The following is a 534,289-nucleotide window of genomic DNA, read 5'->3' as shown; positions in this document are numbered from 1 at the left end:
GGTCAGGATATTCCTATGCCCTGACCATGGTGGATCACTACTCTCGGTTCCTGGTGGTCGCCCCCGTCAAGGATCTAACGGCAGAAACTGCGGCGAAGACATTTCAGGCGTACTTCTGCAGGCCCCATGAAAACCCGGAGCAGGTGCTGACGGATCAAGGCCCAGCCTTCGAGGCTGATTTGTTCAAGGAGTTCTGCCATCTGTACGGGTGTAAAAAGATCCGGACCACACCGTACCACCCCAAAACCAACGGTCTCTGTGAAAAGATGAATAACATCGTCATCAACCTGCTGAAGACCTTACCACTAGAGGAGAGAAATCAGTGGCCAGACGTACTACTTGACCTGGTAGATCTGTACAACCACATACCTGTGAGTTCCACCAATTGTACTCCAGCATATCTCATGCGAGCCAGACCCGGGAAGTTGCCCATGGACTTGGAGCTAGGTGTAGTGGAACCAGAAGCAGATATGTCCACTGAGGACTGGGACACGACCAGACAGGAGCAGTACAGAAGAGTACAGGTCTGTGTCGAAGACAGTCTCACTCGGGTGAGGGACAAGCAGGAAGCGAACTACAATAAAAGTGCGCCCGCAGAACCCTTCACACCAGGAGAAGTGGTGTTAAAAAGAAAAAGGAGAAACCACAAACTTGATGACCAGTGGGAGAGAGAACCCTACACTGTGTTAAATTCAAGATTTGATAACAGGAAGACCTGTCTAATTACTAAGGACGGAGGAAGAACGACTGCAATGGTATCTAGAGACCATCTGAAATTGTGTCCAGACCTGCTAAAGCCCCAAGAAGAAGTGCCTCTCACCGTACTGGAGGAGCCTAAAGAAGCAGTACTCCATACTGACTTAGAAGATTTCTCGGCAGATTGGCCTCAACTAGGAGGAGCAGTAATAATACCTGTGATCCACTTCTTTCAACAGCCAGAAGACCCTCCACAGCAAGTAGAGCCTGTAAGTGCTTCAGAAGAGTCTGCTCAAGAATCCCCGGTTGGAGCAGAGCAAGAAGGCCCAGCCAATGGTATACTTGCCAGTCCCTTAGAGAGGTTAAGGCAACCCTGCAGTTCCCCAGCACTTAGAACTGACAGAATGGGAGGTAGTGCAAATACTAGTGCCTCATGCATCCCAGTACCACGTAGGTCGACACGTAGCACACGAGGTCAGACCCCTGTCAGATACAGAAAGTAAAAAAGGAAACTGACAGTGTAAATAGTGCCCCTGGGGTATTATGTTGTGTATTTTCATGTATGTATTTATTAACTTGTGTTTTGCTTTATAATGGACAATTTAAGTGAAATGGACACTTTTCCTTGTTGCCTTTAGTTACCCGTAAGGGTACATACAGAACTTAGTGGCTGAGGACTATGTGCAGCCCAAAAACTGATTCTTGTAAATAATTGCACTCCCTGGAGTGCCCCTTTAGGTGACCTCAGAAGAAAAACCTGTCTGGAGTGGCACTAACGGGGTCCAACTCAGGATCGCCATGCCCTGCAGCCACCCCAGGGCCTACGTTGAGGGTTTGGGACAGGTCCCTCAAGCTATCAAATACTATGCCCTGTGAGATGGACATCCTGTCAGGGAACCTCACCAAAAGAGACTTGAATTCTGAGGTTGCTTATTGTACATATGTCTATTTATTATTTATAATACATAGTAACATAGTAACATAGTTTTTAAGGTTGAAGGAAGACTAAGTCCATCTAGTTCAACCCATAGCCTAACATGTTGATCCAGAGGAAGGCAAAAAACCCATGTGGCAAACACTGAGCTCCACATTGGGGAAAAAAATTCATTCCCGACTCCATACGACAATCAGACTAGCTCCCTGGATCAACGCCCTATCGAGGAATCTAGTATTTATAACCTGTAATATTATACTTTTCAAGAAAGGCATCCATGCCCTTCTTAAATTTTAACAGTGAATCCCTCATTACAACATCATGCGGCAGAGAGTTCCATAGTCTCACTGCTCTTACAGTAAAGAATCCGCGTCTGTGATTATGATTAAACCTTCTTTCCTCCAGACGTAGAAGATGCCCCCTTGTCTCAGTCTCAGGCCTCAGAGTAAAAAGATCAGTAGAAAGGTCTTTGTACTGTTCCCTCATATACTTGTAAATAGTAATAAGATCACCCCTAAGCCTTCTTTTTTCCACAGTAAATAACCCCAGGTGTAATAACCTGTCTTGGTATTGCAGACCCCCCAGTCCTCTAATAACCTTGGTCGCTCTTCTCTGCATCCGCTCTAGTTCAGCTATGTCTTTCTTATACACCGGAGACCAGAACTGTACACAGTATTCTAAGTGTGGTCGCACTAATGACTTGTATAGAGGTAAAATTATGTTCTCCTCATGAGCATCTATGCCTCTTTTAATGCATCCCATTATTTTATATGCCTTTGCAGCAGCAGCCTGACACTGACCACTAAGCGTGAGCTTGTCGTCCACCAATACACCCAGGTCTTTTTCAGTTACAGTTTTGCCCAGTGTTTTACAATTAAGCATATAATTATATATTTTATTTCCTCTGCCCAAGTGCATTATCTTACATTTATCCCCATTGAAGCTCATTTGCCATTTATCAGCCCAAGCTTCTAGTTTACATAGATCCTCCTGTAATATAAAATTGTCCTCCTCTGTATTGATTACCCTGCAGAGTTTAGTGACATCTGCAAATATTGAAATATTACTCTGTATGCCCCTTACAAGGTCATTAATAAATATGTTAAAAAGAAGGGGGCCCAATACTGACCCCTGTGGTACCCCACTGTTAACTGAGACCCAGTCTGAGTGTTTTCCATTAATAACCACCCTTTGTTTCCTATCACTGAGCCAATTCTTAACCCACATACATATATTTTCCCCTATCCCCATTGTTCTCATTTTATGTATCAACCTTTTGTGTGGAACCGTATCAAAAGCTTTTGAAACGTCCATATACACAACATCCACTGCATTTCCTTGGTCCAGTCCAGAACTTGCCTCCTCATAAAAACTGATCAGATTAGTTTGACAGGAACGGTCCCTCGTAAACCCATGTTGATATTGGGTCATGAGGTTATTCTTCTTCAGATACTCTATTATAGCATCTCTTAGGAAACCCTCCAGGATTTTACCCACAGTAGAGGTTAAGCTTACCGGCCTATAATTTACAAGTTCAGTTTTTGTCCCCTTTTTGAATATTGGCACCACATTTGCTATACGCCAGTCCTGTGGTACAGACCCTGTTATTATTGAATATTTAAAGATTAAAAATAATGGTCTATCTATGACATTACTTAATTCCTGCAATATTCGCGGGTGTATCCCATCCGGGCCCGGGGATTTGTCAACTTTAGTGATTTTTAGACGCCGCCGTACTTCCTGCTGGGTTAAGCAAGTGACATTTACTGGAGAATTTTTGTTATCACTAATCATGTTTTCTGTCATGCGATTTTCTTGTGTAAATACGGTTGAAAAAAAATCATTTAGCATATTGGATTTTTCCTCATCCACCATTTCACCCAGACTATTTTTAAGGGGGCCAACACTATCATTTTTTAGTTTTTTACTATTTATGTAGTTAAAGAATATTTTGGGGTTATTTTTACTTTCTCTGGTAATGATTCTCTCTGCCTCAATCTTTGCTGCCTTGATTTGGTTTTTACATAATTTATTTAATTTTCTATATTTATTTAATGCCTCATCACTATCTACTTGCTTTAGTTCTCTAAATGCTTTCTTTTTGTCACTTATTGCGCCCCTTACAGCTCTATTTAGCCATAGTGGTTTCCTCCTATTTCTAGCATGTTTATTCCCATAGGGTATATATTGTACACAGGTCCTATTCAGGATGTTAATAAATGTCTCCCATTTGCTTTGTGTAGTTTTATGTCTCAGGATATTGTCCCAGTTTATTGCACTAAGATCATCTCTTAACTGTTGGAAATTTGCCTTCCTGAAGTTTAGTGTCCTTGTAACCCCTCTACTACACATCTTATTAAAGGTTACATGAAAACGTATTATTTTGTGATCACTATTACCCAAGTGACCCCCAACTCGTATATTTGATATGCGGTCTGGCCTATTGGTTAATATTAGGTCTAGCAGTGCTCCCCTTCTTGCTGGGTCCTGAACCAGTTGTGAAAGGTAATTGTCTCTCATAGTAGTCAAAAACCTATTTCCTTTGCTTGAACTACATGTTTCTGTCCCCCAATGTATTTCAGGGTAGTTGAAGTCTCCCATAATAATGACTTCTCCTTGAGTCGCTGCTTCATCTATTTGCTTTACGAGGATATTCTCCGCTACTTCCATTATTTTTGGAGACTTATAACAAACTCCTATCAGTAATTTATTATTTTTTCCCCCTCCCCTTGTCTCCACCCACAGGGACTCTACATTTTCATTAGATTCACATATATCCTCCCGCAAGACAGGTTTTAAGGATGATTTTACATATAAACACACAACCCCCCCTCGCTTGTTTGTTCGGTCATTTCTGAACAGACTATAGCCCTGTAAATTAACTGTCCAGTCATGGCTCTCATCCAGCCATGTCTCAGATATCCCCACCATGTCATAATTATTTTCCAACAAAATTAATTCTAATTCCTCCATTTTGTTGGTGAGGCTTCTGGCATTAGTGTACATGCATTTTATGTATCTCTCTGTACCTCTATTCCTTCTTACTTTATTGACTGTTCTAACCCCACCCCCAATTTCTTTATTTGTGCCCAGGTCTGCACTATCTTCCCCACCTATAAAATGAATACCCTCCCCCCCAATCCCTAGTTTAAACACTCCTCCAACCTTCTAGCCATTTTCTCCCCCAGCACAGCTGCACCCTCCCCATTAAGGTGTAGCCGGTCCCTAGCGTAGAGTCTGTAGCCAACTGAGAAGTCGGCCCAGTTCTCCAGGAACCCAAATCCCTCCTTCCTACACCAGTTCTTGAGCCACTTATTTATCTCCCTAATCTCCCGTTGCCTCTCTGGCGTGGCACGTGGTACCGGTAGTATTTCAGAGAATACCACCTTGGAGGTCCTTGCTTTCAGCTTGCAGCCTAATTCCCTGAAATCATCTGTAAGGACCTTCCACCTACCTCTAACTTTGTCATTTGTGCCAATGTGCACCATGACCGCTGGGTCCTCACCAGCCCCTCCCAGTAATCTGTCAACCCGATCAGCTATGTGCCGGACTCGAGCGCCAGGTAGGCAGCACACTGTTCGACGATCCCTGTCTTTGTGACAGATTGCCCTATCTGTTCCCCTAATAATTGAGTCCCCCACTACCAGCACCTGCCTGGCCTGCCCTACTCTCCTATTTCCCTCTTTACTGGAGCTGACACTCCTCCGGCTTTCAGGGGACATGCCTTGCTGCAGTAGTGCTACCCCTGTACCGTCACTCCCCTCATCTGCCAACTTTGCAAACTTATTGGGGTGTGCCAGATCAGGACTAGCCTCCCTGGCACTCTTCCCTCTACCCCCCCTTCTAACTGTCACCCAACTAACAGCCTCACTGTCCTGCAGCTCCCGACTACCACCCTCCCCCACATCTACCCCAGTGAGCTGCTGCTCAGTGAGCAGCAGACTCCTTTCCATATTGTCAATGGATCTCAGTGTTGCCAGCTGCTCATTTAGATCCAGTATCTGGGCATCCAAACGCACAACGTGCACACATCTCGCGCAGCAGTAAGCAACCTCGACCGGCTGTTCAAGGAATACATACATGTGGCAAGATGTACACTGGATAGCATTGTCAATAATGGAGGTCATTTCCTAATGGGCATTGCAATATACAGAATGTTAAGTAAAAAGAAAAGAAATTAATGAAATACAGTCAGCAATTCAGTCCTAAGTCCTCCCTTCCAAACTCCCTGAATCCAAAGTCACTGAAAAACAAGTCACACACTTACTTTCGTTCGCACTTACGCTCCGGTCCCACTCAGCTCGTTCACACTCGCAAACTAAGAGATTTAAAGAGTTTTTTTTTTCCCCTTTTCCAGCAATGCACCCTTCACCTCAATGCACTTCCAAAGAACTGAATGCCCAACCAGCTGCCCCTTATAAACCCTTAATTATGACCCCTTCCCCTTAATTAACCCCTTGTGAGTAAAGCTACACCTCAGGATTTTAGTGCAATGTAGTTAACCCTTAAATACACAGGTAGTAAACTAAGAAACTAAAACTGTAGTGAGAAAATAGGTTTTAACCCCTTTCCAACCCTTGCCGTATTAGTACGCACATTTGCGTACCCCCGGTTCAGTGAGGGCTGCTGCGCTGAGCCCTCACTGAACCGAGCACATGTCAGCTGATTCTTACAACATGTGCCCGCAACAGCCGCGGGTGGAATCGCGATCCACCCGCGGCTGTTAACATGTTAAATGCCGCTGTCAATCTCCGACAGCGGCATTTAACGCGCGCTTCCGGGTTGCGCGTCATAAGCCCCGCCCACCGGCGACCCCGTCACGTGATCGCGGGTCACCGATGGGCGTGCATGACAACCCAGGGTCTGCAGCAGACGCCTGTGGTTGTCATGATCTCGTCGCTATGAGCGCCACCTAGTGGTCGGCGCTCATAGCACAGGACCATTTCTGCTATATGCAGGGGATCTGCTGATCCCCTGTATGTAGCAGAGACGATCAGACAACTGCTGCTTCTAGTCTCCTATGGAGACTATTGAAGCATGCAGTAAGTGAAAAAAAAATGTTTTTAAAAATATAAAAAAAAATAAAAATATATAAAAGTTTAAATCACCCCCCTTTCGCCCCATTCAAAATAAAATATATATATTAAAAAAAAAACCTACATAGACATATTTGGTATCGCCGCATTCAGAATCGCCCGATCTATCAATATAAAAAAAGAATTAATCCAATCGGTAAACGGTGTAACGAGAAAAAATTCTAAACGCCAGAATTACGTTTTTTGGTTGCCGCAAAATTGCAATAAAATGCAAGAACGGGCGATCAAAACCTCGGATCTACCCCAAAATGTTATCAATAAAAACGTCAGCCCGGCACACAAAAAATAAGCCCTCACCCAGCCCCAGATCACGAAAAATTGAGACGCTACAGGTCTCGGAAAATGGCGCTATTTTTTTTTAGTTTTTTTTACCAAATTTTGGAATTTTTTTTCACCACTTAAATATAAAATAACCTATACATCTTTGGTGTCTACGAACTCGTAATGACCTGGAGGATAAGAATGGCAGGTCAGTTTTAGCATTCAGTGAACGTGGTAAAAAAAATAAATAAAAAACAACTGTGGTATTGCACTTTTTTTACAATTTTACCGCACTTGGAATTTTTTTCCCGTTTTCCCGTACACGATATGGTAAAACTAGTAATGGCGTTGAAAAGTACAACTTGTTCCGCAAAAAATAAGCCCTCACACGGCCATATTGTCCAAAAAATAAAGACGCTATGGCTCTGGGAACAAGGGGAGCAAAAAATGAAAAAGCAAAAACGACAAAACCCAAGGTTGCGAAGGGGTTAAAAAGCCCAATAAATCTAAACAGGTAGAAAAGCACTCAGCAGGTCACAATGCAGCACTCACCGCAATTCACACAGGTATTTTCTGCAGGATTCCCAATACCTCTTCACTGAAAAACAAGTCACACACTTACTTTCGTTCGCACTTACGCTCCGGACACACGCAGCTCGTTCACACTCGCAAACTAAGAGATTTAAAGAGGTTTTTTTTTTTTTTTTTTTTTCCCTTTTCCAGCAATGCACCCTTCACCTCAATGCACTTCCATAATGTTTATTATGTAACGTTCAAGCAAGTGCCTCCCATAAAGGGAAGATTGTTATTATTGTTGTTATAAAAAGTACTTCAGTCCGGGAGTACTGAGCTTTGCTAGGGGGGAATGTGGCGCCCTGCTGTGCATTGGTGCCACAGATCCTAGAGGGGTGCATGAACAGATTCCTCCACAAGAGGCCCTCATAGCATACACACACCTCCACCTTCCACCTCAGACCACCAGAGGGAGCCGTTAGGTATATAAAAAGGGAAGGTGGAGCTAGGCAGTCAGTATGGAGAACAGTTTCCTCTGGGACAGAGCTAGTTCCAGTCTGTGAGGATCCAGTCTGTAGAAGGAAGCCTGTTGAGAGGAGCTCCTGCAGTAGCCATCCTGCAGTGGAGCACAGTCCAGACTCATTGAGCTCAGGTAGTGAGCCCAAGGTGTGCCGACGCCATAAGAGTGGTGAAAAGTAGCGAGGCCTACTGCCAGTGTGAAGCCTAGTGAAGGCCCCGAGCAGGCCGAAGGCAAGTGGAGTAAGCGAGCTACATAGGGGGCAGAGGAGCTTAACCATCTCACCCCACCGGGTCCGTGTCTGGAAGGATCTCTAGGACCAGCAGAAACAACCGGGATCCCTGGCGAACTACATGTCCCAGGAATACCAAAAGCTGACCGTAATACCAAGGTCAGGAGTCACTGAGGCCCAAGAAACCAGGGAGTGTGAACTTCAACAGAAGGCCCTACCACCAGGTCAGCAGGTGCAAGACAGAGACCAAGTTAGGCCTAGCTTCAGGCAGGTCATAAACTTACTAGGAAAAGGCAAGAAACAGGAGGCCCCACACCCGCTCACTGGGGAGAGTCCTGAAATGCACCCTTCACCCTACAGTACCCTGGATCGTGCCTGGAAACACCACAAGTAAAGGTACTGAAGTGAACTGTCGTGTGTGTACCTATTCTTCCTTTGACCCGGCTGGGTCCCCTCTGTCCTGCATCCCTTCTCCTACGCTGCCCTGAGGCCCCGCTCCACCTGTGGGGAGCAGAACCAACTAAGCTGCCCGACCACCGGCCTCAGGGGACTGTAGCAGCGCTGGTGAGTCTCACCAGACACCACAGGTGGCGTCACGAACTTTTCCCTTTTCCCATACACCTTTCCCCCAATTCCTTGCTTTTTTTAAGAGTGACCCCAGGGTACGGCCCTGGGAGCCGGCCACAACGGCATCCCCCAAAACTAACAGCAAGGCCCGGGCGCCGAGTCCCCATCCCTTGGGGGCGCCACAAATGTTCATCACAATTTTCAGATTTATATTTTAAAATAATTAGAAAACCATGTGTTATTTCCTTTACACTTCATAAATGCTTGCTATTTTATGTTGGTATATCACATATAATCCCAATCAAATACATTTAAGTTTGTGGTTGAAATATGAAAAAATGTGAAAAGGTTTGACTAGCCCAGGGGATGGGGATGAGTCGGTACCCGGACCTTTGCCTCGCCCTGGTGATGTCGCGGTGGTCGGCTCCCGGGCCCGTACCCTGGGGTCACTCTATAAAAGGGTGGATATTTGTTTATTTTATAAAAGTTTGTGACGCCACCTGTGGTTTCTGGTGAGAATCACCAGCGCTGCGGCAGCCCACTGAGGCCAGTGATAAGGCAACTCGATGGTATAGCTCCCCACAGGTGGAGCTTGGCCTCAGGGCAGCGTACTGAGAGGGGGATGCAGGACAGGCGAGACCCAGCCGGGTCAGAGCAAGAACGGGGACGGACACGATAGTCACTTCAGTACCTTTTACTGATGGAAAATCAGGCACATCCCGGAGCACTGTAGGGTGAAGGGTGCATATCAGGATATCAGGATCCTCCCCAATGAGCAGGTGTAGAGCCTCCTGTTTCTTGCCTCTGCGTAGTAAGTTTTTGACCTGCCTGGAGCTAGGCCTAGCTTTGTCTCTGCCCTGCGCTGGCTGACCTTGTGGTAGGGCCTTTTCTCGGAGTACACGCTCCTCAGCTTGCGGGGCCTATGAGTCTCCTGGCTCTGTTACGTATCAGCACTTTAGCGATCCTGGGACTTGTAGTTCTCCAGGGATTCCGGTTTTACCTTACTTGGTCGTAGAGATCCCGGCAAGCTTCGGACTCGGTGTCCGGTAAATTATTCGGGGTGAGCTAGGTAAGCTCCTCTGCCCCCTATGTACTAACTCTCCACTCGCCTTCGGCTTACTCGGGCCCTCACTAGGCTACTCACACTAACGGCAGCTTGCCGTGCTTCACCGATCTTATGGTGCCGGCACACCTAAACCTCACTATTCTGAGCTACAACCGAGTCTGGACTATGCTCCACTGCAGACTGACCTCTCTCAGGATTCTCTTATTGCAGGAACTCTCTCAACAGACTGACTGAGCTCGACTCTGTATTTAGATGTGTACTAGCTGAACTCTCCAGAGGAACTGAACTGCCTGGCTCCATCTTCCCTATTTATATCCCTAACGGGCTCCCCCTGCTGGTCTGAGGTGGAAGGTGGAGATGTGTGAATGTTTATGGGGGCCTCTTGTGGAGGAATGCACTCTTCTAGGATCTGTGATACCAAGCGCAGCTGGGCGTCACAGGTTCACTGGGTATGAATACTTTTTCAAGGCACTGTATATCGGTGACCAGAGGTTTTGGGTGACACACAGAATAGCATTGTGGGGTGCATTTGGTTCTCCAGGTCACAGGTTGTGTTCATCTCATTTAAAAAGAAGATAATCATTAGATGATACTAGTCGGTAGAAAGGAACTAGTTGGTAATTGGCAACACATCAACACATTTATTATGTCATTAATTGCAGTGGAGGAGTGTGGTTTGGGGTGTAAACCCCTATAAAAAAACTTTGTGTCAGATCAGGCAAATTAGAATATATTTGTCATTCGCATCAGTGATTTCTATGAATGGATGAGATTGCTTAACCAAGACTGTGGCGACTCTGGTGCCTCTGGCTAATGATCAATGTGAAATGATATGACCACCCAAATCAGTGTTTTCTTAGTAGAAGGAGACTGTCCCTAGATATGGGTGTCTCTTAGAGACCTATTAAATTGACAACTTGGCTTTGCAGATACAGTTGAAACCAGAAGTTTCCATACAGTACACTATATAAAAAGACACATATGCAGGTTTTTCTCAATATCTGACATGAAATCAGAATATATTAGAAAAACCCGGCACTCAAGGAATTTAGAAAATTGGATATAAAGTTTTTAATGAAGTAGGTACAATCAAAATAAACAAACGTTTCGGTCCCTCGGGACCTTCATCAGTGTACTACAAAAACAAGAAAACAACAAACACACAGTTACATATAGTAATGATCATGTGTTCTGCGAACGTCATTTGACATCGTCAGAGGAAAACATAAACAAGTGCAATTCTTGTAATCCACTAAGATTGCTGTAAGGCAGAAATGAACCCATTAAAAAAAGGGGACTATGTAGAAAACAAAGTGAGAGAGGCTATTACAAGAGACTACAGGCTCAGGGGGCTAAAGGAGGGTGACACATACCTGGAAACAGAGGTCCAGAGTAAGGTGTAGTTCTACACCTTACTCTGGACCTCTGTTTCCAGGTATGTGTCACCCTCCTTTAGCCCCCTGAGCCTGTAGTCTCTTGTAATAGCCTCTCTCACTTTGTGATATCCCATTACAGCTTTCTCTACTGACGCTCCATTCCTGGCCTATACTCCTAAGTATATGTTCCAGTTCTTTGCTCAGGTATGCCCCTTCTTTGTACATCTACATTCTTACTTGTTTTCTACATAGTCCCCTTTTTTTAATGGGTTCATTTCTGCCTTACAGCAATCTTAGTGGATTCCTTTTTCCACCTTCATGACCCGTACCTTGGTATGTTACCTCTTTCTCTTTTTTTCACACATTCCCCATGGGACATCCTTCCTAACTCCTCCCTGTTCCCTTCCTCCCTTCGTGTCGCCCTATGAAGGTAGCTTTTTGACTTACAAGAATTGCACTTGTTTATGTTTTCCTCTGACGATGTCAAATGACGTTCGCAGAACACATGATCATTACTATATGTAACTGTGTGTTTGTTTTCTTGTTTTTGTAGTACACTGATGAAGGTCCCGAGAGACCGAAACGTTTGTTTATTTTAATTGTACCTACTTCATTAAAAACTTTATATCCAATTTTCTAAATTCCTTGAGTGCCGGGTTTTTCTAATATAGTACTTTTTGGCTTGGTACCTTACCCGTGCACCAAGAACAAATCAGGAGTGCGGTAGTTTTTGTATCTTTTTATGAAATCAGAATAAACATTTCCAGTTTTAGATCAATTAGGATTACCAAAATTTTTAATATTTGCCAAATGTCAGAATAATGAGAGAGAGAGAATGTTATAAGGCATTTTTATTACTTACTTCTAAGTCATAAGTTTACATACACTAATATTACAATGCCTTTAAACAATTCTGGATTGCCCATATGGTGATGTCATGTGTTTGGAAGATTCTGATTTTTTTGGCAACATCTGAGTTAATCAGAGACACGCCTGTGTCTTCTTTTCTCATGATGCCATTTATTTTGTGAAGTGCACCAGTCCCTCCTGCAGCAAAACAACCCTACAACATGATGCTGCCACCCTGATGATTTACAGCTGGGATGGTGTTCTTATTTAGAAGGTGTGTATAACAGTTTACACTTTCAACATGTCAAATAATTGTGATCACCTAGGTCTGCTGCCTCTTGAATCTGATGAAGGAGAACAGCAGTAACCATTTCATACCAAAACGCCTGGGTCAGTCCGTTCTGTATATTGCCCTGGATTGTGTTTTTAAAGGTGCCATTTGTATGGCACCGGTAATTCCACTAGTGGAGAACCAAAATGCTGCAAAGGTCACTGATATAAAAATGTTACATTCTGGTCTGAAACTGCCCCAACTGCAACCTCTTTCATCAGGCGTCATCACTCTTACACTGTGGATGGCACTGTTGATGCAAGTGTGGTGCATGCATCCAAGCATATTAGTGAGGCTGGGGCTGGTGGTGATGTCCAGCTGAAGTCTGTGGACCCGGTTCATCAAAGCTAAGCTAAGTGGCTAGCTCCAAGAGTGTTTGTGAGAGCCCTTTTAAAAGTTGCAAAAACTCCATGAACCGTCCCCTGTAACAACTTTTTCTAACTTTGGAAAACCAGAATTGGTTACCTCCATATAATAAAATGTTGAATTCACAGTTTCACTGCCAGTCAAGAGCTCATGTACTATGGTATCTAATTAATACTTTTGAGATATGCTCTGGCATTTTTAAACAGGAGCTGAAAAGGAGCTTACTGTTTTCATATTTTAGCAAAAAAATTTTTTTTGTAAAAACTACTTTAATCATGCTTTAGACTAAGTCCACTGCCCACAGCCCTGCTCACCGCAGATGTACTCCTCAGCCCCTCAGCTTCCTACCTCTTCTCCCTGCCCACAGCCCTGCTCACCGCAGCTGTCCTCCTCAACCCCTCAGCTTCCTACCTCTTCTCCTTGCCCACACCCCTGCTCACCGCAGCTGTCCTCCTCAGCTCTGATTCTACCTCTTCTCCTTGCCCACAGCCCTGCTCACTGCAGATGTACTCCTCAGCTTTCTACCTCTTCTCCTTGCCCACAGCCCTGCTCACCGCAGTTGTCCTCCTCAGCCCCTCATCTACCTACCTCTTCTCCTTGCCCACACCCCTGCTCACCGCAGCTGTCCTCCTCAGCCCCTCAGCTTCCTACCTCTTCTCCTTGCCCACACCCCTGCTCACCGCAGCTGTCCTCCTCAGCTCCTCAGCTTTCTACCTCTTCTCCTTGCCCACAGCCCTGCTCACCGCAGCTGTCCTCCTCAGCCCCTCAGCTTCCTACCTCTTCTCCTTGCCCACACCCCTGCTCACCGCAGCTGTCCTCCTCAGATCCTCAGCTTTCTACCTCTTCTCCTTGCCCACAGCCCTGCTCACTGCAGATGTACTCCTCAGCTTTCTACCTCTTCTCCTTGCCCACAGCCCTGCTCACCGCAGTTGTCCTCCTCAGCCCCTCAGCTACCTACCTCTTCTCCTTGCCCACACCCCTGCTCACCGCAGCTGTCCTCCTCAGCCCTTCAGCTTCCTACCCTTCCCCTTACCCACAGCCCTGCTCACTGCAGCTGTCCTCCTCAGCCCCTCAGCTACCTACCTCTTCTCGTTGCCCACACCCCTGCTCACCGCAGCTGTCCTCCTCAGCCCCTCAGCTTTCTACCTCTTCTCCTTGCCCACAGCCCTACTCACCGCAGCTGTCCTCCTCAGCCCCTCAGCTTCCTACCTCTTATCCTTGCCCACACCCCTGCTCACCGCAGCTGTCCTCCTCAGCCCCTCAGCTACCTACCTCTTCTTCTTGCCCACACCCCTGCTCACCGCATCTGTCCTCCTCCGCCCCTTAGCTTCCTATTCCTTCCCCTTGCCCACAGCCCTGCTCACCGCAGCTGTCCTCCTCAGCCCTTCAGCTTCCTACCTCTTCTCATTGCCCACAGCCCTGCTCACCGCAGCTGTCCTCCTCAGCCCCTCAGCTTCCTACCTCTTCTTCTTGCCCACAACCCTGCTCACCGCAGCTGTCCTCCTCAGCCCCTCAGCTTCCTACCTCTTCTCCTTGCCCACACCCCTGCTCACCGCAGCTGTCCTCCTCAGCTTTCTACCTCTTCTCCTTGCCCACAGCCCTGCTCACCGCAGCTGTCCTCCTCAGCCCCTCAGCTTCCTACCTCTTCTCCTTGCCCACACCCCTGCTCACCGCAGCTGTCCTCCTCAGCTCCTCAGCTTTCTACCTCTTCTCCTTGCCCACAGCCCTGCTCACTGCAGATGTACTCCTCAGCTTTCTACCTCTTCTCCTTGCCCACAGCCCTGCTCACTGCAGTTGTCCTCCTCAGCCCCTCAGCTACCTACCTCTTCTCCTTGCCCACACCCCTGCTCACCGCAGCTGTCCTCCTCAGCCCTTCAGCTTCCTACCCTTCCCCTTACCCACAGCCCTGCTCACTGCAGCTGTCCTCCTCAGCCCCTCAGCTACCTACCTCTTCTCGTTGCCCACACCCTTGCTCACCGCAGCTGTCCTCCTCAGCCCCTCAGCTTTCTACCTCTTCTCCTTACCCACAGCCCTACTCACCGCAGCTGTCCTCCTCAGCCCCTCAGCTTCCTACCTCTTATCCTTGCCCACACCCCTGCTCACCGCAGCTGTCCTCCTCAGCCCCTCAGCTACCTACCTCTTCTTCTTGCCCACACCCCTGCTCACCGCATCTGTCCTCCTCCGCCCCTTAGCTTCCTATTCCTTCCCCTTGCCCACAGCCCTGCTCACCGCAGCTGTCCTCCTCAGCCCTTCAGCTTCCTACCTCTTCTCATTGCCCACAGCCCTGCTCACCGCAGCTGTCCTCCTCAGCCCCTCAGCTTCCTACCTCTTCTCCTTGCCCACACCCCTGCTCACCGTAGCTGTCCTCCTCAGCCCCTCAGCTTCCTACCTCTTCTCCTTGCCTACAGCCCTGCTCACCGCAGCTGTCCTCCTCAGCCCCTCAGCTTCCTACCTCTTCTCCTTGCCCACACCCCTGCTCACCGCAGCTGTCCTCCTCAGCCCCTCAGCTTCCTACCTCTTCTCTTTGGACACTGCCCTGCTCATCGCAGCTGTCCTCCTCAGCCCCTCAGCTTCCTACCCCTTCCCCTTGCCCACAGCCCTGCTCACCGCAGCTGTCCTCCTCAGCCCCTCATCTTCCTACCTCTTCTCCTTACCCACACCCCTGCTCACCGCAGCTGTCCTCCTCAGCCCCTCAGCTTCCTACCTCTTCTCCTTACCCACACCCCTGCTCACAGCAGCTATCCTCCTCAGCCCCTCAGCTTTCTACCTCTCAGCCTATAGCCTCTCTGTGCAGCTCCTCTGTCCCATCCTCCCTCAGCTGCTCTCTGACTGCTGTCTGACAGCAGCATCCCTTCAGTCTCCTTGTGCTCTAGAAGTACTCACCTCAAGTACCCTCTCTCCTTGTGTCACTTTCCTCTACTTTTCTCATAGCCACACCAAGTGCCAAGCAGCCCAGAATCAGCCTGACGACAGCTACTGGGCTAAGTATCGCACTATTAGGCTGCATGCCCACTATGCATTTTTCAAGCGTTTTTGCTGCGGAATTTCTGCAGCGGAAATGCTTAAAAAACGCTTGGTAATACGTGCTCCATGGTCCCCAATGACAATCCTCATGTGCTGTGCACATGCTATGGAAATTTCCGCTGTGGATTATCATTGCGGAAAAATACGCATCAATTGCCGCCATTGACTTGCATTGAAACGCATAATATCCGTGTCAGTACATTTGTATACACGGATATTATGCGTTTCTATGTGCAGATGGTACCCGGGTGTGGATGAGAGGAGACTCATCCAGACCCAGGTACCATAGAACCTGTTAAAAAAGAATTTAAAATAAAAAATAAAGATTATACTTACCTTCCGATGTCCTCCTGGGGTTTTCTCCCCTCCGTCTGGTCTTCTCTATGGGTCGCGGTGTTGTGAAGGACCTGCCATGATGTCATTGAGTCATGTGACCTGTCACATGACTCAATGACGTCACCGCAGGTCCTTCACACCACCGCGAGCCGCCCAAGACACCAGACCCATCGGAGAGAACATCGGGAGGACATCGGAAGGTGAGTATAAAATTAATTTTTTATTTTTTACCATTCTTATTCTTTTTTTTTAACTAACTTGGTCACACTATATAAAATCCATGCCGGTTGCATGGATTTATATAGTGTGACCAAGTTGTCAAGCACTTTTCCAAGTGATGCTAAAATCGCTTGGAAAAGTACTGGATAACCCGCATGCGGAAATGCTGCAAAAAAACGCTCGACAAACGCTTCTACCTGGCTGGAAAAACACATGAAACAACCGCATGCGTTTTTCCTGCAGGGAGAAGCGTAAAAAATCTGCAGCATTTCAGCATCGTGGGCACATAGGCTTATAAACCCCTTGATTGCTGTAGGGATAGTAGGTGATAGGCGGGTGGTTTGTAATTAATGTTTGTATGCTTTTAGGCAAGTGGGTGGGAAGTATAATTAGGTTACTGGTGGGGTTAATTGTATATCCGTATTGTGTGCTATTGTTAATATTATTGTGTACTGTGGAAATTGGTAGTATATTAACTGTAGACTGTGTGTAATAAATGTATTTTATTGATACACGGTTTCGTCTCAGTTAGTCGCCGTTAGTATCGCATATAGCAAAGGAATCAGAGTAGTAACAGGTGAGGTATTAGCCGGATACCGATTATTAATAGTCAAGCCTGACATTAATAATTAATATACGGAACACCACCCTGTAACATAAGGGCAGATATTATGGCGCCTATACTTACATGCAGCTCATAGGTGGATCTGCCGGCTCTGCCATCCTCAGGGTCTTAATGAAATGTACTTTTTAAGACTGCGACTCTCATTTTACACTTACATCTGGAGGATGTGCAAGTCCACTAGCTGTAAGCTCTTGTGTTCCTTCTTGACCCCGAGAAAAGGCGATCAGTCCTGGAACCCTGGATAAAACCTAATTAAGATACTAATTATGTAATTACCGTACTATTACCGTACTACATGTACTACTATAGGTGTAACATTTTGTCTAATTTAACTGTAACCCTGAATGTTATGTGTTTCGAGGAAATCATCCAGCCCCTTTTTTGAAAGCTGTTATAGTGTCTGCCATCACTGCTTCTTGTGGTAGGGAATTCCACAGTCCCACTGCCCTGACTGTAAAGAACCCTTTCCTGTTTAGGTGCCTTAAAAAATGGAAATATTCAAATTACACGTTTAACCCACTTCATTATGTTATTTACAGATGTAAGAAAAATGTAAGAGGTTTTAGTTGCATTAAAAAGCTTTGCAGGTTTTTTTTGTTTTGTTTAACTATATACAGTACAGACCAAAAGTTTGGACACACCTTCTCATTTAAAGATTTTTCTGTATTTTCATGACTCTGAATATTGTACATTCACACTGAAGGCATCAAAACTATGAATTAACACATGTGGAATTATATACTTAACAAAAAAGTGTGAAACAACTGAAAATATGTCTTATATTCTAGGTTCTTCAAAGTAGCCACCTTTTGCTTTGATGACTGCTTTGCACACTCTTGGCAATCTCTTGATGAGCTTCAAGAGGTAGTCACCGGAAATGGTCTTCCAACAATCTTGAAGGAGTTCCCAGAGATGCTTAGCACTTGTTGGCCCTTTTGCCTTCACTCTGCGGTCCAGCTCACCCCAAACCATCTCGATTGGGTTCAGGTCTGGTGACTGTGGAGGCCAGGTCATTTGGCGTAGCACCCTATCACTCTATTTCTTGGTCAAATAGCCCTTACACAGCCTGGAGGTGTGTTTGGGGTCATTGTCCTGTTGAAAAATAAATGATGGTCCAACTAAACGCAAACCGGATGGAATAGCATGCCGCTGCAAGATGCTGTGGTAGTCATGCTGCTTCAGTATACCTTCAATTTTTAATAAATCCCCAACAGTGTCACCAGCAAAGCACCCCCACACCATCACACCTCCTCCTCCATGCTTCACGGTGGGAACCAGGCATGTAGAGTCCATCCGTTCACCTTTTCTGCGTCGCACAAAGACACGGTGGTTGGAACCAAAGATCTCAAATTTGGACTCATCAGACCAAAGCACAGATTTCCACTGGTCTAATGTCCATTCCTTGTGTTCTTTAGCCCAAACAAGTCTCTTCTGCTTGTTGCCTGTCCTTAGCAGTGGTTTCCTAGCAGCTATTTTACCATGAAGGCCTGCTGCACAAAGTCTCCTCTTAACAGTTGTTGTAGAGATGTGTCTGCTGCTAGAACTCTGTGTGCCATTGACCTGGTCTCTAATCTGAGCTGCTGTTAACCTGCGATTTCTGAGGCTGGTGACTCAGATAAACTTATCCTCAGAAGCAGAGGTGACTCTTGGTCTTCCTTTCCTGGAGCGGTCCTCATGTGAGCCAGTTTCTTTGCAGCACTTGATGGTTTTTGCAACTGCACTTGGGGACACTTTCAAAGTTTTCCCAATTTTTCGGACTGACTGACCTTCATTTCTTAAAGTAATGATGGCCACTCGTTTTTCTTTACTTAGCTGCTTTTTTCTTGCCATAATACAAATTCTAACAGTCTATTCAGTAGGACTATCAGCTGTGTATCCACCTGACTTCTGCACAACACAACTGATGGTCCCAACGCCATTTATAAGGCAAGAAATCCAACTTATTAAACCTGACAGGACACACCTGTGAAGTGAAAACCATTTCCGGTGACTACCTCTTGAAGCTCATCAAGAGAATGCCAAGAGTGTGCAAAGCAGTCATCAAAGCAAAAGGTGGCTACTTTGAACAACCTAGAATATAAGACATATTTTCAGTTGTTTCACACTTTTTTGTTAAGTATATAATTCCACATGTGGTAATTCATAGTTTTGATGCCTTCAGTGTGAATGTACAATTTTCAAAGTCATGAAAATACAGAAAAATCTTTAAATGAGAAGGTGTGTCCAAACTTTTGGTCTGTACTGTAGATGTTCCATGAGATGGCTCAATGGCTTCTGGAATGGGTACCCCTGGCATGGACTGGAATGACATTGGCATGGGTGTCTTCACGGGACTTTGATGAAATAGTCCTCCATTCTTACCCCCAGCTCATAGGTGGATCTGCCGGCTCTGCCATCCTCAGGGTCTTAATGAAATGTACTTTTTAAGACTGCAGCTCTCATTTTACACTTACATCTGGAGGATGTGCAAGTCCACTAGCTGTAAGCTCTTGTGTTCTACATAGGCCAAATTTTCCCTATTTAAAAAAAAAAAAAAAATCCGGCCTCCTGCCACCCCTTAATAGCCGGCCATCTCTCACCTTTTTCCCCACTCCTATGACAACACTGTCATAAGTATGAGGAAATCCAACTGCCGGTAATGGTAGATTTATCATAGGCAAGTGCAAGATGTTGTTAAAAAAAAAAAAAAACAACCTCCTCCACCCCTTCATAGCCGGCCATCACGCACCTCAGTATTTCATCATTGCCCAAGACAGCACCAAAAATTGGAGCTAAAATGAGCAGGAGGAAATCCTATTACCGGTCAGTGAAAAATATTTGGCACATGCCTATGATTGGAATAAAGCGCAGATATTAGTAACATTGTAACGTAGGGTGAACAAAGACCTCGGTCTATCAAGTTCAACCTTTTTCCCCCACTGGTACTCCGTACACTAACACTACACTAACTTACTAGCTAACTGACACTAGGCCTCACAAATGTATTATTAATATTATTATTATTATTACCATTTTTATCATTGCTGCACTATAACAATTAAGAATGTACCCATTTATAATTTATTTTTTTTTAATTAATTTTATATTTTGTATTACTCCTGTGATTCTAATAATGGTATTACCAGAATCCCTATGCCTAAAGCTGTTGATCCAGAAGAAGACAAAAACCCCAGGACACATTCAGCCAATTTGCATCACAGGGAAAAATTCCTTCTTGACCCCGAGAAAAGGCGATCAGTCCTAGAACCCTGGATCAAACCTAATTATGTTATTACTAGTTATATATTTAATATTACACTACTTATTGTACTACTGCAGTTATTAATTAATTTGTTTTTATTTTTATAAATGTGACTATTTGACATCGTTACTATTATTAACATCCTGCTATCTTATTACAGTATTATTCTAACTTTCTTATCACTACTAATACTACCCTATGCCTACATTGTTGATCCAGAAGGCAAAAACCCCAGGACACCTTCAGCCAATTTGTGTCACAGGGGAAAAATTCCTTCTTAACCCAAGAAAAGGCGATCAGTCCTGGAACCCTGGATCAAACCTAATTATCATACTAGTTATGTAATTACCGTACTCCTCACCACAGTACCGCCCTCCTCACCACATCCCCACAGTCACTTCCACCTCCCACCCACGATCTATCCCAAACTCTCGTAACCCTTCTAACCTTATACCCATCCGCCCAGCCCCCGCTTCCCCAGTCCCCCTAACAGGAGCTCTATGAAACGCTCGCTCTCTCTGCAACAAACTTTCCTACATTCACGAGCTCTTCATCACTAACAAGCTTTCCTTCCTCGGCATCACTGAAACCTGGCTCACTCCCTCCGACACGGCCTCTCCTGCTGCACTTTCGTACTGTGGATTCCACCTTTCCCATACCCCCCGCCCCACCGGCAAGCACGGTGGAGGAATAGGTTTCCTCCTCTCAGATAACTGCTCCTTCACCCATATCCCACTGCTGCCCTCAATTACTGTCCCCTCTTTTGAAGTGCACTGCGTGCGCATCTACTCCCCCTCCAACTGGCTGTCATTTACCACCCCCCAGGATCAGCCACCACTTTCTTTGACCACTTCACCACTTGGCTACTTCATTTCCTCTCTGTTGACATCCCCACTATTCTCATGGGCGACTTCAACATCCCCATTGACACTTCCCTCTCAGCTGTCTCTAAGCTCCTATCCCTCACTTCCTCCTTCGGTCTTTCCCAGTGGTCTTCCACACCCACCCACAAAGACGGCCACACGCTTGACCTCATCTTCACCCGCCTCTGTTCCCTATCTAACCTCTGTAACTCACCTCTCCCTCTCTCTGACCACAACCTACTTACATTCTCTACCCTCTCCTCTCCAGGGCTACAATCCCCACTCCACAAACTTGCATACCCTCGCAGAAATCTCAAACACCTTGACCTACAGTCACTATCTGAATCCCTTCTCCCTCTTATAGACATTAGTTCCTTACATGATGCAGATGTTGCTGCCACTTTATACAACACCACAGCAGCTGCAGCTCTCGATTCAGTTGCCCCCCTCACACATACCAAAGCTCGCACAACCAACAGACAACCCTGGCACACCAGCCTAACTAAAGAACTGCGATGGCCCTCCAGGGTTGCTGAGCGTAGATGGAAAAGGTCCCACTCCAATGAGCACTTCATCGCATTTAAACAGTCCCTCACTACCTTCAAGTCCACACTCACTGCAGCAAAACAAACATACTTCTCATCTCTCATATCCTCCCTGTCTCACAACCCCAAACAACTATTCAGCACCTTCAATTCTCTCCTCCGTCCCCCAATGCCTCCTCCCTCTCCTCTTATTTCAGCCGAAGACTTTGCCTCATTCTTCAAGCAGAAGATTGACACCATCAGACAAAGCTTTTGCCTAAAGCCCCCACAGCCCCTCCCCACACCTACTCAACCCTCCTCCACCAAAACCACATTCTCCACCATTACAGAAGATCAACTTTTCTCTTTACTCTCCAAATCACACCTCACCGCCTGTAAACTTGACCCAATCCCGTCCCACCTCATCCCAAACCTTACCACTATCTTCATCCCACCCCTAGCCCACCTCTTCAACCTGTCACTAACAACTGGTGTCTTCCCCTCATGCTTCAAACATGCCTCAATCACACCAATCCTCAAAAAGCCCTCCCTTGACCCATCCTCTCTGTCTAGCTATCGCCCTATATCACTTCTCCCCTATGCCTCAAAACTACTGGAACAACGCGTCCATTCTGAGCTGTCCTCCCACCTCTCCTCCTGCTCCCTCTTCGACAGCCTGCAATCTGGTTTCCGACCCCACCATTCTACTGAAACTGCACTGACTAAAGTCACCAATGACCTACTAACCGCCAAATCTATGAGACACTACTCTGTCCTCCTCCTCCTAGACCTGTCATCTGCCTTCGACACAGTGGACCATTCCCTCTTACTACAAACTCTCCCATCTCTCGGCATCACAGACTTGGCCCTATCCTGGATCTCCTCATACCTAACAGACAGGACATTCAGTATCTCTCACTCACAGACCACCTCCTCATCTCGCCCCCTATCTGTCGGTGTCCCCCAAGGTTCAGTTCTAGGACCCCTGCTCTTCTCCATCTACACCTTAGGCCTGGGACAGCTCATAGAGTCTCATAGCTTTCATTATCACCTCTATGCTGATGACACACAGATCTACCTCTCTGGACCCGATATCACCTCCTTACTAAACAAAATCCCACAATGTCTGTCTGCTATTTCATCCTTCTTCTCTGCTAGATTTCTAAAACTTAACATGGACAAAACAGAATTCATCATCTTTCCGCCAATTCATTCAACCCCCCCAACTGACCTATCAATCATAGTCAATGGCTGCCCACTCTCCCCTGTCCCTCAGGCTCGCTGCCTTGGGGTAACCCTGGACTCTGAACTCTTCTTCAAACCACATATCCAAACCCTTTCCACTTCCTGCCGACTCCAACTCAAAAATATCTCCCGGATCCGCACATTCTTCAACCATGAATCTGCAAAAACACTAGTGCACGTCCTCATCATCTCCCGCCTTGACTACTGCAACCTCCTGCTCTGTGGCCTCCCTTCCAACACTCTCGCACCCCTCCAATCCATCCTAAACTCTGCTGCCCGACTAATCCACCTGTCCCCCCGCTATTCCCCGGCCTCTCCTCTCTGTCAATCTCTTCACTGGCTCCCCATTGCCCAGAGACTCCAGTTCAAAACCCTAACCATGACATACAAAGCCATTCACAACCTATCTCCTCCATATATCTCTGACCTAGTCTCCCGCTACATACCTGCACGCAACCTCCGATCCTCACAAGATCTCCTTCTCTACTCCCCTCTAATCTCCTCCTCCCACAATCGCATACAAGATTTCTCCCGTGCTTCCCCCCTACTCTGGAACTCTCTACCCCAACACATCAGATTCTCGTCGACCGTGGAAACCTTCAAAAAGAGCCTGAAGACCCACCTCTTCCGACAAGCCTACAACCTGCAGTAACCACCACTCCACCAATACCGCTGCACGACCAGCTCTACCCTCACCTACTGTATCCTCACCCATCCCTTGTAGACTGTGAGCCCTCACGGGCAGGGTCCTCGCTCCTCCTGTACCAGTCGCCGTCACATTGTGTTCAAGATTATTGTAATAGTTCTTGTATGTATACCCCTTCTTGACATGTAAAGTGCCATGGAATAAATGGCGCTATAATAATAAATAAATAATAATAATAATACTATTACCGTACTACATGTACTACTATAGTTGTAACATTTTGTCTAATTTAACGGTAACCCTCAATGTTATGTGTATCGAGGAAATCGTCCAGCCCTTTTTTGAAAGCTGTTATAGTGTCTGCCATCACTACCTCTTGTGGTAGGGAATTCCACAGTCTGACTGCTCTGACTGTAAAGAACCCTTTCCTGTTTAGGTGCCTTAAAAAATGGGAATATTCAAAATCAACTTTTAACCCACTTTATTCATTATTTACAGATATAAGAAACATGTAAGAGGTTTTAGTTGCATTAAAAAGCTTTGCAGGTTTTTTTTGTTTTGTTTAACTATATAGATGTTCCATGAGAAGGCTCAATGGCTTCTGGAATGGGTACCCCTGGCATGGACTGGAATGACATTGGCATGGGTAACTTCATGGGACTTTGATGAAATAGTCCTCCATTTGGCGATCTGGGTTTACATATTATGGCGCCTATACTTACATCCAGCTCATAGGTGGATCTGCCGGCTCTGCCATCCTCAGGGTCTTAACAAAATGTACTTTTTAAGACTGCGGCTCTCATTTTACACTTACATCTGGAGGATGTGCAAGTCCACTAGCTGTAAGCTCTTGTGTTCTCCATAAGCCAAATTTTCCCTATTTAAAAAAAAAATAAAAAATCCGGCCTCCTGCCACCCCTTAATAGCCGGCCATCTCTCACCTTTTTCCCCACTCCTATGACAACACTGTCATAAATATGAGGAAATCCAACTGCCGGTAATGGTAGATTTATCATAGGCAAGTGCAAGATGTTGTTAAAAAAAAAAATCCGGCCTCCTGCCACCCCTTAATAGCCGGCCATCACGCACCTCAGTATTTCATCATTGCCCAAGACAGCACCAAAAAATGCAGCTAAAATGAGCAGGAGGAAATCCTATTACCGGTCAGTGAAAAATGTTTGGCACATGCCTATGATTGGCATAAAGCGCAGATATTAGTAACATTGTAACGTAGGTTGAAGAAAGACCTCGGTCTATCAAGTTCAACTTTCCTCCCCTAATTGTACTCCGTACACTAACACTACACTAACTTACTAACTAACTGGCACTAGGCCTCACAAATGTATTATTATTACCTTTTTTATTATTGCTGCCCTATAACAATTAAGAATGTACCCGTTTAGAATTTAATTTTTTTAATTAATTTTATGTTTTTTATTACTCTTGTGATTCTAATAATGGTATTACCAGAATCCCTATGCCTAAATCTGTTGATCCAGAAGAAGGCAAAAACCCCAGGACACCTAACGCCAATTTGCATCACGGGGAAAAATTCCTTCTTGACCCCAAGAAAAGGCGATCAGTCCTAGAACCCTGGATCAAACCTAATTATGTTATTACTAGTTACATATATAATATTACACTACTTATTGTACTACTGCAGTTATTATTTAATTTGTTTTTATTTTTATAAATGTGACTATTTGATATCGTTACTATTATTAACATCCTGCTATCTTATTATAGTATTATTCTAACTTTCCTATCACTAATAGTACTACCCTATGCCTACATTGTTGATCCAGAAGAAGGCAAAAACCCCAGGACACCTTCAGCCAATTTGTGTCACAGGGGAAAAGTTCCTTCTTGACCCCGAAAATAGGCGATCAGTCCTGGAACCCTGGATCAAACCTAATTATGATTCTAATTATGTAATTACTATTATGGTATTAAATGTACTTCTATAGGTGTAACATTTTGTCTAATTTAACTGTAACCCTCAATGTTATGTGTAGAGAGGAAATCGTCCAGCGCCTTTTTTGAAAGCTGTTATGCACACGCCCGGACTGACTGGCGTGTGCGGGTGTTCTGGTTCCACTGGACCATGGACCGGAGAGTGCCTGGAGGGGCGTGACTAAGTATCTGGCCGATCCGACCAAGGTGGCACGACGGCATACGACGCCAGTGCACCAGGGAGAAACCGGGCAGAGGGACCAGGTGCTACTCCAGGTCAAACTCTGGACACGGGGGTTGACCCACACTGGGATTACTGGAACAGGCAGGTTAGGCTGGCACAGACTGGTGGATGTAAGCAAACACGGCAGGTATGCAGATGGGTGGATACAGGCGAGTATGCAGGCAGGGAGGTACTGGCCGAAAGGACGGGCTGGAGCACAGAGAGGTTAAGACCCAGTACAGACTGGGTCACAGAACCGCAGATGCGGTAGACAACCACAGCAGAGAGGGAACGCCCGAAGCGGTGGGCAAGAACAGAGCAGGACAGGACTGCCGGAGCAGCGGGCAGAAGCAGGGCAGGGCGGAAACCACAGAAGCAGTAAGCAAGATAAGAGCAGAGCAGAAACCGCAAGAGCGGCAAGCAAGGCAAGAGCAGAGTGAAAACCGCAAGAGCGGCAAGCTAAGCAGGAACAGAGCGGACACCGCAGAGCGGTAAACAAGGCAGGAGCAGAGCAGAAACCGCAAGAGCAGCAAGCTAAGCAGGAGCAGAGCGGACACCGCAGAGCGGTAAACAAGGCAGGAGCAGAGCAGAAACCGCAAGAGCGGCAAGCTAAGCAGGAGCAGAGCGGACACCGCAGAGCGGTAAACAAGGCAGGAGCAGAGCAGAAACCGCAAGAGCGGCAAGCTAAGCAGGAGCAGAGCGGACACCGCAGAGCGGTAAACAAGGCAGGAGCAGAGCAGAAACCGCAAGAGCGGCAAGCTAAGCAGGAGCAGAGCGGACACCGCAGAGCGGTAAACAAGGCAGGAGCAGAGCAGAAACCGCAAGAGCGGCAAGCTAAGCAGGAGCAGAGCGGACACCGCAGAGCGGTAAACAATGCAGGAGCAGAGCAGAAACCGCAAGAGCGGCAAGCTAAGCAGGAGCAGAGCGGACACCGCAGAGCGGTAAACAAGGCAAGGGGATAGGACTCTGTTCACAAAGAACAGACGGAGAAGGAAAGGCAGAACCAGAAGCACGCACAGTACTTACATAGAAGTAGCGAGCGTACACTAAATTCACAACAGAGGTACAGAGACGACGAGAAGGAATTTAGGAGCGGGTTCAGACTCTGCAGAAAGACGCAGAAAACAGACATAGAGGGAAAAGGGAGACAAGGTTAAAGTAGAAACGAGGCACAGACAACAGGGAACAGAGGAACGGGAACAGAGACAGCAAGGCAGGAACACAAACAGGACTCTGTTCAGACGGGAACAGATACCGCAAGGCAGGAACACAAACAGGACTCTGTTCAGACGGGAACAGATACCGCAAGGCAGGGACACAAACAGGACTCTGTTCAGACGGGAACAGATACCGCAAGGCAGGAACACAAACAGGACTCTGTTCAGACGGGAACAGATACCGCAAGGCAGGAACACAAACAGGACTCTGTTCAGACGGGAACAGATACCGCAAGGTAGAGACACAAACAGGACTCTGTTCAGACGGGAACAGATACCGCAAGGCACAGACAGGCAGATCTAGGAATACGGCCCCTAGAAGGCGAAAGAACAGGCAAGAAGCGTGTTCACAAGAACAGACCACAGTTCAGACACAGAACTGGAAAACAGGCAGGAAAACAGGATAGGACCTGGCATGTCAGAGACAAAACGCCAACTGACAAGAAACAATGCTCAGGCGCCATCTTGAGGAAGAAGGTGGTATAAATACCCAAAGATGGACAGCAATAGGCTGAAGGTGCAACAGGGGCGTGTCCGCAGCAGGTACAAGAAACAGGAAGTTCAGCGGGCGTCGCCCTATGCAGCCAAAACAGACAAACAGACAGCAAGGAGGGAAGCCAGAGAGACATTCTGGACTGGAGATCAAGTGCGTGCTCTTGCACAGTGGGAGATGGACCACCATGCAAGGACGCCACCAGGTATGTTACAGTACCCCCCCCCTTACGCCCCCTCTTCTTCAGGCCTGCCAGAATCTTCCGCAGGGAATTCGAGGACCAGTCGTTCACTTCAAGGAGATCACTTCCACTGTCCACAGGAAAAATTGATCTCATCTGGTTAGCTAGGATGCTACCTCCTATCCAGCCATCCTTAGCAACAGACAAAACGGGTGGAGTACCAGGAACAGCACACAAGGAAGTCTCTCTCCACATATTTTCAGGTGGCACCCCAGAGGGTACAGGAGACAACTGGAAGTCCTTCATCGGGTTGGAGGGGGACAGAGACTTGGGGGTAATCTCTGCTTCGAGGTACATCTTGTCAAGCTCACAGGAAGAAATAGACGGGTTATCAGGTACATAATGAGGAAAAGTCACTGTCTCTTTGTTATCTGGTGGTACCCCGGAGAATTCAGGAAACAACTGGAGGTCCTCCGCCGGGTCAGAAGAGTGCAGAGGCTCAGAGAAAACATCTGCTTCAGAGTACACTAGGTCGGACTCACTGGAGGAAGCAGGCGAGGTATCGGGTACCGAGTATAGGAAAGTCTCTGTCCATTCACCACCAGGTGGCACCCCGAAGGGTTCTGGAGACAACTGGAGGTCCTCCGCCTGGTCAGAGGGGTGTAGAGACTCAAGGGTAACCTCTGCTTCAGAGTACACAAGGTCGGACTCACTGGACGAAGCAAGCGAGGTATCAGATCCAGGATATAGGAAAGTCTCTGTCCATTCACCACCAGGTGGCACCCCGAAGGGTTCTGGAGACAACTGGAGGTCCTCCGCCTGGTCGGAGGGGTGTAGAGACTCGGGAGTAACCTCTGCTTCGGAGTACACTAGGTTGGACTCACTGGACGAAGCGAGCGAGGTATCAGGTACAGAGTATAGGAGAGTCTCTGTCCTTTCGCTACCAGGTAGCACCCCGAAGGGTTCTGGAGACAACTGGAGGTCCTCCGCCTGGTCGGAGGGGTGTAGAGACTCGGGAGTAACCTCTGCTTCGGAGTACACTAGGTTGGACTCACTGGACGAAGCGAGCGAGGTATCAGGTACAGAGTATAGGAGAGTCTCTGTCCTTTCGCTACCAGGTAGCACCCCGAAGGGTTCTGGAGACAACTGGAGGTCCTCCGCCTGGTCGGAGGGGTGTAGAGACTCGGGGGTAACTACCACTTTGGGGTACCCATTGTCAGGCTCACAGGACGAAGCGGACAAAGTATCGAGTACCGAGTGTAGAGAAGTCTCTCTCCATTTGTCATCGAGTGGTATCCCGGAGGATTCAGGAGGCAACAGGGGGTCCTCCGCCAGGTAGTAGAGGTGCACAGACTCAGAGGTAACCACAGCTTTGGAGCATCCTTGGACATGCACACCGGTTAAAGTGGGTGAAGCATCTGATGCCGGGTGCAGGAAGTTCTCCTGTGTGGAGTCTGGATGGCCAGAAGTCTCTTCGGGCAGGAGAACCGGAGCACTACCCACGCACATTACCCGTTGGGGCTTCTCCGGGATACAGGGAGATGAAGCTTCAGTAGGGACTTCAAGGTTGGGGTCAGGAGGTCTCAGGGAGGACAGACCCTGGCGTGACGGCTTGCCTCTACGTCTAGCACGTCTGGACTGCCTCTTGAGGTTGGGAGAAGTATTCCGGAAAGCGTAGTTACCCTGTGAGGATTCTGGGTGGGCAGTAGTCTCATTGGGCTGGAGGACTATTGCGCTACCCACACACATTACCCATTGGGGCTGCTCCGGGATATTGGGAGGTGAAGCTTCAGCAGGAGCCTCCGGGTTAGGATCATCGAAGACCATTAGAAAGGCCACCAGGAAGGCCATTAGGTCCAGGAGGATCGGATCCTGTGTTTCATATAGGGGGTTGATCCATTCCAAGGCATCACTCGCCAGGTAAGACATAATGAATGCCACCTTAACCCGATCGGTGGGAAAACATAGAGGGTAGAACTTGAAGTGTAGCATGCATTGCTCCACAAATGCACGACTTTGTCTTGGATCCCCATAGTAACGTGGCGGATCCGCAGGAACGAGAGCAGATAGATCCATCTGGACGGGTGCGTAATTCGCCTGGAACTCAGCTGAGAAAAAAAAAAAATTATTTATTTATTTTTAATGCATGTATTCGCTGGAAAACTTCTCAGAGAGCGAAGGCCGTGGGGCTCAACGGGAACCATGGCCTGAGCATGCTGTTATGCACACGCCCGGACTGACTGGCGTGTGCGGGTGTTGTGGTTCCACTGGACCATGGACCGGAGAGTGCCTGGAGGGGCGTGACTAAGTATCTGGCCGATCCGACCAAGGTGGCACGACGGCATACGACGCCAGTGCACCAGGGAGAAACCGGGCAGAGGGACCAGGTGCTACTCCAGGTCAAACTCCGGACACGGGGGTTGACCCACACTGGGATTACTGGAACAGGCAGGTTAGGCTGGCACAGACTGGTGGATGTAAGCAAACACGGCAGGTATGCAGATGGGTGGATACAGGCGAGTATGCAGGCAGGGAGGTACTGGCCGAAAGGACGGGCTGGAGCACAGAGAGGTTAAGACCCAGTACAGACTGGGTCACAGAACCGCAGATGCGGTAGACAACCACAGCAGAGAGGGAACGCCCGAAGCGGTGGGCAAGAACAGAGCAGGACAGGACTGCCGGAGCAGCGGGCAGAAGCAGGGCAGGGCGGAAACCGCAGAAGCAGTAAGCAAGATAAGAGCAGAGCAGAAACCGCAAGAGCGGCAAGCAAGGCAAGAGCAGAGTGAAAACCGCAAGAGCGGCAAGCTAAGCAGGAGCAGAGCGGACACCGCAGAGCGGTAAACAAGGCAGGAGCAGAGCAGAAACCGCAAGAGCAGCAAGCTAAGCAGGAGCAGAGCGGACACCGCAGAGCGGTAAACAAGGCAGGAGCAGAGCAGAAACCGCAAGAGCGACAAGCTAAGCAGGAGCAGAGCGGACACCGCAGAGCGGTAAACAAGGCAGGAGCAGAGCAGAAACCGCAAGAGCGGCAAGCTAAGCAGGAGCAGAGCGGACACTGCAGAGCGGTAAACAAGGCAGGAGCAGAGCAGAAACCGCAAGAGCGGCAAGCTAAGCAGGAGCAGAGCGGACACCGCAGAGCGGTAAACAAGGCAGGAGCAGAGCAGAAACCGCAAGAGCGGCAAGCTAAGCAGGAGCAGAGCGGACACCGCAGAGCGGTAAACAAGGCAGGAGCAGAGCAGAAACCGCAAGAGCGGCAAGCTAAGCAGGAGCAGAGCGGACACCGCAGAGCGGTAAACAAGGCAAGGGGATAGGACTCTGTTCACAAAGAACAGACGGAGAAGGAAAGGCAGAACCAGAAGCACGCACAGTACTTACATAGAAGTAGCGAGCGTACACTAAATTCACAACAGAGGTACAGAGACGACGAGAAGGAATTTAGGAGCGGGTTCAGACTCTGCAGAAAGACGCAGAAAACAGACATAGAGGGAAAAGGGAGACAAGGTTAAAGTAGAAACGAGGCACAGACAACAGGGAACAGAGGAACGGGAACAGAGACAGCAAGGCAGGAACACAAACAGGACTCTGTTCAGACGGGAACAGATACCGCAAGGCAGGAACACAAACAGGACTCTGTTCCGACGGGAACAGATACCGCAAGGCAGGGACACAAACAGGACTCTGTTCAGACGGGAACAGATACCGCAAGGCAGGAACACAAACAGGACTCTGTTCAGACGGGAACAGATACCGCAAGGCAGGGACACAAACAGGACTCTGTTCAGACGGGAACAGATACCGCAAGGCAGAGACACAAACAGGACTCTGTTCAGACGGGAACAGATACCGCAAGGCACAGACAGGCAGATCTAGGAATACGGCCCCTAGAAGGCGAAAGAACAGGCAAGAAGCGTGTTCACAAGAACAGACCACAGTTCAGACACAGAACTGGAAAACAGGCAGGAAAACAGGATAGGACCTGGCATGTCAGAGACAAAACGCCAACTGACAAGAAACAATGCTCAGGCGCCATCTTGAGGAAGAAGGTGGTATAAATACCCAAAGATGGACAGCAATAGGCTGAAGGTGCAACAGGGGCGTGTCCGCAGCAGGTACAAGAAACAGGAAGTTCAGCGGGCGTCGCCCTATGCAGCCAAAACAGACAAACAGACAGCAAGGAGGGAAGCCAGAGAGACATTCTGGACTGGAGATCAAGTGCGCGCTCTTGCACAGTGGGAGATGGACCACCATGCAAGGACGCCGCCAGGTATGTTACAGCTGTTATAGTGTCTGCCATCACTACTTCTTGTGGTAGGGAATTCCACAGTCCCACTGCCCTGACTGTAAAGAACCCTTTCCTGTTTAGGTGCCTTAAAAAATGGGAATATTCAAAATACACTTTTAACCCACTTCATTCTGTTGTTATTTACAGATGTAAGAAAAATGTAAGAGGTTTTAGTTGCATTAAAAAGCTTTGCAGGTTTTTTTGCTTTGTTTAACTATATAGATGTTCCATGAGAAGGCTCAATGGCTTCTGGAATGGGTACCCCTGGCATGGACTGGAATGACATTGGCATGGGTGTCTTCACAGGACTTTGATGAAATAGTCCTCCATTCTTACCCCCAGCTCATAGGTGGATCTGCCGGCTCTGCCATCCTCAGGGTCTTAATGAAATGTACTTTTTAGGACTGCGGCTCTCATTTTACACTTACATCTGGAGGATGTGCAAGTCCACTAGCTGTAAGCTCTTGTGTTCTCCATAGGCCAAATTTTCCCTATTTAAAAAAAAAAAAAAAAAATCCGGCCTCCTGCCACCCCTTAATAGCCGGCCATCTCTCACCTTTTTCCCCACTCCTATGACAACACTGTCATAAGTATGAGGAAATCCAACTGCCGGTAATGGTAGATTTATCATAGGCAAGTGCAAGATGTTGTTAAAAAAAAAAAATCCGGCCTCCTGCCACCCCTTAATAGACGGCCATCACGCACCTCAGTATTTCATCATTGCCCAAGACAGCACCAAAAATTGGAGCTAAAATGAGCAGGAGGAAATCCTATTACCGGTCAGTGAAAAATGTTTGGCACATGCCTATGATTGGAATAAAGCGCAGATATTATGGCGCTTATTCTTACCGCCAGCCCATAGGTGGATCTGCTGGCTCCGTCATTCTCTGTGTCTTCATTCGGGGTCCCTCGACGTCTCCATGGTCACCTTGATTCTTGCAGCGTTTGTTCCAGTGATGTCCAGTCTTCTGATTTTCAGTCTTCCGGAGGCTCAGGTGGGCCGCTCGCTCTGATGACTATAGAGCTGGGGTCTGCTCAAGGGTTTCCAAGTTGACAAATGAAAATCCCTCAAACAATGCCTGGTCCTTTGTTGATATAGGTGCTGTGGCCTCTGCTGCTTCTAGTTTCTCCAGGTGGAATGGTTTATGACGACGGGGAGGCTCAGATGGCTATAAAGGAAAAAAGGAATTATAACATTAAAATTATGACTTTATATCAGAGTCTCCGTTAAAAACAAGTTGTGTTGATTGAAAACTAGTAAAAGAATAGACACAAAGATTTTAATACTAAGAAACCATATCTGCTCATATACTTACTGCAGGGACGTATGGTGGGGGCAGTTTCAGGGCTTCCACAGAGACCCAGTCGATACGCTGAAAAAACCTGTGCTTTCTGATGTTACCGTTGGCTCCTAAGCGACTGGCAGGATCTTTCTGAAGGAGCTAATAAAGATAAAACCAAAATCCATGAATGTAAACTGGAGAGAAAATGATGACTACTATGCAGAGATGAGCAAATCCACTTGATGCGAACTGAATTTGTGTTGAATTTTTGTGAATCTGCTGAACCCGGTGAATTTCAACAATTTGTGATTTGCTTCTTGGGAATCACCTAAAATAATTGCAGCCAATTTTCATACAGTATTTCTAAAAATTACATCAGCCAGAGAAGACTTATAGGACCTCTGATGTAAGCCGTCCAGGCTTCACCATAATGCTTTAAGGTGTCACATCACATGTTATAGCACAATCAGGAGGGACTATCATAGCCTGTATGAAAGCCAAAGCAATGAATGTAGGAGTCATTCTGTGGTGAATCTGGATAGGGAGAGCACATCACAGCTTAGCAGTAGAGATTGAGAGAGAAAGACATAAAACAGTAAAAGACTGCACAGATAGTATGTGACAGCACAGCAGTAAAGAACGGTTACCACAAGTTTACCCATTTATGTTGAGTACTTGCGATTTTAACATTTTTGGGAAAAAATTGGAACAAGCTGGTTAATTTGAATTTCAAAAGGTTTGCTCATCTCTACAACTATAACATTGTATCCATCATAGTACTAATGACTGTTAAGACAACTGACCTGTTTAATGATGTTCCTGATGCCGGAGGATTTATCGTTGAGTGTCTGATGGTAGGCGCACTCATCGGTAACCATTTCTTTTAAGATGACACCAAAAGAATACCAGTCTACTCCGGCGTTATACTCCTTCCCAGCCAAAATCTACATAAAGAAGAAGAAAATAGATAAAGAGTTGGTCAAAAAGTTCCATATCTTCAGTGTAACAAAGTTCTCAGCATAATAATTGTAAGACTATGTAATATAGTGAGAGTGGATGATTCCTCTGGTTGTGGCATCACTTGAATATTATGATTACTACACTAATGACTGAAAGGAGCCATGCTGCTCTTCTGAGCTCCAGAACCTTTGTGGGCTGACTTGTAACTCTTTGGGTCTCTAATGCTGGCAAAACATATAGCATGATCATGTATTGTGGCCGGACTCACAGATTCCGGAGAGATCATCTAATGTGTATGGAGACATCCCAATTCAGCTCAAACACTGGATGCTGAATTTCAGTGCCCGATCCTTTGTGTCTGGCATGGTCATACTCCCCCCTCCCATTCAGAACGCATGTACACTCAGCTGAGGCAAGCTGCCTATCTAATGTGCATGGCATGCCAGATGTCAATGTCAGAATGTCCCATTTACTGTAATGGACATTTGTTGGATTATGTGTGTGATCCAGGCAGACATACAATTATAGTATGAAAAAAAGAGAAAATCCTTGTTCTTCTCACCTCAGGAGCCATGTAGCCTGCAGTTCCAGCGTATCCAGTGGCTGTTCGGTCTCCATGCATGTTGTCAATTGAGAGACCGAAATCTGTGATCTTAATATGGCCCGTTTCAGCCACCAAGATGTTCTCGGGCTTGAGGTCTCTGTGGATGACGCCCTTTGAGTGGAGATGTTGGATTCCACAGACGAGTTCAGCGGCATAGAATCTGACAGAGAGACAAGAAATTAGTGACTGTCTACAGAAATACAAGAAATCCTGCCCTATCCATAGTGTAATAAAGTGGCCGGTCAGGATTCTGTCCAGGTTCTGATGACTAATATATTGCTTTAGTCTAATCCATATTGCCATCAAAGAGCAATCAATACTGATGACAGAACTGCTGTTTATATATACTGTATATTTCTACTCGTGTATAATTACATAAAAATAAAACTGTACCTTGCACTGGGGATGTCAAGCTGCCCCTTCATCAGTAAGTAGCTGTAAAAGTCCCCGCAGCTCACGTATTCCAGACCAAGGAGCAAATGCAGCTGTTGTACAGAGCAGAGATATAGGTGAATTGCCAGATTATTACAGTACCTACACATCTACTACAGAATAACTATAGGCTACATGGTAAATGCCTGTCTGATTGTCCAGATACAAACATAGAGACATAACTATAGTAGGTACATGTGTTGCAGTTGCACTTAGCCCTGGAGCCTATGGGGCCAAAATATCCTTTTGGCCCATAAGAGAACACCAGTACTATTAAAGATCTGTAATGGTTGGGGGCCATGTTGGAAATTTTTCATTGGGGCTGTAATGCAGCGGCTTGCGGCATTACTGTAATGGTCCAGGGTGTGTTTTGGCCGACCATGTACCTCCCGAGGTGACTGATCACATGACTGTAACATCGTACAGGTCCTGTGCATACAGAAGGTCTGATCACATGACTGTGACATCAGCACAGGTCCTGTGTGTGCACTAGAGGATATATAAACCCTGGTAGATTTGAGACAGGTGTGAAAGGCGTGAGGCCTGTTCCCGTGTGTGGGACACCGTTAGCCTGGAGAGGCTTAGTGAGGCCTAGTGAAGCCTGAAAGGCAGAGGCTGGATCCTTACGTGTAAGCAATACCAGTAGCCTTGGAGGGCCAGAGGCTTGAAGGCAAGAGTCCTGGAAGGCAGAGGCTAGATGTTAGGTGAGAAAACATACCAGTAGCCTCTGAAGGAACGAGGGCTGGAGACCCCCATCTGGGAAGCCGTAAAGCCACAGTGGTAGCAGAACAAATCTGACTGAAGCAGCTAAAACCGGGCAAAGGTAAAGCACTGCATTATATGGACGTTGATATAAGTGACTTTGCTGATGGCTGTAACTGGAGCCAAGTGGGCCTGTCTGCCGCTCCTGGACATTATATGTGTATGTCGGCGAGCCACTGAGTTGGACTCGGTGATAAGCAGTAGTGAAGTGTAATAAACTGCTGGATTGTGAAATCCTGGAAAACGTGGCTGGTGTGCTTTAATTGACATGATGCAGCGAGTGTCCCCCAGCATGATGACTAGCGCTACCTTACAGGGTCTATAAACTTCAAGCAACGCCACTATACACATATACACATACTGTATATACTCACACACATGCACATGTACTGTATGTACACACCAATGTGTAAGTGTGTCTATATACAGGGTCGTACTGGGGCACCGGGACACTGTAGAATTCTCCGGTGGGCCCGGGTCCTCAGCGGGCCCCCGAGCAGGACACACGGGTGCCCCTGGTTAACATGGCCGCCGGTGCTCCGCACTGCAAGGGCCTGGAGGGTCAGGGGGGGCCTTGCAGTGCGGCTGATGAAGGCAATCTGGCCTGCTTCTCGGTCCCATGGGCAGATTGCCCTCATCCTGTGCGGCAGGCAAGGAGCGATCCCTCCAGCTCCACTGCCGACAGGAGGAAAATGGCAGCATAGCTGCAGGGATCCGTCCTCACCTCTGCTTTCTGCCCGGCGTTTCCTCCCTCACACAGGCTCGCGCTGCTTGATGACGTCATCATGCAGCATGGACCTGTGTCAGGGAGAAAGATGCCGGGCAGGAAGCAGAGGACAGTGCTGCGGGGGAGCGCGCTGAGAGATAAGTTTTGGTTTTTTTTGAGGGAGAGCAATGGTGATTGAGGAGGTGGGGGGAGATATGACATGGTGGGGGATATATGGCATGGCAATGGGGGAGGTGGGGGAAGATATGCATGGCATGGTGATGGAGGAGGTAGGGGGAGATATGACATGGCATTAGTGATAGAGGAGATGGGGGAGATATGACAATGATGATGGAGTAGGTGGGGGGAGATATGGCAATGATGACGGAGCAGGTTGGGGGAGATATGGCAATGATGACAGAGCAGGTGGGGGAGATATGGCAATAATGACAGAGCAGGTGGGGGAGATATGGCAATGATGACGGAGCAGGTGGGGGGAGATATGGCAATGATGGAGAAGGTGGGGGAGATATGGCAATGATGATGGAGTAGGTGGGGGGAGATATGGCAATGATGACGGAGCCGGTTGGGGGAGATATGGCAATGATGACAGAGCAGGTGGGGGAGATATGGCAATGATGACGGAGCAGGTGGGGGGAGATATGGCAATGATGGAGGTGGTGGGGGGAGATATGGCAATGATGATGGAGGGAGATATGGCACTGATGGAGAAGGTGGGGGAGATATGACAATGTTGGAGAAGGTGGGGGAGAGCAATGATTGGGATGGGGAAGAGCAATTATGGAGGTAGGAGAGAGAAATGATGGGGAATTATTTGGACGCTATTTGCTGTTAATATCTGGTCTGGTCATGGCATGGTGGTATTTCTCCCTTGTGTGTAGTAATATTCGGTCACTATGGGGTGGTAATATCTGGTCTGGTCAAGGTGTGGTGGTATTTATACCTTGTATGTAGTATTATTTGGTCACTATGTGGTGGTAATATGTGGTCTGGTCATGGTTTAGTGGTATTTCTCCCTTGTATGTGGTATTATTCGGTCACTATGCGGTGGTAATATGTGGTCTGGTCATGGTGTGGTGGTATTTCTCCCTTGTATGTAGTATTATTCCATCACTATGTGGTGGTAATATGTAGTCCAGTCATGGTGTGGCAGTATTTCTCCCTTGTATGTGGTACTGTTTGTGTTGGTACAGTGGATTGTGTTGTGTATGGCAGTCATTTGTTCTCTCTGATATTAATTAGGAGAAGATTCTTTATTTCCATTAGTGATTAATTAAATACTTGGAACAAGATGCACTTACAGGGGTTCTCCGATGAAAACAAGTAATCACCTCTCCACAGGATAAGTGATAAGTTATTGATTAGGGGGGTCTGAATGCTGGGACCTGCACCGATTGGTAGAATGTGGAGCTTTTATCCCCATTAGACTGGAGCTCATGTGCGACTTGACCACTGATCCATTCATTCCCTCAGTGGTTGTTCTTGTTTTTTTTCTGGAAACCCCAAAGAGAATGAAGGGAGCTGCAGTCAGACGTCCCACCTGCCGCTGCATTTTAAAATGGGGATAAGTATCCTGACAGGGATAAAACTTCCCCATTCTTCTGATCGGTGCGGTTTCCAATGTTCGGACCCAAACGATCAGTCAGTTATCACCTATCCCGTGGAGCCCTTGGATCGGTGATAACTTGTTTTAACCAAAGAACATTGTACATCCTAGTTATAGCATGTGCACAGTAGATGTGCAGGAGCCGCCTGTGATTTACAGCAGACGCTCCACTATAACGGGGATATCGGCTATCAGGTATTTACATATAGCTGTAGGGTGGGCCCTGAGGATCAATTCCTCCTGTGGGACCCAGACACCCCAGTCCGACACTGTCTATATATATATATATATATATATATATATATATATATATATATATATACACGAGAGTTGCCATTAAAATGGTATTGGTTGTATATCTCATACTTATGTTCAAAGATATATTGACCTCTAGAACCATGCCACTACTACAAGCCCAACAGGCACATGCTCACTGGGCTGCAGCCCTCACCTACATTGTGGGCCATCGGCCGTGGTTTTGCAGCTGCTGGCCTTTTAATATTTTTTCATGTCCATGTCGTGTGTACCCGCCCATGCGCGCCCATGCACGACGCACACGCACAGCGTTCAGTACACCGCAGTGGCGTACTCTTTGCCAGGCCTAGTGCCAGATAGTGTTATCAGGATGTTCTTGGTAGGAGGGGCTACCGCTCTCTGCGCGCCGGCTCCTTACTTTCCTGCAGGCTCATCTTCAAGCTCTGGGAGGGCTGCATGCTACACTGATTCATCTCCAGGCTATGGGTGAGTTAACAAGCTGAGGCCATGTAATGTATGTACATCAGCCCTAGTGTATCCTACAGTATATGATGTGTATACATCAGCCCCAGTGTATCCTCTGTGATGTACATACTGTACATCAGCACCTGTATATCCTATATGATGTATATACATCAGCCCCAGTGTATCCCATACGATGTATATGTGGCACCCCAGGGGTCTGGTTACCACAGTAATAGAATATTACGTCTGAGAGCAAGTGGGAGGTTTCCTGGTCAGGAGCCCTTAAACATGCAACACCTCCTGTCCCAGACCAGATAGGGGAGGAACCTGCCCTATATAAACTGGATCTGGGGCGGGGTTAGTGGAGTCAGAGCCTGGAGTTTATTCCAGACACAGGGACAGTAACAGCGAGGAGCTCTGTAGGAGCAGGAGCTGAAGACCAGGGACTTGAGCTAAGCGGAGTTCGTCCTGGCAGAAGACGCTAAGAACCGGACACAGGAGTCAGAAGCTGTGGGGACTTATATATACCCAGCAGCAGAAACCCGCCGGCAGGGGATTTCAGGTCCTCTGGCCATAGAAGCCCGGAGGCTCAGTCATGAGCAAGGGACCAGCACCGCCATGGAGGAGCGGGGGCTATCAGAAGGCCCCAAGTCACCAGCCATGCTGGTGAGCACCACACGGTACACTCAGGGACGTGGGCTACTTCCACTCGCTTACAGCAAGGTAGCCAGGAAGAGTGCAGTCAGACGGGGAGGCCTACAACTCCACCTGGTCAGGGGAACTCCTGTTTGCTCACAGACTGACCAGGCCCCTTATGCTAGCCAGTACTCCCGGTAGGGTCTGCCTTATTATCACCAGTAAAGACCCTGAACTGCACTGCAAAGACTCTGAGTCGTTCCTGCTGCGCTCGTGCACCATCACTCCCATTATCCACATTCCCTGCCCTGAGGCTATACTCTTCCCGTGGGGAGTTATCCCATCCTTTGCTGCGCACACCACACCAGCCTCAGCGGTCTGCCTCGCAGCGGCGGTACACCCTGACCGCAATCCACAGGTGGCATAGTCGGACATTAAACCACAAAAACCCTATAAAGACTGCCACTGGTTTGACCACCCTGAGCCACGGGACCTGGTCGCCGCCACGGAGACTACAACCCCCAGAGGCCCGGCTCCGGGTAACCCACACACGTGCACACACGGCCCAGGGGGCGCGTCATATATACTGTACATTAGCTCCAGTATCTCTTATATGATATATATACATCAGCCCTAGTGTATCCTATACGATGTATATACATCAGCCCCAGTGTATTCTATACGATGTATATACTGTACATTAGCTCCAGTATCTCTTATATGATATATATACATCAGCCCTAGTGTATCCTATACGATGTATATACATCAGCCCCAGTGTATCCTATATGATGTATATACTCTACATTAGCACCCGTATATCCTTTAAGATGTACTATATATACATCAGCCCTAGTGTATCCTATATGATATATATACATCAGCATGTCACAAGGAGGTTTTCTCTAACATCATAAACTGTGATGGCGGCGTCCAAGTCTGTGGATTCCACAGATTCATATACTGCTCCTTGTAACTCCATTGATAGCTATGGTCAGTGCAGGGTGACTAGGGCATCGACTCTTAGAGCTGCAGCTCCTTGGCAGGTGAGCAAAAGTTAGTCTTTGCTGGGCTGAGGTTGTTGACTGCCTTTGATCACATGCTAGAGGAGAACCAGTCGTGTCTGCTGTTTCTCCATTTAAGCCGGCTGTGCTTTGCTGGCAATGCCAGTATCGTTTTTCTCTATCCTGTTCTGGAAAGGTGAACACATACTGGTTTAGTGGTTATTGCTAAAGTTGTTGCAAGCGTTGTTTGGTAACCCTTTCCTTTTTCCCTAGGTGTCTTTATATTACTTTGTTGCCTCTCGGGTTTTAGACTTTATATTCCTTTGTGTATTTCCCTGAGAGCGTGTTGTATGACTGTGCTTCAGTTCTGTCCTATCTTGTTTTGTATTCCCCCCATACACTGTACAAACTAGTGCTGCTTAGGAGCATAGTAAGGAACGAGGCTCGGGCATCTCCACATTCAGGAGTAATCCTGGGAACAGAAATAGCTAGGGACCCCTAGCCTGAGGGTCAGAATAGGAGCACACTTGCTATCCCACAGTCACACCATGACACAGCCCCAGTGTATTCTATATGATGTATATATATCGGCCCCAGCGTATCCTATATGATCTATGTACATCGCTCCTATCCTATATGATGCATATACACTGGCACAAGCGTATCCTATATGATGTATATACATAGTCTCCAGCATATCCTATGTAATGTATGTACATCATCACCAGTGTATCCTACATGACGTATATACATCAGCCCCAGTGTATCTTATATTATGTATACTGATCAGCCCCAGCATCCTATATGATGTACAGGTGCATCTCACTAAATTAGAATGTCATCAAAAAGTTAATTTATTTCAGTTCTTCAATGCAAAAAGTGAAATTCATATATTATATAGAGTCATTACACACAGAGTGATCTATTTCAAGTGTTTATTTCTGTTAATGTTGATGATTATGGCTTACAGCCAATGAACAAAAGTCATTATCTCAGTAAATTAGAATACTTTATAACAACAACTTGAAAAATGTTTTTAAAATCCGAAATGTTGTCCGACTGAAATGTTTGTTCTGTAAATGCCCTCAATACTTGGTCGGGGCTCCTTTTGCATCAATTACTGCATCAATGCGGCAATGTGGCATGGAGGCGATCAGCCTGTGGCACTGCTGAGGGGTTATGGAAGCCTAGGTTGCTTTGATAGCTGCCATCAGCTCGTCTGCATTGTTGGGTCTGGTGTCTCTCATCTTCTTCTTGAAAATAAAGCTTAGATTCTCTATAGGGTTAAGGTCAGGCGAGTTTGCTGGCCAATCAAGCACAGTGATACTGTTGTTTTTAAACCAGGTATTGGTATTTTTGGCAGTGTGGACAGGTGCCAAGTAGGGTTGAGCGAGTATGTTCTGACCGAGTATGCTCGGGCCGAGCTCCGAGTATTTACAGCTGCTCGGTGATGAGGTTAAATCGCTCCCGTGTGCATGATTTGCAACTGTTTGACAGCTTTATTACATGTGAGGAATGTGTAAGAAATAGACATTCCTCACATGTAATAAAGCTGTCAAACAGTTGCAAATCATGCACACAGGAGCGATTTAACCTTATCACCGAGCAGCTGTAAATACTCGGAGCTCGGCCCGAGCATAGTCGGCGAAAGGGTTAATAGAACATACTCGCTCAACACTACTATCAAGTCCTGCAGGAGAATGAAATTTCCATCTCCAAAAAGCTTGTCGGCAGAGGGAAGCATGAAGTGCTCTAAAATGTCCTGGTAGACGGCTGCGCTGACTTTGGTCTTGATAAAACACAGTGGACCTACACCAGCAGATGACATGGCTCCCCAAACCATCACCGATTGTGGAGACTTCACACTAGACCTCAAGCAGCTTGGATTGTGGCCTCTCCACTCTTCCTCCAGACTCTGGGACCTTGATTTCCAAATGAAAATTGGAACTCTGGGACCTTGTGGAGTGTGTCAATGACTGCCTTCTGGACATCTGTCATGTCAGCAGTCTTCCCCATGATTGTGGTGCCTTCTGAAACAGACTAAGGGACCTTTTAAATGCTTAGGAAGCCTTTGCATGTGTTTTTTTTGTTAATTATTTTAATTCACTGAGATAATGGCTTTTGTGTTTTCATTGGCTGTAAGCCATAATCATCAACATTAACAGAAATAAACACGTGAAATAGATCACTCTGTTTGTAATGACTCTATATAATATACTAGATGGTGGCCCGATTCTAACGCATCGGGTATTCTAGAATATGTCTCCCAACGGTGGCGTACTTATTTTAAATCTGCCGCCAATAGGCCGGAGACCGTGTTTAAATTTGGCGCCACAATCGCAGATTGGTCGCCGAGGGCGGCCGCGAGCAATCAGCAGAGCGGTGTTTAAATTTGGCGCCGAAATCGCTGATTGGTCGCGTCCGGCAACTGCGACCAATCAGCGAACCGTGTTAGTGAGGACCGGGGAGCATCCACCTGGCTTATAATGCCCCATGCAGGTTGTCACTTCCCCCCCCCATATAATGCCCCATGCAGGATGTCACATCCTCCCCTCCCTTATAATGCCCCATGCAGGATGTCACCCCCCTCCCTTATAAAGCCCCATGCAGGATGTCACTTCCCCCCCCATATAATGCCCCATGCAGGATGTCACATCCCCCCCTCCTTTATAATGCCCCATGAAGGATGTCACATCTCCCACTCCCTTATAATGCCCCAAGAAGGATGTCACATCCCCCCCCCATATAATGGCCCATGCAGGATAATGCCCCATGCAGGATGTCACATCCCCCCCCTGTATAATGCCCCATGCAGGATGTCACATCCCCCCTTCCTTATAATGCCCCATGCAGGATGTCACATCCCCCCCTTCCCTTATAATGCCCCATGCAGGAAGTCACATCCCTCCTATAGAATGCCCCATGCACGAAGTCACATCCCTCCTATATAATACCCCATGCAGGAAGTGACATCCCCTCTATATAATGCCCCATGGAGGAAGTCACATCCCCTCCATAGTGCCATCCCCCCTCCCTTACAATGCCCCATGCAGGATGTCACTCCCCCCCACCATATAAATGCCCCATGCAGGATGTCACCACCCCCCTTATAATGCCCCATGGAGGAAGTCACATCCCCCCTCCCTTATAATGCCCTATGCAGGATGTCACACACATCCCCTCCCTTAAAATGCCCCATGCAGGATGTCACATCCCCCCCTCCTTTATAATGCCCCATGATGGATGTCACATCTCCCACTCCCTTATAATGCCCCAAGAAGGATGTCACATCCCCCCCCCCATATAATGGCCCATGCAGGATAATGCCCCATGCAGGATGTCACATCCCCCCCCTGTATAATGCCCCATGCAGGATGTCACATCCCCCCCTTCCTTATAATGCCCCATGCAGGATGTCACATCCCCCCCTTCCCTTATAATGCCCCATGCAGGAAGTCACATCCCTCCTATAGAATGCCCCATGCACGAAGTCACATCCCTCCTATATAATACCCCATGCAGGAAGTGACATCCCCTCTATATAATGCCCCATGGAGGAAGTCACATCCCCTCCATAGTGCCATCCCCCCTCCCTTACAATGCCCCATGCAGGATGTCACTCCCCCCCACCATATAAATGCCCCATGCAGGATGTCACCACCCCCCTTATAATGCCCCATGGAGGAAGTCACATCACCCCCTCCCTTATAATGCCCCATGCAGGAAGTGACATCCCCTCTATATAATGCCCCATGGAGGAAGTCACATCCCCCCATAGTGCCCCATGCAGGATGTCACATCCCCCCTCCCTTATAATGCCCCATGCAGGAAGTCACATCTCCCCTATATAATACCCCATGCAGGATGTCACATCCCCCCCCACAGTGGCCCATGCAGGATGTCACACCCCCCCTCGCTTATAATGGCCCCTCCACGATGTCATACACCCCCACCTCACCATTTAATGCCCTATGCCCCCATACAATAAAAAAAAAAAATCCAATACTCACCTCACTTCTCAGCTGCTGCTCCGGACTCCAGCGTAGCCGGCATCTTCCCGCTGCGCGCTGTGACCGCTCAGGAGAGAGCGCAGTGTAAAGACGTCACCGAGCCCTCTGACCTGAGACGTCACAGAGCAGCAGTGGAAGACACAGGAGCTGCTGCGGAGGCACAGGGAGGGGTAAGTATGGCGCCGGGTGCCGGGGCCCTGAGCAAGCGGGGGGAGGGGAGGAGAGGGGAGAGGAGGGGAGAGGGGAGGAAAGGAGAGGGGAGGGGGGGCGTCACACTTGCCGTCGGGAGATATGCGGCCGTAGCCGCTGATCTTCCGACGGTAGCCGCATGGAGGTCAGCGGCGCTTCCGGTCGGGGGACTTATGCTGCGAGCAGCCCGCTGCATCTCCCGGCTGCATCGCCGCTGACCTCCGTGCGGCAGATGAGCCGCTAACGGCCGCCATCTTTTTCTGAAATGCCGCGTCGCTGATTGGCCGCGCCAGACCAATCAGCGACGCGGGATTTCCTGGACAGAAGGACAGACAGATTGACAGACGGGATAAGACAATTATATTAATGACTCTATATAATATATGAGTTTCACTTTTTGTATTGAAGAACTGAAATAAATTAACTTCTTGATGATATTATAATTTAGTGAGATGCACCTATATATACATCGGCCCCAGTGTATCCCATGTGATGTATATACATCGTCCCCAACGTATCCTATGTGATGTATATACATTGTCCCCAACGTATCCTATATGATGTATATACACAGGGGTGGATTAAGAGTAGCCAGGGCCCCGGGCAGTTTAAAAGGTGTGCCCCTCCCCCCAGGTACCGGATGTATCACGTGACATGTCACATGATCCCCTTTGATAGATCATGTGATTGGTCATGTGATCAACACACAGATGTTCTGATCACATCTATAGACAGAGAATGAGGAAAAAATTTTTCCAGAACATAGCACTATATATAGTAGATCAGGGTGGCAGATTAATTTTCCGGAGGGGCCACATGAGAGATCGTGACTGTTATGGAGGCCGATCCAATAGGCTAAAATTAATTCTGCTCCATATTAATATTAACAAAATAATAAAAAAAAATTATATTAATTGTATGACTTAATATTGAGCAGAATTAAGTATGCTGACATCCCTCTATATACAGTATGAGCCCCCGCATAGCTCCCTAGATACAGTATGAGCGCCCGCATAGCTCCCTAGATACAGTATGAGCCCCCGCATAGCCCCTCTATATACAGTATGAGTCCCCACATAGCCTCCTATATACAGTATGAGCCCCGCATAGCTCCCTAGATACAGTATGAGCCCCTGCAGAGCCCTGTACATATAGTATGAGCCCCCACACAGCCCCCTACATACAGTATGAGCCCCCACATAGCCCTGTACATACAGTATGAGCCCACACACTGCCACCTACATACAGTATGAGCCCCTACATAGTTATTTAGATACAAAATGAGTCTGCACATAGCCCCTATATACAGTATGAGCCCGCACATAGCTCCTTATATACAATATGAGCCTGCACATAGCTCCCTATATACAGTGTGAGCCCGCACATAGCTCCTTATATACAATATGAGCCCGCAAATAGCTCCCTATATACAGTATGAGCCCGCACATAGCTCCCTATATACAGTATGAGCCCGCACATAGTGGCCTAGATACAGTATGAGCCCCCGCAGAGCCCTGTACATATAGTATGAGCCCCCACACACCCCCTACATACAGTATGAGCCCCCGCATAGCCCTGTACATACAGTATGAGCCCACACACTGCCACCTACATACAGTCTGAGCCCCTACATAGTTACTTAGATACAATATGAGTCTGCACATAGCCCCTATATACAGTATGAGCCCGCACATAGCTTCCTATATACAATATGAGCCCGCACATAGCTCCCTATATAAAGTATGAGCCCGCACATAGCTCCCTATATACAGTATGAGCCCGCACATAGCTCCCTATATACAGTATGAGCCCGCACATAGCTCCCTTCTCTGATCGACTGTCGGTTCCACAGCAAGCTCAGAGAATGGTCGACTCCCACTCTGGGGGCGGCAAATTGCAGCTGCCTGGGAGACACTTCTGACCACCGCATGAGGTGGCCCAAAGACACCCCCCTGACGGCTGTACCCAGGTCACATGCCCCTCCTCTTCCCCTAGGTACGGCCCTGTAGAGTCTATATGAGAATACATGACTATCTATAATATAATCAGGGATGTGTCCGTCAGTCCGAAGCCTCTATAGACTGTGCACGCAATGCGCCTGCACAGTCTGGCCGGAGACAGAAGAACACATCAGATGTTACAGGTGACAGGGAGGAGGACGAGGATAAAGGATTGTAATGACGGAGATCACGTCATACTGCCATCTTCGGCGCCATTAGGACACATACCTTGATGTCCGGCGAGGTTGGAGGAGTGTGGCGTTGTGGTTCATGCATGCGCAGGTGCGAACTCTGGCGCCACACTCCTCCAGCCTTGCCGGTGTTCGAGGATGCACTGAAAGCGAGAGGGGAAAAGGCGAGTAGGAGTGTTGTTTTTTTTTTTGAATGGATGGAAGAACATCAGAGCAGGCAAGATGGGGGAACATATACCAGGATGGGGGATAAGGATGGGGAGGGAGCATATACCAGGATGGGGAGGGAGCATATACCAGGATGGGGGAGCATTTGGTTTTAGTAATGGGGTCTGGCCCGGCGCCGGTTCAGTCTTTACTTTCAGTATACAGAGCAACCCCTGTAATCCTGGCCCTGACTGACAGCCGGTCTCAATGTAGAGTCAGTGTCAGTCAGGGCCGGGGGCTCGGTTGCAGAGGACGCTATGTATACTCAGAGTGGTGACCGAACCGGTACTGCCCTCATGACTGAAACCGAATGCTGGCGAGTAGAATAAAGATCATTTTCTCCCCATTGCATTCAGCTACTGGGCAGTATAAAAACCCTGTTTACCTGAACGCAGGTTAATAGCGTTATTTCCGATGAAAGGATCCCTTTAATTTTGTAGCACATTACTTCAATGAAATGGTGCCGGAGTCAGTGCATGCGCTTACCACGCTATCCAGCGCCATTTTATTGAAGGGTTTATGAGAATTCGCAGACACAGTGTCTTAAAAAAAATGGCGCCAGAAATGTACCACTAAAAATGCTTGTGACCCGGGTGTAAAACGGGTTCAATAGCTAGTATAATATACTGTGATACAGACATTAGATGTTATACTATACACATTGTTATATCCCATCTGATGTCTGTACCACAGTATAATATACACTAATCTGTTTACTGGATGTGACATTTTGTACAGGGATATACACTGTACTGATCACACCTGCCTACAGGACCTCACATATCATATATGGATCAGTACAGTATGTGATGTCCTGCAGGTTCAGGGTTGATCAATCAGTGCAGGATCCTCTATGCAATGTCTGTGGTCGCTCTGCTGGGGCTCAGTGGGATTTATTACAGGACTCTGAATTTTCCTGCAGATCTGGTGATGCTGGAGCCGATGACCCAGAGTGACCTGATCTGCAGCAATGATGAAAGTCCTGCAATAACTTATACAGAGCCCTATCAGAGCGGCCGCTGAACTGACACTATGGAATCTTATGCAAACTCATCAGGAGGGGAGCAGCGTCCTGCAGCCCCCTTCTCACTCCAGACATCCTCTCCAGACCTCATATTTACCGCCATTCACTGACCTGATCCACCAGCTCCTCTCCCGCAGGATAAAGAAGCTCCAGGTGCTGCTGTGTGATGTCAGTCCTGGAGACGCAGCACACAGCGCGCAGGGTGTGTGTCTGCCTCCCTGTGATGTGGCCGGCGTCTAAAAGGTACAGTGCAGTCCCCCTGCCAAACCTGCCCCAGCCTCCGCACAAAGCATTATAATGAGGGCAATGTGGCCATGGGTCCCCCTGAAGCCTCGGGCCCCGGGCGGTAGCCCAAATTGCCCTCATTATAATCCGTATATACATCAGCCCCAGTGTATCCCATGTGATGTATATACATCGTTCCCAGCATATCCCATCTGATGTATATACATCGGCCCCAGCGTATCCTATGTGATGTATATAGATCGCCCCCAGCACATCCCCTCAGAAGTATATACATCGGCCCCATTGTATCCTATGTAATGTATATATATCATCCCCAGTGTATCCTATGTAATGTATATGCATCGGCCCCAGATTATACTATCTGATGTAAACAGCATAATTAAGTACTGTATATAGTGTGGACCTGTGTATATAGCATGTAGTGAGGTGCTGTGTGTAATATATAGTGTAGATGTGATGTGAATATAATATGTGTGTATAGCATATAGTGTGGGCTGCACATTTTATATAAAAGGCACATCTCTACACTATATAGTATACACACAGCTCCATACCATGTTTTATAACCCAGTATATAGTGTGGAGCTCTGTATATGGTGTGGACTTCCCACTAAAAGTTATGTACTCAGGCACAGCACCACACTAAATAACTATATACACAGCTCCATAGTTCATACTATAATATATATACTATAATATTTACTACATGTATATACAATGGTCCCAGTGTTTGTGTGGGTATATATATATATATATATATATATATATATATATATTTATATATATATATATTTATATTTAGATGTTTGTAGCATATATTTTGGAGCTATGTATGCTGTGTATAATTCTCCCTATGGCCACGGCCCCACTATCAGTATTCGGTCAGTATTTTTTCTCAGGAGTTGGAGACAAAACCAGGAGTTGGTGATAAATGCAGAATTGGTGACTTGCTTCTATTATACCTTTTCTCTGATTGTTCCTCACCTGGTTTTGGCTCCCACTCCTAAGAAAAAATACTGACCAAATACTGATAGTGGGGCCGTGGCCTTACACACAGTATATATAGGACTTGAGAAGTGGTACTTTCCAGTGTACTGTATATATACAGAATAATACAGATACTGACAATTGCAACCAGCATACAGACAGAAGTGGTACTGTGCAGTGTATACTGTATATACAGAATAATACAGATACTGCGGAAATAATACTGACCGAATACTGACCAAATACTGATAGTGAGGCTGTGGCCTAAGTCTCAGTATCTGTATTATTCTGTATATATACACTGCACAGTACCACTTCTCCTGCCCTGTATACTGGGTGTAATTCTCAGTATCTGTATTATTCTGTATATTATACTGGGTGTAATTCTCAGTATCTTTATTATTCTGTATATATACACTGCACAGTACCACTTCTCCTGCCCTGTATACTGATGTAAATCTCAGTATCTGTATTATTCTGTGTATATACTGTATATAGACTGTATATACACTGCACAGTACCACTTCTCCTGCCCTGTATACTGGGTGTAATTCTCAGTATCTTTATTATTCTGTATATATACACTGCACAGTACCACTTCTCCTGCCCTGTATACTGATGTAAATCTCAGTATCTGTATTATTCTGTGTATCTAAATTGACTGCAATATTCTCAGTATTTGTATTATTCTGTGTATATAAATTGACTGCAATATTCTCAGTATCTGTATTAATCTGTATATATACACTGCACAGTACCACTTCTCCTGCCCTGTATACTGATGTAAATCTCAGTATCTGTATTATTCTGTGTATATACTGTATATAGACTGTATATACACTGCACAGTACCACTTCTCCTGCCCTGTATACTGATGTAAATCTCAGTATCTGTATTATTCTGTGTATATAAATTGACTGCAATATTCTCAGTATCTGTATTAATCTGTATATATACACTGCACAGTACTCCTTCTCCCGTCTTGTATACTGGTTTTAATTCTCAGTATCTGTATTATTCTGTGTATATACTGTATATAGACTGTATATAGACTGCACAGTACCACTTCTCCTGCCCTGTATACTGATGTAAATCTCAGTATCTGTATTATTCTGTGTATATACTGTATATAGACTGTATATAGACTGCACAGTGCCACTTCTCCTGTCCTGTATACGGAGTGTAATTTTCAGTATTTGTATTATTCTGTATATATATACACTGCACAGTACCACTTCTCCTGTCCTGTATACGGAGTGTAATTTTCAGTATTTGTATTATTCTGTGTATATAAATTGACTGCAATATTCTCAGTATCTGTATTAATCTGTATATATATACACTGCACAGTACTACTTCTCCCGTCTTGTATACTGGTTTTAATTCTCAGTATCTGTATTATTCTGTGTATATACTGTATATAGACTGTATATAGACTGCACAGTGCCACTTCTCCTGTCCTGTATACGGAGTGTAATTTTCAGTATTTGTATTATTCTGTATATATATACACTGCACAGTACCACTTCTCCTGTCCTGTATACGGAGTGTAATTTTCAGTATTTGTATTATTCTGTGTATATAAATTGACTGCAATATTCTCAGTATCTGTATTAATCTGTATATATATACACTGCACAGTACTACTTCTCCCGTCTTGTATACTGGTTTTAATTCTCAGTATCTGTATTATTCTGTGTATATACTGTATATAGACTGTATATACACTGCACAGTACCACTTCTCCTGCCCTGTATACTGGGTGTAATTCTCAGTATCTTTATTATTCTGTATATATACACTGCACAGTACCACTTCTCCTGTCCTGTATACGGAGTGTAATTTTCAGTATTTGTATTATTCTGTGTATATAAATTGACTGCAATATTCTCAGTATCTGTATTAATCTGTATATATATACACTGCACAGTACTACTTCTCCCGTCTTGTATTCTGGTTTTAATTCTCAGTATCTGTATTATTCTGTGTATATACTGTATATAGACTGTATATAGACTGCACAGTAGCACTTCTCCTGTCCTGTATACGGAGTGTAATTTTCAGTATTTGGATTATTCTGTATACATATAGACTGCACAGTGCCATTTCCTCTGTCCTATTGTTGGAGAGGCTGTATTACAGTTAGGTAGAGTCATTATTGCTTTATAATTTTCTACATTCCTATGGGCAAATAAAAATACATTTTGAAATCCTGTTTAAATGGGTTATCCCAAGTTTGGAAGTTATCCCCCTTCTTATGGATAGGGGATGGCTTTCTGATCACTGCGGACCTAACCACTGGGACCACCATGATCCAGAGAAACGGAACTGTGAAAAGATAAATGGAGCTGTGGTTGATGATGCGCACTGCTGCGCCATTCACGTGGGGCTCTTCAAATAACTCCTTTAAGAGAGTGCTGAGGGCATGACCAAGAAAAGTAACACATAGGTGCGCTTGTACACATCTGTAGATGGACAAAGACAGCGGTGCACACAGCGCGCAGCGCAAAGTTTACCCTTATGTACAGCACCATACAGAAAATGGCACTATATAAAATAGAGCAGGGGTGGGAGATTAATTTTCCCAAGGGGCCACATGAGAGACCATGATTGTTGTGGAGACCAAACCAATAGGCTGAAATTAATTCTGCTCAATGTTAATATTAACATATTAATTATAATTATTTTTTATAATATAATATTTAATAATAATAAATAATAACTTAATATTGAGCACAATTAAGTATGCTGACATCCCCCTATATACAGTATGAGCCCTCCCACATCACCCCCTACATACAGTATGATCCACCACATAGCCCCCTACATACAGTAAGAGCCCCACATAGCTCCTTATATACAGTGTGAGCCCCCAGATAGCGCCTTAGATACAGTATGAGCCTCCATATAGCCTCCTATATACAGTATGAGCCTCCATATAGCCTCCCATATACAGTATGAGCCTGCGCATAGCTCCCTAGATACAGTATGAGCCCCCATATAGCTCTCTAGATACAGTATGAACCCTCGCATAGATCCCTAGACACAGTAGATACAGTATGAACCCTTGCATAGCCTCCTAGATACAGTATGAGCCCCGTGCATAGCTCCCAAGATACAGTATGAGACCCAGCATAGACTCCTAGATACAGTATGAGACCCCGCATAGCCTCCTAGATACAGTATGAGCCCCGTGCATAGCTCCCAAGATACAGTATGAGCCCCCGTATAGCCTCCTAGATACAGTATGAGACCCCACATAGCCTCCTAGATACAGTATGAGCCCCTGCATAGCCTCCTAGATACAGTATGAGCCCCGTGCATAGCTCCCAAGATACAGTATGAGACCCCACATAGCCTCCTAGATACAGTATGAGCCCCTGCATAGCTCCCAAGATACAGTATGAGATCCCACATAGCCTCCTAGATACAGTATGAGCCCCGTGCATAGCTCTCAAGATACAGTATGAGACCCCGCATAGCCTCCTAGATACAGTATGAGACCCCACATAGCCTCCTAGATACAGTATGAGCCCCGTGCATAGCTCTCAAGATACAGTATGAGACCCCGCATAGCCTCCTAGATACAGTATGAGCCCCTGCATAGCCTCCTAGATACAGTATGAGACCCCACATAGCCTCCTAGATACAGTATGAGACCCCACATAGCCTCCTAGATACAGTATGAGCCCCTGCATAGCCTCCTAGATACAGTATGAGCCCCTGCATAGCTTTTTGGTAATAATCTAAATTGAATACATTTTTAATTTTTAAATGGATAAATTTGTTAGCTAGATATTACTAATCCTCAGATATACATCAGTTTTTTGTACACTGGTCCACACGCACATGTAGACACACACACTCACTCACAAACACAGGCAGTCATGCACAAACACACACGCAGTCACACACATACACACACATGCAGTCACGCACATACACACACATGCAGTCACACACATACACACACATGCAGTCACGCACATACACACACATGCAGTCACACACATACACACACATGCAGTCACGCACATACACACACACGCAGTCACGCACATACACACACATACGCAGTCACGCACATACACACACATGCAGTCACGCACATACACACACATGCAGTCACGCACATACACACACATGCAGTCACGCACATACACACACATACGCAGTCACACACATACACACACATGCAGTCACGCACATACACACACATGCAGTCACGCACATACACACACATACGCAGTCACACACATACACACACATGCAGTCACGCACATACACACACATGCAGTCACGCACATACACACACATGCAGTCACGCACATACACACACACGCAGTCACACACATACACACACATGCAGTCACGCACATACACACACATGCAGTCACACACATACACACACATGCAGTCACGCACATACACACACATACGCAGTCACACACATACACACACATGCAGTCACGCACATACACACACATGCAGTCACACACATACACACATGCAGTCACGCACATACACACAAGCGCAGTCACACACATACACACATGCAGTCACGCACATACACACAAGCGCAGTCACACACATACACACACATGCAGTCACGCACATACACACACATGCAGTCACGCACATACACACACATGCAGTCACGCACATACACACACATGCAGTCACGCACATACACACACATGCAGTCACGCACATACACACACACGCAGTCACGCACATACACACACATGCAGTCACGCACATACACACACATGCAGTCACGCACATACACACATACGCAGTCAAGCACATACACACACATACGCAGTCACGCACATACAGACACACGCAGTCACACACATACACACACGCGCAGTCACACACATACACACACATGCAGTCACGCACATACACACACATGCAGTCACGCACATACACACACATGCAGTCACGCACATACACACACACGCAGTCACACACATACACACACACGTAGTCACGCACATACACACACACACGCAGTCACGCACATACACACACATGCAGTCACGCACATACACACACATGCAGTCACGCACATACACACACATGCAGTCACACACATACACACACACATGCAGTCACACACATACACACAAATGCAGTCACACACATACACACACACGCAGTCACGCACATACACACATGCAGTCACATACATACACACGCGCAGTCATGCACATACACACACATGCAGTCACGCACATACACACACATGCAGTCACACACATACACACACATGCAGTCACACACATACACACACATGCAGTCACGCACATACACACACATGCAGTCACACACATACACACACATGCAGTCACACACATACACACACACATGCAGTCACACACATGCACACAAATGCAGTCACACACATACACACACACGCAGTCACGCACATACACACATGCAGTCACACACATACACACACGCGCAGTCATGCACATACACACACATGCAGTCACGCACATACACACACATGCAGTCACACACATACACACACATGCAGTCACACACATATGCAGTCACGCACATTCACACACATGCAGTCACGCACATACACACACATGCAGTCACGCACATACACACATACGCAGTCACGCACATACACACACATACGCAGTCACGCACATACACACACACGCAGTCACACACATACACACACGTGCAGTCACACACATACACACACGCGCAGTCACACACATACACACATGCAGTCACGCACATACACACACATGCAGTCACACACATACACACACATGCAGTCACGCACATACACACACATACGCAGTCACGCACATACACACACATGCAGTCACGCACATACACACACATGCAGTCACGCACATACACACAAATGCAGTCACACACATACACACACACGCAGTCACGCACATACACACATGCAGTCACACACATACACACACGCGCAGTCATGCACATACACACACATGCAGTCACGCACATACACACACATGCAGTCACACACATACACACACATGCAGTCACACACATACACACACACGCAGTCACGCACATTCACACACATGCAGTCACGCACATACACACATGCAGTCACGCACATACACACACATGCAGTCACGCACATACACACACATACAGTCACGCACATACACACACATGCAGTCACGCACATACACACACATGCAGTCACGCACATACACACACATGCAGTCACGCACATACACACACATGCAGTCACACACATACACACACATGCAGTCACGCACATACACACACATGCAGTCACGCACATACACACACATGCAGTCACGCACATACACACACATGCAGTCACGCACATACACACACATGCAGTCACGCACATACACACATACGCAGTCACGCACATACACACACACGCAGTCACACACATACACACACGTGCAGCCACGCACATACACACACATGCAGTCACACACATACACACACACGCAGTCATGCACAAACACACACGCAGTCACACACATACACACACATGCAGTCATGCACATACACACACATGCAGTAACGCACATACACACACACGCAGTCACGCACATACACACATGCAGTCACACACATACACACACATGCAGTCATGCACATACACACACATGCAGTAACGCACATACACAAACATGCAGTCACGCACATACACACACATGCAGTCACGCACATACACACACATGCAGTCACACACATACACACACATGCAGTCATGCACATACACACACATGCAGTAACGCACATACACAAACATGCAGTCACGCACATACACACATGCAGTAACGCACATACACACACATGCAGTCACACACATACACACACATACGCAGTCACGCACATACACACATGCAGTCACACACATACACACACGTGCAGTCATGCACATACACACCTATGCAGTCATGCACATACACACCTATGCAGTCACACACATACACACATACGCAGTCACGCACATACACACACATGCAGTCACGCACATACACACATGCAGTCACACACATACAGACACGTGCAGTCATGCACATACACACACATGCAGTCACGCACATACACACACATATGCAGTCACGCACATATGCATGCAGTCTTGCAAATACACAAACATGCATTCAACACTCAGTCACGCACACACGTAGTCTTGCACACACATGCAGTCTTTTACACAAGCAGTCACACACATGCAGTCACATACACTCACGCGGTCATGCACACAGTCAGACACCAGCAGGCATGCGCACACATGGTCATACACACACGGTCATGCACATGCAGTCACGCATATACGCACACGGAGTCACGTATACACATGCAGACTTGCACATATACGGGTCGCAGAAACATATACAGACATATACAAAGACACATACAGACATAAACATATTTGAAGACATACAGAAAAATACATGTAAACAGACATATCACATATTACAACTGTGCTGGTCTCAGAGATGGTCTTCAATGTCCAAGGGCTACTAAATGGATTTGATGCTTACATTCATGTGATAATTTACCCCATACTGTAAATCATACTAATATTAGTGGTTTCCCTGGGAAGAAGCTAAACCACCCTAGCCACCGGTCTGAGGGTCCTTGGGATACTACAATTTAGGGTAAGCGGTCATAGGCCCTTTGGTCCATTATTCTGATACTTATACATTTGCTGATGGTGGCCCTGGGAGTTGGTATTTTAGTGGCACACTTAGTGCTTATACTCTCACCACTTGCCCTATATAGATTACCTGGGTCAACCTGTTACCACTAGCCTAAAACACCCCGCTTTTCCCAGCCTATACCTTGCATAGAGCTATATATAATCTCTGATTGGTTTTCCCCTGGGGGGTTTCCTTACACTTACCCCTATGCACACTGTTTTTGTCTTTATTGTCTATTTGCTATTATGTATACATGTGTATTTAATAAAGATTTTGTCATATTTTTGCATAAGAAACTCCTAGTTTCTCTGTTTTTTTTCCAAATTATACTAATATTAGTGGTTTCACTAGGAGCATCAGGACCTAAGATGTTATTATACAGATGAGGGAACACTGCGAAAAATGTAATAATCTATAGTAAGGGGTATATTGGGCCTCATTTACCCCAAAAATGTCCTTGTTACCCATCCCAAGAAGTCAGAGCTCAGTGTAATGAGTACAATGCCGCACGTTACTAAATCATTGTGACGTCTATAAACATGGACCAGTGCATCCTACTGTAAACTCTAGACATATTAGCTGTCATCCAAAGAGCACCATGACCTAAAGAATCAGGGGAATCTTGGGGTGATGGCTGATAAATCTGCTTTTTAAAAATAAAATAAAAAAAATAAAAAAATTGAGGTTTTATTACTATTGTTAACAAAGCCAATTTTAATATTAGACAGTATATCTGAATAAGGCCTAATGTTACCCCTACTATTGATAAAATATTAGCTGTCACCCCAAAGCCAAAACCAGGTGAGGAACAATCAGAAGAAAGGTATAATAGAAACAAGTCACCAATTCTGCATTTATCACCCACTCCTGGTCTTGGCTCCCACTCCTGAGAAAAAATACTGACTGAATACTGACCAAATACTGATAGTGGGGCCGTGGCCTAAGAGCTAAAGTCGGTCTCAGGGGTAGGTAAGCCTTTCTATCATGCTCTCCCACTGCTAACTTATAAAGGAGGCAGAAAAGCGTTTGCCGACATATGATGTAATGGCTCCTCCAATGTCAGGTCTCTATGTATGGAGCAGGTTCAGGAGCTGAGCCCGCATCATACTGGGCAGATGCCTGTACACATAACACCGACAATGAATGGGGTATAGCTACACATTCAGGAAAAAAATACATGTGTATAATCATTAAGGTCCACTGGACCACAATTCAAGTATGAAATGACCTACAACAATCCAGTAAGGATTAAATAATACAGCAGACATAATGGAGTAAATTCTTTATTTGGATAAATCAGTGATCAGACATAGAAAAATACGTTAAAAAGCATGTAATTGACAACTATACATTAAAACACACGTGGGGTGTAGAGACACAGCCTATGTATTGAATAGTGGTTCTCCCTAGGATGCACATATATTGGATTTCATGCAGTAAATACATGAATACAAGTAAATTAACACCATCGATATATTAAATACATAAAGTGCATGTGCAGATATATATATGTATATACCAGAATAACATCAAAGAGAAAAACAGTACATCTAATATAATAAATAGGAAAAATCTCATATAATTCTTGTGACACATAACTTGAATATATGGCCGTAATAATGTACATAGTGCAAAAGTCATTGGCCAACATAAGAATAAATATCAGGATATAATGAAGAAATAAAGATGGGATTAGCCAAATCCAGAGGCAGTATGGCATGAGCGGGGTAGGGCTGTGTGACCTCCACCCACAGGCGTTTTGCTCGCGGTTCTACAGGGAGATGCCTGTACACAGCCGGCATCTGTAACCGCAGCCATCAGAGATTGTTCTGATCGCTGCTGTTACACTGATCACTGGCTGCGGATGGGTTATCATGGCAGCTGACTATGAGAACTACTAGGATGAGTTTAAAATAAATGTTCCTGTGCTGAGATAATCTTATAAATGTGCCCCTGCTGTGTACTGTGTAATGACTGTTTCTGACCGTGCTGGACAATGGTCTGATCATACCACAGCTCCTGGGCAGGAGGAAGCAAAAGAGTATACAGACAGGATCAGGCTGTGTTCACACGATGCGTATTTCATGCGTTTCCGCGGCGTTTTTGCAGTTGCGTAAACGCCGCGGAAACGCATGAAAAACGCATGGTAGAAGGGCAGCAATGTTCCCCAATGGAAATCCGCATGTGCTGTGCCCATGATGCGGATTTTTCCGCAGCGTTAACGCTGCGGTCAAAAATCCGCAGCATGTCAATTCATTTTGCGGAAACGCGGCGATTTCGCCGCCATTGACTTGCATTAGAACGCGCCAATTCCGCAAGACAGCATTTGTACTTGCGTAATTGGTGCGTTCTAATGTGCGGATGGTACCCGGGTGTGGAGGAGAGGAGAGTCTCATCCACACCCAGGTACCATTAAAAAAGCTGTAAAAAGAAGAATAAAATAAAAAATAAATGTATTCTTACCTTCTGTCGGCCCGCGCAGCGCTCCCGCTTGGTTCCCGGCACTTGCAGTGAGTTGTAGGACCTGCGGTGACGTCAGAGTCATGTGACGGGTCACGTGACGCTGACGTCGGCAGGTCTTTCAATTCAAAGTTGCCGGCAGCCGGGAGAACGGAGTGAGCAGGACAGCGCGGGCCATCAGAGGTAAATATATACACTCTCTCGGTTCACACTGTATAAATCCATGCTGTTTGCATGGATTTATATAGTGTGACCTAGTTATCAAGCACTTTCCAGGTGATGCTAACATCGCCTGGAAAGCGCTTGTCAATCTGCATGCGGAAACGCATGTGAATCTGCATGTGGATCCGCATGTATTCTGCAGGAAAAACGCATGCACAATCTGCATGCGTTTTTTCTGCCAGGGAGATGCAGAAATGATGCAGAAATTTTCTGCTTCATTTCTGCATCGTGTGCACATACCCTCACAAAGGATTATTTCTTTCAGGAAAAATATTGCTTAAAAACAGACAGCAAAATGTTTTGCCTCACAAAATGAATCAGCTGTGATCCCGTGTTGTAATGTCTGTATACTCTTTTGTGTCCTCCCCTGCCCAGGAGCTGTGGTATGATCAGACCATGGCCCTGTAAGGTCAGACACATCCATTACACAGTACAAACCAGGGGCACATTTATAAGATTATCTCAGCACAGGAACATGTTTTTAACACATCCAATTGTAGAACTTATTTTTACTCCAAGATCTATTAGTTAAAATGTACTTTGTTTGTGGGAAAACCCTTTAAATTCCATAAGAGGACTGAAAAAATAAAGTAAACATACATAAAAAAGTGTTAAAAATATAAACCAAATAAAAACTTATAATAATTTGAATCAACCCTTTTCCTTTATTAAGTACAAAAAAAAATAATTATATTATTATCAAAATATTCAATTAAGTGTGTTTTTGGCCGACACACTTTCCTAACAAAAGGCAATAAAATGTGATCAAAACATCTCCCCACCTCAGAAAAAAAAGAATAAAACATTTGCAGGTCTTAGAAAATGGACGCACAAACCCAATGTTTTTTTATTTACAAATGTTCACATTTTTTTCATCACTAGTGTTGAGCATTCCGATACTGTAATATCGGGTATCAGCCGATATTCGCGGTATCGGAATTCCGATACTTAATTCCGATACTTTTACAATATCGAATACCGGAATCGGAAGTTCCCATAATGCCTGCGCTCTGCAGTGTCTCTGAAGGATGACAAGCTGGATGGCAGCGCTCAGCTGAGATCCAGCCTCTCATCAGAATGCCATCCCGGCGTGGGAGAATTCTCCTGATCGTTTAAAAGCCGGCGGGCGGTAAAAAGCCGCCGGCTTTTAAACAATCACACAGCCCCATACTGCTTCCCTGCAGCCTCCCACCCGATCCTCCGCTCCCCTCGCCACCTCCCATCCCGATCGTAAGTTAGGACCGGGCGGGGAGCGCAGCACCAAGGAGCGGGGAGAGAAGGACCCGGGCGGGGAAGTCGGCAGTGAAAAGACTTCACCGCCGGCTTTCCCGTTCTGTGCTGCGCTTTCCCGCCGGTTATTTCAAATGAACAGCTGAGGTATCAGGTGATGCTGATCAGCTGTTCATTTGAAGTAGCCGCTGCCCTCAGAGGGTTCATGTGAGTTCATGCTTGACTGCATTGCATGAACTCACATGAACTTTCCCACGGTCGCACAGGTCAGCCTCACCTCCCAGACGATCAGCCCGTCATGATTGGTGTGTGTGGGTGTCTGTGCGTGTGTCTGCGAGTGTGTGCGGGGTGTCTGTGCGATGTGTGCGGGTGTGTGCGATGTCTGCGGGTGTGTGCGGTGTCTGTGCGATGTGTGCGGGTGTGTGCGGTGTCTGTGCGATGTCTGCGGTGTCTGTGCGATGTCTGCGAGTGTGTGCGGTGTCTGTGCGATGTCTGCGAGTGTGTGCGGGGTGTCTGTGCGATGTCTGTGCGATGTGTGCGGGTGTGTGCGGTGTCTGTGCGATGTCTGCGGTGCCTGTGCGATGTCTGCGAGTGTGTGCGGTGTCTGTGCGATGTCTGCGAGTGTGTGCGGGGTGTCTGTGCGATGTCTGCGGGTGTGTGCGATGTCTGCGGGTGTGTGCGGTGTCTGTGCGATGTGTGCGGGTGTGTGCGGTGTCTGTGCGATGCCTTCGGTGTCTGTACGAGGTCTGCGAGTGTGTGCGGTGTCTGTGCGATGTCTGCGAGTGTGTGCGGCGTCTGTGCGATGTCTGCGGGTGTGTGTGGTGTCTGTGCGATGTCTGCGAGTGTGTGCGGTGTCTGTGCGATGTCTGCGGGTGTGTGCGTGCAGGCAGACATAGGCCGATGTGACACTACTACTCCCATCGGCCTATGTCTGTCCCCCGTCCACTCGTGCCAGCAGGATCAGCTCGATGGGAGCAGTAGTTCCCATCAGCCTGATCCTGCTATTTAAATTGCCCTACTGTGTCCCCAATAAATTTTAAATACATGTCATTGGTGGCCAGTGGTTGCCTACAATAAATTAGTTCATACATTACCTGTCCCCGCCGATGGCCACCTAAAATAAAGTAAAAAATAAAAAACTACACCTATACTCACCTAGACACCTAATTCCCCGAAGCCATCGATCTCCTGTAATAAAATATAAAATAATAAACCACAACCTTATCCTTACCCCTCCGTAGTAGTCCACGAGTGTCCCACGATGATCTCCAGTTTAGAGCAGCCACATAGAATGTGACCGCTCTGAACCGCTGCCGCCGCTAGAATGATGGGGCCGTAAAGCAGCCCCGTCATTGCATAAGCGGGTTCGCCGGAGTTCAGGCAGCGCTGCTCCGGTTAGCTGCTTTACGGCCCTGCTGTATCGTGAGAAATTCCCATGGTACAGCACTGCCGTAAAGGAGGTCTCCGGAGCTGCGCTGCCTGAATGCACTCCGGTGACCTCAGTCAGTGGCTCCCGCTGCCGGGAGCGGACGTGTTCCCGGCAGTGTGAGCTTACAGCAGCCATGCACAGCTGTCACCATCTCCAGATGTGACAGCTGTGCATGGGAGATCAGCGCAGGAACGTGGACAGGTAACTATTTTTTTTTAGTAAACTAAGAATTAAATAAAATGGTGTGTTTTATTTCAAATAAATTATTTTTTTCTGGGTGTAGTGTGTTTTTTCTTTTTAACACTTTGTAGGTTAGTAATGGGGGTGTCTTATAGAAGCCCATCATTACTAACCTGGGCTTCATGGCAGCTGGCGGTGACATGAACCCCAACCCTATTACCCCCTGCCACCGCACCAGGGCAGCATGGAAGAGCGAGGCTAAGTGCCAGAATTGGCGCATCCTATGGATGCGCCATTTCTGGGGCGGCTGACGGCTGGTGTTTCTAGCCTGGGAGGGGGCCAATATTCATGGCACCCTTCCTGGGCTATTAATATCAGCCCCCAGCTGTCTGCCTAGCCTTTGCTAGCTATTAAATAGGGGGTCCCCCATTTTAATAGCTAGTAAAGGCTAGGTATTCAGCTGGGGGCTGATATTAGTAGTCTGGGAAGCTCCGTGGGTATTACCCACTTCCCAGGCTTCAAACATCTGCCCCAGCCGTCTGCTTAACTTCCGCTAGAGCCTAAAATTATGGGGGATCCCACGCCAATTTTATTTTAAATAAATCCTTTATTTTAACACTAAATGACATTTGAGGAGTTAATAAAGATGCAGTCCCTAAATTATTATTTATTTTTTAATTAATTTTTCCCAAAAATTTTGACGTGGGCTTTGCCATATTTTTGTATGCCAGCCAGGTACATCATCCAGCTTCTATGAACGCGCCATTTTCCGGGGTGGCTGCGGACTGCAATTTGCACCAGGGGGGGGGGGCCCAGAAAGCTTGGGCCTCCCTGCGCTGCAGATTCCATCCCCCAGCTGCCTAGTTGTACCTGGCTGGACACACAAATAGGGAGAAGCCCCACGTATTTTTTTTTTAAATTATTTCAGGAAATTCATGAAATAATTAAAAAAACATTGATGTGGGGCTTCGCCCTATATTTGTGTCCAGCCAGGTACAGCAGGCAGGAACGGGCTGCCCCCAACCACCAGCTGCCTATTTGTACCTGGCCGGACACAATATAGGGAAGCCCTTTTTTTCTTAATTATTTCATGAATTTCATGAAATAATAAAAAAAAAAAAAATACGTGGGGCTTCGCCCTATTTTTGTGTCCAGCCAGGTACAACTAGGCAGCTGGGGGCTGGAATCCGCAGCGCAGGGAGGCCCAAGCTTTCTGGGCCCACGCGCAGCAAATTGCAGTCCGCAGCCACCCCGGAAAATGGCGCGTTCATAGAAGCGCCATCTTCTGGCGCTGTACCCAACTCATCCAGGGCACTGGTGCGGTGGCTCACTGGGTAATAAAGGGGTTAGGGCCAGCTTGGCATTATCAGCTGGCCCTAAGCCCGAAATTCATGGGGTCACGCCAATATTAGACATGACCACCATGAATTTCTAGTAAAGTATTTAAAAAAAACACAACACCCAGAAAAAAGTCCTTTAATTGAAATAAACACACAATTCTTTATTGTTCTAAATTAAACTATACTTACCATCACGCCCATTCCAGCTGAAGCCAACGATCTCCTGCAATAAAAGAAAAATAATAAAGCAACCTCATCCTTACCTTTCCATGGTTCCCACGACAGCTTCAGCTCTGCTACATCGAGATGACAGGCTGGACCGCAGCAGAACGCTGCCATCCAGCCTGTCATCCCGCGGACACTGAGAAGCGCAGGCATGCTTGCGCTCCTCAGTGTCTCTCTGTGACGGCATAAAGATGAGCCGAGGTCATGTCCAATGAACTCGGCTCACCTCATGCACGTCACTGACAGCGTGGGAAAATTCTCCTGCACTCAGCGCTTCAGCGTGAGAATTTTCCCACGCTGTCAGTGACGTGAATGAGGTGAGGTCATGTCCAATGAACTCAGCTCACCTCATGCACGTCACTGGCAGCGTGGGAAAATTCTCACGCTGAAGCGCTGAGTGCAGGAGAATTCTCCCACGCTGTCAGTGACGTGCATGAGGTGAGCTGAGTTCATTGGACATGACCTCGGCTCATCTGGATGCCGTCACAGAGAGACACTGAGGAGCACAAGCATGCCTGCTCTTCTCAGTGTCTGCGGGATGACAGGCTGGATGGCAGCGTTCTGCTGCGGTCCAGCCTGTCATCTCGATGTAGCAGAGCTGAAGCTGTCGTGGGAACCATGGAAAGGTAAGGATGAGGTTGCTTTATTATTTTTCTTTTATTGCAGGAGATCGTTGGCTTCAGCTGGAATGGGCGTGACGGTAAGTATGGTTTAATTTAGAACAATAAAGGACTGTGTCTTTATTTCAATTAAAGGACTTTATTCTGGGTGTTTGTGTTTTTTTTAACTTTGACTATGGGGTTAGTAATGGGGGTGTCTTATAGACGCCTCTCCATTACTAACCTGGGCTTGATGTCAGCTGGCATTATAAGCTGACATCAACCCCAACCCTATTACCCCCTGCCACCGCACCAGGGCAGCGTGGAAGAGCGAGGCTAAGTGCCAGAATTGGCGCATCCTATGAATGCGCCATTTCTGGGGCGGCTGACGGCTGGTGTTTCTAGCCTGGGAGGGGGCCAATATTCATGGCTCCCTTCCTGGGCTATTAATATCAGCCCCCAGCTGTCTGCCTAGCCTTTGCTAGCTATTAAATTAGGTGGGACCCCACGTCATTTTTTTTGGGGGGTCCCCCATTTTAATAGCTAGTAAAGGCTATGTATTCAGCTGGGGGCTGATATTAGTAGCCTGGGAAGCTCCGTGGGTATTACCCCCTTCCCAGGCTTCAAACATCTGCCCCAGCCGTCTGCTTAACCTCCGCTAGAGCCTAAAATTAAGGGGAACCCCACGCCAATTTTTTTAATAATAAATCCTTTATTTTAATACTAAATGACAAGTACAGTAACCAACACTATCACTGTACTTCATATATATGTGACTGACATGTTTCTATCTATCTAATCTATGTGTGAAGCTCTATTCTGTCTGTTATAAATTGTCGGGTACCGCTGCTGAATTGCCGGCCGGCTTTTTTAAAGAGACGGTGCATGAAAACACTATTATTTTTTTTGATAAATCCTTTACGCTAAATGACAAGTACAGTAAGCAGCACTTTCACTGTACTTCGTATATATGTGGCTGACATGTTTCTATCTATCTAATCTATGTGTGAAGCTCTATTCTTTCGGTTCTAAATTGTCGGGTACAGGTGTATGCCGCTGCTGAATTGCCGGCTTTTCATGTTTCACTGTTGGCACTGTTCCCATCGATTTGGGCAATCACTGTAATGCCACAACCACCATGGCTGTGGCATTACAGTGAGTGGCAGACAATCCATGCAGGACACGCTTTTGGTGTACGAACAGTTATCGAACATAACCTCGAACAGCCGAATTTTTTGCAAATCGTTCGGGTTCGTCGAACAACTCGAACACCGCCCAAAACAGCTCGAATTTGAGATTGGCGAACAGTTCTAGTCGAACACCGCTCATCTCTAGTCATAATAGGCTCTGAGCCTTTATATACCTGTGCACAGCAGCAGCCACCTTCAGTCTGCTGCTGGACAGCCAGCAGCAGCAGCAGCAGGAGAGGTATGTAATCAGGAGCCCTCCTGCTAAGGGTAGACAGCTGCTCGTTCCACCCCACCCCCCGCCTTAATTGGTTCTCCTCCCTTCCAACGGTGTTGAGGCGGGTGGGAACAGCAGGGGGTGAAGGTGCTGTGTTTAAAGAGGTGGAGTTATGCAGATCTAAAACGCGTGGATTGCAGCAGCAGCAAGCCGAAAAGTGCAGGCATGTAAGGGATCTAGAGGTTGACAACATGTCTTCTTAACGGGAGTCCAGGAGCTCATCTCCACAAATGGACTTTTCAGGATCCTTGGGTGGCTCCGTAGTTTGAAACCAATTCTGGTTATCGCTTCTCGGCCTTTTGGCTAAGATCAAGTGTAGTATCTTTTGAAAAGGCAGTTTTGTCCTTGGGCTGCCCTAGTAAATTGATGCATATTACACACTGGTTTGGTGCACTTGTTAGTACGCCAGGGGGCTCATAGAGTTATCTGATGGAAAACATGGCCCTCCAGGATCGAAGTCACTAGGCTGGGTAAGTGTGAGGGCTTTGGAGCAATGTGCCCCAGGAGTAGGCGCCCTGGTGGGAGTCCAAGCTTACTGGGACTGGGAACCCCAGAAAGACTTGGCTTCGTAGCACGCCGCACCTTTGCCAATCATACTTTCTGAGCAACCCCCCCTATTCCTGGCCTCCGGGCTAGGAAGGGGAATTTTTATAAACCCGGTCGGAGGTCCGGTCAGCTTTGGGCTGAGAAACCAACACAGGCTCCAGCTCCACTAGGGTGGCAGCCTAGATGGAAGCTGGGAGCACGAAAACGGCTCTTCTCCGGCTTCGGCTAGGGAGAGCATCGGAGATCCCTGACCCTCGCTGTGGCCTTCTGGCTCGGAGGGATGGGGATGGTTTATTGGGGACCCTCTCCTCCGGGAAGGGTCCACATGAATCCTCGCCTCGTGCGCTGTTTTGGTGTGACTTCGGTCACATTTTTCAGTGCCTTGGATGCAGCTTCAATCAAAAAATCTGTTCTTATCAGTTTAATATCTGATACGTCCCCTATCTGGGGACCATATATTAAATGGATTTTTAGAACAGGGAGATGGAAAAAGAGCTTGCTCTGTCCACTCCACGCATTGACCTGGTATTGCAGTATCTCCAGGACCGGTGCACCCCTTCTTTAATGCAGTTTCTAAAATCAGAAAGAATTGAATTCAATGTTTTTTGTTCATTTTGCTTGTTTGTCGGATTTTGGGATGGACTCTTTGGCTTTGCTTTTCTTCTCCTCATTGGATTTTTCATGTTCAAAGTTGCAGAAGCCAGATTACAAGCTCATTTTGGTTCAACTTCAGCAACTGTGCATTGCATTGCCATGTAATGTGATGCAATGCTATCTTTCTAGCTCTCCCTTTTTACTTCCTTTTGGATAAACAGACATATTAGGCAAGCATTTTGGAGCTTTCACCTAAATAACTACAGGTGGTGAGATAAGCTGCACAATATAATTGACCTTTCAGTATATTGTTGCACACACACCATCTATTTAGCAAATGCCCTTGTTATCAACAGCAGCCTTTTAAACTCACCTGAGCTAACAGGTATGTGCGCTGGTTACTCTGCTGCGCTTAAAATTTCTTTTTTGGTTTGCTACAATGCCTTTTCTGAAACGTTGTCTCCCTCTGCTGGAACACTGACTTCTTTCATTTAATGCCTGCAGACTATAAAAGAGAACCCAACCCAAAAAGTTTGGTTGATTAGTCTGTGGCATTCTGTTAAACTGTTGCTTATGGCGGTCTCTGTGAGCTTCTCAGCGACATTCAGCCAGCCAGGTATCCTGCCTGCAGTAGATGGAATGTGGCAATGGAACGCTGGCTGCGCGTGTCATAATAGGCTCTGAGCCTTTATATACCTGTGCACAGCAGCAGCCACCTTCAGTCTGCTGCTGGACAGCCAGCAGCAGCAGCAGCAGGAGAGGTATGTAATCAGGAGCCCTCCTGCTAAGGGTAGACAGCTGCTCGTTCCACCCCACCCCCCGCCTTAATTGGTTCTCCTCCCTTCCAACGGTGTTGAGGCGGGTGGGAACAGCAGGGGGTGAAGGTGCTGTGTTTAAAGAGGTGGAGTTATGCAGATCTAAAACGCGTGGATTGCAGCAGCAGCAAGCCGAAAAGTGCAGGCATGTAAGGGATCTAGAGGTTGACAACATGTCTTCTTAACGGGAGTCCAGGAGCTCATCTCCACAAATGGACTTTTCAGGATCCTTGGGTGGCTCCGTAGTTTGAAACCAATTCTGGTTATCGCTTCTCGGCCTTTTGGCTCAGACCTAGTGTTTGGACAAGAGGTTCCTTGTGTACTAGCCCTCGGCCTTCCAGCATCGCCACTTCGGTGGCTTAAGCTGGATGCTGCTATAGGGGGAGAGTGAGGAGGAAACGAGAAGGCGATTCCTGAAGCGACCATGGGTGTCAAGCTTCGCTTTGCTGGGACCGGGGATCCCCGGGTCAAGAATGCTTTCCGTATCGAGGTCTCTGAGGAGAAGAAGGACCATTTCTCGTTGTCATACCTGGTCAACGCCATTTTCTATGAAATCCTGAAGATCCAGAAGTCGGAGATCATCTGTTTGCAGGAGTTCAGAAGGGAGCATAGGTACGTCTTGGTGCTTTCTTCTATGGCGGCTTGCCAAAACCTTTTCAAAACTCTTCAAGTCCTTTCAGAGCACCCTCAGCTGGATGGACTTATCTTCACTGTACTCTACTCTAAGGGGGATATCCCGGTGGTAGTATTCATGCACAACCCCTTTATCTCCCGGGATGATATCACTGCATTCCTGAGAAGACACTGCATTTTTGTGCAATTCTCCCATAAAATCTTAAATGGAGAAGGGCTGTGGACTGGGAAGTATAAATACTTTGTGAGGTTTGGGATAGACCCTCATGGTCCTGGAGGTATTCACTATCCTCCCCTGAACTTTACAATTGGAAGAGACTCTGGATATCTGTTTTTTCCCGAGGCGCCATTGTTCTGCAGGAGATGCAACATGTTCGGGCATATCCAGGATTTCTGCAAGCAATTGCCAAACTGTAGAAAGTGCAACAAGTACGGTCATCTGGCGAAGGATTGTTCCAACCCGGTGGTATGTGATGCCTGCGGGGAGGAAGGACATGTGATTCGGGATTGTAAGGCTAAAGTCAAGCCTAGGTCCTTCTCCGAAGTGACCAAAGGTAAGCCTACTGTCCCTGCTGTTACCCCACAGGTGACTACTGCAGAGATCAATGAGGAGACGGAGCCCCCTGAGGTTGAAGATCTGGTGGGTGAGGCCCAGAACCTGTTGGACCCTCCGGCCCCTGCTGGGCCAGGTATGGAGATCTCCGAGTTGGATGTGGACCTCCCTCATCAGTCCGAAATATGTGGTGAGGGTGACATGGATGTGTCTCTAGCTCGAACCCCTGCATTGTCCTGGGGTGCTACAGACGAAGAGGTGGCCAGGGATGGTGGCCAAGGAGACTTTACTTCTGGGAGGTCTTTTGATGATGATGATACTCCTGAACTGGCCAATAAAAAACCCAGACGAGAGTACTCACCTGCCAGCGGAGGGTGCGACAGTCCTGCAAGTGACCGCATTTACCCGCAGGATGTCTTCTCCCCTGATGCTCCTTACCTTGGCATCCCTGAGAGCATCAACACCTTTGGGGTGCTTTCCCAGTCTGATGATAATGGATGAGTATGGTGTGATCAACATTGAGTCATGTATTTCTTTTCATTAATTAATGTCTTGCCAATCTGGTTGGGATGTAGTGTCCCTAAATGTAAGGCAGATCAGATCTAAAATCAGAAGAACAACTGTTCTGGACTACCTGAAACATTTAGGTGCTGATGTTTTTTGCCTTCAGGAGTGTGGGATTCAGGATGCTCCTTGTGACAAAGACTGGCCTTACGGACAGCATATCTGGTCAGGGTCTAATCATAATAAAAATGATGGGGTGGGGATATTAGTTGGGAATAAAGAAATCTCTATTGATAGTTATATTGTGGTGGAGGTGGGCCGATGTTTAATTGCATTTTTGAGTTATAGAGGGTGGCGGGTCAGAATTATTAATTTATATTGCCCTACAGGGAAGGAAGAGCGGCTTGCTCATCTTGAAAAATTAAGTTTTTTTCTTCCAGGGAAATCTCCCACTATTTTTGTTGGGGACGTTAATTGTGTCACAGAAGGAAAGTGTGACATAACAGGAAAGAAATTGTCCCATTTAATTTGTGATTTTTCCTTTTTAGATGCAGCAGTTGTTGTTCTTGGCATGCCACCACCGCCGACATACCATGCTGACCGTGGTGAGATTCATTCCAGAATTGATTTAATGTTATTTTCTAAAAATATGGTATGTTTGGATTTTTCTCAACAAAAGGTACCTTTTTCGGACCATGAATGTTTGAGAGGCGTGTTTTGTGCGAATGGTGACCAAGTGTATGGCGGTGGGGTATGGAAGTTGAATACAAGGCTGTTAGAGGATGATGAGGTGATGAATGAGTTTAATGTAAAGTATGAAAGATGGAGAATGCGTAAGAAGGATTTTGTGTGTGTTCTTGACTGGTGGGACTGGGTGAAAGTGCAATTTAAAACTTTCTTCAAAAAGTGGGGCTATAGAAAAGCTGCCAGATATAGGAATAGGTTTAATGACCTTAATAGACGGATTGACTGGTTGAGAAAGTGTGTTGCAAGTGGTTTGGAGATGTCTGATCAACTTACTGAGGCTAAGAATGAATTGAAGCGTGTGTTGGATGAGAAAGGAAAGGAAATTATATATCGTACTAAAATTGAGCACCTGGAGAAAAATGAGAAGTGTACGAGGTTCTTTTTTAAAAAAATGAATGGTAGGAAGACTGATATGAATGAAGTTGTGAATGAAAGTGGAACCAACTGTATGGGTGAGGATGTGCTGAAAGAAGTGAATAGGTTTTATAGCAAGTTGTATGATGAGAAATGGATTGACTCTGGGCTTGTGTCATATGTTCTGAATGGTGTGGAGAAAAAACTTGATTCTGAGGAGCGTGATCTATTGTGTGAGGATGTAGTTCTGGATGAAGTGAAGAATGTGGTGTGGAGTGCTAAAAAGAGTAAGACTCCTGGGAAAGATGGTATACCTGTAGAGTTGTATGTGAAAGCATGGGAAGTTTTGGGAACAGATTTGACTGAGGTATGTAAGTATATGTGGGTGAATGGTAGGTTGTGTGAATCATTGAAAGAAGGAGTGGTTGTGCTTGTGTATAAAAAGGGTGAGAGGAAACGTTTGGAAAACTGGAGACCAATAACACTGCTGAATTCGGATTATAAGGTCTACAGTAAGTTACTGGCAAATCGTATGCGTGAAGTGATTGGTAGTGTTGTGGAGGAGGACCAAGTATGTGCAGTGCCTGGAAGAAGTATGAGTGATAACTTGTTATTGTTGAGAGATATGATTGGGGATTGCAAGGATAGAAAGCAGAAATGTATGACTTTAGCTATTGATTTTGAGAAGGCGTTTGACAGGGTTTCGCATGTGTTTTTGTTTAAAGTACTGGAAAGAATGGGGTTTCCTAGAGAATTTGTGAATTGTGTAAAATCATTGTATGATTGTGTGTCAAGTGAGTTCTTGGTTAATGGGTGGCTGTGTGACAAAGTGAAGATTAGGTCAGGAGTAAGGCAGGGGTGTCCTATGTCCCCCGTCTTATTTGTATGTGTAATAGAACCATTGTTATGTTTGATTAGACGGGATAAAATGATGAGAGGTTTGTTGGTGCCTGGTAGTGGTGGTAAGCATGTGAAAGTGTTAGGTTATATGGATGATGTTGTGGTTGTGAGTGAAAGTATGGCTTCTTTGAGTAGAATTAAATTGCTTTTGGATTTTTTTGTTGGTGCGTCTGGTTTTAGGGTAAATTGGAATAAATGTAGTTTTAAATGTTTTGGAGATAGTAGTATTCGTATTGATGGTGTAAAGTGTGAAGAGGGTGCAATCAAGATTTTGGGCGTATTATTTAATGATGACTTAAAAGGGAATGAAAGTTGGGAAGAGTGTGGTATGCGGGTTGAACGTAAATTGAATTTTTGGCGAATGAGAGAATTGACTCTGCGTGGTAAGGTGTTAATTATCAAAGCAGTGATTCTCCCTATCCTGCTTTATGTGGCGACTGTTTTTCCTTCTCCTTACAGGAAAATTAAGAGAATAGAGAAGTTGGTATTCACATTCCTGTGGTGTAGTAAGATGGAGAAGTTGAAGCGGGAGAGCCTTTTTAAGGCTTGTCAGCATGGTGGGCTGGCCTTTCCCAATATTGAAGTTTTTTTAGGCCTTAATTATATTAAGACTGTGGTTATTTTGCTGGGTAAAGGCAATAAAGGTGCTTTTATGGCTAATTATTCTGCTGGATGGATGTTGTATGGGTTATGCTGGAGGAAGAGAGATGCGAGTGTGCCTGTGGCCTTTAAGTGTCCTGTTTGGTATGAGGTGATTGAGAAATTTGTGAGAAAGCATGATTTGTTGAGTGTGGGAATGAATGATTTTAGAATGACCAAGAATGTGGTGAAAAGAATGAGTGCAAATGAGGTAGAGTGTAATATTGTTGGGCTGAGAGGGAATGAGGTTTCAGATGCATGGAAGAAGTTAGATACGTATGGGATGTCAAACAAACAGAAGGATGTTGTGTGGATGACTTTACATAATATTTTACCTGTGAGAGAAGTGCAGAAGAAAAGAGAGTTGATAAGAACAGATGTGTGTCCGAGAGTGGGATGTGGTGGTTGTGAGACTGTCAGGCATGTTATGTGGGATTGTGAGTACGCGTACAGTGTGTGGAAGTGTGTAGGTGGATTGTGTAAGGGTTTAGCAGGCGTGAATTTTGTGGATTGGCGTGTGGCGATGTTTGGAATTGGTGCGTGTAGTCGGTCTAAAGATAGAATTTTATGGTTGATAATGGCTTGTGTGATGGAGAGTTTGTGGGATGCAAGGAACCTTGGACTTTTCAAAAGGAAATCTTTATCAGTGAATGAATGTGTTAGACTTATTCTTTCAAGACTATACCTGATATATAAGTTGGACAGCAGAGGCGGTGGTGGCACAGATGCCGAAGGGATTTGGAAATTTAAAAAGTGGCATTACCATATCAAATACCAGTGATTTTTTTTCTTTGTGATTCCTTGAAGTTTCTGCATTTGTGTTATGTAAAGGATGTTCCCTTGTGATTATATCTCGTCTTATACTACTGCTAAATAAATAGAACCATGATGATGAGAAGTTTTAAGTAGCAAATTTTGGAGAAATTCATACTGTTTGCTAAAAAACTAAACTGAATGGTTTTTAAAAAAAAAAAAAAAAAAAAAAAATCTGTTCTTATCAGTTTAATATCTGATACGTCCCCTATCTGGGGACCATATATTAAATGGATTTTTAGAACAGGGAGATGGAAAAAGAGCTTGCTCTGTCCACTCCACGCATTGACCTGGTATTGCAGTATCTCCAGGACCGGTGCACCCCTTCTTTAATGCAGTTTCTAAAATCAGAAAGAATTGAATTCAATGTTTTTTGTTCATTTTGCTTGTTTGTCGGATTTTGGGATGGACTCTTTGGCTTTGCTTTTCTTCTCCTCATTGGATTTTTCATGTTCAAAGTTGCAGAAGCCAGATTACAAGCTCATTTTGGTTCAACTTCAGCAACTGTGCATTGCATTGCCATGTAATGTGATGCAATGCTATCTTTCTAGCTCTCCCTTTTTACTTCCTTTTGGATAAACAGACATATTAGGCAAGCATTTTGGAGCTTTCACCTAAATAACTACAGGTGGTGAGATAAGCTGCACAATATAATTGACCTTTCAGTATATTGTTGCACACACACCATCTATTTAGCAAATGCCCTTGTTATCAACAGCAGCCTTTTAAACTCACCTGAGCTAACAGGTATGTGCGCTGGTTACTCTGCTGCGCTTAAAATTTATTTTTTGGTTTGCTACAATGCCTTTTCTGAAACGTTGTCTCCTTCTGCTGGAACACTGACTTCTTTCATTTAATGCCTGCAGACTATAAAAGAGAACCCAACCCAAAAAGTTTGGTTGATTAGTCTGTGGCATTCTGTTAAACTGTTGCTTATGGCGGTCTCTGTGAGCTTCTCAGCGACATTCAGCCAGCCAGGTATCCTGCCTGCAGTAGATGGAATGTGGCAATGGAACGCTGGCTGCGCGTGTCATAATAGGCTCTGAGCCTTTATATACCTGTGCACAGCAGCAGCCACCTTCAGTCTGCTGCTGGACAGCCAGCAGCAGCAGCAGCAGGAGAGGTATGTAATCAGGAGCCCTCCTGCTAAGGGTAGACAGCTGCTCGTTCCACCCCACCCCCCGCCTTAATTGGTTCTCCTCCCTTCCAACGGTGTTGAGGCGGGTGGGAACAGCAGGGGGTGAAGGTGCTGTGTTTAAAGAGGTGGAGTTATGCAGATCTAAAACGCGTGGATTGCAGCAGCAGCAAGCCGAAAAGTGCAGGCATGTAAGGGATCTAGAGGTTGACAACATGTCTTCTTAACGGGAGTCCAGGAGCTCATCTCCACAAATGGACTTTTCAGGATCCTTGGGTGGCTCCGTAGTTTGAAACCAATTCTGGTTATCGCTTCTCGGCCTTTTGGCTAAGATCAAGTGTAGTATCTGTTCTTATCAGTTTAATATCTGATACGTCCCCTATCTGGGGACCATATATTAAATGGATTTTTAGAACAGGGAGATGGAAAAAGAGCTTGCTCTGTCCACTCCACGCATTGACCTGGTATTGCAGTATCTCCAGGACCGGTGCACCCCTTCTTTAATGCAGTTTCTAAAATCAGAAAGAATTGAATTCAATGTTTTTTGTTCATTTTGCTTGTTTGTCGGATTTTGGGATGGACTCTTTGGCTTTGCTTTTCTTCTCCTCATTGGATTTTTCATGTTCAAAGTTGCAGAAGCCAGATTACAAGCTCATTTTGGTTCAACTTCAGCAACTGTGCATTGCATTGCCATGTAATGTGATGCAATGCTATCTTTCTAGCTCTCCCTTTTTACTTCCTTTTGGATAAACAGACATATTAGGCAAGCATTTTGGAGCTTTCACCTAAATAACTACAGGTGGTGAGATAAGCTGCACAATATAATTGACCTTTCAGTATATTGTTGCACACACACCATCTATTTAGCAAATGCCCTTGTTATCAACAGCAGCCTTTTAAACTCACCTGAGCTAACAGGTATGTGCGCTGGTTACTCTGCTGCGCTTAAAATTTCTTTTTTGGTTTGCTACAATGCCTTTTCTGAAACGTTGTCTCCTTCTGCTGGAACACTGACTTCTTTCATTTAATGCCTGCAGACTATAAAAGAGAACCCAACCCAAAAAGTTTGGTTGATTAGTCTGTGGCATTCTGTTAAACTGTTGCTTATGGCGGTCTCTGTGAGCTTCTCAGCGACATTCAGCCAGCCAGGTATCCTGCCTGCAGTAGATGGAATGTGGCAATGGAACGCTGGCTGCGCGTGTCATAATAGGCTCTGAGCCTTTATATACCTGTGCACAGCAGCAGCCACCTTCAGTCTGCTGCTGGACAGCCAGCAGCAGCAGCAGCAGGAGAGGTATGTAATCAGGAGCCCTCCTGCTAAGGGTAGACAGCTGCTCGTTCCACCCCACCCCCCGCCTTAATTGGTTCTCCTCCCTTCCAACGGTGTTGAGGCGGGTGGGAACAGCAGGGGGTGAAGGTGCTGTGTTTAAAGAGGTGGAGTTATGCAGATCTAAAACGCGTGGATTGCAGCAGCAGCAAGCCGAAAAGTGCAGGCATGTAAGGGATCTAGAGGTTGACAACATGTCTTCTTAACGGGAGTCCAGGAGCTCATCTCCACAAATGGACTTTTCAGGATCCTTGGGTGGCTCCGTAGTTTGAAACCAATTCTGGTTATCGCTTCTCGGCCTTTTGGCTAAGATCAAGTGTAGTATCTGTTCTTATCAGTTTAATATCTGATACGTCCCCTATCTGGGGACCATATATTAAATGGATTTTTAGAACAGGGAGATGGAAAAAGAGCTTGCTCTGTCCACTCCACGCATTGACCTGGTATTGCAGTATCTCCAGGACCGGTGCACCCCTTCTTTAATGCAGTTTCTAAAATCAGAAAGAATTGAATTCAATGTTTTTTGTTCATTTTGCTTGTTTGTCGGATTTTGGGATGGACTCTTTGGCTTTGCTTTTCTTCTCCTCATTGGATTTTTCATGTTCAAAGTTGCAGAAGCCAGATTACAAGCTCATTTTGGTTCAACTTCAGCAACTGTGCATTGCATTGCCATGTAATGTGATGCAATGCTATCTTTCTAGCTCTCCCTTTTTACTTCCTTTTGGATAAACAGACATATTAGGCAAGCATTTTGGAGCTTTCACCTAAATAACTACAGGTGGTGAGATAAGCTGCACAATATAATTGACCTTTCAGTATATTGTTGCACACACACCATCTATTTAGCAAATGCCCTTGTTATCAACAGCAGCCTTTTAAACTCACCTGAGCTAACAGGTATGTGCGCTGGTTACTCTGCTGCGCTTAAAATTTCTTTTTTGGTTTGCTACAATGCCTTTTCTGAAACGTTGTCTCCTTCTGCTGGAACACTGACTTCTTTCATTTAATGCCTGCAGACTATAAAAGAGAACCCAACCCAAAAAGTTTGGTTGATTAGTCTGTGGCATTCTGTTAAACTGTTGCTTATGGCGGTCTCTGTGAGCTTCTCAGCGACATTCAGCCAGCCAGGTATCCTGCCTGCAGTAGATGGAATGTGGCAATGGAACGCTGGCTGCGCGTGTCATAATAGGCTCTGAGCCTTTATATACCTGTGCACAGCAGCAGCCACCTTCAGTCTGCTGCTGGACAGCCAGCAGCAGCAGCAGCAGGAGAGGTATGTAATCAGGAGCCCTCCTGCTAAGGGTAGACAGCTGCTCGTTCCACCCCACCCCCCGCCTTAATTGGTTCTCCTCCCTTCCAACGGTGTTGAGGCGGGTGGGAACAGCAGGGGGTGAAGGTGCTGTGTTTAAAGAGGTGGAGTTATGCAGATCTAAAACGCGTGGATTGCAGCAGCAGCAAGCCGAAAAGTGCAGGCATGTAAGGGATCTAGAGGTTGACAACATGTCTTCTTAACGGGAGTCCAGGAGCTCATCTCCACAAATGGACTTTTCAGGATCCTTGGGTGGCTCCGTAGTTTGAAACCAATTCTGGTTATCGCTTCTCGGCCTTTTGGCTAAGATCAAGTGTAGTATCTGTTCTTATCAGTTTAATATCTGATACGTCCCCTATCTGGGGACCATATATTAAATGGATTTTTAGAACAGGGAGATGGAAAAAGAGCTTGCTCTGTCCACTCCACGCATTGACCTGGTATTGCAGTATCTCCAGGACCGGTGCACCCCTTCTTTAATGCAGTTTCTAAAATCAGAAAGAATTGAATTCAATGTTTTTTGTTCATTTTGCTTGTTTGTCGGATTTTGGGATGGACTCTTTGGCTTTGCTTTTCTTCTCCTCATTGGATTTTTCATGTTCAAAGTTGCAGAAGCCAGATTACAAGCTCATTTTGGTTCAACTTCAGCAACTGTGCATTGCATTGCCATGTAATGTGATGCAATGCTATCTTTCTAGCTCTCCCTTTTTACTTCCTTTTGGATAAACAGACATATTAGGCAAGCATTTTGGAGCTTTCACCTAAATAACTACAGGTGGTGAGATAAGCTGCACAATATAATTGACCTTTCAGTATATTGTTGCACACACACCATCTATTTAGCAAATGCCCTTGTTATCAACAGCAGCCTTTTAAACTCACCTGAGCTAACAGGTATGTGCGCTGGTTACTCTGCTGCGCTTAAAATTTCTTTTTTGGTTTGCTACAATGCCTTTTCTGAAACGTTGTCTCCTTCTGCTGGAACACTGACTTCTTTCATTTAATGCCTGCAGACTATAAAAGAGAACCCAACCCAAAAAGTTTGGTTGATTAGTCTGTGGCATTCTGTTAAACTGTTGCTTATGGCGGTCTCTGTGAGCTTCTCAGCGACATTCAGCCAGCCAGGTATCCTGCCTGCAGTAGATGGAATGTGGCAATGGAACGCTGGCTGCGCGTGTCATAATAGGCTCTGAGCCTTTATATACCTGTGCACAGCAGCAGCCACCTTCAGTCTGCTGCTGGACAGCCAGCAGCAGCAGCAGCAGGAGAGGTATGTAATCAGGAGCCCTCCTGCTAAGGGTAGACAGCTGCTCGTTCCACCCCACCCCCCGCCTTAATTGGTTCTCCTCCCTTCCAACGGTGTTGAGGCGGGTGGGAACAGCAGGGGGTGAAGGTGCTGTGTTTAAAGAGGTGGAGTTATGCAGATCTAAAACGCGTGGATTGCAGCAGCAGCAAGCCGAAAAGTGCAGGCATGTAAGGGATCTAGAGGTTGACAACATGTCTTCTTAACGGGAGTCCAGGAGCTCATCTCCACAAATGGACTTTTCAGGATCCTTGGGTGGCTCCGTAGTTTGAAACCAATTCTGGTTATCGCTTCTCGGCCTTTTGGCTAAGATCAAGTGTAGTATCTGTTCTTATCAGTTTAATATCTGATACGTCCCCTATCTGGGGACCATATATTAAATGGATTTTTAGAACAGGGAGATGGAAAAAGAGCTTGCTCTGTCCACTCCACGCATTGACCTGGTATTGCAGTATCTCCAGGACCGGTGCACCCCTTCTTTAATGCAGTTTCTAAAATCAGAAAGAATTGAATTCAATGTTTTTTGTTCATTTTGCTTGTTTGTCGGATTTTGGGATGGACTCTTTGGCTTTGCTTTTCTTCTCCTCATTGGATTTTTCATGTTCAAAGTTGCAGAAGCCAGATTACAAGCTCATTTTGGTTCAACTTCAGCAACTGTGCATTGCATTGCCATGTAATGTGATGCAATGCTATCTTTCTAGCTCTCCCTTTTTACTTCCTTTTGGATAAACAGACATATTAGGCAAGCATTTTGGAGCTTTCACCTAAATAACTACAGGTGGTGAGATAAGCTGCACAATATAATTGACCTTTCAGTATATTGTTGCACACACACCATCTATTTAGCAAATGCCCTTGTTATCAACAGCAGCCTTTTAAACTCACCTGAGCTAACAGGTATGTGCGCTGGTTACTCTGCTGCGCTTAAAATTTCTTCTTTGGTTTGCTACAATGCCTTTTCTGAAACGTTGTCTCCTTCTGCTGGAACACTGACTTCTTTCATTTAATGCCTGCAGACTATAAAAGAGAACCCAACCCAAAAAGTTTGGTTGATTAGTCTGTGGCATTCTGTTAAACTGTTGCTTATGGCGGTCTCTGTGAGCTTCTCAGCGACATTCAGCCAGCCAGGTATCCTGCCTGCAGTAGATGGAATGTGGCAATGGAACGCTGGCTGCGCGTGTCATAATAGGCTCTGAGCCTTTATATACCTGTGCACAGCAGCAGCCACCTTCAGTCTGCTGCTGGACAGCCAGCAGCAGCAGCAGCAGGAGAGGTATGTAATCAGGAGCCCTCCTGCTAAGGGTAGACAGCTGCTCGTTCCACCCCACCCCCCGCCTTAATTGGTTCTCCTCCCTTCCAACGGTGTTGAGGCGGGTGGGAACAGCAGGGGGTGAAGGTGCTGTGTTTAAAGAGGTGGAGTTATGCAGATCTAAAACGCGTGGATTGCAGCAGCAGCAAGCCGAAAAGTGCAGGCATGTAAGGGATCTAGAGGTTGACAACATGTCTTCTTAACGGGAGTCCAGGAGCTCATCTCCACAAATGGACTTTTCAGGATCCTTGGGTGGCTCCGTAGTTTGAAACCAATTCTGGTTATCGCTTCTCGGCCTTTTGGCTAAGATCAAGTGCAGTGATCTAGCGGCTGCTGCCTTGGTCTTGGCTGAGAGGTGCTCGGGGTACCCGGCTCCTTGGCCTGGGGGGATCGCTCTGTTTTTCAGCAGGGCTTCACCTCCCTGCTGCTATTAGGGAGTCGGATTAGTCCCCGGGCAACGGGAGGCGATCATCTACCTGGCACTTCGGTGTTGAAGGTTTCTATTGAGAAGAGGAGAACCTGTTTGTGAAGAAGATGTCTGCAGCATCACATGAAGGAGAGGAAGATCATGTGCCTGAATTCGCTAAGGTGCAGAATTCTATTCGTTTGGTTGTTCAGGAGAACTTTCGAGATCAAAAGGATTTTAGGTATGTGATGAGTCAAGTTCTTGTGGATCTTTTTGGTTTGAAGACAGAAGAAGTGTTGGCGATAATGGACTACCCCAGGAGGGGTGTTTATGATATAGTTTTTGTTGACAAAGTTTTTTTTGAAGGATATCTAAGGAAAATGACTGCAAGCCAGGATAAAAGAATGGAGGGGATAAGTGTAATGCCACACTTCCCCGTTAGAGATAAATGGATCATTGTTAAAATGTACTCTCCATTGGTGGACGAAGAGGATGTTCTTACATTTTTGGAGTTTTTTTGTTTGTCAGTAACACCAAAAGGGAAGATTTATAATGAATTTGGTTTTTGGACTTCGAAGTGGAAATTTTTGGTCCGTTTCAAAGAAGATGAGCAGGGGACTGTGTTGCTTCCCCCAGCTAGGTTTAAGTTGGGTAATATAAATGGTGATATTTTTTTCAGTGGTATACCCACTTTTTGTCGAGTTTGTCGTCAATACGGGCATGGAAAGGAAAATTGTTCGGGTGGTGTATGTGGTTTTTGCAAAAAAGGTGATCATGAGTCAAAGGATTGTAAAGATCGGAGGAAGTGCAACTTGTGTCAGGAAGATACACATGTTTTTAAGAATTGCCCAAAGAGGAAAAGAAATAAAGAGAAGGAGGTAGTGGTTAAAAAGGTTTTGGTAGAGAGAAAGGAGGAAAGTGTAGAAAAGGTGTTGGTGGTAAAGGGAAAAGAAAGCAAACCTGTAGGAGTGCAGAGGGAGATGGAGAAAACAAGAGTAGATTGGGGGGATAGGGTAGAGAGTGAAATGGGAGGTGTAAGTCAGGGAACTGGCCGTGGTAAGGTTAAAAAGCAAGAAAAGAGAAAGGAACAGGAAGTGGAGGTGGCAATGGAAGAAAATATAGTTGTTTTTCAACAACCTATGTTTATAAAGAATGCAGAATATTTTAACCGGTTGTACCGTAAGTTGTATGATGAGAAACGTTTGGACTATCTTATAGAGAATGTTAGGAAAGAACTAATAAGAGATAAAAATGTTTTTTGTGTGAAATATAGAATACCAGATGGTGTATCGAAACAAGTTTTTTCAGCATCAAGGGTTGAAGATTTGTCCCTTAAGGTTCTGAGTTGGGTTGGGGTTCATGCTTTTGATAATGGTTACAAGTATTTTACTTGATGTTATTACTGTTGTTAATACAGTTATAATTTAATTTTTATTTTTTTGGTATCCATTCAGGTTCTGAAACATTTCTTTCTTTGTAAGTATTGTTGTATTTTTGTAATTTTTTTTTCTGACATTAAAAGTACCAAAACCTCATGATGATTTAAGTTGGAGTCCACGTCTTGTCTCCCTTTGGGGAGAAGAGGACTGTGGAGTGGACTTTAATTTTAACCTGAATAGGTTTTAAAAAAAAAAAAAAAAAAATCTGTTCTTATCAGTTTAATATCTGATACGTCCCCTATCTGGGGACCATATATTAAATGGATTTTTAGAACAGGGAGATGGAAAAAGAGCTTGCTCTGTCCACTCCACGCATTGACCTGGTATTGCAGTATCTCCAGGACCGGTGCACCCCTTCTTTAATGCAGTTTCTAAAATCAGAAAGAATTGAATTCAATGTTTTTTGTTCATTTTGCTTGTTTGTCGGATTTTGGGATGGACTCTTTGGCTTTGCTTTTCTTCTCCTCATTGGATTTTTCATGTTCAAAGTTGCAGAAGCCAGATTACAAGCTCATTTTGGTTCAACTTCAGCAACTGTGCATTGCATTGCCATGTAATGTGATGCAATGCTATCTTTCTAGCTCTCCCTTTTTACTTCCTTTTGGATAAACAGACATATTAGGCAAGCATTTTGGAGCTTTCACCTAAATAACTACAGGTGGTGAGATAAGCTGCACAATATAATTGACCTTTCAGTATATTGTTGCACACACACCATCTATTTAGCAAATGCCCTTGTTATCAACAGCAGCCTTTTAAACTCACCTGAGCTAACAGGTATGTGCGCTGGTTACTCTGCTGCGCTTAAAATTTCTTTTTTGGTTTGCTACAATGCCTTTTCTGAAACGTTGTCTCCTTCTGCTGGAACACTGACTTCTTTCATTTAATGCCTGCAGACTATAAAAGAGAACCCAACCCAAAAAGTTTGGTTGATTAGTCTGTGGCATTCTGTTAAACTGTTGCTTATGGCGGTCTCTGTGAGCTTCTCAGCGACATTCAGCCAGCCAGGTATCCTGCCTGCAGTAGATGGAATGTGGCAATGGAACGCTGGCTGCGCGTGTCATAATAGGCTCTGAGCCTTTATATACCTGTGCACAGCAGCAGCCACCTTCAGTCTGCTGCTGGACAGCCAGCAGCAGCAGCAGCAGGAGAGGTATGTAATCAGGAGCCCTCCTGCTAAGGGTAGACAGCTGCTCGTTCCACCCCACCCCCCGCCTTAATTGGTTCTCCTCCCTTCCAACGGTGTTGAGGCGGGTGGGAACAGCAGGGGGTGAAGGTGCTGTGTTTAAAGAGGTGGAGTTATGCAGATCTAAAACGCGTGGATTGCAGCAGCAGCAAGCCGAAAAGTGCAGGCATGTAAGGGATCTAGAGGTTGACAACATGTCTTCTTAACGGGAGTCCAGGAGCTCATCTCCACAAATGGACTTTTCAGGATCCTTGGGTGGCTCCGTAGTTTGAAACCAATTCTGGTTATCGCTTCTCGGCCTTTTGGCTAAGATCAAGTGTAGTATCTGTTCTTATCAGTTTAATATCTGATACGTCCCCTATCTGGGGACCATATATTAAATGGATTTTTAGAACAGGGAGATGGAAAAAGAGCTTGCTCTGTCCACTCCACGCATTGACCTGGTATTGCAGTATCTCCAGGACCGGTGCACCCCTTCTTTAATGCAGTTTCTAAAATCAGAAAGAATTGAATTCAATGTTTTTTGTTCATTTTGCTTGTTTGTCGGATTTTGGGATGGACTCTTTGGCTTTGCTTTTCTTCTCCTCATTGGATTTTTCATGTTCAAAGTTGCAGAAGCCAGATTACAAGCTCATTTTGGTTCAACTTCAGCAACTGTGCATTGCATTGCCATGTAATGTGATGCAATGCTATCTTTCTAGCTCTCCCTTTTTACTTCCTTTTGGATAAACAGACATATTAGGCAAGCATTTTGGAGCTTTCACCTAAATAACTACAGGTGGTGAGATAAGCTGCACAATATAATTGACCTTTCAGTATATTGTTGCACACACACCATCTATTTAGCAAATGCCCTTGTTATCAACAGCAGCCTTTTAAACTCACCTGAGCTAACAGGTATGTGCGCTGGTTACTCTGCTGCGCTTAAAATTTCTTTTTTGGTTTGCTACAATGCCTTTTCTGAAACGTTGTCTCCTTCTGCTGGAACACTGACTTCTTTCATTTAATGCCTGCAGACTATAAAAGAGAACCCAACCCAAAAAGTTTGGTTGATTAGTCTGTGGCATTCTGTTAAACTGTTGCTTATGGCGGTCTCTGTGAGCTTCTCAGCGACATTCAGCCAGCCAGGTATCCTGCCTGCAGTAGATGGAATGTGGCAATGGAACGCTGGCTGCGCGTGTCATAATAGGCTCTGAGCCTTTATATACCTGTGCACAGCAGCAGCCACCTTCAGTCTGCTGCTGGACAGCCAGCAGCAGCAGCAGCAGGAGAGGTATGTAATCAGGAGCCCTCCTGCTAAGGGTAGACAGCTGCTCCTTCCACCCCACCCCCCGCCTTAATTGGTTCTCCTCCCTTCCAACGGTGTTGAGGCGGGTGGGAACAGCAGGGGGTGAAGGTGCTGTGTTTAAAGAGGTAGAGTTATGCAGATCTAAAACGCGTGGATTGCAGCAGCAGCAAGCCGAAAAGTGCAGGCATGTAAGGGATCTAGAGGTTGACAACATGTCTTCTTAACGGGAGTCCAGGAGCTCATCTCCACAAATGGACTTTTCAGGATCCTTGGGTGGCTCCGTAGTTTGAAACCAATTCTGGTTATCGCTTCTCGGCCTTTTGGCTAAGATCAAGTGCAGTGATCTAGCGGCTGCTGCCTTGGTCTTGGCTGAGAGGTGCTCGGGGTACCCGGCTCCTTGGCCTGGGGGGATCGCTCTGTTTTTCAGCAGGGCTTCACCTCCCTGCTGCTATTAGGGAGTCGGATTAGTCCCCGGGCAACGGGAGGCGATCATCTACCTGGCACTTCGGTGTTGAAGGTTTCTATTGAGAAGAGGAGAACCTGTTTGTGAAGAAGATGTCTGCAGCATCACATGAAGGAGAGGAAGATCATGTGCCTGAATTCGCTAAGGTGCAGAATTCTATTCGTTTGGTTGTTCAGGAGAACTTTCGAGATCAAAAGGATTTTAGGTATGTGATGAGTCAAGTTCTTGTGGATCTTTTTGGTTTGAAGACAGAAGAAGTGTTGGCGATAATGGACTACCCCAGGAGGGGTGTTTATGATATAGTTTTTGTTGACAAAGTTTTTTTTGAAGGATATCTAAGGAAAATGACTGCAAGCCAGGATAAAAGAATGGAGGGGATAAGTGTAATGCCACACTTCCCCGTTAGAGATAAATGGATCATTGTTAAAATGTACTCTCCATTGGTGGACGAAGAGGATGTTCTTACATTTTTGGAGTTTTTTTGTTTGTCAGTAACACCAAAAGGGAAGATTTATAATGAATTTGGTTTTTGGACTTCGAAGTGGAAATTTTTGGTCCGTTTCAAAGAAGATGAGCAGGGGACTGTGTTGCTTCCCCCAGCTAGGTTTAAGTTGGGTAATATAAATGGTGATATTTTTTTCAGTGGTATACCCACTTTTTGTCGAGTTTGTCGTCAATACGGGCATGGAAAGGAAAATTGTTCGGGTGGTGTATGTGGTTTTTGCAAAAAAGGTGATCATGAGTCAAAGGATTGTAAAGATCGGAGGAAGTGCAACTTGTGTCAGGAAGATACGCATGTTTTTAAGAATTGCCCAAAGAGGAAAAGAAATAAAGAGAAGGAGGTAGTGGTTAAAAAGGTTTTGGTAGAGAGAAAGGAGGAAAGTGTAGAAAAGGTGTTGGTGGTAAAGGGAAAAGAAAGCAAACCTGTAGGAGTGCAGAGGGAGATGGAGAAAACAAGAGTAGATTGGGGGGATAGGGTAGAGAGTGAAATGGGAGGTGTAAGTCAGGGAACTGGCCGTGGTAAGGTTAAAAAGCAAGAAAAGAGAAAGGAACAGGAAGTGGAGGTGGCAATGGAAGAAAATATAGTTGTTTTTCAACAACCTATGTTTATAAAGAATGCAGAATATTTTAACCGGTTGTACCGTAAGTTGTATGATGAGAAACGTTTGGACTATCTTATAGAGAATGTTAGGAAAGAACTAATAAGAGATAAAAATGTTTTTTGTGTGAAATATAGAATACCAGATGGTGTATCGAAACAAGTTTTTTCAGCATCAAGGGTTGAAGATTTGTCCCTTAAGGTTCTGAGTTGGGTTGGGGTTCATGCTTTTGATAATGGTTACAAGTATTTTACTTGATGTTATTACTGTTGCTAATACAGTTATAATTTAATTTTTATTTTTTTGGTATCCATTCAGGTTCTGAAACATTTCTTTCTTTGTAAGTATTGTTGTATTTTTGTAATTTTTTTTTCTGACATTAAAAGTACCAAAACCTGATGATGATTTAAGTTGGAGTCCACGTCTTGTCTCCCTTTGGGGAGAAGAGGACTGTGGAGTGGACTTTAATTTTAACCTGAATAGGTTTTAAAAAAAAAAAAAAAAAAATCTGTTCTTATCAGTTTAATATCTGATACGTCCCCTATCTGGGGACCATATATTAAATGGATTTTTAGAACAGGGAGATGGAAAAAGAGCTTGCTCTGTCCACTCCACGCATTGACCTGGTATTGCAGTATCTCCAGGACCGGTGCACCCCTTCTTTAATGCAGTTTCTAAAATCAGAAAGAATTGAATTCAATGTTTTTTGTTCATTTTGCTTGTTTGTCGGATTTTGGGATGGACTCTTTGGCTTTGCTTTTCTTCTCCTCATTGGATTTTTCATGTTCAAAGTTGCAGAAGCCAGATTACAAGCTCATTTTGGTTCAACTTCAGCAACTGTGCATTGCATTGCCATGTAATGTGATGCAATGCTATCTTTCTAGCTCTCCCTTTTTACTTCCTTTTGGATAAACAGACATATTAGGCAAGCATTTTGGAGCTTTCACCTAAATAACTACAGGTGGTGAGATAAGCTGCACAATATAATTGACCTTTCAGTATATTGTTGCACACACACCATCTATTTAGCAAATGCCCTTGTTATCAACAGCAGCCTTTTAAACTCACCTGAGCTAACAGGTATGTGCGCTGGTTACTCTGCTGCGCTTAAAATTTCTTTTTTGGTTTGCTACAATGCCTCTTCTGAAACGTTGTCTCCTTCTGCTGGAACACTGACTTCTTTCATTTAATGCCTGCAGACTATAAAAGAGAACCCAACCCAAAAAGTTTGGTTGATTAGTCTGTGGCATTCTGTTAAACTGTTGCTTATGGCGGTCTCTGTGAGCTTCTCAGCGACATTCAGCCAGCCAGGTATCCTGCCTGCAGTAGATGGAATGTGGCAATGGAACGCTGGCTGCGCGTGTCATAATAGGCTCTGAGCCTTTATATACCTGTGCACAGCAGCAGCCACCTTCAGTCTGCTGCTGGACAGCCAGCAGCAGCAGCAGCAGGAGAGGTATGTAATCAGGAGCCCTCCTGCTAAGGGTAGACAGCTGCTCGTTCCACCCCACCCCCCGCCTTAATTGGTTCTCCTCCCTTCCAACGGTGTTGAGGCGGGTGGGAACAGCAGGGGGTGAAGGTGCTGTGTTTAAAGAGGTGGAGTTATGCAGATCTAAAACGCGTGGATTGCAGCAGCAGCAAGCCGAAAAGTGCAGGCATGTAAGGGATCTAGAGGTTGACAACATGTCTTCTTAACGGGAGTCCAGGAGCTCATCTCCACAAATGGACTTTTCAGGATCCTTGGGTGGCTCCGTAGTTTGAAACCAATTCTGGTTATTGCTTCTCGGCCTTTTGGCTAAGATCAAGTGTAGTATCTGTTCTTATCAGTTTAATATCTGATACGTCCCCTATCTGGGGACCATATATTAAATGGATTTTTAGAACAGGGAGATGGAAAAAGAGCTTGCTCTGTCCACTCCACGCATTGACCTGGTATTGCAGTATCTCCAGGACCGGTGCACCCCTTCTTTAATGCAGTTTCTAAAATCAGAAAGAATTGAATTCAATGTTTTTTGTTCATTTTGCTTGTTTGTCGGATTTTGGGATGGACTCTTTGGCTTTGCTTTTCTTCTCCTCATTGGATTTTTCATGTTCAAAGTTGCAGAAGCCAGATTACAAGCTCATTTTGGTTCAACTTCAGCAACTGTGCATTGCATTGCCATGTAATGTGATGCAATGCTATCTTTCTAGCTCTCCCTTTTTACTTCCTTTTGGATAAACAGACATATTAGGCAAGCATTTTGGAGCTTTCACCTAAATAACTACAGGTGGTGAGATAAGCTGCACAATATAATTGACCTTTCAGTATATTGTTGCACACACACCATCTATTTAGCAAATGCCCTTGTTATCAACAGCAGCCTTTTAAACTCACCTGAGCTAACAGGTATGTGCGCTGGTTACTCTGCTGCGCTTAAAATTTCTTTTTTGGTTTGCTACAATGCCTTTTCTGAAACGTTGTCTCCTTCTGCTGGAACACTGACTTCTTTCATTTAATGCCTGCAGACTATAAAAGAGAACCCAACCCAAAAAGTTTGGTTGATTAGTCTGTGGCATTCTGTTAAACTGTTGCTTATGGCGGTCTCTGTGAGCTTCTCAGCGACATTCAGCCAGCCAGGTATCCTGCCTGCAGTAGATGGAATGTGGCAATGGAACGCTGGCTGCGCGTGTCATAATAGGCTCTGAGCCTTTATATACCTGTGCACAGCAGCAGCCACCTTCAGTCTGCTGCTGGACAGCCAGCAGCAGCAGCAGCAGGAGAGGTATGTAATCAGGAGCCCTCCTGCTAAGGGTAGACAGCTGCTCGTTCCACCCCACCCCCCGCCTTAATTGGTTCTCCTCCCTTCCAACGGTGTTGAGGCGGGTGGGAACAGCAGGGGGTGAAGGTGCTGTGTTTAAAGAGGTGGAGTTATGCAGATCTAAAACGCGTGGATTGCAGCAGCAGCAAGCCGAAAAGTGCAGGCATGTAAGGGATCTAGAGGTTGACAACATGTCTTCTTAACGGGAGTCCAGGAGCTCATCTCCACAAATGGACTTTTCAGGATCCTTGGGTGGCTCCGTAGTTTGAAACCAATTCTGGTTATCGCTTCTCGGCCTTTTGGCTAAGATCAAGTGTAGTATCTGTTCTTATCAGTTTAATATCTGATACGTCCCCTATCTGGGGACCGTATATTAAATGGATTTTTAGAACAGGGAGATGGAAAAAGAGCTTGCTCTGTCCACTCCACGCATTGACCTGGTATTGCAGTATCTCCAGGACCGGTGCACCCCTTCTTTAATGCAGTTTCTAAAATCAGAAAGAATTGAATTCAATGTTTTTTGTTCATTTTGCTTGTTTGTCGGATTTTGGGATGGACTCTTTGGCTTTGCTTTTCTTCTCCTCATTGGATTTTTCATGTTCAAAGTTGCAGAAGCCAGATTACAAGCTCATTTTGGTTCAACTTCAGCAACTGTGCATTGCATTGCCATGTAATGTGATGCAATGCTATCTTTCTAGCTCTCCCTTTTTACTTCCTTTTGGATAAACAGACATATTAGGCAAGCATTTTGGAGCTTTCACCTAAATAACTACAGGTGGTGAGATAAGCTGCACAATATAATTGACCTTTCAGTATATTGTTGCACACACACCATCTATTTAGCAAATGCCCTTGTTATCAACAGCAGCCTTTTAAACTCACCTGAGCTAACAGGTATGTGCGCTGGTTACTCTGCTGCGCTTAAAATTTCTTTTTTGGTTTGCTACAATGCCTTTTCTGAAACGTTGTCTCCTTCTGCTGGAACACTGACTTCTTTCATTTAATGCCTGCAGACTATAAAAGAGAACCCAACCCAAAAAGTTTGGTTGATTAGTCTGTGGCATTCTGTTAAACTGTTGCTTATGGCGGTCTCTGTGAGCTTCTCAGCGACATTCAGCCAGCCAGGTATCCTGCCTGCAGTAGATGGAATGTGGCAATGGAACGCTGGCTGCGCGTGTCATAATAGGCTCTGAGCCTTTATATACCTGTGCACAGCAGCAGCCACCTTCAGTCTGCTGCTGGACAGCCAGCAGCAGCAGCAGCAGGAGAGGTATGTAATCAGGAGCCCTCCTGCTAAGGGTAGACAGCTGCTCGTTCCACCCCACCCCCCGCCTTAATTGGTTCTCCTCCCTTCCAACGGTGTTGAGGCGGGTGGGAACAGCAGGGGGTGAAGGTGCTGTGTTTAAAGAGGTGGAGTTATGCAGATCTAAAACGCGTGGATTGCAGCAGCAGCAAGCCGAAAAGTGCAGGCATGTAAGGGATCTAGAGGTTGACAACATGTCTTCTTAACGGGAGTCCAGGAGCTCATCTCCACAAATGGACTTTTCAGGATCCTTGGGTGGCTCCGTAGTTTGAAACCAATTCTGGTTATCGCTTCTCGGCCTTTTGGCTAAGATCAAGTGTAGTATCTGTTCTTATCAGTTTAATATCTGATACGTCCCCTATCTGGGGACCATATATTAAATGGATTTTTAGAACAGGGAGATGGAAAAAGAGCTTGCTCTGTCCACTCCACGCATTGACCTGGTATTGCAGTATCTCCAGGACCGGTGCACCCCTTCTTTAATGCAGTTTCTAAAATCAGAAAGAATTGAATTCAATGTTTTTTGTTCATTTTGCTTGTTTGTCGGATTTTGGGATGGACTCTTTGGCTTTGCTTTTCTTCTCCTCATTGGATTTTTCATGTTCAAAGTTGCAGAAGCCAGATTACAAGCTCATTTTGGTTCAACTTCAGCAACTGTGCATTGCATTGCCATGTAATGTGATGCAATGCTATCTTTCTAGCTCTCCCTTTTTACTTCCTGTTGGATAAACAGACATATTAGGCAAGCATTTTGGAGCTTTCACCTAAATAACTACAGGTGGTGAGATAAGCTGCACAATATAATTGACCTTTCAGTATATTGTTGCACACACACCATCTATTTAGCAAATGCCCTTGTTATCAACAGCAGCCTTTTAAACTCACCTGAGCTAACAGGTATGTGCGCTGGTTACTCTGCTGCGCTTAAAATTTCTTTTTTGGTTTGCTACAATGCCTTTTCTGAAACGTTGTCTCCTTCTGCTGGAACACTGACTTCTTTCATTTAATGCCTGCAGACTATAAAAGAGAACCCAACCCAAAAAGTTTGGTTGATTAGTCTGTGGCATTCTGTTAAACTGTTGCTTATGGCGGTCTCTGTGAGCTTCTCAGCGACATTCAGCCAGCCAGGTATCCTGCCTGCAGTAGATGGAATGTGGCAATGGAACGCTGGCTGCGCGTGTCATAATAGGCTCTGAGCCTTTATATACCTGTGCACAGCAGCAGCCACCTTCAGTCTGCTGCTGGACAGCCAGCAGCAGCAGCAGCAGGAGAGGTATGTAATCAGGAGCCCTCCTGCTAAGGGTAGACAGCTGCTCGTTCCACCCCACCCCCCGCCTTAATTGGTTCTCCTCCCTTCCAACGGTGTTGAGGCGGGTGGGAACAGCAGGGGGTGAAGGTGCTGTGTTTAAAGAGGTGGAGTTATGCAGATCTAAAACGCGTGGATTGCAGCAGCAGCAAGCCGAAAAGTGCAGGCATGTAAGGGATCTAGAGGTTGACAACATGTCTTCTTAACGGGAGTCCAGAAGCTCATCTCCACAAATGGACTTTTCAGGATCCTTGGGTGGCTCCGTAGTTTGAAACCAATTCTGGTTATCGCTTCTCGGCCTTTTGGCTAAGATCAAGTGTAGTATCTGTTCTTATCAGTTTAATATCTGATACGTCCCCTATCTGGGGACCATATATTAAATGGATTTTTAGAACAGGGAGATGGAAAAAGAGCTTGCTCTGTCCACTCCACGCATTGACCTGGTATTGCAGTATCTCCAGGACCGGTGCACCCCTTCTTTAATGCAGTTTCTAAAATCAGAAAGAATTGAATTCAATGTTTTTTGTTCATTTTGCTTGTTTGTCGGATTTTGGGATGGACTCTTTGGCTTTGCTTTTCTTCTCCTCATTGGATTTTTCATGTTCAAAGTTGCAGAAGCCAGATTACAAGCTCATTTTGGTTCAACTTCAGCAACTGTGCATTGCATTGCCATGTAATGTGATGCAATGCTATCTTTCTAGCTCTCCCTTTTTACTTCCTTTTGGATAAACAGACATATTAGGCAAGCATTTTGGAGCTTTCACCTAAATAACTACAGGTGGTGAGATAAGCTGCACAATATAATTGACCTTTCAGTATATTGTTGCACACACACCATCTATTTAGCAAATGCCCTTGTTATCAACAGCAGCCTTTTAAACTCACCTGAGCTAACAGGTATGTGCGCTGGTTACTCTGCTGCGCTTAAAATTTCTTTTTTGGTTTGCTTTTTTTTCAATGCCTTTTCTGAAACGTTGTCTCCTTCTGCTGGAACACTGACTTCTTTCATTTAATGCCTGCAGACTATAAAAGAGAACCCAACCCAAAAAGTTTGGTTGATTAGTCTGTGGCATTCTGTTAAACTGTTGCTTATGGCGGTCTCTGTGAGCTTCTCAGCGACATTCAGCCAGCCAGGTATCCTGCCTGCAGTAGATGGAATGTGGCAATGGAACGCTGGCTGCGCGTGTCATAATAGGCTCTGAGCCTTTATATACCTGTGCACAGCAGCAGCCACCTTCAGTCTGCTGCTGGACAGCCAGCAGCAGCAGCAGCAGGAGAGGTATGTAATCAGGAGCCCTCCTGCTAAGGGTAGACAGCTGCTCGTTCCACCCCACCCCCCGCCTTAATTGGTTCTCCTCCCTTCCAACGGTGTTGAGGCGGGTGGGAACAGCAGGGGGTGAAGGTGCTGTGTTTAAAGAGGTGGAGTTATGCAGATCTAAAACGCGTGGATTGCAGCAGCAGCAAGCCGAAAAGTGCAGGCATGTAAGGGATCTAGAGGTTGACAACATGTCTTCTTAACGGGAGTCCAGGAGCTCATCTCCACAAATGGACTTTTCAGGATCCTTGGGTGGCTCCGTAGTTTGAAACCAATTCTGGTTATCGCTTCTCGGCCTTTTGGCTAAGATCAAGTGTAGTATCTGTTCTTATCAGTTTAATATCTGATACGTCCCCTATCTGGGGACCATATATTAAATGGATTTTTAGAACAGGGAGATGGAAAAAGAGCTTGCTCTGTCCACTCCACGCATTGACCTGGTATTGCAGTATCTCCAGGACCGGTGCACCCCTTCTTTAATGCAGTTTCTAAAATCAGAAAGAATTGAATTCAATGTTTTTTGTTCATTTTGCTTGTTTGTCGGATTTTGGGATGGACTCTTTGGCTTTGCTTTTCTTCTCCTCATTGGATTTTTCATGTTCAAAGTTGCAGAAGCCAGATTACAAGCTCATTTTGGTTCAACTTCAGCAACTGTGCATTGCATTGCCATGTAATGTGATGCAATGCTATCTTTCTAGCTCTCCCTTTTTACTTCCTTTTGGATAAACAGACATATTAGGCAAGCATTTTGGAGCTTTCACCTAAATAACTACAGGTGGTGAGATAAGCTGCACAATATAATTGACCTTTCAGTATATTGTTGCACACACACCATCTATTTAGCAAATGCCCTTGTTATCAACAGCAGCCTTTTAAACTCACCTGAGCTAACAGGTATGTGCGCTGGTTACTCTGCTGCGCTTAAAATTTCTTTTTTGGTTTGCTACAATGCCTTTTCTGAAACGTTGTCTCCTTCTGCTGGAACACTGACTTCTTTCATTTAATGCCTGCAGACTATAAAAGAGAACCCAACCCAAAAAGTTTGGTTGATTAGTCTGTGGCATTCTGTTAAACTGTTGCTTATGGCGGTCTCTGTGAGCTTCTCAGCGACATTCAGCCAGCCAGGTATCCTGCCTGCAGTAGATGGAATGTGGCAATGGAACGCTGGCTGCGCGTGTCATAATAGGCTCTGAGCCTTTATATACCTGTGCACAGCAGCAGCCACCTTCAGTCTGCTGCTGGACAGCCAGCAGCAGCAGCAGCAGGAGAGGTATGTAATCAGGAGCCCTCCTGCTAAGGGTAGACAGCTGCTCGTTCCACCCCACCCCCCGCCTTAATTGGTTCTCCTCCCTTCCAACGGTGTTGAGGCGGGTGGGAACAGCAGGGGGTGAAGGTGCTGTGTTTAAAGAGGTGGAGTTATGCAGATCTAAAACGCGTGGATTGCAGCAGCAGCAAGCCGAAAAGTGCAGGCATGTAAGGGATCTAGAGGTTGACAACATGTCTTCTTAACGGGAGTCCAGGAGCTCATCTCCACAAATGGACTTTTCAGGATCCTTGGGTGGCTCCGTAGTTTGAAACCAATTCTGGTTATCGCTTCTCGGCCTTTTGGCTAAGATCAAGTGTAGTATCTGTTCTTATCAGTTTAATATCTGATACGTCCCCTATCTGGGGACCATATATTAAATGGATTTTTAGAACAGGGAGATGGAAAAAGAGCTTGCTCTGTCCACTCCACGCATTGACCTGGTATTGCAGTATCTCCAGGACCGGTGCACCCCTTCTTTAATGCAGTTTCTAAAATCAGAAAGAATTGAATTCAATGTTTTTTGTTCATTTCGCTTGTTTGTCGGATTTTGGGATGGACTCTTTGGCTTTGCTTTTCTTCTCCTCATTGGATTTTTCATGTTCAAAGTTGCAGAAGCCAGATTACAAGCTCATTTTGGTTCAACTTCAGCAACTGTGCATTGCATTGCCATGTAATGTGATGCAATGCTATCTTTCTAGCTCTCCCTTTTTACTTCCTTTTGGATAAACAGACATATTAGGCAAGCATTTTGGAGCTTTCACCTAAATAACTACAGGTGGTGAGATAAGCTGCACAATATAATTGACCTTTCAGTATATTGTTGCACACACACCATCTATTTAGCAAATGCCCTTGTTATCAACAGCAGCCTTTTAAACTCACCTGAGCTAACAGGTATGTGCGCTGGTTACTCTGCTGCGCTTAAAATTTCTTTTTTGGTTTGCTACAATGCCTTTTCTGAAACGTTGTCTCCTTCTGCTGGAACACTGACTTCTTTCATTTAATGCCTGCAGTCTATAAAAGAGAACCCAACCCAAAAAGTTTGGTTGATTAGTCTGTGGCATTCTGTTAAACTGTTGCTTATGGCGGTCTCTGTGAGCTTCTCAGCGACATTCAGCCAGCCAGGTATCCTGCCTGCAGTAGATGGAATGTGGCAATGGAACGCTGGCTGCGCGTGTCATAATAGGCTCTGAGCCTTTATATACCTGTGCACAGCAGCAGCCACCTTCAGTCTGCTGCTGGACAGCCAGCAGCAGCAGCAGCAGGAGAGGTATGTAATCAGGAGCCCTCCTGCTAAGGGTAGACAGCTGCTCGTTCCACCCCACCCCCCGCCTTAATTGGTTCTCCTCCCTTCCAACGGTGTTGAGGCGGGTGGGAACAGCAGGGGGTGAAGGTGCTGTGTTTAAAGAGGTGGAGTTATGCAGATCTAAAACGCGTGGATTGCAGCAGCAGCAAGCCGAAAAGTGCAGGCATGTAAGGGATCTAGAGGTTGACAACATGTCTTCTTAACGGGAGTCCAGGAGCTCATCTCCACAAATGGACTTTTCAGGATCCTTGGGTGGCTCCGTAGTTTGAAACCAATTCTGGTTATCGCTTCTCGGCCTTTTGGCTAAGATCAAGTGTAGTATCTGTTCTTATCAGTTTAATATCTGATACGTCCCCTATCTGGGGACCATATATTAAATGGATTTTTAGAACAGGGAGATGGAAAAAGAGCTTGCTCTGTCCACTCCACGCATTGACCTGGTATTGCAGTATCTCCAGGACCGGAGCACCCCTTCTTTAATGCAGTTTCTAAAATCAGAAAGAATTGAATTCAATGTTTTTTGTTCATTTTGCTTGTTTGTCGGATTTTGGGATGGACTCTTTGGCTTTGCTTTTCTTCTCCTCATTGGATTTTTCATGTTCAAAGTTGCAGAAGCCAGATTACAAGCTCATTTTGGTTCAACTTCAGCAACTGTGCATTGCATTGCCATGTAATGTGATGCAATGCTATCTTTCTAGCTCTCCCTTTTTACTTCCTTTTGGATAAACAGACATATTAGGCAAGCATTTTGGAGCTTTCACCTAAATAACTACAGGTGGTGAGATAAGCTGCACAATATAATTGACCTTTCAGTATATTGTTGCACACACACCATCTATTTAGCAAATGCCCTTGTTATCAACAGCAGCCTTTTAAACTCACCTGAGCTAACAGGTATGTGCGCTGGTTACTCTGCTGCGCTTAAAATTTCTTTTTTGGTTTGCTACAATGCCTTTTCTGAAACGTTGTCTCCTTCTGCTGGAACACTGACTTCTTTCATTTAATGCCTGCAGACTATAAAAGAGAACCCAACCCAAAAAGTTTGGTTGATTAGTCTGTGGCATTCTGTTAAACTGTTGCTTATGGCGGTCTCTGTGAGCTTCTCAGCGACATTCAGCCAGCCAGGTATCCTGCCTGCAGTAGATGGAATGTGGCAATGGAACGCTGGCTGCGCGTGTCATAATAGGCTCTGAGCCTTTATATACCTGTGCACAGCAGCAGCCACCTTCAGTCTGCTGCTGGACAGCCAGCAGCAGCAGCAGCAGGAGAGGTATGTAATCAGGAGCCCTCCTGCTAAGGGTAGACAGCTGCTCGTTCCACCCCACCCCCCGCCTTAATTGGTTCTCCTCCCTTCCAACGGTGTTGAGGCGGGTGGGAACAGCAGGGGGTGAAGGTGCTGTGTTTAAAGAGGTGGAGTTATGCAGATCTAAAACGCGTGGATTGCAGCAGCAGCAAGCCGAAAAGTGCAGGCATGTAAGGGATCTAGAGGTTGACAACATGTCTTCTTAACGGGAGTCCAGGAGCTCATCTCCACAAATGGACTTTTCAGGATCCTTGGGTGGCTCCGTAGTTTGAAACCAATTCTGGTTATCGCTTCTCGGCCTTTTGGCTAAGATCAAGTGTAGTATCTGTTCTTATCAGTTTAATATCTGATACGTCCCCTATCTGGGGACCATATATTAAATGGATTTTTAGAACAGGGAGATGGAAAAAGAGCTTGCTCTGTCCACTCCACGCATTGACCTGGTATTGCAGTATCTCCAGGACCGGAGCACCCCTTCTTTAATGCAGTTTCTAAAATCAGAAAGAATTGAATTCAATGTTTTTTGTTCATTTTGCTTGTTTGTCGGATTTTGGGATGGACTCTTTGGCTTTGCTTTTCTTCTCCTCATTGGATTTTTCATGTTCAAAGTTGCAGAAGCCAGATTACAAGCTCATTTTGGTTCAACTTCAGCAACTGTGCATTGCATTGCCATGTAATGTGATGCAATGCTATCTTTCTAGCTCTCCCTTTTTACTTCCTTTTGGATAAACAGACATATTAGGCAAGCATTTTGGAGCTTTCACCTAAATAACTACAGGTGGTGAGATAAGCTGCACAATATAATTGACCTTTCAGTATATTGTTGCACACACACCATCTATTTAGCAAATGCCCTTGTTATCAACAGCAGCCTTTTAAACTCACCTGAGCTAACAGGTATGTGCGCTGGTTACTCTGCTGCGCTTAAAATTTCTTTTTTGGTTTGCTACAATGCCTTTTCTGAAACGTTGTCTCCTTCTGCTGGAACACTGACTTCTTTCATTTAATGCCTGCAGACTATAAAAGAGAACCCAACCCAAAAAGTTTGGTTGATTAGTCTGTGGCATTCTGTTAAACTGTTGCTTATGGCGGTCTCTGTGAGCTTCTCAGCGACATTCAGCCAGCCAGGTATCCTGCCTGCAGTAGATGGAATGTGGCAATGGAACGCTGGCTGCGCGTGTCATAATAGGCTCTGAGCCTTTATATACCTGTGCACAGCAGCAGCCACCTTCAGTCTGCTGCTGGACAGCCAGCAGCAGCAGCAGCAGGAGAGGTATGTAATCAGGAGCCCTCCTGCTAAGGGTAGACAGCTGCTCGTTCCACCCCACCCCCCGCCTTAATTGGTTCTCCTCCCTTCCAACGGTGTTGAGGCGGGTGGGAACAGCAGGGGGTGAAGGTGCTGTGTTTAAAGAGGTGGAGTTATGCAGATCTAAAACGCGTGGATTGCAGCAGCAGCAAGCCGAAAAGTGCAGGCATGTAAGGGATCTAGAGGTTGACAACATGTCTTCTTAACGGGAGTCCAGGAGCTCATCTCCACAAATGGACTTTTCAGGATCCTTGGGTGGCTCCGTAGTTTGAAACCAATTCTGGTTATCGCTTCTCGGCCTTTTGGCTAAGATCAAGTGTAGTATCTGTTCTTATCAGTTTAATATCTGATACGTCCCCTATCTGGGGACCATATATTAAATGGATTTTTAGAACAGGGAGATGGAAAAAGAGCTTGCTCTGTCCACTCCACGCATTGACCTGGTATTGCAGTATCTCCAGGACCGGTGCACCCCTTCTTTAATGCAGTTTCTAAAATCAGAAAGAATTGAATTCAATGTTTTTTGTTCATTTTGCTTGTTTGTCGGATTTTGGGATGGACTCTTTGGCTTTGCTTTTCTTCTCCTCATTGGATTTTTCATGTTCAAAGTTGCAGAAGCCAGATTACAAGCTCATTTTGGTTCAACTTCAGCAACTGTGCATTGCATTGCCATGTAATGTGATGCAATGCTATCTTTCTAGCTCTCCCTTTTTACTTCCTTTTGGATAAACAGACATATTAGGCAAGCATTTTGGAGTTTTCACCTAAATAACTACAGGTGGTGAGATAAGCTGCACAATATAATTGACCTTTCAGTATATTGTTGCACACACACCATCTATTTAGCAAATGCCCTTGTTATTAACAGCAGCCTTTTAAACTCACCTGAGCTAACAGGTATGTGCGCTGGTTACTCTGCTGCGCTTAAAATTTCTTTTTTGGTTTGCTACAATGCCTTTTCTGAAACGTTGTCTCCTTCTGCTGGAACACTGACTTCTTTCATTTAATGCCTGCAGACTATAAAAGAGAACCCAACCCAAAAAGTTTGGTTGATTAGTCTGTGGCATTCTGTTAAACTGTTGCTTATGGCGGTCTCTGTGAGCTTCTCAGCGACATTCAGCCAGCCAGGTATCCTGCCTGCAGTAGATGGAATTTGGCAATGGAACGCTGGCTGCGCGTGTCATAATAGGTTCTGAGCCTTTATATACCTGTGCACAGCAGCAGCCACCTTCAGTCTGCTGCTGGACAGCCAGCAGCAGCAGCAGCAGGAGAGGTATGTAATCAGGAGCCCTCCTGCTAAGGGTAGACAGCTGCTCGTTCCACCCCACCCCCCGCCTTAATTGGTTCTCCTCCCTTCCAACGGTGTTGAGGCGGGTGGGAACAGCAGGGGGTGAAGGTGCTGTGTTTAAAGAGGTGGAGTTTTGCAGATCTAAAACGCGTGGATTGCAGCAGCAGCAAGCCGAAAAGTGCAGGCATGTAAGGGATCTAGAGGTTGACAACATGTCTTCTTAACGGGAGTCCAGGAGCTCATCTCCACAAATGGACTTTTCAGGATCCTTGGGTGGCTCCGTAGTTTGAAACCAATTCTGGTTATCGCTTCTCGGCCTTTTGGCTAAGATCAAGTGTAGTATCTGTTCTTATCAGTTTAATATCTGATACGTCCCCTATCTGGGGACCATATATTAAATGGATTTTTAGAACAGGGAGATGGAAAAAGAGCTTGCTCTGTCCACTCCACGCATTGACCTGGTATTGCAGTATCTCCATGACCGGTGCACCCCTTCTTTAATGCAGTTTCTAAAATCAGAAAGAATTGAATTCAATGTTTTTTGTTCATTTTGCTTGTTTGTCGGATTTTGGGATGGACTCTTTGGCTTTGCTTTTCTTCTCCTCATTGGATTTTTCATGTTCAAAGTTGCAGAAGCCAGATTACAAGCTCATTTTGGTTCAACTTCAGCAACTGTGCATTGCATTGCCATGTAATGTGATGCAATGCTATCTTTCTAGCTCTCCCTTTTTACTTCCTTTTGGATAAACAGACATATTAGGCAAGCATTTTGGAGCTTTCACCTAAATAACTACAGGTGGTGAGATAAGCTGCACAATATAATTGACCTTTCAGTATATTGTTGCACACACACCATCTATTTAGCAAATGCCCTTGTTATCAACAGCAGCCTTTTAAACTCACCTGAGCTAACAGGTATGTGCGCTGGTTACTCTGCTGCGCTTAAAATTTCTTTTTTGGTTTGCTACAATGCCTTTTCTGAAACGTTGTCTCCTTCTGCTGGAACACTGACTTCTTTCATTTAATGCCTGCAGACTATAAAAGAGAACCCAACCCAAAAAGTTTGGTTGATTAGTCTGTGGCATTCTGTTAAACTGTTGCTTATGGCGGTCTCTGTGAGCTTCTCAGCGACATTCAGCCAGCCAGGTATCCTGCCTGCAGTAGATGGAATGTGGCAATGGAACGCTGGCTGCGCGTGTCATAATAGGCTCTGAGCCTTTATATACCTGTGCACAGCAGCAGCCACCTTCAGTCTGCTGCTGGACAGCCAGCAGCAGCAGCAGCAGGAGAGGTATGTAATTGACGCGCCCCTGGGCCTGTGTCGCGCTGCGGTACGCACGCGGGAGCTTACCCGGAGCCGGATCCGTGGAGGGTTGTAGTCTCGTGGCGGTGACCCGGTCCGTGCCCAGGGAGTCAAACTGGACGGCAGTCTACTAGTAGTAAATAGTTGATGACTACGCCACCCGTTGAGTGCAGCCAGGGAGCTGCTGCTGCGGGGCAGACCGCTGAGGCCGATGGTAGGATTATGCAGCGTGATAGTATAACCCCCAACGGGAGGGGTATGGTCTCAGGGCAGCCGACGTGGATGATGGGGGTAGCAGGAACCACTCAGAGACGGTACGGTGTAGTTCAGGGTCTTTACTGGTAACAACGATAGACCCTCCCGGAGTACTTGCTAGCGAACGGGGCCTGGTCAGTCCTTGAGCAGATGGGATCTCCCCTGGCCAGGCGTAGTTGTAGGCCTCCCAAACTGACTGTACTCTTCTGGCTACCTTGCTAGAAGCTGATGTAAGTAGCCCACGTCCCTGAGTGTACCGTGTGGTGCTCACCCGTATGGCCGGTGACTCGGGGCCTTCTAATGGCTTCCGCTCCACGATGGCGGTGCTGGTCCCACGCGTGTGACCGTGCCTTCGGGCTTCTGGGCCAGAGGACCTGAAATCCCCTGCCTGACGGATTCTGCTGCTGGGTAAGAGTTAGCCCCCACAGCCTCGGACTCCGGGTCCGGAAAGAAGTCTTCTTAGTCAGGGCGAGCTCTGCAGCTGCCAGCCCCTGACTCCTTGTAACTCTGCTGTTTCCTATGCTGCTTCTTGTCTCTACTCCACTTGTCTCCAGGCTCAGGCCCCTGGACAGGGCCTGCCTGTGGAGCAGAGCCCATAGAGCAGCTCTGCTCCCTGTCTTCTCCTCTCAGAACTCCCTACTCTGCCTCAGCCCCAGGTTTATATAGGGGAAGTCCTTCCCCTCCCAAGACTGGGCAGGAGGTGTGGCATGCACAGGATCCCTGACCAAAGGACCTCCCACCTGCTCTCAGACGTAATATCTCTATCACTGTGGCAACCAGACCCCTGGGGTGTCACATTCCCCCCTAGTGAAATTTAGTAGTCCGGGACTAAACATATTTTTGTAACATAACAAAGTATAAACAATAACATTACAATAAGGAAACGCATAAAGCTGGTCACGGCGTGTCCGTAACCGGGTGCAGTCTTTGAAGAAAGCAAGGTGTCCATTTCACCAAAACAGGGAGACGTAACCAGGTAGGGGTCTGTCCTACCCCGAGTCCTTAACAGTCTTTTAGTCCATCCTGGGTTACGCTCCACTAACTGTACAAAGGATTCCCGGTAAATCCACCAAGGACTCCTATAAATAACTGGAAACACATAATATTTACAAGATATGGCCGCTCTCAGTCCTCGGCCAGTGGGGATAAGGATTGGCTGCTCACAGTCCTCAGCCTGTGGGGAGATGGGATGGCTGCTCACAGTCCTCAGCCTGGTTAAGGATAGGGGACACACGGGAACAGTTCACACTTGTACCAACGGGGACCATATTTTAATTAGCAACACAAGTACCCCTACGGGTAACTATGTACAGTTCCACTTTACCGTACTTCAGTAACGGCATCCTCCTGCTCCTTCTTGTGTGTAGGCTTCAGACCCGTCCGGGTCCTCTTGGCTTTCCTCGTATTGGTAGTACTGCAGCTCCTCCTTGGTTAACGTGGAGGGCGTACAGTCCTTTTGCACCTGGGGAGTTCAGGCCTTGCGACCAGGCGTGGAGAGGGTCGCCGTTGATGACGCCCGGGGTCAGAGGGTGCAACTTTGGGCCTGGGTGCGGGCTGGTGGTGGTAGTGCCCAGGGCTGGAGGGCTTGGCCGCAGGGCTTGTTGCGGGGGCTGGAGCAGGTCGGTGTCTGCAGCGCCCGAAATCGGCGGCTCCACCAGGGGGCCCGGGAGCAGGCTGACGCTGGCAGCGTCCGGGACAGGGAGACTCCTCTTACCTGCTCCCGCGACCGCTCCTGCGTCACGCGTCTTCTCCCGGCGCTGGTCGGGGCCGGCGACGACTGGGGCACTGCCGATGCTGGGCAGCTTAGTCTGCTGCCGGTCCGCCATCTTGCTGTCCGTTCCTGGTGTCCTCCTCCCCCCTAGTGGACCGTGGCCTACCTTCCGGAGATCCTCTTCCGTAGGCCGCGGCTCCGCAGTCAATCGTCGGGGTAGAGGAACTGGCGTCGCGCTCCTGTGACGTCGGCGTCTGCTGGGCTCCTTCCAGGACCTTACGCAACGTCCGGACGTGAGGCGGGGCTTCAGTTCTCGCGCGCTTTCGGAGTCCACGCCCCTCTTCTTCCCGCGCGGCGTCCTCAAGATGGCGTCCAATGGCGGGAAAACTCCACGGATGGCGGGAAGAAGGTCGAAGATGGCGCCGGATGGCGGGAAAACTTCGCGGATGGCGGGAAGAAGGTAGAAGATGGCGCCGGATGGCGGGAAACCTCCACGAATAGCGGGAATCTTCACCACTGGTAAGTTTGAACAGTCTTTGCTTTTCAGGCACGCAGTACCCGGTGGTTGCGGGCACGAGATCCTGCCGACTACGCCAAAGTTGACGCGCCCCTGGGCCTGTGTCGCGCTGCGGTGCGCACGCGGGAGCTTACCCGGAGCCGGATCCGTGGAGGGTTGTAGTCTCGTGGCGGTGACCCGGTCCGTGCCCAGGGAGTCAAACTGGACGGCAGTCTACTAGTAGTAAATAGTTGATGACTACGCCACCCGTTGAGTGCAGCCAGGGAGCTGCTGCTGCGGGGCAGACCGCTGAGGCCGATGGTAGGATTATGCAGCGTGATAGTATAACCCCCAACGGGAGGGGTATGGTCTCAGGGCAGCCGACGTGGATGATGGGGGTAGCAGGAACCACTCAGAGACGGTACGGTGTAGTTCAGGGTCTTTACTGGTAACAACGATAGACCCTCCCGGAGTACTTGCTAGCGAACGGGGCCTGGTCAGTCCTTGAGCAGATGGGATCTCCCCTGGCCAGGCGTAGTTGTAGGCCTCCCAAACTGACTGTACTCTTCTGGCTACCTTGCTAGAAGCTGATGTAAGTAGCCCACGTCCCTGAGTGTACCGTGTGGTGCTCACCCGTATGGCCGGTGACTCGGGGCCTTCTAATGGCTTCCGCTCCACGATGGCGGTGCTGGTCCCACGCGTGTGACCGTGCCTTCGGGCTTCTGGGCCAGAGGACCTGAAATCCCCTGCCTGACGGATTCTGCTGCTGGGTAAGAGTTAGCCCCCACAGCCTCGGACTCCGGGTCCGGAAAGAAGTCTTCTTAGTCAGGGCGAGCTCTGCAGCTGCCAGCCCCTGACTCCTTGTAACTCTGCTGTTTCCTATGCTGCTTCTTGTCTCTACTCCACTTGTCTCCAGGCTCAGGCCCCTGGACAGGGCCTGCCTGTGGAGCAGAGCCCATAGAGCAGCTCTGCTCCCTGTCTTCTCCTCTCAGAACTCCCTACTCTGCCTCAGCCCCAGGTTTATATAGGGGAAGTCCTTCCCCTCCCAAGACTGGGCAGGAGGTGTGGCATGCACAGGATCCCTGACCAAAGGACCTCCCACCTGCTCTCAGACGTAATATCTCTATCACTGTGGCAACCAGACCCCTGGGGTGTCACATTCCCCCCTAGTGAAATTTAGTAGTCCGGGACTAAACATATTTTTGTAACATAACAAAGTATAAACAATAACATTACAATAAGGAAACGCATAAAGCTGGTCACGGCGTGTCCGTAACCGGGTGCAGTCTTTGAAGAAAGCAAGGTGTCCATTTCACCAAAACAGGGAGACGTAACCAGGTAGGGGTCTGTCCTACCCCGAGTCCTTAACAGTCTTTTAGTCCATCCTGGGTTACGCTCCACTAACTGTACAAAGGATTCCCGGTAAATCCACCAAGGACTCCTATAAATAACTGGAAACACATAATATTTACAAGATATGGCCGCTCTCAGTCCTCGGCCAGTGGGGATAAGGATTGGCTGCTCACAGTCCTCAGCCTGTGGGGAGATGGGATGGCTGCTCACAGTCCTCAGCCTGGTTAAGGATAGGGGACACACGGGAACAGTTCACACTTGTACCAACGGGGACCATATTTTAATTAGCAACACAAGTACCCCTACGGGTAACTATGTACAGTTCCACTTTACCGTACTTCAGTAACGGCATCCTCCTGCTCCTTCTTGTGTGTAGGCTTCAGACCCGTCCGGGTCCTCTTGGCTTTCCTCGTATTGGTAGTACTGCAGCTCCTCCTTGGTTAACGTGGAGGGCGTACAGTCCTTTTGCACCTGGGGAGTTCAGGCCTTGCGACCAGGCGTGGAGAGGGTCGCCGTTGATGACGCCCGGGGTCAGAGGGTGCAACTTTGGGCCTGGGTGCGGGCTGGTGGTGGTAGTGCCCAGGGCTGGAGGGCTTGGCCGCAGGGCTTGTTGCGGGGGCTGGAGCAGGTCGGTGTCTGCAGCGCCCGAAATCGGCGGCTCCACCAGGGGGCCCGGGAGCAGGCTGACGCTGGCAGCGTCCGGGACAGGGAGACTCCTCTTACCTGCTCCCGCGACCGCTCCTGCGTCACGCGTCTTCTCCCGGCGCTGGTCGGGGCCGGCGACGACTGGGGCACTGCCGATGCTGGGCAGCTTAGTCTGCTGCCGGTCCGCCATCTTGCTGTCCGTTCCTGGTGTCCTCCTCCCCCCTAGTGGACCGTGGCCTACCTTCCGGAGATCCTCTTCCGTAGGCCGCGGCTCCGCAGTCAATCGTCGGGGTAGAGGAACTGGCGTCGCGCTCCTGTGACGTCGGCGTCTGCTGGGCTCCTTCCAGGACCTTACGCAACGTCCGGACGTGAGGCGGGGCTTCAGTTCTCGCGCGCTTTCGGAGTCCACGCCCCTCTTCTTCCCGCGCGGCGTCCTCAAGATGGCGTCCAATGGCGGGAAAACTCCACGGATGGCGGGAAGAAGGTCGAAGATGGCGCCGGATGGCGGGAAAACTTCGCGGATGGCGGGAAGAAGGTAGAAGATGGCGCCGGATGGCGGGAAACCTCCACGAATAGCGGGAATCTTCACCACTGGTAAGTTTGAACAGTCTTTGCTTTTCAGGCACGCAGTACCCGGTGGTTGCGGGCACGAGATCCTGCCGACTACGCCAAAGTTGACGCGCCCCTGGGCCTGTGTCGCGCTGCGGTGCGCACGCGGGAGCTTACCCGGAGCCGGATCCGTGGAGGGTTGTAGTCTCGTGGCGGTGACCCGGTCCGTGCCCAGGGAGTCAAACTGGACGGCAGTCTACTAGTAGTAAATAGTTGATGACTACGCCACCCGTTGAGTGCAGCCAGGGAGCTGCTGCTGCGGGGCAGACCGCTGAGGCCGATGGTAGGATTATGCAGCGTGATAGTATAACCCCCAACGGGAGGGGTATGGTCTCAGGGCAGCCGACGTGGATGATGGGGGTAGCAGGAACCACTCAGAGACGGTACGGTGTAGTTCAGGGTCTTTACTGGTAACAACGATAGACCCTCCCGGAGTACTTGCTAGCGAACGGGGCCTGGTCAGTCCTTGAGCAGATGGGATCTCCCCTGGCCAGGCGTAGTTGTAGGCCTCCCAAACTGACTGTACTCTTCTGGCTACCTTGCTAGAAGCTGATGTAAGTAGCCCACGTCCCTGAGTGTACCGTGTGGTGCTCACCCGTATGGCCGGTGACTCGGGGCCTTCTAATGGCTTCCGCTCCACGATGGCGGTGCTGGTCCCACGCGTGTGACCGTGCCTTCGGGCTTCTGGGCCAGAGGACCTGAAATCCCCTGCCTGACGGATTCTGCTGCTGGGTAAGAGTTAGCCCCCACAGCCTCGGACTCCGGGTCCGGAAAGAAGTCTTCTTAGTCAGGGCGAGCTCTGCAGCTGCCAGCCCCTGACTCCTTGTAACTCTGCTGTTTCCTATGCTGCTTCTTGTCTCTACTCCACTTGTCTCCAGGCTCAGGCCCCTGGACAGGGCCTGCCTGTGGAGCAGAGCCCATAGAGCAGCTCTGCTCCCTGTCTTCTCCTCTCAGAACTCCCTACTCTGCCTCAGCCCCAGGATTATATAGGGGAAGTCCTTCCCCTCCCAAGACTGGGCAGGAGGTGTGGCATGCACAGGATCCCTGACCAAAGGACCTCCCACCTGCTCTCAGACGTAATATCTCTATCACTGTGGCAACCAGACCCCTGGGGTGTCACATAATCAGGAGCCCTCCTGCTAAGGGTAGACAGCTGCTCGTTCCACCCCACCCCCCGCCTTAATTGGTTCTCCTCCCTTCCAACGGTGTTGAGGCGGGTGGGAACAGCAGGGGGTGAAGGTGCTGTGTTTAAAGAGGTGGAGTTATGCAGATCTAAAACACGTGGATTGCAGCAGCAGCAAGCCGAAAAGTGCAGGCATGTAAGGGATCTAGAGGTTGACAACATGTCTTCTTAACGGGAGTCCAGGAGCTCATCTCCACAAATGGACTTTTCAGGATCCTTGGGTGGCTCCGTAGTTTGAAACCAATTCTGGTTATCGCTTCTCGGCCTTTTGGCTAAGATCAAGTGTAGTATCTGTTCTTATCAGTTTAATATCTGATACGTCCCCTATCTGGGGACCATATATTAAATGGATTTTTAGAACAGGGAGATGGAAAAAGAGCTTGCTCTGTCCACTCCACGCATTGACCTGGTATTGCAGTATCTCCAGGACCGGTGCACCCCTTCTTTAATGCAGTTTCTAAAATCAGAAAGAATTGAATTCAATGTTTTTTGTTCATTTTGCTTGTTTGTCGGATTTTGGGATGGACTCTTTGGCTTTGCTTTTCTTCTCCTCATTGGATTTTTCATGTTCAAAGTTGCAGAAGCCAGATTACAAGCTCATTTTGGTTCAACTTCAGCAACTGTGCATTGCATTGCCATGTAATGTGATGCAATGCTATCTTTCTAGCTCTCCCTTTTTACTTCCTTTTGGATAAACAGACATATTAGGCAAGCATTTTGGAGCTTTCACCTAAATAACTACAGGTGGTGAGATAAGCTGCACAATATAATTGACCTTTCAGTATATTGTTGCACACACACCATCTATTTAGCAAATGCCTTTGTTATCAACAGCAGCCTTTTAAACTCACCTGAGCTAACAGGTATGTGCGCTGGTTACTCTGTTGCGCTTAAAATTTCTTTTTTGGTTTGCTACAATGCCTTTTCTGAAACGTTGTCTCCTTCTGCTGGAACACTGACTTCTTTCATTTAATGCCTGCAGACTATAAAAGAGAACCCAACCCAAAAAGTTTGGTTGATTAGTCTGTGGCATTCTGTTAAACTGTTGCTTATGGCGGTCTCTGTGAGCTTCTCAGCGACATTCAGCCAGCCAGGTATCCTGCCTGCAGTAGATGGAATGTGGCAATGGAACGCTGGCTGCGCGTGTCATAATAGGCTCTGAGCCTTTATATACCTGTGCACAGCAGCAGCCACCTTCAGTCTGCTGCTGGACAGCCAGCAGCAGCAGCAGCAGGAGAGGTATGTAATCAGGAGCCCTCCTGCTAAGGGTAGACAGCTGCTCGTTCCACCCCACCCCCCGCCTTAATTGGTTCTCCTCCCTTCCAACGGTGTTGAGGTGGGTGGGAACAGCAGGGGGTGAAGGTGCTGTGTTTAAAGAGGTGGAGTTATGCAGATCTAAAACGCGTGGATTGCAGCAGCAGCAAGCCGAAAAGTGCAGGCATGTAAGGGATCTAGAGGTTGACAACATGTCTTCTTAACGGGAGTCCAGGAGCTCATCTCCACAAATGGACTTTTCAGGATCCTTGGGTGGCTCCGTAGTTTGAAACCAATTCTGGTTATCGCTTCTCGGCCTTTTGGCTCAGACCTAGTGTTTGGACAAGAGGTTCCTTGTGTACTAGCCCTCGGCCTTCCAGCATCGCCACTTCGGTGGCTTAAGCTGGATGCTGCTATAGGGGGAGAGTGAGGAGGAAACGAGAAGGCGATTCCTGAAGCGACCATGGGTGTCAAGCTTCGCTTTGCTGGGACCGGGGATCCCCGGGTCAAGAATGCTTTCCGTATCGAGGTCTCTGAGGAGAAGAAGGACCATTTCTCGTTGTCATACCTGGTCAACGCCATTTTCTATGAAATCCTGAAGATCCAGAAGTCGGAGATCATCTGTTTGCAGGAGTTCAGAAGGGAGCATAGGTACGTCTTGGTGCTTTCTTCTATGGCGGCTTGCCAAAACCTTTTCAAAACTCTTCAAGTCCTTTCAGAGCACCCTCAGCTGGATGGACTTATCTTCACTGTACTCTACTCTAAGGGGGATATCCCGGTGGTAGTATTCATGCACAACCCCTTTATCTCCCGGGATGATATCACTGCATTCCTGAGAAGACACTGCATTTTTGTGCAATTCTCCCATAAAATCTTAAATGGAGAAGGGCTGTGGACTGGGAAGTATAAATACTTTGTGAGGTTTGGGATAGACCCTCATGGTCCTGGAGGTATTCACTATCCTCCCCTGAACTTTACAATTGGAAGAGACTCTGGATATCTGTTTTTTCCCGAGGCGCCATTGTTCTGCAGGAGATGCAACATGTTCGGGCATATCCAGGATTTCTGCAAACAATTGCCAAACTGTAGAAAGTGCAACAAGTACGGTCATCTGGCGAAGGATTGTTCCAACCCGGTGGTATGTGATGCCTGCGGGGAGGAAGGACATGTGATTCGGGATTGTAAGGCTAAAGTCAAGCCTAGGTCCTTCTCCGAAGTGACCAAAGGTAAGCCTACTGTCCCTGCTGTTACCCCACAGGTGACTACTGCAGAGATCAATGAGGAGACGGAGCCCCCTGAGGTTGAAGATCTGGTGGGTGAGGCCCAGACCCTGTTGGACCCTCCAGCCCCTGCTGGGCCAAGTATGGAGATCTCCGAGTTGGATGTGGACCTCCCTCATCAGTCCGAAATATGTGGTGAGGGTGACATGGATGTGTCTCTTGCTCGAACCCCTGCATTGTCCTGGGGTGCTACAGACGAAGAGGTGGCCAGGGATGGTGGCCAAGGAGACTTTACTTCTGGGAGGTCTTTTGATGATGATGATACTCCTGAACTGGCCAATAAAAAACCCAGACGAGAGTACTCACCTGCCAGCGGAGGGTGCGACAGTCCTGCAAGTGACCGCATTTACCCGCAGGATGTCTTCTCCCCTGATGCTCCTTACCTTGGCATCCCTGAGAGCATCAACACCTTTGGGGTGCTTTCCCAGTCTGATGATAATGGATGAGTATGGTGTGATCAACATTGAGTCATGTATTTCTTTTCATTAATTAATGTCTTGCCAATCTGGTTGGGATGTAGTGTCCCTAAATGTAAGGCAGATCAGATCTAAAATCAGAAGAACAACTGTTCTGGACTACCTGAAACATTTAGGTGCTGATGTTTTTTGCCTTCAGGAGTGTGGGATTCAGGATGCTCCTTGTGACAAAGACTGGCCTTACGGACAGCATATCTGGTCAGGGTCTAATCATAATAAAAATGATGGGGTGGGGATATTAGTTGGGAATAAAGAAATCTCTATTGATAGTTATATTGTGGTGGAGGTGGGCCGATGTTTAATTGCATTTTTGAGTTATAGAGGGTGGCGGGTCAGAATTATTAATTTATATTGCCCTACAGGGAAGGAAGAGCGGCTTGCTCTTCTTGAAAAATTAAGTTTTTTTCTTCCAGGGAAATCTCCCACTATTTTTGTTGGGGACGTTAATTGTGTCACAGAAGGAAAGTGTGACATAACAGGAAAGAAATTGTCCCATTTAATTTGTGATTTTTCCTTTTTAGATGCAGCAGTTGTTGTTCTTGGCATGCCACCACCGCCGACATACCATGCTGACCGTGGTGAGATTCATTCCAGAATTGATTTAATGTTATTTTCTAAAAATATGGTATGTTTGGATTTTTCTCAACAAAAGGTACCTTTTTCGGACCATGAATGTTTGAGAGGCGTGTTTTGTGCGAATGGTGACCAAGTGTATGGCGGTGGGGTATGGAAGTTGAATGCAAGGCTGTTAGAGGATGATGAGGTGATGAATGAGTTTAATGTAAAGTATGAAAGATGGAGAATGCGTAAGAAGGATTTTGTGTGTGTTCTTGACTGGTGGGACTGGGTGAAAGTGCAATTTAAAACTTTCTTCAAAAAGTGGGGCTATAGAAAAGCTGCCAGATATAGGAATAGGTTTAATGACCTTAATAGACGGATTGACTGGTTGAGAAAGTGTGTTGCAAGTGGTTTGGAGATGTCTGATCAACTTACTGAGGCTAAGAATGAATTGAAGCGTGTGTTGGATGAGAAAGGAAAGGAAATTATATATCGTACTAAAATTGAGCACCTGGAGAAAAATGAGAAGTGTACGAGGTTCTTTTTTAAAAAAATGAATGGTAGGAAGACTGATATGAATGAAGTTGTGAATGAAAGTGGAACCAACTGTATGGGTGAGGATGTGCTGAAAGAAGTGAATAGGTTTTATAGCAAGTTGTATGATGAGAAATGGATTGACTCTGGGCTTGTGTCATATGTTCTGAATGGTGTGGAGAAAAAACTTGATTCTGAGGAGCGTGATCTGTTGTGTGAGGATGTAGTTCTGGATGAAGTGAAGAATGTGGTGTGGAGTGCTAAAAAGAGTAAGACTCCTGGGAAAGATGGTATACCTGTAGAGTTGTATGTGAAAGCATGGGAAGTTTTGGGAACAGATTTGACTGAGGTATGTAAGTATATGTGGGTGAATGGTAGGTTGTGTGAATCAATGAAAGAAGGAGTGGTTGTGCTTGTGTATAAAAAGGGTGAGAGGAAACGTTTGGAAAACTGGAGACCAATAACACTGCTGAATTCGGATTATAAGGTCTACAGTAAGTTACTGGCAAATCGTATGCGTGAAGTGATTGGTAGTGTTGTGGAGGAGGACCAAGTATGTGCAGTGCCTGGAAGAAGTATGAGTGATAACTTGTTATTGTTGAGAGATATGATTGGGGATTGCAAGGATAGAAAGCAGAAATGTATGACTTTAGCTATTGATTTTGAGAAGGCGTTTGACAGGGTTTCGCATGTGTTTTTGTTTAAAGTACTGGAAAGAATGGGGTTTCCTAGAGAATTTGTGAATTGTGTAAAATCATTGTATGATTGTGTGTCAAGTGAATTCTTGGTTAATGGGTGGCTGTGTGACAAAGTGAAGATTAGGTCAGGAGTAAGGCAGGGGTGTCCTATGTCCCCCGTCTTATTTGTATGTGTAATAGAACCATTGTTATGTTTGATTAGACGGGATAAAATGATGAGAGGTTTGTTGGTGCCTGGTAGTGGTGGTAAGCATGTGAAAGTGTTAGGTTATATGGATGATGTTGTGGTTGTGAGTGAAAGTATGGCTTCTTTGAGTAGAATTAAATTGCTTTTGGATTTTTTTGTTGGTGCGTCTGGTTTTAGGGTAAATTGGAATAAATGTAGTTTTAAATGTTTTGGAGATAGTAGTATTCGTATGGATGGTGTAAAGTGTGAAGAGGGTGCAATCAAGATTTTGGGCGTATTATTTAATGATGACTTAAAAGGGAATGAAAGTTGGGAAGAGTGTGGTATGCGGGTTGAACGTAAATTGAATTTCTGGCGAATGAGAGAATTGACTCTGCGTGGTAAGGTGTTAATTATCAAAGCAGTGATTCTCCCTATCCTGCTTTATGTGTCGACTGTTTTTCCTTCTCCTTACAGGAAAATTAAGAGAATAGAGAAGTTGGTATTCACATTCCTGTGGTGTAGTAAGATGGAGAAGTTGAAGCGGGAGAGCCTTTTTAAGGCTTGTCAGCATGGTGGGCTGGCCTTTCCCAATATTGAAGTTTTTTTAGGCCTTAATTATATTAAGACTGTGGTTATTTTGCTGGGTAAAGGCAATAAAGGTGCTTTTATGGCTAATTATTCTGCTGGATGGATGTTGTATGGGTTATGCTGGAGGAAGAGAGATGCGAGTGTGCCTGTGGCCTTTAAGTGTCCTGTTTGGTATGAGGTGATTGAGAAATTTGTGAGAAAGCATGATTTGTTGAGTGTGGGAATGAATGATTTTAGAATGACCAAGAATGTGGTGAAAAGAATGAGTGCAAATGAGGTAGAGTGTAATATTGTTGGGCTGAGAGGGAATGAGGTTTCAGATGCATGGAAGAAGTTAGATACGTATGGGATGTCAAACAAACAGAAGGATGTGGTGTGGATGACTTTACATAATATTTTACCTGTGAGAGAAGTGCAGAAGAAAAGAGAGTTGATAAGAACAGATGTGTGTCCGAGAGTGGGATGTGGTGGTTGTGAGACTGTCAGGCATGTTATGTGGGATTGTGAGTACGCGTACAGTGTGTGGAAGTGTGTAGGTGGATTGTGTAAGGGTTTAGCAGGCGTGAATTTTGTGGATTGGCGTGTGGCGATGTTTGGAATTGGTGCGTGTAGTCGGTCTAAAGATAGAATTTTATGGTTGATAATGGCTTGTGTGATGGAGAGTTTGTGGGATGCAAGGAACCTTGGACTTTTCAAAAGGAAATCTTTATCAGTGAATGAATGTGTTAGACTTATTCTTTCAAGACTATACCTGATATATAAGTTGGACAGCAGAGGCGGTGGTGGCACAGATGCCGAAGGGATTTGGAAATTTAAAAAGTGGCATTACCTTATCAAATACCAGTGATTTTTTTCTTTGTGATTCCTTGAAGTTTCTGCATTTGTGTTATGTAAAGGATGTTCCCTTGTGATTATATCTCGTCTTATACTACTGCTAAATAAATAGAACCATGATGATGAGAAGTTTTAAGTAGCAAATTTTGGAGAAATTCATACTGTTTGCTGAAAAACTAAACTGAATGGTTTAAAAAAAAAAAAAAAAATCTGTTCTTATCAGTTTAATATCTGATACGTCCCCTATCTGGGGACCATATATTAAATGGATTTTTAGAACAGGGAGATGGAAAAAGAGCTTGCTCTGTCCACTCCACGCATTGACCTGGTATTGCAGTATCTCCAGGACCGGTGCACCCCTTCTTTAATGCAGTTTCTAAAATCAGAAAGAATTGAATTCAATGTTTTTGGTTCATTTTGCTTGTTTGTCGGATTTTGGGATGGACTCTTTGGCTTTGCTTTTCTTCTCCTCATTGGATTTTTCATGTTCAAAGTTGCAGAAGCCAGATTACAAGCTCATTTTGGTTCAACTTCAGCAACTGTGCATTGCATTGCCATGTAATGTGATGCAATGCTATCTTTCTAGCTCTCCCTTTTTACTTCCTTTTGGATAAACAGACATATTAGGCAAGCATTTTGGAGCTTTCACCTAAATAACTACAGGTGGTGAGATAAGCTGCACAATATAATTGACCTTTCAGTATATTGTTGCACACACACCATCTATTTAGCAAATGCCCTTGTTATCAACAGCAGCCTTTTAAACTCACCTGAGCTAACAGGTATGTGCGCTGGTTACTCTGCTGCGCTTAAAATTTCTTTTTTGGTTTGCTACAATGCCTTTTCTGAAACGTTGTCTCCCTCTGCTGGAACACTGACTTCTTTCATTTAATGCCTGCAGACTATAAAAGAGAACCCAACCCAAAAAGTTTGGTTGATTAGTCTGTGGCATTCTGTTAAACTGTTGCTTATGGCGGTCTCTGTGAGCTTCTCAGCGACATTCAGCCAGCCAGGTATCCTGCCTGCAGTAGATGGAATGTGGCAATGGAACGCTGGCTGCGCGTGTCATAATAGGCTCTGAGCCTTTATATACCTGTGCACAGCAGCAGCCACCTTCAGTCTGCTGCTGGACAGCCAGCAGCAGCAGCAGCAGGAGAGGTATGTAATCAGGAGCCCTCCTGCTAAGGGTAGACAGCTGCTCGTTCCACCCCACCCCCCGCCTTAATTGGTTCTCCTCCCTTCCAACGGTGTTGAGGCGGGTGGGAACAGCAGGGGGTGAAGGTGCTGTGTTTAAAGAGGTGGAGTTATGCAGATCTAAAACGCGTGGATTGCAGCAGCAGCAAGCCGAAAAGTGCAGGCATGTAAGGGATCTAGAGGTTGACAACATGTCTTCTTAACGGGAGTCCAGGAGCTCATCTCCACAAATGGACTTTTCAGGATCCTTGGGTGGCTCCGTAGTTTGAAACCAATTCTGGTTATCGCTTCTCGGCCTTTTGGCTAAGATCAAGTGTAGTATCTTTTGAAAAGGCGGTTTTGGATGTTGGCCGCCCTAGTAGATTGATACATTATGCACACTGGGGTTTAGGCGCTTGTTAGTACGCCAGGTGGCTAATATAGTCATCTGGTGGAAAGCATGGCCCCCCAGGATCGACGCCATTGGGCCGGGGAAGATCGAAAGCCCGAAGTGTGAAGTGCCCCAGGAGTGGTGACCCTGGGGTGCCTTAACTCACTGGGATTGGGAACCCCACTTGAGTTTATGGCACATTTGCACAAGCACTTCAAATTTTCTTTCTTCGCACACACCCTTATTCCGGGCCTTCTGGCCTTAGGATGGGGAATTTTTCAATTCCCGGTCGAAGGTCCGGGCAGTATTATACTGTGAAACCTTCACTATTTATTTAATTTCTTTGTCACTGTGTGTCCACTTATTCACGTGTGTCACGTCCTACTAGGATTTTGTCGGGATGCGGTTCCCTTACGGGTTCCTCTCTTGGCAGGTCTAGGGGGGGAGTGTGTGGCCATCAGGTTCCGCTCCCCCCTGAACCCCCCTGGCTCTCCTCTTTCGGGAGGAGAGCGTTGTTGGCTCCCCTCTTCCGGGAGGAGAGCACAGTCTTTGGCTCCCAGTGCCTTGCTCGGGTGAGAACTCGGGCAGGTGCTGGGGGTAAGATTGGGTCGCCTCTGGCTTCGGCTGGAGGTGGCTTTTTGTCCCTGTTCCTCGCTGTGGCCTTTTGGCTCGGAGGGACGGGGAATGGTTTGGGGGACCCTTCTCCTTTTGGAGAGGGTTTCAAGAAGACCAGCATCCTAGTGCACTTTTTTTGTGGCACTTGTCACTTTTTTAAGCGCACTCGGGTTTTGTACACGAATTCGGGCTTTCGAAAAAAAAAAAAAAAAAAAAATCTGTTCTTATCAGTTTAATATCTGATACGTCCCCTATCTGGGGACCATATATTAAATGGATTTTTAGAACAGGGAGATGGAAAAAGAGCTTGCTCTGTCCACTCCACGCATTGACCTGGTATTGCAGTATCTCCAGGACCGGTGCACCCCTTCTTTAATGCAGTTTCTAAAATCAGAAAGAATTGAATTCAATGTTTTTTGTTCATTTTGCTTGTTTGTCGGATTTTGGGATGGACTCTTTGGCTTTGCTTTTCTTCTCCTCATTGGATTTTTCATGTTCAAAGTTGCAGAAGCCAGATTACAAGCTCATTTTGGTTCAACTTCAGCAACTGTGCATTGCATTGCCATGTAATGTGATGCAATGCTATCTTTCTAGCTCTCCCTTTTTACTTCCTTTTGGATAAACAGACATATTAGGCAAGCATTTTGGAGCTTTCACCTAAATAACTACAGGTGGTGAGATAAGCTGCACAATATAATTGACCTTTCAGTATATTGTTGCACACACACCATCTATTTAGCAAATGCCCTTGTTATCAACAGCAGCCTTTTAAACTCACCTGAGCTAACAGGTATGTGCGCTGGTTACTCTGCTGCGCTTAAAATTTCTTTTTTGGTTTGCTACAATGCCTTTTCTGAAACGTTGTCTCCTTCTGCTGGAACACTGACTTCTTTCATTTAATGCCTGCAGACTATAAAAGAGAACCCAACCCAAAAAGTTTGGTTGATTAGTCTGTGGCATTCTGTTAAACTGTTGCTTATGGCGGTCTCTGTGAGCTTCTCAGCGACATTCAGCCAGCCAGGTATCCTGCCTGCAGTAGATGGAATGTGGCAATGGAACGCTGGCTGCGCGTGTCATAATAGGCTCTGAGCCTTTATATACCTGTGCACAGCAGCAGCCACCTTCAGTCTGCTGCTGGACAGCCAGCAGCAGCAGCAGCAGGAGAGGTATGTAATCAGGAGCCCTCCTGCTAAGGGTAGACAGCTGCTCGTTCCACCCCACCCCCCGCCTTAATTGGTTCTCCTCCCTTCCAATGGTGTTGAGGCGGGTGGGAACAGCAGGGGGTGAAGGTGCTGTGTTTAAAGAGGTGGAGTTATGCAGATCTAAAACGCGTGGATTGCAGCAGCAGCAAGCCGAAAAGTGCAGGCATGTAAGGGATCTAGAGGTTGACAACATGTCTTCTTAACGGGAGTCCAGGAGCTCATCTCCACAAATGGACTTTTCAGGATCCTTGGGTGGCTCCGTAGTTTGAAACCAATTCTGGTTATCGCTTCTCGGCCTTTTGGCTAAGATCAAGTGTAGTATCTTTTGAAAAGGCGGTTTTGGATATTGGCCGCCCTAGTAGGTTGATACATTATGCACACTGGGGTTTAGGCGCTTGTTAGTACGCCAGGTGGCTAATATAGTCATCTGGTGGAAAGCATGGCCCCCCAGGATCGACGCCATTGGGCCGGGGAAGATCGAAAGCCCGAAGTGTGAAGTGCCCCAGGAGTGGTGACCCTGGGGTGCCTTAACTCACTGGGATTGGGAACCCCACTTGAGTTTATGGCACATTTGCACAAGCACTTCAAATTTTCTTTCTTCGCACACACCCTTATTCCGGGCCTTCTGGCCTTAGGATGGGGAATTTTTCAATTCCCGGTCGAAGGTCCGGGCAGTATTATACTGTGAAACCTTCACTATTTATTTAATTTCTTTGTCACTGTGTGTCCACTTATTCACGTGTGTCACGTCCTACTAGGATTTTGTCGGGATGCGGTTCCCTTACGGGTTCCTCTCTTGGCAGGTCTAGGGGGGGAGTGTGTGGCCATCAGGTTCCGCTCCCCCCTGAACCCCCCTGGCTCTCCTCTTTCGGGAGGAGAGCGTTGTTGGCTCCCCTCTTCCGGGAGGGGAGCACAGTCTTTGGCTCCCAGTGCCTTGCTCGGGTGAGAACTCGGGCAGGTGCTGGGGGTAAGATTGGGTCGCCTCTGGCTTCGGCTGGAGGTGGCTTTTTGTCCCTGTTCCTCGCTGTGGCCTTTTGGCTCGGAGGGACGGGGAATGGTTTGGGGGACCCTTCTCCTTTTGGAGAGGGTTTCAAGAAGACCAGCATCCTAGTGCACTTTTTTTGTGGCACTTGTCACTTTTTTAAGCGCACTCGGGTTTTGTACACGAATTCGGGCTTTCGATAAAAAAAAAAAAATCTGTTCTTATCAGTTTAATATCTGATACGTCCCCTATCTGGGGACCATATATTAAATGGATTTTTAGAACAGGGAGATGGAAAAAGAGCTTGCTCTGTCCACTCCACGCATTGACCTGGTATTGCAGTATCTCCAGGACCGGTGCACCCCTTCTTTAATGCAGTTTCTAAAATCAGAAAGAATTGAATTCAATGTTTTTGGTTCATTTTGCTTGTTTGTCGGATTTTGGGATGGACTCTTTGGCTTTGCTTTTCTTCTCCTCATTGGATTTTTCATGTTCAAAGTTGCAGAAGCCAGATTACAAGCTCATTTTGGTTCAACTTCAGCAACTGTGCATTGCATTGCCATGTAATGTGATGCAATGCTATCTTTCTAGCTCTCCCTTTTTACTTCCTTTTGGATAAACAGACATATTAGGCAAGCATTTTGGAGCTTTCACCTAAATAACTACAGGTGGTGAGATAAGCTGCACAATATAATTGACCTTTCAGTATATTGTTGCACACACACCATCTATTTAGCAAATGCCCTTGTTATCAACAGCAGCCTTTTAAACTCACCTGAGCTAACAGGTATGTGCGCTGGTTACTCTGCTGCGCTTAAAATTTCTTTTTTGGTTTGCTACAATGCCTTTTCTGAAACGTTGTCTCCTTCTGCTGGAACACTGACTTCTTTCATTTAATGCCTGCAGACTATAAAAGAGAACCCAACCCAAAAAGTTTGGTTGATTAGTCTGTGGCATTCTGTTAAACTGTTGCTTATGGCGGTCTCTGTGAGCTTCTCAGCGACATTCAGCCAGCCAGGTATCCTGCCTGCAGTAGATGGAATGTGGCAATGGAACGCTGGCTGCGCGTGTCATAATAGGCTCTGAGCCTTTATATACCTGTGCACAGCAGCAGCCACCTTCAGTCTGCTGCTGGACAGCCAGCAGCAGCAGCAGCAGGAGAGGTATGTAATCAGGAGCCCTCCTGCTAAGGGTAGACAGCTGCTCGTTCCACCCCACCCCCCGCCTTAATTGGTTCTCCTCCCTTCCAATGGTGTTGAGGCGGGTGGGAACAGCAGGGGGTGAAGGTGCTGTGTTTAAAGAGGTGGAGTTATGCAGATCTAAAACGCGTGGATTGCAGCAGCAGCAAGCCGAAAAGTGCAGGCATGTAAGGGATCTAGAGGTTGACAACATGTCTTCTTAACGGGAGTCCAGGAGCTCATCTCCACAAATGGACTTTTCAGGATCCTTGGGTGGCTCCGTAGTTTGAAACCAATTCTGGTTATCGCTTCTCGGCCTTTTGGCTAAGATCAAGTGTAGTATCTTTTGAAAAGGCGGTTTTGGATATTGGCCGCCCTAGTAGATTGATACATTATGCACACTGGGGTTTAGGCGCTTGTTAGTACGCCAGGTGGCTAATATAGTCATCTGGTGGAAAGCATGGCCCCCCAGGATCGACGCCATTGGGCCGGGGAAGATCGAAAGCCCGAAGTGTGAAGTGCCCCAGGAGTGGTGACCCTGGGGTGCCTTAACTCACTGGGATTGGGAACCCCACTTGAGTTTATGGCACATTTGCACAAGCACTTCAAATTTTCTTTCTTCGCACACACCCTTATTCCGGGCCTTCTGGCCTTAGGATGGGGAATTTTTCAATTCCCGGTCGAAGGTCCGGGCAGTATTATACTGTGAAACCTTCACTATTTATTTAATTTCTTTGTCACTGTGTGTCCACTTATTCACGTGTGTCACGTCCTACTAGGATTTTGTCGGGATGCGGTTCCCTTACGGGTTCCTCTCTTGGCAGGTCTAGGGGGGGAGTGTGTGGCCATCAGGTTCCGCTCCCCCCTGAACCCCCCTGGCTCTCCTCTTTCGGGAGGAGAGCGTTGTTGGCTCCCCTCTTCCGGGAGGGGAGCACAGTCTTTGGCTCCCAGTGCCTTGCTCGGGTGAGAACTCGGGCAGGTGCTGGGGGTAAGATTGGGTCGCCTCTGGCTTCGGCTGGAGGTGGCTTTTTGTCCCTGTTCCTCGCTGTGGCCTTTTGGCTCGGAGGGACGGGGAATGGTTTGGGGGACCCTTCTCCTTTTGGAGAGGGTTTCAAGAAGACCAGCATCCTAGTGCACTTTTTCTGTGGCACTTGTCACTTTTTTAAGCGCACTCGGGTTTTGTACACGAATTCGGGCTTTCGATAAAAAAAAAAAAATCTGTTCTTATCAGTTTAATATCTGATACGTCCCCTATCTGGGGACCATATATTAAATGGATTTTTAGAACAGGGAGATGGAAAAAGAGCTTGCTCTGTCCACTCCACGCATTGACCTGGTATTGCAGTATCTCCAGGACCGGTGCACCCCTTCTTTAATGCAGTTTCTAAAATCAGAAAGAATTGAATTCAATGTTTTTGGTTCATTTTGCTTGTTTGTCGGATTTTGGGATGGACTCTTTGGCTTTGCTTTTCTTCTCCTCATTGGATTTTTCATGTTCAAAGTTGCAGAAGCCAGATTACAAGCTCATTTTGGTTCAACTTCAGCAACTGTGCATTGCATTGCCATGTAATGTGATGCAATGCTATCTTTCTAGCTCTCCCTTTTTACTTCCTTTTGGATAAACAGACATATTAGGCAAGCATTTTGGAGCTTTCACCTAAATAACTACAGGTGGTGAGATAAGCTGCACAATATAATTGACCTTTCAGTATATTGTTGCACACACACCATCTATTTAGCAAATGCCCTTGTTATCAACAGCAGCCTTTTAAACTCACCTGAGCTAACAGGTATGTGCGCTGGTTACTCTGCTGCGCTTAAAATTTCTTTTTTGGTTTGCTACAATGCCTTTTCTGAAACGTTGTCTCCTTCTGCTGGAACACTGACTTCTTTCATTTAATGCCTGCAGACTATAAAAGAGAACCCAACCCAAAAAGTTTGGTTGATTAGTCTGTGGCATTCTGTTAAACTGTTGCTTATGGCGGTCTCTGTGAGCTTCTCAGCGACATTCAGCCAGCCAGGTATCCTGCCTGCAGTAGATGGAATGTGGCAATGGAACGCTGGCTGCGCGTGTCATAATAGGCTCTGAGCCTTTATATACCTGTGCACAGCAGCAGCCACCTTCAGTCTGCTGCTGGACAGCCAGCAGCAGCAGCAGCAGGAGAGGTATGTAATCAGGAGCCCTCCTGCTAAGGGTAGACAGCTGCTCGTTCCACCCCACCCCCCGCCTTAATTGGTTCTCCTCCCTTCCAATGGTGTTGAGGCGGGTGGGAACAGCAGGGGGTGAAGGTGCTGTGTTTAAAGAGGTGGAGTTATGCAGATCTAAAACGCGTGGATTGCAGCAGCAGCAAGCCGAAAAGTGCAGGCATGTAAGGGATCTAGAGGTTGACAACATGTCTTCTTAACGGGAGTCCAGGAGCTCATCTCCACAAATGGACTTTTCAGGATCCTTGGGTGGCTCCGTAGTTTGAAACCAATTCTGGTTATCGCTTCTCGGCCTTTTGGCTAAGATCAAGTGTAGTATCTTTTGAAAAGGCGGTTTTGGATATTGGCCGCCCTAGTAGATTGATACATTATGCACACTGGGGTTTAGGCGCTTGTTAGTACGCCAGGTGGCTAATATAGTCATCTGGTGGAAAGCATGGCCCCCCAGGATCGACGCCATTGGGCCGGGGAAGATCGAAAGCCCGAAGTGTGAAGTGCCCCAGGAGTGGTGACCCTGGGGTGCCTTAACTCACTGGGATTGGGAACCCCACTTGAGTTTATGGCACATTTGCACAAGCACTTCAAATTTTCTTTCTTCGCACACACCCTTATTCCGGGCCTTCTGGCCTTAGGATGGGGAATTTTTCAATTCCCGGTCGAAGGTCCGGGCAGTATTATACTGTGAAACCTTCACTATTTATTTAATTTCTTTGTCACTGTGTGTCCACTTATTCACGTGTGTCACGTCCTACTAGGATTTTGTCGGGATGCGGTTCCCTTACGGGTTCCTCTCTTGGCAGGTCTAGGGGGGGAGTGTGTGGCCATCAGGTTCCGCTCCCCCCTGAACCCCCCTGGCTCTCCTCTTTCGGGAGGAGAGCGTTGTTGGCTCCCCTCTTCCGGGAGGGGAGCACAGTCTTTGGCTCCCAGTGCCTTGCTCGGGTGAGAACTCGGGCAGGTGCTGGGGGTAAGATTGGGTCGCCTCTGGCTTCGGCTGGAGGTGGCTTTTTGTCCCTGTTCCTCGCTGTGGCCTTTTGGCTCGGAGGGACGGGGAATGGTTTGGGGGACCCTTCTCCTTTTGGAGAGGGTTTCAAGAAGACCAGCATCCTAGTGCACTTTTTTTGTGGCACTTGTCACTTTTTTAAGCGCACTCGGGTTTTGTACACGAATTCGGGCTTTCGATAAAAAAAAAAAAATCTGTTCTTATCAGTTTAATATCTGATACGTCCCCTATCTGGGGACCATATATTAAATGGATTTTTAGAACAGGGAGATGGAAAAAGAGCTTGCTCTGTCCACTCCACGCATTGACCTGGTATTGCAGTATCTCCAGGACCGGTGCACCCCTTCTTTAATGCAGTTTCTAAAATCAGAAAGAATTGAATTCAATGTTTTTGGTTCATTTTGCTTGTTTGTCGGATTTTGGGATGGACTCTTTGGCTTTGCTTTTCTTCTCCTCATTGGATTTTTCATGTTCAAAGTTGCAGAAGCCAGATTACAAGCTCATTTTGGTTCAACTTCAGCAACTGTGCATTGCATTGCCATGTAATGTGATGCAATGCTATCTTTCTAGCTCTCCCTTTTTACTTCCTTTTGGATAAACAGACATATTAGGCAAGCATTTTGGAGCTTTCACCTAAATAACTACAGGTGGTGAGATAAGCTGCACAATATAATTGACCTTTCAGTATATTGTTGCACACACACCATCTATTTAGCAAATGCCCTTGTTATCAACAGCAGCCTTTTAAACTCACCTGAGCTAACAGGTATGTGCGCTGGTTACTCTGCTGCGCTTAAAATTTCTTTTTTGGTTTGCTACAATGCCTTTTCTGAAACGTTGTCTCCTTCTGCTGGAACACTGACTTCTTTCATTTAATGCCTGCAGACTATAAAAGAGAACCCAACCCAAAAAGTTTGGTTGATTAGTCTGTGGCATTCTGTTAAACTGTTGCTTATGGCGGTCTCTGTGAGCTTCTCAGCGACATTCAGCCAGCCAGGTATCCTGCCTGCAGTAGATGGAATGTGGCAATGGAACGCTGGCTGCGCGTGTCATAATAGGCTCTGAGCCTTTATATACCTGTGCACAGCAGCAGCCACCTTCAGTCTGCTGCTGGACAGCCAGCAGCAGCAGCAGCAGGAGAGGTATGTAATCAGGAGCCCTCCTGCTAAGGGTAGACAGCTGCTCGTTCCACCCCAATCCCCGCCTTAATTGGTTCTCCTCCCTTCCAACGGTGTTGAGGCGGGTGGGAACAGCAGGGGGTGAAGGTGCTGTGTTTAAAGAGGTGGAGTTATGCAGATCTAAAACGCGTGGATTGCAGCAGCAGCAAGCCGAAAAGTGCAGGCATGTAAGGGATCTAGAGGTTGACAACATGTCTTCTTAACGGGAGTCCAGGAGCTCATCTCCACAAATGGACTTTTCAGGATCCTTGGGTGGCTCCGTAGTTTGAAACCAATTCTGGTTATCGCTTCTCGGCCTTTTGGCTAAGATCAAGTGTAGTATCTTTTGAAAAGGCGGTTTTGGATATTGGCCGCCCTAGTAGATTGATACATTATGCACACTGGGGTTTAGGCGCTTGTTAGTACGCCAGGTGGCTAATATAGTCATCTGGTGGAAAGCATGGCCCCCCAGGATCGACGCCATTGGGCCGGGGAAGATCGAAAGCCCGAAGTGTGAAGTGCCCCAGGAGTGGTGACCCTGGGGTGCCTTAACTCACTGGGATTGGGAACCCCACTTGAGTTTATGGCACATTTGCACAAGCACTTCAAATTTTCTTTCTTCGCACACACCCTTATTCCGGGCCTTCTGGCCTTAGGATGGGGAATTTTTCAATTCCCGGTCGAAGGTCCGGGCAGTATTATACTGTGAAACCTTCACTATTTATTTAATTTCTTTGTCACTGTGTGTCCACTTATTCACGTGTGTCACGTCCTACTAGGATTTTGTCGGGATGCGGTTCCCTTACGGGTTCCTCTCTTGGCAGGTCTAGGGGGGGAGTGTGTGGCCATCAGGTTCCGCTCCCCCCTGAACCCCCCTGGCTCTCCTCTTTCGGGAGGAGAGCGTTGTTGGCTCCCCTCTTCCGGGAGGGGAGCACAGTCTTTGGCTCCCAGTGCCTTGCTCGGGTGAGAACTCGGGCAGGTGCTGGGGGTAAGATTGGGTCGCCTCTGGCTTCGGCTGGAGGTGGCTTTTTGTCCCTGTTCCTCGCTGTGGCCTTTTGGCTCGGAGGGACGGGGAATGGTTTGGGGGACCCTTCTCCTTTTGGAGAGGGTTTCAAGAAGACCAGCATCCTAGTGCACTTTTTTTGTGGCACTTGTCACTTTTTTAAGCGCACTCGGGTTTTGTACACGAATTCGGGCTTTCGATAAAAAAAAAAAAATCTGTTCTTATCAGTTTAATATCTGATACGTCCCCTATCTGGGGACCATATATTAAATGGATTTTTAGAACAGGGAGATGGAAAAAGAGCTTGCTCTGTCCACTCCACGCATTGACCTGGTATTGCAGTATCTCCAGGACCGGTGCACCCCTTCTTTAATGCAGTTTCTAAAATCAGAAAGAATTGAATTCAATGTTTTTGGTTCATTTTGCTTGTTTGTCGGATTTTGGGATGGACTCTTTGGCTTTGCTTTTCTTCTCCTCATTGGATTTTTCATGTTCAAAGTTGCAGAAGCCAGATTACAAGCTCATTTTGGTTCAACTTCAGCAACTGTGCATTGCATTGCCATGTAATGTGATGCAATGCTATCTTTCTAGCTCTCCCTTTTTACTTCCTTTTGGATAAACAGACATATTAGGCAAGCATTTTGGAGCTTTCACCTAAATAACTACAGGTGGTGAGATAAGCTGCACAATATAATTGACCTTTCAGTATATTGTTGCACACACACCATCTATTTAGCAAATGCCCTTGTTATCAACAGCAGCCTTTTAAACTCACCTGAGCTAACAGGTATGTGCGCTGGTTACTCTGCTGCGCTTAAAATTTCTTTTTTGGTTTGCTACAATGCCTTTTCTGAAACGTTGTCTCCTTCTGCTGGAACACTGACTTCTTTCATTTAATGCCTGCAGACTATAAAAGAGAACCCAACCCAAAAAGTTTGGTTGATTAGTCTGTGGCATTCTGTTAAACTGTTGCTTATGGCGGTCTCTGTGAGCTTCTCAGCGACATTCAGCCAGCCAGGTATCCTGCCTGCAGTAGATGGAATGTGGCAATGGAACGCTGGCTGCGCGTGTCATAATAGGCTCTGAGCCTTTATATACCTGTGCACAGCAGCAGCCACCTTCAGTCTGCTGCTGGACAGCCAGCAGCAGCAGCAGCAGGAGAGGTATGTAATCAGGAGCCCTCCTGCTAAGGGTAGACAGCTGCTCGTTCCACCCCAATCCCCGCCTTAATTGGTTCTCCTCCCTTCCAACGGTGTTGAGGCGGGTGGGAACAGCAGGGGGTGAAGGTGCTGTGTTTAAAGAGGTGGAGTTATGCAGATCTAAAACGCGTGGATTGCAGCAGCAGCAAGCCGAAAAGTGCAGGCATGTAAGGGATCTAGAGGTTGACAACATGTCTTCTTAACGGGAGTCCAGGAGCTCATCTCCACAAATGGACTTTTCAGGATCCTTGGGTGGCTCCGTAGTTTGAAACCAATTCTGGTTATCGCTTCTCGGCCTTTTGGCTAAGATCAAGTGTAGTATCTTTTGAAAAGGCGGTTTTGGATATTGGCCGCCCTAGTAGATTGATACATTATGCACACTGGGGTTTAGGCGCTTGTTAGTACGCCAGGTGGCTAATATAGTCATCTGGTGGAAAGCATGGCCCCCCAGGATCGACGCCATTGGGCCGGGGAAGATCGAAAGCCCGAAGTGTGAAGTGCCCCAGGAGTGGTGACCCTGGGGTGCCTTAACTCACTGGGATTGGGAACCCCACTTGAGTTTATGGCACATTTGCACAAGCACTTCAAATTTTCTTTCTTCGCACACACCCTTATTCCGGGCCTTCTGGCCTTAGGATGGGGAATTTTTCAATTCCCGGTCGAAGGTCCGGGCAGTATTATACTGTGAAACCTTCACTATTTATTTAATTTCTTTGTCACTGTGTGTCCACTTATTCACGTGTGTCACGTCCTACTAGGATTTTGTCGGGATGCGGTTCCCTTACGGGTTCCTCTCTTGGCAGGTCTAGGGGGGGAGTGTGTGGCCATCAGGTTCCGCTCCCCCCTGAACCCCCCTGGCTCTCCTCTTTCGGGAGGAGAGCGTTGTTGGCTCCCCTCTTCCGGGAGGGGAGCACAGTCTTTGGCTCCCAGTGCCTTGCTCGGGTGAGAACTCGGGCAGGTGCTGGGGGTAAGATTGGGTCGCCTCTGGCTTCGGCTGGAGGTGGCTTTTTGTCCCTGTTCCTCGCTGTGGCCTTTTGGCTCGGAGGGACGGGGAATGGTTTGGGGGACCCTTCTCCTTTTGGAGAGGGTTTCAAGAAGACCAGCATCCTAGTGCACTTTTTTTGTGGCACTTGTCACTTTTTTAAGCGCACTCGGGTTTTGTACACGAATTCGGGCTTTCGATAAAAAAAAAAAAATCTGTTCTTATCAGTTTAATATCTGATACGTCCCCTATCTGGGGACCATATATTAAATGGATTTTTAGAACAGGGAGATGGAAAAAGAGCTTGCTCTGTCCACTCCACGCATTGACCTGGTATTGCAGTATCTCCAGGACCGGTGCACCCCTTCTTTAATGCAGTTTCTAAAATCAGAAAGAATTGAATTCAATGTTTTTGGTTCATTTTGCTTGTTTGTCGGATTTTGGGATGGACTCTTTGGCTTTGCTTTTCTTCTCCTCATTGGATTTTTCATGTTCAAAGTTGCAGAAGCCAGATTACAAGCTCATTTTGGTTCAACTTCAGCAACTGTGCATTGCATTGCCATGTAATGTGATGCAATGCTATCTTTCTAGCTCTCCCTTTTTACTTCCTTTTGGATAAACAGACATATTAGGCAAGCATTTTGGAGCTTTCACCTAAATAACTACAGGTGGTGAGATAAGCTGCACAATATAATTGACCTTTCAGTATATTGTTGCACACACACCATCTATTTAGCAAATGCCCTTGTTATCAACAGCAGCCTTTTAAACTCACCTGAGCTAACAGGTATGTGCGCTGGTTACTCTGCTGCGCTTAAAATTTCTTTTTTGGTTTGCTACAATGCCTTTTCTGAAACGTTGTCTCCTTCTGCTGGAACACTGACTTCTTTCATTTAATGCCTGCAGACTATAAAAGAGAACCCAACCCAAAAAGTTTGGTTGATTAGTCTGTGGCATTCTGTTAAACTGTTGCTTATGGCGGTCTCTGTGAGCTTCTCAGCGACATTCAGCCAGCCAGGTATCCTGCCTGCAGTAGATGGAATGTGGCAATGGAACGCTGGCTGCGCGTGTCATAATAGGCTCTGAGCCTTTATATACCTGTGCACAGCAGCAGCCACCTTCAGTCTGCTGCTGGACAGCCAGCAGCAGCAGCAGCAGGAGAGGTATGTAATCAGGAGCCCTCCTGCTAAGGGTAGACAGCTGCTCGTTCCACCCCACCCCCCGCCTTAATTGGTTCTCCTCCCTTCCAACGGTGTTGAGGCGGGTGGGAACAGCAGGGGGTGAAGGTGCTGTGTTTAAAGAGGTGGAGTTATGCAGATCTAAAACGCGTGGATTGCAGCAGCAGCAAGCCGAAAAGTGCAGGCATGTAAGGGATCTAGAGGTTGACAACATGTCTTCTTAACGGGAGTCCAGGAGCTCATCTCCACAAATGGACTTTTCAGGATCCTTGGGTGGCTCCGTAGTTTGAAACCAATTCTGGTTATCGCTTCTCGGCCTTTTGGCTAAGATCAAGTGTAGTATCTGTTCTTTTAAGAACACAAGAGCTACGATCTACACTTGACGAGAGCGATCGAACTCGGAAGGAGAAGAGCTTCGGAGCCCAGCTGACATCGGAGAACGAAGGCGGATATCGGTGGGAGGAAGAAGCTCTAAAGAATCCAGAAGAAGACGAAGACTCGGAGAAGAATCGGGCTGTCCTGTGGAATCTTCGAGGAAGAAAATCATCGAGACAAAGACCTTTCGGGGAATTTGTCCAGAACACGACGGGAGAAGAATCTGCATAGCTCCACCCATTCCGGGAAGAGTTCCAGATCCAGCTCCAAGAAGTAACTGCAGGAGGAAAGCCATGGCAAGCGCTGCGAGGAAGGCCGAAAAGAAGAGCCTGGAGCTGGGGACAGCCAGGAGGGCCCAGCCAGGAGCCGATTCTGACCCCAAGGACTCTGCCTCCACGACTGGCCAGCAGAAGGGACCCCAGAATCCCCGCCACGAAGCTCCAGCCCTGGAGCCATGGATGCGGCAGACGGTGGCCCTGAAGCTGAAGGAAGTGGATGGGAGGGTGCCGGACATGTCCTCGGACGTGTTCTGCCAGAAGATGCTGCTGGATCGAGGCTTCTCCAGGTCGGACACCCTCAGCATCCAGACCTTCTTGACGGGGATCTTCTTCGTCACCTTCGCCACTGTGAACACCTGCAGGAGGTTCTGGGAAATGGTAAGCGCAAAAGGACCGGATAATTCTTTCTCTGCCTTTACAGGTAGCTGCCCTATCCAGAGGGATGAAAGGAGGATCACGGTCTCCATGCGCAACCCGCACACCCCAGGCCAAGACATCTGTACCTTCCTGAGACGCTTCTGTTTGGTTGTGAAGGAACCCTCTCACATCCTGAATGGACTCGGCTTCTGGACAGGTAAGTGGTCGGTGACCGTTAGACTTCACAGGGACCTGGCGTACTCAGACGGACTTCGGCACCTGCCCCCGACATTCTCCCTGGGCAACTCCTACGGCCTCATCTATTACCCGGACATGCCGCGGAACTGCAGGAGATGCGGCAAGAACGGCCACGAGATGAAGGACTGCAAGGAGCATGCCTGCAGGATTTGTCGAGTGACGGGACACAGCTCGAAGGACTGCCCGAAGAAGACGTCCTGCAACCTGTGTGGGCTGGCGGCTCATCTGTACAAGGATTGCCCCAGGCGTGAGAGATCCTGGGCATCGGTGGTTGCGACGACCCCAGCTACGGAGGACAAGGCCCCGACGACCAGGCCTGTGAAGGTCAAGGACGCGACGACCAAGGCCCCAGCGGCCAAGGCCGAGACGACCAAGGCCAAAGCGGTCAAGGAGTCGGTGGCCAAAGCCCCAGCGACGGTCCCAGCAGCTCCGAAGCAGAAGAAAAAGTCAAAGGAGGGTAAGAGTTCTGTCACCCCTCTCTCGATCCCTCCCCCTGCCACCCCCGTCCAACCCCCCCCCACCCCGGCCACCCCTGCTGAGGATTCCACTTCCTCTTCCTCCTTCCCCTACTCCTCAGCAGGTGTCCTTTCCCCTGCCCCGGCAGCCACTCTCCCTCCCCAGACCATGGTAGCGGTGGAATTAACCTTTCCTCCACCCGCCGCTATCTATTCCGAGGAGGATTTTCCCCTTCTTGTCTCCCCAGTTCCAACCCGGGGAAAGAGGAAGGTGGAGGACAGCCCTGCTACTGAATCCTCCAAAAAGAAGATTCTGGATTTCGTAGGCGAAAAGGAGGATACCCTCCCTGAGCCAGAAGAGATGGAGCACATGGTTGAGACCCTGGTGGCCGAGCCAGAAGAGGAGGAACTGGTGGTCGCCGAGATCGAGGCCGCACTGCTTGACCAGATGGAGGAAGAGGGCCTGCTGGTGATCCCGTCACCAGCAGTCAACACCGACGAGGGACCACCCGACCGGAGTGGTAACTAAGGTGTATTGCCTGCGCTAACTTTTTCTTTTTTCCCTACATGATGGCTAATATTAACTTATTTTCCATTAATGTCAGGAGCATCAAGGACAAGTTCAGACGTCAGACTATTTATGCCTTCCTTACTTCCCAGTTGTGTGATGTTTATATGTTGCAGGAATGTTCCCTTCCCTCCTCTAGGTCCTTCAAACATCTGGCCAGGGAGTGGTCCCACGGTCCATCCTACTGGTCCGGTGGGGGTGACTGCAAGTCTGCGGGGGTCGCAATTCTGATCAGGGGGGGCGCATTCACGCTTGAGTCCGTCCAGGAGCTCATCTGCGGCAGGGCTCTTGTTGTAGATGGCAACTGGGCGGGAGAACCTGTCAGGTTCATCAACGTGTATGCGTCCCCACTGAAGAATGAGCGTTTGGAGCTTTTCCAGACCCTGCGGCTTCAGCTTGCCACCACCAGGACCTTAGTGATGGCCGGGGATTTCAACTGCCCCATCGAGGAGGACGGTCGTAGTTCTGGCACATCTGCCAAGTTGGACATCACGTCCAAGCTGCTCATCGAGATGGTAACCGAGGCCTCTCTTCAGGACGTGGTGGGCTCCATGGGGAGAGGCTCCACGAACTATTCGTGGAGCCGACCCGATGGCTCACTCCGCTCCAGGATTGACTTTGTGTTCACCTCTCGGGCAGTCAGGCAGAGTAGGCACTCGATGGTCTCCTGCTTCTTCTCCGACCACAGAGCCATTCACTTACAAGGTGTCCTCGGCGACGGTTTTCCGTCCGGCCCCGGCTCCTGGAAGCTGAATTGTGCTCTGCTGGCTCAGGATGAAGTCGTGGAGGAGCTGAGAGCAGCCTACGCAATGTGGCAGTCCTACAAGGGTAGCTTCCAAACAGTCTCTGATTGGTGGGAATATGTTAAACTTGAGTTTCGCTGTTTCTTTCAGGCCAAGGGTCGACAACAGGCGTGTGAGAAGAGGAGGGACTTCAGAGGGCTGCAGCGCAAGCTGCGGTCGCTGCAGGACCTTCTTCACTGCGGCTGGGACGTGAGGGAGGAGCTGGAGGAGACCAAGAAGAGCCTGAAAAGGCACTTTGAGGAGGAGTCCAAGCGAATCATCTTCCGTTCCAAAGTGGAGAATCTGGAGAAGGGTGAGAAATGTAACTCATTCTTTTTCAGGAAACTTCATGCCGGTCACACGCCCCTGAACGAGCTGCGAGACGAGAGCGTAAACATGCGACGTGGGAAGGAGGACGTGATGAGGGTCGTCAGCGACTTCTACAGCGAACTCTACTCCCACAAGACTACCGACCCCGACGCTGCTGATAAGTTCCTGTCAGGTATCACTAACCATCTTGATCCTGCAGGCACGGCAGCCTTGGACAAACCTCTGATGGTGGGCGAATTGCTCTCTGCCGCTAAATCCTTTAGGACCGGCAGGACCCCGGGCAGTGATGGTCTTCCAGCGGAGCTCTATGTAGCGCTGGGAGACCTCATCTGTCCGGACCTGTTGGACCTGTACGAGGAGATGGTGGTGGAGGGTAGAATGCCTCCATCTTTGAGGGAAGGAATGGTCACGATCCTGTACAAGCGGAAGGGAGAGAGGTGCGACCTGAGGAATTGGCGTCCCATCACTCTGCTCAACGTGGACTACAAGATCCTGGCCAAGACGATGGCGACACGACTTAAGACGGTCATCGGACGGATCATCCACCCGGACCAGACCTGCGGCATCCCTGGACGTCGCATCGCAGACAGCCTCGCTCTCGTGCGGGACACGGTCGAGTACATCAAGGTCCGCCGCGCACACGCGGCCCTGGTCTCCTTGGATCAGGAGAAGGCCTTCGACCGGGTTTCCCACGAGTTCATGGGCCGAGCTCTGCACCAGTTAGGTTTGGGTAACATGTTTTGTTCGTATGTCCGTCTGATGTATTTTGATATCCACAGCTCGGTGTTGGTGAACGGCTGGAAGACTGACCCCTTCCCTGTCCTCTCTGGGGTCAGACAAGGCTGCCCTCTATCACCTCTTCTTTTTGTTTGTGTTATAGAACTCTTCGCAGAGGCTATCCGGCAGAATGGAGAGATCAGAGGGATCACCGCACCGGGTCCGGGACGACACGAGGTCAAGTGCTCGCTCTACATGGACGACGTCACCGTCTTCTGCGCTGATCGTGGTTCAGTCGACGCCCTCGTCCAGACGTGTGAGAGGTTCGGCCGGGCTTCAGGGGCCAAAGTCAACTGCAGGAAGTCGGAAGCCATGCTCTTCGGGGATTGGCAGCCGGCCTCCTCCGCCCCCTTCCCCTTCAACATTCAACCGGATTTCCTCAAGGTGCTGGGAGTCTGGTTCGGGAAGGAAGGAGCGGCCCTCAAGTCCTGGCAAGAACGCTTGGCCAAGGTGAAGCAACGGATCGGACTCTGGAGCCTCAGACACCTCACTTGTGAGGGTAAGGCACTCATCCTGCGTAATGAGGTCCTGCCCGTCTTGCAGTACACGGCACAGGCCTGGCCCCCACACGTCACTGTGTGCAGGGCCATTACCAGGACAGTGTTTCACTTTGTCTGGGGATCCAAGATGGACAGAGTCAGGCGGGCCGTCATGTACAAGGAGCCTCGCAAGGGTGGGAAGGGCGTTCCAGATATCCCCACCCTCCTGCGATCCTCTTTTGTGTGTGATTGTGTCCGCCGGACTTTGCAAGTCAAGAATGGCTCCGCGGGCAGGTCCATGTCTCGCTTCTTCCTGCTTCCTCTTTGGAGGCGACTCGGCTGGGACAAGTGGGACAGCTCCTTCCCCTACAACTGGACGACGCCATGGTTCTACGGAGACGTCGTTCGATTTGTGGGGGAGCATCAACTGGAGGGACTCAAGCCCGACTTGTGGAAGCCCAAAACTATCCACAAGCTAATCAGAGCCAAGGATGACGTGGAGAACATCACAGGACTTCACCAGGACACGCTGGAGACTGTGTGGACAAATGTGTCGTCTGACAGGCTGACCAACGGGCACAAGGACTTGTCGTGGATGGCGATTCAGGGCGGACTGCCCGTCCGGTCATTCATGCATGCCCGGAACCTGTGCAAGACCCGGTACTGCCCAAGGTGCCCCTTCGTGGAGGAAACATCTTTGCACACTTTTTGGGACTGCGGATTTGCACAGCGCCTATTGACTGCACTTGAGGACGACCTGAGGAACTCTGTCCCCAGGGCGAGCCTATCGCACCATTCTGTGCTTTACGGACTCTTCCCTGGGGTTCATACCGTCGGAGCCATCCAGGAGGCTTGGCGCCTTATGAACTGCTTCAAGGATGCCGTTTGGGTCGCCAGGAACCGGCTCATCTTGAGGAGGGAGAGGATGTCCATCCAGGACTGCCGCAGGCTGATCCACAGCCTGCTCAGAGACTATTCCATCATGGACGGTCCGGAGGACGAGGACGAGGACTAAACCCCTCCTCCCCCTCTCCCCTTATGTGTCTTGTCTTTCAATAAAGCTTCGGGCCTGTGATTTTCCCCTCCCCATCCCCTTTTTCCCAATCCCCATCCCTTATCACGGTTCGTCGTACTGTATTGATTGACATGCTTTTTCTTTCAGATTGAGTGTTTTGTGTAGCATAGGGGTGTGATGTGTCTAGTTAGTGCGTCGTATCCTCATGCTATGTAAATATGATGTAGAATTCTGTGTGTACTGGGCTGCGGCACTGTACACTGTCTGTTAACTTATTTTTTGTGCTAATAAAAGATATATTCAATCAAAAAATCTGTTCTTATCAGTTTAATATCTGATACGTCCCCTATCTGGGGACCATATATTAAATGGATTTTTAGAACAGGGAGATGGAAAAAGAGCTTGCTCTGTCCACTCCACGCATTGACCTGGTATTGCAGTATCTCCAGGACCGGTGCACCCCTTCTTTAATGCAGTTTCTAAAATCAGAAAGAATTGAATTCAATGTTTTTTGTTCATTTTGCTTGTTTGTCGGATTTTGGGATGGACTCTTTGGCTTTGCTTTTCTTCTCCTCATTGGATTTTTCATGTTCAAAGTTGCAGAAGCCAGATTACAAGCTCATTTTGGTTCAACTTCAGCAACTGTGCATTGCATTGCCATGTAATGTGATGCAATGCTATCTTTCTAGCTCTCCCTTTTTACTTCCTTTTGGATAAACAGACATATTAGGCAAGCATTTTGGAGCTTTCACCTAAATAACTACAGGTGGTGAGATAAGCTGCACAATATAATTGACCTTTCAGTATATTGTTGCACACACACCATCTATTTAGCAAATGCCCTTGTTATCAACAGCAGCCTTTTAAACTCACCTGAGCTAACAGGTATGTGCGCTGGTTACTCTGCTGCGCTTAAAATTTCTTTTTTGGTTTGCTACAATGCCTTTTCTGAAACGTTGTCTCCTTCTGCTGGAACACTGACTTCTTTCATTTAATGCCTGCAGACTATAAAAGAGAACCCAACCCAAAAAGTTTGGTTGATTAGTCTGTGGCATTCTGTTAAACTGTTGCTTATGGCGGTCTCTGTGAGCTTCTCAGCGACATTCAGCCAGCCAGGTATCCTGCCTGCAGTAGATGGAATGTGGCAATGGAACGCTGGCTGCGCGTGTCATAATAGGCTCTGAGCCTTTATATACCTGTGCACAGCAGCAGCCACCTTCAGTCTGCTGCTGGACAGCCAGCAGCAGCAGCAGCAGGAGAGGTATGTAATCAGGAGCCCTCCTGCTAAGGGTAGACAGCTGCTCGTTCCACCCCACCCCCCGCCTTAATTGGTTCTCCTCCCTTCCAACGGTGTTGAGGCGGGTGGGAACAGCAGGGGGTGAAGGTGCTGTGTTTAAAGAGGTGGAGTTATGCAGATCTAAAACGCGTGGATTGCAGCAGCAGCAAGCCGAAAAGTGCAGGCATGTAAGGGATCTAGAGGTTGACAACATGTCTTCTTAACGGGAGTCCAGGAGCTCATCTCCACAAATGGACTTTTCAGGATCCTTGGGTGGCTCCGTAGTTTGAAACCAATTCTGGTTATCGCTTCTCGGCCTTTTGGCTAAGATCAAGTGTAGTATCTGTTCTTATCAGTTTAATATCTGATACGTCCCCTATCTGGGGACCATATATTAAATGGATTTTTAGAACAGGGAGATGGAAAAAGAGCTTGCTCTGTCCACTCCACGCATTGACCTGGTATTGCAGTATCTCCAGGACCGGTGCACCCCTTCTTTAATGCAGTTTCTAAAATCAGAAAGAATTGAATTCAATGTTTTTTGTTCATTTTGCTTGTTTGTCGGATTTTGGGATGGACTCTTTGGCTTTGCTTTTCTTCTCCTCATTGGATTTTTCATGTTCAAAGTTGCAGAAGCCAGATTTCAAGCTCATTTTGGTTCAACTTCAGCAACTGTGCATTGCATTGCCATGTAATGTGATGCAATGCTATCTTTCTAGCTCTCCCTTTTTACTTCCTTTTGGATAAACAGACATATTAGGCAAGCATTTTGGAGCTTTCACCTAAATAACTACAGGTGGTGAGATAAGCTGCACAATATAATTGACCTTTCAGTATATTGTTGCACACACACCATCTATTTAGCAAATGCCCTTGTTATCAACAGCAGCCTTTTAAACTCACCTGAGCTAACAGGTATGTGCGCTGGTTACTCTGCTGCGCTTAAAATTTCTTTTTTGGTTTGCTACAATGCCTTTTCTGAAACGTTGTCTCCTTCTGCTGGAACACTGACTTCTTTCATTTAATGCCTGCAGACTATAAAAGAGAACCCAACCCAAAAAGTTTGGTTGATTAGTCTGTGGCATTCTGTTAAACTGTTGCTTATGGCGGTCTCTGTGAGCTTCTCAGCGACATTCAGCCAGCCAGGTATCCTGCCTGCAGTAGATGGAATGTGGCAATGGAACGCTGGCTGCGCGTGTCATAATAGGCTCTGAGCCTTTATATACCTGTGCACAGCAGCAGCCACCTTCAGTCTGCTGCTGGACAGCCAGCAGCAGCAGCAGCAGGAGAGGTATGTAATCAGGAGCCCTCCTGCTAAGGGTAGACAGCTGCTCGTTCCACCCCACCCCCCGCCTTAATTGGTTCTCCTCCCTTCCAACGGTGTTGAGGCGGGTGGGAACAGCAGGGGGTGAAGGTGCTGTGTTTAAAGAGGTGGAGTTATGCAGATCTAAAACGCGTGGATTGCAGCAGCAGCAAGCCGAAAAGTGCAGGCATGTAAGGGATCTAGAGGTTGACAACATGTCTTCTTAACGGGAGTCCAGGAGCTCATCTCCACAAATGGACTTTTCAGGATCCTTGGGTGGCTCCGTAGTTTGAAACCAATTCTGGTTATCGCTTCTCGGCCTTTTGGCTAAGATCAAGTGTAGTATCTGTTCTTATCAGTTTAATATCTGATACGTCCCCTATCTGGGGACCATATATTAAATGGATTTTTAGAACAGGGAGATGGAAAAAGAGCTTGCTCTGTCCACTCCACGCATTGACCTGGTATTGCAGTATCTCCAGGATCGGTGCACCCCTTCTTTAATGCAGTTTCTAAAATCAGAAAGAATTGAATTCAATGTTTTTTGTTCATTTTGCTTGTTTGTCGGATTTTGGGATGGACTCTTTGGCTTTGCTTTTCTTCTCCTCATTGGATTTTTCATGTTCAAAGTTGCAGAAGCCAGATTACAAGCTCATTTTGGTTCAACTTCAGCAACTGTGCATTGCATTGCCATGTAATGTGATGCAATGCTATCTTTCTAGCTCTCCCTTTTTACTTCCTTTTGGATAAACAGACATATTAGGCAAGCATTTTGGAGCTTTCACCTAAATAACTACAGGTGGTGAGATAAGCTGCACAATATAATTGACCTTTCAGTATATTGTTGCACACACACCATCTATTTAGCAAATGCCCTTGTTATCAACAGCAGCCTTTTAAACTCACCTGAGCTAACAGGTATGTGCGCTGGTTACTCTGCTGCGCTTAAAATTTCTTTTTTGGTTTGCTACAATGCCTTTTCTGAAACGTTGTCTCCTTCTGCTGGAACACTGACTTCTTTCATTTAATGCCTGCAGACTATAAAAGAGAACCCAACCCAAAAAGTTTGGTTGATTAGTCTGTGGCATTCTGTTAAACTGTTGCTTATGGCGGTCTCTGTGAGCTTCTCAGCGACATTCAGCCAGCCAGGTATCCTGCCTGCAGTAGATGGAATGTGGCAATGGAACGCTGGCTGCGCGTGTCATAATAGGCTCTGAGCCTTTATATACCTGTGCACAGCAGCAGCCACCTTCAGTCTGCTGCTGGACAGCCAGCAGCAGCAGCAGCAGGAGAGGTATGTAATCAGGAACCCTCCTGCTAAGGGTAGACAGCTGCTCGTTCCACCCCACCCCCCGCCTTAATTGGTTCTCCTCCCTTCCAACGGTGTTGAGGCGGGTGGGAACAGCAGGGGGTGAAGGTGCTGTGTTTAAAGAGGTGGAGTTATGCAGATCTAAAACGCGTGGATTGCAGCAGCAGCAAGCCGAAAAGTGCAGGCATGTAAGGGATCTAGAGGTTGACAACATGTCTTCTTAACGGGAGTCCAGGAGCTCATCTCCACAAATGGACTTTTCAGGATCCTTGGGTGGCTCCGTAGTTTGAAACCAATTCTGGTTATCGCTTCTCGGCCTTTTGGCTAAGATCAAGTGTAGTATCTGTTCTTATCAGTTTAATATCTGATACGTCCCCTATCTGGGGACCATATATTAAATGGATTTTTAGAACAGGGAGATGGAAAAAGAGCTTGCTCTGTCCACTCCACGCATTGACCTGGTATTGCAGTATCTCCAGGACCGGTGCACCCCTTCTTTAATGCAGTTTCTAAAATCAGAAAGAATTGAATTCAATGTTTTTTGTTCATTTTGCTTGTTTGTCGGATTTTGGGATGGACTCTTTGGCTTTGCTTTTCTTCTCCTCATTGGATTTTTCATGATCAAAGTTGCAGAAGCCAGATTACAAGCTCATTTTGGTTCAACTTCAGCAACTGTGCATTGCATTGCCATGTAATATGATGCAATGCTATCTTTCTAGCTCTCCCTTTTTACTTCCTTTTGGATAAACAGACATATTAGGCAAGCATTTTGGAGCTTTCACCTAAATAACTACAGGTGGTGAGATAAGCTGCACAATATAATTGACCTTTCAGTATATTGTTGCACACACACCATCTATTTAGCAAATGCCCTTGTTATCAACAGCAGCCTTTTAAACTCACCTGAGCTAACAGGTATGTGCGCTGGTTACTCTGCTGCGCTTAAAATTTCTTTTTTGGTTTGCTACAATGCCTTTTCTGAAACGTTGTCTCCTTCTGCTGGAACACTGACTTCTTTCATTTAATGCCTGCAGACTATAAAAGAGAACCCAACCCAAAAAGTTTGGTTGATTAGTCTGTGGCATTCTGTTAAACTGTTGCTTATGGCGGTCTCTGTGAGCTTCTCAGCGACATTCAGCCAGCCAGGTATCCTGCCTGCAGTAGATGGAATGTGGCAATGGAACGCTGGCTGCGCGTGTCATAATAGGCTCTGAGCCTTTATATACCTGTGCACAGCAGCAGCCACCTTCAGTCTGCTGCTGGACAGCCAGCAGCAGCAGCAGCAGGAGAGGTATGTAATCAGGAGCCCTCCTGCTAAGGGTAGACAGCTGCTCGTTCCACCCCACCCCCCGCCTTAATTGGTTCTCCTCCCTTCCAACGGTGTTGAGGCGGGTGGGAACAGCAGGGGGTGAAGGTGCTGTGTTTAAAGAGGTGGAGTTATGCAGATCTAAAACGCGTGGATTGCAGCAGCAGCAAGCCGAAAAGTGCAGGCATGTAAGGGATCTAGAGGTTGACAACATGTCTTCTTAACGGGAGTCCAGGAGCTCATCTCCACAAATGGACTTTTCAGGATCCTTGGGTGGCTCCGTAGTTTGAAACCAATTCTGGTTATCGCTTCTCGGCCTTTTGGCTAAGATCAAGTGTAGTATCTGTTCTTATCAGTTTAATATCTGATACGTCCCCTATCTGGGGACCATATATTAAATGGATTTTTAGAACAGGGAGATGGAATAAGAGCTTGCTCTGTCCACTCCACGCATTGACCTGGTATTGCAGTATCTCCAGGACCGGTGCACCCCTTCTTTAATGCAGTTTCTAAAATCAGAAAGAATTGAATTCAATGTTTTTTGTTCATTTTGCTTGTTTGTCGGATTTTGGGATGGACTCTTTGGCTTTGCTTTTCTTCTCCTCATTGGATTTTTCATGTTCAAAGTTGCAGAAGCCAGATTACAAGCTCATTTTGGTTCAACTTCAGCAACTGTGCATTGCATTGCCATGTAATGTGATGCAATGCTATCTTTCTAGCTCTCCCTTTTTACTTCCTTTTGGATAAACAGACATATTAGGCAAGCATTTTGGAGCTTTCACCTAAATAACTACAGGTGGTGAGATAAGCTGCACAATATAATTGACCTTTCAGTATATTGTTGCACACACACCATCTATTTAGCAAATGCCCTTGTTATCAACAGCAGCCTTTTAAACTCACCTGAGCTAACAGGTATGTGTGCTGGTTACTCTGCTGCGCTTAAAATTTCTTTTTTGGTTTGCTACAATGCCTTTTCTGAAACGTTGTCTCCTTCTGCTGGAACACTGACTTCTTTCATTTAATGCCTGCAGACTATAAAAGAGAACCCAACCCAAAAAGTTTGGTTGATTAGTCTGTGGCATTCTGTTAAACTGTTGCTTATGGCGGTCTCTGTGAGCTTCTCAGCGACATTCAGCCAGCCAGGTATCCTGCCTGCAGTAGATGGAATGTGGCAATGGAACGCTGGCTGCGCGTGTCATAATAGGCTCTGAGCCTTTATATACCTGTGCACAGCAGCAGCCACCTTCAGTCTGCTGCTGGACAGCCAGCAGCAGCAGCAGCAGGAGAGGTATGTAATCAGGAGCCCTCCTGCTAAGGGTAGACAGCTGCTCGTTCCACCCCACCCCCCGCCTTAATTGGTTCTCCTCCCTTCCAACGGTGTTGAGGCGGGTGGGAACAGCAGGGGGTGAAGGTGCTGTGTTTAAAGAGGTGGAGTTATGCAGATCTAAAACGCGTGGATTGCAGCAGCAGCAAGCCGAAAAGTGCAGGCATGTAAGGGATCTAGAGGTTGACAACATGTCTTCTTAACGGGAGTCCAGGAGCTCATCTCCACAAATGGACTTTTCAGGATCCTTGGGTGGCTCCGTAGTTTGAAACCAATTCTGGTTATCGCTTCTCGGCCTTTTGGCTAAGATCAAGTGTAGTATCTTTCGAAAAGGCGGTTTTGGATGTTGGCCGCCCTAGTAGATTGATACATTATGCACACTGGGGTTTAGGCGCTTGTTAGTACGCCAGGTGGCTAATATAGTCATCTGGTGGAAAGCATGGCCCCCCAGGATCGACGCCATTGGGCCGGGGAAGATCGAAAGCCCGAAGTGTGAAGTGCCCCAGGAGTGGTGACCCTGGGGTGCCTTAACTCACTGGGATTGGGAACCCCACTTGAGTTTATGGCACATTTGCACAAGCACTTCAAATTTTCTTTCTTCGCACACACCCTTATTCCGGGCCTTCTGGCCTTAGGATGGGGAATTTTTCAATTCCCGGTCGAAGGTCCGGGCAGTATTATACTGTGAAACCTTCACTATTTATTTAATTTCTTTGTCACTGTGTGTCCACTTATTCACGTGTGTCACGTCCTACTAGGATTTTGTCGGGATGCGGTTCCCTTACGGGTTCCTCTCTTGGCAGGTCTAGGGGGGGAGTGTGTGGCCATCAGGTTCCGCTCCCCCCTGAACCCCCCTGGCTCTCCTCTTTCGGGAGGAGAGCGTTGTTGGCTCCCCTCTTCCGGGAGGGGAGCACAGTCTTTGGCTCCCAGTGCCTTGCTCGGGTGAGAACTCGGGCAGGTGCTGGGGGTAAGATTGGGTCGCCTCTGGCTTCGGCTGGAGGTGGCTTTTTGTCCCTGTTCCTCACTGTGGCCTTTTGGCTCGGAGGGACGGGGAATGGTTTGGGGGACCCTTCTCCTTTTGGAGAGGGTTTCAAGAAGACCAGCATCCTAGTGCACTTTTTTTGTGGCACTTGTCACTTTTTTAAGCGCACTCGGGTTTTGTACACGAATTCGGGCTTTCGATAAAAAAAAAAAATCTGTTCTTATCAGTTTAATATCTGATACGTCCCCTATCTGGGGACCATATATTAAATGGATTTTTAGAACAGGGAGATGGAAAAAGAGCTTGCTCTGTCCACTCCACGCATTGACCTGGTATTGCAGTATCTCCAGGACCGGTGCACCCCTTCTTTAATGCAGTTTCTAAAATCAGAAAGAATTGAATTCAATGTTTTTTGTTCATTTTGCTTGTTTGTCGGATTTTGGGATGGACTCTTTGGCTTTGCTTTTCTTCTCCTCATTGGATTTTTCATGTTCAAAGTTGCAGAAGCCAGATTACAAGCTCATTTTGGTTCAACTTCAGCAACTGTGCATTGCATTGCCATGTAATGTGATGCAATGCTATCTTTCTAGCTCTCCCTTTTTACTTCCTTTTGGATAAACAGACATATTAGGCAAGCATTTTGGAGCTTTCACCTAAATAACTACAGGTGGTGAGATAAGCTGCACAATATAATTGACCTTTCAGTATATTGTTGCACACACACCATCTATTTAGCAAATGCCCTTGTTATCAACAGCAGCCTTTTAAACTCACCTGAGCTAACAGGTATGTGCGCTGGTTACTCTGCTGCGCTTAAAATTTCTTTTTTGGTTTGCTACAATGCCTTTTCTGAAACGTTGTCTCCTTCTGCTGGAACACTGACTTCTTTCATTTAATGCCTGCAGACTATAAAAGAGAACCCAACCCAAAAAGTTTGGTTGATTAGTCTGTGGCATTCTGTTAAACTGTTGCTTATGGCGGTCTCTGTGAGCTTCTCAGCGACATTCAGCCAGCCAGGTATCCTGCCTGCAGTAGATGGAATGTGGCAATGGAACGCTGGCTGCGCGTGTCATAATAGGCTCTGAGCCTTTATATACCTGTGCACAGCAGCAGCCACCTTCAGTCTGCTGCTGGACAGCCAGCAGCAGCAGCAGCAGGAGAGGTATGTAATCAGGAGCCCTCCTGCTAAGGGTAGACAGCTGCTCGTTCCACCCCACCCCCCGCCTTAATTGGTTCTCCTCCCTTCCAACGGTGTTGAGGCGGGTGGGAACAGCAGGGGGTGAAGGTGCTGTGTTTAAAGAGGTGGAGTTATGCAGATCTAAAACGCGTGGATTGCAGCAGCAGCAAGCCGAAAAGTGCAGGCATGTAAGGGATCTAGAGGTTGACAACATGTCTTCTTAACGGGAGTCCAGGAGCTCATCTCCACAAATGGACTTTTCAGGATCCTTGGGTGGCTCCGTAGTTTGAAACCAATTCTGGTTATCGCTTCTCGGCCTTTTGGCTAAGATCAAGTGTAGTATCTTTCGAAAAGGCGGTTTTGGATGTTTGCCGCCCTAGTAGATTGATACATTATGCACACTGGGGTTTAGGCGCTTGTTAGTACGCCAGGTGGCTAATATAGTCATCTGGTGGAAAGCATGGCCCCCCAGGATCGACGCCATTGGGCCGGGGAAGATCGAAAGCCCGAAGTGTGAAGTGCCCCAGGAGTGGTGACCCTGGGGTGCCTTAACTCACTGGGATTGGGAACCCCACTTGAGTTTATGGCACATTTGCACTAGCACTTCAATATTTCTTTCTTCACACACACCCTTATTCCGGGCCTTCTGGCCTTAGGATGGGGAATTTTTCAATTCCCGGTCGAAGGTCCGGGCAGTATTATACTGTGAAACCTTCACTATTTATTTAATTTTTTTTTATCACTGTGTGTCCACTTTTTCACGTGTGTCCACGTCCTTACTAGGATTTTGTCGGGATGCGGTTCCCTTACGGGTTCCTCTCTTGGCAGGTCTAGGGGGGGAGTGTGTGGCCATCAGGTTCCGCTCCCCCCTGAACCCCCCTGGCTCTCCTCTTTCGGGAGGAGAGCGTTGTTGGCTCCCCTCTTCCGGGAGGGGAGAACAGTCTTTGGCTCCCAGTGCCTTGCTCGGGTGAGAACTCGGGCAGGTATTGAGGGTAAGATTGGGTCGCCTCTGGCTCCGGCTGGAGGTGGCTATTTGTCCCTGTGCCTCGCTGTGGCCTTCTGGCTCGGAGGGACGGGGAATGGTTTGGGGGACCCTTCTCCTTTTGGAGAGGGTTTCAAGAAGACCAGCATCCTAGTGCACTTTTTTTTTGTGGCACTTGTCACTTTTTTAAGCGCACTCGGGTTTTGTACACGAATTCGGGCTTTCGATAAAAAAAAAAAAAAATCTGTTCTTATCAGTTTAATATCTGATACGTCCCCTATCTGGGGACCATATATTAAATGGATTTTTAGAACAGGGAGATGGAAAAAGAGCTTGCTCTGTCCACTCCACGCATTGACCTGGTATTGCAGTATCTCCAGGACCGGTGCACCCCTTCTTTAATGCAGTTTCTAAAATCAGAAAGAATTGAATTCAATGTTTTTTGTTCATTTTGCTTGTTTGTCGGATTTTGGGATGGACTCTTTGGCTTTGCTTTTCTTCTCCTCATTGGATTTTTCATGTTCAAAGTTGCAGAAGCCAGATTACAAGCTCATTTTGGTTCAACTTCAGCAACTGTGCATTGCATTGCCATGTAATGTGATGCAATGCTATCTTTCTAGCTCTCCCTTTTTACTTCCTTTTGGATAAACAGACATATTAGGCAAGCATTTTGGAGCTTTCACCTAAATAACTACAGGTGGTGAGATAAGCTGCACAATATAATTGACCTTTCAGTATATTGTTGCACACACACCATCTATTTAGCAAATGCCCTTGTTATCAACAGCAGCCTTTTAAACTCACCTGAGCTAACAGGTATGTGCGCTGGTTACTCTGCTGCGCTTAAAATTTCTTTTTTCGTTTGCTACAATGCCTTTTCTGAAACGTTGTCTCCTTCTGCTGGAACACTGACTTCTTTCATTTAATGCCTGCAGACTATAAAAGAGAACCCAACCCAAAAAGTTTGGTTGATTAGTCTGTGGCATTCTGTTAAACTGTTGCTTATGGCGGTCTCTGTGAGCTTCTCAGCGACATTCAGCCAGCCAGGTATCCTGCCTGCAGTAGATGGAATGTGGCAATGGAACGCTGGCTGCGCGTGTTATAATAGGCTCTGAGCCTTTATATACCTGTGCACAGCAGCAGCCACCTTCAGTCTGCTGCTGGACAGCCAGCAGCAGCAGCAGCAGGAGAGGTATGTAATCAGGAGCCCTCCTGCTAAGGGTAGACAGCTGCTCGTTCCACCCCACCCCCCGCCTTAATTGGTTCTCCTCCCTTCCAACGGTGTTGAGGCGGGTGGGAACAGCAGGGGGTGAAGGTGCTGTGTTTAAAGAGGTGGAGTTATGCAGATCTAAAACGCGTGGATTGCAGCAGCAGCAAGCCGAAAAGTGCAGGCATGTAAGGGATCTAGAGGTTGACAACATGTCTTCTTAACGGGAGTCCAGGAGCTCATCTCCACAAATGGACTTTTCAGGATCCTTGGGTGGCTCCGTAGTTTGAAACCAATTCTGGTTATCGCTTCTCGGCCTTTTGGCTAAGATCAAGTGTAGTATCTGTTCTTATCAGTTTAATATCTGATACGTCCCCTATCTGGGGACCATATATTAAATGGATTTTTAGAACAGGGAGATGGAAAAAGAGCTTGCTCTGTCCACTCCACGCATTGACCTGGTATTGCAGTATCTCCAGGACCGGTGCACCCCTTCTTTAATGCAGTTTCTAAAATCAGAAAGAATTGAATTCAATGTTTTTTGTTCATTTTGCTTGTTTGTCGGATTTTGGGATGGACTCTTTGGCTTTGCTTTTCTTCTCCTCATTGGATTTTTCATGTTCAAAGTTGCAGAAGCCAGATTACAAGCTCATTTTGGTTCAACTTCAGCAACTGTGCATTGCATTGCCATGTAATGTGATGCAATGCTATCTTTCTAGCTCTCCCTTTTTACTTCCTTTTGGATAAACAGACATATTAGGCAAGCATTTTGGAGCTTTCACCTAAATAACTACAGGTGGTGAGATAAGCTGCACAATATAATTGACCTTTCAGTATATTGTTGCACACACACCATCTATTTAGCAAATGCCCTTGTTATCAACAGCAGCCTTTTAAACTCACCTGAGCTAACAGGTATGTGCGCTGGTTACTCTGCTGCGCTTAAAATTTCTTTTTTGGTTTGCTACAATGCCTTTTCTGAAACGTTGTCTCCTTCTGCTGGAACACTGACTTCTTTCATTTAATGCCTGCAGACTATAAAAGAGAACCCAACCCAAAAAGTTTGGTTGATTAGTCTGTGGCATTCTGTTAAACTGTTGCTTATGGCGGTCTCTGTGAGCTTCTCAGCGACATTCAGCCAGCCAGGTATCCTGCCTGCAGTAGATGGAATGTGGCAATGGAACGCTGGCTGCGCGTGTCATAATAGGCTCTGAGCCTTTATATACCTGTGCACAGCAGCAGCCACCTTCAGTCTGCTGCTGGACAGCCAGCAGCAGCAGCAGCAGGAGAGGTATGTAATCAGGAGCCCTCCTGCTAAGGGTAGACAGCTGCTCGTTCCACCCCACCCCCCGCCTTAATTGGTTCTCCTCCCTTCCAACGGTGTTGAGGCGGGTGGGAACAGCAGGGGGTGAAGGTGCTGTGTTTAAAGAGGTGGAGTTATGCAGATCTAAAACGCGTGGATTGCAGCAGCAGCAAGCCGAAAAGTGCAGGCATGTAAGGGATCTAGAGGTTGACAACATGTCTTCTTAACGGGAGTCCAGGAGCTCATCTCCACAAATGGACTTTTCAGGATCCTTGGGTGGCTCCGTAGTTTGAAACCAATTCTGGTTATCGCTTCTCGGCCTTTTGGCTAAGATCAAGTGTAGTATCTGTTCTTATCAGTTTAATATCTGATACGTCCCCTATCTGGGGACCATATATTAAATGGATTTTTAGAACAGGGAGATGGAAAAAGAGCTTGCTCTGTCCACTCCACGCATTGACCTGGTATTGCAGTATCTCCAGGACCGTTGCACCCCTTCTTTCAGGTCCATGTCTCGCTTCTTCCTGCTTCCTCTTTGGAGGCGACTCGGCTGGGACAAGTGGGACAGCTCCTTCCCCTACAACTGGACGACGCCATGGTTCTACGGAGACGTCGTTCGATTTGTGGGGGAGCATCAACTGGAGGGACTCAAGCCCGACTTGTGGAAGCCCAAAACTATCCACAAGCTAATCAGAGCCAAGGATGACGTGGAGAACATCACAGGACTTCACCAGGACACGCTGGAGACTGTGTGGACAAATGTGTCGTCTGACAGGCTGACCAACGGGCACAAGGACTTGTCGTGGATGGCGATTCAGGGCGGACTGCCCGTCCGGTCATTCATGCATGCCCGGAACCTGTGCAAGACCCGGTACTGCCCAAGGTGCCCCTTCGTGGAGGAAACATCTTTGCACACTTTTTGGGACTGCGGATTTGCACAGCGCCTATTGACTGCACTTGAGGACGACCTGAGGAACTCTGTCCCCAGGGCGAGCCTATCGCACCATTCTGTGCTTTATGGACTCTTCCCTGGGGTTCATACCGTCGGAGCCATCCAGGAGGCTTGGCGCCTTATGAACTGCTTCAAGGATGCCCTTTGGGTCGCCAGGAACCGGCTCATCTTGAGGAGGGAGAGGATGTCCATCCAGGACTGCCGCAGGCTGATCCACAGCCTGCTCAGAGACTATTCCATCATGGACGGTCCGGAGGACGAGGATGAGGACTAAACCCCTCCTCCCCCTCTCCCCTTATGTGTCTTGTCTTTCAATAAAGCTTCGGGCCTGTGATTTTCCCCTCCCCATCCCCTTTTTCCCGATCCCTATCCCTTATCACGGTTCGTCGTACTGTATTGATTGATATGCTTTTTCTTTCAGATTGAGTGTTTTGTGTAGCATAGGGGTGTGATGTGTCTAGTTAGTGCGTCGTATCCTCATGCTATGTAAATATGATGTAGAATTCTGTGTGTACTGGGCTGCGGCACTGTACACTGTCTGTTAACTTATTTTTTGTGCTAATAAAAGATATATTCAATCAAAAAAATCTGTTCTTATCAGTTTAATATCTGATACGTCCCCTATCTGGGGACCATATATTAAATGGATTTTTAGAACAGGGAGATGGAAAAAGAGCTTGCTCTGTCCACTCCACGCATTGACCTGGTATTGCAGTATCTCCAGGACCGGTGCACCCCTTCTTTAATGCAGTTTCTAAAATCAGAAAGAATTGAATTCAATGTTTTTGGTTCATTTTGCTTGTTTGTCGGATTTTGGGATGGACTCTTTGGCTTTGCTTTTCTTCTCCTCATTGGATTTTTCATGTTCAAAGTTGCAGAAGCCAGATTACAAGCTCATTTTGGTTCAACTTCAGCAACTGTGCATTGCATTGCCATGTAATGTGATGCAATGCTATCTTTCTAGCTCTCCCTTTTTACTTCCTTTTGGATAAACAGACATATTAGGCAAGCATTTTGGAGCTTTCACCTAAATAACTACAGGTGGTGAGATAAGCTGCACAATATAATTGACCTTTCAGTATATTGTTGCACACACACCATCTATTTAGCAAATGCCCTTGTTATCAACAGCAGCCTTTTAAACTCACCTGAGCTAACAGGTATGTGCGCTGGTTACTCTGCTGCGCTTAAAATTTCTTTTTTGGTTTGCTACAATGCCTTTTCTGAAACGTTGTCTCCTTCTGCTGGAACACTGACTTCTTTCATTTAATGCCTGCAGACTATAAAAGAGAACCCAACCCAAAAAGTTTGGTTGATTAGTCTGTGGCATTCTGTTAAACTGTTGCTTATGGCGGTCTCTGTGAGCTTCTCAGCGACATTCAGCCAGCCAGGTATCCTGCCTGCAGTAGATGGAATGTGGCAATGGAACGCTGGCTGCGCGTGTCATAATAGGCTCTGAGCCTTTATATACCTGTGCACAGCAGCAGCCACCTTCAGTCTGCTGCTGGACAGCCAGCAGCAGCAGCAGCAGGAGAGGTATGTAATCAGGAGCCCTCCTGCTAAGGGTAGACAGCTGCTCGTTCCACCCCACCCCCCGCCTTAATTGGTTCTCCTCCCTTCCAACGGTGTTGAGGCGGGTGGGAACAGCAGGGGGTGAAGGTGCTGTGTTTAAAGAGGTGGAGTTATGCAGATCTAAAACGCGTGGATTGCAGCAGCAGCAAGCCGAAAAGTGCAGGCATGTAAGGGATCTAGAGGTTGACAACATGTCTTCTTAACGGGAGTCCAGGAGCTCATCTCCACAAATGGACTTTTCAGGATCCTTGGGTGGCTCCGTAGTTTGAAACCAATTCTGGTTATCGCTTCTCGGCCTTTTGGCTAAGATCAAGTGTAGTATCTGTTCTTATCAGTTTAATATCTGATACGTCCCCTATCTGGGGACCATATATTAAATGGATTTTTAGAACAGGGAGATGGAAAAAGAGCTTGCTCTGTCCACTCCACGCATTGACCTGGTATTGCAGTATCTCCAGGACCGGTGCACCCCTTCTTTAATGCAGTTTCTAAAATCAGAAAGAATTGAATTCAATGTTTTTTGTTCATTTTGCTTGTTTGTCGGATTTTGGGATGGACTCTTTGGCTTTGCTTTTCTTCTCCTCATTGGATTTTTCATGTTCAAAGTTGCAGAAGCCAGATTACAAGCTCATTTTGGTTCAACTTCAGCAACTGTGCATTGCATTGCCATGTAATGTGATGCAATGCTATCTTTCTAGCTCTCCCTTTTTACTTCCTTTTGGATAAACAGACATATTAGGCAAGCATTTTGGAGCTTTCACCTAAATAACTACAGGTGGTGAGATAAGCTGCACAATATAATTGACCTTTCAGTATATTGTTGCACACACACCATCTATTTAGCAAATGCCCTTGTTATCAACAGCAGCCTTTTAAACTCACCTGAGCTAACAGGTATGTGCGCTGGTTACTCTGCTGCGCTTAAAATTTCTTTTTTGGTTTGCTACAATGCCTTTTCTGAAACGTTGTCTCCTTCTGCTGGAACACTGACTTCTTTCATTTAATGCCTGCAGACTATAAAAGAGAACCCAACCCAAAATGTTTGGTTGATTAGTCTGTGGCATTCTGTTAAACTGTTGCTTATGGCGGTCTCTGTGAGCTTCTCAGCGACATTCAGCCAGCCAGGTATCCTGCCTGCAGTAGATGGAATGTGGCAATGGAACGCTGGCTGCGCGTGTCATAATAGGCTCTGAGCCTTTATATACCTGTGCACAGCAGCAGCCACCTTCAGTCTGCTGCTGGACAGCCAGCAGCAGCAGCAGCAGGAGAGGTATGTAATCAGGAGCCCTCCTGCTAAGGGTAGACAGCTGCTCGTTCCACCCCACCCCCCGCCTTAATTGGTTCTCCTCCCTTCCAACGGTGTTGAGGCGGGTGGGAACAGCAGGGGGTGAAGGTGCTGTGTTTAAAGAGGTGGAGTTATGCAGATCTAAAACGCGTGGATTGCAGCAGCAGCAAGCCGAAAAGTGCAGGCATGTAAGGGATCTAGAGGTTGACAACATGTCTTCTTAACGGGAGTCCAGGAGCTCATCTCCACAAATGGACTTTTCAGGATCCTTGGGTGGCTCCGTAGTTTGAAACCAATTCTGGTTATCGCTTCTCGGCCTTTTGGCTAAGATCAAGTGTAGTATCTGTTCTTATCAGTTTAATATCTGATACGTCCCCTATCTGGGGACCATATATTAAATGGATTTTTAGAACAGGGAGATGGAAAAAGAGCTTGCTCTGTCCACTCCACGCATTGACCTGGTATTGCAGTATCTCCAGGACCGGTGCACCCCTTCTTTAATGCAGTTTCTAAAATCAGAAAGAATTGAATTCAATGTTTTTTGTTCATTTTGCTTGTTTGTCGGATTTTGGGATGGACTCTTTGGCTTTGCTTTTCTTCTCCTCATTGGATTTTTCATGTTCAAAGTTGCAGAAGCCAGATTACAAGCTCATTTTGGTTCAACTTCAGCAACTGTGCATTGCATTGCCATGTAATGTGATGCAATGCTATCTTTCTAGCTCTCCCTTTTTACTTCCTTTTGGATAAACAGACATATTAGGCAAGCATTTTGGAGCTTTCACCTAAATAACTACAGGTGGTGAGATAAGCTGCACAATATAATTGACCTTTCAGTATATTGTTGCACACACACCATCTATTTAGCAAATGCCCTTGTTATCAACAGCAGCCTTTTAAACTCACCTGAGCTAACAGGTATGTGCGCTGGTTACTCTGCTGCGCTTAAAATTTCTTTTTTGGTTTGCTACAATGCCTTTTCTGAAACGTTGTCTCCTTCTGCTGGAACACTGACTTCTTTCATTTAATGCCTGCAGACTATAAAAGAGAACCCAACCCAAAATGTTTGGTTGATTAGTCTGTGGCATTCTGTTAAACTGTTGCTTATGGCGGTCTCTGTGAGCTTCTCAGCGACATTCAGCCAGCCAGGTATCCTGCCTGCAGTAGATGGAATGTGGCAATGGAACGCTGGCTGCGCGTGTCATAATAGGCTCTGAGCCTTTATATACCTGTGCACAGCAGCAGCCACCTTCAGTCTGCTGCTGGACAGCCAGCAGCAGCAGCAGCAGGAGAGGTATGTAATCAGGAGCCCTCCTGCTAAGGGTAGACAGCTGCTCGTTCCACCCCACCCCCCGCCTTAATTGGTTCTCCTCCCTTCCAACGGTGTTGAGGCGGGTGGGAACAGCAGGGGGTGAAGGTGCTGTGTTTAAAGAGGTGGAGTTATGCAGATCTAAAACGCGTGGATTGCAGCAGCAGCAAGCCGAAAAGTGCAGGCATGTAAGGGATCTAGAGGTTGACAACATGTCTTCTTAACGGGAGTCCAGGAGCTCATCTCCACAAATGGACTTTTCAGGATCCTTGGGTGGCTCCGTAGTTTGAAACCAATTCTGGTTATCGCTTCTCGGCCTTTTGGCTAAGATCAAGTGTAGTATCTGTTCTTATCAGTTTAATATCTGATACGTCCCCTATCTGGGGACCATATATTAAATGGATTTTTAGAACAGGGAGATGGAAAAAGAGCTTGCTCTGTCCACTCCACGCATTGACCTGGTATTGCAGTATCTCCAGGACCGGTGCACCCCTTCTTTAATGCAGTTTCTAAAATCAGAAAGAATTGAATTCAATGTTTTTTGTTCATTTTGCTTGTTTGTCGGATTTTGGGATGGACTCTTTGGCTTTGCTTTTCTTCTCCTCATTGGATTTTTCATGTTCAAAGTTGCAGAAGCCAGATTACAAGCTCATTTTGGTTCAACTTCAGCAACTGTGCATTGCATTGCCATGTAATGTGATGCAATGCTATCTTTCTAGCTCTCCCTTTTTACTTCCTTTTGGATAAACAGACATATTAGGCAAGCATTTTGGAGCTTTCACCTAAATAACTACAGGTGGTGAGATAAGCTGCACAATATAATTGACCTTTCAGTATATTGTTGCACACACACCATCTATTTAGCAAATGCCCTTGTTATCAACAGCAGCCTTTTAAACTCACCTGAGCTAACAGGTATGTGCGCTGGTTACTCTGCTGCGCTTAAAATTTCTTTTTTGGTTTGCTACAATGCCTTTTCTGAAACGTTGTCTCCTTCTGCTGGAACACTGACTTCTTTCATTTAATGCCTGCAGACTATAAAAGAGAACCCAACCCAAAAAGTTTGGTTGATTAGTCTGTGGCATTCTGTTAAACTGTTGCTTATGGCGGTCTCTGTGAGCTTCTCAGCGACATTCAGCCAGACAGGTATCCTGCCTGCAGTAGATGGAATGTGGCAATGGAACGCTGGCTGCGCGTGTCATAATAGGCTCTGAGCCTTTATATACCTGTGCACAGCAGCAGCCACCTTCAGTCTGCTGCTGGACAGCCAGCAGCAGCAGCAGCAGGAGAGGTATGTAATCAGGAGCCCTCCTGCTAAGGGTAGACAGCTGCTCGTTCCACCCCACCCCCCGCCTTAATTGGTTCTCCTCCCTTCCAACGGTGTTGAGGCGGGTGGGAACAGCAGGGGGTGAAGGTGCTGTGTTTAAAGAGGTGGAGTTATGCAGATCTAAAACGCGTGGATTGCAGCAGCAGCAAGCCGAAAAGTGCAGGCATGTAAGGGATCTAGAGGTTGACAACATGTCTTCTTAACGGGAGTCCAGGAGCTCATCTCCACAAATGGACTTTTCAGGATCCTTGGGTGGCTCCGTAGTTTGAAACCAATTCTGGTTATCGCTTCTCGGCCTTTTGGCTTAGATCTTGTATCTGGTCAGAAGGATCCTATAGTGTCTCCCCCTCGGCCTTGCAGCATCGCCACTTAGGTGGCTTAAGCTGCCTGCTGCTATTGGGGGGGTCCAGAGGAAACGAGTGGTGATAATGGGCGTCAAGATTCGCTATGCCGGGACCGATGATATTCGGGTCAAAAATGCTTTTCGCATTGATATTGAGGAGTCGAGGAGGAATTTCTTTAACCTGCGGTTCTTGGTGGAAGTCGTCATCTTCAAGATTTTGAATGTTGGTCGTGGAGACATCATTTGCCTACAGGAGTTCCCAAAGAATGGCCGGTACGTTTTAGTCCTTGATCGTATGGCAGCTTGCCAGAATCTTTTCAAGACTCTAAAGGATCAGCAAGCCTTGGATCATCCGGCTCTTGATGGGCTTACATTTACGGTATTGTATACTAAGGGGGAAGTGCCAGTTGTTGTGTTTATGCACAACCCCCTTGTGGATGTGGAGGACATTACTAGATTCCTGAACCGTCATTGCAGCTATGTGTCCTACTCACACAAGGTGAGGAATGAGGTGGGCTTGTGGACTGGCAAACACAAGTTTTTTGTACGGTTCCAGGAGGACCCCCAGGGACCTGGGGGTATCCACTACCCTCCCCTCAGTTTTGCCATCGGGAGGGATAGAGGGTATATGTATTTTCCTGGTGCTCCGCGGTTTTGCAGGAAGTGTAAATCCTTTGGACACTACCAAGAGGACTGCACGGTGGAGAAGTTTTGTGGGAAATGCAATAAAGAGGGTCATCTGGCAATGGAGTGTACTAACTCCATGGTTTGTAATGCATGTGGCGAGGAGGGACACGCTTTCAAGGACTGTCCCCATCGTTCCAGGTCATATGCAGAGGCCGTGTCCCCACGTCCTACTACTGCCGCCACTATTGGTGAGGCGATCGAGGCAGTAAGGGACTTCATGGAAGAGATGGAGCAAGCACCCGATCCTGCTGGTGGAAGCGCTGTTGAGATAGAGCCTGCAGATATGTCAATTCTGCTTGATGTGAGTGGTGAGGGAGAAGTGAGCGGTTCACTCTCCACAACGCCGGTGTTGGCTTTGGAAAGCTCAGAGGCAATTCATGAAGGTGGTGGTGGCCAGGGTGACTTCACCGGGGCTGTGGTGAGGCCCCCTGATGAGGACTCTGATGTGTCTTCTGCAAAGAAGTTCCGGCCAGATTTTTCACCTGCCAGTATTGGGAGCATCAGCCCCTTAAGTGATAGGAGCTATCCCGAGAGCTACAGTGCCTCTCCTAGGAGGTCTTTTTTGGAGGAGGGGGCCAGCATTCTCTGCTTAACATCAGGAATCGAGTTTCAAGACGAGAAAGGTTGACTCTTCGGTGGGGGGTATGTTCTTTTTTACCGAATATGGTTAAAAAATGGGCTCCAACATGGGCTGTAGTGTACTGTCAATAAATGTAAGGCTTATAAAATCTAAGCCTAGAAGATTGGCTATACTGGAAGAACTAAAAAATCTTGGAGCAAATATTTACTGTCTGCAAGAGTGCGGAATTGAAGAGTCACCTCCTGAAAAGGACTGGGTATATGGGCATAGCATTTGGTCAGGTTCAATGACAAACAAAAATGATGGTGTGGGGATTTTGTTGGGGAATAGGGATTTAAGTTTTGAAAATTATATGGTGGTGGAGCCAGGTCGTTGTATAATGGCAGTGGTTAAGGGGAGAGGGTGGAGGGTGAAAATTGTTAACGTGTATTGTCCAATTAACAAAGGGGATAGGTTAGCACTATTAGAGAAAATACGTTTATTTTTGCCTGGAAGGATTCCAATATTATTAGTTGGTGATTTCAATTGTGTTTCTGAAGGGGAAATTGATGTCACAGGTAAGGTCCTTAATCAAATTACATCTGATTTTTCTTTTTTAGATGCAGCGGAATTTTTGAGTAAGCCACCACCGGCCACATATAGAGCTGATAGGGGAGGAATAGTGTCCAGGATTGACCGCATGCTGTATACAAATAGAGGTTTGGTGTGTAAATTTTTTAAACAGCATGTTTTTTCTTTCACAGACCATGAATGTTTGTGGGGTATGTTTGAAGGTGATAAAAAAATGGTGCATGGTGTTGGGGTATGGAAGCTAAATGTTAGGTTGTTAGAGGATGTTAGGGTTATGAGAGACTTCGAAAGTAAGTATGAATGGTGGAGGTCTAGGAAAAATAATTTTGTGGATGTGACTGTATGGTGGGATTGGGTGAAAGTGGAAATTAAGAATTTTTTTAGGAGGTGGGGTTATAAAAAAGCAGCAATTGAAAGAGGCAGATTTAAAGATTTAAATATGAGGATTGAGTGGTTACATAAAATGAGTATGAAAGGAATTGATGTTAGTGATCAACTCAGAGGAGCGAGAGATGAGATGAAGCGTGTTTTGGAAAAGCGTGGGAAGGAAATTATTTTTAGGACGAGAGTTGAGCATTTGGATATGGATGAGAAGTGTACGAGGTACTTTTTTAAAAAAATGTGCAGTAAAAAAGATGAGTTGGATGAGGTTGTAAATGATAATGGTATGACTGTGGTTGGAAGGGAAGTGTTGGATGAGGTACATAGTTTCTATAGTAGTTTATTTGAGTCTAAATGGGTGGATGGGGGTTTGAAAGAGCATGTGTTAGGTATGTTGGAGAGTCAGCTTGAAGCAGGGGAACGTGAATGTTTGAGTGAGGATATTGTTTTTGATGAGGTCAAAAAGGCGGTGGATGGTGCGAAAAAGAATAAAACACCTGGGAAAGATGGGTTGCCTGTGGAGTTTTATGTAAAAGCATGGGATGTGATTGGTGTTGATTTTGTGGAGGTATGTCAATATATGTGGATGAATGGTGTACTTTGTAATTCCATGAAAGAAGGAGTAGTTGTTTTACTATATAAGAAGGGTGAGAAAAAGAATTTGTGTAATTGGAGGCCGATTACATTACTCAATGCAGATTATAAAGTCTTTAGCAAAATTCTGGCTAACCGTATGCGTGGGGTGATTGGAAGTGTGGTTGGTGATGATCAAGTGTGCGCGGTGCCAGGTAGGTGTATGACTGATAACCTCTTGTTGTTGCGGGACGTAATTGGAGATTGTATGTTTAGGAAGGGGAAATGTATGGTTTTTTGTGTGGATTTTGAGAAAGCTTTTGATAGAGTGTCGCATGCGTTTATGTTTGAGGTGTTAGTTAGGATGGGTTTTCCTAGTGTTTTTGTGAATGCCATAAGGTGTTTGTATGATGGTGTGGTGAGTGAAGTGTTAGTGAATGGATGTTTGAGTGAGAAGGTGTGCATAAAATCAGGGGTCAGGCAGGGGTGTCCGTTGTCCCCTGTCCTGTTTATAAGTGTGATTGAGCCCCTGTTGTGCATGATTCGGAAAGAGAAAGTGATGAATGGTCTTCTGATCCCAGGGAGTGGTGGAAAGACTGTAAAGGTAATGGGGTATATGGACGATGTTGTTGTGGTGAGTGATAATATGGCTGCTATGAATCGAGCAAGGTTGCTTTTAGATTTCTTTTGTGGTGCATCTGGTTTTAGGGTGAATTGGGGGAAGTGTAGCTATAAGTGTTTCGGGGATTCGAGTGTTAGGATGGATGGTGTGATATGTGAAGAAGGTGCTATTAAGGTTTTGGGGGTGTGGTTTAACAAAGATCTGAAAGGGAATGAGAGTTGGGATGAATGCGGTAAGAGGATTGAACAGAAGTTAAATTTTTGGAGGTTGCGGGACTTGACATTGTCAGGCAAAGTCCTTATTATTAAGTCAGTGATTCTTCCTATGTTACTTTTTGTGTCAGTGGTTTTTCCAGCCCCTTATAGGGGTTTTAGGCGGATTGAGAAGCTAATTTTTACGTTTTATTTGGGAAGTAAGATGGAAAAACTTAAAAGGGAATATTTGTGTAAGTTACGTGAACATGGGGGAATGGATTTCCCAAATTTTGAATTTTGTCTTGGTTTAAATTATATTAAAACAGTGGTTGTTCTGTTAGGTAGGGATAACAAGACGGCTTTTATGATTAAATATATGGCTGGATGTATGTTGTTTGGGTTGAAATGGATGAGAAGGGATGCAAGAGTGCCTGTTTCGTTTAAATGTCCAGTGTGGTATGAGTTTGTTGAAAAATTTGTTGTCAAGCATGATTTGTTGGATGTTCCTATGGGTGATTTCAAAGTGATAAGGAATGTAAGGAGAAGGATGCGTGTTAGAGAGTTTGAATGTAACATTAGGGGCTTGAGATCGAGTGAAGCGTTGTGTGTATGGAGGAACCTGAGTATAAAAGGAATATCGAATAGGCAGCGTGATATCGTATGGATGAGTTTGCATGAGATTTTGCCTGTGAGAGAGGTACAGAAGAGGAGGGATCTGATTAGAACAGAGGTATGTCCGAGGGATGGATGTGGGGCGAGTGAAACTGTTATGCATTTGGTTTGGAATTGTGATTATGCTCAGAGTGTTTGGAAGGGAGTGGGTGGTTTATGCAAGGAACTAGCGGGCGTGAATTTTATAAATTGGAGAGTGGTAATGTTTGGGATGGGTGCAAGTAGCCGGGTGAAAGAGAGATTGTTGTGGTTGATAATGGCATGTGTAATAGAAAGTCTGTGGGACGTTAGGAATTTGTGTTTATTTAAAAGGAAAATAATCTCAGTTAATATTTGTGTTAGGATGGTTTTGTCAAGGTTATACATAGTTTATTTATGGGACAGCCGTGGCGGTGGTGGCTCTGATTCAGAAGGTTTTTGGAAAGTCAAAAAATGGAGGTCACTGGTAAAGTACCAGTAAGTCCTTGTTTAAGTGTTGTGATCTGTCTTTTTTTATGATAATGGTATGTTTTATAGTTTTTTTGTCCATTCAAAAGGTATTACAACTGTTTCAGTATAAAGTTATAAATATGAAATAAAGAAAGTACCATTATGATGTAAGACTGGGCAACGTAGTATGAGTTTTTATACTATTGATTGTTGCTTGAAAAATTTTACTGAATGGTATAAAAAAAAAAAAAAAATCTGTTCTTATCAGTTTAATATCTGATACGTCCCCTATCTGGGGACCATATATTAAATGGATTTTTAGAACAGGGAGATGGAAAAAGAGCTTGCTCTGTCCACTCCACGCATTGACCTGGTATTGCAGTATCTCCAGGACCGGTGCACCCCTTCTTTAATGCAGTTTCTAAAATCAGAAAGAATTGAATTCAATGTTTTTTGTTCATTTTGCTTGTTTGTCGGATTTTGGGATGGACTCTTTGGCTTTGCTTTTCTTCTCCTCATTGGATTTTTCATGTTCAAAGTTGCAGAAGCCAGATTACAAGCTCATTTTGGTTCAACTTCAGCAACTGTGCATTGCATTGCCATGTAATGTGATGCAATGCTATCTTTCTAGCTCTCCCTTTTTACTTCCTTTTGGATAAACAGACATATTAGGCAAGCATTTTGGAGCTTTCACCTAAATAACTACAGGTGGTGAGATAAGCTGCACAATATAATTGACCTTTCAGTATATTGTTGCACACACACCATCTATTTAGCAAATGCCCTTGTTATCAACAGCAGCCTTTTAAACTCACCTGAGCTAACAGGTATGTGCGCTGGTTACTCTGCTGCGCTTAAAATTTCTTTTTTGGTTTGCTACAATGCCTTTTCTGAAACGTTGTCTCCTTCTGCTGGAACACTGACTTCTTTCATTTAATGCCTGCAGACTATAAAAGAGAACCCAACCCAAAAAGTTTGGTTGATTAGTCTGTGGCATTCTGTTAAACTGTTGCTTATGGCGGTCTCTGTGAGCTTCTCAGCGACATTCAGCCAGCCAGGTATCCTGCCTGCAGTAGATGGAATGTGGCAATGGAACGCTGGCTGCGCGTGTCATAATAGGCTCTGAGCCTTTATATACCTGTGCACAGCAGCAGCCACCTTCAGTCTGCTGCTGGACAGCCAGCAGCAGCAGCAGGAGAGGTATGTAATCAGGAGCCCTCCTGCTAAGGGTAGACAGCTGCTCGTTCCACCCCACCCCCCGCCTTAATTGGTTCTCCTCCCTTCCAACGGTGTTGAGGCGGGTGGGAACAGCAGGGGGTGAAGGTGCTGTGTTTAAAGAGGTGGAGTTATGCAGATCTAAAACGCGTGGATTGCAGCAGCAGCAAGCCGAAAAGTGCAGGCATGTAAGGGATCTAGAGGTTGACAACATGTCTTCTTAACGGGAGTCCAGGAGCTCATCTCCACAAATGGACTTTTCAGGATCCTTGGGTGGCTCCGTAGTTTGAAACCAATTCTGGTTATCGCTTCTCGGCCTTTTGGCTAAGATCAAGTGTAGTATCTGTTCTTATCAGTTTAATATCTGATACGTCCCCTATCTGGGGACCATATATTAAATGGATTTTTAGAACAGGGAGATGGAAAAAGAGCTTGCTCTGTCCACTCCACGCATTGACCTGGTATTGCAGTATCTCCAGGACCGGTGCACCCCTTCTTTAATGCAGTTTCTAAAATCAGAAAGAATTGAATTCAATGTTTTTTGTTCATTTTGCTTGTTTGTCGGATTTTGGGATGGACTCTTTGGCTTTGCTTTTCTTCTCCTCATTGGATTTTTCATGTTCAAAGTTGCAGAAGCCAGATTACAAGCTCATTTTGGTTCAACTTCAGCAACTGTGCATTGCATTGCCATGTAATGTGATGCAATGCTATCTTTCTAGCTCTCCCTTTTTACTTCCTTTTGGATAAACAGACATATTAGGCAAGCATTTTGGAGCTTTCACCTAAATAACTACAGGTGGTGAGATAAGCTGCACAATATAATTGACCTTTCAGTATATTGTTGCACACACACCATCTATTTAGCAAATGCCCTTGTTATCAACAGCAGCCTTTTAAACTCACCTGAGCTAACAGGTATGTGCGCTGGTTACTCTGCTGCGCTTAAAATTTCTTTTTTGGTTTGCTACAATGCCTTTTCTGAAACGTTGTCTCCTTCTGCTGGAACACTGACTTCTTTCATTTAATGCCTGCAGACTATAAAAGAGAACCCAACCCAAAAAGTTTGGTTGATTAGTCTGTGGCATTCTGTTAAACTGTTGCTTATGGCGGTCTCTGTGAGCTTCTCAGCGACATTCAGCCAGCCAGGTATCCTGCCTGCAGTAGATGGAATGTGGCAATGGAACGCTGGCTGCGCGTGTCATAATAGGCTCTGAGCCTTTATATACCTGTGCACAGCAGCAGCCACCTTCAGTCTGCTGCTGGACAGCCAGCAGCAGCAGCAGGAGAGGTATGTAATCAGGAGCCCTCCTGCTAAGGGTAGACAGCTGCTCGTTCCACCCCACCCCCCGCCTTAATTGGTTCTCCTCCCTTCCAACGGTGTTGAGGCGGGTGGGAACAGCAGGGGGTGAAGGTGCTGTGTTTAAAGAGGTGGAGTTATGCAGATCTAAAACGCATGGATTGCAGCAGCAGCAAGCCGAAAAGTGCAGGCATGTAAGGGATCTAGAGGTTGACAACATGTCTTCTTAACGGGAGTCCAGGAGCTCATCTCCACAAATGGACTTTTCAGGATCCTTGGGTGGCTCCGTAGTTTGAAACCAATTCTGGTTATCGCTTCTCGGCCTTTTGGCTAAGATCAAGTGTAGTATCTGTTCTTATCAGTTTAATATCTGATACGTCCCCTATCTGGGGACCATATATTAAATGGATTTTTAGAACAGGGAGATGGAAAAAGAGCTTGCTCTGTCCACTCCACGCATTGACCTGGTATTGCAGTATCTCCAGGACCGGTGCACCCCTTCTTTAATGCAGTTTCTAAAATCAGAAAGAATTGAATTCAATGTTTTTTGTTCATTTTGCTTGTTTGTCGGATTTTGGGATGGACTCTTTGGCTTTGCTTTTCTTCTCCTCATTGGATTATTCATGTTCAAAGTTGCAGAAGCCAGATTACAAGCTCATTTTGGTTCAACTTCAGCAACTGTGCATTGCATTGCCATGTAATGTGATGCAATGCTATCTTTCTAGCTCTCCCTTTTTACTTCCTTTTGGATAAACAGACATATTAGGCAAGCATTTTGGAGCTTTCACCTAAATAACTACAGGTGGTGAGATAAGCTGCACAATATAATTGACCTTTCAGTATATTGTTGCACACACACCATCTATTTAGCAAATGCCCTTGTTATCAACAGCAGCCTTTTAAACTCACCTGAGCTAACAGGTATGTGCGCTGGTTACTCTGCTGCGCTTAAAATTTCTTTTTTGGTTTGCTACAATGCCTTTTCTGAAACGTTGTCTCCTTCTGCTGGAACACTGACTTCTTTCATTTAATGCCTGCAGACTATAAAAGAGAACCCAACCCAAAAAGTTTGGTTGATTAGTCTGTGGCATTCTGTTAAACTGTTGCTTATGGCGGTCTCTGTGAGCTTCTCAGCGACATTCAGCCAGCCAGGTATCCTGCCTGCAGTAGATGGAATGTGGCAATGGAACGCTGGCTGCGCGTGTCATAATAGGCTCCGAGCCTTTATATACCTGTGCACAGCAGCAGCCACCTTCAGTCTGCTGCTGGACAGCCAGCAGCAGCAGCAGCAGGAGAGGTATGTAATCAGGAGCCCTCCTGCTAAGGGTAGACAGCTGCTCGTTCCACCCCACCCCCCGCCTTAATTGGTTCTCCTCCCTTCCAACGGTGTTGAGGCGGGTGGGAACAGCAGGGGGTGAAGGTGCTGTGTTTAAAGAGGTGGAGTTATGCAGATCTAAAACGCGTGGATTGCAGCAGCAGCAAGCCGAAAAGTGCAGGCATGTAAGGGATCTAGAGGTTGACAACATGTCTTCTTAACGGGAGTCCAGGAGCTCATCTCCACAAATGGACTTTTCAGGATCCTTGGGTGGCTCCGTAGTTTGAAACCAATTCTGGTTATCGCTTCTCGGCCTTTTGGCTAAGATCAAGTGTAGTATCTGTTCTTATCAGTTTAATATCTGATACGTCCCCTATCTGGGGACCATATATTAAATGGATTTTTAGAACAGGGAGATGGAAAAAGAGCTTGCTCTGTCCACTCCACGCATTGACCTGGTATTGCAGTATCTCCAGGACCGGTGCACCCCTTCTTTAATGCAGTTTCTAAAATCAGAAAGAATTGAATTCAATGTTTTTTGTTCATTTTGCTTGTTTGTCGGATTTTGGGATGGACTCTTTGGCTTTGCTTTTCTTCTCCTCATTGGATTTTTCATGTTCAAAGTTGCAGAAGCCAGATTACAAGCTCATTTTGGTTCAACTTCAGCAACTGTGCATTGCATTGCTATGTAATGTGATGCAATGCTATCTTTCTAGCTCTCCATTTTTACTTCCTTTTGGATAAACAGACATATTAGGCAAGCATTTTGGAGCTTTCACCTAAATAACTACAGGTGGTGAGATAAGCTGCACAATATAATTGACCTTTCAGTATATTGTTGCACACACACCATCTATTTAGCAAATGCCCTTGTAATCAACAGCAGCCTTTTAAACTCACCTGAGCTAACAGGTATGTGCGCTGGTTACTCTGCTGCGCTTAAAATTTCTTTTTTGGTTTGCTACAATGCCTTTTCTGAAACGTTGTCTCCTTCTGCTGGAACACTGACTTCTTTCATTTAATGCCTGCAGACTATAAAAGAGAACCCAACCCAAAAAGTTTGGTTGATTAGTCTGTGGCATTCTGTTAAACTGTTGCTTATGGCGGTCTCTGTGAGCTTCTCAGCGACATTCAGCCAGCCAGGTATCCTGCCTGCAGTAGATGGAATGTGGCAATGGAACGCTGGCTGCGCGTGTCATAATAGGCTCTGAGCCTTTATATACCTGTGCACAGCAGCAGCCACCTTCAGTCTGCTGCTGGACAGCCAGCAGCAGCAGCAGCAGGAGAGGTATGTAATCAGGAGCCCTCCTGCTAAGGGTAGACAGCTGCTCGTTCCACCCCACCCCCCGCCTTAATTGGTTCTCCTCCCTTCCAACGGTGTTGAGGCGGGTGGGAACAGCAGGGGGTGAAGGTGCTGTGTTTAAAGAGGTGGAGTTATGCAGATCTAAAACGCGTGGATTGCAGCAGCAGCAAGCCGAAAAGTGCAGGCATGTAAGGGATCTAGAGGTTGACAACATGTCTTCTTAACGGGAGTCCAGGAGCTCATCTCCACAAATGGACTTTTCAAGATCCTTGGGTGGCTCCGTAGTTTGAAACCAATTCTGGTTATCGCTTCTCGGCCTTTTGGCTAAGATCAAGTGTAGTATCTTTTGAAAAGGCAGTTTTGTCCTTGGGCTGCCCTAGTAAATTGATGCATATTACACACTGGTTTGGTGCACTTGTTAGTACGCCAGGTGGCTCATAGAGTTATCTGATGGAAAACATGGCCCTCCAGGATCGAAGTCACTAGGCTGGGTAAGTGTGAGGGCTTTGGAGCAATGTGCCCCAGGAGTAGGCGCCCTGGTGGGAGTCCAAGCTTACTGGGACTGGGAACCCCAGAAAGACTTGGCTTCGTAGCACGCCGCACCTTTGCCAATCATACTTTCTGAGCAACCCCCCCTATTCCTGGCCTCCGGGCTAGGAAGGGGAATTTTTATAAACCCGGTCGGAGGTCCGGTCAGCTTTGGGCTGAGAAACCAACACAGGCTCCAGCTCCACTAGGGTGGCAGCCTAGATGGAAGCTGGGAGCACGAAAACGGCTCTTCTCCGGCTTCGGCTAGGGAGAGCATCGGAGATCCCTGACCCTCGCTGTGGCCTTCTGGCTCGGAGGGATGGGGATGGTTTATTGGGGACCCTCTCCTCCGGGAAGGGTCCACATGAATCCTCGCCTCGTGCGCTGTTTTGGTGTGACTTCGGTCACATTTTTCAGTGCCTTGGATGCAGCTTCAATCAAAAAATCTGTTCTTATCAGTTTAATATCTGATACGTCCCCTATCTGGGGACCATATATTAAATGGATTTTTAGAACAGGGAGATGGAAAAAGAGCTTGCTTTGTCCACTCCACGCATTGACCTGGTATTGCAGTATCTCCAGGACCGGTGCACCCCTTCTTTAATGCAGTTTCTAAAATCAGAAAGAATTGAATTCAATGTTTTTTGTTCATTTTGCTTGTTTGTCGGATTTTGGGATGGACTCTTTGGCTTTGCTTTTCTTCTCCTCATTGGATTTTTCATGTTCAAAGTTGCAGAAGCCAGATTACAAGCTCATTTTGGTTCAACTTCAGCAACTGTGCATTGCATTGCCATGTAATGTGATGCAATGCTATCTTTCTAGCTCTCCCTTTTTACTTCCTTTTGGATAAACAGACATATTAGGCAAGCATTTTGGAGCTTTCACCTAAATAACTACAGGTGGTGAGATAAGCTGCACAATATAATTGACCTTTCAGTATATTGTTGCACACACACCATCTATTTAGCAAATGCCCTTGTTATCAACAGCAGCCTTTTAAACTCACCTGAGCTAACAGGTATGTGCGCTGGTTACTCTGCTGCGCTTAAAATTTCTTTTTTGGTTTGCTACAATGCCTTTTCTGAAACGTTGTCTCCTTCTGCTGGAACACTGACTTCTTTCATTTAATGCCTGCAGACTATAAAAGAGAACCCAACCCAAAAAGTTTGGTTGATTAGTCTGTGGCATTCTGTTAAACTGTTGCTTATGGCGGTCTCTGTGAGCTTCTCAGCGACATTCAGCCAGCCAGGTATCCTGCCTGCAGTAGATGGAATGTGGCAATGGAACGCTGGCTGCGCGTGTCATAATAGGCTCTGAGCCTTTATATACCTGTGCACAGCAGCAGCCACCTTCAGTCTGCTGCTGGACAGCCAGCAGCAGCAGCAGGAGAGGTATGTAATCAGGAGCCCTCCTGCTAAGGGTAGACAGCTGCTCGTTCCACCCCACCCCCCGCCTTAATTGGTTCTCCTCCCTTCCAACGGTGTTGAGGCGGGTGGGAACAGCAGGGGGTGAAGGTGCTGTGTTTAAAGAGGTGGAGTTATGCAGATCTAAAACGCGTGGATTGCAGCAGCAGCAAGCCGAAAAGTGCAGGCATGTAAGGGATCTAGAGGTTGACAACATGTCTTCTTAACGGGAGTCCAGGAGCTCATCTCCACAAATGGACTTTTCAGGATCCTTGGGTGGCTCCGTAGTTTGAAACCAATTCTGGTTATCGCTTCTCGGCCTTTTGGCTAAGATCAAGTGTAGTATCTGTTCTTATCAGTTTAATATCTGATACGTCCCCTATCTGGGGACCATATATTAAATGGATTTTTAGAACAGGGAGATGGAAAAAGAGCTTGCTCTGTCCACTCCACGCATTGACCTGGTATTGCAGTATCTCCAGGACCGGTGCACCCCTTCTTTAATGCAGTTTCTAAAATCAGAAAGAATTGAATTCAATGTTTTTTGTTCATTTTGCTTGTTTGTCGGATTTTGGGATGGACTCTTTGGCTTTGCTTTTCTTCTCCTCATTGGATTTTTCATGTTCAAAGTTGCAGAAGCCAGATTACAAGCTCATTTTGGTTCAACTTCAGCAACTGTGCATTGCATTGCCATGTAATGTGATGCAATGCTATCTTTCTAGCTCTCCCTTTTTACTTCCTTTTGGATAAACAGACATATTAGGCAAGCATTTTGGAGCTTTCACCTAAATAACTACAGGTGGTGAGATAAGCTGCACAATATAATTGACCTTTCAGTATATTGTTGCACACACACCATCTATTTAGCAAATGCCCTTGTTATCAACAGCAGCCTTTTAAACTCACCTGAGCTAACAGGTATGTGCGCTGGTTACTCTGCTGCGCTTAAAATTTCTTTTTTGGTTTGCTACAATGCCTTTTCTGAAACGTTGTCTCCTTCTGCTGGAACACTGACTTCTTTCATTTAATGCCTGCAGACTATAAAAGAGAACCCAACCCAAAAAGTTTGGTTGATTAGTCTGTGGCATTCTGTTAAACTGTTGCTTATGGCGGTCTCTGTGAGCTTCTCAGCGACATTCAGCCAGCCAGGTATCCTGCCTGCAGTAGATGGAATGTGGCAATGGAACGCTGGCTGCGCGTGTCATAATAGGCTCTGAGCCTTTATATACCTGTGCACAGCAGCAGCCACCTTCAGTCTGCTGCTGGACAGCCAGCAGCAGCAGCAGGAGAGGTATGTAATCAGGAGCCCTCCTGCTAAGGGTAGACAGCTGCTCGTTCCACCCCACCCCCCGCCTTAATTGGTTCTCCTCCCTTCCAACGGTGTTGAGGCGGGTGGGAACAGCAGGGGGTGAAGGTGCTGTGTTTAAAGAGGTGGAGTTATGCAGATCTAAAACGCATGGATTGCAGCAGCAGCAAGCCGAAAAGTGCAGGCATGTAAGGGATCTAGAGGTTGACAACATGTCTTCTTAACGGGAGTCCAGGAGCTCATCTCCACAAATGGACTTTTCAGGATCCTTGGGTGGCTCCGTAGTTTGAAACCAATTCTGGTTATCGCTTCTCGGCCTTTTGGCTAAGATCAAGTGTAGTATCTGTTCTTATCAGTTTAATATCTGATACGTCCCCTATCTGGGGACCATATATTAAATGGATTTTTAGAACAGGGAGATGGAAAAAGAGCTTGCTCTGTCCACTCCACGCATTGACCTGGTATTGCAGTATCTCCAGGACCGGTGCACCCCTTCTTTAATGCAGTTTCTAAAATCAGAAAGAATTGAATTCAATGTTTTTTGTTCATTTTGCTTGTTTGTCGGATTTTGGGATGGACTCTTTGGCTTTGCTTTTCTTCTCCTCATTGGATTATTCATGTTCAAAGTTGCAGAAGCCAGATTACAAGCTCATTTTGGTTCAACTTCAGCAACTGTGCATTGCATTGCCATGTAATGTGATGCAATGCTATCTTTCTAGCTCTCCCTTTTTACTTCCTTTTGGATAAACAGACATATTAGGCAAGCATTTTGGAGCTTTCACCTAAATAACTACAGGTGGTGAGATAAGCTGCACAATATAATTGACCTTTCAGTATATTGTTGCACACACACCATCTATTTAGCAAATGCCCTTGTTATCAACAGCAGCCTTTTAAACTCACCTGAGCTAACAGGTATGTGCGCTGGTTACTCTGCTGCGCTTAAAATTTCTTTTTTGGTTTGCTACAATGCCTTTTCTGAAACGTTGTCTCCTTCTGCTGGAACACTGACTTCTTTCATTTAATGCCTGCAGACTATAAAAGAGAACCCAACCCAAAAAGTTTGGTTGATTAGTCTGTGGCATTCTGTTAAACTGTTGCTTATGGCGGTCTCTGTGAGCTTCTCAGCGACATTCAGCCAGCCAGGTATCCTGCCTGCAGTAGATGGAATGTGGCAATGGAACGCTGGCTGCGCGTGTCATAATAGGCTCCGAGCCTTTATATACCTGTGCACAGCAGCAGCCACCTTCAGTCTGCTGCTGGACAGCCAGCAGCAGCAGCAGCAGGAGAGGTATGTAATCAGGAGCCCTCCTGCTAAGGGTAGACAGCTGCTCGTTCCACCCCACCCCCCGCCTTAATTGGTTCTCCTCCCTTCCAACGGTGTTGAGGCGGGTGGGAACAGCAGGGGGTGAAGGTGCTGTGTTTAAAGAGGTGGAGTTATGCAGATCTAAAACGCGTGGATTGCAGCAGCAGCAAGCCGAAAAGTGCAGGCATGTAAGGGATCTAGAGGTTGACAACATGTCTTCTTAACGGGAGTCCAGGAGCTCATCTCCACAAATGGACTTTTCAGGATCCTTGGGTGGCTCCGTAGTTTGAAACCAATTCTGGTTATCGCTTCTCGGCCTTTTGGCTAAGATCAAGTGCAGTATGCCTGGTCTGGTCATTTAAAGGCTAGTACAGCTATGCTGTACTAAAAGGAGTGGTGGAGAGAGAAGGCGAACCTGGAAAGGATGGGAGTAGTTGTCCACTTCGCAGGGACCGGGGATGCCCGGGTCCGTAATGGTTTCAGGATCGAGGTCGCGCAGGAGAAGAGAATGCATTTTTCACTGGGATACCTGGTCAATATGGTGCTTTATGACATACTGAAGGTAAAGAAGGAGGAGATCGTATGCCTGCAGGAATTCAGGAGAGAGGGACGGTATGTGCTTGTTTTTTCTTCTGTTGGTGCATGCCAGAACCTGTACAGAGCCCTCAGGGAAAATGCTGACAATGACTTGCTTTCAGGACTTACTTTCACAGTCCTTTATTCTAGAGGGGACATACCCTTAGTGGTTTTCATGCATAATCCCTTTGTCCCCCTGGAAGAAATAGCAGATTTCCTTAAAAGACATTGTTCCTATGTACAGTATGCCCACAGAGTAGTTAGCATGGAGTCTGGACTGTGGACTGGGAAGCACAAGTTCTTTGTCCGTTTTGGGATAGACCCTCAGGGCCCTGGGGGTTTCCACTATCCCCCTTTAAATTTCAGCATTGGCAGGAATAATGGATATTTATTTTTCCCTGAAGCCCCCTTTTACTGCCGCAAATGTAACTCCTATGGCCACATGCAGGAGAACTGCCCTGAAGCAATGCTCTGCAGAAAATGTAATCTACCTGGGCACCGTGCAAAGGACTGCCCCAACCCTGTTGTATGTAATGGCTGTGGGGAGTCTGGACATGTGTACAGGGATTGCAGGGCACGCACTGGTGGAGCCAGGCTGTATGCCCAGGTTGCCTCTGCCAGCCCTGTAATGCCTGGTAGCAATGCTCTGCAGCAGAGCCGACCTCATGGAGCTGACTCCATTGTCAGCGAAGAGTTACTTGCCTCCTCAGCTGCAGGTAATCAGCTGCCCTCAGGCAATCAGCTGCTGAATCTGACACCTGTGAGTGCTGCCGTCCCTGTGACTCAGAGCGCTCCAGCAGCAGCCTCTGTATCTGCAGTGAGAGCGGGAGGCGGAGCTATGGAGCCAGTGACGTCGGAGGGGGCGGAGCTAGACATGGAGCTCAGCGAGCAGCTCCCAGTACTTGTGTCTGCCTGTGGTGAAGGAGATATGGAGGAGGCACTGAGCAGAACGCCCCATGTCTCCTGGGACAAGCTGCAGGCAGATGAAGAGGAGGAGCAGAGTGTCAGTGCCAGTGGCACTAAGTGTGAAATAAAGGAGCAGGGGGATTTCACAGCAGCAGCAAGGTCCTCTGAAGAGACCAGGGGGAATGCTGTGAAGAAACCCCGCCTCGCTTATCATTATGCAGATGAGGGCAGTGAAAGTCCCATGAGTGAGCGGGCTTATCCAGACTTGGTTTTCTCCCCTGATTGCGATTTTTTAGAGGGGGTTCCTGCCCTCACCTGTTACCAGTCCGGCTGCCAGCCCCCAGAAGGACAAGGCTGATACAGAAATGGGGGACATGTAGAAATCTCCATAAGAAAGTTCTGATATGGCTTCCAAAGCTTCACTTAATGTCCTATCCTTAAATGTGAGGCAGATGAAATCTAAAGGACGCAGGTGTACTGTGCTCAGGTATATCAGATCATTGGGAGCAGATATTTACTGCCTGCAGGAGTGCGGATTATCAGAAGTGCCGGACGATCAGGACTGGCCTCATGGACAGCACATCTGGTCTGGGTCTAATGTAAATAAGAACGATGGTGTGGGGATCCTGCTGGGGAACGCAGAGTGCAGCATGGACAGCTACACAGTGGTGGAGGTGGGGAGGTGCATTATTGCCATAGTGAAATATAGGGGGTGGCGGGTAAGAATAGTTAACATCTATAGTCCTACCGGAAAAGAGGAGCGTCTTGCTCTCTTGGAAAAGGTTCAGTTATTTTTGCCAGGAAAGATTCCTACCATTTTTGTTGGTGACTTTAATTGTGTTACGGATGAAACCGGTGATGTAACCGGGAAAAAATTATCCCATTTAATTTCAGATTTTTCTTTTTCAGATGCCGCTACTTTAAGGTCGGACAATCCACCACCTACATATAGGGCGGACAGAGGGGGGATCGAATCACGTATTGACAGGATGCTTTTCTCCAAAAATCTGGAGTGCATTAGTTTTAAGCAGTGTGCGGTCCCCTTCTCGGACCACGAGTGTTTGAGGGGTATGTTCAGACAGAAAGGGAGCTTTGTGCATGGGAGGGGTGTATGGAAGCTGAATGTGAGGTTGCTAGAGGATGAAAGAGTGATGAGTGAGTTTAAAAAGAAGTATGAAAGGTGGGGATACTATAAAAACAGGTTTGCATGTGTGTTAGAATGGTGGGATTGGGTGAAGCAAGAAATCCAAAAATTTTTCAGAAAATGGGGCTACAAGAAAGCCGCCATATATAGAAATAAATTCAAAGAATTAAATATGAGGATTGAATGGTTGAAAAAATGCAGTATGTCTGGGATTGATGTGAGTGATTTGTTAGTGGAAGCAAAGAATGAGTTAAAACGTGTGATTGAGAAAAAGGGGAAAGAAATAATGTACAGAACCAAAATAGAACACCTGGAAAAAAACGAAAAATGTACCAGATACTTTTTCAAAAAAATGAATGGGAAAAAAATGGATATGGATGAATTACTGGATGAGAATGATGTGAGTATAACTGGAGAGGGTGTGATTGAGGAGGTGAATGGTTTCTATAGTAGACTGTATGGGGATAAATGGATTGATTCTGGTTTGATGGGTGAAGTGTTAGGTAGCTTGGAAGATAAATTGGATAATGATGAATGTGAGAACTTGTGTGAGGATGTGATTCTGGATGAAGTGAGAAAGGTGGTGTTCAGTGCTCAGAAAAACAAAACACCAGGTAAAGATGGTATACCAGTAGAGTTGTATGTGAAAGCGTGGGAGTGCATGGGTGCGGATCTGACGCAAGTATGTAAGTATATGTGGGAGAATGGAGAACTGTGTGAATCTATGAAAGAAGGTGTGGTTGTGTTAATCTATAAAAAAGGTGAAAAGAAAAAACTGGGGAATTGGAGGCCAATAACGCTTCTAAATTCCGACTACAAGGTGTATAGCAAGATTTTAGCAAACCGTATGCGTGAAGTGATTGGGAAGGTTGTCAAGGATGATCAAGTGTGTGCTGTGCCTGGGAGATGTATAAGTGATAATCTGTTGTTGTTGAGAGATGTGCTGGGAGACTGTAGAGATAGAAAGCAGAAGTGTATGTTGTTGGCTTTAGATTTTGAGAAGGCGTTTGATAGAGTGTCGCATGTGTTTATGTTTGAAGTGTTAGAAAAAATGGGTTTCCCTAAGAAGTTCCTAGATGGTGTGAGATGTTTGTATGATGATGTGACGAGTGAAGTTTTAGTGAATGGTTGGTTGTGTGATAAATTCCTGATTAAATCAGGTGTTAGACAGGGGTGCCCTCTCTCCCCTGTTTTGTTTGTTAGTGTGATTGAACCTTTGTTATGTATGATTAGGAGAGAGAAAGCGATAAGAGGAATGCTAATACCTGGGAGTAAAGGAATGAATGTCAAGGTGCTGGGATATATGGATGATGTGGTGATTGTGAGTGAGAGTATTGCGTCTATGAGTAGAGTGAAGTTATTATTGGATTTTTTCTGTGGTGCGTCTGCTTTTAGGGTAAACTGGGATAAATGTTGTTTTAAGTGTTTTGGTGATAGTAGGATTAAGATGGATGGTGTGACATGTATGGAAGGGTCGATTAAAGTCTTGGGTATATTGCTGAATGATGATCTGAAGGGTACTGAAAGTTGGGATGAGTGTGGGTTACGGATAGAGAAGAAACTGAATTTTTGGCGAATGCGTGAGTTGACATTGAATGGAAAGGTACTTATAATTAAGGCAGTAATACTTCCAATATTACTTTATGTTGCTGGGGTCTTTCCGTCTCCATACAAAAAAATAAAAAGAGTACAAAAATTAATTTTTACTTTTTTTTGGGGGAGTAAAATGGAAAAATTAAAGAGAGAATATTTATACAAAACATATCAGAATGGTGGTCTGAATTTTCCTGATATTGAAATATTCCTGAGCCTTAATTATATTAAAACGGTGGTAGTGCTAATGGGTAAAAAGAACAAAGGTGCATATATGTTGCGATATATGGCTGGATGGATGTTGTATGGGTTATGCTGGGTGAAAAAAGATGGAAGTGTGCCTGTGGCTTTTAAATGTCCTGTGTGGTATGAGGTGATTGAAAGGTTTGTTAGAAAGAATGATTTGCTGGCTGTGTCTATGTGTGAGTTTGAGAAACCAAAAGCGGTGATGGGAAAAATGAGAGCAAATGAGATTGAATGTAATATTAATGATTTAAGATTTAATGAAGTGGCGGATGCATGGGAAAAATTGGGTACGCATGGTATGTCGAATAAACAGAAGGATGTGGTGTGGATGGCTTTGCATGATATACTGCCTGTGAGAGATGTGCAAAAGAGAAGAGATTTGATCAGAACGAATGTATGTCCAAGAGAAGGGTGTGGAGCGAGTGAGACTGTGAGACATGTGATGTGGGATTGTGATTATGCATATAGTGTGTGGAAAGGTGTGGGTGGTCTATGTAAGGAATTAGCAGGTGTGAGTTATATTAACTGGAGAGTGGCTATGTTTGGTATTGGTGCATGTGGAAAGGTGAATGAAAGGATTTTGTGGTTAATAATGGTGTGTGTCATGGAAAGCCTTTGGGATGTGAGAAACCTGGCTTTGTTCAAAAGAAAAACTGTACCTATTAATGACTGTATTCGGTTAATTCTATCTAGGTTGTACCTTATATATAAATGGGACAAGAGTAGAGGTGGTGGATTGGACGCTGAGGGCATTTGGAAGGTCATGAAATGGCGTCATCTGGTAAAGTACCAGTAATTTTATGTACCTTCATGAGAGTAATATAGCACAAATATACTAACTCTGATTTTGGAAACATAAATTTATAAAAAGAATAAAGATTAACCATGATGATGAGTTATAGTTGAGCAACTATTTGAAGGTTTTGGCGGACTTTCATACTGTTGTTTACAACAACCTGAATGGTTTTAAAAAAAAAAAAAAAAAAATCTGTTCTTATCAGTTTAATATCTGATACGTCCCCTATCTGGGGACCATATATTAAATGGATTTTTAGAACAGGGAGATGGAAAAAGAGCTTGCTCTGTCCACTCCACGCATTGACCTGGTATTGCAGTATCTCCAGGACCGGTGCACCCCTTCTTTAATGCAGTTTCTAAAATCAGAAAGAATTGAATTCAATGTTTTTTGTTCATTTTGCTTGTTTGTCGGATTTTGGGATGGACTCTTTGGCTTTGCTTTTCTTCTCCTCATTGGATTTTTCATGTTCAAAGTTGCAGAAGCCAGATTACAAGCTCATTTTGGTTCAACTTCAGCAACTGTGCATTGCATTGCTATGTAATGTGATGCAATGCTATCTTTCTAGCTCTCCATTTTTACTTCCTTTTGGATAAACAGACATATTAGGCAAGCATTTTGGAGCTTTCACCTAAATAACTACAGGTGGTGAGATAAGCTGCACAATATAATTGACCTTTCAGTATATTGTTGCACACACACCATCTATTTAGCAAATGCCCTTGTTATCAACAGCAGCCTTTTAAACTCACCTGAGCTAACAGGTATGTGCGCTGGTTACTCTGCTGCGCTTAAAATTTCTTTTTTGGTTTGCTACAATGCCTTTTCTGAAACGTTGTCTCCTTCTGCTGGAACACTGACTTCTTTCATTTAATGCCTGCAGACTATAAAAGAGAACCCAACCCAAAAAGTTTGGTTGATTAGTCTGTGGCATTCTGTTAAACTGTTGCTTATGGCGGTCTCTGTGAGCTTCTCAGCGACATTCAGCCAGCCAGGTATCCTGCCTGCAGTAGATGGAATGTGGCAATGGAACGCTGGCTGCGCGTGTCATAATAGGCTCAGAGCCTTTATATACCTGTGCACAGCAGCAGCCACCTTCAGTCTGCTGCTGGACAGCCAGCAGCAGCAGCAGCAGGAGAGGTATGTAATCAGGAGCCCTCCTGCTAAGGGTAGACAGCTGCTCGTTCCACCCCACCCCCCGCCTTAATTGGTTCTCCTCCCTTCCAACGGTGTTGAGGCGGGTGGGAACAGCAGGGGGTGAAGGTGCTGTGTTTAAAGAGGTGGAGTTATGCAGATCTAAAACGCGTGGATTGCAGCAGCAGCAAGCCGAAAAGTGCAGGCATGTAAGGGATCTAGAGGTTGACAACATGTCTTCTTAACGGGAGTCCAGGAGCTCATCTCCACAAATGGACTTTTCAAGATCCTTGGGTGGCTCCGTAGTTTGAAACCAATTCTGGTTATCGCTTCTCGGCCTTTTGGCTAAGATCAAGTGTAGTATCTTTTGAAAAGGCAGTTTTGTCCTTGGGCTGCCCTAGTAAATTGATGCATATTACACACTGGTTTGGTGCACTTGTTAGTACGCCAGGTGGCTCATAGAGTTATCTGATGGAAAACATGGCCCTCCAGGATCGAAGTCACTAGGCTGGGTAAGTGTGAGGGCTTTGGAGCAATGTGCCCCAGGAGTAGGCGCCCTGGTGGGAGTCCAAGCTTACTGGGACTGGGAACCCCAGAAAGACTTGGCTTCGTAGCACGCCGCACCTTTGCCAATCATACTTTCTGAGCAACCCCCCCTATTCCTGGCCTCCGGGCTAGGAAGGGGAATTTTTATAAACCCGGTCGGAGGTCCGGTCAGCTTTGGGCTGAGAAACCAACACAGGCTCCAGCTCCACTAGGGTGGCAGCCTAGATGGAAGCTGGGAGCACGAAAACGGCTCTTCTCCGGCTTCGGCTAGGGAGAGCATCGGAGATCCCTGACCCTCGCTGTGGCCTTCTGGCTCGGAGGGATGGGGATGGTTTATTGGGGACCCTCTCCTCCGGGAAGGGTCCACATGAATCCTCGCCTCGTGCGCTGTTTTGGTGTGACTTCGGTCACATTTTTCAGTGCCTTGGATGCAGCTTCAATCAAAAAATCTGTTCTTATCAGTTTAATATCTGATACGTCCCCTATCTGGGGACCATATATTAAATGGATTTTTAGAACAGGGAGATGGAAAAAGAGCTTGCTTTGTCCACTCCACGCATTGACCTGGTATTGCAGTATCTCCAGGACCGGTGCACCCCTTCTTTAATGCAGTTTCTAAAATCAGAAAGAATTGAATTCAATGTTTTTTGTTCATTTTGCTTGTTTGTCGGATTTTGGGATGGACTCTTTGGCTTTGCTTTTCTTCTCCTCATTGGATTTTTCATGTTCAAAGTTGCAGAAGCCAGATTACAAGCTCATTTTGGTTCAACTTCAGCAACTGTGCATTGCATTGCCATGTAATGTGATGCAATGCTATCTTTCTAGCTCTCCCTTTTTACTTCCTTTTGGATAAACAGACATATTAGGCAAGCATTTTGGAGCTTTCACCTAAATAACTACAGGTGGTGAGATAAGCTGCACAATATAATTGACCTTTCAGTATATTGTTGCACACACACCATCTATTTAGCAAATGCCCTTGTTATCAACAGCAGCCTTTTAAACTCACCTGAGCTAACAGGTATGTGCGCTGGTTACTCTGCTGCGCTTAAAATTTCTTTTTTGGTTTGCTACAATGCCTTTTCTGAAACGTTGTCTCCTTCTGCTGGAACACTGACTTCTTTCATTTAATGCCTGCAGACTATAAAAGAGAACCCAACCCAAAAAGTTTGGTTGATTAGTCTGTGGCATTCTGTTAAACTGTTGCTTATGGCGGTCTCTGTGAGCTTCTCAGCGACATTCAGCCAGCCAGGTATCCTGCCTGCAGTAGATGGAATGTGGCAATGGAACGCTGGCTGCGCGTGTCATAATAGGCTCTGAGCCTTTATATACCTGTGCACAGCAGCAGCCACCTTCAGTCTGCTGCTGGACAGCCAGCAGCAGCAGCAGCAGGAGAGGTATGTAATCAGGAGCCCTCCTGCTAAGGGTAGACAGCTGCTCGTTCCACCCCACCCCCCGCCTTAATTGGTTCTCCTCCCTTCCAACGGTGTTGAGGCGGGTGGGAACAGCAGGGGGTGAAGGTGCTGTGTTTAAAGAGGTGGAGTTATGCAGATCTAAAACGCGTGGATTGCAGCAGCAGCAAGCCGAAAAGTGCAGGCATGTAAGGGATCTAGAGGTTGACAACATGTCTTCTTAACGGGAGTCCAGGAGCTCATCTCCACAAATGGACTTTTCAGGATCCTTGGGTGGCTCCGTAGTTTGAAACCAATTCTGGTTATCGCTTCTCGGCCTTTTGGCTAAGATCAAGTGTAGTATCTGTTCTTATCAGTTTAATATCTGATACGTCCCCTATCTGGGGACCATATATTAAATGGATTTTTAGAACAGGGAGATGGAAAAAGAGCTTGCTCTGTCCACTCCACGCATTGACCTGGTATTGCAGTATCTCCAGGACCGGTGCACCCCTTCTTTAATGCAGTTTCTAAAATCAGAAAGAATTGAATTCAATGTTTTTTGTTCATTTTGCTTGTTTGTCGGATTTTGGGATGGACTCTTTGGCTTTGCTTTTCTTCTCCTCATTGGATTTTTCATGTTCAAAGTTGCAGAAGCCAGATTACAAGCTCATTTTGGTTCAACTTCAGCAACTGTGCATTGCATTGCCATGTAATGTGATGCAATGCTATCTTTCTAGCTCTCCCTTTTTACTTCCTTTTGGATAAACAGACATATTAGGCAAGCATTTTGGAGCTTTCACCTAAATAACTACGGGTGGTGAGATAAGCTGCACAATATAATTGACCTTTCAGTATATTGTTGCACACACACCATCTATTTAGCAAATGCCCTTGTTATCAACAGCAGCCTTTTAAACTCACCTGAGCTAACAGGTATGTGCGCTGGTTACTCTGCTGCGCTTAAAATTTCTTTTTTGGTTTGCTACAATGCCTTTTCTGAAACGTTGTCTCCTTCTGCTGGAACACTGACTTCTTTCATTTAATGCCTGCAGACTATAAAAGAGAACCCAACCCAAAAAGTTTGGTTGATTAGTCTGTGGCATTCTGTTAAACTGTTGCTTATGGCGGTCTCTGTGAGCTTCTCAGCGACATTCAGCCAGCCAGGTATCCTGCCTGCAGTAGATGGAATGTGGCAATGGAACGCTGGCTGCGCGTGTCATAATAGGCTCTGAGCCTTTATATACCTGTGCACAGCAGCAGCCACCTTCAGTCTGCTGCTGGACAGCCAGCAGCAGCAGCAGCAGGAGAGGTATGTAATCAGGAGCCCTCCTGCTAAGGGTAGACAGCTGCTCGTTCCACCCCACCCCCCGCCTTAATTGGTTCTCCTCCCTTCCAACGGTGTTGAGGCGGGTGGGAACAGCAGGGGGTGAAGGTGCTGTGTTTAAAGAGGTGGAGTTATGCAGATCTAAAACGCGTGGATTGCAGCAGCAGCAAGCCGAAAAGTGCAGGCATGTAAGGGATCTAGAGGTTGACAACATGTCTTCTTAACGGGAGTCCAGGAGCTCATCTCCACAAATGGACTTTTCAGGATCCTTGGGTGGCTCCGTAGTTTGAAACCAATTCTGGTTATCGCTTCTCGGCCTTTTGGCTAAGATCAAGTGTAGTATCTGTTCTTATCAGTTTAATATCTGATACGTCCCCTATCTGGGGACCATATATTAAATGGATTTTTAGAACAGGGAGATGGAAAAAGAGCTTGCTCTGTCCACTCCACGCATTGACCTGGTATTGCAGTATCTCCAGGACCGGTGCACCCCTTCTTTAATGCAGTTTCTAAAATCAGAAAGAATTGAATTCAATGTTTTTTGTTCATTTTGCTTGTTTGTCGGATTTTGGGATGGACTCTTTGGCTTTGCTTTTCTTCTCCTCATTGGATTTTTCATGTTCAAAGTTGCAGAAGCCAGATTACAAGCTCATTTTGGTTCAACTTCAGCAACTGTGCATTGCATTGCCATGTAATGTGATGCAATGCTATCTTTCTAGCTCTCCCTTTTTACTTCCTTTTGGATAAACAGACATATTAGGCAAGCATTTTGGAGCTTTCACCTAAATAACTACAGGTGGTGAGATAAGCTGCACAATATAATTGACCTTTCAGTATATTGTTGCACACACACCATCTATTTAGCAAATGCCCTTGTTATCAACAGCAGCCTTTTAAACTCACCTGAGCTAACAGGTATGTGCGCTGGTTACTCTGCTGCGCTTAAAATTTCTTTTTTGGTTTGCTACAATGCCTTTTCTGAAACGTTGTCTCCTTCTGCTGGAACACTGACTTCTTTCATTTAATGCCTGCAGACTATAAAAGAGAAGCCAACCCAAAAAGTTTGGTTGATTAGTCTGTGGCATTCTGTTAAACTGTTGCTTATGGCGGTCTCTGTGAGCTTCTCAGCGACATTCAGCCAGCCAGGTATCCTGCCTGCAGTAGATGGAATGTGGCAATGGAACGCTGGCTGCGCGTGTCATAATAGGCTCTGAGCCTTTATATACCTGTGCACAGCAGCAGCCACCTTCAGTCTGCTGCTGGACAGCCAGCAGCAGCAGCAGCAGGAGAGGTATGTAATCAGGAGCCCTCCTGCTAAGGGTAGACAGCTGCTCGTTCCACCCCACCCCCCGCCTTAATTGGTTCTCCTCCCTTCCAACGGTGTTGAGGCGGGTGGGAACAGCAGGGGGTGAAGGTGCTGTGTTTAAAGAGGTGGAGTTATGCAGATCTAAAACGCGTGGATTGCAGCAGCAGCAAGCCGAAAAGTGCAGGCATGTAAGGGATCTAGAGGTTGACAACATGTCTTCTTAACGGGAGTCCAGGAGCTCATCTCCACAAATGGACTTTTCAGGATCCTTGGGTGGCTCCGTAGTTTGAAACCAATTCTGGTTATCGCTTCTCGGCCTTTTGGCTAAGATCAAGTGTAGTATCTGTTCTTATCAGTTTAATATCTGATACGTCCCCTATCTGGGGACCATATATTAAATGGATTTTTAGAACAGGGAGATGGAAAAAGAGCTTGCTCTGTCCACTCCACGCATTGACCTGGTATTGCAGTATCTCCAGGACCGGTGCACCCCTTCTTTAATGCAGTTTCTAAAATCAGAAAGAATTGAATTCAATGTTTTTTGTTCATTTTGCTTGTTTGTCGGATTTTGGGATGGACTCTTTGGCTTTGCTTTTCTTCTCCTCATTGGATTTTTCATGTTCAAAGTTGCAGAAGCCAGATTACAAGCTCATTTTGGTTCAACTTCAGCAACTGTGCATTGCATTGCCATGTAATGTGATGCAATGCTATCTTTCTAGCTCTCCCTTTTTACTTCCTTTTGGATAAACAGACATATTAGGCAAGCATTTTGGAGCTTTCACCTAAATAACTACGGGTGGTGAGATAAGCTGCACAATATAATTGACCTTTCAGTATATTGTTGCACACACACCATCTATTTAGCAAATGCCCTTGTTATCAACAGCAGCCTTTTAAACTCACCTGAGCTAACAGGTATGTGCGCTGGTTACTCTGCTGCGCTTAAAATTTCTTTTTTGGTTTGCTACAATGCCTTTTCTGAAACGTTGTCTCCTTCTGCTGGAACACTGACTTCTTTCATTTAATGCCTGCAGACTATAAAAGAGAACCCAACCCAAAAAGTTTGGTTGATTAGTCTGTGGCATTCTGTTAAACTGTTGCTTATGGCGGTCTCTGTGAGCTTCTCAGCGACATTCAGCCAGCCAGGTATCCTGCCTGCAGTAGATGGAATGTGGCAATGGAACGCTGGCTGCGCGTGTCATAATAGGCTCTGAGCCTTTATATACCTGTGCACAGCAGCAGCCACCTTCAGTCTGCTGCTGGACAGCCAGCAGCAGCAGCAGCAGGAGAGGTATGTAATCAGGAGCCCTCCTGCTAAGGGTAGACAGCTGCTCGTTCCACCCCACCCCCCGCCTTAATTGGTTCTCCTCCCTTCCAACGGTGTTGAGGCGGGTGGGAACAGCAGGGGGTGAAGGTGCTGTGTTTAAAGAGGTGGAGTTATGCAGATCTAAAACGCGTGGATTGCAGCAGCAGCAAGCCGAAAAGTGCAGGCATGTAAGGGATCTAGAGGTTGACAACATGTCTTCTTAACGGGAGTCCAGGAGCTCATCTCCACAAATGGACTTTTCAGGATCCTTGGGTGGCTCCGTAGTTTGAAACCAATTCTGGTTATCGCTTCTCGGCCTTTTGGCTAAGATCAAGTGTAGTATCTGTTCTTATCAGTTTAATATCTGATACGTCCCCTATCTGGGGACCATATATTAAATGGATTTTTAGAACAGGGAGATGGAAAAAGAGCTTGCTCTGTCCACTCCACGCATTGACCTGGTATTGCAGTATCTCCAGGACCGGTGCACCCCTTCTTTAATGCAGTTTCTAAAATCAGAAAGAATTGAATTCAATGTTTTTTGTTCATTTTGCTTGTTTGTCGGATTTTGGGATGGACTCTTTGGCTTTGCTTTTCTTCTCCTCATTGGATTTTTCATGTTCAAAGTTGCAGAAGCCAGATTACAAGCTCATTTTGGTTCAACTTCAGCAACTGTGCATTGCATTGCCATGTAATGTGATGCAATGCTATCTTTCTAGCTCTCCCTTTTTACTTCCTTTTGGATAAACAGACATATTAGGCAAGCATTTTGGAGCTTTCACCTAAATAACTACAGGTGGTGAGATAAGCTGCACAATATAATTGACCTTTCAGTATATTGTTGCACACACACCATCTATTTAGCAAATGCCCTTGTTATCAACAGCAGCCTTTTAAACTCACCTGAGCTAACAGGTATGTGCGCTGGTTACTCTGCTGCGCTTAAAATTTCTTTTTTGGTTTGCTACAATGCCTTTTCTGAAACGTTGTCTCCTTCTGCTGGAACACTGACTTCTTTCATTTAATGCCTGCAGACTATAAAAGAGAAGCCAACCCAAAAAGTTTGGTTGATTAGTCTGTGGCATTCTGTTAAACTGTTGCTTATGGCGGTCTCTGTGAGCTTCTCAGCGACATTCAGCCAGCCAGGTATCCTGCCTGCAGTAGATGGAATGTGGCAATGGAACGCTGGCTGCGCGTGTCATAATAGGCTCTGAGCCTTTATATACCTGTGCACAGCAGCAGCCACCTTCAGTCTGCTGCTGGACAGCCAGCAGCAGCAGCAGCAGGAGAGGTATGTAATCAGGAGCCCTCCTGCTAAGGGTAGACAGCTGCTCGTTCCACCCCACCCCCCGCCTTAATTGGTTCTCCTCCCTTCCAACGGTGTTGAGGCGGGTGGGAACAGCAGGGGGTGAAGGTGCTGTGTTTAAAGAGGTGGAGTTATGCAGATCTAAAACGCGTGGATTGCAGCAGCAGCAAGCCGAAAAGTGCAGGCATGTAAGGGATCTAGAGGTTGACAACATGTCTTCTTAACGGGAGTCCAGGAGCTCATCTCCACAAATGGACTTTTCAGGATCCTTGGGTGGCTCCGTAGTTTGAAACCAATTCTGGTTATCGCTTCTCGGCCTTTTGGCTAAGATCAAGTGTAGTATCTTTCGAAAAGGCGGTTTTGGATGTTGGCCGCCCTAGTAGATTGATACATTATGCACACTGGGGTTTAGGCGCTTGTTAGTACGCCAGGTGGCTAATATAGTGATCTGGTGGAAAGCATGGCCCCCCAGGATCGACGCCATTGGGCCGGGGAAGATCGAAAGCCCGAAGTGTGAAGTGCCCCAGGAGTGGTGACCCTGGGGTGCCTTAACTCACTGGGATTGGGAACCCCACTTGAGTTTATGGCACATTTGCACTAGCACTTCAATATTTCTTTCTTCACACACACCCTTATTCCGGGCCTTCTGGCCTTAGGATGGGGAATTTTTCAATTCCCGGTCGAAGGTCCGGGCAGTATTATACTGTGAAACCTTCACTATTTATTTAATTTTTTTTTGTCACTGTGTGTCCACTTTTTCACGTGTGTCCACGTCCTTACTAGGATTTTGTCGGGATGCGGTTCCCTTACGGGTTCCTCTCTTGGCAGGTCTAGGGGGGGAGTGTGTGGCCATCAGGTTCCGCTCCCCCCTGAACCCCACTGGCTCTCCTCTTTCGGGAGGAGAGCGTTGTTGGCTCCCCTCTTCCGGGAGGGGAGCACAGTCTTTGGCTCCCAGTGCCTTGCTCGGGTGAGAAATCGGGCAGGTATTGGGGGTAAAATTGGGTCGCCTCTGGCTCCGGCTGGAGGTGGCTATTTGTCCCTGTTCCTCGCTGTGGCCTTCTGGCTCGGAGGGACGGGGAATGGTTTGGGGGACCCTTCTCCTTTTGGAGAGGGTTTCAAGAAGACCAGCATCCTAGTGCACTTTTTTTTGTGGCACTTGTCACTTTTTTAAGCGCACTCGGGTTTTGTACACGAATTCGGGCTTTCGATAAAAAAAAAAAAAAAAAAATCTGTTCTTATCAGTTTAATATCTGATACGTCCCCTATCTGGGGACCATATATTAAATGGATTTTTAGAACAGGGAGATGGAAAAAGAGCTTGCTCTGTCCACTCCACGCATTGACCTGGTATTGCAGTATCTCCAGGACCGGTGCACCCCTTCTTTAATGCAGTTTCTAAAATCAGAAAGAATTGAATTCAATGTTTTTTGTTCATTTTGCTTGTTTGTCGGATTTTGGGATGGACTCTTTGGCTTTGCTTTTCTTCTCCTCATTGGATTTTTCATGTTCAAAGTTGCAGAAGCCAGATTACAAGCTCATTTTGGTTCAACTTCAGCAACTGTGCATTGCATTGCCATGTAATGTGATGCAATGCTATCTTTCTAGCTCTCCCTTTTTACTTCCTTTTGGATAAACAGACATATTAGGCAAGCATTTTGGAGCTTTCACCTAAATAACTACAGGTGGTGAGATAAGCTGCACAATATAATTGACCTTTCAGTATATTGTTGCACACACACCATCTATTTAGCAAATGCCCTTGTTATCAACAGCAGCCTTTTAAACTCACCTGAGCTAACAGGTATGTGCGCTGGTTACTCTGCTGCGCTTAAAATTTCTTTTTTGGTTTGCTACAATGCCTTTTCTGAAACGTTGTCTCCTTCTGCTGGAACACTGACTTCTTTCATTTAATGCCTGCAGACTATAAAAGAGAACCCAACCCAAAAAGTTTGGTTGATTAGTCTGTGGCATTCTGTTAAACTGTTGCTTATGGCCGTCTCTGTGAGCTTCTCAGCGACATTCAGCCAGCCAGGTATCCTGCCTGCAGTAGATGGAATGTGGCAATGGAACGTTGGCTGCGCGTGTCATAATAGGCTCTGAGCCTTTATATACCTGTGCACAGCAGCAGCCACCTTCAGTCTGCTGCTGGACAGCCAGCAGCAGCAGCAGCAGGAGAGGTATGTAATCAGGAGCCCTCCTGCTAAGGGTAGACAGCTGCTCGTTCCACCCCACCCCCCGCCTTAATTGGTTCTCCTCCCTTCCAACGGTGTTGAGGCGGGTGGGAACAGCAGGGGGTGAAGGTGCTGTGTTTAAAGAGGTGGAGTTATGCAGATCTAAAACGCGTGGATTGCAGCAGCAGCAAGCCGAAAAGTGCAGGCATGTAAGGGATCTAGAGGTTGACAACATGTCTTCTTAACGGGAGTCCAGGAGCTCATCTCCACAAATGGACTTTTCAGGATCCTTGGGTGGCTCCGTAGTTTGAAACCAATTCTGGTTATCGCTTCTCGGCCTTTTGGCTAAGATCAAGTGTAGTATCTGTTCTTATCAGTTTAATATCTGATACGTCCCCTATCTGGGGACCATATATTAAATGGATTTTTAGAACAGGGAGATGGAAAAAGAGCTTGCTCTGTCCACTCCACGCATTGACCTGGTATTGCAGTATCTCCAGGACCGGTGCACCCCTTCTTTAATGCAGTTTCTAAAATCAGAAAGAATTGAATTCAATGTTTTTTGTTCATTTTGCTTGTTTGTCGGATTTTGGGAAGGACTCTTTGGCTTTGCTTTTCTTCTCCTCATTGGATTTTTCATGTTCAAAGTTGCAGAAGCCAGATTACAAGCTCATTTTGGTTCAACTTCAGCAACTGTGCATTGCATTGCCATGTAATGTGATGCAATGCTATCTTTCTAGCTCTCCCTTTTTACTTCCTTTTGGATAAACAGACATATTAGGCAAGCATTTTGGAGCTTTCACCTAAATAACTACAGGTGGTGAGATAAGCTGCACAATATAATTGACCTTTCAGTATATTGTTGCACACACACCATCTATTTAGCAAATGCCCTTGTTATCAACAGCAGCCTTTTAAACTCACCTGAGCTAACAGGTATGTGCGCTGGTTACTCTGCTGCGCTTAAAATTTCTTTTTTGGTTTGCTACAATGCCTTTTCTGAAACGTTGTCTCCCTCTGCTGGAACACTGACTTCTTTCATTTAATGCCTGCAGACTATAAAAGAGAACCCAACCCAAAAAGTTTGGGTGATTAGTCTGTGGCATTCTGTTAAACTGTTGCTTATGGCGGTCTCTGTGAGCTTCTCAGCGACATTCAGCCAGCCAGGTATCCTGCCTGCAGTAGATGGAATGTGGCAATGGAACGCTGGCTGCGCGTGTCATAATAGGCTCTGAGCCTTTATATACCTGTGCACAGCAGCAGCCACCTTCAGTCTGCTGCTGGACAGCCAGCAGCAGCAGCAGCAGGAGAGGTATGTAATCAGGAGCCCTCCTGCTAAGGGTAGACAGCTGCTCGTTCCACCCCACCCCCCGCCTTAATTGGTTCTCCTCCCTTCCAACGGTGTTGAGGCGGGTGGGAACAGCAGGGGGTGAAGGTGCTGTGTTTAAAGAGGTGGAGTTATGCAGATCTAAAACGCGTGGATTGCAGCAGCAGCAAGCCGAAAAGTGCAGGCATGTAAGGGATCTAGAGGTTGACAACATGTCTTCTTAACGGGAGTCCAGGAGCTCATCTCCACAAATGGACTTTTCAGGATCCTTGGGTGGCTCCGTAGTTTGAAACCAATTCTGGTTATCGCTTCTCGGCCTTTTGGCTAAGATCAAGTGTAGTATCTGTTCTTATCAGTTTAATATCTGATACGTCCCCTATCTGGGGACCATATATTAAATGGATTTTTAGAACAGGGAGATGGAAAAAGAGCTTGCTCTGTCCACTCCACGCATTGACCTGGTATTGCAGTATCTCCAGGACCGGTGCACCCCTTCTTTAATGCAGTTTCTAAAATCAGAAAGAATTGAATTCAATGTTTTTTGTTCATTTTGCTTGTTTGTCGGATTTTGGGATGGACTCTTTGGCTTTGCTTTTCTTCTCCTCATTGGATTTTTCATGTTCAAAGTTGCAGAAGCCAGATTACAAGCTCATTTTGGTTCAACTTCAGCAACTGTGCATTGCATTGCCATGTAATGTGATGCAATGCTATCTTTCTAGCTCTCCCTTTTTACTTCCTTTTGGATAAACAGACATATTAGGCAAGCATTTTGGAGCTTTCACCTAAATAACTACGGGTGGTGAGATAAGCTGCACAATATAATTGACCTTTCAGTATATTGTTGCACACACACCATCTATTTAGCAAATGCCCTTGTTATCAACAGCAGCCTTTTAAACTCACCTGAGCTAACAGGTATGTGCGCTGGTTACTCTGCTGCGCTTAAAATTTCTTTTTTGGTTTGCTACAATGCCTTTTCTGAAACGTTGTCTCCTTCTGCTGGAACACTGACTTCTTTCATTTAATGCCTGCAGACTATAAAAGAGAACCCAACCCAAAAAGTTTGGTTGATTAGTCTGTGGCATTCTGTTAAACTGTTGCTTATGGCGGTCTCTGTGAGCTTCTCAGCGACATTCAGCCAGCCAGGTATCCTGCCTGCAGTAGATGGAATGTGGCAATGGAACGCTGGCTGCGCGTGTCATAATAGGCTCTGAGCCTTTATATACCTGTGCACAGCAGCAGCCACCTTCAGTCTGCTGCTGGACAGCCAGCAGCAGCAGCAGCAGGAGAGGTATGTAATCAGGAGCCCTCCTGCTAAGGGTAGACAGCTGCTCGTTCCACCCCACCCCCCGCCTTAATTGGTTCTCCTCCCTTCCAACGGTGTTGAGGCGGGTGGGAACAGCAGGGGGTGAAGGTGCTGTGTTTAAAGAGGTGGAGTTATGCAGATCTAAAACGCGTGGATTGCAGCAGCAGCAAGCCGAAAAGTGCAGGCATGTAAGGGATCTAGAGGTTGACAACATGTCTTCTTAACGGGAGTCCAGGAGCTCATCTCCACAAATGGACTTTTCAGGATCCTTGGGTGGCTCCGTAGTTTGAAACCAATTCTGGTTATCGCTTCTCGGCCTTTTGGCTAAGATCAAGTGTAGTATCTGTTCTTATCAGTTTAATATCTGATACGTCCCCTATCTGGGGACCATATATTAAATGGATTTTTAGAACAGGGAGATGGAAAAAGAGCTTGCTCTGTCCACTCCACGCATTGACCTGGTATTGCAGTATCTCCAGGACCGGTGCACCCCTTCTTTAATGCAGTTTCTAAAATCAGAAAGAATTGAATTCAATGTTTTTTGTTCATTTTGCTTGTTTGTCGGATTTTGGGATGGACTCTTTGGCTTTGCTTTTCTTCTCCTCATTGGATTTTTCATGTTCAAAGTTGCAGAAGCCAGATTACAAGCTCATTTTGGTTCAACTTCAGCAACTGTGCATTGCATTGCCATGTAATGTGATGCAATGCTATCTTTCTAGCTCTCCCTTTTTACTTCCTTTTGGATAAACAGACATATTAGGCAAGCATTTTGGAGCTTTCACCTAAATAACTACAGGTGGTGAGATAAGCTGCACAATATAATTGACCTTTCAGTATATTGTTGCACACACACCATCTATTTAGCAAATGCCCTTGTTATCAACAGCAGCCTTTTAAACTCACCTGAGCTAACAGGTATGTGCGCTGGTTACTCTGCTGCGCTTAAAATTTCTTTTTTGGTTTGCTACAATGCCTTTTCTGAAACGTTGTCTCCTTCTGCTGGAACACTGACTTCTTTCATTTAATGCCTGCAGACTATAAAAGAGAAGCCAACCCAAAAAGTTTGGTTGATTAGTCTGTGGCATTCTGTTAAACTGTTGCTTATGGCGGTCTCTGTGAGCTTCTCAGCGACATTCAGCCAGCCAGGTATCCTGCCTGCAGTAGATGGAATGTGGCAATGGAACGCTGGCTGCGCGTGTCATAATAGGCTCTGAGCCTTTATATACCTGTGCACAGCAGCAGCCACCTTCAGTCTGCTGCTGGACAGCCAGCAGCAGCAGCAGCAGGAGAGGTATGTAATCAGGAGCCCTCCTGCTAAGGGTAGACAGCTGCTCGTTCCACCCCACCCCCCGCCTTAATTGGTTCTCCTCCCTTCCAACGGTGTTGAGGCGGGTGGGAACAGCAGGGGGTGAAGGTGCTGTGTTTAAAGAGGTGGAGTTATGCAGATCTAAAACGCGTGGATTGCAGCAGCAGCAAGCCGAAAAGTGCAGGCATGTAAGGGATCTAGAGGTTGACAACATGTCTTCTTAACGGGAGTCCAGGAGCTCATCTCCACAAATGGACTTTTCAGGATCCTTGGGTGGCTCCGTAGTTTGAAACCAATTCTGGTTATCGCTTCTCGGCCTTTTGGCTAAGATCAAGTGTAGTATCTTTCGAAAAGGCGGTTTTGGATGTTGGCCGCCCTAGTAGATTGATACATTATGCACACTGGGGTTTAGGCGCTTGTTAGTACGCCAGGTGGCTAATATAGTGATCTGGTGGAAAGCATGGCCCCCCAGGATCGACGCCATTGGGCCGGGGAAGATCGAAAGCCCGAAGTGTGAAGTGCCCCAGGAGTGGTGACCCTGGGGTGCCTTAACTCACTGGGATTGGGAACCCCACTTGAGTTTATGGCACATTTGCACTAGCACTTCAATATTTCTTTCTTCACACACACCCTTATTCCGGGCCTTCTGGCCTTAGGATGGGGAATTTTTCAATTCCCGGTCGAAGGTCCGGGCAGTATTATACTGTGAAACCTTCACTATTTATTTAATTTTTTTTTGTCACTGTGTGTCCACTTTTTCACGTGTGTCCACGTCCTTACTAGGATTTTGTCGGGATGCGGTTCCCTTACGGGTTCCTCTCTTGGCAGGTCTAGGGGGGGAGTGTGTGGCCATCAGGTTCCGCTCCCCCCTGAACCCCACTGGCTCTCCTCTTTCGGGAGGAGAGCGTTGTTGGCTCCCCTCTTCCGGGAGGGGAGCACAGTCTTTGGCTCCCAGTGCCTTGCTCGGGTGAGAAATCGGGCAGGTATTGGGGGTAAAATTGGGTCGCCTCTGGCTCCGGCTGGAGGTGGCTATTTGTCCCTGTTCCTCGCTGTGGCCTTCTGGCTCGGAGGGACGGGGAATGGTTTGGGGGACCCTTCTCCTTTTGGAGAGGGTTTCAAGAAGACCAGCATCCTAGTGCACTTTTTTTTGTGGCACTTGTCACTTTTTTAAGCGCACTCGGGTTTTGTACACGAATTCGGGCTTTCGATAAAAAAAAAAAAAAAAAAATCTGTTCTTATCAGTTTAATATCTGATACGTCCCCTATCTGGGGACCATATATTAAATGGATTTTTAGAACAGGGAGATGGAAAAAGAGCTTGCTCTGTCCACTCCACGCATTGACCTGGTATTGCAGTATCTCCAGGACCGGTGCACCCCTTCTTTAATGCAGTTTCTAAAATCAGAAAGAATTGAATTCAATGTTTTTTGTTCATTTTGCTTGTTTGTCGGATTTTGGGATGGACTCTTTGGCTTTGCTTTTCTTCTCCTCATTGGATTTTTCATGTTCAAAGTTGCAGAAGCCAGATTACAAGCTCATTTTGGTTCAACTTCAGCAACTGTGCATTGCATTGCCATGTAATGTGATGCAATGCTATCTTTCTAGCTCTCCCTTTTTACTTCCTTTTGGATAAACAGACATATTAGGCAAGCATTTTGGAGCTTTCACCTAAATAACTACAGGTGGTGAGATAAGCTGCACAATATAATTGACCTTTCAGTATATTGTTGCACACACACCATCTATTTAGCAAATGCCCTTGTTATCAACAGCAGCCTTTTAAACTCACCTGAGCTAACAGGTATGTGCGCTGGTTACTCTGCTGCGCTTAAAATTTCTTTTTTGGTTTGCTACAATGCCTTTTCTGAAACGTTGTCTCCTTCTGCTGGAACACTGACTTCTTTCATTTAATGCCTGCAGACTATAAAAGAGAACCCAACCCAAAAAGTTTGGTTGATTAGTCTGTGGCATTCTGTTAAACTGTTGCTTATGGCCGTCTCTGTGAGCTTCTCAGCGACATTCAGCCAGCCAGGTATCCTGCCTGCAGTAGATGGAATGTGGCAATGGAACGTTGGCTGCGCGTGTCATAATAGGCTCTGAGCCTTTATATACCTGTGCACAGCAGCAGCCACCTTCAGTCTGCTGCTGGACAGCCAGCAGCAGCAGCAGCAGGAGAGGTATGTAATCAGGAGCCCTCCTGCTAAGGGTAGACAGCTGCTCGTTCCACCCCACCCCCCGCCTTAATTGGTTCTCCTCCCTTCCAACGGTGTTGAGGCGGGTGGGAACAGCAGGGGGTGAAGGTGCTGTGTTTAAAGAGGTGGAGTTATGCAGATCTAAAACGCGTGGATTGCAGCAGCAGCAAGCCGAAAAGTGCAGGCATGTAAGGGATCTAGAGGTTGACAACATGTCTTCTTAACGGGAGTCCAGGAGCTCATCTCCACAAATGGACTTTTCAGGATCCTTGGGTGGCTCCGTAGTTTGAAACCAATTCTGGTTATCGCTTCTCGGCCTTTTGGCTAAGATCAAGTGTAGTATCTGTTCTTATCAGTTTAATATCTGATACGTCCCCTATCTGGGGACCATATATTAAATGGATTTTTAGAACAGGGAGATGGAAAAAGAGCTTGCTCTGTCCACTCCACACATTGACCTGGTATTGCAGTATCTCCAGGACCGGTGCACCCCTTCTTTAATGCAGTTTCTAAAATCAGAAAGAATTGAATTCAATGTTTTTTGTTCATTTTGCTTGTTTGTCGGATTTTGGGAAGGACTCTTTGGCTTTGCTTTTCTTCTCCTCATTGGATTTTTCATGTTCAAAGTTGCAGAAGCCAGATTACAAGCTCATTTTGGTTCAACTTCAGCAACTGTGCATTGCATTGCCATGTAATGTGATGCAATGCTATCTTTCTAGCTCTCCCTTTTTACTTCCTTTTGGATAAACAGACATATTAGGCAAGCATTTTGGAGCTTTCACCTAAATAACTACAGGTGGTGAGATAAGCTGCACAATATAATTGACCTTTCAGTATATTGTTGCACACACACCATCTATTTAGCAAATGCCCTTGTTATCAACAGCAGCCTTTTAAACTCACCTGAGCTAACAGGTATGTGCGCTGGTTACTCTGCTGCGCTTAAAATTTCTTTTTTGGTTTGCTACAATGCCTTTTCTGAAACGTTGTCTCCCTCTGCTGGAACACTGACTTCTTTCATTTAATGCCTGCAGACTATAAAAGAGAACCCAACCCAAAAAGTTTGGGTGATTAGTCTGTGGCATTCTGTTAAACTGTTGCTTATGGCGGTCTCTGTGAGCTTCTCAGCGACATTCAGCCAGCCAGGTATCCTGCCTGCAGTAGATGGAATGTGGCAATGGAACGCTGGCTGCGCGTGTCATAATAGGCTCTGAGCCTTTATATACCTGTGCACAGCAGCAGCCACCTTCAGTCTGCTGCTGGACAGCCAGCAGCAGCAGCAGCAGGAGAGGTATGTAATCAGGAGCCCTCCTGCTAAGGGTAGACAGCTGCTCGTTCCACCCCACCCCCCGCCTTAATTGGTTCTCCTCCCTTCCAACGGTGTTGAGGCGGGTGGGAACAGCAGGGGGTGAAGGTGCTGTGTTTAAAGAGGTGGAGTTATGCAGATCTAAAACGCGTGGATTGCAGCAGCAGCAAGCCGAAAAGTGCAGGCATGTAAGGGATCTAGAGGTTGACAACATGTCTTCTTAACGGGAGTCCAGGAGCTCATCTCCACAAATGGACTTTTCAGGATCCTTGGGTGGCTCCGTAGTTTGAAACCAATTCTGGTTATCGCTTCTCGGCCTTTTGGCTAAGATCAAGTGTAGTATCTGTTCTTATCAGTTTAATATCTGATACGTCCCCTATCTGGGGACCATATATTAAATGGATTTTTAGAACAGGGAGATGGAAAAAGAGCTTGCTCTGTCCACTCCACGCATTGACCTGGTATTGCAGTATCTCCAGGACCGGTGCACCCCTTCTTTAATGCAGTTTCTAAAATCAGAAAGAATTGAATTCAATGTTTTTTGTTCATTTTGCTTGTTTGTCGGATTTTGGGATGGACTCTTTGGCTTTGCTTTTCTTCTCCTCATTGGATTTTTCATGTTCAAAGTTGCAGAAGCCAGATTACAAGCTCATTTTGGTTCAACTTCAGCAACTGTGCATTGCATTGCCATGTAATGTGATGCAATGCTATCTTTCTAGCTCTCCCTTTTTACTTCCTTTTGGATAAACAGACATATTAGGCAAGCATTTTGGAGCTTTCACCTAAATAACTACAGGTGGTGAGATAAGCTGCACAATATAATTGACCTTTCAGTATATTGTTGCACACACACCATCTATTTAGCAAATGCCCTTGTTATCAACAGCAGCCTTTTAAACTCACCTGAGCTAACAGGTATGTGCGCTGGTTACTCTGCTGCGCTTAAAATTTCTTTTTTGGTTTGCTACAATGCCTTTTCTGAAACGTTGTCTCCTTCTGCTGGAACACTGACTTCTTTCATTTAATGCCTGCAGACTATAAAAGAGAACCCAACCCAAAAAGTTTGGTTGATTAGTCTGTGGCATTCTGTTAAACTGTTGCTTATGGCGGTCTCTGTGAGCTTCTCAGTGACATTCAGCCAGCCAGGTATCCTGCCTGCAGTAGATGGAATGTGGCAATGGAACGCTGGCTGCGCGTGTCATAATAGGCTCTGAGCCTTTATATACCTGTGCACAGCAGCAGCCACCTTCAGTCTGCTGCTGGACAGCCAGCAGCAGCAGCAGCAGGAGAGGTATGTAATCAGGAGCCCTCCTGCTAAGGGTAGACAGCTGCTCGTTCCACCCCACCCCCCGCCTTAATTGGTTCTCCTCCCTTCCAACGGTGTTGAGGCGGGTGGGAACAGCAGGGGGTGAAGGTGCTGTGTTTAAAGAGGTGGAGTTATGCAGATCTAAAACGCGTGGATTGCAGCAGCAGCAAGCCGAAAAGTGCAGGCATGTAAGGGATCTAGAGGTTGACAACATGTCTTCTTAACGGGAGTCCAGGAGCTCATCTCCACAAATGGACTTTTCAGGATCCTTGGGTGGCTCCGTAGTTTGAAACCAATTCTGGTTATCGCTTCTCGGCCTTTTGGCACGATCTATCAGGTTTACCTGTGTGGTCTTGCCTGTGAGGTGCTCTTGGTACCCTTTCTCTCGGCCTGGGGGGATCGTTCCTTTTCGGAGGGACTTAACCCCCCTGCTGCTATTGGGAGGAAGGATTAGTCCGGGAGCAACGGGAAGGGATCCCATGAAGGCTTGCGCCTTTCAGAGAGAAGAGTCGGTACGTTCCTGAGTGAAGGATGCCGGCAACGCTCACATATTCATCGGGTGATGCCCGGATGCGGAACACCGTGAGGATTGAAGTTGGAGCAGGATCGAGGACGGAGAAGAATTTGTATTACATCTGCCATAGGATTCTGCTTGGAGTTCTGGAGTTTCGGCGGGAAGACATATTCTGCTTCCAGGACAATGAGTACAAGGGGACTTACACCATCACCTTCAAGAGCCAGGGATGCTGTCACCAACTCGTACAAAAGGTAAATGAGAAAAACTACTTGGATGAATTGGATGGACTAACCTTTTGTCTCTTGTATGCCTATGACGAGATCCCTATCGTGGTGCATTTCCCGAACCCCTTTGTGGAAGCTGCAGACATCTCGACCTACCTTATCCGTTATTGTGACGATCTGAGATACCTGGGCACTGTGAAGAACGCGGTAGGCTTCTGGTGCGGCAAGAGGAGGTACATGGCCCGTCTAAAGAGGGACCCAAGCGGAGTGGGAGGAATGCTACACCCTCCCTCAACATTTGTGATCGGTAAGAGCAGAGGCTACTTATTTTACCCTGGAATGCCGGTATGTTGCAGGAACTGTGGACAAATGGGTCATACCCAAACGTCCTGCATGGGCAGGAAAGTAGACCGCTGCAATAATTGCAGCTGTTACGGACATTTAATGAAGGACTGTCCCGTTGGGAGGAAATGCAATCTTTGTGGTGAGGCGGGGCACATGTTCCGAGGATGCCCCAACAGGACCAGGACCAGGACCTACGCAGAAGCTGCATCTTCTGCAGCTGAGCCGATGCGCCCGCCGGTCTTCACTGGCGGGCCGGCGTCGGAGGGCGGTTCGAAGGGCGAGAAGGCTGGGATGGAGCAGGGAGCCGGAGGCCCCTCTGGGGCGGCCCCTGCATCGAAGTCCCTTAACGATGGGCGGACCTCGCATGGACCGGAGCGGAGGGGTCCTCCTTCTGGGAGGGTATCCTCCGTGTCGATGGTTCCCGATACCGATCCTGTTGGGCTGGAGGGTGGTGCCCCTGTGCGGTTGGCTACAGGGGACCACGCAGCGATGGCCTCAGGATCTTCCAGGGCGATTAGCCAGCCAGATGAGGGGGCTTTGCTTCTAGGTGGCGAACATCAGGGAATCGGTGTTGGTGATCTTATCCTGATGGACCAGTCTCTCCCGCTGGAGGAGGTGGAGGAAGAGGAGGACTGTACCAGTGACCTGGTGGAGTCTGCCCCGAAAAAGAGACGGAATGTCGAAGCCCCAGCGTCTCCTGGAATGTGGCTGGGAACCGTGACCTACGAGGGGGCAACCGCCGGCTCACAGAATATCGAGTCGTTTGGGTCCTCTAGCCCGGATGTCCTGGAGCAATTTGACATACAGGGCTTTGAGTCAGGTGTCCTCATGGAAGATCCACCACCCTGACCTATGAATGCCGACATTAAGACTTGTCTCACTGAATGTGAGGTCATTAAAGAGCCCAGTTCGTAGGGCTGCTCTATTCAAGTATTTAGAAACCGCTGACTTTGACATTTGTTTATTACAGGAATGCGGGATACAACATGCACTAAATTATAATGACATCAAGACAGATTGGAGACTGGGGCCCTCCATCTGGTCTGGCTCCAATGACAACAAGTCAGCGGGGGTGGGCTTCCTCTGTCGTGGGAGAAATATTACTGTAAATGCTGTCACAGAAATAGTACCAGGCAGAGTGGTTTTAGTGCATTTTAAATTTAATGGTTTTACCCTACGTGTAATAAATATTTATGCTCCCCCTGATAAGCAAGAGAGAATTAATTTATTTGGGATATTGCCATTGTACTGTACTGGGTCATCTCCCCTGATCGTAGGGGGTGATTTTAATTGTCTTTGTGCTAGTGAACAACGAGCGGGGGGTGACCCTTTACGCAAATTGGATAAGTCATGTCATCTATTGAAAGATTTTATAACTGATTTTAAATTATGCGATGCGTGGAGGTCACTCCTGCCGACGGACCCTGGTTATACGTGGTCCGGAAGAGGGGTGTCCTCCAGGATCGATTTTATTTTCCTATCAGATGATTTTAACCCTGTAAAATGTGTTTTAACATCAAATATATTTTCTGACCATAAGGGCTTGGAGGTGCACCTAGAATACCGGGATGAACAGAGGGTCAACAGGGGCCTCTGGCGTCTAAGTACTTACCTGCTGGAGGACCCTCTGATTCGACAAGACTTTGGTAAAGCCTATCAAGCCTGGCGGCGACAAAAACCTTCTGATGCCCCTATGGTAACCTGGTGGGAAAATTTGAAAAAAAAAGTCAGAATGTTTTTTATAAAAGCAGGGAGACGTAAAGCTAGAGAGAAAAAAAGATGTTTTAGTGATCTTAACACCAAACTACAAACACTTTTTAAATTCAAAGAGCTAGGGGTGGAGGTGGGAGATGATATTGCTAGCCTAAAAACTGAAATCCAGAACTGCATAGACACAAAGGGGAAAGAGATTATTTTTAACTCTAGAGTGCAGCACTTGGAGGAGGGGGAGAAGTGCTCTCGCTTCTTCTTCAAAAAAGTCATGGATAAAAGAGAAGTGATCACAAATCTAGAGGGTGAAACATCTATGCAGGGAATGTTGAATGCTACTTTTAACTTTTATAAGCATCTTTTTAGTAAAAAGTGTATAGATGAGTCCTTTTTATCTGATGCTCTTAATGATCTCGATTTTAAGTTAAATTTTACAGACCAGGAGTTTTTAGAACGCGATATTGTTTTAGAGGAATTATTTTATGTTTTTAAAAGTTTCTCTAAGGGCAAAGCACCTGGGTGTGATGGACTACCTGTAGAGTTTTATCTTACTTTTTGGGACATTTTAAAAGAGGACCTTTTTATGCTTTTTAAAGAAGTTTTTATTTCTGAACAGTTGCCATTTTCGTGGAGGAGAGGAGTGGTGTCTTTGATATATAAAAAAGGTGATCGCAGTGCTCTAGCGAATTGGAGACCCATAACTCTCCTAAACGTTGATTACAAGGTACTTGCTAAGGTGGTTGCAAACCGGCTCAGGAATGTCATTGCCAAACTAATCCAGCCTGAGCAGGTTTGTAGTGTACCAGGCAGAAGTATTTCAGAGGTTTTAAACGTATTAAGGGATGTAATTTGGTATTCCAGAGACCGGGGTCAAAATGTAGCCCTTTTAGCCCTAGATTTTGAAAAAGCTTTCGATAGAGTCTCTCATAGATTTCTTTTTAGAGTTTTAAAAAGAATGGGTATCCCTAATATGCTTTTAAATTGTATTAAGATTTTATATAAAAATTGTTTTAGTCAAATTTCTCTTAATGGCTTTTTAACAGATGGAGTTCCCCTTGAGTCCGGAGTGAAGCAGGGATGCCCCTTGTCGCCCATCCTGTTCATCTGCGCCATGGAGCCCCTGCTGAGCGCAATAAGAAAAGACAAAGTGATTAGAGGGGTTCCTGTTCCTGGCGGAGGTGGCAGTGATGTGAGAGTCTTTGGCTACATGGATGACGTGACGGTTGTGTGCGTGGACCCTGCTTCCCTCCGGAGGGCGGTGTTGCGCATTGATTTTTTTTCCCAGGCATCCGGTTTTAAACTTAATTTAAATAAATCTGAATGTCTGACTTTGGGATCCTGGGACACCGCCCAACTCCCGCAGCTCACTATAAAACGAGACAATGTAAAAATTCTTGGAGTTGTTTTTAACGAGGAGAATGTGGGAACTCAAAGCTGGGAGAATGTCATAGAAAAAATGTCAAAGAAAATATCATTTTGGGGTTTGAGGTCCCTAACAATGGAGGGGAAAATTTTAATTATAAAATCAGTGTTGTTACCCCTCATACTGTATATAGCTATGGTGTACCCCCCCTCTGATGTTTTAATTAAAAAAATGACTAGGATGATCTTTATGTTTTTATGGAACTCCAAAATGGAAAAATTAAGGAGAGAAATAATGAGGAAGAATAAAATGAACGGCGGAAGGGATGTTCCCGACTTACATATTTATTTGTATTTAAATTATTTCTGCTTTTGTTTCAAACATTTTAATGGTAATAGTGCGCTAAGTTATTTTTTAAAATATACTTGTGGGATGATTTTTAAAAGATGGTTTAAGTTGTCGTTGAATTCCCCTGTTTTACTATGCCCCCCCAAACACCAAGCAATCTTAGAAAAGACTGTTCGATTTTATAGCCTTGGTGATTTTAATATGGACATTTTTAAAGACCGCAAGAAGCTTTTATCTTTTCTGAGGAGGAATGAAGATGTGACCCCCATAGTAAATTTCTCAGAAGAGAGATCGAAGCAAGTTTGGAAGAATGTCTTCGGGAAATTCTTAGCAAATGGACATAAGGACATCGCATGGATGGTGGTCCACCAGTGCCTCCCCACCAGAGAGTTTCAACACAGGAGAGGCCTGGTGGCCAGAGCAAAATGCCCCAGAGACTCATGTGTTTATGACGAAACCACCTTGCACCTTATGTGGAATGGCCCATTTGCACAGGAACTTTGGCACAAAGTTGGGATTCTTTTAAAATGGACTTGCGGTTTAAGAGATTTTAACCATGAATATGTTTTATATGGCCTTTTTAAATGTCCGACCCCTCAACAGTATTGTATATGTTGGTGTATGATTAACTGTTTTAAAGACGCCCTTTGGAAGGCACGCAATATTTTACTTTTTAAACGTGACGCTATTTCTGTGAAGGATTGTCTTAAAATTGCTTTTAGCCAGATGTATATTTATTACTTGAGGGATGTGAAATGTATTGGGAGAAGGGATGCCAATCGTATATGGGGTTTTTATGGGTGGAATTCTGTGTTTTAATAATGTACTGTTTGTGTTGTTGTTTTTGATTGTAAACCATCTTTTACGCACTTAATAAAATATGTTGAAACCTGATCTGTTCTTATCAGTTTAATATCTGATACGTCCCCTATCTGGGGACCATATATTAAATGGATTTTTAGAACAGGGAGATGGAAAAAGAGCTTGCTCTGTCCACTCCACGCATTGACCTGGTATTGCAGTATCTCCAGGACCGGTGCACCCCTTCTTTAATGCAGTTTCTAAAATCAGAAAGAATTGAATTCAATGTTTTTTGTTCATTTTGCTTGTTTGTCGGATTTTGGGATGGACTCTTTGGCTTTGCTTTTCTTCTCCTCATTGGATTTTTCATGTTCAAAGTTGCAGAAGCCAGATTACAAGCTCATTTTGGTTCAACTTCAGCAACTGTGCATTGCATTGCCATGTAATGTGATGCAATGCTATCTTTCTAGCTCTCCCTTTTTACTTCCTTTTGGATAAACAGACATATTAGGCAAGCATTTTGGAGCTTTCACCTAAATAACTACAGGTGGTGAGATAAGCTGCACAATATAATTGACCTTTCAGTATATTGTTGCACACACACCATCTATTTAGCAAATGCCCTTGTTATCAACAGCAGCATTTTAAACTCACCTGAGCTAACAGGTATGTGCGCTGGTTACTCTGCTGCGCTTAAAATTTCTTTTTTGGTTTGCTACAATGCCTTTTCTGAAACGTTGTCTCCTTCTGCTGGAACACTGACTTCTTTCATTTAATGCCTGCAGACTATAAAAGAGAACCCAACCCAAAAAGTTTGGTTGATTAGTCTGTGGCATTCTGTTAAACTGTTGCTTATGGCGGTCTCTGTGAGCTTCTCAGCGACATTCAGCCAGCCAGGTATCCTGCCTGCAGTAGATGGAATGTGGCAATGGAACGCTGGCTGCGCGTGTCATAATAGGCTCTGAGCCTTTATATACCTGTGCACAGCAGCAGCCACCTTCAGTCTGCTGCTGGACAGCCAGCAGCAGCAGCAGCAGGAGAGGTATGTAATCAGGAGCCCTCCTGCTAAGGGTAGACAGCTGCTCGTTCCACCCCACCCCCCGCCTTAATTGGTTCTCCTCCCTTCCAACGGTGTTGAGGCGGGTGGGAACAGCAGGGGGTGAAGGTGCTGTGTTTAAAGAGGTGGAGTTATGCAGATCTAAAACGCGTGGATTGCAGCAGCAGCAAGCCGAAAAGTGCAGGCATGTAAGGGATCTAGAGGTTGACAACATGTCTTCTTAACGGGAGTCCAGGAGCTCATCTCCACAAATGGACTTTTCAGGATCCTTGGGTGGCTCCGTAGTTTGAAACCAATTCTGGTTATCGCTTCTCGGCCTTTTGGCTAAGATCAAGTGTAGTATCTGTTCTTATCAGTTTAATATCTGATACGTCCCCTATCTGGGGACCATATATTAAATGGATTTTTAGAACAGGGAGATGGAAAAAGAGCTTGCTCTGTCCACTCCACGCATTGACCTGGTATTGCAGTATCTCCAGGACCGGTGCACCCCTTCTTTAATGCAGTTTCTAAAATCAGAAAGAATTGAATTCAATGTTTTTTGTTCATTTTGCTTGTTTGTCGGATTTTGGGATGGACTCTTTGGCTTTGCTTTTCTTCTCCTCATTGGATTTTTCATGTTCAAAGTTGCAGAAGCCAGATTACAAGCTCATTTTGGTTCAACTTCAGCAACTGTGCATTGCATTGCCATGTAATGTGATGCAATGCTATCTTTCTAGCTCTCCCTTTTTACTTCCTTTTGGATAAACAGACATATTAGGCAAGCATTTTGGAGCTTTCACCTAAATAACTACAGGTGGTGAGATAAGCTGCACAATATAATTGACCTTTCAGTATATTGTTGCACACACACCATCTATTTAGCAAATGCCCTTGTTATCAACAGCAGCCTTTTAAACTCACCTGAGCTAACAGGTATGTGCGCTGGTTACTCTGCTGCGCTTAAAATTTCTTTTTTGGTTTGCTACAATGCCTTTTCTGAAACGTTGTCTCCTTCTGCTGGAACACTGACTTCTTTCATTTAATGCCTGCAGACTATAAAAGAGAACCCAACCCAAAAAGTTTGGTTGATTAGTCTGTGGCATTCTGTTAAACTGTTGCTTATGGCGGTCTCTGTGAGCTTCTCAGCGACATTCAGCCAGCCAGGTATCCTGCCTGCAGTAGATGGAATGTGGCAATGGAACGCTGGCTGCGCGTGTCATAATAGGCTCTGAGCCTTTATATACCTGTGCACAGCAGCAGCCACCTTCAGTCTGCTGCTGGACAGCCAGCAGCAGCAGCAGCAGGAGAGGTATGTAATCAGGAGCCCTCCTGCTAAGGGTAGACAGCTGCTCGTTCCACCCCACCCCCCGCCTTAATTGGTTCTCCTCCCTTCCAACGGTGTTGAGGCGGGTGGGAACAGCAGGGGGTGAAGGTGCTGTGTTTAAAGAGGTGGAGTTATGCAGATCTAAAACGCGTGGATTGCAGCAGCAGCAAGCCGAAAAGTGCAGGCATGTAAGGGATCTAGAGGTTGACAACATGTCTTCTTAACGGGAGTCCAGGAGCTCATCTCCACAAATGGACTTTTCAGGATCCTTGGGTGGCTCCGTAGTTTGAAACCAATTCTGGTTATCGCTTCTCGGCCTTTTGGCTAAGATCAAGTGTAGTATCTGTTCTTATCAGTTTAATATCTGATACGTCCCCTATCTGGGGACCATATATTAAATGGATTTTTAGAACAGGGAGATGGAAAAAGAGCTTGCTCTGTCCACTCCACGCATTGACCTGGTATTGCAGTATCTCCAGGACCGGTGCACCCCTTCTTTAATGCAGTTTCTAAAATCAGAAAGAATTGAATTCAATGTTTTTTGTTCATTTTGCTTGTTTGTCGGATTTTGGGATGGACTCTTTGGCTTTGCTTTTCTTCTCCTCATTGGATTTTTCATGTTCAAAGTTGCAGAAGCCAGATTACAAGCTCATTTTGGTTCAACTTCAGCAACTGTGCATTGCATTGCATGTAATGTGATGCAATGCTATCTTTCTAGCTCTCCCTTTTTACTTCCTTTTGGATAAACAGACATATTAGGCAAGCATTTTGGAGCTTTCACCTAAATAACTACAGGTGGTGAGATAAGCTGCACAATATAATTGACCTTTCAGTATATTGTTGCACACACACCATCTATTTAGCAAATGCCCTTGTTATCAACAGCAGCCTTTTAAACTCACCTGAGCTAACAGGTATGTGCGCTGGTTACTCTGCTGCGCTTAAAATTTCTTTTTTGGTTTGCTACAATGCCTTTTCTGAAACGTTGTCTCCTTCTGCTGGAACACTGACTTCTTTCATTTAATGCCTGCAGACTATAAAAGAGAACCCAACCCAAAAAGTTTGGTTGATTAGTCTGTGGCATTCTGTTAAACTGTTGCTTATGGCGGTCTCTGTGAGCTTCTCAGCGACATTCAGCCAGCCAGGTATCCTGCCTGCAGTAGATGGAATGTGGCAATGGAACGCTGGCTGCGCGTGTCATAATAGGCTCTGAGCCTTTATATACCTGTGCACAGCAGCAGCCACCTTCAGTCTGCTGCTGGACAGCCAGCAGCAGCAGCAGCAGGAGAGGTATGTAATCAGGAGCCCTCCTGCTAAGGGTAGACAGCTGCTCGTTCCACCCCACCCCCCGCCTTAATTGGTTCTCCTCCCTTCCAACGGTGTTGAGGCGGGTGGGAACAGCAGGGGGTGAAGGTGCTGTGTTTAAAGAGGTGGAGTTATGCAGATCTAAAACGCGTGGATTGCAGCAGCAGCAAGCCAAAAAGTGCAGGCATGTAAGGGATCTAGAGGTTGACAACATGTCTTCTTAACGGGAGTCCAGGAGCTCATCTCCACAAATGGACTTTTCAGGATCCTTGGGTGGCTCCGTAGTTTGAAACCAATTCTGGTTATCGCTTCTCGGCCTTTTGGCTAAGATCAAGTGTAGTATCTGTTCTTATCAGTTTAATATCTGATACGTCCCCTATCTGGGGACCATATATTAAATGGATTTTTAGAACAGGGAGATGGAAAAAGAGCTTGCTCTGTCCACTCCACGCATTGACCTGGTATTGCAGTATCTCCAGGACCGGTGCACCCCTTCTTTAATGCAGTTTCTAAAATCAGAAAGAATTGAATTCAATGTTTTTTGTTCATTTTGCTTGTTTGTCGGATTTTGGGATGGACTCTTTGGCTTTGCTTTTCTTCTCCTCATTGGATTTTTCATGTTCAAAGTTGCAGAAGCCAGATTACAAGCTCATTTTGGTTCAACTTCAGCAACTGTGCATTGCATTGCCATGTAATGTGATGCAATGCTATCTTTCTAGCTCTCCCTTTTTACTTCCTTTTGGATAAACAGACATATTAGGCAAGCATTTTGGAGCTTTCACCTAAATAACTACAGGTGGTGAGATAAGCTGCACAATATAATTGACCTTTCAGTATATTGTTGCACACACACCATCTATTTAGCAAATGCCCTTGTTATCAACAGCAGCCTTTTAAACTCACCTGAGCTAACAGGTATGTGCGCTGGTTACTCTGCTGCGCTTAAAATTTCTTTTTTGGTTTGCTACAATGCCTTTTCTGAAACGTTGTCTCCTTCTGCTGGAACACTGACTTCTTTCATTTAATGCCTGCAGACTATAAAAGAGAACCCAACCCAAAAAGTTTGGTTGATTAGTCTGTGGCATTCTGTTAAACTGTTGCTTATGGCGGTCTCTGTGAGCTTCTCAGCGACATTCAGCCAGCCAGGTATCCTGCCTGCAGTAGATGGAATGTGGCAATGGAATGCTGGCTGCGCGTGTCATAATAGGCTCTGAGCCTTTATATACCTGTGCACAGCAGCAGCCACCTTCAGTCTGCTGCTGGACAGCCAGCAGCAGCAGCAGCAGGAGAGGTATGTAATCAGGAGCCCTCCTGCTAAGGGTAGACAGCTGCTCGTTCCACCCCACCCCCCGCCTTAATTGGTTCTCCTCCCTTCCAACGGTGTTGAGGCGGGTGGGAACAGCAGGGGGTGAAGGTGCTGTGTTTAAAGAGGTGGAGTTATGCAGATCTAAAACGCGTGGATTGCAGCAGCAGCAAGCCGAAAAGTGCAGGCATGTAAGGGATCTAGAGGTTGACAACATGTCTTCTTAACGGGAGTCCAGGAGCTCATCTCCACAAATGGACTTTTCAGGATCCTTGGGTGGCTCCGTAGTTTGAAACCAATTCTGGTTATCGCTTCTCGGCCTTTTGGCTAAGATCAAGTGTAGTATCTGTTCTTTTAAGAACACAAGAGCTACGATCTACACTTGACGAGAGCGATCGAACTCGGAAGGAGAAGAGCTTCGGAGCCCAGCTGACATCGGAGAAGGAAGGCGGATATCGGTGGGAGGAAGAAGCTCTAAAGAATCCAGAAGAAGACGAAGACTCGGAGAAGAATCGGGCTGTCCTGTGGAATCTTCGAGGAAGAAAATCATCGAGACAAAGACCTTTCGGGGAATTTGTCCAGAACACGACGGGAGAAGAATCTGCATAGCTCCACCCATTCCGGGAAGAGTTCCAGCTCCAGCTCCAAGAAGTAACTGCAGGAGGAAAGCCATGGCAAGCGCTGCGAGGAAGGCTGAAAAGAAGAGCCTGGAGCAGGGGACAGCCAGGAGGGCCCAGCCAGGAGCCGATTCTGACCCCAAGGACTCTGCCTCCACGACTGGCCAGCAGAAGGGACCCCAGAAGCCCCACCACGAAGCTCCAGCCCTGGAGCCATGGATGCGGCAGACGGTGGCCCTGAAGCTGAAGGAAGTGGATGGGAGGGTGCCGGACATGTCCTCGGACGTGTTCTGCCAGAAGATGCTGCTGGATCGAGGCTTCTCCAGGTCGGACACCCTCAGCATCCAGACCTTCTTGACGGGGATCTTCTTCGTCACCTTCGCCACTGTGAACACCTGCAGGAGGTTCTGGGAAATGGTAAGCGCAAAAGGACCGGATAATTCTTTCTCTGCCTTTACAGGTAGCTGCCCTATCCAGAGGGACGAAAGGAGGATCACGGTCTCCATGCGCAACCCGCACACCCCAGGCCAAGACATCTGTACCTTCCTGAGACGCTTCTGTTTGGTTGTGAAGGAACCCTCTCACATCCTGAATGGACTCGGCTTCTGGACAGGTAAGTGGTCGGTGACCGTTAGACTTCACAGGGACCTGGCGTACTCAGACGGACTTCGGCACCTGCCCCCGACATTCTCCCTGGGCAACTCCTACGGCCTCATCTATTACCCGGACATGCCGCGGAACTGCAGGAGATGCGGCAAGAACGGCCACGAGATGAAGGACTGCAAGGAGGATGCCTGCAGGATTTGTCGAGTGACGGGACACAGCTCGAAGGACTGCCCGAAGAAGACGTCCTGCAACCTGTGTGGGCTGGCGGCTCATCTATACAAGGATTGCCCCAAGCGTGAGAGATCCTGGGCATCGGTGGTTGGGACGACCCCAGCTCCGGAGGACAAGGCCCCGACGACCAGGCCTGTGAAGGTCAAGGACGCGACAACCAAGGCCCCAGCGGCCAAGGCCGAGATGACCAAGGCCAAAGCGGTCAAGGAGTCGGTGGCCAAAGCCCCAGCGACGGTCCCAACAGCTCCGAAGCAGAAGAAAAAGTCAAAGGAGGGTAAGAGTTCTGTCACCCCTCTCTCGATCCCTCCCCCTGCCACCCCCGTCCAATCCCCCCCCACCCCGGCCACCCCTGCTGAGGATTCCACTTCCTCTTCCTCCTTCCCCTACTCCTCAGCAGGTGTCCTTTCCCCTGCCCCGGCAGCCACTCTCCCTCCCCAGACCATGGTAGCGGTGGAATTAACCTTTCCTCCACCCGCCGCTATCTATTCCGAGGAGGATTTTCCCCTTCTTGTCTCCCCAGTTCCAACCCGGGGAAAGAGGAAAGTGGAGGACAGCCCTGCTACTGAATCCTCCAAAAAGAAGATTCTGGATTTCGTAGGCGAAAAGGAGGATACCCTCCCTGAGCCAGAAGAGATGGAGCACATGGTTGAGACCCTGGTGGCCGAGCCAGAAGAGGAGGAACTGGTGGTCGCCGAGATCGAGGCCGCGCTGCTTGACCAGATGGAGGAAGAGGGCCTGCTGGTGATCCCGTCACCAGCAGTCAACACCGACGAGGGACCACCCGACCGGAGTGGTAACTAAGGTGTATTGCCTGCGCTAACTTTTTCTTTTTTCCCTACATGATGGCTAATATTAACTTATTTTCCATTAATGTCAGGAGCATCAAGGACAAGTTCAGACGTCAGACTATTTATGCCTTCCTTACTTCCCAGTTGTGTGATGTTTATATGTTGCAGGAATGTTCCCTTCCCTCCTCTAGGTCCTTCAAACATCTGGCCAGGGAGTGGTCCCACGGTCCATCCTACTGGTCCGGTGGGGGTGACTGCAAGTCTGCGGGGGTCGCAATTCTGATCAGGGGGGGCGCATTCACGCTTGAGTCCGTCCAGGAGCTCATCTGCGGCAGGGCTCTTGTTGTAGATGGCAACTGGGCAGGAGAACCTGTCAGGTTCATCAACGTGTATGCGTCCCCACTGAAGAATGAGCGTTTGGAGCTTTTCCAGACCCTGCGGCTTCAGCTTGCCACCACCAGGACCTTAGTGATGGCCGGGGATTTCAACTGCCCCATCGAGGAGGATGGTCGTAGTTCTGGCACATCTGCCAAGTTGGACATCACGTCCAAGCTGCTCATCGAGATGGTAACCGAGGCCTCTCTTCAGGACGTGGTGGGCTCCATGGGGAGAGGCTCCACGAACTATTCGTGGAGCCGACCCGATGGCTCACTCCGCTCCAGGATTGACTTTGTGTTCACCTCTCGGGCAGTCAGGCAGAGTAGGCGCTCGATGGTCCCCTGCTTCTTCTCCGACCACAGAGCCATTCACTTACAAGGTGTCCTCGGCGACGGTTTTCCGTCCGGCCCCGGCTCCTGGAAGCTGAATTGTGCTCTGCTGGCTCAGGATGAAGTCGTGGAGGAGCTGAGAGCAGCCTACGCAATGTGGCAGTCCTACAAGGGTAGCTTCCAAACAGTCTCTGATTGGTGGGAATATGTTAAACTTGAGTTTCGCTGTTTCTTTCAGGCCAAGGGTCGACAACAGGCGTGTGAGAAGAGGAGGGACTTCAGAGGGCTGCAGCGCGAGCTGCGGTCGCTGCAGGACCTTCTTCACTGCGGCTGGGACGTGAGGGAGGAGCTGGAGGAGACCAAGAAGAGCCTGAAAAGGCACTTTGAGGAGGAGTCCAAGCGAATCGTCTTCCGTTCCAAAGTGGAGAATCTGGAGAAGGGTGAGAAATGTAACTCATTCTTTTTCAGGAAACTTCATGCCGGTCACACGCCCCTGAACGAGCTGCGAGACGAGAGCGGAAACATGCGACGTGGGAAGGAGGACGTGATGAGGGTCGTCAGCGACTTCTACAGCAAACTCTACTCCCACAAGACTACCGACCCCGACGCTGCTGATAAGTTCCTGTCAGGTATCACTAACCATCTTGATCCTGCAGGCACGGCAGCCTTGGACAAACCTCTGATGGTGGGCGAATTGCTCTCTGCCGCTAAATCCTTTAGGACCGGCAGGACCCCGGGCAGTGATGGTCTTCCAGCGGAGCTCTATGTAGCGCTGGGAGACCTCATCTGTCCGGACCTGTTGGACCTGTACGAGGAGATGGTGGTGGAGGGTAGAATGCCTCCATCTTTGAGGGAAGGAATGGTCACGATCCTGTACAAGCGGAAGGGAGAGAGGTGCGACCTGAGGAATTGGCGTCCCATCACTCTGCTCAACGTGGACTACAAGATCCTGGCCAAGACGATGGCGACACGACTTAAGACGGTCATCAGACGGATCATCCACCCGGACCAGACCTGCGGCATTCCTGGACGTCGCATCGCAGACAGCCTCGCTCTCGTGCGGGACACGGTCGAGTACATCAAGGTCCGCCGCGCACACGCGGCCCTGGTCTCCTTGGATCAGGAGAAGGCCTTCGACCGGGTTTCCCACGAGTTCATGGGCCGAGCTCTGCACCGGTTAGGTTTGGGTAACATGTTTTGTTCGTATGTCCGTCTGATGTATTTTGATATCCACAGCTCGGTGTTGGTGAACGGCTGGAAGACTGACCCCTTCCCTGTCCTCTCTGGGGTCAGACAAGGCTGCCCTCTATCACCTCTTCTTTTTGTTTGTGTTATAGAACTCTTCGCAGAGGCTATCCGGCAGAATGGAGAGATCAGAGGGATCACCGCACCGGGTCCGGGACGACACGAGGTCAAGTGCTCGCTCTACATGGACGACGTCACCGTCTTCTGCGCTGATCGTGGTTCAGTCGACGCCCTCGTCCAGACGTGTGAGAGGTTCGGCCGGGCTTCAGGGGCCAAAGTCAACTGCAGGAAGTCGGAAGCCATGCTCTTCGGGGATTGGCAGCCGGCCTCCTCCGCCCTCTTCCCCTTCAACATTCAACCGGATTTCCTCAAGGTGCTGGGAGTCTGGTTCGGGAAGGAAGGAGCGGCCCTCAAGTCCTGGCAAGAACGCTTGGCCAAAGTGAAGCAACGGATCGGACTCTGGAGCCTCAGACACCTCACTTGTGAGGGTAAGGCACTCGTCCTGCGTAATGAGGTCCTGCCCGTCTTGCAGTACACGGCGCAGGCCTGGCCCCCACACGTCACTGTGTGCAGGGCCATTACCAGGACAGTGTTTCACTTTGTCTGGGGATCCAAGATGGACAGAGTCAGGCGGGCCGTCATGTACAAGGAGCCTCGCAAGGGTGGGAAGGGCGTTCCAGATATCCCCACCCTCCTGCGATCCTCTTTTGTGTGTGATTGTGTCCGCCGGACTTTGCAAGTCAAGAATGGCTCCGCGGGCAGGTCCATGTCTCGCTTTTTCCTGCTTCCTCTTTGGAGGCGACTCGGCTGGGACAAGTGGGACAGCTCCTTCCCCTACAACTGGACGACGCCATGGTTCTACGGAGACGTCGTTCGATTTGTGGGGGAACATCAACTGGAGGGACTCAAGCCCGACTTGTGGAAGCCCAAAACTATCCACAAGCTCATCAGAGCCAAGGATGACGTGGAGAACATCACAGGACTTCACCAGGACACGCTGGAGACTGTGTGGACAAATGTGTCGTCTGACAGGCTGACCAACGGGCACAAGGACTTGTCGTGGATGGCGATTCAGGGCGGACTGCCCGTCCGGTCATTCATGCATGCCCGGAACCTGTGCAAGACCCGGTACTGCCCAAGGTGCCCCTTCGTGGAGGAAACATCTTTGCACACTTTTTTGGACTGCGGATTTGCACAGCGCCTGTTGACTGCCCTTGAGGACGACCTGAGGAACTCTGTCCCCAGGGCGAGCCTATCGCACCATTCTGTGCTTTACGGACTCTTCCCTGGGGTTCATACCGTCGGAGCCATCCAGGAGGCTTGGCGCCTTATGAACTGCTTCAAGGATGCCGTTTGGGTCGCCAGGAACCGGCTCATCTTGAGGAGGGAGAGGATGTCCATCCAGGACTGCCGCAGGCTGATCCACAGCCTGCTCAGAGACTATTCCATCGTGGACGGTCCGGAGGACGAGGATGAGGACTAAACCCCTCCTCCCCCTCTCCCCTTATGTGTCTTGTCTTTTAATAAAGCTTCGGGCCTGTGATTTTCCCCTCCCCATCCCCTTTTTCCCAATCCCCATCTCTTATCACGATTCTTCGTACTGTATTGATTGACATGCTTTTTCTTTCAGATTGAGTGTTTTGTGTAGCATAGGGGTGTGATGTGTCTAGTTAGTGCGTCGTATCCTCATGCTATGTAAATATGATGTAGAATTCTGTGTGTACTGGGCTGCGGCACTGTACACTGTCTGTTAACTTATTTTTTGTGCTAATAAAAGATATATTCAATCAAAAAATCTGTTCTTATCAGTTTAATATCTGATACGTCCCCTATCTGGGGACCATATATTAAATGGATTTTTAGAACAGGGAGATGGAAAAAGAGCTTGCTCTGTCCACTCCACGCATTGACCTGGTATTGCAGTATCTCCAGGACCGGTGCACCCCTTCTTTAATGCAGTTTCTAAAATCAGAAAGAATTGAATTCAATGTTTTTTGTTCATTTTGCTTGTTTGTCGGATTTTGGGATGGACTCTTTGGCTTTGCTTTTCTTCTCCTCATTGGATTTTTCATGTTCAAAGTTGCAGAAGCCAGATTACAAGCTCATTTTGGTTCAACTTCAGCAACTGTGCATTGCATTGCCATGTAATGTGATGCAATGCTATCTTTCTAGCTCTCCCTTTTTACTTCCTTTTGGATAAACAGACATATTAGGCAAGCATTTTGGAGCTTTCACCTAAATAACTACAGGTGGTGAGATAAGCTGCACAATATAATTGACCTTTCAGTATATTGTTGCACACACACCATCTATTTAGCAAATGCCCTTGTTATCAACAGCAGCCTTTTAAACTCACCTGAGCTAACAGGTATGTGCGCTGGTTACTCTGCTGCGCTTAAAATTTCTTTTTTGGTTTGCTACAATGCCTTTTCTGAAACGTCTCCTTCTGCTGGAACACTGACTTCTTTCATTTAATGCCTGCAGACTATAAAAGAGAACCCAACCCAAAAAGTTTGGTTGATTAGTCTGTGGCATTCTGTTAAACTGTTGCTTATGGCGGTCTCTGTGAGCTTCTCAGCGACATTCAGCCAGCCAGGTATCCTGCCTGCAGTAGATGGAATGTGGCAATGGAACGCTGGCTGCGCGTGTCATAATAGGCTCTGAGCCTTTATATACCTGTGCACAGCAGCAGCCACCTTCAGTCTGCTGCTGGACAGCCAGCAGCAGCAGCAGCAGGAGAGGTATGTAATCAGGAGCCCTCCTGCTAAGGGTAGACAGCTGCTCATTCCACCCCACCCCCCGCCTTAATTGGTTCTCCTCCCTTCCAACGGTGTTGAGGCGGGTGGGAACAGCAGGGGTTGAAGGTGCTGTGTTTAAAGAGGTGGAGTTATGCAGATCTAAAACGCGTGGATTGCAGCAGCAGCAAGCCGAAAAGTGCAGGCATGTAAGGGATCTAGAGGTTGACAACATGTCTTCTTAACGGGAGTCCAGGAGCTCATTTCCACAAATGGACTTTTCAGGATCCTTGGGTGGCTCCGTAGTTTGAAACCAATTCTGGTTATCGCTTCTCGGCCTTTTGGCTAAGATCAAGTGTAGTATCTGTTCTTATCAGTTTAATATCTGATACGTCCCCTATCTGGGGACCATATATTAAATGGATTTTTAGAACAGGGAGATGGAAAAAGAGCTTGCTCTGTCCACTCCACGCATTGACCTGGTATTGCAGTATCTCCAGGACCGGTGCACCCCTTCTTTAATGCAGTTTCTAAAATCAGAAAGAATTGAATTCAATGTTTTTTGTTCATTTTGCTTGTTTGTCGGATTTTGGGATGGACTCTTTGGCTTTGCTTTTCTTCTCCTCATTGGATTTTTCATGTTCAAAGTTGCAGAAGCCAGATTACAAGCTCATTTTGGTTCAACTTCAGCAACTGTGCATTGCATTGCCATGTAATGTGATGCAATGCTATCTTTCTAGCTCTCCCTTTTTACTTCCTTTTGGATAAACAGACATATTAGGCAAGCATTTTGGAGCTTTCACCTAAATAACTACAGGTGGTGAGATAAGCTGCACAATATAATTGACCTTTCAGTATATTGTTGCACACACACCATCTATTTAGCAAATGCCCTTGTTATCAACAGCAGCCTTTTAAACTCACCTGAGCTAACAGGTATGTGCGCTGGTTACTCTGCTGCACTTAAAATTTCTTTTTTGGTTTGCTACAATGCCTTTTCTGAAACGTTGTCTCCTTCTGCTGGAACACTGACTTCTTTCATTTAATGCCTGCAGACTATAAAAGAGAACCCAACCCAAAAAGTTTGGTTGATTAGTCTGTGGCATTCTGTTAAACTGTTGCTTATGGCGGTCTCTGTGAGCTTCTCAGCGACATTCAGCCAGCCAGGTATCCTGCCTGCAGTAGATGGAATGTGGCAATGGAACGCTGGCTGCGCGTGTCATAATAGGCTCTGAGCCTTTATATACCTGTGCACAGCAGCAGCCACCTTCAGTCTGCTGCTGGACAGCCAGCAGCAGCAGCAGCAGGAGAGGTATGTAATCAGGAGCCCTCCTGCTAAGGGTAGACAGCTGCTCGTTCCACCCCACCCCCCGCCTTAATTGGTTCTCCTCCCTTCCAACGGTGTTGAGGCGGGTGGGAACAGCAGGGGGTGAAGGTGCTGTGTTTAAAGAGGTGGAGTTATGCAGATCTAAAACGCGTGGATTGCAGCAGCAGCAAGCCGAAAAGTGCAGGCATGTAAGGGATCTAGAGGTTGACAACATGTCTTCTTAACGGGAGTCCAGGAGCTCATCTCCACAAATGGACTTTTCAGGATCCTTGGGTGGCTCCGTAGTTTGAAACCAATTCTGGTTATCGCTTCTCGGCCTTTTGGCTAAGATCAAGTGTAGTATCTGTTCTTATCAGTTTAATATCTGATACGTCCCCTATCTGGGGACCATATATTAAATGGATTTTTAGAACAGGGAGATGGAAAAAGAGCTTGCTCTGTCCACTCCACGCATTGACCTGGTATTGCAGTATCTCCAGGACCGGTGCACCCCTTCTTTAATGCAGTTTCTAAAATCAGAAAGAATTGAATTCAATGTTTTTTGTTCATTTTGCTTGTTTGTCGGATTTTGGGATGGACTCTTTGGCTTTGCTTTTCTTCTCCTCATTGGATTTTTCATGTTCAAAGTTGCAGAAGCCAGATTACAAGCTCATTTTGGTTCAACTTCAGCAACTGTGCATTGCATTGCCATGTAATGTGATGCAATGCTATCTTTCTAGCTCTCCCTTTTTACTTCCTTTTGGATAAACAGACATATTAGGCAAGCATTTTGGAGCTTTCACCTAAATAACTACAGGTGGTGAGATAAGCTGCACAATATAATTGACCTTTCAGTATATTGTTGCACACACACCATCTATTTAGCAAATGCCCTTGTTATCAACAGCAGCCTTTTAAACTCACCTGAGCTAACAGGTATGTGCGCTGGTTACTCTGCTGCGCTTAAAATTTCTTTTTTGGTTTGCTACAATGCCTTTTCTGAAACGTTGTCTCCTTCTGCTGGAACACTGACTTCTTTCATTTAATGCCTGCAGACTATAAAAGAGAACCCAACCCAAAAAGTTTGGTTGATTAGTCTGTGGCATTCTGTTAAACTGTTGCTTATGGCGGTCTCTGTGAGCTTCTCAGCGACATTCAGCCAGCCAGGTATCCTGCCTGCAGTAGATGGAATGTGGCAATGGAACGCTGGCTGCGCGTGTCATAATAGGCTCTGAGCCTTTATATACCTGTGCACAGCAGCAGCCACCTTCAGTCTGCTGCTGGACAGCCAGCAGCAGCAGCAGCAGGAGAGGTATGTAATCAGGAGCCCTCCTGCTAAGGGTAGACAGCTGCTCGTTCCACCCCACCCCCCGCCTTAATTGGTTCTCCTCCCTTCCAACGGTGTTGAGGCGGGTGGGAACAGCAGGGGGTGAAGGTGCTGTGTTTAAAGAGGTGGAGTTATGCAGATCTAAAACGCGTGGATTGCAGCAGCAGCAAGCCGAAAAGTGCAGGCATGTAAGGGATCTAGAGGTTGACAACATGTCTTCTTAACGGGAGTCCAGGAGCTCATCTCCACAAATGGACTTTTCAGGATCCTTGGGTGGCTCCGTAGTTTGAAACCAATTCTGGTTATCGCTTCTCGGCCTTTTGGCTAAGATCAAGTGTAGTATCTGTTCTTATCAGTTTAATATCTGATACGTCCCCTATCTGGGGACCATATATTAAATGGATTTTTAGAACAGGGAGATGGAAAAAGAGCTTGCTCTGTCCACTCCACGCATTGACCTGGTATTGCAGTATCTCCAGGACCGGTGCACCCCTTCTTTAATGCAGTTTCTAAAATCAGAAAGAATTGAATTCAATGTTTTTGTTCATTTTGCTTGTTTGTCGGATTTTGGGATGGACTCTTTGGCTTTGCTTTTCTTCTCCTCATTGGATTTTTCATGTTCAAAGTTGCAGAAGCCAGATTACAAGCTCATTTTGGTTCAACTTCAGCAACTGTGCATTGCATTGCCATGTAATGTGATGCAATGCTATCTTTCTAGCTCTCCCTTTTTACTTCCTTTTGGATAAACAGACATATTAGGCAAGCATTTTGGAGCTTTCACCTAAATAACTACAGGTGGTGAGATAAGCTGCACAATATAATTGACCTTTCAGTATATTGTTGCACACACACCATCTATTTAGCAAATGCCCTTGTTATCAACAGCAGCCTTTTAAACTCACCTGAGCTAACAGGTATGTGCGCTGGTTACTCTGCTGCGCTTAAAATTTCTTTTTTGGTTTGCTACAATGCCTTTTCTGAAACGTTGTCTCCTTCTGCTGGAACACTGACTTCTTTCATTTAATGCCTGCAGACTATAAAAGAGAACCCAACCCAAAAAGTTTGGTTGATTAGTCTGTGGCATTCTGTTAAACTGTTGCTTATGGCGGTCTCTGTGAGCTTCTCAGCGACATTCAGCCAGCCAGGTATCCTGCCTGCAGTAGATGGAATGTGGCAATGGAACGCTGGCTGCGCGTGTCATAATAGGCTCTGAGCCTTTATATACCTGTGCACAGCAGCAGCCACCTTCAGTCTGCTGCTGGACAGCCAGCAGCAGCAGCAGCAGGAGAGGTATGTAATCAGGAGCCCTCCTGCTAAGGGTAGACAGCTGCTCGTTCCACCCCACCCCCCGCCTTAATTGGTTCTCCTCCCTTCCAACGGTGTTGAGGCGGGTGGGAACAGCAGGGGGTGAAGGTGCTGTGTTTAAAGAGGTGGAGTTATGCAGATTTAAAACGCGTGGATTGCAGCAGCAGCAAGCCGAAAAGTGCAGGCATGTAAGGGATCTAGAGGTTGACAACATGTCTTCTTAACGGGAGTCCAGGAGCTCATCTCCACAAATGGACTTTTCAGGATCCTTGGGTGGCTCCGTAGTTTGAAACCAATTCTGGTTATCGCTTCTCGGCCTTTTGGCTAAGATCAAGTGTAGTATCTGTTCTTATCAGTTTAATATCTGATACGTCCCCTATCTGGGGACCATATATTAAATGGATTTTTAGAACAGGGAGATGGAAAAAGAGCTTGCTCTGTCCACTCCACGCATTGACCTGGTATTGCAGTATCTCCAGGACCGGTGCACCCCTTCTTTAATGCAGTTTCTAAAATCAGAAAGAATTGAATTCAATGTTTTTTGTTCATTTTTGTTATGCACACGCCCGGACTGACTGGCGTGTGCGGGTGTTGTGGTTCCACTGGACCATGGACCGGAGAGTGCCTGGAGGGGCGTGACTAAGTATCTGGCCGATCCGACCAAGGTGGCACGACGGCATACGACGCCAGTGCACCAGGGAGAAACCGGGCAGAGGGACCAGGTGCTACTCCAGGTCAAACTCCGGACACGGGGGTTGACCCACACTGGAATTACTGGAACAGGCAGGTTAGGCTGGCACAGACTGGTGGATGTAAGCAAACACGGAAGGTATGCAGAGGGGTGGATACAGGCGAGTATGCAGGCAGGGAGGTACTGGCCGAAAGGACGGGCTGGAGCACAGAAAGGTTAAGACCCAGTACAGACTGGGTCACAGAACCGCAGATGCGGTAGACAACCACAGCAGAGAGGGAACGCCCAAAGCGGTGGGCAAGAACAGAGCAGGACGGGGCTGCAGGAGCAGCGAGCACAAGCAGGGCAGGACAGGACTGCCGGAGCAGCGGGCAGAAGCAGGGCAGGACAGGACTGCCGGATCAGCGGGCAGAAGCAGGGCAGGACAGGACTGCCGGATCAGCGGGCAGAAGCAGGGCAGGACAGGACAGGACTGCCGGAGCAGCGGGCAGAAGCAGGGCAGGACAGGACAGGACTGCCGGAGCAGCGGGCAGAAGCAGGGCAGGACAGGACAGGACTGCCGGAGCAGCGGGCAGAAGCAGGGCAGGACAGGACAGGACTGCCGGAGCAGCGGGCAGAAGCAGGGCAGGACAGGACAGGACTGCCGGAGCAGCGGGCAGAAGCAGGGCAGGACAGGACAGGACTGCCGGAGCAGCGGGCAGAAGCAGGGCAGGACAGGACAGGACTGCCGGAGCAGCGGGCAGAAGCAGGGCAGGACAGGACAGGACTGCCGGAGCAGCGGGCAGAAGCAGGGCAGGACAGGACAGGACTGCCGGAGCAGCGGGCAGAAGCAGGGCAGGACAGGACAGGACTGCCGAAGCAGCGGGCAGAAGCAGGGCAGGACAGGACTGCCAGAGCAGCGGGCAGAAGCAGGGCAGGACAGGACTGCCGGAGCAGCGGGCAGAAGCAGGGCAGGACAGGACTGCCGGAGCAGCGGGCAGAAGCAGGGCAGGACAGGACTGCCGGAGCAGCGGGCAGAAGCAGGGCAGGACAGGACTGCCGGAGCAGCGGGCAGAAGCAGGGCAGGACAGGACTGCCGGAGCAGTGAGCAAGGAGTCAGAGCAGGACGGACAGGGCTCTGTTCACACGGAACAGACAGGAAGGGAAAGGCAGAGCCAGATACCCACAGGGTACTTGCAGTGAAGTAGCGAGGGGACCACAAACTCACAAACGGGAGTACAGAGACAACAAGCAGGAGTTAGGTACGAGTTCAGACTCTGCAGAAAAAGGAAAGGAACAGACAGAGGCAAAACAGGTAAAGGATAGGAGAGAGTTCAGACTGGAACTGAGTGTACGGAAGAGACCGACACTGCAGCGGGATACAGGAGCGGGTCTGGGAATACGGCCCCCAGAGAGGCGGGACGAACAGGCAAGGAGCGTGTTCAGACAGGACAGACAAGATACAGGAACGGATCTAGGTAATCGGCCCCTAGAAGGCGGGAGGAACAGGCTAGGAGCGTGTTCAGACAGGCCTGGAAATACAGCCTCCAGGAAAGGCAGCAGGCAAGAGTACACAGACAGGACTCAGTTCAGACACGGGAACTGATACCACAAGGCAGGAGACATAGACAGGACTCAGTTCAGACACGGGAACAGATACTGCAAGACAGGAGAAATAGACAGGACTCAGTTCAGACAGGAACAGATACCACAAGGCAGGGACACAAACAGGACTCTGTTCAGACGGGAACAGATACCGCAAGGCACAGACAGGCAGATCTAGGAATACGGCCCCTAGAAGGCGAAAGAACAGGCAAGAAGCGTGTTCACAAAAACAGACCACAGTTCAGACACAGAACTGGAAAACAGGCAGGAAAACAGGATAGGACCTGGCATGTCAGAGACAAAAAGCCGACTGACAGGACACAATGCTCAGGCGCCATCTTGAGGAAGAAGGTGGTATAAATACCCAAAGATGGACAGCAATAGGCTGAAGGTGCAACAGGGGCGTGTCCACAGCAGGTACAAGAAACAGGAAGTTCAGCGGGTGTCGCCCTATGCAGCCAAAACAGACAAACAGACAGCAAGGAGGGAAGCCAGAGAGACATTCTGGACTGGAGATCAAGTGCGCGCTCTTGCACAGTGGGAGATGGACCACCATGCAAGGACGCCGCCAGGTATGTTACAGTACCCCCCCCCCTTACGCCCCCTCTTCTTCAGGCCTGCCAGAATCTTCCGCAGGGAATTCGAGGACCAGTCGTTCACTTCAAGGAGATCACTTCCACTGTCCACAGGAAAAATTGATTTCATCTGGTTAGCTAGGATGCTACCTCCTATCCAGCCATCCCTAGCAACAGACGAAACGGGTGGAGTACCAGGAACAGCACACAAGGAAGTCTCTCTCCACATATTTTCAGGTGGCACCCCAGAGGGTACAGGAGACGACTGGAAGTCCTTCACCGGGTTGGAGGGGGACAGAGACTTGGGGGTAATCTCTGCTTCGAGGTACATCTTGTCAAGCTCACAGGAAGAAATAGACGGGTTATCAGGTACATAATGAGGAAAAGTCACTGTCTCTTTGTTATCTGGTGGTACCCCGGAGAATTCAGGAAACAACTGGAGGTCCTCCGCCGGGTCAGAAGAGTGCAGAGGCTCAGAGAAAACATCTGCTTCAGAGTACACAAGGTCGGACTCACTGGACGAAGCAAGCGAGGTATCAGATCCAGGATATAGGAAAGTCTCTGTCCATTCACCACCAGGTGGCACCCCGAAGGGTTCTGGAGACAACTGGAGGTCCTCCGCCTGGTCGGAGGGGTGTAGAGACTCGGGATTAACCTCTGCTTCGGAGTACACTAGGTTGGACTCACTGGACGAAGCGAGCGAGGTATCAGGTACAGAGTAAAGGAGAGTCTCTGTCCTTTCGCTACCAGGTAGCACCCCGAAGGGTTCTGGACACAACTGGAGGTCCTCCGCCTGGTCGGAGGGGTGTAGAGACTCGGGAGTAACCTCTGCTTCGGAGTACACTAGGTTGGACTCACTGGACGAAGCGAGCGAGGTATCAGGTACAGAGTATAGGAGAGTCTCTGTCCTTTCGCTACCAGGTAGCACCCCGAAGGGTTCTGGAGACAACTGGAGGTCCTCCGCCTGGTCGGAGGGGTGTAGAGACTCGGGGGTAACTACCACTTTGGGGTACCCATTGTCAGGCTCACAGGACGAAGCGGACAAAGTATCGAGTACCGAGTGTAGAGAAGTCTCTCTCCATTTGTCATCGAGTGGTATCCCGGAGGATTCAGGAGGCAACAGGGGGTCCTCCGCCAGGTAGTAGAGGTGCACAGACTCTGAGGTAACCACAGCTTTGGAGCATCCTTGGACATGCACACCGGTTAAAGTGGGTGAAGCATCTGATGCTGGGTGCAGGAAGTTCTCCTGTGTGGAGTCTGGATGGGCAGAAGTCTCTTCGGGCAGGAGAACCGGAGCACTACCCACACACATTACCCATTGGGGCTTCTCCGGGATACAGGGAGATGAAGCTTCAGTAGGGACTTCAAGGTTGGGGTCAGGAGGTCTCAGGGAGGACAGACCCTGGCGTGACGGCTTGCCTCTACGTCTAGCACGTCTGGACTGCCTCTTGAGGTTGGGAGAAGTATTCCGGAAAGCGTAGTCACCCTGTGAGGATTCTGGGTGGGCAGTAGTCTCATTGGGCTGGAGGACTATTGCGCTACCCACACACATTACCCATCGGGGCTGCTCCGGGATATTGGGAGGTGAAGCTTCAGCAGGAGCCTCCGGGTTAGGATCATCGAAGACCATTAGAAAGGCCACCAGGAAGGCCATTAGGTCCAGGAGGATCGGATCCCGTGTTTCATATAGGGGGTTGATCCATTCCAAGGCATCACCCGCCAGGTAAGACATAATGAATGCCACCTTAACCCGATCGGTGGGAAAACATAGAGGGTAGAACTTGAAGTGTAGCATGCATTGCTCCACAAATGCACGACTTTGTCTTGGATCCCCATAGTAACGTGGCGGATCCGCAGGAACGAGAGCAGATAGATCCATCTGGACGGGTGCGTAATTCGCCTGGAACTCAGCTGAGAAAAAAAAAAACTTTTATTTATTTATTTTTAATGCATGTATTCGCTGGAAAACTTCTCAGAGAGCGAAGGCCGTGGGGCTCAACGGGAACCATGGCCTGAGCATGCTGTTATGCACACGCCCGGACTGACTGGCGTGTGCGGGTGTTGTGGTTCCACTGGACCATGGACCGGAGAGTGCCTGGAGGGGCGTGACTAAGTATCTGGCCGATCCGACCAAGGTGGCACGACGGCATACGACGCCAGTGCACCAGGGAGAAACCGGGCAGAGGGACCAGGTGCTACTCCAGGTCAAACTCCGGACACGGGGGTTGACCCACACTGGAATTACTGGAACAGGCAGGTTAGGCTGGCACAGACTGGTGGATGTAAGCAAACACGGCAGGTATGCAGAGGGGTGGATACAGGCGAGTATGCAGGCAGGGAGGTACTGGCCGAAAGGACGGGCTGGAGCACAGAAAGGTTAAGACCCAGTACAGACTGGGTCACAGAACCGCAGATGCGGTAGACAACCACAGCAGAGAGGGAACACCCAAAGCGGTGGGCAAGAACAGAGCAGGACGGGACTGCAGGAGCAGCGAGCACAAGCAGGGCAGGACAGGACTGCCGGAGCAGCGGGCAGAAGCAGGGCAGGACAGGACTGCCGGATCAGCGGGCAGAAGCAGGGCAGGACAGGACTGCCGGATCAGCGGGCAGAAGCAGGGCAGGACAGGACAGGACTGCCGGAGCAGCGGGCAGAAGCAGGGCAGGACAGGACAGGACTGCCGGAGCAGCGGGCAGAAGCAGGGCAGGACAGGACAGGACTGCCGGAGCAGCGGGCAGAAGCAGGGCAGGACAGGACAGGACTGCCGGAGCAGCGGGCAGAAGCAGGGCAGGACAGGACAGGACTGCCGGAGCAGCGGGCAGAAGCAGGGCAGGACAGGACAGGACTGCCGGAGCAGCGGGCAGAAGCAGGGCAGGACAGGACAGGACTGCCGGAGCAGCGGGCAGAAGCAGGGCAGGACAGGACAGGACTGCCGGAGCAGCGGGCAGAAGCAGGGCAGGACAGGACAGGACTGCCGGAGCAGCGGGCAGAAGCAGGGCAGGACAGGACAGGACTGCCGAAGCAGCGGGCAGAAGCAGGGCAGGACAGGACTGCCAGAGCAGCGGGCAGAAGCAGGGCAGGACAGGACTGCCGGAGCAGCGGGCAGAAGCAGGGCAGGACAGGACTGCCGGAGCAGTGAGCAAGGAGTCAGAGCAGGACGGACAGGGCTCTGTTCACACGGAACAGACAGGAAGGGAAAGGCAGAGCCAGATACCCACAGGGTACTTGCAGTGAAGTAGCGAGGGGACCACAAACTCACAAACGGGAGTACAGAGACAACAAGCAGGAGTTAGGTACGAGTTCAGACTCTGCAGAAAAAGGAAAGGAACAGACAGAGGCAAAACAGGTAAAGGATAGGAGAGAGTTCAGACTGGAACTGAGTGTACGGAAGAGACCGACACTGCAGCGGGATACAGGAGCGGGTCTGGGAATACGGCCCCCAGAGAGGCGGGACGAACAGGCAAGGAGCGTGTTCAGACAGGACAGACAAGATACAGGAACGGATCTAGGTAATCGGCCCCTAGAAGGCGGGAGGAACAGGCTAGGAGCGTGTTCAGACAGGCCTGGAAATACAGCCTCCAGGAAAGGCAGCAGGCAAGAGTACACAGACAGGACTCAGTTCAGACACGGGAACTGATACCACAAGGCAGGAGACATAGACAGGACTCAGTTCAGACACGGGAACAGATACTGCAAGACAGGAGAAATAGACAGGACTCAGTTCAGACAGGAACAGATACCACAAGGCAGGGACACAAACAGGACTCTGTTCAGACGGGAACAGATACCGCAAGGCACAGACAGGCAGATCTAGGAATACGGCCCCTAGAAGGCGAAAGAACAGGCAAGAAGCGTGTTCACAAAAACAGACCACAGTTCAGACACAGAACTGGAAAACAGGCAGGAAAACAGGATAGGACCTGGCATGTCAGAGACAAAAAGCCGACTGACAGGACACAATGCTCAGGCGCCATCTTGAGGAAGAAGGTGGTATAAATACCCAAAGATGGACAGCAATAGGCTGAAGGTGCAACAGGGGCGTGTCCACAGCAGGTACAAGAAACAGGAAGTTCAGCGGGTGTCGCCCTATGCAGCCAAAACAGACAAACAGACAGCAAGGAGGGAAGCCAGAGAGACATTCTGGACTGGAGATCAAGTGCGCGCTCTTGCACAGTGGGAGATGGACCACCATGCAAGGACGCCGCCAGGTATGTTACAATTTTGCTTGTTTGTCGGATTTTGGGATGGACTCTTTGGCTTTGCTTTTCTTCTCCTCATTGGATTTTTCATGTTCAAAGTTGCAGAAGCCAGATTACAAGCTCATTTTGGTTCAACTTCAGCAACTGTGCATTGCATTGCCATGTAATGTGATGCAATGCTATCTTTCTAGCTCTCCCTTTTTACTTCCTTTTGGATAAACAGACATATTAGGCAAGCATTTTGGAGCTTTCACCTAAATAACTACAGGTGGTGAGATAATCTGCACAATATAATTGACCTTTCAGTATATTGTTGCACACACACCATCTATTTAGCAAATGCCCTTGTTATCAACAGCAGCCTTTTAAACTCACCTGAGCTAACAGGTATGTGCGCTGGTTACTCTGCTGCGCTTAAAATTTCTTTTTTGGTTTGCTACAATGCCTTTTCTGAAACGTTGTCTCCTTCTGCTGGAACACTGACTTCTTTCATTTAATGCCTGCAGACTATAAAAGAGAACCCAACCCAAAAAGTTTGGTTGATTAGTCTGTGGCATTCTGTTAAACTGTTGCTTATGGCGGTCTCTGTGAGCTTCTCAGCGACATTCAGCCAGCCAGGTATCCTGCCTGCAGTAGATGGAATGTGGCAATGGAACGCTGGCTGCGCGTGTCATAATAGGCTCTGAGCCTTTATATACCTGTGCACAGCAGCAGCCACCTTCAGTCTGCTGCTGGACAGCCAGCAGCAGCAGCAGGAGAGGTATGTAATCAGGAGCCCTCCTGCTAAGGGTAGACAGCTGCTCATTCCACCCCACCCCCCGCCTTAATTGGTTCTCCTCCCTTCCAACGGTGTTGAGGCGGGTGGGAACAGCAGGGGGTGAAGGTGCTGTGTTTAAAGAGGTGGAGTTATGCAGATCTAAAACGCGTGGATTGCAGCAGCAGCAAGCCGAAAAGTGCAGGCATGTAAGGGATCTAGAGGTTGACAACATGTCTTCTTAACGGGAGTCCAGGAGCTCATCTCCACAAATGGACTTTTCAGGATCCTTGGGTGGCTCCGTAGTTTGAAACCAATTCTGGTTATCGCTTCTCGGCCTTTTGGCTAAGATCAAGTGTAGTATCTGTTCTTATCAGTTTAATATCTGATACGTCCCCTATCTGGGGACCATATATTAAATGGATTTTTAGAACAGGGAGATGGAAAAAGAGCTTGCTCTGTCCACTCCACGCATTGACCTGGTATTGCAGTATCTCCAGGACCGATGCACCCCTTCTTTAATGCAGTTTCTAAAATCAGAAAGAATTGAATTCAATGTTTTTTGTTCATTTTGCTTGTTTGTCGGATTTTGGGATGGACTCTTTGGCTTTGCTTTTCTTCTCCTCATTGGATTTTTCATGTTCAAAGTTGCAGAAGCCAGATTACAAGCTCATTTTGGTTCAACTTCAGCAACTGTGCATTGCATTGCCATGTAATGTGATGCAATGCTATCTTTCTAGCTCTCCCTTTTTACTTCCTTTTGGATAAACAGACATATTAGGCAAGCATTTTGGAGCTTTCACCTAAATAACTACAGGCGGTGAGATAAGCTGCACAATATAATTGACCTTTCAGTATATTGTTGCACACACACCATCTATTTAGCAAATGCCCTTGTTATCAACAGCAGCCTTTTAAACTCACCTGAGCTAACAGGTATGTGCGCTGGTTACTCTGCTGCGCTTAAAATTTCTTTTTTGGTTTGCTACAATGCCTTTTCTGAAACGTTGTCTCCTTCTGCTGGAACACTGACTTCTTTCATTTAATGCCTGCAGACTATAAAAGAGAACCCAACCCAAAAAGTTTGGTTGATTAGTCTGTGGCATTCTGTTAAACTGTTGCTTATGGCGGTCTCTGTGAGCTTCTCAGCGACATTCAGCCAGCCAGGTATCCTGCCTGCAGTAGATGGAATGTGGCAATGGAACGCTGGCTGCGCGTGTCATAATAGGCTCTGAGCCTTTATATACCTGTGCACAGCAGCAGCCACCTTCAGTCTGCTGCTGGACAGCCAGCAGCAGCAGCAGCAGGAGAGGTATGTAATCAGGAGCCCTCCTGCTAAGGGTAGACAGCTGCTCGTTCCACCCCACCCCCCGCCTTAATTGGTTCTCCTCCCTTCCAACGGTGTTGAGGCGGGTGGGAACAGCAGGGGGTGAAGGTGCTGTGTTTAAAGAGGTGGAGTTATGCAGATCTAAAACGCGTGGATTGCAGCAGCAGCAAGCCGAAAAGTGCAGGCATGTAAGGGATCTAGAGGTTGACAACATGTCTTCTTAACGGGAGTCCAGGAGCTCATCTCCACAAATGGACTTTTCAGGATCCTTGGGTGGCTCCGTAGTTTGAAACCAATTCTGGTTATCGCTTCTCGGCCTTTTGGCTAAGATCAAGTGTAGTATCTGTTCTTATCAGTTTAATATCTGATACGTCCCCTATCTGGGGACCATATATTAAATGGATTTTTAGAACAGGGAGATGGAAAAAGAGCTTGCTCTGTCCACTCCACGCATTGACCTGGTATTGCAGTATCTCCAGGACCGGTGCACCCCTTCTTTAATGCAGTTTCTAAAATCAGAAAGAATTGAATTCAATGTTTTTTGTTCATTTTGCTTGTTTGTCGGATTTTGGGATGGACTCTTTGGCTTTGCTTTTCTTCTCCTCATTGGATTTTTCATGTTCAAAGTTGCAGAAGCCAGATTACAAGCTCATTTTGGTTCAACTTCAGCAACTGTGCATTGCATTGCCATGTAATGTGATGCAATGCTATCTTTCTAGCTCTCCCTTTTTACTTCCTTTTGGATAAACAGACATATTAGGCAAGCATTTTGGAGCTTTCACCTAAATAACTACAGGTGGTGAGATAAGCTGCACAATATAATTGACCTTTCAGTATATTGTTGCACACACACCATCTATTTAGCAAATGCCCTTGTTATCAACAGCAGCCTTTTAAACTCACCTGAGCTAACAGGTATGTGCGCTGGTTACTCTGCTGCGCTTAAAATTTATTTTTTGGTTTGCTACAATGCCTTTTCTGAAACGTTGTCTCCTTCTGCTGGAACACTGACTTCTTTCATTTAATGCCTGCAGACTATAAAAGAGAACCCAACCCAAAAAGTTTGGTTGATTAGTCTGTGGCATTCTGTTAAACTGTTGCTTATGGCGGTCTCTGTGAGCTTCTCAGCGACATTCAGCCAGCCAGGTATCCTGCCTGCAGTAGATGGAATGTGGCAATGGAACGCTGGCTGCGCGTGTCATAATAGGCTCTGAGCCTTTATATACCTGTGCACAGCAGCAGCCACCTTCAGTCTGCTGCTGGACAGCCAGCAGCAGCAGCAGCAGGAGAGGTATGTAATCAGGAGCCCTCCTGCTAAGGGTAGACAGCTGCTCGTTCCACCCCACCCCCCGCCTTAATTGGTTCTCCTCCCTTCCAACGGTGTTGAGGCGGGTGGGAACAGCAGGGGGTGAAGGTGCTGTGTTTAAAGAGGTGGAGTTATGCAGATCTAAAACGCGTGGATTGCAGCAGCAGCAAGCCGAAAAGTGCAGGCATGTAAGGGATCTAGAGGTTGACAACATGTCTTCTTAACGGGAGTCCAGGAGCTCATCTCCACAAATGGACTTTTCAGGATCCTTGGGTGGCTCCGTAGTTTGAAACCAATTCTGGTTATCGCTTCTCGGCCTTTTGGCTAAGATCAAGTGTAGTATCTGTTCTTATCAGTTTAATATCTGATACGTCCCCTATCTGGGGACCATATATTAAATGGATTTTTAGAACAGGGAGATGGAAAAAGAGCTTGCTCTGTCCACTCCACGCATTGACCTGGTATTGCAGTATCTCCAGGACCGGTGCACCCCTTCTTTAATGCAGTTTCTAAAATCAGAAAGAATTGAATTCAATGTTTTTTGTTCATTTTGCTTGTTTGTCGGATTTTGGGATGGACTCTTTGGCTTTGCTTTTCTTCTCCTCATTGGATTTTTCATGTTCAAAGTTGCAGAAGCCAGATTACAAGCTCATTTTGGTTCAACTTCAGCAACTGTGCATTGCATTGCCATGTAATGTGATGCAATGCTATCTTTCTAGCTCTCCCTTTTTACTTCCTTTTGGATAAACAGACATATTAGGCAAGCATTTTGGAGCTTTCACCTAAATAACTACAGGTGGTGAGATAAGCTGCACAATATAATTGACCTTTCAGTATATTGTTGCACACACACCATCTATTTAGCAAATGCCCTTGTTATCAACAGCAGCCTTTTAAACTCACCTGAGCTAACAGGTATGTGCGCTGGTTACTCTGCTGCGCTTAAAATTTCTTTTTTGGTTTGCTACAATGCCTTTTCTGAAACGTTGTCTCCTTCTGCTGGAACACTGACTTCTTTCATTTAATGCCTGCAGACTATAAAAGAGAACCCAACCCAAAAAGTTTGGTTGATTAGTCTGTGGCATTCTGTTAAACTGTTGCTTATGGCGGTCTCTGTGAGCTTCTCAGCGACATTCAGCCAGCCAGGTATCCTGCCTGCAGTAGATGGAATGTGGCAATGGAACGCTGGCTGCGCGTGTCATAATAGGCTCTGAGCCTTTATATACCTGTGCACAGCAGCAGCCACCTTCAGTCTGCTGCTGGACAGCCAGCAGCAGCAGCAGCAGGAGAGGTATGTAATCAGGAGCCCTCCTGCTAAGGGTAGACAGCTGCTCGTTCCACCCCACCCCCCGCCTTAATTGGTTCTCCTCCCTTCCAACGGTGTTGAGGCGGGTGGGAACAGCAGGGGGTGAAGGTGCTGTGTTTAAAGAGGTGGAGTTATGCAGATCTAAAACGCGTGGATTGCAGCAGCAGCAAGCCGAAAAGTGCAGGCATGTAAGGGATCTAGAGGTTGACAACATGTCTTCTTAACGGGAGTCCAGGAGCTCATCTCCACAAATGGACTTTTCAGGATCCTTGGGTGGCTCCGTAGTTTGAAACCAATTCTGGTTATCGCTTCTCGGCCTTTTGGCTAAGATCAAGTGTAGTATCTGTTCTTATCAGTTTAATATCTGATACGTCCCCTATCTGGGGACCATATATTAAATGGATTTTTAGAACAGGGAGATGGAAAAAGAGCTTGCTCTGTCCACTCCACGCATTGACCTGGTATTGCAGTATCTCCAGGACCGGTGCACCCCTTCTTTAATGCAGTTTCTAAAATCAGAAAGAATTGAATTCAATGTTTTTTGTTCATTTTGCTTGTTTGTCGGATTTTGGGATGGACTCTTTGGCTTTGCTTTTCTTCTCCTCATTGGATTTTTCATGTTCAAAGTTGCAGAAGCCAGATTACAAGCTCATTTTGGTTCAACTTCAGCAACTGTGCATTGCATTGCCATGTAATGTGATGCAATGCTATCTTTCTAGCTCTCCCTTTTTACTTCCTTTTGGATAAACAGACATATTAGGCAAGCATTTTGGAGCTTTCACCTAAATAACTACAGGTGGTGAGATAAGCTGCACAATATAATTGACCTTTCAGTATATTGTTGCACACACACCATCTATTTAGCAAATGCCCTTGTTATCAACAGCAGCCTTTTAAACTCACCTGAGCTAACAGGTATGTGCGCTGGTTACTCTGCTGCGCTTAAAATTTCTCTTTTGGTTTGCTACAATGCCTTTTCTGAAACGTTGTCTCCTTCTGCTGGAACACTGACTTCTTTCATTTAATGCCTGCAGACTATAAAAGAGAACCCAACCCAAAAAGTTTGGTTGATTAGTCTGTGGCATTCTGTTAAACTGTTGCTTATGGCGGTCTCTGTGAGCTTCTCAGCGACATTCAGCCAGCCAGGTATCCTGCCTGCAGTAGATGGAATGTGGCAATGGAACGCTGGCTGCGCGTGTCATAATAGGCTCTGAGCCTTTATATACCTGTGCACAGCAGCAGCCACCTTCAGTCTGCTGCTGGACAGCCAGCAGCAGCAGCAGCAGGAGAGGTATGTAATCAGGAGCCCTCCTGCTAAGGGTAGACAGCTGCTCGTTCCACCCCACCCCCCGCCTTAATTGGTTCTCCTCCCTTCCAACGGTGTTGAGGCGGGTGGGAACAGCAGGGGGTGAAGGTGCTGTGTTTAAAGAGGTGGAGTTATGCAGATCTAAAACGCGTGGATTGCAGCAGCAGCAAGCCGAAAAGTGCAGGCATGTAAGGGATCTAGAGGTTGACAACATGTCTTCTTAACGGGAGTCCAGGAGCTCATCTCCACAAATGGACTTTTCAGGATCCTTGGGTGGCTCCGTAGTTTGAAACCAATTCTGGTTATCGCTTCTCGGCCTTTTGGCTCAGATCTGTAATGGGTCTAGTCATTTGGCTGTCTGTGCGTTAACTCTTGGCCCTGTGGCATCGCCATTTTATGGCTTAAGCCACTTGCTGCTATAAGGAGTTGGCCAGTAGACACGACTAGCGATAATGGGACGCATTCGATACGCTGGGCCCGGTGAGGCTCGAGTGAAGTTTGGAATCCAGATTGATGTGGAAGAAGGCAAAGAAGGAATCTTTACCCTCAGCTTCGTGGTGAAGGAGATTTTGTTTGGACTCCTTGAAGTGAAGAAGGAAGAAATCTTGTGCCTCCAGCAATTCAAAAGCAAGTATAATCTTGTATTTACTTCTATGGCTGTTTGCAACAATTTCTATGATTGTTTGAAAAAGAATCTGGACAATCAATATTTGGATGGGCTGACTTTTGTCATCTTGTATTGCTCCAAAGAGGTACCTCTGACTGTTTTCATGTACAACCCACATGTGGACTTGGCTTTGATTTATGCCTTTCTAAATAGGCACTGCTATATTACCAAGGTGGCAGTAAAAGTCATGAATGAGGAGGAACTATGGACCGGTAAATATCGTTTCATGGTCAAGTTCCGGGAAAGTCCTGATGAACCAGGGGGTATACATTATCCTCCATCAAATTTTTCCATTGGGAGTGAGCGGGGTTACCTGTTCTTCCCCAATGCGCCCAGGTTTTGTCGTCATTGTAGGAGGTATGGCCATACTCAGGAAGCATGCGACATCAGACAGATTATTTGCAGGAAGTGCAATGAGGTGGGTCATTCTTCCAATAATTGCAAAAATGAAATAGTCTGTAACCTCTGCGGAGAGAAGGGGCATGCCTTCAGAGACTGTATATTCCATCCTGGTTCATATGCGGGGGCAGCGGGAAGGGGAAGGAGAAGAAATGAATCTCCTGCACCCACAGCTACAACTCCGACTGCTCCAACTCCGACTGCTCCGATATCTACTCTGGCTTTCCTGGATGAGGAGGAGGCTCGGGTTGCTTTTCCAGAACTGGTTCGTGTGAATGTAAGAGGAAATATGGAGCTGGCACCTGAGCCACCGGTGCAGAGGGCCGCGTCTGTGGCTTCAGATGTCAGTGAGTCTGAGACGATAACTGATGATCGTATAGGCATGGAAGTGGCCCCGGTGGAGGATCTGGAGGCTGAAATTCCAGACATGATGGTTACATTGCAGGGGGAAGAGGAGTCTGATCTGACCAGAACACCGCATGTGGCCTGGAGCGATGTCGTTTCTGACCTTGAGGAGGAGGGAGGTCAGGGGGACTTTGACCCCCAGCGGCGGGATTATAGTTCAGATGAAGATGGAGGCGCTTCAGTGAAGAAAAAGAAGAAAACTGAGCCATCCTTTTCCCCTTTAAGTGACTGCAGTGTGAGTCCAGCCCGGGTGTACCCTACTGCATCCGATCCCCAAGATGTGTCTTTTTTGGGGGAAGGCACAAACTACGATATCTGCACGTCCAGCGTCCTACCCCCAGAAGGGTTAGGATGATGTACAGGTGGGCATGTTGTCGTGACCTGCCACATCAAATTAATAGATGGGTGCCCAAGTTGCTCTCAGCATCTTGTCGCTAAATGTTAGGCTGATTAAATCTGAGTCGAGAAGAGTGGCAATTTTGGACTACTTGAGCAACTTGGATGCGGACGTATACTGTGTCCAGGAGTGTGGGATCTCCGATCCCTTAAGTGAAAATGCATGGCCTTTAGGTCAAAGTGTGTGGTCTGGTTCTGTATGTAATAAAAATTGTGGGGTAGGTGTTTTGGTGAAGGGTTATAGTGTTAAGATAGAAAGTTACATGGTGGTGGAGGCGGGGAGGTGTGTAATATGTGAGTTAAATTGTAGGGGGTGGAGGGTTAGGGTGGTAAATATGTATGCACCAATAGATAAAGGGGAGAGGCTGGAAATTTTTGAGAAATTATGTTTTTTTTTATCTGGCAAAATGCCAATAATTTTTGTTGGAGATTTCAATTGTGTGACGGAGGGGGATAAGATGGATGTTACAGGTAAAAGACTCAAGAGTCTTGTGGCGGATTTTTCCTTACAGGATGCTGCGGAAGTTTTTTTAGGTAATCCACCTCCTGCGACCTATAAGGCCGACAGGGGAGGCATAGAGTCTAGAATAGACCGTATCTTCTTTTCTTCACAAAATGTTATTTGTAGGAATTTCCAGCAGGAAGATGTTCCCTTCTCTGACCATGTGTGTTTGAGGGCACGTCTAGAAGGTAAGATTTCCTTTGTATATGGTGGTGGCGTGTGGAAACTTAATGTGCGTTTGCTGGAAGATAATAGGATCATGCGTGATTTTAGGCGAATGTATGTTAGGTGGAGGGATAAAAAAAGTGATTTCAGGAATGTGCTTGAGTGGTGGGACTGGATGAAGAGTGAGATTGGTTTTTTCTTTAGAAAAAGGGGCAGGAGGAAAGCAGCAATGAATAGAGCAAAATTTAATGATTTAAGCTCTAGACTGGAGTGGCTGAGGATGTTAAGGATGATTGGAGTGGATGTGGATGTTTTGATGTGTCAAGTGAAAGAAGAGATTAAGAAATATATTGAGGGTAAAGGGAAAGAAATTATTTACCGTTCTAAGATTGAACATTTGGAGAAAAATGAGAAATGCACAAGGTTTTTTTTCAAAAAAGTTTTTGGGAAGAAAGTAGATATGGATGAGGTGGTGAATGGTGATGGGGTGTGTGTGAGTGGGAAGGATGTGATGCAGGAGGTGGTGTTGTTTTATAAGGAGTTGTATGGGGAAAAATGGGTTGATGATAGGATGTTGACTGATGCTTTGGGGTGTTTAGAAGGTTGTTTGGGTGAGGATGAACGTGAAATATTGGATGATGTAATTGTGTTGGATGAAGTTAAAAAAGTGGTGATGTCTGCGAGTAAGAATAAAACACCTGGGAAGGATGGACTGCCCGTGGAGTTATATGTTAAGGAATGGGACACGATGGGAAATGACTTATTGGAGGTGTGCCAGTATATGTTCACGGAGAATATGTTGAGTGAATCTATGAGAGATGGGGTGGTGGTTTTGGTTCATAAGAAAGGTGATAAAAAGGATTTGGGGAATTGGAGGCCAATCACCCTTTTGAATGCAGACTATAAGGTGTTTAGTAAATTGTTGGCTAGCCGGATGCGGGAAGTGATTGGCGGTGTGGTGGATGAAGATCAAGTGTGTGCAGTGCCTGGGAGAAGTATGACTGAAAATTTGGTGTTGTTGCGTGATGTGATTGGGGATTGTATGAGTCGTAAGCAGAAATGTTTGTTGTTTTCGGTTGATTTTGAAAAAGCTTTTGACCGTGTGTCACATAGCTTTATGTTTAAGGTTTTGTCTAAGATGGGTTATTCCAGGAATTTTGTAAACTGTGTTAGGAGTTTGTATTGTAATGTTTCAAGTGAATTTTTGGTGAATGGGTGGTTGAGTGAGAAAGTGAGAATTAAATCAGGAGTGCGTCAGGGGTGCCCTATGTCCCCTTTTTTGTTTATTAGTGTGATTGAAGTGTTGATGTGTATGGTTAGGAAGGATAAGGTTATGAGAGGTGTGATGATTCCTGGGAGTAATGGAAAGGATGTGAGAATTCTAGGTTACATGGATGATGTAGTGATTGTGAGTGGGAATATGGCTGCGATGAGTAGGGCAAGGTTGATATTAAGTTTGTTTTGTAGTGTCTCAGCTTTTAAGGTCAATTGGACTAAGAGTTCCTTTAAATGTTTTGGTGAGAGGAATGTACGGATGGATGGTGTGAGGTGTGAGGATGGTGCAATAAAGGTGCTTGGGATTAAGTTTAATGATGATTTGAAAGGAAATGAGAGTTGGGAAGATTGTGGGGTGAGAGTGGTGCGCAAGTTGAATTTTTGGCGAATGAGAGAATTAACTCTGACTGGGAAAGTTCTGATTATTAAGGCGGTTATTTTGCCTATTTTGTTGTTTGTTGCGAATGTATATCCTGCTGCTTTTAAGAAAATTAGGAAAACTGAGAAATTCATCTTTAATTTTCTTTGGGGAAGTCGCATGGAGAAATTGAAACGGGAATATGTCTATAAGTTATGTGTAAATGGTGGTTTGGATTTTCCAAATATTGATTTCTTTTTAGGGATTAGTTACGTGAAAATGGTGGTGGTGGTTCTAGGGAAAAGTAATAAGTGTGCTTATATGATGAAGTATTCGGCTGGATGGATGCTTTATGGCTTAAAGTGGGTCAAAAGGGATGCTAGAGTGCCTGTTGCTTTTAAGTGTCCTGTATGGTATGGTTGTGTTGAGAAATTTGTAAGGAAGTATGATTTGTTGTCCGTTAACATGAGTGATTTTAGGCAAAAGAAGAAAGTCATTAGGATGGTGCGTGAGCGTGAGGTGGTATGTAATATCAATGGGTTGAGAGGGGAGGAAGTAACCGAGATGTGGAGAAAATTAAGTATAGATGGTGTGACTAACAGACAGAGAGATATCGCTTGGATGATATTGCATGACATTTTGCCTGTTAGAGATGTGCAAAAGAAGAGGGATTTAGTTAAATCTGAGGTATGCCCGAGGGATGGATGTGGTTTGAGAGAGCATGTTAGACATATGGTATGGGATTGTGATTTTGCATATGATGTATGGAAGGGTATAGGGGGACTTTGCAAGGAATTGGTGGGTGTAAAGTATGTTAATTGGAAACTTGCTATGTTTGGGATGGGTGCATGTAGTAGAATTAAGGATAGGATTTTATGGTTGTTGGTGGTGTGTGTAATTGAAAGTTTGTGGGATGCGAGGAATTTGTTAGTTTTTAAAAGGAAGAAAATGTCAGTTAATGAATGTTTGAGATTGATTCTGTCACGTATGTATGTAATATACCTCTGGGATCAGGAACGTGGAAGTATTATAGATGCTGAAGGGATCTGGAAGTTTAAAAAGTGGAGGTTTTTGGTAAAGTTTAATTAGTAGTGTATAATGTACCTGATGATAAGGTTTGGTTTTATTTTTGATTATATACCAAGTGTGATGAAAGGCTAAGTGTCAATGAAAGGCTTTTGTAAGTCGATTTGATGGAGCTTATGCTCCGGCCTATCTGATTTGGTTAAAAAAAAAAAAAAAAAAAAAAAAAAAAAAAATCTGTTCTTATCAGTTTAATATCTGATACGTCCCCTATCTGGGGACCATATATTAAATGGATTTTTAGAACAGGGAGATGGAAAAAGAGCTTGCTCTGTCCACTCCACGCATTGACCTGGTATTGCAGTATCTCCAGGACCGGTGCACCCCTTCTTTAATGCAGTTTCTAAAATCAGAAAGAATTGAATTCAATGTTTTTTGTTCATTTTGCTTGTTTGTCGGATTTTGGGATGGACTCTTTGGCTTTGCTTTTCTTCTCCTCATTGGATTTTTCATGTTCAAAGTTGCAGAAGCCAGATTACAAGCTCATTTTGGTTCAACTTCAGCAACTGTGCATTGCATTGCCATGTAATGTGATGCAATGCTATCTTTCTAGCTCTCCCTTTTTACTTCCTTTTGGATAAACAGACATATTAGGCAAGCATTTTGGAGCTTTCACCTAAATAACTACAGGTGGTGAGATAAGCTGCACAATATAATTGACCTTTCAGTATATTGTTGCACACACACCATCTATTTAGCAAATGCCCTTGTTATCAACAGCAGCCTTTTAAACTCACCTGAGCTAACAGGTATGTGCGCTGGTTACTCTGCTGCGCTTAAAATTTCTTTTTTGGTTTGCTACAATGCCTTTTCTGAAACGTTGTCTCCTTCTGCTGGAACACTGACTTCTTTCATTTAATGCCTGCAGACTATAAAAGAGAACCCAACCCAAAAAGTTTGGTTGATTAGTCTGTGGCATTCTGTTAAACTGTTGCTTATGGCGGTCTCTGTGAGCTTCTCAGCGACATTCAGCCAGCCAGGTATCCTGCCTGCAGTAGATGGAATGTGGCAATGGAACGCTGGCTGCGCGTGTCATAATAGGCTCTGAGCCTTTATATACCTGTGCACAGCAGCAGCCACCTTCAGTCTGCTGCTGGACAGCCAGCAGCAGCAGCAGCAGGAGAGGTATGTAATCAGGAGCCCTCCTGCTAAGGGTAGACAGCTGCTCGTTCCACCCCACCCCCCGCCTTAATTGGTTCTCCTCCCTTCCAACGGTGTTGAGGCGGGTGGGAACAGCAGGGGGTGAAGGTGCTGTGTTTAAAGAGGTGGAGTTATGCAGATCTAAAACGCGTGGATTGCAGCAGCAGCAAGCCGAAAAGTGCAGGCATGTAAGGGATCTAGAGGTTGACAACATGTCTTCTTAACGGGAGTCCAGGAGCTCATCTCCACAAATGGACTTTTCAGGATCCTTGGGTGGCTCCGTAGTTTGAAACCAATTCTGGTTATCGCTTCTCGGCCTTTTGGCTAAGATCAAGTGTAGTATCTGTTCTTATCAGTTTAATATCTGATACGTCCCCTATCTGGGGACCATATATTAAATGGATTTTTAGAACAGGGAGATGGAAAAAGAGCTTGCTCTGTCCACTCCACGCATTGACCTGGTATTGCAGTATCTCCAGGACCGGTGCACCCCTTCTTTAATGCAGTTTCTAAAATCAGAAAGAATTGAATTCAATGTTTTTTGTTCATTTTGCTTGTTTGTCGGATTTTGGGATGGACTCTTTGGCTTTGCTTTTCTTCTCCTCATTGGATTTTTCATGTTCAAAGTTGCAGAAGCCAGATTACAAGCTCATTTTGGTTCAACTTCAGCAACTGTGCATTGCATTGCCATGTAATGTGATGCAATGCTATCTTTCTAGCTCTCCCTTTTTACTTCCTTTTGGATAAACAGACATATTAGGCAAGCATTTTGGAGCTTTCACCTAAATAACTACAGGTGGTGAGATAAGCTGCACAATATAATTGACCTTTCAGTATATTGTTGCACACACACCATCTATTTAGCAAATGCCCTTGTTATCAACAGCAGCCTTTTAAACTCACCTGAGCTAACAGGTATGTGCGCTGGTTACTCTGCTGCGCTTAAAATTTCTTTTTTGGTTTGCTACAATGCCTTTTCTGAAACGTTGTCTCCTTCTGCTGGAACACTGACTTCTTTCATTTAATGCCTGCAGACTATAAAAGAGAACCCAACCCAAAAAGTTTGGTTGATTAGTCTGTGGCATTCTGTTAAACTGTTGCTTATGGCGGTCTCTGTGAGCTTCTCAGCGACATTCAGCCAGCCAGGTATCCTGCCTGCAGTAGATGGAATGTGGCAATGGAACGCTGGCTGCGCGTGTCATAATAGGCTCTGAGCCTTTATATACCTGTGCACAGCAGCAGCCACCTTCAGTCTGCTGCTGGACAGCCAGCAGCAGCAGCAGGAGAGGTATGTAATCAGGAGCCCTCCTGCTAAGGGTAGACAGCTGCTCGTTCCACCCCACCCCCCGCCTTAATTGGTTCTCCTCCCTTCCAACGGTGTTGAGGCGGGTGGGAACAGCAGGGGGTGAAGGTGCTGTGTTTAAAGAGGTGGAGTTATGCAGATCTAAAACGCGTGGATTGCAGCAGCAGCAAGCCGAAAAGTGCAGGCATGTAAGGGATCTAGAGGTTGACAACATGTCTTCTTAACGGGAGTCCAGGAGCTCATCTCCACAAATGGACTTTTCAGGATCCTTGGGTGGCTCCGTAGTTTGAAACCAATTCTGGTTATCGCTTCTCGGCCTTTTGGCTAAGATCAAGTGTAGTATCTGTTCTTATCAGTTTAATATCTGATACGTCCCCTATCTGGGGACCATATATTAAATGGATTTTTAGAACAGGGAGATGGAAAAAGAGCTTGCTCTGTCCACTCCACGCATTGACCTGGTACTGCAGTATCTCCAGGACCGGTGCACCCCTTCTTTAATGCAGTTTCTAAAATCAGAAAGAATTGAATTCAATGTTTTTTGTTCATTTTGCTTGTTTGTCGGATTTTGGGATGGACTCTTTGGCTTTGCTTTTCTTCTCCTCATTGGATTTTTCATGTTCAAAGTTGCAGAAGCCAGATTACAAGCTCATTTTGGTTCAACTTCAGCAACTGTGCATTGCATTGCCATGTAATGTGATGCAATGCTATCTTTCTAGCTCTCCCTTTTTACTTCCTTTTGGATAAACAGACATATTAGGCAAGCATTTTGGAGCTTTCACCTAAATAACTACAGGTGGTGAGATAAGCTGCACAATATAATTGACCTTTCAGTATATTGTTGCACACACACCATCTATTTAGCAAATGCCCTTGTTATCAACAGCAGCCTTTTAAACTCACCTGAGCTAACAGGTATGTGCGCTGGTTACTCTGCTGCGCTTAAAATTTCTTTTTTGGTTTGCTACAATGCCTTTTCTGAAACGTTGTCTCCTTCTGCTGGAACACTGACTTCTTTCATTTAATGCCTGCAGACTATAAAAGAGAACCCAACCCAAAAAGTTTGGTTGATTAGTCTGTGGCATTCTGTTAAACTGTTGCTTATGGCGGTCTCTGTGAGCTTCTCAGCGACATTCAGCCAGCCAGGTATCCTGCCTGCAGTAGATGGAATGTGGCAATGGAACGCTGGCTGCGCGTGTCATAATAGGCTCTGAGCCTTTATATACCTGTGCACAGCAGCAGCCACCTTCAGTCTGCTGCTGGACAGCCAGCAGCAGCAGCAGCAGGAGAGGTATGTAATCAGGAGCCCTCCTGCTAAGGGTAGACAGCTGCTCGTTCCACCCCACCCCCCGCCTTAATTGGTTCTCCTCCCTTCCAACGGTGTTGAGGCGGGTGGGAACAGCAGGGGGTGAAGGTGCTGTGTTTAAAGAGGTGGAGTTATGCAGATCTAAAACGCGTGGATTGCAGCAGCAGCAAGCCGAAAAGTGCAGGCATGTAAGGGATCTAGAGGTTGACAACATGTCTTCTTAACGGGAGTCCAGGAGCTCATCTCCACAAATGGACTTTTCAGGATCCTTGGGTGGCTCCGTAGTTTGAAACCAATTCTGGTTATCGCTTCTCGGCCTTTTGGCTAAGATCAAGTGTAGTATCTGTTCTTATCAGTTTAATATCTGATACGTCCCCTATCTGGGGACCATATATTAAATGGATTTTTAGAACAGGGAGATGGAAAAAGAGCTTGCTCTGTCCACTCCACGCATTGACCTGGTATTGCAGTATCTCCAGGACCGGTGCACCCCTTCTTTAATGCAGTTTCTAAAATCAGAAAGAATTGAATTCAATGTTTTTTGTTCATTTTGCTTGTTTGTCGGATTTTGGGATGGACTCTTTGGCTTTGCTTTTCTTCTCCTCATTGGATTTTTCATGTTCAAAGTTGCAGAAGCCAGATTACAAGCTCATTTTGGTTCAACTTCAGCAACTGTGCATTGCATTGCCATGTAATGTGATGCAATGCTATCTTTCTAGCTCTCCCTTTTTACTTCCTTTTGGATAAACAGACATATTAGGCAAGCATTTTGGAGCTTTCACCTAAATAACTACAGGTGGTGAGATAAGCTGCACAATATAATTGACCTTTCAGTATATTGTTGCACACACACCATCTATTTAGCAAATGCCCTTGTTATCAACAGCAGCCTTTTAAACTCACCTGAGCTAACAGGTATGTGCGCTGGTTACTCTGCTGCGCTTAAAATTTCTTTTTTGGTTTGCTACAATGCCTTTTCTGAAACGTTGTCTCCTTCTGCTGGAACACTGACTTCTTTCATTTAATGCCTGCAGACTATAAAAGAGAACCCAACCCAAAAAGTTTGGTTGATTAGTCTGTGGCATTCTGTTAAACTGTTGCTTATGGCGGTCTCTGTGAGCTTCTCAGCGACATTCAGCCAGCCAGGTATCCTGCCTGCAGTAGATGGAATGTGGCAATGGAACGCTGGCTGCGCGTGTCATAATAGGCTCTGAGCCTTTATATACCTGTGCACAGCAGCAGCCACCTTCAGTCTGCTGCTGGACAGCCAGCAGCAGCAGCAGCAGGAGAGGTATGTAATCAGGAGCCCTCCTGCTAAGGGTAGACAGCTGCTCGTTCCACCCCACCCCCCGCCTTAATTGGTTCTCCTCCCTTCCAACGGTGTTGAGGCGGGTGGGAACAGCAGGGGGTGAAGGTGCTGTGTTTAAAGAGGTGGAGTTATGCAGATCTAAAACGCGTGGATTGCAGCAGCAGCAAGCCGAAAAGTGCAGGCATGTAAGGGATCTAGAGGTTGACAACATGTCTTCTTAACGGGAGTCCAGGAGCTCATCTCCACAAATGGACTTTTCAGGATCCTTGGGTGGCTCCGTAGTTGAAACCAATTCTGGTTATCGCTTCTCGGCCTTTTGGCTAAGATCAAGTGTAGTATCTGTTCTTATCAGTTTAATATCTGATACGTCCCCTATCTGGGGACCATATATTAAATGGATTTTTAGAACAGGGAGATGGAAAAAGAGCTTGCTCTGTCCACTCCACGCATTGACCTGGTATTGCAGTATCTCCAGGACCGGTGCACCCCTTCTTTAATGCAGTTTCTAAAATCAGAAAGAATTGAATTCAATGTTTTTTGTTCATTTTGCTTGTTTGTCGGATTTTGGGATGGACTCTTTGGCTTTGCTTTTCTTCTCCTCATTGGATTTTTCATGTTCAAAGTTGCAGAAGCCAGATTACAAGCTCATTTTGGTTCAACTTCAGCAACTGTGCATTGCATTGCCATGTAATGTGATGCAATGCTATCTTTCTAGCTCTCCCTTTTTACTTCCTTTTGGATAAACAGACATATTAGGCAAGCATTTTGGAGCTTTCACCTAAATAACTACAGGTGGTGAGATAAGCTGCACAATATAATTGACCTTTCAGTATATTGTTGCACACACACCATCTATTTAGCAAATGCCCTTGTTATCAACAGCAGCCTTTTAAACTCACCTGAGCTAACAGGTATGTGCGCTGGTTACTCTGCTGCGCTTAAAATTTCTTTTTTGGTTTGCTACAATGCCTTTTCTGAAACGTTGTCTCCTTCTGCTGGAACACTGACTTCTTTCATTTAATGCCTGCAGACTATAAAAGGGAACCCAACCCAAAAAGTTTGGTTGATTAGTCTGTGGCATTCTGTTAAACTGTTGCTTATGGCGGTCTCTGTGAGCTTCTCAGCGACATTCAGCCAGCCAGGTATCCTGCCTGCAGTAGATGGAATGTGGCAATGGAACGCTGGCTGCGCGTGTCATAATAGGCTCTGAGCCTTTATATACCTGTGCACAGCAGCAGCCACCTTCAGTCTGCTGCTGGACAGCCAGCAGCAGCAGCAGCAGGAGAGGTATGTAATCAGGAGCCCTCCTGCTAAGGGTAGACAGCTGCTCGTTCCACCCCACCCCCCGCCTTAATTGGTTCTCCTCCCTTCCAACGGTGTTGAGGCGGGTGGGAACAGCAGGGGGTGAAGGTGCTGTGTTTAAAGAGGTGGAGTTATGCAGATCTAAAACGCGTGGATTGCAGCAGCAGCAAGCCGAAAAGTGCAGGCATGTAAGGGATCTAGAGGTTGACAACATGTCTTCTTAATGGGAGTCCAGGAGCTCATCTCCACAAATGGACTTTTCAGGATCCTTGGGTGGCTCCGTAGTTTGAAACCAATTCTGGTTATCGCTTCTCGGCCTTTTGGCTAAGATCAAGTGTAGTATCTGTTCTTATCAGTTTAATATCTGATACGTCCCCTATCTGGGGACCATATATTAAATGGATTTTTAGAACAGGGAGATGGAAAAAGAGCTTGCTCTGTCCACTCCACGCATTGACCTGGTATTGCAGTATCTCCAGGACCGGTGCACCCCTTCTTTAATGCAGTTTCTAAAATCAGAAAGAATTGAATTCAATGTTTTTTGTTCATTTTGCTTGTTTGTCGGATTTTGGGATGGACTCTTTGGCTTTGCTTTTCTTCTCCTCATTGGATTTTTCATGTTCAAAGTTGCAGAAGCCAGATTACAAGCTCATTTTGGTTCAACTTCAGCAACTGTGCATTGCATTGCCATGTAATGTGATGCAATGCTATCTTTCTAGCTCTCCCTTTTTACTTCCTTTTGGATAAACAGACATATTAGGCAAGCATTTTGGAGCTTTCACCTAAATAACTACAGGTGGTGAGATAAGCTGCACAATATAATTGACCTTTCAGTATATTGTTGCACACACACCATCTATTTAGCAAATGCCCTTGTTATCAACAGCAGCCTTTTAAACTCACCTGAGCTAACAGGTATGTGCGCTGGTTACTCTGCTGCGCTTAAAATTTCTTTTTTGGTTTGCTACAATGCCTTTTCTGAAACGTTGTCTCCTTCTGCTGGAACACTGACTTCTTTCATTTAATGCCTGCAGACTATAAAAGAGAACCCAACCCAAAAAGTTTGGTTGATTAGTCTGTGGCATTCTGTTAAACTGTTGCTTATGGCGGTCTCTGTGAGCTTCTCAGCGACATTCAGCCAGCCAGGTATCCTGCCTGCAGTAGATGGAATGTGGCAATGGAACGCTGGCTGCGCGTGTCATAATAGGCTCTGAGCCTTTATATACCTGTGCACAGCAGCAGCCACCTTCAGTCTGCTGCTGGACAGCCAGCAGCAGCAGCAGCAGGAGAGGTATGTAATCAGGAGCCCTCCTGCTAAGGGTAGACAGCTGCTCGTTCCACCCCACCCCCCGCCTTAATTGGTTCTCCTCCCTTCCAACGGTGTTGAGGCGGGTGGGAACAGCAGGGGGTGAAGGTGCTGTGTTTAAAGAGGTGGAGTTATGCAGATCTAAAACGCGTGGATTGCAGCAGCAGCAAGCCGAAAAGTGCAGGCATGTAAGGGATCTAGAGGTTGACAACATGTCTTCTTAACGGGAGTCCAGGAGCTCATCTCCACAAATGGACTTTTCAGGATCCTTGGGTGGCTCCGTAGTTTGAAACCAATTCTGGTTATCGCTTCTCGGCCTTTTGGCTAAGATCAAGTGCTTTATTGCAGGAGATTGTGGTTGAAGGGCACTCGGGTACCCCTCTCCTTGGCCTGGCAGGATCGTCCACTTTGGTGGACTTAGCTTGCTTGCTGCTATTAGGGAGAGGGCTTAGTCCCAGGGTAATGAGTTGCGATCCCCCAGCTTCCAGGTGTTTTTCGCTGCAAGAACACTGGGAGCGCAGATTGCAAGCGGCTGCAATTTGCAACCTTGTTGCGTTTTTCCATGGAGGTTGACCCTAACCTCGTGCCTCTTTATGCGAGGCTAAAAAACTCTATCCGAGTTCACTTCACGGCGGGTGGCTCGGATATGAGGAAATTAGGGTATGTAGTCCAGGACGTGCTCAGGAACCTTCTTGGCGTACAAAGGAATGAAATTCTCTCCATCCAGGATTATCCCAGAAGAGGTGACTATGACATCACATTCACCGGAGAAGGTATTTTTAGAGATGTACTAGAAAAGTTAAAAAAAGTTGAAAATAGTCCTGTTTTGAAAGGGATACAAATTGTTGAGCACGTCCTGGATGAGGTAAGACTGGTTATTGTAAAAATATTTTCGCCCTTTGTTTCTGCTCCAGAAGTAATGTCATTTCTAGCAATTTATTTTAAAAGTGTTAAATGTATTGGGAAGATATTAAACGAATATAACATATGGACATCTAAGTGGAAATTCCTTGTGAAGTGTACAAGAGATCCAAATACACCAGGTGGTATACGGCTCCCCCCTGCCCGTTTCAAAATTGGGCAAACAAATGGGGATTTCTTCTTTTCTGGGATGCCAGTATATTGCAGAAATTGTGGGCGCTATGGTCATTCAAAAGAAAACTGTCATGTATCATGTAGAAATTGTGCTAGTGAAGAACATGAGACAAAAGAATGCCCTAAGGAAAAGAAATGCAGTTTTTGCCAGACTCCAGGTCACTTTTATTTTTCTTGCCCTCACAGATTTCGGGAAGATGAGCAAAAGGGGAAGTCCAAGACATCCGACCAAGGACCAAAAGATCAGACCACCCCTCAGGAGGAGGAACAACAACCTGGAGCCTCTGGAGACAATAAGGGCGTACCAAATAGTGAAGTGTCTCCAGAGTCTATGACAGGTAAAATACCAAATCCCAAAAATTGGCTGCAGGACCTGCGGGAGTCCAAAAGGAGGGCTGAGAAGGAGCAGAAGGGCACTACTGGTAAGGTCAAAAGGGACCGGCAAAAGGCCGACACAGAAGCCCATGCCCAGTCTGGGTCTCCTAGTGCTGAGGGCGCTGAGTGGATAAAGGTGGGTCCTAAGAAAAAGAAAAAGGGTGGTTCGGAGGAGGCAGCAGGAGGTGAACAGATGGACACTTCTCCAGAAGGGGACGTGGACGCTGGACCCTCAGGGGTTTCGGTCTCCGCTGCTACAGGTGGGGACCGGGATCTTGCTGCCTCTGAAGAGTCAGAGGCTCTGCCTTGTGCGCAACCTCCTCCTATAGGACGACCTTCTACAGGTCAAACAGGGGCGGCGGAACCCCTCGGGGACCCACCTGATGAGGAACTGCATGGCCAGCCAATGGAGACCCAGCGGGTTCTGCCAGCCAGCCCTCCGAGCTATGCCAGTGTAGCGTCGGGTTTATATAAATGTGGTAATCTTTCCTCCTCCACGGAGACTCTCGTGACGATACTATCAGATGAGGAGGGAGGCGCAAGCCCAGTGGTCTGATCAGGTTCATCGGACAGGAAAATCCGTTGCTCTTAGTTACCTAAGTAAAATTTCTACATTTTCTAATGATGGCTGAACTGAAAGGTATTTCCCTCAACGTGAGAGGCATAAAATCTAACACGAGAAGAACTGCTCTTTTTAATTTTTTTACGTGTTTTACTGCATCTGTATTTTTTCTGCAAGAATGTAATATCCCACATGAAATGTCATATCAAAAATATAAAGATGAGTGGAAGTGTGGGCCATCTGTCTGGTCCGGATCGAATGCTGCAGGATCAGCGGGTGTAGCCATACTTTTTAAAGGGAACGTTTTAATTGATTTTATTCAGGAAATTTTACCAGGTCGTATTTTATTAGTGAAAGCTTTTATTGATGGTATTAGATGGCAGTTTTTAAATTTTTATGGATCCCCAGAGAAAAATGAAAGAGCCGAAATGCTTGATCTTTTACCATTATTTATTAATAACTCTGAACCTTTTATCTTAGCAGGGGATTTTAATTGTGTTTTAAAAGGTGAAAACCGGCGCTCCAGCTCTGTAAGCAGGAACTACGATAAAACCTCAGGTATGCTACATGATATAGTCAAAGATGCTAAATTGATAGACATATATAAAGAGTGTCATAGTGACAGCCCAGAGGACGCCGGTTTCACTTGGAGCAATGCTAATTGTAGCTCTAGGATTGATTTTATTTTTGGTTCAGATAAAACAATACCTGCCAAATGTGAAGTTTTAGCTAATATATTTTCAGACCATAAACTTTTATCCTTTACCATAAAAGTAAATGACAACAAAAAATGTGGTAAGAAAAGCTGGAAAATGAACGTATCCCTTTTAACCGACCCGCAGATTTTATCAGATTTTATTGAGTTTTATAGGAAATGTAGAAAAGGGAAAAAAACAAATGAGACTATGAGTGTATGGTGGGATAGAATGAAAGTAAAAATAAAAGACTTTTTTATTAAAAAGAGTATATGTAGAGCCAAAGAAAAATATGAAGAATATAGAATTTTAAATACCCGCCTACAAACATTATTTAAGCTCAGAGACAATGGGATAGATGTACAACTTGATATTTCAAACTTAAAAGAAGAGATTTCAAAATGGCTAGAACAAAAAGGAAAAGAGATAATTTTTCGTTCTAGAGTACAACATATAGAAGAAAATGAAAAGTGTTCCAGATATTTTTTTAGGAAAAATAAAAAAGAAAAAGTGATAATTGACCATATAGATGGTGAGAATAATATAAAAAATATGCTGGGTAAAGTTGAGGTTTTTTTTTCTAATCTTTTTAATGGAAAAAATATAGATAATAAATTAATGGATGATTCGCTGCAAGGACTAACAGCTGTTTTAGATCCCGCATCCCAAGAGTTTTTATCCCAAGTTTTAACGGAACAAGAAGTGTTAAAAACTATTAAAAGTTTTAAAACTGGAAAGGTCCCTGGTCCTGATGGCATCCCAATAGAATTTTATGTATGTTTTTATGATATTTTAAAAGATGATTTGTTTTATTTGTTTACTGAGGTTTTTAATAATAAGGTTTTATTAAATTCCTGGAAGAAAGGTGAAGTCTCCCTCCTATACAAAAAAGGTGATAAATCAAAATTAGAAAACTGGAGACCAATAACACTTTTAAATTGTGACTATAAAATAATGGCTAAAATTTGTGCAAATCGTCTAAAAGAAGTCATCAGCAAAGTTATTCATTCTAATCAAGTGTGTGGGGTGCCGGGGCGCAGTATATGGGACAATCTGAATTTAGTGAAAGACTGTATTGAGGATGTAAAAGACAGAAAGGGGAAAATGGCGATTTTATCTATTGATTTTGAAAAAGCATTTGACCGTGTCTCACACTTTTATCTTTTTAAAGTTTTAGAGAAAATGGGCATACCAGAAGGGTTTTTACTATCGCTTAAAGCATTTTACAAGGATTGTACAAGTAAGATTTTAGTGAATGGTTTTAAGACACAAGAGGTATTTTTACGGTCAGGGGTGAAACAGGGATGCCCTCTGTCCCCCCTACTGTTTATCTGTGCACTGGAACCAATGTTATGTGCAATACGCCAAAATAAACAGATATGCGGTGTCCCTCTGCCTGGAAGCGGTGGTTTGGAGGCCAAGGTTGTAGGCTACATGGATGACGTGGCGGTCTTGTGTACAGATGCACCATCACTTACGGCCACTCTCCATCAAGTGCAATCCTTTTGCCTAGCTTCTGGTTTTAAAATCAATTTTAATAAGTGTAACATTTTAAGTGTTGGGGGGATGATTTTACGTGATGTACCAATTAATGTCTCCGAATCCATTTCCATTTTAGGTATATCATTCACTGAAAATAATGATGGTTATAATAGTTGGGAAACAGTTACACAGAAAGTAAATACGAAAATATGTATGTGGAACATGAGGAGACTTACAATGGAGGGTAAAGTATTGGTTTTAAAGATGGTGATTTTACCTCTTTTATTGTATCTTAGCATGGTTTTCCCCCCGCCTGTTAATGTTTTAAAAAAGATAACCAAAACCTGTTTTACCTTCTTTTGGAACTCAAAAATGGAAAAGCTGAAAAGAGAAATCGTGATGAAATCAAAAGTAAAAGGTGGTAAAGATTTTCCAGATTTTAATAGGTTTCTTTTAATCCATCTGTTCGTTTACTGTTTTAATGCCCTTTTTAAGAATCACTATTGGTCCTTTTTTATGCGTTTTAATACAGGATTTTTTATGAGAAAGTTTGGATGGTATGAAGTAAATATATCTGTGCCCCATGCTTTTAATTTGTCGACGCATTATGAGATTTTAAGGAAAATAGTGTCCGATTTTAATTTAGGGACTAAGAAAATAGAGGAATTAAGAAATAGTAAGAAATTAATTAAAGAAATACGTAAAAGTGAGGAAATATGTAATGTTGACAGATATGATGATGACAAATCTATGTCTATCTGGAAAATGATTAACGTTTTTTATCTTTTTAATGAACAGAGAGATCTGGCTTGGAGTTGCATGCACCGCTGTCTTCCTTGCCGGGCATTCCAATACAGAAGAGGATTTGTGAGGTCTGCCATCTGCCCAAGAACCGGATGCCAAGACGAGGAAACGGTGGAACATCTATTATGGACATGTAATTTTGCAAAGGATTTCTGGAGAAGACTGCTCCCCCTACTGGAAAGGGTGGCAGACCTCAAGGACTTTACATATAAAACTGTGCTATACGGACTTATGGAATGCCCCACAATGGACCAGTACACAATGGCTTGGAAGACAGTGAACTGCGCCAAGTCATCTCTCTGGAAAGCGCGCAACATTGCTATTTTTAAACAAGATGTTTTATCAGTGAATGATGTTTTAAGTTTATGTTTATGTGAAATGTATACTTATTATTTAATTGACAAAAAGAAGAATGTACATATTTCCAAAAAATGGCTTGTTGACCAAAGGAACCTAATTATTTAAAATCTTTGTATTTTTTTGTTTTGTAAATTTCATTTGTCTTTTAACGTTTGGTATTTGTTTAATTATGCTTGTAATTTGTTAAAGTTTTAATAAACGGTTTTATCCCTCTGCAGGGGATAGCCAAATTAAAAAAAAAAAATCTGTTCTTATCAGTTTAATATCTGATACGTCCCCTATCTGGGGACCATATATTAAATGGATTTTTAGAACAGGGAGATGGAAAAAGAGCTTGCTCTGTCCACTCCACGCATTGACCTGGTATTGCAGTATCTCCAGGACCGGTGCACCCCTTCTTTAATGCAGTTTCTAAAATCAGAAAGAATTGAATTCAATGTTTTTTGTTCATTTTGCTTGTTTGTCGGATTTTGGGATGGACTCTTTGGCTTTGCTTTTCTTCTCCTCATTGGATTTTTCATGTTCAAAGTTGCAGAAGCCAGATTACAAGCTCATTTTGGTTCAACTTCAGCAACTGTGCATTGCATTGCCATGTAATGTGATGCAATGCTATCTTTCTAGCTCTCCCTTTTTACTTCCTTTTGGATAAACAGACATATTAGGCAAGCATTTTGGAGCTTTCACCTAAATAACTACAGGTGGTGAGATAAGCTGCACAATATAATTGACCTTTCAGTATATTGTTGCACACACACCATCTATTTAGCAAATGCCCTTGTTATCAACAGCAGCCTTTTAAACTCACCTGAGCTAACAGGTATGTGCGCTGGTTACTCTGCTGCGCTTAAAATTTCTTTTTTGGTTTGCTACAATGCCTTTTCTGAAACGTTGTCTCCTTCTGCTGGAACACTGACTTCTTTCATTTAATGCCTGCAGACTATAAAAGAGAACCCAACCCAAAAAGTTTGGTTGATTAGTCTGTGGCATTCTGTTAAACTGTTGCTTATGGCGGTCTCTGTGAGCTTCTCAGCGACATTCAGCCAGCCAGGTATCCTGCCTGCAGTAGATGGAATGTGGCAATGGAACGCTGGCTGCGCGTGTCATAATAGGCTCTGAGCCTTTATATACCTGTGCACAGCAGCAGCCACCTTCAGTCTGCTGCTGGACAGCCAGCAGCAGCAGCAGCAGGAGAGGTATGTAATCAGGAGCCCTCCTGCTAAGGGTAGACAGCTGCTCGTTCCACCCCACCCCCCGCCTTAATTGGTTCTCCTCCCTTCCAACGGTGTTGAGGCGGGTGGGAACAGCAGGGGGTGAAGGTGCTGTGTTTAAAGAGGTGGAGTTATGCAGATCTAAAACGCGTGGATTGCAGCAGCAGCAAGCCAAAAAGTGCAGGCATGTAAGGGATCTAGAGGTTGACAACATGTCTTCTTAACGGGAGTCCAGGAGCTCATCTCCACAAATGGACTTTTCAGGATCCTTGGGTGGCTCCGTAGTTTAAAACCAATTCTGGTTATCGCTTCTCGGCCTTTTGGCTAAGATCAAGTGCAGTGATCTAGCGGTTTCTGCCTTGGTCTTGGCTGGGAGGCGCTTGGGGTACCCGGCTCCTTGGCCTGGGGGGATCGCTACACTTATCGGTGGAGCTAAACCCCCCTGCTGCTATTAGGGAGTCGGATTAGTCCCTGGGCAACGAGAGGCGATCACCTTGTCACCACACATAGCTGTGGGGGGCAACTGTCGCCACACATAGCTGTGGTGGCAACATTTGGAGGATTAAAAGGAAAAAACGGAAGGAAAACGGATCGTTGAGATGGAGTTTTGGAAAAAGAAGAGATGCTTACGTTTTTTTGTGAAACGGGAGACGGAAGAAACTTTTTTGGAAGAAAAATGGATTCTGGAAATTTTGAGGAAATATGAAGTTTTGGAGAAGGATATCTACTGTATGCAAGAAATAAAGCAAGGTAAAGTTTGTGATGTGACTCTAGTTTCTGAGGAAAAGTGCATTCATTTTTTCAAAGGCTGGAGTGAAGAGGATTCTGGGAAAATTGGAGTAAGTGCATCATTCATGGGGAAACCGAAGAGTGTGATAATTTACATGGACAATCCGTTTGTGGAAATAGAGGAGATAATGGTTTTTTTGGAATCTAAATGTAAGATGGTAAAGTTTCAGAAATTATACAGGAACAAAGTTGGTATTTGGAACGGAAAGAGACGTTTTTTGGTGTGGACAACAGGAGAAGAAAATTTGCATAATGGGAGGATTATGGTAAACGGGAGTTCTGGGTATTGTTACATGGAAAGCAGCAAAGGAACTTTTGAAAAGAACTTTGGAGGACAAAAGGAAGATATTGGTGATAAAATGAAGAAGGAAGTTGATGCCATAATTATAGAGGAGAATAAGCAGGGAAAAGAAGTTGAAAGTTTAAAGGTGAAATTGAAGAAAAAGGTAACGGTACAGGAAAATTGTGGATCAAGGAAAGTATCTGGTGAAAAGAAAGAAGTAAAAGAGGAAAAGGGTAAAGTGTTGGAGAAGGTGGTGACTTTCAGAGATGATGAGGAAGAGTATGATAGGGAACAGATGCGGTTAGAGCATGAGGAGGAAGAAAAGAAGTTAAGGGGTTTTGTTGGGAGGAAAGTAAAAGAGAAAAAGGGGATATTTAGTTTGGGAAACCGGGTGAAGTAATGTCAGTGGTGATTTGTTTGGAAACTGTTGAAACTGCAAAGGAATTGTTATGTTTAACTTTATATATATTAATTCAAATGAAAAAATATAAATATAATATCTAAACACGATGATGGAACTAAAATCTTGAGTTTGGTGATATACGATTTAAGATTATAAAACTTAATTTCTGAGTGTTTGGAAAAAAAAAAAAAAAAAAAAATCTGTTCTTATCAGTTTAATATCTGATACGTCCCCTATCTGGGGACCATATATTAAATGGATTTTTAGAACAGGGAGATGGAAAAAGAGCTTGCTCTGTCCACTCCACGCATTGACCTGGTATTGCAGTATCTCCAGGACCGGTGCACCCCTTCTTTAATGCAGTTTCTAAAATCAGAAAGAATTGAATTCAATGTTTTTTGTTCATTTTGCTTGTTTGTCGGATTTTGGGATGGACTCTTTGGCTTTGCTTTTCTTCTCCTCATTGGATTTTTCATGTTCAAAGTTGCAGAAGCCAGATTACAAGCTCATTTTGGTTCAACTTCAGCAACTGTGCATTGCATTGCCATGTAATGTGATGCAATGCTATCTTTCTAGCTCTCCCTTTTTACTTCCTTTTGGATAAACAGACATATTAGGCAAGCATTTTGGAGCTTTCACCTAAATAACTACAGGTGGTGAGATAAGCTGCACAATATAATTGACCTTTCAGTATATTGTTGCACACACACCATCTATTTAGCAAATGCCCTTGTTATCAACAGCAGCCTTTTAAACTCACCTGAGCTAACAGGTATGTGCGCTGGTTACTCTGCTGCGCTTAAAATTTCTTTTTTGGTTTGCTACAATGCCTTTTCTGAAACGTTGTCTCCTTCTGCTGGAACACTGACTTCTTTCATTTAATGCCTGCAGACTATAAAAGAGAACCCAACCCAAAAAGTTTGGTTGATTAGTCTGTGGCATTCTGTTAAACTGTTGCTTATGGCGGTCTCTGTGAGCTTCTCAGCGACATTCAGCCAGCCAGGTATCCTGCCTGCAGTAGATGGAATGTGGCAATGGAACGCTGGCTGCGCGTGTCATAATAGGCTCTGAGCCTTTATATACCTGTGCACAGCAGCAGCCACCTTCAGTCTGCTGCTGGACAGCCAGCAGCAGCAGCAGCAGGAGAGGTATGTAATCAGGAGCCCTCCTGCTAAGGGTAGACAGCTGCTCGTTCCACCCCACCCCCCGCCTTAATTGGTTCTCCTCCCTTCCAACGGTGTTGAGGCGGGTGGGAACAGCAGGGGGTGAAGGTGCTGTGTTTAAAGAGGTGGAGTTATGCAGATCTAAAACGCGTGGATTGCAGCAGCAGCAAGCCGAAAAGTGCAGGCATGTAAGGGATCTAGAGGTTGACAACATGTCTTCTTAACGGGAGTCCAGGAGCTCATCTCCACAAATGGACTTTTCAGGATCCTTGGGTGGCTCCGTAGTTTGAAACCAATTCTGGTTATCGCTTCTCGGCCTTTTGGCTAAGATCAAGTGTAGTATCTTTCGAAAAGGCGGTTTTGGATGTTGGCCGCCCTAGTAGATTGATACATTATGCACACTGGGGTTTAGGCACTTGTTAGTACGCCAGTTGGCTAATATAGTCATCTGGTGGAAAGCATGGCCCCCCAGGATCGACGCCATTGGGCCGGGGAAGATCGAAAGCCCGAAGTGTGAAGTGCCCCAGGAGTGGTGACCCTGGGGTGCCTTAACTCACTGGGATTGGGAACCCCACTTGAGTTTATGGCACATTTGCACTAGCACTTCAATATTTCTTTCTTCACACACACCCTTATTCCGGGCCTTCTGGCCTTAGGATGGGGAATTTTTCAATTCCCGGTCGAAGGTCCGGGCAGTATTATACTGTGAAACCTTCACTATTTATTTAATTTTTTTTGTCACTGTGTGTCCACTTTTTCACGTGTGTCCACGTCCTTACTAGGATTTTGTCGGGATGCGGTTCCCTTACGGGTTCCTCTCTTGGCAGGTCTAGGGGGGGAGTGTGTGGCCATCAGGTTCCGCTCCCCCCTGAACCCCCCTGACTCTCCTCTTTCGGGAGGAGAGCATTGTTGTCTCCCCTCTTCCGGGAGGGGAGCACAGTCTTTGGCTCCCAGTGCCTTGCTCGGGTGAGAACTCGGGCAGGTATTGGGGGTAAGATTGGGTCGCCTCTGGCTCCGGCTGGAGGTGGCTATTTGTCCCTGTTCCTCGCTGTGGCCTTCTGGCTCGGAGGGACGGGGAATGGTTTGGGGGACCCTTCTCCTTTTGGAGAGGGTTTCAAGAAGACCAGCATCCTAGTGCACTTTTTTTGTGGCACTTGTCACTTTTTTAAGCGCACTCGGGTTTTGTACACGAATTCGGGCTTTCGATAAAAAAAAAAAAAATCTGTTCTTATCAGTTTAATATCTGATACGTCCCCTATCTGGGGACCATATATTAAATGGATTTTTAGAACAGGGAGATGGAAAAAGAGCTTGCTCTGTCCACTCCACGCATTGACCTGGTATTGCAGTATCTCCAGGACCGGTGCACCCCTTCTTTAATGCAGTTTCTAAAATCAGAAAGAATTGAATTCAATGTTTTTTGTTCATTTTGCTTGTTTGTCGGATTTTGGGATGGACTCTTTGGCTTTGCTTTTCTTCTCCTCATTGGATTTTTCATGTTCAAAGTTGCAGAAGCCAGATTACAAGCTCATTTTGGTTCAACTTCAGCAACTGTGCATTGCATTGCCATGTAATGTGATGCAATGCTATCTTTCTAGCTCTCCCTTTTTACTTCCTTTTGGATAAACCGACATATTAGGCAAGCATTTTGGAGCTTTCACCTAAATAACTACAGGTGGTGAGATAAGCTGCATAATATAATTGACCTTTCAGTATATTGTTGCACACACACCATCTATTTAGCAAATGCCCTTGTTATCAACAGCAGCCTTTTAAACTCACCTGAGCTAACAGGTATGTGCGCTGGTTACTCTGCTGCGCTTAAAATTTCTTTTTTGGTTTGCTACAATGCCTTTTCTGAAACGTTGTCTCCTTCTGCTGGAACACTGACTTCTTTCATTTAATGCCTGCAGACTATAAAAGAGAACCCAACCCAAAAAGTTTGGTTGATTAGTCTGTGGCATTCTGTTAAACTGTTGCTTATGGCGGTCTCTGTGAGCTTCTCAGCGACATTCAGCCAGCCAGGTATCCTGCCTGCAGTAGATGGAATGTGGCAATGGAACGCTGGCTGCGCGTGTCATAATAGGCTCTGAGCCTTTATATACCTGTGCACAGCAGCAGCCATCTTCAGTCTGCTGCTGGACAGCCAGCAGCAGCAGCAGCAGGAGAGGTATGTAATCAGGAGCCCTCCTGCTAAGGGTAGACAGCTGCTCGTTCCACCCCACCCCCCGCCTTAATTGGTTCTCCTCCCTTCCAACGGTGTTGAGGCGGGTGGGAACAGCAGGGGGTGAAGGTGCTGTGTTTAAAGAGGTGGAGTTATGCAGATCTAAAACGCGTGGATTGCAGCAGCAGCAAGCCGAAAAGTGCAGGCATGTAAGGGATCTAGAGGTTGACAACATGTCTTCTTAACGGGAGTCCAGGAGCTCATCTCCACAAATGGACTTTTCAGGATCCTTGGGTGGCTCCGTAGTTTGAAACCAATTCTGGTTATCGCTTCTCGGCCTTTTGGCTAAGATCAAGTGTAGTATCTGTTCTTATCAGTTTAATATCTGATACGTCCCCTATCTGGGGACCATATATTAAATGGATTTTTAGAACAGGGAGATGGAAAAAGAGCTTGCTCTGTCCACTCCACGCATTGACCTGGTATTGCAGTATCTCCAGGACCGGTGCACCCCTTCTTTAATGCAGTTTCTAAAATCAGAAAGAATTGAATTCAATGTTTTTTGTTCATTTTGCTTGTTTGTCGGATTTTGGGATGGACTCTTTGGCTTTGCTTTTCTTCTCCTCATTGGATTTTTCATGTTCAAAGTTGCAGAAGCCAGATTACAAGCTCATTTTGGTTCAACTTCAGCAACTGTGCATTGCATTGCCATGTAATGTGATGCAATGCTATCTTTCTAGCTCTCCCTTTTTACTTCCTTTTGGATAAACAGACATATTAGGCAAGCATTTTGGAGCTTTCACCTAAATAACTACAGGTGGTGAGATAAGCTGCACAATATAATTGACCTTTCAGTATATTTTTGCACACACACCATCTATTTAGCAAATGCCCTTGTTATCAACAGCAGCCTTTTAAACTCACCTGAGCTAACAGGTATGTGCGCTGGTTACTCTGCTGCGCTTAAAATTTCTTTTTTGGTTTGCTACAATGCCTTTTCTGAAACGTTGTCTCCTTCTGCTGGAACACTGACTTCTTTCATTTAATGCCTGCAGACTATAAAAGAGAACCCAACCCAAAAAGTTTGGTTGATTAGTCTGTGGCATTCTGTTAAACTGTTGCTTATGGCGGTCTCTGTGAGCTTCTCAGCGACATTCAGCCAGCCAGGTATCCTGCCTGCAGTAGATGGAATGTGGCAATGGAACGCTGGCTGCGCGTGTCATAATAGGCTCTGAGCCTTTATATACCTGTGCACAGCAGCAGCCACCTTCAGTCTGCTGCTGGACAGCCAGCAGCAGCAGCAGCAGGAGAGGTATGTAATCAGGAGCCCTCCTGCTAAGGGTAGACAGCTGCTCGTTCCACCCCACCCCCCGCCTTAATTGGTTCTCCTCCCTTCCAACGGTGTTGAGGCGGGTGGGAACAGCAGGGGGTGAAGGTGCTGTGTTTAAAGAGGTGGAGTTATGCAGATCTAAAACGCGTGGATTGCAGCAGCAGCAAGCCGAAAAGTGCAGGCATGTAAGGGATCTAGAGGTTGACAACATGTCTTCTTAACGGGAGTCCAGGAGCTCATCTCCACAAATGGACTTTTCAGGATCCTTGGGTGGCTCCGTAGTTTGAAACCAATTCTGGTTATCGCTTCTCGGCCTTTTGGCTAAGATCAAGTGTAGTATCTGTTCTTATCAGTTTAATATCTGATACGTCCCCTATCTGGGGACCATATATTAAATGGATTTTTAGAACAGGGAGATGGAAAAAGAGCTTGCTCTGTCCACTCCACGCATTGACCTGGTATTGCAGTATCTCCAGGACCGGTGCACCCCTTCTTTAATGCAGTTTCTAAAATCAGAAAGAATTGAATTCAATGTTTTTTGTTCATTTTGCTTGTTTGTCGGATTTTGGGATGGACTCTTTGGCTTTGCTTTTCTTCTCCTCATTGGATTTTTCATGTTCAAAGTTGCAGAAGCCAGATTACAAGCTCATTTTGGTTCAACTTCAGCAACTGTGCATTGCATTGCCATGTAATGTGATGCAATGCTATCTTTCTAGCTCTCCCTTTTTACTTCCTTTTGGATAAACAGACATATTAGGCAAGCATTTTGGAGCTTTCACCTAAATAACTACAGGTGGTGAGATAAGCTGCACAATATAATTGACCTTTCAGTATATTGTTGCACACACACCATCTATTTAGCAAATGCCCTTGTTATCAACAGCAGCCTTTTAAACTCACCTGAGCTAACAGGTATGTGCGCTGGTTACTCTGCTGCGCTTAAAATTTCTTTTTTGGTTTGCTACAATGCCTTTTCTGAAACGTTGTCTCCTTCTGCTGGAACACTGACTTCTTTCATTTAATGCCTGCAGACTATAAAAGAGAACCCAACCCAAAAAGTTTGGTTGATTAGTCTGTGGCATTCTGTTAAACTGTTGCTTATGGCGGTCTCTGTGAGCTTCTCAGCGACATTCAGCCAGCCAGGTATCCTGCCTGCAGTAGATGGAATGTGGCAATGGAACGCTGGCTGCGCGTGTCATAATAGGCTCTGAGCCTTTATATACCTGTGCACAGCAGCAGCCACCTTCAGTCTGCTGCTGGACAGCCAGCAGCAGCAGCAGCAGGAGAGGTATGTAATCAGGAGCCCTCCTGCTAAGGGTAGACAGCTGCTCGTTCCACCCCACCCCCCGCCTTAATTGGTTCTCCTCCCTTCCAACGGTGTTGAGGCGGGTGGGAACAGCAGGGGGTGAAGGTGCTGTGTTTAAAGAGGTGGAGTTATGCAGATCTAAAACGCGTGGATTGCAGCAGCAGCAAGCCGAAAAGTGCAGGCATGTAAGGGATCTAGAGGTTGACAACATGTCTTCTTAACGGGAGTCCAGGAGCTCATCTCCACAAATGGACTTTTCAGGATCCTTGGGTGGCTCCGTAGTTTGAAACCAATTCTGGTTATCGCTTCTCGGCCTTTTGGCTAAGATCAAGTGTAGTATCTGTTCTTTTAAGAACACAAGAGCTACAATCTACACTTGACGAGAGCGATCGAACTCGGAAGGAGAAGAGCTTCGGAGCCCAGCTGACATCAGAGAACGAAGGCGGATATCGGTGGGAGGAAGAAGCTCTAAAGAATCCAGAAGAAGACGAAGACTCGGAAAAGAATCGGGCTGTCCTGTGGAATCTTCGAGGAAGAAAATCATCGAGACAAAGACCTTTCGGGGAATTTGTCCAGAACGCGACGGGAGAAGAATCTGCATAGCTCCACCCATTCCGGGAAGAGTTCCAGATCCAGCTCCAAGAAGTAACTGCAGGAGGAAAGCCATGGCAAGCGCTGCGAGGAAGGCCGAAAAGAAGAGCCTGGAGCTGGGGACAGCCAGGAGGGCCCAGCCAGGAGCCGATTCTGACCCCAAGGACTCTGCCTCCACGACTGGCCAGCAGAAGGGACCCCAGAAGCCCCGCCACGAAGCTCCAGCCCTGGAGCCATGGATGCGGCAGACGGTGGCCCTGAAGCTGAAGGAAGTGGATGGGAGGGTGCCGGACATGTCCTCGGACGTGTTCTGCCAGAAGATGCTGCTGGATCGAGGCTTCTCCAGGTCGGACACCCTCAGCATCCAGACCTTCTTGACGGGGATCTTCTTCGTCACCTTCGCCACTGTGAACACCTGCAGGAGGTTCTGGGAAATGGTAAGCGCAAAAGGACCGGATAATTCTTTCTCTGCCTTTACAGGTAGCTGCCCTATCCAGAGGGATGAAAGGAGGATCACGGTCTCCATGCGCAACCCGCACACCCCAGGCCAAGACATCTGTACCTTCCTGAGACGCTTCTGTTTGGTTGTGAAGGAACCCTCTCACATCCTGAATGGACTCGGCTTCTGGACAGGTAAGTGGTCGGTGACCGTTAGACTTCACAGGGACCTGGCGTACTCAGACGGACTTCGGCACCTGCCCCCGACATTCTCCCTGGGCAACTCCTACGGCCTCATCTATTACCCGGACATGCCGCGGAACTGCAGGAGATGCGGCAAGAACGGCCACGAGATGAAGGACTGCAAGGAGGATGCCTGCAGGATTTGTCGAGTGACGGGACACAGCTCGAAGGACTGCCCGAAGAAGACGTCCTGCAACCTGTGTGGGCTGGCGGCTCATCTGTACAAGGATTGCCCCAGGCGTGAGAGATCCTGGGCATCGGTGGTTGCGACGACCCCAGCTACGGAGGACAAGGCCCCGACGACCAGGCCTGTGAAGGTCAAGGACGCGACGACCAAGGCCCCAGCGGCCAAGGCCGAGACGACCAAGGCCAAAGCGGTCAAGGAGTCGGTGGCCAAAGCCCCAGAGACGGTCCCAGCAGCTCCGAAGCAGAAGAAAAAGTCAAAGGAGGGTAAGAGTTCTGTCACCCCTCTCTCGATCCCTCCCCCTGCCACCCCCGTCCAATCCCCCCCCACCCCGGCCACCCCTGCTGAGGATTCCACTTCCTCTTCCTCCTTCCCCTACTCCTCAGCAGGTGTCCTTTCCCCTGCCCCGGCAGCCACTCTCCCTCCCCAGACCATGGTAGCGGTGGAATTAACCTTTCCTCCACCCGCCGCTATCTATTCCGAGGAGGATTTTCCCCTTCTTGTCTCCCCAGTTCCAACCCGGGGAAAGAGGAAGGTGGAGGACAGCCCTGCTACTGAATCCTCCAAAAAGAAGATTCTGGATTTCGTAGGCGAAAAGGAGGATACCCTCCCTGAGCCAGAAGAGATGGAGCACATGGTTGAGACCCTGGTGGCCGAGCCAGAAGAGGAGGAACTGGTGGTCGCCGAGATTGAGGCCGCGCTGCTTGACCAGATGGAGGAAGAGGGCCTGCTGGTGATCCCGTCACCAGCAGTCAACACCGACGAGGGACCACCCGACCGGAGTGGTAACTAAGGTGTATTGCCTGCGCTAACTTTTTCTTTTTTCCCTACATGATGGCTAATATTAACTTATTTTCCATTAATGTCAGGAGCATCAAGGACAAGTTCAGACGTCAGACTATTTATGCCTTCCTTACTTCCCAGTTGTGTGATGTTTATATGTTGCAGGAATGTTCCCTTCCCTCCTCTAGGTCCTTCAAACATCTGGCCAGGGAGTGGTCCCACGGTCCATCCTACTGGTCCGGTGGGGGTGACTGCAAGTCTGCGGGGGTCGCAATTCTGATCAGGGGGGGCGCATTCACGCTTGAGTCCGTCCAGGAGCTCATCTGCGGCAGGGCTCTTGTTGTAGATGGCAACTGGGCGGGAGAACCTGTCAGGTTCATCAACGTGTATGCGTCCCCACTGAAGAATGAGCGTTTGGAGCTTTTCCAGACCCTGCGGCTTCAGCTTGCCACCACCAGGACCTTAGTGATGGCCGGGGATTTCAACTGCCCCATCGAGGAGGACGGTCGTAGTTCTGGCACATCTGCCAAGTTGGACATCACGTCCAAGCTGCTCATCGAGATGGTAACCGAGGCCTCTCTTCAGGACGTGGTGGGCTCCATGGGGAGAGGCTCCACGAACTATTCGTGGAGCCGACCCGATGGCTCACTCCGCTCCAGGATTGACTTTGTGTTCACCTCTCGGGCAGTCAGGCAGAGTAGGCACTCGATGGTCTCCTGCTTCTTCTCCGACCACAGAGCCATTCACTTACAAGGTGTCCTCGGCGACGGTTTTCCGTCCGGCCCCGGCTCCTGGAAGCTGAATTGTGCTCTGCTGGCTCAGGATGAAGTCGTGGAGGAGCTGAGAGCAGCCTACGCAATGTGGCAGTCCTACAAGGGTAGCTTCCAAACAGTCTCTGATTGGTGGGAATATGTTAAACTTGAGTTTCGCTGTTTCTTTCAGGCCAAGGGTCGACAACAGGAGTGTGAGAAGAGGAGGGACTTCAGAGGGCTGCAGCGCGAGCTGCGGTCGCTGCAGGACCTTCTTCACTGCGGCTGGGACGTGAGGGAGGAGCTGGAGGAGACCAAGAAGAGCCTGAAAAGGCACTTTGAGGAGGAGTCCAAGCGAATCATCTTCCGTTCCAAAGTGGAGAATCTGGAGAAGGGTGAGAAATGTAACTCATTCTTTTTCAGGAAACTTCATGCCGGTCACACGCCCCTGAACGAGCTGCGAGACGAGAGCGGAAACATGCGACGTGGGAAGGAGGACGTGATGAGGGTCGTCAGCGACTTCTACAGCGAACTCTACTCCCACAAGACTACCGACCCCGACGCTGCTGATAAGTTCCTGTCAGGTATCACTAACCATCTTGATCCTGCAGGCACGGCAGCCTTGGACAAACCTCTGATGGTGGGCGAATTGCTCTCTGCCGCTAAATCCTTTAGGACCGGCAGGACCCCGGGCAGTGATGGTCTTCCAGCGGAGCTCTATGTAGCGCTGGGAGACCTCATCTGTCCGGACCTGTTGGACCTGTACGAGGAGATGGTGGTGGAGGGTAGAATGCCTCCATCTTTGAGGGAAGGAATGGTCACGATCCTGTACAAGCGGAAGGGAGAGAGGTGCGACCTGAGGAATTGGCGTCCCATCACTCTGCTCAACGTGGACTACAAGATCCTGGCCAAGACGATGGCGACACGACTTAAGACGGTCATCGGACGGATCATCCACCCGGACCAGACCTGCGGCATCCCTGGACGTCGCATCGCAGACAGCCTCGCTCTCGTGCGGGACACGGTCGAGTACATCAAGGTCCGCCGCGCACACGCGGCCCTGGTCTCCTTGGATCAGGAGAAGGCCTTCGACCGGGTTTCCCACGAGTTCATGGGCCGAGCTCTGCACCGGTTAGGTTTGGGTAACATGTTTTGTTCGTATGTCCGTCTGATGTATTTTGATATCCACAGCTCGGTGTTGGTGAACGGCTGGAAGACTGACCCCTTCCCTGTCCTCTCTGGGGTCAGACAAGGCTGCCCTCTATCACCTCTTCTTTTTGTTTGTGTTATAGAACTCTTCGCAGAGGCTATCCGGCAGAATGGAGAGATCAGAGGGATCACCGCACCGGGTCCGGGACGACACGAGGTCAAGTGCTCGCTCTACATGGACGACGTCACCGTCTTCTGCGCTGATCGTGGTTCAGTCGACGCCCTCGTCCAGACGTGTGAGAGGTTCGGCCGGGCTTCAGGGGCCAAAGTCAACTGCAGGAAGTCGGAAGCCATGCTCTTCGGGGATTGGCAGCCGGCCTCCTCCGCCCCCTTCCCCTTCAACATTCAACCGGATTTCCTCAAGGTGCTGGGAGTCTGGTTCGGGAAGGAAGGAGCAGCCCTCAAGTCCTGGCAAGAACGCTTGGCCAAGGTGAAGCAACGGATCGGACTCTGGAGCCTCAGACACCTCACTTGTGAGGGTAAGGCACTCGTCCTGCGTAATGAGGTACTGCCCGTCTTGCAGTACACGGCGCAGGCCTGGCCCCCACACGTCACTGTGTGCAGGGCCATTACCAGGACAGTGTTTCACTTTGTCTGGGGATCCAAGATGGACAGAGTCAGGCGGGCCGTCATGTACAAGGAGCCTCGCAAGGGTGGGAAGGGCGTTCCAGATATCCCCACCCTCCTGCGATCCTCTTTTGTGTGTGATTGTGTCCGCCAGACTTTGCAAGTCAAGAATGGCTCCGCGGGCAGGTCCATGTCTCGCTTCTTCCTGCTTCCACTTTGGAGGCGACTCGGCTGGGACAAGTGGGACAGCTCCTTCCCCTACAACTGGACGACGCCATGGTTCTACGGAGACGTCGTTCGATTTGTGGGGGAGCATCAACTGGAGGGACTCAAGCCCGACTTGTGGAAGCCCAAAACTATCCACAAGCTAATCAGAGCCAAGGATGACGTGGAGAACATCACAGGACTTCACCAGGACACGCTGGAGACTGTGTGGACAAATGTGTCGTCTGACAGGCTGACCAACGGGCACAAGGACTTGTCGTGGATGGCGATTCAGGGCGGACTGCCCGTCCGGTCATTCATGCATGCCCGGAACCTGTGCAAGACCCGGTACTGCCCAAGGTGCCCCTTCGTGGAGGAAACATCTTTGCACACTTTTTGGGACTGCGGATTTGCACAGCGCCTATTGACTGCACTTGAGGACGACCTGAGGAACTCTGTCCCCAGGGCGAGCCTATCGCACCATTCTGTGCTTTACGGACTCTTCCCTGGGATTCATACCGTCGGAGCCATCCAGGAGGCTTGGCGCCTTATGAACTGCTTCAAGGATGCCGTTTGGGTCGCCAGGAACCGGCTCATCTTGAGGAGGGAGAGGATGTCCATCCAGGACTGCCGCAGGCTGATCCACAGCCTGCTCAGAGACTATTCCATCATGGACGGTCCGGAGGACGAGGACGAGGACTAAACCCCTCCTCCCCCTCTCCCCTTATGTGTCTTGTCTTTCAATAAAGCTTCGGGCCTGTGATTTTCCCCTCCCCATCCCCTTTTTCCCAATCCCCATCCCTTATCACGGTTCGTCGTACTGTATTAATTGACATGCTTTTTCTTTCAGATTGAGTGTTTTGTGTAGCATAGGGGTGTGATGTGTCTAGTTAGTGCGTCGTATCCTCATGCTATGTAAATATGATGTAGAATTCTGTGTGTACTGGGCTGCGGCACTGTACACTGTCTGTTAACTTATTTTTTGTGCTAATAAAAGATATATTCAATCAAAAAAATCTGTTCTTATCAGTTTAATATCTGATACGTCCCCTATCTGGGGACCATATATTAAATGGATTTTTAGAACAGGGAGATGGAAAAAGAGCTTGCTCTGTCCACTCCACGCATTGACCTGGTATTGCAGTATCTCCAGGACCGGTGCACCCCTTCTTTAATGCAGTTTCTAAAATCAGAAAGAATTGAATTCAATGTTTTTTGTTCATTTTGCTTGTTTGTCGGATTTTGGGATGGACTCTTTGGCTTTGCTTTTCTTCTCCTCATTGGATTTTTCATGTTCAAAGTTGCAGAAGCCAGATTACAAGCTCATTTTGGTTCAACTTCAGCAACTGTGCATTGCATTGCCATGTAATGTTATGCAATGCTATCTTTCTAGCTCTCCCTTTTTACTTCCTTTTGGATAAACAGACATATTAGGCAAGCATTTTGGAGCTTTCACCTAAATAACTACAGGTGGTGAGATAAGCTGCACAATATAATTGACCTTTCAGTATATTGTTGCACACACACCATCTATTTAGCAAATGCCCTTGTTATCAACAGCAGCCTTTTAAACTCACCTGAGCTAACAGGTATGTGCGCTGGTTACTCTGCTGCGCTTAAAATTTCTTTTTTGGTTTGCTACAATGCCTTTTCTGAAACGTTGTCTCCTTCTGCTGGAACACTGACTTCTTTCATTTAATGCCTGCAGACTATAAAAGAGAACCCAACCCAAAAAGTTTGGTTGATTAGTCTGTGGCATTCTGTTAAACTGTTGCTTATGGCGGTCTCTGTGAGCTTCTCAGCGACATTCAGCCAGCCAGGTATCCTGCCTGCAGTAGATGGAATGTGGTAATGGAACGCTGGCTGCGCGTGTCATAATAGGCTCTGAGCCTTTATATACCTGTGCACAGCAGCAGCCACCTTCAGTCTGCTGCTGGACAGCCAGCAGCAGCAGCAGCAGGAGAGGTATGTAATCAGGAGCCCTCCTGCTAAGGGTAGACAGCTGCTCGTTCCACCCCACCCCCCGCCTTAATTGGTTCTCCTCCCTTCCAACCGTGTTGAGGCGGGTGGGAACAGCAGGGGGTGAAGGTGCTGTGTTTAAAGAGGTGGAGTTATGCAGATCTAAAACGCGTGGATTGCAGCAGCAGCAAGCCGAAAAGTGCAGGCATGTAAGGGATCTAGAGGTTGACAACATGTCTTCTTAACGGGAGTCCAGGAGCTCATCTCCACAAATGGACTTTTCAGGATCCTTGGGTGGCTCCGTAGTTTGAAACCAATTCTGGTTATCGCTTCTCGGCCTTTTGGCTAAGATCAAGTGTAGTATCTGTTCTTATCAGTTTAATATCTGATACGTCCCCTATCTGGGGACCATATATTAAATGGATTTTTAGAACAGGGAGATGGAAAAAGAGCTTGCTCTGTCCACTCCACGCATTGACCTGGTATTGCAGTATCTCCAGGACCGGTGCACCCCTTCTTTAATGCAGTTTCTAAAATCAGAAAGAATTGAATTCAATGTTTTTTGTTCATTTTGCTTGTTTGTCGGATTTTGGGATGGACTCTTTGGCTTTGCTTTTCTTCTCCTCATTGGATTTTTCATGTTCAAAGTTGCAGAAGCCAGATTACAAGCTCATTTTGGTTCAACTTCAGCAACTGTGCATTGCATTGCCATGTAATGTTATGCAATGCTATCTTTCTAGCTCTCCCTTTTTACTTCCTTTTGGATAAACAGACATATTAGGCAAGCATTTTGGAGCTTTCACCTAAATAACTACAGGTGGTGAGATAAGCTGCACAATATAATTGACCTTTCAGTATATTGTTGCACACACACCATCTATTTAGCAAATGCCCTTGTTATCAACAGCAGCCTTTTAAACTCACCTGAGCTAACAGGTATGTGCGCTGGTTACTCTGCTGCGCTTAAAATTTCTTTTTTGGTTTGCTACAATGCCTTTTCTGAAACGTTGTCTCCTTCTGCTGGAACACTGACTTCTTTCATTTAATGCCTGCAGACTATAAAAGAGAACCCAACCCAAAAAGTTTGGTTGATTAGTCTGTGGCATTCTGTTAAACTGTTGCTTATGGCGGTCTCTGTGAGCTTCTCAGCGACATTCAGCCAGCCAGGTATCCTGCCTGCAGTAGATGGAATGTGGTAATGGAACGCTGGCTGCGCGTGTCATAATAGGCTCTGAGCCTTTATATACCTGTGCACAGCAGCAGCCACCTTCAGTCTGCTGCTGGACAGCCAGCAGCAGCAGCAGCAGGAGAGGTATGTAATCAGGAGCCCTCCTGCTAAGGGTAGACAGCTGCTCGTTCCACCCCACCCCCCGCCTTAATTGGTTCTCCTCCCTTCCAACGGTGTTGAGGCGGGTGGGAACAGCAGGGGGTGAAGGTGCTGTGTTTAAAGAGGTGGAGTTATGCAGATCTAAAACGCGTGGATTGCAGCAGCAGCAAGCCGAAAAGTGCAGGCATGTAAGGGATCTAGAGGTTGACAACATGTCTTCTTAACGGGAGTCCAGGAGCTCATCTCCACAAATGGACTTTTCAGGATCCTTGGGTGGCTCCGTAGTTTGAAACCAATTCTGGTTATCGCTTCTCGGCCTTTTGGCTAAGATCAAGTGTAGTATCTGTTCTTATCAGTTTAATATCTGATACGTCCCCTATCTGGGGACCATATATTAAATGGATTTTTAGAACAGGGAGATGGAAAAAGAGCTTGCTCTGTCCACTCCACGCATTGACCTGGTATTGCAGTATCTCCAGGACCGGTGCACCCCTTCTTTAATGCAGTTTCTAAAATCAGAAAGAATTGAATTCAATGTTTTTTGTTCATTTTGCTTGTTTGTCGGATTTTGGGATGGACTCTTTGGCTTTGCTTTTCTTCTCCTCATTGGATTTTTCATGTTCAAAGTTGCAGAAGCCAGATTACAAGCTCATTTTGGTTCAACTTCAGCAACTGTGCATTACATTGCCATGTAATGTGATGCAATGCTATCTTTCTAGCTCTCCCTTTTTACTTCCTTTTGGATAAACAGACATATTAGGCAAGCATTTTGGAGCTTTCACCTAAATAACTACAGGTGGTGAGATAAGCTGCACAATATAATTGACCGTTCAGTATATTGTTGCACACACACCATCTATTTAGCAAATGCCCTTGTTATCAACAGCAGCCTTTTAAACTCACCTGAGCTAACAGGTATGTGCGCTGGTTACTCTGCTGCGCTTAAAATTTCTTTTTTGGTTTGCTACAATGCCTTTTCTGAAACGTTGTCTCCTTCTGCTGGAACACTGACTTCTTTCATTTAATGCCTGCAGACTATAAAAGAGAACCCAACCCAAAAAGTTTGGTTGATTAGTCTGTGGCATTCTGTTAAACTGTTGCTTATGGCGGTCTCTGTGAGCTTCTCAGCGACATTCAGCCAGCCAGGTATCCTGCCTGCAGTAGATGGAATGTGGCAATGGAACGCTGGCTGCGCGTGTCATAATAGGCTCTGAGCCTTTATATACCTGTGCACAGCAGCAGCCACCTTCAGTCTGCTGCTGGACAGCCAGCAGCAGCAGCAGCAGGAGAGGTATGTAATCAGGAGCCCTCCTGCTAAGGGTAGACAGCTGCTCGTTCCACCCCACCCCCCGCCTTAATTGGTTCTCCTCCCTTCCAACGGTGTTGAGGCGGGTGGGAACAGCAGGGGGTGAAGGTGCTGTGTTTAAAGAGGTGGAGTTATGCAGATCTAAAACGCGTGGATTGCAGCAGCAGCAAGCCGAAAAGTGCAGGCATGTAAGGGATCTAGAGGTTGACAACATGTCTTCTTAACGGGAGTCCAGGAGCTCATCTCCACAAATGGACTTTTCAGGATCCTTGGGTGGCTCCGTAGTTTGAAACCAATTCTGGTTATCGCTTCTCGGCCTTTTGGCTAAGATCAAGTGTAGTATCTGTTCTTATCAGTTTAATATCTGATACGTCCCCTATCTGGGGACCATATATTAAATGGATTTTTAGAACAGGGAGATGGAAAAAGAGCTTGCTCTGTCCACTCCACGCATTGACCTGGTATTGCAGTATCTCCAGGACCGGTGCACCCCTTCTTTAATGCAGTTTCTAAAATCAGAAAGAATTGAATTCAATGTTTTTTGTTCATTTTGCTTGTTTGTCGGATTTTGGGATAGACTCTTTGGCTTTGCTTTTCTTCTCCTCATTGGATTTTTCATGTTCAAAGTTGCAGAAGCCAGATTACAAGCTCATTTTGGTTCAACTTCAGCAACTGTGCATTGCATTGCCATGTAATGTGATGCAATGCTATCTTTCTAGCTCTCCCTTTTTACTTCCTTTTGGATAAACAGACATATTAGGCAAGCATTTTGGAGCTTTCACCTAAATAACTACAGGTGGTGAGATAAGCTGCACAATATAATTGACCTTTCAGTATATTGTTGCACACACACCATCTATTTAGCAAATGCCCTTGTTATCAACAGCAGCCTTTTAAACTCACCTGAGCTAACAGGTATGTGCGCTGGTTACTCTGCTGTGCTTAAAATTTCTTTTTTGGTTTGCTACAATGCCTTTTCTGAAACGTTGTCTCCTTCTGCTGGAACACTGACTTCTTTCATTTAATGCCTGCAGACTATAAAAGAGAACCCAACCCAAAAAGTTTGGTTGATTAGTCTGTGGCATTCTGTTAAACTGTTGCTTATGGCGGTCTCTGTGAGCTTCTCAGCGACATTCAGCCAGCCAGGTATCCTGCCTGCAGTAGATGGAATGTGGCAATGGAACGCTGGCTGCGCGTGTCATAATAGGCTCTGAGCCTTTATATACCTGTGCACAGCAGCAGCCACCTTCAGTCTGCTGCTGGACAGCCAGCAGCAGCAGCAGCAGGAGAGGTATGTAATCAGGAGCCCTCCTGCTAAGGGTAGACAGCTGCTCGTTCCACCCCACCCCCCGCCTTAATTGGTTCTCCTCCCTTCCAACGGTGTTGAGGCGGGTGGGAACAGCAGGGGGTGAAGGTGCTGTGTTTAAAGAGGTGGAGTTATGCAGATCTAAAACGCGTGGATTGCAGCAGCAGCAAGCCGAAAAGTGCAGGCATGTAAGGGATCTAGAGGTTGACAACATGTCTTCTTAACGGGAGTCCAGGAGCTCATCTCCACAAATGGACTTTTCAGGATCCTTGGGTGGCTCCGTAGTTTGAAACCAATTCTGGTTATCGCTTCTCGGCCTTTTGGCTAAGATCAAGTGTAGTATCTGTTCTTATCAGTTTAATATCTGATACGTCCCCTATCTGGGGACCATATATTAAATGGATTTTTAGAACAGGGAGATGGAAAAAGAGCTTGCTCTGTCCACTCCACGCATTGACCTGGTATTGCAGTATCTCCAGGACCGGTGCACCCCTTCTTTAATGCAGTTTCTAAAATCAGAAAGAATTGAATTCAATGTTTTTTGTTCATTTTGCTTGTTTGTCGGATTTTGGGATGGACTCTTTGGCTTTGCTTTTCTTCTCCTCATTGGATTTTTCATGTTCAAAGTTGCAGAAGCCAGATTACAAGCTCATTTTGGTTCAACTTCAGCAACTGTGCATTGCATTGCCATGTAATGTGATGCAATGCTATCTTTCTAGCTCTCCCTTTTTACTTCCTTTTGGATAAACAGACATATTAGGCAAGCATTTTGGAGCTTTCACCTAAATAACTACAGGTGGTGAGATAAGCTGCACAATATAATTGACCTTTCAGTATATTGTTGCACACACACCATCTATTTAGCAAATGCCCTTGTTATCAACAGCAGCCTTTTAAACTCACCTGAGCTAACAGGTATGTGCGCTGGTTACTCTGCTGCGCTTAAAATTTCTTTTTTGGTTTGCTACAATGCCTTTTCTGAAACGTTGTCTCCTTCTGCTGGAACACTGACTTCTTTCATTTAATGCCTGCAGACTATAAAAGAGAACCCAACCCAAAAAGTTTGGTTGATTAGTCTGTGGCATTCTGTTAAACTGTTGCTTATGGCGGTCTCTGTGAGCTTCTCAGCGACATTCAGCCAGCCAGGTATCCTGCCTGCAGTAGATGGAATGTGGCAATGGAACGCTGGCTGCGCGTGTCATAATAGGCTCTGAGCCTTTATATACCTGTGCACAGCAGCAGCCACCTTCAGTCTGCTGCTGGACAGCCAGCAGCAGCAGCAGCAGGAGAGGTATGTAATCAGGAGCCCTCCTGCTAAGGGTAGACAGCTGCTCGTTCCACCCCACCCCCCGCCTTAATTGGTTCTCCTCCCATCCAACGGTGTTGAGGCGGGTGGGAACAGCAGGGGGTGAAGGTGCTGTGTTTAAAGAGGTGGAGTTATGCAGATCTAAAACGCGTGGATTGCAGCAGCAGCAAGCCGAAAAGTGCAGGCATGTAAGGGATCTAGAGGTTGACAACATGTCTTCTTAACGGGAGTCCAGGAGCTCATCTCCACAAATGGACTTTTCAGGATCCTTGGGTGGCTCCGTAGTTTGAAACCAATTCTGGTTATCGCTTCTCGGCCTTTTGGCTAAGATCAAGTGTAGTATCTGTTCTTATCAGTTTAATATCTGATACGTCCCCTATCTGGGGACCATATATTAAATGGATTTTTAGAACAGGGAGATGGAAAAAGAGCTTGCTCTGTCCACTCCACGCATTGACCTGGTATTGCAGTATCTCCAGGACCGGTGCACCCCTTCTTTAATGCAGTTTCTAAAATCAGAAAGAATTGAATTCAATGTTTTTGTTCATTTTGCTTGTTTGTCGGATTTTGGGATGGACTCTTTGGCTTTGCTTTTCTTCTCCTCATTGGATTTTTCATGTTCAAAGTTGCAGAAGCCAGATTACAAGCTCATTTTGGTTCAACTTCAGCAACTGTGCATTGCATTGCCATGTAATGTGATGCAATGCTATCTTTCTAGCTCTCCCTTTTTACTTCCTTTTGGATAAACAGACATATTAGGCAAGCATTTTGGAGCTTTCACCTAAACAACTACAGGTGGTGAGATAAGCTGCACAATATAATTGACCTTTCAGTATATTGTTGCACACACACCATCTATTTAGCAAATGCCCTTGTTATCAACAGCAGCCTTTTAAACTCACCTGAGCTAACAGGTATGTGCGCTGGTTACTCTGCTGCGCTTAAAATTTATTTTTTGGTTTGCTACAATGCCTTTTCTGAAACGTTGTCTCCTTCTGCTGGAACACTGACTTCTTTCATTTAATGCCTGCAGACTATAAAAGAGAACCCAACCCAAAAAGTTTGGTTGATTAGTCTGTGGCATTCTGTTAAACTGTTGCTTATGGCGGTCTCTGTGAGCTTCTCAGCGACATTCAGCCAGCCAGGTATCCTGCCTGCAGTAGATGGAATGTGGCAATGGAACGCTGGCTGCGCGTGTCATAATAGGCTCTGAGCCTTTATATACCTGTGCACAGCAGCAGCCACCTTCAGTCTGCTGCTGGACAGCCAGTAGCAGCAGCAGCAGGAGAGGTATGTAATCAGGAGCCCTCCTGCTAAGGGTAGACAGCTGCTCGTTCCACCCCACCCCCCGCCTTAATTGGTTCTCCTCCCTTCCAACGGTGTTGAGGCGGGTGGGAACAGCAGGGGGTGAAGGTGCTGTGTTTAAAGAGGTGGAGTTATGCAGATCTAAAACGCGTGGATTGCAGCAGCAGCAAGCCGAAAAGTGCAGGCATGTAAGGGATCTAGAGGTTGACAACATGTCTTCTTAACGGGAGTCCAGGAGCTCATCTCCACAAATGGACTTTTCAGGATCCTTGGGTGGCTCCGTAGTTTGAAACCAATTCTGGTTATCGCTTCTCGGCCTTTTGGCTAAGATCAAGTGTAGTATCTGTTCTTATCAGTTTAATATCTGATACGTCCCCTATCTGGGGACCATATATTAAATGGATTTTTAGAACAGGGAGATGGAAAAAGAGCTTGCTCTGTCCACTCCACGCATTGACCTGGTATTGCAGTATCTCCAGGACCGGTGCACCCCTTCTTTAATGCAGTTTCTAAAATCAGAAAGAATTGAATTCAATGTTTTTGTTCATTTTGCTTGTTTGTCGGATTTTGGGATGGACTCTTTGGCTTTGCTTTTCTTCTCCTCATTGGATTTTTCATGTTCAAAGTTGCAGAAGCCAGATTACAAGCTCATTTTGGTTCAACTTCAGCAACTGTGCATTGCATTGCCATGTAATGTGATGCAATGCTATCTTTCTAGCTCTCCCTTTTTACTTCCTTTTGGATAAACAGACATATTAGGCAAGCATTTTGGAGCTTTCACCTAAACAACTACAGGTGGTGAGATAAGCTGCACAATGTAATTGACCTTTCAGTATATTGTTGCACACACACCATCTATTTAGCAAATGCCCTTGTTATCAACAGCAGCCTTTTAAACTCACCTGAGCTAACAGGTATGTGCGCTGGTTACTCTGCTGCGCTTAAAATTTATTTTTTGGTTTGCTACAATGCCTTTTCTGAAACGTTGTCTCCTTCTGCTGGAACACTGACTTCTTTCATTTAATGCCTGCAGACTATAAAAGAGAACCCAACCCAAAAAGTTTGGTTGATTAGTCTGTGGCATTCTGTTAAACTGTTGCTTATGGCGGTCTCTGTGAGCTTCTCAGCGACATTCAGCCAGCCAGGTATCCTGCCTGCAGTAGATGGAATGTGGCAATGGAACGCTGGCTGCGCGTGTCATAATAGGCTCTGAGCCTTTATATACCTGTGCACAGCAGCAGCCACCTTCAGTCTGCTGCTGGACAGCCAGTAGCAGCAGCAGCAGGAGAGGTATGTAATCAGGAGCCCTCCTGCTAAGGGTAGACAGCTGCTCGTTCCACCCCACCCCCCGCCTTAATTGGTTCTCCTCCCTTCCAACGGTGTTGAGGCGGGTGGGAACAGCAGGGGGTGAAGGTGCTGTGTTTAAAGAGGTGGAGTTATGCAGATCTAAAACGCGTGGATTGCAGCAGCAGCAAGCCGAAAAGTGCAGGCATGTAAGGGATCTAGAGGTTGACAACATGTCTTCTTAACGGGAGTCCAGGAGCTCATCTCCACAAATGGACTTTTCAGGATCCTTGGGTGGCTCCGTAGTTTGAAACCAATTCTGGTTATCGCTTCTCGGCCTTTTGGCTAAGATCAAGTGTAGTATCTGTTCTTATCAGTTTAATATCTGATACGTCCCCTATCTGGGGACCATATATTAAATGGATTTTTAGAACAGGGAGATGGAAAAAGAGCTTGCTCTGTCCACTCCACGCATTGACCTGGTATTGCAGTATCTCCAGGACCGGTGCACCCCTTCTTTAATGCAGTTTCTAAAATCAGAAAGAATTGAATTCAATGTTTTTTGTTCATTTTGCTTGTTTGTCGGATTTTGGGATGGACTCTTTGGCTTTGCTTTTCTTCTCCTCATTGGATTTTTCATGTTCAAAGTTGCAGAAGCCAGATTACAAGCTCATTTTGGTTCAACTTCAGCAACTGTGCATTGCATTGCCATGTAATGTGATGCAATGCTATCTTTCTAGCTCTCCCTTTTTACTTCCTTTTGGATAAACAGACATATTAGGCAAGCATTTTGGAGCTTTCACCTAAATAACTACAGGTGGTGAGATAAGCTGCACAATATAATTGACCTTTCAGTATATTGTTGCACACACACCATCTATTTAGCAAATGCCCTTGTTATCAACAGCAGCCTTTTAAACTCACCTGAGCTAACAGGTATGTGCGCTGGTTACTCTGCTGCGCTTAAAATTTCTTTTTTGGTTTGCTACAATGCCTTTTCTGAAACGTTGTCTCCTTCTGCTGGAACACTGACTTCTTTCATTTAGTGCCTGCAGACTATAAAAGAGAACCCAACCCAAAAAGTTTGGTTGATTAGTCTGTGGCATTCTGTTAAACTGTTGCTTATGGCGGTCTCTGTGAGCTTCTCAGCGACATTCAGCCAGCCAGGTATCCTGCCTGCAGTAGATGGAATGTGGCAATGGAACGCTGGCTGCGCGTGTCATAATAGGCTCTGAGCCTTTATATACCTGTGCACAGCAGCAGCCACCTTCAGTCTGCTGCTGGACAGCCAGCAGCAGCAGCAGCAGGAGAGGTATGTAATCAGGAGCCCTCCTGCTAAGGGTAGACAGCTGCTCGTTCCACCCCACCCCCCGCCTTAATTGGTTCTCCTCCCTTCCAACGGTGTTGAGGCGGGTGGGAACAGCAGGGGGTGAAGGTGCTGTGTTTAAAGAGGTGGAGTTATGCAGATCTAAAACGCGTGGATTGCAGCAGCAGCAAGCCGAAAAGTGCAGGCATGTAAGGGATCTAGAGGTTGACAACATGTCTTCTTAACGGGAGTCCAGGAGCTCATCTCCACAAATGGACTTTTCAGGATCCTTGGGTGGCTCCGTAGTTTGAAACCAATTCTGGTTATCGCTTCTCGGCCTTTTGGCTAAGATCAAGTGTAGTATCTGTTCTTATCAGTTTAATATCTGATACGTCCCCTATCTGGGGACCATATATTAAATGGATTTTTAGAACAGGGAGATGGAAAAAGAGCTTGCTCTGTCCACTCCACGCATTGACCTGGTATTGCAGTATCTCCAGGACCGGTGCACCCCTTCTTTAATGCAGTTTCTAAAATCAGAAAGAATTGAATTCAATGTTTTTTGATCATTTTGCTTGTTTGTCGGATTTTGGGATGGACTCTTTGGCTTTGCTTTTCTTCTCCTCATTGGATTTTTCATGTTCAAAGTTGCAGAAGCCAGATTACAAGCTCATTTTGGTTCAACTTCAGCAACTGTGCATTGCATTGCCATGTAATGTGATGCAATGCTATCTTTCTAGCTCTCCCTTTTTACTTCCTTTTGGATAAACAGACATATTAGGCAAGCATTTTGGAGCTTTCACCTAAATAACTACAGGTGGTGAGATAAGCTGCACAATATAATTGACCTTTCAGTATATTGTTGCACACACACCATCTATTTAGCAAATGCCCTTGTTATCAACAGCAGCCTTTTAAACTCACCTGAGCTAACAGGTATGTGCTCTGGTTACTCTGCTGCGCTTAAAATTTCTTTTTTGGTTTGCTACAATGCCTTTTCTGAAACGTTGTCTCCTTCTGCTGGAACACTGACTTCTTTCATTTAATGCCTGCAGACTATAAAAGAGAACCCAACCCAAAAAGTTTGGTTGATTAGTCTGTGGCATTCTGTTAAACTGTTGCTTATGGCGGTCTCTGTGAGCTTCTCAGCGACATTCAGCCAGCCAGGTATCCTGCCTGCAGTAGATGGAATGTGGCAATGGAACGCTGGCTGCGCGTGTCATAATAGGCTCTGAGCCTTTATATACCTGTGCACAGCAGCAGCCACCTTCAGTCTGCTGCTGGACAGCCAGCAGCAGCAGCAGCAGGAGAGGTATGTAATCAGGAGCCCTCCTGCTAAGGGTAGACAGCTGCTCGTTCCACCCCACCCCCCGCCTTAATTGGTTCTCCTCCCTTCCAACGGTGTTGAGGCGGGTGGGAACAGCAGGGGGTGAAGGTGCTGTGTTTAAAGAGGTGGAGTTATGCAGATCTAAAACGCGTGGATTGCAGCAGCAGCAAGCCGAAAAGTGCAGGCATGTAAGGGATCTAGAGGTTGACAACATGTCTTCTTAACGGGAGTCCAGGAGCTCATCTCCACAAATGGACTTTTCAGGATCCTTGGGTGGCTCCGTAGTTTGAAACCAATTCTGGTTATCGCTCCTCGGCCTTTTGGCTAAGATCAAGTGTAGTATCTGTTCTTATCAGTTTAATATCTGATACGTCCCCTATCTGGGGACCATATATTAAATGGATTTTTAGAACAGGGAGATGGAAAAAGAGCTTGCTCTGTCCACTCCACGCATTGACCTGGTATTGCAGTATCTCCAGGACCGGTGCACCCCTTCTTTAATGCAGTTTCTAAAATCAGAAAGAATTGAATTCAATGTTTTTTGTTCATTTTGCTTGTTTGTCGGAATTTGGGATGGACTCTTTGGCTTTGCTTTTCTTCTCCTCATTGGATTTTTCATGTTCAAAGTTGCAGAAGCCAGATTACAAGCTCATTTTGGTTCAACTTCAGCAACTGTGCATTGCATTGCCATGTAATGTGATGCAATGCTATCTTTCTAGCTCTCCCTTTTTACTTCCTTTTGGATAAACAGACATATTAGGCAAGCATTTTGGAGCTTTCACCTAAATAACTACAGGTGGTGAGATAAGCTGCACAATATAATTGACCTTTCAGTATATTGTTGCACACACACCATCTATTTAGCAAATGCCCTTGTTATCAACAGCAGCCTTTTAAACTCACCTGAGCTAACAGGTATGTGCGCTGGTTACTCTGCTGCGCTTAAAATTTCTTTTTTGGTTTGCTACAATGCCTTTTCTGAAACGTTGTCTCCTTCTGCTGGAACACTGACTTCTTTCATTTAATGCCTGCAGACTATAAAAGAGAACCCAACCCAAAAAGTTTGGTTGATTAGTCTGTGGCATTCTGTTAAACTGTTGCTTATGGCGGTCTCTGTGAGCTTCTCAGCGACATTCAGCCAGCCAGGTATCCTGCCTGCAGTAGATGGAATGTGGCAATGGAACGCTGGCTGCGCGTGTCATAATAGGCTCTGAGCCTTTATATACCTGTGCACAGCAGCAGCCACCTTCAGTCTGCTGCTGGACAGCCAGCAGCAGCAGCAGGAGAGGTATGTAATCAGGAGCCCTCCTGCTAAGGGTAGACAGCTGCTCGTTCCACCCCACCCCCCGCCTTAATTGGTTCTCCTCCCTTCCAACGGTGTTGAGGCGGGTGGGAACAGCAGGGGGTGAAGGTGCTGTGTTTAAAGAGGTGGAGTTATGCAGATCTAAAACGCGTGGATTGCAGCAGCAGCAAGCCGAAAAGTGCAGGCATGTAAGGGATCTAGAGGTTGACAACATGTCTTCTTAACGGGAGTCCAGGAGCTCATCTCCACAAATGGACTTTTCAGGATCCTTGGGTGGCTCCGTAGTTTGAAACCAATTCTGGTTATCGCTTCTCGGCCTTTTGGCTAAGATCAAGTGTAGTATCTGTTCTTATCAGTTTAATATCTGATACATCCCCTATCTGGGGACCATATATTAAATGGATTTTTAGAACAGGGAGATGGAAAAAGAGCTTGCTCTGTCCACTCCACGCATTGACCTGGTATTGCAGTATCTCCAGGACCGGTGCACCCCTTCTTTAATGCAGTTTCTAAAATCAGAAAGAATTGAATTCCATGTTTTTTGTTCATTTTGCTTGTTTGTCGGATTTTGGGATGGACTCTTTGGCTTTGCTTTTCTTCTCCTCATTGGATTTTTCATGTTCAAAGTTGCAGAAGCCAGATTACAAGCTCATTTTGGTTCAACTTCAGCAACTGTGCATTGCATTGCCATGTAATGTGATGCAATGCTATCTTTCTAGCTCTCCCTTTTTACTTCCTTTTGGATAAACAGACATATTAGGCAAGCATTTTGGAGCTTTCACCTAAATAACTACAGGTGGTGAGATAAGCTGCACAATATAATTGACCTTTCAGTATATTGTTGCACACACACCATCTATTTAGCAAATGCCCTTGTTATCAACAGCAGCCTTTTAAACTCACCTGAGCTAACAGGTATGTGCGCTGGTTACTCTGCTGCGCTTAAAATTTCTTTTTTGGTTTGCTACAATGCCTTTTTTGAAACGTTGTCTCCTTCTGCTGGAACACTGACTTCTTTCATTTTATGCCTGCAGACTATAAAAGAGAACCCAACCCAAAAAGTTTGGTTGATTAGTCTGTGGCATTCTGTTAAACTGTTGCTTATGGCGGTCTCTGCGAGCTTCTCAGCGACATTCAGCCAGCCAGGTATCCTGCCTGCAGTAGATGGAATGTGGCAATGGAACGCTGGCTGCGCGTGTCATAATAGGCTCTGAGCCTTTATATACCTGTGCACAGCAGCAGCCACCTTCAGTCTGCTGCTGGACAGCCAGCAGCAGCAGCAGCAGGAGAGGTATGTAATCAGGAGCCCTCCTGCTAAGGGTAGACAGCTGCTCGTTCCACCCCACCCCCCGCCTTAATTGGTTCTTCTCCCTTCCAACGGTGTTGAGGCGGGTGGGAACAGCAGGGGGTGAAGGTGCTGTGTTTAAAGAGGTGGAGTTATGCAGGTCTAAAACGCGTGGATTGCAGCAGCAGCAAGCCGAAAAGTGCAGGCATGTAAGGGATCTAGAGGTTGACAACATGTATTCTTAACGGGAGTCCAGGAGCTCATCTCCACAAATGGACTTTTCAGGATCCTTGGGTGGCTCCGTAGTTTGAAACCAATTCTGGTTATCGCTTCTCGGCCTTTTGGCTAAGATCAAGTGTAGTATCTGTTCTTATCAGTTTAATATCTGATACGTCCCCTATCTGGGGACCATATATTAAATGGATTTTTAGAACAGGGAGATGGAAAAAGAGCTTGCTCTGTCCACTCCACGCATTGACCTGGTATTGCAGTATCTCCAGGACCGGTGCACCCCTTCTTTAATGCAGTTTCTAAAATCAGAAAGAATTGAATTCAATGTTTTTTGTTCATTTTGCTTGTTTGTCGGATTTTGGGATGGACTCTTTCTCTTTGCTTTTCTTCTCCTCATTGGATTTTTCATGTTCAAAGTTGCAGAAGCCAGATTACAAGCTCATTTTGGTTCAACTTCAGCAACTGTGCATTGCATTGCCATGTAATGTGATGCAATGCTATCTTTCTAGCTCTCCCTTTTTACTTCCTTTTGGATAAACAGACATATTAGGCAAGCATTTTGGAGCTTTCACCTAAATAACTACAGGTGGTGAGATAAGCTGCACAATATAATTGACCTTTCAGTATATTGTTGCACACACACCATCTATTTAGCAAATGCCCTTGTTATCAACAGCAGCCTTTTAAACTCACCTGAGCTAACAGGTATGTGCGCTGGTTACTCTGCTGCGCTTAAAATTTCTTTTTTGGTTTGCTACAATGCCTTTTCTGAAACGTTGTCTCCTTCTGCTGGAACACTGACTTCTTTCATTTAATGCCTGCAGACTATAAAAGAGAACCCAACCCAAAAAGTTTGGTTGATTAGTCTGTGGCATTCTGTTAAACTGTTGCTTATGGCGGTCTCTGTGAGCTTCTCAGCGACATTCAGCCAGCCAGGTATCCTGCCTGCAGTAGATGGAATGTGGCAATGGAACGCTGGCTGCGCGTGTCATAATAGGCTCTGAGCCTTTATATACCTGTGCACAGCAGCAGCCACCTTCAGTCTGCTGCTGGACAGCCAGCAGCAGCAGCAGCAGGAGAGGTATGTAATCAGGAGCCCTCCTGCTAAGGGTAGACAGCTGCTCGTTCCACCCCACCCCCCGCCTTAATTGGTTCTCCTCCCTTCCAACGGTGTTGAGGCGGGTGGGAACAGCAGGGGGTGAAGGTGCTGTGTTTAAAGAGGTGGAGTTATGCAGATCTAAAACGCGTGGATTGCAGCAGCAGCAAGCCGAAAAGTGCAGGCATGTAAGGGATCTAGAGGTTGACAACATGTCTTCTTAACGGGAGTCCAGGAGCTCATCTCCACAAATGGACTTTTCAGGATCCTTGGGTGGCTCCGTAGTTTGAAACCAATTCTGGTTATCGCTTCTCGGCCTTTTGGCTAAGATCAAGTGTAGTATCTGTTCTTATCAGTTTAATATCTGATACGTCCCCTATCTGGGGACCATATATTAAATGGATTTTTAGAACAGGGAGATGGAAAAAGAGCTTGCTCTGTCCACTCCACGCATTGACCTGGTATTGCAGTATCTCCAGGACCGGTGCACCCCTTCTTTAATGCAGTTTCTAAAATCAGAAAGAATTGAATTCAATGTTTTTTGTTCATTTTGCTTGTTTGTCGGATTTTGGGATGGACTCTTTGGCTTTGCTTTTCTTCTCCTCATTGGATTTTTCATGTTCAAAGTTGCAGAAGCCAGATTACAAGCTCATTTTGGTTCAACTTCAGCAACTGTGCATTGCATTGCCATGTAATGTGATGCAATGCTATCTTTCTAGCTCTCCCTTTTTACTTCCTTTTGGATAAACAGACATATTAGGCAAGCATTTTGGAGCTTTCACCTAAATAACTACAGGTGGTGAGATAAGCTGCACAATATAATTGACCTTTCAGTATATTGTTGCACACACACCATCTATTTAGCAAATGCCCTTGTTATCAACAGCAGCCTTTTAAACTCACCTGAGCTAACAGGTATGTGCGCTGGTTACTCTGCTGCGCTTAAAATTTCTTTTTTGGTTTGCTACAATGCCTTTTCTGAAACGTTGTCTCCTTCTGCTGGAACACTGACTTCTTTCATTTAATGCCTGCAGACTATAAAAGAGAACCCAACCCAAAAAGTTTGGTTGATTAGTCTGTGGCATTCTGTTAAACTGTTGCTTATGGCGGTCTCTGTGAGCTTCTCAGCGACATTCAGCCAGCCAGGTATCCTGCCTGCAGTAGATGGAATGTGGCAATGGAACGCTGGCTGCGCGTGTCATAATAGGCTCTGAGCCTTTATATACCTGTGCACAGCAGCAGCCACCTTCAGTCTGCTGCTGGACAGCCAGCAGCAGCAGCAGCAGGAGAGGTATGTAATCAGGAGCCCTCCTGCTAAGGGTAGACAGCTGCTCGTTCCACCCCACCCCCCACCTTAATTGGTTCTCCTCCCTTCCAACGGTGTTGAGGCGGGTGGGAACAGCAGGGGGTGAAGGTGCTGTGTTTAAAGAGGTGGAGTTATGCAGATCTAAAACGCGTGGATTGCAGCAGCAGCAAGCCGAAAAGTGCAGGCATGTAAGGGATCTAGAGGTTGACAACATGTCTTCTTAACGGGAGTCCAGGAGCTCATCTCCACAAATGGACTTTTCAGGATCCTTGGGTGGCTCCGTAGTTTGAAACCAATTCTGGTTATCGCTCCTCGGCCTTTTGGCTAAGATCAAGTGTAGTATCTGTTCTTATCAGTTTAATATCTGATACGTCCCCTATCTGGGGACCATATATTAAATGGATTTTTAGAACAGGGAGATGGAAAAAGAGCTTGCTCTGTCCACTCCACGCATTGACCTGGTATTGCAGTATCTCCAGGACCGGTGCACCCCTTCTTTAATGCAGTTTCTAAAATCAGAAAGAATTGAATTCAATGTTTTTTGTTCATTTTGCTTGTTTGTCGGAATTTGGGATGGACTCTTTGGCTTTGCTTTTCTTCTCCTCATTGGATTTTTCATGTTCAAAGTTGCAGAAGCCAGATTACAAGCTCATTTTGGTTCAACTTCAGCAACTGTGCATTGCATTGCCATGTAATGTGATGCAATGCTATCTTTCTAGCTCTCCCTTTTTACTTCCTTTTGGATAAACAGACATATTAGGCAAGCATTTTGGAGCTTTCACCTAAATAACTACAGGTGGTGAGATAAGCTGCACAATATAATTGACCTTTCAGTATATTGTTGCACACACACCATCTATTTAGCAAATGCCCTTGTTATCAACAGCAGCCTTTTAAACTCACCTGAGCTAACAGGTATGTGCGCTGGTTACTCTGCTGCGCTTAAAATTTCTTTTTTGGTTTGCTACAATGCCTTTTCTGAAACGTTGTCTCCTTCTGCTGGAACACTGACTTCTTTCATTTAATGCCTGCAGACTATAAAAGAGAACCCAACCCAAAAAGTTTGGTTGATTAGTCTGTGGCATTCTGTTAAACTGTTGCTTATGGCGGTCTCTGTGAGCTTCTCAGCGACATTCAGCCAGCCAGGTATCCTGCCTGCAGTAGATGGAATGTGGCAATGGAACGCTGGCTGCGCGTGTCATAATAGGCTCTGAGCCTTTATATACCTGTGCACAGCAGCAGCCACCTTCAGTCTGCTGCTGGACAGCCAGCAGCAGCAGCAGCAGGAGAGGTATGTAATCAGGAGCCCTCCTGCTAAGGGTAGACAGCTGCTCGTTCCACCCCACCCCCCGCCTTAATTGGTTCTCCTCCCTTCCAACGGTGTTGAGGCGGGTGGGAACAGCAGGGGGTGAAGGTGCTGTGTTTAAAGAGGTGGAGTTATGCAGGTCTAAAACGCGTGGATTGCAGCAGCAGCAAGCCGAAAAGTGCAGGCATGTAAGGGATCTAGAGGTTGACAACATGTCTTCTTAACGGGAGTCCAGGAGCTCATCTCCACAAATGGACTTTTCAGGATCCTTGGGTGGCTCCGTAGTTTGAAACCAATTCTGGTTATCGCTTCTCGGCCTTTTGGCTAAGATCAAGTGTAGTATCTGTTCTTATCAGTTTAATATCTGATACGTCCCCTATCTGGGGACCATATATTAAATGGATTTTTAGAACAGGGAGATGGAAAAAGAGCCTGCTCTGTCCACTCCACGCATTGACCTGGTATTGCAGTATCTCCAGGACCGGTGCACCCCTTCTTTAATGCAGTTTCTAAAATCAGAAAGAATTGAATTCAATGTTTTTTGTTCATTTTGCTTGTTTGTCGGATTTTGGGATGGACTCTTTGGCTTTGCTTTTCTTCTCCTCATTGGATTTTTCATGTTCAAAGTTGCAGAAGCCAGATTACAAGCTCATTTTGGTTCAACTTCAGCAACTGTGCATTGCATTGCCATGTAATGTGATGCAATGCTATCTTTCTAGCTCTCCGTTTTTACTTCCTTTTGGATAAACAGACATATTAGGCAAGCATTTTGGAGCTTTCACCTAAATAACTACAGGTGGTGAGATAAGCTGCACAATATAATTGACCTTTCAGTATATTGTTGCACACACACCATCTATTTAGCAAATGCCCTTGTTATCAACAGCAGCCTTTTAAACTCACCTGAGCTAACAGGTATGTGCGCTGGTTACTCTGCTGCGCTTAAAATTTCTTTTTTGGTTTGCTACAATGCCTTTTTTGAAACGTTGTCTCCTTCTGCTGGAACACTGACTTCTTTCATTTTATGCCTGCAGACTATAAAAGAGAACCCAACCCAAAAAGTTTGGTTGATTAGTCTGTGGCATTCTGTTAAACTGTTGCTTATGGCGGTCTCTGTGAGCTTCTCAGCGACATTCAGCCAGCCAGGTATCCTGCCTGCAGTAGATGGAATGTGGCAATGGAACGCTGGCTGCGCGTGTCATAATAGGCTCTGAGCCTTTATATACCTGTGCACAGCAGCAGCCACCTTCAGTCTGCTGCTGGACAGCCAGCAGCAGCAGCAGCAGGAGAGGTATGTAATCAGGAGCCCTCCTGCTAAGGGTAGACAGCTGCTCGTTCCACCCCACCCCCCGCCTTAATTGGTTCTCCTCCCTTCCAACGGTGTTGAGGTGGGTGGGAACAGCAGGGGGTGAAGGTGCTGTGTTTAAAGAGGTGGAGTTATGCAGGTCTAAAACGCGTGGATTGCAGCAGCAGCAGCAAGCCGAAAAGTGCAGGCATGTAAGGGATCTAGAGGTTGACAACATGTCTTCTTAACGGGAGTCCAGGAGCTCATCTCCACAAATGGACTTTTCAGGATCCTTGGGTGGCTCCGTAGTTTGAAACCAATTCTGGTTATCGCTTCTCGGCCTTTTGGCTAAGATCAAGTGTAGTATCTGTTCTTATCAGTTTAATATCTGATACGTCCCCTATCTGGGGACCATATATTAAATGGATTTTTAGAACAGGGAGATGGAAAAAGAGCTTGCTCTGTCCACTCCACGCATTGACCTGGTATTGCAGTATCTCCAGGACCGGTGCACCCCTTCTTTAATGCAGTTTCTAAAATCAGAAAGAATTGAATTCAATGTTTTTTGTTCATTTTGCTTGTTTGTCGGATTTTGGGATGGACTCTTTGGCTTTGCTTTTCTTCTCCTCATTGGATTTTTCATGTTCAAAGTTGCAGAAACCAGATTACAAGCTCATTTTGGTTCAACTTCAGCAACTGTGCATTGCATTGCCATGTAATGTGATGCAATGCTATCTTTCTAGCTCTCCCTTTTTACTTCCTTTTGGATAAACAGACATATTAGGCAAGCATTTTGGAGCTTTCACCTAAATAACTACAGGTGGTGAGATAAGCTGCACAATATAATTGACCTTTCAGTATATTGTTGCACACACACCATCTATTTAGCAAATGCCCTTGTTATCAACAGCAGCCTTTTAAACTCACCTGAGCTAACAGGTATGTGCGCTGGTTACTCTGCTGCGCTTAAAATTTCTTTTTTGGTTTGCTACAATGCCTTTTCTGAAACGTTGTCTCCTTCTGCTGGAACACTGACTTCTTTCATTTAATGCCTGCAGACTATAAAAGAGAACCCAACCCAAAAAGTTTGGTTGATTAGTCTGTGGCATTCTGTTAAACTGTTGCTTATGGCGGTCTCTGTGAGCTTCTCAGCGACATTCAGCCAGCCAGGTATCCTGCCTGCAGTAGATGGAATGTGGCAATGGAACGCTGGCTGCGCGTGTCATAATAGGCTCTGAGCCTTTATATACCTGTGCACAGCAGCAGCCACCTTCAGTCTGCTGCTGGACAGCCAGCAGCAGCAGCAGCAGGAGAGGTATGTAATCAGGAGCCCTCCTGCTAAGGGTAGACAGCTGCTCGTTCCACCCCACCCCCCGCCTTAATTGGTTCTCCTCCCTTCCAACGGTGTTGAGGCGGGTGGGAACAGCAGGGGGTGAAGGTGCTGTGTTTAAAGAGGTGGAGTTATGCAGATCTAAAACGCGTGGATTGCAGCAGCAGCAAGCCGAAAAGTGCAGGCATGTAAGGGATCTAGAGGTTGACAACATGTCTTCTTAACGGGAGTCCAGGAGCTCATCTCCACAAATGGACTTTTCAGGATCCTTGGGTGGCTCCGTAGTTTGAAACCAATTCTGGTTATCGCTTCTCGGCCTTTTGGCTAAGATCAAGTGTAGTATCTGTTCTTATCAGTTTAATATCTGATACGTCCCCTATCTGGGGACCATATATTAAATGGATTTTTAGAACAGGGAGATGGAAAAAGAGCTTGCTCTGTCCACTCCACGCATTGACCTGGTATTGCAGTATCTCCAGGACCGGTGCACCCCTTCTTTAATGCAGTTTCTAAAATCAGAAAGAATTGAATTCAATGTTTTTTGTTCATTTTGCTTGTTTGTCGGATTTTGGGATGGACTCTTTGGCTTTGCTTTTCTTCTCCTCATTGGATTTTTCATGTTCAAAGTTGCAGAAGCCAGATTACAAGCTCATTTTGGTTCAACTTCAGCAACTGTGCATTGCATTGCCATGTAATGTGATGCAATGCTATCTTTCTAGCTCTCCCTTTTTACTTCCTTTTGGATAAACAGACATATTAGGCAAGCATTTTGGAGCTTTCACCTAAATAACTACAGGTGGTGAGATAAGCTGCACAATATAATTGACCTTTCAGTATATTGTTGCACACACACCATCTATTTAGCAAATGCCCTTGTTATCAACAGCAGCCTTTTAAACTCACCTGAGCTAACAGGTATGTGCGCTGGTTACTCTGCTGCGCTTAAAATTTCTTTTTTGGTTTGCTACAATGCCTTTTCTGAAACGTTGTCTCCTTCTGCTGGAACACTGACTTCTTTCATTTAATGCCTGCAGACTATAAAAGAGAACCCAACCCAAAAAGTTTGGTTGATTAGTCTGTGGCATTCTGTTAAACTGTTGCTTATGGCGGTCTCTGTGAGCTTCTCAGCGACATTCAGCCAGCCAGGTATCCTGCCTGCAGTAGATGGAATGTGGCAATGGAACGCTGGCTGCGCGTGTCATAATAGGCTCTGAGCCTTTATATACCTGTGCACAGCAGCAGCCACCTTCAGTCTGCTGCTGGACAGCCAGCAGCAGCAGCAGCAGGAGAGGTATGTAATCAGGAGCCCTCCTGCTAAGGGTAGACAGCTGCTCGTTCCACCCCACCCCCCGCCTTAATTGGTTCTCCTCCCTTCCAACGGTGTTGAGGCGGGTGGGAACAGCAGGGGGTGAAGGTGCTGTGTTTAAAGAGGTGGAGTTATGCAGATCTAAAACGCGTGGATTGCAGCAGCAGCAAGCCGAAAAGTGCAGGCATGTAAGGGATCTAGAGGTTGACAACATGTCTTCTTAACGGGAGTCCAGGAGCTCATCTCCACAAATGGACTTTTCAGGATCCTTGGGTGGCTCCGTAGTTTGAAACCAATTCTGGTTATCGCTTCTCGGCCTTTTGGCTAAGATCAAGTGTAGTATCTGTTCTTATCAGTTTAATATCTGATACGTCCCCTATCTGGGGACCATATATTAAATGGATTTTTAGAACAGGGAGATGGAAAAAGAGCTTGCTCTGTCCACTCCACGCATTGACCTGGTATTGCAGTATCTCCAGGACCGGTGCACCCCTTCTTTAATGCAGTTTCTAAAATCAGAAAGAATTGAATTCAATGTTTTTTGTTCATTTTGCTTGTTTGTCGGATTTTGGGATGGACTCTTTGGCTTTGCTTTTCTTCTCCTCATTGGATTTTTCATGTTCAAAGTTGCAGAAGCCAGATTACAAGCTCATTTTGGTTCAACTTCAGCAACTGTGCATTGCATTGCCATGTAATGTGATGCAATGCTATCTTTCTAGCTCTCCCTTTTTACTTCCTTTTGGATAAACAGATATATTAGGCAAGCATTTTGGAGCTTTCACCTAAATAACTACAGGTGGTGAGATAAGCTGCACAATATAATTGACCTTTCAGTATATTGTTGCACACACACCATCTATTTAGCAAATGCCCTTGTTATCAACAGCAGCCTTTTAAACTCACCTGAGCTAACAGGTATGTGCGCTGGTTACTCTGCTGCGCTTAAAATTTCTTTTTTGGTTTGCTACAATGCCTTTTCTGAAACGTTGTCTCCTTCTGCTGGAACACTGACTTCTTTCATTTAATGCCTGCAGACTATAAAAGAGAACCCAACCCAAAAAGTTTGGTTGATTAGTCTGTGGCATTCTGTTAAACTGTTGCTTATGGCGGTCTCTGTGAGCTTCTCAGCGACATTCAGCCAGCCAGGTATCCTGCCTGCAGTAGATGGAATGTGGCAATGGAACGCTGGCTGCGCGTGTCATAATAGGCTCTGAGCCTTTATATACCTGTGCACAGCAGCAGCCACCTTCAGTCTGCTGCTGGACAGCCAGCAGCAGCAGCAGCAGGAGAGGTATGTAATCAGGAGCCCTCCTGCTAAGGGTAGACAGCTGCTCGTTCCACCCCACCCCCCGCCTTAATTGGTTCTCCTCCCTTCCAACGGTGTTGAGGCGGGTGGGAACAGCAGGGGGTGAAGGTGCTGTGTTTAAAGAGGTGGAGTTATGCAGATCTAAAACGCGTGGATTGCAGCAGCAGCAAGCCGAAAAGTGCAGGCATGTAAGGGATCTAGAGGTTGACAACATGTCTTCTTAACGGGAGTCCAGGAGCTCATCTCCACAAATGGACTTTTCAGGATCCTTGGGTGGCTCCGTAGTTTGAAACCAATTCTGGTTATCGCTTCTCGGCCTTTTGGCTAAGATCAAGTGTAGTATCTGTTCTTATCAGTTTAATATCTGATACGTCCCCTATCTGGGGACCATATATTAAATGGATTTTTAGAACAGGGAGATGGAAAAAGAGCTTGCTCTGTCCACTCCACGCATTGACCTGGTATTGCAGTATCTCCAGGACCGGTGCACCCCTTCTTTAATGCAGTTTCTAAAATCAGAAAGAATTGAATTCAATGTTTTTTGTTCATTTTGCTTGTTTGTCGGATTTTGGGATGGACTCTTTGGCTTTGCTTTTCTTCTCCTCATTGGATTTTTCATGTTCAAAGTTGCAGAAGCCAGATTACAAGCTCATTTTGGTTCAACTTCAGCAACTGTGCATTGCATTGCCATGTAATGTGATGCAATGCTATCTTTCTAGCTCTCCCTTTTTACTTCCTTTTGGATAAACAGACATATTAGGCAAGCATTTTGGAGCTTTCACCTAAATAACTACAGGTGGTGAGATAAGCTGCACAATATAATTGACCTTTCAGTATATTGTTGCACACACACCATCTATTTAGCAAATGCCCTTGTTATCAACAGCAGCCTTTTAAACTCACCTGAGCTAACAGGTATGTGCGCTGGTTACTCTGCTGCGCTTAAAATTTCTTTTTTGGTTTGCTACAATGCCTTTTCTGAAACGTTGTCTCCTTCTGCTGGAACACTGACTTCTTTCATTTAATGCCTGCAGACTATAAAAGAGAACCCAACCCAAAAAGTTTGGTTGATTAGTCTGTGGCATTCTGTTAAACTGTTGCTTATGGCGGTCTCTGTGAGCTTCTCAGCGACATTCAGCCAGCCAGGTATCCTGCCTGCAGTAGATGGAATGTGGCAATGGAACGCTGGCTGCGCGTGTCATAATAGGCTCTGAGCCTTTATATACCTGTGCACAGCAGCAGCCACCTTCAGTCTGCTGCTGGACAGCCAGCAGCAGCAGCAGCAGGAGAGGTATGTAATCAGGAGCCCTCCTGCTAAGGGTAGACAGCTGCTCGTTCCACCCCACCCCCCGCCTTAATTGGTTCTCCTCCCTTCCAACGGTGTTGAGGCGGGTGGAAACAGCAGGGGGTGAAGGTGCTGTGTTTAAAGAGGTGGAGTTATGCAGATCTAAAACGCGTGGATTGCAGCAGCAGCAAGCCGAAAAGTGCAGGCATGTAAGGGATCTAGAGGTTGACAACATGTCTTCTTAACGGGAGTCCAGGAGCTCATCTCCACAAATGGACTTTTCAGGATCCTTGGGTGGCTCCGTAGTTTGAAACCAATTCTGGTTATCGCTTCTCGGCCTTTTGGCTAAGATCAAGTGTAGTATCTGTTCTTATCAGTTTAATATCTGATACGTCCCCTATCTGGGGACCATATATTAAATGGATTTTTAGAACAGGGAGATGGAAAAAGAGCTTGCTCTGTCCACTCCACGCATTGACCTGGTATTGCAGTATCTCCAGGACCGGTGCACCCCTTCTTTAATGCAGTTTCTAAAATCAGAAAGAATTGAATTCAATGTTTTTTGTTCATTTTGCTTGTTTGTCGGATTTTGGGATGGACTCTTTGGCTTTGCTTTTCTTCTCCTCATTGGATTTTTCATGTTCAAAGTTGCAGAAGCCAGATTACAAGCTCATTTTGGTTCAACTTCAGCAACTGTGCATTGCATTGCCATGTAATGTGATGCAATGCTATCTTTCTAGCTCTCCCTTTTTACTTCCTTTTGGATAAACAGACATATTAGGCAAGCATTTTGGAGCTTTCACCTAAATAACTACAGGTGGTGAGATAAGCTGCACAATATAATTGACCTTTCAGTATATTGTTGCACACACACCATCTATTTAGCAAATGCCCTTGTTATCAACAGCAGCCTTTTAAACTCACCTGAGCTAACAGGTATGTGCGCTAGTTACTCTGCTGCGCTTAAAATTTCTTTTTTGGTTTGCTACAATGCCTTTTCTGAAACGTTGTCTCCTTCTGCTGGAACACTGACTTCTTTCATTTAATGCCTGCAGACTATAAAAGAGAACTCAACCCAAAAAGTTTGGTTGATTAGTCTGTGGCATTCTGTTAAACTGTTGCTTATGGCGGTCTCTGTGAGCTTCTCAGCGACATTCAGCCAGCCAGGTATCCTGCCTGCAGTAGATGGAATGTGGCAATGGAACGCTGGCTGCGCTTGTCAAAATAGGCTCTGAGCCTTTATATACCTGTGCACAGCAGCAGCCACCTTCAGTCTGCTGCTGGACAGCCAGCAGCAGCAGCAGCAGCAGGAGAGGTATGTAATCAGGAGCCCTCCTGCTAAGGGTAGACAGCTGCTCGTTCCACCCCACCCCCCGCCTTAATTGGTTCTCCTCCCTTCCAACGGTGTTGAGGCGGGTGGGAACAGCAGGGGGTGAAGGTGCTGTGTTTAAAGAGGTGGAGTTATGCAGATCTAAAACGCGTGGATTGCAGCAGCAGCAAGCCGAAAAGTGCAGGCATGTAAGGGATCTAGAGGTTGACAACATGTCTTCTTAACGGGAGTCCAGGAGCTCATCTCCACAAATGGACTTTTCAGGATCCTTGGGTGGCTCCGTAGTTTGAAACCAATTCTGGTTATCGCTTCTCGGCCTTTTGGCTAAGATCAAGTGTAGTATCTGTTCTTATCAGTTTAATATCTGATACGTCCCCTATCTGGGGACCATATATTAAATGGATTTTTAGAACAGGGAGATGGAAAAAGAGCTTGCTCTGTCCACTCCACGCATTGACCTGGTATTGCAGTATCTCCAGGACCGGTGCACCCCTTCTTTAATGCAGTTTCTAAAATCAGAAAGAATTGAATTCAATGTTTTTTGTTCATTTTGCTTGTTTGTCGGATTTTGGGATGGACTCTTTGGCTTTGCTTTTCTTCTCCTCATTGGATTTTTCATGTTCAAAGTTGCAGAAGCCAGATTACAAGCTCATTTTGGTTCAACTTCAGCAACTGTGCATTGCATTGCCATGTAATGTGATGCAATGCTATCTTTCTAGCTCTCCCTTTTTACTTCCTTTTGGATAAACAGACATATTAGGCAAGCATTTTGGAGCTTTCACCTAAATAACTACAGGTGGTGAGATAAGCTGCACAATATAATTGACCTTTCAGTATATTGTTGCACACACACCATCTATTTAGCAAATGCCCTTGTTATCAACAGCAGCCTTTTAAACTCACCTGAGCTAACAGGTATGTGCGCTGGTTACTCTGCTGCGCTTAAAATTTCTTTTTTGGTTTGCTACAATGCCTTTTCTGAAACGTTGTCTCCTTCTGCTGGAACACTGACTTCTTTCATTTAATGCCTGCAGACTATAAAAGAGAACCCAACCCAAAAAGTTTGGTTGATTAGTCTGTGGCATTCTGTTAAACTGTTGCTTATGGCGGTCTCTGTGAGCTTCTCAGCGACATTCAGCCAGCCAGGTATCCTGCCTGCAGTAGATGGAATGTGGCAATGGAACGCTGGCTGCGCTTGTCAAAATAGGCTCTGAGCCTTTATATACCTGTGCACAGCAGCAGCCACCTTCAGTCTGCTGCTGGACAGCCAGCAGCAGCAGCAGCAGGAGAGGTATGTAATCAGGAGCCCTCCTGCTAAGGGTAGACAGCTGCTCGTTCCACCCCACCCCCCGCCTTAATTGGTTCTCCTCCCTTCCAACGGTGTTGAGGCGGGTGGGAACAGCAGGGGGTGAAGGTGCTGTGTTTAAAGAGGTGGAGTTATGCAGATCTAAAACGCGTGGATTGCAGCAGCAGCAAGCCGAAAAGTGCAGGCATGTAAGGGATCTAGAGGTTGACAACATGTCTTCTTAACGGGAGTCCAGGAGCTCATCTCCACAAATGGACTTTTCAGGATCCTTGGGTGGCTCCGTAGTTTGAAACCAATTCTGGTTATCGCTTCTCGGCCTTTTGGCTAAGATCAAGTGTAGTATCTGTTCTTATCAGTTTAATATCTGATACGTCCCCTATCTGGGGACCATAAATTAAATGGATTTTTAGAACAGGGAGATGGAAAAAGAGCTTGCTCTGTCCACTCCACGCATTGACCTGGTATTGCAGTATCTCCAGGACCGGTGCACCCCTTCTTTAATGCAGTTTCTAAAATCAGAAAGAATTGAATTCAATGTTTTTTGTTCATTTTGCTTGTTTGTCGGATTTTGGGATGGACTCTTTGGCTTTGCTTTTCTTCTCCTCATTGGATTTTTCATGTTCAAAGTTGCAGAAGCCAGATTACAAGCTCATTTTGGTTCAACTTCAGCAACTGTGCATTGCATTGCCATGTAATGTGATGCAATGCTATCTTTCTAGCTCTCCCTTTTTACTTCCTTTTGGATAAACAGACATATTAGGCAAGCATTTTGGAGCTTTCACCTAAATAACTACAGGTGGTGAGATAAGCTGCACAATATAATTGACCTTTCAGTATATTGTTGCACACACACCATCTATTTAGCAAATGCCCTTGTTATCAACAGCAGCCTTTTAAACTCACCTGAGCTAACAGGTATGTGCGCTGGTTACTCTGCTGCGCTTAAAATTTCTTTTTTGGTTTGCTACAATGCCTTTTCTGAAACGTTGTCTCCTTCTGCTGGAACACTGACTTCTTTCATTTAATACCTGCAGACTATAAAAGAGAACCCAACCCAAAAGTTTGGTTGATTAGTCTGTGGCATTCTGTTAAACTGTTGCTTATGGCGGTCTCTGTGAGCTTCTCAGCGACATTCAGCCAGCCAGGTATCCTGCCTGCAGTAGATGGAATGTGGCAATGGAACGCTGGCTGCGCTTGTCAAAATAGGCTCTGAGCCTTTATATACCTGTGCACAGCAGCAGCCACCTTCAGTCTGCTGCTGGACAGCCAGCAGCAGCAGCAGCAGGAGAGGTATGTAATCAGGAGCCCTCCTGCTAAGGGTAGACAGCTGCTCGTTCCACCCCACCCCCCGCCTTAATTGGTTCTCCTCCCTTCCAACGGTGTTGAGGCGGGTGGGAACAGCAGGGGGTGAAGGTGCTGTGTTTAAAGAGGTGGAGTTATGCAGATCTAAAACGCGTGGATTGCAGCAGCAGCAAGCCGAAAAGTGCAGGCATGTAAGGGATCTAGAGGTTGACAACATGTCTTCTTAACAGGAGTCCAGGAGCTCATCTCCACAAATGGACTTTTCAGGATCCTTGGGTGGCTCCGTAGTTTGAAACCAATTCTGGTTATCGCTTCTCGGCCTTTTGGCTAAGATCAAGTGTAGTATCTGTTCTTATCAGTTTAATATCTGATACGTCCCCTATCTGGGGACCATATATTAAATGGATTTTTAGAACAGGGAGATGGAAAAAGAGCTTGCTCTGTCCACTCCACGTATTGACCTGGTATTGCAGTATCTCCAGGACCGGTGCACTCCTTCTTTAATGCAGTTTCTAAAATCAGAAAGAATTGAATTCAATGTTTTTTGTTCATTTTGCTTGTTTGTCGGATTTTGGGATGGACTCTTTGGCTTTGCTTTTCTTCTCCTCATTGGATTTTTCATGTTCAAAGTTGCAGAAGCCAGATTACAAGCTCATTTTGGTTCAACTTCAGCAACTGTGCATTGCATTGCCATGTAATGTGATGCAATGCTATCTTTCTAGCTCTCCCTTTTTACTTCCTTTTGGATAAACAGACATATTAGGCAAGCATTTTGGAGCTTTCACCTAAATAACTACAGGTGGTGAGATAAGCTGCACAATATAATTGACCTTTCAGTATATTGTTGCACAAACACCATCTATTTAGCAAATGCCCTTGTTATCAACAGCAGCCTTTTAAACTCACCTGAGCTAACAGGTATGTGCGCTGGTTACTCTGCTGCGCTTAAAATTTCTTTTTTGGTTTGCTACAATGCCTTTTCTGAAACGTTGTCTCCTTCTGCTGGAACACTGACTTCTTTCATTTAATGCCTGCAGACTATAAAAGAGAACCCAACCCAAAAAGTTTGGTTGATTAGTCTGTGGCATTCTGTTAAACTGTTGCTTATGGCGGTCTCTGTGAGCTTCTCAGCGACATTCAGCCAGCCAGGTATCCTGCCTGCAGTAGATGGAATGTGGCAATGGAACGCTGGCTGCGCGTGTCATAATAGGCTCTGAGCCTTTATATACCTGTGCACAGCAGCAGCCACCTTCAGTCTGCTGCTGGACAGCCAGCAGCAGCAGCAGCAGGAGAGGTATGTAATCAGGAGCCCTCCTGCTAAGGGTAGACAGCTGCTCGTTCCACCCCACCCCCCGCCTTAATTGGTTCTCCTCCCTTCCAACGGTGTTGAGGCGGGTGGGAACAGCAGGGGGTGAAGGTGCTGTGTTTAAAGAGGTGGAGTTATGCAGATCTAAAACGCGTGGATTGCAGCAGCAGCAAGCCGAAAAGTGCAGGCATGTAAGGGATCTAGAGGTTGACAACATGTCTTCTTAACGGGAGTCCAGGAGCTCATCTCCACAAATGGACTTTTCAGGATCCTTGGGTGGCTCCGTAGTTTGAAACCAATTCTGGTTATCGCTTCTCGGCCTTTTGGCTAAGATCAAGTGTAGTATCTGTTCTTATCAGTTTAATATCTGATACGTCCCCTATCTGGGGACCATATATTAAATGGATTTTTAGAACAGGGAGATGGAAAAAGAGCTTGCTCTGTCCACTCCACGCATTGACCTGGTATTGCAGTATCTCCAGGACCGGTGCACCCCTTCTTTAATGCAGTTTCTAAAATCAGAAAGAATTGAATTCAATGTTTTTTGTTCATTTTGCTTGTTTGTCGGATTTTGGGATGGACTCTTTGGCTTTGCTTTTCTTCTCCTCATTGGATTTTTCATGTTCAAAGTTGCAGAAGCCAGATTACAAGCTCATTTTGGTTCAACTTCAGCAACTGTGCATTGCATTGCCATGTAATGTGATGCAATGCTATCTTTCTAGCTCTCCCTTTTTACTTCCTTTTGGATAAACAGACATATTAGGCAAGCATTTTGGAGCTTTCACCTAAATAACTACAGGTGGTGAGATAAGCTGCACAATATAATTGACCTTTCAGTATATTGTTGCACACACACCATCTATTTAGCAAATGCCCTTGTTATCAACAGCAGCCTTTTAAACTCACCTGAGCTAACAGGTATGTGCGCTGGTTACTCTGCTGCGCTTAAAATTTCTTTTTTGGTTTGCTACAATGCCTTTTCTGAAACGTTGTCTCCTTCTGCTGGAACACTGACTTCTTTCATTTAATGCCTGCAGACTATAAAAGAGAACCCAACCCAAAAAGTTTGGTTGATTAGTCTGTGGCATTCTGTTAAACTGTTGCTTATGGCGGTCTCTGTGAGCTTCTCAGCGACATTCAGCCAGCCAGGTATCCTGCCTGCAGTAGATGGAATGTGGCAATGGAACGCTGGCTGCGCGTGTCATAATAGGCTCTGAGCCTTTATATACCTGTGCACAGCAGCAGCCACCTTCAGTCTGCTGCTGGACAGCCAGCAGCAGCAGCAGCAGGAGAGGTATGTAATCAGGAGCCCTCCTGCTAAGGGTAGACAGCTGCTCGTTCCACCCCACCCCCCGCCTTAATTGGTTCTCCTCCCTTCCAACGGTGTTGAGGCGGGTGGGAACAGCAGGGGGTGAAGGTGCTGTGTTTAAAGAGGTGGAGTTATGCAGATCTAAAACGCGTGGATTGCAGCAGCAGCAAGCCGAAAAGTGCAGGCATGTAAGGGATCTAGAGGTTGACAACATGTCTTCTTAACGGGAGTCCAGGAGCTCATCTCCACAAATGGACTTTTCAGGATCCTTGGGTGGCTCTGTAGTTTGAAACCAATTCTGGTTATCGCTTCTCGGCCTTTTGGCTAAGATCAAGTGTAGTATCTGTTCTTATCAGTTTAATATCTGATACGTCCCCTATCTGGGGACCATATATTAAATGGATTTTTAGAACAGGGAGATGGAAAAAGAGCTTGCTCTGTCCACTCCACGCATTGACCTGGTATTGCAGTATCTCCAGGACCGGTGCACCCCTTCTTTAATGCAGTTTCTAAAATCAGAAAGAATTGAATTCAATGTTTTTTGTTCATTTTGCTTGTTTGTCGGATTTTGGGATGGACTCTTTGGCTTTGCTTTTCTTCTCCTCATTGGATTTTTCATGTTCAAAGTTGCAGAAGCCAGATTACAAGCTCATTTTGGTTCAACTTCAGCAACTGTGCATTGCATTGCCATGTAATGTGATGCAATGCTATCTTTCTAGCTCTCCCTTTTTACTTCCTTTTGGATAAACAGACATATTAGGCAAGCATTTTGGAGCTTTCACCTAAATAACTACAGGTGGTGAGATAAGCTGCACAATATAATTGACCTTTCAGTATATTGTTGCACACACACCATCTATTTAGCAAATGCCCTTGTTATCAACAGCAGCCTTTTAAACTAACCTGAGCTAACAGGTATGTGCGCTGGTTACTCTACTGCGCTTAAAATTTCTTTTTTGGTTTGCTACAATGCCTTTTCTGAAACGTTGTCTCCTTCTGCTGGAACACTGACTTCTTTCATTTAATGCCTGCAGACTATAAAAGAGAACCCAACCCAAAAAGTTTGGTTGATTAGTCTGTGGCATTCTGTTAAACTGTTGCTTATGGCGGTCTCTGTGAGCTTCTCAGCGACATTCAGCCAGCCAGGTATCCTGCCTGCAGTAGATGGAATGTGGCAATGGAACGCTGGCTGCGCGTGTCATAATAGGCTCTGAGCCTTTATATACCTGTGCACAGCAGCAGCCACCTTCAGTCTGCTGCTGGACAGCCAGCAGCAGCAGCAGCAGGAGAGGTATGTAATCAGGAGCCCTCCTGCTAAGGGTAGACAGCTGCTCGTTCCACCCCACCCCCCGCCTTAATTGGTTCTCCTCCCTTCCAACGGTGTTGAGGCGGGTGGGAACAGCAGGGGGTGAAGGTGCTGTGTTTAAAGAGGTGGAGTTATGCAGATCTAAAACGCGTGGATTGCAGCAGCAGCAAGCCGAAAAGTGCAGGCATGTAAGGGATCTAGAGGTTGACAACATGTCTTCTTAACGGGAGTCCAGGAGCTCATCTCCACAAATGGACTTTTCAGGATCCTTGGGTGGCTCCGTAGTTTGAAACCAATTCTGGTTATCGCTTCTCGGCCTTTTGGCTAAGATCAAGTGTAGTATCTGTTCTTATCAGTTTAATATCTGATACGTCCCCTATCTGGGGACCATATATTAAATGGATTTTTAGAACAGGGAGATGGAAAAAGAGCTTGCTCTGTCCACTCCACTCATTGACCTGGTATTGCAGTATCTCCAGGACCGGTGCACCCCTTCTTTAATGCAGTTTCTAAAATCAGAAAGAATTGAATTCAATGTTTTTTGTTCATTTTGCTTGTTTGTCGGATTTTGGGATGGACTCTTTGGCTTTGCTTTTCTTCTCCTCATTGGATTTTTCATGTTCAAAGTTGCAGAAGCCAGATTACAAGCAGATTTTGGTTCAACTTCAGCAACTGTGCATTGCATTGCCATGTAATGTGATGCAATGCTATCTTTCTAGCTCTCCCTTTTTACTTCCTTTTGGATAAACAGACATATTAGGCAAGCATTTTGGAGCTTTCACCTAAATAACTACAGGTGGTGAGATAAGCTGCACAATATAATTGACCTTTCAGTATATTGTTGCACACACACCATCTATTTAGCAAATGCCCTTGTTATCAACAGCAGCCTTTTAAACTCACCTGAGCTAACAGGTATGTGCGCTGGTTACTCTGCTGCGCTTAAAATTTCTTTTTTGGTTTGCTACAATGCCTTTTCTGAAACGTTGTCTCCTTCTGCTGGAACACTGACTTCTTTCATTTAATGCCTGCAGACTATAAAAGAGAACCCAACCCAAAAAGTTTGGTTGATTAGTCTGTGGCATTCTGTTAAACTGTTGCTTATGGCGGTCTCTGTGAGCTTCTCAGCGACATTCAGCCAGCCAGGTATCCTGCCTGCAGTAGATGGAATGTGGCAATGGAACGCTGGCTGCGCGTGTCATAATAGGCTCTGAGCCTTTATATACCTGTGCACAGCAGCAGCCACCTTCAGTCTGCTGCTGGACAGCCAGCAGCAGCAGCAGGAGAGGTATGTAATCAGGAGCCCTCCTGCTAAGGGTAGACAGCTGCTCGTTCCACCCCACCCCCCGCCTTAATTGGTTCTCCTCCCTTCCAACGGTGTTGAGGCGGGTGGGAACAGCAGGGGGTGAAGGTGCTGTGTTTAAAGAGGTGGAGTTATGCAGATCTAAAACGCGTGGATTGCAGCAGCAGCAAGCCGAAAAGTGCAGGCATGTAAGGGATCTAGAGGTTGACAACATGTCTTCTTAACGGGAGTCCAGGAGCTCATCTCCACAAATGGACTTTTCAGGATCCTTGGGTGGCTCCGTAGTTTGAAACCAATTCTGGTTATCGCTTCTCGGCCTTTTGGCTAAGATCAAGTGTAGTATCTGTTCTTATCAGTTTAATATCTGATACGTCCCCTATCTGGGGACCATATATTAAATGGATTTTTAGAACAGGGAGATGGAAAAAGAGCTTGCTCTGTCCACTCCACTCATTGACCTGGTATTGCAGTATCTCCAGGACCGGTGCACCCCTTCTTTAATGCAGTTTCTAAAATCAGAAAGAATTGAATTCAATGTTTTTTGTTCATTTTGCTTGTTTGTCGGATTTTGGGATGGACTCTTTGGCTTTGCTTTTCTTCTCCTCATTGGATTTTTCATGTTCAAAGTTGCAGAAGCCAGATTACAAGCTCATTTTGGTTCAACTTCAGCAACTGTGCATTGCATTGCCATGTAATGTGATGCAATGCTATCTTTCTAGCTCTCCCTTTTTACTTCCTTTTGGATAAACAGACATATTAGGCAAGCACTTTGGAGCTTTCACCTAAATAACTACAGGTGGTGAGATAAGCTGCACAATATAATTGACCTTTCAGTATATTGTTGCACACACACCATCTATTTAGCAAATGCCCTTGTTATCAACAGCAGCCTTTTAAACTCACCTGAGCTAACAGGTATGTGCGCTGGTTACTCTGCTGCGCTTAAAATTTCTTTTTTGGTTTGCTACAATGCCTTTTCTGAAACGTTGTCTCCTTCTGCTGGAACACTGACTTCTTTCATTTAATGCCTGCAGACTATAAAAGAGAACCCAACCCAAAAAGTTTGGTTGATTAGTCTGTGGCATTCTGTTAAACTGTTGCTTATGGCGGTCTCTGTGAGCTTCTCAGCGACATTCAGCCAGCCAGGTATCCTGCCTGCAGTAGATGGAATGTGGCAATGGAACGCTGGCTGCGCGTGTCATAATAGGCTCTGAGCCTTTATATACCTGTGCACAGCAGCAGCCACCTTCAGTCTGCTGCTGGACAGCCAGCAGCAGCAGCAGCAGGAGAGGTATGTAATCAGGAGCCCTCCTGCTAAGGGTAGACAGCTGCTCGTTCCACCCCACCCCCCGCCTTAATTGGTTCTCCTCCCTTCCAACGGTGTTGAGGCGGGTGGGAACAGCAGGGGGTGAAGGTGCTGTGTTTAAAGAGGTGGAGTTATGCAGATCTAAAACGCGTGGATTGCAGCAGCAGCAAGCCGAAAAGTGCAGGCATGTAAGGGATCTAGAGGTTGACAACATGTCTTCTTAACGGGAGTCCAGGAGCTCATCTCCACAAATGGACTTTTCAGGATCCTTGGGTGGCTCCGTAGTTTGAAACCAATTCTGGTTATCGCTTCTCGGCCTTTTGGCTAAGATCAAGTGTAGTATCTGTTCTTATCAGTTTAATATCTGATACGTCCCCTATCTGGGGACCATATATTAAATGGATTTTTAGAACAGGGAGATGGAAAAAGAGCTTGCTCTGTCCACTCCACGCATTGACCTGGTATTGCAGTATCTCCAGGACCGGTGCACCCCTTCTTTAATGCAGTTTCTAAAATCAGAAAGAATTGAATTCAATGTTTTTTGTTCATTTTGCTTGTTTGTCGGATTTTGGGATGGACTCTTTGGCTTTGCTTTTCTTCTCCTCATTGGATTTTTCATGTTCAAAGTTGCAGAAGCCAGATTACAAGCTCATTTTGGTTCAACTTCAGCAACTGTGCATTGCATTGCCATGTAATGTGATGCAATGCTATCTTTCTAGCTCTCCCTTTTTACTTCCTTTTGGATAAACAGACATATTAGGCAAGCATTTTGGAGCTTTCACCTAAATAACTACTGGTGGTGAGATGAGCTGCACAATATAATTGACCTTTCAGTATATTGTTGCACACACACCATCTATTTAGCAAATGCCCTTGTTATCAACAGCAGCCTTTTAAACTCACCTGAGCTAACAGGTATGTGCGCTGGTTACTCTGCTGCGCTTAAAATTTCTTTTTTGGTTTGCTACAATGCCTTTTCTGAAACGTTGTCTCCTTCTGCTGGAACACTGACTTCTTTCATTTAATGCCTGCAGACTATAAAAGAGAACCCAACCCAAAAAGTTTGGTTGATTAGTCTGTGGCATTCTGTTAAACTGTTGCTTATGGCGGTCTCTGTGAGCTTCTCAGCGACATTCAGCCAGCCAGGTATCCTGCCTGCAGTAGATGGAATGTGGCAATGGAACGCTGGCTGCGCGTGTCATAATAGGCTCTGAGCCTTTATATACCTGTGCACAGCAGCAGCCACCTTCAGTCTGCTGCTGGACAGCCAGCAGCAGCAGCAGCAGGAGAGGTATGTAATCAGGAGCCCTCCTGCTAAGGGTAGACAGCTGCTCGTTCCACCCCACCCCCCGCCTTAATTGGTTCTCCTCCCTTCCAACGGTGTTGAGGCGGGTGGGAACAGCAGGGGGTGAAGGTGCTGTGTTTAAAGAGGTGGAGTTATGCAGATCTAAAACGCGTGGATTGCAGCAGCAGCAAGCCGAAAAGTGCAGGCATGTAAGGGATCTAGAGGTTGACAACATGTCTTCTTAACGGGAGTCCAGGAGCTCATCTCCACAAATGGACTTTTCAGGATCCTTGGGTGGCTCCGTAGTTTGAAACCAATTCTGGTTATCGCTTCTCGGCCTTTTGGCTAAGATCAAGTGTAGTATCTGTTCTTATCAGTTTAATATCTGATACGTCCCCTATCTGGGGACCATATATTAAATGGATTTTTAGAACAGGGAGATGGAAAAAGAGCTTGCTCTGTCCACTCCACGCATTGACCTGGTATTGCAGTATCTCCAGGACCGGTGCACCCCTTCTTTAATGCAGTTTCTAAAATCAGAAAGAATTGAATTCAATGTTTTTTGTTCATTTTGCTTGTTTGTCGGATTTGGGATGGACTCTTTGGCTTTGCTTTTCTTCTCCTCATTGGATTTTTCATGTTCAAAGTTGCAGAAGCCAGATTACAAGCTCATTTTGGTTCAACTTCAGCAACTGTGCATTGCATTGCCATGTAATGTGATGCAATGCTATCTTTCTAGCTCTCCCTTTTTACTTCCTTTTGGATAAACAGACATATTAGGCAAGCATTTTGGAGCTTTCACCTAAATAACTACAGGTGGTGAGATAAGCTGCACAATATAATTGACCTTTCAGTATATTGTTGCACACACACCATCTATTTAGCAAATGCCCTTGTTATCAACAGCAGCCTTTTAAACTCACCTGAGCTAACAGGTATGTGCGCTGGTTACTCTGCTGCGCTTAAAATTTCTTTTTTGGTTTGCTACAATGCCTTTTCTGAAACGTTGTCTCCTTCTGCTGGAACACTGACTTCTTTCATTTAATGTCTGCAGACTATAAAAGAGAACCCAACCCAAAAAGTTTGGTTGATTAGTCTGTGGCATTCTGTTAAACTGTTGCTTATGGCGGTCTCTGTGAGCTTCTCAGCGACATTCAGCCAGCCAGGTATCCTGCCTGCAGTAGATGGAATGTGGCAATGGAACGCTGGCTGCGCGTGTCATAATAGGCTCTGAGCCTTTATATACCTGTGCACAGCAGCAGCCACCTTCAGTCTGCTGCTGGACAGCCAGCAGCAGCAGCAGCAGGAGAGGTATGTAATCAGGAGCCCTCCTGCTAAGGGTAGACAGCTGCTCGTTCCACCCCACCCCCCGCCTTAATTGGTTCTCCTCCCTTCCAACGGTGTTGAGGCGGGTGGGAACAGCAGGGGGTGAAGGTGCTGTGTTTAAAGAGGTGGAGTTATGCAGATCTAAAACGCGTGGATTGCAGCAGCAGCAAGCCGAAAAGTGCAGGCATGTAAGGGATCTAGAGGTTGACAACATGTCTTCTTAACGGGAGTCCAGGAGCTCATCTCCACAAATGGACTTTTCAGGATCCTTGGGTGGCTCCGTAGTTTGAAACCAATTCTGGTTATCGCTTCTCGGCCTTTTGGCTAAGATCAAGTGTAGTATCTGTTCTTATCAGTTTAATATCTGATACGTCCCCTATCTGGGGACCATATATTAAATGGATTTTTAGAACAGGGAGATGGAAAAAGAGCTTGCTCTGTCCACTCCACGCATTGACCTGGTATTGCAGTATCTCCAGGACCGGTGCACCCCTTCTTTAATGCAGTTTCTAAAATCAGAAAGAATTGAATTCAATGTTTTTTGTTCATTTTGCTTGTTTGTCGGATTTTGGGATGGACTCTTTGGCTTTGCTTTTCTTCTCCTCATTGGATTTTTCATGTTCAAAGTTGCAGAAGCCAGATTACAAGCTCATTTTGGTTCAACTTCAGCAACTGTGCATTGCATTGCCATGTAATGTGATGCAATGCTATCTTTCTAGCTCTCCCTTTTTACTTCCTTTTGGATAAACAGACATATTAGGCAAGCATTTTGGAGCTTTCACCTAAATAACTACAGGTGGTGAGATAAGCTGCACAATATAATTGACCTTTCAGTATATTGTTGCACACACACCATCTATTTAGCAAATGCCCTTGTTATCAACAGCAGCCTTTTAAACTCACCTGAGCTAACAGGTATGTGCGCTGGTTACTCTGCTGCGCTTAAAATTTCTTTTTTGGTTTGCTACAATGCCTTTTCTGAAACGTTGTCTCCTTCTGCTGGAACACTGACTTCTTTCATTTAATGCCTGCAGACTATAAAAGAGAACCCAACCCAAAAAGTTTGGTTGATTAGTCTGTGGCATTCTGTTAAACTGTTGCTTATGGCGGTCTCTGTGAGCTTCTCAGCGACATTCAGCCAGCCAGGTATCCTGCCTGCAGTAGATGGAATGTGGCAATGGAACGCTGGCTGCGCGTGTCATAATAGGCTCTGAGCCTTTATATACCTGTGCACAGCAGCAGCCACCTTCAGTCTGCTGCTGGACAGCCAGCAGCAGCAGCAGCAGGAGAGGTATGTAATCAGGAGCCCTCCTGCTAAGGGTAGACAGCTGCTCGTTCCACCCCACCCCCCGCCTTAATTGGTTCTCCTCCCTTCCAACGGTGTTGAGGCGGGTGGGAACAGCAGGGGGTGAAGGTGCTGTGTTTAAAGAGGTGGAGTTATGCAGATCTAAAACGCGTGGATTGCAGCAGCAGCAAGCCGAAAAGTGCAGGCATGTAAGGGATCTAGAGGTTGACAACATGTCTTCTTAACGGGAGTCCAGGAGCTCATCTCCACAAATGGACTTTTCAGGATCCTTGGGTGGCTCCGTAGTTTGAAACCAATTCTGGTTATCGCTTCTCGGCCTTTTGGCTAAGATCAAGTGTAGTATCTGTTCTTATCAGTTTAATATCTGATACGTCCCCTATCTGGGGACCATATATTAAATGGATTTTTAGAACAGGGAGATGGAAAAAGAGCTTGCTCTGTCCACTCCACGCATTGACCTGGTATTGCATTATCTCCAGGACCGGTGCACCCCTTCTTTAATGCAGTTTCTAAAATCAGAAAGAATTGAATTCAATGTTTTTTGTTCATTTTGCTTGTTTGTCGGATTTTGGGATGGACTCTTTGGCTTTGCTTTTCTTCTCCTCATTGGATTTTTCATGTTCAAAGTTGCAGAAGCCAGATTACAAGCTCATTTTGGTTCAACTTCAGCAACTGTGCATTGCATTGCCATGTAATGTGATGCAATGCTATCTTTCTAGCTCTCCCTTTTTACTTCCTTTTGGATAAACAGACATATTAGGCAAGCATTTTGGAGCTTTCACCTAAATAACTACAGGTGGTGAGATAAGCTGCACAATATAATTGACCTTTCAGTATATTGTTGCACACACACCATCTATTTAGCAAATGCCCTTGTTATCAACAGCAGCCTTTTAAACTCACCTGAGCTAACAGGTATGTGCGCTGGTTACTCTGCTGCGCTTAAAATTTCTTTTTTGGTTTGCTACAATGCCTTTTCTGAAACGTTGTCTCCTTCTGCTGGAACACTGACTTCTTTCATTTAATGCCTGCAGACTATAAAAGAGAACCCAATCCAAAAAGTTTGGTTGATTAGTCTGCGGCATTCTGTTAAACTGTTGCTTATGGCGATCTCTGTGAGCTTCTCAGCGACATTCAGCCAGCCAGGTATCCTGCCTGCAGTAGATGGAATGTGGCAATGGAACGCTGGCTGCGCGTGTCATAATAGGCTCTGAGCCTTTATATACCTGTGCACAGCAGCAGCCACCTTCAGTCTGCTGCTGGACAGCCAGCAGCAGCAGCAGCAGGAGAGGTATGTAATCAGGAGCCCTCCTGCTAAGGGTAGACAGCTGCTCGTTCCACCCCACCCCCCGCCTTAATTGGTTCTCCTCCCTTCCAACGGTGTTGAGGCGGGTGGGAACAGCAGGGGGTGAAGGTGCTGTGTTTAAAGAGGTGGAGTTATGCAGATCTAAAACGCGTGGATTGCAGCAGCAGCAAGCCGAAAAGTGCAGGCATGTAAGGGATCTAGAGGTTGACAACATGTCTTCTTAACGGGAGTCCAGGAGCTCATCTCCACAAATGGACTTTTCAGGATCCTTGGGTGGCTCCGTAGTTTGAAACCAATTCTGGTTATCGCTTCTCGGCCTTTTGGCTAAGATCAAGTGTAGTATCTGTTCTTATCAGTTTAATATCTGATACGTCCCCTATCTGGGGACCATATATTAAATGGATTTTTAGAACAGGGAGATGGAAAAAGAGCTTGCTCTGTCCACTCCACGCATTGACCTGGTATTGCAGTATCTCCAGGACCGGTGCACCCCTTCTTTAATGCAGTTTCTAAAATCAGAAAGAATTGAATTCAATGTTTTTTGTTCATTTTGCTTGTTTGTCGGATTTTGGGATGGACTCTTTGGCTTTGCTTTTCTTCTCCTCATTGGATTTTTCATGTTCAAAGTTGCAGAAGCCAGATTACAAGCTCATTTTGGTTCAACTTCAGCAACTGTGCATTGCATTGCCATGTAATGTGATGCAATGCTATCTTTCTAGCTCTCCCTTTTTACTTCCTTTTGGATAAACAGACATATTAGGCAAGCATTTTGGAGCTTTCACCTAAATAACTACAGGTGGTGAGATAAGCTGCACAATATAATTGACCTTTCAGTATATTGTTGCACACACACCATCTATTTAGCAAATGCCCTTGTTATCAACAGCAGCCTTTTAAACTCACCTGAGCTAACAGGTATGTGCGCTGGTTACTCTGCTGCGCTTAAAATTTCTTTTTTGGTTTGCTACAATGCCTTTTCTGAAACGTTGTCTCCTTCTGCTGGAACACTGACTTCTTTCATTTAATGCCTGCAGACTATAAAAGAGAACCCAACCCAAAAAGTTTGGTTGATTAGTCTGTGGCATTCTGTTAAACTGTTGCTTATGGCGGTCTCTGTGAGCTTCTCAGCGACATTCAGCCAGCCAGGTATCCTGCCTGCAGTAGATGGAATGTGGCAATGGAACGCTGGCTGCGCGTGTCATAATAGGCTCTGAGCCTTTATATACCTGTGCACAGCAGCAGCCACCTTCAGTCTGCTGCTGGACAGCCAGCAGCAGCAGCAGCAGGAGAGGTATGTAATCAGGAGCCCTCCTGCTAAGGGTAGATAGACAGCTGCTCGTTCCACCCCACCCCCCGCCTTAATTGGTTCTCCTCCCTTCCAACGGTGTTGAGGCGGGTGGGAACAGCAGGGGGTGAAGGTGCTGTGTTTAAAGAGGTGGAGTTATGCAGATCTAAAACGCGTGGATTGCAGCAGCAGCAAGCCGAAAAGTGCAGGCATGTAAGGGATCTAGAGGTTGACAACATGTCTTCTTAACGGGAGTCCAGGAGCTCATCTCCACAAATGGACTTTTCAGGATCCTTGGGTGGCTCCGTAGTTTGAAACCAATTCTGGTTATCGCTTCTCGGCCTTTTGGCTAAGATCAAGTGTAGTATCTGTTCTTATCAGTTTAATATCTGATACGTCCCCTATCTGGGGACCATATATTAAATGGATTTTTAGAACAGGGAGATGGAAAAAGAGCTTGCTCTGTCCACTCCACGCATTGACCTGGTATTGCAGTATCTCCAGGACCGGTGCACCCCTTCTTTAATGCAGTTTCTAAAATCAGAAAGAATTGAATTCAATGTTTTTTGTTCATTTTGCTTGTTTGTCGGATTTTGGGATGGACTCTTTGGCTTTGCTTTTCTTCTCCTCATTGGATTTTTCATGTTCAAAGTTGCAGAAGCCAGATTACAAGCTCATTTTGGTTCAACTTCAGCAACTGTGCATTGCATTGCCATGTAATGTGATGCAATGCTATCTTTCTAGCTCTCCCTTTTTACTTCCTTTTGGATAAACAGACATATTAGGCAAGCATTTTGGAGCTTTCACCTAAATAACTACAGGTGGTGAGATAAGCTGCACAATATAATTGACCTTTCAGTATATTGTTGCACACACACCATCTATTTAGCAAATGCCCTTGTTATCAACAGCAGCCTTTTAAACTCACCTGAGCTAACAGGTATGTGCGCTGGTTACTCTGCTGCGCTTAAAATTTCTTTTTTGGTTTGCTACAATGCCTTTTCTGAAACGTTGTCTCCTTCTGCTGGAACACTGACTTCTTTCATTTAATGCCTGCAGACTATAAAAGAGAACCCAACCCAAAAAGTTTGGTTGATTAGTCTGTGGCATTCTGTTAAACTGTTGCTTATGGCGGTCTCTGTGAGCTTCTCAGCGACATTCAGCCAGCCAGGTATCCTGCCTGCAGTAGATGGAATGTGGCAATGGAACGCTGGCTGCGCGTGTCATAATAGGCTCTGAGCCTTTATATACCTGTGCACAGCAGCAGCCACCTTCAGTCTGCTGCTGGACAGCCAGCAGCAGCAGCAGCAGGAGAGGTATGTAATCAGGAGCCCTCCTGCTAAGGGTAGACAGCTGCTCGTTCCACCCCACCCCCCGCCTTAATTGGTTCTCCTCCCTTCCAACGGTGTTGAGGCGGGTGGGAACAGCAGGGGGTGAAGGTGCTGTGTTTAAAGAGGTGGAGTTATGCAGATCTAAAACGCGTGGATTGCAGCAGCAGCAAGCCGAAAAGTGCAGGCATGTAAGGGATCTAGAGGTTGACAACATGTCTTCTTAACGGGAGTCCAGGAGCTCATCTCCACAAATGGACTTTTCAGGATCCTTGGGTGGCTCCGTAGTTTGAAACCAATTCTGGTTATCGCTTCTCGGCCTTTTGGCTAAGATCAAGTGTAGTATCTGTTCTTATCAGTTTAATATCTGATACGTCCCCTATCTGGGGACCATATATTAAATGGATTTTTAGAACAGGGAGATGGAAAAAGAGCTTGCTCTGTCCACTCCACGCATTGACCTGGTATTGCAGTATCTCCAGGACCGGTGCACCCCTTCTTTAATGCAGTTTCTAAAATCAGAAAGAATTGAATTCAATGTTTTTTGTTCATTTTGCTTGTTTGTCGGATTTTGGGATGGACTCTTTGGCTTTGCTTTTCTTCTCCTCATTGGATTTTTCATGTTCAAAGTTGCAGAAGCCAGATTACAAGCTCATTTTGGTTCAACTTCAGCAACTGTGCATTGCATTGCCATGTAATGTGATGCAATGCTATCTTTCTAGCTCTCCCTTTTTACTTCCTTTTGGATAAACAGACATATTAGGCAAGCATTTTGGAGCTTTCACCTAAATAACTACTGGTGGTGAGATAAGCTGCACAATATAATTGACCTTTCAGTATATTGTTGCACACACACCATCTATTTAGCAAATGCCCTTGTTATCAACAGCAGCCTTTTAAACTCACCTGAGCTAACAGGTATGTGCGCTGGTTACTCTGCTGCGCTTAAAATTTCTTTTTTGGTTTGCTACAATGCCTTTTCTGAAACGTTGTCTCCTTCTGCTGGAACACTGACTTCTTTCATTTAATGCCTGCAGACTATAAAAGAGAACCCAACCCAAAAAGTTTGGTTGATTAGTCTGTGGCATTCTGTTAAACTGTTGCTTATGGCGGTCTCTGTGAGCTTCTCAGCGATATTCAGCCAGCCAGGTATCCTGCCTGCAGTAGATGGAATGTGGCAATGGAACGCTGGCTGCGCGTGTCATAATAGGCTCTGAGCCTTTATATACCTGTGCACAGCAGCAGCCACCTTCAGTCTGCTGCTGGACAGCCAGCAGCAGCAGCAGCAGGAGAGGTATGTAATCAGGAGCCCTCCTGCTAAGGGTAGACAGCTGCTCGTTCCACCCCACCCCCCGCCTTAATTGGTTCTCCTCCCTTCCAACGGTGTTGAGGCGGGTGGGAACAGCAGGGGGTGAAGGTGCTGTGTTTAAAGAGGTGGAGTTATGCAGATCTAAAACGCGTGGATTGCAGCAGCAGCAAGCCGAAAAGTGCAGGCATGTAAGGGATCTAGAGGTTGACAACATGTCTTCTTAACGGGAGTCCAGGAGCTCATCTCCACAAATGGACTTTTCAGGATCCTTGGGTGGCTCCGTAGTTTGAAACCAATTCTGGTTATCGCTTCTCGGCCTTTTGGCTAAGATCAAGTGTAGTATCTGTTCTTATCAGTTTAATATCTGATACGTCCCCTATCTGGGGACCATATATTAAATGGATTTTTAGAACAGGGAGATGGAAAAAGAGCTTGCTCTGTCCACTCCACGCATTGACCTGGTATTGCAGTATCTCCAGGACCGGTGCACCCCTTCTTTAATGCAGTTTCTAAAATCAGAAAGAATTGAATTCAATGTTTTTTGTTCATTTTGCTTGTTTGTCGGATTTTGGGATGGACTCTTTGGCTTTGCTTTTCTTCTCCTCATTGGATTTTTCATGTTCAAAGTTGCAGAAGCCAGATTACAAGCTCATTTTGGTTCAACTTCAGCAACTGTGCATTGCATTGCCATGTAATGTGATGCAATGCTATCTTTCTAGCTCTCCCTTTTTACTTCCTTTTGGATAAACAGACATATTAGGCAAGCATTTTGGAGCTTTCACCTAAATAACTACAGGTGGTGAGATAAGCTGCACAATATAATTGACCTTTCAGTATATTGTTGCACACACACCATCTATTTAGCAAATGCCCTTGTTATCAACAGCAGCCTTTTAAACTCACCTGAGCTAACAGGTATGTGCGCTGGTTACTCTGCTGCGCTTAAAATTTCTTTTTTGGTTTGCTACAATGCCTTTTCTGAAACGTTGTCTCCTTCTGCTGGAACACTGACTTCTTTCATTTAATGCCTGCAGACTATAAAAGAGAACCCAACCCAAAAAGTTTGGTTGATTAGTCTGTGGCATTCTGTTAAACTGTTGCTTATGGCGGTCTCTGTGAGCTTCTCAGCGACATTCAGCCAGCCAGGTATCCTGCCTGCAGTAGATGGAATGTGGCAATGGAACGCTGGCTGCGCGTGTCATAATAGGCTCTGAGCCTTTATATACCTGTGCACAGCAGCAGCCACCTTCAGTCTGCTGCTGGACAGCCAGCAGCAGCAGCAGCAGGAGAGGTATGTAATCAGGAGCCCTCCTGCTAAGGGTAGACAGCTGCTCGTTCCACCCCACCCCCCGCCTTAATTGGTTCTCCTCCCTTCCAACGGTGTTGAGGCGGGTGGGAACAGCAGGGGGTGAAGGTGCTGTGTTTAAAGAGGTGGAGTTATGCAGATCTAAAACGCGTGGATTGCAGCAGCAGCAAGCCGAAAAGTGCAGGCATGTAAGGGATCTAGAGGTTGACAACATGTCTTCTTAACGGGAGTCCAGGAGCTCATCTCCACAAATGGACTTTTCAGGATCCTTGGGTGGCTCCGTAGTTTGAAACCAATTCTGGTTATCGCTTCTCGGCCTTTTGGCTAAGATCAAGTGTAGTATCTGTTCTTATCAGTTTAATATCTGATACGTCCCCTATCTGGGGACCATATATTAAATGGATTTTTAGAACAGGGAGATGGAAAAAGAGCTTGCTCTGTCCACTCCACGCATTGACCTGGTATTGCAGTATCTCCAGGACCGGTGCACCCCTTCTTTAATGCAGTTTCTAAAATCAGAAAGAATTGAATTCAATGTTTTTTGTTCATTTTGCTTGTTTGTCGGATTTTGGGATGGACTCTTTGGCTTTGCTTTTCTTCTCCTCATTGGATTTTTCATGTTCAAAGTTGCAGAAGCCAGATTACAAGCTCATTTTGGTTCAACTTCAGCAACTGTGCATTGCATTGCCATGTAATGTGATGCAATGCTATCTTTCTAGCTCTCCCTTTTTACTTCCTTTTGGATAAACAGACATATTAGGCAAGCATTTTGGAGCTTTCACCTAAATAACTACAGGTGGTGAGATAAGCTGCACAATATAATTGACCTTTCAGTATATTGTTGCACACACACCATCTATTTAGCAAATGCCCTTGTTATCAACAGCAGCCTTTTAAACTCACCTGAGCTAACAGGTATGTGCGCTGGTTACTCTGCTGCGCTTAAAATTTCTTTTTTGGTTTGCTACAATGCCTTTTCTGAAACGTTGTCTCCTTCTGCTGGAACACTGACTTCTTTCATTTAATGCCTGCAGACTATAAAAGAGAACCCAACCCAAAAAGTTTGGTTGATTAGTCTGTGGCATTCTGTTAAACTGTTGCTTATGGCGGTCTCTGTGAGCTTCTCAGCGACATTCAGCCAGCCAGGTATCCTGCCTGCAGTAGATGGAATGTGGCAATGGAACGCTGGCTGCGCGTGTCATAATAGGCTCTGAGCCTTTATATACCTGTGCACAGCAGCAGCCACCTTCAGTCTGCTGCTGGACAGCCAGCAGCAGCAGCAGCAGGAGAGGTATGTAATCAGGAGCCCTCCTGCTAAGGGTAGACAGCTGCTCGTTCCACCCCACCCCCGCCTTAATTGGTTCTCCTCCCTTCCAACGGTGTTGAGGCGGGTGGGAACAGCAGGGGGTGAAGGTGCTGTGTTTAAAGAGGTGGAGTTATGCAGATCTAAAACGCGTGGATTGCAGCAGCAGCAAGCCGAAAAGTGCAGGCATGTAAGGGATCTAGAGGTTGACAACATGTCTTCTTAACGGGAGTCCAGGAGCTCATCTCCACAAATGGACTTTTCAGGATCCTTGGGTGGCTCCGTAGTTTGAAACCAATTCTGGTTATCGCTTCTCGGCCTTTTGGCTAAGATCAAGTGCAGTGATCTAGCGGCTGCTGCCTTGGTCTTGGCTGAGAGGTGCTCGGGGTACCCGGCTCCTTGGCCTGGGGGGATCGCTCTGTTTTTCAGCAGGGCTTCACCTCCCTGCTGCTATTAGGGAGTCGGATTAGTCCCCGGGCAACGGGAGGCGATCATCTACCTGGCACTTCGGTGTTGAAGGTTTCTATTGAGAAGAGGAGAACCTGTTTGTGAAGAAGATGTCTGCAGCATCACATGAAGGAGAGGAAGATAATGTGCTTGAATTCGCTAAGGTGCAGAATTCTATTCGTTTGGTTGTTCAGGAGAACTTTCGAGATCAAAAGGATTTTAGGTATGTGATGAGTCAAGTTCTTGTGGATCTTTTTGGTTTGAAGACAGAAGAAGTGTTGGCGATAATGGACTACCCCAGGAGGGGTGTTTATGATATAGTTTTTGTTGACAAAGTTTTTTTTGAAGGATATCTAAGGAAAATGACTGCAAGCCAGGATAAAAGAATGGAGGGGATAAGTGTAATGCCACACTTCCCCGTTAGAGATAAATGGATCATTGTTAAAATGTACTCTCCATTGGTGGACGAAGAGGATGTTCTTACATTTTTGGAGTTTTTTTGTTTGTCAGTAACACCAAAAGGGAAGATTTATAATGAATTTGGTTTTTGGACTTCGAAGTGGAAATTTTTGGTCCGTTTCAAAGAAGATGAGCAGGGGACTGTGTTGCTTCCCCCAGCTAGGTTTAAGTTGGGTAATATAAATGGTGATATTTTTTTCAGTGGTATACCCACTTTTTGTCGAGTTTGTCGTCAATACGGGCATGGAAAGGAAAATTGTTCGGGTGGTGTATGTGGTTTTTGCAAAAAAGGTGATCATGAGTCAAAGGATTGTAAAGATCGGAGGAAGTGCAACTTGTGTCAGGAAGATACGCATGTTTTTAAGAATTGCCCAAAGAGGAAAAGAAATAAAGAGAAGGAGGTAGTGGTTAAAAAGGTTTTGGTAGAGAGAAAGGAGGAAAGTGTAGAAAAGGTGTTGGTGGTAAAGGGAAAAGAAAGCAAACCTGTAGGAGTGCAGAGGGAGATGGAGAAAACAAGAGTAGATTGGGGGGATAGGGTAGAGAGTGAAATGGGAGGTGTAAGTCAGGGAACTGGCCGTGGTAAGGTTAAAAAGCAAGAAAAGAGAAAGGAACAGGAAGTGGAGGTGGCAATGGAAGAAAATATAGTTGTTTTTCAACAACCTATGTTTATAAAGAATGCAGAATATTTTAACCGGTTGTACCGTAAGTTGTATGATGAGAAACGTTTGGACTATCTTATAGAGAATGTTAGGAAAGAACTAATAAGAGATAAAAATGTTTTTTGTGTGAAATATAGAATACCAGATGGTGTATCGAAACAAGTTTTTTCAGCATCAAGGGTTGAAGATTTGTCCCTTAAGGTTCTGAGTTGGGTTGGGGTTCATGCTTTTGATAACGGTTACAAGTATTTTACTTGATGTTATTACTGTTGTTAATACAGTTATAATTTAATTTTTATTTTTTTGGTATCCATTCAGGTTCTGAAACATTTCTTTCTTTGTAAGTATTGTTGTATTTTTGTAATTTTTTTTTCTGACATTAAAAGTACCAAAACCTGATGATGATTTAAGTTGGAGTCCACGTCTTGTCTCCCTTTGGGGAGAAGAGGACTGTGGAGTGGACTTTAATTTTAACCTGAATAGGTTTTAAAAAAAAAAAAAAAAAAATCTGTTCTTATCAGTTTAATATCTGATACGTCCCCTATCTGGGGACCATATATTAAATGGATTTTTAGAACAGGGAGATGGAAAAAGAGCTTGCTCTGTCCACTCCACGCATTGACCTGGTATTGCAGTATCTCCAGGACCGGTGCACCCCTTCTTTAATGCAGTTTCTAAAATCAGAAAGAATTGAATTCAATGTTTTTTGTTCATTTTGCTTGTTTGTCGGATTTTGGGATGGACTCTTTGGCTTTGCTTTTCTTCTCCTCATTGGATTTTTCATGTTCAAAGTTGCAGAAGCCAGATTACAAGCTCATTTTGGTTCAACTTCAGCAACTGTGCATTGCATTGCCATGTAATGTGATGCAATGCTATCTTTCTAGCTCTCCCTTTTTACTTCCTTTTGGATAAACAGACATATTAGGCAAGCATTTTGGAGCTTTCACCTAAATAACTACAGGTGGTGAGATAAGCTGCACAATATAATTGACCTTTCAGTATATTGTTGCACACACACCATCTATTTAGCAAATGCCCTTGTTATCAACAGCAGCCTTTTAAACTCACCTGAGCTAACAGGTATGTGCGCTGGTTACTCTGCTGCGCTTAAAATTTCTTTTTTGGTTTGCTACAATGCCTTTTCTGAAACGTTGTCTCCTTCTGCTGGAACACTGACTTCTTTCATTTAATGCCTGCAGACTATAAAAGAGAACCCAACCCAAAAAGTTTGGTTGATTAGTCTGTGGCATTCTGTTAAACTGTTGCTTATGGCGGTCTCTGTGAGCTTCTCAGCGACATTCAGCCAGCCAGGTATCCTGCCTGCAGTAGATGGAATGTGGCAATGGAACGCTGGCTGCGCGTGTCATAATAGGCTCTGAGCCTTTATATACCTGTGCACAGCAGCAGCCACCTTCAGTCTGCTGCTGGACAGCCAGCAGCAGCAGCAGCAGGAGAGGTATGTAATCAGGAGCCCTCCTGCTAAGGGTAGACAGCTGCTCGTTCCACCCCACCCCCCGCCTTAATTGGTTCTCCTCCCTTCCAACGGTGTTGAGGCGGGTGGGAACAGCAGGGGGTGAAGGTGCTGTGTTTAAAGAGGTGGAGTTATGCAGATCTAAAACGCGTGGATTGCAGCAGCAGCAAGCCGAAAAGTGCAGGCATGTAAGGGATCTAGAGGTTGACAACATGTCTTCTTAACGGGAGTCCAGGAGCTCATCTCCACAAATGGACTTTTCAGGATCCTTGGGTGGCTCCGTAGTTTGAAACCAATTCTGGTTATCGCTTCTCGGCCTTTTGGCTAAGATCAAGTGTAGTATCTGTTCTTATCAGTTTAATATCTGATACGTCCCCTATCTGGGGACCATATATTAAATGGATTTTTAGAACAGGGAGATGGAAAAAGAGCTTGCTCTGTCCACTCCACGCATTGACCTGGTATTGCAGTATCTCCAGGACCGGTGCACCCCTTCTTTAATGCAGTTTCTAAAATCAGAAAGAATTGAATTCAATGTTTTTTGTTCATTTTGCTTGTTTGTTGGATTTTGGGATGGACTCTTTGGCTTTGCTTTTCTTCTCCTCATTGGATTTTTCATGTTCAAAGTTGCAGAAGCCAGATTACAAGCTCATTTTGGTTCAACTTCAGCAACTGTGCATTGCATTGCCATGTAATGTGATGCAATGCTATCTTTCTAGCTCTCCCTTTTTACTTCCTTTTGGATAAACAGACATATTAGGCAAGCATTTTGGAGCTTTCACCTAAATAACTACAGGTGGTGAGATAAGCTGCACAATATAATTGACCTTTCAGTATATTGTTGCACACACACCATCTATTTAGCAAATGCCCTTGTTATCAACAGCAGCCTTTTAAACTCACCTGAGCTAACAGGTATGTGCGCTGGTTACTCTGCTGCGCTTAAAATTTCTTTTTTGGTTTGCTACAATGCCTTTTCTGAAACGTTGTCTCCTTCTGCTGGAACACTGACTTCTTTCATTTAATGCCTGCAGACTATAAAAGAGAACCCAACCCAAAAAGTTTGGTTGATTAGTCTGTGGCATTCTGTTAAACTGTTGCTTATGGCGGTCTCTGTGAGCTTCTCAGCGACATTCAGCCAGCCAGGTATCCTGCCTGCAGTAGATGGAATGTGGCAATGGAACGCTGGCTGCGCGTGTCATAATAGGCTCTGAGCCTTTATATACCTGTGCACAGCAGCAGCCACCTTCAGTCTGCTGCTGGACAGCCAGCAGCAGCAGCAGCAGGAGAGGTATGTAATCAGGAGCCCTCCTGCTAAGGGTAGACAGCTGCTCGTTCCACCCCACCCCCCGCCTTAATTGGTTCTCCTCCCTTCCAACGGTGTTGAGGCGGGTGGGAACAGCAGGGGGTGAAGGTGCTGTGTTTAAAGAGGTGGAGTTATGCAGATCTAAAACGCGTGGATTGCAGCAGCAGCAAGCCGAAAAGTGCAGGCATGTAAGGGATCTAGAGGTTGACAACATGTCTTCTTAACGGGAGTCCAGGAGCTCATCTCCACAAATGGACTTTTCAGGATCCTTGGGTGGCTCCGTAGTTTGAAACCAATTCTGGTTATCGCTTCTCGGCCTTTTGGCTAAGATCAAGTGTAGTATCTGTTCTTATCAGTTTAATATCTGATACGTCCCCTATCTGGGGACCATATATTAAATGGATTTTTAGAACAGGGAGATGGAAAAAGAGCTTGCTCTGTCCACTCCACGCATTGACCTGGTATTGCAGTATCTCCAGGACCGGTGCACCCCTTCTTTAATGCAGTTTCTAAAATCAGAAAGAATTGAATTCAATGTTTTTTGTTCATTTTGCTTGTTTGTTGGATTTTGGGATGGACTCTTTGGCTTTGCTTTTCTTCTCCTCATTGGATTTTTCATGTTCAAAGTTGCAGAAGCCAGATTACAAGCTCATTTTGGTTCAACTTCAGCAACTGTGCATTGCATTGCCATGTAATGTGATGCAATGCTATCTTTCTAGCTCTCCCTTTTTACTTCCTTTTGGATAAACAGACATATTAGGCAAGCATTTTGGAGCTTTCACCTAAATAACTACAGGTGGTGAGATAAGCTGCACAATATAATTGACCTTTCAGTATATTGTTGCACACACACCATCTATTTAGCAAATGCCCTTGTTATCAACAGCAGCCTTTTAAACTCACCTGAGCTAACAGGTATGTGCGCTGGTTACTCTGCTGCGCTTAAAATTTCTTTTTTGGTTTGCTACAATGCCTTTTCTGAAACGTTGTCTCCTTCTGCTGGAACACTGACTTCTTTCATTTAATGCCTGCAGACTATAAAAGAGAACCCAACCCAAAAAGTTTGGTTGATTAGTCTGTGGCATTCTGTTAAACTGTTGCTTATGGCGGTCTCTGTGAGCTTCTCAGCGACATTCAGCCAGCCAGGTATCCTGCCTGCAGTAGATGGAATGTGGCAATGGAACGCTGGCTGCGCGTGTCATAATAGGCTCTGAGCCTTTATATACCTGTGCACAGCAGCAGCCACCTTCAGTCTGCTGCTGGACAGCCAGCAGCAGCAGCAGCAGGAGAGGTATGTAATCAGGAGCCCTCCTGCTAAGGGTAGACAGCTGCTCGTTTCACCCCACCCCCCGCCTTAATTGGTTCTCCTCCCTTCCAACGGTGTTGAGGCGGGTGGGAACAGCAGGGGGTGAAGGTGCTGTGTTTAAAGAGGTGGAGTTATGCAGATCTAAAACGCGTGGATTGCAGCAGCAGCAAGCCGAAAAGTGCAGGCATGTAAGGGATCTAGAGGTTGACAACATGTCTTCTTAACGGGAGTCCAGGAGCTCATCTCCACAAATGGACTTTTCAGGATCCTTGGGTGGCTCCGTAGTTTGAAACCAATTCTGGTTATCGCTTCTCGGCCTTTTGGCTAAGATCAAGTGTAGTATCTGTTCTTATCAGTTTAATATCTGATACGTCCCCTATCTGGGGACCATATATTAAATGGATTTTTAGAACAGGGAGATGGAAAAAGAGCTTGCTCTGTCCACTCCACGCATTGACCTGGTATTGCAGTATCTCCAGGACCGGTGCACCCCTTCTTTAATGCAGTTTCTAAAATCAGAAAGAATTGAATTCAATGTTTTTTGTTCATTTTGCTTGTTTGTTGGATTTTGGGATGGACTCTTTGGCTTTGCTTTTCTTCTCCTCATTGGATTTTTCATGTTCAAAGTTGCAGAAGCCAGATTACAAGCTCATTTTGGTTCAACTTCAGCAACTGTGCATTGCATTGCCATGTAATGTGATGCAATGCTATCTTTCTAGCTCTCCCTTTTTACTTCCTTTTGGATAAACAGACATATTAGGCAAGCATTTTGGAGCTTTCACCTAAATAACTACAGGTGGTGAGATAAGCTGCACAATATAATTGACCTTTCAGTATATTGTTGCACACACACCATCTATTTAGCAAATGCCCTTGTTATCAACAGCAGCCTTTTAAACTCACCTGAGCTAACAGGTATGTGCGCTGGTTACTCTGCTGCGCTTAAAATTTCTTTTTTGGTTTGCTACAATGCCTTTTCTGAAACGTTGTCTCCTTCTGCTGGAACACTGACTTCTTTCATTTAATGCCTGCAGACTATAAAAGAGAACCCAACCCAAAAAGTTTGGTTGATTAGTCTGTGGCATTCTGTTAAACTGTTGCTTATGGCGGTCTCTGTGAGCTTCTCAGCGACATTCAGCCAGCCAGGTATCCTGCCTGCAGTAGATGGAATGTGGCAATGGAACGCTGGCTGCGCGTGTCATAATAGGCTCTGAGCCTTTATATACCTGTGCACAGCAGCAGCCACCTTCAGTCTGCTGCTGGACAGCCAGCAGCAGCAGGAGAGGTATGTAATCAGGAGCCCTCCTGCTAAGGGTAGACAGCTGCTCGTTCCACCCCACCCCCCGCCTTAATTGGTTCTCCTCCCTTCCAACGGTGTTGAGGCGGGTGGGAACAGCAGGGGGTGAAGGTGCTGTGTTTAAAGAGGTGGAGTTATGCAGATCTAAAACGCGTGGATTGCAGCAGCAGCAAGCCGAAAAGTGCAGGCATGTAAGGGATCTAGAGGTTGACAACATGTCTTCTTAACGGGAGTCCAGGAGCTCATCTCCACAAATGGACTTTTCAGGATCCTTGGGTGGCTCCGTAGTTTGAAACCAATTCTGGTTATCGCTTCTCGGCCTTTTGGCTAAGATCAAGTGTAGTATCTGTTCTTATCAGTTTAATATCTGATACGTCCCCTATCTGGGGACCATATATTAAATGGATTTTTAGAACAGGGAGATGGAAAAAGAGCTTGCTCTGTCCACTCCACGCATTGACCTGGTATTGCAGTATCTCCAGGACCGGTGCACCCCTTCTTTAATGCAGTTTCTAAAATCAGAAAGAATTGAATTCAATGTTTTTTGTTCATTTTGCTTGTTTGTCGGATTTTGGGATGGACTCTTTGGCTTTGCTTTTCTTCTCCTCATTGGATTTTTCATGTTCAAAGTTGCAGAAGCCAGATTACAAGCTCATTTTGGTTCAACTTCAGCAACTGTGCATTGCATTGCCATGTAATGTGATGCAATGCTATCTTTCTAGCTCTCCCTTTTTACTTCCTTTTGGATAAACAGACATATTAGGCAAGCATTTTGGAGCTTTCACCTAAATAACTACAGGTGGTGAGATAAGCTGCACAATATAATTGACCTTTCAGTATATTGTTGCACACACACCATCTATTTAGCAAATGCCCTTGTTATCAACAGCAGCCTTTTAAACTCACCTGAGCTAACAGGTATGTGCGCTGGTTACTCTGCTGCGCTTAAAATTTCTTTTTTGGTTTGCTACAATGCCTTTTCTGAAACGTTGTCTCCTTCTGCTGGAACACTGACTTCTTTCATTTAATGCCTGCAGACTATAAAAGAGAACCCAACCCAAAAAGTTTGGTTGATTAGTCTGTGGCATTCTGTTAAACTGTTGCTTATGGCGGTCTCTGTGAGCTTCTCAGCGACATTCAGCCAGCCAGGTATCCTGCCTGCAGTAGATGGAATGTGGCAATGGAACGCTGGCTGCGCGTGTCATAATAGGCTCTGAGCCTTTATATACCTGTGCACAGCAGCAGCCACCTTCAGTCTGCTGCTGGACAGCCAGCAGCAGCAGCAGCAGGAGAGGTATGTAATCAGGAGCCCTCCTGCTAAGGGTAGACAGCTGCTCGTTCCACCCCACCCCCCGCCTTAATTGGTTCTCCTCCCTTCCAACGGTGTTGAGGCGGGTGGGAACAGCAGGGGGTGAAGGTGCTGTGTTTAAAGAGGTGGAGTTATGCAGATCTAAAACGCGTGGATTGCAGCAGCAGCAAGCCGAAAAGTGCAGGCATGTAAGGGATCTAGAGGTTGACAACATGTCTTCTTAACGGGAGTCCAGGAGCTCATCTCCACAAATGGACTTTTCAGGATCCTTGGGTGGCTCCGTAGTTTGAAACCAATTCTGGTTATCGCTTCTCGGCCTTTTGGCTAAGATCAAGTGTAGTATCTGTTCTTATCAGTTTAATATCTGATACGTCCCCTATCTGGGGACCATATATTAAATGGATTTTTAGAACAGGGAGATGGAAAAAGAGCTTGCTCTGTCCACTCCACGCATTGACCTGGTATTGCAGTATCTCCAGGACCGGTGCACCCCTTCTTTAATGCAGTTTCTAAAATCAGAAAGAATTGAATTCAATGTTTTTTGTTCATTTTGCTTGTTTGTTGGATTTTGGGATGGACTCTTTGGCTTTGCTTTTCTTCTCCTCATTGGATTTTTCATGTTCAAAGTTGCAGAAGCCAGATTACAAGCTCATTTTGGTTCAACTTCAGCAACTGTGCATTGCATTGCCATGTAATGTGATGCAATGCTATCTTTCTAGCTCTCCCTTTTTACTTCCTTTTGGATAAACAGACATATTAGGCAAGCATTTTGGAGCTTTCACCTAAATAACTACAGGTGGTGAGATAAGCTGCACAATATAATTGACCTTTCAGTATATTGTTGCACACACACCATCTATTTAGCAAATGCCCTTGTTATCAACAGCAGCCTTTTAAACTCACCTGAGCTAACAGGTATGTGCGCTGGTTACTCTGCTGCGCTTAAAATTTCTTTTTTGGTTTGCTACAATGCCTTTTCTGAAACGTTGTCTCCTTCTGCTGGAACACTGACTTCTTTCATTTAATGCCTGCAGACTATAAAAGAGAACCCAACCCAAAAAGTTTGGTTGATTAGTCTGTGGCATTCTGTTAAACTGTTGCTTATGGCGGTCTCTGTGAGCTTCTCAGCGACATTCAGCCAGCCAGGTATCCTGCCTGCAGTAGATGGAATGTGGCAATGGAACGCTGGCTGCGTGTGTCATAATAGGCTCTGAGCCTTTATATACCTGTGCACAGCAGCAGCCACCTTCAGTCTGCTGCTGGACAGCCAGCAGCAGCAGCAGCAGCAGGAGAGGTATGTAATCAGGAGCCCTCCTGCTAAGGGTAGACAGCTGCTCGTTCCACCCCACCCCCCGCCTTAATTGGTTCTCCTCCCTTCCAACGGTGTTGAGGCGGGTGGGAACAGCAGGGGGTGAAGGTGCTGTGTTTAAAGAGGTGGAGTTATGCAGATCTAAAACGCGTGGATTGCAGCAGCAGCAAGCCGAAAAGTGCAGGCATGTAAGGGATCTAGAGGTTGACAACATGTCTTCTTAACGGGAGTCCAGGAGCTCATCTCCACAAATGGACTTTTCAGGATCCTTGGGTGGCTCCGTAGTTTGAAACCAATTCTGGTTATCGCTTCTCGGCCTTTTGGCTAAGATCAAGTGTAGTATCTGTTCTTATCAGTTTAATATCTGATACGTCCCCTATCTGGGGACCATATATTAAATGGATTTTTAGAACAGGGAGATGGAAAAAGAGCTTGCTCTGTCCACTCCACGCATTGACCTGGTATTGCAGTATCTCCAGGACCGGTGCACCCCTTCTTTAATGCAGTTTCTAAAATCAGAAAGAATTGAATTCAATGTTTTTTGTTCATTTTGCTTGTTTGTCGGATTTTGGGATGGACTCTTTGGCTTTGCTTTTCTTCTCCTCATTGGATTTTTCATGTTCAAAGTTGCAGAAGCCAGATTACAAGCTCATTTTGGTTCAACTTCAGCAACTGTGCATTGCATTGCCATGTAATGTGATGCAATGCTATCTTTCTAGCTCTCCCTTTTTACTTCCTTTTGGATAAACAGACATATTAGGCAAGCATTTTGGAGCTTTCACCTAAATAACTACAGGTGGTGAGATAAGCTGCACAATATAATTGACCTTTCAGTATATTGTTGCACACACACCATCTATTTAGCAAATGCCCTTGTTATCAACAGCAGCCTTTTAAACTCACCTGAGCTAACAGGTATGTGCGCTGGTTACTCTGCTGCGCTTAAAATTTCTTTTTTGGTTTGCTACAATGCCTTTTCTGAAACGTTGTCTCCTTCTGCTGGAACACTGACTTCTTTCATTTAATGCCTGCAGACTATAAAAGAGAACCCAACCCAAAAAGTTTGGTTGATTAGTCTGTGGCATTCTGTTAAACTGTTGCTTATGGCGGTCTCTGTGAGCTTCTCAGCGACATTCAGCCAGCCAGGTATCCTGCCTGCAGTAGATGGAATGTGGCAATGGAACGCTGGCTGCGCGTGTCATAATAGGCTCTGAGCCTTTATATACCTGTGCACAGCAGCAGCCACCTTCAGTCTGCTGCTGGACAGCCAGCAGCAGCAGCAGCAGCAGGAGAGGTATGTAATCAGGAGCCCTCCTGCTAAGGGTAGACAGCTGCTCGTTCCACCCCACCCCCCGCCTTAATTGGTTCTCCTCCCTTCCAACGGTGTTGAGGCGGGTGGGAACAGCAGGGGGTGAAGGTGCTGTGTTTAAAGAGGTGGAGTTATGCAGATCTAAAACGCGTGGATTGCAGCAGCAGCAAGCCGAAAAGTGCAGGCATGTAAGGGATCTAGAGGTTGACAACATGTCTTCTTAACGGGAGTCCAGGAGCTCATCTCCACAAATGGACTTTTCAGGATCCTTGGGTGGCTCCGTAGTTTGAAACCAATTCTGGTTATCGCTTCTCGGCCTTTTGGCTAAGATCAAGTGTAGTATCTGTTCTTATCAGTTTAATATCTGATACGTCCCCTATCTGGGGACCATATATTAAATGGATTTTTAGAACAGGGAGATGGAAAAAGAGCTTGCTCTGTCCACTCCACGCATTGACCTGGTATTGCAGTATCTCCAGGACCGGTGCACCCCTTCTTTAATGCAGTTTCTAAAATCAGAAAGAATTGAATTCAATGTTTTTTGTTCATTTTGCTTGTTTGTCGGATTTTGGGATGGACTCTTTGGCTTTGCTTTTCTTCTCCTCATTGGATTTTTCATGTTCAAAGTTGCAGAAGCCAGATTACAAGCTCATTTTGGTTCAACTTCAGCAACTGTGCATTGCATTGCCATGTAATGTGATGCAATGCTATCTTTCTAGCTCTCCCTTTTTACTTCCTTTTGGATAAACAGACATATTAGGCAAGCATTTTGGAGCTTTCACCTAAATAACTACAGGTGGTGAGATAAGCTGCACAATATAATTGACCTTTCAGTATATTGTTGCACACACACCATCTATTTAGCAAATGCCCTTGTTATCAACAGCAGCCTTTTAAACTCACCTGAGCTAACAGGTATGTGCGCTGGTTACTCTGCTGCGCTTAAAATTTCTTTTTTGGTTTGCTACAATGCCTTTTCTGAAACGTTGTCTCCTTCTGCTGGAACACTGACTTCTTTCATTTAATGCCTGCAGACTATAAAAGAGAACCCAACCCAAAAAGTTTGGTTGATTAGTCTGTGGCATTCTGTTAAACTGTTGCTTATGGCGGTCTCTGTGAGCTTCTCAGCGACATTCAGCCAGCCAGGTATCCTGCCTGCAGTAGATGGAATGTGGCAATGGAACGCTGGCTGCGCGTGTCATAATAGGCTCTGAGCCTTTATATACCTGTGCACAGCAGCAGCCACCTTCAGTCTGCTGCTGGACAGCCAGCAGCAGCAGCAGCAGGAGAGGTATGTAATCAGGAGCCCTCCTGCTAAGGGTAGACAGCTGCTCGTTCCACCCCACCCCCCGCCTTAATTGGTTCTCCTCCCTTCCAACGGTGTTGAGGCGGGTGGGAACAGCAGGGGGTGAAGGTGCTGTGTTTAAAGAGGTGGAGTTATGCAGATCTAAAACGCGTGGATTGCAGCAGCAGCAAGCTGAAAAGTGCAGGCATGTAAGGGATCTAGAGGTTGACAACATGTCTTCTTAACGGGAGTCCAGGAGCTCATCTCCACAAATGGACTTTTCAGGATCCTTGGGTGGCTCCGTAGTTTGAAACCAATTCTGGTTATCGCTTCTCGGCCTTTTGGCTAAGATCAGGTGTAGTATATTTCGAAAAGGCGGTTTTGGATGTTGGCCGCCCTAGTAGATTGATACATTATGCACACTGGGGTTTAGGCGCTTGTTAGTATGCCAGGTGGCTAATATAGCCATCTGGTGGAAAGCATGGCCCCCCAGGATCGACGCCATTGGGCCGGGGAAGATCGAAAGCCCGAAGTGTGAAGTGCCCCAGGAGTGGTGACCCAGGGGTGCCTTAACTCACTGGGATTGGGAACCCCACTTGAGTTTATGGCACATTTGCACAAGCACTTCAAATTTTCTTTCTTCGCACACACCCTTATTCCGGGCCTTCTGGCCTTAGGATGGGGAATTTTTCAATTCCCGGTCGAAGGTCCGGGCAGTATTATACTGTGAAACCTTCACTATTTATTTAATTTCTTTGTCACTGTGTGTCCACTTATTCACGTGTGTCACGTCCTACTAGGACTTTGTCGGGATGCGGTTCCCTTACGGGTTCCTCTCTTGGCAGGTCTAGGGGGGGAGTGTGTGGCCATCAGGTTCCGCTCCCCCCTGAACCCCCCCTGGCTCTCCTCTTTTGGGAGGAGAGCTTTGTTGGCTCCCCTCTTCCGGGAGGGGAGCACAGTCTTTGGCTCCCAGTGCCTTGCTCGGGTGAGAACTCGGGCAGGTGCTGGGGGTAAGATTGGGTCGCCTCTGGCTTCGGCTGGAGGTGGCTTTTTGTCCCTGTTCCTCGCTGTGGCCTTTTGGCTCGGAGGGACGGGGAATGGTTTGGGGGACCCTTCTCCTTTTGGAGAGGGTTTCAAGAAGACCAGCATCCTAGTGCACTTTTTTTGTGGCACTTGTCACTTTTTTAAGCGCACTCGGGTTTTGTACACGAATTCGGGCTTTCGATAAAATAAAAAAATCTGTTCTTATCAGTTTAATATCTGATACGTCCCCTATCTGGGGACCATATATTAAATGGATTTTTAGAACAGGGAGATGGAAAAAGAGCTTGCTCTGTCCACTCCACGCATTGACCTGGTATTGCAGTATCTCCAGGACCGGTGCACCCCTTCTTTAATGCAGTTTCTAAAATCAGAAAGAATTGAATTCAATGTTTTTTGTTCATTTTGCTTGTTTGTCGGATTTTGGGATGGACTCTTTGGCTTTGCTTTTCTTCTCCTCATTGGATTTTTCATGTTCAAAGTTGCAGAAGCCAGATTACAAGCTCATTTTGGTTCAACTTCAGCAACTGTGCATTGCATTGCCATGTAATGTGATGCAATGCTATCTTTCTAGCTCTCCCTTTTTACTTCCTTTTGGATAAACAGACATATTAGGCAAGCATTTTGGAGCTTTCACCTAAATAACTACAGGTGGTGAGATAAGCTGCACAATATAATTGACCTTTCAGTATATTGTTGCACACACACCATCTATTTAGCAAATGCCCTTGTTATCAACAGCAGCCTTTTAAACTCACCTTTTAAACAGGTATGTGCGCTGGTTACTCTGCTGCGCTTAAAATTTCTTTTTTGGTTTGCTACAATGCCTTTTCTGAAACGTTGTCTCCTTCTGCTGGAACACTGACTTCTTTCATTTAATGCCTGCAGACTATAAAAGAGAACCCAACCCAAAAAGTTTGGTTGATTAGTCTGTGGCATTCTGTTAAACTGTTGCTTATGGCGGTCTCTGTGAGCTTCTCAGCGACATTCAGCCAGCCAGGTATCCTGCCTGCAGTAGATGGAATGTGGCAATGGAACGCTGGCTGCGCGTGTCATAATAGGCTCTGAGCCTTTATATACCTGTGCACAGCAGCAGCCACCTTCAGTCTGCTGCTGGACAGCCAGCAGCAGCAGCAGCAGGAGAGGTATGTAATCAGGAGCCCTCCTGCTAAGGGTAGACAGCTGCTCGTTCCACCCCACCCCCCGCCTTAATTGGTTCTCCTCCCTTCCAACGGTGTTGAGGCGGGTGGGAACAGCAGGGGGTGAAGGTGCTGTGTTTAAAGAGGTGGAGTTATGCAGATCTAAAACGCGTGGATTGCAGCAGCAGCAAGCCGAAAAGTGCAGGCATGTAAGGGATCTAGAGGTTGACAACATGTCTTCTTAACGGGAGTCCAGGAGCTCATCTCCACAAATGGACTTTTCAGGATCCTTGGGTGGCTCCGTAGTTTGAAACCAATTCTGGTTATCGCTTCTCGGCCTTTTGGCTAAGATCAAGTGCAGTGATCTAGTGGCTGCTGCCTTGGTCTTGGCTGAGAGGTGCTCGGGGTACCCGGCTCCTTGGCCTGGGGGGATCGCTCTGTTTTTCAGCAGGGCTTCACCTCCCTGCTGCTATTAGGGAGTCGGATTAGTCCCCGGGCAACGGGAGGCGATCATCTACCTGGCACTTCGGTGTTGAAGGTTTCTATTGAGAAGAGGAGAACCTGTTTGTGAAGAAGATGTCTGCAGCATCACATGAAGGAGAGGAAGATCATGTGCCTGAATTCGCTAAGGTGCAGAATTCTATTCGTTTGGTTGTTCAGGAGAACTTTCGAGATCAAAAGGATTTTAGGTATGTGATGAGTTAAGTTCTTGTGGATCTTTTTGGTTTGAAGACAGAAGAAGTGTTGGCGATAATGGACTACCCCAGGAGGGGTGTTTATGATATAGTTTTTGTTGACAAAGTTTTTTTTGAAGGATATCTAAGGAAAATGACTGCAAGCCAGGATAAAAGAATGGAGGGGATAAGTGTAATGCCACACTTCCCCGTTAGAGATAAATGGATCATTGTTAAAATGTACTCTCCATTGGTGGACGAAGAGGATGTTCTTACATTTTTGGAGTTTTTTTGTTTGTCAGTAACACCAAAAGGGAAGATTTATAATGAATTTGGTTTTTGGACTTCGAAGTGGAAATTTTTGGTCCGTTTCAAAGAAGATGAGCAGGGGACTGTGTTGCTTCCCCCAGCTAGGTTTAAGTTGGGTAATATAAATGGTGATATTTTTTTCAGTGGTATACCCACTTTTTGTCGAGTTTGTCGTCAATACAGGCATGGAAAGGAAAATTGTTCGGGTGGTGTATGTGGTTTTTGCAAAAAAGGTGATCATGAGTCAAAGGATTGTAAAGATCGGAGGAAGTGCAACTTGTGTCAGGAAGATACGCATGTTTTTAAGAATTGCCCAAAGAGGAAAAGAAATAAAGAGAAGGAGGTAGTGGTTAAAAAGGTTTTGGTAGAGAGAAAGGAGGAAAGTGTAGAAAAGGTGTTGGTGGTAAAGGGAAAAGAAAGCAAACCTGTAGGAGTGCAGAGGGAGATGGAGAAAACAAGAGTAGATTGGGGGGATAGGGTAGAGAGTGAAATAGGAGGTGTAAGTCAGGGAACTGGCCGTGGTAAGGTTAAAAAGCAAGAAAAGAGAAAGGAACAGGAAGTGGAGGTGGCAATGGAAGAAAATATAGTTGTTTTTCAACAACCTATGTTTATAAAGAATGCAGAATATTTTAACCGGTTGTACCGTAAGTTGTATGATGAGAAACGTTTGGACTATCTTATAGAGAATGTTAGGAAAGAACTAATAAGAGATAAAAATGTTTTTTGTGTGAAATATAGAATACCAGATGGTGTATCGAAACAAGTTTTTTCAGCATCAAGGGTTGAAGATTTGTCCCTTAAGGTTCTGAGTTGGGTTGGGGTTCATGCTTTTGATAATGGTTACAAGTATTTTACTTGATGTTATTACTGTTGTTAATACAGTTATAATTTAATTTTTATTTTTTTGGTATCCATTCAGGTTCTGAAACATTTCTTTCTTTGTAAGTATTGTTGTATTTTTGTATTTTTTTTTTCTGACATTAAAAGTACCAAAACCTGATGATGATTTAAGTTGGAGTCCACGTCTTTTCTCCCTTTGGGGAGAAGAGGACTGTGGAGTGGACTTTAATTTTAACCTGAATAGGTTTTTAAAAAAAAAAAAAAAAAAAAATCTGTTCTTATCAGTTTAATATCTGATACGTCCCCTATCTGGGGACCATATATTAAATGGATTTTTAGAACAGGGAGATGGAAAAAGAGCTTGCTCTGTCCACTCCACGCATTGACCTGGTATTGCAGTATCTCCAGGACCGGTGCACCCCTTCTTTAATGCAGTTTCTAAAATCAGAAAGAATTGAATTCAATGTTTTTTGTTCATTTTGCTTGTTTGTCGGATTTTGGGATGGACTCTTTGGCTTTGCTTTTCTTCTCCTCATTGGATTTTTCATGTTCAAAGTTGCAGAAGCCAGATTACAAGCTCATTTTGGTTCAACTTCAGCAACTGTGCATTGCATTGCCATGTAATGTGATGCAATGCTATCTTTCTAGCTCTCCCTTTTTACTTCCTTTTGGATAAACAGACATATTAGGCAAGCATTTTGGAGCTTTCACCTAAATAACTACAGGTGGTGAGATAAGCTGCACAATATAATTGACCTTTCAGTATATTGTTGCACACACACCATCTATTTAGCAAATGCCCTTGTTATCAACAGCAGCCTTTTAAACTCACCTGAGCTAACAGGTATGTGCGCTGGTTACTCTGCTGCGCTTAAAATTTCTTTTTTGGTTTGCTACAATGCCTTTTCTGAAACGTTGTCTCCTTCTGCTGGAACACTGACTTCTTTCATTTAATGCCTGCAGACTATAAAAGAGAACCCAACCCAAAAAGTTTGGTTGATTAGTCTGTGGCATTCTGTTAAACTGTTGCTTATGGCGGTCTCTGTGAGCTTCTCGGCGACATTCAGCCAGCCAGGTATCCTGCCTGCAGTAGATGGAATGTGGCAATGGAACGCTGGCTGCGCGTGTCATAATAGGCTCTGAGCCTTTATATACCTGTGCACAGCAGCAGCCACCTTCAGTCTGCTGCTGGACAGCCAGCAGCAGCAGCAGCAGGAGAGGTATGTAATCAGGAGCCCTCCTGCTAAGGGTAGACAGCTGCTCGTTCCACCCCACCCCCCGCCTTAATTGGTTCTCCTCCCTTCCAACGGTGTTGAGGCGGGTGGGAACAGCAGGGGGTGAAGGTGCTGTGTTTAAAGAGGTGGAGTTATGCAGATCTAAAACGCGTGGATTGCAGCAGCAGCAAGCCGAAAAGTGCAGGCATGTAAGGGATCTAGAGGTTGACAACATGTCTTCTTAACGGGAGTCCAGGAGCTCATCTCCACAAATGGACTTTTCAGGATCCTTGGGTGGCTCCGTAGTTTGAAACCAATTCTGGTTATCGCTTCTCGGCCTTTTGGCTAAGATCAAGTGTAGTATCTGTTCTTATCAGTTTAATATCTGATACGTCCCCTATCTGGGGACCATATATTAAATGGATTTTTAGAACAGGGAGATGGAAAAAGAGCTTGCTCTGTCCACTCCACGCATTGACCTGGTATTGCAGTATCTCCAGGAGCGGTGCACCCCTTCTTTAATGCAGTTTCTAAAATCAGAAAGAATTGAATTCAATGTTTTTTGTTCATTTTGCTTGTTTGTCGGATTTTGGGATGGACTCTTTGGCTTTGCTTTTCTTCTCCTCATTGGATTTTTCATGTTCAAAGTTGCAGAAGCCAGATTACAAGCTCATTTTGGTTCAACTTCAACAACTGTGCATTGCATTGCCATGTAATGTGATGCAATGCTATCTTTCTAGCTCTCCCTTTTTACTTCCTTTTGGATAAACAGACATATTAGGCAAGCATTTTGGAGCTTTCACCTAAATAACTACAGGTGGTGAGATAAGCTGCACAATATAATTGACCTTTCAGTATATTGTTGCACACACACCATCTATTTAGCAAATGCCCTTGTTATCAACAGCAGCCTTTTAAACTCACCTGAGCTAACAGGTATGTGCGCTGGTTACTCTGCTGCGCTTAAAATTTCTTTTTTGGTTTGCTACAATGCCTTTTCTGAAACGTTGTCTCCTTCTGCTGGAACACTGACTTCTTTCATTTAATGCCTGCAGACTATAAAAGAGAACCCAACCCAAAAAGTTTGGTTGATTAGTCTGTGGCATTCTGTTAAACTGTTGCTTATGGCGGTCTCTGTGAGCTTCTCAGCGACATTCAGCCAGCCAGGTATCCTGCCTGCAGTAGATGGAATGTGGCAATGGAACGCTGGCTGCGCGTGTCATAATAGGCTCTGAGCCTTTATATACCTGTGCACAGCAGCAGCCACCTTCAGTCTGCTGCTGGACAGCCAGCAGCAGCAGCAGCAGGAGAGGTATGTAATCAGGAGCCCTCCTGCTAAGGGTAGACAGCTGCTCGTTCCACCCCACCCCCCGCCTTAATTGGTTCTCCTCCCTTCCAACGGTGTTGAGGCGGGTGGGAACAGCAGGGGGTGAAGGTGCTGTGTTTAAAGAGGTGGAGTTATGCAGATCTAAAACGCGTGGATTGCAGCAGCAGCAAGCCGAAAAGTGCAGGCATGTAAGGGATCTAGAGGTTGACAACATGTCTTCTTAACGGGAGTCCAGGAGCTCATCTCCACAAATGGACTTTTCAGGATCCTTGGGTGGCTCCGTAGTTTGAAACCAATTCTGGTTATCGCTTCTCGGCCTTTTGGCTAAGATCAAGTGTAGTATCTGTTCTTATCAGTTTAATATCTGATACGTCCCCTATCTGGGGACCATATATTAAATGGATTTTTAGAACAGGGAGATGGAAAAAGAGCTTGCTCTGTCCACTCCACGCATTGACCTGGTATTGCAGTATCTCCAGGACCGGTGCACCCCTTCTTTAATGCAGTTTCTAAAATCAGAAAGAATTGAATTCAATGTTTTTTGTTCATTTTGCTTGTTTGTCGGATTTTGGGATGGACTCTTTGGCTTTGCTTTTCTTCTCCTCATTGGATTTTTCATGTTCAAAGTTGCAGAAGCCAGATTACAAGCTCATTTTGGTTCAACTTCAGCAACTGTGCATTGCATTGCCATGTAATGTGATGCAATGCTATCTTTCTAGCTCTCCCTTTTTACTTCCTTTTGGATAAACAGACATATTAGGCAAGCATTTTGGAGCTTTCACCTAAATAACTACAGGTGGTGAGATAAGCTGCACAATATAATTGACCTTTCAGTATATTGTTGCACACACACCATCTATTTAGCAAATGCCCTTGTTATCAACAGCAGCCTTTTAAACTCACCTGAGCTAACAGGTATGTGCGCTGGTTACTCTGCTGCGCTTAAAATTTCTTTTTTGGTTTGCTACAATGCCTTTTCTGAAACGTTGTCTCCTTCTGCTGGAACACTGACTTCTTTCATTTAATGCCTGCAGACTATAAAAGAGAACCCAACCCAAAAAGTTTGGTTGATTAGTCTGTGGCATTCTGTTAAACTGTTGCTTATGGCGGTCTCTGTGAGCTTCTCAGCGACATTCAGCCAGCCAGGTATCCTGCCTGCAGTAGATGGAATGTGGCAATGGAACGCTGGCTGCGCGTGTCATAATAGGCTCTGAGCCTTTATATACCTGTGCACAGCAGCAGCCACCTTCAGTCTGCTGCTGGACAGCCAGCAGCAGCAGCAGCAGGAGAGGTATGTAATCAGGAGCCCTCCTGCTAAGGGTAGACAGCTGCTCGTTCCACCCCACCCCCCGCCTTAATTGGTTCTCCTCCCTTCCAACGGTGTTGAGGCGGGTGGGAACAGCAGGGGGTGAAGGTGCTGTGTTTAAAGAGGTGGAGTTATGCAGATCTAAAACGCGTGGATTGCAGCAGCAGCAAGCCGAAAAGTGCAGGCATGTAAGGGATCTAGAGGTTGACAACATGTCTTCTTAACGGGAGTCCAGGAGCTCATCTCCACAAATGGACTTTTCAGGATCCTTGGGTGGCTCCGTAGTTTGAAACCAATTCTGGTTATCGCTTCTCGGCCTTTTGGCTAAGATCAAGTGTAGTATCTGTTCTTATCAGTTTAATATCTGATACGTCCCCTATCTGGGGACCATATATTAAATGGATTTTTAGAACAGGGAGATGGAAAAAGAGCTTGCTCTGTCCACTCCACGCATTGACCTGGTATTGCAGTATCTCCAGGACCGGTGCACCCCTTCTTTAATGCAGTTTCTAAAATCAGAAAGAATTGAATTCAATGTTTTTTGTTCATTTTGCTTGTTTGTCGGATTTTGGGATGGACTCTTTGGCTTTGCTTTTCTTCTCCTCATTGGATTTTTCATGTTCAAAGTTGCAGAAGCCAGATTACAAGCTCATTTTGGTTCAACTTCAGCAACTGTGCATTGCATTGCCATGTAATGTGATGCAATGCTATCTTTCTAGCTCTCCCTTTTTACTTCCTTTTGGATAAACAGACATATTAGGCAAGCATTTTGGAGCTTTCACCTAAATAACTACAGGTGGTGAGATAAGCTGCACAATATAATTGACCTTTCAGTATATTGTTGCACACACACCATCTATTTAGCAAATGCCCTTGTTATCAACAGCAGCCTTTTAAACTCACCTGAGCTAACAGGTATGTGCGCTGGTTACTCTGCTGCGCTTAAAATTTCTTTTTTGGTTTGCTACAATGCCTTTTCTGAAACGTTGTCTCCTTCTGCTGGAACACTGACTTCTTTCATTTAATGCCTGCAGACTATAAAAGAGAACCCAACCCAAAAAGTTTGGTTGATTAGTCTGTGGCATTCTGTTAAACTGTTGCTTATGGCGGTCTCTGTGAGCTTCTCAGCGACATTCAGCCAGCCAGGTATCCTGCCTGCAGTAGATGGAATGTGGCAATGGAACGCTGGCTGCGCGTGTCATAATAGGCTCTGAGCCTTTATATACCTGTGCACAGCAGCAGCCACCTTCAGTCTGCTGCTGGACAGCCAGCAGCAGCAGCAGCAGGAGAGGTATGTAATCAGGAGCCCTCCTGCTAAGGGTAGACAGCTGCTCGTTCCACCCCACCCCCCGCCTTAATTGGTTCTCCTCCCTTCCAACGGTGTTGAGGCGGGTGGGAACAGCAGGGGGTGAAGGTGCTGTGTTTAAAGAGGTGGAGTTATGCAGATCTAAAACGCGTGGATTGCAGCAGCAGCAAGCCGAAAAGTGCAGGCATGTAAGGGATCTAGAGGTTGACAACATGTCTTCTTAACGGGAGTCCAGGAGCTCATCTCCACAAATGGACTTTTCAGGATCCTTGGGTGGCTCCGTAGTTTGAAACCAATTCTGGTTATCGCTTCTCGGCCTTTTGGCTAAGATCAAGTGTAGTATCTGTTCTTATCAGTTTAATATCTGATACGTCCCCTATCTGGGGACCATATATTAAATGGATTTTTAGAACAGAGAGATGGAAAAAGAGCTTGCTCTGTCCACTCCACGCATTGACCTGGTATTGCAGTATCTCCAGGACCGGTGCACCCCTTCTTTAATGCAGTTTCTAAAATCAGAAAGAATTGAATTCAATGTTTTTTGTTCATTTTGCTTGTTTGTCGGATTTTGGGATGGACTCTTTGGCTTTGCTTTTCTTCTCCTCATTGGATTTTTCATGTTCAAAGTTGCAGAAGCCAGATTACAAGCTCATTTTGGTTCAACTTCAGCAACTGTGCATTGCATTGCCATGTAATGTGATGCAATGCTATCTTTCTAGCTCTCCCTTTTTACTTCCTTTTGGATAAACAGACATATTAGGCAAGCATTTTGGAGCTTTCACCTAAATAACTACAGGTGGTGAGATAAGCTGCACAATATAATTGACCTTTCAGTATATTGTTGCACACACACCATCTATTTAGCAAATGCCCTTGTTATCAACAGCAGCCTTTTAAACTCACCTGAGCTAACAGGTATGTGCGCTGGTTACTCTGCTGCGCTTAAAATTTCTTTTTTGGTTTGCTACAATGCCTTTTCTGAAACGTTGTCTCCTTCTGCTGGAACACTGACTTCTTTCATTTAATGCCTGCAGACTATAAAAGAGAACCCAACCCAAAAAGTTTGGTTGATTAGTCTGTGGCATTCTGTTAAACTGTTGCTTATGGCGGTCTCTGTGAGCTTCTCAGCGACATTCAGCCAGCCAGGTATCCTGCCTGCAGTAGATGGAATGTGGCAATGGAACGCTGGCTGCGCGTGTCATAATAGGCTCTGAGCCTTTATATACCTGTGCACAGCAGCAGCCACCTTCAGTCTGCTGCTGGACAGCCAGCAGCAGCAGCAGCAGCAGGAGAGGTATGTAATCAGGAGCCCTCCTGCTAAGGGTAGACAGCTGCTCGTTCCACCCCACCCCCCGCCTTAATTGGTTCTCCTCCCTTCCAACGGTGTTGAGGCGGGTGGGAACAGCAGGGGGTGAAGGTGCTGTGTTTAAAGAGGTGGAGTTATGCAGATCTAAAACGCGTGGATTGCAGCAGCAGCAAGCCGAAAAGTGCAGGCATGTAAGGGATCTAGAGGTTGACAACATGTCTTCTTAACGGGAGTCCAGGAGCTCATCTCCACAAATGGACTTTTCAGGATCCTTGGGTGGCTCCGTAGTTTGAAACCAATTCTGGTTATCGCTTCTCGGCCTTTTGGCTAAGATCAAGTGTAGTATCTGTTCTTATCAGTTTAATATCTGATACGTCCCCTATCTGGGGACCATATATTAAATGGATTTTTAGAACAGGGAGATGGAAAAAGAGCTTGCTCTGTCCACTCCACGCATTGACCTGGTATTGCAGTATCTCCAGGACCGGTGCACCCCTTCTTTAATGCAGTTTCTAAAATCAGAAAGAATTGAATTCAATGTTTTTTGTTCATTTTGCTTGTTTGTCGGATTTTGGGATGGACTCTTTGGCTTTGCTTTTCTTCTCCTCATTGGATTTTTCATGTTCAAAGTTGCAGAAGCCAGATTACAAGCTCATTTTGGTTCAACTTCAGCAACTGTGCATTGCATTGCCATGTAATGTGATGCAATGCTATCTTTCTAGCTCTCCCTTTTTACTTCCTTTTGGATAAACAGACATATTAGGCAAGCATTTTGGAGCTTTCACCTAAATAACTACAGGTGGTGAGATAAGCTGCACAATATAATTGACCTTTCAGTATATTGTTGCACACACACCATCAATTTAGCAAATGCCCTTGTTATCAACAGCAGCCTTTTAAACTCACCTGAGCTAACAGGTATGTGCGCTGGTTACTCTGCTGCGCTTAAAATTTCTTTTTTGGTTTGCTACAATGCCTTTTCTGAAACGTTGTCTCCTTCTGCTGGAACACTGACTTCTTTCATTTAATGCCTGCAGACTATAAAAGAGAACCCAACCCAAAAAGTTTGGTTGATTAGTCTGTGGCATTCTGTTAAACTGTTGCTTATGGCGGTCTCTGTGAGCTTCTCAGCGACATTCAGCCAGCCAGGTATCCTGCCTGCAGTAGATGGAATGTGGCAATGGAACGCTGGCTGCGCGTGTCATAATAGGCTCTGAGCCTTTATATACCTGTGCACAGCAGCAGCCACCTTCAGTCTGCTGCTGGACAGCCAGCAGCAGCAGCAGCAGGAGAGGTATGTAATCAGGAGCCCTCCTGCTAAGGGTAGACAGCTGCTCGTTCCACCCCACACCCCGCCTTAATTGGTTCTCCTCCCTTCCAACGGTGTTGAGGCGGGTGGGAACAGCAGGGGGTGAAGGTGCTGTGTTTAAAGAGGTGGAGTTATGCAGATCTAAAACGCGTGGATTGCAGCAGCAGCAAGCCGAAAAGTGCAGGCATGTAAGGGATCTAGAGGTTGACAACATGTCTTCTTAACGGGAGTCCAGGAGCTCATCTCCACAAATGGACTTTTCAGGATCCTTGGGTGGCTCCGTAGTTTGAAACCAATTCTGGTTATCGCTTCTCGGCCTTTTGGCTAAGATCAAGTGTAGTATCTGTTCTTATCAGTTTAATATCTGATACGTCCCCTATCTGGGGACCATATATTAAATGGATTTTTAGAACAGGGAGATGGAAAAAGAGCTTGCTCTGTCCACTCCACGCATTGACCTGGTATTGCAGTATCTCCAGGACCGGTGCACCCCTTCTTTAATGCAGTTTCTAAAATCAGAAAGAATTGAATTCAATGTTTTTTGTTCATTTTGCTTGTTTGTCGGATTTTGGGATGGACTCTTTGGCTTTGCTTTTCTTCTCCTCATTGGATTTTTCATGTTCAAAGTTGCAGAAGCCAGATTACAAGCTCATTTTGGTTCAACTTCAGCAACTGTGCATTGCATTGCCATGTAATGTGATGCAATGCTATCTTTCTAGCTCTCCCTTTTTACTTCCTTTTGGATAAACAGACATATTAGGCAAGCATTTTGGAGCTTTCACCTAAATAACTACAGGTGGTGAGATAAGCTGCACAATATAATTGACCTTTCAGTATATTGTTGCACACACACCATCAATTTAGCAAATGCCCTTGTTATCAACAGCAGCCTTTTAAACTCACCTGAGCTAACAGGTATGTGCGCTGGTTACTCTGCTGCGCTTAAAATTTCTTTTTTGGTTTGCTACAATGCCTTTTCTGAAACGTTGTCTCCTTCTGCTGGAACACTGACTTCTTTCATTTAATGCCTGCAGACTATAAAAGAGAACCCAACCCAAAAAGTTTGGTTGATTAGTCTGTGGCATTCTGTTAAACTGTTGCTTATGGCGGTCTCTGTGAGCTTCTCAGCGACATTCAGCCAGCCAGGTATCCTGCCTGCAGTAGATGGAATGTGGCAATGGAACGCTGGCTGCGCGTGTCATAATAGGCTCTGAGCCTTTATATACCTGTGCACAGCAGCAGCCACCTTCAGTCTGCTGCTGGACAGCCAGCAGCAGCAGCAGCAGGAGAGGTATGTAATCAGGAGCCCTCCTGCTAAGGGTAGACAGCTGCTCGTTCCACCCCACACCCCGCCTTAATTGGTTCTCCTCCCTTCCAACGGTGTTGAGGCGGGTGGGAACAGCAGGGGGTGAAGGTGCTGTGTTTAAAGAGGTGGAGTTATGCAGATCTAAAACGCGTGGATTGCAGCAGCAGCAAGCCGAAAAGTGCAGGCATGTAAGGGATCTAGAGGTTGACAACATGTCTTCTTAACGGGAGTCCAGGAGCTCATCTCCACAAATGGACTTTTCAGGATCCTTGGGTGGCTCCGTAGTTTGAAACCAATTCTGGTTATCGCTTCTCGGCCTTTTGGCTAAGATCAAGTGTAGTATCTGTTCTTATCAGTTTAATATCTGATACGTCCCCTATCTGGGGACCATATATTAAATGGATTTTTAGAACAGGGAGATGGAAAAAGAGCTTGCTCTGTCCACTCCACGCATTGACCTGGTATTGCAGTATCTCCAGGACCGGTGCACCCCTTCTTTAATGCAGTTTCTAAAATCAGAAAGAATTGAATTCAATGTTTTTTGTTCATTTTGCTTGTTTGTCGGATTTTGGGATGGACTCTTTGGCTTTGCTTTTCTTCTCCTCATTGGATTTTTCATGTTCAAAGTTGCAGAAGCCAGATTACAAGCTCATTTTGGTTCAACTTCAGCAACTGTGCATTGCATTGCCATGTAATGTGATGCAATGCTATCTTTCTAGCTCTCCCTTTTTACTTCCTTTTGGATAAACAGACATATTAGGCAAACATTTTGGAGCTTTCACCTAAATAACTACAGGTGGTGAGATAAGCTGCACAATATAATTGACCTTTCAGTATATTGTTGCACACACACCATCTATTTAGCAAATGCCCTTGTTATCAACAGCAGCCTTTTAAACTCACCTGAGCTAACAGGTATGTGCGCTGGTTACTCTGCTGCGCTTAAAATTTCTTTTTTGGTTTGCTACAATGCCTTTTCTGAAACGTTGTCTCCTTCTGCTGGAACACTGACTTCTTTCATTTAATGCCTGCAGACTATAAAAGAGAACCCAACCCAAAAAGTTTGGTTGATTAGTCTGTGGCATTCTGTTAAACTGTTGCTTATGGCGGTCTCTGTGAGCTTCTCAGCGACATTCAGCCAGCCAGGTATCCTGCCTGCAGTAGATGGAATGTGGCAATGGAACGCTGGCTGCGCGTGTCATAATAGGCTCTGAGCCTTTATATACCTGTGCACAGCAGCAGCCACCTTCAGTCTGCTGCTGGACAGCCAGCAGCAGCAGCAGGAGAGGTATGTAATCAGGAGCCCTCCTGCTAAGGGTAGACAGCTGCTCGTTCCACCCCACCCCCCGCCTTAATTGGTTCTCCTCCCTTCCAACGGTGTTGAGGCGGGTGGGAACAGCAGGGGGTGAAGGTGCTGTGTTTAAAGAGGTGGAGTTATGCAGATCTAAAACGCGTGGATTGCAGCAGCAGCAAGCCGAAAAGTGCAGGCATGTAAGGGATCTAGAGGTTGACAACATGTCTTCTTAACGGGAGTCCAGGAGCTCATCTCCACAAATGGACTTTTCAGGATCCTTGGGTGGCTCCGTAGTTTGAAACCAATTCTGGTTATCGCTTCTCGGCCTTTTGGCTAAGATCAAGTGTAGTATCTGTTCTTATCAGTTTAATATCTGATACGTCCCCTATCTGGGGACCATATATTAAATGGATTTTTAGAACAGGGAGATGGAAAAAGAGCTTGCTCTGTCCACTCCACGCATTGACCTGGTATTGCAGTATCTCCAGGACCGGTGCACCCCTTCTTTAATGCAGTTTCTAAAATCAGAAAAAATTGAATTCAATGTTTTTTGTTCATTTTGCTTGTTTGTCGGATTTTGGGATGGACTCTTTGGCTTTGCTTTTCTTCTCCTCATTGGATTTTTCATGTTCAAAGTTGCAGAAGCCAGATTACAAGCTCATTTTGGTTCAACTTCAGCAACTGTGCATTGCATTGCCATGTAATGTGATGCAATGCTATCTTTCTAGCTCTCCCTTTTTACTTCCTTTTGGATAAACAGACATATTAGGCAAGCATTTTGGAGCTTTCACCTAAATAACTACAGGTGGTGAGATAAGCTGCACAATATAATTGACCTTTCAGTATATTGTTGCACACACACCATCTATTTAGCAAATGCCCTTGTTATCAACAGCAGCCTTTTAAACTCACCTGAGCTAACAGGTATGTGCGCTGGTTACTCTGCTGCGCTTAAAATTTCTTTTTTGGTTTGCTACAATGCCTTTTCTGAAACGTTGTCTCCTTCTGCTGGAACACTGACTTCTTTCATTTAATGCCTGCAGACTATAAAAGAGAACCCAACCCAAAAAGTTTGGTTGATTAGTCTGTGGCATTCTGTTAAACTGTTGCTTATGGCGGTCTCTGTGAGCTTCTCAGCGACATTCAGCCAGCCAGGTATCCTGCCTGCAGTAGATGGAATGTGGCAATGGAACGCTGGCTGCGCGTGTCATAATAGGCTCTGAGCCTTTATATACCTGTGCACAGCAGCAGCCACCTTCAGTCTGCTGCTGGACAGCCAGCAGCAGCAGCAGCAGGAGAGGTATGTAATCAGGAGCCCTCCTGCTAAGGGTAGACAGCTGCTCGTTCCACCCCACCCCCCGCCTTAATTGGTTCTCCTCCCTTCCAACGGTGTTGAGGCGGGTGGGAACAGCAGGGGGTGAAGGTGCTGTGTTTAAAGAGGTGGAGTTATGCAGATCTAAAACGCGTGGATTGCAGCAGCAGCAAGCCGAAAAGTGCAGGCATGTAAGGGATCTAGAGGTTGACAACATGTCTTCTTAACGGGAGTCCAGGAGCTCATCTCCACAAATGGACTTTTCAGGATCCTTGGGTGGCTCCGTAGTTTGAAACCAATTCTGGTTATCGCTTCTCGGCCTTTTGGCTAAGATCAAGTGTAGTATCTGTTCTTATCAGTTTAATATCTGATACGTCCCCTATCTGGGGACCATATATTAAATGGATTTTTAGAACAGGGAGATGGAAAAAGAGCTTGCTCTGTCCACTCCACGCATTGACCTGGTATTGCAGTATCTCCAGGACCGGTGCACCCCTTCTTTAATGCAGTTTCTAAAATCAGAAAGAATTGAATTCAATGTTTTTTGTTCATTTTGCTTGTTTGTCGGATTTTGGGATGGACTCTTTGGCTTTGCTTTTCTTCTCCTCATTGGATTTTTCATGTTCAAAGTTGCAGAAGCCAGATTACAAGCTCATTTTGGTTCAACTTCAGCAACTGTGCATTGCATTGCCATGTAATGTGATGCAATGCTATCTTTCTAGCTCTCCCTTTTTACTTCCTTTTGGATAAACAGACATATTAGGCAAGCATTTTGGAGCTTTCACCTAAATAACTACAGGTGGTGAGATAAGCTGCACAATATAATTGACCTTTCAGTATATTGTTGCACACACACCATCTATTTAGCAAATGCCCTTGTTATCAACAGCAGCCTTTTAAACTCACCTGAGCTAACAGGTATGTGCGCTGGTTACTCTGCTGCGCTTAAAATTTCTTTTTTGGTTTGCTACAATGCCTTTTCTGAAACGTTGTCTCCTTCTGCTGGAACACTGACTTCTTTCATTTAATGCCTGCAGACTATAAAAGAGAACCCAACCCAAAAAGTTTGGTTGATTAGTCTGTGGCATTCTGTTAAACTGTTGCTTATGGCGGTCTCTGTGAGCTTCTCAGCGACATTCAGCCAGCCAGGTATCCTGCCTGCAGTAGATGGAATGTGGCAATGGAACGCTGGCTGCGCGTGTCATAATAGGCTCTGAGCCTTTATATACCTGTGCACAGCAGCAGCCACCTTCAGTCTGCTGCTGGACAGCCAGCAGCAGCAGCAGCAGGAGAGGTATGTAATCAGGAGCCCTCCTGCTAAGGGTAGACAGCTGCTCGTTCCACCCCACCCCCCGCCTTAATTGGTTCTCCTCCCTTCCAACGGTGTTGAGGCGGGTGGGAACAGCAGGGGGTGAAGGTGCTGTGTTTAAAGAGGTGGAGTTATGCAGATCTAAAACGCGTGGATTGCAGCAGCAGCAAGCCGAAAAGTGCAGGCATGTAAGGGATCTAGAGGTTGACAACATGTCTTCTTAACGGGAGTCCAGGAGCTCATCTCCACAAATGGACTTTTCAGGATCCTTGGGTGGCTCCGTAGTTTGAAACCAATTCTGGTTATCGCTTCTCGGCCTTTTGGCTAAGATCAAGTGTAGTATCTGTTCTTATCAGTTTAATATCTGATACGTCCCCTATCTGGGGACCATATATTAAATGGATTTTTAGAACAGGGAGATGGAAAAAGAGCTTGCTCTGTCCACTCCACGCATTGACCTGGTATTGCAGTATCTCCAGGACCGGTGCACCCCTTCTTTAATGCAGTTTCTAAAATCAGAAAGAATTGAATTCAATGTTTTTTGTTCATTTTGCTTGTTTGTCGGATTTTGGGATGGACTCTTTGGCTTTGCTTTTCTTCTCCTCATTGGATTTTTCATGTTCAAAGTTGCAGAAGCCAGATTACAAGCTCATTTTGGTTCAACTTCAGCAACTGTGCATTGCATTGCCATGTAATGTGATGCAATGCTATCTTTCTAGCTCTCCCTTTTTACTTCCTTTTGGATAAACAGACATATTAGGCAAGCATTTTGGAGCTTTCACCTAAATAACTACAGGTGGTGAGATAAGCTGCACAATATAATTGACCTTTCAGTATATTGTTGCACACACACCATCTATTTAGCAAATGCCCTTGTTATCAACAGCAGCCTTTTAAACTCACCTGAGCTAACAGGTATGTGCGCTGGTTACTCTGCTGCGCTTAAAATTTCTTTTTTGGTTTGCTACAATGCCTTTTCTGAAACGTTGTCTCCTTCTGCTGGAACACTGACTTCTTTCATTTAATGCCTGCAGACTATAAAAGAGAACCCAACCCAAAAAGTTTGGTTGATTAGTCTGTGGCATTCTGTTAAACTGTTGCTTATGGCGGTCTCTGTGAGCTTCTCAGCGACATTCAGCCAGCCAGGTATCCTGCCTGCAGTAGATGGAATGTGGCAATGGAACGCTGGCTGCGCGTGTCATAATAGGCTCTGAGCCTTTATATACCTGTGCACAGCAGCAGCCACTTTCAGTCTGCTGCTGGACAGCCAGCAGCAGCAGCAGCAGGAGAGGTATGTAATCAGGAGCCCTCCTGCTAAGGGTAGACAGCTGCTCGTTCCACCCCACCCCCCGCCTTAATTGGTTCTCCTCCCTTCCAACGGTGTTGAGGCGGGTGGGAACAGCAGGGGGTGAAGGTGCTGTGTTTAAAGAGGTGGAGTTATGCAGATCTAAAACGCGTGGATTGCAGCAGCAGCAAGCCGAAAAGTGCAGGCATGTAAGGGATCTAGAGGTTGACAACATGTCTTCTTAACGGGAGTCCAGGAGCTCATCTCCACAAATGGACTTTTCAGGATCCTTGGGTGGCTCCGTAGTTTGAAACCAATTCTGGTTATCGCTTCTCGGCCTTTTGGCTAAGATCAAGTGTAGTATCTGTTCTTATCAGTTTAATATCTGATACGTCCCCTATCTGGGGACCATATATTAAATGGATTTTTAGAACAGGGAGATGGAAAAAGAGCTTGCTCTGTCCACTCCACGCATTGACCTGGTATTGCAGTATCTCCAGGACCGGTGCACCCCTTCTTTAATGCAGTTTCTAAAATCAGAAAGAATTGAATTCAATGTTTTTTGTTCATTTTGCTTGTTTGTCGGATTTTGGGATGGACTCTTTGGCTTTGCTTTTCTTCTCCTCATTGGATTTTTCATGTTCAAAGTTGCAGAAGCCAGATTACAAGCTCATTTTGGTTCAACTTCAGCAACTGTGCATTGCATTGCCATGTAATGTGATGCAATGCTATCTTTCTAGCTCTCCCTTTTTACTTCCTTTTGGATAAACAGACATATTAGGCAAGCATTTTGGAGCTTTCACCTAAATAACTACAGGTGGTGAGATAAGCTGCACAATATAATTGACCTTTCAGTATATTGTTGCACACACACCATCTATTTAGCAAATGCCCTTGTTATCAACAGCAGCCTTTTAAACTCACCTGAGCTAACAGGTATGTGCGCTGGTTACTCTGCTGCGCTTAAAATTTCTTTTTTGGTTTGCTACAATGCCTTTTCTGAAACGTTGTCTCCTTCTGCTGGAACACTGACTTCTTTCATTTAATGCCTGCAGACTATAAAAGAGAACCCAACCCAAAAAGTTTGGTTGATTAGTCTGTGGCATTCTGTTAAACTGTTGCTTATGGCGGTCTCTGTGAGCTTCTCAGCGACATTCAGCCAGCCAGGTATCCTGCCTGCAGTAGATGGAATGTGGCAATGGAACGCTGGCTGCGCGTGTCATAATAGGCTCTGAGCCTTTATATACCTGTGCACAGCAGCAGCCACCTTCAGTCTGCTGCTGGACAGCCAGCAGCAGCAGCAGCAGGAGAGGTATGTAATCAGGAGCCCTCCTGCTAAGGGTAGACAGCTGCTCGTTCCACCCCACCCCCCGCCTTAATTGGTTCTCCTCCCTTCCAACGGTGTTGAGGCGGGTGGGAACAGCAGGGGGTGAAGGTGCTGTGTTTAAAGAGGTGGAGTTATGCAGATCTAAAACGCGTGGATTGCAGCAGCAGCAAGCCGAAAAGTGCAGGCATGTAAGGGATCTAGAGGTTGACAACATGTCTTCTTAACGGGAGTCCAGGAGCTCATCTCCACAAATGGACTTTTCAGGATCCTTGGGTGGCTCCGTAGTTTGAAACCAATTCTGGTTATCGCTTCTCGGCCTTTTGGCTAAGATCAAGTGTAGTATCTGTTCTTATCAGTTTAATATCTGATACGTCCCCTATCTGGGGACCATATATTAAATGGATTTTTAGAACAGGGAGATGGAAAAAGAGCTTGCTCTGTCCACTCCACGCATTGACCTGGTATTGCAGTATCTCCAGGACCGGTGCACCCCTTCTTTAATGCAGTTTCTAAAATCAGAAAGAATTGAATTCAATGTTTTTTGTTCATTTTGCTTGTTTGTCGGATTTTGGGATGGACTCTTTGGCTTTGCTTTTCTTCTCCTCATTGGATTTTTCATGTTCAAAGTTGCAGAAGCCAGATTACAAGCTCATTTTGGTTCAACTTCAGCAACTGTGCATTGCATTGCCATGTAATGTGATGCAATGCTATCTTTCTAGCTCTCCCTTTTTACTTCCTTTTGGATAAACAGACATATTAGGCAAGCATTTTGGAGCTTTCACCTAAATAACTACAGGTGGTGAGGTAAGCTGCACAATATAATTGAACTTTCAGTATATTGTTGCACACACACCATCTATTTAGCAAATGCCCTTGTTATCAACAGCAGCCTTTTAAACTCACCTGAGCTAACAGGTATGTGCGCTGGTTACTCTGCTGCGCTTAAAATTTCTTTTTTGGTTTGCTACAATGCCTTTTCTGAAACGTTGTCTCCTTCTGCTGGAACACTGACTTCTTTCATTTAATGCCTGCAGACTATAAAAGAGAACCCAACCCAAAAAGTTTGGTTGATTAGTCTGTGGCATTCTGTTAAACTGTTGCTTATGGCGGTCTCTGTGAGCTTCTCAGCGACATTCAGCCAGCCAGGTATCCTGCCTGCAGTAGATGGAATGTGGCAATGGAACGCTGGCTGCGCGTGTCATAATAGGCTCTGAGCCTTTATATACCTGTGCACAGCAGCAGCCACCTTCAGTCTGCTGCTGGACAGCCAGCAGCAGCAGCAGCAGGAGAGGTATGTAATCAGGAGCCCTCCTGCTAAGGGTAGACAGCTGCTCGTTCCACCCCACCCCCCGCCTTAATTGGTTCTCCTCCCTTCCAACGGTGTTGAGGCGGGTGGGAACAGCAGGGGGTGAAGGTGCTGTGTTTAAAGAGGTGGAGTTATGCAGATCTAAAACGCGTGGATTGGAGCAGCAGCAAGCCGAAAAGTGCAGGCATGTAAGGGATCTAGAGGTTGACAACATGTCTTCTTAACGGGAGTCCAGGAGCTCATCTCCACAAATGGACTTTTCAGGATCCTTGGGTGGCTCCGTAGTTTGAAACCAATTCTGGTTATCGCTTCTCGGCCTTTTGGCACGATCTGTAGTGGGTTGTGACATTGGGCTGAAGGTTACTGTGGTGGCAGAACCGATTCTTGGCCTTTGGAGATATCCAGTGCTGCTTTTGGGAATCGGTGCTAAAGCTGCAGTGCCTTTTCTTTACGGAGGACGGTGTGTTGGAGGGAGGACGAACTTCGTGGAGGCTGCGATCCGTGTGTGATATTTTCCTTGGTATCTGGAAAAGAAGAGGAAAATCATGGAGACAAGGAGAAACCCTGGAGGAAGGAAGGAGAATCAAGCAAGCAACCCGAATGATTATTTCTCGGAGGAGCATCCGCTGAAGGACACCATCAGGTTCGTGGTTGCTCCTGACCACCGGCAGGTGAAAGATTCTCAATTTATTTTCAATGTTATTTGTAAGCTCTTGAAGATCGACAAGGAGCATCTTTTTTGCTTTCAATCTTTTTTTTCTCGAGGACTTTATGATGTTACGCTTAATAAAGCCTCGCAGTGTGAAAGTGCCTACGCTCTTTATGAAGTAAATAAAGAGAAGGTAGAGCTGGAGGGGGTGAAAGTAATCCCCTCTTTTCAGTTTTCAATGAAAGTACTGACGATTCATTTGTTTAGTCCATTTATTACAGACTCTGAGGTTGAAAGTTACCTATCAATGTATTGTGACAAAATCATCCCTAAGAGACGCGGGGAAACACAGTTTGGAGTGTGGAACGGGAAACGTGTGTATGTGGTATCATTTAGGAAGAACCCGAATGAGGAGGGGGGCGTGTCCAGACCTCCGCCGCAGGTTTATATCAACCATAGCCGCGGTTATTTATTCTTCCCAGGGATGCCACACTACTGCCGTGTGTGTAAAAAATATGGACATCTGGATGCAGAATGTAACAAGTGTTTTAGTTGCATGGGTACTCCTCACCAGATGGATGAGTGCCCTAAAAATAAGAAAAAGGATGTAGAGGAGATGGACACATCGCCTGAAGAACAGCAACAAGAAGCTAAAGACGATGTGGAAGCAGGCATTGCTGCTGAAGAGGAAAAAGGGGAAGAGGAGAAAGAAAGGAGTGAGAAGGAGGAGACAGAAAGAAAGAGAAAAGAGGAAGAGGAGGGACGGGCAATGAAGGAGAAGAAGAAGGAGGAACGGGTTAAAAAATCACAAGAAGAAGAGGAAAGGAAGTTGGAAGAAAGGAAGAGAAAGAAGGAAGAGGAAAAACAGAAGAGGATAGAGGACATAGAAAAAAGGGCCATGGAGATAAAGAAACAGATGGAAAGGAAAAAGAGAGAAGAGCAGAAGAAAGAAGATAAGAAGAAAGAAGATAAGAATGAAAAGAAGAAGATAGAAGAACAGAAGAAAGAAGATCAGAAGAGAGAAGAGAAGAGTCAAATGTTGCAAGAAATTTCTCCACTAAGTAAAGGGAGTAGTTGTGGAGGGGAAAGTGATATTCCAGAAGTAGTGGAGTCCACTCCTACTAATTCCCTGTCGCAGAGCTTACCTTGCGCGCAGGTACAAATGGACTGCACAGAAAAATCTCTAAAAAGAAGTGTGGATAGAAGTGATAATGAAGGAATACCATGTGGTGGGAAAGTAAAGGCATTAGAAGCAACAAGTCTGCTGGGGAGTGTGTCATCTTCGGATGTATCAGATCTGGAGGTAGACCCATCTTCTCCGGCAGTAGAGAATGAGGGCGGAGGGAAGAGCCCTGCACTAAATGTTAGAAGATGATCCGCTCAATGTCCCTGAATGTTCAGGGGTTTAACGACCTATATAAGAGAACTGCTTTATATGATTTTTTAAATAATGAAAATATTGATTTTATCTTTCTACAAGAATGTAATTTGACAAAAAAAATAAGCTATGAATATTTACAGGGTATATGGAAGGGTAACTTATGCTTTTCTGGTGGGAACGAGTCAAAAAGTGATGGTGTGGGGTTTTTATGCTCTAAAGATTGGGAGATTGTAAATTATGAAGAGATATACCCTGGGAGGATTTTAAGAATTGATGTGCAGAAAAATGGGAAGAAAGTGAGGTGTTTTAATGTGTATGCAAATGCAGAAAAAGCCTTGAGATTACATTTGTTTGAACTGTTGCAGCTGTTTTTACCTGGAGTAGATCCATTAGTTTTAGGTGGGGATTTTAATTGTCATTTAAAAAATGTAAAAGATGGGTCAGCTTCATGTCTTAGAAATATTTTAGCAGCTTTTAATCTTAAAGATACATGGGCATTAGATGGACAAAAAAAGGAGCATGAAGTCACTTGGGTGGGGAGAGGTGTTTCATCCAGAATAGATTATATTTTTATATCTCAAGCCCTAACATGCTCAGGTTTTAAAACGCATTCAACACCTTTTTCAGATCATAAAATAATAGAATGTAGTTTTAAAATAGAATCAGATGTGGATAAAAGACCGTCACACTGGAAATTTAATGTATCCCTACTACAAGACGAGGTGGTTATGGAAGGTTTTAAAAAGCTGTATGAAAAACTGAAGCTAAAAAAAACGTTTTTTAAATCTATTTTTAATTGGTGGGATTTTGTCAAGAAGGAGGTAAAAATATTTTTTATTAAAGAAGGAAAGAAGAAAGCTGCTGCAAAACGTATTTTTTATAATGATCTTAATGCTAAACTGCAATGTTTTTTTCACCTCGAAAATAACGGATGTGATCTGCAGGAGGCGATCCGAACAACAAAAGAAAAGATCCAAAACTGCCTGAAAGAAAAAGGTAAAGAAATTATTTTTAATTCCCGAGTAAAAGTTTTAGACGAGGATGAAAAATGCACAAAATTCTTTTTTAAAAAAATATGTGACAAGAAGGATTATATGAAGGTTTTGGAAGGAGAAACAAGTTTGGAGGGGAAGAAGATGAAAGCAAAAGAATTTTATGATGATTTATTTTCTGTTAAAAACACGGATGTGTCTCTAAAAAAACATTTTTTAGAAGGACTGGAAAAAAATTTTAATGCGGAAGATAAATCTTTTTTAATAGGGAATTTTACTAAAGAGGAAGTTTTTAATACAATTAATACGCTACAAAATAACAAAACGCCGGGAGCAGATGGACTACCTGTTGAATTTTACAAGTGTTTATGGGAGATCATGGGTGAGGATTTTTATGAAGTAATTTTAGAAGCAGAAGCATCTTTTAGTGTCCCAGAGTCGTGGTGGGAGGGTCTTATTGTTTTATTATTTAAGAAAGGAAATAAAGAACTGATTAAAAATTGGAGACCAATAACCCTTTTAAATACGGACTGTAAGGTATATGCAAAGTTACTAGCAAATAGATTAAAAAAGGTAATCGGCTCAGTAATAGAAGTGGATCAGACGTGTGCAGTGCCAAATCTGAGAATCAGCGACTCATTGATTTTAATCAGGGATGTTTTATGGGATGTTTTAGACAGAAAACAAAAGCTTGCTCTAATTACTTTGGATTTTGAAAAAGCGTACGATAGAGTTGCCCATGATTTTTTATTTGCAGTTTTAGAGAAAATGGGATGCCCGGATGTTTTTAGCAAACGTATTAAATCTCTTTACAAATCATGTTTTAGCAAAATATCTATTAATGGTTTTTTATCTGATAATGTAAAAATAAACTGTGGCGTTAAACAGGGGTGTCCCTTATCCCCTATTCTTTTTATTTGTGCAATTGAACCACTTTTAGCAGCTTTTAGGAGAGATAAGGTAATCAATGGTTTTTTTATTCCCGGGAGTTGCAATGAACAAGTTAAAGTGGTGGCATATATGGATGATGTGACGGTTTTAGTTAAAGACACTAGAAGCATGAACAGAGCCATAAGAACAGTGGATTGGTTTGGGGGCGCATCGGGTTTTAAAATTAACATGGAAAAATCTGGTATTTTAACTGTTGGTGATTTTATTGTAGATTCTGAGTGTAAATTAACAAGAATGAATGAAGTAAAAATTTTAGGTATTTATTTCTCAGAGTCAGGTGGTAATGTAAGAAATTGGGAGTCTCTGCTGGAAAGAGTTAAGAAAAAGATTACTTTCTGGCAGTTGAGAGATCTTACCCTGGAAGGAAAAATTTTAATTATTAGACAGGTTTTACTCCCAATGTTTTTATATGTCTCAACAGTTTTTATCCCCCAAAATAATATCATGAAGAGAGTTATTAAGGTATGTTTTAATTTTTTATGGAGATCCAAGATGGAAAGAGTAAAGAGAGAGGAGATATATAAATCAAAGAAAAAAGGTGGGAAAGGTTTTCCGGATATTAGGTCCTTTTTATATGCAAAGTATGTAGCGAACTGTGTATGCACTTTATTAGGACCAGGCTCTAAGCTAAAGTTGTTTTCTATATATAATTTAGGTTTCTATATTAGAAATTATAAATGGTTGGAGATGTCTCTAAATAGGCCTTATAGGTTTTTACCTCCAGGAAATTATATTGTTTTAGAAAAAATTTTAAGAGATTTTAAACTTAAGATGGTCGAAATAAATGTTCTTAAATGCCATAAAAAAATCCTAAAAATCCTGGAAGAGAGAATAGGTATCAGTCCTGTGGAACATTTTTCATTCAAAATTGTGGAAAGAATCTGGATGAATGTAAATTATAGTGTGTTATCTAATGAACACAGGGATTTACTCTGGTGTATAGTAAAAGACTGCCTGCCAACCCGTGAGTTCCAACACAGGCGTGGGTTGGTAAGATCTGAAGTGTGCCCAAGATCCAGGTGTGGGAATAGTGAAACACCCATGCACATCTTCTGGAATTGTAATTTTGCACAGACAATATGGAGGAAAGTGTGCAATATAGTGAGAGCTGTGAGTACTGTTAATTTTTTGGATTTTAACAGAGTATTTTATGGGATGGGGATAAGAGAGGAGGATTTTAAAATTGTATGGATTATTATTGCATGTGTGAAGGCGGCATTGTGGAAAGCAAGGAACATTTTAGTGTTTAAACATAAGGAAGTAACAGTCGACCAGTGTATTAAATTATGTCTAAGTTATTTGTACATGTATTTCTGGAGGGACAAAATGACGCTTGGCAAGGTGAAAGCAAATGAGAAATGGAAACAATGTAAATGGAATGAACTTACCTTGTAAGCTTTGATTTTTTGAAAACCTGTGGAAAAACAAAAAAACAAAAACAAAAACAAACAAAAAAAAATAGCCAAAACTATATAATTTTTAAAAAAAAAAAAAAAAGAGGGAAAAAATAAATAAATATATATATATAAAAGAAAAAGGAAAATAAAAGATTTGGAGAAGTATTAAAATTGGTAGAATGCACGATGATGGATTTGAGTCTTCTTATCTTTTTGTTGATTCCAAGACTTTGTAATCTGAGTCTTAAAAAAAAAAAAAAAAAAAAAAAAAATCTGTTCTTATCAGTTTAATATCTGATACGTCCCCTATCTGGGGACCATATATTAAATGGATTTTTAGAACAGGGAGATGGAAAAAGAGCTTGCTCTGTCCACTCCACGCATTGACCTGGTATTGCAGTATCTCCAGGACCGGTGCACCCCTTCTTTAATGCAGTTTCTAAAATCAGAAAGAATTGAATTCAATGTTTTTTGTTCATTTTGCTTGTTTGTCGGATTTTGGGATGGACTCTTTGGCTTTGCTTTTCTTCTCCTCATTGGATTTTTCATGTTCAAAGTTGCAGAAGCCAGATTACAAGCTCATTTTGGTTCAACTTCAGCAACTGTGCATTGCATTGCCATGTAATGTGATGCAATGCTATCTTTCTAGCTCTCCCTTTTTACTTCCTTTTGGATAAACAGACATATTAGGCAAGCATTTTGGAGCTTTCACCTAAATAACTACAGGTGGTGAGATAAGCTGCACAATATAATTGACCTTTCAGTATATTGTTGCACACACACCATCTATTTAGCAAATGCCCTTGTTATCAACAGCAGCCTTTTAAACTCACCTGAGCTAACAGGTATGTGCGCTGGTTACTCTGCTGCGCTTAAAATTTCTTTTTTGGTTTGCTACAATGCCTTTTCTGAAACGTTGTCTCCTTCTGCTGGAACACTGACTTCTTTCATTTAATGCCTGCAGACTATAAAAGAGAACCCAACCCAAAAAGTTTGGTTGATTAGTCTGTGGCATTCTGTTAAACTGTTGCTTATGGCGGTCTCTGTGAGCTTCTCAGCGACATTCAGCCAGCCAGGTATCCTGCCTGCAGTAGATGGAATGTGGCAATGGAACGCTGGCTGCGCGTGTCATAATAGGCTCTGAGCCTTTATATACCTGTGCACAGCAGCAGCCACCTTCAGTCTGCTGCTGGACAGCCAGCAGCAGCAGCAGCAGGAGAGGTATGTAATCAGGAGCCCTCCTGCTAAGGGTAGACAGCTGCTCGTTCCACCCCACCCCCCGCCTTAATTGGTTCTCCTCCCTTCCAACGGTGTTGAGGCGGGTGGGAACAGCAGGGGGTGAAGGTGCTGTGTTTAAAGAGGTGGAGTTATGCAGATCTAAAACGCGTGGATTGCAGCAGCAGCAAGCCGAAAAGTGCAGGCATGTAAGGGATCTAGAGGTTGACAACATGTCTTCTTAACGGGAGTCCAGGAGCTCATCTCCACAAATGGACTTTTCAGGATCCTTGGGTGGCTCCGTAGTTTGAAACCAATTCTGGTTATCGCTTCTCGGCCTTTTGGCTAAGATCAAGTGTAGTATCTGTTCTTATCAGTTTAATATCTGATACGTCCCCTATCTGGGGACCATATATTAAATGGATTTTTAGAACAGGGAGATGGAAAAAGAGCTTGCTCTGTCCACTCCACGCATTGACCTGGTATTGCAGTATCTCCAGGACCGGTGCACCCCTTCTTTAATGCAGTTTCTAAAATCAGAAAGAATTGAATTCAATGTTTTTTGTTCATTTTGCTTGTTTGTCGGATTTTGGGATGGACTCTTTGGCTTTGCTTTTCTTCTCCTCATTGGATTTTTCATGTTCAAAGTTGCAGAAGCCAGATTACAAGCTCATTTTGGTTCAACTTCAGCAACTGTGCATTGCATTGCCATGTAATGTGATGCAATGCTATCTTTCTAGCTCTCCCTTTTTACTTCCTTTTGGATAAACAGACATATTAGGCAAGCATTTTGGAGCTTTCACCTAAATAACTACAGGTGGTGAGATAAGCTGCAAAATATAATTGACCTTTCAGTATATTGTTGCACACACACCATCTATTTAGCAAATGCCCTTGTTATCAACAGCAGCCTTTTAAACTCACCTGAGCTAACAGGTATGTGCGCTGGTTACTCTGCTGCGCTTAAAATTTCTTTTTTGGTTTGCTACAATGCCTTTTCTGAAACGTTGTCTCCTTCTGCTGGAACACTGACTTCTTTCATTTAATGCCTGCAGACTATAAAAGAGAACCCAACCCAAAAAGTTTGGTTGATTAGTCTGTGGCATTCTGTTAAACTGTTGCTTATGGCGGTCTCTGTGAGCTTCTCAGCGACATTCAGCCAGCCAGGTATCCTGCCTGCAGTAGATGGAATGTGGCAATGGAACGCTGGCTGCGCGTGTCATAATAGGCTCTGAGCCTTTATATACCTGTGCACAGCAGCAGCCACCTTCAGTCTGCTGCTGGACAGCCAGCAGCAGCAGCAGCAGGAGAGGTATGTAATCAGGAGCCCTCCTGCTAAGGGTAGACAGCTGCTCGTTCCACCCCACCCCCCGCCTTAATTGGTTCTCCTCCCTTCCAACGGTGTTGAGGCGGGTGGGAACAGCAGGGGGTGAAGGTGCTGTGTTTAAAGAGGTGGAGTTATGCAGATCTAAAACGCGTGGATTGCAGCAGCAGCAAGCCGAAAAGTGCAGGCATGTAAGGGATCTAGAGGTTGACAACATGTCTTCTTAACGGGAGTCCAGGAGCTCATCTCCACAAATGGACTTTTCAGGATCCTTGGGTGGCTCCGTAGTTTGAAACCAATTCTGGTTATCGCTTCTCGGCCTTTTGGCTAAGATCAAGTGTAGTATCTGTTCTTATCAGTTTAATATCTGATACGTCCCCTATCTGGGGACCATATATTAAATGGATTTTTAGAACAGGGAGATGGAAAAAGAGCTTGCTCTGTCCACTCCACGCATTGACCTGGTATTGCAGTATCTCCAGGACCGGTGCACCCCTTCTTTAATGCAGTTTCTAAAATCAGAAAGAATTGAATTCAATGTTTTTTGTTCATTTTGCTTGTTTGTCGGATTTTGGGATGGACTCTTTGGCTTTGCTTTTCTTCTCCTCATTGGATTTTTCATGTTCAAAGTTGCAGAAGCCAGATTACAAGCTCATTTTGGTTCAACTTCAGCAACTGTGCATTGCATTGCCATGTAATGTGATGCAATGCTATCTTTCTAGCTCTCCCTTTTTACTTCCTTTTGGATAAACAGACATATTAGGCAAGCATTTTGGAGCTTTCACCTAAATAACTACAGGTGGTGAGATAAGCTGCAAAATATAATTGACCTTTCAGTATATTGTTGCACACACACCATCTATTTAGCAAATGCCCTTGTTATCAACAGCAGCCTTTTAAACTCACCTGAGCTAACAGGTATGTGCGCTGGTTACTCTGCTGCGCTTAAAATTTCTTTTTTGGTTTGCTACAATGCCTTTTCTGAAACGTTGTCTCCTTCTGCTGGAACACTGACTTCTTTCATTTAATGCCTGCAGACTATAAAAGAGAACCCAACCCAAAAAGTTTGGTTGATTAGTCTGTGGCATTCTGTTAAACTGTTGCTTATGGCGGTCTCTGTGAGCTTCTCAGCGACATTCAGCCAGCCAGGTATCCTGCCTGCAGTAGATGGAATGTGGCAATGGAACGCTGGCTGCGCGTGTCATAATAGGCTCTGAGCCTTTATATACCTGTGCACAGCAGCAGCCACCTTCAGTCTGCTGCTGGACAGCCAGCAGCAGCAGCAGCAGGAGAGGTATGTAATCAGGAGCCCTCCTGCTAAGGGTAGACAGCTGCTCGTTCCACCCCACCCCCCGCCTTAATTGGTTCTCCTCCCTTCCAACGGTGTTGAGGCGGGTGGGAACAGCAGGGGGTGAAGGTGCTGTGTTTAAAGAGGTGGAGTTATGCAGATCTAAAACGCGTGGATTGCAGCAGCAGCAAGCCGAAAAGTGCAGGCATGTAAGGGATCTAGAGGTTGACAACATGTCTTCTTAACGGGAGTCCAGGAGCTCATCTCCACAAATGGACTTTTCAGGATCCTTGGGTGGCTCCGTAGTTTGAAACCAATTCTGGTTATCGCTTCTCGGCCTTTTGGCTAAGATCAAGTGTAGTATCTGTTCTTATCAGTTTAATATCTGATACGTCCCCTATCTGGGGACCATATATTAAATGGATTTTTAGAACAGGGAGATGGAAAAAGAGCTTGCTCTGTCCACTCCACGCATTGACCTGGTATTGCAGTATCTCCAGGACCGGTGCACCCCTTCTTTAATGCAGTTTCTAAAATCAGAAAGAATTGAATTCAATGTTTTTTGTTCATTTTGCTTGTTTGTCGGATTTTGGGATGGACTCTTTGGCTTTGCTTTTCTTCTCCTCATTGGATTTTTCATGTTCAAAGTTGCAGAAGCCAGATTACAAGCTCATTTTGGTTCAACTTCAGCAACTGTGCATTGCATTGCCATGTAATGTGATGCAATGCTATCTTTCTAGCTCTCCCTTTTTACTTCCTTTTGGATAAACAGACATATTAGGCAAGCATTTTGGAGCTTTCACCTAAATAACTACAGGTGGTGAGATAAGCTGCACAATATAATTGACCTTTCAGTATATTGTTGCACACACACCATCTATTTAGCAAATGCCCTTGTTATCAACAGCAGCCTTTTAAACTCACCTGAGCTAACAGGTATGTGCGCTGGTTACTCTGCTGCGCTTAAAATTTCTTTTTTGGTTTGCTACAATGCCTTTTCTGAAACGTTGTCTCCTTCTGCTGGAACACTGACTTCTTTCATTTAATGCCTGCAGACTATAAAAGAGAACCCAACCCAAAAAGTTTGGTTGATTAGTCTGTGGCATTCTGTTAAACTGTTGCTTATGGCGGTCTCTGTGAGCTTCTCAGCGACATTCAGCCAGCCAGGTATCCTGCCTGCAGTAGATGGAATGTGGCAATGGAACGCTGGCTGCGCGTGTCATAATAGGCTCTGAGCCTTTATATACCTGTGCACAGCAGCAGCCACCTTCAGTCTGCTGCTGGACAGCCAGCAGCAGCAGCAGCAGGAGAGGTATGTAATCAGGAGCCCTCCTGCTAAGGGTAGACAGCTGCTCGTTCCACCCCACCCCCCGCCTTAATTGGTTCTCCTCCCTTCCAACGGTGTTGAGGCGGGTGGGAACAGCAGGGGGTGAAGGTGCTGTGTTTAAAGAGGTGGAGTTATGCAGATCTAAAACGCGTGGATTGCAGCAGCAGCAAGCCGAAAAGTGCAGGCATGTAAGGGATCTAGAGGTTGACAACATGTCTTCTTAACGGGAGTCCAGGAGCTCATCTCCACAAATGGACTTTTCAGGATCCTTGGGTGGCTCCGTAGTTTGAAACCAATTCTGGTTATCGCTTCTCGGCCTTTTGGCTAAGATCAAGTGTAGTATCTGTTCTTATCAGTTTAATATCTGATACGTCCCCTATCTGGGGACCATATATTAAATGGATTTTTAGAACAGGGAGATGGAAAAAGAGCTTGCTCTGTCCACTCCACGCATTGACCTGGTATTGCAGTATCTCCAGGACCGGTGCACCCCTTCTTTAATGCAGTTTCTAAAATCAGAAAGAATTGAATTCAATGTTTTTTGTTCATTTTGCTTGTTTGTCGGATTTTGGGATGGACTCTTTGGCTTTGCTTTTCTTCTCCTCATTGGATTTTTCATGTTCAAAGTTGCAGAAGCCAGATTACAAGCTCATTTTGGTTCAACTTCAGCAACTGTGCATTGCATTGCCATGTAATGTGATGCAATGCTATCTTTCTAGCTCTCCCTTTTTACTTCCTTTTGGATAAACAGACATATTAGGCAAGCATTTTGGAGCTTTCACCTAAATAACTACAGGTGGTGAGATAAGCTGCAAAATATAATTGACCTTTCAGTATATTGTTGCACACACACCATCTATTTAGCAAATGCCCTTGTTATCAACAGCAGCCTTTTAAACTCACCTGAGCTAACAGGTATGTGCGCTGGTTACTCTGCTGCGCTTAAAATTTCTTTTTTGGTTTGCTACAATGCCTTTTCTGAAACGTTGTCTCCTTCTGCTGGAACACTGACTTCTTTCATTTAATGCCTGCAGACTATAAAAGAGAACCCAACCCAAAAAGTTTGGTTGATTAGTCTGTGGCATTCTGTTAAACTGTTGCTTATGGCGGTCTCTGTGAGCTTCTCAGCGACATTCAGCCAGCCAGGTATCCTGCCTGCAGTAGATGGAATGTGGCAATGGAACGCTGGCTGCGCGTGTCATAATAGGCTCTGAGCCTTTATATACCTGTGCACAGCAGCAGCCACCTTCAGTCTGCTGCTGGACAGCCAGCAGCAGCAGCAGCAGGAGAGGTATGTAATCAGGAGCCCTCCTGCTAAGGGTAGACAGCTGCTCGTTCCACCCCACCCCCCGCCTTAATTGGTTCTCCTCCCTTCCAACGGTGTTGAGGCGGGTGGGAACAGCAGGGGGTGAAGGTGCTGTGTTTAAAGAGGTGGAGTTATGCAGATCTAAAACGCGTGGATTGCAGCAGCAGCAAGCCGAAAAGTGCAGGCATGTAAGGGATCTAGAGGTTGACAACATGTCTTCTTAACGGGAGTCCAGGAGCTCATCTCCACAAATGGACTTTTCAGGATCCTTGGGTGGCTCCGTAGTTTGAAACCAATTCTGGTTATCGCTTCTCGGCCTTTTGGCTAAGATCAAGTGTAGTATCTGTTCTTATCAGTTTAATATTTGATACGTCCCCTATCTGGGGACCATATATTAAATGGATTTTTAGAACAGGGAGATGGAAAAAGAGCTTGCTCTGTCCACTCCACGCATTGACCTGGTATTGCAGTATCTCCAGGACCGGTGCACCCCTTCTTTAATGCAGTTTCTAAAATCAGAAAGAATTGAATTCAATGTTTTTTGTTCATTTTGCTTGTTTGTCGGATTTTGGGATGGACTCTTTGGCTTTGCTTTTCTTCTCCTCATTGGATTTTTCATGTTCAAAGTTGCAGAAGCCAGATTACAAGCTCATTTTGGTTCAACTTCAGCAACTGTGCATTGCATTGCCATGTAATGTGATGCAATGCTATCTTTCTAGCTCTCCCTTTTTACTTCCTTTTGGATAAACAGACATATTAGGCAAGCATTTTGGAGCTTTCACCTAAATAACTACAGGTGGTGAGATAAGCTGCACAATATAATTGACCTTTCAGTATATTGTTGCACACACACCATCTATTTAGCAAATGCCCTTGTTATCAACAGCAGCCTTTTAAACTCACCTGAGCTAACAGGTATGTGCGCTGGTTACTCTGCTGCGCTTAAAATTTCTTTTTTGGTTTGCTACAATGCCTTTTCTGAAACGTTGTCTCCTTCTGCTGGAACACTGACTTCTTTCATTTAATGCCTGCAGACTATAAAAGAGAACCCAACCCAAAAAGTTTGGTTGATTAGTCTGTGGCATTCTGTTAAACTGTTGCTTATGGCGGTCTCTGTGAGCTTCTCAGCGACATTCAGCCAGCCAGGTATCCTGCCTGCAGTAGATGGAATGTGGCAATGGAACGCTGGCTGCGCGTGTCATAATAGGCTCTGAGCCTTTATATACCTGTGCACAGCAGCAGCCACCTTCAGTCTGCTGCTGGACAGCCAGCAGCAGCAGCAGCAGGAGAGGTATGTAATCAGGAGCCCTCCTGCTAAGGGTAGACAGCTGCTCGTTCCACCCCACCCCCCGCCTTAATTGGTTCTCCTCCCTTCCAACGGTGTTGAGGCGGGTGGGAACAGCAGGGGGTGAAGGTGCTGTGTTTAAAGAGGTGGAGTTATGCAGATCTAAAACGCGTGGATTGCAGCAGCAGCAAGCCGAAAAGTGCAGGCATGTAAGGGATCTAGAGGTTGACAACATGTCTTCTTAACGGGAGTCCAGGAGCTCATCTCCACAAATGGACTTTTCAGGATCCTTGGGTGGCTCCGTAGTTTGAAACCAATTCTGGTTATCGCTTCTCGGCCTTTTGGCTAAGATCAAGTGTAGTATCTGTTCTTATCAGTTTAATATCTGATACGTCCCCTATCTGGGGACCATATATTAAATGGATTTTTAGAACAGGGAGATGGAAAAAGAGCTTGCTCTGTCCACTCCACGCATTGACCTGGTATTGCAGTATCTCCAGGACCGGTGCACCCCTTCTTTAATGCAGTTTCTAAAATCAGAAAGAATTGAATTCAATGTTTTTTGTTCATTTTGCTTGTTTGTCGGATTTTGGGATGGACTCTTTGGCTTTGCTTTTCTTCTCCTCATTGGATTTTTCATGTTCAAAGTTGCAGAAGCCAGATTACAAGCTCATTTTGGTTCAACTTCAGCAACTGTGCATTGCATTGCCATGTAATGTGATGCAATGCTATCTTTCTAGCTCTCCCTTTTTACTTCCTTTTGGATAAACAGACATATTAGGCAAGCATTTTGGAGCTTTCACCTAAATAACTACAGGTGGTGAGATAAGCTGCACAATATAATTGACCTTTCAGTATATTGTTGCACACACACCATCTATTTAGCAAATGCCCTTGTTATCAACAGCAGCCTTTTAAACTCACCTGAGCTAACAGGTATGTGCGCTGGTTACTCTGCTGCGCTTAAAATTTCTTTTTTGGTTTGCTACAATGCCTTTTCTGAAACGTTGTCTCCTTCTGCTGGAACACTGACTTCTTTCATTTAATGCCTGCAGACTATAAAAGAGAACCCAACCCAAAAAGTTTGGTTGATTAGTCTGTGGCATTCTGTTAAACTGTTGCTTATGGCGGTCTCTGTGAGCTTCTCAGCGACATTCAGCCAGCCAGGTATCCTGCCTGCAGTAGATGGAATGTGGCAATGGAACGCTGGCTGCGCGTGTCATAATAGGCTCTGAGCCTTTATATACCTGTGCACAGCAGCAGCCACCTTCAGTCTGCTGCTGGACAGCCAGCAGCAGCAGCAGCAGGAGAGGTATGTAATCAGGAGCCCTCCTGCTAAGGGTAGACAGCTGCTCGTTCCACCCCACCCCCCGCCTTAATTGGTTCTCCTCCCTTCCAACGGTGTTGAGGCGGGTGGGAACAGCAGGGGGTGAAGGTGCTGTGTTTAAAGAGGTGGAGTTATGCAGATCTAAAACGCGTGGATTGCAGCAGCAGCAAGCCGAAAAGTGCAGGCATGTAAGGGATCTAGAGGTTGACAACATGTCTTCTTAACGGGAGTCCAGGAGCTCATCTCCACAAATGGACTTTTCAGGATCCTTGGGTGGCTCCGTAGTTTGAAACCAATTCTGGTTATCGCTTCTCGGCCTTTTGGCTAAGATCAAGTGTAGTATCTGTTCTTATCAGTTTAATATCTGATACGTCCCCTATCTGGGGACCATATATTAAATGGATTTTTAGAACAGGGAGATGGAAAAAGAGCTTGCTCTGTCCACTCCACGCATTGACCTGGTATTGCAGTATCTCCAGGACCGGTGCACCCCTTCTTTAATGCAGTTTCTAAAATCAGAAAGAATTGAATTCAATGTTTTTTGTTCATTTTGCTTGTTTGTCGGATTTTGGGATGGACTCTTTGGCTTTGCTTATCTTCTCCTCATTGGATTTTTCATGTTCAAAGTTGCAGAAGCCAGATTACAAGCTCATTTTGGTTCAACTTCAGCAACTGTGCATTGCATTGCCATGTAATGTGATGCAATGCTATCTTTCTAGCTCTCCCTTTTTACTTCCTTTTGGATAAACAGACATATTAGGCAAGCATTTTGGAGCTTTCACCTAAATAACTACAGGTGGTGAGATAAGCTGCACAATATAATTGACCTTTCAGTATATTGTTGCACACACACCATCTATTTAGCAAATGCCCTTGTTATCAACAGCAGCCTTTTAAACTCACCTGAGCTAACAGGTATGTGCGCTGGTTACTCTGCTGCGCTTAAAATTTCTTTTTTGGTTTGCTACAATGCCTTTTCTGAAACGTTGTCTCCTTCTGCTGGAACACTGACTTCTTTCATTTAATGCCTGCAGACTATAAAAGAGAACCCAACCCAAAAAGTTTGGTTGATTAGTCTGTGGCATTCTGTTAAACTGTTGCTTATGGCGGTCTCTGTGAGCTTCTCAGCGACATTCAGCCAGCCAGGTATCCTGCCTGCAGTAGATGGAATGTGGCAATGGAACGCTGGCTGCGCGTGTCATAATAGGCTCTGAGCCTTTATATACCTGTGCACAGCAGCAGCCACCTTCAGTCTGCTGCTGGACAGCCAGCAGCAGCAGCAGCAGGAGAGGTATGTAATCAGGAGCCCTCCTGCTAAGGGTAGACAGCTGCTCGTTCCACCCCACCCCCCGCCTTAATTGGTTCTCCTCCCTTCCAACGGTGTTGAGGCGGGTGGGAACAGCAGGGGGTGAAGGTGCTGTGTTTAAAGAGGTGGAGTTATGCAGATCTAAAACGCGTGGATTGCAGCAGCAGCAAGCCGAAAAGTGCAGGCATGTAAGGGATCTAGAGGTTGACAACATGTCTTCTTAACGGGAGTCCAGGAGCTCATCTCCACAAATGGACTTTTCAGGATCCTTGGGTGGCTCCGTAGTTTGAAACCAATTCTGGTTATCGCTTCTCGGCCTTTTGGCTAAGATCAAGTGTAGTATCTGTTCTTATCAGTTTAATATCTGATACGTCCCCTATCTGGGGACCATATATTAAATGGATTTTTAGAACAGGGAGATGGAAAAAGAGCTTGCTCTGTCCACTCCACGCATTGACCTGGTATTGCAGTATCTCCAGGACCGGTGCACCCCTTCTTTAATGCAGTTTCTAAAATCAGAAAGAATTGAATTCAATGTTTTTTGTTCATTTTGCTTGTTTGTCGGATTTTGGGATGGACTCTTTGGCTTTGCTTTTCTTCTCCTCATTGGATTTTTCATGTTCAAAGTTGCAGAAGCCAGATTACAAGCTCATTTTGGTTCAACTTCAGCAACTGTGCATTGCATTGCCATGTAATGTGATGCAATGCTATCTTTCTAGCTCTCCCTTTTTACTTCCTTTTGGATAAACAGACATATTAGGCAAGCATTTTGGAGCTTTCACCTAAATAACTACAGGTGGTGAGATAAGCTGCACAATATAATTGACCTTTCAGTATATTGTTGCACACACACCATCTATTTAGCAAATGCCCTTGTTATCAACAGCAGCCTTTTAAACTCACCTGAGCTAACAGGTATGTGCGCTGGTTACTCTGCTGCGCTTAAAATTTCTTTTTTGGTTTGCTACAATGCCTTTTCTGAAACGTTGTCTCCTTCTGCTGGAACACTGACTTCTTTCATTTAATGCCTGCAGACTATAAAAGAGAACCCAACCCAAAAAGTTTGGTTGATTAGTCTGTGGCATTCTGTTAAACTGTTGCTTATGGCGGTCTCTGTGAGCTTCTCAGCGACATTCAGCCAGCCAGGTATCCTGCCTGCAGTAGATGGAATGTGGCAATGGAACGCTGGCTGCGCGTGTCATAATAGGCTCTGAGCCTTTATATACCTGTGCACAGCAGCAGCCACCTTCAGTCTGCTGCTGGACAGCCAGCAGCAGCAGCAGCAGGAGAGGTATGTAATCAGGAGCCCTCCTGCTAAGGGTAGACAGCTGCTCGTTCCACCCCACCCCCCGCCTTAATTGGTTCTCCTCCCTTCCAATGGTGTTGAGGCGGGTGGGAACAGCAGGGGGTGAAGGTGCTGTGTTTAAAGAGGTGGAGTTATGCAGATCTAAAACGCGTGGATTGCAGCAGCAGCAAGCCGAAAAGTGCAGGCATGTAAGGGATCTAGAGGTTGACAACATGTCTTCTTAACGGGAGTCCAGGAGCTCATCTCCACAAATGGACTTTTCAGGATCCTTGGGTGGCTCCGTAGTTTGAAACCAATTCTGGTTATCGCTTCTCGGCCTTTTGGCTAAGATCAAGTGTAGTATCTGTTCTTATCAGTTTAATATCTGATACGTCCCCTATCTGGGGACCATATATTAAATGGATTTTTAGAACAGGGAGATGGAAAAAGAGCTTGCTCTGTCCACTCCACGCATTGACCTGGTATTGCAGTATCTCCAGGACCGGTGCACCCCTTCTTTAATGCAGTTTCTAAAATCAGAAAGAATTGAATTCAATGTTTTTTGTTCATTTTGCTTGTTTGTCGGATTTTGGGATGGACTCTTTGGCTTTGCTTTTCTTCTCCTCATTGGATTTTTCATGTTCAAAGTTGCAGAAGCCAGATTACAAGCTCATTTTGGTTCAACTTCAGCAACTGTGCATTGCATTGCCATGTAATGTGATGCAATGCTATCTTTCTAGCTCTCCCTTTTTACTTCCTTTTGGATAAACAGACATATTAGGCAAGCATTTTGGAGCTTTCACCTAAATAACTACAGGTGGTGAGATAAGCTGCACAATATAATTGACCTTTCAGTATATTGTTGCACACACACCATCTATTTAGCAAATGCCCTTGTTATCAACAGCAGCCTTTTAAACTCACCTGAGCTAACAGGTATGTGCGCTGGTTACTCTGCTGCGCTTAAAATTTCTTTTTTGGTTTGCTACAATGCCTTTTCTGAAACGTTGTCTCCTTCTGCTGGAACACTGACTTCTTTCATTTAATGCCTGCAGACTATAAAAGAGAACCCAACCCAAAAAGTTTGGTTGATTAGTCTGTGGCATTCTGTTAAACTGTTGCTTATGGCGGTCTCTGTGAGCTTCTCAGCGACATTCAGCCAGCCAGGTATCCTGCCTGCAGTAGATGGAATGTGGCAATGGAACGCTGGCTGCGCGTGTCATAATAGGCTCTGAGCCTTTATATACCTGTGCACAGCAGCAGCCACCTTCAGTCTGCTGCTGGACAGCCAGCAGCAGCAGCAGCAGGAGAGGTATGTAATCAGGAGCCCTCCTGCTAAGGGTAGACAGCTGCTCGTTCCACCCCACCCCCCGCCTTAATTGGTTCTCCTCCCTTCCAACGGTGTTGAGGCGGGTGGGAACAGCAGGGGGTGAAGGTGCTGTGTTTAAAGAGGTGGAGTTATGCAGATCTAAAACGCGTGGATTGCAGCAGCAGCAAGCCGAAAAGTGCAGGCATGTAAGGGATCTAGAGGTTGACAACATGTCTTCTTAACGGGAGTCCAGGAGCTCATCTCCACAAATGGACTTTTCAGGATCCTTGGGTGGCTCCGTAGTTTGAAACCAATTCTGGTTATCGCTTCTCGGCCTTTTGGCTAAGATCAAGTGTAGTATCTGTTCTTATCAGTTTAATATCTGATACGTCCCCTATCTGGGGACCATATATTAAATGGATTTTTAGAACAGGGAGATGGAAAAAGAGCTTGCTCTGTCCACTCCACGCATTGACCTGGTATTGCAGTATCTCCAGGACCGGTGCACCCCTTCTTTAATGCAGTTTCTAAAATCAGAAAGAATTGAATTCAATGTTTTTTGTTCATTTTGCTTGTTTGTCGGATTTTGGGATGGACTCTTTGGCTTTGCTTTTCTTCTCCTCATTGGATTTTTCATGTTCAAAGTTGCAGAAGCCAGATTACAAGCTCATTTTGGTTCAACTTCAGCAACTGTGCATTGCATTGCCATGTAATGTGATGCAATGCTATCTTTCTAGCTCTCCCTTTTTACTTCCTTTTGGATAAACAGACATATTAGGCAAGCATTTTGGAGCTTTCACCTAAATAACTACAGGTGGTGAGATAAGCTGCACAATATAATTGACCTTTCAGTATATTGTTGCACACACACCATCTATTTAGCAAATGCCCTTGTTATCAACAGCAGCCTTTTAAACTCACCTGAGCTAACAGGTATGTGCGCTGGTTACTCTGCTGCGCTTAAAATTTCTTTTTTGGTTTGCTACAATGCCTTTTCTGAAACGTTGTCTCCTTCTGCTGGAACACTGACTTCTTTCATTTAATGCCTGCAGACTATAAAAGAGAACCCAACCCAAAAAGTTTGGTTGATTAGTCTGTGGCATTCTGTTAAACTGTTGCTTATGGCGGTCTCTGTGAGCTTCTCAGCGACATTCAGCCAGCCAGGTATCCTGCCTGCAGTAGATGGAATGTGGCAATGGAACGCTGGCTGCGCGTGTCATAATAGGCTCTGAGCCTTTATATACCTGTGCACAGCAGCAGCCACCTTCAGTCTGCTGCTGGACAGCCAGCAGCAGCAGCAGCAGGAGAGGTATGTAATCAGGAGCCCTCCTGCTAAGGGTAGACAGCTGCTCGTTCCACCCCACCCCCCGCCTTAATTGGTTCTCCTCCCTTCCAACGGTGTTGAGGCGGGTGGGAACAGCAGGGGGTGAAGGTGCTGTGTTTAAAGAGGTGGAGTTATGCAGATCTAAAACGCGTGGATTGCAGCAGCAGCAAGCCGAAAAGTGCAGGCATGTAAGGGATCTAGAGGTTGACAACATGTCTTCTTAACGGGAGTCCAGGAGCTCATCTCCACAAATGGACTTTTCAGGATCCTTGGGTGGCTCCGTAGTTTGAAACCAATTCTGGTTATCGCTTCTCGGCCTTTTGGCTAAGATCAAGTGTAGTATCTTTTGAAAAGGCAGTTTTGTCCTTGGGCTGCCCTAGTAAATTGATGCATTTTACACACTGGTTTGGTGCACTTGTTAGTACGCCAGGTGGCTCATAGAGTTATCTGATGGAAAACATGGCCCTCCAGGATCGAAGTCACTAATCTGGGTAAGTGTGAGGGCTTTGGAGCAATGTGCCCCAGGAGTAGGCGCCCTGGTGGGAGTTCAAGCTTACTGGGACTGGGAACCCCAGAAAGACTTGGCTTCGTAGCACGCCGCACCTTTGCCAATCATACTTTCTGAGCAACCCCCCCCTATTCCTGGCCTCCGGGCTAGGAAGGGGAATTTTTATAAACCCGGTCGGAGGTCCGGTCAGCTTTGGGCTGAGAAACCAACACAGGCTCCAGCTCCACTAGGGTGGCAGCCTAGATGGAAGCTGGGAGCACGAAAACGGCTCTTCTCCGGCTTCGGCTAGGGAGAGCATCGGAGATCCCTGACCCTCGCTGTGGCCTTCTGGCTCGGAGGGATGGGGATGGTTTATTGGGGACCCTCTCCTCCGGGAAGGGTCCACATGAATCCTCGCCTCGTGCGCTGTTTTGGTGTGACTTCGGTCACATTTTTCAGTGCCTTGGATGCAGCTTCAATCAAAAAATCTGTTCTTATCAGTTTAATATCTGATACGTCCCCTATCTGGGGACCATATATTAAATGGATTTTTAGAACAGGGAGATGGAAAAAGAGCTTGCTCTGTCCACTCCACGCATTGACCTGGTATTGCAGTATCTCCAGGACCGGTGCACCCCTTCTTTAATGCAGTTTCTAAAATCAGAAAGAATTGAATTCAATGTTTTTTGTTCATTTTGCTTGTTTGTCGGATTTTGGGATGGACTCTTTGGCTTTGCTTTTCTTCTCCTCATTGGATTTTTCATGTTCAAAGTTGCAGAAGCCAGATTACAAGCTCATTTTGGTTCAACTTCAGCAACTGTGCATTGCATTGCCATGTAATGTGATGCAATGCTATCTTTCTAGCTCTCCCTTTTTACTTCCTTTTGGATAAACAGACATATTAGGCAAGCATTTTGGAGCTTTCACCTAAATAACTACAGGTGGTGAGATAAGCTGCACAATATAATTGACCTTTCAGTATATTGTTGCACACACACCATCTATTTAGCAAATGCCCTTGTTATCAACAGCAGCCTTTTAAACTCACCTGAGCTAACAGGCATGTGCGCTGGTTACTCTGCTGCGCTTAAAATTTCTTTTTTGGTTTGCTACAATGCCTTTTCTGAAACGTTGTCTCCTTCTGCTGGAACACTGACTTCTTTCATTTAATGCCTGCAGACTATAAAAGAGAACCCAACCCAAAAAGTTTGGTTGATTAGTCTGTGGCATTCTGTTAAACTGTTGCTTATGGCGGTCTCTGTGAGCTTCTCAGCGACATTCAGCCAGCCAGGTATCCTGCCTGCAGTAGATGGAATGTGGCAATGGAACGCTGGCTGCGCGTGTCATAATAGGCTCTGAGCCTTTATATACCTGTGCACAGCAGCAGCCACCTTCAGTCTGCTGCTGGACAGCCAGCAGCAGCAGCAGCAGCAGGAGAGGTATGTAATCAGGAGCCCTCCTGCTAAGGGTAGACAGCTGCTCGTTCCACCCCACCCCCCGCCTTAATTGGTTCTCCTCCCTTCCAACGGTGTTGAGGCGGGTGGGAACAGCAGGGGGTGAAGGTGCTGTGTTTAAAGAGGTGGAGTTATGCAGATCTAAAACGCGTGGATTGCAGCAGCAGCAAGCCGAAAAGTGCAGGCATGTAAGGGATCTAGAGGTTGACAACATGTCTTCTTAACGGGAGTCCAGGAGCTCATCTCCACAAATGGACTTTTCAGGATCCTTGGGTGGCTCCGTAGTTTGAAACCAATTCTGGTTATCGCTTCTCGGCCTTTTGGCTAAGATCAAGTGTAGTATCTGTTCTTATCAGTTTAATATCTGATACGTCCCCTATCTGGGGACCATATATTAAATGGATTTTTAGAACAGGGAGATGGAAAAAGAGCTTGCTCTGTCCACTCCACGCATTGACCTGGTATTGCAGTATCTCCAGGACCGGTGCACCCCTTCTTTAATGCAGTTTATAAAATCAGAAAGAATTGAATTCAATGTTTTTTGTTCATTTTGCTTGTTTGTCGGATTTTGGGATGGACTCTTTGGCTTTGCTTTTCTTCTCCTCATTGGATTTTTCATGTTCAAAGTTGCAGAAGCCAGATTACAAGCTCATTTTGGTTCAACTTCAGCAACTGTGCATTGCATTGCCATGTAATGTGATGCAATGCTATCTTTCTAGCTCTCCCTTTTTACTTCCTTTTGGATAAACAGACATATTAGGCAAGCATTTTGGAGCTTTCACCTAAATAACTACAGGTGGTGAGATAAGCTGCACAATATAATTGACCTTTCAGTATATTGTTGCACACACACCATCTATTTAGCAAATGCCCTTGTTATCAACAGCAGCCTTTTAAACTCACCTGAGCTAACAGGTATGTGCGCTGGTTACTCTGCTGCGCTTAAAATTTCTTTTTTGGTTTGCTACAATGCCTTTTCTGAAACGTTGTCTCCTTCTGCTGGAACACTGACTTCTTTCATTTAATGCCTGCAGACTATAAAAGAGAACCCAACCCAAAAAGTTTGGTTGATTAGTCTGTGGCATTCTGTTAAACTGTTGCTTATGGCGGTCTCTGTGAGCTTCTCAGCGACATTCAGCCAGCCAGGTATCCTGCCTGCAGTAGATGGAATGTGGCAATGGAACGCTGGCTGCGCGTGTTGACGCGCCCCCTGGGACATATTCCTATTTGAGGGGAATACCCGGCACCGGATCAGATGGGGGGTTGTAGTCTCCGAGCGGCTGTGACCCGGCCCGTGCCCAGGGCGTCAAGCTCAGTGTTATGTGGCAGTCCTACAGATGTTATTAAGAGTTCTTTTGTGTCGACTACGCCACCCGTTGTGATGCGGTCACTGTGGCCGCCGCTGCAGCAGGGTCCGCTGAGGCTGATGGTGGATGCGCAGCTTGGTGGGATAACCCCCAACGGGAGGGGTATAGCCTCAGAGGGGACAGGCGCAGAGGATGGGGGTTGTGGTGGTGTAGTGCAGACGGCAGTGAAGACAGAGTCGGGTTGTGCAGTTAAGGGTGTTTACTTACTGCAGATGTTGTACTGGTCACTCCAGCTGCTAGTGACCACCCGAGCCGTGCTGCGTCCACCAGGTCCTGGATCCAGCCAACCCCCAAACAAGTCCGGAGCGTGGCCCTGAGCTCTCTTTCTGTCCCGTTCTCTGGCCGTCCCCACCAGTAATCCACCTAGGTCCAGCTCCCTCGGGCCTTCTGTTGGGACACCCTTGGCCCTGGGTTCCCTGACCCTTCATGTGGTGTGCCTTCGGGGTGGATGTGATGGGTGACCGTGGCAGACGCTGCCCACGGTCTCCGGTCTCTGGCTGGGGAATGTTTTTACCCCCACCAGCTTGGGTTCCGGTACCCTGATGCCGACTCTTCACCCGGTGCTTTTAGTTGGGATCTCAGAGTCCTTCTCTTCTGTGCTCTGGGTCTCTCTCTTTTCTCCTCTCTCACTCTGGGTCTTTGTCTTTCTTCTCTCCTCTGCTCCTGACTTGTTCTCTGCAGCTGACTGACTCTCTGCATCTGATCCTCTGCATCTGACTTGTTCTCTGCAGCTGACTGACTCTCTGCATCTGATCCTCTGCATCTGACCCTGTTCTTAGTTGGTGCCCACCTTATATACACCCTCTATGTGTGAGCTCAGGTGACCAGCACCCAATGAGCTCCTAACTTTACCCAGGCTGCTCCCCCTATCTGCCCCTACACTACTTGGGATGTACCACCTCCCTCCCACTCCAGCCAGGAACAGACTCGGTCGTACCTGCACATTTCTAAGTGGGAGTACCGTCGGTCTGTTCCCCGGAAATGGGATGTGTGTAGTGCATGCAGCCTACCGAGCTCAGTTCCACTCTCCATCCTTGCCCGGGAGTGGAATATCACACCTCTGGGTTGAGGTGCAATACTCCTGTAGCAGCCGAATCCTCAGGGTGCTACACGTGTCATAATAGGCTCTGAGCCTTTATATACCTGTGCACAGCAGCAGCCACCTTCAGTCTGCTGCTGGACAGCCAGCAGCAGCAGCAGCAGCAGGAGAGGTATGTAATCAGGAGCCCTCCTGCTAAGGGTAGACAGCTGCTCGTTCCACCCCACCCCCCGCCTTAATTGGTTCTCCTCCCTTCCAACGGTGTTGAGGCGGGTGGGAACAGCAGGGGGTGAAGGTGCTGTGTTTAAAGAGGTGGAGTTATGCAGATCTAAAACGCGTGGATTGCAGCAGCAGCAAGCCGAAAAGTGCAGGCATGTAAGGGATCTAGAGGTTGACAACATGTCTTCTTAACGGGAGTCCAGGAGCTCATCTCCACAAATGGACTTTTCAGGATCCTTGGGTGGCTCCGTAGTTTGAAACCAATTCTGGTTATCGCTTCTCGGCCTTTTGGCTAAGATCAAGTGTAGTATCTGTTCTTATCAGTTTAATATCTGATACGTCCCCTATCTGGGGACCATATATTAAATGGATTTTTAGAACAGGGAGATGGAAAAAGAGCTTGCTCTGTCCACTCCACGCATTGACCTGGTATTGCAGTATCTCCAGGACCGGTGCACCCCTTCTTTAATGCAGTTTCTAAAATCAGAAAGAATTGAATTCAATGTTTTTTGTTCATTTTGCTTGTTTGTCGGATTTTGGGATGGACTCTTTGGCTTTGCTTTTCTTCTCCTCATTGGATTTTTCATGTTCAAAGTTGCAGAAGCCAGATTACAAGCTCATTTTGGTTCAACTTCAGCAACTGTGCATTGCATTGCCATGTAATGTGATGCAATGCTATCTTTCTAGCTCTCCCTTTTTACTTCCTTTTGGATAAACAGACATATTAGGCAAGCATTTTGGAGCTTTCACCTAAATAACTACAGGTGGTGAGATAAGCTGCACAATATAATTGACCTTTCAGTATATTGTTGCACACACACCATCTATTTAGCAAATGCCCTTGTTATCAACAGCAGCCTTTTAAACTCACCTGAGCTAACAGGTATGTGCGCTGGTTACTCTGCTGCGCTTAAAATTTCTTTTTTGGTTTGCTACAATGCCTTTTCTGAAACGTTGTCTCCTTCTGCTGGAACACTGACTTCTTTCATTTAATGCCTGCAGACTATAAAAGAGAACCCAACCCAAAAAGTTTGGTTGATTAGTCTGTGGCATTCTGTTAAACTGTTGCTTATGGCGGTCTCTGTGAGCTTCTCAGCGACATTCAGCCAGCCAGGTATCCTGCCTGCAGTAGATGGAATGTGGCAATGGAACGCTGGCTGCGCGTGTCATAATAGGCTCTGAGCCTTTATATACCTGTGCACAGCAGCAGCCACCTTCAGTCTGCTGCTGGACAGCCAGCAGCAGCAGCAGCAGGAGAGGTATGTAATCAGGAGCCCTCCTGCTAAGGGTAGACAGCTGCTCGTTCCACCCCACCCCCCGCCTTAATTGGTTCTCCTCCCTTCCAATGGTGTTGAGGCGGGTGGGAACAGCAGGGGGTGAAGGTGCTGTGTTTAAAGAGGTGGAGTTATGCAGATCTAAAACGCGTGGATTGCAGCAGCAGCAAGCCGAAAAGTGCAGGCATGTAAGGGATCTAGAGGTTGACAACATGTCTTCTTAACGGGAGTCCAGGAGCTCATCTCCACAAATGGACTTTTCAGGATCCTTGGGTGGCTCCGTAGTTTGAAACCAATTCTGGTTATCGCTTCTCGGCCTTTTGGCTAAGATCAAGTGTAGTATCTGTTCTTATCAGTTTAATATCTGATACGTCCCCTATCTGGGGACCATATATTAAATGGATTTTTAGAACAGGGAGATGGAAAAAGAGCTTGCTCTGTCCACTCCACGCATTGACCTGGTATTGCAGTATCTCCAGGACCGGTGCACCCCTTCTTTAATGCAGTTTCTAAAATCAGAAAGAATTGAATTCAATGTTTTTTGTTCATTTTGCTTGTTTGTCGGATTTTGGGATGGACTCTTTGGCTTTGCTTTTCTTCTCCTCATTGGATTTTTCATGTTCAAAGTTGCAGAAGCCAGATTACAAGCTCATTTTGGTTCAACTTCAGCAACTGTGCATTGCATTGCCATGTAATGTGATGCAATGCTATCTTTCTAGCTCTCCCTTTTTACTTCCTTTTGGATAAACAGACATATTAGGCAAGCATTTTGGAGCTTTCACCTAAATAACTACAGGTGGTGAGATAAGCTGCACAATATAATTGACCTTTCAGTATATTGTTGCACACACACCATCTATTTAGCAAATGCCCTTGTTATCAACAGCAGCCTTTTAAACTCACCTGAGCTAACAGGTATGTGCGCTGGTTACTCTGCTGCGCTTAAAATTTCTTTTTTGGTTTGCTACAATGCCTTTTCTGAAACGTTGTCTCCTTCTGCTGGAACACTGACTTCTTTCATTTAATGCCTGCAGACTATAAAAGAGAACCCAACCCAAAAAGTTTGGTTGATTAGTCTGTGGCATTCTGTTAAACTGTTGCTTATGGCGGTCTCTGTGAGCTTCTCAGCGACATTCAGCCAGCCAGGTATCCTGCCTGCAGTAGATGGAATGTGGCAATGGAACGCTGGCTGCGCGTGTCATAATAGGCTCTGAGCCTTTATATACCTGTGCACAGCAGCAGCCACCTTCAGTCTGCTGCTGGACAGCCAGCAGCAGCAGCAGCAGGAGAGGTATGTAATCAGGAGCCCTCCTGCTAAGGGTAGACAGCTGCTCGTTCCACCCCACCCCCCGCCTTAATTGGTTCTCCTCCCTTCCAACGGTGTTGAGGCGGGTGGGAACAGCAGGGGGTGAAGGTGCTGTGTTTAAAGAGGTGGAGTTATGCAGATCTAAAACGCGTGGATTGCAGCAGCAGCAAGCCGAAAAGTGCAGGCATGTAAGGGATCTAGAGGTTGACAACATGTCTTCTTAACGGGAGTCCAGGAGCTCATCTCCACAAATGGACTTTTCAGGATCCTTGGGTGGCTCCGTAGTTTGAAACCAATTCTGGTTATCGCTTCTCGGCCTTTTGGCTAAGATCAAGTGTAGTATCTTTTGAAAAGGCAGTTTTGTCCTTGGGCTGCCCTAGTAAATTGATGCATTTTACACACTGGTTTGGTGCACTTGTTAGTACGCCAGGTGGCTCATAGAGTTATCTGATGGAAAACATGGCCCTCCAGGATCGAAGTCACTAATCTGGGTAAGTGTGAGGGCTTTGGAGCAATGTGCCCCAGGAGTAGGCGCCCTGGTGGGAGTTCAAGCTTACTGGGACTGGGAACCCCAGAAAGACTTGGCTTCGTAGCACGCCGCACCTTTGCCAATCATACTTTCTGAGCAACCCCCCCCTATTCCTGGCCTCCGGGCTAGGAAGGGGAATTTTTATAAACCCGGTCGGAGGTCCGGTCAGCTTTGGGCTGAGAAACCAACACAGGCTCCAGCTCCACTAGGGTGGCAGCCTAGATGGAAGCTGGGAGCACGAAAACGGCTCTTCTCCGGCTTCGGCTAGGGAGAGCATCGGAGATCCCTGACCCTCGCTGTGGCCTTCTGGCTCGGAGGGATGGGGATGGTTTATTGGGGACCCTCTCCTCCGGGAAGGGTCCACATGAATCCTCGCCTCGTGCGCTGTTTTGGTGTGACTTCGGTCACATTTTTCAGTGCCTTGGATGCAGCTTCAATCAAAAAATCTGTTCTTATCAGTTTAATATCTGATACGTCCCCTATCTGGGGACCATATATTAAATGGATTTTTAGAACAGGGAGATGGAAAAAGAGCTTGCTCTGTCCACTCCACGCATTGACCTGGTATTGCAGTATCTCCAGGACCGGTGCACCCCTTCTTTAATGCAGTTTCTAAAATCAGAAAGAATTGAATTCAATGTTTTTTGTTCATTTTGCTTGTTTGTCGGATTTTGGGATGGACTCTTTGGCTTTGCTTTTCTTCTCCTCATTGGATTTTTCATGTTCAAAGTTGCAGAAGCCAGATTACAAGCTCATTTTGGTTCAACTTCAGCAACTGTGCATTGCATTGCCATGTAATGTGATGCAATGCTATCTTTCTAGCTCTCCCTTTTTACTTCCTTTTGGATAAACAGACATATTAGGCAAGCATTTTGGAGCTTTCACCTAAATAACTACAGGTGGTGAGATAAGCTGCACAATATAATTGACCTTTCAGTATATTGTTGCACACACACCATCTATTTAGCAAATGCCCTTGTTATCAACAGCAGCCTTTTAAACTCACCTGAGCTAACAGGCATGTGCGCTGGTTACTCTGCTGCGCTTAAAATTTCTTTTTTGGTTTGCTACAATGCCTTTTCTGAAACGTTGTCTCCTTCTGCTGGAACACTGACTTCTTTCATTTAATGCCTGCAGACTATAAAAGAGAACCCAACCCAAAAAGTTTGGTTGATTAGTCTGTGGCATTCTGTTAAACTGTTGCTTATGGCGGTCTCTGTGAGCTTCTCAGCGACATTCAGCCAGCCAGGTATCCTGCCTGCAGTAGATGGAATGTGGCAATGGAACGCTGGCTGCGCGTGTTGACGCGCCCCCTGGGACATATTCCTATTTGAGGGGAATACCCGGCACCGGATCAGATGGGGGGTTGTAGTCTCCGAGCGGCTGTGACCCGGCCCGTGCCCAGGGCGTCAAGCTCAGTGTTATGTGGCAGTCCTACAGATGTTATTAAGAGTTCTTTTGTGTCGACTACGCCACCCGTTGTGATGCGGTCACTGTGGCCGCCGCTGCAGCAGGGTCCGCTGAGGCTGATGGTGGATGCGCAGCTTGGTGGGATAACCCCCAACGGGAGGGGTATAGCCTCAGAGGGGACAGGCGCAGAGGATGGGGGTTGTGGTGGTGTAGTGCAGACGGCAGTGAAGACAGAGTCGGGTTGTGCAGTTAAGGGTGTTTACTTACTGCAGATGTTGTACTGGTCACTCCAGCTGCTAGTGACCACCCGAGCCGTGCTGCGTCCACCAGGTCCTGGATCCAGCCAACCCCCAAACAAGTCCGGAGCGTGGCCCTGAGCTCTCTTTCTGTCCCGTTCTCTGGCCGTCCCCACCAGTAATCCACCTAGGTCCAGCTCCCTCGGGCCTTCTGTTGGGACACCCTTGGCCCTGGGTTCCCTGACCCTTCATGTGGTGTGCCTTCGGGGTGGATGTGATGGGTGACCGTGGCAGACGCTGCCCACGGTCTCCGGTCTCTGGCTGGGGAATGTTTTTACCCCCACCAGCTTGGGTTCCGGTACCCTGATGCCGACTCTTCACCCGGTGCTTTTAGTTGGGATCTCAGAGTCCTTCTCTTCTGTGCTCTGGGTCTCTCTCTTTTCTCCTCTCTCACTCTGGGTCTTTGTCTTTCTTCTCTCCTCTGCTCCTGACTTGTTCTCTGCAGCTGACTGACTCTCTGCATCTGATCCTCTGCATCTGACTTGTTCTCTGCAGCTGACTGACTCTCTGCATCTGATCCTCTGCATCTGACCCTGTTCTTAGTTGGTGCCCACCTTATATACACCCTCTATGTGTGAGCTCAGGTGACCAGCACCCAATGAGCTCCTAACTTTACCCAGGCTGCTCCCCCTATCTGCCCCTACACTACTTGGGATGTACCACCTCCCTCCCACTCCAGCCAGGAACAGACTCGGTCGTACCTGCACATTTCTAAGTGGGAGTACCGTCGGTCTGTTCCCCGGAAATGGGATGTGTGTAGTGCATGCAGCCTACCGAGCTCAGTTCCACTCTCCATCCTTGCCCGGGAGTGGAATATCACACCTCTGGGTTGAGGTGCAATACTCCTGTAGCAGCCGAATCCTCAGGGTGCTACACGTGTCATAATAGGCTCTGAGCCTTTATATACCTGTGCACAGCAGCAGCCACCTTCAGTCTGCTGCTGGACAGCCAGCAGCAGCAGCAGCAGCAGGAGAGGTATGTAATCAGGAGCCCTCCTGCTAAGGGTAGACAGCTGCTCGTTCCACCCCACCCCCCGCCTTAATTGGTTCTCCTCCCTTCCAACGGTGTTGAGGCGGGTGGGAACAGCAGGGGGTGAAGGTGCTGTGTTTAAAGAGGTGGAGTTATGCAGATCTAAAACGCGTGGATTGCAGCAGCAGCAAGCCGAAAAGTGCAGGCATGTAAGGGATCTAGAGGTTGACAACATGTCTTCTTAACGGGAGTCCAGGAGCTCATCTCCACAAATGGACTTTTCAGGATCCTTGGGTGGCTCCGTAGTTTGAAACCAATTCTGGTTATCGCTTCTCGGCCTTTTGGCTAAGATCAAGTGTAGTATCTGTTCTTATCAGTTTAATATCTGATACGTCCCCTATCTGGGGACCATATATTAAATGGATTTTTAGAACAGGGAGATGGAAAAAGAGCTTGCTCTGTCCACTCCACGCATTGACCTGGTATTGCAGTATCTCCAGGACCGGTGCACCCCTTCTTTAATGCAGTTTCTAAAATCAGAAAGAATTGAATTCAATGTTTTTTGTTCATTTTGCTTGTTTGTCGGATTTTGGGATGGACTCTTTGGCTTTGCTTTTCTTCTCCTCATTGGATTTTTCATGTTCAAAGTTGCAGAAGCCAGAAGATTACAAGCTCATTTTGGTTCAACTTCAGCAACTGTGCATTGCATTGCCATGTAATGTGATGCAATGCTATCTTTCTAGCTCTCCCTTTTTACTTCCTTTTGGATAAACAGACATATTAGGCAAGCATTTTGGAGCTTTCACCTAAATAACTACAGGTGGTGAGATAAGCTGCACAATATAATTGACCTTTCAGTATATTGTTGCACACACACCATCTATTTAGCAAATGCCCTTGTTATCAACAGCAGCCTTTTAAACTCACCTGAGCTAACAGGTATGTGCGCTGGTTACTCTGCTGCGCTTAAAATTTCTTTTTTGGTTTGCTACAATGCCTTTTCTGAAACGTTGTCTCCTTCTGCTGGAACACTGACCTCTTTCATTTAATGCCTGCAGACTATAAAAGAGAACCCAACCCAAAAAGTTTGGTTGATTAGTCTGTGGCATTCTGTTAAACTGTTGCTTATGGCGGTCTCTGTGAGCTTCTCAGCGACATTCAGCCAGCCAGGTATCCTGCCTGCAGTAGATGGAATGTGGCAATGGAACGCTGGCTGCGCGTGTCATAATAGGCTCTGAGCCTTTATATACCTGTGCACAGCAGCAGCCACCTTCAGTCTGCTGCTGGACAGCCAGCAGCAGCAGCAGCAGGAGAGGTATGTAATCAGGAGCCCTCCTGCTAAGGGTAGACAGCTGCTCGTTCCACCCCACCCCCCGCCTTAATTGGTTCTCCTCCCTTCCAACGGTGTTGAGGCGGGTGGGAACAGCAGGGGGTGAAGGTGCTGTGTTTAAAGAGGTGGAGTTATGCAGATCTAAAACGCGTGGATTGCAGCAGCAGCAAGCCGAAAAGTGCAGGCATGTAAGGGATCTAGAGGTTGACAACATGTCTTCTTAACGGGAGTCCAGGAGCTCATCTCCACAAATGGACTTTTCAGGATCCTTGGGTGGCTCCGTAGTTTGAAACCAATTCTGGTTATCGCTTCTCGGCCTTTTGGCTAAGATCAAGTGTAGTATCTGTTCTTATCAGTTTAATATCTGATACGTCCCCTATCTGGGGACCATATATTAAATGGATTTTTAGAACAGGGAGATGGAAAAAGAGCTTGCTCTGTCCACTCCACGCATTGACCTGGTATTGCAGTATCTCCAGGACCGGTGCACCCCTTCTTTAATGCAGTTTCTAAAATCAGAAAGAATTGAATTCAATGTTTTTTGTTCATTTTGCTTGTTTGTCGGATTTTGGGATGGACTCTTTGGCTTTGCTTTTCTTCTCCTCATTGGATTTTTCATGTTCAAAGTTGCAGAAGCCAGATTACAAGCTCATTTTGGTTCAACTTCAGCAACTGTGCATTGCATTGCCATGTAATGTGATGCAATGCTATCTTTCTAGCTCTCCCTTTTTACTTCCTTTTGGATAAACAGACATATTAGGCAAGCATTTTGGAGCTTTCACCTAAATAACTACAGGTGGTGAGATAAGCTGCACAATATAATTGACCTTTCAGTATATTGTTGCACACACACCATCTATTTAGCAAATGCCCTTGTTATCAACAGCAGCCTTTTAAACTCACCTGAGCTAACAGGTATGTGCGCTGGTTACTCTGCTGCGCTTAAAATTTCTTTTTTGGTTTGCTACAATGCCTTTTCTGAAACGTTGTCTCCTTCTGCTGGAACACTGACTTCTTTCATTTAATGCCTGCAGACTATAAAAGAGAACCCAACCCAAAAAGTTTGGTTGATTAGTCTGTGGCATTCTGTTAAACTGTTGCTTATGGCGGTCTCTGTGAGCTTCTCAGCGACATTCAGCCAGTCAGGTATCCTGCCTGCAGTAGATGGAATGTGACAATGGAACGCTGGCTGCGCGTGTCATAATAGGCTCTGAGCCTTTATATACCTGTGCACAGCAGCAGCCACCTTCAGTCTGCTGCTGGACAGCCAGCAGCAGCAGCAGCAGGAGAGGTATGTAATCAGGAGCCCTCCTGCTAAGGGTAGACAGCTGCTCGTTCCACCCCACCCCCCGCCTTAATTGGTTCTCCTCCCTTCCAACGGTGTTGAGGCGGGTGGGAACAGCAGGGGGTGAAGGTGCTGTGTTTAAAGAGGTGGAGTTATGCAGATCTAAAACGCGTGGATTGCAGCAGCAGCAAGCCGAAAAGTGCAGGCATGTAAGGGATCTAGAGGTTGACAACATGTCTTCTTAACGGGAGTCCAGGAGCTCATCTCCACAAATGGACTTTTCAGGATCCTTGGGTGGCTCCGTAGTTTGAAACCAATTCTGGTTATCGCTTCTCGGCCTTTTGGCTAAGATCAAGTGTAGTATCTGTTCTTATCAGTTTAATATCTGATACGTCCCCTATCTGGGGACCATATATTAAATGGATTTTTAGAACAGGGAGATGGAAAAAGAGCTTGCTCTGTCCACTCCACGCATTGACCTGGTCTTGCAGTATCTCCAGGACCGGTGCACCCCTTCTTTAATGCAGTTTCTAAAATCAGAAAGAATTGAATTCAATGTTTTTTGTTCATTTTGCTTGTTTGTCGGATTTTGGGATGGACTCTTTGGCTTTGCTTTTCTTCTCCTCATTGGATTTTTCATGTTCAAAGTTGCAGAAGCCAGATTACAAGCTCATTTTGGTTCAACTTCAGCAACTGTGCATTGCATTGCCATGTAATGTGATGCAATGCTATCTTTCTAGCTCTCCCTTTTTACTTCCTTTTGGATAAACAGACATATTAGGCAAGCATTTTGGAGCTTTCACCTAAATAACTACAGGTGGTGAGATAAGCTGCACAATATAATTGACCTTTCAGTATATTGTTGCACACACACCATCTATTTAGCAAATGCCCTTGTTATCAACAGCAGCCTTTTAAACTCACCTGAGCTAACAGGTATGTGCGCTGGTTACTCTGCTGCGCTTAAAATTTCTTTTTTGGTTTGCTACAATGCCTTTTCTGAAACGTTGTCTCCTTCTGCTGGAACACTGACTTCTTTCATTTAATGCCTGCAGACTATAAAAGAGAACCCAACCCAAAAAGTTTGGTTGATTAGTCTGTGGCATTCTGTTAAACTGTTGCTTATGGCGGTCTCTGTGAGCTTCTCAGCGACATTCAGCCAGCCAGGTATCCTGCCTGCAGTAGATGGAATGTGGCAATGGAACGCTGGCTGCGCGTGTCATAATAGGCTCTGAGCCTTTATATACCTGTGCACAGCAGCAGCCACCTTCAGTCTGCTGCTGGACAGCCAGCAGCAGCAGCAGCAGCAGAAGAGGTATGTAATCAGGAGCCCTCCTGCTAAGGGTAGACAGCTGCTCGTTCCACCCCACCCCCCGCCTTAATTGGTTCTCCTCCCTTCCAACGGTGTTGAGGCGGGTGGGAACAGCAGGGGGTGAAGGTGCTGTGTTTAAAGAGGTGGAGTTATGCAGATCTAAAACGCGTGGATTGCAGCAGCAGCAAGCCGAAAAGTGCAGGCATGTAAGGGATCTAGAGGTTGACAACATGTCTTCTTAACGGGAGTCCAGGAGCTCATCTCCACAAATGGACTTTTCAGGATCCTTGGGTGGCTCCGTAGTTTGAAACCAATTCTGGTTATCGCTTCTCGGCCTTTTGGCTAAGATCAAGTGTAGTATCTGTTCTTATCAGTTTAATATCTGATACGTCCCCTATCTGAGGACCATATATTAAATGGATTTTTAGAACAGGGAGATGGAAAAAGAGCTTGCTCTGTCCACTCCACGCATTGACCTGGTATTGCAGTATCTCCAGGACCGGTGCACCCCTTCTTTAATGCAGTTTCTAAAATCAGAAAGAATTGAATTCAATGTTTTTTGTTCATTTTGCTTGTTTGTCGGATTTTGGGATGGACTCTTTGGCTTTGCTTTTCTTCTCCTCATTGGATTTTTCATGTTCAAAGTTGCAGAAGCCAGATTACAAGCTCATTTTGGTTCAACTTCAGCAACTGTGCATTGCATTGCCATGTAATGTGATGCAATGCTATCTTTCTAGCTCTCCCTTTTTACTTCCTTTTGGATAAACAGACATATTAGGCAAGCATTTTGGAGCTTTCACCTAAATAACTACAGGTGGTGAGATAAGCTGCACAATATAATTGACCTTTCAGTATATTGTTGCACACACACCATCTATTTAGCAAATGCCCTTGTTATCAACAGCAGCCTTTTAAACTCACCTGAGCTAACAGGTATGTGCGCTGGTTACTCTGCTGCGCTTAAAATTTCTTTTTTGGTTTGCTACAATGCCTTTTCTGAAACGTTGTCTCCTTCTGCTGGAACACTGACTTCTTTCATTTAATGCCTGCAGACTATAAAAGAGAACCCAACCCAAAAAGTTTGGTTGATTAGTCTGTGGCATTCTGTTAAACTGTTGCTTATGGCGGTCTCTGTGAGCTTCTCAGCGACATTCAGCCAGCCAGGTATCCTGCCTGCAGTAGATGGAATGTGGCAATGGAACGCTGGCTGCGCGTGTCATAATAGGCTCTGAGCCTTTATATACCTGTGCACAGCAGCAGCCACCTTCAGTCTGCTGCTGGACAGCCAGCAGCAGCAGCAGCAGCAGGAGAGGTATGTAATCAGGAGCCCTCCTGCTAAGGGTAGACAGCTGCTCGTTCCACCCCACCCCCCGCCTTAATTGGTTCTCCTCCCTTCCAACGGTGTTGAGGCGGGTGGGAACAGCAGGGGGTGAAGGTGCTGTGTTTAAAGAGGTGGAGTTATGCAGATCTAAAACGCGTGGATTGCAGCAGCAGCAAGCCGAAAAGTGCAGGCATGTAAGGGATCTAGAGGTTGACAACATGTCTTCTTAACGGGAGTCCAGGAGCTCATCTCCACAAATGGACTTTTCAGGATCCTTGGGTGGCTCCGTAGTTTGAAACCAATTCTGGTTATCGCTTCTCGGCCTTTTGGCTAAGATCAAGTGTAGTATCTGTTCTTATCAGTTTAATATCTGATACGTCCCCTATCTGGGGACCATATATTAAATGGATTTTTAGAACAGGGAGATGGAAAAAGAGCTTGCTCTGTCCACTCCACGCATTGACCTGGTATTGCAGTATCTCCAGGACCGGTGCACCCCTTCTTTAATGCAGTTTCTAAAATCAGAAAGAATTGAATTCAATGTTTTTTGTTCATTTTGCTTGTTTGTCGGATTTTGGGATGGACTCTTTGGCTTTGCTTTTCTTCTCCTCATTGGATTTTTCATGTTCAAAGTTGCAGAAGCCAGATTACAAGCTCATTTTGGTTCAACTTCAGCAACTGTGCATTGCATTGCCATGTAATGTGATGCAATGCTATCTTTCTAGCTCTCCCTTTTTACTTCCTTTTGGATAAACAGACATATTAGGCAAGCATTTTGGAGCTTTCACCTAAATAACTACAGGTGGTGAGATAAGCTGCACAATATAATTGACCTTTCAGTATATTGTTGCACACACACCATCTATTTAGCAAATGCCCTTGTTATCAACAGCAGCCTTTTAAACTCACCTGAGCTAACAGGTATGTGCGCTGGTTACTCTGCTGCGCTTAAAATTTCTTTTTTGGTTTGCTACAATGCCTTTTCTGAAACGTTGTCTCCTTCTGCTGGAACACTGACTTCTTTCATTTAATGCCTGCAGACTATAAAAGAGAACCCAACCCAAAAAGTTTGGTTGATTAGTCTGTGGCATTCTGTTAAACTGTTGCTTATGGCGGTCTCTGTGAGCTTCTCAGCGACATTCAGCCAGCCAGGTATCCTGCCTGCAGTAGATGGAATGTGGCAATGGAACGCTGGCTGCGCGTGTCATAATAGGCTCTGAGCCTTTATATACCTGTGCACAGCAGCAGCCACCTTCAGTCTGCTGCTGGACAGCCAGCAGCAGCAGCAGCAGGAGAGGTATGTAATCAGGAGCCCTCCTGCTAAGGGTAGACAGCTGCTCGTTCCACCCCACCCCCCGCCTTAATTGGTTCTCCTCCCTTCCAACGGTGTTGAGGCGGGTGGGAACAGCAGGGGGTGAAGGTGCTGTGTTTAAAGAGGTGGAGTTATGCAGATCTAAAACGCGTGGATTGCAGCAGCAGCAAGCCGAAAAGTGCAGGCATGTAAGGGATCTAGAGGTTGACAACATGTCTTCTTAACGGGAGTCCAGGAGCTCATCTCCACAAATGGACTTTTCAGGATCCTTGGGTGGCTCCGTAGTTTGAAACCAATTCTGGTTATCGCTTCTCGGCCTTTTGGCTAAGATCAAGTGTAGTATCTGTTCTTATCAGTTTAATATCTGATACGTCCCCTATCTGGGGACCATATATTAAATGGATTTTTAGAACAGGGAGATGGAAAAAGAGCTTGCTCTGTCCACTCCACGCATTGACCTGGTATTGCAGTATCTCCAGGACCGGTGCACCCCTTCTTTAATGCAGTTTCTAAAATCAGAAAGAATTGAATTCAATGTTTTTTGTTCATTTTGCTTGTTTGTCGGATTTTGGGATGGACTCTTTGGCTTTGCTTTTCTTCTCCTCATTGGATTTTTCATGTTCAAAGTTGCAGAAGCCAGATTACAAGCTCATTTTGGTTCAACTTCAGCAACTGTGCATTGCATTGCCATGTAATGTGATGCAATGCTATCTTTCTAGCTCTCCCTTTTTACTTCCTTTTGGATAAACAGACATATTAGGCAAGCATTTTGGAGCTTTCACCTAAATAACTACAGGTGGTGAGATAAGCTGCACAATATAATTGACCTTTCAGTATATTGTTGCACACACACCATCTATTTAGCAAATGCCCTTGTTATCAACAGCAGCCTTTTAAACTCACCTGAGCTAACAGGTATGTGCGCTGGTTACTCTGCTGCGCTTAAAATTTCTTTTTTGGTTTGCTACAATGCCTTTTCTGAAACGTTGTCTCCTTCTGCTGGAACACTGACTTCTTTCATTTAATGCCTGCAGACTATAAAAGAGAACCCAACCCAAAAAGTTTGGTTGATTAGTCTGTGGCATTCTGTTAAACTGTTGCTTATGGCGGTCTCTGTGAGCTTCTCAGCGACATTCAGCCAGCCAGGTATCCTGCCTGCAGTAGATGGAATGTGGCAATGGAACGCTGGCTGCGCATGTCATAATAGGCTCTGAGCCTTTATATACCTGTGCACAGCAGCAGCCACCTTCAGTGTGCTGCTGGACAGCCAGCAGCAGCAGCAGCAGGAGAGGTATGTAATCAGGAGCCCTCCTGCTAAGGGTAGACAGCTGCTCGTTCCACCCCACCCCCCGCCTTAATTGGTTCTCCTCCTTTCCAACGGTGTTGAGGCGGGTGGGAACAGCAGGGGGTGAAGGTGCTGTGTTTAAAGAGGTGGAGTTATGCAGATCTAAAACGCGTGGATTGCAGCAGCAGCAAGCCGAAAAGTGCAGGCATGTAAGGGATCTAGAGGTTGACAACATGTCTTCTTAACGGGAGTCCAGGAGCTCATCTCCACAAATGGACTTTTCAGGATCCTTGGGTGGCTCCGTAGTTTGAAACCAATTCTGGTTATCGCTTCTCGGCCTTTTGGCTAAGATCAAGTGTAGTATCTGTTCTTATCAGTTTAATATCTGATACGTCCCCTATCTGGGGACCATATATTAAATGGATTTTTAGAACAGGGAGATGGAAAAAGAGCTTGCTCTGTCCACTCCACGCATTGACCTGGTATTGCAGTATCTCCAGGACCGGTGCACCCCTTCTTTAATGCAGTTTCTAAAATCAGAAAGAATTGAATTCAATGTTTTTTGTTCATTTTGCTTGTTTGTCGGATTTTGGGATGGACTCTTTGGCTTTGCTTTTCTTCTCCTCATTGGATTTTTCATGTTCAAAGTTGCAGAAGCCAGATTACAAGCTCATTTTGGTTCAACTTCAGCAACTGTGCATTGCATTGCCATGTAATGTGATGCAATGCTATCTTTCTAGCTCTCCCTTTTTACTTCCTTTTGGATAAACAGACATATTAGGCAAGCATTTTGGAGCTTTCACCTAAATAACTACAGGTGGTGAGATAAGCTGCACAATATAATTGACCTTTCAGTATATTGTTGCACACACACCATCTATTTAGCAAATGCCCTTGTTATCAACAGCAGCCTTTTAAACTCACCTGAGCTAACAGGTATGTGCGCTGGTTACTCTGCTGCGCTTAAAATTTCTTTTTTGGTTTGCTACAATGCCTTTTCTGAAACGTTGTCTCCTTCTGCTGGAACACTGACTTCTTTCATTTAATGCCTGCAGACTATAAAAGAGAACCCAACCCAAAAAGTTTGGTTGATTAGTCTGTGGCATTCTGTTAAACTGTTGCTTATGGCGGTCTCTGTGAGCTTCTCAGCGACATTCAGCCAGCCAGGTATCCTGCCTGCAGTAGATGGAATGTGACAATGGAACGCTGGCTGCGCGTGTCATAATAGGCTCTGAGCCTTTATATACCTGTGCACAGCAGCAGCCACCTTCAGTCTGCTGCTGGACAGCCAGCAGCAGCAGCAGCAGCAGGAGAGGTATGTAATCAGGAGCCCTCCTGCTAAGGGTAGACAGCTGCTCGTTCCACCCCACCCCCCGCCTTAATTGGTTCTCCTCCCTTCCAACGGTGTTGAGGCGGGTGGGAACAGCAGGGGGTGAAGGTGCTGTGTTTAAAGAGGTGGAGTTATGCAGATCTAAAACGCGTGGATTGCAGCAGCAGCAAGCCGAAAAGTGCAGGCATGTAAGGGATCTAGAGGTTGACAACATGTCTTCTTAACGGGAGTCCAGGAGCTCATCTCCACAAATGGACTTTTCAGGATCCTTGGGTGGCTCTGTAGTTTGAAACCAATTCTGGTTATCGCTTCTCGGCCTTTTGGCTAAGATCAAGTGTAGTATCTGTTCTTATCAGTTTAATATCTGATACGTCCCCTATCTGGGGACCATATATTAAATGGATTTTTAGAACAGGGAGATGGAAAAAGAGCTTGCTCTGTCCACTCCACGCATTGACCTGGTATTGCAGTATCTCCAGGACCGGTGCACCCCTTCTTTAATGCAGTTTCTAAAATCAGAAAGAATTGAATTCAATGTTTTTTGTTCATTTTGCTTGTTTGTCGGATTTTGGGATGGACTCTTTGGCTTTGCTTTTCTTCTCCTCATTGGATTTTTCATGTTCAAAGTTGCAGAAGCCAGATTACAAGCTCATTTTGGTTCAACTTCAGCAACTGTGCATTGCATTGCCATGTAATGTGATGCAATGCTATCTTTCTAGCTCTCCCTTTTTACTTCCTTTTGGATAAACAGACATATTAGGCAAGCATTTTGGAGCTTTCACCTAAATAACTACAGGTGGTGAGATAAGCTGCACAATATAATTGACCTTTCAGTATATTGTTGCACACACACCATCTATTTAGCAAATGCCCTTGTTATCAACAGCAGCCTTTTAAACTCACCTGAGCTAACAGGTATGTGCGCTGGTTACTCTGCTGCGCTTAAAATTTCTTTTTTGGTTTGCTACAATGCCTTTTCTGAAACGTTGTCTCCTTCTGCTGGAACACTGACTTCTTTCATTTAATGCCTGCAGACTATAAAAGAGAACCCAACCCAAAAAGTTTGGTTGATTAGTCTGTGGCATTCTGTTAAACTGTTGCTTATGGCGGTCTCTGTGAGCTTCTCAGCGACATTCAGCCAGCCAGGTATCCTGCCTGCAGTAGATGGAATGTGGCAATGGAACGCTGGCTGCGCGTGTCATAATAGGCTCTGAGCCTTTATATACCTGTGCACAGCAGCAGCCACCTTCAGTCTGCTGCTGGACAGCCAGCAGCAGCAGCAGCAGGAGAGGTATGTAATCAGGAGCCCTCCTGCTAAGGGTAGACAGCTGCTCGTTCCACCCCACCCCCCGCCTTAATTGGTTCTCCTCCCTTCCAACGGTGTTGAGGCGGGTGGGAACAGCAGGGGGTGAAGGTGCTGTGTTTAAAGAGGTGGAGTTATGCAGATCTAAAACGCGTGGATTGCAGCAGCAGCAAGCCGAAAAGTGCAGGCATGTAAGGGATCTAGAGGTTGACAACATGTCTTCTTAACGGGAGTCCAGGAGCTCATCTCCACAAATGGACTTTTCAGGATCCTTGGGTGGCTCCGTAGTTTGAAACCAATTCTGGTTATCGCTTCTCGGCCTTTTGGCTAAGATCAAGTGTAGTATCTGTTCTTATCAGTTTAATATCTGATACGTCCCCTATCTGGGGACCATATATTAAATGGATTTTTAGAACAGGGAGATGGAAAAAGAGCTTGCTCTGTCCACTCCACGCATTGACCTGGTATTGCAGTATCTCCAGGACCGGTGCACCCCTTCTTTAATGCAGTTTCTAAAATCAGAAAGAATTGAATTCAATGTTTTTTGTTCATTTTGCTTGTTTGTCGGATTTTGGGATGGACTCTTTGGCTTTGCTTTTCTTCTCCTCATTGGATTTTTCATGTTCAAAGTTGCAGAAGCCAGATTACAAGCTCATTTTGGTTCAACTTCAGCAACTGTGCATTGCATTGCCATGTAATGTGATGCAATGCTATCTTTCTAGCTCTCCCTTTTTACTTCCTTTTGGATAAACAGACATATTAGGCAAGCATTTTGGAGCTTTCACCTAAATAACTACAGGTGGTGAGATAAGCTGCACAATATAATTGACCTTTCAGTATATTGTTGCACACACACCATCTATTTAGCAAATGCCCTTGTTATCAACAGCAGCCTTTTAAACTCACCTGAGCTAACAGGTATGTGCGCTGGTTACTCTGCTGCGCTTAAAATTTCTTTTTTGGTTTGCTACAATGCCTTTTCTGAAACGTTGTCTCCTTCTGCTGGAACACTGACTTCTTTCATTTAATGCCTGCAGACTATAAAAGAGAACCCAACCCAAAAAGTTTGGTTGATTAGTCTGTGGCATTCTGTTAAACTGTTGCTTATGGCGGTCTCTGTGAGCTTCTCAGCGACATTCAGCCAGCCAGGTATCCTGCCTGCAGTAGATGGAATGTGGCAATGGAACGCTGGCTGCGCGTGTCATAATAGGCTCTGAGCCTTTATATACCTGTGCACAGCAGCAGCCACCTTCAGTCTGCTGCTGGACAGCCAGCAGCAGCAGCAGCAGGAGAGGTATGTAATCAGGAGCCCTCCTGCTAAGGGTAGACAGCTGCTCGTTCCACCCCACCCCCCGCCTTAATTGGTTCTCCTCCCTTCCAACGGTGTTGAGGCGGGTGGGAACAGCAGGGGGTGAAGGTGCTGTGTTTAAAGAGGTGGAGTTATGCAGATCTAAAACGCGTGGATTGCAGCAGCAGCAAGCCGAAAAGTGCAGGCATGTAAGGGATCTAGAGGTTGACAACATGTCTTCTTAACGGGAGTCCAGGAGCTCATCTCCACAAATGGACTTTTCAGGATCCTTGGGTGGCTCCGTAGTTTGAAACCAATTCTGGTTATCGCTTCTTGGCCTTTTGGCTAAGATCAAGTGTAGTATCTGTTCTTATCAGTTTAATATCTGATACGTCCCCTATCTGGGGACCATATATTAAATGGATTTTTAGAACAGGGAGATGGAAAAAGAGCTTGCTCTGTCCACTCCACGCATTGACCTGGTATTGCAGTATCTCCAGGACCGGTGCACCCCTTCTTTAATGCAGTTTCTAAAATCAGAAAGAATTGAATTCAATGTTTTTTGTTCATTTTGCTTGTTTGTCGGATTTTGGGATGGACTCTTTGGTTTTGCTTTTCTTCTCCTCATTGGATTTTTCATGTTCAAAGTTGCAGAAGCCAGATTACAAGCTCATTTTGGTTCAACTTCAGCAACTGTGCATTGCATTGCCATGTAATGTGATGCAATGCTATCTTTCTAGCTCTCCCTTTTTACTTCCTTTTGGATAAACAGACATATTAGGCAAGCATTTTGGAGCTTTCACCTAAATAACTACAGGTGGTGAGATAAGCTGCACAATATAATTGACCTTTCAGTATATTGTTGCACACACACCATCTATTTAGCAAATGCCCTTGTTATCAACAGCAGCCTTTTAAACTCACCTGAGCTAACAGGTATGTGCGCTGGTTACTCTGCTGCGCTTAAAATTTCTTTTTTGGTTTGCTACAATGCCTTTTCTGAAACGTTGTCTCCTTCTGCTGGAACACTGACTTCTTTCATTTAATGCCTGCAGACTATAAAAGAGAACCCAACCCAAAAAGTTTGGTTGATTAGTCTGTGGCATTCTGTTAAACTGTTGCTTATGGCGGTCTCTGTGAGCTTCTCAGCGACATTCAGCCAGCCAGGTATCCTGCCTGCAGTAGATGGAATGTGGCAATGGAACGCTGGCTGCGCGTGTCATAATAGGCTCTGAGCCTTTATATACCTGTGCACAGCAGCAGCCACCTTCAGTCTGCTGCTGGACAGCCAGCAGCAGCAGCAGCAGGAGAGGTATGTAATCAGGAGCCCTCCTGCTAAGGGTAGACAGCTGCTCGTTCCACCCCACCCCCCGCCTTAATTGGTTCTCCTCCCTTCCAACGGTGTTGAGGCGGGTGGGAACAGCAGGGGGTGAAGGTGCTGTGTTTAAAGAGGTGGAGTTATGCAGATCTAAAACGCGTGGATTGCAGCAGCAGCAAGCCGAAAAGTGCAGGCATGTAAGGGATCTAGAGGTTGACAACATGTCTTCTTAACGGGAGTCCAGGAGCTCATCTCCACAAATGGACTTTTCAGGATCCTTGGGTGGCTCCGTAGTTTGAAACCAATTCTGGTTATCGCTTCTCGGCCTTTTGGCTAAGATCAAGTGTAGTATCTGTTCTTATCAGTTTAATATCTGATACGTCCCCTATCTGGGGACCATATATTAAATGGATTTTTAGAACAGGGAGATGGAAAAAGAGCTTGCTCTGTCCACTCCACGCATTGACCTGGTATTGCAGTATCTCCAGGACCGGTGCACCCCTTCTTTAATGCAGTTTCTAAAATCAGAAAGAATTGAATTCAATGTTTTTTGTTCATTTTGCTTGTTTGTCGGATTTTGGGATGGACTCTTTGGCTTTGCTTTTCTTCTCCTCATTGGATTTTTCATGTTCAAAGTTGCAGAAGCCAGATTACAAGCTCATTTTGGTTCAACTTCAGCAACTGTGCATTGCATTGCCATGTAATGTGATGCAATGCTATCTTTCTAGCTCTCCCTTTTTACTTCCTTTTGGATAAACAGACATATTAGGCAAGCATTTTGGAGCTTTCACCTAAATAACTACAGGTGGTGAGATAAGCTGCACAATATAATTGACCTTTCAGTATATTGCTGCACACACACCATCTATTTAGCAAATGCCCTTGTTATCAACAGCAGCCTTTTAAACTCACCTGAGCTAACAGGTATGTGCGCTGGTTACTCTGCTGCGCTTAAAATTTCTTTTTTGGTTTGCTACAATGCCTTTTCTGAAACGTTGTCTCCTTCTGCTGGAACACTGACTTCTTTCATTTAATGCCTGCAGACTATAAAAGAGAACCCAACCCAAAAAGTTTGGTTGATTAGTCTGTGGCATTCTGTTAAACTGTTGCTTATGGCGGTCTCTGTGAGCTTCTCAGCGACATTCAGCCAGCCAGGTATCCTGCCTGCAGTAGATGGAATGTGGCAATGGAACGCTGGCTGCGCGTGTCATAATAGGCTCTGAGCCTTTATATACCTGTGCACAGCAGCAGCCACCTTCAGTCTGCTGCTGGACAGCCAGCAGCAGCAGCAGCAGGAGAGGTATGTAATCAGGAGCCCTCCTGCTAAGGGTAGACAGCTGCTCGTTCCACCCCACCCCCCGCCTTAATTGGTTCTCCTCCCTTCCAACGGTGTTGAGGCGGGTGGGAACAGCAGGGGGTGAAGGTGCTGTGTTTAAAGAGGTGGAGTTATGCAGATCTAAAACGCGTGGATTGCAGCAGCAGCAAGCCGAAAAGTGCAGGCATGTAAGGGATCTAGAGGTTGACAACATGTCTTCTTAACGGGAGTCCAGGAGCTCATCTCCACAAATGGACTTTTCAGGATCCTTGGGTGGCTCCGTAGTTTGAAACCAATTCTGGTTATCGCTTCTCGGCCTTTTGGCTAAGATCAAGTGTAGTATCTGTTCTTATCAGTTTAATATCTGATACGTCCCCTATCTGGGGACCATATATTAAATGGATTTTTAGAACAGAGAGATGGAAAAAGAGCTTGCTCTGTCCACTCCACGCATTGACCTGGTATTGCAGTATCTCCAGGACCGGTGCACCCCTTCTTTAATGCAGTTTCTAAAATCAGAAAGAATTGAATTCAATGTTTTTTGTTCATTTTGCTTGTTTGTCGGATTTTGGGATGGACTCTTTGGCTTTGCTTTTCTTCTCCTCATTGGATTTTTCATGTTCAAAGTTGCAGAAGCCAGATTACAAGCTCATTTTGGTTCAACTTCAGCAACTGTGCATTGCATTGCCATGTAATGTGATGCAATGCTATCTTTCTAGCTCTCCCTTTTTACTTCCTTTTGGATAAACAGACATATTAGGCAAGCATTTTGGAGCTTTCACCTAAATAACTACAGGTGGTGAGATAAGCTGCACAATATAATTGACCTTTCAGTATATTGTTGCACACACACCATCTATTTAGCAAATGCCCTTGTTATCAACAGCAGCCTTTTAAACTCACCTGAGCTAACAGGTATGTGCGCTGGTTACTCTGCTGCACTTAAAATTTCTTTTTTGGTTTGCTACAATGCCTTTTCTGAAACGTTGTCTCCTTCTGCTGGAACACTGACTTCTTTCATTTAATGCCTGCAGACTATAAAAGAGAACCCAACCCAAAAAGTTTGGTTGATTAGTCTGTGGCATTCTGTTAAACTGTTGCTTATGGCGGTCTCTGTGAGCTTCTCAGCGACATTCAGCCAGCCAGGTATCCTGCCTGCAGTAGATGGAATGTGGCAATGGAACGCTGGCTGCGCGTGTCATAATAGGCTCTGAGCCTTTATATACCTGTGCACAGCAGCAGCCACCTTCAGTCTGCTGCTGGACAGCCAGCAGCAGCAGCAGCAGGAGAGGTATGTAATCAGGAGCCCTCCTGCTAAGGGTAGACAGCTGCTCGTTCCACCCCACCCCCCGCCTTAATTGGTTCTCCTCCCTTCCAACGGTGTTGAGGCGGGTGGGAACAGCAGGGGGTGAAGGTGCTGTGTTTAAAGAGGTGGAGTTATGCAGATCTAAAACGCGTGGATTGCAGCAGCAGCAAGCCGAAAAGTGCAGGCATGTAAGGGATCTAGAGGTTGACAACATGTCTTCTTAACGGGAGTCCAGGAGCTCATCTCCACAAATGGACTTTTCAGGATCCTTGGGTGGCTCCGTAGTTTGAAACCAATTCTGGTTATCGCTTCTCGGCCTTTTGGCTAAGATCAAGTGTAGTATCTGTTCTTATCAGTTTAATATCTGATACGTCCCCTATCTGGGGACCATATATTAAATGGATTTTTAGAACAGGGAGATGGAAAAAGAGCTTGCTCTGTCCACTCCACGCATTGACCTGGTATTGCAGTATCTCCAGGACCGGTGCACCCCTTCTTTAATGCAGTTTCTAAAATCAGAAAGAATTGAATTCAATGTTTTTTGTTCATTTTGCTTGTTTGTCGGATTTTGGGATGGACTCTTTGGCTTTGCTTTTCTTCTCCTCATTGGATTTTTCATGTTCAAAGTTGCAGAAGCCAGATTACAAGCTCATTTTGGTTCAACTTCAGCAACTGTGCATTGCATTGCCATGTAATGTGATGCAATGCTATCTTTCTAGCTCTCCCTTTTTACTTCCTTTTGGATAAACAGACATATTAGGCAAGCATTTTGGAGCTTTCACCTAAATAACTACAGGTGGTGAGATAAGCTGCACAATATAATTGACCTTTCAGTATATTGTTGCACACACACCATCTATTTAGCAAATGCCCTTGTTATCAACAGCAGCCTTTTAAACTCACCTGAGCTAACAGGTATGTGCGCTGGTTACTCTGCTGCGCTTAAAATTTCTTTTTTGGTTTGCTACAATGCCTTTTCTGAAACGTTGTCTCCTTCTGCTGGAACACTGACTTCTTTCATTTAATGCCTGCAGACTATAAAAGAGAACCCAACGCAAAAAGTTTGGTTGATTAGTCTGTGGCATTCTGTTAAACTGTTGCTTATGGCGGTCTCTGTGTGCTTCTCAGCGACATTCAGCCAGCCAGGTATCCTGCCTGCAGTAGATGGAATGTGGCAATGGAACGCTGGCTGCGCGTGTCATAATAGGCTCTGAGCCTTTATATACCTGTGCACAGCAGCAGCCACCTTCAGTCTGCTGCTGGACAGCCAGCAGCAGCAGCAGCAGGAGAGGTATGTAATCAGGAGCCCTCCTGCTAAGGGTAGACAGCTGCTCGTTCCACCCCACCCCCCGCCTTAATTGGTTCTCCTCCCTTCCAACGGTGTTGAGGCGGGTGGGAACAGCAGGGGGTGAAGGTGCTGTGTTTAAAGAGGTGGAGTTATGCAGATCTAAAACGCGTGGATTGCAGCAGCAGCAAGCCGAAAAGTGCAGGCATGTAAGGGATCTAGAGGTTGACAACATGTCTTCTTAACGGGAGTCCAGGAGCTCATCTCCACAAATGGACTTTTCAGGATCCTTGGGTGGCTCCGTAGTTTGAAACCAATTCTGGTTATCGCTTCTCGGCCTTTTGGCTAAGATCAAGTGTAGTATCTGTTCTTATCAGTTTAATATCTGATACGTCCCCTATCTGGGGACCATATATTAAATGGATTTTTAGAACAGGGAGATGGAAAAAGAGCTTGCTCTGTCCACTCCACGCATTGACCTGGTATTGCAGTATCTCCAGGACCGGTGCACCCCTTCTTTAATGCAGTTTCTAAAATCAGAAAGAATTGAATTCAATGTTTTTTGTTCATTTTGCTTGTTTGTCGGATTTTGGGATGGACTCTTTGGCTTTGCTTTTCTTCTCCTCATTGGATTTTTCATGTTCAAAGTTGCAGAAGCCAGATTACAAGGTCATTTTGGTTCAACTTCAGCAACTGTGCATTGCATTGCCATGTAATGTGATGCAATGCTATCTTTCTAGCTCTCCCTTTTTACTTCCTTTTGGATAAACAGACATATTAGGCAAGCATTTTGGAGCTTTCACCTAAATAACTACAGGTGGTGAGATAAGCTGCACAATATAATTGACCTTTCAGTATATTGTTGCACACACACCATCTATTTAGCAAATGCCCTTGTTATCAACAGCAGCCTTTTAAACTCACCTGAGCTAACAGGTATGTGCGCTGGTTACTCTGCTGCACTTAAAATTTCTTTTTTGGTTTGCTACAATGCCTTTTCTGAAACGTTGTCTCCTTCTGCTGGAACACTGACTTCTTTCATTTAATGCCTGCAGACTATAAAAGAGAACCCAACCCAAAAAGTTTGGTTGATTAGTCTGTGGCATTCTGTTAAACTGTTGCTTATGGCGGTCTCTGTGAGCTTCTCAGCGACATTCAGCCAGCCAGGTATCCTGCCTGCAGTAGATGGAATGTGGCAATGGAACGCTGGCTGCGCGTGTCATAATAGGCTCTGAGCCTTTATATACCTGTGCACAGCAGCAGCCACCTTCAGTCTGCTGCTGGACAGCCAGCAGCAGCAGCAGCAGGAGAGGTATGTAATCAGGAGCCCTCCTGCTAAGGGTAGACAGCTGCTCGTTCCACCCCACCCCCCGCCTTAATTGGTTCTCCTCCCTTCCAACGGTGTTGAGGCGGGTGGAAACAGCAGGGGGTGAAGGTGCTGTGTTTAAAGAGGTGGAGTTATGCAGATCTAAAACGCGTGGATTGCAGCAGCAGCAAGCCGAAAAGTGCAGGCATGTAAGGGATCTAGAGGTTGACAACATGTCTTCTTAACGGGAGTCCAGGAGCTCATCTCCACAAATGGACTTTTCAGGATCCTTGGGTGGCTCCGTAGTTTGAAACCAATTCTGGTTATCGCTTCTCGGCCTTTTGGCTAAGATCAAGTGTAGTATCTGTTCTTATCAGTTTAATATCTGATACGTCCCCTATCTGGGGACCATATATTAAATGGATTTTTAGAACAGGGAGATGGAAAAAGAGCTTGCTCTGTCCACTCCACGCATTGACCTGGTATTGCAGTATCTCCAGGACCGGTGCACCCCTTCTTTAATGCAGTTTCTAAAATCAGAAAGAATTGAATTCAATGTTTTTTGTTCATTTTGCTTGTTTGTCGGATTTTGGGATGGACTCTTTGGCTTTGCTTTTCTTCTCCTCATTGGATTTTTCATGTTCAAAGTTGCAGAAGCCAGATTACAAGCTCATTTTGGTTCAACTTCAGCAACTGTGCATTGCATTGCCATGTAATGTGATGCAATGCTATCTTTCTAGCTCTCCCTTTTTACTTCCTTTTGGATAAACAGACATATTAGGCAAGCATTTTGGAGCTTTCACCTAAATAACTACAGGTGGTGAGATAAGCTGCACAATATAATTGACCTTTCAGTATATTGTTGCACACACACCATCTATTTAGCAAATGCCCTTGTTATCAACAGCAGCCTTTTAAACTCACCTGAGCTAACAGGTATGTGCGCTGGTTACTCTGCTGCGCTTAAAATTTCTTTTTTGGTTTGCTACAATGCCTTTTCTGAAACGTTGTCTCCTTCTGCTGGAACACTGACTTCTTTCATTTAATGCCTGCAGACTATAAAAGAGAACCCAACCCAAAAAGTTTGGTTGATTAGTCTGTGGCATTCTGTTAAACTGTTGCTTATGGCGGTCTCTGTGAGCTTCTCAGCGACATTCAGCCAGCCAGGTATCCTGCCTGCAGTAGATGGAATGTGGCAATGGAACGCTGGCTGCGCGTGTCATAATAGGCTCTGAGCCTTTATATACCTGTGCACAGCAGCAGCCACCTTCAGTCTGCTGCTGGACAGCCTGCAGCAGCAGCAGCAGCAGGAGAGGTATGTAATCAGGAGCCCTCCTGCTAAGGGTAGACAGCTGCTCGTTCCACCCCACCCCCCGCCTTAATTGGTTCTCCTCCCTTCCAACGGTGTTGAGGCGGGTGGGAACAGCAGGGGGTGAAGGTGCTGTGTTTAAAGAGGTGGAGTTATGCAGATCTAAAACGCGTGGATTGCAGCAGCAGCAAGCTGAAAAGTGCAGGCATGTAAGGGATCTAGAGGTTGACAACATGTCTTCTTAACGGGAGTCCAGGAGCTCATCTCCACAAATGGACTTTTCAGGATCCTTGGGTGGCTCCGTAGTTTGAAACCAATTCTGGTTATCGCTTCTCGGCCTTTTGGCTAAGATCAAGTGTAGTATCTGTTCTTATCAGTTTAATATCTGATACGTCCCCTATCTGGGGACCATATATTAAATGGATTTTTAGAACAGGGAGATGGAAAAAGAGCTTGCTCTGTCCACTCCACGCATTGACCTGGTATTGCAGTATCTCCAGGACCGGTGCACCCCTTCTTTAATGCAGTTTCTAAAATCAGAAAGAATTGAATTCAATGTTTTTTGTTCATTTTGCTTGTTTGTCGGATTTTGGGATGGACTCTTTGGCTTTGCTTTTCTTCTCCTCATTGGATTTTTCATGTTCAAAGTTGCAGAAGCCAGATTACAAGCTCATTTTGGTTCAACTTCAGCAACTGTGCATTGCATTGCCATGTAATGTGATGCAATGCTATCTTTCTAGCTCTCCCTTTTTACTTCCTTTTGGATAAACAGACATATTAGGCAAGCATTTTGGAGCTTTCACCTAAATAACTACAGGTGGTGAGATAAGCTGCACAATATAATTGACCTTTCAGTATATTGTTGCACACACACCATCTATTTAGCAAATGCCCTTGTTATCAACAGCAGCCTTTTAAACTCACCTGAGCTAACAGGTATGTGCGCTGGTTACTCTGCTGCGCTTAAAATTTCTTTTTTGGTTTGCTACAATGCCTTTTCTGAAACGTTGTCTCCTTCTGCTGGAACACTGACTTCTTTCATTTAATGCCTGCAGACTATAAAAGAGAACCCAACCCAAAAAGTTTGGTTGATTAGTCTGTGGCATTCTGTTAAACTGTTGCTTATGGCGGTCTCTGTGAGCTTCTCAGCGACATTCAGCCAGCCAGGTATCCTGCCTGCAGTAGATGGAATGTGGCAATGGAACGCTGGCTGCGCGTGTCATAATAGGCTCTGAGCCTTTATATACCTGTGCACAGCAGCAGCCACCTTCAGTCTGCTGCTGGACAGCCAGCAGCAGCAGCAGCAGGAGAGGTATGTAATCAGGAGCCCTCCTGCTAAGGGTAGACAGCTGCTCGTTCCACCCCACCCCCCGCCTTAATTGGTTCTCCTCCCTTCCAACGGTGTTGAGGCGGGTGGGAACAGCAGGGGGTGAAGGTGCTGTGTTTAAAGAGGTAGAGTTATGCAGATCTAAAACGCGTGGATTGCAGCAGCAGCAAGCCGAAAAGTGCAGGCATGTAAGGGATCTAGAGGTTGACAACATGTCTTCTTAACGGGAGTCCAGGAGCTCATCTCCACAAATGGACTTTTCAGGATCCTTGGGTGGCTCCGTAGTTTGAAACCAATTCTGGTTATCGCTTCTCGGCCTTTTGGCTAAGATCAAGTGTAGTATCTGTTCTTATCAGTTTAATATCTGATACGTCCCCTATCTGGGGACCATATATTAAATGGATTTTTAGAACAGGGAGATGGAAAAAGAGCTTGCTCTGTCCACTCCACGCATTGACCTGGTATTGCAGTATCTCCAGGACCGGTGCACCCCTTCTTTAATGCAGTTTCTAAAATCAGAAAGAATTGAATTCAATGTTTTTTGTTCATTTTGCTTGTTTGTCGGATTTTGGGATGGACTCTTTGGCTTTGCTTTTCTTCTCCTCATTGGATTTTTCATGTTCAAAGTTGCAGAAGCCAGATTACAAGCTCATTTTGGTTCAACTTCAGCAACTGTGCATTGCATTGCCATGTAATGTGATGCAATGCTATCTTTCTAGCTCTCCCTTTTTACTTCCTTTTGGATAAACAGACATATTAGGCAAGCATTTTGGAGCTTTCACCTAAATAACTACAGGTGGTGAGATAAGCTGCACAATATAATTGACCTTTCAGTATATTGTTGCACACACACCATCTATTTAGCAAATGCCCTTGTTATCAACAGCAGCCTTTTAAACTCACCTGAGCTAACAGGTATGTGCGCTGGTTACTCTGCTGCGCTTAAAATTTCTTTTTTGGTTTGCTACAATGCCTTTTCTGAAACGTTGTCTCCTTCTGCTGGAACACTGACTTCTTTCATTTAATGCCTGCAGACTATAAAAGAGAACCCAACCCAAAAAGTTTGGTTGATTAGTCTGTGGCATTCTGTTAAACTGTTGCTTATGGCGGTCTCTGTGAGCTTCTCAGCGACATTCAGCCAGCCAGGTATCCTGCCTGCAGTAGATGGAATGTGGCAATGGAACGCTGGCTGCGCGTGTCATAATAGGCTCTGAGCCTTTATATACCTGTGCACAGCAGCAGCCACCTTCAGTCTGCTGCTGGACAGCCAGCAGCAGCAGCAGCAGGAGAGGTATGTAATCAGGAGCCCTCCTGCTAAGGGTAGACAGCTGCTCGTTCCACCCCACCCCCCGCCTTAATTGGTTCTCCTCCCTTCCAACGGTGTTGAGGCGGGTGGGAACAGCAGGGGGTGAAGGTGCTGTGTTTAAAGAGGTGGAGTTATGCAGATCTAAAACGCGTGGATTGCAGCAGCAGCAAGCCGAAAAGTGCAGGCATGTAAGGGATCTAGAGGTTGACAACATGTCTTCTTAACGGGAGTCCAGGAGCTCATCTCCACAAATGGACTTTTCAGGATCCTTGGGTGGCTCCGTAGTTTGAAACCAATTCTGGTTATCGCTTCTCGGCCTTTTGGCTAAGATCAAGTGTAGTATCTGTTCTTATCAGTTTAATATCTGATACGTCCCCTATCTGGGGACCATATATTAAATGGATTTTTAGAACAGGGAGATGGAAAAAGAGCTTGCTCTGTCCACTCCACGCATTGACCTGGTATTGCAGTATCTCCAGGACCGGTGCACCCCTTCTTTAATGCAGTTTCTAAAATCAGAAAGAATTGAATTCAATGTTTTTTGTTCATTTTGCTTGTTTGTCGGATTTTGGGATGGACTCTTTGGCTTTGCTTTTCTTCTCCTCATTGGATTTTTCATGTTCAAAGTTGCAGAAGCCAGATTACAAGCTCATTTTGGTTCAACTTCAGCAACTGTGCATTGCATTGCCATGTAATGTGATGCAATGCTATCTTTCTAGCTCTCCCTTTTTACTTCCTTTTGGATAAACAGACATATTAGGCAAGCATTTTGGAGCTTTCACCTAAATAACTACAGGTGGTGAGATAAGCTGCACAATATAATTGACCTTTCAGTATATTGTTGCACACACACCATCTATTTAGCAAATGCCCTTGTTATCAACAGCAGCCTTTTAAACTCACCTGAGCTAACAGGTATGTGCGCTGGTTACTCTGCTGCGCTTAAAATTTCTTTTTTGGTTTGCTACAATGCCTTTTCTGAAACGTTGTCTCCTTCTGCTGGAACACTGACTTCTTTCATTTAATGCCTGCAGACTATAAAAGAGAACCCAACCCAAAAAGTTTGGTTGATTAGTCTGTGGCATTCTGTTAAACTGTTGCTTATGGCGGTCTCTGTGAGCTTCTCAGCGACATTCAGCCAGCCAGGTATCCTGCCTGCAGTAGATGGAATGTGGCAATGGAACGCTGGCTGCGCGTGTCATAATAGGCTCTGAGCCTTTATATACCTGTGCACAGCAGCAGCCACCTTCAGTCTGCTGCTGGACAGCCAGCAGCAGCAGCAGCAGGAGAGGTATGTAATCAGGAGCCCTCCTGCTAAGGGTAGACAGCTGCTCGTTCCACCCCACCCCCCGCCTTAATTGGTTCTCCTCCCTTCCAACGGTGTTGAGGCGGGTGGGAACAGCAGGGGGTGAAGGTGCTGTGTTTAAAGAGGTGGAGTTATGCAGATCTAAAACGCGTGGATTGCAGCAGCAGCAAGCCGAAAAGTGCAGGCATGTAAGGGATCTAGAGGTTGACAACATGTCTTCTTAACGGGAGTCCAGGAGCTCATCTCCACAAATGGACTTTTCAGGATCCTTGGGTGGCTCCGTAGTTTGAAACCAATTCTGGTTATCGCTTCTCGGCCTTTTGGCTAAGATCAAGTGTAGTATCTGTTCTTATCAGTTTAATATCTGATACGTCCCCTATCTGGGGACCATATATTAAATGGATTTTTAGAACAGGGAGATGGAAAAAGAGCTTGCTCTGTCCACTCCACGCATTGACCTGGTATTGCAGTATCTCCAGGACCGGTGCACCCCTTCTTTAATGCAGTTTCTAAAATCAGAAAGAATTGAATTCAATGTTTTTTGTTCATTTTGCTTGTTTGTCGGATTTTGGGATGGACTCTTTGGCTTTGCTTTTCTTCTCCTCATTGGATTTTTCATGTTCAAAGTTGCAGAAGCCAGATTACAAGCTCATTTTGGTTCAACTTCAGCAACTGTGCATTGCATTGCCATGTAATGTGATGCAATGCTATCTTTCTAGCTCTCCCTTTTTACTTCCTTTTGGATAAACAGACATATTAGGCAAGCATTTTGGAGCTTTCACCTAAATAACTACAGGTGGTGAGATAAGCTGCACAATATAATTGACCTTTCAGTATATTGTTGCACACACACCATCTATTTAGCAAATGCCCTTGTTATCAACAGCAGCCTTTTAAACTCACCTGAGCTAACAGGTATGTGCGCTGGTTACTCTGCTGCGCTTAAAATTTCTTTTTTGGTTTGCTACAATGCCTTTTCTGAAACGTTGTCTCCTTCTGCTGGAACACTGACTTCTTTCATTTAATGCCTGCAGACTATAAAAGAGAACCCAACCCAAAAAGTTTGGTTGATTAGTCTGTGGCATTCTGTTAAACTGTTGCTTATGGCGGTCTCTGTGAGCTTCTCAGCGACATTCAGCCAGCCAGGTATCCTGCCTGCAGTAGATGGAATGTGGCAATGGAACGCTGGCTGCGCGTGTCATAATAGGCTCTGAGCCTTTATATACCTGTGCACAGCAGCAGCCACCTTCAGTCTGCTGCTGGACAGCCAGCAGCAGCAGCAGCAGGAGAGGTATGTAATCAGGAGCCCTCCTGCTAAGGGTAGACAGCTGCTCGTTCCACCCCACCCCCCGCCTTAATTGGTTCTCCTCCCTTCCAACGGTGTTGAGGTGGGTGGGAACAGCAGGGGGTGAAGGTGCTGTGTTTAAAGAGGTGGAGTTATGCAGATCTAAAACGCGTGGATTGCAGCAGCAGCAAGCCGAAAAGTGCAGGCATGTAAGGGATCTAGAGGTTGACAACATGTCTTCTTAACGGGAGTCCAGGAGCTCATCTCCACAAATGGACTTTTCAGGATCCTTGGGTGGCTCCGTAGTTTGAAACCAATTCTGGTTATCGCTTCTCGGCCTTTTGGCTAAGATCAAGTGTAGTATCTTTCGAAAAGGCGGTTTTGGATGTTGGCCGCCCTAGTAGATTGATACATTATGCACACTGGGGTTTAGGCGCTTGTTAGTACGCCAGGTGGCTAATATAGTCATCTGGTGGAAAGCATGGCCCCCCAGGATCGACGCCATTGGGCCGGGGAAGATCGAAAGCCCGAAGTGTGAAGTGCCCAAGGAGTGGTGACCCTGGGGTGCCTTAACTCACTGGGATTGGGAACCCCACTTGAGTTTATGGCACATTTGCACAAGCACTTCAAATTTTCTTTCTTCGCACACACCCTTATTCCGGGCCTTCTGGCCTTAGGATGGGGAATTTTTCAATTCCCGGTCGGAGGTCCGGGCAGTATTATACTGTGAAACCTTCACTATTTATTTAATTTCTTTGTCACTGTGTGTCCACTTATTCACGTGTGTCACGTCCTACTAGGATTTTGTCGGGATGCGGTTCCCTTACGGGTTCCTCTCTTGGCAGGTCTAGGGGGGGAGTGTGTGGCCATCAGGTTCCGCTCCCCCCTGAACCCCCCTGGCTCTCCTCTTTCGGGAGGAGAGCGTTGTTGGCTCCCCTCTTCCGGGAGGGGAGCACAGTCTTTGGCTCCCAGTGCCTTGCTCGGGTGAGAACTCGGGCAGGTGCTGGGGGTAAGATTGGGTCGCCTCTGGCTTCGGCTGGAGGAGGCTTTTTGTCCCTGTTTCTCGCTGTGGCCTTTTGGCTCGGAGGGACAGGGAATGGTTTGGGGGACCCTTCTCCTTTTGGAGAGGGTTTCAAGAAGACCAGCATCCTAGTGCACTTTTTTTGTGGCACTTGTCACTTTTTTAAGCGCACTCGGGTGTTGTACACGAATTCGGGCTTTCAAAAAAAAGAAAAAAAAAAAAAAAAAAAATCTGTTCTTATCAGTTTAATATCTGATACGTCCCCTATCTGGGGACCATATATTAAATGGATTTTTAGAACAGGGAGATGGAAAAAGAGCTTGCTCTGTCCACTCCACGCATTGACCTGGTATTGCAGTATCTCCAGGACCGGTGCACCCCTTCTTTAATGCAGTTTCTAAAATCAGAAAGAATTGAATTCAATGTTTTTTGTTCATTTTGCTTGTTTGTCGGATTTTGGGATGGACTCTTTGGCTTTGCTTTTCTTCTCCTCATTGGATTTTTCATGTTCAAAGTTGCAGAAGCCAGATTACAAGCTCATTTTGGTTCAACTTCAGCAACTGTGCATTGCATTGCCATGTAATGTGATGCAATGCTATCTTTCTAGCTCTCCCTTTTTACTTCCTTTTGGATAAACAGACATATTAGGCAAGCATTTTGGAGCTTTCACCTAAATAACTACAGGTGGTGAGATAAGCTGCACAATATAATTGACCTTTCAGTATATTGTTGCACACACACCATCTATTTAGCAAATGCCCTTGTTATCAACAGCAGCCTTTTAAACTCACCTGAGCTAACAGGTATGTGCGCTGGTTACTCTGCTGCGCTTAAAATTTCTTTTTTGGTTTGCTACAATGCCTTTTCTGAAACGTTGTCTCCTTCTGCTGGAACACTGACTTCTTTCATTTAATGCCTGCAGACTATAAAAGAGAACCCAACCCAAAAAGTTTGGTTGATTAGTCTGTGGCATTCTGTTAAACTGTTGCTTATGGCGGTCTCTGTGAGCTTCTCAGCGACATTCAGCCAGCCAGGTATCCTGCCTGCAGTAGATGGAATGTGGCAATGGAACGCTGGCTGCGCGTGTCATAATAGGCTCTGAGCCTTTATATACCTGTGCACAGCAGCAGCCACCTTCAGTCTGCTGCTGGACAGCCAGCAGCAGCAGCAGCAGGAGAGGTATGTAATCAGGAGCCCTCCTGCTAAGGGTAGACAGCTGCTCGTTCCACCCCACCCCCCGCCTTAATTGGTTCTCCTCCCTTCCAACGGTGTTGAGGCGGGTGGGAACAGCAGGGGGTGAAGGTGCTGTGTTTAAAGAGGTGGAGTTATGCAGATCTAAAACGCGTGGATTGCAGCAGCAGCAAGCCGAAAAGTGCAGGCATGTAAGGGATCTAGAGGTTGACAACATGTCTTCTTAACGGGAGTCCAGGAGCTCATCTCCACAAATGGACTTTTCAGGATCCTTGGGTGGCTCCGTAGTTTGAAACCAATTCTGGTTATCGCTTCTCGGCCTTTTGGCTAAGATCAAGTGCAGTGATCTAGCGGTTTCTGCCTTGGTCTTGGCTGGGAGGCGCTTGGGGTACCCGGCTCCTTGGCCTGGGGGGATCGCTACACTTATCGGTGGAGCCAAACCCCCCTGCTGCTATTAGGGAGTCGGATTAGTCTCTGGGCAACGAGAGGCGATCACCTTGTCACCACACATAGATGTGGGGGGCAACTGTCGCCACACATAGCTGTGGTGGCAACATTTGGAGGATTAAAAGGAAAAAACGGAAGGAAAACGGATCGTTGAGATGGAGTTTTGGAAAAAGAAGAGATGCTTACGTTTTTTTGTGAAACGGGAGACGGAAGAAACTTTTTTGGAAGAAAAATGGATTCTGGAAATTTTGAGGAAATATGAAGTTTTGGAGAAGGATATCTACTGTATGCAAGAAATAAAGCAAGGTAAAGTTTGTGATGTGACTCTAGTTTCTGAGGAAAAGTGCATTCATTTTTTCAAAGGCTGGAGTGAAGAGGATTCTGGGAAAATTGGAGTAAGTGCATCATTCATGGGGAAACCGAAGAGTGTGATAATTTACATGGACAATCCGTTTGTGGAAATAGAGGAGATAATGGTTTTTTTGGAATCTAAATGTAAGATGGTAAAGTTTCAGAAATTATACAGGAACAAAGTTGGTATTTGGAACGGAAAGAGACGTTTTTTGGTGTGGACAACAGGAGAAGAAAATTTGCATAATGGGAGGATTATGGTAAACGGGAGTTCTGGGTATTGTTACATGGAAAGCAGCAAAGGAACTTTTGAAAAGAACTTTGGAGGACAAAAGGAAGATATTGGTGATAAAATGAAGAAGGAAGTTGATGCCATAATTATAGAGGAGAATAAGCAGGGAAAAGAAGTTGAAAGTTTAAAGGTGAAATTGAAGAAAAAGGTAACGGTACAGGAAAATTGTGGATCAAGGAAAGTATCTGGTGAAAAGAAAGAAGTAAAAGAGGAAAAGGGTAAAGTGTTGGAGAAGGTGGTGACTTTCAGAGATGATGAGGAAGAGTATGATAGGGAACAGATGCGGTTAGAGCATGAGGAGGAAGAAAAGAAGTTAAGGGGTTTTGTTGGGAGGAAAGTAAAAGAGAAAAAGGGGATATTTAGTTTGGGAAACCGGGTGAAGTAATGTCAGTGGTGATTTGTTTGGAAACTGTTGAAACTGCAAAGGAATTGTTATGTTTAACTTTATATATATTAATACAAATGAAAAAATATAAATATAATATCTAAACACGATGATGGAACTAAAATCTTGAGTTTGGTGATATACGATTTAAGATTATAAAACTTAATTTCTGAGTGTTTGGAAAAAAAAAAAAAAAAAATCTGTTCTTATCAGTTTAATATCTGATACGTCCCCTATCTGGGGACCATATATTAAATGGATTTTTAGAACAGGGAGATGGAAAAAGAGCTTGCTCTGTCCACTCCACGCATTGACCTGGTATTGCAGTATCTCCAGGACCGGTGCACCCCTTCTTTAATGCAGTTTCTAAAATCAGAAAGAATTGAATTCAATGTTTTTTGTTCATTTTGCTTGTTTGTCGGATTTTGGGATGGACTCTTTGGCTTTGCTTTTCTTCTCCTCATTGGATTTTTCATGTTCAAAGTTGCAGAAGCCAGATTACAAGCTCATTTTGGTTCAACTTCAGCAACTGTGCATTGCATTGCCATGTAATGTGATGCAATGCTATCTTTCTAGCTCTCCCTTTTTACTTCCTTTTGGATAAACAGACATATTAGGCAAGCATTTTGGAGCTTTCACCTAAATAACTACAGGTGGTGAGATAAGCTGCACAATATAATTGACCTTTCAGTATATTGTTGCACACACACCATCTATTTAGCAAATGCCCTTGTTATCAACAGCAGCCTTTTAAACTCACCTGAGCTAACAGGTATGTGCGCTGGTTACTCTGCTGCGCTTAAAATTTCTTTTTTGGTTTGCTACAATGCCTTTTCTGAAACGTTGTCTCCTTCTGCTGGAACACTGACTTCTTTCATTTAATGCCTGCAGACTATAAAAGAGAACCCAACCCAAAAAGTTTGGTTGATTAGTCTGTGGCATTCTGTTAAACTGTTGCTTATGGCGGTCTCTGTGAGCTTCTCAGCGACATTCAGCCAGCCAGGTATCCTGCCTGCAGTAGATGGAATGTGGCAATGGAACGCTGGCTGCGCGTGTCATAATAGGCTCTGAGCCTTTATATACCTGTGCACAGCAGCAGCCACCTTCAGTCTGCTGCTGGACAGCCAGCAGCAGCAGCAGCAGGAGAGGTATGTAATCAGGAGCCCTCCTGCTAAGGGTAGACAGCTGCTCGTTCCACCCCACCCCCCGCCTTAATTGGTTCTCCTCCCTTCCAACGGTGTTGAGGCGGGTGGGAACAGCAGGGGGTGAAGGTGCTGTGTTTAAAGAGGTGGAGTTATGCAGATCTAAAACGCGTGGATTGCAGCAGCAGCAAGCCGAAAAGTGCAGGCATGTAAGGGATCTAGAGGTTGACAACATGTCTTCTTAACGGGAGTCCAGGAGCTCATCTCCACAAATGGACTTTTCAGGATCCTTGGGTGGCTCCGTAGTTTGAAACCAATTCTGGTTATCGCTTCTCGGCCTTTTGGCTAAGATCAAGTGTAGTATCTGTTCTTATCAGTTTAATATCTGATACGTCCCCTATCTGGGGACCATATATTAAATGGATTTTTAGAACAGGGAGATGGAAAAAGAGCTTGCTCTGTCCACTCCACGCATTGACCTGGTATTGCAGTATCTCCAGGACCGGTGCACCCCTTCTTTAATGCAGTTTCTAAAATCAGAAAGAATTGAATTCAATGTTTTTTGTTCATTTTGCTTGTTTGTCGGATTTTGGGATGGACTCTTTGGCTTTGCTTTTCTTCTCCTCATTGGATTTTTCATGTTCAAAGTTGCAGAAGCCAGATTACAAGCTCATTTTGGTTCAACTTCAGCAACTGTGCATTGCATTGCCATGTAATGTGATGCAATGCTATCTTTCTAGCTCTCCCTTTTTACTTCCTTTTGGATAAACAGACATATTAGGCAAGCATTTTGGAGCTTTCACCTAAATAACTACAGGTGGTGAGATAAGCTGCACAATATAATTGACCTTTCAGTATATTGTTGCACACACACCATCTATTTAGCAAATGCCCTTGTTATCAACAGCAGCCTTTTAAACTCACCTGAGCTAACAGGTATGTGCGCTGGTTACTCTGCTGCGCTTAAAATTTCTTTTTTGGTTTGCTACAATGCCTTTTCTGAAACGTTGTCTCCTTCTGCTGGAACACTGACTTCTTTCATTTAATGCCTGCAGACTATAAAAGAGAACCCAACCCAAAAAGTTTGGTTGATTAGTCTGTGGCATTCTGTTAAACTGTTGCTTATGGCGGTCTCTGTGAGCTTCTCAGCGACATTCAGCCAGCCAGGTATCCTGCCTGCAGTAGATGGAATGTGGCAATGGAACGCTGGCTGCGCGTGTCATAATAGGCTCTGAGCCTTTATATACCTGTGCACAGCAGCAGCCACCTTCAGTCTGCTGCTGGACAGCCAGCAGCAGCAGCAGCAGGAGAGGTATGTAATCAGGAGCCCTCCTGCTAAGGGTAGACAGCTGCTCGTTCCACCCCACCCCCCGCCTTAATTGGTTCTCCTCCCTTCCAACGGTGTTGAGGCGGGTGGGAACAGCAGGGGGTGAAGGTGCTGTGTTTAAAGAGGTGGAGTTATGCAGATCTAAAACGCGTGGATTGCAGCAGCAGCAAGCCGAAAAGTGCAGGCATGTAAGGGATCTAGAGGTTGACAACATGTCTTCTTAACGGGAGTCCAGGAGCTCATCTCCACAAATGGACTTTTCAGGATCCTTGGGTGGCTCCGTAGTTTGAAACCAATTCTGGTTATCGCTTCTCGGCCTTTTGGCTAAGATCAAGTGTAGTATCTGTTCTTATCAGTTTAATATCTGATACGTCCCCTATCTGGGGACCATATATTAAATGGATTTTTAGAACAGGGAGATGGAAAAAGAGCTTGCTCTGTCCACTCCACGCATTGACCTGGTATTGCAGTATCTCCAGGACCGGTGCACCCCTTCTTTAATGCAGTTTCTAAAATCAGAAAGAATTGAATTCAATGTTTTTTGTTCATTTTGCTTGTTTGTCGGATTTTGGGATGGACTCTTTGGCTTTGCTTTTCTTCTCCTCATTGGATTTTTCATGTTCAAAGTTGCAGAAGCCAGATTACAAGCTCATTTTGGTTCAACTTCAGCAACTGTGCATTGCATTGCCATGTAATGTGATGCAATGCTATCTTTCTAGCTCTCCCTTTTTACTTCCTTTTGGATAAACAGACATATTAGGCAAGCATTTTGGAGCTTTCACCTAAATAACTACAGGTGGTGAGATAAGCTGCACAATATAATTGACCTTTCAGTATATTGTTGCACACACACCATCTATTTAGCAAATGCCCTTGTTATCAACAGCAGCCTTTTAAACTCACCTGAGCTAACAGGTATGTGCGCTGGTTACTCTGCTGCGCTTAAAATTTCTTTTTTGGTTTGCTACAATGCCTTTTCTGAAACGTTGTCTCCTTCTGCTGGAACACTGACTTCTTTCATTTAATGCCTGCAGACTATAAAAGAGAACCCAACCCAAAAAGTTTGGTTGATTAGTCTGTGGCATTCTGTTAAACTGTTGCTTATGGCGGTCTCTGTGAGCTTCTCAGCGACATTCAGCCAGCCAGGTATCCTGCCTGCAGTAGATGGAATGTGGCAATGGAACGCTGGCTGCGCGTGTCATAATAGGCTCTGAGCCTTTATATACCTGTGCACAGCAGCAGCCACCTTCAGTCTGCTGCTGGACAGCCAGCAGCAGCAGCAGCAGGAGAGGTATGTAATCAGGAGCCCTCCTGCTAAGGGTAGACAGCTGCTCGTTCCACCCCACCCCCCGCCTTAATTGGTTCTCCTCCCTTCCAACGGTGTTGAGGCGGGTGGGAACAGCAGGGGGTGAAGGTGCTGTGTTTAAAGAGGTGGAGTTATGCAGATCTAAAACGCGTGGATTGCAGCAGCAGCAAGCCGAAAAGTGCAGGCATGTAAGGGATCTAGAGGTTGACAACATGTCTTCTTAACGGGAGTCCAGGAGCTCATCTCCACAAATGGACTTTTCAGGATCCTTGGGTGGCTCCGTAGTTTGAAACCAATTCTGGTTATCGCTTCTCGGCCTTTTGGCTAAGATCAAGTGCAGTATGCCTGGTCTGGTCATTTAAAGGCTAGTACAGCTATGCTGTACTAAAAGGAGTGGTGGAGAGAGAAGGCGAACCTGGAAAGGATGGGAGTAGTTGTCCACTTCGCAGGGACCGGGGATGCCCGGGTCCGTAATGGTTTCAGGATCGAGGTCGCGCAGGAGAAGAGAATGCATTTTTCACTGGGATACCTGGTCAATATGGTGCTTTATGACATACTGAAGGTAAAGAAGGAGGAGATCGTATGCCTGCAGGAATTCAGGAGAGAGGGACGGTATGTGCTTGTTTTTTCTTCTGTTGGTGCATGCCAGAACCTGTACAGAGCCCTCAGGGAAAATGCTGACAATGACTTGCTTTCAGGACTTACTTTCACAGTCCTTTATTCCAGAGGGGACATACCCTTAGTGGTTTTCATGCATAATCCCTTTGTCCCCCTGGAAGAAATAGCGGATTTCCTTAAAAGACATTGTTCCTATGTACAGTATGCCCACAGAGTAGTTAGCATGGAGTCTGGACTGTGGACTGGGAAGCACAAGTTCTTTGTCCGTTTTGGGATAGACCCTCAGGGCCCTGGGGGTTTCCACTATCCCCCTTTAAATTTCAGCATTGGCAGGAATAATGGATATTTATTTTTCCCTGAAGCCCCCTTTTACTGCCGCAAATGTAACTCCTATGGCCACATGCAGGAGAACTGCCCTGAAGCAATGCTCTGCAGAAAATGTAATCTACCTGGGCACCGTGCAAAGGACTGCCCCAACCCTGTTGTATGTAATGGCTGTGGGGAGTCTGGACATGTGTACAGGGATTGCAGGGCACGCACTGGTGGAGCCAGGCTGTATGCCCAGGTTGCCTCTGCCAGCCCTGTAATGCCTGGTAGCAATGCTCTGCAGCAGAGCCGACCTCATGGAGCTGACTCCATTGTCAGCGAAGAGTTACTTGCCTCCTCAGCTGCAGGTAATCAGCTGCCCTCAGGCAATCAGCTGCTGAATCTCACACCTGTGAGTGCTGCCGTCCCTGTGACTCAGAGCGCTCCAGCAGCAGCCTCTGTATCTGCAGTGAGAGTGGGGGGCGGAGCTACAGAGCCGGTGACGTCAGAGGGGGCGGAGCTAGTCAAGGAGCTCAGCGAGCAGCTCCCAGTACTTGTGTCTGCCTGTGGTGAAGGAGATATGGAGGAGGCACTGAGCAGAACGCCCCATGTCTCCTGGGACAAGCTGCAGGCAGATGATGAGGAGGAGCAGAGTGTCAGTGCCAGTGGCACTAAGTGTGAAATAAAGGAGCAGGGGGATTTCACAGCAGCAACAAGGTCCTCTGAAGAGACCAGGGGGAATGCTGTGAAGAAACCCCGCCTCGCTTATCATTATGCAGATGAGGGCAGTGAAAGTCCCATGAGTGAGCGGGCTTATCCAGACTTGGTTTTCTCCCCTGATTGCGATTTTTTAGAGGGGGTTCCTGCCCTCACCTGTTACCAGTCCGGCTGCCAGCCCCCAGAAGGACAAGGCTGATACAGAAATGGGGGACATGTAGAAATCTCCATAAGAAAGTTCTGATATGGCTTCCAAAGCTTCACTTAATGTCCTATCCTTAAATGTGAGGCAGATGAAATCTAAAGGACGCAGGTGTACTGTGCTCAGGTATATCAGATCATTGGGAGCAGACATTTACTGCCTGCAGGAGTGCGGATTATCAGAAGTGCCGGACGATCAGGACTGGCCTCATGGACAGCAGATCTGGTCTGGGTCTAATGTAAATAAGAACGATGGTGTGGGGATCCTGCTGGGGAATGCAGAGTGCAGCATGGACAGCTACACAGTGGTGGAGGTGGGGAGGTGCATTATTGCCATAGTGAAATATAGGGGGTGGCGGGTAAGAATAGTTAACATCTATAGTCCTACCGGAAAAGAGGAGCGTCTTGCTCTCTTGGAAAAGGTTCAGTTATTTTTGCCAGGAAAGATTCCTACCATTTTTGTTGGTGACTTTAATTGTGTTACGGATGAAACCGGTGATGTAACCGGGAAAAAATTATCCCATTTAATTTCAGATTTTTCTTTTTCAGATGCCGCTACTTTAAGGTCGGACAATCCACCACCTACATATAGGGCGGACAGAGGGGGGATCGAATCACGTATTGACAGGATGCTTTTCTCCAAAAATCTGGAGTGCATTAGTTTTAAGCAGTGTGCGGTCCCCTTCTCGGACCACGAGTGTTTGAGGGGTATGTTCAGACAGAAAGGGAGCTTTGTGCATGGGAGGGGTGTATGGAAGCTGAATGTGAGGTTGCTAGAGGATGAAAGAGTGATGAGTGAGTTTAAAAAGAAGTATGAAAGGTGGGGATACTATAAAAACAGGTTTGCATGTGTGTTAGAATGGTGGGATTGGGTGAAGCAAGAAATCCAAAAATTTTTCAGAAAATGGGGCTACAAGAAAGCCGCCATATATAGAAATAAATTCAAAGAATTAAATATGAGGATTGAATGGTTGAAAAAATGCAGTATGTCTGGGATTGATGTGAGTGATTTGTTAGTGGAAGCAAAGAATGAGTTAAAACGTGTGATTGAGAAAAAGGGGAAAGAAATAATGTACAGAACCAAAATAGAACACCTGGAAAAAAACGAAAAATGTACCAGATACTTTTTCAAAAAAATGAATGGAAAAAAAATGGATATGGATGAATTGCTGGATGAGAATGATGTGAGTATAACTGGAGAGGGTGTGATTGAGGAGGTGAATGGTTTCTATAGTAGACTGTATGGGGATAAATGGATTGATTCTGGTTTGATGGGTGAAGTGTTAGGTAGCTTGGAAGATAAATTGGATAATGATGAATGTGAGAACTTGTGTGAGGATGTGATTCTGGATGAAGTGAGAAAGGTGGTGTTCAGTGCTCAGAAAAACAAAACACCGGGTAAAGATGGTATACCAGTAGAGTTGTATGTGAAAGCGTGGGAGTGCATGGGTGCGGATCTGACGGAAGTATGTAAGTATATGTGGGAGAATGGAGAACTGTGTGAATCTATGAAAGAAGGTGTGGTTGTGTTAATCTATAAAAAAGGTGAAAAGAAAAAACTGGGGAATTGGAGGCCAATAACGCTTCTAAATTCCGACTACAAGGTGTATAGCAAGATTTTAGCAAACCGTATGCGTGAAGTGATTGGGAAGGTTGTCAAGGATGATCAAGTGTGTGCTGTGCCTGGGAGATGTATAAGTGATAATCTGTTGTTGTTGAGAGATGTGCTGGGAGACTGTAGAGATAGAAAGCAGAAGTGTATGTTGTTGGCTTTAGATTTTGAGAAGGCGTTTGATAGAGTGTCGCATGTGTTTATGTTTGAAGTGTTAGAAAAAATGGGTTTCCCTAAGAAGTTCCTAGATGGTGTGAGATGTTTGTATGATGATGTGACGAGTGAAGTTTTAGTGAATGGTTGGTTGTGTGATAAATTCCTGATTAAATCAGGTGTTAGACAGGGGTGCCCTCTCTCCCCTGTTTTGTTTGTTAGTGTGATTGAACCTTTGTTATGTATGATTAGGAGAGAGAAAGCGATAAGAGGAATGCTAATACCTGGGAGTAAAGGAATGAATGTCAAGGTGCTGGGATATATGGATGATGTGGTGATTGTGAGTGAGAGTATTGCGTCTATGAGTAGAGTGAAGTTATTATTGGATTTTTTCTGTGGTGCGTCTGCTTTTAGGGTAAACTGGGATAAATGTTGTTTTAAGTGTTTTGGTGATAGTAGGATTAAGATGGATGGTGTGACATGTATGGAAGGGCCGATTAAAGTCTTGGGTATATTGCTGAATGATGATCTGAAGGGTACTGAAAGTTGGGATGAGTGTGGGTTACGGATAGAGAAGAAACTGAATTTTTGGCGAATGCGTGAGTTGACATTGAATGGAAAGGTACTTATAATTAAGGCAGTAATACTTCCAATATTACTTTATGTTGCTGGGGTCTTTCCGTCCCCATACAAAAAAATAAAAAGAGTACAAAAATTAATTTTTACTTTTTTTTGGGGGAGTAAAATGGAAAAATTAAAGAGAGAATATTTATACAAAACATATCAGAATGGTGGTCTGAATTTTCCTGATATTGAAATATTCCTGAGCCTTAATTATATTAAAACGGTGGTAGTGCTAATGGGTAAAAAGAACAAAGGTGCATATATGTTGCGATATATGGCTGGATGGATGTTGTATGGGTTATGCTGGGTGAAAAAAGATGGAAGTGTGCCTGTGGCTTTTAAATGTCCTGTGTGGTATGAGGTGATTGAAAGGTTTGTTAGAAAGAATGATTTGCTGGCTGTGTCTATGTGTGAGTTTGAGAAACCAAAAGCGGTGATGGGAAAAATGAGAGCAAATGAGATTGAATGTAATATTAATGATTTAAGATTTAATGAAGTGGCGGATGCATGGGAAAAATTGGGTACGCATGGTATGTCGAATAAACAGAAGGATGTGGTGTGGATGGCTTTGCATGATATACTGCCTGTGAGAGATGTGCAAAAGAGAAGAGATTTGATCAGAACGAATGTATGTCCAAGAGAAGGGTGTGGAGCGAGTGAGACTGTGAGACATGTGATGTGGGATTGTGATTATGCATATAGTGTGTGGAAAGGTGTGGGTGGTCTATGTAAGGAATTAGCAGGTGTGAGTTATATTAACTGGAGAGTGGCTATGTTTGGTATTGGTGCATGTGGAAAGGTGAATGAAAGGATTTTGTGGTTAATAATGGTGTGTGTCATGGAAAGCCTTTGGGATGTGAGAAACCTGGCTTTGTTCAAAAGAAAAACTGTACCTATTAATGACTGTATTCGGTTAATTCTATCTAGGTTGTACCTTATATATAAATGGGACAAGAGTAGAGGTGGTGGATTGGACGCTGAGGGCATTTGGAAGGTCATGAAATGGCGTCATCTGGTAAAGTACCAGTAATTTTATGTACCTTCATGAGAGTAATATAGCACAAATATACTAACTCTGATTTTGGAAACATAAATTTATAAAAAGAATAAAGATTAACCATGATGATGAGTTATAGTTGAGCAACTATTTTGAAGGTTTTGGCGGACTTTCATACTGTTGTTTACAACAACCTGAATGGTTTTAAAAAAAAAAAAAAAATCTGTTCTTATCAGTTTAATATCTGATACGTCCCCTATCTGGGGACCATATATTAAATGGATTTTTAGAACAGGGAGATGGAAAAAGAGCTTGCTCTGTCCACTCCACGCATTGACCTGGTATTGCAGTATCTCCAGGACCGGTGCACCCCTTCTTTAATGCAGTTTCTAAAATCAGAAAGAATTGAATTCAATGTTTTTTGTTCATTTTGCTTGTTTGTCGGATTTTGGGATGGACTCTTTGGCTTTGCTTTTCTTCTCCTCATTGGATTTTTCATGTTCAAAGTTGCAGAAGCCAGATTACAAGCTCATTTTGGTTCAACTTCAGCAACTGTGCATTGCATTGCCATGTAATGTGATGCAATGCTATCTTTCTAGCTCTCCCTTTTTACTTCCTTTTGGATAAACAGACATATTAGGCAAGCATTTTGGAGCTTTCACCTAAATAACTACAGGTGGTGAGATAAGCTGCACAATATAATTGACCTTTCAGTATATTGTTGCACACACACCATCTATTTAGCAAATGCCCTTGTTATCAACAGCAGCCTTTTAAACTCACCTGAGCTAACAGGTATGTGCGCTGGTTACTCTGCTGCGCTTAAAATTTCTTTTTTGGTTTGCTACAATGCCTTTTCTGAAACGTTGTCTCCTTCTGCTGGAACACTGACTTCTTTCATTTAATGCCTGCAGACTATAAAAGAGAACCCAACCCAAAAAGTTTGGTTGATTAGTCTGTGGCATTCTGTTAAACTGTTGCTTATGGCGGTCTCTGTGAGCTTCTCAGCGACATTCAGCCAGCCAGGTATCCTGCCTGCAGTAGATGGAATGTGGCAATGGAACGCTGGCTGCGCGTGTCATAATAGGCTCTGAGCCTTTATATACCTGTGCACAGCAGCAGCCACTTTCAGTCTGCTGCTGGACAGCCAGCAGCAGCAGCAGCAGGAGAGGTATGTAATCAGGAGCCCTCCTGCTAAGGGTAGACAGCTGCTCGTTCCACCCCACCCCCCGCCTTAATTGGTTCTCCTCCCTTCCAACGGTGTTGAGGCGGGTGGGAACAGCAGGGGGTGAAGGTGCTGTGTTTAAAGAGGTGGAGTTATGCAGATCTAAAACGCGTGGATTGCAGCAGCAGCAAGCCGAAAAGTGCAGGCATGTAAGGGATCTAGAGGTTGACAACATGTCTTCTTAACGGGAGTCCAGGAGCTCATCTCCACAAATGGACTTTTCAGGATCCTTGGGTGGCTCCGTAGTTTGAAACCAATTCTGGTTATCGCTTCTCGGCCTTTTGGCTTAGATCTTGTATCTGGTCAGAAGGATCCTATAGTGTCTCCCCCTCGGCCTTGCAGCATCGCCACTTAGGTGGCTTAAGCTGCCTGCTGCTATTGGGGGGGGTCCAGAGGAAACGAGAGGTGATAATGGGCGTCAAGATTCGCTATGCCGGGACCGATGATATTCGGGTCAAAAATGCTTTTCGCATTGATATTGAGGAGTCGAAGAGGAATTTCTTTAACCTGCGGTTCTTGGTGGAAGTCGTCATCTTCAAGATTTTGAATGTTGGTCGTGGAGACATCATTTGCCTACAGGAGTTCCCAAAGAATGGCCGGTACGTTTTAGTCCTTGATCGTATGGCAGCTTGCCAGAATCTTTTCAAGACTCTAAAGGATCAGCAAGCCTTGGATCATCCGGCTCTTGATGGGCTTACATTCACGGTATTGTATACTAAGGGGGAAGTGCCAGTTGTTGTGTTTATGCACAACCCCCTTGTGGATGTGGAGGACATTACTAGATTCCTGAACCTTCATTGCAGCTATGTGTCCTACTCACACAAGGTGAGGAATGAGGTGGGCTTGTGGACTGGCAAACACAAGTTTTTTGTTCGGTTCCAGGAGGACCCCCAGGGACCTGGGGGTATCCACTACCCTCCCCTCAGTTTTGCCATCGGGAGGGATAGAGGGTATATGTTTTTTCCTGGTGCTCCGCGTTTTTGCAGGAAGTGTAAATCCTTTGGACACTACCAAGAGGACTGCACGGTGGAGAAGTTTTGTGGGAAATGCAATAAAGAGGGTCATCTGGCAATGGAGTGTACTAACTCCATGGTTTGTAATGCATGTGGCGAGGAGGGACACGCTTTCAAGGACTGTCCCCATCGTTCCAGGTCATATGCAGAGGCCGTGTCCCCACGTCCTACTACTGCCGCCACTATTGGTGAGGCGATCGAGGCAGTAAGGGACTTCATGGAAGAGATGGAGCAAGCACCCGATCCTGCTGGTGGAAGCGCTGTTGAGATAGAGCCTGCAGATATGTCAATTCTGCTTGATATGAGTGGTGAGGGAGAAGTGAGCGGTTCACTCTCCACAACGCCGGTGTTGGCTTTGGAAAGCTCAGAGGCAATTCATGAAGGTGGTGGTGGCCAGGGTGACTTCACCGGGGCTGTGGTGAGGCCCCCTGATGAGGACTCTGATGTGTCTTCTGCAAAGAAGTTCCGGCCAGATTTTTCACCTGCCAGTATTGGGAGCATCAGCCCCTTAAGTGATAGGAGCTATCCCGAGAGCTACAGTGCCTCTCCTAGGAGGTCTTTTTTGGAGGAGGGGGCCAGCATTCTCTGCTTAACATCAGGAATCGAGTTTCAAGACGAGAAAGGTTGACTCTTCGGTGGGGGGTATGTTCTTTTTTACCGAATATGGTTAAAAAATGGGCTCCAACGTGGGCTGTAGTGTACTGTCAATAAATGTAAGGCTTATAAAATCTAAGCCTAGAAGATTGGCTATACTGGAAGAACTAAAAAATCTTGGAGCAAATATTTACTGTCTGCAAGAGTGCGGAATTGAAGAGTCACCTCCTGAAAAGGACTGGGTATATGGGCATAGTATTTGGTCAGGTTCAATGACAAACAAAAATGATGGTGTGGGGATTTTGTTGGGGAATAGGGATTTAAGTTTTGAAAATTATATGGTGGTGGAGCCAGGTCGTTGTATAATGGCAGTGGTTAAGGGGAGAGGGTGGAGGGTGAAAATTGTTAACGTGTATTGTCCAATTAACAAAGGGGATAGGTTAGCACTATTAGAGAAAATACGTTTATTTTTGCCTGGAAGGATTCCAATATTATTAGTTGGTGATTTCAATTGTGTTTCTGAAGGGGAAATTGATGTCACGGGTAAGGTCCTTAATCAAATTACATCTGATTTTTCTTTTTTAGATGCAGCGGAATTTTTGAGTAAGCCACCACCGGCCACATATAGAGCTGATAGGGGAGGAATAGTGTCCAGGATTGACCGCATGCTGTATACAAATAGAGGTTTGGTGTGTAAATTTTTTTAAACAGCATGTTTTTTCTTTCACAGACCATGAATGTTTGTGGGGTATGTTTGAAGGTGATAAAAAAATGGTGCATGGTGTTGGGGTATGGAAGCTAAATGTTAGGTTGTTAGAGGATGTTAGGGTTATGAGAGACTTCGAAAGTAAGTATGAATGGTGGAGGTCTAGGAAAAATAATTTTGTGGATGTGACTGTATGGTGGGATTGGGTGAAAGTGGAAATTAAGAATTTTTTTAGGAGGTGGGGTTATAAAAAAGCAGCAATTGAAAGAGGCAGATTTAAAGATTTAAATATGAGGATTGAGTGGTTACATAAAATGAGTATGAAAGGAATTGATGTTAGTGATCAACTCAGAGGAGCGAGAGATGAGATGAAGCGTGTTTTGGAAAAGCGTGGGAAGGAAATTATTTTTAGGACGAGAGTTGAGCATTTGGATATGGATGAGAAGTGTACGAGGTACTTTTTTAAAAAAATGTGCAGTAAAAAAGATGAGTTGGATGAGGTTGTAAATGATAATGGTATGACTGTGGTTGGAAGGGAAGTGTTGGATGAGGTACATAGTTTCTATAGTAGTTTATTTGAGTCTAAATGGGTGGATGGGGGTTTGAAAGAGCATGTGTTAGGTATGTTGGAGAGTCAGCTTGAATCAGGGGAACGTGAGTGTTTGAGTGAGGATATTGTTTTTGATGAGGTTAAAAAGGCGGTGGATGGTGCGAAAAAGAATAAAACACCTGGGAAAGATGGGTTGCCTGTGGAGTTTTATGTAAAAGCATGGGATGTGATTGGTGTTGATTTTGTGGAGGTATGTCAATATATGTGGATGAATGGTGTACTTTGTAATTCCATGAAAGAAGGAGTAGTTGTTTTACTATATAAGAAGGGTGAGAAAAAGAATTTGCGTAATTGGAGGCCGATTACATTACTCAATGCAGATTATAAAGTCTTTAGCAAAATTCTGGCTAACCGTATGCGTGGGGTGATTGGAAGTGTGGTTGGTGATGATCAAGTGTGCGCGGTGCCAGGTAGGTGTATGACTGATAACCTCTTGTTGTTGAGAGACGTAATTGGAGATTGTATGTTTAGGAAGGGGAAATGTATGGTTTTTTGTGTGGATTTTGAGAAAGCTTTTGATAGAGTGTCGCATGCGTTTATGTTTGAGGTGTTAGTTAGGATGGGTTTTCCTAGTGTTTTTGTGAATGCCATAAGGTGTTTGTATGATGGTGTGGTGAGTGAAGTGTTAGTGAATGGATGTTTGAGTGAGAAGGTGTGCATAAAATCAGGGGTCAGGCAGGGGTGTCCGTTGTCCCCTGTCCTGTTTATAAGTGTGATTGAGCCCCTGTTGTGCATGATTCGGAAAGAGAAAGTGATGAATGGTCTTCTGATCCCAGGGAGTGGTGGAAAGACTGTAAAGGTAATGGGGTATATGGACGATGTTGTTGTGGTGAGTGATAATATGGCTGCTATGAATCGAGCAAGGTTGCTTTTAGATTTCTTTTGTGGTGCATCTGGTTTTAGGGTGAATTGGGGGAAGTGTAGCTTTAAGTGTTTCGGGGATTCGAGTGTTAGGATGGATGGTGTGATATGTGAAGAAGGTGCTATTAAGGTTTTGGGGGTGTGGTTTAACAAAGATCTGAAAGGGAATGAGAGTTGGGATGAATGCGGTAAGAGGATTGAACAGAAGTTAAATTTTTGGAGGTTACGGGACTTGACATTGTCAGGCAAAGTCCTTATTATTAAGTCAGTGATTCTTCCTATGTTACTTTTTGTGTCAGTGGTTTTTCCAGCCCCTTATAGGGGTTTTAGGCGGATTGAGAAGCTAATTTTTACGTTTTATTGGGGAAGTAAGATGGAAAAACTTAAAAGGGAATATTTGTGTAAGTTACGTGAACATGGGGGAATGGATTTCCCAAATTTTGAATTTTGTCTTGGTTTAAATTATATTAAAACGGTGGTTGTTCTGTTAGGTAGGGATAACAAGACGGCTTTTATGATTAAATATATGGCTGGATGGATGTTGTTTGGGTTGAAATGGATGAGAAGGGATGCAAGAGTGCCTGTTTCGTTTAAATGTCCAGTGTGGTATGAGTTTGTTGAAAAATTTGTTGTCAAGCATGATTTGTTGGATGTTCCTATGGGTGATTTCAAAGTGATAAGGAATGTAAGGAGAAGGATGCGTGTTAGAGAGTTTGAATGTAACATTAGGGGCTTGAGATCGAGTGAAGCGTTGTGTGTATGGAGGAACCTGAGTATAAAAGGAATATCGAATAGGCAGCGTGATATCGTATGGATGAGTTTGCATGAGATTTTGCCTGTGAGAGAGGTACAGAAGAGGAGGGATCTGATTAGAACAGAGGTCTGTCCGAGGGATGGATGTGGGGCGAGTGAAACTGTTATGCATTTGGTTTGGAATTGTGATTATGCTCAGAGTGTTTGGAAGGGAGTGGGTGGTTTATGCAAGGAACTAGCGGGCGTGAATTTTATAAATTGGAGAGTGGTAATGTTTGGGATGGGTGCAAGTAGCCGGGTGAAAGAGAGATTGTTGTGGTTGATAATGGCATGTGTAATAGAAAGTCTGTGGGACGTTAGGAATTTGTGTTTATTTAAAAGGAAAATAATCTCAGTTAATAATTGTGTTAGGATGGTTTTGTCAAGGTTATACATAGTTTATTTATGGGACAGCCGTGGCGGTGGTGGCTCTGATTCAGAAGGTTTTTGGAAAGTAAAAAAATGGAGGTCACTGGTAAAGTACCAGTAAGTCCTTGTTTAAGTGTTGTGATCTGTCTTTTTTTATGATAATGGTATGTTTTATAGTTTTTTGTCCATTCAAAAGGTATTACAACTGTTTCAGTATAAAGTTATAAATATGAAATAAAGAAAGTACCATTATGATGTAAGACTGGGCAACGTAGTATGAGTTTTTATACTATTGATTGTTGCTTGAAAAATTTTACTGAATGGTATAAAAAAAAAAAAAAAATCTGTTCTTATCAGTTTAATATCTGATACGTCCCCTATCTGGGGACCATATATTAAATGGATTTTTAGAACAGGGAGATGGAAAAAGAGCTTGCTCTGTCCACTCCACGCATTGACCTGGTATTGCAGTATCTCCAGGACCGGTGCACCCCTTCTTTAATGCAGTTTCTAAAATCAGAAAGAATTGAATTCAATGTTTTTTGTTCATTTTGCTTGTTTGTCGGATTTTGGGATGGACTCTTTGGCTTTGCTTTTCTTCTCCTCATTGGATTTTTCATGTTCAAAGTTGCAGAAGCCAGATTACAAGCTCATTTTGGTTCAACTTCAGCAACTGTGCATTGCATTGCCATGTAATGTGATGCAATGCTATCTTTCTAGCTCTCCCTTTTTACTTCCTTTTGGATAAACAGACATATTAGGCAAGCATTTTGGAGCTTTCACCTAAATAACTACAGGTGGTGAGATAAGCTGCACAATATAATTGACCTTTCAGTATATTGTTGCACACACACCATCTATTTAGCAAATGCCCTTGTTATCAACAGCAGCCTTTTAAACTCACCTGAGCTAACAGGTATGTGCGCTGGTTACTCTGCTGCGCTTAAAATTTCTTTTTTGGTTTGCTACAATGCCTTTTCTGAAACGTTGTCTCCTTCTGCTGGAACACTGACTTCTTTCATTTAATGCCTGCAGACTATAAAAGAGAACCCAACCCAAAAAGTTTGGTTGATTAGTCTGTGGCATTCTGTTAAACTGTTGCTTATGGCGGTCTCTGTGAGCTTCTCAGCGACATTCAGCCAGCCAGGTATCCTGCCTGCAGTAGATGGAATGTGGCAATGGAACGCTGGCTGCGCGTGTCATAATAGGCTCTGAGCCTTTATATACCTGTGCACAGCAGCAGCCACCTTCAGTCTGCTGCTGGACAGCCAGCAGCAGCAGGAGAGGTATGTAATCAGGAGCCCTCCTGCTAAGGGTAGACAGCTGCTCGTTCCACCCCACCCCCCGCCTTAATTGGTTCTCCTCCCCTCCAACGGTGTTGAGGCGGGTGGGAACAGCAGGGGGTGAAGGTGCTGTGTTTAAAGAGGTGGAGTTATGCAGATCTAAAACGCGTGGATTGCAGCAGCAGCAAGCCGAAAAGTGCAGGCATGTAAGGGATCTAGAGGTTGACAACATGTCTTCTTAACGGGAGTCCAGGAGCTCATCTCCACAAATGGACTTTTCAGGATCCTTGGGTGGCTCCGTAGTTTGAAACCAATTCTGGTTATCGCTTCTCGGCCTTTTGGCTAAGATCAAGTGTAGTATCTGTTCTTATCAGTTTAATATCTGATACGTCCCCTATCTGGGGACCATATATTAAATGGATTTTTAGAACAGGGAGATGGAAAAAGAGCTTGCTCTGTCCACTCCACGCATTGACCTGGTATTGCAGTATCTCCAGGACCGGTGCACCCCTTCTTTAATGCAGTTTCTAAAATCAGAAAGAATTGAATTCAATGTTTTTTGTTCATTTTGCTTGTTTGTCGGATTTTGGGATGGACTCTTTGGCTTTGCTTTTCTTCTCCTCATTGGATTTTTCATGTTCAAAGTTGCAGAAGCCAGATTACAAGCTCATTTTGGTTCAACTTCAGCAACTGTGCATTGCATTGCCATGTAATGTGATGCAATGCTATCTTTCTAGCTCTCCCTTTTTACTTCCTTTTGGATAAACAGACATATTAGGCAAGCATTTTGGAGCTTTCACCTAAATAACTACAGGTGGTGAGATAAGCTGCACAATATAATTGACCTTTCAGTATATTGTTGCACACACACCATCTATTTAGCAAATGCCCTTGTTATCAACAGCAGCCTTTTAAACTCACCTGAGCTAACAGGTATGTGCGCTGGTTACTCTGCTGCGCTTAAAATTTCTTTTTTGGTTTGCTACAATGCCTTTTCTGAAACGTTGTCTCCTTCTGCTGGAACACTGACTTCTTTCATTTAATGCCTGCAGACTATAAAAGAGAACCCAACCCAAAAAGTTTGGTTGATTAGTCTGTGGCATTCTGTTAAACTGTTGCTTATGGCGGTCTCTGTGAGCTTCTCAGCGACATTCAGCCAGCCAGGTATCCTGCCTGCAGTAGATGGAATGTGGCAATGGAACGCTGGCTGCGCGTGTCATAATAGGCTCTGAGCCTTTATATACCTGTGCACAGCAGCAGCCACCTTCAGTCTGCTGCTGGACAGCCAGCAGCAGCAGCAGCAGGAGAGGTATGTAATCAGGAGTCCTCCTGCTAAGGGTAGACAGCTGCTCGTTCCACCCCACCCCCCGCCTTAATTGGTTCTCCTCCCTTCCAACGGTGTTGAGGCGGGTGGGAACAGCAGGGGGTGAAGGTGCTGTGTTTAAAGAGGTGGAGTTATGCAGATCTAAAACGCGTGGATTGCAGCAGCAGCAAGCCGAAAAGTGCAGGCATGTAAGGGATCTAGAGGTTGACAACATGTCTTCTTAACGGGAGTCCAGGAGCTCATCTCCACAAATGGACTTTTCAGGATCCTTGGGTGGCTCCGTAGTTTGAAACCAATTCTGGTTATCGCTTCTCGGCCTTTTGGCTAAGATCAAGTGTAGTATCTGTTCTTATCAGTTTAATATCTGATACGTCCCCTATCTGGGGACCATATATTAAATGGATTTTTAGAACAGGGAGATGGAAAAAGAGCTTGCTCTGTCCACACCACGCATTGACCTGGTATTGCAGTATCTCCAGGACTGGTGCACCCTTTCTTTAATGCAGTTTCTAAAATCAGAAAGAATTGAATTCAATGTTTTTTGTTCATTTTGCTTGTTTGTCGGATTTTGGGATGGACTCTTTGGCTTTGCTTTTCTTCTCCTCATTGGATTTTTCATGTTCAAAGTTGCAGAAGCCAGATTACAAGCTCATTTTGGTTCAACTTCAGCAACTGTGCATTGCATTGCCATGTAATGTGATGCAATGCTATCTTTCTAGCTCTCCCTTTTTACTTGCTTTTGGATAAACAGACATATTAGGCAAGCATTTTGGAGCTTTCACCTAAATAACTACAGGTGGTGAGATAAGCTGCACAATATAATTGACCTTTCAGTATATTGTTGCACACACACCATCTATTTAGCAAATGCCCTTGTTATCAACAGCAGCCTTTTAAACTCACCTGAGCTAACAGGTATGTGTGCTGGTTACTCTGCTGCGCTTAAAATTTCTTTTTTGGTTTGCTACAATGCCTTTTCTGAAACGTTGTCTCCTTCTGCTGGAACACTGACTTCTTTCATTTAATGCCTGCAGACTATAAAAGAGAACCCAACCCAAAAAGTTTGGTTGATTAGTCTGTGGCATTCTGTTAAACTGTTGCTTATGGCGGTCTCTGTGAGCTTCTCAGCGACATTCAGCCAGCCAGGTATCCTGCCTGCAGTAGATGGAATGTGGCAATGGAACGCTGGCTGCGCGTGTCATAATAGGCTCTGAGCCTTTATATACCTGTGCACAGCAGCAGCCACCTTCAGTCTGCTGCTGGACAGCCAGCAGCAGCAGGAGAGGTATGTAATCAGGAGCCCTCCTGCTAAGGGTAGACAGCTGCTCGTTCCACCCCACCCCCCGCCTTAATTGGTTCTCCTCCCCTCCAACGGTGTTGAGGCGGGTGGGAACAGCAGGGGGTGAAGGTGCTGTGTTTAAAGAGGTGGAGTTATGCAGATCTAAAACGCGTGGATTGCAGCAGCAGCAAGCCGAAAAGTGCAGGCATGTAAGGGATCTAGAGGTTGACAACATGTCTTCTTAACGGGAGTCCAGGAGCTCATCTCCACAAATGGACTTTTCAGGATCCTTGGGTGGCTCCGTAGTTTGAAACCAATTCTGGTTATCGCTTCTCGGCCTTTTGGCTAAGATCAAGTGTAGTATCTGTTCTTATCAGTTTAATATCTGATACGTCCCCTATCTGGGGACCATATATTAAATGGATTTTTAGAACAGGGAGATGGAAAAAGAGCTTGCTCTGTCCACTCCACGCATTGACCTGGTATTGCAGTATCTCCAGGACCGGTGCACCCCTTCTTTAATGCAGTTTCTAAAATCAGAAAGAATTGAATTCAATGTTTTTTGTTCATTTTGCTTGTTTGTCGGATTTTGGGATGGACTCTTTGGCTTTGCTTTTCTTCTCCTCATTGGATTTTTCATGTTCAAAGTTGCAGAAGCCAGATTACAAGCTCATTTTGGTTCAACTTCAGCAACTGTGCATTGCATTGCCATGTAATGTGATGCAATGCTATCTTTCTAGCTCTCCCTTTTTACTTCCTTTTGGATAAACAGACATATTAGGCAAGCATTTTGGAGCTTTCACCTAAATAACTACAGGTGGTGAGATAAGCTGCACAATATAATTGACCTTTCAGTATATTGTTGCACACACACCATCTATTTAGCAAATGCCCTTGTTATCAACAGCAGCCTTTTAAACTCACCTGAGCTAACAGGTATGTGCGCTGGTTACTCTGCTGCGCTTAAAATTTCTTTTTTGGTTTGCTACAATGCCTTTTCTGAAACGTTTTCTCCTTCTGCTGGAACACTGACTTCTTTCATTTAATGCCTGCAGACCATAAAAGAGAACCCAACCCAAAAAGTTTGGTTGATTAGTCTGTGGCATTCTGTTAAACTGTTGCTTATGGCGGTCTCTGTGAGCTTCTCAGCGACATTCAGCCAGCCAGGTATCCTGCCTGCAGTAGATGGAATGTGGCAATGGAACGCTGGCTGCGCGTGTCATAATAGGCTCTGAGCCTTTATATACCTGTGCACAGCAGCAGCCACCTTCAGTCTGCTGCTGGACAGCCAGCAGCAGCAGCAGCAGGAGAGGTATGTAATCAGGAGCCCTCCTGCTAAGGGTAGACAGCTGCTCGTTCCACCCCACCCCCCGCCTTAATTGGTTCTCCTCCCTTCCAACGGTGTTGAGGCGGGTGGGAACAGCAGGGGGTGAAGGTGCTGTGTTTAAAGAGGTGGAGTTATGCAGATCTAAAACGCGTGGATTGCAGCAGCAGCAAGCCGAAAAGTGCAGGCATGTAAGGGATCTAGAGGTTGACAACATGTCTTCTTAACGGGAGTCCAGGAGCTCATCTCCACAAATGGACTTTTCAGGATCCTTGGGTGGCTCCGTAGTTTGAAACCAATTCTGGTTATCGCTTCTCGGCCTTTTGGCTAAGATCAAGTGTAGTATCTGTTCTTATCAGTTTAATATCTGATACGTCCCCTATCTGGGGACCATATATTAAATGGATTTTTAGAACAGGGAGATGGAAAAAGAGCTTGCTCTGTCCACTCCACGCATTGACCTGGTATTGCAGTATCTCCAGGACCGGTGCACCCCTTCTTTAATGCAGTTTCTAAAATCAGAAAGAATTGAATTCAATGTTTTTTGTTCATTTTGCTTGTTTGTCGGATTTTGGGATGGACTCTTTGGCTTTGCTTTTCTTCTCCTCATTGGATTTTTCATGTTCAAAGTTGCAGAAGCCAGATTACAAGCTCATTTTGGTTCAACTTCAGCAACTGTGCATTGCATTGCTATGTAATGTGATGCAATGCTATCTTTCTAGCTCTCCCTTTTTACTTTCTTTTGGATAAACAGACATATTAGGCAAGCATTTTGGAGCTTTCACCTAAATAACTACAGGTGGTGAGATAAGCTGCACAATATAATTGACCTTTCAGTATATTGTTGCACACACACCATCTATTTAGCAAATGCCCTTGTTATCAACAGCAGCCTTTTAAACTCACCTGAGCTAACAGGTATGTGCGCTGGTTACTCTGCTGCGCTTAAAATTTCTTTTTTGGTTTGCTACAATGCCTTTTCTGAAACGTTGTCTCCTTCTGCTGGAACACTGACTTCTTTCATTTAATGCCTGCAGACTATAAAAGAGAACCCAACCCAAAAAGTTTGGTTGATTAGTCTGTGGCATTCTGTTAAACTGTTGCTTATGGCGGTCTCTGTGAGCTTCTCAGCGACATTCAGCCAGCCAGGTATCCTGCCTGCAGTAGATGGAATGTGGCAATGGAACGCTGGCTGCGCGTGTCATAATAGGCTCTGAGCCTTTATATACCTGTGCACAGCAGCAGCCACCTTCAGTCTGCTGCTGGACAGCCAGCAGCAGCAGCAGCAGGAGAGGTATGTAATCAGGAGCCCTCCTGCTAAGGGTAGACAGCTGCTCGTTCCACCCCACCCCCCGCCTTAATTGGTTCTCCTCCCTTCCAACGGTGTTGAGGCGGGTGGGAACAGCAGGGGGTGAAGGTGCTGTGTTTAAAGAGGTGGAGTTATGCAGATCTAAAACGCGTGGATTGCAGCAGCAGCAAGCCGAAAAGTGCAGGCATGTAAGGGATCTAGAGGTTGACAACATGTCTTCTTAACGGGAGTCCAGGAGCTCATCTCCACAAATGGACTTTTCAGGATCCTTGGGTGGCTCCGTAGTTTGAAACCAATTCTGGTTATCGCTTCTCGGCCTTTTGGCTAAGATCAAGTGCAGTGATCTAGCGGTTTCTGCCTTGGTCTTGGCTGGGAGGCGCTTGGGGTACCCGGCTCCTTGGCCTGGGGGGATCGCTACACTTATCGGTGGAGCCAAACCCCCCTGCTGCTATTAGGGAGTCGGATTAGTCCCTGGGCAACGAGAGGCGATCACCTTGTCACCACACATAGCTGTGGGGGGCAACTGTCGCCACACATAGCTGTGGTGGCAACATTTGGAGGATTAAAAGGAAAAAACGGAAGGAAAACGGATCGTTGAGATGGAGTTTTGGAAAAAGAAGAGATGCTTACGTTTTTTTGTGAAACGGGAGACGGAAGAAACTTTTTTGGAAGAAAAATGGATTCTGGAAATTTTGAGGAAATATGAAGTTTTGGAGAAGGATATCTACTGTATGCAAGAAATAAAGCAAGGTAAAGTTTGTGATGTGACTCTAGTTTCTGAGGAAAAGTGCATTCATTTTTTCAAAGGCTGGAGTGAAGAGGATTCTGGGAAAATTGGAGTAAGTGCATCATTCATGGGGAAACCGAAGAGTGTGATAATTTACATGGACAATCCGTTTGTGGAAATAGAGGAGATAATGGTTTTTTTGGAATCTAAATGTAAGATGGTAAAGTTTCAGAAATTATACAGGAACAAAGTTGGTATTTGGAACGGAAAGAGACGTTTTTTGGTGTGGACAACAGGAGAAGAAAATTTGCATAATGGGAGGATTATGGTAAACGGGAGTTCTGGGTATTGTTACATGGAAAGCAGCAAAGGAACTTTTGAAAAGAACTTTGGAGGACAAAAGGAAGATATTGGTGATAAAATGAAGAAGGAAGTTGATGCCATAATTATAGAGGAGAATAAGCAGGGAAAAGAAGTTGAAAGTTTAAAGGTGAAATTGAAGAAAAAGGTAACGGTACAGGAAAATTGTGGATCAAGGAAAGTATCTGGTGAAAAGAAAGAAGTAAAAGAGGAAAAGGGTAAAGTGTTGGAGAAGGTGGTGACTTTCAGAGATGATGAGGAAGAGTATGATAGGGAACAGATGCGGTTAGAGCATGAGGAGGAAGAAAAGAAGTTAAGGGGTTTTGTTGGGAGGAAAGTAAAAGAGAAAAAGGGGATATTTAGTTTGGGAAACCGGGTGAAGTAATGTCAGTGGTGATTTGTTTGGAAACTGTTGAAACTGCAAAGGAATTGTTATGTTTAACTTTATATATATTAATTCAAATGAAAAAATATAAATATAATATCTAAACACGATGATGGAACTAAAATCTTGAGTTTGGTGATATACGATTTAAGATTATAAAACTTAATTTCTGAGTGTTTGGAAAAAAAAAAAAAAAAAATCTGTTCTTATCAGTTTAATATCTGATACGTCCCCTATCTGGGGACCATATATTAAATGGATTTTTAGAACAGGGAGATGGAAAAAGAGCTTGCTCTGTCCACTCCACGCATTGACCTGGTATTGCAGTATCTCCAGGACCGGTGCACCCCTTCTTTAATGCAGTTTCTAAAATCAGAAAGAATTGAATTCAATGTTTTTTGTTCATTTTGCTTGTTTGTCGGATTTTGGGATGGACTCTTTGGCTTTGCTTTTCTTCTCCTCATTGGATTTTTCATGTTCAAAGTTGCAGAAGCCAGATTACAAGCTCATTTTGGTTCAACTTCAGCAACTGTGCATTGCATTGCCATGTAATGTGATGCAATGCTATCTTTCTAGCTCTCCCTTTTTACTTCCTTTTGGATAAACAGACATATTAGGCAAGCATTTTGGAGCTTTCACCTAAATAACTACAGGTGGTGAGATAAGCTGCACAATATAATTGACCTTTCAGTATATTGTTGCACACACACCATCTATTTAGCAAATGCCCTTGTTATCAACAGCAGCCTTTTAAACTCACCTGAGCTAACAGGTATGTGCGCTGGTTACTCTGCTGCGCTTAAAATTTCTTTTTTGGTTTGCTACAATGCCTTTTCTGAAACGTTGTCTCCTTCTGCTGGAACACTGACTTCTTTCATTTAATGCCTGCAGACTATAAAAGAGAACCCAACCCAAAAAGTTTGGTTGATTAGTCTGTGGCATTCTGTTAAACTGTTGCTTATGGCGGTCTCTGTGAGCTTCTCAGCGACATTCAGCCAGCCAGGTATCCTGCCTGCAGTAGATGGAATGTGGCAATGGAACGCTGGCTGCGCGTGTCATAATAGGCTCTGAGCCTTTATATACCTGTGCACAGCAGCAGCCACCTTCAGTCTGCTGCTGGACAGCCAGCAGCAGCAGCAGCAGGAGAGGTATGTAATCAGGAGCCCTCCTGCTAAGGGTAGACAGCTGCTCGTTCCACCCCACCCCCCGCCTTAATTGGTTCTCCTCCCTTCCAACGGTGTTGAGGCGGGTGGGAACAGCAGGGGGTGAAGGTGCTGTGTTTAAAGAGGTGGAGTTATGCAGATCTAAAACGCGTGGATTGCAGCAGCAGCAAGCCGAAAAGTGCAGGCATGTAAGGGATCTAGAGGTTGACAACATGTCTTCTTAACGGGAGTCCAGGAGCTCATCTCCACAAATGGACTTTTCAGGATCCTTGGGTGGCTCCGTAGTTTGAAACCAATTCTGGTTATCGCTTCTCGGCCTTTTGGCTAAGATCAAGTGTAGTATCTGTTCTTATCAGTTTAATATCTGATACGTCCCATATCTGGGGACCATATATTAAATGGATTTTTAGAACAGGGAGATGGAAAAAGAGCTTGCTCTGTCCACTCCACGCATTGACCTGGTATTGCAGTATCTCCAGGACCGGTGCACCCCTTCTTTAATGCAGTTTCTAAAATCAGAAAGAATTGAATTCGATGTTTTTTGTTCATTTTGCTTGTTTGTCGGATTTTGGGATGGACTCTTTGGCTTTGCTTTTCTTCTCCTCATTGGATTTTTCATGTTCAAAGTTGCAGAAGCCAGATTACAAGCTCATTTTGGTTCAACTTCAGCAACTGTGCATTGCATTGCCATGTAATGTGATGCAATGCTATCTTTCTAGCTCTCCCTTTTTACTTCCTTTTGGATAAACAGACATATTAGGCAAGCATTTTGGAGCTTTCACCTAAATAACTACAGGTGGTGAGATAAGCTGCACAATATAATTGACCTTTCAGTATATTGTTGCACACACACCATCTATTTAGCAAATGCCCTTGTTATCAACAGCAGCCTTTTAAACTCACCTGAGCTAACAGGTATGTGCGCTGGTTACTCTGCTGCGCTTAAAATTTCTTTTTTGGTTTGCTACAATGCCTTTTCTGAAACGTTGTCTCCTTCTGCTGGAACACTGACTTCTTTCATTTAATGCCTGCAGACTATAAAAGAGAACCCAACCCAAAAAGTTTGGTTGATTAGTCTGTGGCATTCTGTTAAACTGTTGCTTATGGCGGTCTCTGTGAGCTTCTCAGCGACATTCAGCCAGCCAGGTATCCTGCCTGCAGTAGATGGAATGTGGCAATGGAACGCTGGCTGCGCGTGTCATAATAGGCTCTGAGCCTTTATATACCTGTGCACAGCAGCAGCCACCTTCAGTCTGCTGCTGGACAGCCAGCAGCAGCAGCAGCAGGAGAGGTATGTAATCAGGAGCCCTCCTGCTAAGGGTAGACAGCTGCTCGTTCCACCCCACCCCCCGCCTTAATTGGTTCTCCTCCCTTCCAACGGTGTTGAGGCGGGTGGGAACAGCAGGGGGTGAAGGTGCTGTGTTTAAAGAGGTGGAGTTATGCAGATCTAAAACGCGTGGATTGCAGCAGCAGCAAGCCGAAAAGTGCAGGCATGTAAGGGATCTAGAGGTTGACAACATGTCTTCTTAACGGGAGTCCAGGAGCTCATCTCCACAAATGGACTTTTCAGGATCCTTGGGTGGCTCCGTAGTTTGAAACCAATTCTGGTTATCGCTTCTCGGCCTTTTGGCTTAGATCTTGTATCTGGTCAGAAGGATCCTATAGTGTCTCCCCCTCGGCCTTGCAGCATCGCCACTTAGGTGGCTTAAGCTGCCTGCTGCTATTGGGGGGGGTCCAGAGGAAACGAGAGGTGATAATGGGCGTCAAGATTCGCTATGCCGGGACCGATGATATTCGGGTCAAAAATGCTTTTCGCATTGATATTGAGGAGTCGAAGAGGAATTTCTTTAACCTGCGGTTCTTGGTGGAAGTCGTCATCTTCAAGATTTTGAATGTTGGTCGTGGAGACATCATTTGCCTACAGGAGTTCCCAAAGAATGGCCGGTACGTTTTAGTCCTTGATCGTATGGCAGCTTGCCAGAATCTTTTCAAGACTCTAAAGGATCAGCAAGCCTTGGATCATCCGGCTCTTGATGGGCTTACATTCACGGTATTGTATACTAAGGGGGAAGTGCCAGTTGTTGTGTTTATGCACAACCCCCTTGTGGATGTGGAGGACATTACTAGATTCCTGAACCTTCATTGCAGCTATGTGTCCTACTCACACAAGGTGAGGAATGAGGTGGGCTTGTGGACTGGCAAACACAAGTTTTTTGTTCGGTTCCAGGAGGACCCCCAGGGACCTGGGGGTATCCACTACCCTCCCCTCAGTTTTGCCATCGGGAGGGATAGAGGGTATATGTTTTTTCCTGGTGCTCCGCGTTTTTGCAGGAAGTGTAAATCCTTTGGACACTACCAAGAGGACTGCACGGTGGAGAAGTTTTGTGGGAAATGCAATAAAGAGGGTCATCTGGCAATGGAGTGTACTAACTCCATGGTTTGTAATGCATGTGGCGAGGAGGGACACGCTTTCAAGGACTGTCCCCATCGTTCCAGGTCATATGCAGAGGCCGTGTCCCCACGTCCTACTACTGCCGCCACTATTGGTGAGGCGATCGAGGCAGTAAGGGACTTCATGGAAGAGATGGAGCAAGCACCCGATCCTGCTGGTGGAAGCGCTGTTGAGATAGAGCCTGCAGATATGTCAATTCTGCTTGATATGAGTGGTGAGGGAGAAGTGAGCGGTTCACTCTCCACAACGCCGGTGTTGGCTTTGGAAAGCTCAGAGGCAATTCATGAAGGTGGTGGTGGCCAGGGTGACTTCACCGGGGCTGTGGTGAGGCCCCCTGATGAGGACTCTGATGTGTCTTCTGCAAAGAAGTTCCGGCCAGATTTTTCACCTGCCAGTATTGGGAGCATCAGCCCCTTAAGTGATAGGAGCTATCCCGAGAGCTACAGTGCCTCTCCTAGGAGGTCTTTTTTGGAGGAGGGGGCCAGCATTCTCTGCTTAACATCAGGAATCGAGTTTCAAGACGAGAAAGGTTGACTCTTCGGTGGGGGGTATGTTCTTTTTTACCGAATATGGTTAAAAAATGGGCTCCAACGTGGGCTGTAGTGTACTGTCAATAAATGTAAGGCTTATAAAATCTAAGCCTAGAAGATTGGCTATACTGGAAGAACTAAAAAATCTTGGAGCAAATATTTACTGTCTGCAAGAGTGCGGAATTGAAGAGTCACCTCCTGAAAAGGACTGGGTATATGGGCATAGTATTTGGTCAGGTTCAATGACAAACAAAAATGATGGTGTGGGGATTTTGTTGGGGAATAGGGATTTAAGTTTTGAAAATTATATGGTGGTGGAGCCAGGTCGTTGTATAATGGCAGTGGTTAAGGGGAGAGGGTGGAGGGTGAAAATTGTTAACGTGTATTGTCCAATTAACAAAGGGGATAGGTTAGCACTATTAGAGAAAATACGTTTATTTTTGCCTGGAAGGATTCCAATATTATTAGTTGGTGATTTCAATTGTGTTTCTGAAGGGGAAATTGATGTCACGGGTAAGGTCCTTAATCAAATTACATCTGATTTTTCTTTTTTAGATGCAGCGGAATTTTTGAGTAAGCCACCACCGGCCACATATAGAGCTGATAGGGGAGGAATAGTGTCCAGGATTGACCGCATGCTGTATACAAATAGAGGTTTGGTGTGTAAATTTTTTAAACAGCATGTTTTTTCTTTCACAGACCATGAATGTTTGTGGGGTATGTTTGAAGGTGATAAAAAAATGGTGCATGGTGTTGGGGTATGGAAGCTAAATGTTAGGTTGTTAGAGGATGTTAGGGTTATGAGAGACTTCGAAAGTAAGTATGAATGGTGGAGGTCTAGGAAAAATAATTTTGTGGATGTGACTGTATGGTGGGATTGGGTGAAAGTGGAAATTAAGAATTTTTTTAGGAGGTGGGGTTATAAAAAAGCAGCAATTGAAAGAGGCAGATTTAAAGATTTAAATATGAGGATTGAGTGGTTACATAAAATGAGTATGAAAGGAATTGATGTTAGTGATCAACTCAGAGGAGCGAGAGATGAGATGAAGCGTGTTTTGGAAAAGCGTGGGAAGGAAATTATTTTTAGGACGAGAGTTGAGCATTTGGATATGGATGAGAAGTGTACGAGGTACTTTTTTAAAAAAATGTGCAGTAAAAAAGATGAGTTGGATGAGGTTGTAAATGATAATGGTATGACTGTGGTTGGAAGGGAAGTGTTGGATGAGGTACATAGTTTCTATAGTAGTTTATTTGAGTCTAAATGGGTGGATGGGGGTTTGAAAGAGCATGTGTTAGGTATGTTGGAGAGTCAGCTTGAATCAGGGGAACGTGAGTGTTTGAGTGAGGATATTGTTTTTGATGAGGTTAAAAAGGCGGTGGATGGTGCGAAAAAGAATAAAACACCTGGGAAAGATGGGTTGCCTGTGGAGTTTTATGTAAAAGCATGGGATGTGATTGGTGTTGATTTTGTGGAGGTATGTCAATATATGTGGATGAATGGTGTACTTTGTAATTCCATGAAAGAAGGAGTAGTTGTTTTACTATATAAGAAGGGTGAGAAAAAGAATTTGCGTAATTGGAGGCCGATTACATTACTCAATGCAGATTATAAAGTCTTTAGCAAAATTCTGGCTAACCGTATGCGTGGGGTGATTGGAAGTGTGGTTGGTGATGATCAAGTGTGCGCGGTGCCAGGTAGGTGTATGACTGATAACCTCTTGTTGTTGAGAGACGTAATTGGAGATTGTATGTTTAGGAAGGGGAAATGTATGGTTTTTTGTGTGGATTTTGAGAAAGCTTTTGATAGAGTGTCGCATGCGTTTATGTTTGAGGTGTTAGTTAGGATGGGTTTTCCTAGTGTTTTTGTGAATGCCATAAGGTGTTTGTATGATGGTGTGGTGAGTGAAGTGTTAGTGAATGGATGTTTGAGTGAGAAGGTGTGCATAAAATCAGGGGTCAGGCAGGGGTGTCCGTTGTCCCCTGTCCTGTTTATAAGTGTGATTGAGCCCCTGTTGTGCATGATTCGGAAAGAGAAAGTGATGAATGGTCTTCTGATCCCAGGGAGTGGTGGAAAGACTGTAAAGGTAATGGGGTATATGGACGATGTTGTTGTGGTGAGTGATAATATGGCTGCTATGAATCGAGCAAGGTTGCTTTTAGATTTCTTTTGTGGTGCATCTGGTTTTAGGGTGAATTGGGGGAAGTGTAGCTTTAAGTGTTTCGGGGATTCGAGTGTTAGGATGGATGGTGTGATATGTGAAGAAGGTGCTATTAAGGTTTTGGGGGTGTGGTTTAACAAAGATCTGAAAGGGAATGAGAGTTGGGATGAATGCGGTAAGAGGATTGAACAGAAGTTAAATTTTTGGAGGTTACGGGACTTGACATTGTCAGGCAAAGTCCTTATTATTAAGTCAGTGATTCTTCCTATGTTACTTTTTGTGTCAGTGGTTTTTCCAGCCCCTTATAGGGGTTTTAGGCGGATTGAGAAGCTAATTTTTACGTTTTATTGGGGAAGTAAGATGGAAAAACTTAAAAGGGAATATTTGTGTAAGTTACGTGAACATGGGGGAATGGATTTCCCAAATTTTGAATTTTGTCTTGGTTTAAATTATATTAAAACGGTGGTTGTTCTGTTAGGTAGGGATAACAAGACGGCTTTTATGATTAAATATATGGCTGGATGGATGTTGTTTGGGTTGAAATGGATGAGAAGGGATGCAAGAGTGCCTGTTTCGTTTAAATGTCCAGTGTGGTATGAGTTTGTTGAAAAATTTGTTGTCAAGCATGATTTGTTGGATGTTCCTATGGGTGATTTCAAAGTGATAAGGAATGTAAGGAGAAGGATGCGTGTTAGAGAGTTTGAATGTAACATTAGGGGCTTGAGATCGAGTGAAGCGTTGTGTGTATGGAGGAACCTGAGTATAAAAGGAATATCGAATAGGCAGCGTGATATCGTATGGATGAGTTTGCATGAGATTTTGCCTGTGAGAGAGGTACAGAAGAGGAGGGATCTGATTAGAACAGAGGTCTGTCCGAGGGATGGATGTGGGGCGAGTGAAACTGTTATGCATTTGGTTTGGAATTGTGATTATGCTCAGAGTGTTTGGAAGGGAGTGGGTGGTTTATGCAAGGAACTAGCGGGCGTGAATTTTATAAATTGGAGAGTGGTAATGTTTGGGATGGGTGCAAGTAGCCGGGTGAAAGAGAGATTGTTGTGGTTGATAATGGCATGTGTAATAGAAAGTCTGTGGGACGTTAGGAATTTGTGTTTATTTAAAAGGAAAATAATCTCAGTTAATAATTGTGTTAGGATGGTTTTGTCAAGGTTATACATAGTTTATTTATGGGACAGCCGTGGCGGTGGTGGCTCTGATTCAGAAGGTTTTTGGAAAGTAAAAAAATGGAGGTCACTGGTAAAGTACCAGTAAGTCCTTGTTTAAGTGTTGTGATCTGTCTTTTTTTATGATAATGGTATGTTTTATAGTTTTTTGTCCATTCAAAAGGTATTACAACTGTTTCAGTATAAAGTTATAAATATGAAATAAAGAAAGTACCATTATGATGTAAGACTGGGCAACGTAGTATGAGTTTTTATACTATTGATTGTTGCTTGAAAAATTTTACTGAATGGTATAAAAAAAAAAAAAAAATCTGTTCTTATCAGTTTAATATCTGATACGTCCCCTATCTGGGGACCATATATTAAATGGATTTTTAGAACAGGGAGATGGAAAAAGAGCTTGCTCTGTCCACTCCACGCATTGACCTGGTATTGCAGTATCTCCAGGACCGGTGCACCCCTTCTTTAATGCAGTTTCTAAAATCAGAAAGAATTGAATTCAATGTTTTTTGTTCATTTTGCTTGTTTGTCGGATTTTGGGATGGACTCTTTGGCTTTGCTTTTCTTCTCCTCATTGGATTTTTCATGTTCAAAGTTGCAGAAGCCAGATTACAAGCTCATTTTGGTTCAACTTCAGCAACTGTGCATTGCATTGCCATGTAATGTGATGCAATGCTATCTTTCTAGCTCTCCCTTTTTACTTCCTTTTGGATAAACAGACATATTAGGCAAGCATTTTGGAGCTTTCACCTAAATAACTACAGGTGGTGAGATAAGCTGCACAATATAATTGACCTTTCAGTATATTGTTGCACACACACCATCTATTTAGCAAATGCCCTTGATATCAACAGCAGCCTTTTAAACTCACCTGAGCTAACAGGTATGTGCGCTGGTTACTCTGCTGCGCTTAAAATTTCTTTTTTGGTTTGCTACAATGCCTTTTCTGAAACGTTGTCTCCTTCTGCTGGAACACTGACTTCTTTCATTTAATGCCTGCAGACTATAAAAGAGAACCCAACCCAAAAAGTTTGGTTGATTAGTCTGTGGCATTCTGTTAAACTGTTGCTTATGGCGGTCTCTGTGAGCTTCTCAGCGACATTCAGCCAGCCAGGTATCCTGCCTGCAGTAGATGGAATGTGGCAATGGAACGCTGGCTGCGCGTGTCATAATAGGCTCTGAGCCTTTATATACCTGTGCACAGCAGCAGCCACCTTCAGTCTGCTGCTGGACAGCCAGCAGCAGCAGCAGCAGGAGAGGTATGTAATCAGGAGCCCTCCTGCTAAGGGTAGACAGCTGCTCGTTCCACCCCACCCCCCGCCTTAATTGGTTCTCCTCCCTTCCAACGGTGTTGAGGCGGGTGGGAACAGCAGGGGGTGAAGGTGCTGTGTTTAAAGAGGTGGAGTTATGCAGATCTAAAACGCGTGGATTGCAGCAGCAGCAAGCCGAAAAGTGCAGGCATGTAAGGGATCTAGAGGTTGACAACATGTCTTCTTAACGGGAGTCCAGGAGCTCATCTCCACAAATGGACTTTTCAGGATCCTTGGGTGGCTCCGTAGTTTGAAACCAATTCTGGTTATCGCTTCTCGGCCTTTTGGCTAAGATCAAGTGTAGTATCTGTTCTTATCAGTTTAATATCTGATACGTCCCCTATCTGGGGACCATATATTAAATGGATTTTTAGAACAGGGAGATGGAAAAAGAGCTTGCTCTGTCCACACCACGCATTGACCTGGTATTGCAGTTTCTCCAGGACTGGTGCACCCCTTCTTTAATGCAGTTTCTAAAATCAGAAAGAATTGAATTCAATGTTTTTTGTTCATTTTGCTTGTTTGTCGGATTTTGGGATGGACTCTTTGGCTTTGCTTTTCTTCTCCTCATTGGATTTTTCATGTTCAAAGTTGCAGAAGCCAGATTACAAGCTCATTTTGGTTCAACTTCAGCAACTGTGCATTGCATTGCCATGTAATGTGATGCAATGCTATCTTTCTAGCTCTCCCTTTTTACTTCCTTTTGGATAAACAGACATATTAGGCAAGCATTTTGGAGCTTTCACCTAAATAACTACAGGTGGTGAGATAAGCTGCACAATATAATTGACCTTTCAGTATATTGTTGCACACACACCATCTATTTAGCAAATGCCCTTGTTATCAACAGCAGCCTTTTAAACTCACCTGAGCTAACAGGTATGTGCGCTGGTTACTCTGCTGCGCTTAAAATTTCTTTTTTGGTTTGCTACAATGCCTTTTCTGAAACGTTGTCTCCTTCTGCTGGAACACTGACTTCTTTCATTTAATGCCTGCAGACTATAAAAGAGAACCCAACCCAAAAAGTTTGGTTGATTAGTCTGTGGCATTCTGTTAAACTGTTGCTTATGGCGGTCTCTGTGAGCTTCTCAGCGACATTCAGCCAGCCAGGTATCCTGCCTGCAGTAGATGGAATGTGGCAATGGAACGCTGGCTGCGCGTGTCATAATAGGCTCTGAGCCTTTATATACCTGTGCACAGCAGCAGCCACCTTCAGTCTGCTGCTGGACAGCCAGCAGCAGCAGGAGAGGTATGTAATCAGGAGCCCTCCTGCTAAGGGTAGACAGCTGCTCGTTCCACCCCACCCCCCGCCTTAATTGGTTATCCTCCCCTCCAACGGTGTTGAGGCGGGTGGGAACAGCAGGGGGTGAAGGTGCTGTGTTTAAAGAGGTGGAGTTATGCAGATCTAAAACGCGTGGATTGCAGCAGCAGCAAGCCGAAAAGTGCAGGCATGTAAGGGATCTAGAGGTTGACAACATGTCTTCTTAACGGGAGTCCAGGAGCTCATCTCCACAAATGGACTTTTCAGGATCCTTGGGTGGCTCCGTAGTTTGAAACCAATTCTGGTTATCGCTTCTCGGCCTTTTGGCTAAGATCAAGTGTAGTATCTGTTCTTATCAGTTTAATATCTGATACGTCCCCTATCTGGGGACCATATATTAAATGGATTTTTAGAACAGGGAGATGGAAAAAGAGCTTGCTCTGTCCACTCCACGCATTGACCTGGTATTGCAGTATCTCCAGGACCGGTGCACCCCTTCTTTAATGCAGTTTCTAAAATCAGAAAGAATTGAATTCAATGTTTTTTGTTCATTTTGCTTGTTTGTCGGATTTTGGGATGGACTCTTTGGCTTTGCTTTTCTTCTCCTCATTGGATTTTTCATGTTCAAAGTTGCAGAAGCCAGATTACAAGCTCATTTTGGTTCAACTTCAGCAACTGTGCATTGCATTGCCATGTAATGTGATGCAATGCTATCTTTCTAGCTCTCCCTTTTTACTTCCTTTTGGATAAACAGACATATTAGGCAAGCATTTTGGAGCTTTCACCTAAATAACTACAGGTGGTGAGATAAGCTGCACAATATAATTGACCTTTCAGTATATTGTTGCACACACACCATCTATTTAGCAAATGCCCTTGTTATCAACAGCAGCCTTTTAAACTCACCTGAGCTAACAGGTATGTGCGCTGGTTACTCTGCTGCGCTTAAAATTTCTTTTTTGGTTTGCTACAATGCCTTTTCTGAAACGTTGTCTCCTTCTGCTGGAACACTGACTTCTTTCATTTAATGCCTGCAGACTATAAAAGAGAACCCAACCCAAAAAGTTTGGTTGATTAGTCTGTGGCATTCTGTTAAACTGTTGCTTATGGCGGTCTCTGTGAGCTTCTCAGCGACATTCAGCCAGCCAGGTATCCTGCCTGCAGTAGATGGAATGTGGCAATGGAACGCTGGCTGCGCGTGTCATAATAGGCTCTGAGCCTTTATATACCTGTGCACAGCAGCAGCCACCTTCAGTCTGCTGCTGGACAGCCAGCAGCAGCAGCAGCAGGAGAGGTATGTAATCAGGAGCCCTCCTGCTAAGGGTAGACAGCTGCTCGTTCCACCCCACCCCCCGCCTTAATTGGTTCTCCTCCCTTCCAACGGTGTTGAGGCGGGTGGGAACAGCAGGGGGTGAAGGTGCTGTGTTTAAAGAGGTGGAGTTATGCAGATCTAAAACGCGTGGATTGCAGCAGCAGCAAGCCGAAAAGTGCAGGCATGTAAGGGATCTAGAGGTTGACAACATGTCTTCTTAACGGGAGTCCAGGAGCTCATCTCCACAAATGGACTTTTCAGGATCCTTGGGTGGCTCCGTAGTTTGAAACCAATTCTGGTTATCGCTTCTCGGCCTTTTGGCTAAGATCAAGTGTAGTATCTGTTCTTATCAGTTTAATATCTGATACGTCCCCTATCTGGGGACCATATATTAAATGGATTTTTAGAACAGGGAGATGGAAAAAGAGCTTGCTCTGTCCACTCCACGCATTGACCTGGTATTGCAGTATCTCCAGGACTGGTGCACCCCTTCTTTAATGCAGTTTCTAAAATCAGAAAGAATTGAATTCAATGTTTTTTGTTCATTTTGCTTGTTTGTCGGATTTTGGGATGGACTCTTTGGCTTTGCTTTTCTTCTCCTCATTGGATTTTTCATGTTCAAAGTTGCAGAAGCCAGATTACAAGCTCATTTTGGTTCAACTTCAGCAACTGTGCATTGCATTGCCATGTAATGTGATGCAATGCTATCTTTCTAGCTCTCCCTTTTTACTTCCTTTTGGATAAACAGACATATTAGGCAAGCATTTTGGAGCTTTCACCTAAATAACTACAGGTGGTGAGATAAGCTGCACAATATAATTGACCTTTCAGTATATTGTTGCACACACACCATCTATTTAGCAAATGCCCTTGTTATCAACAGCAGCCTTTTAAACTCACCTGAGCTAACAGGTATGTGCGCTGGTTACTCTGCTGCGCTTAAAATTTCTTTTTTGGTTTGCTACAATGCCTTTTCTGAAACGTTTTCTCCTTCTGCTGGAACACTGACTTCTTTCATTTAATGCCTGCAGACTATAAAAGAGAACCCAACCCAAAAAGTTTGGTTGATTAGTCTGTGGCATTCTGTTAAACTGTTGCTTATGGCGGTCTCTGTGAGCTTCTCAGCGACATTCAGCCAGCCAGGTATCCTGCCTGCAGTAGATGGAATGTGGCAATGGAACGCTGGCTGCGCGTGTCATAATAGGCTCTGAGCCTTTATATACCTGTGCACAGCAGCAGCCACCTTCAGTCTGCTGCTGGACAGCCAGCAGCAGCAGCAGCAGGAGAGGTATGTAATCAGGAGCCCTCCTGCTAAGGGTAGACAGCTGCTCGTTCCACCCCACCCCCCGCCTTAATTGGTTCTCCTCCCTTCCAACGGTGTTGAGGCGGGTGGGAACAGCAGGGGGTGAAGGTGCTGTGTTTAAAGAGGTGGAGTTATGCAGATCTAAAACGCGTGGATTGCAGCAGCAGCAAGCCGAAAAGTGCAGGCATGTAAGGGATCTAGAGGTTGACAACATGTCTTCTTAACGGGAGTCCAGGAGCTCATCTCCACAAATGGACTTTTCAGGATCCTTGGGTGGCTCCGTAGTTTGAAACCAATTCTGGTTATCGCTTCTCGGCCTTTTGGCTAAGATCAAGTGTAGTATCTTTTGAAAAGGCAGTTTTGTCCTTGGGCTGCCCTAGTAAATTGATGCATATTACACACTGGTTTGGTGCACTTGTTAGTACGCCAGGTGGCTCATAGAGTTATCTGATGGAAAACATGGCCCTCCAGGATCGAAGTCACTAGGCTGGGTAAGTGTGAGGGCTTTGGAGCAATGTGCCCCAGGAGTAGGCGCCCTGGTGGGAGTCCAAGCTTACTGGGACTGGGAACCCCAGAAAGACTTGGCTTCGTAGCACGCCGCACCTTTGCCAATCATACTTTCTGAGCAACCCCCCCTATTCCTGGCCTCCGGGCTAGGAAGGGGAATTTTTATAAACCCGGTCGGAGGTCCGGTCAGCTTTGGGCTGAGAAACCAACACAGGCTCCAACTCCACTAGGGTGGCAGCCTAGATGGAAGCTGGCAGCACGAAAACGGCTCTTCTCCGGCTTCGGCTAGGGAGAGCATCGGAGATCCCTGACCCTCGCTGTGGCCTTCTGGCTCGGAGGGATGGGGATGGTTTATTGGGGACCCTCTCCTCCGGGAAGGGTCCACATGAATCCTCGCCTCGTGCGCTGTTTTGGTGTGACTTCGGTCACATTTTTCAGTGCCTTGGATGCAGCTTCAATCAAAAAATCTGTTCTTATCAGTTTAATATCTGATACGTCCCCTATCTGGGGACCATATATTAAATGGATTTTTAGAACAGGGAGATGGAAAAAGAGCTTGCTCTGTCCACTCCACGCATTGACCTGGTATTGCAGTATCTCCAGGACCGGTGCACCCCTTCTTTAATGCAGTTTCTAAAATCAGAAAGAATTGAATTCAATGTTTTTTGTTCATTTTGCTTGTTTGTCGGATTTTGGGATGGACTCTTTGGCTTTGCTTTTCTTCTCCTCATTGGATTTTTCATGTTCAAAGTTGCAGAAGCCAGATTACAAGCTCATTTTGGTTCAACTTCAGCAACTGTGCATTGCATTGCCATGTAATGTGATGCAATGCTATCTTTCTAGCTCTCCCTTTTTACTTCCTTTTGGATAAACAGACATATTAGGCAAGCATTTTGGAGCTTTCACCTAAATAACTACAGGTGGTGAGATAAGCTGCACAATATAATTGACCTTTCAGTATATTGTTGCACACACACCATCTATTTAGCAAATGCCCTTGTTATCAACAGCAGCCTTTTAAACTCACCTGAGCTAACAGGTATGTGCGCTGGTTACTCTGCTGCGCTTAAAATTTCTTTTTTGGTTTGCTACAATGCCTTTTCTGAAACGTTGTCTCCTTCTGCTGGAACACTGACTTCTTTCATTTAATGCCTGCAGACTATAAAAGAGAACCCAACCCAAAAAGTTTGGTTGATTAGTCTGTGGCATTCTGTTAAACTGTTGCTTATGGCGGTCTCTGTGAGCTTCTCAGCGACATTCAGCCAGCCAGGTATCCTGCCTGCAGTAGATGGAATGTGGCAATGGAACGCTGGCTGCGCGTGTCATAATAGGCTCTGAGCCTTTATATACCTGTGCACAGCAGCAGCCACCTTCAGTCTGCTGCTGGACAGCCAGCAGCAGCAGCAGCAGGAGAGGTATGTAATCAGGAGCCCTCCTGCTAAGGGTAGACAGCTGCTCGTTCCACCCCACCCCCCGCCTTAATTGGTTCTCCTCCCTTCCAACGGTGTTGAGGCGGGTGGGAACAGCAGGGGGTGAAGGTGCTGTGTTTAAAGAGGTGGAGTTATGCAGATCTAAAACGCGTGGATTGCAGCAGCAGCAAGCCGAAAAGTGCAGGCATGTAAGGGATCTAGAGGTTGACAACATGTCTTCTTAACGGGAGTCCAGGAGCTCATCTCCACAAATGGACTTTTCAGGATCCTTGGGTGGCTCCGTAGTTTGAAACCAATTCTGGTTATCGCTTCTCGGCCTTTTGGCTAAGATCAAGTGTAGTATCTGTTCTTATCAGTTTAATATCTGATACGTCCCCTATCTGGGGACCATATATTAAATGGATTTTTAGAACAGGGAGATGGAAAAAGAGCTTGCTCTGTCCACTCCACGCATTGACCTGGTATTGCAGTATCTCCAGGACCGGTGCACCCCTTCTTTAATGCAGTTTCTAAAATCAGAAAGAATTGAATTCAATGTTTTTTGTTCATTTTGCTTGTTTGTCGGATTTTGGGATGGACTCTTTGGCTTTGCTTTTCTTCTCCTCATTGGATTTTTCATGTTCAAAGTTGCAGAAGCCAGATTACAAGCTCATTTTGGTTCAACTTCAGCAACTGTGCATTGCATTGCCATGTAATGTGATGCAATGCTATCTTTCTAGCTCTCCCTTTTTACTTCCTTTTGGATAAACAGACATATTAGGCAAGCATTTTGGAGCTTTCACCTAAATAACTACAGGTGGTGAGATAAGCTGCACAATATAATTGACCTTTCAGTATATTGTTGCACACACACCATCTATTTAGCAAATGCCCTTGTTATCAACAGCAGCCTTTTAAACTCACCTGAGCTAACAGGTATGTGCGCTGGTTACTCTGCTGCGCTTAAAATTTCTTTTTTGGTTTGCTACAATGCCTTTTCTGAAACGTTGTCTCCTTCTGCTGGAACACTGACTTCTTTCATTTAATGCCTGCAGACTATAAAAGAGAACCCAACCCAAAAAGTTTGGTTGATTAGTCTGTGGCATTCTGTTAAACTGTTGCTTATGGCGGTCTCTGTGAGCTTCTCAGCGACATTCAGCCAGCCAGGTATCCTGCCTGCAGTAGATGGAATGTGGCAATGGAACGCTGGCTGCGCGTGTCATAATAGGCTCTGAGCCTTTATATACCTGTGCACAGCAGCAGCCACCTTCAGTCTGCTGCTGGACAGCCAGCAGCAGCAGCAGCAGGAGAGGTATGTAATCAGGGGCCCTCCTGCTAAGGGTAGACAGCTGCTCGTTCCACCCCACCCCCCGCCTTAATTGGTTCTCCTCCCTTCCAACGGTGTTGAGGCGGGTCGGAACAGCAGGGGGTGAAGGTGCTGTGTTTAAAGAGGTGGAGTTATGCAGATCTAAAACGCGTGGATTGCAGCAGCAGCAAGCCGAAAAGTGCAGGCATGTAAGGGATCTAGAGGTTGACAACATGTCTTCTTAACGGGAGTACAGGAGCTCATCTCCACAAATGGACTTTTCAGGATCCTTGGGTGGCTCCGTAGTTTGAAACCAATTCTGGTTATCGCTTCTCGGCCTTTTGGCTAAGATCAAGTGTAGTATCTGTTCTTATCAGTTTAATATCTGATACGTCCCCTATCTGGGGACCATATATTAAATGGATTTTTAGAACAGGGAGATGGAAAAAGAGCTTGCTCTGTCCACTCCACGCATTGACCTGGTATTGCAGTATCTCCAGGACCGGTGCACCCCTTCTTTAATGCAGTTTCTAAAATCAGAAAGAATTGAATTCAATGTTTTTTGTTCATTTTGCTTGTTTGTCGGATTTTGGGATGGACTCTTTGGCTTTGCTTTTCTTCTCCTCATTGGATTTTTCATGTTCAAAGTTGCAGAAGCCAGATTACAAGCTCATTTTGGTTCAACTTCAGCAACTGTGCATTGCATTGCCATGTAATGTGATGCAATGCTATCTTTCTAGCTCTCCCTTTTTACTTCCTTTTGGATAAACAGACATATTAGGCAAGCATTTTGGAGCTTTCACCTAAATAACTACAGGTGGTGAGATAAGCTGCACAATATAATTGACCTTTCAGTATATTGTTGCACACACACCATCTATTTAGCAAATGCCCTTGTTATCAACAGCAGCCTTTTAAACTCACCTGAGCTAACAGGTATGTGCGCTGGTTACTCTGCTGCGCTTAAAATTTCTTTTTTGGTTTGCTACAATGCCTTTTCTGAAACGTTGTCTCCTTCTGCTGGAACACTGACTTCTTTCATTTAATGCCTGCAGACTATAAAAGAGAACCCAACCCAAAAAGTTTGGTTGATTAGTCTGTGGCATTCTGTTAAACTGTTGCTTATGGCGGTCTCTGTGAGCTTCTCAGCGACATTCAGCCAGCCAGGTATCCTGCCTGCAGTAGATGGAATGTGGCAATGGAACGCTGGCTGCGCGTGTCATAATAGGCTCTGAGCCTTTATATACCTGTGCACAGCAGCAGCCACCTTCAGTCTGCTGCTGGACAGCCAGCAGCAGCAGCAGCAGGAGAGGTATGTAATCAGGAGCCCTCCTGCTAAGGGTAGACAGCTGCTCGTTCCACCCCACCCCCCGCCTTAATTGGTTCTCCTCCCTTCCAACGGTGTTGAGGCGGGTGGGAACAGCAGGGGGTGAAGGTGCTGTGTTTAAAGAGGTGGAGTTATGCAGATCTAAAACGCGTGGATTGCAGCAGCAGCAAGCCGAAAAGTGCAGGCATGTAAGGGATCTAGAGGTTGACAACATGTCTTCTTAACGGGAGTCCAGGAGCTCATCTCCACAAATGGACTTTTCAGGATCCTTGGGTGGCTCCGTAGTTTGAAACCAATTCTGGTTATCGCTTCTCGGCCTTTTGGCTAAGATCAAGTGTAGTATCTGTTCTTATCAGTTTAATATCTGATACGTCCCCTATCTGGGGACCATATATTAAATGGATTTTTAGAACAGGGAGATGGAAAAAGAGCTTGCTCTGTCCACTCCACGCATTGACCTGGTATTGCAGTATCTCCAGGACCGGTGCACCCCTTCTTTAATGCAGTTTCTAAAATCAGAAAGAATTGAATTCAATGTTTTTTGTTCATTTTGCTTGTTTGTCGGATTTTGGGATGGACTCTTTGGCTTTGCTTTTCTTCTCCTCATTGGATTTTTCATGTTCAAAGTTGCAGAAGCCAGATTACAAGCTCATTTTGGTTCAACTTCAGCAACTGTGCATTGCATTGCCATGTAATGTGATGCAATGCTATCTTTCTAGCTCTCCCTTTTTACTTCCTTTTGGATAAACAGACATATTAGGCAAGCATTTTGGAGCTTTCACCTAAATAACTACAGGTGGTGAGATAAGCTGCACAATATAATTGACCTTTCAGTATATTGTTGCACACACACCATCTATTTAGCAAATGCCCTTGTTATCAACAGCAGCCTTTTAAACTCACCTGAGCTAACAGGTATGTGCGCTGGTTACTCTGCTGCGCTTAAAATTTCTTTTTTGGTTTGCTACAATGCCTTTTCTGAAACGTTGTCTCCTTCTGCTGGAACACTGACTTCTTTCATTTAATGCCTGCAGACTATAAAAGAGAACCCAACCCAAAAAGTTTGGTTGATTAGTCTGTGGCATTCTGTTAAACTGTTGCTTATGGCGGTCTCTGTGAGCTTCTCAGCGACATTCAGCCAGCCAGGTATCCTGCCTGCAGTAGATGGAATGTGGCAATGGAACGCTGGCTGCGCGTGTCATAATAGGCTCTGAGCCTTTATATACCTGTGCACAGCAGCAGCCACCTTCAGTCTGCTGCTGGACAGCCAGCAGCAGCAGCAGCAGGAGAGGTATGTAATCAGGAGCCCTCCTGCTAAGGGTAGACAGCTGCTCGTTCCACCCCACCCCCCGCCTTAATTGGTTCTCCTCCCTTCCAACGGTGTTGAGGCGGGTGGGAACAGCAGGGGGTGAAGGTGCTGTGTTTAAAGAGGTGGAGTTATGCAGATCTAAAACGCGTGGATTGCAGCAGCAGCAAGCCGAAAAGTGCAGGCATGTAAGGGATCTAGAGGTTGACAACATGTCTTCTTAACGGGAGTCCAGGAGCTCATCTCCACAAATGGACTTTTCAGGATCCTTGGGTGGCTCCGTAGTTTGAAACCAATTCTGGTTATCGCTTCTCGGCCTTATGGCTGCGATCTAGTGTTGGTTTTACTGGCATTGGTTGTAGTTGGAAGGTGCCTGGGGTACCCCGCCTCTTGGCCTTGGGTTCGGGTCCCACTCTTGTAGTGGGGCTTAGGCCCTTGCTGCTATAATGAGGTGGGCTTAGTCCCTGGGCAACGGGTTGCGATCCCAGCTGTACAGTCCTAGGATTGTTCAGCGACTCCTTAGTTGCGGAAATCCCCCATTATTGGTTGCGGAAATCCCCGTTTTCCTGTTGCGGAAATCCTTGTTTCACCATGGATTCAGATCCAGGTGAAATTCCGACCTATGCCCGGTTACGGCATACGGTGCGGTTTTACTTCCATGAGGGAGGTAAAGATAACAGAGGTTTACGTTTTATTGTGGATGATCTTCTTGTGAAATTTTTTTCAATCCAGAAATCCGAGATCCTTGCAATCCAAGACTACCCGAAGCGTGGTGTATACGATGTCACATTCACTGAAAAAGGTATCCACCAAGATTTTTGCCGTAAAATGAATGATCCTGATATAATTTACCAGAGAAAGCCAATCTTTAAAGGTGTTAAAATTGTCGAACATGAATTAGATGTGATAAAAACTGTAATTGTTAAAATTTACTCTCCTTATACAAAAGAAAGCGATGTTATTTCATTTTTATCCAATTATTTCAGCAAAGTGGTAAGCCATGGAAAAGTTATGAATGAGTGCGGAGTTTGGGCGTGTAAGTGGAAATTTACGGTGACATGTATTAAGGACCCTTCAAGCCCGGGGGGCATAAGACTTCCCCCAGCACGTTTTAGAATTGGAAACACGAATGGTGACCTCTTTTTTAATGGGATGCTGGCATTCTGTAGGAAATGCAAAAAATACGGCCATTCTAACTGTGACATTACTTGTGTAGCCTGTGGGAGCAAAGACCATAAAACTGAAAATTGTACAACTGGAATTTTTTGTAGCAACTGTGTTTCCAGAGGTCATGCTTTTTCTCATTGTCCTTTTAGGAATACCTCAAAGAGAGCTCAAGCTGGGCAAACAGAGAGACCTTCACCCCCTGAACCAGAAAAGCCCTCACCCCCTGACCAACCCTCGGCTGGTTCGGACAAGCCCGCGGAGGAGAATGAGGGGGAGAGTATGGAAATACCGACCGAGGATGGTGAGCCATGGTGTACTGTTGGAAACTCGAAGCAAAAGAGGGAACGGCGTGGTAACCCACAAACAGAAACCCCTGCGGAGGGACCGAGGGTGGGTGCTACAGGCCAATCCTCACCTTCGAATCCTCCTGGGAATACTCAAGGGCGCGAACAGTCTGGGCCAAAAAAACGCAGGTTGCACGGAGTGGATAGGGCACCTAAGGAAGTACCCCCACCGGAACCCCCGGATGGAAGTGGGAAACCTCAAACGGTGCCTTTACAGGGTGAGGAGGTTGCCAATGTCCCACCCCCTTCAGAAATGGAGGGGGAGATGGAGATGGCTGACTCAGTGATCCTGGAAACTCCTGAAAATAAGTGGTCAACGTCTGAGACGCATGTGCTCGATACGATTCCCCCAGATGGTGCCTCGATAGGGGTCCAAATGGGGGTTCGTGAGCAAAGAGGCAGGCAATACGACCAAGCAGAGTTGGACAGAATGGAACAAGAGTATATCCTGGGAGGTCTACGGTCTGGGACACTAACAGATGAGGAGTCCTCCGTGACGGGCTCTCTGTTGACGATCAATGATCCCTCATCTCCTGGAATAGAAATATAAACCAGCTGAGGTAAGAGTTTGAAAGAATGCTAAATTTCCTTTTTTTCTCTTATGGCAGGGATTAGCGGTTTTTCTCTTAACGCTAGAGGGTTGAAAACTAAGACCAGAAGAGTTGCTCTCTTTGATTTTTTATCCTCTCTAACAGCTACAGTTTTCTTTTTACAGGAATGCTGCATCCCACACAGTTTAAATTATACAGAATATGAGACTGATTGGGCACATGGACCCTCAGTATGGTCAGGATCAAACGGGTCCAGGTCAGCAGGGGTCGCCATTCTTTTTAAAGGGAATGTTTTTATTGACTCTGTTCAAGAGGTTTTACCAGGTAGAATTTTATTAGTAAAAGCTTTTATTGATGGTTTTAAATGGCAATTTTTAAACTTTTATGGAGCCACAGATAAGCAAGAAAGAGCTGATATGTTGAATATGTTACCCTTATTTATTAATGATTCTGTCCCTCTTATTTTATCAGGAGATTTTAATTGCATTTTAGGTGGAGAAAAAAGGTTCTCAAGCTCCACAAGTAGGAATTATGATAAAACGTCTTTTATGTTAAAAAATGTCATACAAGATTTTAATTTAACAGATGTTTTTAAGGAGTGTAATAAAGACTTGCCTGCAGAGGAATGGGTAACCTGGAGCAACGTGAATTGTAGCTCCAGGATTGATTTTATTTTCTGCTCTAAAAATGTATTGCCTTTTAAATGTGAGCTTTTATCTAATGTTTTTTCTGATCACAAACTTTTATCCTTTTATGTGAAATGTAATGATTTTAAGAAAAAAGGAAAAGGTACCTGGAAGTTAAACATTTCCCTTTTAGAAGACCCCCAAGTTTTATCTGATTTTACTGAATTTTATTTACATTTTAAAAGAATAAGAGACCCCCATATCCCTATAAGTAGGTGGTGGGAAAAGATGAAAAAGAACATAAGAGATTTTTTTATGAAGGTTGGGGTCCAGAAAGCTAAAGAGAAAAGAGAATTTTATTGCCAACTCAACACTAGATTGGAGACCTTATATAAATTGAAGAGCCATGAGATTGAAGTAGATAAAGAAATTAGTGACTTAAAAAGTGAAATTCAGCATACCTTAGAACAGAGAGGTAAAGAGTTAATTTTCCATGCAAAGGTCCAACATGTTGAAAATAATGAAACCTGTTCACGATATTTTTTTAAATGTATGGTGAAAAATCGTGTTTTTATTGAATCAATGGAAGGTAAACAAGACATAGAGGGTATTTTAGCTAAAGTGCATGAATTTTATTCCGAGCTTTTTAACACAAAATCTGTTGATGACCATTTTATGAAAAGTACTTTGGATGAAATTACAACTGTTTTAGACCCTGTCTCACAAGATGTTTTATTACAGAGTCTAACTGAAGATGAGATATCTGAGACCATAAGAAGCTTTAAGTCTGGTAAAGTACCGGGGCCTGATGGTATACCCATAGAATTTTATAAGGTTTTTTATGATATTTTACAGGAGGATTTATTTTATGTTTTTAACGAGGTTTTTAATACAAAAACCCTACCGAACTCCTGGAAGAAAGGTGAGGTCTCCCTTATATACAAAAAGGAAGACAAAACGCAACTAAGAAATTGGAGACCTATCACCCTTCTAAATTGTGATTACAAAATAATGGCAAAAATTTGTGCAAATAGACTTAAAAAGGTAATAGGTAACATAATCCACCCAAACCAAGTGTGTGGCATACCAGGAAGGAGTGTTTGGGAAAATTTGAATCTAATCAAAGATGTAATAGATGACACAAAGTCGAGGGGAAGTAAGCTGGCAGTCCTGTCTCTCGACTTTGAAAAAGCATTTGATAGAGTGTCACACCAATTCCTTTTTAATGTTTTAGCTAAAATGGGTATACCAGAAGGTTTTTTATGCTCTCTCAAAGCATTTTATCATGGTTGCACTAGTAAGGTTTTAGTAAATGGTTTTAAGACAAGTGATGTGTTTTTAAATTCTGGTGTAAAACAAGGTTGCCCTCTGTCCCCCTTGTTATTTATTTGTGCCCTTGAACCCCTACTCAGTGTCTTAAGGAGAGACAAGCAAATCCGAGGCGTCCATTTGCCAGGTGGGGGAGGGCTAGAAGCAAAAGTTACTGGATATATGGATGATGTAGCCATAACATGTAAAGATGACCTGTCTATCCGGAAAACACTACGGCAAGTGGAATACTTCTGTGGTGGATCTGGTTTTAAAGTAAATTTTAACAAAAGCTGTATTTTAAATGTGGGGAATATGATTTTAAATGATGTACCGGTTCCTGAATGTGACTCTGTAAAGATTCTAGGTGTGATTTTTAACGAAACAAACAAAGGTAAAGAAAGCTGGGATCTTGTGGCACAAAAGGTAAATCAAAAACTATGTATGTGGAGGTTGAGGAAATTAACAATGGAAGGGAAGGTACTAGTTATAAAAATGGTAATTGTGCCTTTGTTATTGTACTTAAGTTTGGTGTTTCCCCCCCCCACACATACCTTTACGAAAATAATCAAAGCTTGTTTCACTTTTTTCTGGAGCTCCAAGATGGAGAAATTGAAAAGAGAGTTAGTGGTCAAGCCTAAAGAGAAAGGCGGTAAAGATTTCCCCGATTTTAGAGCTTTTGTTTTAATAAGATTTTTTGTTTTATGTTTTAATGCACTGTCGAAAAATAGTTATTGGTCATATTTCATCCGTTTTAACACAGGTTATTTTATGAAACGTCATGGATGGTTTGAAACAGTTTTAAGTTCCCCATATGCTCTTAATACACCAGAAAGCTATAAGATTTTAGGAACTATTGTAAACACGTATGACTTAAAAGGGAAAAGTGCAGAAGACTTAAGAGATAGCAAGATGATTTTAAATGGTTTCAAACAAAAGGAATCAATTGTACAGATTGGGAATTTTAATGATAATAAATGTACTGACATATGGAAAGTTATTAATGAACCCTATCTTTTTAATTCCCAGAAGGACCTGGCCTGGAGCTGTGTGCATGATTGTCTTCCATGTCGGGCATTCCAACACCGAAGAGGACTCGTGAGAACTGCCAGATGTCCAAGACAAAGATGCCTCGGAGATGAGACTGTTTTACATGTTTTATGGACTTGTCACTTTGCACGACAAACATGGACTACAATATTTCCTTTGCTTCAAAAAATGACAAACATTAAGGATCTTACTTTTGAAACTGTCTTATTTGGTCGTGTGGAGTGCCCCAACGCCAGCAAGAGGATCATCGCATGGAAGACAATCAGTACCATCAAAGAAGCTCTATGGAAGGCCAGGAACATCCTTCTTTTTAAACACGATGTTTTATCTGTGAAAGATGTTTTAGAGTTGGCTTTTAGTGAAATGTATATGTATTATTTATTGGATAAAAAGAGAAATGTAATTTTATCAAAACAATGGCTGGTAAAAGAATGGAACACAGCAATCTAAACACATTGTCTGTATTTTAATGTAATTTTACTGCCTTATTGAACTGAAATCAATTTATGTACGAATGCATTTTAAAATGTAATGATTTTATGTTCATATCTAATGTATTGTAATTAAGTTTTATCCAATAAACGGGTGTACCTATGTTTGGGTACATTCCAAGTCAAAAAAAAAATCTGTTCTTATCAGTTTAATATCTGATACGTCCCCTATCTGGGGACCATATATTAAATGGATTTTTAGAACAGGGAGATGGAAAAAGAGCTTGCTCTGTCCACTCCACGCATTGACCTGGTATTGCAGTATCTCCAGGACCGGTGCACCCCTTCTTTAATGCAGTTTCTAAAATCAGAAAGAATTGAATTCAGTGTTTTTTGTTCATTTTGCTTGTTTGTCGGATTTTGGGATGGACTCTTTGGCTTTGCTTTTCTTCTCCTCATTGGATTTTTCATGTTCAAAGTTGCAGAAGCCAGATTACAAGCTCATTTTGGTTCAACTTCAGCAACTGTGCATTGCATTGCCATGTAATGTGATGCAATGCTATCTTTCTAGCTCTCCCTTTTTACTTCCTTTTGGATAAACAGACATATTAGGCAAGCATTTTGGAGCTTTCACCTAAATAACTACAGGTGGTGAGATAAGCTGCACAATATAATTGACCTTTCAGTATATTGTTGCACACACACCATCTATTTAGCAAATGCCCTTGTTATCAACAGCAGCCTTTTAAACTCACCTGAGCTAACAGGTATGTGCGCTGGTTACTCTGCTGCGCTTAAAATTTCTTTTTTGGTTTGCTACAATGCCTTTTCTGAAACGTTGTCTCCTTCTGCTGGAACACTGACTTCTTTCATTTAATGCCTGCAGACTATAAAAGAGAACCCAACCCAAAAAGTTTGGTTGATTAGTCTGTGGCATTCTGTTAAACTGTTGCTTATGGCGGTCTCTGTGAGCTTCTCAGCGACATTCAGCCAGCCAGGTATCCTGCCTGCAGTAGATGGAATGTGGCAATGGAACGCTGGCTGCGCGTGTCATAATAGGCTCTGAGCCTTTATATACCTGTGCACAGCAGCAGCCACCTTCAGTCTGCTGCTGGACAGCCAGCAGCAGCAGCAGCAGGAGAGGTATGTAATCAGGAGCCCTCCTGCTAAGGGTAGACAGCTGCTCGTTCCACCCCACCCCCCGCCTTAATTGGTTCTCCTCCCTTCCAACGGTGTTGAGGCGGGTGGGAACAGCAGGGGGTGAAGGTGCTGTGTTTAAAGAGGTGGAGTTATGCAGATCTAAAACACGTGGATTGCAGCAGCAGCAAGCCGAAAAGTGCAGGCATGTAAGGGATCTAGAGGTTGACAACATGTCTTCTTAACGGGAGTCCAGGAGCTCATCTCCACAAATGGACTTTTCAGGATCCTTGGGTGGCTCCGTAGTTTGAAACCAATTCTGGTTATCGCTTCTCGGCCTTTTGGCTAAGATCAAGTGTAGTATCTGTTCTTATCAGTTTAATATCTGATACGTCCCCTATCTGGGGACCATATATTAAATGGATTTTTAGAACAGGGAGATGGAAAAAGAGCTTGCTCTGTCCACTCCACGCATTGACCTGGTATTGCAGTATCTCCAGGACCGGTGCACCCCTTCTTTAATGCAGTTTCTAAAATCAGAAAGAATTGAATTCAATGTTTTTTGTTCATTTTGCTTGTTTGTCGGATTTTGGGATGGACTCTTTGGCTTTGCTTTTCTTCTCCTCATTGGATTTTTCATGTTCAAAGTTGCAGAAGCCAGATTACAAGCTCATTTTGGTTCAACTTCAGCAACTGTGCATTGCATTGCCATGTAATGTGATGCAATGCTATCTTTCTAGCTCTCCCTTTTTACTTCCTTTTGGATAAACAGACATATTAGGCAAGCATTTTGGAGCTTTCACCTAAATAACTACAGGTGGTGAGATAAGCTGCACAATATAATTGACCTTTCAGTATATTGTTGCACACACACCATCTATTTAGCAAATGCCCTTGTTATCAACAGCAGCCTTTTAAACTCACCTGAGCTAACAGGTATGTGCGCTGGTTACTCTGCTGCGCTTAAAATTTCTTTTTTGGTTTGCTACAATGCCTTTTCTGAAACGTTGTCTCCTTCTGCTGGAACACTGACTTCTTTCATTTAATGCCTGCAGACTATAAAAGAGAACCCAACCCAAAAAGTTTGGTTGATTAGTCTGTGGCATTCTGTTAAACTGTTGCTTATGGCGGTCTCTGTGAGCTTCTCAGCGACATTCAGCCAGCCAGGTATCCTGCCTGCAGTAGATGGAATGTGGCAATGGAACGCTGGCTGCGCGTGTCATAATAGGCTCTGAGCCTTTATATACCTGTGCACAGCAGCAGCCACCTTCAGTCTGCTGCTGGACAGCCAGCAGCAGCAGCAGCAGGAGAGGTATGTAATCAGGAGCCCTCCTGCTAAGGGTAGACAGCTGCTCGTTCCACCCCACCCCCCGCCTTAATTGGTTCTCCTCCCTTCCAACGGTGTTGAGGCGGGTGGGAACAGCAGGGGGTGAAGGTGCTGTGTTTAAAGAGGTGGAGTTATGCAGATCTAAAACGCGTGGATTGCAGCAGCAGCAAGCCGAAAAGTGCAGGCATGTAAGGGATCTAGAGGTTGACAACATGTCTTCTTAACGGGAGTCCAGGAGCTCATCTCCACAAATGGACTTTTCAGGATCCTTGGGTGGCTCCGTAGTTTGAAACCAATTCTGGTTATCGCTTCTCGGCCTTTTGGCTAAGATCAAGTGTAGTATCTGTTCTTATCAGTTTAATATCTGATACGTCCCCTATCTGGGGACCATATATTAAATGGATTTTTAGAACAGGGAGATGGAAAAAGAGCTTGCTCTGTCCACTCCACGCATTGACCTGGTATTGCAGTATCTCCAGGACCGGTGCACCCCTTCTTTAATGCAGTTTCTAAAATCAGAAAGAATTGAATTCAATGTTTTTTGTTCATTTTGCTTGTTTGTCGGATTTTGGGATGGACTCTTTGGCTTTGCTTTTCTTCTCCTCATTGGATTTTTCATGTTCAAAGTTGCAGAAGCCAGATTACAAGCTCATTTTGGTTCAACTTCAGCAACTGTGCATTGCATTGCCATGTAATGTGATGCAATGCTATCTTTCTAGCTCTCCCTTTTTACTTCCTTTGGGATAAACAGACATATTAGGCAAGCATTTTGGAGCTTTCACCTAAATAACTACAGGTGGTGAGATAAGCTGCACAATATAATTGACCTTTCAGTATATTGTTGCACACACACCATCTATTTAGCAAATGCCCTTGTTATCAACAGCAGCCTTTTAAACTCACCTGAGCTAACAGGTATGTGCGCTGGTTACTCTGCTGCGCTTAAAATTTCTTTTTTGGTTTGCTACAATGCCTTTTCTGAAACGTTGTCTCCTTCTGCTGGAACACTGACTTCTTTCATTTAATGCCTGCAGACTATAAAAGAGAACCCAACCCAAAAAGTATGGTTGATTAGTCTGTGGCATTCTGTTAAACTGTTGCTTATGGCGGTCTCTGTGAGCTTCTCAGCGACATTCAGCCAGCCAGGTATCCTGCCTGCAGTAGATGGAATGTGGCAATGGAACGCTGGCTGCGCGTGTCATAATAGGCTCTGAGCCTTTATATACCTGTGCACAGCAGCAGCCACCTTCAGTCTGCTGCTGGACAGCCAGCAGCAGCAGCAGCAGCAGGAGAGGTATGTAATCAGGAGCCCTCCTGCTAAGGGTAGACAGCTGCTCGTTCCACCCCACCCCCCGCCTTAATTGGTTCTCCTCCCTTCCAACGGTGTTGAGGCGGGTGGGAACAGCAGGGGGTGAAGGTGCTGTGTTTAAAGAGGTGGAGTTATGCAGATCTAAAACGCGTGGATTGCAGCAGCAGCAAGCCGAAAAGTGCAGGCATGTAAGGGATCTAGAGGTTGACAACATGTCTTCTTAACGGGAGTCCAGGAGCTCATCTCCACAAATGGACTTTTCAGGATCCTTGGGTGGCTCCGTAGTTTGAAACCAATTCTGGTTATCGCTTCTCGGCCTTTTGGCTAAGATCAAGTGTAGTATCTGTTCTTATCAGTTTAATATCTGATACGTCCCCTATCTGGGGACCATATATTAAATGGATTTTTAGAACAGGGAGATGGAAAAAGAGCTTGCTCTGTCCACTCCACGCATTGACCTGGTATTGCAGTATCTCCAGGACCGGTGCACCCCTTCTTTAATGCAGTTTCTAAAATCAGAAAGAATTGAATTCAATGTTTTTTGTTCATTTTGCTTGTTTGTCGGATTTTGGGATGGACTCTTTGGCTTTGCTTTTCTTCTCCTCATTGGATTTTTCATGTTCAAAGTTGCAGAAGCCAGATTACAAGCTCATTTTGGTTCAACTTCAGCAACTGTGCATTGCATTGCCATGTAATGTGATGCAATGCTATCTTTCTAGCTCTCCCTTTTTACTTCCTTTTGGATAAACAGACATATTAGGCAAGCATTTTGGAGCTTTCACCTAAATAACTACAGGTGGTGAGATAAGCTGCACAATATAATTGACCTTTCAGTATATTGTTGCACACACACCATCTATTTAGCAAATGCCCTTGTTATCAACAGCAGCCTTTTAAACTCACCTGAGCTAACAGGTATGTGCGCTGGTTACTCTGCTGCGCTTAAAATTTCTTTTTTGGTTTGCTACAATGCCTTTTCTGAAACGTTGTCTCCTTCTGCTGGAACACTGACTTCTTTCATTTAATGCCTGCAGACTATAAAAGAGAACCCAACCCAAAAAGTTTGGTTGATTAGTCTGTGGCATTCTGTTAAACTGTTGCTTATGGCGGTCTCTGTGAGCTTCTCAGCGACATTCAGCCAGCCAGGTATCCTGCCTGCAGTAGATGGAATGTGGCAATGGAACGCTGGCTGCGCGTGTCATAATAGGCTCTGAGCCTTTATATACCTGTGCACAGCAGCAGCCACCTTCAGTCTGCTGCTGGACAGCCAGCAGCAGCAGCAGCAGGAGAGGTATGTAATCAGGAGCCCTCCTGCTAAGGGTAGACAGCTGCTCGTTCCACCCCACCCCCCGCCTTAATTGGTTCTCCTCCCTTCCAACGGTGTTGAGGCGGGTGGGAACAGCAGGGGGTGAAGGTGCTGTGTTTAAAGAGGTGGAGTTATGCAGATCTAAAACGCGTGGATTGCAGCAGCAGCAAGCCGAAAAGTGCAGGCATGTAAGGGATCTAGAGGTTGACAACATGTCTTCTTAACGGGAGTCCAGGAGCTCATCTCCACAAATGGACTTTTCAGGATCCTTGGGTGGCTCCGTAGTTTGAAACCAATTCTGGTTATCGCTTCTCGGCCTTTTGGCTAAGATCAAGTGTAGTATCTGTTCTTATCAGTTTAATATCTGATACGTCCCCTATCTGGGGACCATATATTAAATGGATTTTTAGAACAGGGAGATGGAAAAAGAGCTTGCTCTGTCCACTCCACGCATTGACCTGGTATTGCAGTATCTCCAGGACCGGTGCACCCCTTCTTTAATGCAGTTTCTAAAATCAGAAAGAATTGAATTCAATGTTTTTTGTTCATTTTGCTTGTTTGTCGGATTTTGGGATGGACTCTTTGGCTTTGCTTTTCTTCTCCTCATTGGATTTTTCATGTTCAAAGTTGCAGAAGCCAGATTACAAGCTCATTTTGGTTCAACTTCAGCAACTGTGCATTGCATTGCCATGTAATGTGATGCAATGCTATCTTTCTAGCTCTCCCTTTTTACTTCCTTTTGGATAAACAGACATATTAGGCAAGCATTTTGGAGCTTTCACCTAAATAACTACAGGTGGTGAGATAAGCTGCACAATATAATTGACCTTTCAGTATATTGTTGCACACACACCATCTATTTAGCAAATGCCCTTGTTATCAACAGCAGCCTTTTAAACTCACCTGAGCTAACAGGTATGTGCGCTGGTTACTCTGCTGCGCTTAAAATTTCTTTTTTGGTTTGCTACAATGCCTTTTCTGAAACGTTGTCTCCTTCTGCTGGAACACTGACTTCTTTCATTTAATGCCTGCAGACTATAAAAGAGAACCCAACCCAAAAAGTTTGGTTGATTAGTCTGTGGCATTCTGTTAAACTGTTGCTTATGGCGGTCTCTGTGAGCTTCTCAGCGACATTCAGCCAGCCAGGTATCCTGCCTGCAGTAGATGGAATGTGGCAATGGAACGCTGGCTGTGCGTGTCATAATAGGCTCTGAGCCTTTATATACCTGTGCACAGCAGCAGCCACCTTCAGTCTGCTGCTGGACAGCCAGCAGCAGCAGCAGCAGGAGAGGTATGTAATCAGGAGCCCTCCTGCTAAGGGTAGACAGCTGCTCGTTCCACCCCACCCCCCGCCTTAATTGGTTCTCCTCCCTTCCAACGGTGTTGAGGCGGGTGGGAACAGCAGGGGGTGAAGGTGCTGTGTTTAAAGAGGTGGAGTTATGCAGATCTAAAACGCGTGGATTGCAGCAGCAGCAAGCCGAAAAGTGCAGGCATGTAAGGGATCTAGAGGTTGACAACATGTCTTCTTAACGGGAGTCCAGGAGCTCATCTCCACAAATGGACTTTTCAGGATCCTTGGGTGGCTCCGTAGTTTGAAACCAATTCTGGTTATCGCTTCTCGGCCTTTTGGCTAAGATCAAGTGTAGTATCTGTTCTTATCAGTTTAATATCTGATACGTCCCCTATCTGGGGACCATATATTAAATGGATTTTTAGAACAGGGAGATGGAAAAAGAGCTTGCTCTGTCCACTCCACGCATTGACCTGGTATTGCAGTATCTCCAGGACCGGTGCACCCCTTCTTTAATGCAGTTTCTAAAATCAGAAAGAATTGAATTCAATGTTTTTTGTTCATTTTGCTTGTTTGTCGGATTTTGGGATGGACTCTTTGGCTTTGCTTTTCTTCTCCTCATTGGATTTTTCATGTTCAAAGTTGCAGAAGCCAGATTACAAGCTCATTTTGGTTCAACTTCAGCAACTGTGCATTGCATTGCCATGTAATGTGATGCAATGCTATCTTTCTAGCTCTCCCTTTTTACTTCCTTTTGGATAAACAGACATATTAGGCAAGCATTTTGGAGCTTTCACCTAAATAACTACAGGTGGTGAGATAAGCTGCACAATATAATTGACCTTTCAGTATATTGTTGCACACACACCATCTATTTAGCAAATGCCCTTGTTATCAACAGCAGCCTTTTAAACTCACCTGAGCTAACAGGTATGTGCGCTGGTTACTCTGCTGCGCTTAAAATTTCTTTTTTGGTTTGCTACAATGCCTTTTCTGAAACGTTGTCTCCTTCTGCTGGAACACTGACTTCTTTCATTTAATGCCTGCAGACTATAAAAGAGAACCCAACCCAAAAAGTTTGGTTGATTAGTCTGTGGCATTCTGTTAAACTGTTGCTTATGGCGGTCTCTGTGAGCTTCTCAGCGACATTCAGCCAGCCAGGTATCCTGCCTGCAGTAGATGGAATGTGGCAATGGAACGCTGGCTGCGCGTGTCATAATAGGCTCTGAGCCTTTATATACCTGTGCACAGCAGCAGCCACCTTCAGTCTGCTGCTGGACAGCCAGCAGCAGCAGCAGCAGGAGAGGTATGTAATCAGGAGCCCTCCTGCTAAGGGTAGACAGCTGCTCGTTCCACCCCACCCCCCGCCTTAATTGGTTCTCCTCCCTTCCAACGGTGTTGAGGCGGGTGGGAACAGCAGGGGGTGAAGGTGCTGTGTTTAAAGAGGTGGAGTTATGCAGATCTAAAACGCGTGGATTGCAGCAGCAGCAAGCCGAAAAGTGCAGGCATGTAAGGGATCTAGAGGTTGACAACATGTCTTCTTAACGGGAGTCCAGGAGCTCATCTCCACAAATGGACTTTTCAGGATCCTTGGGTGGCTCCGTAGTTTGAAACCAATTCTGGTTATCGCTTCTCGGCCTTTTGGCTAAGATCAAGTGTAGTATCTGTTCTTATCAGTTTAATATCTGATACGTCCCCATCTGGGGACCATATATTAAATGGATTTTTAGAACAGGGAGATGGAAAAAGAGCTTGCTCTGTCCACTCCACGCATTGACCTGGTATTGCAGTATCTCCAGGACCGGTGCACCCCTTCTTTAATGCAGTTTCTAAAATCAGAAAGAATTGAATTCAATGTTTTTTGTTCATTTTGCTTGTTTGTCGGATTTTGGTATGGACTCTTTGGCTTTGCTTTTCTTCTCCTCATTGGATTTTTCATGTTCAAAGTTGCAGAAGCCAGATTACAAGCTCATTTTGGTTCAACTTCAGCAACTGTGCATTGCATTGCCATGTAATGTGATGCAATGCTATCTTTCTAGCTCTCCCTTTTTACTTCCTTTTGGATAAACAGACATATTAGGCAAGCATTTTGGAGCTTTCACCTAAATAACTACAGGTGGTGAGATAAGCTGCACAATATAATTGACCTTTCAGTATATTGTTGCACACACACCATCTATTTAGCAAATGCCCTTGTTATCAACAGCAGCCTTTTAAACTCACCTGAGCTAACAGGTATGTGCGCTGGTTACTCTGCTGCGCTTAAAATTTCTTTTTTGGTTTGCTACAATGCCTTTTCTGAAACGTTGTCTCCTTCTGCTGGAACACTGACTTCTTTCATTTAATGCCTGCAGACTATAAAAGAGAACCCAACCCAAAAAGTTTGGTTGATTAGTCTGTGGCATTCTGTTAAACTGTTGCTTATGGCGGTCTCTGTGAGCTTCTCAGCGACATTCAGCCAGCCAGGTATCCTGCCTGCAGTAGATGGAATGTGGCAATGGAACGCTGGCTGCGCGTGTCATAATAGGCTCTGAGCCTTTATATACCTGTGCACAGCAGCAGCCACCTTCAGTCTGCTGCTGGACAGCCAGCAGCAGCAGCAGCAGGAGAGGTATGTAATCAGGAGCCCTCCTGCTAAGGGTAGACAGCTGCTCGTTCCACCCCACCCCCCGCCTTAATTGGTTCTCCTCCCTTCCAACGGTGTTGAGGCGGGTGGGAACAGCAGGGGGTGAAGGTGCTGTGTTTAAAGAGGTGGAGTTATGCAGATCTAAAACGCGTGGATTGCAGCAGCAGCAAGCCGAAAAGTGCAGGCATGTAAGGGATCTAGAGGTTGACAACATGTCTTCTTAACGGGAGTCCAGGAGCTCATCTCCACAAATGGACTTTTCAGGATCCTTGGGTGGCTCCGTAGTTTGAAACCAATTCTGGTTATCGCTTCTCGGCCTTTTGGCTAAGATCAAGTGTAGTATCTGTTCTTATCAGTTTAATATCTGATACGTCCCCTATCTGGGGACCATATATTAAATGGATTTTTAGAACAGGGAGATGGAAAAAGAGCTTGCTCTGTCCACTCCACGCATTGACCTGGTATTGCAGTATCTCCAGGACCGGTGCACCCCTTCTTTAATGCAGTTTCTAAAATCAGAAAGAATTGAATTCAATGTTTTTTGTTCATTTTGCTTGTTTGTCGGATTTTGGGATGGACTCTTTGGCTTTGCTTTTCTTCTCCTCATTGGATTTTTCATGTTCAAAGTTGCAGAAGCCAGATTACAAGCTCATTTTGGTTCAACTTCAGCAACTGTGCATTGCATTGCCATGTAATGTGATGCAATGCTATCTTTCTAGCTCTCCCTTTTTACTTCCTTTTGGATAAACAGACATATTAGGCAAGCATTTTGGAGCTTTCACCTAAATAACTACAGGTGGTGAGATAAGCTGCACAATATAATTGACCTTTCAGTATATTGTTGCACACACACCATCTATTTAGCAAATGCCCTTGTTATCAACAGCAGCCTTTTAAACTCACCTGAGCTAACAGGTATGTGCGCTGGTTACTCTGCTGCGCTTAAAATTTCTTTTTTGGTTTGCTACAATGCCTTTTCTGAAACGTTGTCTCCTTCTGCTGGAACACTGACTTCTTTCATTTAATGCCTGCAGACTATAAAAGAGAACCCAACCCAAAAAGTTTGGTTGATTAGTCTGTGGCATTCTGTTAAACTGTTGCTTATGGCGGTCTCTGTGAGCTTCTCAGCGACATTCAGCCAGCCAGGTATCCTGCCTGCAGTAGATGGAATGTGGCAATGGAACGCTGGCTGCGCGTGTCATAATAGGCTCTGAGCCTTTATATACCTGTGCACAGCAGCAGCCACCTTCAGTCTGCTGCTGGACAGCCAGCAGCAGCAGCAGCAGGAGAGGTATGTAATCAGGAGCCCTCCTGCTAAGGGTAGACAGCTGCTCGTTCCACCCCACCCCCCGCCTTAATTGGTTCTCCTCCCTTCCAACGGTGTTGAGGCGGGTGGGAACAGCAGGGGGTGAAGGTGCTGTGTTTAAAGAGGTGGAGTTATGCAGATCTAAAACGCGTGGATTGCAGCAGCAGCAAGCTGAAAAGTGCAGGCATGTAAGGGATCTAGAGGTTGACAACATGTCTTCTTAACGGGAGTCCAGGAGCTCATCTCCACAAATGGACTTTTCAGGATCCTTGGGTGGCTCCGTAGTTTGAAACCAATTCTGGTTATCGCTTCTCGGCCTTTTGGCTAAGATCAAGTGCTTTATTGCAGGAGATTGTGGTTGAAGGGCACTCGGGTACCCCTCTCCTTGGCCTGGCAGGATCGTCCACTTTGGTGGACTTAGCCTGCTTGCTGCTATTAGGGAGAGGGCTTAGTCCCAGGGTAACGAGTTGCGATCCCCCAGCTTCCAGGTGTTTTTCGCTGCAAGAACACTGGGAGCGCAGATTGAAAGCGGCTGCAATTTGCAACCTTGTTGCGTTTTTCCATGGAGGTTGACCCTAACCTCGTGCCTCTTTATGCGAGGCTAAAAAACTCTATCCGAGTTCACTTCACGGCGGGTGGCTCGGATATGAGGAAATTAGGGTATGTAGTCCAGGACGTGCTCAGGAACCTTCTTGGCGTACAAAGGAATGAAATTCTCTCCATCCAGGATTATCCCAGAAGAGGTGACTATGACATCACATTCACCGGAGAAGGTATTTTTAGAGATGTACTAGAAAAGTTAAAAAAAGTTGAAAATAGTCCTGTTTTGAAAGGGATACAAATTGTTGAGCACGTCCTGGATGAGGTAAGACTGGTTATTGTAAAAATATTTTCGCCCTTTGTTTCTGCTCCAGAAGTAATGTCATTTCTAGCAATTTATTTTAAAAGTGTTAAATGTATTGGGAAGATATTAAACGAATATAACATATGGACATCTAAGTGGAAATTCCTTGTGAAGTGTACAAGAGATCCAAATACACCAGGTGGTATACGGCTCCCCCCTGCCCGTTTCAAAATTGGGCAAACAAATGGGGATTTCTTCTTTTCTGGGATGCCAGTATATTGCAGAAATTGTGGGCGCTATGGTCATTCAAAAGAAAACTGTCATGTATCATGTAGAAATTGTGCTAGTGAAGAACATGAGACAAAAGAATGCCCTAAGGAAAAGAAATGCAGTTTTTGCCAGACTCCAGGTCACTTTTATTTTTCTTGCCCTCACAGATTTCGGGAAGATGAGCAAAAGGGGAAGTCCAAGACGTCCGACCAAGGACCAAAAGATCAGACCACCCCTCAGGAGGAGGAACAACAACCTGGAGCCTCTGGAGACAATAAGGGCGTACCAAATAGTGAAGTGTCTCCAGAGTCTATGACAGGTAAAATACCAAATCCCAAAACCTGGCTGCAGGACCTGCGGGAGTCCAAAAGGAGGGCTGAGAAGGAGCAGAAGGGCACTACTGGTAAGGTCAAAAGGGACCGGCAAAAGGCCGACACAGAAGCCCATGCCCAGTCTGGGTCTCCTAGTGCTGAGGGCGCTGAGTGGATAAAGGTGGGTCCTAAGAAAAAGAAAAAGGGTGGTTCGGAGGAGGCAGCAGGAGGTGAACAGATGGACACTTCTCCAGAAGGGGACGTGGACGCTGGACCCTCAGGGGTTTCGGTCTCCGCTGCTACAGGTGGGGACCGGGATCTTGCTGCCTCTGAAGAGTCAGAGGCTCTGCCTTGTGCGCAACCTCCTCCTATAGGACGACCTTCTACAGGTCAAACAGGGGCGGCGGAACCCCTCGGAGACCCACCTGATGAGGAACTGCATGGCCAGCCAATGGAGACCCAGCGGGTTCTGCCAGCCAGCCCTCCGAGCTATGCCAGTGTAGCGTCGGGTTTATATAAATGTGGTAATCTTTCCTCCTCCACGGAGACTCTCGTGACGATACTATCAGATGAGGAGGGAGGCGCAAGCCCAGTGGTCTGATCAGGTTCATCGGACAGGTAAATCCGTTGCTCTTAGTTACCTAAGTAAAATTTCTACATTTTCTAATGATGGCTGAACTCAAAGGTATTTCCCTCAACGTGAGAGGCATAAAATCTAACACGAGAAGAACTGCTCTTTTTAATTTTTTTACGTGTTTTACTGCATCTGTATTTTTTCTGCAAGAATGTAATATCCCACATGAAATGTCATATCAAAAATATAAAGATGAGTGGAAGTGTGGGCCATCTGTCTGGTCCGGATCGAATGCTGCAGGATCAGCGGGTGTAGCCATACTTTTTAAAGGGAACGTTTTAATTGATTTTATTCAGGAAATTTTACCAGGTCGTATTTTATTAGTGAAAGCTTTTATTGATGGTATTAGATGGCAGTTTTTAAATTTTTATGGATCCCCAGAGAAAAATGAAAGAGCCGAAATGCTTGATCTTTTACCATTATTTATTAATAACTCTGAACCTTTTATCTTAGCAGGGGATTTTAATTGTGTTTTAAAAGGTGAAAACCGGCGCTCCAGCTCTGTAAGCAGGAACTACGATAAAACCTCAGGTATGCTACATGATATAGTCAAAGATGCTAAATTGATAGACATATATAAAGAGTGTCATAGTGATAGCCCAGAGGACGCCGGTTTCACTTGGAGCAATGCTAATTGTAGCTCTAGGATTGATTTTATTTTTGGTTCAGCTAAAACAATACCTGCCAAATGTGAAGTTTTAACTAATATATTTTCAGACCATAAACTTTTATCCTTTACCATAAAAGTAAATGACAACAAAAAATGTGGTAAGAAAAGCTGGAAAATGAACGTATCCCTTTTAACCGACCCGCAGATTTTATCAGATTTTATTGAGTTTTATAGGAAATGTAGAAAAGGGAAAAAAACAAATGAGACTATGAGTGTATGGTGGGATAGAATGAAAGTAAAAATAAAAGACTTTTTTATTAAAAAGAGTATATGTAGAGCCAAAGAAAAATATGAAGAATATAGAATTTTAAATACCCGCCTACAAACATTATTTAAGCTCAGAGACAATGGGATAGATGTACAAGTTGATATTTCAAACTTAAAAGAAGAGATTTCAAAATGGCTAGAACAAAAAGGAAAAGAGATAATTTTTCGTTCTAGAGTACAACATATAGAAGAAAATGAAAAGTGTTCCAGATATTTTTTTAGGAAAAATAAAAAAGAAAAAGTGATAATTGACCATATAGATGGTGAGAATAATATAAAAAATATGCTGGGTAAAGTTGAGGGTTTTTTTTCTAATCTTTTTAATGGAAAAAATATAGATAATAAATTAATGGATGATTCGCTGCAAGGACTAACAGCTGTTTTAGATCCCGCATCCCAAGAGTTTTTATCCCAAGTTTTAACGGAACAAGAAGTGTTAAAAACTATTAAAAGTTTTAAAACTGGAAAGGTCCCTGGTCCTGATGGCATCCCAATAGAATTTTATGTATGTTTTTATGATATTTTAAAAGATGATTTGTTTTATTTGTTTACTGAGGTTTTTAATAATAAGGTTTTATTAAATTCCTGGAAGAAAGGTGAAGTCTCCCTCCTATACAAAAAAGGCGATAAATCAAAATTAGAAAACTGGAGACCAATAACACTTTTAAATTGTGACTATAAAATAATGGCTAAAATTTGTGCAAATCGTCTAAAAGAAGTCATCAGCAAAGTTATTCATTCTAATCAAGTGTGTGGGGTGCCGGGGCGCAGTATATGGGACAATCTGAATTTAGTGAAAGACTGTATTGAGGATGTGAAAGACAGAAAGGGGAAAATGGCGATTTTATCTATTGATTTTGAAAAAGCATTTGACCGTGTCTCACACTTTTATCTTTTTAAAGTTTTAGAGAAAATGGGCATACCAGAAGGGTTTTTACTATCGCTTAAAGCATTTTACAAGGATTGTACAAGTAAGATTTTAGTGAATGGTTTTAAGACACAAGAGGTATTTTTACGGTCAGGGGTGAAACAGGGATGCCCTCTGTCCCCCCTTCTGTTTATCTGTGCACTGGAACCAATGTTATGTGCAATACGTAAAAATAAACAGATATGCGGTGTCCCTCTGCCTGGAAGCGGTGGTTTGGAGGCCAAGGTTGTAGGCTACATGGATGACGTGGCGGTCTTGTGTACAGATGCACCATCACTTACGGCCACTCTCCATCAATTGCAATCCTTTTGTCTAGCTTCTGGTTTTAAAATCAATTTTAATAAGTGTAACATTTTAAGTGTTGGGGGGATGATTTTACGTGATGTACCAATTAATGTCTCCGAATCCATTTCCATTTTAGGTATATCATTCACTGAAAATAATGATGGTTATAATAGTTGGGAAACAGTTACACAGAAAGTAAATACGAAAATATGTATGTGGAACATGAGGAGACTTACAATGGAGGGTAAAGTATTGGTTTTAAAGATGGTGATTTTACCTCTTTTATTGTATCTTAGCATGGTTTTCCCCCCGCCTGTTAATGTTTTAAAAAAGATAACCAAAACCTGTTTTACCTTCTTTTGGAACTCAAAAATGGAAAAGCTGAAAAGAGAAATCGTGATGAAATCAAAAGTAAAAGGTGGTAAAGATTTTCCAGATTTTAATAGGTTTCTTTTAATCCATCTGTTCGTTTACTGTTTTAATGCCCTTTTTAAGAATCACTATTGGTCCTTTTTTATGCGTTTTAATACAGGATTTTTTATGAGAAAGTTTGGATGGTATGAAGTTAATATATCTGTGCCCCATGCTTTCAATTTGTCGACGCATTATGAGATTTTAAGGAAAATAGTGTCCGATTTTAATTTAGGGACTAAGAAAATAGAGGAATTAAGAAATAGTAAGAAACTAATTAAAGAAATACGTAAAAGTGAGGAAATATGTAATGTTGACAGATATGATGATGACAAATCTATGTCTATCTGGAAAATGATTAACGTTTTTTATCTTTTTAATGAACAGAGAGATCTGGCTTGGAGTTGCATGCACCGCTGTCTTCCTTGCCGGGCATTCCAATACAGAAGAGGATTTGTGAGGTCTGCCATCTGCCCAAGAGCCGGATGCCAAGACGAGGAAACGGTGGAACATCTATTATGGACATGTAATTTTGCAAAGGATTTCTGGAGAAGACTGCTCCCCCTACTGGAAAGGGTGGCAGACCTCAAGGACTTTACATATAAAACTGTGCTATACGGACTTATGGAATGCCCCACAATGGACCAGTACACAATGGCTTGGAAGACAGTGAACTGCGCCAAGTCATCTCTCTGGAAAGCGCGCAACATTGCTATTTTTAAACAAGATGTTTTATCAGTGAATGATGTTTTAAGTTTATGTTTATGTGAAATGTATACTTATTATTTAATTGACAAAAAGAAGAATGTACATATTTCCAAAAAATGGCTTGTTGACCAATGGAACCTAATTATTTAAAATCTTTGTATTTTTTTGTTTTGTAAATTTCATTTGTCTTTTAACGTTTGGTATTTGTGTAATTATGCTTGTAATTTGTTAAAGTTTTAATAAACGGTTTTATCCCTCTGCAGGGGATAGCCAAATTAAAAAAAAAAATCTGTTCTTATCAGTTTAATATCTGATACGTCCCCTATCTGGGGACCATATATTAAATGGATTTTTAGAACAGGGAGATGGAAAAAGAGCTTGCTCTGTCCACTCCACGCATTGACCTGGTATTGCAGTATCTCCAGGACCGGTGCACCCCTTCTTTAATGCAGTTTCTAAAATCAGAAAGAATTGAATTCAATGTTTTTTGTTCATTTTGCTTGTTTGTCGGATTTTGGGATGGACACTTTGGCTTTGCTTTTCTTCTCCTCATTGGATTTTTCATGTTCAAAGTTGCAGAAGCCAGATTACAAGCTCATTTTGGCTCAACTTCAGCAACTGTGCATTGCATTGCCATGTAATGTGATGCAATGCTATCTTTCTAGCTCTCCCTTTTTACTTCCTTTTGGATAAACAGACATATTAGGCAAGCATTTTGGAGCTTTCACCTAAATAACTACAGGTGGTGAGATAAGCTGCACAATATAATTGACCTTTCAGTATATTGTTGCACACACACCATCTATTTAGCAAATGCCCTTGTTATCAACAGCAGCCTTTTAAACTCACCTGAGCTAACAGGTATGTGCGCTGGTTACTCTGCTGCGCTTAAAATTTCTTTTTTGGTTTGCTACAATGCCTTTTCTGAAACGTTGTCTCCTTCTGCTGGAACACTGACTTCTTTCATTTATTGCCTGCAGACTATAAAAGAGAACCCAACCCAAAAAGTTTGGTTGATTAGCCTGTGGCATTCTGTTAAACTGTTGCTTATGGCGGTCTCTGTGAGCTTCTCAGCGACATTCAGCCAGCCAGGTATCCTGCCTGCAGTAGATGGAATGTGGCAATGGAACGCTGGCTGCGCGTGTCATAATAGGCTCTGAGCCTTTATATACCTGTGCACAGCAGCAGCCACCTTCAGTCTGCTGCTGGACAGCCAGCAGCAGCAGCAGCAGGAGAGGTATGTAATCAGGAGCCCTCCTGCTAAGGGTAGACAGCTGCTCGTTCCACCCCACCCCCCGCCTTAATTGGTTCTCCTCCCTTCCAACGGTGTTGAGGCGGGTGGGAACAGCAGGGGGTGAAGGTGCTGTGTTTAAAGAGGTGGAGTTATGCAGATCTAAAACGCGTGGATTGCAGCAGCAGCAAGCCGAAAAGTGCAGGCATGTAAGGGATCTAGAGGTTGACAACATGTCTTCTTAACGGGAGTCCAGGAGCTCATCTCCACAAATGGACTTTTCAGGATCCTTGGGTGGCTCCGTAGTTTGAAACCAATTCTGGTTATCGCTTCTCGGCCTTTTGGCTGAGATCAGGTGCAGTGATCTAACGGTTGCTGCCTTGGTCTTGGCTGAGAGGTGCCCGGGGTACCCGGCTCCTTGGCCTGGGGGGATCGTCTCACCTTTTGGTGGGACTTCACCCCCCTGCTGCTATTAGGGAGCTGGCTTTGTCCCCGGGCAACAAGTTGCGATCCCCAGGCGAAAGGCCGAGCCCGTATTGACGGTAAGCCTTTGCCACTTTGGTGAGATGCCTTGTTCATTTCAATTTTCCACTGGCTCCGGCCAGATCAGGAACTCGGTGCGTATCGAGGTTCCAGCAAACCACGTCGGATATGACAACCCCCGTGAGTTCTATGTACAGATTTTGAGAGATCTGTTGAACGTGAAAGATCATGATGTTTACTGCCTGCAGGAGAAGGGGCAGAGTACATATATTCTCACGTTCTCGACCAAGGTTGCCTGCCAGCACTTTTACGAATGCGTTAAGGGCCACCGTAACAGCAAGCTGTTGGACGGAGTGATTTTTACGGGTCTCTATGGCGGAGTTGACGTTCCCCTTGTGGTATACATGTTTAACCCCCATGTGTCCACAGATGATATTGAGCTTTTTCTGAGCAGATATTGTACATCTGTCAGATTTACGGGGAACGTCAAAGGTCGGAGTGGTTTCTGGAATGGGAAACGACGCTTTATGGTACGCTTCAGACTTGACCCTGGGGGTGTAGAAGGCCTTATGCACCCCCCCTCCACAGTGGTGCTGGGAAGAGACCATGGCTACCTCTTCTATGATGGACAACCATTCAGGTGTCGTAGGTGTGGTGACCTTGGTCACATACAGAGCGATTGTAAGAACGAGCGGATGAGTCAGTGCCACAACTGTGGACAATGGGGTCATGCCTCAAAGGACTGTAAGAACAGTAAGACCTGCAGTGGGTGCGGAATGTCTACTCACCTGTTCAGTAATTGTCCGATGCGGACAAGGTCTCGTGGTGGCTCTCGGGCGCCTGCGGCTAGTTCCGCAGGAGTTCCTGCTGATGCCAGCAGGGTCAGCCCGGGTGACCCCAGAAAAAGCTTTGTGGACATTACTAAAGGTCAAAAACAGTCTGACTCAGTCGATGCTCTGTCGGTACCTTTGCGGAAAAACCCGGCCTCTGTAGCCGAGGTCACGCCTTTGCCTACTCCTGCAGGGGTCCAGGTTTCACCTGGTGGGGAGATGGCACCTTCTCAGAGCGGAAATGAGAGGGAACCAAAAAAGAGGCGAAAATCTGGAGCTGTTGGTACGAATCCAGATGTCCATCCAGATACCCCTGCTGATGCCAGCACAGATGTTGGACCAGATGTCTGCCCTGATGCCAGTCCAGACGGATGCCCTGATGCCAATCCAGACGGATGCCCTGATGCCAATCCAGATGGATGTCCTGATGCCAACCCAGATGGATGCCCTGATGCCAGTCCAGATGGATGTCCTGATGCCAGTCCAGATGGATGTCCTGGAACCATTCCTGATGGATGTCCTGTTGCCTGCCTGGATGATAGAGGTCGTGCAGTGGTTGGTGAACCTGTTGCTGGTCCTGATGGTCATCCTGCTCCGGAGATGATGTCCCTTGGTGCTCCTGGAGGGTCTGCGGGTATTCCACCTGCTGCAGTGCCTGGTGAGGATTGGGTGGATTCGGAGGATCGGATGGATCTCAGCGCCAGTGGTAAGAGAAGTCGTGAAGAGGCGCAGGAGGAGCATAACCTGCCTCAGATGTCCCGTAAAGTCTTTCTATCTAGTGCTGCAAAAATTCTCAGCCCAGAGGGGACTAACTTAATTGAGGATTTCACGGACTCAGATGAAACGGACAGTTTACGAACTGTGTCATCCCTTCCTTCACCTTCTCTGTCACAAATTATTGATTCAGATTCAGAGTATAATGAATCAATAAAAAACACCTAACATGGCAGAAATCCGTGTTGCCTCACTAAATGTGAGAAGCCTAAAGAGCCCTGTTAGACGGGCTGCTTTGTTTGCTTGGTTAATGACTCTGAACTTTGACATTTTTTTCCTGCAAGAATGCGGTATTGATCACGATTTGTCATACCCCAACTTAAAAATGGACTGGTCAGCAGGACCCTCTATTTGGTCAGGGTCCAATGAAAATAAAGCTGCCGGGGTTGGGATTTTATTCAAATGTCAAAATGTTAATGTTTTATCCATCACTGAAATAGTTCCAGGTCGTGCCTTATCAACTCATGTTATTTTAAATGGTTTTACCTGTCGTCTTATTAATGTTTATGCATCCCCAGAGAAAAATGAGCGTGCTTCCCTTTTTAATGTCATCCCTTTGTTTTTATCAGGTCCGTCCCCTGTGATAGTGGGAGGGGATTTTAACTGTGTCATGTTGGGGGAGGGGAGGAGTGGAGGTGATACTAATGGAAGAACAGACAAAACATCCAGTCTGTTAAAACATTTGACAACGGACCTCAAATTATTAGATGCTTGGAGAAAGTCCTACCCTACTGACCCTGGGCATACATGGAGGGGTAGAGGGATGTCATCTCGTATTGATTTTATTTTTTCCTCTTCTGATGTTTTTAAACCTAAGAATGCTGGTCTAATAGAAAATATTTTTTCTGATCATGTATTACTATACAATTTATTGCAAACTCCACAGGAAGCAAAAGTTGGAAAAGGTATGTGGAAATTGAATGTGCTCTTATTAGAAGACGAACTGGTAAGGGCGGAGTTTTATGCAAAGTATGAGAGTTGGAGAAGACGGAAACACCCAAATCAGAGTATGTTGGGGTGGTGGGAGTGTGTTAAAACCCGTATTAAAGAATTTTTTATTAAAATTGGTAAAAGGAAGGCACGTGAAAAAAGGAAATGTTTTAAAGATTTTAATGTCAGGATGCAAACTCTCCTTAAGCTTAAGGGGTGGGGAGTACCTGGTGTGGATGATGAGATTGCCAAGATCCAGACAGAAATCCAAAAATTCCTGGAACAAAAGGGTAAAGAAATTATATTTAATACCCGTGTGAAATATTTGGAAGAGGGTGAGACCTGCTCAAGGTTTTTCTTTAAAAAAATGAGTGACAAAAAACAAGTGATTACTGAGCTAGAAGGACAATCTTCCACTGAGGGCATTTTAGAGCATACTGCTAATTTTTATAGAGATCTTTTTAGTATTAAAAATGTTGATGAACCTGCTTTTACAGAGAATCTTAATGTTTTATCCCAGTTTTTAAATAAAGATGACCAGATTTTTTTAGCTAAAGAACTTTTACCCAGTGAAATTGAAGAGACCCTTAAGAGTTTTAATAAAGGTAAGGCTCCTGGATCAGATGGCCTTCCTATTGAATTTTATCTTTGCTTTTGGGATCTAATTAAGGAGGATTTTATACAAGTAGTTTGTGAAGCCTCTAAGGCTGATTTATTACCATATTCATGGCGTAAAAGTATGATTACATTAATTTTTAAGAAAGGTGATAAATCAAAGTTGGAGAATTGGAGGCCTATTTCACTATTAAATACAGACTACAAGATTTTAGCTAAAGTTGTTGCTGGTCGTCTTAAAGCAGTTATTAAAAATGTAATTCATCCAGATCAGGTGTGTGGTGTCCCCGGGAGATCAATCTGGGAGCATCTAAACCTAATTCGTGATCTTATCTGGTTTCAAAAAGATAGAAAACAGCCACTAGCTATTTTATCTTTGGATTTTATGAAAGCGTTTGATAGGGTCTCCCACTTTTATCTTTTTAAAGTTATGGGAAAGATGGGGTTCCCTGATTCTTTTATTCAGAAAATTGCGCTTTTATACAAACAGTCATCTGCCCGGATTTTAGTCAATGGTTTTTTAACTAGAGAGGTGGAGCTTCTTTCCGGTGTTAAACAAGGTTGCCCCATGTCCCCACTTTTATTTGTCTGCTCCATTGAGCCACTGTTGTGCCTGCTGCGTCGGGACAAGGTGGTTAGGGGCATTTTTATTCCGGGTGGGGGTGGACAACAAGTTAAAGCCATTGGATATATGGATGACATATCTGTATATGGCACTAGCTCAGCATCTATTAACAGAGCAATTCTAATTACTGAAATTTTTAGTGCTGGGTCTGGGTTTAAGTTGAATATAAATAAATGTGACTGTATGATTATGGGTCAATGGAAGTCAGATCCGCCTAGGGTTCCCACACAAACAGTAGGAATCAAGATCCTGGGTGTCTTGTTTAATCCTGCTAATGATGGTATTGAAAACTGGGATTTGGTTTTGAATAAATTAAATCAGAAGATCTCTTTATGGCAAACTCGAAAACTAACAATGGAGGGCAAGATTCTTGTAATTAAAATGGTTTTGCTTCCTATCATTTTGTATGCCGCTATGGTTTTTCCCCCTAATTCTCTGTATCTTAAAAGACTTATGAAGCCCATGTTTTATTTTCTGTGGGGATCCAAAATGGAGAAATTGAGGAGGGAGGTGGTATGTAAAAGCAAGAAAAATGGGGGTAAAGGGTTCCCTGATTTAAAATTGTTTTTATTTATCAAGTTTTTTGTATTTTGATGCAAAAGCTTGAATAATGTTGGGGCTTTCTCTTGTTTTCTTAGATATACAACTGGGTTTCTTTTCCGAAAGTTGAACTTCAGTATGACTGTTAATTGTCCTTTTCTCTTATCTCCCCCTAAGCATTACAAGATCTTGGAGAAGGTCATTTCAGAATATGATCTGACCCAAGTTGATCGTCAGCTTTTATTTGATCAACGTAAGTTAACAGTTATTTGTAAGGGACATGAGGAGATGGAGGATGTGTCTAATTTTTCCATCTCCAGGTGCCGCCTGGTGTGGAACAACGTGGCCTGTCCTGCACTTAGCAACTCACAAAAGGATTTAGCTTGGCAGGTTGTTCACCAATGTCTCCCTACGAGAGCTTTTCAGCATCATAGGGGGCTGGTGGCTAGTGCTAGATGTCCCAGAGAAAGATGCGCCCCAAACGAGTCAGTGTTTCATTTACTGTGGGATTGCCCCTACGCACAAGAGCTATGGCAGACGGTGGGCACCCTCCTAAAATGGATATGTGGTATACAAACCCTTAATTGTGACATTATAATATATGGGATAATTAAATGCCCAACCATGAAACAAGCACGAGTCGCATGGCTTATAATAAACTGTTTAAAAGAAGCTTTATGGAAAGTGCGCAATATATTATTGTTTAAACGTGAATTTATTCCTGTCAAAGATTGTATTGGGCTTGCTCTTTGTGAAATGTTTACATACTACCTGATAGATTGTAAAAAGATGGGAATCAATGAAGCAAAAAAGCTATGGTGTTTGCAAATTTGGAATATGTATTTATTTATGTAAATTATATGCAAAACTGTGTTTTATGCTTTTTATGCTTTTAAGTGCATTTTAATTCTGACTCTGTATTAGTTTTATGTCATATTTTATTCCAGTATTTGTGATTTGTTTCAAATATTGTATCGGATATGTTCTTTGTGAAAAGTTTTCATACTACCTGATTGTAAAAAGATAAAGTTAAAAAGCTATGGTGTTTGCATTTGACATATGTATTTATTTATGCAAATTATATGCAAAACTGTGTTTTATGCTTTTTATGCTTTTATGCGCTTTTTAAATCTGACCTTGTATTTGTTCTATGTCATATTTTATTCAAGTCTTTGTGATTTGTTTGTAATTTATGATGTATGTCTGATTTAAATAAAGCTTGTTTGAAAACGGATCTGTTCTTATCAGTTTAATATCTGATACGTCCCCTATCTGGGGACCATATATTAAATGGATTTTTAGAACAGGGAGATGGAAAAAGAGCTTGCTCTGTCCACTCCACGCATTGACCTGGTATTGCAGTATCTCCAGGACCGGTGCACCCCTTCTTTAATGCAGTTTCTAAAATCAGAAAGAATTGAATTCAATGTTTTTTGTTCATTTTGCTTGTTTGTCGGATTTTGGGATGGACTCTTTGGCTTTGCTTTTCTTCTCCTCATTGGATTTTTCATGTTCAAAGTTGCAGAAGCCAGATTACAAGCTCATTTTGGTTCAACTTCAGCAACTGTGCATTGCATTGCCATGTAATGTGATGCAATGCTATCTTTCTAGCTCTCCCTTTTTACTTCCTTTTGGATAAACAGACATATTAGGCAAGCATTTTGGAGCTTTCACCTAAATAACTACAGGTGGTGAGATAAGCTGCACAATATAATTGACCTTTCAGTATATTGTTGCACACACACCATCTATTTAGCAAATGCCCTTGTTATCAACAGCAGCCTTTTAAACTCACCTGAGCTAACAGGTATGTGCGCTGGTTACTCTGCTGCGCTTAAAATTTCTTTTTTGGTTTGCTACAATGCCTTTTCTGAAACGTTGTCTCCTTCTGCTGGAACACTGACTTCTTTCATTTAATGCCTGCAGACTATAAAAGAGAACCCAACCCAAAAAGTTTGGTTGATTAGTCTGTGGCATTCTGTTAAACTGTTGCTTATGGCGGTCTCTGTGAGCTTCTCAGCGACATTCAGCCAGCCAGGTATCCTGCCTGCAGTAGATGGAATGTGGCAATGGAACGCTGGCTGCGCGTGTCATAATAGGCTCTGAGCCTTTATATACCTGTGCACAGCAGCAGCCACCTTCAGTCTGCTGCTGGACAGCCAGCAGCAGCAGCAGGAGAGGTATGTAATCAGGAGCCCTCCTGCTAAGGGTAGACAGCTGCTCGTTCCACCCCACCCCCCGCCTTAATTGGTTCTCCTCCCTTCCAACGGTGTTGAGGCGGGTGGGAACAGCAGGGGGTGAAGGTGCTGTGTTTAAAGAGGTGGAGTTATGCAGATCTAAAACGCGTGGATTGCAGCAGCAGCAAGCCGAAAAGTGCAGGCATGTAAGGGATCTAGAGGTTGACAACATGTCTTCTTAACGGGAGTCCAGGAGCTCATCTCCACAAATGGACTTTTCAGGATCCTTGGGTGGCTCCGTAGTTTGAAACCAATTCTGGTTATCGCTTCTCGGCCTTTTGGCTAAGATCAAGTGTAGTATCTGTTCTTATCAGTTTAATATCTGATACGTCCCCTATCTGGGGACCATATATTAAATGGATTTTTAGAACAGGGAGATGGAAAAAGAGCTTGCTCTGTCCACTCCACGCATTGACCTGGTATTGCAGTATCTCCAGGACCGGTGCACCCCTTCTTTAATGCAGTTTCTAAAATCAGAAAGAATTGAATTCAATGTTTTTTGTTCATTTTGCTTGTTTGTCGGATTTTGGGATGGACTCTTTGGCTTTGCTTTTCTTCTCCTCATTGGATTTTTCATGTTCAAAGTTGCAGAAGCCAGATTACAAGGTCATTTTGGTTCAACTTCAGCAACTGTGCATTGCATTGCCATGTAATGTGATGCAATGCTATCTTTCTAGCTCTCCCTTTTTACTTCCTTTTGGATAAACAGACATATTAGGCAAGCATTTTGGAGCTTTCACCTAAATAACTACAGGTGGTGAGATAAGCTGCACAATATAATTGACCTTTCAGTATATTGTTGCACACACACCATCTATTTAGCAAATGCCCTTGTTATCAACAGCAGCCTTTTAAACTCACCTGAGCTAACAGGTATGTGCGCTGGTTACTCTGCTGCGCTTAAAATTTCTTTTTTGGTTTGCTACAATGCCTTTTCTGAAACGTTGTCTCCTTCTGCTGGAACACTGACTTCTTTCATTTAATGCCTGCAGACTATAAAAGAGAACCCAACCCAAAAAGTTTGGTTGATTAGTCTGTGGCATTCTGTTAAACTGTTGCTTATGGCGGTCTCTGTGAGCTTCTCAGCGACATTCAGCCAGCCAGGTATCCTGCCTGCAGTAGATGGAATGTGGCAATGGAACGCTGGCTGCGCGTGTCATAATAGGCTCTGAGCCTTTATATACCTGTGCACAGCAGCAGCCACCTTCAGTCTGCTGCTGGACAGCCAGCAGCAGCAGCAGCAGGAGAGGTATGTAATCAGGAGCCCTCCTGCTAAGGGTAGACAGCTGCTCGTTCCACCCCACCCCCCGCCTTAATTGGTTCTCCTCCCTTCCAATGGTGTTGAGGCGGGTGGGAACAGCAGGGGGTGAAGGTGCTGTGTTTAAAGAGGTGGAGTTATGCAGATCTAAAATGCGTGGATTGCAGCAGCAGCAAGCCGAAAAGTGCAGGCATGTAAGGGATCTAGAGGTTGACAACATGTCTTCTTAACGGGAGTCCAGGAGCTCATCTCCACAAATGGACTTTTCAGGATCCTTGGGTGGCTCCGTAGTTTGAAACCAATTCTGGTTATCGCTTCTCGGCCTTTTGGCTAAGATCAAGTGTAGTATCTTTTGAAAAGGCGGTTTTGGATGTTGGCCGCCCTAGTAGATTGATACATTATGCACACTGGGGTTTAGGCGCTTGTTAGTACGCCAGGTGGCTAATATAGTCATCTGGTGGAAAGCATGGCCCCCCAGGATCGACGCCATTGGGCCGGGGAAGATCGAAAGCCCGAAGTGTGAAGTGCCCCAGGAGTGGTGACCCTGGGGTGCCTTAACTCACTGGGATTGGGAACCCCACTTGAGTTTATGGCACATTTGCACAAGCACTTCAAATTTTCTTTCTTCGCACACACCCTTATTCCGGGCCTTCTGGCCTTAGGATGGGGAATTTTTCAATTCCCGGTCGAAGGTCCGGGCAGTATTATACTGTGAAACCTTCACTATTTATTTAATTTCTTTGTCACTGTGTGTCCACTTATTCACGTGTGTCACGTCCTACTAGGATTTTGTCGGGATGCGGTTCCCTTACGGGTTCCTCTCTTGGCAGGTCTAGGGGGGGAGTGTGTGGCCATCAGGTTCCGCTCCCCCCTGAACCCCCCTGGCTCTCCTCTTTCGGGAGGAGAGCGTTGTTGGCTCCCCTCTTCCGGGAGGGGAGCACAGTCTTTGGCTCCCAGTGCCTTGCTCGGGTGAGAACTCGGGCAGGTGCTGGGGGTAAGATTGGGTCGCCTCTGGCTTCGGCTGGAGGTGGCTTTTTGTCCCTGTTCCTCGCTGTGGCCTTTTGGCTCGGAGGGACGGGGAATGGTTTGGGGGACCCTTCTCCTTTTGGAGAGGGTTTCAAGAAGACCAGCATCCTAGTGCACTTTTTTTGTGGCACTTGTCACTTTTTTAAGCGCACTCGGGTTTTGTACACGAATTCGGGCTAAAAAAAAAAAAAAAAAAAAAAAAAAAAATCTGTTCTTATCAGTTTAATATCTGATACGTCCCCTATCTGGGGACCATATATTAAATGGATTTTTAGAACAGGGAGATGGAAAAAGAGCTTGCTCTGTCCACTCCACGCATTGACCTGGTATTGCAGTATCTCCAGGACCGGTGCACCCCTTCTTTAATGCAGTTTCTAAAATCAGAAAGAATTGAATTCAATGTTTTTTGTTCATTTTGCTTGTTTGTCGGATTTTGGGATGGACTCTTTGGCTTTGCTTTTCTTCTCCTCATTGGATTTTTCATGTTCAAAGTTGCAGAAGCCAGATTACAAGCTCATTTTGGTTCAACTTCAGCAACTGTGCATTGCATTGCCATGTAATGTGATGCAATGCTATCTTTCTAGCTCTCCCTTTTTACTTCCTTTTGGATAAACAGACATATTAGGCAAGCATTTTGGAGCTTTCACCTAAATAACTACAGGTGGTGAGATAAGCTGCACAATATAATTGACCTTTCAGTATATTGTTGCACACACACCATCTATTTAGCAAATGCCCTTGTTATCAACAGCAGCCTTTTAAACTCACCTGAGCTAACAGGTATGTGCGCTGGTTACTCTGCTGCGCTTAAAATTTCTTTTTTGGTTTGCTACAATGCCTTTTCTGAAACGTTGTCTCCTTCTGCTGGAACACTGACTTCTTTCATTTAATGCCTGCAGACTATAAAAGAGAACCCAACCCAAAAAGTTTGGTTGATTAGTCTGTGGCATTCTGTTAAACTGTTGCTTATGGCGGTCTCTGTGAGCTTCTCAGCGACATTCAGCCAGCCAGGTATCCTGCCTGCAGTAGATGGAATGTGGCAATGGAACGCTGGCTGCGCGTGTCATAATAGGCTCTGAGCCTTTATATACCTGTGCACAGCAGCAGCCACCTTCAGTCTGCTGCTGGACAGCCAGCAGCAGCAGCAGCAGGAGAGGTATGTAATCAGGAGCCCTCCTGCTAAGGGTAGACAGCTGCTCGTTCCACCCCACCCCCCGCCTTAATTGGTTCTCCTCCCTTCCAACGGTGTTGAGGCGGGTGGGAACAGCAGGGGGTGAAGGTGCTGTGTTTAAAGAGGTAGAGTTATGCAGATCTAAAACGCGTGGATTGCAGCAGCAGCAAGCCGAAAAGTGCAGGCATGTAAGGGATCTAGAGGTTGACAACATGTCTTCTTAACGGGAGTCCAGGAGCTCATCTCCACAAATGGACTTTTCAGGATCCTTGGGTGGCTCCGTAGTTTGAAACCAATTCTGGTTATCGCTTCTCGGCCTTTTGGCTAAGATCAAGTGTAGTATCTGTTCTTATCAGTTTAATATCTGATACGTCCCCTATCTGGGGACCATATATTAAATGATTGATGTATGATTGTTCAGAGCAAATTCGGCAAGTGGCAGAAACTCAGACCACCCCTCTTGATTGTCTGCCACAAAACAACGCAAGAACTGCTCAACATCCTGGTTTTTCCTTTCTGTCTGGCCATTAGATTCAGGATGATATCCGGACGAAAACGACAAATGAATTCCCAACCTGTCACAAAAGGCACGCCAAAAACGAGCCACGAACTGAGGACCCCTATCAGAAACAATGTCAGTAGGAACGCCATGAAGTCTGACAATTTCCTTGACAAAGGCCTTAGCGAGAGTTTTAGCGCAGGGCAGTTTGACGAAGGGAACCAAGTGACACATCTTGCTAAAACGGTCCACGACCACCCAGATGACAGTAAAACCCTCAGAGGGGGGAAGGTCAGTTATAAAGTCCATAGCCAAATGTGTCCAAGGAGCACTGGGGACCTCCAAAGGACAAAGTAACCCCGCAGCAGGAGTATGTGAGGACTTAGATCTAGCACATATAGTACATTGGCGCACCCACTTAATGACTTCCTTCTGCCATCCAGGCCACCAAAAACTGCGACCCACCAGTCTCTTGGTCTCAGAGATTCCGGGATGACCTGCCAACCGAGATTCGTGACACTCAACAAACAAATCTCTCCTAAAGGTCCCAGGCACAAACAACCTCCCATGAGGAGTGTTAGATGGGGCATTCTCCTGAGCTTTAAGAATCTCATCTTCCAAAACGGAGTCTAAAGCAGCTATCACAACACCTTCTTGTAAAATGTTTTCCTCTTTCTCAGCACCGACTATGGGAGAAAAACTGCGAGACAAGGCATCCGCCTTAACATTCTTAGTACCAGGGATGTAAGTAACGGAGAAATTAAACCGCGAGAAAAACAGTGCCCACCTAGCCTGACGGGCATTCAGGCGCTTGGCAGCATCAAGATATATCAGATTTTTATGATCCGTAAGAACCTGAACGGGAAATTCCGCACCTTCCAAGAAGTGGCGCCAGTGTTCAAATGCGAGTTTAATAGCCAATAATTCCCGATTACCAATATCGTAATTCAATTCAGTCTCCGAAAAATTTTTTTGAAAAAAAGGCACAGGGATGTAATCCATCCCCGTTATCCTGAGACAATACTGCGCCAACCCCCACAGAGGAAGCATCAACCTCAACCAAAAACGGCCTAGTAACATCAGGCTGCATAAGGATGGGAGCAGAGGTGAACCTCTCCTTGAGATACACAAAAGCTTCAATGGCCTCAGAAGACCACTGAACCGCATCAGCACCTTTCCTGGTGAGATCAGTCAGAGGTTTGACAATACTAGAAAAATTTTTTATGAATTTTCTATAGTAATTGGCGAAACCCAAAAACCTCTGTATCGATTTCAAACCAATAGGCCTAGGCCATTCCTGCACAGCCTGAACCTTAACCGGATCCATCTCAAAACCTTTGCTGGAGATAATGTAGCCCAAAAAACTAATTCTCTGTACAGCGAACTCACATTTCTCCAGCTTAGCAAAAAGCGAATTGTCCATTAATAACTGTAATACCTCACGCACGCTCCGCCAATGAGACTCCAGATCTGGCGAATAAATCAAAATGTCATCCAAATACACAACCACATTTTTACCGATCAAAGGTCTAAGGATGTCATTAATCAGATTCTGAAAAAATGCAGGAGCATTAGTAAGACCAAAAGGCATAACCAGATTCTCAAAATGACCCACAGGAGTGTTAAAAGCAGTCTTCCATTCATCACCCTCCTTCATGCGCAACAGATTGTATGCCCCCTTAAGGTCAATTTTAGAGAACCACTTGGCCCCCAATAACTGGTTAAACAGATCAGGAATCAATGGCAGTGGGTAAGGATTGCGTACCGTAATTTTGTTAATCTCACGAAAATCCAGACAAGGACGTAAACCGCCGTCCTTTTTTTTTACAAAAAAAAATCCAACCGCCACAGGAGACTTAGAGGGCCTAATGTGACCGGCGGCCAAACTTGTCTGTATGTATTCCTCCAAAGCCTTCCTCTCAGGAATAGTAAGGTTAAATAAACGACTTTTAGGAAGAATCGCTCCAGGGACAAATTCAATAGAACAATCATAGTCTCTATGGGGAGGCAAAACCTGCGATTCTTTCTCAGAAAAAACTCTCCAAAAATCCTGAATAGGAACAGGCAATTCTCCCCTATCCAAAGCTGCAATACGCCCGTTACAACACTTGTCATAACATTTATGGCTCCAGGATTTAATTTCACTGGTAGACCAATCCAGTACAGGATTGTGAAATTTTAACCAGGGCAAACCCAATATTACTGGAGAAGGCAAGTTATTCAACACTACCAAATCCAATTTCTCATGGTGAACACCATTAATAGTGAGAGGAAATTCACAGACCTTGAGAGTAATATTCTTCAAAGGGGAGCCATCCACAGAAACCACAGCAATGGGGGATGATAAAGGTTCAGGTTTTAAATTGAGTTTTTCCACGAATCTCCCATCAATTACATTCAGTGTAGACCCGCAATCAACAAACACCCGAAATTCCATTAATTTTTCCTGAGCAATCGTGGAAGCAGCTAAAAATATACCCTTGGAATTTAAACAGGCAATACGGGCGTGACTGACCATTTTTTTTTCTTTCTTCATACGAAGCTCACAGCCTTTAATCAAATGACCAGATTTTCCGCAATAGAAACACAAGCCTTCCGAAAAACGACGGTCTTTTTCTTGAGAGCGAGGTGCCACCGATCCAATCTCCATCGGTTCACCACTGTTAGTACACACATTATCATAACCAGAAACTGACATAGCAGAGGATTTGCTCTCATTAACCCTAGCACGCAGTCTTCTATCCACCCGTATAGCTAATTGCATAGCCTGTTGCAAATCCTCAGGTGTAGGATAAGCAATTAGCAGGTCTTTAACCCTTTCACTGAGCCCAGCAAGAAATAGACTTTTCAGAGCAGAATCGTTCCACCCTGTTTGAGTGGACCAACGACGAAAATGAGTACAATATTTTTCCACATTACCTGATCCTTGTTTTAAACGTCTCAACTCAGTCTCAGCTGATGCCACACGGTCAGGATCATCATATAATAATCCTAAAGCAGAAAAAAAACTATCCACTGATCTGAAGCATGTATCACTAGGTTGCAAAGAAAAGGCCCACTCCTGAGGCTCTTTGCGCAAAAGTGACATTATGAACCCTACGCGCTGGGATTCATCCCCAGAGGACTTGGGTCTCAAACGAAAATACAATAAGCAAGCATTTTTAAATGAAAAAAATTCTCGATGTTCACCAAAAAATAAATCCGGCAAACATACCTTAGGCTCCAAGAAATATGCTCCAGGACAGTTACTCACGTGCTGACGGAGTTCGGCCACTTCCAGAGAGAGTCCCTGCAGGTGTTTAGCCAAATCCTGAACCGACACCATGATGGAACAAAAAAAAAAAATCTTTCCTTAGAGAATTTGCAGGCTGGACTTACTGTTATGTTCTGCTACCAAAGCTAAGGAAAGAGAGGAGATCTGTCCCTACTATAGGACTCAGCTGAATCCCTACGATGTAACAGGGAACCTGATCCTGCGATCAGACCTGCTAAAGTCCTAATCTAGTCTGTACGGAGACCTATAGATGTGGGGAGGGAATCCCTACAAGTACTAAGGACTGGGAGGAATATGGGACACCTCCTAACAGAAATAGTAGCAGACAGACGAACAAACAAAATAGATAGAACATAGAGGTCCGTAGACCAAGCAAACTAACAGAGCTAGATACAGAGCACAGGCTAGCTAGAAAGTAGATATACAATGAAGTCCAGCAAAGCCAGAAGGGCGGAGCAGGATTAAATAGGCCAACAAGGTCATGTGACCAGCAAAGGAAAAAAAACCTAACAGCAAGGTTCTAACACTATCACCAGGTCAGCAGGTGCAAAGAGAGACAGTAACCAAGCTAGGCCTAGCTTCAGGCAGGTCAGAAGCTTAGAGAATAAAGCAACGGATCAGGAGGCCCTATACTCGCTCACTGGGGAGAGTCCAAAAGTGTGCCCTTCACCTGGAGTACCCTGGACCGTGCCTGCAACATCACCAGTAAAGGTACTGAAGCTTACCCCCTTGTGAGTGTCCGTCTTTCCTCCGAGACTGTCCTGCCGTCTCTCCCCTGCACCACCATCCATTACACCCCACGCTGCCCTGGAGCAAGCTCTACCTGTGGAGAGCCACACCATCCCTGCTGCCGTAACACCAGCTCCAGAGGACTGCTCCGCAGCGGCGGCTCCCTCTAGCCGCAATCCACAGGTGGCGTCACGAACACTTTCACAAATCCCCTATATCTCCCCCTTTGACTGACCGCCCTGGGTCACGGACCGGGCCAGCTACCATGATATACCCCAGCAACCAGAGGCCCGGCTGCCGAGTACCCCACGGCCCTGGGGGCGCGTCAGAACAAAGGGTAGTTATTAATGGAACACACTTAGACTGGGTCTCAGTTAACAGTGGGGTACCACAGGAGTAAGTATTGGGCCAGCTTCTTTTTAACATATTTATTAATGACCTTGTAGGGGGCATACAGAGTAGTATTTCAATATTTGCAGATGACACTAAACTCTGCAGGGTAATCAATACAGAGGAGGACAATTTTATATTACAGGAGGATCTATGTAAATTAGAAGCTTGGGCTGATAAATGGCAATTGAGCTTCAATGGGGATAAATGTAAGGTAATGCACTTGGGCAGAGGAAATAAAATGTATAATCATATGCTTAATTGTAAAACACTGGGCAAAACTGTAACTGAAAAAGACCTGGGTGTATTGGTGGACGACAAGTTCACGTTTGGTGGCCAGTGTCAGGCATCTGCTGCAAAGGCAAATAAAATAATGGGATGTATTAAAAGAGGCCTAGATGCTCATGAGGAGAACATAATTTTACCTCTATACAAGTCATTAGTGCGACCACACTTAGAATACTATGTACAGTTCTGGTCTCTGGTGAATAAGAAAGACATAGAGCGGGTGTAGAGAAGAGCGACCAAGGTTATTAGAGGACTGGGGGGTCTGCAATACCAAGACAGGTTATTACACTCGGGGTTATTTACTTTGGAAAAACAAAGGCTTAGGGGTGATCTTATTACTATGTACAAGCATATGAGGGGACAGTACAAAGACCTGTCTACTGATCCTTTTACTCTGAGGCCTGAGACAAGGGGACAAGGGGGCATCTTCTACGTCTGGAGGAAAGAAGGTTTAATCATAATCACAGACAGGGATTTTTTACTGTAAGAGCAGTGAGACTATGGAGCTATCTGCCGCATGATGTTGTAATGAGTGATTCACTACTAAAATTTAAGAAGGGCATGGACGTCTTTCTTGAAAAATATAGTATTACAGGTTATATATACTAGATTCCTTGATAGGGCGTTGATCCAGGGAACTAGTCTGATTGTCATATGGAGTCAGGAAGGAATTTTTTTCCCCAATGTGGAGCTTAGTGTTTGCCACATGTGTTTTTTTGCCTTCCTCTGGATCAACATGTTAGGTTATGGGTTGAACTAGATGGACTTAGTCTTCCTTCAACCTTAAAAACTATGTTACTATGTACAGTACAGACAAAAAGTTAAAAAGATTTTTCTGTATGTTCATGACTATGAAAATTGTACATTCACACTGATGGCATCAAAACTATGAATTAACACATGTGGAATTATATACTTAACAAAAAAGTGTGAAACAACTGAAAATATGTCTTATATTCTAGGTTCTTCAAAGTAGCCACCTTTTGCTTTGATGACTGCTTTGCACACTCTTGGCATTCTCTTGATGAGCTTCAAGAGGTAGTCACCGGAAATGGTTTTCACTTCACAGGTGTGCCCTGTCAGGTTTAATAAGTGGGATTTCTTGCCTTATAAATGGGGTTGGGACCATCAGTTGTGTTGTGCAGAAGTCAGGTGGATACACAGCTGATAGTCCTACTGAATAAACTGTTAAAATTTGTATTATGGCAAGAAAAAAGCAGCTAAGTAAAGAAAAACGAGTGGCCATCATTACTTTAAGAAATGAAGGTCAGTCAGTCCGAAAAATTGGGCAAACTTTGAAAGTGTCCCCAAGTGCAGTTGCAAAAACCATCAAGCGCAACAAAGAAACTGGCTCACATGAGGACCGCCCCAGGAAAGGAAGACCAAGAGTCACCTCTGCTTCTGAGAATAACTTTATCCGAGTCACCAGCCTCAGAAATCGCAGGTTAACAGCAGCTCAGATTAGAGACCAGGTCAATGCCACACAGAGTTCTAGCAGCAGACACATCTCTACAACAACTGTTAAAAGGAGACTTTGTGCAGTAGGACTTCATGGTAAAATAGCTGCTAGGAAACCACTGCTAAGGACAGGCAACAAGCAGAAGAGACTTGTTTGGGCTAAAGAATGCAAGGAATGGACATTCGACCAGTGGAATCTGTGCTTTGGTCTGATGAATCCAAATTTGAGATCTTTGGTTCCAACCACCGTGTCTTTGTGCGACGCAGAAAAGGTGAACGGATGGACTCTACATGCCTGGTTCCCACCATGAAGCATGGAGGAGGAGGTGTGATGGTGTGGGGGTGCTTTGCTGGTGACACTGTTGGGGATTTATTCAAAATTGAAGGCATACTGAACCAGCATGGCAACCACCACATCTTGCAGCGGCATCCTATTCCATCCGGTTTGCGTTTATTTGGACCATCATTTATTTTTCAACAGGACAATGACCCCAAACACACCTCCAGGCTCTGTAAGGGCTATTTGACCAAGAAGGAGAGTGTTGGGGTGCTACGCCAGATGACCTGGCCTCCACAGTCACCAGACCTGAACCCAATCGAGATGGTTTGGGGTGAGCTGGACCGCAGAGTGAAGGCAAAAGGGCCAACAAGTGCTAAGCATCTCTGGGAAGTCCTTCAAGATTGTTGGAAGACCATTTCCGGTGACTACCTCTTGAAGCTCATCAAGAGAATGCCAAGAGTGTGCAAAGCAGTCATCAAAGCAAAAGGTGGCTACTTTGAAGAACCTAGAATATAAGACATATTTTCAGTTGTTTCACGCTTTTTTGCTAAGTATATAATTCCACATGTGTTAATTCATAGTTTTGATGCCTTCAGTGTGAATGTACAATTTTCAGTCATGAAAATACAGAAAAATCTTGAAATGAGAAGGTGTGTCCAAACTTTTGGTCTGTACTGTAACTATGTATGGAATAATGGAGGACTCACTACTAGATATTGTGGTGTCTCTGCACAAACCACTTAGTGTAACTCCAGTCAAAGTACCTGTATCCCTGGCCTTACTAATGACTCGCTGTCAGGGTATGTGCACATGGCGTCTTTTAGACCTCAGTATATCTGCATTTTTCTTGTAGGAAAACGTTTGAATAAAGCTCTGATGGTGTTTTACCTGAAGTGTCTTTTGCGATGTCTTTGTGTTAGTTTTTTTGCAGCGGCTTCACTGCGAAATCAGTCTATATATAAAATAGTAGCAGCTTCCAAGCGGAAGCTTCTAGAAGAAAAGACCAATCACTTCTTTTAGCCACTTCATAACTTTTGAAGCCAAAAGCAGTTAAAAGAAGTGACAACAGACGGATCATATGCACAGCAAGTCCTTTTGACTTTTCAGTACATATGTTCATTCTTTTTGACGTTTGTACAACTTTTATTTTAGAATAGACATTTATCATCAATCCACCTGCTCTGTGCACAATGTTATGGAGTTCCCAGTATGCATACCATGCAAATAAGGTGAAAGCCACAGAATCAATATAATTGGTATAACATTCTTTAATGTGTATACATATATATATATATATATATATATATATATATATATATTATGAACAAGGTCATGTGACCTAAACGTTGGCCCATTGCACACAGACGTTTGCTGATGATTGTTGTAATAAACTTCTAACTTTCGGCTTATATTGGAGAGCCTGGTTTCCTCTCTATCTCTACTTTCCAGAGCATCTTCAAAATCCCCTCACAGAAAAGAGAGAAGGGGGTTCATCCGAAAATCGTCATGTGCAGGAGCAGGTTTCTTCTTCAGAGTCTCAATAATATCACAGAAAGAAGACCGCTATTTCATTGATCCTCATCTGAGAACTCAGTACTGGTACGATGTTTCCCAAAGCTGATGGTAAACTAAAGAAAAGACAGAACAGAAGTAAAGGTGAATTATTTTTTTTAGCATTTGAAATGAATGCAGATGTAATCTATATGTTCTCTCTTACCTGGGCTGACGTACAAGATGGACTCTTCTAGTGTCACTGCCAAACTCTTAACTTCTTCCATGAAGATTTAAGATGTTCCACTGAATTTTAGAAGGAAGCAGTGTTTGCGACACAGGGGGCAGCGAAGGTTGGAGTTGAGCCAGGTAGAGATGCAACCCTGATGGAAACAATGATTGCATGGTAGCACTGTGACTTCCTCTCCGGTCTCATAATCCGTCATGCAGATGACACACGACTCCTCCTGAGATGTTACAGTTCTTGTTGGGAGGCTCCTAATTTGCTGAGCTCGCCAAGTCTGCTGCCTTTCCTGCAGATTATATTGTGCAGGTGGTGATGGTGGCCGCATCTGTGGCGGAGGCGTCATCACTCCCATTCCCTGCTGCTGAAAGATGATGTTGAACAGACGGTTTGCCTGCAGTAATTGTACAGGAGATCCACTTGCAGCTGGAGACTCCCTGAGTCTGCGGCTGGGCAGAACGGGAAATGGCCGTCTGAATTCAAACTCAGTGACGGTGTCTGAGGATCCACTGTCATCCCTTCTGCTCTCTGATGTTTCTCTGGAGGGCTCTGCAGGGACTGGTCTAAGTGGAGAGCGGCTTCTTTCCCTGCTCTCTTGTCCTCTTTGCCGGAGAGGAGTTCTGGCTTCTCTGCCTCTCGCAGTGACAGCAGTGGCGTCTGTTCTGTGTCCACCAGTAGTAATTAGTCTTCTCTGATCCCTTTGAGAAGATCTCAATTGATGGACAATCATAGCCTGACCTATAAAGAAATAAAATGTACTATAAATATGCAAAAGTTTATAAAAAACACTTTTGAACCAAAGAGAAATAACCTGCTGTTGCTTTGGGGTTTAGGGAGAGGAGCAAAAATTGATTAATGTTTGGGCTAAATAAACCTGCTCAGTGGATCCCCTCTCTGCAGACATCACAGAGCAGGGGTGGAACCAGACTGCGACTAACACAGCCCCCAAGGACTATGAATGGGAAGGTGGAGGATGCACTGAGTGCACTGAAACCGCTTACCCCAGGGAAATCTCCTCCCAGAAAAGATCCTATAAGGTGGGAAAATTCTCTCACTTACCCTGATTTTCTGGTCGGCTCATCCAAGTCTCGTTGTCAGCAATAAGCTGATGCAGCTCCCTGGAAGTCATGGTTCAGTTTCCCGGGGCTGAGATGGTAGAGTGATAGAAAATGAGAACTAAGTTCTCTGCTGGCACGGATGTTATGGTGCCAAAATATCAATAAGAAGCTGTAGAAGTAAAGCACTAGATGTATGAAACAAACTAGCTCGCACTTCCAAAACCAAGGTAGAGTCTCAGCGAAAACTTCAACTCTGAAAATGGCGCTGATGTCACCGAGTGCATAGATTGTATAACCTCACAGCATTCTATGTCACTGTGACATCACATGTGAGACCAACAACGCGCTGTCATGACGGCCGACTGTCCAATCTGTTATATACATATTATAAAATGTTATATTATTATATATTATAATACACATTGTTAAAAAATATATATTATTACTAACCATCTAACACTCTTAAGGTGTGTATATGTGTCTAAAGCATAGGATATATATATATACATCTTATGAATATCAGATGCCTTGGAATAATAATCCTATACTCACCTTTCAGACCCCCAGTACTGCTGCTGTCAGTGTCCCCGCCGACCTCCGGGCTTCTCTTTCCCGCAGGGGCCATTGTGTGACCACTGCAGCTAATCAGTTAATACATATTTCCCATTCATATGTTTCATGTTGATGTAAATTAAACACTTTTAGAAAAGAAAACAGATAAATAAGATTTTCAGAATACGGCATGTACTAAGGTGGATACTCATGGTATGATATGCAGAGAGAGGAATACTGGGAGGGCACAGAACATGTTAGTCCACCTGCTTAACCCTCAGGATAATTCTTATCAGGTCATATAGGGGTGTACATAGAAATCCACAGACCCCATAGCAAAGATCCGAAATGGGACCTCTTATTGGCCCCTGGCTGCCATTAAGCAACCCAGTGATGGTCACAGAGACCCCCTGTCTAGCTGCTTAGATACCATAGTTGCTGGTCACTATGGAAGCTAAGGGGTTAAACTGATGTAATCAGAGCTAGCTTGAATTGCAGCAATTACGATTGGCTGTCTGCTGTGTAAAACAGCCGGCACCCACTGGGTATGGAGTGGGCTCAGCATGTGAGTTTGCCCCTTATACACCATCATAACTTATAATGTACATATACGATATAAGCAGGGGATGGGGCTATTCGGCACTAGGCTCCTCCTGTTCATGGGCTCCATAGCGGTCATGTGGCCTGCCAAAATTGGGTGTATGCTACTGAGGTCATACATATAATATGGAAAAAAATATCATACAAGGTAAATAATTGAAATTCATATCAGAAATAGTCCAGTTCTTTAGTGCCCATTCACATTAAAGGAAAATCATCTGAATTGACTGAATTTTGTGGGACAGGCCCATTATCCTCCCATGGAAAGCACATGCATGCTCGACTGAATCAGGCATACATGAGTATAGGAGCAGAGAGGGAGAGAAGAGAGGAAGGGAGAAGACGGTGATTGGTGAGTATCTTAATCTGCCTACATCACATAGATATTTAGGATGGATTAGGGAAACGTTAGCTTGGAGCGCTTCTTTCTCCAATAAGTTTTATTGATTTTTATAAACAAAGAAAAATATACAAACAATGAACAGAGAACGCAAAAGCGTAGGCAAATTATAGATGAAAGTTACCATAACATTGAGTGATGAAAATATCCAGCATGTGAAAAAGTGGAAATAATAGGAGGGGTATAGATGCGGAGAAGGTTGGGACTGCTTGCCTCCCATGTAGACAGATTTTGATAAGGCATATGGGGCTCTATTACCCTAATCGAGATCTCAAGTAGGGGAATGACACCTTTGCTCTCACCCAGGTTCACCTGTCATGGCAGGTGTTGGTGTAACACAGAGGGAAAAGGGAAAGGGAGCCCAGACACTAGGGAAAGGGGGAAGTGGAGACCTCATAGTCTGGTCTAGCGTCACCCTGTCTCAACTACCGTCCCTATAATGCCTCTTCAGCAATCGCCGCACGCGTGCCTTGCCCTACTTTCCCTGGCGTATGGCTATGGCTAGGGATGGAAGGAGATGAGCATTAGTGAACCTCCAGTAAACACTATAGACAACAAGGGAAGACAAAACAGGGGGAAATTGCTTAGCTTTAGATGACTCCAAATATGCCCACGGCCTCAAACTCCAGAGAGGACAAAGAACTGCTCCTGCTAAGCCTCACAAGTAGAAATGAATATAGCCAGCGACTCCCTCTCAGACACACCAGGTATATATACACCCAGGCCAGAGAGATAATTAGCAAGAGAGAGGTAGCCGCTCAGTTGTAAAGACAGCCTCTTATTTAAGAAGCTGTCTGCAATGCCAAACGTAGAGATCTCCTGCAACCCACTGCAGGGCGACAGTCTGTCACCTCTGACACACTCGTGACATCACCAGAGGGAAACAGTTGATAACATAATTGGGAGAATAGGGGAACAGGAGGTAGGATTGATGTACTCAGACTGAAGAGTCCACCTGGCGAAACCAAATTTAGCAAAAACATTTTCAAACTGCATCCATCTGTGAGATTAATTTGATAAGTATTGGATTACTGCTATGCAAGAGCTAGGTGTGAGAACCTGTCTAGTTCAGATTTATGCAAAAAAACACTGCACAGCTGTTTAAAGTGGTGCACAGATTTATGTGAATGATAAAAATGGTAGAAATGTTTCTTAAAGGGAACTGTCACCCCCTGCGAGATTTCAGACCTCTAATATGGGCATACAATCTATTCATACCTGTATGGCCCATAGTAGAGTTCTGAATGCAGAGAAATGTAGTATTATAAAATCTGTTTTCACATGCTTGGCGTCCCCCGGAAGGGAAGAAATCCCTGCCTATATCTTTAGTTAGCCCAGAAATCCCCGCCTATCTGCTTATTTAGCATGTTCCCCCATCCCCTGCGCGTCACAGGGCCCTGTGACGTGCACTGGTGTAACTCATTTCCCGCGCATGCGCAATGCGACGCTCACATCAGGAGCATTTTGTTTCTCCCGGCCCCGTTTGTCTCTGCACTATTCCATAGTGTTCTAAATATGGACACACAGACCAAATACTGATGTCACACTGATCCAAAATGCTGATGACACTGGAACTATTATTGTCCACTTAAACGTTTAAACATGGACTTGTGAATGAAAAATATCAGATAATATAGCTGAGAGTTTCTCATTAATCATATACCAAGAAATCTGTCCTTTTCACTTCCTAGAAATCAGGTACTGGTTTTCTCCAGGCTAAGGCATCTGTGTTGGTTAGTGATGAGCGAGCATACTCGCAAGTACTCGGTACTCGCCTGAGCATCTCAGTACTCGAGATGCTCGAAGCTCGCCGAGTACTTCCGGGATGCTCGGGCGGATGCTGGGGTCTCCTCCCTGCATGTTTGGCGCTCTTTAGAGTGCCATTCAACATGCAGGAATTGTCTGCCACACACTGCAATGCTGCAGCCATGTTAGTTGTGGCATTACAGTGATTGGCTGGCCGCACAGCATCATCAGGTCTATACCAGACCTAGCGCCGCCGTGCTCATCAGTCTACTCTGCAATCAGATAGTGTAGGGAGAGGTGCTGCTGAGCTAGGGAGAGATTTGGCTGTTTATTAGTTAGTGTAGGTATTCCACAAGATTCTCTACACATATTCATCTGAACTAACAGTCCTTCTGAGGACTAATCCAGCTGCAGAGATACCAGTGCTAGGCAGGCAGGCAGGGTATATAGCAGACTGCAGTCCATATAGCAAGAGGATCCATTTCAGTTCTGTCTGCTGGTGCTTTTACAGATATTATATTTGTAGAAATAGCCCCACGTATCAGGGGCCAGGAATATTTTCTTTTTATTTTTATCTGATTGTTTGCTTAAGGCTGTGTGCCCACGATGCGTTTATTAAGTGTTTCCGCAGGGCAAAAATGCTGCAGAAATGCTTAAAAAACGCATGGTAGAAGGCCTGCCATGTTGCCTAATGATAATTTGCATGTGCTTTGCACATGCTGCGGAAATTTCAGCTGCGGATTATCATTGCGGAAAAAAACGCAGCACTACCAATTATTTTGCGGAAGCTCTGCATTTTCGCTGCCATTGACTTGCATTGGAACACTTGGATTCCGCATCACTGGATCTGTACATGCGGAATCCAAGCGTTTCAATGTGCGGATGGTACCCGGGTCTGGATGAGAGGAGACTCTCCTCCGGACCCGGGTACCATACAAACTGTAAAAAAAAAGAATAAAATAAAAAATAAATATGATGCTTACCTTCTGATGGCCCCCGGTGTGCTTGTCTTCGCTTGCCGGCAGATAGCGGTGGACGGAAGGACCTGCGCTGACGTCATTTAGTCATGTGACGGCAGGTCCTTCAGTGTACCGCGAGCTGCCGACAAGCCAGGACGGAGCGAATAAAGACTGCGCGGGCCATCAGAAGGTAAGCATATATTTATTTTTTAATTTTTTACCATTCTTTAAGGTCACACTATATAAATCCATGACGTTTGCCTGGATTTATATAGTGTGACCAAGTTGTCAAGCACTTTCCAAGTGATGCTAAAATCGCTTGGAAAGCGCTTGTCTACCCGCATGCGGAAATGCATGTGAAGAACGCTTCACATCCGGTTGTCCCTGGCAGGAAAAACGCATGCACAATCCGCATGCTTTTTTTCTGCCAGGGAGATGCAGAAATGCTCAGGAAAAAATCCAGAGCATTTCTGTATCATGGGCACATAGCCTAAAAACCATGCCAGAGAACACAGTTTTTCTTCGCCATTTGCTTGTTGGAACTGCATAATACAGCCAGGTCCTTTCCATATTACAGCGCTAAAAATCCATCTATTGAAAACTGTGGTTTGCCCGTCACACGGATCACATATAATTGCCCTCAACAAAGCAGTTACTGGGAAAGTCCACCTAACCACGGACACGTGGACAAGTGCTTGTGGGCAGGGACGATACATCTCTCTGACGGCACACTGGGTTAACATAGTGGAAGTCGGGACCCAGTCGGACCTTGGGACGGAACACATCCTGCCGATTCTGAGGATTGCGGGCCCTAGGTCAATCGGGGTTGCCCCCACAGTCTACAGCTCCTGCACCTCATCTTCCTCAGCCTCCTCCTCCTCTTCAGCCTCCATCTCCGAAATGACCACATCAGTCACAAGCTGGAAGCACTGCAGCACTGCCTCAGCCAAGCGGCAACAGGCTGTGCTGAAGCTAATATGCTTAGGTGACAAACCGCACAATGCTGAAGAGTTGTGGACAGCTCTGAAAGAACAGGCAGATCTGTGGCTGACACCGCTGAACCTACAGCCAGGCATGGTCGTGTGTAATAATGGCAGGAACCTGGTGGCGGCTCTGAGGCGAGGCGAGCTCACACATATACCATGCCTCGCCCATGTGCTTAACCTCGTGGTTCAGCGGTTTCTCAAAACCTACCCGGAGTTGCCTCATCTGCTTGTCAAAGTACCCCGCCTGTGTGCCCATTTTAGAAAGTGAGCTACAGCTTCCGCCGCCCTAGCCGTGCTTCAGCATCATTTGCTGGTGTGTGATGTCCCCACGCATTGGAATTTTACACTGCAGATGTTGGGAAGGATTTGTGAGCAGAAGGGGGCAGTTGTTGACTACCACCATCAACAAGGCCATCGGTATTCAGTTCAGACTCCACACATAAGAAATCAGGAGTGGACATGGATGTCAGACATATGTACCATCCTCCAAAACTTTGAGGACACCTCCAAGATGGTGAGTGGTGATGATGCCATAATAAGCGTCACAATTCCGCTTCTCTGTCTTCTGAAACGCTCACTGCTAACAATCAAAGAGGATGCATTGCAGGAGGAGCTCGATGAGATGGAGCAAGAAACCATACAGAGTGATTCCTCACAGCCCAGCCTCATTTCATCCCAACGTGGATTGGGTGACAATGAGGAAGAGGAGGAGGAGGAGGAAGAACAGGAGCTAGTTTCATGCACTATAGACGGTACTACCTGCACAAATTTCATACCGTATGTTCATCATGGATGGCCTGAGAACAGGGAGGAGGAGGAGGAGAGAATGGTCAGTTGTCCTCTTGGTGAGGACACGGAAGTCTTGCCTGTTAGCAGCCTGGCACGCATGGCTGAGTTTATGTTACGCTGCCTTTCCCGTGACCCTTGCGTTCTCAAAATTTTGGGAGACAGTCATTACTGGTTGATGACACTTCTAGACCCACGCTACAAGGAGATCTTTCTATCTCTTATTCCTGAGGCGGACAGGTCTACAAAGATGGGGCAGTACCAAAAAGCCCTTGTTACGGAACTATTAAAAAAATTCCCATCTGAAAACGCTGGTGGCAGAGGTCACAGTTCGTTGGACAACCAAGGAGTACAGGAAAGAGGGACACAAATCCAATCCAGCAGAGGCAGGGGAACACTGTCAAACTTCTGGGAGAGTTTTCTCAGCCCCTCCCATCGCACAGGCCCTGAGGCACGGGGTACTCTCACAAGGAGTGCAAAGTTTGGGAAGATGCTGAGGGAGTACCTTTCCGACCATACCAACATCCTCCGTGATTCCTCTGTGCCTTATAATTATTGGGTATCCAAGCTGGAGACGTGGAATGAACTGTCTCTCTACACCTTGGAGGTCCTGGCCTGCCCTGCCGCTAGCGTTTTGTCAGGGCTGGATTGGGCCAGACTTCTCAATACCACTGAATGATAGCAGTGTAACATAAACTCAAATCCAGTTTCTTTTTTGTGAAGTGTATTCCCATGCACCTTTTGACACCCAGACATGGGTATATGCTTCCTGATTTTGGCTATTTGCTCTTGTCCTCCTCCTTCTCCTCATCCTCATCCTCCACCACCATATCACCAGGGTGACATGGTCTGTGATGCAACACCCACATATTTTTTTTAAAGGGTGTTTATGATGCTAGTAAAAAAAATGTTTTATACAGTATGTTCATGTATACCCCCAGGGGTAAATGTTTGTCAGCCCATACACTTAGTGCATGGGCGTTACAAGTATAGGAGACCCGCTCCTTTCTAATGGTAAACATTTTTTTATGAGGTCCTCCTCCACGTCTTTTCCAAGGTGCATTGGAATGCCTCCCAATTTTTGGCAACACTATGGGAGACCCACTTCCCAATAATGGGAACATTTTTTCATGAGGTCCTCTACGTCTCTTCCAAGGGGCTTTGGAGTGCCTCCCAAATTTTGGCAGGCCTTGCATTCACTACATAGGCCAACTCTATGGGAGACCCACTTCCCAATAATGGGAACATTTTTTCATGAGGCCCTCTACGTCTTTTCCAAGGGGCATTGGAGTGCCTCCAAATTTTTGGCAGCCCTTGCATTCACTACATAGGCCAAAACTATGGGAGTCCCACTTACTAATAATGGGAACATTGTTTTCAGTAAGCCCTCTGACCTCCACGTCTCTTCCAAGGGGCATTGGAGTGCCTCCAGATTTTTGGCATCCCTTGCATTCACTTCATAGGCAAACACAATGGGAGACCCACTTCCTAATAATGGGACCATTTTTTTTACGGAGGCCCTCCTCTACGTCTCTTCCAAGGGGCATTGGAGTAGGTCCAAATTTTTGGTAGCCCTTGCATTTACTGCATATGCAACAACAGTATAGGAGACCCACTCTTTAGTAATGGAAACAACAAAGCATAGCCAGCCGCTGGCTCTTTAAGAATAGTAAAGGCCGCCTGATGGCCCTATAAAAATAGGCTTTGAGACTTTCAGAGTCCCTCCTTCATAAATGAAACATGATGTGTCTGATCATGTCTCACACACCACATGGCCAGATAAGGTTGTAAAATGTTAAAATGACATTTCCTGGTGAATGCATTTGTCACGGTTGAAAGCAATGCAAAAGTGCAAAAATGCATCAAAAACGCTACGTGTGAACATAGCCCAAGCTGTGGAGGAGTATTTTTGTTTTTGGTTATGTATTTTGCCTTATATACAAGTCATTACCCTGGAAAGGATGTTCCTTTACATATTTCTCAGGAAAATCCATTTTGGTTTCATTTTTGTATGTTTTATTGTGAGTCCGTAAAAGTGGCGTAATACCTCTGACAACATTGTTCACAGCAGTGACCTGGGAGTCAGAAATGCTTCCAGGGGTCTTCCCCATGCTGTTCCCATGTCATTTGAGCACTGTTCCCATTGATTTGGGCAATTTTTAAGCCCTGTGCAGACTGCCGGGGGGAGCCACCTGAATAATGATCGAGTTTCCCATAGACTTACATTGGGCTCGTTGCTCGGGTCGAGCACCTGAGTATTCCACTGTGCTCGACCCGAGCAACGAGCACCCGAGCATTTTAGTGCTTGCCCATCACTAGTGTTGATGTGTTGATGGACATGGGGGACATGGGAGACATAACTGGACTACTATCTAAGGTGTATAGGCACAAGGCAGTTTAGGAGTTAAGGTTAAAGATGTTACAAGATATTACATGAAATGTTACATTTTTTGCTGATCACTAATGGTTCACATAAACCTAAAATCTTCAGTCTTAACTTTTTCTTAAGACATTATTGTAAAGTCTATGAGAAGATATGATGGGTTCAAAGAACTTCTGGAATTTTAACAAATGCAGAAGACAATTTTTGAGATGGGGATGGATAAATAAATAACATATCACCAATTATAAGAAGAGATCCTACTTTTTGGGGGTCGTGTTTTACTATAATCAATTGTCTATTGCATCTGGAATGGAAGTTGTGCCTTGATTTTGTCAGAGATAATCTGGGGAGGCAAAACCATGGGGGGTCACACAAACCTCCACTTTTGGTACCCTGACTGCTGTTAGGTGCTGTGATGAAATCCTTGGAGCCATTGTCAGACAATACACCGGTGCAGTTGTCCTGGGTTTCTCCTGGTACAAGACAATATCCATCCTCATGTGATCAGACTGTGGAGACAGTTTCTGGATGAGGAAGACATTTATGCCTTTGACTGGCCCTCATGTTTCCCAGAGCTGAATCCTTTTGAGATCCGGTGGTTTGTTCTGTATCAGGCATCCAACAAAGTCAAGTAACATTACAAACTATGCAGGAGCTCACCAATGCCCTGATAACCCAGAATACCGCCCGTTGTCTCATCAGGAGCATGCCCAGACATTGTCAGGAGTGCTACAGACACGTGGGGTCATACTTTTATTTTTCACGTCACTGTAAATACTTCTATACCATCCTTTGTTATTATTCTGTACGTCAAAAGATATCATAAGCAGAGAATGGGAAGATAAACAGCAAAACAAATAATTATTAAAACAAATCCAATGGAAATATTTATTTTTTATTTATTTAATTTTTAGTTCTTCAAACTCGAATTGTCTTCTTTCTTTTCTCACTTTATGCAGAGAAGTTTTGCTACAAGAAGCAGACGTTCCACGGGTAAGTCCTTACTGATACAACGCTGTTACAATGCCTTATACCAATGTTCCCAGCCGGCAGCTCTCTGCTGGCGTCAGAACTGCAACTCCTAGAATGGCATAAATAGCCATAGATTGGGCAAAACTGGCCGACACATCCACTGGTAAAACTCCAGAATAGTAATTTACAGGACTGACCAGAATGAAACAAGGATACTGATAGATGATGATGAATGGGTGAAGCTGCAGAAGAGACGATGTAGGACGGGGCGTTGCTTTGCCCGCTGTCAAGTTCTTCAAAAGTTGAACCATTTCGTCTCCAGATATGTTACTCCAGTTCCTGTAGTCCTTGACTGGGGTAACACTTCTGAAGGGGCACACGTACACGCACACCACTCATCAGATATGCCAAGTTCATTAAGTGTTGTGCGCCTCTTAATGAAAAGCATTCATGAATAAGATTTCCCGATTTCTTTAAGACTGGGGCCTGAAAAAGCACTCACAAAATGATTAAAATCATTTTCCTAGTCATTTCTATGGATAGAATATTTATGCGCCTAAAGTGGCATAATTCTTGATGAATTTGCCCGTCAGGCTTCCACAAGCACAGTAGTGCCTTAGTTTTGCAACTTTTGGTGGATCCAGCCAGGAGTGGAGTAAAAATGCTAAAATTCGCAACATTTTTGTGCTACTTTGAATTGCGACCAAAATTTTGCAACGTTTCAAAGTGTTGAACACTAGAAAACTGTTGAAAACAACTTGATGAGTCGGGCCCTATATCTCCAGCAGTGGCAGTAAATAAATGGAGCAATGAATGGAGTAATGAAGCTTGTGCAAAACTATATCCCTCCATTCAAATGGAACAGAAAAAAACACAGAGGCGCTCTATGTGTGAACCAGCTTGGAGGTCCAGAAATCCAGCGTTCTGGAATTGCTCACCTGGGATACTTGTGCTAACCATGTGTGAAGCCCAGCTGTGCTTGGTATCACAAATCCTAGAAGGGTGTATTGATGGATTCCTCCTCAAGAGGCCCCCATAACCATTCACACATCTCCACCTTCCACCTCAGACCACGAGAGGGAGCCCGTTAGCGATATAAAAGGGAAGGTGGAGATAGGCAGCAGTTAGTTGGAGTCAGAGTCTAGTTCAGTCTGGTTTAGCCGTGAGTCCAGTACAGCCTGAGAGGAGTTACCTCAGAGGACAAAAGCCTGTTCCAGCTCCTGCAATTGCTAGCCTGCAGTGGAGCTTATCCAGATCAAGACTCCATGTAGCTCAGAGAGGTGAGCTTCAGGTGTGCCAGCGCCATAAGATCAGTGAAGCGCGGCAAGCTGCCATTAGTGTGAGTAGCCTAGAGAGGGCCCGAGTAGGCCGAAAGAGAGTAGAGAGTTAGTTCATAGGGGGCAGAGGAGCTTAACTAGCTCACCCCGAAGAAGCAGTTACCGGACACCGGGTCCGAAGCTTACCGGGATCTCCATGACCCAGTAAGATAAACCGGAATCCCTGGAGAACTACAAGTCCCATGCTGATTCGTACCAGAGCCAGGAGACCCATAGGCCCCGTAGGTCGGGAGCGTGCACTCCAAGAGAAGGCCCTACCACAAGGACAGCCAGCGCAGGACAGAGACAAAGTTAGGCCTTGCTCCAGGCAGGTCAGAAACTTACTACGCAGAGTCAAGAAGCAGGAGGCCCAAAACCCGCTCATTGGGGAGGATCCGGACATACACCCTTCACCCTACAGTGCTCCGGGGAGTGCCTGAATTTCCATCAGTAAAAGGTACTGAAGTGACTATTGTGTCTGTCCCTGTTCTTGCTCCGACTCGGCTGAGTCTCCTTGTCCTGCATACCCCGTCCGTACCCTGCCCTGAGGCCTAGCTCCACCTGTGGGGAGCCATACCATCCAGCTGCCTTATCACTGGCCTCAGTGGACTGCGCAGCGCTGGTGAATATCATCAGAAACCATAGGTGGCGTCACGAACTTTTATAAACTTGATATCTATCAACGCCTTTTTAAAGAGAGACCCCAGAATACGGGCCCGGAAGCCGACCACCGCGACCTCCTTAAGGCTAAAGGCCCGGGTAACCGAGTCATCCCCCATGCCCTGGGCTAGTCACATGCACAACACTGCATGAAATGTGAACTGAAAACACTCAAAGCTGCAGCACCGACCTCCTGTCCCAATTGCCAGAGAAGGAAGCAAAGGATAATCCAGGAAGGAGGAAGAAATGCAGTTTCTCCAGGCGCTGCCACAAAGGATGACGAGCCAGATGGTAAGTAAGATTTTTCTATTGTTTTGTAATGGTAACAAGACTACACATTTCTGGGATGATTCAATTCAAATGGGACACTCTAGAGCCCCATGTTTTAAACTGTGGAGGTCCCAGTGTGGGATACCCAGTGGTCAGCAAGTATTTACTTTTTCGGTCGAAAGGTGATAACTTGCAGCCTTTGTAGCATATCTTTAAATGATTATTCTCATTTCTTCTTCAGAAGCGCGCTGCTCCCCTGTCTTCCTACTTTCTGCTCGGCAGGGCAAAGTGCGCTCCGGACTGACTGACATTTTGGAGAAGCATCATAGATGCGCAATTGGCCCAAACTTAGTTCCCATGCCGCTATATGAAGCATCGGAGGATCACAGAAGTACTCAAGCTGGTTGGATTCACTCATCTGGCCAACTTCAGAGCAGCACTTGTAAGCTCTACAGCAAAGAGCTTGTAACTGTTGCGCTTCTCGCCTTGGAGAATGACCACCGAAATGAAATGGAAAAGACAGAAAATCATCTTTCCAGGTAATGCACTAATGTATGTTTTTCTTTATATTAAGCCATGTTTCCACATATTCAATATAATAAAATCTCATTCTCCCTCTATGAATGTTCATGTGCAGGAAAAAAACTGAGTAAAACTCTCTTCTTTATTAATTCCGGCATCTTTTTGACTTGCTACATATGAAAATAGTAGAAGATAAATATATAAGACTAATGCAGAAGACGACAGTCCAATGGGAACAGATATTGTGACTTTATAGAAACAAATGTGGGGCCTTTGCAGTTGTCACCAAATTGATGCAATGTATCCTTATTCATAAAACAAAGATGTCTCTGCCGGGTTCTCAAAATACTATTTATTGATTTATATAGCTCTGTTTCTAACAATCCAAGCAATACAATAACTGCAAATATACAGCGACTGAAATAAGTATTGAACGTTTCACCAATGCTCTACATAAATATGTTTTGAATGGTGCTATTGACATGAAATTCTCACCAGATTTCAGTAAAGACCTCATGCAATCTACACAGGCAAAGAAATGAAACCATAAATGTCCATAAATGAAATCATGTGTAATAATGAAGATGACACAGGGAAAAAGTATTGAACAAGCTTCCTGAAATGTATTTAATACTTCATACAAAAGCCTTTGGTGGTGATGACAGCTTTAAGACTCCTCCCGTATGGAGAAACTAGTCGCATGCATTGCTCAGGAGTGATTTTGGCCAATTCTTCTACACAAGCACTCTTCAAATCCTGAAGGTTCGGTGGGCTCCTTCTATGAATTTTGAACTTTAGTTCCTTCTATAAATTATGCAATTTTTACCAAATGTGGCAATACACCATATGTGGTTGTACACTACAGTTTGAGCACACGGCAGGGATCGGATGAGTAGAAGCGCCACTTGGGTTTTAGAATGCAGATTCTGTTTGAATAGATTGAGGGTGCCATTAGCCGATCCCCTGAGGTGTAAGATCAGCAGAAACCCCCACAAGTGACCCCATATTGGAAACTTTACTGCTTAAGGAATTCATCAAGGGGTGTAGTGAGTATTTTGAACCTACAGATGCCTCACAGAATATTATAACATTGGAATGTGGAAATTTCACATTTTAGTTGTTAAAATGTAATTTTTTTTTATTAGCTACAAATGTGTCAGTTACATGAGGGTTAGTAGGTGAAACTGGACCCCAAAATTTATTCTGCAATTTCTCCCGAATATGGTGATGCTCTATATGTTGTCAGAAACTACTGTTTAGCCTCACGTCATGGCTGAGAAGGAAGGAGCGCTATTTGGATTTGAACCACAGATTTTGCTAGAACAATTTTCGGGAAACATTTGCAGAGCTGTTAAGGTGCCAGAACAGCAGAAAACCTCCAAAAGAGACCCCATTGCAGAATTTGGACCTCTCAATGAATTCATCTACGGCTCAAGTGACTATTTTGTAACATCCACGCCATAGTTTTTTGGGGGGAGAATTGCAACTATGCCAGCTCAGTGCCCACACATTGTGCCCAGTTGGTGTTTCTGGGGAAAACCCGTAAAATGTTAAGTGCGCTCTTCCAGCTACAATAATGCCAAAAATGTAGCCTCTTACTGTAGTTTAGGCACAGTGGGGCTCAGAAGGAGGCGGTATTTGGGAGCGTATATTTCACTGTATTTTATTTGAGGGGTGGGAGCCATGTTGCTTTTTCAGAGTCTTTCTTCTACCAGTAACATGGGAACCCTCTACATTTCCAGTGACAGATGGCAGATCTGAGTGGGGGCTGGTTTTGTGCAGGAAAAGTTAGGGTTTTTTTGGTAACATTTTGGAGTACAAAATATTTTTTGATCACTTTCAGTATGGTGGGATCACATTCTTGTGTTCTACGCTGAGCATTTATAACACGGTTTCTGAGTAAATCTCACAAAAATGCGATTCAAACGAAATCCCCAGAGGAACCATCCATCATAATGAGGCAGATGGAGACACTTTGGACTCTGTTTGCCGTCTATTCCGGTGGTATCCATCTTTTTTGGCGTGCACAAAACTGTGGTCGTCCACACTTGTGCGCTAAAAAGATGCATAAAATAATGTGACACCACTGTAACAGACACCAGAGTCCAAAGTGCCTCCATCTGCCTCTTTATAGTGAGTGGTTCCATTGGGAGTTTTGTCTGAATCGTGTTTTGTCTGAATCGCGTTTTCTCTGATTTACATAGAAACTCCAATGTAAGCGCTCAACAGAGAGCGCAGGATAAATGTGAATCGAGCCATATTCCAATTTTTGGGATGTAGAATGAACAAATAGACAGTAGTACAAGAACAGTTTTTATTTTTATTTTTGCGCTGCTCATTGTGCGGTATAAATTAATCTACGGGTCAGTGCAATTACAGCGATACCAGATTTATATAGTTTTTTATGTTTTGCTGCTGTCACGCAGTAAAAATGATTGTTTATAAAAAAAATTTTTTTTTTTGTCGCCATATTGTGAGAGCTATAAATTCTTTATCTTTTGACGAACAGAGCTGTATGAGGGCTTATTTTTCACAACGAGTTGAAGATTTTTTTGGTACCATTTTGGTTTACATAACAATTTTTGATTGCTTTTTACTAAGATTTTTCAGACACAGAATGAATAAAAAACAGCAATTCAGCTATTGTTTTTATACTGGACATTCTTTTGCACCGTTCACCATGCGGTAAAAGTGATAACACTGATTTATTCTTCTGGCCTGTATGACTGTATGATTACAGTGATATCATATTCATATGACCCCCTGATTCATTTGCTGTTTTGGGGTAACTTTGTTTCTCCTATTTTCCCTTGTCCATCTCTTCTTAAGGGTATTATATAGACCTGTTTACCTATCAAAATATATTTGTTTAATTCACCTTATGGACATCTATGGCATACAGTATATGTTCCATATGCATTTCATGTCCCTTTTGATCAGGGATATTCACTGAGTATACATATTTTTGTACGGTTTGTACCTTTCTCTACGTGACCCCAGGTGTTCATGTCACTTATATTGATTGTCTATCATTATTGCTGGGGGATATTTTTAGCACACTTTTTATTGCTATATTTTTTAATAATTTGTGGAATATTTATTATCCCCCACACATTTTTTGGTACACCACTGCACTTATTTTGCACGTATTCATTGTTAGTGCTTATGGCATTTATGTTCAATATTATTGCTATTATTATTGTAACAGGTTAACCCTTTTTATTATTCACTTTTTTATGTATCTCTTAGTACACTAGTGCACTTGCTCCGCACTTATTCACCCACAGTGCTTATGGTATTATGTCTAACATCATTGCTGTCATTAGTAATAGGTTATTTCATCCATCCTCTCTCTTGTAGCTTCTAATTCCATCTGACTTATATACCAGGTGCAAGCGTTTATTAGGATTACTATGTATTATGTATTACGTTTTCCACCTCCTTTACACACGATGTGATATGAGTCCTGTCCAATAGCGATCCGGGCTCCCCCATCTTTTGTACACCTAGCGGTATTTGCTAGCCGCACACTTTACTTACTTCCTTTCCTTGGGCTTGTGCGCATGCGCATTCATGGCACTCAGTGTCTTCCGGCCTTGCGCACTCGGAACAGTGTGCATGCCACGTGTGCGTTCCAAGCGCACAATCCTGAAGTCACCTTTTACATCTATGAGTTACTGAGGAGCGCTTCATGTGCCGCCTTCCACCCATGGCAATAATTGGATATAAGGCTAAAAACTTTGATTAATGGCTGTATATATAAGGAACACTGTCCCCTCCCTAGTTAACGCCCCTTGGAAGATGCACTGGCGAAACGGCGTTGTCGGGGGTGCATACACATGTAGATCTGACTACTAACAGTAAGTTCTAAGTGACAACTCCTTTCAAATCAGTACTACCGGGATTCAAAGCCTCCAAGCATTGCACTGTGCACTTTACGACGGGCTAGTCCCTATAATCTGTGTTTTATTTGATTCATGTTTACTGTTTTATGCCAATAGACTTCTCCATGGAAAACCTTGATTTATTAGGTTTCTTTTCTCCAGCACAATGCACCTTAGGCGTGGGGTTATATATCTGCATGGTTTAATTAGTGATCACATGGAGTCATAGCTTATTTTCAAATAGCATTAGGCTCTTCTATATGTGGATTGGTTAACGGTTTCCCTTCCCTGCTATGTTTATATGTTGTTTTATTGATTTTAGCATTATCAAATTAATAGAATAGAGTGTGTTCTTAAACCACTGGTAAAGATTACACCCAGCTACATTCAGGACACAACAGACCTACTGAATAAACTAGCAGCAATAGGTCCTCTACCAGAAGGAACCATCCTGGCCACCATGGATGAGGAATCTTTGTATTCTAACATCCCACATCAGGATGGATTAAATGCCTGCAAAATCTTCATAGAAAATACAGGAATTGTTGCTGATTCTGTGGTCAAACTTACAGAATTCATCCTCACCCACAATTACATTGAATTTGATAACAACATATATCTACAGGAAACTGGTACAGCGATGGGAAGTAAAATGGATCCACAGTACGCAAATCTTTTCATGGCCAAGCTTGAAAGTGACTTTTTGTCCTCATGCCCCATCAGGCCTCTGGCCTACTATCGTTTCATTGACGATATTTTAATCATCTGGACGGGGTCTGAGCAACAGCTGAAGACGTTCCATGAACACTTTAATCGATTTCATCCCACCATCAACCTAACACTCAACTACTCCTGTACTGAAATTAACTTTTTGGACACCATCATCAAGCTACAGAACAATGAAATAGAGACATCCTTGTACAGGAAACCAATCGACCGTCCTACATACCTTAAATTGTTTACAGACAAGCCGTCAGATACAATCGGATATGTTCCAACCCTATGGATAGAGACAAACACCTTCTTGGTCTCAGACCTTTTGAATCAGGGCCACCATCCAAGAACAATTGAGAACCAGATTACAAGAGCCACCAGAATACCAAGGAATCACCTCCTACATTACAAAACCAAACAAGAAAGCAACCGGGTGCCTCTAGTAGTCACCTACAATTCAAATCTGGAGGCGCTAAGTAGAGCTACACGGAAACTACAACCCTTACTACAAAAAGATGCCCGATTACAATCCATATTTCCAGACCCCCCACTTCTGTGTTTCAGGCAGCCCCCAAATCTAAGAAGCATCATTGTCAGAAGCTTTCTGTCATCTCCTCCAGCTACAGGTACCTTTCCTTGCAACCAGAAAAAATGTAAAACCTGTCCGTTTATAATGACCACAGACAAGATGATGATACCCAACTCACATCAGGACTATAAGATCCCAGGTACGTTCAGCTGTATCACATCTAACGTAGTGTACTTAATTATATGTACCAAATGTCCAGCTGGGGGTCTTTATGTAGGGGAGACAGGGCAAAAACTTAGGACAAGAATGAATCATCATCGCCACACAATAAAAGAAAAAAGAATAGATCTACCTGTAGCCAAGCATTTTTGTTCCCCTGATCATAGCATAAAAGACATGAAATTACTGGTATTAAAAGGTCATTTCAAATCTCAAAGAGAAAGAAGAATCTCAGAATATAAACTAATGGTGACCTTTAACACTTTCAGAGCAGGAATGAATGTGTCGCATGGATTTATGTCATTTTACATCAACTAAGGAATGTGCCCCTCAGACTTGTGAGGCCATCATAACACTAGACCTAGTCACAGGACAATAAAACCTTCACACTCCTTATCTATTAACTGCTAAAATATTTATAGCCAGAACTGTTTATTTCTCCCATAATAACTCTGCTTTCCGTCACCTGTTGCATCTATTGCATTATTTCTGTGTCTTATTGTGAATAAATATGTGACTCTTCAGATTTTGTGGTATACTAGCCTGATGAAGAGACCTGAGTAGTCTCAAAAGCTTGCAATTTGTTACTATCTTTTCAGTTAGCCATTAAAAGGAATCAACCACTGAGGACTCTCAAATCAAAGCATTATCAAATACATTTCTGATGTTTCATTTCTGCGCATATTTCTATTCTGTGTCTATAATTTGATTTTAATATTGCAGCTGTGGGATTATATTTATTGTTGAAGTGGTATGCAGTGACTTACCTGGGAAATTTGTGTTAATTGCTATATTCTAACTGAGACAAAACCGTGTATGAATAAAGGATATTTATTACACACAAGTCTACAGTTCATATACTACTAATCACCACACTAACACAGTGCACACTAATAACAATAGCAGACAGTACTAATATACGATTAATTCCCAATTACCTAATTATACTTCCCACCCACTTGAGCTAAAAACATACATAGATTAATACTTATATCCCACCCGTCTATCACTACACTATCCCTATGAAGAAAAAGGGGTTACAAGCAGTGATCAGTAGACACTCAGCCAGATGTCCTCATCATGGTGTCCATCGAGTTTTACCTGAAGTGACTTTTGTGATGTCTTTGTGTTAGTTTTTTGCTGCGTTTTCACTGCGAAATCAGTTTATATATAAAATAGTGGCGACTTCCAAGCAGAAGCTTCTAGAAGAAAAGACCAATCGCTTCTTTTAGCCTCTTCATAGATTTTGAAGCCTGAAGCAGTTAAAAGAAGTGACAACAGACGGATCATATGCACAGCAAGTCCTTTTGACATTTCAGTACATATGTTCATTCTTTTTGACGTTTGTACAACTTTTTTTTTTTAGAATAGACATTTATCATCAATCCACCTGCTCTGAGCATAATGTTATGGAGTTCCCAGTATGCATACCATGCAAATAAGGTGAAAGACACAGAATCAATATAATTGGTATAACATTTTTTAATGTATATACATATATATATTATGAACAAGGTCATGTGAGCTAAACGTTGGCCCATTGCACACAGACGTTTGCTGATGATTGTTGTAATAAACTTCTAACTTTCGGCTTATATTGGAGAGCCTGGTTTCCTCTCTATCTACTTTCCAGAGCATCTTCAAAATCCTCTCACAGAAAAGAGAGAAGGGGGTTCATCCGAAAATCGTCATGTGCAGGAGCAGGTTTCTTCTTCAGAGTCTCAATAATATCACAGAAAGAAGACCGCTATTTCATTGATCCTCATCTGAGAACTCAGTACTGGTCCGATGTTTCCCAAAGCTGATGGTAAACTAAAGAAAAGACAGAACAGAAGTAAAGGTGAATTATTTTTTTTAGCATTTGAAATGAATGCAGATGTAATCTATATGTTCTCTCTTACCTGGGCTGACGTACAAGATGGACTCTTCTAGTGTCACTGCCAAACTCTTAACTTCTTCCATAAAGATTTAACCACTGAATTTTAGAAGGACGCAGTGTTTGCGACACAGGGGGCACCGAAGGTTGGAGTTGAGCCAGGTAGAGATGCAACCCTGATGGAAACAATGATTGCATGGTAGCACTGTGACTTCCTCTCCGGTCTCATAATCCGTCATGCAGATGACACACGACTCCTCCTGAGATGTTACAGCTCTTGTTGGGAGGTTCCTAATTTGCTGAGCTCGCCAAGTCTGCTGCCTTTCCTGCAGATTATATTGTGCAGGTGGTGATGGTGGCCGCATCTGTGGCGGATGCGTCATCGCTCCCATTCCCTGCTGCTGAAAGATGATGTTGAACAGACGGTTTGCCTGCAGTAATTGTACAGGAGATCCACTTGCAGCTGGAGACTCCCTGAGTCTGTGGCTCGGCAGAACGGGAAATGGCTGTCTGAATTCAAACTCAGTGACGGTGTCTGAGGATCCACTGTCATCCCTTCTGCTCTCTGATGTTTCTCTGGAGGGCTCTGCAGGAACCGGTCTAAGTGGAGAGCGGCTTCTTTCCCTGCTCTCTTGTCCTCTTTGCCGGAGAGGAGTTCTGGCTTCTCTGCCTCTCGCAGTGACAGCAGTGGCGTCTGTTCTGTGTCCACCAGTAGTAATTGGTCTTCTCTGATCCCTTTGAGAAGATCTCAATTGATGGACAATAATAGCCTGACCTATAAAGAAATAAAATGTACTATAAATATGCAAAAGTTTATAAAAAAACACTTTTGAACCAAAGAGAAATAACCTGCTGTTGATTTGGAGTTTAGGGAGAGGAGCAAAAATTGATTAATGTTTGGGCTAAATAAACCTGCTCAGTGGATCCCCTCTCTGCAGACATCACAGAGCAGGGGTGGAACCAGACTGCGACTAACACAGCCCCCAAGGACTATGAATGGGAAGGTGGAGGATGCACTGAGTGTACTGAAACCGCTTACCCCAGGGAAATCTCCTCCCGGAAAAGATCCTATAAGGTGGGAATATTCTCTCACTTACCCTGATTTTCTGGTCGGCTCATCCAAGTCTCGTTGTCAGCAATAAGCTGATGCAGGTCCCTGGAAGTCATGGTTCAGTTTCCCGGGGCTGAGATGGTAGAGTGATAGAAAATGAGAACTAAGTTCTCTGCTGGCACGGATGTTATGGTGCCAAAATATCAATAAGAAGCTGTAGAAGTAAAGCACTAGATGTATGAAACAAACTAGCTCGCACTTCCAAAACCAAGGTAGAGTCTCAGCGAAAACTTCAACTCTGAAAATGGCGCTGATGTCACCGAGTGCATAGATTGTATAACCTCACAGCATTCTATGTCACTGTGACATCACATGTGAGACCAACAACGCGCTGTCATGATGGCTGACTGTCCAATCTGTTATATACATATTATAAAATGTTATATTATTATATATTATAATAGACATTGTTAAAAAATATTATATTATATTATTATTAACCATCTAACACTCTTAAGGTGTGTATATGTGTCTAAAGCATAGGAGATATATATATACATCTTATGAATATCAGATGCCTTGGAATAATAATCTCATACTTACCTTTCAGACCCCCAGTACTGCTGCTGTCAGTTTCCCCCGCTAACCTCCTGGCTTCTCCTTCTCGCAGTGGCCATTGGGTGACCACTGCAGCTAATCAGTTAATACATATTTCCCATTGATATGTTTCATGTTGATGTAAAATAAACACTTTTAGAAAAGAAAACAGATAAATAAGATTTTCAAAATACGGCATGTACTAAGGTGGATACTCATGGTATGATATGCAGAGAGAGGAATACTGGGAGGACACAGAACATGTTAGTCCACCTGCTTAACCCTCAGTATAATTCTTATCAGGTCATATAGGGGTGTACATAGAAATCCACAGACCCCATAGCAAAGATCTGAAATGGGACCTCTTAATGGCCCCTGGCTGCCATTAAGCAACCCAGTGGTAGTCACAGAGACCCCCTGTCTAGCTGCTTAGATACCATAGTTGCTGGTCACTATGGAAGATAAGGGGTTAATCTGATATAATCACAGCTAACTTGAATTGCAGCAATTACAAGTGGCTGTCTGCTGTGTAAAACAGCCGGCACCCACTGGATATGGAGTGGGCTCAGCATGTGAGTTTGCCCCTTATAAACCATCATAACTTATAATGTACATATACGATATAAGCAGGGGATGGGGCTATTCGGCACTAGGCTCCTCCTGTTCATGGGCTCCATAGCGGTCATGTGGCCTGCCAAAATTGGCTGTATGCTACTGAGGTCATACATATAATATGAAAAAAAAATCATACAAGGTAAAAAATTAAAATTCATATCAGAAATAGTCCAGTTCTTTAGTGCCCATTCACATTAAAGGAAAATCATCTGAATTGATTGAATTTTGTGGGACAGGCCCATTATCCTCCCATGGAAAGCACATGCATGCTCGGCTGAATCAGGCATACATGAGTATAGGAGCAGTGAGGGAGAGAAGAGAGGAAGGGAGAAGACGGTGATTGGTGAGTATTTTAATCTGCCTACATCACATAGATATTTAGGATGGATTAGGGAATCGTTAGCTTGGAGCGCTTCTTTCTCCAATAAGTTTTATTGATTTTTATAAACAAAGAAAAATATACAAACAATGAACAGAGAACGCAAAAGTGTAGACAAATTATAGATGAAAGTTACCATAAAAGTGAGTGATGAAAATGTTCAGAATGTGAAAAAGTGGAAATAATAGGAGTGGTACAGATGCGGAGACGGTTGGGACTGCTTGCCTCCCATCTAGACAGATTTTGATAAGGCATATGGGGCTCTATTACCCTAATCGAGATCTCAAGTAGGGGAATGACACATTTGCTCTCACCCAGGTTCACCTGTCATGCCAGGTGTTGGTGTAACACAGAGGGAAAAGGGAAAGGGAGCCCAGACACTAGGGAAAGGGGGAAGTGGAGACCTTATAGTCTGGTCTAGCATCAGCCTTTCTCAACTACCATCCCTTTAATGCATCTTCAGCAATCGCCGCACTCGTGCCTTGCCCTACTTTCCCTGGCGTATGGCTATGGCTAGGGATGGAAGGAGATGAGCATTAGTCAACCTCCACTAAGCACTATAGACAACAAGGGAAGACAAAACAGGAGGAAATTGCTTGGCTTTAGATGACTCCAAATATGCACACGGCCTCAAACTCCAGAGAGGACAAAGAACTGCTCCTGCTAAGCCTCACAAGTAGAAATGAATATAGCCAGCGACTCCCTCTCAGACACACCTGGTATATATAAACCCAGGCCAGAGAGATAATTAGCAAGAGAGAAGTAGCCCCTCGGTTCTAAAGACAGCCTCTTATTTAAGAAGCTGTCTGCAATGCCAAACGTAGAGATCTCCTGCAACCCACTGCAGGGCTACTGTCTGTCACCTCTGACACACCCGTGACATCACCAGAGGGAAACAGTAGATAACATAATTGGGAGAATAGGGGAACAGGAGGTAGGTTTGATGTATTCAGACTGAAGAGTCCACCTGGCGAAACCAAATTTAGCAAAAACATTTTCAAACTGCATCCATCTGTGAGATTAATTTGATAAGGATTGGATTACTGCTACGCAAGAGCTAGGTGTGAGAACCTGTCCAGTTCAGATTTATGTGAATGATAAGAATGGTAGAAATGTTTCTTAAAGGGAACTGTCACCCCCTGCGAGATTTGAGACCTCTAATATGGGCATGCAATCTATTCATACCTGTATGGCCCATAGTAGAGTTCTGAATGCAGAGAAATGTAGTATTATAAAATCTGTTTTCACATGCTTGGCGTCCCCCGGAAGGGAAGAAATCCCCGCGTATATCTTTAGTTAGCCCAGAAATCCCCGCCTATCTGCTTATTTAGCATGTTCCCCCATCCCCTGCGCGTCACAGGGCCCTGTGACGTGCACTGGTGTAACTCATTTCCCGCGCATGCACAATGCGATGCTCACATCAGGAGCATTTTGTATCTCCCGGCCCCGTTTGTCTCTGCACTATTCCATAGTGTTCTAAATATGGACACACAGACCAAATACTGATGTCACACTGATCCAAAATGCTGATGACACTGGAACTATTATTGTCCACTTAAACGTTTAAACATGGACTTGTGAATGAAAAATATCAGATAATATAGCTGAGAGTTTCTCATTAATCATATACCAAGAGATCTGTCCTTTTCACTTCCTAGAAATCAGGTACTGGTTTTCTCCAGGCTAAGGCATCTGTGTTGGTTAGTGATGAGCGAGCATACTCGCAAGTACTCGGTACTCGCCTGAGCATCTCAGTACTCGAGATGCTCGAAGCTCGCCGAGTACTTCCGGGATGCTCGGGCAGATGCTGGGGTCCCCTCCCTGCATGTTTGGCGCTCTTTAGAGCGCCATTCAACATGCAGGAATTGTCTGCCACACACTGCAATGCTGCAGCCATGTTAGTTGTGGCATTACAGTGATTGGCTGGCCGCACAGCATCATCAGGTCTATACCAGACCTAGCGCCGCCGTGCTCATCAGTCTACTCTGCAATCAGACAGTGTAGGGAGAGGTGCTGCTGAGCTAGGGAGAGATTTGGCTGTTTATTAGTTAGTGTAGGTATTCCACAAGATTCTCTACACATATTCATCTCAACTAACAGTCCTTCTGAGGACTAATCCAGCTGCAGAGATACCAGTGCTAGGCAGGCAGGCAGGGTATATAGCAGACTGCAGTGCATATAGCAAGAGGATCCATTTCATTTCTGTCTGCTGGTGCTTTTACAGATATTATATTTGTAGAAATAGCCCCATGTATCAGGGGCCAGGAATAATTTTTTTTTATCTTTATCTGATTGTTTGCTTAAGGCTGTGTGCCCACGATGCGTTTTTTAAGTGTTTCCGCGGGGCAAAAATGCTGCAGAAATACTTAAAAAACACATGGTAGAAGGCCTGCCATGTTGCCTAATGATAATCTGCATGTGCACATGCTGCGGAAATTTCTGCTGCGGAAAAACTGCAGCACTACCAATTATTTTGCGGAAGCGCTGCGTTTTCGCTGCCATTGACTTGCATTGGAACGCTTGGATTCCGCATCACTGGATCTGTACATGCGGAATCCAAGCATTTCAATGTGCGGATGGTACCCGGGTCTGGATGAGAGGAGACTCTCCTCCGGACCCGGGTACCATGGAAACTGTAAAAAAAAGAATAAAATAAAAAATAAATATGATACTTACCTTCTGATGGCCCCCGGTGTGCTTGTCTTCGCTTGCCGGCAGATCGCGGTGGACGGAAGGACCTGCGCTGACGTCATTTAGTGTACCGCGAGCTGCCGGCAAGCCAGGACGGAGCGAATAAAAACTGTGGGGGCCATCAGAAGGTAAGTATGTATTTATTTTTTTATTTTTTACCATTCTTTAAGGTCACACTATATAAATCCATGACGTTTGCATGGATTTAAATAGTGTGACCAAGTTGTCAAGCACTTTCCAAGTGATGCTAAAATCGCTTGGAAAGCGCTTGTCAACCCACATGCGGAAATGCATGTGAAGAACGCTTCACATCCGCTTGTCCCTGGCAGGAAAAACGCATGTACAATCCGCATGTACAATCCGCATGCGTTTTTTCTGCCAGGGAGATGCAGAAATGCTCAGGAAAAAATCCAGAGCATTTCTGCATCGTGGGCACATAGTCTAAAAACCAATCCAGAGAACACCGTTTTTCTGCGCCATTTGCTAGTTGGCACTGCAGAATACAGCCAGGTCCTTTCCATGTTACAGCGCTAAAAATCCAGCTATTGAAAACTGTGGTTTGTCCGTCACACGGATCACATATAATTGCCCTCAACAATGCAGTTACTGGGAAAGCCAACCTAACCACGGACACGTGCACAAGTGCTTGTGGGCAGGGATGATACATCTCTCTGATGGCACACTGGGTTAAAATAGTGGAAGCCGGGACCCAGTCGGGCCTTGGGACATAACACATCCTGCCGATGCCGAGGATTGCGGGCCCTAGGTCAATCAGGATTGCCCCCACAGTCTACAGCTCCTGCACCTCATCTTCCTCAGTCTCCTCCTCCTCTTCAGCCTCCATCTCCGAAATGACCACATCAGTCACAAGCTGGAAGCACTGCAGCACTGCCTCAGCCAAGCGGCAACAGGCTGTGCTGAAGCTAATATGCTTAGGTGACAAACCGCACAATGCTGAAGAGTTGTGGACAGCTCTGAAAGAACAGGCAGATCTGTGGCTGACACCGCTGAACCTACAGTCAAGTATGGTCGTGTGTAACAATGGCAGGAACCTGGTGGCGGCTCTGAGGCGAGGAGAGCTCATATATGTACCATGCCTCGCCCATGTGCTTAACCTCGTGGTTCAGCGGTTTTTCAAAACCTACCCGGAGTTGCCGCATCTGCTTGTCAAAGTACCCCGCCTGTGTGCCCATATTAGAAAGTGAGCTACAGCTTCCGCCGCCCTAGCCGCCCTAACCATCAACAAGGCCATCGGTATTCAGTTCAGACTCCACACATAAGAAATCAGGAGTGGACATGGATGTCAGACATATGTACCATCCTGCAAAACTTTGACACCTCCAAGATGGTGAGTGGTGATGACGCCATAATAAGCGTCAACATTCCGCTTCTCTGTCTTCTCAAACACTCTCTGATAACAATCAAAGAGGATGCATTGCAGGAGGAGAATGATGAGATGGAGCAAGGAACCATACAGAGTGATTCCTCACAGCCCAGCCTCATCTCATCCCAACGTGGATTGGGTGACAATGAGGAAGAGGAGGAAGAGCAGGAGCTAGTTTCATGCACTATAGATGGTACTACCTGCACAAATGTCATACCATCTGTTCAGCATGGATGGCCTGAGGACAGGGAGGAGGAGGAGGAGAGAATGGTCAGTTGTCCTCTTGGTGAGGACACGGAAGTCTTGCCTGTTAGCAGCCTGGCACCATGGCTGAGTTTATGTTACGCTGCCTTTCCCGTGACCCTTGCATTCTCAAAATTTTGGGAGACAGTCATTACTGGTTGATGACACTTCTAGACCCACGCTACAAGGAGAACTTTCTATCTCTTATTCCTGAGGCGGACAGGTCTACAAAGATGGGGCAGTACCAAAAAGCCCTTGCTACGGAACTATTAAAAAAATTCCCATCTGAAAACGATGGTGGCAGAGGTCACTGTTCGTTGGACAACCAAGAAGTACAGGCGAGAGGGACACAAATCCAATCCAGCAGAGGCAGGGGAACACTGTCAAAGTTCTGGGAGAGTTTTCTCAGCCCCTCCCATCGCACAGGCCCTGAGACATGGGATACTCTCACAAGGAGTGCAAAGTTTGGGAAGATGCTGAGGGAGTACCTTGCCGACCATACCAACATCCTCCGTGATTCCTCTGTGCCTTATAATTATTGGACCAGACAATGTGAACTGAGGTCTAAGATGGCAGACATACAAGAAACAGAGGCATGTTCACACTAGCAAAAAAGAAGCAAGACAAAAATATATCTCATACCCTACCATAATTATATATAAATGTAAAGCAAAGTTGCATAATAAATATAGGGTACTTAGTGAACTATTTTTGATCAAAAAAAGTATACAAGCCGTCCCACCAGCGGCAAGGTGACCCTAAATTGGGACGGTACCTATACTGCCTATATTAAAAACCTTACTGTATATCAAAGTTGAAGTAATGCATATAAAAGGGTAGACAAATAGTACCGGGTCCCAACTCCAGACCACCTAGGCCCGTGGTAAGCTACATATATACCAATCAGCTCAACAAAGGGCATGCCACATCCTTAAATTGCACAGAATGCAAACAAGTCAAAAAACCAGACAATGTGAACTGAGGTCTAAGATGGCAGACATACAAGAAACAGAGGCATGTTCACACTAGCAAAAAAGAAGCAAGACAAAAATATATCTCATACCCTACCATAATTATATATAAATGTAAAGCAAAGTTGCATAATAAATATAGGGTACTTAGTGAACTATTTTTGATCAAAAAAAGTATACAAGCCGTCCCACCAGCGGCAAGGTGACCCTAAATTGGGACGGTACCTATACTGCCTATATTAAAAACCTTACTGTATATCAAAGTTGAAGTAATGCATATAAAAGGGTAGACAAATAGGACCGGGTCCCAACTCCAGACCACCTAGGCCCGTGGTAAGCTACATATATACCAATCAGCTCAACAAAGGGCATGCCACACCCTTAAATTGCACAGAATGCAAACAAGTCAAAAAACCAGACAATGTGAACTGAGGTCTAAGATGGCAGACATACAAGAAACAGAGGCATGTTCACACTAGCAAAAAAGAAGCAAGACAAAAATATATCTCATACCCTACCATAATTATATATAAATGTAAAGCAAAGTTGCATAATAAATATAGGGTACTTAGTGAACTATTTTTGATCAAAAAAAGTATACAAGCCGTCCCACCAGCGGCAAGGTGACCCTAAATTGGGACGGTACCTATACTGCCTATATTAAAAACCTTACTGTATATCAAAGTTGAAGTAATACTTATTATGCAACTTTGCTTTACATTTATATATAATTATGGTAGGGTATGAGATATATTTTTGTCTTGCTTCTTTTTTGCTAGTGTGAACATGCCTCTGTTTCTTGTATGTCTGCCATCTTAGACCTCAGTTCACATTGTCTGGTTTTTTGACTTGTTTGCATTCTGTGCAATTTAAGGGTGTGGCATGCCCTTTGTTGAGCTGATTGGTATATATGTAGCTTACCACGGGCCTAGGTGGTCTGGAGTTGGGACCCGGTCCTATTTGTCTACCCTTTTATATGCATTACTTCAACTTTGATATACAGTAAGGTTTTTAATATAGGCAGTATAGGTACCGTCCCAATTTAGGGTCACCTTGCCGCTGGTGGGACGGCTTGTATACTTTTTTTGATCAAAAATAGTTCACTAAGTACCCTATATTTATTATGCAACTTTGCTTTACATTTATATATAATTATGGTAGGGTATGAGATATATTTTTGTCTTGCTTCTTTTTTGCTAGTGTGAACATGCCTCTGTTTCTTGTATGTCTGCCATCTTAGACCTCAGTTCACATTGTCTGGTTTTTTGACTTGTTTGCATTCTGTGCAATTTAAGGGTGTGGCATGCCCTTTGTTGAGCTGATTGGTATATATGTAGCTTACCACGGGCCTAGGTGGTCTGGAGTTGGGACCCGGTCCTATTTGTCTACCCTTTTATATGCATTACTTCAACTTTGATATACAGTAAGGTTTTTAATATAGGCAGTATAGGTACCGTCCCAATTTAGGGTCACCTTGCCGCTGGTGGGACGGCTTGTATACTTTTTTTGATCAAAAATAGTTCACTAAGTACCCTATATTTATTATGCAACTTTGCTTTACATTTATATATAATTATGGTAGGGTATGAGATATATTATTGTCTTGCTTCTTTTTTGCTTATAATTATTGGGTATCCAAGCTGGAGACGTGGAATGTACTGACTCTCTACACCTTGGAGGTCCTGGCCTGCCCTGCCGCTAGCGTTTTGTCAGGGCTGGATTGGGCCAGACTTCTCAACACCACTGAATGATAGCAGTGTAACATAAACTCAAATCCAGTTTCTTTTTTGTGAGGTGTATTCCCGTGCACCTTTTCACACCCAGACATGGGTATATGCTTCCTGATTTTGGCTATTTGCTCTTGTCCTCCTCCTTCTCCTCATCCTCATCCTCCACCACCATATCACCAGGGTGACGTGGTCTGTGATGCAACACCCACATATTTTTTTTTTAAGGGTGTTTATGATGCCCGTAAAAAATTTTTTTTATACAGTATGTTCATCTATACCCCCAGGGGTAAATGTTTGTCAGCCCATACTCTTAGTGCATGGGCGTTACATGTATAGGAGACCAGCTCCTTTCTAATGGTAAACATTTTTTTATGAGGTCCTCCTCCACGTCTTTTCCAAGGTGCATTGGAATGCCTCCCAATTTTTGGCAGCCCTTGCATTCATTGCATAGGTCAACACTATGGGAGACCCACTTCCTAATAATGGGAACATTTTTTCATGAGGTCCTTTGTCTCTTCCAAGGGGCATTGGAGTGCCTCCCAATTTTTGTCAGGCCTTGCATTCACTGCATATGCCAACTCTATGGGAGACCCACTTCCTAATAATGGGAACATTTTTTCATGAGGCCCTCTACGTCATTTCCAGGGGGCATTGGAGTGCCTCCAAATTTTTGGCAGCCCTTGCATTCACTGCATAGGCCAACACTATGGGAGTCCCACTTACTAATAATGGGAACATTGTTTTCAGGAAGCCACCTGACCTCCTCATCTCTTCCAAGGGGCATTGGAGTGCCTCCAAATTTTTGGCATCCCTTGCATTCACTTCATAGGCAAACACAATGGGAGACCCACTTCTTAATAATGGGAACATTTTTTTTCTGGAGGCCCTCCTCTACGTCTCTTCCCAGGGGCATTGGAGTAGGTCCAAATTTTTGGCAGCCCTTGCATTCACTTCATAGGCCAACACTATGGGAGTCCCACTTATTAATAATGGGAACATTGTTTTCAGGAAGCCATCTGACCTCCACATCTCTTCCAATGGGGCATTGGAGTGCCTCCATATTTTTTGCCATCCCTTGCATTCATTTCATAGGCAAACACAAAGGGAGACCCACTTCTTAATAATGGGAACATTTTTTTTCTGGAGGACCTCCTCTACGTCTCTTCCCAGGGGCATTGGAGTAGGTCCAAATTTTTGGCAGCCCTTGCATTTACTGCATACGCAATAAGAGTATAGGAGACCGACTCTTTAGTAATGGGAACAGCAAAGCATAGCCAGCTGCTGGCCCTTTAAGAATAGTAAAGGCCGCCTGTTGGCCCTATAAAATAGGCTTTGTGAGTTTCAGAGTCCCTCCTTCATAAATGAAACAGGATGTGTCTGATCATGTCTCACACACCACATGGCCAGATAAGGTTGTAAAATGTTAAAATGACATTGCCTGGTGAATGCATTTGTCACGGTTGAAAGCAATGCAAAAGTGCAAAAATGCATCAAAAACGCTACGTGTGAACATAGCCCAAGGTGTGGAGGAGTATTTTTGTTTTTGGTTATGTATTTTGCCTTATATACAAGTCATTACCCTGGAAAGGGTGTTCCTTTACATATTTCCCAGGAAAATCCATTTTGGTTTCATTTTTGTATGTTTTATTGTGAGTCCGTAAAAGTGGCGTAATACCTCTGACAACATTGTTCACAGCAGTCACCTGGGAGTCAGAAATGCTTCCAGGGGTCTTCCCCGTGCTGTTCCCATGTCATTTGAGCACTGTTCCCGTCGATTTGGGCAATTTTTAAGCCCTGTGCAGACCGCCGGGGGGAGCCACCTGAATAATGATTGAGATTCCCATAGACATACAGTGCTGGCCAAAAGTATTGGCACCCCTGCAATTCTGTCAGATAATACTCAGTTTCTTCCTGAAAATGATTGCAATCACAAATTCTTTGGTATTATTCTCTTCATTTAATTTGTCTTCAATGAAAAATACACAAAAAGAATTGTCCTAAAGCCAAATTGGATATAATTCCACACCAAACCTAAAAAAGGGGGTGGACAAAAGTATTGGTACTGTTTGAAAAATCATGTGATACTTCTCTAATTCATGCAATTAACAGCACCTGTAACTTACCTGTGGCACCTAACAGGTGTTGGCAATAACTAAATCACACTTGCAGCCAGTTAACATGGATTAAAGTTGACTCAACCTCTGTCCTGTGTCCTTGTGTGTACCACATTGAGCATGGAGAAAAGAAAGAAGACCAAGGAATTGTCTGATGACTTGAGAAACCAAATTGTGAGGAAGCATGAGCAATCTCAAGGCTACAAGTCCATCTCCAAAGACGTGAATGTTCCTGTGTCTTCCGTGCGCAGTGTCATCAAGAAGTTTAAAGCCCATGGCACTGTGGCTAACCTCCCTAGATGTGGACGGAAAAGAAAAATTGACGAGAGATTTCAATGCAAGATTGTGCGGATGGTGGATAAAGAACCTCGACTAACATCCAAACAAGTTCAAGCTGCCCTGCAGTCCGAGGGTACAACAGTGTCAACCCGTACTATCCATCGGCGTCTGAATGAAAAGGGACTGTATGGTAGGATACCCAGGAAGACTCCACTTCTTACCCTGAGACATAAAAAAGCCAGGCTGGAGTTTTCCAAAACTTACCTGAGAAAGCCTAAAACGTTTTGGAAGAATGTTCTCTGGTCAGATGAGACAAAAGTAGAGCTTTTTGGCAAAAAGCATCAACATAGAGTGTACAGGAAAAAAAAGAGGCATTCAAAGAAAAGAACACGGTCCCTACAGTCAAACATGGCGGAGGTTCCCTTATGTTTTGGGGTTGACCGTGTGCATGGCATTATGAAGTCTGAAGACTACCAACAAATTTTGCAGCATAATGTAGGGCCCAGTGTGAGAAAGCTGGGTCTCCCTCAGAGGTCATGGGTCTTCCAGCAGGACAATGACCCAAAACACACTTCCAAAAGCACTATAAAATGGTTTTAGAGAAAGCACTGGAGACTTCTAAGGTGGCCAGCAATGAGTCCAGACCTGAATCCCATAGAACACCTGTGGAGAGATCTCAAAATGGCAGTTTGGAGAAGGCACCCTTCAAATATCAGGGACCTGGAGCAGTTTGCCAAAGAAGAATGGTCTACAATTCCAGCAGAGCATTGTAAGAAACTCATTGATGGTTACCGGATGCGGTTGTTCGCAGTTATTTTGGCTAAAGGTTGTGCAACCAAGTATTAGGCTGAGGGTGCCAATACTTTTGTCCGGCCCTTTTTTGGAGTTTTGTGTGAAATGATCAATGATTTGATTTTTGCTTCATTCTCTTTTGTGTTTTTTCCTTGCAAGCAAATTAAATGAAGATAATAATACCAAAGAATTTGTGATTGCAATCATTTTCAGGAAGAAACTGAGTATTATCTGACAGAATTGCAGGGGTGCCAATACTTTTGGCCAGCACTGTACATTGGTCTCGTTGCTCGGGTTGAGCACCCGAGTATTCCAATGTGCTCGACCCGAGCAACGAGCACCCGAGCATTTTAGTGCTCGCCCATCACTAGTGTTGATGTGTTGATGGACATGGGGGACATGGGAGACATAACTGGACAGCTATCTAAGGTGTATAGGCACAAGGCAGTTTAGGAGTTAAGGATAAAGATGTTACAAGATATTACATGAAATGTTACATTTTTTGCTGATCACTAATGGTTCACATAAACCTAAAATCTTCAGTCTTAACTTTTTCTTAAGACATTATTGTAAAGTCTATGAGAAGATATGATGGGTTCAAAGAACTGGAAATTTAACAAATGCAGAAGACAATTTTTGAGATGGGGATGGATAAATAAATAACATATCACCAACTATAAGAAGAGATCCTACTTTTTGGGGGTCGTGTTTTACTATAATTAATTTCCTATTGCATCTGGAATGGAAGTTGTGCCTTGATTTTGTCAGAGATAATCTGGGGAGGCAAAACCATGGGGGGTCACACAAACCTCCACTTTTGGTACCCTGACTGCTGTTAGGTGCTGTGATGAAATCCTTGGAGCCATTGTCAGACAATACACCGGTGCAGTGGTCCTGGGTTTCTCCTGGTACAGGACAATATCCATCCTCATGTGATCAGGCTGTGGAGACAGTTTCTGGATGAGGAAGACATTTATGCCTTTGACTGGTCCTCATGTTTCCCAGACCTGAATCCTTTTGAGAACCGGTGGTTTGTTCTGTATCAGGCATCCAACAAAGTCAAGTAACATTACAAACTATGCAGGAGCTCACCGATGCCCTGATAACCCAGAATACCGCCCATTGTCTCATCAGGAGCATGCCCGACATTGTCAGGAGTGCTACAGGCACGTGGGGTCATACTTTTATTTTTCAAGTCACTGTAAATACTTCTATCCCATCATTTGTTATTATTCTCGAAGTCAAAAGATATAAGCAGAGAATGGGAAGATAAACAGCAAAACAAATAATTATTAAAACAAATCCAATGGAAATATTTATTTTTTATTTATTTACTTTTTAGTTCTTCAAACTCGAATTGTCTTCTTTCTTTTCTCACTTTATGCAGAGAAGTTTTGCTACAAGAAGCAGACGTTCCACGGGTAAGTCCTTACTGATACACTGCTGTTACAATGCCTTATACCAATGTTCCCAGCCGGCAGCTCTCTGCTGGCGTCAGAACTGCAACTCCTAGAATGGCATAAATAGCCATAGATAGGGCAAAACTGCCCGACACATCTGACGCGCCCCTGGGCCTGTGTCGCGCTGCATTGCGCACGCGGGAGCTTACCCGGAGCCGGATCTCTTGAGGGTTGTAGTCTCGTGGCGGTGACCCGGTCCGTGCCCAGGGAGTCAAACTGAGCGGCGATGTAACAGCGGTAGATGTAGGACGACTACGCCACCCGTTGAATGCAGCTATGGAGCTGCCGCTGCAGGACAGTCCGCTGAGGCCGGTGGATGGGTGGTGCAGCGTAGATGGTATAACCCCCAACGGGAGGGGTATGGCCTCAGGGCAGCAGATGTGGATGATGGGGGTAGCAGGAACCACTCAGAGACGGTGCGGTGTAATTCAGGGTCTTTACTGGTAACAACGATAGACCCTCCCGGAGTACTTGCTAGTGAACGGGGCCTGGTCAGTCCTTGAGCAGATGGGATCTCCCCTGGCCAGGCGGAGTTGTAGGCCTCCCAAACTGACTGTACTCTTCTGGCTACCTTGCTAGAAGCGGATATAAGTAGCCCACGTCCCTGAGTGTACCGTGTGGTGCTCACCCGTATGGCCGGTGACTCGGGGCCTTCTAATGGCTTCCGCTCCACGATGGCGGTGCTGGTCCCACGCGTGTGACCGTGCCTTCGGGTTTCTGGGCCTGAGGACCTGAAATCCCCTGCCGGTCGGCTTCTGCTGCTGGGTAAGAGTTAGTCCCCACAGCCTCGGACGCCGGGTCCGGTAAGAAAGCTTCTCAGTCAGGGCGAGCTCTGCAGCTGCCAGCCCCTGACTCGTAGTAGTATTGCTTCTGCTGTTTCTTGTCTCTACTCTCCTTGACTACTAACCCTGCTTCAGCCCCGGGTTTATATAGGGGAAGTTCTTCCCCTCCCAAGACTGGGCAGGAGGTGTGGCATGCACAGGATCCCTGACCAAAGGACCTCCCACCTGCTCTCAGAAATAACATTACATTACTGTGGAAACCAGACCCCTGGGGTGCCACATTCCCCCCTAGTGAAATTTAGTACTCCGGGACTAAACATATTTTAGAAAAACATAACAAGATATAACAATACAATAAAGAAACACATAAAGGTGGTCACGGCATGTCCGTAACCGGGTGCAGTTTTTGAAGAAACAAAGGTGTCCATTTCACCAAAACAGGGAGACGTAACCAGGTAGGGGTCTGTCCTACCCAGAGTCTTTAACAGTCTCTAGTCCATCCTGGGTTACGCTCCAACTAATTGTACAAGGATTCCCGGTAGATCCACCAAGGATTCCTAAAAATAACTAGAAACACAAAATTATACACAAGCAACAATACACAGGTAAACATAAATAAAACAATTTATACACTTTAAATCCTCCAGCGTGCGGGTAACTGGCCTCTAGTGGCCCTAGTGGACCTACGGAGCTGACTGTCTGGCCCTGAACTACAGGGTGTAGGAGCTGTCAAGGGTAAACTGGGCAGCTGTCTACCGGCTCTTTGTCTCACTAGGGGTACGGCAGGCTCACTATAAGCAGAGGGTTGATCCTCCTGTTCTGCTTGTGTGGAGTCTTCTGCCTCCTGGACCGGCTGTTCTTCCAGCTCTACCTGTTGCTCCGTAGGTGCTTGGGATGCTGGTTGGAGGAAGGTGAGTACGGGTACCACAACTGCACCATTGACTTGAGTCCAAGACCGAGGGAAGTCCCCGAGCACAGTACTAACCATATCTTCCCTTTCCTCTACGGGTCGATGGTCTTCTTGTTCCTCTTCAGGGTTCCTCAGTTGTTCGGGACACTTCTTCAGGTGGTCCCGGGATACAATGGCTGTGGTTTCCCCTCCGTCTTTACTGATGGTACAAACCTTCGGGTTCTCGTGGCTTGAGGGCAGTACGGTGTACGGGTCCTTCTCCCACTGGTCGTCCAACTTGTGGAGCCGTCTCTTCCTCTTCAAGACCTGCTCTCCGGGTACCAGGGGAACAGCGGGAGCATACTGGTTGTAAGTTTTCTCTTGTCTTTCCCTAGCCTGACAGAGACTTCGCTCCACGCTCTCCTGTACTCTCCGGTACTGCTGCTGCCTCTCTGTGTCCCAGTCTGTTTCTGGTGAAGTGTCCTCAGGTGTCAGGACTCCCATTTCCAGGTCAACAGGTAACTTACCAGGTCTTGCCCTCATTAGGTAAGCCGGGGTACAGTTGGTGGAACCTACCGGGATGTGGTTGTATAGGTCCACCAGATCGGGCAACTTCTCAGGCCACAGACTGCGTTCTTCCAGGGGCAGCGTTTTTAGAAGATCCATTACCACCTGGTTAATTTTCTCACAAAGTCCATTAGTTTGCGGATGGTAGGGTGTCGTCCTTATCTTCCGGCAGCCATACAGATTGCAGAATTCCTGGAAGACCTCCGCTTCAAAGGCAGGTCCCTGGTCTGTCAGCACTTGGTCCGGGTACCCGTGTGGACGGCAAAAGTGCTGCTGGAAGACTCTAGCTGCTGTTTGAGCCGTTAAGTCCTTGACGGGGACGACAACCAGAAACCGGGAGTAATGATCCACGATGGTTAACGCGTAGACGTAGCCACTTCTGCTTGGGGTCAGTTTTACATGATCCAAGGCTACCAGTTCCAACGGTTGCCGGGTGACGATGGACTGCAGGGGAGTCTTCTGGCTGGCACGGTTCTTCCTTCTCAGGTTGCACGGGCCACAGTCTCTGCACCACTTCTCGATGGTTCCCCTCATGCCTACCCAGTGGAACCGCTCGCGCAGCAGGAACTCCAGCTTCTTCCACCCGAAGTGTTCAGCTCCGTCGTGGTATGCCTCCATCACCATGGCTGCGTCTCTTCGTGGCACCACTATTTGCCAGAGTAATTCATGCGTCCGGGAGTTAACCATTCTGCGGCACAACTTCCCTTTGTAAAGGAACAGTCGACTCTTCTCTGCCCATAGTTGTTTGGCTTCCTCCGGAGCGTCTGGTTCAAGGCGAGCCTCCGGCCGAGTCAGCATCTCCTTCACCAGTCGGACGGCAGGGTCGCTGTCTTGCGTTTCCGCCCAGTTGTAGTGGGATAAGGGGTTCAACGTAGCAGCCTGCTTACTCCTTACCCGGTGGGAATACTGGATAGTCCCATGATGGTGGAACGCAGGGAGTTCAACTTCTTCCAGTCCCTCCGGATCTTCTCCTCCGTCCGGCAGGTTGGGCATCCTGGACAGGGCGTCCGCGTTGGTATTGGAGCGTCCTGCCCGGTATTTGATTGTGAACTCGTAGTTGGACAGACGGGCCATCCACCTCTGCTCCAGGGCACCGAGTCTTGCCGTGTCCAGGTGTGTCAACGGGTTGTTATCCGTGTACACGGTGAACCGGGAAGAAGCGAGGTAATGCTTAAAGCGCTCGGTGACTGCCCATACTACGGCCAGGAACTCTAGCTTAAATGAGCTGTAATTCTCGGGGTTCCTTTCGGTGGGTCGCAGTTTTCGGCTGGCGTAGGCGATTACTCGTTCCTTCCCCTGCTGGATCTGGGACAGTACGGCTCCTAGCCCGATGTTACTGGCGTCGGTGTAGAGGATAAAGGGCTGGCTATAATCCGGGTACGCCAGGATTTCGTCCCCCGTGAGGGCCATCTTCAGCTGGCGGAAGGACTCTTCTTCCAGCTCCTCCCATTTGAAGGGCGGCTTCTGGTTCTTGGCCTTCCGGGACTGGCCTATCAGGAGGTCCTGCATAGGTGCTGCCTTTTTGGTGAAACCTTCGGTAGTAGCCTACCAACCCGAGGAACTGCCGCACTTCTTTTACGCTGGAGGGGCTTGGCCATTCCTTAATTGCGGTGATCTTATCAGGGTCGGGAGCCACTCCGTCAGCGCTCACCACGTGTCCCAGGTACTGCACCTTTGGTTTCAGGAGGTGACACTTGGAGGGTTTCACCTTTAGGCAGTAACTTGCCAGAGCTTCGAACACTTCCGCCAGGTGTTTCAGGTGGTCCTCATACGTCTTGGAATATACGATGACATCGTCCAGGTACAACAGGACCGTCTCGAAGTTTCTGTGGCCCAGACAACACTCCATTAGTCGTTGGAAGGTTCCCGGTGCGTTGCAGAGTCCGAACGGCATGCAGGTGAACTCGCTAAGTCCCATCGGGGTGGTGAATGCGGTCTTCTCCCGGTCCGCCTCTGCTACAGGAACCTGCCAGTACCCGCTAGTGAGATCCAAGGTAGAGAAGAAGTTAGCAGATCTTAAAGCAGCCAATGACTCCTCTATCCTTGGTAAGGGGTACGCATCCTTTTGTGTGATACGATTGATTTTCCGGTAATCTACACACATCCTCATGGTGTTGTCTTTCTTTCGGACTAAGACTAGTGGAGCTGCCCAGGGGCTACAGCTATCCCTGATCACCCCAGCCTCCTTCATGTCTCTAAGCATCCCCTTGGCGTGTTGGTAGTGGGCAGGGGGTACGGGTCGATACCTCTCTTTTATAGGAGGATGGTCTCCCGTGGGGATGTGGTGTTCTACCCCCTTGACTCGCCCGAAGTCTAACGGGTGTTTACTGAACACTCTCTCGTACTCCTGAACCACCCGATAGACTCCTTGTTTCTGGTGTGCGGGAGTGGAGTCAGTACCCAGATGTAGTTGCTGACACCAGTCCTCCATGTTTTTCTTAGAGCCGTTACCTTCCTCCGGGTGAGATGGAGGCAAGGGTTCCACAGATTGTATAGCATTTTGGTTAATGGTATATAATTTGGCTAGCGTGGCATACCGGGGCAGGTACACTTCCCTCTCCCCGATATTTATTATGCGAACGGGCACCCTCCCATGGCGTACATCAACCACCCCCCGTGCTGTCAAAATGGTGGGCCTACTGTCCGAGTAAACTGGTTCTACCATTGCCTGGTAATCTCTACCTCTCAGACCAATAGCTGCCCGGCACCAAATCATCATTTCACTTTTTGGGGGCATGGCAATAGGAAAAGGGTCACACATTCTTACGCTACCAATCTCACCGCCGGAGAGTTCCACCTGTTGCCGTCGCATCAGTGCCCGGATCTCTTTCTGGAGCACCCGCTGCTCGCCGGAGCTGGCGTTCTTGGCAACCTGCTGTAAAAGGAAAATCACCTCTGCAAGACAATTTTCAATTACATTAGTTCCTAGAGTTATTTTTGGGTGACTCTCATGTTTGTCAATATCTACAATGATCAGTCCCTGTGCTGCCAGTTCGACTCTACCGATTTTGATGGTCACCTCTTTAAATCCGATCTGTGGCACGGGCTGGCCATTGCTGGCGATGATACTCAAGTCGTCGTCAGGGTAGCGGGTAATATCCGAGTCATTCCAGTACTGCTTAAAGAGCACGTACGGGATGGTGGTGACCTGTGACCCGGTGTCCAGTAGGGCACTCATGGGAATGCCATCCAGTACCACAGGCAAGACTGGACGTCCTCCCACATATCTGTCGTGCCAGTTCGATGGGCCTGGTGATCTTTTTCCTGGGGGTTGGCCCTCTACCCCAGGTTGTGCCCGTTTAAAGAACAGTACCTTGCCATATGTCCAGGTTGATTGCAGCGGCGGCAGATGGGTCGTCCGTCCTCGCTGTATCGGTCACTGGGTCTTCCTCTGGCCGGTGGGGTCCTCCTTGGTCGACGCCACGGGATGTCCTCCGGTCCGGATGCCAGCTGGATCTTCCCTGGGGTGGAAGCCTGTAAAGACTGCACAGTTCGGGTTAGCGCAGCAACGCTCTTAGCTAGCTCTTGGACCTGATGGTGTAGGTCTGGAGCCGGGTCATTGTCCAAAGCCTGCGCATCAGCTCCCACAGGCCCTGCCGACAAGGGCGCCGCCTCCTGGTGGTAAGTGATAGCAGGGCGCTTGTGGGTCACAACGCCACCCGGTGCCGGTTCTCGGAGCACCCGGATGGCTCTGTCCTTGAACTGTGCAAAGCCCAGATGGGGATCCTGTAAGGCCATCGCCCGCAACTGGGTTCGGTGGGCATTACAATATAGTCCCTCTATAAATTGTTCGGTCAACAGCCTGTCCTCGTTTCCCACTCCATCAGGGTCGGTCTGCTTAATGGCCCTCAGGGCCTCTTGTAGGTTTAGTGCATAGTCCCTTATACTCTCATGCGCTCGCTGCTTGCACCCGTAGAATCTAAGCTTAATCTCGGCTGAGGTGCGGGTATCAAAGGTATCCTTCAGCCGGGTTAGTATCCCTGCGACAGTCTTCCTCCCAGGTGGCCAGGATTTTACTTCCCTTTTGGCTGCCCCGGTTAGTTGGGCCACCAGGATGCTCACTTTTTGCTCTTCTGTGAGGGGGTACACCTGGAAGAGGCTATCCAGCTTTTCTCTAAAGTCATGCAGGGTATGTGACTCCCCTGAGTACTGGGGTAGCCAAGCTGCTCCCGGGATATAGGGCATGGTGAAGGGCATAACTGCAGCAGCGGTAGCGCTGGCGGGGGTTGAGGCAGTGAAGCTCTCCTCCGTATCCGACATCTTCCTCCCCCCTAGTGGACCGTGGCCTACCTTGCGATGATCCTCTTCCGTAGGCCGCGGCTCCGCAGTGGATCGTCAGGGTTGAGGACCTTCCGTCGCGCTCCTGTGACGTCGGCGTCTGCTGGGCTCCTTCCAGGACCTTACGCAACGTCCGGACGTGAGGCGGGGCTTCAGTTCTCGCGCGTTTTCGGAGTCCACGCCCCTCTTCTTCCCGCGCGGCGTCCTCAAGATGGCGTCCAATGGCGGGAAAACTCCACGGATGGCGGGAAGAAGGCCGAAGATGGCGCCGGATGGCGGGAAAACTCCACCGATGGCGGGAAGAAAGCGGAAGATGGCGCCGGATGGCGGGAATCTTCACCACGGGTAAGTTTTCACAGTCTTTTTCAGGCACGCAGTACCCGGTGGTTGCGGGCACGAGATCCTGCCGACTACGCCAAAATTGACGCGCCCCTGGGCCTGTGTCGCGCTGCGTTGCGCACGCGGGAGCTTACCCGGAGCCGGATCTCTTGAGGGTTGTAGTCTCGTGGCGGTGACCCGGTCCGTGCCCAGGGAGTCAAACTGAGCGGCGATGTAACAGCGGTAGATGTAGGACGACTACGCCACCCGTTGAATGCAGCTATGGAGCTGCCGCTGCAGGACAGTCCGCTGAGGCCGGTGGATGGATGGTGCAGCGTAGATGGTATAACCCCCAACGGGAGGGGTATGGCCTCAGGGCAGCAGATGTGGATGATGGGGGTAGCAGGAACCACTCAGAGACGGTGCGGTGTAATTCAGGGTCTTTACTGGTAACAACGATAGACCCTCCCGGAGTACTTGCTAGTGAACGGGGCCTGGTCAGTCCTTGAGCAGATGGGATCTCCCCTGGCCAGGCGGAGTTGTAGGCCTCCCAAACTGACTGTACTCTTCTGGCTACCTTGCTAGAAGCAGATATAAGTAGCCCACGTCCCTGAGTGTACCGTGTGGTGCTCACCCGTATGGCCGGTGACTCGGGGCCTTCTAATGGCTTCCGCTCCACGATGGCGGTGCTGGTCCCACGCGTGTGACCGTGCCTTCGGGTTTCTGGGCCTGAGGACCTGAAATCCCCTGCCGGTCGGCTTCTGCTGCTGGGTAAGAGTTAGTCCCCACAGCCTCGGACGCCGGGTCCGGTAAGAAAGCTTCTCAGTCAGGGCGAGCTCTGCAGCTGCCAGCCCCTGACTCGTAGTAGTATTGCTTCTGCTGTTTCTTGTCTCTACTCTCCTTGACTACTAACCCTGCTTCAGCCCCGGGTTTATATAGGGGAAGTTCTTCCCCTCCCAAGACTGGGCAGGAGGTGTGGCATGCACAGGATCCCTGACCAAAGGACCTCCCACCTGCTCTCAGACATAACATTACATTACTGAGGAAACCAGACCCCTGGGGTGCCACACATCCACTGGTAAAACTCCAGAATAGTAATTTACAGGACTGACCGGAATGAAACAAGGATACTGATAGATGATGATGAATGGGTGAAGCTGCAGAAGAGACGATGTAGGACCGGGCGTTGCTCTGCCCGCTGTCAAGTTCTTCAAAAGTTGAACCATTTCGTCTCCAGATATTTTACTCCAGTTCCTGTAGTCCTTGACTGGAGTAACACTTCTGAAGGGGCACACGTAGACGCACACCACTCATCAGATATGCCAAGTTCATTAAGTGTTGTGCGCCTCTTAATGAAAAGCATTCATGAATAAGATTTGCCGATTTCTTTAAGACTGGGGCCTGAAAAAGCACTCACAAAATGATTAAAATCATTTTCCTAGTCATTTCTATGGATAGAATATTTATGCGCCTAAAGTGGCATAATTCTTGATGAATTTGCCCGTCAGGCTTCCACAAGCACAGTAGTGCCTTAGTTTTGCAACTTTTGGTGGATCCAGCCAGGAGTGGAGTAAAAATGCTAAAATTCGCAACATTTTTGTGCTACTTTGAATTGCGACCAAAATTTTGCAACGTTTCAAAGTGTTGAACACTAGAAAACTGTTGAAAACAACTTGATGAGTCGGGCCCTATATCTCCAGCAGTGGCAGTAAATAAATGGAACAATGAATGGAGTAATGAAGCTTGTGCAAAACTATATCCCTCCATTCAAATGGAAGAGAAAAAAACACAGAGGCGCTCTATGTGTGAACCAGCTTGGAGGTCCAGAAATCCAGCGTTCTGGAATTGCTCACCTGGGATACTTGTGCTGACCATGCACAACACTGCATGAAATGTGAACTGAAAACACTCAAAGCTGCGGCACCGACCTCCTGTCCCAATTGCCAGAGAAGGAAGCAAAGGATAATCCAGGAAGGAGGAAGAAATGCAGTTTCTCCAGGCGCTGCCACAAAGGATGACGAGCCAGATGGTAAGTAAGATTTTTCTATTGTTTTGTAATGGTAACAAGACTACACATTTCTGGGATGATTCAATTCAAATGGGACACTATAGAGCCCCATGTTTTAAACTGTGGAGGTCCCAGTGTGGGATACCCAGTGGTCAGCAAGTATTTACTTTTTTCGATCGAAAGGTGATAACTTGCAACCTTTGTAGCATATCTTTAAATGATTATTCTCATTTCTTCTTCAGAAGCGCGCTGCTCCCCTGTCTTCCTACGTCCTGCTCGGCAGGGCAAAGTGCGCTCCGGACTGACTGACATTTTGGAGAAGCATCATAGATGCGCAATTGGCCCAAACTTAGTTCCCATGCCGCTATATGAAGCATCGGAGGATCACAGAAGTACTCAAGCTGGTTGGATTCACTCATCTGGCCAACTTCAGAGCAGCACTTGTAAGCTCTACAGCAAAGAGCTTGTAACTGTTGCGCTTCTCGCCTTGGAGAATGACCACCGAAATGAAATGGAAAAGACAGAAATCATCTTTCCAGGTAATGCACTAATGTATGTTTTTCTTTATACTGAGCCATGTTTCCACATATTCAATATAATAAAATCTCATTCTCCCTCTATGAATGTTCATGTGCAGGAAAAAAACTGAGTAAAACTCTCTTCTTTATTAATTCCGGCATCTTTTTGACTTGCTACATATGAAAATAGTAGAAGATAAATATATAAGACTAATGCAGAAGACGACAGTCCAATGGGAACAGATATTGTGACTTTATAGAAACAAATGTGGGGCCTTTGCAGTTGTCACCAAATTGATGCAATGTATCCTTATTAATAAAACAAAGATGTCTCTGCCGGGTTCTCAAAATACTATTTATTGATTTATATAGATCTGTTTCTAACAATCCAAACAATACAATAACTGCAAATATACAGCGAGTGAAATAAGTATTGAACGTTTCACCAATGCTCTACATAAATATGTTTTGAATGGTGCTATTGACATGAAATTCTCACCAGATTTCAGTAAAGACCTCATCCAATCTACACAGGCAAAGAAATGAAACCATAAATGTCCTAAATGAAATCATGTGTAATAATGAAGAAGACACAGGGAAAATGTTTTGAACAAGCTTCCTGAAATGTATTTAATACTTCATACAAAAGCCTTTGGTGGTGATGACAGCTTTAAGACGCCTCCCGTAAGGAGAAACTAGTCGCATGCATTGCTCAGGAGTGATTTTGGCCAATTCTTCTACACAAACACTCTTCAAATCCTGAAGGTTCGGTGGGCTCCTTCTATGAATTTTGAACTTTAGTTCCTTCTATAAATTATGCAATTTTTACCAAATGTGGCAATACACCATATGTGGTTGTACACTACAGTTTGAGCACACGGCAGGGATCGGATGAGTAGAAGCGCAACTTGGGTTTTAGAATGCAGATTCTGTTTGAATAGATTGAGGGTGCCATTAGCCGATCCCCTGAGGTGTCAGATCAGCAGAAACCCCCACAAGTGACCCCATATTGGAAACTTTACTGCTTAAGGAATTCATCAAGGGGTGTAGTGAGTGTTTTGAACCTACAGATGCCTCACAGAATCTTATAACATTGGAATGTGGAAATTTCACATTTTAGTTGTTAAAATGTAATTTTTTTTATTAGCTACAAATGTGTCAGTTACATGAGGGTTAGTAGGTGAAACTGGACCCCAAAATTTATTCTGCAATTTCTCCCGAATATGGTGATGCTCTATATGTTGTCAGAAACTACTGTTTAGCCTCACGTCATGGCTGAGAAGGAAGGAGCGCTATTTGGATTTGAACCACAGATTTTGCTACAATAATTTTCGGGCAACATTTGCAGAGCCGTTAAGGTGCCAGAACAGCAGCAAACCTCCAAAAGAGACCCCATTGCAGAATTTGGACCTCTCAATGAATTCATCTACGGCTCAAGTGACTATTTTGTAACATCCACGCCATAGTTTTTTGGGGGGAGAATTGCAAATATGCCAGCTCAGTGCCCACACATTGTGCCCAGTTGGTGTTTCTGGGGAAAACCTGTAAAATGCTAAGTGCGCTCTTCCCGCTACAATAATGCCAAAAATGTAGCCTCCTACTGTAGTTTAGGCACAGTGGGGCTCAGAAGGAGGGGGTATTTGGGAGCGTATATTTCACTGTATTTTATTTGAGGGGCTGGAGCCATGTTGCTTTTCCAGAGTCTTTGTTCTACCAGTAACATGGGAACCCTCTACATTTCCAGTGACAGATGGCAGATCTGAGTGGGGGCTTGTTTTGTGCAGGAAAAGTTAGGGTTTTTTTGGTAACATTTTGGAGTACAAAATATTTTTTGATCACTTTCAGTATGGTGGGATCACATGCTTGTGTTCTACGCTGAGCATTTATAACAGGGTTACTGAGTAAATCTCACAAAAATGCGATTCAAACGATATCTCCAGAGGAACCATCCATCATAATGAGGCAGATGGAGACACTTTGGACTATGTTTGCCGTCTATTCCGGTGGTATCCATCTTTTTTGGCATGCACAAAACTGTGGTCGCCCACACTTGTGCGCTAAAAAGATGCATAAAATAATGTGACACCACTGTAACAGACACCAGAGTCCAAAGTGCCTCCATCTGCCTCTTTATAGTGAGTGGTTCCATTGGGAGTTTTGTCTGAATCGTGTCTTTTCTGAATCGCGTTTTCTCTGATTTACATAGAAACTCCAATGTAAGCGCTCAACAGAGAGCGCAGGATAAATGTGAATCAAGCCATATTCCAATTTTTGGGATGTAGAATGAACAAATAGACAGTAGTACAAGAACAGTTTTTATTTTTGCGCTGCTCATCGTGCGGTATAAATTAATCTACGGGTCAGTGCAATTACAGCGATACCAGATTTATATAGTTTTTTATGTTTTGCTGCTGTCACGCAGTAAAAATGATTGTTTATAAAAAAAATAGTTTTTTTTTTTGTCGCCATATTGTGAGAGCTATAATTTCTTTATCTTTTGACGAACAGAGCTGTATGAGGGCTTATTTTTCACAACGAGTTGAAGATTTTTTTGGTACCATTTTGGTTTACATAACAATTTTTGATTGCTTTTTACTAAGATTTTTCAGACACAGAATGAACAAAAAACAGCAATTCAGCTATTGTTTTTATACTGGACATTCTTTTGCACCGTTCACCATGCGGTAAAAGTGATAAGACTGATTTATTCTTCTGGCCTGTATGACTGTATGATTACAGTGATATCAGATTCATATGACCCCCTGATTCATTTGCTGTTTTGGGGTAACTTTGTTTCTCCTATTATCCTTTGTCCATCTCTTCTTAAGGGTATTATATAGACCTGTTTACCTATCAAAATATATTTGTTTAATTCACCTTATGGACATCTATGGCATACAGTATATGTTCCATATGCATTTCATGTTCCTTTTGATCAGGGATATTCACTCAGTATACATATTTTTGTACTGTTTGTACCTTTCTCTACGTGACCCCAGGTGTTCATGTCACTTATATTGATTGTCTATCATTATTGCTTGGGGATATTTTAGCACACTTTTTATTGTTATATTTTTTAATAATTTGTGGAATATTTATTATCCCCCACACATTTTTTGGTACACCAGTGCACTTATTTTGCACGTATTCATTGTTAGTGCTTATGGCATTTATGTTCAATATTATTGCTATTATTATTGTAACAGGTTAACCCTTTTTATTATTCACTTTTTTATGTATCTCTTAGTACACTAGTGCACTTGCTCCGCACTTATTCACCCACAGTGCTTATGGTATTATGTCTAACATCATTGCTGTCATTAGTAATAGGTTATTTCATCCATCCTCTCTCTTGTAGCTTCTAATTCCATCTGACTTATATACCAGGTTCAAGCGTTTATTAGGATTACTATGTATTATGTATTACCTTTTCCACCTCCTTTACACACGATGTGATATGAGTCCTGTCCAATAGCGATCTGGGCTCCCCCATTTTTTGTACACCTAGCGGTATTTGCTAGCCGCACACTTTACTTACTTCCTTTCCTTGGGCTTGTGCGCATGCGCATTCATGGCACTCAGTGTCTTCCGGCCTTGCGCAATCGGAACAGTGTGCATGCCACGTGTGCGTTCCAAGCGCACAATCCTGAAGTCACCTTTTACATCTATGAGTTACTTAGGAACGCTTCATGTGCCGCCTTCCACCCATGGCAACAATTGGATATAAGGCTAAAAATGTTGATTAATGGCTGTATATATAAGGAACACTGTCCCCTCCCTAGTTAACACCCCTTGGAAGATGCACTGGCGAAACGGCGTTGTCGGGGGTTCATCCACATGTAGATCTGACTACTAACAGTAATTTCTAAGTGACAACTCCTTTCAAATCAGTACTACCAGGATTCAAAGCCTCCAAGCATTGCACTGTGCACTTTATGATGGGCTAGTCCCTATAATCTGTGTTTTATTTGATTCATGTTTACTGTTTTATGCCAATAGACTTCTCCATGCAAAACCTTGATTTATTAGGTTTCTTTTCTCCAGCACAATGCACCTCAGACGTGGGGTTATACAGTACAGACCAAAAGTTTGGACACACCATCTCATTTAAAGATTTTTCTGTATTTTCATAACTATGAAAATTGTACAGTCACACTGAAGGCATCAAGACTATGAATTAACACATGTGGAATTATATACTTAACTAAAAAGTGTGAAACAACTGAAAGTATGTCTTAAATTCTAGGTTCTTCAAAGTAGCCACCTTTTGCTTTGATGACTGCTTTGCAAACTCTTGGCATTCTCTTGATGAGCTTCAACCACTTAAACCACTGGTAAAGATTACACCAAGGTACATTCAGGACACAACAGACCTACTGAATAAACTAGCAGCAATAGGTCCTCTACCAGAAGGATCCATCCTGGCCACCATGGATGAGGAATCTTTGTATTCTAACATGCCACATCAGGCCTGCAAAATCTTCATAGAAAATACAGGAATTGTTGCTGATTCTGTGGTCAAACTTACAGAATTCATCCTCACCCACAATTACATTGAATTTGATAACAACATATATCTACAGGAAACTGGTACAACGATGGGAAGTAAAATGGATCCACAGTACGCAAATCTTTTCATGGCCAAGCTTGAAAGTGACTTTTTGTCCTCATGCCCCATCAGGCCTCTGGCCTACTATCGTTTCATTGACGATATTTTAATCATCTGGACGGGGTCTGAGCAACAGCTGAAGACGTTCCATGAACACTTTAATCGATTTCATCCCACAATCAACCTAACACTCAACTACTCCTGTACTGAAATTAACTTTTTGGAGACCATCATCAAGCTACAGAACAATGAAATAGAGACATCCTTGTACAGGAAGCCAATCGACCGTCCTACATACCTTAAATTGTTTACAGACAAGCCGTCAGATACAATCGGATATGTTCCAACCCTATGGATAGAGAAAAACACCTTCATGGTCTCAGAAAGACCTTTTTGAATCAGGGCCACCATCCAAGAACAATTGAGAACCAGATTACAAGAGCCACCAGAATAGCAAGGAATCACCTCCTACATTACAAAACCAAACAAGAAAGCAACCGGGTGCCTCTAGTAGTCATCTACAATTCAAATCTGGAGGCGCTAAGGAGAGCTACACAGAAACTACAACCCTTACTACAAAAAGATGCCCGATTACAATCCATATTTCCAGACCCCCCACTTCTGTGTTTCAGGCAGCCCCCAAATCTAAGAAGCATCATTGTCAGAAGCTTTCTGTCATCTCCTCCAGCTACAGGTACCTTTCCTTGCAACCAGAAAAAATGTAAAACCTGTCCGTTTATAATGACCACAGACAAGATGATGATACCCAACTCACATCAGGACTATAAGATCCCAGGTACGTTCAGCCATATCACATCTAACGTAGTGTACTTAATTATATGTACCAAATGTCCAGCTGGGGGTCTTTATGTAGGGGAGACAGGGCAAAAACTTAGGACAAGAATGAATCATCACCACACAATAAAAGAAAAAAGAATAGATCTACCTGTAGCCAAGCATTTTTGTTTCCCTGATCATAGCATAAAAGACATGAAATTACTGGTATTAAAAGGTCATTTCAAATCTCGAAGAGAAAGAAGAATCTCAGAATATAAACTAATGGTGACCTTTAACACGTTCAGAGCAGGAATGAATGTGTCGCATGGATTTATGTCATTCTACATCAACTAAGGAATGTGCCCCTCAGACTTGTAAGGCCATCATAACACTGGACCTAGTCACAGGACAATAAAACCTTCACACTTCTTATCTATTAACTGCTAAAATATTTATAGCCAGAACTGTTTATCTCTCCCATAATAACTCTGCTTTCCATCACCTGTCGCATCTATTGCATTATTTCTGTGTCTTATTGTGAATAAATATGTGACTCTTCAGATTTTGTGGTATACTAGCCTGATGAAGAGACTTGAGTAGTCTCGAAAGCTTGCAATTTGTTATTATCTTTTCAGTTAGCCATTAAAAGGAATCAACCACTGAAGACTCTCAAATCAAAGCATTATCAAATAAATTTCTGATGTTTTATTTCTGCGCATATTTCTATTCTGTGTCTATAATTTGATTTTAATATTGCAGCTGTGGGATTATATTTATTGTTGAAGTGGTATGCAGTGACTTACCTGGGAAATTTGTGTTAATTACTATATTCTAACTGAGACAAAACCATGTATGAATAAAGGATATTTATTACACACAAGTCTACAGTTAATATACTACTAATCACCACACTAACACAGTGCACCATAATAACAATAGCAGACAGTACTAATATACGATTAATTCCCAATTACCTAATTATACTTCCCACCCACTTGAGCTAAAAACATACTTACATTAATACTTATATCCCACCCGTCTATCACTACACTATCCCTATGGAGAAAAAGGGGTTACAAGCAGTGATCAGTAGACACTCAGCCAGATATCCTCATCATGGTGTCCATCGAGTTTTACCTGAAGTGGCTTTTGTGATGTCTTTGTGTTAGTTTTTTTGCGGCGCTTTCACTGCGAAATCAGTTTATATATAAAATAGTGGCGACTTCCAAGCAGAAGCTTCTAGAAGAAAAGACCAATTGCTTCTTTTAGCCGCTTCATAGCTTTTGACGCCTGAAGAAGTTAAAACAGACGGATCATATGCACAGCAAGTCCTTTTGACATTTCAGTACATATGTTCATTCTTTTTGACGTTTGTAAAACTTTTTTATTTTAGAATAGACATTTATCATCAATCCACCTGCTCTGTGCACAATGTTATGGAGTTCCCAGTATGCATACCATGCAAATAAGGTGAAAGACACGGAATCAGTATAATTGGTATAACATTCTTTAATGTATATACATATATATATTATGAACAAGGTCATGTGAGCTAAACGTTGGCCCATTGCACACAGACGTTTGCTGATGATTGTTGTAATAAACTTCTAACTTTCGGCTTATATTGGAGAGCCTGGTTTCCTCTCTATCTACTTTCCAGAGCATCTTCAAAATCCCCTCACAGAAAAGAGAGAAGGGGGTTCATCCGAAAATCGTCATGTGCAGGAGCAGGTTTCTTCTTCAGCGTCTCAATAATATCACAGAAAGAAGACCGCTATTTCATTGATCCTCATCTGAGAACTCAGTACTGGTACGATGTTTCCCAAAGCTGATGGTAAACTAAAGAAAAGACAGAACAGAAGTAAAGGTGAATTATTTTTTTCAGCATTTGAAATGAATGCAGATGTAATCTATATGTTCTCTCTTACCTGGGCTGACGTACAAGATGGACTCTTCTAGTGTCACTGCCAAACTCTTAACTTCTTCCTTGAACATTTAAGATGTTCCACTGAATTTTAGAAGGAAGCAGTGTTTGCGACACAGGGGGCAGCGAAGGTTGGAGTTGAGCCAGGTAGAGATGCAACCCTGATGGAAACAATGATTGCATGGTAGCACTGTGACTTCCTCTCCGGTCTCATAATCCGTCATGCAGATGACACACGACTCCTCCTGAGATGTTACAGCTCTTGTTGGGAGGTTCCTAATTTGCTGAGCTCGCCAAGTCTGCTGCCTTTCCTGCAGATTATATTGTGCAGGTGGTGATGGTGGCCGCATCTGTGGCGGAGGCGTCATCACTCCCATTCCCTGCTGCTGAAAGATGATGTTGAACAGACGGTTTGCCTGCAGTAATTGTACAGGAGATCCACTTGCAGCTGGAGACTCCCTGAGTCTGCGGCTGGGCAGAACAGGAAATGGCCGTCTGAATTCAAACTCAGTGACGGTGTCTGAGGATCCACTGTGATCCCTTCTGCTCTCTGATGTTTCTCTGGAGGGCTCTGCAGGGACTGGTCTAAGTGGAGAGCGGCTTCTTTCCCTGCTCTCTTGTCCTCTTTGCCGGAGAGGAGTTCTGGCTTCTCTGCCTCTCGCAGTGACAGCAGTGGCGTCTGTTCTGTGTCCACCAGTAGTAATTGGTCTTCTCTGATCCCTTTGAGAAGATCTCAATTGATGGACAATCATAGCCTGACCTATAAAGAAATAAAATGTACTATAAATATGCAAAAGTTTATAAAAAAAACACTTTTGAACCAAAGAGAAATAACCTGCTGTTGATTTGGAGTTTAGGGAGAGGAGCAAAAATTGATTAATGTTTGGGCTAAATAAACCTGCTCAATGGATCCCCTCTCTGCAGACATCACAGAGCAGGGGTGGAACCAGACTGCGACTAACACAGCCCCCAAGGACTATGAATGGGAAGGTGGAGGATGCACTGAGTGTACTGAAACCGCTTACCCCAGGGAAATCTCCTCCCAGAAAAGATCCTATAAGGTGGGAATATTCTCTCACTTACCCTGATTTTCTGGTCGGCTCATCCAAGTCTCGTTGTCAGCAATAAGCTGATGCAGCTCCCTGGAAGTCATGGTTCAGTTTCCCGGGGCTGAGATGGTAGAGTGATAGAAAATGAAAACTAAGTTCTCTGCTGGCACGGATGTTATGGTGCCAAAATATCAATAAGAAGCTGTAGAAGTAAAGCACTAGATGTATGAAACAAACTAGCTCGCACTTCCAAAACCAAGGTAAAGTCTCAGCGAAAACTTCAACTCTGAAAATGGCGCTGATGTCACCGAGTGCATAGATTGTATAACCTCACAGCATTCTATGTCACTGTGACATCACATGTGAGACCAACAACGCGCTGTCATGATGGCCGACTGTCCAATCTGTTATATACATATTATAAAATGTTATATTATTATATATTATAATACACATTGTAAAAAAATATTATATTATATTATTATTAACCATCTAACACTCTTAAGGTGTGTATATGTGTCTAAAGCATAGGAGATATATATATACATCTTATGAATATCAGATGCCTTGGAATAATAATCTCATACTTACCTTTCAGACCCCCAGTACTGCTGCTGTCAGTGTCCCCGCCGACCTCCGGGCTTCTCTTTCCCGCAGGGGACATTGTGTGACCACTGCAGCCAATCAGTTAATACATATTTCCCATTCATATGTTTCATGTTGATGTAAAATAAACACTTTTAGAAAAGAAAACAGATAAATAAGATTTTCAGAATACGGCATGTACTAAGGTGGATACTCATGGTATGATATGCAGAGAGAGGAATACTGGGAGGACACAGAACATGTTAGTCCACCTGCTTAACCCTCAGGATAATTCTTATCAGGTCATAGAGGGGTGTACATAGAAATCCACAGACCCCATAGCAAAGATCCGAAATGGGACCTCTTATTGGCCCCTGGCTGCCATTAAGCAACCCAGTGGTAGTCACAGAGACCCCCTGTCTAGCTGCTTAGATACCATAGTTGCTGGTCACTATGGAAGATAAGGGGTTAATCTGATGTAATCAGAGCTAGCTTGAATTGCAGCAATTACAAGTGGCTGTCTGCTGTGTAAAACAGCCGGCACCCACTGGGTATGGAGTGGGCTGAGCATGTGAGTCTACTCCTTATAAGCCATCATAACTTATAATGTACATATACGATATAAGCAGGGGATGGGGCTATTCGGCACTAGGCTCCTCATGTTCATGGGCTCCATAGCGGTCATGTGGCCTGCCAAAATTGGGTGTATGCTACTGAGGTCATACATATAATATGGAAAAAAATATCATACAAGGTAAAAAATTGAAATTCATATCAGAAATAGTCCAGTTCTTTAGTGCCCATTCACATTAAAGGAAAATCATCTGAATTGACTGAATTTTGTGGGACAGGTCCATAATCCTCCCATGGAAAGCACATGCATGCTCGGCTGAATGAGGCATACATGAGTATAGGAGCAGTGAGGGAGAGAAGAGAGGAAGGGAGAAGACGGTGATTGGTGAGTATCTTAATCTGCCTACATCACATAGATATTTAGGATGGATTAGGGAATCGTTAGCTTGGAGCGCTTCTTTCTCCAATAAGTTTTATTGATTTTTATAAACAAAGAAAAATATACAAACAATGAACAGAGAACGCAAAAGTGTAGACAAATTATAGATGAAAGTTACCATAAAAGTGAGTGATGAAAATGTTCAGCATGTGAAAAAGTGGAAATAATAGGAGTGGTAGAGATGCGGAGACGGTTGGGACTGCTTGCCTCCCATGTAGACAGATTTTGATAAGGCATATGGGGCTCTATTACCCTAATCGAGATCTCAAGTAGGGGAATGACACCTTTGCTCTCACCCAGGTTCACCTGTCATGCCAGGTGTTGGTGCAAAACAGAGGGAAAAGGGAAAGGGAGCCCAGATACTAGGGAAAGGGGGAAGTGGAGACCTCATGGTCTGGTCTAGCGTCACCCTGTCTCAACTACCGTCCCTATAATGCCTCTTCAGCAATCGCCGCACGCGTGCCTTGCCCTACTTTCCCTGGCGTATGGCTATGGCTAGGGATGGAAGGAGATGAGCATTAGTCAACCTCCACTAAATACTATAGACAACAAGGGAAGACAAAACAGGGGGAAATTACTTAGCTTTAGATGACTCCAAATATGCACACGGCCTCAAACTCCAGAGAGGACGAAGAACTGCTCCTGCTTAGCCTCACAAGTAGAAATGAATATAGCCAGCGACTTCCTCTCAGACACACCAGGTATATATACACCCAGGCCAGAGAGATAATTAGCAAGAGAGAGGTAGCCGCTCAGTTCTAAAGACAGCCTCTTATTTAAGAAGCTGTCTGCAATGCCAAACGTAGAGATCTCCTGCAACCCACTGCAGGGCGACTCTCTGTCACCTCTGACACACTCGTGACATCACCAGAGGGAAACAGTTGATAACATAATTGAGAGAATAGAGGAACAGGAGGTAGGATTGATGTATTCAGACTGAAGAGTCCACCTGGCGAAACCAAATTTAGCAAAAACATTTTCAAACTGCATCCATCTGTGAGATTAATTTGATAAGGATTGGATTACTGCTATGCAAGAGCTAGGTGTGAGAACCTGTCCAGTTCAG

At 45.4% G+C, this 534,289-nt stretch overlaps 201 non-coding genes and 31 pseudogenes across 201 annotated transcripts; all 232 read left to right on the top strand.

Annotated features, from left to right (window-relative positions):
• Positions 1–66,593: 66,593 nt before the first annotated feature.
• Positions 66,594–66,709, top strand: LOC141240526 (U2 spliceosomal RNA; annotated as a pseudogene).
• Positions 66,710–67,233: 524 nt separating this feature from the next.
• On the top strand, positions 67,234–67,415 carry LOC141240471 (U2 spliceosomal RNA). Its single transcript, XR_012305718.1, has one exon. It is a non-coding gene; the product is annotated as a U2 spliceosomal RNA (small nuclear RNA).
• Positions 67,416–73,549: 6,134 nt separating this feature from the next.
• LOC141240486 (U2 spliceosomal RNA) lies at positions 73,550–73,735 on the top strand. Its single transcript, XR_012305729.1, has one exon. It is a non-coding gene; the product is annotated as a U2 spliceosomal RNA (small nuclear RNA).
• Positions 73,736–74,850: 1,115 nt separating this feature from the next.
• LOC141240434 (U2 spliceosomal RNA) lies at positions 74,851–75,041 on the top strand. The gene has a single exon (XR_012305682.1). It is a non-coding gene; the product is annotated as a U2 spliceosomal RNA (small nuclear RNA).
• Positions 75,042–76,156: 1,115 nt separating this feature from the next.
• Positions 76,157–76,347, top strand: LOC141240432 (U2 spliceosomal RNA). Its single transcript, XR_012305680.1, has one exon. It is a non-coding gene; the product is annotated as a U2 spliceosomal RNA (small nuclear RNA).
• A 1,115-nt stretch (positions 76,348–77,462) lies between these two features.
• On the top strand, positions 77,463–77,653 carry LOC141240431 (U2 spliceosomal RNA). Its single transcript, XR_012305679.1, has one exon. It is a non-coding gene; the product is annotated as a U2 spliceosomal RNA (small nuclear RNA).
• Positions 77,654–78,768: 1,115 nt separating this feature from the next.
• LOC141240430 (U2 spliceosomal RNA) lies at positions 78,769–78,959 on the top strand. Its single transcript, XR_012305678.1, has one exon. It is a non-coding gene; the product is annotated as a U2 spliceosomal RNA (small nuclear RNA).
• A 2,853-nt stretch (positions 78,960–81,812) lies between these two features.
• On the top strand, positions 81,813–81,993 carry LOC141240484 (U2 spliceosomal RNA; annotated as a pseudogene).
• Positions 81,994–83,108: 1,115 nt separating this feature from the next.
• LOC141240429 (U2 spliceosomal RNA) lies at positions 83,109–83,299 on the top strand. Its single transcript, XR_012305677.1, has one exon. It is a non-coding gene; the product is annotated as a U2 spliceosomal RNA (small nuclear RNA).
• Positions 83,300–86,152: 2,853 nt separating this feature from the next.
• Positions 86,153–86,333, top strand: LOC141240483 (U2 spliceosomal RNA; annotated as a pseudogene).
• Positions 86,334–87,448: 1,115 nt separating this feature from the next.
• LOC141240437 (U2 spliceosomal RNA) lies at positions 87,449–87,639 on the top strand. The gene has a single exon (XR_012305685.1). It is a non-coding gene; the product is annotated as a U2 spliceosomal RNA (small nuclear RNA).
• Positions 87,640–88,754: 1,115 nt separating this feature from the next.
• LOC141240440 (U2 spliceosomal RNA) lies at positions 88,755–88,945 on the top strand. The gene has a single exon (XR_012305688.1). It is a non-coding gene; the product is annotated as a U2 spliceosomal RNA (small nuclear RNA).
• Positions 88,946–90,060: 1,115 nt separating this feature from the next.
• Positions 90,061–90,251, top strand: LOC141240428 (U2 spliceosomal RNA). The gene has a single exon (XR_012305676.1). It is a non-coding gene; the product is annotated as a U2 spliceosomal RNA (small nuclear RNA).
• A 1,115-nt stretch (positions 90,252–91,366) lies between these two features.
• On the top strand, positions 91,367–91,557 carry LOC141240427 (U2 spliceosomal RNA). Its single transcript, XR_012305675.1, has one exon. It is a non-coding gene; the product is annotated as a U2 spliceosomal RNA (small nuclear RNA).
• Positions 91,558–92,678: 1,121 nt separating this feature from the next.
• LOC141240426 (U2 spliceosomal RNA) lies at positions 92,679–92,869 on the top strand. The gene has a single exon (XR_012305674.1). It is a non-coding gene; the product is annotated as a U2 spliceosomal RNA (small nuclear RNA).
• A 1,115-nt stretch (positions 92,870–93,984) lies between these two features.
• On the top strand, positions 93,985–94,175 carry LOC141240425 (U2 spliceosomal RNA). Its single transcript, XR_012305673.1, has one exon. It is a non-coding gene; the product is annotated as a U2 spliceosomal RNA (small nuclear RNA).
• A 1,115-nt stretch (positions 94,176–95,290) lies between these two features.
• On the top strand, positions 95,291–95,481 carry LOC141240455 (U2 spliceosomal RNA). The gene has a single exon (XR_012305702.1). It is a non-coding gene; the product is annotated as a U2 spliceosomal RNA (small nuclear RNA).
• Positions 95,482–96,596: 1,115 nt separating this feature from the next.
• Positions 96,597–96,787, top strand: LOC141240454 (U2 spliceosomal RNA). The gene has a single exon (XR_012305701.1). It is a non-coding gene; the product is annotated as a U2 spliceosomal RNA (small nuclear RNA).
• Positions 96,788–97,902: 1,115 nt separating this feature from the next.
• Positions 97,903–98,093, top strand: LOC141240424 (U2 spliceosomal RNA). The gene has a single exon (XR_012305672.1). It is a non-coding gene; the product is annotated as a U2 spliceosomal RNA (small nuclear RNA).
• A 1,115-nt stretch (positions 98,094–99,208) lies between these two features.
• Positions 99,209–99,399, top strand: LOC141240450 (U2 spliceosomal RNA). Its single transcript, XR_012305697.1, has one exon. It is a non-coding gene; the product is annotated as a U2 spliceosomal RNA (small nuclear RNA).
• A 7,312-nt stretch (positions 99,400–106,711) lies between these two features.
• LOC141240422 (U2 spliceosomal RNA) lies at positions 106,712–106,902 on the top strand. The gene has a single exon (XR_012305671.1). It is a non-coding gene; the product is annotated as a U2 spliceosomal RNA (small nuclear RNA).
• A 6,106-nt stretch (positions 106,903–113,008) lies between these two features.
• On the top strand, positions 113,009–113,212 carry LOC141240506 (U2 spliceosomal RNA; annotated as a pseudogene).
• Positions 113,213–114,327: 1,115 nt separating this feature from the next.
• On the top strand, positions 114,328–114,419 carry LOC141240539 (U2 spliceosomal RNA; annotated as a pseudogene).
• A 794-nt stretch (positions 114,420–115,213) lies between these two features.
• Positions 115,214–115,399, top strand: LOC141240517 (U2 spliceosomal RNA). The gene has a single exon (XR_012305754.1). It is a non-coding gene; the product is annotated as a U2 spliceosomal RNA (small nuclear RNA).
• Positions 115,400–116,514: 1,115 nt separating this feature from the next.
• On the top strand, positions 116,515–116,606 carry LOC141240537 (U2 spliceosomal RNA; annotated as a pseudogene).
• Positions 116,607–117,395: 789 nt separating this feature from the next.
• LOC141240499 (U2 spliceosomal RNA) lies at positions 117,396–117,580 on the top strand. The gene has a single exon (XR_012305740.1). It is a non-coding gene; the product is annotated as a U2 spliceosomal RNA (small nuclear RNA).
• A 1,115-nt stretch (positions 117,581–118,695) lies between these two features.
• Positions 118,696–118,787, top strand: LOC141240535 (U2 spliceosomal RNA; annotated as a pseudogene).
• A 789-nt stretch (positions 118,788–119,576) lies between these two features.
• Positions 119,577–119,761, top strand: LOC141240498 (U2 spliceosomal RNA). Its single transcript, XR_012305739.1, has one exon. It is a non-coding gene; the product is annotated as a U2 spliceosomal RNA (small nuclear RNA).
• Positions 119,762–120,876: 1,115 nt separating this feature from the next.
• LOC141240534 (U2 spliceosomal RNA) lies at positions 120,877–120,968 on the top strand (annotated as a pseudogene).
• A 789-nt stretch (positions 120,969–121,757) lies between these two features.
• Positions 121,758–121,942, top strand: LOC141240497 (U2 spliceosomal RNA). The gene has a single exon (XR_012305738.1). It is a non-coding gene; the product is annotated as a U2 spliceosomal RNA (small nuclear RNA).
• A 1,115-nt stretch (positions 121,943–123,057) lies between these two features.
• Positions 123,058–123,149, top strand: LOC141240533 (U2 spliceosomal RNA; annotated as a pseudogene).
• A 789-nt stretch (positions 123,150–123,938) lies between these two features.
• Positions 123,939–124,123, top strand: LOC141240496 (U2 spliceosomal RNA). The gene has a single exon (XR_012305737.1). It is a non-coding gene; the product is annotated as a U2 spliceosomal RNA (small nuclear RNA).
• Positions 124,124–125,238: 1,115 nt separating this feature from the next.
• On the top strand, positions 125,239–125,330 carry LOC141240532 (U2 spliceosomal RNA; annotated as a pseudogene).
• A 789-nt stretch (positions 125,331–126,119) lies between these two features.
• LOC141240495 (U2 spliceosomal RNA) lies at positions 126,120–126,304 on the top strand. Its single transcript, XR_012305736.1, has one exon. It is a non-coding gene; the product is annotated as a U2 spliceosomal RNA (small nuclear RNA).
• A 1,115-nt stretch (positions 126,305–127,419) lies between these two features.
• On the top strand, positions 127,420–127,497 carry LOC141240521 (U2 spliceosomal RNA; annotated as a pseudogene).
• A 5,564-nt stretch (positions 127,498–133,061) lies between these two features.
• Positions 133,062–133,254, top strand: LOC141240476 (U2 spliceosomal RNA). The gene has a single exon (XR_012305722.1). It is a non-coding gene; the product is annotated as a U2 spliceosomal RNA (small nuclear RNA).
• Positions 133,255–134,369: 1,115 nt separating this feature from the next.
• Positions 134,370–134,560, top strand: LOC141240420 (U2 spliceosomal RNA). Its single transcript, XR_012305669.1, has one exon. It is a non-coding gene; the product is annotated as a U2 spliceosomal RNA (small nuclear RNA).
• A 1,115-nt stretch (positions 134,561–135,675) lies between these two features.
• Positions 135,676–135,866, top strand: LOC141240337 (U2 spliceosomal RNA). The gene has a single exon (XR_012305587.1). It is a non-coding gene; the product is annotated as a U2 spliceosomal RNA (small nuclear RNA).
• A 1,115-nt stretch (positions 135,867–136,981) lies between these two features.
• LOC141240419 (U2 spliceosomal RNA) lies at positions 136,982–137,172 on the top strand. Its single transcript, XR_012305668.1, has one exon. It is a non-coding gene; the product is annotated as a U2 spliceosomal RNA (small nuclear RNA).
• A 1,115-nt stretch (positions 137,173–138,287) lies between these two features.
• Positions 138,288–138,478, top strand: LOC141240451 (U2 spliceosomal RNA). Its single transcript, XR_012305698.1, has one exon. It is a non-coding gene; the product is annotated as a U2 spliceosomal RNA (small nuclear RNA).
• A 1,115-nt stretch (positions 138,479–139,593) lies between these two features.
• On the top strand, positions 139,594–139,685 carry LOC141240543 (U2 spliceosomal RNA; annotated as a pseudogene).
• Positions 139,686–140,474: 789 nt separating this feature from the next.
• LOC141240487 (U2 spliceosomal RNA) lies at positions 140,475–140,658 on the top strand. The gene has a single exon (XR_012305730.1). It is a non-coding gene; the product is annotated as a U2 spliceosomal RNA (small nuclear RNA).
• A 1,115-nt stretch (positions 140,659–141,773) lies between these two features.
• LOC141240540 (U2 spliceosomal RNA) lies at positions 141,774–141,865 on the top strand (annotated as a pseudogene).
• A 795-nt stretch (positions 141,866–142,660) lies between these two features.
• LOC141240512 (U2 spliceosomal RNA) lies at positions 142,661–142,847 on the top strand. Its single transcript, XR_012305749.1, has one exon. It is a non-coding gene; the product is annotated as a U2 spliceosomal RNA (small nuclear RNA).
• Positions 142,848–143,962: 1,115 nt separating this feature from the next.
• Positions 143,963–144,153, top strand: LOC141240418 (U2 spliceosomal RNA). Its single transcript, XR_012305667.1, has one exon. It is a non-coding gene; the product is annotated as a U2 spliceosomal RNA (small nuclear RNA).
• A 1,115-nt stretch (positions 144,154–145,268) lies between these two features.
• On the top strand, positions 145,269–145,459 carry LOC141240456 (U2 spliceosomal RNA). The gene has a single exon (XR_012305703.1). It is a non-coding gene; the product is annotated as a U2 spliceosomal RNA (small nuclear RNA).
• A 1,000-nt stretch (positions 145,460–146,459) lies between these two features.
• Positions 146,460–146,653, top strand: LOC141240478 (U2 spliceosomal RNA). Its single transcript, XR_012305724.1, has one exon. It is a non-coding gene; the product is annotated as a U2 spliceosomal RNA (small nuclear RNA).
• Positions 146,654–147,768: 1,115 nt separating this feature from the next.
• Positions 147,769–147,959, top strand: LOC141240417 (U2 spliceosomal RNA). Its single transcript, XR_012305666.1, has one exon. It is a non-coding gene; the product is annotated as a U2 spliceosomal RNA (small nuclear RNA).
• A 1,115-nt stretch (positions 147,960–149,074) lies between these two features.
• On the top strand, positions 149,075–149,265 carry LOC141240416 (U2 spliceosomal RNA). Its single transcript, XR_012305665.1, has one exon. It is a non-coding gene; the product is annotated as a U2 spliceosomal RNA (small nuclear RNA).
• Positions 149,266–150,380: 1,115 nt separating this feature from the next.
• LOC141240415 (U2 spliceosomal RNA) lies at positions 150,381–150,571 on the top strand. The gene has a single exon (XR_012305664.1). It is a non-coding gene; the product is annotated as a U2 spliceosomal RNA (small nuclear RNA).
• A 6,100-nt stretch (positions 150,572–156,671) lies between these two features.
• Positions 156,672–156,861, top strand: LOC141240493 (U2 spliceosomal RNA). The gene has a single exon (XR_012305734.1). It is a non-coding gene; the product is annotated as a U2 spliceosomal RNA (small nuclear RNA).
• A 1,112-nt stretch (positions 156,862–157,973) lies between these two features.
• On the top strand, positions 157,974–158,164 carry LOC141240414 (U2 spliceosomal RNA). Its single transcript, XR_012305663.1, has one exon. It is a non-coding gene; the product is annotated as a U2 spliceosomal RNA (small nuclear RNA).
• Positions 158,165–159,276: 1,112 nt separating this feature from the next.
• On the top strand, positions 159,277–159,467 carry LOC141240413 (U2 spliceosomal RNA). Its single transcript, XR_012305662.1, has one exon. It is a non-coding gene; the product is annotated as a U2 spliceosomal RNA (small nuclear RNA).
• A 1,115-nt stretch (positions 159,468–160,582) lies between these two features.
• LOC141240412 (U2 spliceosomal RNA) lies at positions 160,583–160,773 on the top strand. Its single transcript, XR_012305661.1, has one exon. It is a non-coding gene; the product is annotated as a U2 spliceosomal RNA (small nuclear RNA).
• A 1,115-nt stretch (positions 160,774–161,888) lies between these two features.
• LOC141240529 (U2 spliceosomal RNA) lies at positions 161,889–162,004 on the top strand (annotated as a pseudogene).
• Positions 162,005–162,528: 524 nt separating this feature from the next.
• LOC141240473 (U2 spliceosomal RNA) lies at positions 162,529–162,710 on the top strand. Its single transcript, XR_012305720.1, has one exon. It is a non-coding gene; the product is annotated as a U2 spliceosomal RNA (small nuclear RNA).
• Positions 162,711–163,822: 1,112 nt separating this feature from the next.
• Positions 163,823–164,013, top strand: LOC141240411 (U2 spliceosomal RNA). The gene has a single exon (XR_012305660.1). It is a non-coding gene; the product is annotated as a U2 spliceosomal RNA (small nuclear RNA).
• A 1,112-nt stretch (positions 164,014–165,125) lies between these two features.
• LOC141240409 (U2 spliceosomal RNA) lies at positions 165,126–165,316 on the top strand. The gene has a single exon (XR_012305658.1). It is a non-coding gene; the product is annotated as a U2 spliceosomal RNA (small nuclear RNA).
• Positions 165,317–171,552: 6,236 nt separating this feature from the next.
• Positions 171,553–171,732, top strand: LOC141240502 (U2 spliceosomal RNA; annotated as a pseudogene).
• A 1,115-nt stretch (positions 171,733–172,847) lies between these two features.
• LOC141240528 (U2 spliceosomal RNA) lies at positions 172,848–172,963 on the top strand (annotated as a pseudogene).
• A 524-nt stretch (positions 172,964–173,487) lies between these two features.
• Positions 173,488–173,669, top strand: LOC141240472 (U2 spliceosomal RNA). The gene has a single exon (XR_012305719.1). It is a non-coding gene; the product is annotated as a U2 spliceosomal RNA (small nuclear RNA).
• Positions 173,670–174,784: 1,115 nt separating this feature from the next.
• On the top strand, positions 174,785–174,975 carry LOC141240408 (U2 spliceosomal RNA). The gene has a single exon (XR_012305657.1). It is a non-coding gene; the product is annotated as a U2 spliceosomal RNA (small nuclear RNA).
• A 1,115-nt stretch (positions 174,976–176,090) lies between these two features.
• LOC141240407 (U2 spliceosomal RNA) lies at positions 176,091–176,281 on the top strand. Its single transcript, XR_012305656.1, has one exon. It is a non-coding gene; the product is annotated as a U2 spliceosomal RNA (small nuclear RNA).
• Positions 176,282–177,396: 1,115 nt separating this feature from the next.
• On the top strand, positions 177,397–177,587 carry LOC141240406 (U2 spliceosomal RNA). The gene has a single exon (XR_012305655.1). It is a non-coding gene; the product is annotated as a U2 spliceosomal RNA (small nuclear RNA).
• Positions 177,588–178,702: 1,115 nt separating this feature from the next.
• Positions 178,703–178,893, top strand: LOC141240405 (U2 spliceosomal RNA). The gene has a single exon (XR_012305654.1). It is a non-coding gene; the product is annotated as a U2 spliceosomal RNA (small nuclear RNA).
• Positions 178,894–180,008: 1,115 nt separating this feature from the next.
• LOC141240531 (U2 spliceosomal RNA) lies at positions 180,009–180,188 on the top strand (annotated as a pseudogene).
• A 711-nt stretch (positions 180,189–180,899) lies between these two features.
• Positions 180,900–181,085, top strand: LOC141240516 (U2 spliceosomal RNA). Its single transcript, XR_012305753.1, has one exon. It is a non-coding gene; the product is annotated as a U2 spliceosomal RNA (small nuclear RNA).
• Positions 181,086–182,200: 1,115 nt separating this feature from the next.
• On the top strand, positions 182,201–182,391 carry LOC141240404 (U2 spliceosomal RNA). The gene has a single exon (XR_012305653.1). It is a non-coding gene; the product is annotated as a U2 spliceosomal RNA (small nuclear RNA).
• A 1,115-nt stretch (positions 182,392–183,506) lies between these two features.
• On the top strand, positions 183,507–183,697 carry LOC141240403 (U2 spliceosomal RNA). The gene has a single exon (XR_012305652.1). It is a non-coding gene; the product is annotated as a U2 spliceosomal RNA (small nuclear RNA).
• Positions 183,698–184,812: 1,115 nt separating this feature from the next.
• LOC141240402 (U2 spliceosomal RNA) lies at positions 184,813–185,003 on the top strand. Its single transcript, XR_012305651.1, has one exon. It is a non-coding gene; the product is annotated as a U2 spliceosomal RNA (small nuclear RNA).
• Positions 185,004–186,118: 1,115 nt separating this feature from the next.
• Positions 186,119–186,298, top strand: LOC141240530 (U2 spliceosomal RNA; annotated as a pseudogene).
• A 711-nt stretch (positions 186,299–187,009) lies between these two features.
• LOC141240515 (U2 spliceosomal RNA) lies at positions 187,010–187,195 on the top strand. Its single transcript, XR_012305752.1, has one exon. It is a non-coding gene; the product is annotated as a U2 spliceosomal RNA (small nuclear RNA).
• Positions 187,196–188,310: 1,115 nt separating this feature from the next.
• LOC141240448 (U2 spliceosomal RNA) lies at positions 188,311–188,501 on the top strand. The gene has a single exon (XR_012305696.1). It is a non-coding gene; the product is annotated as a U2 spliceosomal RNA (small nuclear RNA).
• A 1,115-nt stretch (positions 188,502–189,616) lies between these two features.
• Positions 189,617–189,807, top strand: LOC141240401 (U2 spliceosomal RNA). Its single transcript, XR_012305650.1, has one exon. It is a non-coding gene; the product is annotated as a U2 spliceosomal RNA (small nuclear RNA).
• Positions 189,808–195,982: 6,175 nt separating this feature from the next.
• On the top strand, positions 195,983–196,172 carry LOC141240501 (U2 spliceosomal RNA). Its single transcript, XR_012305741.1, has one exon. It is a non-coding gene; the product is annotated as a U2 spliceosomal RNA (small nuclear RNA).
• A 1,115-nt stretch (positions 196,173–197,287) lies between these two features.
• LOC141240400 (U2 spliceosomal RNA) lies at positions 197,288–197,478 on the top strand. The gene has a single exon (XR_012305649.1). It is a non-coding gene; the product is annotated as a U2 spliceosomal RNA (small nuclear RNA).
• A 1,115-nt stretch (positions 197,479–198,593) lies between these two features.
• LOC141240398 (U2 spliceosomal RNA) lies at positions 198,594–198,784 on the top strand. Its single transcript, XR_012305647.1, has one exon. It is a non-coding gene; the product is annotated as a U2 spliceosomal RNA (small nuclear RNA).
• Positions 198,785–199,898: 1,114 nt separating this feature from the next.
• LOC141240397 (U2 spliceosomal RNA) lies at positions 199,899–200,089 on the top strand. The gene has a single exon (XR_012305646.1). It is a non-coding gene; the product is annotated as a U2 spliceosomal RNA (small nuclear RNA).
• Positions 200,090–201,204: 1,115 nt separating this feature from the next.
• On the top strand, positions 201,205–201,282 carry LOC141240522 (U2 spliceosomal RNA; annotated as a pseudogene).
• Positions 201,283–206,846: 5,564 nt separating this feature from the next.
• Positions 206,847–207,039, top strand: LOC141240474 (U2 spliceosomal RNA). Its single transcript, XR_012305721.1, has one exon. It is a non-coding gene; the product is annotated as a U2 spliceosomal RNA (small nuclear RNA).
• Positions 207,040–208,151: 1,112 nt separating this feature from the next.
• On the top strand, positions 208,152–208,342 carry LOC141240396 (U2 spliceosomal RNA). Its single transcript, XR_012305645.1, has one exon. It is a non-coding gene; the product is annotated as a U2 spliceosomal RNA (small nuclear RNA).
• Positions 208,343–209,457: 1,115 nt separating this feature from the next.
• LOC141240395 (U2 spliceosomal RNA) lies at positions 209,458–209,648 on the top strand. Its single transcript, XR_012305644.1, has one exon. It is a non-coding gene; the product is annotated as a U2 spliceosomal RNA (small nuclear RNA).
• A 1,115-nt stretch (positions 209,649–210,763) lies between these two features.
• LOC141240394 (U2 spliceosomal RNA) lies at positions 210,764–210,954 on the top strand. Its single transcript, XR_012305643.1, has one exon. It is a non-coding gene; the product is annotated as a U2 spliceosomal RNA (small nuclear RNA).
• A 1,114-nt stretch (positions 210,955–212,068) lies between these two features.
• Positions 212,069–212,259, top strand: LOC141240393 (U2 spliceosomal RNA). Its single transcript, XR_012305642.1, has one exon. It is a non-coding gene; the product is annotated as a U2 spliceosomal RNA (small nuclear RNA).
• A 7,631-nt stretch (positions 212,260–219,890) lies between these two features.
• Positions 219,891–220,081, top strand: LOC141240436 (U2 spliceosomal RNA). Its single transcript, XR_012305684.1, has one exon. It is a non-coding gene; the product is annotated as a U2 spliceosomal RNA (small nuclear RNA).
• A 1,115-nt stretch (positions 220,082–221,196) lies between these two features.
• On the top strand, positions 221,197–221,387 carry LOC141240392 (U2 spliceosomal RNA). Its single transcript, XR_012305641.1, has one exon. It is a non-coding gene; the product is annotated as a U2 spliceosomal RNA (small nuclear RNA).
• Positions 221,388–222,502: 1,115 nt separating this feature from the next.
• LOC141240391 (U2 spliceosomal RNA) lies at positions 222,503–222,693 on the top strand. The gene has a single exon (XR_012305640.1). It is a non-coding gene; the product is annotated as a U2 spliceosomal RNA (small nuclear RNA).
• Positions 222,694–223,808: 1,115 nt separating this feature from the next.
• On the top strand, positions 223,809–223,999 carry LOC141240390 (U2 spliceosomal RNA). The gene has a single exon (XR_012305639.1). It is a non-coding gene; the product is annotated as a U2 spliceosomal RNA (small nuclear RNA).
• A 6,192-nt stretch (positions 224,000–230,191) lies between these two features.
• LOC141240513 (U2 spliceosomal RNA) lies at positions 230,192–230,389 on the top strand. Its single transcript, XR_012305750.1, has one exon. It is a non-coding gene; the product is annotated as a U2 spliceosomal RNA (small nuclear RNA).
• Positions 230,390–231,504: 1,115 nt separating this feature from the next.
• On the top strand, positions 231,505–231,695 carry LOC141240389 (U2 spliceosomal RNA). The gene has a single exon (XR_012305638.1). It is a non-coding gene; the product is annotated as a U2 spliceosomal RNA (small nuclear RNA).
• Positions 231,696–232,807: 1,112 nt separating this feature from the next.
• Positions 232,808–232,998, top strand: LOC141240442 (U2 spliceosomal RNA). The gene has a single exon (XR_012305690.1). It is a non-coding gene; the product is annotated as a U2 spliceosomal RNA (small nuclear RNA).
• A 1,115-nt stretch (positions 232,999–234,113) lies between these two features.
• LOC141240386 (U2 spliceosomal RNA) lies at positions 234,114–234,304 on the top strand. The gene has a single exon (XR_012305636.1). It is a non-coding gene; the product is annotated as a U2 spliceosomal RNA (small nuclear RNA).
• A 1,114-nt stretch (positions 234,305–235,418) lies between these two features.
• Positions 235,419–235,609, top strand: LOC141240385 (U2 spliceosomal RNA). The gene has a single exon (XR_012305635.1). It is a non-coding gene; the product is annotated as a U2 spliceosomal RNA (small nuclear RNA).
• Positions 235,610–236,724: 1,115 nt separating this feature from the next.
• LOC141240384 (U2 spliceosomal RNA) lies at positions 236,725–236,915 on the top strand. The gene has a single exon (XR_012305634.1). It is a non-coding gene; the product is annotated as a U2 spliceosomal RNA (small nuclear RNA).
• A 6,390-nt stretch (positions 236,916–243,305) lies between these two features.
• Positions 243,306–243,496, top strand: LOC141240504 (U2 spliceosomal RNA). The gene has a single exon (XR_012305743.1). It is a non-coding gene; the product is annotated as a U2 spliceosomal RNA (small nuclear RNA).
• A 2,445-nt stretch (positions 243,497–245,941) lies between these two features.
• On the top strand, positions 245,942–246,134 carry LOC141240511 (U2 spliceosomal RNA). Its single transcript, XR_012305748.1, has one exon. It is a non-coding gene; the product is annotated as a U2 spliceosomal RNA (small nuclear RNA).
• A 1,115-nt stretch (positions 246,135–247,249) lies between these two features.
• Positions 247,250–247,341, top strand: LOC141240541 (U2 spliceosomal RNA; annotated as a pseudogene).
• A 792-nt stretch (positions 247,342–248,133) lies between these two features.
• LOC141240507 (U2 spliceosomal RNA) lies at positions 248,134–248,319 on the top strand. Its single transcript, XR_012305744.1, has one exon. It is a non-coding gene; the product is annotated as a U2 spliceosomal RNA (small nuclear RNA).
• A 1,115-nt stretch (positions 248,320–249,434) lies between these two features.
• LOC141240383 (U2 spliceosomal RNA) lies at positions 249,435–249,625 on the top strand. The gene has a single exon (XR_012305633.1). It is a non-coding gene; the product is annotated as a U2 spliceosomal RNA (small nuclear RNA).
• A 1,115-nt stretch (positions 249,626–250,740) lies between these two features.
• Positions 250,741–250,931, top strand: LOC141240382 (U2 spliceosomal RNA). Its single transcript, XR_012305632.1, has one exon. It is a non-coding gene; the product is annotated as a U2 spliceosomal RNA (small nuclear RNA).
• A 1,115-nt stretch (positions 250,932–252,046) lies between these two features.
• On the top strand, positions 252,047–252,119 carry LOC141240520 (U2 spliceosomal RNA; annotated as a pseudogene).
• Positions 252,120–257,688: 5,569 nt separating this feature from the next.
• LOC141240477 (U2 spliceosomal RNA) lies at positions 257,689–257,882 on the top strand. The gene has a single exon (XR_012305723.1). It is a non-coding gene; the product is annotated as a U2 spliceosomal RNA (small nuclear RNA).
• Positions 257,883–258,997: 1,115 nt separating this feature from the next.
• LOC141240381 (U2 spliceosomal RNA) lies at positions 258,998–259,188 on the top strand. The gene has a single exon (XR_012305631.1). It is a non-coding gene; the product is annotated as a U2 spliceosomal RNA (small nuclear RNA).
• A 1,115-nt stretch (positions 259,189–260,303) lies between these two features.
• Positions 260,304–260,494, top strand: LOC141240380 (U2 spliceosomal RNA). Its single transcript, XR_012305630.1, has one exon. It is a non-coding gene; the product is annotated as a U2 spliceosomal RNA (small nuclear RNA).
• Positions 260,495–261,609: 1,115 nt separating this feature from the next.
• On the top strand, positions 261,610–261,800 carry LOC141240379 (U2 spliceosomal RNA). The gene has a single exon (XR_012305629.1). It is a non-coding gene; the product is annotated as a U2 spliceosomal RNA (small nuclear RNA).
• Positions 261,801–262,915: 1,115 nt separating this feature from the next.
• Positions 262,916–263,106, top strand: LOC141240378 (U2 spliceosomal RNA). Its single transcript, XR_012305628.1, has one exon. It is a non-coding gene; the product is annotated as a U2 spliceosomal RNA (small nuclear RNA).
• Positions 263,107–264,221: 1,115 nt separating this feature from the next.
• LOC141240377 (U2 spliceosomal RNA) lies at positions 264,222–264,412 on the top strand. The gene has a single exon (XR_012305627.1). It is a non-coding gene; the product is annotated as a U2 spliceosomal RNA (small nuclear RNA).
• A 1,114-nt stretch (positions 264,413–265,526) lies between these two features.
• Positions 265,527–265,717, top strand: LOC141240375 (U2 spliceosomal RNA). The gene has a single exon (XR_012305625.1). It is a non-coding gene; the product is annotated as a U2 spliceosomal RNA (small nuclear RNA).
• A 1,114-nt stretch (positions 265,718–266,831) lies between these two features.
• LOC141240374 (U2 spliceosomal RNA) lies at positions 266,832–267,022 on the top strand. Its single transcript, XR_012305624.1, has one exon. It is a non-coding gene; the product is annotated as a U2 spliceosomal RNA (small nuclear RNA).
• A 1,115-nt stretch (positions 267,023–268,137) lies between these two features.
• Positions 268,138–268,328, top strand: LOC141240373 (U2 spliceosomal RNA). Its single transcript, XR_012305623.1, has one exon. It is a non-coding gene; the product is annotated as a U2 spliceosomal RNA (small nuclear RNA).
• Positions 268,329–269,443: 1,115 nt separating this feature from the next.
• LOC141240466 (U2 spliceosomal RNA) lies at positions 269,444–269,634 on the top strand. The gene has a single exon (XR_012305713.1). It is a non-coding gene; the product is annotated as a U2 spliceosomal RNA (small nuclear RNA).
• A 1,112-nt stretch (positions 269,635–270,746) lies between these two features.
• LOC141240446 (U2 spliceosomal RNA) lies at positions 270,747–270,937 on the top strand. Its single transcript, XR_012305694.1, has one exon. It is a non-coding gene; the product is annotated as a U2 spliceosomal RNA (small nuclear RNA).
• Positions 270,938–272,052: 1,115 nt separating this feature from the next.
• Positions 272,053–272,243, top strand: LOC141240372 (U2 spliceosomal RNA). The gene has a single exon (XR_012305622.1). It is a non-coding gene; the product is annotated as a U2 spliceosomal RNA (small nuclear RNA).
• A 1,115-nt stretch (positions 272,244–273,358) lies between these two features.
• On the top strand, positions 273,359–273,549 carry LOC141240371 (U2 spliceosomal RNA). The gene has a single exon (XR_012305621.1). It is a non-coding gene; the product is annotated as a U2 spliceosomal RNA (small nuclear RNA).
• A 1,115-nt stretch (positions 273,550–274,664) lies between these two features.
• On the top strand, positions 274,665–274,855 carry LOC141240465 (U2 spliceosomal RNA). Its single transcript, XR_012305712.1, has one exon. It is a non-coding gene; the product is annotated as a U2 spliceosomal RNA (small nuclear RNA).
• Positions 274,856–275,970: 1,115 nt separating this feature from the next.
• Positions 275,971–276,161, top strand: LOC141240445 (U2 spliceosomal RNA). Its single transcript, XR_012305693.1, has one exon. It is a non-coding gene; the product is annotated as a U2 spliceosomal RNA (small nuclear RNA).
• Positions 276,162–277,279: 1,118 nt separating this feature from the next.
• On the top strand, positions 277,280–277,470 carry LOC141240370 (U2 spliceosomal RNA). Its single transcript, XR_012305620.1, has one exon. It is a non-coding gene; the product is annotated as a U2 spliceosomal RNA (small nuclear RNA).
• Positions 277,471–278,585: 1,115 nt separating this feature from the next.
• LOC141240369 (U2 spliceosomal RNA) lies at positions 278,586–278,776 on the top strand. Its single transcript, XR_012305619.1, has one exon. It is a non-coding gene; the product is annotated as a U2 spliceosomal RNA (small nuclear RNA).
• Positions 278,777–279,891: 1,115 nt separating this feature from the next.
• Positions 279,892–280,082, top strand: LOC141240368 (U2 spliceosomal RNA). Its single transcript, XR_012305618.1, has one exon. It is a non-coding gene; the product is annotated as a U2 spliceosomal RNA (small nuclear RNA).
• Positions 280,083–281,197: 1,115 nt separating this feature from the next.
• LOC141240367 (U2 spliceosomal RNA) lies at positions 281,198–281,388 on the top strand. The gene has a single exon (XR_012305617.1). It is a non-coding gene; the product is annotated as a U2 spliceosomal RNA (small nuclear RNA).
• A 1,115-nt stretch (positions 281,389–282,503) lies between these two features.
• On the top strand, positions 282,504–282,694 carry LOC141240366 (U2 spliceosomal RNA). Its single transcript, XR_012305616.1, has one exon. It is a non-coding gene; the product is annotated as a U2 spliceosomal RNA (small nuclear RNA).
• A 1,118-nt stretch (positions 282,695–283,812) lies between these two features.
• LOC141240364 (U2 spliceosomal RNA) lies at positions 283,813–284,003 on the top strand. Its single transcript, XR_012305614.1, has one exon. It is a non-coding gene; the product is annotated as a U2 spliceosomal RNA (small nuclear RNA).
• A 1,115-nt stretch (positions 284,004–285,118) lies between these two features.
• LOC141240438 (U2 spliceosomal RNA) lies at positions 285,119–285,309 on the top strand. The gene has a single exon (XR_012305686.1). It is a non-coding gene; the product is annotated as a U2 spliceosomal RNA (small nuclear RNA).
• Positions 285,310–286,423: 1,114 nt separating this feature from the next.
• On the top strand, positions 286,424–286,614 carry LOC141240443 (U2 spliceosomal RNA). The gene has a single exon (XR_012305691.1). It is a non-coding gene; the product is annotated as a U2 spliceosomal RNA (small nuclear RNA).
• A 1,115-nt stretch (positions 286,615–287,729) lies between these two features.
• On the top strand, positions 287,730–287,920 carry LOC141240363 (U2 spliceosomal RNA). Its single transcript, XR_012305613.1, has one exon. It is a non-coding gene; the product is annotated as a U2 spliceosomal RNA (small nuclear RNA).
• A 1,115-nt stretch (positions 287,921–289,035) lies between these two features.
• On the top strand, positions 289,036–289,226 carry LOC141240362 (U2 spliceosomal RNA). The gene has a single exon (XR_012305612.1). It is a non-coding gene; the product is annotated as a U2 spliceosomal RNA (small nuclear RNA).
• A 1,115-nt stretch (positions 289,227–290,341) lies between these two features.
• Positions 290,342–290,532, top strand: LOC141240453 (U2 spliceosomal RNA). The gene has a single exon (XR_012305700.1). It is a non-coding gene; the product is annotated as a U2 spliceosomal RNA (small nuclear RNA).
• A 1,112-nt stretch (positions 290,533–291,644) lies between these two features.
• On the top strand, positions 291,645–291,835 carry LOC141240452 (U2 spliceosomal RNA). Its single transcript, XR_012305699.1, has one exon. It is a non-coding gene; the product is annotated as a U2 spliceosomal RNA (small nuclear RNA).
• A 1,115-nt stretch (positions 291,836–292,950) lies between these two features.
• Positions 292,951–293,141, top strand: LOC141240361 (U2 spliceosomal RNA). Its single transcript, XR_012305611.1, has one exon. It is a non-coding gene; the product is annotated as a U2 spliceosomal RNA (small nuclear RNA).
• A 1,115-nt stretch (positions 293,142–294,256) lies between these two features.
• Positions 294,257–294,447, top strand: LOC141240360 (U2 spliceosomal RNA). Its single transcript, XR_012305610.1, has one exon. It is a non-coding gene; the product is annotated as a U2 spliceosomal RNA (small nuclear RNA).
• Positions 294,448–295,561: 1,114 nt separating this feature from the next.
• On the top strand, positions 295,562–295,752 carry LOC141240359 (U2 spliceosomal RNA). The gene has a single exon (XR_012305609.1). It is a non-coding gene; the product is annotated as a U2 spliceosomal RNA (small nuclear RNA).
• A 1,115-nt stretch (positions 295,753–296,867) lies between these two features.
• LOC141240546 (U2 spliceosomal RNA) lies at positions 296,868–297,058 on the top strand. The gene has a single exon (XR_012305760.1). It is a non-coding gene; the product is annotated as a U2 spliceosomal RNA (small nuclear RNA).
• Positions 297,059–298,173: 1,115 nt separating this feature from the next.
• On the top strand, positions 298,174–298,364 carry LOC141240358 (U2 spliceosomal RNA). The gene has a single exon (XR_012305608.1). It is a non-coding gene; the product is annotated as a U2 spliceosomal RNA (small nuclear RNA).
• A 1,119-nt stretch (positions 298,365–299,483) lies between these two features.
• Positions 299,484–299,674, top strand: LOC141240357 (U2 spliceosomal RNA). Its single transcript, XR_012305607.1, has one exon. It is a non-coding gene; the product is annotated as a U2 spliceosomal RNA (small nuclear RNA).
• A 1,115-nt stretch (positions 299,675–300,789) lies between these two features.
• LOC141240356 (U2 spliceosomal RNA) lies at positions 300,790–300,980 on the top strand. The gene has a single exon (XR_012305606.1). It is a non-coding gene; the product is annotated as a U2 spliceosomal RNA (small nuclear RNA).
• Positions 300,981–302,095: 1,115 nt separating this feature from the next.
• Positions 302,096–302,286, top strand: LOC141240355 (U2 spliceosomal RNA). The gene has a single exon (XR_012305605.1). It is a non-coding gene; the product is annotated as a U2 spliceosomal RNA (small nuclear RNA).
• Positions 302,287–303,401: 1,115 nt separating this feature from the next.
• Positions 303,402–303,592, top strand: LOC141240353 (U2 spliceosomal RNA). Its single transcript, XR_012305603.1, has one exon. It is a non-coding gene; the product is annotated as a U2 spliceosomal RNA (small nuclear RNA).
• Positions 303,593–306,444: 2,852 nt separating this feature from the next.
• On the top strand, positions 306,445–306,625 carry LOC141240482 (U2 spliceosomal RNA; annotated as a pseudogene).
• Positions 306,626–307,740: 1,115 nt separating this feature from the next.
• On the top strand, positions 307,741–307,931 carry LOC141240352 (U2 spliceosomal RNA). The gene has a single exon (XR_012305602.1). It is a non-coding gene; the product is annotated as a U2 spliceosomal RNA (small nuclear RNA).
• Positions 307,932–309,046: 1,115 nt separating this feature from the next.
• LOC141240351 (U2 spliceosomal RNA) lies at positions 309,047–309,237 on the top strand. The gene has a single exon (XR_012305601.1). It is a non-coding gene; the product is annotated as a U2 spliceosomal RNA (small nuclear RNA).
• A 1,115-nt stretch (positions 309,238–310,352) lies between these two features.
• LOC141240350 (U2 spliceosomal RNA) lies at positions 310,353–310,543 on the top strand. The gene has a single exon (XR_012305600.1). It is a non-coding gene; the product is annotated as a U2 spliceosomal RNA (small nuclear RNA).
• Positions 310,544–311,652: 1,109 nt separating this feature from the next.
• On the top strand, positions 311,653–311,843 carry LOC141240349 (U2 spliceosomal RNA). Its single transcript, XR_012305599.1, has one exon. It is a non-coding gene; the product is annotated as a U2 spliceosomal RNA (small nuclear RNA).
• A 1,115-nt stretch (positions 311,844–312,958) lies between these two features.
• On the top strand, positions 312,959–313,149 carry LOC141240348 (U2 spliceosomal RNA). Its single transcript, XR_012305598.1, has one exon. It is a non-coding gene; the product is annotated as a U2 spliceosomal RNA (small nuclear RNA).
• Positions 313,150–314,267: 1,118 nt separating this feature from the next.
• LOC141240347 (U2 spliceosomal RNA) lies at positions 314,268–314,458 on the top strand. Its single transcript, XR_012305597.1, has one exon. It is a non-coding gene; the product is annotated as a U2 spliceosomal RNA (small nuclear RNA).
• Positions 314,459–315,576: 1,118 nt separating this feature from the next.
• LOC141240346 (U2 spliceosomal RNA) lies at positions 315,577–315,767 on the top strand. The gene has a single exon (XR_012305596.1). It is a non-coding gene; the product is annotated as a U2 spliceosomal RNA (small nuclear RNA).
• Positions 315,768–317,764: 1,997 nt separating this feature from the next.
• On the top strand, positions 317,765–317,948 carry LOC141240481 (U2 spliceosomal RNA). The gene has a single exon (XR_012305727.1). It is a non-coding gene; the product is annotated as a U2 spliceosomal RNA (small nuclear RNA).
• Positions 317,949–320,800: 2,852 nt separating this feature from the next.
• Positions 320,801–320,984, top strand: LOC141240479 (U2 spliceosomal RNA). The gene has a single exon (XR_012305725.1). It is a non-coding gene; the product is annotated as a U2 spliceosomal RNA (small nuclear RNA).
• A 1,115-nt stretch (positions 320,985–322,099) lies between these two features.
• Positions 322,100–322,290, top strand: LOC141240557 (U2 spliceosomal RNA). The gene has a single exon (XR_012305771.1). It is a non-coding gene; the product is annotated as a U2 spliceosomal RNA (small nuclear RNA).
• Positions 322,291–323,405: 1,115 nt separating this feature from the next.
• LOC141240345 (U2 spliceosomal RNA) lies at positions 323,406–323,596 on the top strand. The gene has a single exon (XR_012305595.1). It is a non-coding gene; the product is annotated as a U2 spliceosomal RNA (small nuclear RNA).
• A 1,115-nt stretch (positions 323,597–324,711) lies between these two features.
• Positions 324,712–324,902, top strand: LOC141240344 (U2 spliceosomal RNA). The gene has a single exon (XR_012305594.1). It is a non-coding gene; the product is annotated as a U2 spliceosomal RNA (small nuclear RNA).
• Positions 324,903–326,017: 1,115 nt separating this feature from the next.
• Positions 326,018–326,208, top strand: LOC141240462 (U2 spliceosomal RNA). The gene has a single exon (XR_012305709.1). It is a non-coding gene; the product is annotated as a U2 spliceosomal RNA (small nuclear RNA).
• A 1,118-nt stretch (positions 326,209–327,326) lies between these two features.
• Positions 327,327–327,517, top strand: LOC141240342 (U2 spliceosomal RNA). Its single transcript, XR_012305592.1, has one exon. It is a non-coding gene; the product is annotated as a U2 spliceosomal RNA (small nuclear RNA).
• A 1,115-nt stretch (positions 327,518–328,632) lies between these two features.
• Positions 328,633–328,823, top strand: LOC141240341 (U2 spliceosomal RNA). Its single transcript, XR_012305591.1, has one exon. It is a non-coding gene; the product is annotated as a U2 spliceosomal RNA (small nuclear RNA).
• A 1,115-nt stretch (positions 328,824–329,938) lies between these two features.
• On the top strand, positions 329,939–330,129 carry LOC141240340 (U2 spliceosomal RNA). The gene has a single exon (XR_012305590.1). It is a non-coding gene; the product is annotated as a U2 spliceosomal RNA (small nuclear RNA).
• Positions 330,130–331,241: 1,112 nt separating this feature from the next.
• On the top strand, positions 331,242–331,432 carry LOC141240339 (U2 spliceosomal RNA). The gene has a single exon (XR_012305589.1). It is a non-coding gene; the product is annotated as a U2 spliceosomal RNA (small nuclear RNA).
• A 1,115-nt stretch (positions 331,433–332,547) lies between these two features.
• Positions 332,548–332,738, top strand: LOC141240338 (U2 spliceosomal RNA). The gene has a single exon (XR_012305588.1). It is a non-coding gene; the product is annotated as a U2 spliceosomal RNA (small nuclear RNA).
• Positions 332,739–333,853: 1,115 nt separating this feature from the next.
• On the top strand, positions 333,854–334,044 carry LOC141240574 (U2 spliceosomal RNA). Its single transcript, XR_012305787.1, has one exon. It is a non-coding gene; the product is annotated as a U2 spliceosomal RNA (small nuclear RNA).
• A 1,115-nt stretch (positions 334,045–335,159) lies between these two features.
• On the top strand, positions 335,160–335,350 carry LOC141240573 (U2 spliceosomal RNA). Its single transcript, XR_012305786.1, has one exon. It is a non-coding gene; the product is annotated as a U2 spliceosomal RNA (small nuclear RNA).
• Positions 335,351–336,465: 1,115 nt separating this feature from the next.
• On the top strand, positions 336,466–336,656 carry LOC141240572 (U2 spliceosomal RNA). The gene has a single exon (XR_012305785.1). It is a non-coding gene; the product is annotated as a U2 spliceosomal RNA (small nuclear RNA).
• A 6,386-nt stretch (positions 336,657–343,042) lies between these two features.
• On the top strand, positions 343,043–343,262 carry LOC141240488 (U2 spliceosomal RNA; annotated as a pseudogene).
• A 1,115-nt stretch (positions 343,263–344,377) lies between these two features.
• LOC141240571 (U2 spliceosomal RNA) lies at positions 344,378–344,568 on the top strand. Its single transcript, XR_012305784.1, has one exon. It is a non-coding gene; the product is annotated as a U2 spliceosomal RNA (small nuclear RNA).
• Positions 344,569–345,683: 1,115 nt separating this feature from the next.
• LOC141240570 (U2 spliceosomal RNA) lies at positions 345,684–345,874 on the top strand. The gene has a single exon (XR_012305783.1). It is a non-coding gene; the product is annotated as a U2 spliceosomal RNA (small nuclear RNA).
• A 1,115-nt stretch (positions 345,875–346,989) lies between these two features.
• On the top strand, positions 346,990–347,180 carry LOC141240568 (U2 spliceosomal RNA). The gene has a single exon (XR_012305781.1). It is a non-coding gene; the product is annotated as a U2 spliceosomal RNA (small nuclear RNA).
• Positions 347,181–348,295: 1,115 nt separating this feature from the next.
• On the top strand, positions 348,296–348,486 carry LOC141240566 (U2 spliceosomal RNA). Its single transcript, XR_012305780.1, has one exon. It is a non-coding gene; the product is annotated as a U2 spliceosomal RNA (small nuclear RNA).
• Positions 348,487–349,601: 1,115 nt separating this feature from the next.
• LOC141240458 (U2 spliceosomal RNA) lies at positions 349,602–349,792 on the top strand. The gene has a single exon (XR_012305705.1). It is a non-coding gene; the product is annotated as a U2 spliceosomal RNA (small nuclear RNA).
• A 1,115-nt stretch (positions 349,793–350,907) lies between these two features.
• Positions 350,908–351,098, top strand: LOC141240565 (U2 spliceosomal RNA). Its single transcript, XR_012305779.1, has one exon. It is a non-coding gene; the product is annotated as a U2 spliceosomal RNA (small nuclear RNA).
• A 1,115-nt stretch (positions 351,099–352,213) lies between these two features.
• LOC141240564 (U2 spliceosomal RNA) lies at positions 352,214–352,404 on the top strand. The gene has a single exon (XR_012305778.1). It is a non-coding gene; the product is annotated as a U2 spliceosomal RNA (small nuclear RNA).
• Positions 352,405–353,519: 1,115 nt separating this feature from the next.
• LOC141240563 (U2 spliceosomal RNA) lies at positions 353,520–353,710 on the top strand. Its single transcript, XR_012305777.1, has one exon. It is a non-coding gene; the product is annotated as a U2 spliceosomal RNA (small nuclear RNA).
• Positions 353,711–354,825: 1,115 nt separating this feature from the next.
• LOC141240562 (U2 spliceosomal RNA) lies at positions 354,826–355,016 on the top strand. The gene has a single exon (XR_012305776.1). It is a non-coding gene; the product is annotated as a U2 spliceosomal RNA (small nuclear RNA).
• A 1,115-nt stretch (positions 355,017–356,131) lies between these two features.
• LOC141240561 (U2 spliceosomal RNA) lies at positions 356,132–356,322 on the top strand. The gene has a single exon (XR_012305775.1). It is a non-coding gene; the product is annotated as a U2 spliceosomal RNA (small nuclear RNA).
• A 1,115-nt stretch (positions 356,323–357,437) lies between these two features.
• On the top strand, positions 357,438–357,553 carry LOC141240524 (U2 spliceosomal RNA; annotated as a pseudogene).
• Positions 357,554–358,078: 525 nt separating this feature from the next.
• Positions 358,079–358,260, top strand: LOC141240470 (U2 spliceosomal RNA). Its single transcript, XR_012305717.1, has one exon. It is a non-coding gene; the product is annotated as a U2 spliceosomal RNA (small nuclear RNA).
• A 1,118-nt stretch (positions 358,261–359,378) lies between these two features.
• On the top strand, positions 359,379–359,569 carry LOC141240560 (U2 spliceosomal RNA). The gene has a single exon (XR_012305774.1). It is a non-coding gene; the product is annotated as a U2 spliceosomal RNA (small nuclear RNA).
• Positions 359,570–361,971: 2,402 nt separating this feature from the next.
• On the top strand, positions 361,972–362,162 carry LOC141240559 (U2 spliceosomal RNA). The gene has a single exon (XR_012305773.1). It is a non-coding gene; the product is annotated as a U2 spliceosomal RNA (small nuclear RNA).
• Positions 362,163–363,277: 1,115 nt separating this feature from the next.
• Positions 363,278–363,468, top strand: LOC141240558 (U2 spliceosomal RNA). Its single transcript, XR_012305772.1, has one exon. It is a non-coding gene; the product is annotated as a U2 spliceosomal RNA (small nuclear RNA).
• A 1,115-nt stretch (positions 363,469–364,583) lies between these two features.
• On the top strand, positions 364,584–364,699 carry LOC141240523 (U2 spliceosomal RNA; annotated as a pseudogene).
• A 525-nt stretch (positions 364,700–365,224) lies between these two features.
• LOC141240469 (U2 spliceosomal RNA) lies at positions 365,225–365,406 on the top strand. The gene has a single exon (XR_012305716.1). It is a non-coding gene; the product is annotated as a U2 spliceosomal RNA (small nuclear RNA).
• A 2,402-nt stretch (positions 365,407–367,808) lies between these two features.
• On the top strand, positions 367,809–367,999 carry LOC141240556 (U2 spliceosomal RNA). Its single transcript, XR_012305770.1, has one exon. It is a non-coding gene; the product is annotated as a U2 spliceosomal RNA (small nuclear RNA).
• A 1,118-nt stretch (positions 368,000–369,117) lies between these two features.
• Positions 369,118–369,308, top strand: LOC141240555 (U2 spliceosomal RNA). The gene has a single exon (XR_012305769.1). It is a non-coding gene; the product is annotated as a U2 spliceosomal RNA (small nuclear RNA).
• Positions 369,309–370,423: 1,115 nt separating this feature from the next.
• On the top strand, positions 370,424–370,614 carry LOC141240439 (U2 spliceosomal RNA). Its single transcript, XR_012305687.1, has one exon. It is a non-coding gene; the product is annotated as a U2 spliceosomal RNA (small nuclear RNA).
• A 1,118-nt stretch (positions 370,615–371,732) lies between these two features.
• LOC141240459 (U2 spliceosomal RNA) lies at positions 371,733–371,923 on the top strand. Its single transcript, XR_012305706.1, has one exon. It is a non-coding gene; the product is annotated as a U2 spliceosomal RNA (small nuclear RNA).
• A 1,118-nt stretch (positions 371,924–373,041) lies between these two features.
• Positions 373,042–373,232, top strand: LOC141240554 (U2 spliceosomal RNA). The gene has a single exon (XR_012305768.1). It is a non-coding gene; the product is annotated as a U2 spliceosomal RNA (small nuclear RNA).
• Positions 373,233–374,347: 1,115 nt separating this feature from the next.
• Positions 374,348–374,538, top strand: LOC141240553 (U2 spliceosomal RNA). The gene has a single exon (XR_012305767.1). It is a non-coding gene; the product is annotated as a U2 spliceosomal RNA (small nuclear RNA).
• Positions 374,539–375,653: 1,115 nt separating this feature from the next.
• LOC141240552 (U2 spliceosomal RNA) lies at positions 375,654–375,844 on the top strand. The gene has a single exon (XR_012305766.1). It is a non-coding gene; the product is annotated as a U2 spliceosomal RNA (small nuclear RNA).
• A 1,118-nt stretch (positions 375,845–376,962) lies between these two features.
• Positions 376,963–377,153, top strand: LOC141240551 (U2 spliceosomal RNA). Its single transcript, XR_012305765.1, has one exon. It is a non-coding gene; the product is annotated as a U2 spliceosomal RNA (small nuclear RNA).
• A 1,115-nt stretch (positions 377,154–378,268) lies between these two features.
• LOC141240550 (U2 spliceosomal RNA) lies at positions 378,269–378,459 on the top strand. Its single transcript, XR_012305764.1, has one exon. It is a non-coding gene; the product is annotated as a U2 spliceosomal RNA (small nuclear RNA).
• A 1,115-nt stretch (positions 378,460–379,574) lies between these two features.
• LOC141240435 (U2 spliceosomal RNA) lies at positions 379,575–379,765 on the top strand. The gene has a single exon (XR_012305683.1). It is a non-coding gene; the product is annotated as a U2 spliceosomal RNA (small nuclear RNA).
• Positions 379,766–380,880: 1,115 nt separating this feature from the next.
• LOC141240549 (U2 spliceosomal RNA) lies at positions 380,881–381,071 on the top strand. Its single transcript, XR_012305763.1, has one exon. It is a non-coding gene; the product is annotated as a U2 spliceosomal RNA (small nuclear RNA).
• Positions 381,072–382,186: 1,115 nt separating this feature from the next.
• LOC141240461 (U2 spliceosomal RNA) lies at positions 382,187–382,377 on the top strand. The gene has a single exon (XR_012305708.1). It is a non-coding gene; the product is annotated as a U2 spliceosomal RNA (small nuclear RNA).
• Positions 382,378–383,492: 1,115 nt separating this feature from the next.
• Positions 383,493–383,683, top strand: LOC141240548 (U2 spliceosomal RNA). Its single transcript, XR_012305762.1, has one exon. It is a non-coding gene; the product is annotated as a U2 spliceosomal RNA (small nuclear RNA).
• Positions 383,684–384,798: 1,115 nt separating this feature from the next.
• On the top strand, positions 384,799–384,989 carry LOC141240547 (U2 spliceosomal RNA). Its single transcript, XR_012305761.1, has one exon. It is a non-coding gene; the product is annotated as a U2 spliceosomal RNA (small nuclear RNA).
• Positions 384,990–386,104: 1,115 nt separating this feature from the next.
• On the top strand, positions 386,105–386,295 carry LOC141240545 (U2 spliceosomal RNA). The gene has a single exon (XR_012305759.1). It is a non-coding gene; the product is annotated as a U2 spliceosomal RNA (small nuclear RNA).
• A 1,118-nt stretch (positions 386,296–387,413) lies between these two features.
• LOC141240544 (U2 spliceosomal RNA) lies at positions 387,414–387,604 on the top strand. Its single transcript, XR_012305758.1, has one exon. It is a non-coding gene; the product is annotated as a U2 spliceosomal RNA (small nuclear RNA).
• Positions 387,605–388,719: 1,115 nt separating this feature from the next.
• LOC141240536 (U2 spliceosomal RNA) lies at positions 388,720–388,910 on the top strand. Its single transcript, XR_012305757.1, has one exon. It is a non-coding gene; the product is annotated as a U2 spliceosomal RNA (small nuclear RNA).
• Positions 388,911–390,025: 1,115 nt separating this feature from the next.
• On the top strand, positions 390,026–390,216 carry LOC141240525 (U2 spliceosomal RNA). The gene has a single exon (XR_012305756.1). It is a non-coding gene; the product is annotated as a U2 spliceosomal RNA (small nuclear RNA).
• Positions 390,217–391,331: 1,115 nt separating this feature from the next.
• On the top strand, positions 391,332–391,522 carry LOC141240514 (U2 spliceosomal RNA). The gene has a single exon (XR_012305751.1). It is a non-coding gene; the product is annotated as a U2 spliceosomal RNA (small nuclear RNA).
• A 1,115-nt stretch (positions 391,523–392,637) lies between these two features.
• LOC141240542 (U2 spliceosomal RNA) lies at positions 392,638–392,729 on the top strand (annotated as a pseudogene).
• A 794-nt stretch (positions 392,730–393,523) lies between these two features.
• LOC141240519 (U2 spliceosomal RNA) lies at positions 393,524–393,716 on the top strand. Its single transcript, XR_012305755.1, has one exon. It is a non-coding gene; the product is annotated as a U2 spliceosomal RNA (small nuclear RNA).
• Positions 393,717–396,161: 2,445 nt separating this feature from the next.
• On the top strand, positions 396,162–396,351 carry LOC141240509 (U2 spliceosomal RNA). The gene has a single exon (XR_012305746.1). It is a non-coding gene; the product is annotated as a U2 spliceosomal RNA (small nuclear RNA).
• A 1,115-nt stretch (positions 396,352–397,466) lies between these two features.
• Positions 397,467–397,657, top strand: LOC141240503 (U2 spliceosomal RNA). The gene has a single exon (XR_012305742.1). It is a non-coding gene; the product is annotated as a U2 spliceosomal RNA (small nuclear RNA).
• A 1,115-nt stretch (positions 397,658–398,772) lies between these two features.
• Positions 398,773–398,963, top strand: LOC141240492 (U2 spliceosomal RNA). Its single transcript, XR_012305733.1, has one exon. It is a non-coding gene; the product is annotated as a U2 spliceosomal RNA (small nuclear RNA).
• A 6,237-nt stretch (positions 398,964–405,200) lies between these two features.
• LOC141240500 (U2 spliceosomal RNA) lies at positions 405,201–405,377 on the top strand (annotated as a pseudogene).
• Positions 405,378–411,478: 6,101 nt separating this feature from the next.
• LOC141240490 (U2 spliceosomal RNA) lies at positions 411,479–411,668 on the top strand. Its single transcript, XR_012305732.1, has one exon. It is a non-coding gene; the product is annotated as a U2 spliceosomal RNA (small nuclear RNA).
• Positions 411,669–412,777: 1,109 nt separating this feature from the next.
• On the top strand, positions 412,778–412,968 carry LOC141240480 (U2 spliceosomal RNA). Its single transcript, XR_012305726.1, has one exon. It is a non-coding gene; the product is annotated as a U2 spliceosomal RNA (small nuclear RNA).
• A 1,115-nt stretch (positions 412,969–414,083) lies between these two features.
• Positions 414,084–414,274, top strand: LOC141240460 (U2 spliceosomal RNA). The gene has a single exon (XR_012305707.1). It is a non-coding gene; the product is annotated as a U2 spliceosomal RNA (small nuclear RNA).
• A 1,109-nt stretch (positions 414,275–415,383) lies between these two features.
• On the top strand, positions 415,384–415,574 carry LOC141240468 (U2 spliceosomal RNA). The gene has a single exon (XR_012305715.1). It is a non-coding gene; the product is annotated as a U2 spliceosomal RNA (small nuclear RNA).
• Positions 415,575–416,689: 1,115 nt separating this feature from the next.
• LOC141240457 (U2 spliceosomal RNA) lies at positions 416,690–416,880 on the top strand. The gene has a single exon (XR_012305704.1). It is a non-coding gene; the product is annotated as a U2 spliceosomal RNA (small nuclear RNA).
• A 2,445-nt stretch (positions 416,881–419,325) lies between these two features.
• On the top strand, positions 419,326–419,515 carry LOC141240508 (U2 spliceosomal RNA). The gene has a single exon (XR_012305745.1). It is a non-coding gene; the product is annotated as a U2 spliceosomal RNA (small nuclear RNA).
• A 1,115-nt stretch (positions 419,516–420,630) lies between these two features.
• Positions 420,631–420,821, top strand: LOC141240463 (U2 spliceosomal RNA). The gene has a single exon (XR_012305710.1). It is a non-coding gene; the product is annotated as a U2 spliceosomal RNA (small nuclear RNA).
• Positions 420,822–426,921: 6,100 nt separating this feature from the next.
• LOC141240489 (U2 spliceosomal RNA) lies at positions 426,922–427,111 on the top strand. The gene has a single exon (XR_012305731.1). It is a non-coding gene; the product is annotated as a U2 spliceosomal RNA (small nuclear RNA).
• A 1,115-nt stretch (positions 427,112–428,226) lies between these two features.
• On the top strand, positions 428,227–428,417 carry LOC141240464 (U2 spliceosomal RNA). Its single transcript, XR_012305711.1, has one exon. It is a non-coding gene; the product is annotated as a U2 spliceosomal RNA (small nuclear RNA).
• A 1,109-nt stretch (positions 428,418–429,526) lies between these two features.
• Positions 429,527–429,717, top strand: LOC141240444 (U2 spliceosomal RNA). Its single transcript, XR_012305692.1, has one exon. It is a non-coding gene; the product is annotated as a U2 spliceosomal RNA (small nuclear RNA).
• Positions 429,718–430,832: 1,115 nt separating this feature from the next.
• On the top strand, positions 430,833–431,023 carry LOC141240441 (U2 spliceosomal RNA). The gene has a single exon (XR_012305689.1). It is a non-coding gene; the product is annotated as a U2 spliceosomal RNA (small nuclear RNA).
• A 1,115-nt stretch (positions 431,024–432,138) lies between these two features.
• Positions 432,139–432,254, top strand: LOC141240527 (U2 spliceosomal RNA; annotated as a pseudogene).
• A 524-nt stretch (positions 432,255–432,778) lies between these two features.
• Positions 432,779–432,960, top strand: LOC141240467 (U2 spliceosomal RNA). The gene has a single exon (XR_012305714.1). It is a non-coding gene; the product is annotated as a U2 spliceosomal RNA (small nuclear RNA).
• Positions 432,961–434,075: 1,115 nt separating this feature from the next.
• Positions 434,076–434,266, top strand: LOC141240433 (U2 spliceosomal RNA). Its single transcript, XR_012305681.1, has one exon. It is a non-coding gene; the product is annotated as a U2 spliceosomal RNA (small nuclear RNA).
• Positions 434,267–435,381: 1,115 nt separating this feature from the next.
• Positions 435,382–435,572, top strand: LOC141240421 (U2 spliceosomal RNA). The gene has a single exon (XR_012305670.1). It is a non-coding gene; the product is annotated as a U2 spliceosomal RNA (small nuclear RNA).
• Positions 435,573–436,687: 1,115 nt separating this feature from the next.
• On the top strand, positions 436,688–436,878 carry LOC141240410 (U2 spliceosomal RNA). Its single transcript, XR_012305659.1, has one exon. It is a non-coding gene; the product is annotated as a U2 spliceosomal RNA (small nuclear RNA).
• A 6,446-nt stretch (positions 436,879–443,324) lies between these two features.
• Positions 443,325–443,513, top strand: LOC141240485 (U2 spliceosomal RNA). The gene has a single exon (XR_012305728.1). It is a non-coding gene; the product is annotated as a U2 spliceosomal RNA (small nuclear RNA).
• A 1,115-nt stretch (positions 443,514–444,628) lies between these two features.
• On the top strand, positions 444,629–444,819 carry LOC141240399 (U2 spliceosomal RNA). Its single transcript, XR_012305648.1, has one exon. It is a non-coding gene; the product is annotated as a U2 spliceosomal RNA (small nuclear RNA).
• A 1,115-nt stretch (positions 444,820–445,934) lies between these two features.
• Positions 445,935–446,125, top strand: LOC141240388 (U2 spliceosomal RNA). The gene has a single exon (XR_012305637.1). It is a non-coding gene; the product is annotated as a U2 spliceosomal RNA (small nuclear RNA).
• A 1,118-nt stretch (positions 446,126–447,243) lies between these two features.
• Positions 447,244–447,434, top strand: LOC141240376 (U2 spliceosomal RNA). The gene has a single exon (XR_012305626.1). It is a non-coding gene; the product is annotated as a U2 spliceosomal RNA (small nuclear RNA).
• A 1,115-nt stretch (positions 447,435–448,549) lies between these two features.
• On the top strand, positions 448,550–448,740 carry LOC141240365 (U2 spliceosomal RNA). Its single transcript, XR_012305615.1, has one exon. It is a non-coding gene; the product is annotated as a U2 spliceosomal RNA (small nuclear RNA).
• Positions 448,741–449,855: 1,115 nt separating this feature from the next.
• Positions 449,856–450,046, top strand: LOC141240354 (U2 spliceosomal RNA). Its single transcript, XR_012305604.1, has one exon. It is a non-coding gene; the product is annotated as a U2 spliceosomal RNA (small nuclear RNA).
• Positions 450,047–451,161: 1,115 nt separating this feature from the next.
• On the top strand, positions 451,162–451,351 carry LOC141240447 (U2 spliceosomal RNA). Its single transcript, XR_012305695.1, has one exon. It is a non-coding gene; the product is annotated as a U2 spliceosomal RNA (small nuclear RNA).
• Positions 451,352–452,466: 1,115 nt separating this feature from the next.
• On the top strand, positions 452,467–452,657 carry LOC141240343 (U2 spliceosomal RNA). Its single transcript, XR_012305593.1, has one exon. It is a non-coding gene; the product is annotated as a U2 spliceosomal RNA (small nuclear RNA).
• A 6,390-nt stretch (positions 452,658–459,047) lies between these two features.
• On the top strand, positions 459,048–459,237 carry LOC141240494 (U2 spliceosomal RNA). Its single transcript, XR_012305735.1, has one exon. It is a non-coding gene; the product is annotated as a U2 spliceosomal RNA (small nuclear RNA).
• Positions 459,238–466,038: 6,801 nt separating this feature from the next.
• LOC141240505 (U2 spliceosomal RNA) lies at positions 466,039–466,211 on the top strand (annotated as a pseudogene).
• Positions 466,212–467,323: 1,112 nt separating this feature from the next.
• Positions 467,324–467,514, top strand: LOC141240569 (U2 spliceosomal RNA). The gene has a single exon (XR_012305782.1). It is a non-coding gene; the product is annotated as a U2 spliceosomal RNA (small nuclear RNA).
• Positions 467,515–468,629: 1,115 nt separating this feature from the next.
• On the top strand, positions 468,630–468,721 carry LOC141240538 (U2 spliceosomal RNA; annotated as a pseudogene).
• A 760-nt stretch (positions 468,722–469,481) lies between these two features.
• On the top strand, positions 469,482–469,705 carry LOC141240518 (U2 spliceosomal RNA; annotated as a pseudogene).
• A 1,115-nt stretch (positions 469,706–470,820) lies between these two features.
• Positions 470,821–471,012, top strand: LOC141240510 (U2 spliceosomal RNA). Its single transcript, XR_012305747.1, has one exon. It is a non-coding gene; the product is annotated as a U2 spliceosomal RNA (small nuclear RNA).
• Positions 471,013–534,289: the final 63,277 nt, after the last annotated feature.

This window comes from Phyllobates terribilis, unplaced genomic scaffold (assembly GCF_046119375.1).
Source record: "Phyllobates terribilis strain yellow unplaced genomic scaffold, ASM4611937v1 Scaffold_853__1_contigs__length_604787, whole genome shotgun sequence".
NCBI classification, from domain to species: Eukaryota; Metazoa; Chordata; class Amphibia; order Anura; family Dendrobatidae; genus Phyllobates; species Phyllobates terribilis.
This window is presented reverse-complemented; position numbering and strand designations above follow the sequence as displayed.